At 40.1% G+C, this 552,265-nt stretch overlaps 5 protein-coding genes and 1 pseudogene across 52 annotated transcripts in view; 3 read left to right on the top strand and 3 right to left on the bottom strand.

Moving 5' to 3' along the window:
* The first annotated feature begins 12,979 nt into the window (after positions 1 to 12,979).
* Positions 12,980 to 17,287, top strand: LOC145530943 (cytochrome c oxidase subunit 7A2, mitochondrial pseudogene; annotated as a pseudogene).
* Positions 17,288 to 67,433: 50,146 nt separating this feature from the next.
* Positions 67,434 to 320,826, bottom strand: TASP1 (taspase 1). 27 transcript variants are annotated; one of them, XR_014073017.1, is made up of 18 exons: positions 316,298 to 320,242; positions 314,856 to 314,969; positions 310,742 to 310,792; positions 308,835 to 309,053; positions 305,752 to 305,819; positions 303,754 to 303,822; positions 277,670 to 277,790; positions 267,628 to 267,712; positions 256,108 to 256,187; positions 236,063 to 236,169; positions 211,170 to 211,289; positions 196,111 to 196,189; positions 155,044 to 155,154; positions 111,057 to 111,167; positions 94,995 to 95,068; positions 94,196 to 94,312; positions 88,221 to 88,291; positions 73,547 to 73,679 (listed from the first exon to the last, which is right to left on the bottom strand). XR_014073017.1 is itself a non-coding variant. In XM_081556534.1 (16 exons), exons 4-16 carry the CDS (start codon positions 308,977 to 308,979, stop codon positions 68,381 to 68,383), a joined length of 1,263 nt encoding a protein of 420 aa, XP_081412660.1. In that variant the 5' UTR covers positions 308,980 to 309,053; positions 310,742 to 310,792; positions 314,856 to 314,969; positions 316,298 to 320,242; the 3' UTR covers positions 67,434 to 68,380. The 27 variants fall into 27 exon arrangements, 16 of the variants coding, with proteins under 16 accessions (XP_081412660.1, XP_081412657.1, XP_081412659.1 ...); XM_081556534.1 differs by lacking the exons at positions 73,547 to 73,679; positions 88,221 to 88,291; positions 94,196 to 94,312 and adding an exon at positions 67,434 to 68,473; XR_014073018.1 differs by lacking the exons at positions 88,221 to 88,291; positions 314,856 to 314,969; positions 316,298 to 320,242 and adding an exon at positions 320,431 to 320,459.
* LOC145532131 (uncharacterized) lies at positions 123,712 to 146,325 on the top strand. Of its 3 annotated transcripts, XM_081556549.1 has the most exons (5): positions 123,720 to 123,807; positions 126,668 to 126,798; positions 127,793 to 127,962; positions 135,066 to 135,187; positions 135,492 to 135,752. In XM_081556549.1, exons 3-5 carry the CDS (start codon positions 127,935 to 127,937, stop codon positions 135,723 to 135,725), a joined length of 384 nt encoding a protein of 127 aa, XP_081412675.1. In that variant the 5' UTR covers positions 123,720 to 123,807; positions 126,668 to 126,798; positions 127,793 to 127,934; the 3' UTR covers positions 135,726 to 135,752. The 3 variants fall into 3 exon arrangements, 1 of the variants encoding a protein (XP_081412675.1); XR_014073026.1 differs by lacking the exons at positions 127,793 to 127,962; positions 135,066 to 135,187; positions 135,492 to 135,752 and adding exons at positions 137,005 to 137,585; positions 139,371 to 139,687 and having other exon boundaries at positions 123,712 to 123,807; XR_014073025.1 differs by lacking the exons at positions 126,668 to 126,798; positions 127,793 to 127,962; positions 135,492 to 135,752 and adding an exon at positions 146,155 to 146,325 and having other exon boundaries at positions 123,730 to 123,807.
* Positions 320,827 to 391,129: 70,303 nt separating the features above from the next.
* ESF1 (ESF1 nucleolar pre-rRNA processing protein) lies at positions 391,130 to 443,940 on the bottom strand. 4 transcript variants are annotated; one of them, XM_081556521.1, is made up of 14 exons: positions 443,683 to 443,940; positions 442,207 to 442,891; positions 437,851 to 438,248; positions 437,129 to 437,242; positions 435,077 to 435,177; positions 433,945 to 434,097; positions 431,544 to 431,658; positions 429,466 to 429,613; positions 426,071 to 426,232; positions 407,189 to 407,310; positions 404,285 to 404,372; positions 395,640 to 395,722; positions 393,903 to 394,049; positions 391,130 to 392,001 (listed from the first exon to the last, which is right to left on the bottom strand). In XM_081556521.1, the coding sequence occupies exons 2-14, from the start codon at positions 442,847 to 442,849 to the stop codon at positions 391,708 to 391,710; spliced, it is 2,568 nt and encodes an 855-aa protein (XP_081412647.1). In that variant the 5' UTR covers positions 442,850 to 442,891; positions 443,683 to 443,940; the 3' UTR covers positions 391,130 to 391,707. The 4 variants fall into 4 exon arrangements, with proteins under 4 accessions (XP_081412647.1, XP_081412648.1, XP_081412649.1 ...); XM_081556522.1 differs by having other exon boundaries at positions 443,912 to 443,940; XM_081556523.1 differs by lacking the exon at positions 443,683 to 443,940 and adding an exon at positions 443,305 to 443,433.
* Positions 443,941 to 444,068: 128 nt separating this feature from the next.
* Positions 444,069 to 471,093, top strand: NDUFAF5 (NADH:ubiquinone oxidoreductase complex assembly factor 5). Of its 7 annotated transcripts, none has more exons than XR_014073010.1 (12): positions 444,069 to 444,325; positions 446,822 to 446,862; positions 449,611 to 449,674; positions 452,933 to 452,980; positions 455,339 to 455,442; positions 456,102 to 456,141; positions 460,345 to 460,542; positions 463,948 to 464,008; positions 467,969 to 468,066; positions 470,315 to 470,398; positions 470,733 to 470,815; positions 470,982 to 471,093. XR_014073010.1 is itself a non-coding variant. In XM_081556525.1 (12 exons), exons 1-12 carry the CDS (start codon positions 444,104 to 444,106, stop codon positions 471,072 to 471,074), a joined length of 1,080 nt encoding a protein of 359 aa, XP_081412651.1. In that variant the 5' UTR covers positions 444,069 to 444,103; the 3' UTR covers positions 471,075 to 471,093. The 7 variants fall into 7 exon arrangements, 4 of the variants coding, with proteins under 4 accessions (XP_081412651.1, XP_081412652.1, XP_081412655.1 ...); XR_014073012.1 differs by having other exon boundaries at positions 470,304 to 470,398; XR_014073011.1 differs by having other exon boundaries at positions 469,876 to 470,398.
* A 13,398-nt stretch (positions 471,094 to 484,491) lies between these two features.
* SEL1L2 (SEL1L2 adaptor subunit of SYVN1 ubiquitin ligase) overlaps positions 484,492 to 552,265 on the bottom strand; it is a 123,546-nt gene continuing 55,772 nt past the window's right edge. For 3 of the 11 annotated variants that reach the window (XM_081556505.1, XM_081556506.1, XM_081556504.1), the window contains 18 exons: positions 536,898 to 537,043; positions 536,667 to 536,769; positions 532,139 to 532,301; positions 519,727 to 519,780; positions 519,243 to 519,302; positions 519,072 to 519,153; positions 517,708 to 517,862; positions 516,993 to 517,049; positions 508,555 to 508,623; positions 507,336 to 507,413; positions 502,533 to 502,595; positions 501,883 to 501,970; positions 499,391 to 499,539; positions 498,091 to 498,256; positions 497,899 to 497,973; positions 493,298 to 493,470; positions 484,832 to 484,960; positions 484,492 to 484,693 (listed from right to left, as the gene is read on the bottom strand). In XM_081556505.1, coding sequence (XP_081412631.1) covers positions 484,574 to 484,693; positions 484,832 to 484,960; positions 493,298 to 493,470; positions 497,899 to 497,973; positions 498,091 to 498,256; positions 499,391 to 499,539; positions 501,883 to 501,970; positions 502,533 to 502,595; positions 507,336 to 507,413; positions 508,555 to 508,623; positions 516,993 to 517,049; positions 517,708 to 517,862; positions 519,072 to 519,153; positions 519,243 to 519,302; positions 519,727 to 519,780; positions 532,139 to 532,301; positions 536,667 to 536,716 — 1,731 coding nt within the window. In that variant the 5' untranslated portion in view covers positions 536,717 to 536,769; positions 536,898 to 537,043 and the 3' untranslated portion in view covers positions 484,492 to 484,573. The remainder of the gene's footprint in view (positions 484,694 to 484,831; positions 484,961 to 493,297; positions 493,471 to 497,898; positions 497,974 to 498,090; positions 498,257 to 499,390; positions 499,540 to 501,882; positions 501,971 to 502,532; positions 502,596 to 507,335; positions 507,414 to 508,554; positions 508,624 to 516,992; positions 517,050 to 517,707; positions 517,863 to 519,071; positions 519,154 to 519,242; positions 519,303 to 519,726; positions 519,781 to 532,138; positions 532,302 to 536,666; positions 536,770 to 536,897; positions 537,044 to 552,265) is intronic. The other 8 variants (XM_081556501.1, XM_081556503.1, XM_081556499.1 and 5 more) reach the window with 4 other exon arrangements.

The following is a 552,265-nucleotide window of genomic DNA, read 5'->3' as shown; positions in this document are numbered from 1 at the left end:
GTCGTGTCTGACTCTTTGCAACCCCACGGACTGCAGCCACCCAGGCTGTTCTGTCCATGGGATTCTCCAGGCAAGAATATTGGAGTGGGTTGCCATGCCCTCCTCTAGGGGATCTTCTGAACCCAGGGATCGAAACTGTGTCTCCTGCAACTCCTCCATTTCAGAAGGATTCTTTACTGCTGATCTACCCAGGAAGCCTGTTTTACGAGGTATTTTCACCCTAAAAGAATTAGCATCATCCCGTGTTTGCCAACCCAAGAGTAGAACTTTTGAGACTCATGAGACCAGTCAGGGTTCAAGTCTGAAAACAAGAGAACTTAACTCTGCTTTATTTAAACAGAACAAAAGCATGTTGAGTAGATACTAGGTAGCTTTAGAAAGATTCAAATGAGTAAAATCACATCACATGTTAATTAAGAAGGATGCTCTATCATGTAGGATTAAATTTAGCTATATTAGGTTAGAGAAAAACAACTAACCATGGCTTAAATAAGGTAGAAATCTATGCTCCCCCGTCCCTGGGATTCTCCCAGCAAGAGTACTGGAGTGGGTTGCCATTTCCTTCTCCAAGGCATGAAAGTGAAAAGTGAAAGTGAAGTCGCTCAGTCGTGTCTGACTCCTAGCGACCCCATGGACTGCAGCCCACCAGGCTCCTCCGTCCATGGGATTTTCCAGGCATGAGGACTGGAGTGGGTTGCCATTGCCTTCTCCAGCGAAAAATATATCTAGAGGTAAATAGTCCTAGGTAGGTATGGACTCCAAGGTCCTTCAGTCTCGTTATCTTACATTTCTTTTCGAGCAGTTTCCATTTCATGGTCGAAGATGATTGCCCAAGCTCCAACCATCATGTTCATATTCCTGTCAGCACAAAAGAGGCAGGAGTAAAACAGGACTTCCCATAAGTTGCAGACACCACATCTCTTTGCTTCCTGTTGACCAGAACTTAGTCATCCAGCCACACCTAGCTACAAGAGATGATGAGGAATATCACGTTTATGTGGGGAAGCCATGTGCCCCAGCTAAAAAATAGGGATTCTGTGATGAATAAAGAAGATAGTGAAGAGGAAATTAGTGGTTTCTTTCATAGGGATATAGACCATATAGACTCTGCAGGTGACAGCTGTAGGTGAAGGGTCCTTCTGCAGCATACCTCCTGGAGCAGAGCTTCTCTCCGGGAAAATGATGCTGGCTGCTGGGATCCAAAGAGAGAAACGCTCTGTTCCAGGAAGTTCCAGAGCCTGGCCCCACAGCATTAAAATCCTCGGAAACGTTGCAATGTCAACGTGATGTTTGTCTCTTGGCCCAGACCTGGTGCCTTGAAGCCTAAGTCAAACACGGGGACCTACTACATTTCAATCCCCATTCAAACCCCAGCACCTAGCCCAGGGCTTGAGTGGCTCTCAAAGAAATGTTTGTGAAACTGATGAATAAATTGCTACATTCAACTGACTCCCACATAAAAATGTGACTATTTTTCATGTGTATGTAAATATTTTTAATATTCTTGAATTCATAAATTCATAACCTTTTTTATACATGTGTGTTTTCTTAGTGAATGTCTAAGTGTGTGTGTTGAGGTCGGCAGGCAGCAGAGTCAGATTCTTGGACCTGACCGCCTGTCCTTAATCTGCTGCCCACTGGCTGTGTGACTTTGAGTTAGATTCTTAACTGCTCTGTTCTCTGTGTCCTGTGATTAGCAAGTGTTACTGTTTGTTGCTCACAGGGTTGTCATGAAGGTTTAGTGAGTTAACATTTGTATTATGTAAACTGGAAGTGTGTCCCTTAGTATCATTATCAGTACAGAAAGTTAAGAAAAATAAAACATTGAAAATGCAAACCCCCTTTTGCAAAGTCTCCTTTTTTAATGTCATGAAGCTATTCTCCTCTGAACAAAGCTAGAAGCTGTCACCCAGCATAGATGACTTTCAACTTGGCAGCTTTCTTAAATTTGGCAAGAGCAAGTCACTTCATTATCATCAAAGATGGTTTACGGTGCATATCCTGGGTGACCAGCTCTAAGTTACTAAGTCACACCCCTCACACGGTGTTGTCTTGGTTGATAAACTCAGTGAGCAGGGACCAACAGTATTTCTCTCTCCAAACCCTCCACCTACCAAGTCACTGCACCCCAGCAGCTGACCATGTTGCAAACAGAGACCAGTTCCTTTGATGCCCAGGACCAGACGAGGTCCATATGAGGCTCTCAAACAAAGCTTTTGCTTTGTTTCTAAACAACTTAAGAAGAATTAAAGGAAAAGAAGTGCTCTATTTACTCAAGCTCCTCTTCCGGCTCAAACAGAAAGAAAAACCCAAGACCCAGGGAGGGACCCAATGAGACAGAGAGAGACATACTTTGAGTAAGAGACAGGGAGCCCAGGACAAGGAATTGGCTGCAGAGCTTAGATTACTGCCTAAAAGATGATGGGGGTGGGGGTGGATACGTGATCTTTATCTAATCAGACAGTCTACCCAGGAAGTCCCTGAGATCAAAGCCAGGGTGCTTTTTATTTAGCCCTGTGTCAACTTAAAAACAGTTCTGGCAAAGCCACAGATCTGGACAAGCTCACACCTCTCCCCGCCCCCACCGCCCTGACCTGTCTCTCCGCATCTGAACTCTCTTAACGTTCCATTTGGAATAAAACCCTGGGATGGAAAGAGTCCCCGGGATTACCATAGGAAGACACAACATTTGACAAAGTTTGGGTAGAAAATGCCACGGTCCTTCCTGGCTCCGCGAAACAACTAGGTGTGCACTCTAGGGGAAGGCAGCACCATCTCATTTCTCTGCCTAGATTTCCTGCCACCCAGTGTTCCCCAGCCATCAAAGGAGCCCCAAAAGGTACCCAGCCACTTTTCCCAAGCATATTCCCCAAGCTGCCAGGCATTGTGTCAGGACAACTCTGGGGAAAAGCAGGCACTAAGGGGGGAGCAACCGGACTGTTACACACAGCTAAGGTCCCCAAATCTTCCTTGGTCCAGAGGATGAGCGGATGGGCAGGGTCAGGGGGAGGTATATTCACATAAAGCCTGCTGTAAAGATAGATGCTAAGGAGACTGGTTCAAAGGGAGGGGGCACATCTCTCAGAAAGTAAGGGCTCCAGGGCAATGGGACAGGAAATTGGAACCACACTATAGAGGTAGAGAGAGAGATTCTCGGAGAAAGGATAGAACCCAGGTCCCCTCTCTACCATAGAGAAAGCACATCATCTTCTCTCCCAAGGCAGCTGATAATCATTGCATCCTTTTCTTCCAAAACAGAGGCAGCACCCTCTGTTTGTTACTAGTCATAAGAAGTGAAGACCTCTCGGTCATTTACTTCATTAGGCATTTAAGCCTGTGCCCTGCAGCAAGGGAGGCTGCTGCAATGAGAAGCCCACGCTAAGCCCACTACGACTAGAAAATTGCCTCCCCTCACCGCAACTAGAGTAAAACCTGAAAATAAATGAAATGTTAAAAAAAATATATTTTCCTATTTCATCTGTATATCTGATCATAACTTTCATGTGATGAACTGGCCTCATCATTTTGGATCTCATTGCTCTTATACACGTCATGGATGGCTCCTAAAGCTGATTATTAAAACAAAGTTTTTAAGACGAGGATGTAACACTCATCTTGAAAGAAAACCTTGTTCTTCAACCCCAATAGCCTAAAAAGGAGGCTTCCTCATGAAAGAATGGAAATTTTTTCTTCTGTCCCCTCCTCTAGACAACATTTATTTTTTAAATAGCCAAACTGATGAGAAACGCAATATTTCTTGAGAACATTTCTGGGTCTCTATGTGATCAGCTCGTCACTTTTCGGATACGTTTTTCTCTAAGAAGTGTTTCTGTTTCTTCTAATGAGGACAACAGCTTGCACTAAAGAAGAATGATCACTTTAAGCCAAGAAACATATGAAGTAATTGATTGATGTTCTGTAGGAAAGCAGTGCAACTTTCAATCACCATCTATGGGGTCTTGTTGTAAAATCACATTTAACAACACATATTAGTGCTCCCCTAACCATTTACAAAGCGCGTCCCTGTGGGTTGCCTGACTTTCCTGGCCCCAACTCACAGGTAAGGAGATGAAAGGTGAGAGGAATTAAGTTACTGGATTAAAAATACACAGGACACTGTAGGGACCAATCGCCTCACTCTCTGTAAGAGATAAGTAAATACGAGGTGTGTTTTTAAAATATGACTTCTAACTGCAGGACTTATGAAGCCTTAAAATGATGGGCTGAACTCAAAGGAGTGGAAAGAGAGTCTTGTCTATTTTCAGCAGAAGCGTTGAATTTAGACTTACATCCTTCAGTCTCTCTGAAGACTTGTGGGTTTTAATCATGACTGGATGAGAGCCTTTTGGGTGAAAGTAAACTAAGTTTCAATGGGCTTTATCCCTTAATCATGATCTTCTATTTCAAATCTTCAGAAGTGTGAGCTGCCACAAGTAAAAAGGGCTGAATGATGGGCATCAAAGAAATATCTACAAGAGGTCATTCCAAGGACAGGCTTGTGGACACAGTGGGGGAAGGAGAGGGTGGGACAAATTGAGAGAGTAGCATTGAAACATCTACATTGCCATATGCAAAATAGATAGCCAGCGGGAATTTGCTACAACCTGGTGCTCTGTGCCAACCTAGAGGGGTGGAATGGGGTGGGAGGTGGGAGGGAGGTTCAAGAGGGAGGGGACATATGTATACTTGTGGCTAATTCATGTCGATGTATGACGGAAACCAACACAATATTATAAAGCAATTATCCTTCAATTAAAAATAAATACATTTTTAAAAAGATGTCTTTCCATTTTCTTCAATTTTCCAGGCACCGATCTCTTCGCAGGTCAGGTGCCAAGTCAGGTGGCAAAAATGGCTTCCAACACTTCTGCAGAAAACATCTGCTAAACATATATTACACATATATTAGATAATAGATAAGTTTAAAGTCAGAAGCATCCTTAGAAATCATCTAGTTTAAATTTCCTATTTTCCAGCTGAGAAAACTAAAGCGGAAGAGGGGCAAAGAGTCCTGCTCATGGAGCTGAAGAAAACACAAGGGCTCCTAGCTTTGATGATCACATTTAAAAGCACTGATCAGAAGATACTTTGTTTCTTTTCTGCTGCTTTTTCTCTTGGTGGTTAGCTATTTCTTTCTTGCTATTCCAAAGAAACAAATCGGAATATTTCTCTTTGTTTTTATAGGAAGGTACCAGCCAAAGAGCGGCCAGAGGCAAGGAACAAAGAAACACTGCCTCTAAGTGACCACCAGGGGGTGCCCAGAGGACAGCCCGACCACTCCAGGGTGACCCTAGAGAGTCTCCCTTCTCATGGGAAACACATGTGATACCGCAACTGAGACTGTTATCTTTTGTTCTTAGTGAGGGGTTAGAGGTCTCAGGTCCCTTCTGAAAAGCAAGGTTGCACATCTGTCCTGAGAAAGCAAATCTGCAACATATGTAAACCTCGTGCTTGAGGTTTAGAGCTCTTGTTTGCTTGCTTGTTCTTCTGATATCTGCCTCCATAAATAAAATAGAGAGAAACCTGTCACTTTGATTACCGAACAAGGTAGAAGAGAGCTGAGATTAGATGCCAAGAGAGGATTCACAGATCTGCTGAGGGAAAAGGGATGGGGGCAGAGGGTTATAATGGAACTCAGCCCCCTCCTCAAGCTGTTTCTTGAAACAGTCATCTGGTTATTCCCAGGGACATGACCATGGACAAAACCTCTTCTGTCATCAGAGGACAAAACTCCCTCTAGGAGAAGCCAGATCCAAAATAATCAACTCTTCAATGAATCCCACCTGCATCAAAGCACTGACTTGTGGCTAATACGTATTTATTCATAATTCATATGATGAACTGGGTATTTGGGCATGACTATTCCTCTACATGCCATGGGCTGCTTGTAGAGCTGCTTATTAAAATAATTTTTTAAGAGTATTTAACACTCATCTTGAAAGAAAACCTTGTTCTTCAACCCCAGCATTTTGAAATAGAAACTTCTTTATGAATTAAAAAAAACAAAATAATTTCATCAACCCCACAAAAATTCTCTTCCCAATTGTTGCGGTCACTTCCTCCACCCCAACCCTACTGGTCTCTGGAAATCACTGATCACTATAGGTTTGTCTGTATGAAAAGTCTTGTAAATAAAAACATATAGCATGTTACCTTTTGCACCTGGCTTATTTCATTGGGCATAATGCCTTTGGGATTCATCCAAGTTGTTTTGTGTGTGTGTGTGTGCATGTGAGAGAGAGCTTGATTGTTTCATTCTTTTATATTGCTGAGTAGTATTCCGTTGTATGAATATACCACAATTTATCCATCATCCATTAAAAGATATATTCATTTGGGTCAATTATGAAATGAGATGTTATAAATAATTACGTACAGGTTTTTTCAGACAGAAAAGATTTGATTTCTCTAGGGTAAATATCTAAGAGTAGGTTGGCTGGGTCATATGGTAAGTCTATATCTGATTTTTTAAAGAAACTAATGAATGACTTTACAGATTGGTTGTACTGTTTTGCATAGTCACCAGTACGCAAATACTGAATATATGAGCATTCCACTTGCCATCTATCCTCATCAACCCTTGGTACTGTCAGATTTTTATTTTAGCCATTTTAAGAGGTAAATAGTACCTCATTATGTTCTTAGTTTGAAATTCCTTAATAGTCAGTGATGTTGAACAACTTTTCATGTGTTTATTTGCCTCCCAGATATCGTTTTTAATTGAACATCTTTTCAAGTCTTTTGCCCATTTTAAATCTGGCTATTCGTTTTGTTAGTGCTGAATTTTGAGAGTTCTTAATATACTCTAGCTACAAGTTATTTGTCAGATGTGCAATTTTCACAAATTTTCTCTCAGAATGCAGTTTTTCTTGCCATTTTCTTGAGTGTATTTTGCAAAACAAAAGTTATCGATTTTGATGAATTCTAATTGAAATTACTTTATCTATTGGGATTTTGCGGGTTTTGGGGAGTGTGGTCCTCAGCAGTAAAAGCATGGAGTCCTAACCACTGGACCACCAGGGAATTCCCTATTGGCATTTTGGTGTTAGGTCTAAGATATCTTTGTCAAATCCCAGATCAGGAAGATTTTCTCTTTTGTTTTCTTTAAAAATTTTAAGGGGAAAACATGTATACCCATGGTGGACTCATGTCAATGTATGGCAAAACAAATGCAATATTGTAAAGTTAAAAAATAGAAAATAAACTAATTAAAAAAAATTTTATATGGTTTTAAATTTTATATTTAGATCTATGTGATTCATTTTGAGTTGATTTTTTATATACAGTAAGGTTTAGGTCAAAGTTTACTTTTTTTGCTTAGTATGTCATTTATTCTAATATCATTTATTGGAAAAACTCTCTTTAATTATATTTTCACCTTTGTCCAAGATCAGTTGATTTTACTCATTTAGGTCTTTTCCCAGATGTTCCATTCTGCTTTGTTTCTCAGTAAGCCTATACTTTCCCCAATACTGTCTTGATTATTGTAGCTTTAAGGCAAGTCATTAAATCAGGTTGGGTTCACTAACTTTATTCTTTTTATAGAATTTTCTTTGGCTATTCTAATTCCTTTAGCTTTCTATATAAATTGTAGAATCAGCTTGTCCTTATCTATAAAAAATTCTGACAGTATTTTTATTAAAATTGCAATAAATCCATAGGTCAGTTTGGGTACAGGTGACATTTTACTATATTTAATCTTGCAATCCATGAATATGATGTCTCTCCATTGATTTAGGACATGTTTGATCTCTTTCATAATATTTTCAAGTCTTCAGTATAGATTTTGCACATTTTTTTTTAGATTTAGAAACTATTTCCTTTTCCTGAGCTATTGTTAGTCATTGTTATGGGCTTAATTTTGTTTCCCCAACATCCGTATGTTCAAGTCCTAACTCACGGTATCTCCAAATTTGACTATACTTAGAGACAGTCTTTCAGTTCAGTTCAGTCGCTCAGTCGTGTCCAACTCTTTGGAACCCCATCCACTGCAACAGGCTTCCCTGTCCATCACCAACTCCTGGAGCATGCTCAAACTCATGTCTATCAACTCAGTGATGCCATCCAACCATCTCATCCTCTGTCATCCCCTTCTCCTCCTGCCTTCAATCTTTCCCATCATCAGGGTCTTTTCTAAGGAGTCAGTTCTTTGCATCAGGTGGCTGAAGTATTGGAGCTTTAGCTTCAGCATCAGTCCTTCCAATGAATATTCAGGGTTGATTTCCCTTAGGATGGACTGGTTTGATCTCCTTGCAGTCCAAGGGCCTCTCAAGAGTCTTCTCCAACACCACAGTTTAAAAGCATCAGTTCTTTGGCACTCAGCCTTCTTTATAGTCCAACTCTCACATCAATACATGACTACTGGAAAAACCATAACTTTGACTAGACAGACCTTTGTCGGCAAAGTAATGTCTTTGCTTTTTAATATGCTGTCTAGGTTGATCATAGTTTTTCTTCCAAGGAGCAAGCATCTTTTAATTTCATGGCTACAGTCACCATCTGCAGTGATTTTAGAGCCCAAGAAAATAAAGTCTATCATTGTTTCCATCGTTTCCCCATCTATTTGCCATGAAGTGATGGGATCAGATGCCATGATCTTCATTTTTTGAATGTTGAGTTTTAAGTCAACTTTTTCACTCTCTTCTTTCACCATCATCAAGAGGCTTTTTAATTCCTCTTTGCTTTCTGTCACAGAGTCTTTAAAAAGGAAAATAAGTTAAAAGGAGGTCTTTAGGGTGGGCCCTAATCCAGTAGGACTGGAGATTGGGACACAAACACACACAGAGAACACCATGTGAAGACACAAGAAGACAACCGTCTACAAGCCAGAGTGAAAGACCTCAGAAAAAACAGCACCCTCAAAACGTTGATCTCAGCCTCTCCATAATCGTAAGAAAATAGATTTCTGTTGTTTAAGCCATGCAGTCTGTGGTATTTTGTTATAGCAACTGTGGCAAATTAATTCAACACTCTTTTCCTCAAAGTTCAGTTGTTCACTGCTAGTTTATAGAAAGATGATTGGTTGCACTTACCTTATATCCCATAACCTTGTTAAACTCTAATCTTAGTCCTACAAGCTTTTTCTTAGTGATACCTTGAGATATTCTTTCTACATAGACTATCATGTCATCTCAGATAGGGACAATTTTATCTTTTCTTTTCCAATCTGAATGGCCCTTATTTCTCACTCTTGGTATTGCAATGCCCGGGACTTCCAGGATGATGTAGAAGAGGAATAACATGATTAGATATCCTTGCCTTCCCAATCTTATAGGATAAAATGTCTTTATCCATTAAATATGATATTAGCTATAGGATTTTTGCAAATTATCATTCTCAAGTTGGAGATGTTGGTTTTATTCCTTGTTAAGAATGTTTATCATGAACGAATATTAAATTTTGTCAGGTGTTTTTTCTAAATCAATTGATATGATTATGTGGCTTTTCTTCCTTTAACTGTTAAAACATTGGATGACGTTGATTAATTTTTAAATACTGAATCGTTTTTGCACTTGCTAGATAAGCCCCAGTTGGCTTTATGCATGGTTAAATCTGATTTTTTTAATATTTTTGCAGATTTTTAAAAGATATTTTGGTAGGTTTTTGCATCCGTATTTATGAGGGATATTGGTCTGAAGTTTTCATTTCTTATAACGCCTTTGATTTTGGTATCAACACAATAATGGTTTCATAAAAGGAAGTTAGAAGTGTTGTCTTGGGTTTTCTTGGCTCAGCGGTAGAGAATCTGCCTGCCAGTTCAGGAGACACAGGTTCCATCCCTGGGTCCGGAAGATCCCATATGCCATGGAACAACTAATCCTGTGCTCCCCAACTGCTGAGCCTGTGCTCTAGAGCCTGGGGGCTGCAACTACTGAGCCCATGTGCTGCAACTACTGCAGTCTGTGCACCCTCGAGCCCATGGTCCACAGCAGGAGAAGCCACAGCAATGAGAAGCCCACACACTGCACTTATAGGAAAGCCTGAGCAACAACAAAGACATAGCACCGCCAAAAATAAATAAATACAACTCACCATGCCGTCTTTATCAAAAAGAAGAAGTGTTACCTCTTCCTTCTTTTTCTGAAGGAGATTTTATAGAATTAGTGAAAGTCACTCAGTCCTGTCTGATTCTTTGTGACCCCGAGAACTGTAGCCTGCCAGGCTCCTCTGTCCTTGAAATTCACCAGGCCAGAATACTGGAGTGGGTAAGCAGGTCCCTTTTTCATGGGACCTTCCCAACCCAGGGATCGAACCCAGGTCTCCTGCCTTGCAGGTGGATTCTTTACCCTCTGAGCCACCAGGGAAGAAATAGTTGACTATGTTAGCAAAAAAAAAAAAAAAATCCAAGCCTGGAATTTTCTTTAGTGGAAGCTTTTAAACTACAGATTCAATTGATTTACTAGTTATAGGACTATTCAGTTATCCCTTTTAAGTTGGGTGAGTTTGGTAGTTTATGGATTTTGAGAAATGTCTTCATTTCATCTACACTGTAGAATTTAAATGCATTGACTTGCTGATACTATTTCCCTTATCATATTTTTCATGTTTGTGGGGGTCTGTATTAACATCCTCTCTTGTAGTCCTGACACTGGTAATTTTTGTCTTCTTCCTTTTTTTTCTTTTATCAGTCTTGCTAGAGTTGATTTATTTTATCGAACTTCTTAAAGAGCCAGCTTTTGGTTTAATGAATTTTCTCTATTGCTTTTCTCATTCAATGTCATTGAGTTCTGCTCAGATCTATAGGATTTCCTTGCTTCTGTTGCTTTGAGTTTGTTTTTATTGCCCTCATTTCTAGTTTCTTGAAGTTGGCCTTCCCTGGTGGTTCGGTGTTAGTAAATATACCTGAGATGCAGGAGACTCAGGTTCAATCCCTAGATGGGGAAGATTCCCTGGAGGAGGAAATGGCAACCCATTCCAGTATTCTTGCCTGGAGAATCCCATGGACAGAGGAGCCTGGTGGGCTACAGTCCATAGGGTCACGAAAGAGTCAGCCACCACTTAGCAACAACACCAAACTTGAAGTTGGATTGACTTGAGACTATCCTTATTTCCTGGTATAAGCATTTAATGCTTTAAACTTCCATCTAAGATCTGCTTTATCTGCATTCCACAATTTTGACATGTTGTGCTTTCATTTTTGTTGTTTTACATATCTTTTAATTCTCTATGGTTGTCTCTTCTGTTTCCTTATTCCTTAATCCTTCTTTTCTACTTTCCTTCCTGCTTTTGATTGAATAGTTTTAGTGTTCCAAGACATTTTCCCACATCTCCGATAAACATTCCCACAAGTCAATGTCCCCCTGACTCAAGGCATAGCCCAAAATAACAAGATTATTAAGGAGCTTCATGCTTTACAGAAAGTCACCATGCTCACATTTTAAAGCACCTACTCCCATGGAACAGGAGTGATGATTTACATTATCAAAAGATTTAAAGAGTCTATAGTGGGCTATCCAGTCCTCCTGTTCTGATAAAACTGCCTCCATTTTCTGTTAAAGAATCACTTCTGCTCCACTCATAGTTCATGTGATTTGGGTTATATGAACTTACACTTTTAAATTTTTGCTTAAACCAGTTTGAAGTGAGGTTTTTTTTTTTTTTTTTTCATTTGCAAAGAGACAGTCCTCATGATGAATACAAATTCCTGTACATAGGAAGCTTCATTGTGCTTTTAAGTTTTCTTTTTTTTTTTAACTTTACTTTTTTACATTCTGTGATACTGGTCTGTAAATGCCACAAGGACCAGGACAATGACTCTCTTGTCCAACATACAATGGTTTATGACCAGCACATATTTGTGGAATAAATGAAGGGCCACTGGTCTTCAGCTGGAGTTGGTTGGTATCAAGGTGCAAATGGTACATGTTTCCTGACCACAAATAGGCTGGTCCATAGACACTTCCCCATGTTACTTCCTCTCTTGGACTGTGGCCATAACTGCACATTCATTCACCGTGTCCCTAGAGATCACAGAAATGTCATCCCATCCTGGACAACTTTGACAGTGTTCTTTGCAGCTTTTGAGATAGAACTTACTTATTTGAGAATTGAATTAGCCTGTGATTTTTGTCTGTCAAAATCCACACTTGCATACAGGGCTGACTATATAATTTGGGGGGGTCAGTACAAAATGAAAATGCAGGGCCCTTGTTCCAAAAGCAGGAAAAAAAAGTGCCAATAAAGGTACTAAGATATAAAGTTCTTCCTTCTCTTCCACAATAATTCTTGACTTGTCATAGTGCTTTTTATTCACTGTTTAATGATATTTGAAGTAAAGAAAAATTAAATCGAGATCTTAACTCAGTAGCGTGAATTTCACTATTTATCTTTGCACACCACCAGTTTTAAGTGTAAATGTAAGAGCATTTAACCTGTGTAAGAAATCACCAAATCACATATTTTGCATTTCATGACTGCTACACGTATATACATTTCATTCTTATCAGAACATTGGAGATGCTGCAAAAACTAACTCAAACATTTTAATTTCATTTCTTCATACACTCATGTTCTAACAGTCTCCACTTAGGACTCACTGATGAGTTAGGAAGGATGAGAGGAAAAGGAGCCATAATACATTGTCCAATCTTTTCCCTCCCTTTCATGTCATTTTCTGCACACGTAGTTGGCTAACATAGATTTCTTGATTATGCATGTTTCTTACAAAGCCATTTTCTCCTTCCTGCATTCTAAGCAGCTTCTGGTTTCAACTTCAAGCTTGGCTTCCCAGGATATCAGTGCTCTGACTTGCTTTGTATGCCCTACACATGCATACAGGCTTCCAGTGTTGCTGAACTCCCATGCAGCACAGGTGCACCAGAATTGTGTGCTCACAGGCCATTACGAATATTCTGTGAGAATGAACAGCAGACCCACATGTTGAACACACCTCTTCTGCTCAAGTGCGTGTTCCATTGCCCTCCCAGACTTCACTTACACAGGTTAAAAGATAAAATTATTAAGATTGCCCAAGATAGCGATGGCAGAGCACTCAACCAAGTGTGGGACCCTTGGGAGCACAGATCCGTGCAGCTGCCTGAGTCACACACTCACTAAGCTGGCCTGGCCTGTATGTTGTTGAAATCAGCAATAGAGTGAGTCTCCATTTTGTACTTGTTTTATTGCTCTTCCCACACTTGACCTCCTGGGAAATCTGCAGAATCCAGTGTGACATTTTGAGATCATTAACCATTTGACAGGGGAAAAGAAAGAAATTTAAAGCAAATGTGTCAGGAGTCACACCTAATCAAAGATCAATCCAAAGGCAGGATAAAAGCACTTTGGAAAATACAACATGAGTCCATAGCAAGATAGTGTTTGATCCTAAACGTTCTGGGATCAGGTCGGTTATGTCAAGGAACACATAGCTGCTCTCTAAAACATCCTGAAACAAAAATATTCACATTTTTTTCCACCTGTCACAACCCCTTTACCCTGTCTCCTTTCAAAAAGACAGAGCTGATGTTCCATATGTAAGCTATAATGTTCAAACTTAAACAGCTTAGTGACATAAGTGGATTGTAGTCCATGTGAAAAACAGTACCTCATTGTTCTATCAACAAGAAATAAACCTCATGATAAATTAAAGGTAATATACCTTTTATACATTATAAAAATATATTTTTGTTTCCTTTTTATTTTTAAATCTTTTAAGAATGCATCACACATTTACCTTCTTAAAAAGAGTGTTCAGATTCCTGTTTGACCTTTCCTAGAGGACTAAGGATTATTATGTCAAACATCAGTTATCATACTTTTGATTGGATTCAGCAAACATTTACTCAGGAGCATTTATAGGCAAGGCACTGTGCCAAGACATTTAACGGCTGTCTTAGTCAATCTGGGATGCTGTAACAAATGTACCACAGGCTGGGTGACTTATAAATGACAGAAATTAATTTCTCACAGTTCTGAAGTCTTGAAGTATGAGGGTACCAGCAAGTTTTGGTGAGATTTTTGGTGAGAGCCATCTTCTGGTTTGCAGTCAGCTAACTTCTCCTTGTATCTTCACATGGCAGAAAGAGGACTAGCTGGCTCTGGCTTTCTTATAAGGGCACTAACCTCATGGATGAGGGCTCCACCCTCATGACATAGCCACTTTCCAAAGGCCCCACTTCTGAATATCATCACATTGGGATTAGAGTTTCAACCTGTAGGATTTGTGGGGATACAGTCAGTTCATTGCAATGGCCCTGCTATTTGGTTTTTATGATTCAACTGGAGAGATACGGCAGATGTGTAAGTTCAAAATTCCTCTCAAAACACAGCAAGTGCCATTACATAAATCTAAACAAGTACCATGGGGACACAGAAGGAGAAGGAGAGAATGTTATAGGAACCCAAATGGGTCCTAAAGGATGACTTGTGATGGCAAGAAAAGGTGTGCCGTGTAAGAACTTCATGAGTCAGAAATGGAAATTCATGGGTGTGAAACATTGCAGAGTAGTTTATTGGAAGTAAAAAGTGAAAGTGTGAAAGTCTTAGTCCCTCAGTCGTGTCTGACTCTTTGTGACCTCATGGACTGTAGCCCACCAGGCTCCTCTGTCCATGGAATTCTTTAGGCAAGAATACTGGAGTGGGTTCCCATTTCCTTCTCCAGGGGATCTCCCCAACACAGGGATAGAACCTGGGTCTCTCACATTGCAGGCAGATTCTTTACCATCTGAGTCACCAGAGAAGCCCATTTTGTTGGAACCTCAGGTCATATGTTTGGCAATATATGAAACAATGAGGGAATATTTAATATTATGTCTATAGATAATGGGGAGCTGAAGATGCTTTTATAATAAGAAGATAGCATCATGTTTCACTTCAGTGCAGCTATGCTTTTTGAAACTTGTAATACTGTTTGTACTTATAGGAACTGCTGTACTATTATGTGTTATTTTAACTTGTTATTATAAGCTTTCTGTCACTTTTTGGTATGCCAGCTATTCTTGATACTTTCAGTATATATGACTACATTTGAATCTAACTTTCTACTAAAATTCTGTTTCTAGTCTACTAAAAGCTAGGAAACTAAATAGCCAAAATTATTAGGATTGTCTTTAAATAAACACACACAGGTCATGAGAAATTTACTGAAACTTAGTATCTCTCTAGATTTTTATTTCACTTAGTAAATAGCAAGGATTCACTTTTTAATGTGTAATTTTGATTCCAACAAAGATTAAGACTTCTAAAGGAAACTTTTGATTAAAAATAGTGGAACTGGCCATAGCTATCTTTTCTTTCTACCCAAATCTTATTGAAATGATAGCCAAGGAATTTTTAAAAATAAATTAATCAACAAGGTCAAAGAGAAGGAGAGACGATTTGTTACAAATGCTTTCAACAAATTTTTGGAAGGTGAGAAATGGATGGAGGAACAGTAAGTACCTTGGCAGAAGGAAGAAAGGAGAAAGCCAATTGCTTACAGACAAGTGGGAACAGAGCTGCTTCACCCTGAAGGAACTCTGAGTGGCTTGGGGTTTATAAAGCAATGAAAATTCCAAAAGGGAGGCGTGAGTAAAGCCCAATGTGGAAAGGGGCATCTGTTGGAAGTCTGCCTATAGCGTGTTTGAGCCCATAAGGTCTCCTCTCCCACCGTGTGCATCTATGAAACTACCCATTCTTTGCTTCAGGGCAGAGAGTTGAAGATTGTCTTCAGAGGACTTGGACTTGGCAAGCATGCCCTGGGAAATGCAGAGGTGAAGTAAGAGCAAAATAAAAGTCTATGTGTCATACTGTAGGTGCCCCAACCCCCTCCCCCCACCTGGCTTCCAGAACTCCTTTTACCGGTGCAGGCACACACACACACACAGACACACACACTGGCAGGAGATCCAGATTACCCTTTAAAGGGTCCAGAGAAAAGACCTATGGATGATGACACTTGAGAGCTCTTCAATGAACCCACGATTCACGTTCTGCTCACCCTGTGGTAAAGCTTCCCCATGCACAGTCTTAGCACCCCCATCATCATGCCTCACTTCTGAATACAGACTGAGTGGTTTTCTTCTTCCTGACACCAATACATGGTATCTTTTCCAACACCGTTTCTCTAACTCTCCGAAACCAACTGGTGTCCAATGATTCAATTCAGTTTTACCATCTACCTGGAGTTAAAGTCTGATCCCCACAAGTTAAAGAGTTCAGTTCTACAAGACTGCCCCACTTTAGAGGCCAGTCATAAGTCTCAGGCCTCCCATATTTCTGACCGACCAGCTATTATACAAATTGAGTGTTTTCATAAACCCCTCCTTGGGTTTGACAACTTGCTGGAATGACTCACAAAACTCAAGAAATCACTTTACTTACTATCACTGGTTTACTACAGAGGGTACAAGTCAACAAAGCCAGATGGCACAGATGCCCAGCGTAAGGCATGGGGAGAAGTTCACAAGACTCCCATGCCTTCTGTGGGCACACTACCCTCCCTTGGCACCTTAATGTGCTTACCTACCCAGAAGCTCTCTGAATCCTGTGGTTTAGGATTTTCATGGAATTTTCATTACATAGATGTGATTAATTAAATCATTGAAAACTGGTGATTGAACTTGATTCTCAGCTCTTCTCCCTTATTCAGAGGTCAGTTGTTGTTGTTGCTGTTCAGTCAGTAAGTCATGTCTAACTCTTTGCAACCCCATGAACTGCAGCACACCAGGCTACCCTGCCCATCACCATCTCCCGAAGTTGCTCAAACTCATGTCCATTGAGTTGGTGATGCCATCCAACCATCTCATTCTCTGTTGCCCCCCTCTCCCCCTGCCCTCAGTCTTTTCCAGCGTCAGAGTCTTTCCCAGTGAGTCAGTTCTTCACATCAGGTGGCCAAAGTATTGGGGTTTCAGAGGGTAAAGCTAAGAGTCCCAACCCTATAATCATGACTTGATCTTCTTGGGGATGGACCAGCTGCCATTTTGAAGCTATCTGGGCTATCCTATCTGAAATGGAACAGAATTCATGTAGGAATAAATTAAAAATTTTTTAATATTATTAACATTCTCATATAGAAATTGTCATGGTTGGTGGGTAAAAATTGAGCCAAGATTGCAAAAGCTGCTGACTCTTGGTCAGATTGCCCAGAGGACCATAAGTATTGATCCACACAGGCAGTTTGAAAATAAAGCTTCAGAGAAACAAAAGTTGTTTCAGGAGTATAATGGAATTCCAGTGCATGTAAAAGGTGGGAAAGCTGATGCCCTTGGTATACATCCACCTTGATTCTTACAGTTGGTAGAACAGCAGATGCCAGCAGTGGTTTATATACCAGCTGGCTGTGGTTTCATTTCCTAAGAAGCAGGGTTGACTTCAGTTTATTCTCCCATGAATCAGTCAGTTCAATACCATTTAGCTCTCTGTGGACCAATAATCTGATAAATGACTGAGTTCTTTGAGGATTTGTACTTATTTACTTGTACTAACTGCCACCAATAAAGCAGCCTTTACCATGAAAAAAAAATTACCAAATAGAAAAGAAATGAAAGCTTTCATCCCCAAAGAGCAGGTTGCTATAAAAAAAAAAAAAAAGCAGAGCTCTTAAAAATGAAAAATATGGTTGTGGACATTTTTTTTTAATTTCATAGAAAGTCGACAAAGGTGAGGAAAGTTCCCAGAGAAGAGGCAGAGAACAAGGAAATAGAAACTAAGAAAAGAAAGAAAATTAGTGGATTAGCACACTATCCACCACTAGGAGTTACAAAAAGAGCAACAACAACAAAAAAAGGCGGTGGGAGAGAGGAGAGAAAAATATCAAAGAAATAATACAAAGCAAGTTCCCAGGATAGAAAGACATTGGTTTTCATTGAAAGAGTTCTCTGAGGACTCTAGACCAGAAAGGATGAAAATTTTACAGCAAAGTGCACAAGTGAGAAATGTCTGAACTGCATGGTGAATAAGAAAGTACTAAAAGTTTCCAGGAATTAAAAATAGATCATATAGAAAGGAATGGGCATCAAACAGTCACTAAGGTAGGAAGACTCCAGATGGACGTTGAGTTATGCTATGGCTTTCGCAATCTTGAGAAAGAATGAGTTTCATGTATGTGCTGCCCTTGAACTCAGAAGAGTGCCTCACACTGGGGCTTAATGCGGTGGTCACCATTTTTTTAATATTAACTTTATCCTTGAATGTGTGTTTTCTGAGTGAAGTCTTACAGGACATGGTGCATGCACAGACTTGTCTCCTGCCTCTCCTCACCTCCCTGGCCTGGGCTCCTGGTTACCTGTTCCCTTACCCCCACCCGGAGAAGACTATACTCACTCACCCAACCGGTACCCCACGCCTCAGGGCATGTGACATTAAAACAGCAAAGAAAAAACACCCATGTGAGGATGAAAGAGAAAGGTCACAAAAGAAAGAAAAAAGCTTTTTTCCTGCTTTTTGAGGAAAAAAAAAAGCCTCACATTTTCATTTTCACTGGGCCCCATGAAATATGTGGCCAGTCCTGGTTTCAATTTAGAGACTGCTGGAGAAGCAAGAATTTTTACGTACCTCAAAAGCTCAACTGTGAATATCACCAGAGATAAAAAGAGCAGGTCCTTCTAACGCTGGTTGATTTTATAATGATGTCAGGATGATTCCAACGTGGACACCATCCTGTGTTTGGAAATTCCTGGTTCTAATGCGTCTTTTCTGAGCCACACCCTGGCTATGGAATTGGAGTGCTGAGGCTAGACCTTGGATTCACATTTGGACAATATCTGACCCCCAAGAAAAGATGGTTTCAGACAGAACTATATCCTCCCAAAGGAATCCATGAGTGAATGTGAGGGCTTAGTGGAGTTTTTGCCATTGGATCAGAGGCATTTGTATTGGGAGAGTTTCTTGGGGTCTTCAAAATTCCAGTTGGAAATTCAAGTTATGGCAAAAATCATCTCAAGGAGTATGAGACTCTGAAAATGACTACCAAGAGTGAAAATGAATTCCTTCTCTGGGGAGTTTGAAGAGGAAAAGCAATTCCTGCTCGTCTGGACCGGCATAGCTGGCGCTGGAGGAAAAGGGCAGAGAGAGTGAATAACTCAGACTGACCTTGTACCCCCTACCCCGACCCCTCCGCTCCCCACCTCCTGAGTCTCCAGTTTTCATTTTCTCAGACACCAAGGGCATCGCCAGCTGTGAGAATAGCCAAGTCTCCACCTTGCTTCTGAAGTCAGTCCTGCTACGTGCTTCACCACGATCCACATTCTGGCAGAGCTGAATTCTCCCCGTCTCCCCCTCAGCGGCCACACCCGGAGCCTCAGGCCTCACCTTATTTGGTGACCTGACAACTGCCTCAACAAAGGGATTTGTATCATAAATTGCCGCTAAGAGGCCTCTGATACACGTCTTCCTCACCAATTTCTGCTGTCGTGCTCCTCAGGCAGAAGCCGGTGTATCCACACGTGGCAGGCTGGTGGCACATCAGACAGGTTCTATTAACTTGGTCGCCAGGTGGTAACCATATTACTTCATGCTTCTCGGGAATTTTTGTGCAGCACAATTACCTTTGACAGTTCTTGAATGGGACAGCAATTTTCAGCAAATGTTTTCAGTAACCAGAGGCCAGAAGGAAAGGAAATGGGAACGCTTCGGTTAAACTCCGAGTGTGGCTCTGACAGCTCTTCAGCACCTCTGTAGTGTTAGAAACTGGAATTCTGTGGAAATTCGGGCACGTGGGCCTTGATGGAAGGTTGCTGAGCAGGGCCAATGGTTCCCACTGTATTTGAGAAAGAATGTGTCCTCACATGGGGTAAAAATTCCTATCTTGGGGAAGTTCTTCTGAGCTGCAGGATACAGTAGAGTTTTCTTTCATTGGAGTTTCATGCTAAAGATATCTTGTCCTTCTTGACGCTAATCTCACACTAAAGATGGTGACGTTCACTTCTTGGACCCACCTGAATTTATAGCACCCTCAGCATTCCTGAAGTTGTAGGTCAATTCACACTCCACGTATTTAGTTTTTAGTTTCAGGAAAAAGAGACTAAAAGTCATCACAGGTGGGTTGTTCAAGATCTGGTCTTACAGGGGCCCTGGTGACTGAATAGTAAAGAATCCACCTGCCAATTCAGGAGACAAAGGTTTGATCCCTGGTCCAGGAGGATCACACACGCCACAGAGCAACTGAGCCCATACACCACAATGACTGAGCCTGTGCTCTAGAGCCCAGGAACCGTGGCTACTGAGCCCATGCGCCCTAGAGCCCATGAGCACCTCCCTGCAACAAAGGGTAGCCCCGGCTCACCACAACTAGAGAAAAGCCCACATAGCAACAAAGATCCAGCACGGCCACAAATAAATAGAGGGAAAAGGTTATATTTTTTTAAAATCTGGTCTTACAGAGTAAGAATATGAAAGCCAGTTGCTTCTCCACATGCCCCCACCCCCACCAGTGTCACCAACACACACACACATGAGACACATGTCACTTCCCAAGGTAATACAAAACAAAATACCCACAGTCTCTAGTCACACGTCATGGGGAAAGAAAAGAACCGTTTTGTTCCTGAATAATTAGGTATTAAAAGGCTTGATTACACACAATTGGTAATTTGGGGGTTGAACATAAGGTCACGTGGCCTTGACCACATCCCCAGAATGGACTCTGATTCACATCCCGCTGGCCTGGTGCAGAGAAAAACTTCCCTTGGACACACCCAAGAGAAGAGCCTACATTTTGCTCCAGTTTGGTGAGAAGTGTTTTATAGACAAGATTTCTTTTGATCTCCAGTGACTAGACACATGATACCATCAGCTCTAAATGAAGCCACATTTTCCCCCTCTCCCAATGCTGGTCTCATGGGCAGGGAAAACGCCAGCTAATCTGTAACATGCTGCAGATTGCAACATCTCTTGGTGTTACCATTTGTCACCTTCTTATTTGGCTTACTGGCCACTTTGTCAATAACAGTTACTTGGGGAATCGATTTTGAGTATAAACTTTTCCTGCATACCTCATCCCGACCAGAGTTTGACTTTTGGCCATTACTGCTTTTGAACTTGTTTCCATGTGTCTCCAAACTTTCTTTTCTTATCCATGATCTTTGGGCAGAGAACAACAGTCCCAAAAGTGATCTGCAGAGAACATCATAAAGAATAACTCAATTAGACCTGGTCCTTGTTTCCCCAAAATCACAAGAGGTGGTATGCCACCATTTTATAATGAACATGAATCTTCTGCTTGGTTTGAAAGATAAGAAAAGGAAACACAACAGTCAGATAGCATGTGTGTAATCAAGCCACATTACGCACAAGGACAAAACAGTAGGTTGAAGTCTTTTCTATGACTACTTTAAAAACAATAGTCTAAATCAGTTTCTTTCATGTTATAAAATCAAGAAATGTGTCTGTTACCTAAATATCAGGTAGTACAAGGGAGCAAAAGTTTTTAAAGAAAAGTGGAAGTGTTGGTCGCTCAGTCATGTCTGACTCTTTGCGACTGTATTGACTGTAGCCTGCAGGCTCCTCTCTCCAGGGAATTCTCCAGGCAAGAATACTGGAGTGAGTTGCCATTCCCTTCTCCAGGGGATCTTCTGACTCCAGGATTGAACCCAGGTTTCGTGCGTTGCAGGCAGATTCTATACCATCTGAGACACAAGGGGAAGGAAGTACTCAAATTTCTTTGTGGGATCATTGTTGGTTTGTTATCGTTGTTCAGTCACTAAATTGGGTCCAACTCTTTGCAACTCCATGCAGCCCCACCAGGCTCCTCTGTCCTCCCCTATCTCCTGGAGTTTGCTCAAATTCCTGTCCATTGTGTCGGTGATGCTATCTAACCATCTCATCCTCTGCCACCCCCTTCTCCTTTTGCCTTCAATCTTTCCCAGCATCAGATTTTTGTCCACTGAGTCAGCTCTTCGAATCAAGTGGCCAAAGTATTGGAGCTTCAGTTTCAGCAACAGTGATTCCAGTGAATATTCAGGGTTGATTTCCAGGACTGACTGGTTTGATCTCTTTGCAATCTAAGGGACTCTCAAGTGTCTTCTCCAACACCACAGTTTGAAAGCATCAATTCTTTGGCACTCAGCTTTCTTTATGGTCCAACTCTCACATCCATACATGACTTCTGAAAAAAAACATAGCTTTGACTATATGGTTGCACTGCAAGGAGATCCAACCAGTCCATCCTAAAGCAGATCAGTCCTGGGTGTTCATTGGAAGGACTGATTCTGAAGCTGAAACTCCAATACTTTGGCCACCTGATGCGAAGAGCTGACTCATTTGAAAAGCCCCTGATGCTGGGAAAGATTGAAGGCAGGAGGAGAAGGGGATGACAGAGGATGAGATGGTTGGATGGCATCACTGACTCGATGGACATGGGTTTGGGTAGACTCCAGCAGTTGGTGATGGACAGGGAGGCCTGGTGTGCTATGGTTCATGGGGTTGCAAAGAGTCAGACACAACTGAGTGACTGAAGTGAACTGAACTGAACTGACTATATGGAACTTTGTCGACCAAGTGGTGTCTTTGCTTTTTAATATGCTGCCTAGGTTTGTCATAACTTTCCTTCCAAGGAGCAAGCATCTTAATTTCATGGCTGTAGTCACCATTTGCAGTGATTTGGGAGCCCAAGAAAATAAAATATGTCACTGCTTCCACTTTTTCCTCATCTATTTGCCATGAAGTGACGGGACCATTGGTTAGTTAGGCCAATACTTTCTTACTTGGTCATAGGTCACATTTCTAACCAATGAGACCCAAATAGAAAAAAGAAATCTCCTAAGGGAATTTCTGGGAAAACTCTGGTTTCTCCTATTTTCCTCCCTTCATTCAAGCTGTAGCATATATCTCAGGACCCTGAGACAGCACAACAATGAAATCCAATATGTTAAGGATGACAATATGGGCACCTGAGCATCATTGAGCAACTGAACCAATGGTAGCAACCTCCCACCTCTAAACTCCTTATCAAGTGGGAAAATAACTGCCAACTTATTTAAGCCGCTGCTAATCGCATTTTCTGCTACATGCAGTATTTCTAAGTGATACACCAAATCACCTAGAAAAAGCTTCATTTTATCAACATATACTGTTCTAAGGGTTTTTGTTTTGAAAGAGATAAACTACCTGTCTTTTTGTTTAACCCAAAACTTTTCAAATTTGACATTTAAATTAACTTCAGTAATAACTATATTTTTGTAATAACAATAATAATAATAACTGACATTCTATGGCACTTAGGTTTCATTATCTCATTAGTCTTATCTCCATTTTGCTTTGGTGTTGTTTTTTTTTTCCCCTGGCTGTGCCTCATGGCTTTTGAGACCTTAGTTCTCTGATTAGGGACTAATCCCAGGCCCACAGCAGTGAAAGCACTGAATCCTAACCATTGGACTGCTGGGGAATTCCTCTTTTATCCTCATTTTAAAGTACGAAAACTGTGACTATAGTTAACAATACTATATTGTAGAGTTGAAAGTTCCTAAGAGAGTAGCTCTTAAAATTTCTCATCACAAGAAAAAAACTTTTGAACAATGTGAGGTGATGGGTGTTAACTAAACTTATTGTGGTGATCACTTTGCAAATATATAAATCATGTTATTCACCTTAAACCTATACAGTGTTTTATGTCTATTATATCTCAACGAATCTGGAAAAAAGAATAGAAAGAAAATTGAAGTGCAAAAGAGACTGAAGCTGTCCAGGAAGTAGTTGGGACTTAAGTTCAAGTACCGTGGCTGTAAACACTTCCCTCTTTCAATCATATGATGTGCTAAGTCTTCTCCGGTGAATTCCAGCAAAGATTCAAACCTACTGTTTGGAGACTGAGTCAACAGGAACTTGCCCAAGGTCAATTCTAAAAGCCAGCTGTGATGTCAACCACATCAAGAGCAAGGTTTATTTCCTAGGCAGGTCACCCAGGCGGAGCCTTGTGGCCCCAAGGCCTGTTATTGTATGAGGTAGGACTTGGTTCCAGCAGTGGAGTGACTGTTGGTGTCACATTAAAATTCATACAGTGAAACTCTAGTCCCAATATGATATTTGAAAGTTGGGCCTTTGGGGTGTAGTTAGGGTGGAACCCTGATGGATGGGATTAATTATAAGAAGAAGCTAGGGAGCTAGTGAGCTTTCTTTTCTGCTGTGTGAGGATACAAGAAGATGGCCATTTGCAAACCAGAAAGAGAGCTGTCACCAAGCACTCAAGCACGCTGATACTCCAACCTCAGACTTTCAAACTCCTGAGCTGTGAGAAATAAATGCTTCCTGTTTAAGTCATCCAATTTAAGGGATACTGTTATAGCAGCCTGACAGAGAAGAAGTAGGCTAACTTTTCCTAGTCCTCTAGACAGTGGTCCCCAATCTTTTTGACACTAGGGATGGATTTCATGGAAGACAATTTTCCCACAGACTGGGGTCAGGAGGGATGGTTTGGGGATGATTCAAGTACATCACATTTACTGCGCACTTTATTTCTATTATTATTACATCAGCTTCACCTCAGATCATCAGGCACTAGATCCTGGAGGTTGGGGAACCCTGCTCTAGAAATAGGATACTTTCGTCTTTCCTTCTCTAATACTTTCATTTATTTAGGTAGGTATACCTCAAATTTGGTTTTTAAGTACATGAACCAATTTTTTATAACATAATAGTTAAGAAGATAGCCTCTGTATGTACACAGAGCCAAATTCCACTGTGGCCCCATACTTACTAGGTGAGACATTGAGCAAGTTATTAGTAACTTCCTGGGAATTCAGTCCTCTTGTCTACAACACAGGGATAATGTATTCACAATATTTCAAGGGAGTTTTGAGGATTAAATGAGATACTGTGAACCTGAGAATGTGAAGCTCATACATATAATGTTTTATGCATATTTCTGATGATGCCTGCTGTCTCTTCCGATTCCATAACTCAGTAACAGGAAAAAAGAAATGGAAGTGGGTACAAAAGTAAATGTGTATCTTTCAACTCTTTACTTTCTATCAATAACACCTCTCCCCTTATAATCAGATTCATTGATGGTTGATGTAGGCTTAGTGTGTGTCTGCTTTGTTGGCCATCAAGGTGGCACAACCCTCCACCAGCAAAAAGACTACAACTCACTGACGGTTCAGATGATGGTTAGCGTCTTTTAGCAATAAAGTGTTTTTTTGACGTATGTACATTTTTTTAGACATAATGCCATTACATACTTGAGAGACTACAGTAAAGCATAAACCTGTTACGTGCACTGGGAAACCAAAAACTTCTGATTTATTGAGTGAGTCAATTTATTGTGATTTCACTTGACTGTGGTGATCTGATACTAACCTGTAACATCACTGTGGTGTGCCTGTATATACTGGGAGGTTTGGGTTATACTGGCACATACCAACTCACTGGGGGGTCACCAGTGTAACAGTCTACCACAGTATAACAGTCTTCAAGTCGCAGGAGAAAGTGATGAGAAACTAAGGAAATATGTAACTATCAGAGATGCCAGCCTCTGACTACTGCTATTGGTATGTGCCAGAAATTTGAGTTCTGAGAAAGACAGAGGCAGCATCCTAAAGAAGGGAAATCATAACACTATTGCTTGTGCCAAGCATCATGAGAAATACAGACTTTATAAATATTATTCCTTATCACATCTCTATCAGGTCAGTTCCATTAGCCACTTTGCAAGTGAGGAAATAGGAGTTCTGAGAAATTAAACTGCACGCCTAAGATCATGGTTCTGGAGGAGAGGGGAGCCAGGCTTTGAACTGGGGTCTACCTGACTCTAACACCAGGAAGCTAAACCACTAAGCCAACTGTCCAACTATGGCTCCAGTACCAGAGAGGCCACTGCACAGGTTGGAAGACCTGAGTCTTCTGAGCTTTCAATCTTCACTTTCTATATGACTTGAAGCAACTTATCTGTTCTGTTTGAACTTTATAAAGTCAAGGTTAATGATAAATCAAAGGAGATGACATGTATATGAATGGGTTCAGCAACCAGGCACAATCAACTCTTCTTCTGAAGTCCCTTTCTCTCACCTCCTCTTCCCCCAGTGATGAACTTTAGTTGGTAGATCAGTTGCTCTTGCTACCTTTACAAACAACTCCAAAACTTAGTGGCTTAAAACAAACACTTATTATTTGTTATTTTATTATTTTTCAGACTTTTACGATTGGTTGGATGTTTCCTTACATAGACTTTCCCGTGTGTCTGGGATTCAATGGGAGGGTCAGCTGGGGGCCAATGATTCTAGAAGGGCCACAATTATATGTCGGGGATTGAATGGCATTGGGTCAGGTAATGAGGTGATGAGCCACATGTCTCAGTCTCTAGCAGGCTGGCTGGGGCTTGTTCAAATGGTGGTCACAAGAGAACTAGAGAAAGTGTGCAAAGTCCAGGTTCACAGCTGGCATGTGCTCACCTCCACATTCTATTAACTGAAGCAGGTCACAGGCCAGCCCGATGCAGTGGGGGAGGAAACAGATTCAACCCTTGGATGAGTGGAGCACAAACTCACGTTCACAGTTAGGAAGGGCATGTGTCATTTTAACCATCAGGGGCTGCTGTCAGTCAGTTTTGCAGAGCCACACATGTGCTCAGCCTTCTCGAGTTTTCCCTGCCCCAAGAACCAGACAGTTTGTTTTTCCAGTAGGGCACAGATTGCAGGTCTGGTTGGGTTGTTTGTTTTTGTGATTGTGTTGACTTTTAGCTATTTCCAGGATGTTTCTTTCAGAGAGGAAAATGGTTCAGTTCTGTCCCCATGAGCTGTGACAGCAAAGGAAATCATAAACAAGATGAAAAGACAATCCTCAGAATGGGAGAGAGTAACTGCAAATGAAGCAACTGACAAAGGATTAATCTCCAAAATATGGAAGCAGCTTATGTAGCTCAATATCAGAAAAACAAACAACCCAATCAAATAATCGGCCGAAGACTTAAACAAACATTTCTCAAAAGAAGATATACAGATGGCTGATAAACAGATGAAAAGATATTCAACATCACTTATTATTGCTGCTGCTGCTGCTAAGTCGCTTCAGTCGTGTCCGACTCTGTGCAACCCCACAGGTGGCAGTCCACCAGGCTCCGCCGTCCCTGGGATTCTCCAGGCAAGAATACTGGAGTGGGTTGCCATGTCCTTCTCCAATGCATGAAAGTGAAAAGTGAAAATGAAGTCGCTCAGTCGTGTCCGACTCTGTGCGACCCCACGGACTGCAGCCTACCAGGCTCCTCCATCCATGGGGTTTTCCAGGCAAGAGTACTGGAGTGGGGTACCATTGCCTTCTCCACACTTATTATTAGAGAAATGCAAATCAAAACTACAATGAAGTATCACCACACACTGATCCGAATGGCCATCATCAGAAAATCTGCAAATAATAAATTCTGGAAAGGATGTGGCAAAAAGGGAACCCTCTTCCACTGCTGGTGGGAATGTAAATTGATACGGCCACTATGGAGAACAGTATGGAGATTTCTTCAAAAAAAAAAAAAAAACTAGCACTACCATATGACCCATAAATCCCACTACTAGGCATATACCCTGAGAAAACCATGATTGAAAAAGACACAGGTACCTCAATATTCACTGCGGCACTATTTACGATAGCCAGGACATTGAAGCAACCTAGATGTCCATCAACAGATGAATGGATAAAGAAGTTGTGGTACATATATACAATCCAACATTACTAAGCCATAAAAAGGAACACATATGAGTTTAGTTCTAGTGAGGTAGACGAACCTAGAGCCTGTTGTACAGAGTAAAGTAAGTCAGAAAGAGAAAAACAAATATCGTATATGAATGCGTATGTATGGAATCTAGAAAAATGGTGAACTGATTTGCAGTGCAGGAATAGAGACTCAGACGTCAAGAACAGACATACACAAAGAGGGCAGGAGAAGGTGGGATGGATTGAGAGAGTAACACTGGACTATACACATTACCACATGTAAAGCTAGTGAGAAGTTGCTGTGTAATACAGGGAGCTCGACCTGGTGCTCTGTGACAATCTAGAGATGTGGGGTGGGGTGGGAGGTGGGAAGGACGTTCAAGAGGGAGAGGACATATGTATACCTATGGCTGGTTCATGTTAATGTATGGCAGAAACCAACACAACACTGTAAAATAATTATCCTCCAATTAAAAACAAATAATTTTTTTTTTTTTTTAAAGATGAGCTGTGACAGAGCGTTGCTTTGTGGTCAGAGGTCCCAGAACCTGGGGCAGAGCCAGCAGAGACCGAGACAGGATCTTGGGGCACCAGAGGCCGCCCTTTCCAAATAAGATGTGGTGTTTTCTTCTGAGGCACGTGGAGCTGCCCTACATCCAGGGTTTTCCACATCAAAATCTTGACCAGGGCTTCCCGGCCTTGCCGGGGACCAGGGAGAGCTCACCTCACGGTTGGAAGCACTCCCAGCCTGATGGATTCGTGGAACTCCGGCTGGCCCTCAGTGATAATATCTGGCTCACGCTTCCTCTGCTTTCAAGTTTGGAGATTGCACAAGACACACAAAAGGTGGCAGAGAGCCTTGGAATGTCCCTTTGATGAAATCCCCCTGGGGCCCTTTGAAGGAGGATGAGAGGGGTCACATTCTCCCTACAGGGTCCTCCTGATGGAGTGTGCATACCGGGCATGGGTGCTCACTCAGCTTGGGTCACTTCCCTCCATCTGGGGCCTGGACAAGGAGAAGCTCGAGGCTGTGGCTGCAGAGAGGCAGGAAGGAATGTCTCAAGAAGAGGGAAAGTTGAGCTCATGCACTTTGCTGGCAGAACCTCTGAGAACAGGGCCTTCTCGGGAGAAACTATTGCAACACGGCTGAGAGGCCTCGAGGTCAGGGAGGGTCCCAGGCCACGGGGGTGTGGGGGGTGGGGGGCAAATGTCCCTTGTTGGCCTCTTTTCCCTCAGGCAGAGTCCTTCGTGGTGGCACCCCTGCGTGAGTGGGCAGATGAGAAACTTCACCATCACTCTGCCCCACTCACACGTAGGTATTAAATGAGATCCGGCAGGAGGCCAGGATCACATCTGCCTGGAGGCTGCCTGGGGAAGCCAGAGGATCCCCCAACATCCCCCGTGGCCACCTCACCCAGCCCTCTCGAGAGGGCAGAGCTCAGCAGCACCTGCGGGAAGCCCAGCCTGGCTCTTGGGAAATGGCCCTGCTGGTCTGCATTCCCCAGGTTCTTGTTTCCTGGCTCTGGAGACAAGGCCAAGTTCAGTTCTCACCCACAGGAAAGTTTCCAAATCGGAAAACCGAGGAGGTGCCACAAATCATACTCAGATCAGGGTACAAACAAAAGAAGCCCGTCCGCTCTCTTTCCATGCGTTTCTCCTGGATGGCTCCAGGACCCTGGTCTGAGGGCAGCGCATCTGGGCCAAGCAAGTGTGGTTCCTGCCCTACTTCGTGAGAAAGTCCTCCTGGTCCAAGGATGGCCTAGCTCTTTCCTGAGATGTGCAACCCCCGGCACCACCATCTGGCTTTCTTGCTCCCCTCTAGGCCTCAGTGAATTGCAACCTCCCTCCTCCCACTAATACCCTGGCCCTTCACCTGGGACTCCATTTGCTGAGCACGTGCCCAGGTCTCCCAGCAGATGGCTGCAGCTGGCCAGGAGGAAGAAAGGCTCTACGGACCCCAACAAATAGGGTCCATTCCTGCAGAATCCAGAAACTGGGAGGATTCCTAAGTGGGCAGCCCCATCTCCAAGATCCACCACAAGAGCAGGGCTAACCTCGCCCATGAGCTTTGCACATTTCCACATCATCGGCCACTTAGGTATGGCCTTCCTCTTGAGGATGTCCTGCTCCACCAAGACGGAGTCCATCTTTCTTTGTTGTTGTTGTTTTTTTTTTTCTTAAAGACTATACTCTTTTTAGGAAAACAAATATTATATAATATTGCTTATATGTGGAATCAAGAAAAATGGACAAATGAACTTATTTGCAAAACAGAAATAGAGACACAGAAGACGAGAACAAGCTTATGAATACGAAGGGGGCAAGGGGGGTGGGCTGAACTGAGATACTGAGGTTGACATATATACACTAATATGTATAAAACAGATTAACTAATGAGAACTCATTGAGTAGGAAACCCTACTCAATGTTCTGTGGTGACCTAAAGGGAAGGAAATCTAAAACAGAGGGGATATATGTATATATATAACTGATTCACTTTGCTGTACAGCAGAAAATAACACAACATTGTATAGCAACTATACTCCAATAAAAATTAATTAAAAAAAAAAGAATATCTTATTTTCGAGTATCCAGTGGATGTTTTGGTTGGGTGACACTAGCAGGACTCTCACTCTGAGAGGGAGAAGCATGGCCTGTGAAGGCTAGGACGCACCCTTGATCTTGAACTCCAGGCCCTTGGCGGGCAGGTGGTAAGGGATGCTCTCCAGTCTACAATGTCCGGAATCCAGACACACATGCCCAGACTGAATCTCCAAAGTTTCCTTCAACACAACACTTAAACTTTTCAGATTCTGCTAAAATGGTGCAATTATTCCAAGTACATGGAGGCAAAGGGAAGGGAGAGTGTCTATGTAATAGGAAGGTAAATTGGGAGCAAAGAGATGGGGGAGATTCTCAGATAGATTAGAGATTCTGAAGATTCAGCAGAAAGATCTACCTGTATACATCTCTGTGTACAGGGGAGGCTTTCTGGAATGAATGCTTTATTCTTTCAACAGTCTTGTGGCTACAGTTGGTAACATCCAATTTGCCGGGAAGAAAATACCAACTGTGAGAGAGGATGTTCACTGAGGCCAAGTACTCCAGCATCTTTCATTCTTCTCCTGTCTCCCCAGGGCCTTGTCTTCTCCACACGACCCCGTGTCCTTCTGTATCTGTATTCACCCGCCTCTAGGCTCTCTCAGCAGCTGACATGATTAATGGGCCACAACAGGCCCAGGAAACAGCCCCAGTGCCTCCAAGATTTCTTTGGCTTTCTTTCACAGCAGAGGCCCTCAGTCTTCCAAGATTCTACTGCATTCAGTCCATGTAAGGAGATCAGGCCTCACACAGGTAAGCATATCCGGTCAAACCGCCCGAACCCTCTCCCAGTCCACAGGGCACCTTCACGCATTCCCTGGGCTGGGCGCCTGGAACCTGCCCTGATTCTACCTTTGAAAGCCTGGTGAAATTAACACAACATTTTAAATCAACTAGATTTCAACAAAATAATTTTTTTTAAAAAGGAAGAAAACCTGATGAAGATTTTTGAATCCTTTCCATCTTTTTTTTTTAATTATAAAGACAATATAACCACATTATAGAAAACAAAGACACTGCATTTAAAATTTTGCTTTTATTTCTGTTTAGTCCTTATTTGTTCACAGATAGGTTTATTTTTCTTTTTCATATTCTTTTCCATTCTGGTTTATTGCAGGATATCAAACATAGTTCCCTGTGCTATAGAGTAGGTCCTTGCTGTTCATCTATTTTATCTGGAGTAATTTGTAGCTGCTAATCCCAAACTCCTAATTTATCCCTTCCCCACTCCCTCTCCCTTTTGGTAACCATGAGTTTGTTTTCTACTTCCATGTGTCTGTTTTGTAAATAAGTTCATTTCTGAGTTTGTTGCTTTTTTTAAAACTAGCAGTAGTCAGAATGTAGGAAATTCTGTTGGCTCACTTTTTCTCCCCTCTATTGCCCTTTGTGATCTGGGAGGCCTCTGGGCCCAGGAGTCCACCCACGGTAGGGTGGGGTCAGGAGCCGCTCACAAGGCAGCGTCCTGGGGCTGACCACGTCCTCCTCCTCCTTCCCTGTGAGAACCTGAGGTGCCTTCGGCCTCCACAGGGCGCCAGGAGAAAGCCGAATGGCCTCCCGGAAGTGAACACCCTGCCTATCCGGGGTCAGGGCTCTGGCAGGCTCCCTGGAGGCTCAGCGGCTGTCGGGGGTTGGGGGAGGTCGAGCTTGCGCCTTCTCCCAGTGGGTGACGCAAGGCTGGCCCTGCCCAGAACAGAGCCGTCAGTGTCTCTGGAGGACGGACCTTGGCGCCAGCTTCAGAGTGGGTGGAACACTGAGCTTTTGTTAGTGTGCCAGCCTCATCTGTTCCACTGTTTCCATAAACCCAGCGGGTTTCCCTGACTCTGCCAGAGGTAGACTGGAAGGGGGGAGCCCTGGATGTGAGCAGGATCCTGGGCACGGACCCCCACCACTACCACAGCCTCCTCAGTGCCTAGACAGTCTCTTCCCATGAAAACAGCTCCCTCCCAAGCCCGAAAAAAACGAATGAAGAGCTGGACTGTTTGGCCAACACGCTGGCTAAGAGAAGCCTTGGAGGCAGCTCAAGGGCTACTGCTGTTCCACAGGGGCCACGCTTCCAAACACAAATATTACACTTGGCAGTCTGGTTGTCTCCTGCTTCACAACTTAAGATGGCGCTTTGAGGGGTCATGTAGAAGTTGGGGAAGAGAGAGAGGTGAAGAAAAAAGACACTAAGCCTCCTGAAACAAAGTGAGCTTTTGATTTCTTGACAGTGTTGAACTGGTACTAGTGTTTAAAAATCCACTGTGGTTAAAGGCTTCTTTTCTAGGAGTTTTTGGAGCAGAAGGAATTGTGTGGGTGCACCCCCTCCCCCAGCTCTTCCTGATGGAGCTCTCAGGACAGAAACATGAAAATAAAAATGGCAGTGCCTGGATTCTGGGAAGACTGACATCTAACCCCACAACTCAAGACTAGAAGCCATGGCAGTCAAATTCATGAAGATTTTTCCTGCACCACTGTGTGGTTCAGAGGACAAGATGGTTGCATGACATCACTGACTCAATGGACGTGAGTTTGAGCAAGCTCCAGGAGTTGGTGATGGACAGGGAAGCCTGGCATACTGCATCCATGGGGTTGCAAAGAGTTGGTCATGACTGAGTAACTGAACAATGACAGCATTGTGTCCTGTATTCTTTTATGAGATGGCCAGAGGTACAGCCCAAAGAGGAGATAGAGGGGAGGCTCAGTTCAGTCAGTTCAGTGGCTCAGTCATGTCTGACTCTTTGTGACCCCATGTACTGCAGCATGCCAGGCTTCCCTGTCCATCACCAACTCCTGGAGCTTACTCAAACTCATGTCCATTGAGTCAATGATGCCATCCAACTATCTAGTCCTCTGTCATACCCTTTTCCTCCTACCTTCAATCTTTTCCAGCATCAAGATCTTTCCCAATGAGTCAGTTCTTCACATCAGATGACCAAAGTATTGCAGTTTCAGCTTTGGCTCAGTCCTTCCAATGAATATTCAGGACTGATTTCCTTCAGGATTGACTGGTTTGATCTCCTTGCAGTCCAAGGGACTCTCAAGAGTCTTCTCCAACACCACAGTCCAAAAGGATTAATTCTTCTGCACTCAGCTTTCTTTATAGTCCAACTCTCATATCCATACATGACTACTGGAAAAACCATAGCTTTGACTAGACGGATCTTTGTTGACAAAGTAATATCTTTGCTTTTTAATATGCTTTCTAGGTTGGTCATAGCTTTTCTTCCAAGGAGCACGTGTCTTTTAATTTCATGACTGCAATTACCATCTGCAGTGATTTTGGAGCCCAAGAAAATAAAGTCTGTCACTGTTTTTCTTTTTTCCCCTGTCTATTTGCCATGAAGTGATGGGACCAGATGCCATGATCTTAGTTTTATGAATGTTGAATTTTAAGCCAACTTTTCACTTTCCTCTTTCACTTCCATCAAGAGGCTCTTTAGTTCTTCTTAACTTTCTGCCATAAGGGTGGTGTCATCTGCATATCTGAGGTTATTGCTATTTCTTCCAGCAATATTGATTCCAGCTTGTGCTTCATCCAGCCCAGCATTTAGCATGATGTACTCTGTGTATAAGTTAAATAAGCAGGGTGAAAATATACAGCCTTGACATACATTTCCCAATTTGGAACCAGTCTGTTGTTCCATGTCCAGTTCTAACTGTTTCTTCTTGACCTGCATACAGATTTCTCAGGAGGCAGGTCAGGTGGTCTGGTATTCCCATCTCTTGAAGAATTTTCCACAGTTTGTTGTGACCCACACAGTCAAAGGCTTTGGTAAATCAATAAAGCAGAAGTAGATGTTTTTCTGGAACTCTCTTGCTTTTTTGATGATCTAGTGGATATTGGCAATTTGATGTCTGGTTCCTCTGCCTTTTCTAAATCCAGCTTGAACATCTGGAAGTTCACGGTTCACGTACTATTGAAGTCTGTCGTGGAGAATTTTGAGCATTACTTTGCTAGTGTGTGAGATGAGTGCAATTGTGTGGCAATTTGAGCATTCTGTGGCATTGCCTTTCTTTGGGATTGGAATGAAAACTGACCTTTTCCAGTCCTGTGGCCACTGCTGAGGTTTCCAAATTTGCTGGCATATTGAGTGCAGCACTTTCACAGCATCATCTTTTAGGATTTGAAATAGCTCAAATGGAATTCCATCACTCCACTAGCTTTGTTGCTAGTGATGCTTCCTAAAGCCCACTTGACTTCATATTCCAGGAAGTCTGGCTCTAGGTGAGTGATCACATCATTGTGGTTGTCTGGGTCATGAAGATCTTTTTTGTACAGTTCTTCTGTGTATTCTTGCCACCTCTTCTTAATATCTTCTGCTTCTGTTAGGTCCATACCATTTCTGTCCTTTATCGAGCCCATCTTTGCATGAAATGTTCCCTTGATATCTCTAATTTTCTTGAAGAGATCTCTAGTCTTCCCCATTCCATTGTTTTCCTCTATTTCTTTGCATTGATCACTGAGGAAAACTTTCTTATCTCTTCTTGCTGTTCTTTGGAACTCTGCATTCAAATGGGTGTATCTTTGCTTTTCTCCTTTGCCTTTTGCTTCCCTCCCTGGTGGCTCAGAGGGTAAAAGCGTCTGCCTGCAATGCAGGAGACCTGGGTTTGATCCCTGGGTTGAGAAGATCCCCTGGAGAAGGAAATGGCAACCCACTCCAGTACTTTTGCCTGGAAAATCCCATGGACAGAGAAGCCTGATAGGCTTCCGTGGGGTTGCAAAGAATCGGACACGACTGAGTGACTTTCTTTCACTTTCTCTTCTTTTCTCAGCTATTTGTAAGGCCACCTTGGACACTCATTTTGCCATTTTGCATTTCTTTTCCTTGGGGATGGTCTTGATCACTGCCTCCTGTACAATGTCATGAACCTCCATCCATAGTTCTTTAGGCATTCTATCAGATCTAATCCCTTGAATCTATTTCTCACTTCCACTGTATAGTCATAAGGAATTTGATTTAGGTCATACCTGAATGGCCTGGTGGTTTTCCCTACTTTCTTCAACGTAAGTCTGAATTTTGCAATAAGGAGTTCATGATCTGAGCCACAGTCAGCTCCCAGTCTCGCTTTTGCTGATGGTATAGAGCTTCTCCATCTTTGGCTGCAAAGAATATAATCAATCTGATTTCAGTATTGATCATCTGGTGATGTCCATGTGTAGAATCTTCTCTTGTGTTGTTGGAAGAAGGTGTTTGCTATGACCAGTGTTTTCTCTTGGCAAAACTCTGTTAGCCTTTGCCCTGCTTAATTTTGTACTCCAAGGCCAAATTTGCCTGTTACTCCAGGTATCTCTTGACTTCCTACTTTTGCATTCTGCTGCTGCTGCTGCTAAGTCACTTCAGTCATGCCCGACTTCATGCGACCCTATGGACAGCAGCCCAGAGCAGGCTCCTCTGTCCACAGGATTCTCTAGGCAAGAATATTGGAGTGGGTTGCCATTTCTTTTGCATTCTAGTCCCCTATAATGAAAAGGACATCTTTTTTGGGTGTTAGTTCTAGAAGATCTTGTAGGTCTTCATAGAGCCATTCAACTTCAGCTTCTTCAGCATTACTGGTTGGGTAGACAGAGGGGAGGCTCAGGAAAAGCCAAAGTTTATTATACTCATGGGTCCTGGAAGGAGGAAGCAGGGTGTCTACACAGGGCCACATGGGAAAGGTACCAAGGTATTCAGGAGGCAGAAGGCCTTCAGAATGATGGGGATGTTCAGGTCATGGCCTTTATTGGGATTCCACTGGAAAGGCAAGGCAGGGCAGGATCAACTGGGACTGGCTCATCTAAATATTTTCAGTGGGCTTTGGACTTTAAAGGTGGTCCTTCATTGCCTGGCACCTGGCTCTGGCCCTGGAATGATTAAGGTACCTTTCTAGGCTGCATGGGCCAAGTATAGCTCTGGATTGGTTAGTTTACATATCAAGGACACATTCCTGGCTCATTCCTTTGCTACTTATAAGAATTGGCTAGCCCAGGTAGGGGCAGTCAAAAGATTTTTCTAAGATGGGAAAACATCATAGTATACAGAAAATTATGAATATTTATAGTACACAATGGGCTTCCCAGGTGGCTCACTGGTAAAGGATCCATCTGTCATTGATGCAGGAGACATGGGTTCAATCCCTGGGTCAGAAAGATCCCCTGGAGGAAGAAATAGCAACCCACTCCAGTATGGAGAAATGGCAACCAACCCCAACCCCTTGGACAGAGGAGCCTGGCGGGCTACAGTCTATGGGGTCACAAAGAGTTGACACAACTGAGCAATTTAGCGTGCACACATGCACATAATACACAATAGTCTTCTCCAGTTGAGATCACAGTCGATGAAAATACACCTATCCTCATCAGGGCTGCCAAATCCCAAAGACAACAGCGTTCTGTGCACAGCACCATGCTAGCAACAAGGCACATATGGTGTGCCAGGAGTTAAGTGCACCTGGGGATGGGCAAGGAGAGTCTTCCCAGGGGTGCCAGAGCTGATGGCTGATAGGGAGGCAGCAAAACCCACTTCTGAGGCTCAAGCCTTTGAAACTAGAGGTCCCAGACTTCAGCAGTCATATGAACTTCAGAGAAATTAGAAAAATATGCAATGCATCTGTTAAGCTGCCCTTTCTTCATTTATGCCCCAGCTATCTTAGCTCCTTAAGAGATACACAATTTGGGGTTCCCTTCCTGGAGGGCATTGCAATACATACCATATGAGCCAATGCTTGTGCTTCTAATCTAATAATTATCGTGCAGTCTTAACCTCTTAGATGCCCAAGTGTGTTCGTAAAGAGGAAGTTAAAAACAACAAAAGTCAACAGTGAAAAGTGAATTGACTAAAAACATTCTGTAGGTGTATCTGTATCTTCACAGAAAGAAAACTCTATGTATCAGAGCCCTTGTCTGCCTGCCCCCCACATTCCTGCCTTGATTCATAAAACAGGAGGTGCCTCCAGCTCTGTGGCTTTCTCAACAGCTCTGAAGAGGCCATGCCCAGCCTTGGCACCAACCCTCCATCCTAGAGAGACTGGCTTATGTCAGTTGGCCAAGTTGGCACACAAGTAGATGGGGTCATTCTGCCTCAAAACCCTAAAACAGAACCTCCCCCTTTCTTAGCCTCTCAGACCTGCTCCCACATGGTTCATAGCCTTGTTTCCTGCCTCAGAGAGATCAACTCAGGCTCCTTTTTTCAGTCCCAGCACCTCAGATTGATTTGGATGAGTGAAACTAGTGCAGGCTCATGTGGGGTCCGGATGCTTCAACTTGAGCAGTTAATAACGCTGATGACTTTGATTCCATTTTGGCTCAATTCCTTATGTTTATTGCTGTCAACTAGACTCCCAGAGGGGAAAGGGTAAAATGGTAGAATTCAGTCAATAATCCCCACCTTGAAACTTGAAAAGCCCTAAGGCAGTTAGAATCATTTTGTGTTCCATCAGGAGTGGGGAGTATTAAGGGGGTCACTCCTGGCACCCCAGAGGTGGGGTGAGGGCCAGAGATACTGCTAAACAGCACCCCAGATTCAGGGCATCCCTGCACAGCAAAGAATCATCCTCCCCACATGTCTGTAGTGCCAAAGGTGGGAAACTCTGGTCCTAAGGATACATATGGTGGGGGTGGGGGTGGGGCAGATAAATTAGGAGATTGACATTGACACATACATACCACTACATATAAAATAGGTAACTAACAAGAACCTACTGTATAGCACAGGGAACTCTACTCAATACTCAGTAATAACCTACATGAGAAAAGAATCTAAAAAGAGTGGATATATGTATATGTATAACTGATTCACTTTGCTGTACAGCAGAAACTAATACAACATTGTAAATCAATTATACTATAATAAAAATTGATAAAAAATACCCACTCCAAAAAAAAGGATACATATAAAATCTGACAACAAATTGTCTACTATTTTGTTTCCCCTCATTTTTCTGCAATATCTCTATGTTGCTTCAGTAGTAATAAAAAATAAATAGATAAAAGTTACATGTTAAGATAAAAAGTCTGTATCATAATTAGGATTTATGGAATGGGTGAATGATGGGAGGAACAATATGACTTCTGAAAAAGGGTAGCTAAGTCTATGAACTTCTTGGGGCAGGGACATCTATATTTAGTACCACTTTGTTTTCTGAACACCTAGGCTGGTAGAGATACTACATTATTGTGGATCGGTGTATGGATTGGACCTGTCTCAACATTCTTGTTGTTGTTGTTGTTCAGTTGCTCAGTTGTATCCGACTCTTTGTGACCCCATGTACTGCAGCACGCCATGTCTCACTGTCCTTCACCATCACCCGGAGCTTGCTCAAACTCATGTCCGTTGAGTCAGTGATGCCATCCAACCATCTCATCCTCTGCCATCCCCTTCTCCTCCCACCTTCAATCTTTCCCAGCATCAGGGTCTTTTCTAAGGAGTCAGCTCTTCACACCAGGTGGCCAAAGTGTTGGAGCTTCAGCTTCAGCATCAGTCCTTCCATGAATATTCAGGACTGATTTCCTTTAGGATGGACTGGTTGGATCTCCTTGCAGTCCAAGGGACTCTCAAGAGTCTTCTCCAACACCACAGTTCAAAAGCATCAATTCTTCAGCACTCAGCCTTCCTTATGGTCCAACACTCACATCCATACTTGACTACTTGAAAAACCGTAGCTTTGACTAGACGGACCTTTGTTGGCAAAATAATGTCTCTGCTTTTTAATATGCTGTCTAGGTTTGTCATAGCTTTCCTTCCAAGGAGCAAGTGTCTTTTAATTACATGGCTGCAGTCACCATCTGCAGTGATTTTGGAGCCCAAGAAAATGAAGTCTGTCACCATTCTATTGTTTCCCCATCTATTTGCCATGAAGTGATGGGACCAGGTGCCATGATCTTCGTTTTATGAATGTTGAGTTTTAAGCCAGCTTTTTCACTCTCTTCTTTCACCTTCATCAAGAGGCTCTTTAGTTCCTCTTTGCTTTCTGCCATAAGGGTTTGAGAATACCCAAATGTCTTACAGTAATCATCCTGTAATATATACATGTTTCAAATCATCATCTTGTACATCTTGAACAATATTACATGTCAATTATATCTCAATATAAAAAAATTTAAAAAGATAAAGTGACTGAGGAACATCAAATTTCAGGTGTGGCCACATGTTTGTGACTATTTATTGAAGAAAATAAAAACTTGGTTCCTGCAGATAGTTCTGGTCACTCCTTGGAAGGCCCCCTAGGATAAAAATATTGCCTGGGAGGCAGAGAGATTGGATCTGACAGAGTCCTCTCATAGCTGTGCAGGAGTAGTGAAAAAACTTGGCAAGTCACCCCATCCTTAGGGCCTAATGGATTTCATGTTGACTTTTTTTTCTTTCCACTCAAATAAAGTAAATTTTTAGCCTTGGGCACTGCTTTATGGGTCGTGCAGTGCAAGTCAGGGAGCATGTTGTTCTGTCTCCATAGGTTTGTTATGGCTGGTCAGTCCTAATTAAAAGACTTTCTTTGTCTTGTCTTTAGGACTTCCAGACATGGCACCTGGGCTTTATTTTTGGCTCTGAGCATTGCTGTCATTTCCTGTTTTGTTGCCAGATGAATAACATAACCTGTGTAAGCTAAGGCAGCCTACGAGGAATATTTTTCTCACCTTCTTTCTTATTCTCCAGGACAATTCTGGACCCAGAGCAGATCAAGTGCCATCTCCCATGTGTTGGTATTTTTGACAGTCCTCAATTAGAGCAGTATAGTTAACTTCAGCCTGTCATTTGTGTGGGCTAAGCTGTTTGAAACATTCTCAAGGGGTCAGCCACTGGTGGGAGGACGATTTTCCTATAAACAAATGATGGAACCTCTGTGTCTGGAAGACATCAGCTGTGGTTTGGTTCCAGGAGCCTTTTGAGATGTCAGAACTGGCGGTTCCTTTCCTCTTTGGCTCCACACCTGGTCTCTGTCCTGGGACAATGCTTCTCCATGCCTTTATCAGAAGATTCTGATGGGCCTCTGAGATGTTCAATTCCAGCTCTGTTTCATCATCACTCATGCTAAAGATGCAACATTTAACACCCAGTAAATCCATGGAATAACTTATTTGATGGTGCTGCTGGGTATGAAGTTTTAAGTCCTTAGGAACACCTGGGAAAGTTGATTTCACTTTTATAATAGTTAATGGTTCAAAGAGACCATGTCACTAAAACCACTTTGGCCATAAGATCATTTCACTGGGGCAATATTTATACAAAAGTCGTTATGATTGGGGAATGGAAGGGAAAACATGCAGATAACCCAGAAGAATTTAAATTAGGAAGATAGAAATGAAAAAGGTGAAGGAAAACCTAGCTTTGTTTTACATGACTTGAAATTTTTATCTTATCTCAGTAGATTATCACCAAAATCCTGATGCTAGAAAGAAGGCTTTACCCATTCACATATAAAATAATAGTCTAATGGGCTCCAGTTTCATCTATCTCAATAGAACCGATTCAAATGTATTTTTTTAATGGCTGAGTAATATTCCATCGTGTATATGTACCACAGCTTCCTTATGCAGAGTGAAGTAAGCCAGAAAGAAAAACACCAATACAGTATACTAATGCATATATATGGAATTTGAAAGATGGTAACGATAACCCTATATGCGAGACAGAATAAGAGACACAGATGCATAGAACAGTCTTATGGACTCTGAGGGAGAAGATGAGGGTAGGACGTTCTGGGAGAATAGCATTGAAACATGTATATTATCATATATGAAACAGAACACCATTCCATGTTCGATGCATGAGACAAATGCTCAGGGCCGGGGCAATGGGATGACCCAGAGGGATGGGATGGGGGGAAGGTGGGAGGGGGGTCCAGGAAGGGGAACACATGTAAACCCATGGCTGATTCATGTCAATGTATGGCAAAAACTACTACAATATTGTAAAGTAATTAGCCCCCAACTAAAATAAATAAATTTATTTAAAAAATAAAAATACATAAATAAATAAATAAATAAATTCTACTGTAAAATAATAGTCTATTTGCAAGTAATCTACCAAAAAAAAATAAAACCACTCCAAGAACTAATAGGTGAATTTATCAGGGTCACAGGATACAAGCTCATATTTTTAAAAAATCAATTGTATTTCTATATACTAGTAATAAAGAAATAGAAATAAAAAAATTTTTAAATACAATTTACAATAGCTCCAAAATGACATAACTATGTAGATACATATTGTGTCATAGTCATTAACTCATGTTTGACTCTTTTGTGATTCCCTGGACTGTAGCCTGCCAGGCCCCTCTGTCCATGGGATTATCCAGGCAGGAATACTGGAGTGGGTTGCCATTTCTTCCTCCAGGGGATCTTCCTGACCCAGGGATTGAGCTCGTGTCTACTGCATCTCCTGCACTGCAGATTCATTACTGCTGAGCCACCAAGGAAGTCATAATTATGTAGAAATCTAAGAAAAGTGCATAATCTGTATGATAAAAATCATAAAATGTTAATGAAAGAAATCAAGAAAGAGCTAAGTAAATAGAGAGATATACCACATTCATGGGTTGAAAGATTCAACACAGTTAAGATGTTAATTTCTTCCAAAAATGATCTAAGGATTTGACTAAATTCCAATCTCAATCCCATTAGGATTTTCTTTTTAGTTATAGTAACACTGGTTCTAAAATTTATATGGAAAAGCAATTAGAACAGTCAATGCAGTTTTGGAAAAGGGTAATAAAATTGGAGAAATCATACTATTTAATTTTAATATTTATTATAAAGCAACAGTAATTAGAACCATCAATATTTAAAACTTTTGTCTATAAAAGATGCTATTATGAGAAAGAAAAGCAAGCTACAGATTGGAAGAAATATTTGCACATCTTACAAAGAATTTATAACCAGAATACATAAATAATTCTTAAAACTTGACAAGAAAAGAAACAATCTAATTTCAAAATGGGCAATTTGAATCTCTCAAAAAAAGATATAAAGATGGTAAGTAAGCACATGAAAAGAAGGAATATATAATTGGCCATAAGGAATTGCAAATTAAAATCACAGTAAGATATTACTATGCTATAGAATGGCAAAAAAAAAAAGAGAGAGGGAGGCAATATTAAGGGTTGAAAAAAGATTCAGGGTCACTGGATATTGTGTTGTTGGAAATGCAAAATAGCCACTCTGAGAACTGTTTGGAAGTTTCTCATGAATTAAACATGTGCTTAACACATGACACAGTAGACCTACTCCTGTATATTTACCTTAGAGAAATAAAAACATATTCACACATAAACCTGATCACAAGTATTTTAACAGATTTATTCATAAACTCCAAAAACTGGAAATAACCAAGATTCTCTTCCGTGGACATCTGTGAACCATCCAACAAACTGTGGTACAACCATGTAATGAAATACAATTGGTTGGCTGATGTGTCAGAAAAACCCAGACGAACTTTTTGGCCAGCCCAATATTCAGCACTGAAGAAGATACATGTAACAGATTAGATGAACCTTAAAGGCACTAAGTTGTACAAAAGAAGACAGTCTCAAAAGTTGATACATTATATAATGCCAACTAGACTACATTCTGGGAAAGGTAGAACAGGAGGGACAAACAGACAATAGACTAGTGGTTGTTGGGGGTTGGTGAGAGGGTTTGCCTCCAAAAGAGTAGCGTGAGAGAATTTGCAGAGTATAGAATTGTTCTGTACTATGATTGTGGTAATGGTTACTTTTTTAAATTAATTTTTATTGGAGTATAGTTGATCTACAATGTTGAGCTAGTTTCAGGCATATGGCAAAGTGAATCAGTTATATGTATACATATATCCACTCTTTTTTAGATTCTCTTCCCATATCGGCCATTACAGAGTATTCAGCAGAGTTCCCAGTGCTATATAGTAGGTCCTTATTAGTTTTCTTTTAGTTATACTAGTTAGTACTATTAGTAGTGCGTATGTGTGGTACTGGTTACTTTTATCTGTACTTGTGTTAAAGCTCAGAACTATACTTCCCTGGTGGCTCAGATGGTAAAGCATTTGCCTACAACGTGGGAGACCTGGGTTCAATCCCTGTGTTGGGAAGATCTCCTGGAGAAGGAAATGGCAACCCACTCCAGTATTCTTGCCTGGAAAATCCCATGGATAGAGGAGCTTGTTAGGTTATAGTCCATGGGGTCACAGAGGTTCCGACATGACTGAGCGACTTCACTTCATTATACATATACACAAATATCAGTTTTATAGCATGTTTGGATTTGGATTTGTACAAATTATGTTGTATGCCTGAAACTAATATAATGTTATGTGTGCATTATATCGCAATAAAAAAGAATAGGCTTGAGTAGTCATAGAACAGTTCTACCTAAGAGAATGTTTGGTAATGAGAATGTTTTCTGTAATACTCGGTGCTGTAGCCATTAGTTACATGTGACTAGGATGCACTTGAAATGTGGCCAGTGTGAGACATTGAATTTTTTTTTAATTATTTTAACTTTAAATAGTCAAATATGGCTAAGCAGCTGCTGTGTTGAGCAGTACAGTTACAGAAAACTGGAGTTGCTGTGTTGTGTTCCAAATCTCATCTAACTTGCACAAACACAGAAATCAGGAATATCTAGAATGATGAAAAATAAAAAATTAATTGCACATATACTTGTGGAGAAATGTCCTATAAGGCACAACACATACATTTAAAATAAAATGGTCCAAAAGTTTTTTAATCAGTAGAAGATTTAGAAAATAAAGTAGATCAAACCTTACAAGAAGTAGAACAGATAGAGAAAGATTTTTCTTAAATAACGATTAGAGCCCTGGGGAATCAATCTAGGAGATCCAAGATCCAAAAATGGTTATTCCAAAGATTTGGAGAAAAGAGGGAAAGGAATTATCAAAGAAATATTAAAAGAAAAACTCCATCATTGAAGAACATGCCTTGAGGTTGAAAGAGGACACTGAGTGACCAGTACTCTGAGGTTCATGGAAATAAAGGGAAGAGCCTAAAATCTATCCCAGGGTAGGGAGGGAGAATATCAATTACAAAGGATTAGAAGTGAAATTTGCTTTGGACTAATCACAGCCATATGTGTGCTAGAAGCAGCGAAGGAGCTGAGTTTCAGCCAGGAATCTATATACAGCCAAATTATAAATAATTGTAAGAGGCAAATAAAGATATTTCAGACATAGCCCTGAACTAAAAAGAATTGCTCTCTGTGCCCTTTCTTAGGAATCCACTAGAGAAGATAATACTACGAAAGGAGGGAGTAAGCTAATCAGGTGGGAGATGTTGGAATCCAGAAACAGGACATCCAGAAAGGGAGGTCACAGGGTGATGGCAGAGAAAAAGTCCAGGATGACAACCGTGCAGCAGCCCCAAAGACTGTATCAAAACAGGTGAACAGAGGCCTTCCCTGGTGGTCCAGTGGTTAAGAATTCACCTGCCAATGCAAGGGACATGGGTTCGACCTCTGGTCCAGGAAGATCACACGTGCTGTGGAGCAACTAAGCCTGTGCACTCCGACTACTGATCTCACGATCTAGAGCCCGTACAGGACAAGCAATGAGAAGCCTGCGTATCGTAACTAGCGAGTAACCCCCTCATCACAACTGAAGAAAGCAAACCCACAGCAACACAGACCCAGTGCAGCCAAAAATAAATAAAATTTGTAAATAAAAAACAGAAGGACAGAGGGGTCTGGTAGGGAATCTTCAGAGGGGGAAAAAAAAAGGAGACTAGGTAAATTATCTAGTTTATTATCTAGCCATGTTTGAGCTTTGGGGAAAAAAACTATCAATGGATATTAACAAATCTGATGGAAAAACCTGAACCATATTGCTGGAGTAAACCATATTTACAATCATAACCATATAAACAGTGATAATTGATTTAGCTAAAAATGATGGTGTTTAATTATGAGAATAGAGAGAAAGGAAAAGGGGAGGGAGTGTGTAAAGGTATTGTGTCTTTATAACACAGCAAGAGTCAACACACAGGAACAAAAATGAATAAATCCAGAAAGAATATAAGCAAAGAGAGATAAAGAGCAGAAGAAACAGTTGAAAGCAATTGAAGTGGGCCTTGGGGCACAGGACTTGGGGGTATAAAGGAGTAAGGACCCTGCTACTTGAGAGTATTTTACTTAATTTTAAAATTATATCCATATATTTTATGGAAAAGAATAACTTTTAAAAGGGGAGAGGGGAATTACCGTTGCTGGGCTACAGATCAGAGAGCAAAGATTTAGTTGCTGAGGGGAACCATAAATTGTAGCACAAGCAACTTTCTAAAGTCTCCGTTCTGCACACACTACCCCCAAATGATGTGACGATATTACTCAAGGGAAGAGAAGGAAAGACATGCCCAAGCTCCACCCTCCCTTTTGGGATATTCTTGGCTCAGCTCACAACACTGAGTTTTTGTTTCATGATGTTTGCAAGACTTACCCTTTTGGAGGTGAGATGTTTACTTTCCACAGCCAGAAATTTTCCTACATTCTTACCTGCCATACATGTGGCTGAGGAGTTGCACAAGCCTCAGCTTGCTTCCTCCAACACTGGTGTGTCAAGCCTTGGCCACAACGTCTATGTAACATGATGCTGATGGTGCCTTTGGAATGCTTTATGGACTGGCTCTGTCTTCCATTTCCACCAAGTGAATGGTTCATGATGTAACTAGGGATCTGGTTGGTAGGGAAATGACAACTTAACTTCACCGTACTTAACTGCCTCTGTGTAACTCTTTCCCCTGTCCTTCCTCCTAACCTCCCAGTCCTGTTTATCTTGGCCAAGGAGGTCTCCCAATTCCCAAAGAGTCCTCTGGAGATCTCACAGTTCCTCACGTTGGCAGCAAAGTAGCCATGCTGATACCATGTGCAAACTTGCTCGTGCTATGCTGTGTTAAGTCACTTCAGTCATGTCCAACGCTTAGCAACACTCTAGACTGTAGCCCACCAGGCTCCTCTGTCCAAGGGATTCTTCAGGTAAGAAACTGGAGTAGGTTGCCATGCCCTCCTCCAGGGGATCTTCCCCACCCAGGGATTGAATCTGCATCTCTTACGTCTCCTGCCTTGGCAGGTGGGTTCTTTACCACTAGCACCTCCTCCCTAAATGATAAGACCTTCTTAGAATCATCCACTGTTATTAATACACTAACATGCTGTTGCTTCTTCCTCTCACTCTTCATTACCACTGGATTTTATTTTTGTTTCATTATTGTTTTGGCTATGCTGGGTCTTCATTGCTGTGCATGGGCCTTCTCTATTTGCAGTGGGTGGCTCTTCATCGCAGCAGCTTCTCTTTTCGTGGAGCATGGACTCTAGGCCCCCAGGTTGCAGTGGTTATGGCTTTTAGGCTTAGCTGGTCTACCACATGTGGGATCTTCCCAAACCAGGGGTACAACCCATGGCCCCTGCATTGGCAGGCAGATTTCTATCCACATACCACTAGGGAAGTCCCTCTCACTAGATTTTTTGACAGTTTCATCTTATAAAGCAACCACAAATCAAAGAAGTAAAGTCAGAGAATGAACAAAAAGAGAGAAGCCCACAAATCTAAATCTCAACATCAAGACTTGCTGTTGAGATGTTACTTTGTTTGTTGTGAGGCCGGTGGGATCTTAGTGCCCAACGAGGGACTGAATGAAGACTTCCGGTGAGTTCCTGAGATGTCGTAATTTTAAATAATAAGCTTTTTATCCTCCAATAAAAAAATAATAAGTTTTTATGAGGTAAATTCAAGAGATGGGAAAGCAGCAGTTAGTATTCCAAGATACCACAGATTTTGCCAGATTTAACAATCAACAGTGCGAGCAATTGTTGTAAAGAACCATCTCTTCACTCAGCACATAAAGGTCAGAGAAACCATCTGCCTTCTATGCTCAGACTGAGGACCATGGGTTTGGGGACTGAGGAGCTGCCAGCAGCCTCATAACTTAACCGTCAGAAATATGCCTCCATCAACAAGACTTTACTATTCATTCCAGAATATTTTTGCCCAGTACATATCCCAGTGTCTGCTCCAGGAGCTTCCTGAAAATCTATTTCTTTTTAAACAATGGACTACTCAACCAGCCCATTTCTCAGGTCAAACGATTGCTCCCTAGGACAGACAAGACATCTCTTGCACCAGAATCCTTACCTTTCAGTGTCCATCAGTCTCAGACTATTAAAGCATGAACTTTTTCCTCCTGGAATCCCCACATTTAAAAGCCTGGCTTACACAAAAATAGAAATAGAGATCAATGGAACAGTATTAAAAACCCAGAAATAAACCTATGCACCAGTGGTCAATTAACCTATAACAAAGAAGGCAAGACTACACAATGTTGAAAAGACAGTCTCTTCAACAAATGGTGCTGGGAAAACTGTACAGCCACATGTAAAAAAAATGAAATTAGACCATTCTTTAACACCATACACAAAAATCAGCTCAAAATGGATTAGAGACCGAAATATGAGACCAGACACTATAAAGCTCCTAGAGGAAAACATAGGCAGAAAACTCTCTGACATATATCCCAACAATATCTTTTTCAATCCATCTTCCAAAATAACGGAAATAAAAAAACAAAAATAAACAAATGTGACCTACTTAAACACAACAGCTTTTGCCCAGCAAAAGAAACAATAAACAAGTTGAAAAGACAACCACAGATTGGGAGATAATATTTGCAAGATAATATTTGGAGATAATATGTGACTGACAAGGGATTAGTCTCCAAAATTTACAAACAATTCATATAGCATCAAAGCAAACAACCCAATCAACAAATGGTCAGGAAACCTAAATAGACATGCCTCCAAAGAAGTAGATATGGCCAAGAGGCACATGAAAAAGTGTTCAACATCGACAATTATCAGAGAAATGAAAATCAGAAGTACAATGAAGCATCACCTGACACCAGTCAGAATGGCTATCATAAAAAAATCCACAAACAATAAATGCTAGAGAGGATGTGGAGGGAAGGGAACCCTTCTGCACTGTTGGTAGGAATGTAAATTGGTACAGCCACTATGGAGAAAGTATGGAGTTTCCTTAAAAAACTACTGTATGACCCTACAATCCCACTTCTGGGCATATATCCAGAGAAAAACATGATCTGAAAGAATACATGCACCCTAATGTTCATTGCAGCACTGTTTACAGTAACCAAGACATGGAAGCCACCTACAAGTCCATCAACAGAGTACTAGATAAAGAAGATGTGGTACACATATACAATGGAATATTACTCAGCCATTAAAAAGAATGAAATAATGCCATTTGGAAAAATATGGATGGACCTAGAGATTGTCAAACTGAGTGAAGTAAGTCAGACAGAGGTGTGTAACTAAAAGTACATATTAAAAGGTTTGGGGTGGTTATTATACACCAATTGATAACTGAAAAAACCTACTATGTGCATATGACACCTTATCTTTAAAATAGGAGAAGGATGGGGGAAAGGGATAGTTAGGGAGCTTGGGAAGGACATGTACACACTGCTATATTTTAAATGGATAACCAACAAGGACCTACTGTATAACCTAGGGAACTCTGCTCAATGTTATGTGGCAGCCTGGATGGGAGGGAATTTGGGAGAAAATGGATATGTGTATATATATGGCTGAATCCCTTCACTGTTCACCTGAAACTATCACAGCATTATTAATCAGCTATACCCCAATACAAAATAAATTTTTTTAAATAAATAAAAATAAAAGCCTGCCTTAAACCACTCAACATATATATCTAAGCCTCTATACATATCTGCCCTGACTGCTCTCTTTTCAGTTCGGTTCAGTTGCTCAGTCGTGTCCGACTCTTTGCGACCCCATGAATTGCAGCACTCCAGACCTCCCTGTCCATCACCAACTCCCGGAGTCTACCCAAACCCATGTCCATCGAGTCAGTGATGCCATCCAACCATCTCATCCTCTGTTGTCCTCTTCTCCTCCTGCCCCCAATCCTACCCAGCATTAGGGTCTTTTCCAATGAGTCAACTCTTTGCATGAGGTGGCCAAAGGATTGGAGTTACAGCTTCAACATCAGTCCTTCCAATGAACACCCAGGATTAATCTCCTTTAGGATGGACTGGTTAGATCTCCCTGCAGTCCAAGGGACTCTCAAGAGTCTTCTCCAACACCACAGCTCAAAAGCATCAATTCTTCGGCGCTCAGCTTTCTTCACAGTCCAACTCTCACATCCATACATGACCACTGGAAAAACCATAGCCTTGACTAGACGGACTTTTGTTGGCAAAGTAATGTCTCTGCTTTTAAATATGCTGTCTAGGTTGGCCATAACCTTCCTTCCAAGGAGTAAGCATCTTTTAATTTCATGGCTGCAGTCACCATCAGCAGTGATTCTGGAGCCCAAAAAAATAAAGTCTGACACTGTTTCCACTGTTTCCCCATCTATTTTCCATGAAGTGATGGGACAAGATGCCATGATCTTAGTTTTCTGAACGTTGAGCTTTAAGCCAGCTTTTTCACTCTCCTCTTTCACTTTCATCAAGAGGCTCTTTAGTTCTTCACTTTCTGCCATAAGGGTGGTGTCATCTGCATATCTGAGGTTATTGATATTTCTCCCGGCAATCTTGATTCCAGCTTGTGTTTCTTGGAGCTCCCTAGTGGCCCAGTGGCTAAGACTCCACAACCCCAATGCAGGGGGCCTGGGTTCAATCCCCAGCCAAGGAACTAGATCCTGCATGCCACTTAAAAGTGGCCTCATTCACGTAGCTATGAATCACGTAGTTGACACAGGTCGCTAGCTAGTCACTTCACTGAAGCTCTCTCACATGGCCTTCTTCCATGGGACTTTGCTGTGCTTCCTCCCAGTAGGACAGCGGGGCTCCAAAAGGAATGTTCTAAGAGAAAGAAAACAGAGGCTTCCCATCCTTTGAGGCCTGGACTGAGAACTCCTGTGACTTTGATTGTGCTGCTTTCCATTGCTCAAAGCATTGACTGAGTTAGTCAAGATTCAAAGGGAAGAGAAGCAAAACAAACATGCACAGTCAGAGAGGGAAGGACAGTCAGAGAGGGAAGGATCACAGCTCTGTTTGGAGACCGTCCCTCACAGAAGTGCTCACCAGGCATTTGAGGAATTAATAGATAAATGGCTTACCCAAGGCCCACAGCTGGTCAGAAGTCGGATGGAAGCAGAGTAGGCAGGTGGGTCTCTTGGTCTTTATCTCTGTGGTGCTGAGGATCAGCAGAGGGCTGAGAACACAGGGGCTCAAGCAGGATTCAAATTCTGGCTCTGCCACTATTTCACCTTGAGAAAGTCATAGTGCCTCTCTGCACCTCAGTTTCTCCATAGAAATAGATAGTTCCTACCTGAAAGGGTTGTTATGAGGCTTAAACTATTTAATATGTATAAAGTGCTTTTATTCTAAGAGTTAAACTATACTTTCATATACTAAGAGCTATGCTAAGTATTAGCTGTGACCATTCTGGGCTTCCCAGGTGGCACAGTGGCAGAGAATCTGCCTGCCGGTGCAGGAGACGTGTGTTCAATCCCTGGGTTTGGAAGATCCCCTGGAAAAGGAAATGGCAACCCACTCCAATATTCTGGGCTGGAAAATTTCATGGACCACAGAGCCTGGGGGGCTACAGCTCATGGGGTCTCCAAGAGTCAGACATGACCAAGCGACTGAACACTCACACTCACGTGACTATCCTACCAATTTGGTCGTGGTACTGAAGGAGGGAAGAGGGCAGGACACAGCCTTTACAAGAGTGACACGGCCATAGGAAATGACAAACTGGTCAGAGTGCCATGACAGTTTCCACGTGGACCATCAGAGAGTGAAAAGTGGGTGGAGATCCAATGCCTGGAAATCCCCACCCCTTTCCCAAAATAGTTGGAATAATCCTCCCACTCACTGGCCAATGAAATTACCCAGCCCATAAAAACTAACCACACCACGTATCAGAGCCACGCTTGCCTTCCAAGATGGCCCACACGTCACACTGTAGGGTGTGTTTTTCTTCAAATAAATCCACTTTTTACCTATCACTTTGTCTCTCACTGAGTTTTTTCTGCAATTAGACATCAAGAACCTGGGCTTCATTAAGTCCTGACACCAGGTGTGTGATCTCAGTTAAAGGACTGTGGATTCAAGTCCCAGTATGGTTTCATTACCTCTGATGGTGCTATGCCCCACTACTGCCTGTACTTCCTGCCCTCACAGTAGGCATCTGGCTCTTCCCCTGGGGTAGAAGTATAACATAGCAGGGGGCTAGTTCTTGGGGTGTGTACCACTTACTTGACTTCCAGCAAACATTCCTTGAACCTTCTCAAAACAGGATGTAACAGAGGTATCTCCCATGAAAAGGACATTCAGATTTTTGAGGCAGAGCATCTAGGGAATATATATAATTGGTGTTAAAATAATTTATTCTTGCTAAAAAGCAGTAAGGTCCCATTTATGGTAATTTAAAAAAATTTAGATAATTTGATTAAGAGCACACACAAAACTTTTATGACAATCTTGCTGCAGGAAAGGAACTATAGCAGCCAAATTCAAGGATTTATGCTTAATGGAGATATTTTATAAGAAAAGAAATGGTTAGATAATCATTGTGATGATTGATACAAAAAGAAAAGAAAAGGTCTGGCTAAAGATCTTTACTGACCCAACAGTTGAGAGTCAAACTGGAGGGAAAAGTTTCTTAATTCCATCAGAACCCATCAGAAATTTATCAGGAACTGGGCTTCCCTGGTGGTCCAGTGGTTAAGAATCCACCTGCAGGGCTTCTCTTGTGGCTCAGTGGTAAAGAATCCGCCTGCCAATGCAGGAGACACAGGTTCAATCCCTGGTCCAGCAAAATCCCACATGCTGCAGAGCAACTAAGCCCATGTGCCAAAACTACTGAGCCTGTGCTCTAGAGCTGGGGAACCACAACTACTGAGCCCAGGAACTGCAGGTACTGAAGCCTGCGTGCCCTAGAGCCCTGGCTCTGAAATAAGAGCAGCAACTGCAATGAGAAGTCCAAGCATTGCAACTAGAGAGTGGCCCCCTTCGCTGTGAATAGAGAAAAAACCCTGGCAGCAACGAAGACTCAGCACAGCCGAAATAAATTAATTAATTAAAAAAAAAAAAAGAATCCGCCTGCAAATGCAGAGGACACCGGTTGGATCCCTGGTCTGGGGAGATCCCACATGTCCAGGGGGCAACTAAGCCTGAGCAATGCAAATATTGAAGCCTGTGCTCGACAAGAGAAACTACCCCAATGAGAATCCACGCACCCCATCGAAGAGTAGCCCTTGCTCATCACAACTAGAGGAAGCCCTCTCATAGTAACAAAGACCCAGTGCAGCCAAAAGTGAATAATAGAATTAAAAAAAATTTTAAATAATTTATCACAAATGCCAATTTCTTCCTACAAGAAGTTGTACATATAATAACCCACAAAAAAATTTCCATTCCAGATAAGATTTGGGACAATTTTTTATTCTAAATACAAATACATTAAAAATGATGGAGGGAAAAAAAAGTGTCATGAGTATTTCTCAGTGATGGAACTGTAAGGAAATTTAATTTTCTCTGTATTTTAAAAATTTTCCAGTATATCAATGCATTACTTTTGGAGTTCCTTTAATAAGAAAGAGATGCTTTCCCACCATCATTTAAACAAGGAATTCCATTTCTTTATTGTAAAATGTTTGATTATGAAGTAAGAAATATGAAAGTTAGTGGTCTGGGGGTGCATGGAGGACAAGCCATGTCTTCTCAACAGCAGTGAGCTGAAGAGTGAAGTGAGGTTAATAAAGGGAGACAATTCTTTGGGAGGGAAAGATGCCAGAGAATAAGGTGAATAGTGCCATGGCCCCTGGGGAAGGGGTGTGTTGCTGATTTGGTCTTTTTAATTCTCCTTACATCTTTTGTGCCTACAATAACCAAAGATGGACAGATAGCAAAAGTCCGCTTGAACATACAACAACCTGCCCTGTGCTCCTGCCTGTGAGCTTATGTGACCTGGACTGACACTCCTAGTCTTGAAAACAAAGACCCAGGATTTGAAGTCTACACATCTGAGCCCCAAGATGGGCCAATTTGCTGAAATACCTCTGCTCATCAAAAGAAAAAAGAACGTAGTCTGTGGTTCATCAGGTGCCCTAACTACTTTATCTCCCAAGATCAGATTAGAATGCATCTTTCTAGGTCAGCCTACTCCTTATGCTGCGGTTCAGAATATATTTTGTGGAGGTAAGAAAAAAACAGACAACTTCTAGATTTTTAACATAGTAACTGAGAGTAAATGAGAACAGCATCAACTAAAATGGTGAATTCTGAGTGAGGAGCAGGCTGAGGTCAGGGGATGGAGACATAGAAACTAAGGTTTGGACATGTTATGAAAATGCTTTATTAGATGTCACCATGGAGATACAAGTCAATAGTCTGGAGTTCAGGTGCAGTTCAAGCCATCAGACTCAGTAAGATTGTCCATGGAGACAAGAGGGCTGAGAACCAAGCCCCGAGACCACCAGTGTTCAGAAGGTGGGAAGCAGAGACAAACCACGAAAAGATACGGGGAGAGAAACCAGGGAGGTCTGATGAAAACCTTAAGGGTGAGGTGTGTCAGATTTCAAGTGAAGAAAGCTTTTAATTCTAAGTCTTCTGTTACTCCAGCTTATCTTTAAACAATTACTTAAGGAATGGCTACACTATTTGAGCCCTACAATCTACCTCTCCCAGAACTACTGAAAAGATATTCACTATGATTAAGTATTTGGATCATGGCCCAACATCCTCCCAGCCACCTATATGGTTGATTGTTTTCCTCCTGCTGCCCAGGGAAAGGTCAGCCAAAACAAAGTCCCCCTGCAGGAGAGATTTATTCTCTGGCCTTTATGATATGAAATGAGTCTTCCTTCATTTAACCCACCATTGACTGCCCTGTGCTAAAAAACAATGCGTCTTTAATAGACATATTCTCCCCTCGAGAGATGGCTCCAAAGAGCATTCTTCTCCTGGGTGTGTACCAAAAAGCATTTTCCCTTTCCTTGCAGGCTCAGAACTGCTCTTAGAAGCAAGAAGGTAGTGTCTTACTTGGCTCCACACACACAAAATGATCTAACTCAGATCAGGGATCAAAAACAGTGAGCAGCTCAGGAATTAGTTTTAGGAGCCAAAGTACCAAGATTACCACCACCTCAGTCTAACTGAGCCCTGGGTGTTGTAGCTAATCAGTTGGTAACATTGAAAGACTCCTTTTATGGATGCTTCTCCACCATCAATGAACTCATTTTATATAAATATTTAGCCAGGCAATAAACTGGACAGCCTATATTACTCAACATCAGCCTCAAAAGACCCTCCCGATTTATATACACAAGCATCTTGGTGGAGCAATACATTTTATGCTCATGACATGGTCAGCGATAAATATACCAGGGTAGGTCAAACCCTATTTAGTTCTCTGCTTTTAACTGTCCTGAGTTTTGTGTGTTTCTTTAATCAGTTGGATGATTTAGATAAACAACGTGTATTAGTCTTTGTAAGTATAACATGCCTTGAACTTTCTCCAGATATTCATTCCCATTCATCATCATAATAGTTGTTCCCCCCTGGCCATCATTAAGATTAGAAATGTCCTTGAACCATTTAATGATATTCCACAAGACTGGACAGACTTTTCATGCCTTGATGAATTGCGATCACTCAGCTTAGACCAATGAAATCGGATATCCTTTAATGTGCCTGATGACTCTAAGGAGTTTAGGGAAGGCAGTGCCTGGGAATCAAAATGGTTTCAACAGAATAACCATTCATTTGAGGGAACATGCATGAATTGAGTAAAATTTGATTAATGAGTTAGTATCTAATTCATAGCTAACTACAACGGAGATTTTTTTCTTTGTTTCTACTCCTGAATATGATTTTACCTGCCAATGTCCCTTCATTACAGAACTCATTAGAATGCACAAAGTAGGCACAAAATGATTTTTTAAGCCCAAATTAGAGTGTTAAAGAATGAGGTTCCTCCAAACAAATTGACAACCTAAGGGACGGGGTGGGGAGGGAAATGGGAGGGAGCTTCAAAAGGGAGGGGATATATGTACACCTATGGCTGATTCATGTTGAGGTTTGACAGAAAACAGAAAAATTCTGTAAAGTAATTATCGTTCAATAAAAAATAAATTAATTAAAAAAAAAAGAATGAGTTTCCTCCAAGCAAAGTGACTTTAAGATGTTCACATTGCTGATGAGGAAAGCATAAAAACAAGGCTGGGGGCTAGGAGTGCTTTAACTAACTTGGAGCCGAAAAAAACTACTTGCCTCTATTTTATGGGGCCAGGCTGCTCCAGATGGTCACTACGGGAATGTGATCCCAAATGTCTGTGTGATATGAACAAGCAGACTTGGCAATTCAAGTCATAAATGTCTTTAATACTTTTACTAACAGAGCAATTCCACCAGTCCTGAAATCACTGACATCACTGTGGTTTAGAACTGGCCAATAATACTGGCATGTTTAAATTAACTATAAGTTCTTCCACAAACCATGATCTGAGACAAGAGGGTTGGGAACAGGACCCTGAGTGGAGAGTGGAGAGAGTACTGTGTTTGGAGTCCTGGTTCTCTCACTGGCAATTTGACCAAATTACTTAAAGGAGCATCAGTTTCTTCCTTTATTCATCAATTATTTATTAAGCATCTATAGTATGCCAGGTGCTATGCTTGGGATACATAAAAAAAAAAAAAAAAAAACAGAATATGGGGCCCACATTCCTTAACAGTTCTTGATTAATATAACTTTCTACCTTCCAGAATTGTTGTATGGGTCAAATGAGGTGTCATAAGTAAAAGTACTCTGAAATACTTTTCTTCCAGAAGTAAACCCTGAGATGAGAATTTGAGTGCAAGGATTTTCTTTGGGAGGTACAGGAAATGCTGAGAGTGGAAACATGTGGCAAGAAAGAGAACACGATCAATAAAGGCTGCATTAGTGAGGAAGTCACCTCCATGGGAAACTGGAAATACCACATGGACCTCCTGGGCAATGGTGCAAACACAGGCCTCACTGATATCCCATCCCAAAGTAAGGATAAAACCCTCAGCTCCTGAGGATCGTGAGTTGAGGGCTGCTCCAGAGAGATCATTCCTTAACACTCCTGGCCTGTCACAGGTCGCTCTGGAGAGAACCCTTGGGCAGAGAGATACAGATACTGGTAGTTGGAAGTCAGCTGGATCACACTGGAAATGGTGGTGTCCAGGGATATGATGCGCAAAGAATAAACTTCTCATCATTCCTCCACTGGCCAGATAGTGCCTGCCAGTCCCCTTCCCCCATTCATGTGCCCCAGTGTTTAACAGACCTGCAGGCTAGCTTATACTACATTAAAAACTCTCATTAACCAACTAGATTTGGAAAGAGTAAGCCCTGAGTTTCTCAAACTGGAGTATGTGGGCTCCTGTGAGTTTATAGATATTGCCTCCAGAATCCATGAATTCAAAGAATTTTGTAATTAGAAATGTTTTCATTTTGATGATAAAAATAAATTAAAACAAACATATTCAGGGTCACTTTGTAACTAATACATGAAAGGCAATTTTATTTGCATTTGCATTTGAAGTTGTAGTAATGGTGATGCCAGACAAAGATTTCAGGTAGCTGGAGAAGAGAGGCATGACCAGTTAAGTTACATGGAAACAATAGCCTGAGTAGTAGTATTTTCATTGTTCAGGGTTGACCAGAGATAGTACATATAGCAGTCTTTGTACCAATCTTTGTCAGCAGTAAGTGCAGAGATCAACTCTCAATTAGGAATTTTTCATGAAACAGCTGCATCACAATTTCCCTGGGTGTCTTTAAGGTGGATTGGCTAGAAAAATAATGGGTGGGTAGGTATTTAAAGACAAGTTTATTATCCAAAAGGAAGTGTAACGCCAATCACATCAGATGATGGCTATCAAGTGCAAAAGCAGGAGTCAAGTCAATGAGTTCAGTTTCCACATAACTGCTTCTACAACAATCAGCACTTCTGCCTCTGCAAAAATGGAGTAGTACTTTCCCCTATTCCTTCCACTAAGCACAGATGAAAAAACACGGGATGTTATCTATAAAAAATAAGAAGAAAAGTTGGAAAGGTGGAGAAAAGAAGTCAGAGCAGTTGGGCCCTGAACAACAAGGCACAAGCAGGCTGAGTGTTCACTTTGCCTCATGTGTCCAGACTGGGTGCTGGAGAAGCTAGTGACCCAGAGACACCAATGGGTACGGACAAAACAAGCCCCAAGAAAAGACTACTCTCCATTCCGATGGACCAGAAAAGGGGCAACCTAGCAAAACAAGAGACTTTTAGATAATAAGTGCTCTGTGCCAGCCAAACATCACAGGTTAAAAGTGCATCTCCATCCCACTCCTTCTAGGGAAGGTCAAGGGGACAGCCTAGACTTCTCCCCACATCAGGTTGTGACAGGTGTCCCACACCCCCTCTGCCAAGTGATGTCAGAGAAGGCCAAGTGGGTACTAGAAACTTCCAACTTTTCTAGGGAGTACAGACAACATGTCCTCCCCACGCCCCCCACCTGCTGGCATGGTGTCTGCAAAAACAGTGGTATCCTACATTCACACCCCCACCAAGCAGTAATAAGAAGCCATTCTCCCATGAGTGTCAGTGCAGCTGAGTGGGGCATGTTTTCTACTTACATCTGGCAAGTAATAAGGGAGCATTCCCCTTCTCCCACCACAGTGGTGTCAGAGGAGTTCTGCTGAAAGACAAGGTTTAAATAAGATCCACAGACTTCAAACATAATATCCTAAATGTCCAGGTTTCAAACACCACTCATACCAAGAATCAGGAAGATCTCAACTTGAATGAGAAATCAACAAGTGCCAACACCAAGATGTTAGGGTTGTCCGACAAAGCTTTTAAAGAAGCCGTTATAAACATGTTTCAACAAACAATTAGGAGCATGCTTGAAACGAATGAATAAAAACCAGAAAGTCTCAGCAAAGAAATATAAGATACAAAGAAAAACACATAGAAATTTTAGAACTATTAATAAAAACCATAATGACCAAAATTAAATGATGATTTGAGATAAAACAATAACAAAAACAATGTAATTATAATCCATGATCTTATATCATTGTTAAAATGAAATTTATTAATTTTGGATTTTGTTGTATTCACTTGCAAATCTACTGGGATTACGACTATAAAAGAGCTATACACGTAAGAAGTTTCTACCTAGTTTTATGTTTATACAAGTGGCATTATTTTTAAATAATTTATGTTAACACTCGGGAACTATGAATTTTTGTTTCTTTTACAAGGGGTCCTCATTCAAACAAGCAAATATTTATTTATAAAATCTTATGTGTTGAATTAGGGACTTCTGTTGTGGCTCAGATGGTAAAGAATCCACCTGCAATGCAGGAGACTGGGTTTGATCCCTGGGTCAAGAAAGTTCACTGGAGAAGGGAATGGCCACCCACTCCAATATTCTTGCCTGGAGAATCCCAAGGACAGAGAAGCCTGGTGGGCTACAGTCTGTGGGGTTGCAAGGAGTTGGACATGACTGAGTGACTAACACCTTCACATTTTTTTTTACTTCACGTAGGTTGACTTGTTCCCCACAACATTCATTCATATGTTGAAGCCCTTACCACCAGTACCTCAGAAAGTGACCATATTTGGAGATATGGCCTCTAAAGAGTTGATTAAGGTAAAATGAAATCATGTGGGAGGAGCTTAGGACACCACATTCACAGAGGAAGAAAGAAGACAGCTGTCTACATATGGCCAATCATAAAGTCTGACCTAAAGAATGTTTCATGGGCATTTAAGAGAGTGTGTATTCTGCTATTGCTGGGTGAAGTATTCTAAACATGTCTTTAGGTGCACCTCATATAAGTGCTATTCGAGTCTTTTATTTCCATGTTGATCTTCTGTCTAGTTGTTCTATCCATGCATGAAACACAGCAGCCAAAGGATAGAAGGTCCTCAGTTCCTGAATCACTGTTGGAGGACAGCTGTGCGAGACTTCATCTGTGTGAGAAAGCTTTATCGTATCAAGACTTTGAGACTTGGGGGGGTTATCTATCTTGCAGCCAGCATTGCCTTAAATAACAGAGTTTCGTGTCTTGGGAATCAATCATCTGCTGCTAGCCCCTTAGTTGTAAATATGAATCAAATGAAATCAAGGTAAAACATGGAAAATATGACCAGACACTGAAGCAATGGAAGAGATTTTGCTAATTGACACTGAATCCACTCTTTGTCTCTGGTAAGGAGTCTGGTTTGACCAGAGCATCTGATTTGGGCAGCTGCTCAAGAACTGGGCAGAGGAGCTAGATGAGACCAGATCACAGATGGTAATCCTTACTTCAGTGCCTCACAGTGGCCAGCTCTAACGGATGGACGAGCACATTTAAGAGCAAGAGGCCTTCCGAGAGTAGAAAGTGATCAGTTACATTAACATGTTTTCTCTCATCCAGTCCCTTATTTACTCCATTCATTATCCTTAGAGTTGTTACCCCTATAGATATTATTAATCTTTTTTCCTTATGTATCCTTCCAGAATTTATGTATGCATACAAGAAGATATTTGTACATAGTCTTTGTCCTAATTCTTACTCCAAAGACAGAATGTCATACACACCAATCTTTACTTTGCCCTTTTCGTCTAATATATCCTGAAGATCTTTCCACATCATCAAAAAGATAAACACATCTTCCTTTTCAGCAGCTTAATACTATTCCATTCTGCTGCTGCTGCTAAGTCGCATCAGTCGTGTCCAACTCTGTGTGACCCCATAGACGGCAGCCCACGATTAAACTATAGTTCATCTCACACCTTTGTCATAAGTGTGGGTTATCACTAATAATGTGTGCTCAGTTGTGTCCAACTCTTTAGCAACTCCATGGACTGTAGCCCACCAGGCTCCTCTGTCCATGGAGTTTTCCGGGCAAGAATACTGGAGCAGTTTGCCATTTCCTGCTTCAAGGGATTTTTCCCAACCCAGGGATTGAACCCTTGTCTCGTATCTCCTGCATTGGCAGATGGATTCTTTCTCACGAACACCACCTGGAAAGCCCTTCAGATCCCCAATAACCTGTTATTATAAACATGCTACAACAAATATCCTTGCACATTTGTCATTTTGGTATGTGTGCAGTTGTATCAATAAGATAGATTCCCAGAAGTATGTTGCTCTCTTAGAGGGTAAATGCACATGCAATTTCAATAGATATTGCCAAATTGTCCTCAGAAGTGCTATATTATGTACTTCTACCATCGATATTTGAGACTATTTCTATATGGTTTGCCAAAGTTTTAGACATTTGCTTAACAAACAAACACACAAAAACACAGTATTCAGAGTAGGTCATATAAAGGTGTGAAGGAAGCTGGAGGAACTGTGGCATCATAGGCCCACAATTTTTTAAAATATTTATTTACTTGACTGTGCCAGGTCTTAGTTGCAGCATGTGAGATCTTTAGTTGTGACATGTGAACTCTTGCAGCATGTGGGATCTAGTTCCCCGACCAGGGATCAAACCAAGGCCCCCTGCTTTGGGAGTGCAGAGTCTGAGCCACTACTTTTTTAAAATTTATTTATTTTCAATTGAAGGATAATTGCTTTACAGTATTGTGTTGGTTTCTGTCAAACCTCAACATGAATCATCCATAGGTACACCTACGTCCCCTCCCTCTTGAACCTGCCTCCTACCTCCTACCCCATGCCACCCCTCCAGCTTAGCACAGAGCCTGTTTGAGTTCCCTGAGTCATACAGCAAATTCCCATTGGCTATCTATTTTACAAATGGTAATGTATGTTTCCATGTTACTCTCTCCATACATCCCACCCTCTCCTTCCTTCGCCCCAAATGGTCCATAAGTCTTTTATCTATGTCTGTGTCTCCATTGCTGCCCTGCAAATAATTTCATCAGTACCATCACTCTGGATTCCACATGTATGTGTTAGTATACAACATTTATTTTCTGACCTACCTCACTCTGTATAACAATTAGTCACTATTTTTTAAGGAAGCTAAACTCTTGGGGATCTTTAATTTAATTCAACAACCTTAGTTTAGCACAGGAGGAAACTGTGACCTCCAAGAACCTAAGCCATTTGTTCAAGATCACATAGGAGGTTAGCATGACTGGGTCAGCCTGTGTTAACCTGCCTCAGTTCACTGCACTACTAATGCTTCTGAAAGACAGAATAATGGCCCTCAAAGATGCCCAGGTCCCCATAACCTGTAAATATGTTGCTTGCATGGCAAAAGGGACTTTGCAGATGTGATTACAGTATGGACCTTGAGATAGGGAGATTATCCTGGATGGTTCAGCTGGGCCCAATCAAATCTGAAGTGCTCTTAAAAGCGGAGAACATTTCCTTGCGGTAGCTAGAAGAGATCTGTTGGAAAGGAGATTAGTCAGGGATTCAAAGCATGAGAGGGACTCAACCCAGCTGTCACTGGCTTTGAAGACAGACAAAAGGGGCCAGGAACCAAGAAGTGTCTGTGAAAGCTGAAAACAACCCCCAGCCAGCAGCCAGCTAGGACATGGGGATCTCATTCTTAGAGCCTCATGGAATAGAATCCTGCCCACAGCCTGAAAGAGCTAGAAAAACATTCTCCCGTGTTACCTCTCACAAGGAATACAGCCCTGCTGCTGTCTTGATTTTGATCCACAGGAGATGGATAAAGGAACAAGCCAGGAACTTGTGACTCACAGGACTGTGGGGTGATAATCTTGTGTTGTTTCAAGCTGGTAAGTCTGTGCTAATTTCGTAGGGGAGTACTACACCACTGCACACTGGCTCTTCCATGTAACCATTTCACAATATTTATTGAAGACCTATTATGTGCCAGGCAGTGTCTCAGGTGCTGGAGGGATAGCATGAGTGACACAGAGATGCCCTATTTCCAGGGAGCTTACTTTCACATGGAGGGAGGCCTCTAAACCAAACAAAGATGTCAGTTAGATGGTAGATTAGAAAGTGGTGAGTGCCAGAGGCAAATAAATAATGCAGAAAGATGCTGGAGCAGGCTGGGGGTTGGGGGGGGAGAGTGTGTTGAGGAAGGTGCTTACTGAGAAGGTAATAGTTGAACAAAGAGTTGAAGGAGCTGAGGAAGAAATAAGCCATGTGGATCTAACTGGAAAGTGTTTTCCAAGGAGAGGTAAAAGCAGGTGCAGTGGTTCTGAGATGGGAGCATGTCTAAGCTGCTCCAAGAACAGCAAGGAGGCCGGGATGGTCAGAGCAGAGTGAGCAAGGGCAGGCAGCATGCCAGAGAATGACAGGGAGCAGAGCCTCGGGTCTCCTAAGAACTCTGGGACAAGAGGTACTGAAAGGATTTGAGAAGAAGAGCACCCTGATTGCATTTCATCTGGCTGCCAGGTAGACAAGTACCTGAGGGGCAAGTGCAGATACAGGGGGGCCAGTGGGGGGCCCTGCTGTGATGAGTCAGGTCAGAGATGATCTGGATGGCTGCAGTGGGGCTGGTAGAAGTGGTTGGCTTCCAGATATACTTTAAAGGAGCAGCAATAGGAGGGACTTTCTTAGTGTCCAGTGGCTAAGACTCTGCACTTCCAAGGCAAGGGGCCTGAGTTCAATTCCTGGTCAGGAAACTAGATCCCAAATGCTGCAATTAAGCATTTGCATGCCACAGCTTAAAAAAGATCCCAAACGCAGCAATGAAGTTTGAAGATCTTGCATGCAGCAACTGAGTGCCGCCAAATAAATACATATTAAAAAAAAAAAAAGGAGGAGGGCCAATAGAATTTCTTAGTGGATTAATTTTAAAATAGGAGAGAAAGTAGATTCAAGGATGTTGGGTGAGTGGCCCCTGTACATCTTGACTCTGGATTCATGCCCTTATGCAGCCCCTTCCTCTTGAATCTGGGCTGAGCCAGGGGACTTGATGGAGGCAATAAATGTAGCAAATGTTGGGCCAGCCCTGGACTTAATCTTAAAAAGTCAGGGCAAGGGAATTCCCTGGCAGTCCTGAGGTTAAGAATCCACATTCCATTGCAGGGGACGAGGGCTCATTTCTTGGTTGGGGAAGTAAGATTCCCACATTTTATAGGGCAGCAGCTTCTGTTTTTGTGTTGCTTAGAACCTGAAGGCACCACATCTTGTAGGAGAAACAGCGTGAAAGGACAATGTCGAGAAGCCTTGAACAGAGGGAGAGGCCCTGCGCCTAGATGGAGAAAGGATGCTCAGTCAGCCCAGCCTCTAACTCAGCTGAGCTGAGCACGCCAGTGACTTGCCAGTGAAAGCACTGGAAAACCCCTGAGAGAGGTGAGTCTCACTGACGGAGCTATGAGCAAATAAAAAAGTCATTATCAAAGCTACCAGTTTGGGGCAGTTCATTGTGCTGTGACACATGAAAAAACAAACAAACAAACCAAGGACTTGGGTCTGACCATCCAGAAGAATGCTGGGAGCATTAACCAGATGGAGTGGCAGCTAGTTAACGGGCTTGGGGGGAAATCTTGGGTGGAAAGATTCAAATCTTACTGCTTCTAAATGCTAAAGAGCATTCATTTCCCTTAATATAGTGGAAGAACGAGATCTTCTATCTCTTAAGCATTGCTGGATTTCCCAAGCCCAGGAATGGCCGTTTTAGGAGCAACCCTTTGTATCTTCAGCATAATAGCGAAGCAGACGGTAAATGAACGGTTTAGATTTTTTTTCTTGGCAGCTTCTGAAGCTCTGTTGACAATCAGCGAAACTCCCACGGCAGTTTCAGGCAGAGAAACCCTCGCCCGGTATTTCTGGCTTTGCCACTGTGGTTTCAGGGCTCTGGGGACGCCATCACCTAAAGGAGAACCCACCATGCTCGCTCTCCCTCTGGCTTCCGCAGCTGGTCGGGAAGAATCGCCCGCGCTTGGCGGATGGGCTTCTGGAAGCTGAGTGTGCAGCCTCGGAGCAAGGGCCCTGCCAGTTCTCCCGTTGACCCTTCCTGCAGCCGCCCACCTCAGAGCCAGGTGGGCTTGGTCAACTCGGTCAGCCTGTGGGACTCTGATGGCAGATATCTGGGCTGGTACCTTGTGCAGTTCCCCAAATTAAGTGTCGGGGAAAGGCAGTGTATTGCTTAAGAATTCTAACACCCCAGAATAAATATTAATACGAAAGGACTACTTTCTGTCGCCCACCGCTCACTCACTCCCACCTGCAGCCCCGGAGGTGTGCCCACCCACACCTCCTTCCCCGGCTCAACTGGCTGTGGGGGAGAGTTTAGAATACAGCTAAAGGCAAACGAAGTCATCGTCCACACAAAGGCTCATCTTCTGGGTTCAACCTTTTCTCGGACCAGTTCCTGGGGGGTGGGGTGGGGAGGTGACTTCCATCTACGGTCCCTCTGGAGAACCACACCCCACCCCTCCGCAACCGCCCCACCATGACCTAAGTAGGGCAGAAAGACTGCGTTTCAGGGCACAGAGGATTTCACAGTTGAGCAATTACAGGGTTCATGTCAGAGGAAAGTTGATGGATTTGACTCAAGAAATATTTTTTTAAAAATGTTAGGAGGCATTGTTTAAGAATTTAACCATATACTAAAGGGAAAAGGAAGAGGAGGGATACATTAGGAGCTTGGGATTAACTGATACACTATGTAAAAAATAGATAACCAACAAGCAGCTTCTATACAGCATAGGAACTACACTCAATATTTTGTAATAATCTATAAGGGAAAATAATGCCTTTTTAGCTAATACTTTATAATACTTTTTCAGATTATATCTTTATATATAATGGTCTACAAGAATAGGTGAAAATAGAGGTCAGTACTCTGAAGGGTTTGTAACAGTTTTCATATAAAATATATGTATTCATATACCTATGTGAATTAGCCAAATCAGACTTGTATGGGGAAAGTGGGTAATGAGGTCTATGACACAACTGAAGCGACTTAGCAGCAGCAGCAGCAGCAGCAACCCTACAGGTTTGGACAGCTTTCCATAATATTATTAAGTGAAAACTGAAGGCTATGTAACCCCATTTAGGGGTTCAATATAATCTGACTTGTGCACAGAAAATTTATGCATAAGAAGAGTCTTTAAGAATAGAAACTAAAGGATATAAGCTAAAGTGTTATAAACTGTTGCCTCTAGGGAAATGGGGTTATGAATTTTTTTCTTGCTTTTATTTTCTACTATTTTTATTATAAGTAGAGATTGCTTTTATAACAATGATCAGATTTTTTTAAATTCCACAATAATTAATAATTCTAGCACTTTTCTAAATCTTCCTTTCTTCACTCCCTGCTCCCCTCTCTCATACCCTCCATCTGTTACAGCAGAGTAACCTTGCTCATCTCAGGTACCTGGCATGAACACCACCACTCTCGAACATGGGGCAAGATGACAAAAGGGTTCTGAGCAACCAAAAGAGATGTCCCCATATCGATAAACTAAAACACATCCATTTTGCTCACAGACATGCATCTCAGACTAGTACTGATGACTTGTTTACATATACTTCATACACAGTTCTAGTAGTCATTGGTGTCTGAGTTCAAGTGCACATTTAGAAGAGGCAGTTAGATGATGAGAAAGTACCCACCGCAGGCAGACACACAGGGAGAAGAGAGAGCTGGCAGAGGTGACAAGTGAGGACAGAGTCCAGACAAGACTTCCACGCCGGTAGGTCCGCACAGGACTCCTCAGGATACAGGGCACACCCTCTGCCTCTTCGCCAAGGGCAGAAGAAATCCCCATTTCTAAACTCACACAGGATCACAGGGATGGCTATATCCAAGAGAACTATATCCAAGCAAACCAGACATCACATGCCCAGGTCTTAAAAAGAAATATAAAACAGGCCTGTAGTTAGGATCATCCACATTAAAAGTGGGCACCTTCAAACACAGCTTCAGAGTCTTGGGGACAGAGGCCAGACTTGGGAATGAGGTTATATTCTTGTTCATTTCTACCTTTCCTGCTTTTGAGTGAGATGATGTTGATCTTATATCTGTCAGAGTCTTCTCGTTCCACTATCTTTTCTTCAATATCTGATCTTATAATTAAGGCACTTATACTACCTCCCGGAGAAGGCAATGGCACCCCACTCCAGTACTCTTGCCTGGAAAATCCCATGGACGGAGGAGCCTGGTAGGCTGCAGTCCATGGGGTCGTGAAGAGTCCGACGACTGAGCGACTTCACTTTCACTTTTCCCTTTCATGTACTGGAGAAGGAAACGGCAACCCATTCCAGTATTTTTGCCTGGAGAATCCCAGGGACAGCAGAGCCTGGTGGGCTGCTGTCTATGGGGTCGCACAGAGTCGGACACGACTGAAGCGACTCAGCAGCAGCAGCAGCAGCATACTACCCCCATTACTTTTTTGCCTCCATGATCCTTAGTATCATTTTTCCCCCTCTTGGTTTCACAATATTCCTTATATTAAAAAACCAACAACTAGAAAAACAGTCTTAATGAACTGTTTTTGGAGGGGCTGTGCCCTTTTATACTGACCAGTTTTTAAATTCTTCATAAAAATGGTGTTTAACAAGCCCAAACTTTCAAATGTGAATGGGATAAAGTCAAAAGGAGATGAAAGAAATGGCATTCCTGGTGAAATAGGTCAGATGATTTTCAGATTCCAAAGTGTCCTGATAGTTTTATGTGATCCAATCCAGTTCCTGAAAAAAATCCCTGCCAACAGGTAACAGGTCTTTGAAAGCTTTTGAAGCCAAAGGCTCCCTACCAGCCAGTTGATCTCTTACGAAGTTCTTGGCCTCATTAAGAATGAGAAACAGATACCAAGGCACCAACCTGTCTACAAGAACACAATGAGACAAATGTAATTGCTTGTATGAGGGATATAAGTCGCAACTCCCAAATCATTCATATTTACACCCACTCCATTTTGGTTGTCTTTCCTTTATAATTTGGCCATACATCGATGTCAAGTGTATAATTTCATCTGGGGCTTTATCAGTTACCGCCCAGAGCCATGATTATATGGTGGGAACTTCCTCCCCAGGAGCAAGTCTATCTTTAGCATCTTCTTGATAGTTACCTCTTACATGTAAAATCAAAAGGAAGGTCTTGGTTTTCTTATGTGGCTCCAGAATCACTAAATATAACATTTAGAAGCAATTTATCAACTGAAACCATTGACTTTTCAGCTGCCATTACCATTTCTCAAAGCAAAGTGTTCCTATTCCTTTCCTTTGTTATTTTTTCTTTAATCAAATTACAATGAAAATTTTAGGGACTTCTACACTGACCACACAATCATGCACTAAGTTCATCTTTCATCTTGCTGGTGTCCAGTCTAATAACATAGAGATAAAACTGGATTTTGAACAACTAGAAGCACAGCTAGAGGCATACAGGTATGACTTCTGGAAAAAGCTACTTTTTACAAACAAAATAAAAAACAATTCTCCACTCTAGGATTCAAAAGATAATTTATTAGTCAGAGGAGAATCACACACTATATCCAGTAATATGCTTCTTTTATTTTTGTGCCTTTTATCTTAAAAATATATTTAAACAAGAAACAAAGATAATATTGAATTTTCCCATAAATTTTGCTTTCTTATTTACAGTGTTACATTGTAAATAACATTCCATTATACACAGATTAAGGACTGCATTACTGTATGTTCTCTTTACATATTCTTTCATAATACAGTACACACAGCTTGAAGCTATGCAGGATTTAAGCTTAGAAAAGCTTGAGGAAGGAAGTACAAACTTTATCAGTAAGACTATTATTTAAAAAGGTTCTGACCTTAATTCTCTGCTAGATTGTTTCACTGAAACCATTCTTTGTTAAAGAAAAATGCCCCATATGAGGGATGAGAACAACAGTTTAAGTCACCACAGGATCCACTTAAACTGGCTAACAAATAAAAACACTTTGTTACTAGCACTGTTATCAGGAGCACTACCACTGTCAATCATTGCAACAAGTAAATTTACTCTGCAGTTTCAGACACATTACATGTTACATCAACACAGTCGGTACGGCTTTGTGAAATCAACCATTTCCTGCAACTTTAGGTTTTACCTGTAAACAGTTAAAGCACACATTTTGGGAAGATGATTTAATCATTCCTGGTCTGAGGTTACATAATGAGGAGTTTCTAATTCATTGAAGAAGCGAGCACACGCACGCACACACACTCACACACACAGCATCCCGCTCACCCGCCCAAGACCCGCGTGTCGCCAAGCGCTAACTACAGCAGCACTAGTGTCGCGAGTGATGCACGAGGCTGCGACAGAAGTTATGAAAGGAGGAAGGTAAAACATCCAACTTCCGTTAGAACCTCATGGAGCTCGGGTTCTGTGATCCGCTCAGACGCTCCGGGTTCCGGGTTCCGCTGGAAGGTTCAGCTCACCGGGCTCTCCAGGCGGCAGACTCCTCCTTCAATCGCCACGGACTGTCCGGCCACCGCGCCGGGAGGGAGTCTGGAAATATGAGTCTGCAGAGAAGAGGAAGACCGTTAGAGGCGCCAGCTGTGTTCCCTCCCCTCCACGTGTAACGAAGGTGTAAAAAACAGCAGAGAATCTTGGCTTCTCTTTGCTTCTGAGAATCTCCAGGCTGTGCTGGTGGGTAACTCAGGGGCAGACAGATCCTGTTTGTTCAAATCTTAGGGGATATTAACTGAGCACCTACTACATGCCAAGCACAGCACTGGCAGAGGGAGATTCTGAGATCGGGACAGCATGGAGCTTAGGTCAGGCCAACTATATTGTGCATATTCCAGTTACCCGAAACTGGCAGTTGATACACATTTTCTCCTCTAAACATTCAAAACAACTGAGAACACCCGATTCATGTTTATTCCCTCAGTTTACTCCTTAAAGGAGTTAAGCAGCTTACAAAAATCAGATCACTCAACAACCTCACCTAAGTGAGGGAATGAAACACAGAAAAAGAAGAACTTACAAAATAAGTTAAAGACAGGCATGAGTTCACACAAAATCTAGCCTGATTTCTGCCCCCATGCTGGAGGCAGAGGGCTGCCTGTTCTCGGAGCTTCCCGGGGGCAACGAGCAGACAGGGGTCCACGTGGTAGAATGGGATCACACTGGACCAACCGCTCAAAGAAGAAAACTTCCTGGTATGGAGTTCAGGGAGCCACTCCTCTTGCAGGGCTTTACCCGCAGCAGGTACCGCATACAGTAAACGGGTGAAGACAGCAGTTGGAGAACAAGGGGCTTTGTAAGGCTGTGTATTACAGCATCGCGCAAAGGAGACCAGCAGGCAAATTTCTTCCATGAGGGGTCAGCCAGGAATTCCTTTTTTTTTTTTTTTTGATCTCCCTTAATCCAGGGATAGATAAATGTCGGAGTTTCTAAGAAGAACAGAGGGACTGTATATCCCTCAGATAATCCTGTCTGATTCTGCTTCTCTACACAAGCTTTTCCTAACGACTGAACCAAGGGGCGCTCAAGTCCCAGAGTGCAGTTGCTGGATGCAGCTGGGGAGGTGGCCAAGCCTGGGGAGGGGGTGACATCCTCTTGTGCAACCAAAGATGATGCGAGGGTGTGCATTAGCTGGAACAACACGGAGGCTAACTGATTCTAATTCTTAGGTCTCACTGCACAAGTCCTATGAGAGCAACTGACATAGTCATCAATTTGGAAAGTTCTGGAAAACATAAAATATTCTCTGGGTACCTAGTGTTTCTGTGTACAAGGCAGGAAGCCACCTGTAACCAGCGGGAAGGAGGTCTGTTAGCTCTGGGGTGGAGATCTGGGCAAGGCAGGCCCTGTGGCATCTCCTGGGAAGGGGGTATCACTGAGCTCACCCGCCAGACCCATGCCTCTGGGCACCATGTCCCAGAGTCTGGCCTCATTATTGCTTGCATCTGAGGGTCATACCTGGGGGTATCTTGTAAGTACAGATGTATTATACCCGGGAAGTCCACAGTAAGACACACTCGTGGATCGCTGTTTCTTGTTGATGTCTCATTAACCGAGAGGGAGGAGTTTGAGACAACTTGTCCTTTGAGTCTGCTACCCAGCAGCCGTAGTCACATCCAGCCGCCTAAGGCTCAAATCCACAATTCCCAGGGTTCAGTGTTGTGGGGCCTTTTATTCTTTCAGGAATTCATTAACATGAAGCCAAAGAATTTTTTCCTCAGGCATCATTCATCAATTAAAAAGAACATTCTAACTAAAGACAGTCCCTGAGAGAGCAGAAGCCCCTTAGGCCCCTTCATCCCTCATCTTACCCTCTTCAGCCACGAAATGGTCACGTGATTACAACAGGGATCAAGAAGGTGGAAAACTATATAGTGGTTCCTCAATAAATTAAACATAGAATTATCATACGATCTAACGATTTCACATCACAGTATATACCCAAAACAAGTAAAAGCAGGGACTCAGATATTTGTACACAAGGCTCATAGCAGCTTTATTCACAATAGCCAAAACGTAGAAGCAAGCAACCCAATGTCCATCAAGATATCAATAAGCAAAACATGGTCTGGACATAAAATGGAATATTCAGCTTTAAAAAGAATTGACATTCTGACACGTGGCACATCATGGGTCAGCTCTGAAGACACTAAGCTCAGTGAAATAAGCCAAACACAAAAGGACAAATATTGCATGATTCCCCTTGTACGAGGCACCCAGAAGTCAAAATTCAGAGATGGGAAGCAGGATAGTGGTTGCCAGGGGCTGGCTGCTGCTGCTGCTGCTAAGTTGCTTCAGTCGTGTCTGACTCTGTGCGACCCCATAGACAGCAGCCCACCAGGCCCCGCCGTCCCTGGGATTCTCCAGGCAAGAATACTGGAGTGGGTTGCCATTTCCTTCTCCAGTGCATGAAAGGGAAAAGTGAAAGTGAAGTTGCTCAGTCGTGTCTGACTCTTCACGACCCCATGGACTGTAGCCCATCAGGCTCCTCCGTCCCTGGGATTCTCCAGGCAAGAGTACTGGAGTGGGTTGCCATTGCCTTCTCCGCCAGGGGCTGGAGGGAGGCAGAATTAGGAAGTCATTACTTAACCGGCACAGTTTCAGTTTGAGAAGGTGAAAAGCTCTGGAGATGGAGGGGGGTGATGACTGCACAATGAGGTAAACATACTAAGTGCCACTGCATAGTACACCTGAAATGGTTACAATGGTAAATTTTATGTTGTGTATGCATGTGTGCATGCGTGCTAGGTCCCTTCAGTCATGTCCAACTCTTTGCAACCCTACGGATGTTGTATATATTTTAGCATAATTTTAACAAAAGAAGAAAACAGAAATGACAATTTTCTTCCTGGTCTAGAACTGTATTCTGTAAGATGGCATTAAGAGAAGGGGTTAGCTGGAATGGATCCACGGTGCAGATCCTGAAACATTAACACCAGGTTCTGTTCACAAATAGGTTGAAAATTTCCAATCACATTACTTAAGATATCTGTCCCTAAAAGAGAAGTTCAGAGGAAAATTTATCCTCGTGTTTCCTGGAGATACAGAGAGAACCCAGTGAGACTTCCCGGCAGTCCAGGCACCAGAGGCTACAGAGAATAAATTAATTTTTAAAAGATCAAAGAGTGACTGTATGTCCAAGCAGGACAGCCTGTAACTTGACCAGGGCGACATCTGTCTTAAAGCAATTGATTTTCTTTTGAGCATGAAAAAGACCCAGAATTAGAAGGAAGAAACCAGGAGGCCAGTGGACTTGATAACAATCCCTTGACAGCTACAAAAATACAAATGGCCAGTCCAAACTCACAGCTAAGGCTCCCAACCCCACCCAGCTTACAGCACAAAAACACCTAAATAAACCAAGCTAAACCACAAAATATCAAGGAGAGTTAGGAAGGAAGAGAAAGAAGAATCTGAAAAGATGACAACGGTCTTGAGATATTTATTAATGGTACATGGGCAAAATACTTCAAAAATACATTGAGATTTGTATAAATTGAGCTGTTTACCTAACACAGAAATGCTCACTCAGACAAACGAGTTGTTAAGATTAACTTCTCAGGATTATCTCTTCCCTAAATTATCACTGAGTCAATTGCAAAACACACTGGGCATGATTTTGGTGTTGAGAGGGATAAAATGATTAATCGTCCAAATGCATGTCAACACTTCACCAGTTTCATCCATCAACAAGATCTTCAAACTCATCAGAAAATATGACCTTGGCCTGGAAAAGTTTGAGCCAAGATGTATTCGATGCTTTCTGTGGAGATTTCAACAGAGCATCAAATCATATTATAAACAGTGGGGGCTGTTTAAGAGAATATTTTATATGAGTGTTTATCTCTAAAAGTTCTTCTGGAGAAGTGGACTTGAATTCCTTGAGCCTAAAAATAGACCACTGTCTACAATGAACTCGCATGTCAGCATTTTAAAGTACAATGAAGTATTTTACACCGAGTGTATAAGGACTGTGCAGACTCAAACATGCCCTACAAGTAAGAACTTAACACGGTATCTTTAAAACCAAAGTAGCAAAGTACTTTTACTGGAATTCAGAACTAACGAGAAATAACACGTGAACACAGCAGATGCCAAAGCAGTGGCGTTTTGGGTCTCCGCCCTCCATTCCCCAGGAAGGCCCACTCACACACCGCTCTAACAGGATTCTCCTCCCTCCATTCCCCGGGAAGGCCCCATTCACACACCGCTCTAACAGGGATTCTGTGTCTCACTGCCTCTTCAGTTCTTTCTCCAGGAAAGAGGACCTTTACTGGACCCTCCCCAGGATCTAGCAGCTCTTCTTCTAGCTCCTACAACTCCCAGCTGAGCATTTCACGGTTTTTGATGCAACTGTTCAGGGTTTGGTTTGTTTTGAATTTTTGAGTCTCTGTAGTTGAAAGCCCAGTGAAGGCAAGAGTCTGTCTTGCACACACTCCTCTGCGTTCCCTGCACTTGTCAGAGTGTCTGACAAAAGCATGTTCTAGAAATGTTCACTGAGTGGAGAGGTGACTAGAACATACCCTTTGGGGCTATGTTTATGTACAAAGAATCTCAAGTGTTTTCACTCATGTTACCAGTCAGTTTGGTTAAAAAGTCAATCACACTGATTTGTTACAGTGAAGATTGTTTTTAAATAGATTTTTAAGAAGCATGGACTTGTTCCATTTCCCCACTTTGCAAGTGTTTATGATGTTAAATGGAGATAGAACCTTAGATTCTGAAGAAGCTAATGGCTCCACACCAGTGGAACCCAACAGCCTTGGAATTAGAATTCTCTGCTTTCTTAATAATTCCCTGAATGGCCAGACAGGTCCTTGAGGTTAACACTCCTAGAAGAATTATCACTTTATAAATTAAACTGTCTATTCAAAGCTGATAATCTTAGGGTTGTATTTTTTTTTCTATTAAAACCAAAAGCATTGTATAATAATATATTTAGCCTGAAGACTTCAAAATTAGAAAAAGAAAAATATAATACAGAAATTATATAATTGTTTGATGTCCTAATCACAATCTAAGTAGTAGCCGAGACTTCCTATCATTCATACTCATGTCTTTAAATCTTTTAAGACCACCTTAGTGACTACTTTTTTGTGGTTTCCAGGAAAACTACAAGCACACAATTTAATTTTGAAAGTCTCAAAGCCTTTATTTAGTGGTTATATTTTAATCCATCTTTCCATTCGCCAGCGATTTGCTTGAGATCTGCCACGACAGTCAAGGGAGGAAGATTCTCTTAGACAAGTTATTGTCCTCCTTTAGTGGGGTCAGGAAAATAAAATATAGACAGACATATTAATAGCTCAAAAAAAATAAAGGTATTGGAAATGTTTTATTCATTGGTTTCATAACTCTAAGAATTTTGTTTCTGTTTTTTTGAGAAAACAAAAACAAGTTTTTTTCATCAGTCACTGACTAAGAACACAGAACACCTTGGATTCTGGGCCACTCTTCTTCCTGGACACAACGCTGGACTACATTTTCCAGCCTTCTTTTGCAGTTACTTCATGTGTGGCTTCATGATTGCAATCAGGCTTATAAACCAATCAGGCTTCATTAACCTTATAAACCATTCTCCTTGTGCTTTCTCTGATGACCTGAGGCCTATGTGATGTAAGGAACCTGGGACCCTGAATTATAGTTTGGAAGAGAGCCCTCTGCTAATCAGAAACTCCAAACTGTATTTTATGTGAATGAGAAACACGCTTCTCATTGTGTTTAAACAATTATACATATATATTCTGGGGTTTCTTGTTATAGCAGCTGGAGCTATCTTAACCAATGATTCCACCCAGGCTTCGGCACTTATGTGCTGTGTAACTTCTGCTGGTTACTTAACTACTTGGGCCCCCATCTCTAAAATGGGGATAGTAACATTTGTCATCAGGTTGACAAGGACTGTACGAGATACTGATGCAATGAGAGCACATGCCAATAACTGTTAGATTCTTATTATTCAAACACACACACAGCATTATCAAACACAGAACATTATACAGGACAATCTGACAGATTATTTGATATTCAAGAATTAGGAAATTCTATTTGAAATGTTTGATATTCTTTAAAAATAGGATGAGATATTTTAATGAAAAATTAGCTGCATGCTAAAAGGTAACATTGAAGAAAATGGACACTGTTTGGCCAATATTCTGATGCTGCTGCTTTGCTGTCACTGATACAACAATTAACAATTGCTGAGTATTTACTAACTACTAAGGGTTTTGTTATATACCAGTCTGCTGTATCACTTATCTTCTAAGGCTCAAAAACAATCAGCTCAACATGCTTGGGTGCTACAGAGGAAACCAAAGTGATAGAATACTGGAAAATTTCCTTTTAAGAACATGTTATGTTGTTGGGAAGACAAGTAAGGCTATATGAAATGATCAGAAAACCATTAACAAAGGCACATGATCATACACCAAGAGTTTACAAGACTCCAATGTGCGATTTCCAACATCAGCAAGCAATTAACTCAAGTCTGTGGATATTGGGGCCTTCCCAGGTAACGAAGGGTTTCCCTGATGGCTCAGTTGGTAAAGAATAAGCCTGCAATGCAGGAGACCCCAGTTCAATTCCTGGGTCAAGAAGATCTGCTGGAGAAGGGATAGGTTATCCATTCCAGTATTCTTGGGCTTCCCTTGTAGCTAAGCTGGTAAAGAATCTGCCTGCATTGCAGGATACCTGGGTTCAATCCCTGGGTTGGGAAGATCCCCTGGAGAAGGGAAAGGCTACCCACTCCAGTGTTAAGGCCTGGAGAATTCCATGGACTGTATAGTCCATGGGGTCGCAAAGAGTCAGACACGACTGAGCGACTTTCACTTTCAGGTGGCAAGAGTGGTAAAGAATCTGTCTGCCAATGCAGGAGATGTAAAAGACACAGATTCAATTCCTGGGTCAGGAAGATCCCCTGGAGGAGGGCATGGCCACCCACTCCAGTATTCTTGCCGAAGCCTGGTGGGCAACAGTCCATAGGGCCGCAGAGTTGGATACACCTGAAGTGACTTAGCACACATGCAAACTATGGATATTGTTCTACATTTTAACTCAATCTTGACACTATCTACCAGGAGATAGTCAGTCCCCATGGATTAAGAACTCAGTCACACAAGACTGCCTCCCCACAAGTCCAGATGCCAATCACAGGTCCAGGTTGTCCCTTGCACTTCTGGCCCCCAGCTATAAATCGGCTATAAGCAGGAGATTCCCACACCCTATCCTCAGGTTTGATTAATTTGCTAGAGCAGCTGACAAAATTCAGGAAAATAGTTTACATTATTGCAAGATGATATAATTCAGAAACAGCCAGATAAGAGATGCATAGGTAAGGAAGGTAGGAAGAGGCTTGGAGCTCCCATGCCTTCTCTGAAGCCACCAGTCTCCCCAAATCTCCACATTCGTATTCTCAGAAGCCCTCAGAACCTTGAAATTCTGGGATTTTTGGAGGCATCATTACATAGGTATGATTAATTGAATTATTGGTCACTGGTGACTGAAGTCAACCTCCAGCCCCTCTCCCCTCCCCATAGGTTAGGGGGTGGGGCTGAAATTTCCAACCCTCTACCCATATGGTTGGTTCCCCTGGTAACTAGACCCCAGCCTTAGGTTATCTTGGGGTTTTCCAAAAGTCACCTCATTAAAATAAACTCAGGTGTGGTTGAAAGGGTATTGTTGTGAATAACAAGATACTCATTTTCACCTTTATGTCTCTGAAGCGAGACTGAAGGCTAGAGATCAAATATTACATATAATAAAAGATACTATCGCTTTTTACACCTAGAAGTTCCAAGGGTTGGAGGAGCTGTGAGTCAGAAACCATGGAGGAAGAACAAATATGTATTTTTTACAATAAATCACAATATCACAGATATCCTGCCACAAACACCACAGGAGGTCAAGAGAGAGAGGACAGATGTGGATCAAAGAGGTGGGGCAGACTTTCCAGAGGCCACAGCACTGGAAGGCAAACAGAACAGGACAGCAGTGGGACACAAAAATGATGTCTTGAGCCCACAGAAAGGAGAGCTGACAAGTTTGTCTGGTTTGAGCCACGTGGTATTTCCAACTTTTCAAAACTTAATAGAAAATATTTTAAAATAAAGAAGTTACACACAAGCATCTTGATTTCTAGCTACTCTTGAAAACCTGGGCAACCCTTGCATTTCCTCACCAGTGTAAAGTCACAGCTACCTTCTTTAGAAGGGCATTTCTGGTCATAGTTTTCCACTAGTGGGCCTGTGTTCTGCCTATGGTGTGTGCTCAGATGGCCCGAATGTCTGTGACTGTCTCTCAGTGGGGTTACTACTATTGGTCCATTGGGGTCAGACAGTGGCAGCCTGATCCTTCCATCATACAACTCTCCCTTCAACCTTTGCTTAATGGTTTTGCAACCACAGAACCAGCCCCAAACTGGCCCTGTCCTGTTCCTAACAAGATACTGAATTATTATCCAGGGACAACAGAATGAAACCTCAAGTCATGCAGCAGAAGCATGCAGGAGATTTTTGATCTCAGACAACTTGGAACCAAAGTTGTCCCCCACTCCCAACTCTGTCCAAAGGACCCAACCTGGTGAACTCTAGAGCCCTCTGAGAAGCAGAGGGTCTGCTGTCCAGAAGATCCGATGCTGAAGCCCCTCTCCCACACCCTACCACGAATGGCCAAGCCCCAGAGCCCTCTGATCACAGCCCACCCCACCAGGGCTTCTGCACACCAACCTCCTCCCCACCCTAATAAGTCTGACCAAATCTCAGATGGGAAGACACATTTAAACCATGTTTTCTTGTCGGTCTTGTAACAAGCTTTTCTTTTCTCAAAAGCTGGTGCCATAGTATTGACTTCTATGTGCTTCAGCAGTGAGTCCATTGCTTAGCCTGTTTGAGTAGCCATTAATAATCCTTGCCTAGGCCCCATTATTTTGAGAGTTACTAACAGGTGGCTTCCTATTAATACAGAAATAGCTGGAATTCTTCTATAAAGAACTTTCTCAACTTTTGGTATTCTAAAACAAAGTGCCTATAAGAAAGGAAGGATAAACACTAGATTTTTTTACTTCATTTTCAGGGTTCAGAATAATAAACCTCCAAAAGCAGCCAAATATCTTCTCCTCATCATTTCTGTGAATTTAAGAAGGCAGTTTTCTTAAAGAAATATAGAAAGAGATTATAGAGGGAGGATGGCTTTGAGTAGGGGAAAAGAGAGGAAAATAGAAGGAACAGCATTTTCTTCATTCATACCAGCCAAAGGTCAACTCTTCTATGTTAAAAAAGACAAAAATCAAAGAATTGTAAGAGCTGCTTTTAAACTGTCAACAAGAATAAGACTGGCTGGACTGACTTGATAGTTGACTTTCGGATGACTAACTTTTAGGTTCACCTGTTTTGGGTCAAATTTGGCACCTGCAGAATGAGTTAGCTCCTTTGGGGCTGACACAAAATGAATACTGTTGTCACTTAACCTAGTAAAGTTTGCTCAAGATCAATTTTACTGTTTAGCAGTATGTTCTCTTCATATAGATAACTGAGGGTGAGGATAGCATATTAGTCTGCTAGGGCTTCTGTAACAAAATTATTTCCCTACAGTTCTGGAGGCTGGAAGCCCAAGATCAAGGCGTCAGTAGGGCAGGTTTCCTCTGAGGCCTCTCTGCGTGGCTCACAAGTAGCTGTCTTCTCTCAGCGTCACCTGGCCTGTTCTCTGTGTGTGCAAATCTCTCGTATTTGTTCTTCTTATGAAGACATCCTGTTGGATTAGGGCCCCATCCTTAAAACTCTGTTTGAGCTTAATCACTTCTTTAAAGGCCCTGTCTCCATATATAATCGCAGTGGGGGTTAGAGCTTTCAGATAAGAATTTGGTGGGGACAGAATTCAGTCCATAACAGATACAGACTAAACGCAACAATCCCCTATACGTTGAGGGCTGCATTTGTTCTCTGAGCTGAAATCTTCCTGCCCTTCCCTTGGCTCATCCTCTCTCTCTCCACTTGCCTCTGCGCTGTTCCTCAACCACACAGCACGTTTCTGCCTCGAGGTCATTGCGTGAGCGGTTCTCACCAACCAGAAAGCTCTTCCCCCCAGTACCCAAGTGGCTCCCTTGCTCACTTCTACCAGATCTGTACTCAAAGCTGCCTTTTCAAGAAGGGTTACATTGGCCACTAACTGGCATTTCACGACCAACACCATCTCTGCCTCATGTTTCCTGTATCCTTACCATATCTATACTTCCCTGATAGTTCAGTTGGTAAAGAATCCGCCTGCAATGCAGGAGATCCCGGTTTGATTCCTGGGTCGGGAAGATCCGCTGGAGAAGGGATAGGCTACCTACTCCCCAGTATTCTTGGGCTTCCCTTGTGGCTCAGCTGGTAAAGAATCCGCCTGCAATGTGGGAAACCTGGGTTGGGAAGATCCCCTGGAGAAGGGAAAGGCTACCCACTCCAGTATTCTGGCCTGGAGAATTCCATGGACTGTATAGTCCATGGAGTCACAAAGAATCGGACACGACTGAGCGACTTTCACTTTACCATATCGACCTAGCCATCCACTTTGCTCCTCTATCTCCTTCATCGCCTGTCTCCTCCTTTGGGACAAAAACTCAGAAGGGCAAGGAGTTTTATCTGTTCACTCACTGCTCTTCCCTCAGGACCTAGAAGACAGCTAGGCCCACGGAGGGGGCTCTGTATATTTGCTAAGCAAATAGAGGATTTTTTTTTTTTTAATGAGGATTTGGGAAATGAAAGAGAGCAAAGTGCAAATTAGACATTTTAAAGTTCTTAATTTTATGTTTTGTAGTTTTTGATTATAGCTTGTAAGTCTGTTATACATTTTTTTTGCAGAGATGTGCTAAGGGCTTTTGATTATAGCTTGTAAGTTTGTTATAAACATTTTGAAGAGATACGTGTAAATAAAATGATCAAAATGACATTGAAGTTGTGAACTTTAAAACTCTGAAAATAAAAAAGTCTATGTATTTCCCAAGATGGACACAAAATGGAGAAGTCATATGACCTGACACCATCTGTTCACTCATCTTACACAACAACCGCATGCACATCATCCTCTCTGGGAGAGATGGGTGGAGGTGGCGGCATCACAGCAGTCGGGTGTGGGCTGCGGGCCTGGTGGGCCTGCCATGCCCTGCTGCCTGAATGACACTGAGCAATTCAGCGGATGGTAGGAGGGCTACCTTGTTTGCAGGGCATTTTCCTTCCTCAAGGGCAGGACAAGGGTGTCTCACGTTCAATTTTATAACTTATCATGAAAATTTGAAGAGCCAGATATAATTTTCCCGCCCATTTTCCCTTATTAATTCTGCCTTATTTTTCAAATTGTTGAGTCCTAGGTAAAATATATTTTCCAATCTATTAACAGCATCACATGAACTTCCTTAACACAACCCATGTGTATACTGTGTAGAATACACGATGGCTTAACTGCAGGCCCGGCCTGTCTTCCACATCATCACTATGCTACCCAGGACGTGGGGAGTTGCAGCAGAAGCCAGCATACTGGCTGAGCACACCTTGTGCCCTTACATAGAGAATTCTTACCTGAGGTGATAATAGTCGCTTTTTGCTTCTTTTACTGGCACAAACATGGCAGACCTTAAATGACCGATGCCCGGGAGGAGTGCTGAGGAAGTGTGTTTGGTTGATTTTTATTTTTTTATTGCTTTGTTTCTATTATGGGCTTTTTTTATTCCTCCCCTTAACGAGTAGAGTCAGGAGACACTACTCCCACCCCTGTCCTTTTCCCAGAAGTTCCCTTCCCATCGCTTTCAAGAGCTGTCTTTCAAGGAGCCACAATTTGTGAATAAGAATATTCTGTCTGAGCATTCTTTGTGTGAGGCATCAAAGCTTAGAATGTAGTTTAAGGCTCTAAAAATAGAGTTTGATCTTCAGACTTCATCCTGAAAGCAGATGTACTCAACTAGTTGACAGTTTCATGAAACTGCTTAATATAATCCAGAATAACGTATATATTTTATAGAATAAAACCCCATGTAACTACAGGTCAAAAGATCTGAGTGCTCACTTCCCTAACCTGTCTGATATCAGGAAAATTAGTGAAAATCTCAGGGCTGTAAAATAAGGACTCTGGGTTGGACAGTCTCTAGAGAAACCTTGCAAAGTTTTCACATTCTCTGACACTGACTTCCTTTAGGTCTTGCATACACTGTGAATGAATCTAAAAACAAGCATTTTACTTCTATCTCATCACTCACTGTCTTAAACTAAAAGAAATAAATATACCAGAGCAATCTGAAGATGTAATTCTTAAGTTCAACCTAACAAATCAGAAATATTGACAGATTGAGGAATTAATCATTTTATGTTGCCTCCTACCTCATTTTCTACATTTAAAACAAGGACGCCATAAAAGACCACTGACAAATGTGGACAAAGCACAAAGACAACATTATAGTAAATTTCATCATTAGTCCTGAGACAAGGCTACATAATGGGAAATGGTCTATTGTTCTCACATAGAAATATCATGTTCAAGGAACCTCAAAATAAGATGAAAATGCAGTCTTATGAGAGCAGCATGTTGTTTTAGTCTCCTGGCAAAGTTTGTTACTTCTTTTATCACCATCCTTCAGTGGCAACATCACACAACACTGCCCCTTATGTTTAGCTTAAAAGCCCTGTGAAGGCATCCACATAAACAGGGTATTGTATCACCACTCAACGTGGAGACTTATCATGGATATTTCATTCTGCTAAAGGTGATAAAAGCTCTACGCTATATCACAAATATTTATTCTGTACTTATTAGGAGGGGACAGAAGAATGAAACGCACATGGATCTCACTCTGAAGGCAATTAGGTCTTTGTAGGATGTGGAAGCTATTTCCTTATGAAACTAGTTGCTTGTAAAATCTTAATAAAAATATGAAGTCCTTAGATTTGCATAATGCTTTAGTTTCCATAGTGCCTTTGCATTGATGAGACCACCTCAAAATAGCTCTCAGGTAGAAAGATGTATACTATATCTATTTTTCAGGTGGAAAGAAAGCCAGGCTCAGAATGGTTATGTGGTTTGCTTACGGTCCTAGAGGAAGTGGAAAAACTGAGCCTTGAATGAAAGCCTTTGGACTCCAAATTTAGGGCTCTCTTTACTCCCACAAAGCCTTACCATGAAGGATTCTAAATTAGGCTCTGTGAAGAGACACAACTCTCACTACAGGAGGTTTATGACTAAGTAGTTTTTCAGGGTGAAATAGGGCTTGCTCAGAAAAGCTGCCGCCACACATTTTACCAACAAATTTCAGTTTGATTCTGGGATTCAGAGAACAGGATTTGAGACTTAACTCTGCCGAGGATGGACTGGGGCAGGGGGTAGGGTCACTAGATCTCTAGGTTTCAGTATCTTTGTAGCTCAAAATGAAAATTTTTACTCAGTTATATCGGGGGTTCTTTCTGATTTGAACATTTTAGACAGTTTTGCATTAGAACAGCTCTCTAAAGGCTGTTTAAATTTTTTAAAAAAAAAACCCACATGTTTAAATTTTCCTAGAATTCAGTTATAGATTAAAAAAAAAAAAAACAAAAAACAGTGCTTCTAAGAAGTAATTGAAATCCCAATTGGTCCCAGGAGTTGTACTGCCTTTCCTTTAGACCCAGCCTAACTTAAGAGTCGGAGAAGGCAATGGCACCCCACTCCAGTACTCTTGCCTGGAAAATCCCATGGACGGAGGAGCCTGGTAGGCTACAATCCATGGGGTCGCTAAGAGTCGGACACGACTGAGCAACTTCACTTTCACTTTTCACTTTCATGCACTGGAGAAGGAAATGGCAACCCACTCCAGTATTCTTGCCTGGAGAATCCCAGGGATGGAGAAGCCTGGTGGGCTACCGTCTGTGGGGTCGCACAGAGTCGGACACGACTGAAGTGACTTAGCAGCAGCAGCAGCAACTTAAGAGTGGACCTCTTAGACAGTGGTGTCAGGGCCACCTACATCAGAATATCTGAGGGTGGGGGCCAGGAGGCTGGATTTCCACACCTAGTATTTGAACCCCCAAGTCTGCAGGAAGAAAGCCTACCTTAGGTTACCTCTTGGATAAAGAGGGAGGCAGTCAGGGAAAAGGGACAGTAGACACATCATACAGACGACATGGAAACTGCTGACACCATCATGTTAACTGTGCATTCTGAGACTCTAGAGACCTTTACTCTGATTTTTAAAATAGTCTTCATTCTTTTTCAAATGTTCAAATAGGAACATGACTACTTCTCTGTTAAAAATTCTTAAAAAAAAGAAGAAATCAGAACATGTCATTCCACATAGTCCAAACAATCACAACTGTGTAAAAAAACAAAACCACAGCCACGGAAGCTGAAGGAAATATATTAACATGTTGACAGTGGTTAATGTGGGGTGTTCACTATACTCCAGAAGGATTCATTCAGGGCCAGAATCACCTTTCTTTTTCTTCTGTCATTTTTCTGTATTTTCTTAATTATGTAGCAGAGTGATTTGCTGCTGCTAAGTCACTTCAGTCGTGTCTGACTCTGTGTGATCCCATAGATGGCAGCCCACCAGGCTCCCCCATCCCTGAGATTCTCCAGGCAAGAGTACTGGAGTGGGTTGCCATTTCCTTCTCCAATGCATGAAAGTGGAAAGTGAAAAGTGAAAATGAAGTCGCTCAGTCGTGTCCAACTCCTAGCGACCCCATGGACTGCAGCCTACCAGGCTCCTCCGTCCATGGGATTTTCCAGGCAAGAGTACTGGAGTAGGTTGCCATTGCCTTCTCCGAGCAGAGTGATTTAGCTGGTGTTTAATGTGGCAACATAACCTATTGAGGAATTAATATGTGTCCTTTCTTACTGCTGGAGACCCACTGCGGGAGGCATGACTGTGTCCCCAGTCTACTCCTGAGCATTGCCGAGAAAGAATGAACAAAATAACTATACTGTCCACACAGGACCCATCGACAGCATCTTCTCCTTGATATACCCCTCTCCTTGGTTTCCAGGACCCCAAACTCACCTGTTTCTCCTCAACCTCTGTGGCCACAACTTCTCAGTCCCCTTTGCAGGCCCCCAAATGTCCCCGAGCTAATGGCACAGGAGCTCCCCAGGACTCAGGCCCGTTTTCTCTCATCTGTGGTCACTCCCTTAGTAATCTCATCCAGTCCTTTGTTTTATGAAAGCACTTATATGCTGAGATTCCCAAATATACATCTCCAGCTTGGGCCTCTCCTGACAACTACCTGGTGAGAAGCTTTAGTTCTGGGGTTCAGACTCTCTGGCCTGAATCTTGGCTCGACCTCACATGAGTGGGGCCTCACATGAGTGACTTCGTATTGCAGATATTTCTTCCAATGGGAGCAGGAGGTGCTGAGCTGAGCAGAGGAGATGCAGCCACGCCTGGCAGGCCCCCGGGCAGCATGGAGGCTGGGGGGTTATCTCTGCTTCTGTCAGAGGAATCTCTGGGCCACCATTTCCTCGGTAAAGACAACCAGGTGGCCTCTTCTTGGAAAACCTGCTAGGGAAGTCTCAGCATCTGGATGACTTGTAGTGAGTGAAAACCCAGAATGTCAGTTACAGTCTTCTGCTTGGTAAGCTGACAGATAACATGGATTTTTTTTTTTTTTTTTTACTATAGCTTGAAAAGACTATCTTGTATTTGAAAAGAAATGAAAGGCTAATGTTGAAACTATCATAAAACTACTATCATAGTGAATGGAACTGTCTAATGGAACTATTTCCTGAGAATTTCAGTTGATCTGTCAGTGAGGAATTAGGGAGTGGCAAAAATAAAAACCACCAACAAACTCTTTGAAGAAAATTCTCCTCATCAAAACCATCTGCTTCCTGACTTATTGATCTGACCCATGTGACACCAAAGAACTATGAAAATGTTGGAATGAGAGATGGCAGGGCTTCCCAGGCTGGCTTCTGCTGGTCCCAGGAGTGGCTCTCTGGAAAAAAAGGAGCCTGGTCGAATGTCAGCCCAGTCTGTTTCTTAGAGCCGGGTGGGCACGTGAGCATGTGAAGGTCAGACATCCTCCAATAAAGTAAACTGTGGATGCCATAAGCCAGCTCATCCTAGATGTCAACAGAAGCCACCCTTCAATACCATCTGTGCCCAAACTCCTATAAAAAGTGTACGGGAACCTCCCTTCTCTTCTGCCCTAACACTGAGACCTCAGTTCCCTTTGCTGGTTTTCCCTCACCTCCCCAACCACTCAGTGTTGGGGTACCCCAGGACTCAAGAGTCGGGCCACTCCTCCTCAACTCATTTTGTAGAAGAACATCTGTGAAGTGTTCCAGACATGAAGTGAAGCCCCTGGTTACACTGGAGAAAGAGGACAGAGAATAATTCTCCAGACCCAACTCACCGTCCAGCTGCCACTTCATGTCTTTTCATTCACAGCAAAGTTCTTTAGAAGACTTGCCTATTCCTATTTCCTCAGATTCTGTCCTTCCATTCTCTCTAAACCCTCTCCACTCAGGTTTTTTGCCTTGACCACTGCACTGAAATGGCTCTTTCCCAAGGTGAGCAATGCCTTCCAAATGCTAAATCCAACGGTCTGTTCTCAGACCTAACTTCATGGGCCCAGACTGCAGGATCTGATAAAGCTGAATCATCCTCTTCACCTTGAAATATTGAGACTTTCCCTCCTTGGTTTCTATGACACTCCCCTAGTTCTCCACCAACCTGTATGGCCATTTCTCAGTCTCCTGTGCTAGGGCCCTCACTTCTCTGACTTACGAACACAGGAACTCCTCAGAACTCTTCTCTCCTGGCTTTGGTCTCTCTTAGTGATCTCATCTATCCCTGCAGTTTTGTTTTGTTTGTTTGTTTTTAGCATTTATATGCTGAGATTCTCAGATAGGCATCTCCAGTTTGGTCCTCTCTCCTGACACCTTCAGGCCTGCTTCCTCGCTCCTCACCTCGGTAAATGGCAGCTCCATTCTCAGCGCTGCCTTCTCCGGTTCCCTCATACCTCCATCCAGCCCAGTGGCAGACCCTGCTGGCTTCATCTTAAAATGGATGCAGAAGCCAGCTGGCGCTCACCGCCTGCGCACAGCTTATGTTCTAGTCTAGCTCATCACGCTTGCTCAAACGAGTGGCAACAGGCTTCCCCATTGGCTCACTCTCAGAAAGCAGCTGGAGTCACCTCTTCAAACGTGAGTCATACATTCTCAGTTCTTTGCTCACTAGCCTCCAATGGCTCCCATCTCAGGGGAAGAGCCCAAATCCTAACTATGACTGATAACAACCCACAAGGTCTAGTCCCCCATTTTTCACTCTGACCCACTAAGACCGAGCTTGTCACTGTCCCTCCATCACATCCGGAATGCTCACTCCTGCCCGAAGGCCTCTGCTCTTGCTGTTCTTCATACCTGGTGTGTTCTTGCCTTGCTTCCATAAACCTCCCAAGACTTTATTCAACTGTCACTTTCTCAGTGAGACCCACCTCGCATTGGAAACCTCATACTTCTTAAAATCCTCCCAGCTTGACATGTCTTTCTAGCACTTACCACAAACATAATCTGTGTCTTATTTATCTTGTTTAGTATTTTCCCCACTAGTGTGTAGGTCCAGGAGTACAAGGATTCTTGGCTTTTTTGTTCACTACTATGTTCCCAGGAAAGTACCTGAATATAATGGGCACTCAACAGTATTTGTTTAATAAATATTTCATTTTAAAAAATGAGCTGCTATGTTTCATCAAAATTCTACTCCTAAGTAAACTGAGTTTTTTTAATAGCTAAAATCTCAAAACCAAAGAATCAAGGCTTCCTTCCTAGTTAATCATTATTAAATACGGTAATAAATCCCAGATTAGCTCTACTACTGGTTAACTGAGATTAAAAAGAAATGGATTTCTGTCATCTTTGATGGTGAAAACTTTATAGATTGTATTTATTTCTTTTCTGCCCCAAATTATGTATGGCCTACTGAACAGAAACATAAATTGCAAGACTCAGGAACTTGTACCTAAGAGGTTATCACATTAAAGACCAGGTCCTTCCTGTCTGAACTGGCTTTAGAAGTTTATAGGAATTTGGGTTGGAAGCATGTTTTATTCAGGGGCTACTGGGGCTTATTACTAACTGCCTAGTTAGAGCTTGTTTTGCCAAGATCTTCCATTTTTAACGGAGCAGGTTCTAACTGTTCAGAATTTTACCATAATATACACAAGACCTATCAATGGAAGAAGTCAGGGGATTATTGGGCTTTTTATCCCTTATAGGAAGCACATTTAAAATACAATTAATTTTCAAGTGAAGAAAAAGCTGTTTCCAAGTACTTTGAGCATTTCCTAATAACAAAGTGTTAATACAACCCTCATTCTACATTTCTTTTCATCTCTTCAACACTGCAGCAGACAGGACAGTCCAAACATGTACAGTACAGTGATGACAGCTCAAGAGCATAAAAGTAAATCGCCATATGTACCACAGAAGTATTTGAAAGGAATGTAAATAGAAAGAGTAGCTCAACCATATCCACATGTCTCAATTAGTTATTACTAAAATGTTAAAATTTCACCAATTTACAGCACTGCTTTACTTACAAGACATAAAAAATTATACATAATAATCAGCAGAGAAGAATTTTAATCCTTAGGGTTAGACAGAATGGACACTCCAAGATGAAGTCTTTTAAAAAGACAGAAACTATATTATTTGAATGAATGGTACTAAAATAAAAATGTATTCTAGCAGTTAGACTTCACTTATGGTTCAAAATCTACAACATTGGTCAGTTTCCGATGTCTGTGAGTGAACTAGGCCAGGCATAGGACTGGCAGAGTGGAATGTCCAGGCCCCACCAAACAGGGTGGCCACCACTTGGGACCAGCTAATCATGGCTATGTAGGGAGTGGGTCCCTGTGTGGCTAAACGTACTCTTATGAGAAAACAAGTCAGGAGGAAGAAAACTGTACTTTCACACAAAACTTAAAACATTTAAATCTTTTATAAAATTTTTATACAAAATTTCTATTTTTTATAAGTTCAAAATTTTTTAGGTCATATTTTCAACTTTTTAAAAGAAGTGATGTGTTGCTGAAGCCAGCTTTTGAGTTTAAATCTGCAGATTACAGGGAAGGAGGGACAGTGAGGATAAAAAGTATATCCAAACAACCACCTGGCCTCGAAGTTCCATGGTCAACTTCAACATGGAGCCACTCGTAGAAGACATCTCTATGGAATGAATGCCCATGTACACAGGGTCCTGCATGGCTATTAGAACCTCCGAGTACACTGCGTGCCTGTATATTCAGTTCCCATCACTACTCACCTTCTTAATAAAATAATGTAATAAGAGTTCTTACAACATAAAACCAATGGGTACCACTGAATATTTACAACCAAAGAAACCAATGCCATGCTTTAAGTTAGGAAGGTAACATGAAATAAGAATGGCATGACCAAGATTATGGCCTTTTTTGTTTTAGGATTGAAAAAAAACAGGAAAAGATTTCTTTCATCATTTGTCCACTGCTTTTGAACCAAGAGAAAGAAAAGACCATCTTGTAATCATTTCTTACTCACTGTAAGTAATAAGGCCAATAATTCTCGTGAATGCCTGTTTCAGTTCCCTCTCACAGTTATGTGTTGTCCTGTGGGTAAACAGCAGGCATGTGTCTGCTTTGGGAAGGTACACATTTACCTAAAATGTTGGGTACTAGAGGGTAACAAGGTGACATTCCAATGTTGCATTCACACCTGATGTGAACTATGTAAATTGATGACTATGCACGTACATAGAGGCAGGGAAATTAATGTTTTCATTATTTTCCATGCTGCTATAATAAAAAACAAAAAAGGTTTACTCACCACCTTGCAACTAACGTGGAGTGTCTACAAGTCCAAGCGATAGACATATTTATCTTTGCAGAGATCCAATCCTACACCATGATTAAAATGAGATTTATTTGGATAAATACGGTTAATAACTCTGAGAAGATTTACGCTCTTGCCAACATGGTGAATTCCCTCTTTGTGTTTATTCTATTTATTGCTTTGGAGCTTTGTCAAATGAATCATTTGGAAGAAACTGATGGCATAAGGCTAATTAGGCAAAAAAAATAAAGCTAACAACAACTCTAAGAAGCAAACTTGAGGCTGAGGCAACTTCTGTCTTAAAGTTTGTTTTTAACATATTCAACCTTCTACAGTCTTCTCCTGTTTGTCTAAAAGACTTTCTAAATAGACCCAATGGGATCCTCCTGGCAGTCCTAAGAGCATGGAAAAGAAATACAACTTTCTATATTTGAAATTCTGGGCAAGCTTAGAAGGTACAAGTAAAATCACTGATTAGCCACTTTCCCTTCTGCTCCATAAGTGCACTTGCGAAATGTAGCTGTCTGGGATGTTTTCCTAGTACAGAGCTTGCTGGCGGCGCCTAACACCATCCCAGGGCAGATGGCTTCCTGCCAGGGATCAGACTCCTTCAGTTGTTGAGTAATATGGGGACTAGACTATCAAAAGCAGTTAATATTTGGCTTAGACCAAGGCCAACTTGTATCTAAGTGGTTCTTCATAAATCTAAAATATGGTCCAATAAATCCACCCAGTGGCTGAATGTCACTGGCCACTACCATGGAACTGAAGTCCCTTTTAAGAATTCATGGTCAACCCACCTAAAGATGTTCCACTGTCTAGAGCTCGGGGGAATCTGAGAAGGTTGCCTGCATTCACCCAAGATACACTCAACAGTAGCCAGTAAAGAATATTCTTCTTTCTTACTTTTAAAAGTAAAATTATTCAGTTAGGTGAGCTTAACTGGAATGCTGCAGGCAACCTAGGTTTCATTTCAAAACCTAAGTTTGTAAGGCTGTCAGGTTGGTAGACGTCCAGTTAGAAAGCTTTATAAAAGGGCTCCATTACCACCATACTGGCCTGAATTGCAGGGTTGGGTGTGTGTGTATATGTGTGTGTCTATTCTTGTAGCTTCAAACAATTTTCTTTTTCCTCTTCTGAAATCTCTGAATTCACTTGTCGGTTGGTTTATGATAGAATTACGTTTTGTCAAAAAAGAATAAGCCTCACCATCTCCACCAGGGGATCAGCGTGAAAACCTAGGAAGCATCAATCTTGTGGTAGGAGATGTGGATGGTACCTTTGGAAGTACAGTTAGTGTAAATGAGGCTGCGGAGCTGCAAGGCACCAGCCCTGAGAGACTCTTACCACTTCTGCCGTCACTTGGTCCTCCCAGCACCACCATTACCCATCATAACATATGTATAAACAGCTCTATTATATGCCTTGTGGTTATATTTTCAATTAATATTCAGAATACTATGAAAGCATCAGTAGTAGTCCCATTTTAAAGATAAGGAAACCAAGGGTTAGCGTTGTAACCTGTCCCAGGTTATAAAGCAGGAGCCTCAGGAGTGAAATTCACCTCTGGCTAACTCCGAAGCCTGTTCTCTTATTGTATCACACTGCCTCTTTATACACGGCCTTGCTGACATCTCTTAAAAACCCTCCTCCTATTGCTCTGCCAGGAATGAAGCAGTCAGAGCTTTTTTCTCTCCCAGGAAAAGTCTTTTCTCTTTCTGAAGTTTAGTTCATTTAAATTTTTCTACTATACTCAGCTCTTTGGATAATTTTTAAAATCCATGACTTTATAGTGTATCCAGCTCATTCTCATTATTGGGAGTAGGAGCAACAGTCTCCTCTGACTTTCTTCATCCTAACTGGAAGAGGAAGTCTTTTTCTCACTTCTCTTGGTAACTCCCTCTTGTGTTGTTGTTGTTTGGTCGTTAAGTCATGTCTGACTCTTTTGCAACCCTACGGACTGTAGTCCACCAGGCCCCTCTGTTCACGGGATTTCCCAGGCGAGAGTACTGGAGTGGGTTGACATTTCCTTCTCCAGGGGGGGTCTTCCCGACTCAGGGATCGAACCCGTGTCTCCTGCATTGGCAGGTGGATTTTTTACCACTGAGCCACCTAGAAGTCCCCCTCTTGAGTACCTCATATTTATGTTTAAGTCTTCCTCCATACCTTTCCTTGAGAGGCAAGTTAAGCCTAGTAAAAAACTCTCAGAAATTTATCTGTGCTATCCCTTCTACACAGACATTTACTGAGATTTTTAAAAGACCCAGAAACCATCATCATAAAAACAAATCATAGTAGATACTAAATTTGGGGTTGCAAAAATCCTACCAAAAACTGAATAGCAACATATATGCTTATTAATCTGGAATGTAGAATTTAGAATTTTGCATGTGGCAAACAAGTATCTGGAATGAAGGGCCATAATGTATACAATATCCATAATAAATGAAGGACTTAACTCATCTGTATTCAGACATAAGATTTTGTTTCCTTGTTCTTATCAAGTTTGACCCAGGAAGGACTTAGGGCAGAGTCAGGTTTTCTTCTTCTGATTTTACTTGTGAGGCCTCTGAAATCCAGAGAGAGAGAGGGACCACACAGAATCATACAGCCTGCAAGAAGTGGAGGTGGACCCAGGCTCTGGCAGCCTAGTGCTGTACCCATTCCGATACTTGTTTAACTGCAATACTAATCAAATGTGCCATAATATCCAAGGGTGATATTTTTTAAAACTTTTTATTTGAAAATAATTTCAAAATATACAGAATAGTTCAAGGAACACCCCACACCTCCTTCACGCAGGTTCACCTATTGCTAACATTTTACTCCATTTGCTTTGTGACCTGCTATCTGTCTATCCAGGGCTTCCCACATGGCACAGTGGTAAAGAACCCACCTGCTAATACAAGAGACGTGGGTATGACCCCTGGGTGGGGAAGATCCCCTGGAGAAAGAAATGGCAATCCACTCCTGTATTCTTGCCCGGAAAAACATCCCATGGACAGAGGAGCCTAGTGAGCTGCAGTCAAAATGGGATCACACAAGAGTCAGAAACAACTGAGCAACGGAGCAACACATACACACCTGTCTGTCCATCCGTCCACATAACAATATTTTCTGAACCACTGAGAAGACATTGTATAATTATGGCCCTTTACTCCTAAATACTTGAGTTTATATTCCCTAAGGGTAAGAATATTTCCCTACATACTACAGTACAAACATATTTTAAAATGATAACATCTTCTACTACCTATATCCCCTTTTGTTCACTGACCTAAGAATCCATTTTTAGGGTTTTTTCCCTACCATTCAGGGTCCAGCATAGGATCAGTTACCACATATGCTAGTTGTCACTGCCCTTTAATATTATTTAATCTGGGACATTTCCTCAGCCTTTGTCTTTTATGACATTGACATTTTTGATGAATATAATCCCCTTTTCTTTATTCCAAGAATGATCTTCATTTTGATTTCTCTAATGTTTCCTTGTGATTAGGTTCAGGTGGTACACTTCCAGATGGGATACTGCAAAAGAGATGCTATGTCTTTCTCAGGTTCTCACATCCAGAGGCACATGATGTCCATCTGTCCCTCGCTGGTGACATTAATTTTGATCACGTGGTCAAGTTGTTGCCTGGTTTTTCCATTATATACTGATTATTTTTCCCTGAAACTAATAAGAACCTTGGGGCAACACCTTAAGACCATAAAATAGCTTGCTCCTCCTCAAGGATGAATTTTTATAACAGTATTTTCATTATGTTATAAAAAAAAAATGACCTCTACATCATAAAAAAACCCTAGGTTTCACTTATTATTCCCGAATAAGTTCCATGCCAATTTTAACATCTGTTTTTATTACAATAGTCCACGTACACTGGGTGTTTATTAAAAACCATTCATTAACTGTCTGCTATCTTGGCTAGGATACTGGCAATTTGATTTTTAAATTCAACTGGTATTAGTGCCCTAATTTTGGTTCAGTTAAAAAGAAATCTCTTTAACTTATGCAACAGTAGGGATTTAGAAATTAAATTAAGGTATATAACTGCAAAAACATTCTATTAAAAAAGAAACTTATAAAAGAACTTACTCCTATTTGTTCAAATTACATATGGATTCTTGTTTTAACGGTATTAGTTATTATCCAGCCTTTTCTAAATAGTACCATTTTGGGTGAACTTTAATTCAAGGTCTTAACTTGGATTAAATGTAGTTAGCTTATATAAAATGTTTGAATGGCCAAGTGACTTTAGTTTCTGAATTTGGTAACAAGCAGAAAGGAGGTAATTTTTGGAAGGCAGAGTAAATTAAAAAAAAAAATTTTTTTTTTCACAAGTTGCTTTTAAATTAAAAAAAATACTATGGCTATTCTTTTAGTTTTTAAAGATGTGTCCTTTGTCATTTTGCCACCACAGTTTGCAACATACATGAGAGCATGTTTCACAGTCATCATGCTGAATGGGTATGCCACTAATTCAATAATTCTCTCATAGAAATAAGGAAACCAGGGCGGGTAGGCCAAAGGCTTTCTCTTTTGAAAAGAATATAAACTTTGCTATAGCCCCTCTTTTCTCTTTTGAGCTCAATCTCTCATCTATAATTTTGTCATACTTGCAATACAATAAAATTCCAGGCTTTATGACAGAAGAGATATTTTTTGGTTTTGTTGGTTTCTCTGTTTGTTTTTTTGCTTTTTTTTTTTTTTTGATCAATAGAATTCAACAACCAAAGCTTTAGTGTTTCAGGTTTTTTTCTTTGTTTTTTGCTCGGGGGTCCCCGGGAGGAAGAAAGGGAAAGGCGTGAACTCTCAGCAAGGAAGCTCAAACACACTGACAAGTGAGGCGAAAGCCGCAGCCCTATCTGTTGGCCCATCAATACCACCAGCGGCAGAATTTACCAACATTATGAAAACCACGTCCACCAGATGTCACGCAATACAACTGGAAGCCAAACATCTCTGGGCTCGAGGCATGACTCTCCATGCTCTTTCCTCCCATGTTTCATGTTAAATAGCAAGGTGTCTTCAGGGGCCACCGCAGGGACAACAGGGACATTATAACAGGATAACAGGGATAACAGTCCACATACAGGGCTTAATAACATGACCGTCCCCACCAGACAGGCTTCAGTACTGAAGTCCACCTCTTCCAGTTCTTTTTGTTGATGTTGTTAAGAAGCAATCTTAGCTCAGATTCTACGTGTCAGGGGCGGGAGAACCTTAACGGGCCGCAAGCCAGTTAAGAATTTTTGTGGCTTACCAGGCTTATTATAAAATAATAATAATAACAACTGTTTTTGCCATTGGGAAGAAAAGAATGTTTTCTTTTTGAATGTTTGAAAATATTTAAAGTCACTTTTCCACTCATTTTTTCCTTTATTTTTAATTGGAAGAGAATTGCTTTACAATGTTGTGCTAGTTTCCACTCATTCTTTATACCCATTCTGTTCAATATGGTAGCCACTAGTCACACATGGCTATTTACATAAAATTTTAAATTCTGTTCCTCAAGCATACCAGCCACATTCAAGTGCTCAAGGCCATCTGTATCTAGTGACTATCTTATTGGACAGCACAATATAAATACAAAACATTTCCATCAACACAAAAAATTATTTTAGTGTTGCTCTAAACTCATCATCTTTTTAAAATGAGCCATTATAATTCAATTCTCTTTGTACTATGGAACAAAACAATCTTCCTGTATATGAAATAAATATATGGATACAATCCAAATACTGTATTAGGCAGGGGAGAGACAAAGGTGGGGTGATCTCTGTAATACTGTCACAAACACACGCTGTCCTCACAAAGCCCTGTGATGCTACCAGCTTGCTGGATAATATTCAGAGGCCCGCCTGGATGGGTGTTCCATGACAAAGAAGCAAGAAACTATTCTTTCTTATGTGTCACCTTAATTTGTTAATGATGCCACCTATATAAAATACATCAGAAGTTTCCTTACTTGCTTTTCCAAATGTGTAAAATAAATCATGTCCTTTGGAACAGAGGCTGCCCAGCTTCACAGCTTTGTAATTGAGGTACTTTAATGCCAAGTAAACATCGTAGGCCACAGCTGTTTCTAAAAAATTTTATGAACAAGAACAGGAGGCCGGTATAAAATAAATCCACAAATGATGCTTCTGACTCCCAGGCTCACCTGCTGTGAGGGCGGGGAGGCCAGGCAACTCAAGAGGAGCCACGTGGGCATTCTCTGCGATGCTGTAACCCCTGGGGGACAGTGGGGCGCGGGGCCGGGCACACAGCACACAGGGCGCAGATCTTTGACTCTGCCCTGAGGATGCTGTGTCAGACCACCCGGCCCACGAGACAGGCAGCCCTCTGCCCTCACACATGCAGGGCGTGTACAGGTCCCAGCTAACTTGGCTTTAGCTTCCTTTAGGTCTTCCCATCCTCCCTGCAAAATCACCCAGCCCCGTCAACTGATTACCCACTTTCTTTTCCCCAGTCCCAGTTTCTTCTTATTCACAACAGACAAAGAAGAACAAGGTGAAAAAACAGGTTTTTCCTAATTTCCTCTGCCCCATCATCAAAAGCAAAAAAGATCTGCTGTTTTTCTTTGGGATCGGTAACTGTTCTTTATCAGATTCTCATAAAGATCACAGAGCTACCACCCAAGAGAAGCTGAAAAAAATTCTCTGTGTCCACCTGGCCAGTTAGAGGTTCCCGCGCTGCCTGTACGACTTTCTGGTCATTCCCCTCCCGCCCCCTCCTACCCTTCCCACCCAGTTCTCCCCGCTTACCTTGGCCTTCCCATCCTGGGCGGACATGTATCCAACACACATGCTCTCGGTCGTGTGGCTCCACAGAAACTCCACTGCCAGGGAAGGGAATACAAATAGGCACATTCAGATCGCAGATGGAAAATAAATCTCTGCTTTTGAATAGAACAGTTAAAGATAGGTTTATATTTAACACACTCGGCTCCCGACTTTCCATTCGCTCCTTCATAAATGTCAAGATGATTTAGTACTCAAAACTGTGTGATGCCATTTACTGCGAAATGAAAAATGTATTTCTTTCTTGTCAAAACTTATGATTATTACATGTAAAATAAATGCTCCTCTGTTTGAAACTTGTAACATTAAACACACACACATGCACACATGCACATACACTCATGCACACAGTATACAATGATTTAGCAAACGTAATATTCCATAACGTAGTTTCCTTTAAAACACATATACACACACACTCCCTAGGTCAAGGTTTTTTAAATATCATTCTCTATGAAAAGGAACCAGGGTTCCTTAGAGAAATGTTTCCAGGGCCTGGGCAGAGAAAATATTAAACGAATCTGGAACATCTTTTTGTGCTAGAAGATAAGGAAGTCCTCAAAGAATGATGAAGGCTTATGGAAAGGACCCACAGATCAGCCTGAAGAGACCCCCACTGGTCATATCTGTGTCAATCTAAGTATCAGGATAAATAGTAACAGTAAAGAATTATCATCACTGAACAAAATTAAAATCAACGAGCCCATACAAGACCTAGGTCCCAGGTCCCAGCCTGTCTAACTAATACAAACCAATAGGAATAAGTAAAATGAAGAGAAGAGAAAGTACTTCCTTGCAGCTGAATGCCACCTAATAAATACAGAAGAAATAACAGAGTTAGAAAAGCATCACACTTTCAAAAACTTGGAAAATTTGAAAAGGAGTATGCTTTTTACACAGTCTCAATGGAATCTCTCCAGAAAATTCTTACGAAATACAAAGGGGCAAAGGGTAAGTTCACTGTGGAGAAACCTAGGGGACCTCACTTTAATCAAGTGATGGAAGCTAATATCACTGATTAAGAGGCAAATCAACACAACGTGTCTCCGGATCAGACAACCTGAGACTCACCATCACTTCTGCAGTGTTCCCGCCAAAAACACAGAATCAGAATTGCAGGAGGAAACACCACACAAATCTGATATAGGAACACTAATAAATAAACTGACTTGAACTCTTCAAAAGATGTCAAGTAAAAAAATACAAAGTTGAGAAACTGTCCCCATTTAAAGGCGATGAATGCATCCCAGGGAATTCCCTAGTGGTCCAGGGTTAAGACTCTGTGCTTTCACTGCTAAGGGCCCAGGTTCAATCCTGGTCAGGGAACAAAGATCCCATGAGCTGCGCAGCATGTCCAAAAGTAAAGAAAGACAGAAAGAAGACAAAGACAATATGACAACTAAAGGCAATGTGTCCTTCTGGGATGGAGCCTGGATAGGGGTAGGAGGTGTTTGAAGGGACATTCCTGAGATAAGTGATGGACTTTGAAAATGGACTGTGGATTAGATAATAGTGTGGTATCAATATTAAACTCTGTGATTTTGATAACTATACTATGATTACTTAGAAGAACCTTGTTCTTAAGAAATATGCACTGAAGTATTAAGAGTAAAGACTCAATCTCTTCACCTTGCTCTCAAGTCATTAAGAAAAAAAAGGTACACGTTTAAATGTATGTGTGTATAAAGGGAAGAGGGATGGAAGGGAAAAGTAAAGATGGAAAAACAAATGGGAGAAATGAAAACAAAGAGCAAATGTGGGTTAAAAAATCACAGGTGTCCCCGTTCTATTCTCAAAACGTCTGCATAAACTTGAAATTATATCTTAAAAGTTATAGAAAGAAAAATACTGAGATACACACAAAACTCTGTCACCTTCAGGTACTTACTTTCAAAATTCTATGCTGTTTTAAAGGCATTTTTAAAACTTTGATGCACTTCACAAAAATTTCACAAGTCCCGGGTAATAAAACTGCCTCGCTCAACACCAAGCCTCCGGGTCCTGAGCCATCCATTTCCCTCTCTGAGCTAATTAAGCCTGAAGACAGTGTGTGGCCTGAGATACAACTGTGGGCTCCGCGGTCCTGACTCTGAAGGCTTTGCCGAAGGCAGAGGCATGAGAGGCAGCTCTGAGCTCCTCAGATAGCGGCTCACTCCCTCATCATTAACTAGTTCTCAAACCTGCCAACTGTTCTGTAGACGCTCCGCCTACAAGTGCAAGAAAACAGCGTCAGGCAATGAAGCAAGCTCTCTTCACCAGATGTTTTTCTTCCTCACACATCTGCTTTGAACTTCAAACAGCCTGACGTCCAGAGCAAGGTCTGGGATATTCTAAATTGCCTAATAGAGCAAAGGCATTCAAGTCTTACCAAACTTCCCTAGTGTAGTGCCAATGCAATTATATTTAAATACAAAATTCAGGTATTTCCAACACTGTGACCTCTCTTTATTCCCCAAAAGCTAAGGTGGTAACTGCTCATGAATTAGCCAAGAAAAAAAATATGGAAATATAGTCAATTTAATCATGAAAGTAAAGGATAAAAACACTGCACATTATTTTTTAAGGCACAACTTTGATGATTTCAAACTACATTATTCTCTCTGAAAATACAGCCTGCTTTAAGGAAATGTAACACAAAAAAATTGAGACTTACAAAGCAGGATAAACTGGGTATAATGATTGGCTACATTAAATATTTTTCTATTGAAAGGTTATCAATAAAGTGTCCAGATATAGAGTTTAGGAGTTCTTAAAGTAACTCAATGTCTAGAAATTCAGTCTTCCTTCACTCTTTTCACAAGTAAACAAAAAAAGGAGGTGCATTTATTAACATTTTTTTTTTTTTTTGCCCGACCTCGTGGCATATGGGATCTTAGTTACCCAACCAGGGATGGAATCTGTGCCCCATGCAGTAGGAGCATGGAGTCTTAACCATTGGACTGCCAGAGAAGTCCCTGACACACTCTTTTTAATAACAACAATTCAAATCAGTTACTAGTTCAGGATAGCTTGAGACAGTCAGCAGGAATTGTCTACTATTTAAATTATAAAATGCTTTTGAAAAGAAATCTTATTTATTTTAGTGTATTTTAGTGTATATCTTAACTCAATAATTTAATACACTATTAATAATAATTTAACAAATTATTTCTTGCTGGACGACTTCAGGAAGGCAGGAGAGGAACTCACAGTGACAATCTTTCATCTGCATTACTTTTCATGGCAGAACTCAGCAAAGCCTGGATGGGGAACTGGGGCTCAGAGAAGGGAGGTAACCCTCTCATAAAATAATGGTGGGAGTATGACCATTTGGAAATACATTCTTGTAATTTGTGGTAGTTATGGTCTGCAAGTTTGCCATGAACACTGAATTAGCAAACACTGAGCCATTGCTCCCAAAGGAAATACAAGGTTAAGATCCTGCAAGCCTCTGGTCACATTTTCAAGAAGTAACCTTATTTGATGTGTATTTTCTGTTTAGAGACATCTTACATAACATACAGTCGTTTAATCACTAAGTCATGTCTGACTCTTAGGACCCCATGGACTGTAGCCCACCAGGTTCCTCTGTCCATGGGATTCTCCAGGCAAGAATACTGGAGTGGGTTGCCATTTCCTTCTCCAGGGGATCCTCTGGACCCAGGAATCAAACCCAGCTCTCCTGCATTGCAGGCTGATTCCTGCACTGCAGGTGTGTTCTTTACTGACTGAGCTATGAGCAAAGCCCCTGTAACATATACTTCTTATAGATAATTAATTTTATGCAATATTTCTTTATAATAATACACTAGCCAAGAAGAGCTCAACACTTTCTTGACCCTGGATGATCTGCCCACAAATTTCTTTGGCTTTCAGCCTCACAGCAATGCTGTCCCTTATTCTCTTTTTATCAGTTGTCATCTCCTGACTCCATAAGTTCTGCTCCTTTTCCAGCTCAAATTTACCCCCACTCTGCTCATGCATACAAATGACTAGGAAAGTGCTGGGAGCACTGGTCTTTCAATTACAAGTAAATTTCATCAAGCAAGAAGATTCACAAATACAAATCTGCAAATAATAAGGATAGACTCCTTTTATCAAAATGACATACACTTCGACCTAGCAATTCTACTTTTAGGTATTGAGAGTACAGATATGCCTTTGTATGTACAAAATAACATCTTTACACAGATATTCACTGAAGTAATTTTAATTAGGAAGAAACAGGAAATATTAATAGCATGGTTGCCTTTTGGTGGGAGCTTATATGAACAACTGCTGCTGCTGCTGCTAAGTCGCGTCTGTCATGTCCGACTCTGTGCGATCCCATAGACAGCAGCCCACCAGGCTCCTCTGTCCCTGGGATTCTGCAGGCAAGAACACTGGAGTGGGTTGCCATTTCCTTCTCCACTGCATGAAAGTGAAAAGTGAAAGTGAAGTCGCTCAGTCGTGACCGACTCTTAGCGACCCCATGGACTGTAGCCTACCAGGCTCCTCTGTCCATGAGATTCTCCAGGCAAGAGTACTGGAGTGGGGTGCCATTGCCTTCTCTGATATGAACAACTACAGTACCCTATTCAATGGAATACTATGCAGTAATTAAAAAAGAGAAAGCTCTATGGGGACGATATGGAACCATCTACACTAAGTGTTTTTTCAAACGTTTTGCCAGTAACCACAGTAAAACCAAAGCAAAACAAAAAAGCCCCCTACACTGTCACTGAGTACGTGGGTTCTTTCTATTCTGTGGGCTCTTTATATTCTATGTGCTACAGTGAAAAGATTCTGCTCCTCTTAACTCACTAAATTAGACCTCATTAATGTGACATGCTACAGTTTGGAAAAAAATACTCATCTACAAAATATACAGTTTATCTAAAAGAAAAGACAAGGTGAATAAAGATAGAAAAAGATGACACTTCTCATTTCTGTGAAAGATAATTAAAGGGCACCATGGATGACTCATGTTTGTAAACACATGGGATCTCTCTGGAAGAACATCAGAGGAACCAGCAACAGTGTTTATCATGAGAGAGGCAACTGGTGATTCAGGAAGCTGAGGGGGGGGCAACCTACTTTTCACCACACATCCAGCAGCTACGACTCCGCCTTCCAGTGAAGTGGGTGCATGTTTGATCCCTGGTCAGGGAAATAAGATCCTACCTGCCTGGCAGCCAGAAGACCAAAACATAAGACAGAAGCAGTAATGTAACAAACTCAATTACATAGAAGGAAAGACAAAGATTTAAGTCCTACACAGTAAAGGAGCTGTATTTCTTACCACTGGTGATACTGAGAAGTCTATAACTTATTTCTGGATTTTAGGGACTAAATTGTCTTCTACACTAAAAAATTGCACTTTATGGTAATAGCATTAAAAATGATTCTAATAACAATACAACTAATTGGGCAGATGCTATATCCAACTACCAGGAGTTTTCCATGTGTTCTTATTACATGTAGGGGACCATGAACGCCAGCAATGTGCAGGGTTAATGAGTGGCCTGGAGTGGCACGTTTGAGCACACTGAGAATGTGCTGTCTGAAACAGCATTTTTGGTGTGGTCAAGCTCAACCTGATTTCCATTTAAAGAAGACTCTGGCCTCTTGGTAAGGATCATGCTCCTGTGGTTTCACACCTCAACTACTGATATGAATAAAGCTTTTGTATTTTAGAAGGCCAAAGCCCAAGGGATGGTGTTATTGTTCAGCCACTCAGCCGCATCTGACTCTTTGCAACCCCATGAACTGCAGCATGCCAGGCTTCCCTGTCCTTTACTATCTCCCAGAGTTTGTTCAAACTCATGTCCATTGAGTCAGTGATGCCATCCAACCATCTCGTCCTCTGTCGCCTTCTCCTCCTGCCCCCAATCTTTCCCAGCATCACGGTCCTATCCAGTGAGTCAGCTCTTCGCATCTGAAGACTCCTGGAAATGCCTAGGTGATGAAAAGACCTTCATTAGAAACCGCTAAGAACACCTAAAGCCAAGCTACCTTCCTGAACGGGTTTAAGCTATGAAAGATGGACACAGGGATTCGGTAGGATTCTTCTCCACCAAATGACTTCAAACACATCCCAGCAAAATAGCACGATGTGAAGAAAGGTCAACACTACTGATCCTGTTCCATTGCTGGAGAATGGATGAGGTGGGGACGTCCTGTTCATATGCTCCTCAAGGAAGACAAGCTAATGGCCTTCTGGGGACAGTTGGAATGAATTTGTACATAATCTCAGAGGCCAGACTGTCTGAAAAGTTGCTCTGAATGCATTGGAACAGACAAATTCACCTGTGGTATAACATCCAAGAGCAGCCCGCCTACAGCTTAGGGCCCTCCACTGCATGAGACAGCCTTCAGCCCCAGTGCAGGACTTGCCTTTTAGTGATGGTTAAGTCAGCACTTTCCCTGGTTAACACAAGGAATATAAACCACCCCTTCAGTGATGCTCCCCTTAGAATACCTCCTTAACTTTCAAAATGATTCACATGTCATCATGTTTAAGTGAAACAGTTTCCTTGCCAGGGTTGAGAGCAAGTTTTTTCTATTGAAACAGATTCTCTTTTCTGACCAGAAAGAAGCCCTCAGCTACCTTTTTTTTTTTAAATTGTTCTCCAGTTGTTGTTAACAACCCTCAGTTGCACTGGCTCCCACACCCATTTAAAACCCTTCTGCCTGGCTTCATATCCCAGACTTTCTTGCAAAGGAAACAGAACTCTAAAATCAGAACCATCTTGGGCTGGGCAGTTGCCAAGTCAGCTGCCGCTCCTTAGCCTTAGGTCAAATGGCTTACCCTAGGACATTTTGCACAGTGTTTAAGTTACTCCTTATTGAATAAAGATAAAGTCATTTTTTAAAATGGGAAGGAAGAGGAACTGTAAATAGAATAATCTCATCTTATCTCTATAGATGTCCCCCCTGGTAGTGAGGTTCTTTATAACCCAGTAGGCAGTTCATTCAAGGATGCTTTCCTGTCCTGACATGGAATCCTTAAGATTCATAAAATGCATGTCCCATGATGACCATGAAGTAGCCTTGAGTTGGCTTGCTTCCTTGAAAGCGTTTCACCACTGAACTGTCTTGGGAACTATGGGGCTGGAGTTCTATAGAACTCCATCTATGCCAAGCCAAGAAAATAATTCCTCTCTCTTTTCAAGGCTCACTTCATTTGTTCAAGACTAAAGAAAGATGTTGACTGAAAAAGGAAGAGAGGGATGTGGATCAAAGAGTAAAACAAGCCCCGAAGGATATTATTCAATTCTCTTCCTGTTTTATCATTTTATTGTATTAGAAACTACCGGAAATAAGGGGCCAATGGCTGGAACTTGGAAATTCTCTGCTGAAAAGGAAAGCATTTGGTGAAACAAGTTATACTGAAACATGATTTCATTCATTTAACAAATATCTTTTTAGGCTTTATTTCATGCTAAGGTGATCTCTATTACCCTCTGAGAGGATAAAAACTGACTATAAAAATCTTTCAAAATGTTTTTCTGAGAGTTTTAGGAGAACCAAAGTAATAAAAATTATATATTCACTAAAATTTTAAGTCTTTGTATTCTTTATTTCAGGTGGAAAATTTTGAAAAGACACTGTATGTTTAGATTATTGCTAGAAGTACACTACTCATGACGGAGGGAAAAATAAATCTATTTCCAATGCTTTAAAGTAAATTAGCAATATTTAATAGTAGAAAAGTTCTGTGATAAAGCAAAGGATAGCTACTGGTGGTCAACATATTTGTCCTTTAAAAATGAAAACCACTTCTGAAAAATACAAACTGTGGAGCATCACCTCCATAGGTTAATGCAACTCAGTTGCTGAAAAGTTTTTAAATATCATGTCTGCCTTATTCACTTTGCATCTAGGAATAAGTTATTTAATTTGCTCCTTTCCATCTGATCCTTAAATAAGAACCAAAATGCCAGCCTATCTCTTAAGACTACAGTAAAGATGAAACAATCCCAAAACATTGCGGAGGTGCGAAAGAAATGTTTCCAACCATGATACTGGCCTTGCTTACAGAACAAAATTTTTGTTACATTTTTAAGACAGGTATTAACATCAGAAAACCAACCATAAGTACTTCTTTCCCCACTACCGGTCTAATAACTAATTTGCCTTCTTTTTGAGGGTTATTTTTATGGTCATGTGAGCCCGGCAGACTGCCTGGTCACAAGTGCCCGTGGTGGCATGTGCCATGAAATGGAAATAAGTGATACTGCCAGGCCCGGAGAACGAAGGTCCTTTGAAGTACATGTGTTTATATGTGCTCACCAAAATTTTAATGCCAGTAAAACCAAAAGGCAGTTGGAATTTTAATTTACAGTAAAATGACCTTTTATCTTTTTAATATTCCAGGAAGCATCAATCTAATATTTTTTAAGTCATGGTAAGTTTTCATAACAGTGACAAGAAGGGCACTCGATAAAGAACATGGCTTGTTTTGGAAAGAAATGGGAGAGAATACCACATTTCAGTTCTAATTGGTAGCTGAAGAACAGTTGATTTGAGAGAGCAAAGTCTAAAATGATAAAGCAACTCATTACCCTTTCAAGTAATCATGTAAGAAACTTTAGAAATTCTCAGAGGACAAAACACCTGCTACACCATTTATATAAAGTTCAGACAGGCCCATGTGTGGGCTTCAAAGATAAGGGTAATGGGCAGTTTCTTAAGCTGGGTGGTGGGTCCACAGGTGTTCATTTTATTATAATCTTTATAACTTACAAAGTTATTACATTCTTCTTTTAAAAATACATAAAACATTTCACAATAAAGATGAAAAACCAGGGGAAAAAGTAGCTGGTCAAGCAGAAATAATATGTACAAAATTTAATTATCCGCACCATGAACATACTCCTGGACAGCAGAGAACCTGAAGTTATTACTCTCTGGGTGAGGCGAAGGTGACTTGATGGGACAGGAACAATTATCACATGTGCTCCTCAGATGACCAGCCTTACACTGAACTGTGAGCCTTCCATCTATTTAGGAAGGAGAACTCCAACAGACAGGCTTGGTGGAAAGATTATTGGCTGAACAGGCAGCCTTTTCACCCCTACTAGCCCCTATGCCTACTATCCTGAATTGCTTAAGGTTTTCCTCAAATATAAGGAGTTTGTTTCACGTTGCTCCTCATACTACGGCTTCCTATTAACCACTCTAAGGTAAGACCCCTGCACTTCACAGGATCTGTCAGGTTCCCACCAGCATGGAGAGGTAGGCTACAAGGGAAAAAATGCACCCATACAGTGTGATTGGTTGTTCATGCTATATATTTGCATATATTCTAATTACTTGTATTGACTCATAAGCTTAAAATGGAAAAGAACTAGTATTTTCCACTGGAAGGCTTGATGTGCCTTTGTTTACACAATTATTAATCATATTATACTATACACAGCAGCCTCAAAAAAGTACTTGTGTAGAGGCCTGGAAAACACATGGAATTGTACATTAGCAGGTAAAAATATATTGGTTTTATTCCCCTAAAAGCAGAGAGAAAATTAATTATTTTCAGCTATTTCATTCCAGGGACAAGCATTTGCTTTGCGTTAAAGCGGTGATTTGTAGGCTGGGCTTTGCCAGCATCTCCTGATCTAGAGGGTGGGAGGTGGTGGGATGGGTGTTGCAAACACATTCACGTCCAAATTGTCCTTTTACAAGGCTGTTTGCAAAGGCTGTCTTCTGGGATACGTTTAAACTGTCTCCAAATCTCCTTGTTCCTGGACACTCATCATTATCCAACATTTCCTACCCATCTTGTTTGTTTTTTAAGAGCCTGTGAGGATATTTTATGTGACATTTCATTTTTTTGGAAGAGTGGTCAATTTCTTTAAAAATTTCTGCTATAGAATCAGTAAAGAAATTCCATGTGGCACTTAATTTATTCCTCCAATAGTTACTCGGAGCCTACAATGTAGGGTGGGTACAAAGCTGGATGTGACACAGTCCTTGCTCTCAAACGATTCACAGTCTGGTAGTGTGATGCTCATGTTAGGAGAAACACGGACCTAAACTTCCCATCCTGGCCAGGCAAGATAATAGCCACAAGCAGGAGTTATCTTACTGGTAAAGAACATGAAACTAACAAGCGACCACCAACCAGAAGAATTCGGGAAAGGTAAGAAGGAGAGAGGAGACGCCAGTCCATTTGTCCTGCCAATCTCCCAGAACCCTCCTCGCTGGAATCCATCTTGGCTGAGCGATGCAGCTGCCACCAGGAAGGGCCCTGAGTCAGAGTGATTGGCCAAAGACATCTGGAAACTAACTCAATTATCATAAAACCCGAGACTGCAAGCCACGTGGCAGAGCAGTTCTCCTGGGTTCCCTTACTCTGCTGCTCTCCACCCAGGCGCCCTTTCCCAGTAAAGTCTCTTGCTTTGTCAGCGCATGTCTCCTTAGACGATTCATTTCGGGGGTTAGACAACAGCCCACCCTCCGGCCCTGGAAGACGTCTCCGATGCAGTGGAATCTTCTTTAAGCTATTTCCAAGCCCTGTATCCTCCACATGAACCACTGGGGCTCAGAGACCTGTGATCGATTCCACTCAAGTAACTGAATTTAGAAAAAAAGATTAAGATATGCTGCCCTAGCGGGAGCGGCAGGCATTCCAGTATGTGTCTAGGATGTCACGGTGACTGCTACAAAGGTTGGAGATTACACACTGCAAAAAGCACAGAGAAGGGACAAATCACCTGGGGAGAGGGCTTCCAGAGGATTCCAGGAGGTTCCTCTCTGGGCTGGGTCTTAAAGAAGGAATTTACGAGCACAGGTAATAACAGCATGTGAAAATTAATGGGGGAAAGATATGACCCTGGAAGAAGACAAAGCGATCTGGAGTTGCCAGAACTCAGGTCACTGGAGATGAGCAGAGGAGCAGGAGGACTCATAGGAGATGACACTGAAAGCCGCCCTAGCACCAGATCAGGGTGGGCTTTCCCTGTCAAGTTACTTTCTATTTCCCATCTATCTTCCAGGGAAAGAGGAAGGAGTAGGTGTGAGTGTGTGTGTGTGTGTCCTCATTGAAGAATTAAAAGTAGGAGCATGGGAGTAATAGTAAGAGACACAGGTTTTGCTTTATTTTAGGATACATAGAAAATTACTATATAACACAGAAAGTTATTTCAACGTTAAGCTTAAACAAGCAGTACACCAGTCACATATACTTCTGTGGTTCTTTTTTGACCTCCATCTCTCTAACGCCAGTGTCAGTGTGGCTCTCGAAGCCACAATTCAGTCAAGTTCTCATTTTCACCCTTTCTGCTTCAGGACAATCAGCTTCTCTATTTCTGAGCCATGGTTAGGTTCCCTGTGTCATAGAGGGAGAGAGGTCTGGAGGCAGGATGGAGGTAGGAGATGGACAGAGGTGGGGAGCCTAGAGCTTGAGGAGGCTTAAGAAACGGTCTGGGAAAGAGTGATTCGGGCCTGCAAAGAAAGGGGGCACTGATCACCTTTATCTGAAAGGATTCCCAAAGCAGAGAAGTGGAATCCACTGACGCAATTGAAGTCCTGTGGCCTGAGCTGCCTAAAGAGGCAACAGAACACCTGACTCATCCCTGTACTTCTTTAGACAAGCCAGATGGCCATTTGGCAGGGAGAGCATGTCAAAGGTTGATTTGTTATCTATCACTGAATAAATTACCCCAAAATGTAGCGGTTTAAAACGACAAACATTTTATTATCTAAGTTTCTGCAGACTAGGAGTTCGGGAGTATCTGTGCTGGGTGGTTCTTTTTCAGCATCTCTCATGAAAAGACCCTGATGCTGGGAAAGATTGAGGGCAAGAGGAGAAGGGCATGACAGAAGATGAGATGGTTGGATGGCATCACTGACTCAATGGACATGAATTTGAGCAAGCTCCAGGAGATGGTGAAGGACAGGGAAGACTGGCTTGCTGCAGACTCACAACTGAGTGACTGGACACCAACATGAGATTTCAGTCCAGAAACCTGCCCAGATCCTATCATCTGCAGGCTCCCCTGGGGCCAAGGCTGTGGATGGGAAGCCCCAACGCTTTGCTGGCAGTTGGAAAGTGGTCAGTTTTTTGCCACATGGACCTTTCCATGGTGCTGCTTGAGTGTCCTCAAGACATGGCAGCTGGTCTTTCCTGGAGTGAGTGAACAACTCCTTTTCTGACCTTGCCTTGGAAGTCACAGACTGTCACCCTGACACATTCTTATGCACTGGAGGGAGTCACTGGGAAGGGAATTAAACTCCATCTCTCTCAAACAATTGACAAAGCACACATAACAAAGCCATGCAAGAGGACTTTGAAAGTTACTCTATACCTGGGATGCTCCAGCTGTATTCTTGAATCAGTAACAAAGGCCAAACCTTGAAAGGGCCTGTTCTTGAGCCATCCCACCCTTGAAGCGGCCGCTGGGGCTCTTGTAATTGATGTATTTGTCAAGAGGGGAAGCTGGGTAATGGCTTCTTGGAAGCTCCATCAAGTGGCAATGGGGTTTGATTGAAACTGCATTTGTGGTGTAATGGAAATGCTATTGATGATTTTCAGAAAAGAGAGTCAATATGGAAAAAGCTGAAGTTTGAGATTATTTTGATTATACTATATTCAAAAAAGTATATATATTAGTATACAAATGTTTTGTCTTTGCTCAGGTCAACAAGCTACAACCGAGAAGCATACACTCGCCTGACACAAATATACTAAAAAGTATATATAATACAAAACTATATTGTATATATATTATACAAAAAAGTATATGTATATTGTATGTAATTATACAAAAAAGTGATACGTACAGAAGTGGTTTTTTTGTTTTGTTTTGTTTCTTTTAAATTTGGAGAATTGTTTTGTTTTGTTTGGATGTATAGGAAAGAAAGACTTCTGAGCCTTCCTGGCTACTTGATATTACCAAACATTAAGGAGCCATGAGTTGATGAAGTTATATTTTCATGAGAGTTTTATAAAGTGATAAATGAGAAGTCATGAAGCAAATTACATTGCAGCCTGATCTGGAGCAATGAACGTGGTAAAGCACAGAAGAACCCACTTGAGCTTGACGTTTGAAACATTCTCCTTTTACAGGCAGGGGCTTATGGCAGATAATTCCTTTCTGATGGGTCTAATCTTCTACTCCTGGGATCTGCAGTGAATAATATTTACATAATCATGACACTACCAATGCTGGTTACTAATTGTTACTGTTTGGAATCAAACTCTAATCAGAGTGCAGAAAGCAAGTTGGCTGTTGAACAGAATGCAATGTTACTATGACAACAATGGTGTGGTTGCTAGAGGTTGAGATGAGGGTTGGGAATTGTGGAGGAAGAGGAAAGAAGCCTACATAGTCCAAGAGGTGAGGGATGGTTGGAAGAGATGATAAAAGCTGATGAGTCAGTAAGTAGCGCATTAAAGTTGCAATAAAATTAAATATACAACATCAGGTTAGAGTTCTCACAAAAGTCATGAGGAAAGGTGATGGGGAGTGGTACAAGCTCTGCTCTTAATCTTTTCCCCCAAGGGAGTCACAAGTTACTGATTAATGGAGAAACAGAACAGGAGCACATTCTACAAAATGAAGGTGAATCCCACAGGAATAACCAGAATCAGGGGCTGGCAGCTCTGGGAACTGGGTAGCGAAGGTGACCTTCACATCTTCTTCCTATCCTTTTGTACACATTTACTTTCTTACCACATACTGAACATGCGTAAGTTTCTTAAAGCAAAATATGTAAAAACCCACATCACTGGTAGAACCTGATAGGAGCCTACGTTCACCAGGTTTTAATAAACTTCACAAACAAATGGCAAGACTTCACTTATTTCATAAAGCAACATTTTACATTTTATTCTTCTCCTTGACATGGAGAGTAGGAACCAGTGTACGAATGACTACTTCGGTGATAAAAACTAACATGAGCTAAAATTCTATGACTTATCTTTAAATATACCTTTAATTCCAATAATGAAAGGAAAAGCAAAAAAAAAAAAAAAAACCTCTTACAATTTCCAGAATTAACTTGAATGGGTGAAAGCCTAGGACTAAAGACTTTTTCTGAGTTTTTATGGAAGGCCCAGGAACATCCTCTGCATATTTTATTTGATTTTTTTACAGGTCGTTTTTTAATATTTATTTTTGTTTATGTATTTATTTGGCTGCGCCAGGCCTAGCCATGGCATACCGGATCTTTGATTCTTGTTTCAGCGTGTGAGATCTTTAGATGCAGCATGTGAACTCTTTAGTTAGGGCATGCCAACTCTTAGTTGCAGCATGTGGGATCTAGTTCCCCAACCAGGGATGGAACGCAGACCCCCTGCATTGTGAGCTCCGAGTCTTAGCCACTGAACCACCAGGAAGGCCCCTCTCTGCATATTTTAAAGACAAACTCCTTGCTATCTAACTGTGGAAGATATTCAAAGGTTTTAACAATGATTAGGATACCAAAGAAGCAAGTAACATTTGCCTCAGTTTAAAATTTTTTATTTTTATTTTTGTCCAGGAACAACCTGGGTACTAAGTATAGTGGGTGGAAACAGGAAGAAAATATAGCAAGAAAAATTATGAAGTTGGTGATCAGGTGGAGAAAGAATCATTTTCTATAAGAGGGCAGTGTTTCCCACCCCCCGCCTTTGGCAAATGAGAGGAAAGATTTTTATGGAAGTTCTTCAGGCTTCTAAAGAAAAACTAATTTTTATTCTCAATAAGAAATGCTCATTTTTCTATTTTATAGACTCATAAAACTTCAAAATAGGAAGGGATTTGTACTACAGCAATTCACAACAATCATACAATCCAGATCAGGTGTCAACCATACTTGATAAAAGGAATTTTATACAAAGAGCTGAGAGAATGACTTGTAGTGCTTGTTAAAAAAAAAAAAAAAACTTACAGAAGAACAGATAACCACTGAGTAGTACAACTATACATAATGGACTACTATATAGCAATGAAAGTGAACTAACTAGTATCACAAGTAACACAGATGAATTTAACAGGTTTAACATTCATTGAAGACATCAGACACCAAGGAAACATATTCTATGATTCTATTTATACAAAATGCAAAACCAAATAGAACTAATCAAGGTGTTAGAAGTTTGAATGGTTATTAACTTTGAAGGGTTAGAGACTGGGAAGGGTTATATGGGAGCTTCTGGGTTATAGTAAAGTTCTACTTTTTATCTACATGCTGGTCACATGGGTGGGCTCAATTTGTAATATTTTCCAAGTAGTTGCAATTATAATGATTTGTGCACTTTTCTGAATGAATATACAATTTGCTTAAAAAGTCAACTAAAGAAAAATCACATATAGAGCCTCCTGCTAGCTTATGTGGCACATTCATGCAGATTTTTTAAATGCCCTTTGCTCTGGATAAATGACTTAGGAAAAGGCACCTCTATAGGTAGAGGCTCCCCCACAAGTCTGTGCCTTGGCAAATGAAGGGTGGGCTGGGCTCCATCCCCACTGGTGCACTTTTAGACACAAAGCCACACATCTGGGTGGACATCTGCAAATCTGCAAAATACTCATGGGACCCTTCCTCACCACAGCATTATGAGCAGGGCAGGGCAGACATCGTTCTAATATGGAGGAGGAAGTGGCAGAGAACAGTGAGACTGATGCATGAAGGCATCACAGCTAATAAGCCATGAAGCCAGGGTGAACTTCTAGGCCAGCAGGTCTTCAGATGATTCTGATTCCTTTTGGGGAGGAGAAGCGGGAGAAGCTTCTCTCTGTGTTACTGTGTTTATCGCTATGGGTCATCTCAAATGCTCTGTCAAATAAGGCAGGGGATAAATACATGGTCCGATAATCTTAATATTGGGCTTTAGTAAAGGTGCTAGGTTCTCAGTCCATTTGGAAAACATGCTATAATCATATACTCTGAAATGAATATTCACCTTGTAGACGTTAACCTAGGCAGAGAGGTCAGTGGAATAGAGATATGTACACCTATCAATAGAACATCCTGGCCCACCCACGGGTTAAAATGATCAATGTAAGGATATAAATCTGTCCGTGTCTCGGAAAAAAATGAAAGAGAGAGATACCCACATGATGTGTAAGTTTAACTTACCCAGAAGTGTCTGCTTATTTTGGGAAGAGTTAGGCTCTGCAGAACACCGGCAGGACCGGAGGACAATCACCCCTCCAAGCACACCGTCTTCGCTGGCCAGGAAAGGTGAGCCTAGACACAAACAAGCGGTGGTCATCTTCAGTTCATTTTACTCTTCTCACTTCCAGTTTTCATTTCATTATGGGAACAAATGTGTGGCATGAGTACGATTTTGAAAGATGCCTATTTTCTGACACTCGCTGTTGTTCATACCTTGTCCAGGCTGGATGGTGAAGGCAGGCTTGTGCCTTAACAGGCAGAGACAGTGCCAGATGCTGCCAAGGAGACATAAGCAGGGGTGGAGCGTGCATGACCGTATTGAGAATGGAATTGGAAACACTGCCAGGTTAAAGGCCCAAAACACAAATACAGCAAAAAATGTTTAGCAGTTCCCTTTGATCAGCTCTTCGGGATCACTTACCAGGCTCTCCCTGCTGTCAGGGGCATGCCACCAAAAGCTTTCATTTACTACCTGAAATTCAATTTTCAACAAAAAGCTACAAAGTTTATGACAAACGTTTAAAAATGCTCCTGATGGTTTACACAAATAAGGGTGAAACTGTATTTCTATTATGAGAGTCTGGTGGTTAGAAACGGTCGTGCTTTGGAGAGATCTCACACACTGAACCATTGTGAGCATTTCAGCAACACTGAGTTTTAAAGCCCCTCCTTCTTCCTCCCCAAGGACATCTTCTTCGAACATCTGGCACAGCAAGTGAGCACGTGGAGAACAAATGCAAAATTAACCCAAGTGCTATTAAAGAAAGTCATAAAAATAAAACCCAGCCAAATTGGATTTGGGGGGAGCTTCTGGTTAAACTTAGTAGATTAAATACATGCATTTATCTCCACTCCTTTCTCAAATCCCAGTAAACTGGGGGAAAGGGAAGGGGGAAAAAAAAAGAGCCATGGCCCAATAAGGACAGAGAAAGAGACAAGGGAAAAACAGAAAAACAGACCTTTTAGAAAAGAGAAAGAAGACAGACAAGTATTTGCTCACCTAGCTGACCTGGGAAAGCTACCATGGGGCGGAGGGAGGGGAGGAGGCAGGAAAAAAGGCTTCTTGGAGTTGGGGGACCCCTATAAGAAGCCACCCCAGTTTTGCCGTAAAATCAAAAAAGGACCAGAAATTGGAGGCTTCAAGTTCTGGAGGCAGGAATGCAGGGTATGCCTGAAATAAAGGTGGTTGGTTGAGAGTGTCCAAAAGGATCTTCTAGACCAGGGTGGGTAAACTATGACCTGTCTAGTTTACAGCCTATTTTTGTACTGTCTGCAAGCAAAGAATGTTTATTTTATATTTTCAAGGGTTTTTTGGTTTGTTTGCTTTGCTTTTTTAAGAGAGAGAAGAAGGAAGAGGAAGAGAAGAATCTGTGATAGAGACCAAAGTGTTGCCCACAAAGTCTAAAATCTACTCTCTGGCCCTTTACAGAAAGTTTGCTGACACTTGATCTCAATTCCCAGATTCCTATCTAGAGAGGAAATTACTCCTCCCCAGCCCTAGAGGAAGCAGGATATTTACTCTCTAGAGAGGCTGAAACAGAGGGACCCGAGGCTCCGGTCATTGGGCTCAGCCCAGGGCAGGAGGGAGGCTCCACACTGAAATTAGGGGCTGAAGGGGAGCCTTTATGTACAACAACCAGCTCCCTTCACCCACAGGCTCCACAGATGCGAGAGGGCTGACACCCTCCAAGCAAGAGACTGGATCATTCCTTTTCAGTGTCAAGAGTATTTCCAGGCTCAATTCCAACCAATTCAAGACTAAGAACCTACTTGAGAGAACCTAAAAACATCACTCGTCCTTGCTTTATGGTGATGGCTTCAAGATGACAAGTGTGGCTCACATACAAAGGATTTTCAGCTCAGCTTCTTGGTACTTAAAGAGTTCAGTTCAGTCACTCAGTCATGTCTGACTCTTTGCGACCCCATGGACTGCAGCATGCCAGGCCTCCCTGTCCATCACCAACTCCCGGAGTTTACTCAAACTCATGTCCATTGAGTCAGTGATGCCGTCCAACCATCTCATCCTCTGTCATCCCCTTCTCCTCCCGCCCTCAATCTGGGCAAGCATCAGGATCTTTTCAAATGAGTCAGCTCTTTGCATCAGGTGGCCAAAGTATTGGAGTTTCAGCTTCAACATCAGTCCTTTCAATGAATATTCAGGACTCATTTCCTTTAGGATGGACTGGTTGGATCTCCTTGCAATCTAAGGGACTCTCAAGATCTTCTCCAACACCACAGTTCAGAAGCATCAATTCTTCAGCACTCAGCTTTCTTTATAGTCCAAATCTCACATCCACACATGACTATTGGAAAAACCATAGCCTTGACTAGATGGACTTTTGTTGGCAAAGTAATGTCTCTGCTTTTTAATATGCTATCTAGGTTGGTCATAACTTTTCTTCCAAGGAGTAAGCGTCTTTTTATTTCATGGCTGCAGTCACCACGTCCAGTGATTTTGGAGCCCCAAAAAATAAAGTCTGCCATTGTTTCCACTGTTTCCCCATCTATTGCCATGAAGTGATGGGACTGGATGCCATGATCTTAGTTTTCTGAATGTTGAGATTTAAGCCAGCTTTTTCACTCTCCTCTTTCACTTTCATCAAGAGGCTCTTTAGTTCTTCTTCACTTTCTGCCATAAGGGTGGTGTCATCTGCATATCTGAGGTTATTGATATTTCTCCTGGCAATCTTGATTCCAGCTTGCACTTCATCCAGCCCAGCATTTCACATGATGTACTCGGCATGTAAGTTAAATAAGCAGGGTGACAATATACAGCCTTGACGTACTCCTTTTCCTATTTGGAACCAGTCTGTTTTTCCGTGTCCTGTTCTAACTGTTGCTTCCTGACCTGCATACAGGTTTCTCAAGAGGCAGGTCAGGTGGTCAGGTATTCCCATCTCTTTCAGAATTTTACAGTTTGTTATGATCCACACAGTCAAAAGCTTTGGCATAGTCAATAAAGCAGAAATAGATGTTTTTCTGGAACTCTCTTGCTGTTTTGATGATCCAGTGGATGTTGGCAATTTGATCTCTGGTTCCTCTGCCTTTTCCTAAACCAGCTTGAACATCTGAAATTTCATGGTTCACATACTGTTGAAGCCTGGCTTGGAGAATTTTGAGTGTTACTTTACTAGTGTGTGAGATGAGTGCAATTGTGCGGTAGTTTGAGCAATCTTTGGCATTGCCTTTCTTTGGGATTAGAGTGAAAATGGACATTTTCCAGTCCTGTGGCCACTCCTGAGTTTTCGAAATTTGCTGGCATATTGAGGGCAGCACTTTCACAGCATCATCTTTTAGGATTTTGAATAGCTCAACTGGAATTCCATCATCTGCACTAGCTTTGTTCGTAGTGATGCTTCCTAACGCCCTCTTGACTTCACACTCCAGGATGCCTGGCTCTAGGTGAGTGATCATACCATTGTGCTTGTCTGGGTCATGAAGATCTTTTCTGAATAGTTCTTCTGTGTATTCTTGCCACCTCTTCTTAAATCTTCTGCTTCTGTTAGGTCTATACCATTTCTGTCCTTTATTGTACCCATCTTTGCATGAAATGTTCCCTTGGTATCTCTAATTTTCTTGAAGAGATCTCTAGTCTTTCCCATTCTATTGTTTTCCTCTGTTTCTTTGCACTGATCTCCGAGGAAGGCTTTCTTATCTCTTCTTGCTGTTCTTTGGAACTCTGCATTCAAATGGGTATATCTTTCCTTTTCTCCTCACAGGCAACCTAGAATCACTAGTTGTTTCCACTAGGCCTCCGGGAAACACAGAGAGCAAAACAGCAGAAAGCTAACAGAGGGAAAACTTAGGCAAATAGTTTGAGCAGAAGAAAAAAAAAAAATTAAAGGCGGGGGAAGGGGAGAGATCCCTGGCAGTCCAGTGGTTAGGACTTGGCACTTTCACTGGGAGGGCCCAGGTTCGACCCCTGGTTGAGGAACTAAGATCCAGTAAGCTGCAAGTTGCAACCCCCAAAAACAAAAGTAAAGAAAGACAGAGGTAAGACATGAGAGAGAAAAAAACATTTTTAATCAGAACAGGCCAGAAGATCCAATATTTGATTAAAAAAGGAGTTTCAAAGAGAACCAATTTTAAAAAATGAAAGAGAATAAATTTCAAAGAAATAAAAAACAGTTCCAAGAACTGAAGGATGAGTGTTCAGACTGAAAAGGCTCATAAACCTCCCAGCATTATTCATGGGGGAAAAAAGTGCCATGAAGATGTATCACTATGAAATATCAAAATACTGAGAAAAGAAAGGTCTAAAAAATTTCCAAATGGGAAAAAATGATCACCAGGAAGCAAGGGGATTATAATGGCATTGGATTTCTCAACAGCAACACTGGGATCTAGAATATTAGGACGTAACATTTTCAAAATGCAGAGAGAAAATTATTTCCAACCTAGAATTCTATCCTTGGCCAAAATGTCAATCAAGCATGAAAGGAGAATAAAGCTGGACAAAGTCTCAAAGAATTCACCTCCCGTGCACTCTTTCTCAGAAAGTTGTAGGACAAATGTACCTTGGCAAAATTAAGGAATAAGGGAAATAATGAGAAAGAATTGAAGATCTGGGAACAGGGGCTTCAAGACAAGAGACGACAAAAGTATTCCTAGGTGACACACAGCTACAAACAGGCTTGGAGAGCCAATGAACCAAAATGATAGAGAGCCAGAAGAAGCTGGAAAGGTATTTCCAAATCGGAAGAAATTTAAACTTATAAGATACATGTTGAGTTTTAAATTATTTAGAGGAAATTTCTCACATTTTGAGGGAAGACAGAGGATAAAAAAGTGGTTAAAAAAAAAGTGAGGCAGATATTAACTGCAGACGAAATACAAATTTCTACAGGAAATGAAATTAGAATCACAGCACACTATGGAGGTCAGATGTCAATGGCTAGAGTAAAAAATATAAACTTGTCCATATGGATGAACTACTAAACAAGAATATAATACATTAAGCAGAGAAAAAGCCTATGTGGGCAAGTGTAGGTTGGAAGTTGGAAGTATAAAGGAACTAAATCCTTGCCTTCCCTGATGTGAAGATGATAACATCTAAATTTGATATCCAAATAGTATTTAAGATTGAAAAATCAAGAAATAGTAGTATAGGCATGTTATGTTGAATTATAGATGTAATTTTTAGAAAAAAATGATTAAGAGAGTTAAAAATAGGAGCTTTCAACTCAAGGGGGTATGGAGGGTCGGGACAAGGAACTACCTATTTTCAGGATAAGCCTAGGGGCATTGCTTATGTTTTAATTCATGTGTGTGTGTATGTGTGTGCGCGCGCACACATACACACACACACAGCTTTGCAACGAAAAGCAACACATATTTAAACTGCGGAGCCAGAGTACAATTTTTCCTCCTCAGCCCCTCAGAGATGAGGGAAAGGAGACAGGGAATTCACGGCCACCAAGAAGCCCTCCTAAGCCCTAGATCCATACTGTCATGTTCTGTGGTTGTAGTGTCAGAACCACCATGAGGAGGCTTCATATGATCATTTTACCAATGAAGAACCTGAGGTTCAGAGTGGTTCCATGACGTGTTACAGCCATGGTAGAGCTGGGGACGAAAGCTTCCTCCCATGTTTCTCTGAGTCCACGACTGGGCCTGCTTTGCAGCAGAGCCTCTCAGGGAATAGGAAACCCAGGATAAGATTACATTCCACCACGCCTGCATGAAGGCTCTTGGCACCTCTACAGCTGTTCCTTTCCCACCATATCCAGGAACTTCTCCTAGGGTCCCCATAACTCGTCTGTGTGCTTAGTCACTCAGTCATGTCCGACTGTTTGTGACCCCATGGACCGTAGCCCACCAGCCTCCTCTGTCCACAGGATTTCCCAAGCAAGAATACTACAGTGGGTTTCCATGTCTTCCTCCAGGGGATCTACCCAACCCAGGGATCGAACCCGCGTCTTCTGCATCTCCTCATTGCAGGCAGCTTCTTTACCACTTAGCCACCAGGGAAGGTCCATTGCTTACCCAAGCACAAAACCTTCTACCTCTTCCCTCTCCAAGGACTCAACTCTTCAAACCACATCAACTCCTGTGAGTTCCTTGTGGTTGCACCTGCTCCTTCCATGTCCTTCCCACCAACAGGACCCCTGTTCACCCTCCTTGTCCTTCCTGCTCCAATCACGCAACCCTTAATTAATAAATTAATGTGTACGATGTGCCAGGACTCATCAGGCACTGGAGATACCGCAGTGAACAAACAAGGCTCCTGCCCATATCCAGTTGAGCAGGTTGGGAGACAAGCAATAAACTCACACATCAACAAGGAACCCACCCAGCTGGTAGGAAATGCTGTGAAGAAATTGTATCCAGGCAAATGTTGACAGGTGTGACTGGGGCTAACACTTTAAATCAAGTGTCAGAGAAGGCATCTTTGATAAAGCACCAACCATGTGAAGATCTGTTGAAAGAACATTCCAGGAGGATGAACCAGCAAACGCAGATACCCTGAGGTGGGGAGGAGCATGGATGTTCAGGAAATAAAAGGAGGCTGGAGTGGCCAAACTAGATGATGGAGGGGGAGGAAGGGCAGAATCTGAGTTCAGAGAAAGGCAAGGCCACCTCACATAAGGTTACATGGGGCTTGTGAGCCCAGTAAGAAGTTTGGATTTTACTCAAAGTGTGGTCAAAGATGACAAAGGGCTTTAACCAGGTCAGTGGTAGTTTTCATTTACATTTGTATAAGGTTACTCGGCTGTGCAGAATAGATCAGCAGGGCAAGTGTGGAAGCAGGAAACCACTGAAAGAGCTTAGTTATGAGTTTCTAGTGGCTTGGGTGAGCCTGGTGGCAGTGGAGACAGTCAGCAGAGGGTGGGTCCAGGGTATATTCTGCAGGCGGAACCAATAGGGTTGTTCATAGAATAGATGTTGGCGTGGAAAACAGACATCAAAGTTCACTCTAATAAGAAATATGCACCCCAGCTGTGATTACACCAGTAAACCATTCAGAAATGTTCAATGGCTCCCAAGTGTTCCTGGAACAATGTCTAAACTCCTTAGCCCGGACCTGCCTCCCTCACTCTTCCCAACCTTATGTCCCTATTTATTTTCACACACCACTCCAGCCAAATTGGACTTTCTATATTCCATTTCCTGAAGATTTCCCCCTGGGCCCACTGTTGTGAATTGTGCTTCCAAGCTTTACCCCCATGAACTGAAATCTATTTTTTTTTATTTCTTTCTTTTTAAATTTTGTTTACTTCTTGGCCAGGTCATGTGGCATGTGGGAATCTTAGTTCCCCCACCAGGGATCAAACGTATGCCCCTGCAGTGGAAGTATGGAGTCCCTACCATGAGACCACCATGGAAGTCCCTGGAATTTATTCTTTAGCTCCAATGCCATTTATACAGAAGGTGAGTATACTCTCACTGCTTTAGGGTGAGAGTATCTGACTCACCTTTGAGGCCCTCTTAGTGACTAACAAAGTACATGAACTTATTCACAGCCTTCCCCTATCCCTAGCTCCCTGCCACACATACACACACTCCTGCCCACAGCACTGCTGTGTACCACGGATGCTCTGAAAGGGTGTTGGGGCTCCTGGGCACCATGGAAGCTCAAATCAGGGCTCCTCACCCTCAATGTGCATTCATTCAATGATTTAATGAAATAATGATTAAAATGCTATATTTGAAGATTCTAAAATTTTCATGGAAGTACTCAGATTTCATATAATCACTGTGGTGTTTTAAAAAACAAAGCAAACCAATACTGACTCAAACAGAAGACCCTGTTTTGACTCTCAAGGTAGTAACTGTGTGGTCTTAAGCAAGACATTTTTTTTAAAATTTCTATGCTTCAGTTTCTACAACTATAAATCATGGATATTATAAAACACCTTTCTGAGTTGTTGTGAAGGATGAATTTACATATATGAACTTTGTAACCTCAGAGGTGCTACTTAAACATTTGGTGGTAGAAATCTTAATAGTAAAAACAGTCTTCAACATTTTGTTCATCCTCAAAGATTATCATGTTGGACAAGATTTATTTCTATACCTTCCTGATTAAACTTCTACAACAGCTGCAACTAATGATCAACTGACATTCAGTGACTGGATGGTGGTGGTGACAGAGCATCAGTTTTCCAAGTTAAAATATTAAACACTGTTGTATAAATGGTAACAACATTCTTATTTTTCCCAGTAAGAAAAATTCAGTTAGAGTGAATGTTGGGCTCTGTGATATGCTCCCTATAATCAAATAGGGAGTTGGGAGGCAAAAATTAACTAAGACAATTCAAAGTTCCATATGCAAGTAGTTGCATAAAGTAAAGAAGATTAAAAGAAACAAAGAAATAATAAAAATTAAGATTCATTTACACTACTACAATATCTCAAATTGATTCTTGAACACCCAAATCTGTAACTATTATGTAACAAAATTATAATTACAGATGCTAAGAAACATATTCACTCTAATCAAATGTGTATAATCTGTATATTCATTAAGACTGTAAATCCAGACTGTACACAAATGAGACACTTGCTGACTGTATTTGTGCCATATCTTTAAGGATGAAAAATTTGAAGAAACTTAAGAAGAAAATACTTCCCCGGTAGCTCAGACGGTAAAGTGTCTGCCTACAATGCGGGAGACCTGGGTTCAATCCCTGGGTTGGGAAGATCTCCTGGAGAAGGAAATGGCAACCCACTCCAGTATTCTTTCCTGGAAAATCCCATGGATGGAGGAACCTGGTAGGCTATAGTTCATGGGGTCGCAAAGAGTTGGACACGACTGAGCGAATCCTTGTAAATATGAAGGCAGAGAAGTTAACGGGAATATTAATCCATAGTCTTTTCACTGCTAGTGCCAGAATCCCAATTAGAATGATTTTAAGTAAAAAGGTGGATTCACTGGCTCATAAAATCCAAGAGGAAGAACAAACAAACTCCTGGAAGTATAGGGATGTGAGGGGTGTTAGGGACAGCTGGAAATGGCTTCTCTCGAGTAGATGTAGTGGCCATCTGTGGATAGCTCCAGAGTGGTGCACCTGACACGGCCTTCGCCACCAGAGAGACTCCCTCTTTCAGGTTTCACATCCTCAGACACCACCAATCAGACTTCAGAAGACAGGAAATCTGACAGGCCTGGCTTTGGTTAGGGGGTAAGCCTGGGGCAATGAACTCTGTCCCAGAGTCCAGAGGAGTGGAGGCATGGATGGGCAGACAAATCCACAGATGTCCACAAGACACAAGTGGATAGAAGACCGCTACACAACCAGGAGCCTGGTGCTGTCTACTTGAACTTGGACAAGCCACTTTATCGCTCTGAACCTTGCTTTCTTCCCTCATCGGAAAAACTGAGAGACTAGACTAGTAAGTCTAATGCCTTTATCAGTTCTAACAGGCAGGAGTATTTTCTCCCCACCAGCAGCAACCAGAAATTATCTGAGGCCAGTAAGCCAAAGCATTAGACCTCCTTTTGCAGAACTTGATACAACACTTCATCTTCAACATGTGAGAACTGATCAAGAGAGTCTATTCTATAGCCAGAAGGCAGCTCCTAGTGTTCTACCTTCCGGTCACATTTAACAAAGAAACCTTGTGTTTTCAATACAGTTCTGTGCATTGCTTTCTTCTTTTTAAAGTCTAGATAACAAATCACTTGAATGGCATTTTCTCTTCCAGGAATTACACATATATTGAGAAAAAGAGATATATTGATAAAGGTGCAGGGTGGTGGGGATGAGCAAGAGGGTGAGAGGGAAGAATGATGATGATGATTTGTTTGGAGGTCCAGTGAACAAGAAAATGGACTTGGAAATAAGGAATGTTCCCTACTGAAAACACACACCTCTAACTTAAAAGAACAAGAGAGATTATAAATACTGTTTAGACACAAAAACAGGCTAAGAGTCCATACTTCCTGAAAGACCAAGGACTTCTCCTCTAAAGATGCATTTAAGTTAGTCAACATAACTTTCACAGATGTGAGGTATAGCAGAATGACATGAAGACCATATAACATAATGAGAGGATCTAGTCATTAAGTTCAGAGATGACAGCTCCGTTAATGAAGAGCCACCCTATTCTTCAACCTTTGAGATGTCTTCAAGATTGCCGCCATCATCCTATGAGATAGATATTAACTGCATTCTCTCCTTGCCTGCTCCCACAAAAATCCCAATGGAAGGATTATTACTAAGTTTGTTAGGCAGGCGAGAAACTGAAGGAAACAAAGGCAGAAGCTGAGGCACAGGAAGAAAAATGATCCACGAAAGCATTGAGGGGAAGAGGCGAGCAAGGCACCACATGACTGATCCAGATCCTCTCACTGCAAACCCTGAAGACACACCTGCTCCTCAAAACCTCACCTCCATCCAAGAGTGGCATCATTATGTGTGGTTTTCTGGTGATATGCATACTTTTAAAGACTGCAACTGAACTCCTTAGAGAGGAGAGTCGCAATGAGTCAGGTTGAGTTGAGTTGAGCTGAGTTAGGGAGAGCTGATCTGAGTGGGGCAAATGACTCTTTTGAAATCCTTTATCTAACAAAATTTGAAATACAGGAGAAGTCAATTTATTTTACAACAGAAAACTCTAAATTATAATCAGAACCAAAATGTATCAGAGAGACATTCGATCTTTGGATAAATTTACTGATTCTGTCACAAAGTTTAAGACCAAGAAACAAAATTAAGCTTTCCATTAAAGCCTCTTTCTTGCCTTAACCAAACATTGAATGTATGTACCTGATACTATTCTGGAAATGACAGGAGACTTTTTTTAAAAATTGGCTTTTTGAAAAAAATTGACAGACTTTTAAAAAAAAATTTTTTTTTAATTGACAGCTTCTGACTGTACCAGCCCAACATGCTACCTGCATGTGGAGGGATCCAGGATTCCACAAACTCACCCTTAAGCAACGACAACAGGATGAGAATGTGGATCCCTAACAGAGAACATTTCATGTAAGGATGGGCACAATAAAGGACAGAAATGGTATGGACCTAACAGAAGAAGAAGATATTAAGAAGAGGTGGCAAGAATACACAGAGAAACTATACAAAAAAGATCTTAATGACCTGGATAACCACAATGGTGTGATCACTCATCTAGAGCCAGACATCCTGGAGTATGAAGTCAAGTGGGCCTTAGGAAGCATCACTATGAACAAAGCTAGTGGTGGTGATGAAGTTCCAGCTAAGCTATTTCAAATCTTCAAAGATGATGCTGTGAAAGTGCTGCACTCAATATGCCAGCAAATTTGGAAACCTCAGCAGTGGCCACAGGACTGGAAAAGGTCAGCTGTTGTCACTCCAATTCCAAAGAAGGGCAACGCCAAAGAATGTTCAAACTACCACACAACTGTATTCATTTCACATGCTAACAAGTTCATGCTCAAAATCCTCGCAGTTATCCTTCAATAATACGTGAACCAAGAACTTCCAGATGTTCAAATTGGATTTAGAAAAGGCAGAGGAATGAGAGATCAAATTGCCAACATCCACTGGATCATAGAAAAAGCAAGAGAATTCCTGAAAAACCTACTTCTGCTTCATTGACTATGCTAAAACATTTGACTGTGTAGATCACAAGAAACTGTGGAAAATTCTTAAAGAGATGTGAATACCAGACCACCTTACCTGCCTCCTGAGAAAGCTGTATGCAGGTCAAGAAGCAACAGTTAGAACTGAACATGGAACAATAGACTGGTTCAAAACTGGGAAAGGAGTGTGTCAAGGCTGTATATTGTCAACATGTTTATTTAAACTTATACGCAAAGTACATTGTGCCAAATGCTGGACTGAATGTATCACAAGCTGGAATCAAGATTGCCAGGAGAAATGTCAATAACCTCAGATATGCAGATGATACCACCTTTATGGCATAAAGTGAAGAGGAACTAAAGAGCCTCTTGATGAAGGTGAAAGAGGAGAGTGAAAAAGCTGGCTTAAAACTCAGCATTTAAAATACTAAGATCATGGCATCTGATCCCATCACTTCATGGCATATAGATGGGGAATCAATGGAAACACTTAAAGACTTTATTTTCTTAGGTCCCCAAATCACTGCGAACAGTGACTACAGACATGAAATTAAAGATGCTTGCTCATTGGAAGAAAAGCTATGGCAAACCTAGGCAGTGTATTAAAAAGCAAAGACATCACTTTGCTGACAAAGGTCTGTATAGTCAAAGCTATGGTTTTTCCAGCAGTCATGTATGGATGTGAAAGTTGGACCATAAAGAAGGCTGAGCACTGAAGAATTGATGCGTTCAAACTGTGGTGTTGGAGAAGACTTTTGAGAGTCCCCTGGACTGCAAGGAGATCAAACCAGTCAAAACAAAAGGAAATCAACCCTGAATATTCATTGGAAGGACTGATGCTGAAGTTGAAGCTCCAATACTGTGGCCACCTGATGCAAAGAGCTCACTCATTGGAAAAGATCCTGATGCTGGGAAAGATTGAAATCGGGAGGAGAAGGTGGCAACCGAGGATGAGATGGTTGGATGACGTCACTGACTAAATGGACATGAGTTTGAACAAGCTCCAGGAGATGATGGACAGGGAAGCCTGTCATGCTGTAGTCCATGGGGTCACAAAGAGTCAGACATGACTGAGTGACTGAACAACAACAACAGAGAAGAAGGTGAGAGTTGCCTGTAGAGAACTGAAGACTCACTGGAGGGAAAGCCAAGGGGCCAGTTTTCCAGCCCTGGTCCTGGAACTTTCCAAGTTAACTTTAACAGGTAAGACAAAGGTTTTCTGCCCTCAGACTCTGCAGGATCCCTCTGAACTACTGGGGCTTGGGGAGAACACCGCATCCCCCATGACAACTGCCAGAACTTCTATCTCCAGGAGTGTCACAAGTCTGAAATGATGACATAGGCAGAAGACAGGGTCCAGACTAGGGAAAATGTCCTCCGTGGGGGTAGGATGGGTGTCACAGATTCATACTTCCCTACTAATGCTAGACTAGAACCCACGAATTTGAAAAGTACAACATCCATTCAACAGTTGTTTCATATATTATAAATATTCACTTTAAGATATTTAAGAATCAACCTTGTATCAAGCACTGTTTGGGGCCGTTGGTGGTGGTTGTTGTTCAGTTGCTAAGTCCTGTCTGACTCTTTGCAACCCCATGGACTGCAGCATGCCAAGCTTCCCTGTCCTTCACTATCTCCCAGAGTTTGCTCAAACTCATGTCCATTGAGTCAGTGATGCCATCAAACCATCTCACCCTCTGTTGCCCACTTCTCCTCTTGCCCTCAATCTTTCCCTGCATCAGGGTCTTTTCCAATGAGTCAGCTCTTCATCAGAAGGCCAAAGTATTGGAGCTTCAGCATCAGTCCTTCCAGTGAATATTCAGGACTAATTTCCTTTAGGATGGACTGGTCGGATCTCCTTGCAGTCCTAGGGACTCTCAAGAGCCTTTCCCAGCACCACAGTTCAAAAGCATCAATTCTTCAGTGCTCAGCCTTCTTTATGATCCAACTCTCACATCTACTGGGAAAACCACAGCTTTGACTATATGGACCTTTGCTGGCAAAGTGATGTCTCTGCTTTTTAATACACCGTCTAGGTTTGTCATAGCTATTCTTCCAAGGAGCAAGCGTCTTTTAATTTTTCGGCTGCAGTCACCATCCACAGTGATTTTGGAGCCCAAGAAGATAATATCTGTCATTTCCACTTTTTCCCCATCTATTAGCCATGAAGGCAAAACTGACATCCAACATGATCTGAATGATGAAAATTCAATGCCTAATGTAACAGCATTAGAAAGTGAGGCCTTTGGGAGGTGAGTAGGACATAGAGCAGAGTTCTCATGAAGGTGATTAGTGTCCTTATAAAATAGGCCCAAGAAAGTCCTCTGTTCCTTCTGGCCATGTGAGGACACAATGAGACATCTGCAACCTGGAAAAGGAGCTTCACATGACAATGCAGGCCACCCAGTCTTCAACTCCCAGCCTCCAGAACTGCGAGAAATAAACCACTTTGTTTATAAATCACTCAGATATTTTGTTAGAGCAGCACACCTGGACTAAAACATGAAGTCATCTATAACATAACAAACGATAAAAGTGGTAGAAAGGAAAATCAGGCAGCATAGGGGAGACACAGTAACACGGTGGATACACAGTTTTAATCATGATGGTCAAGGACAGCTTTTCTGTCCTGTGATAATGATACATAAATGACAAATGAGACATTTGAGGAGAAAAAAACCCCAAGTAAGTGAGAGAATAGCAATGCAGCTACAGGGGCCTAGGGGCAAAGATGTTTCCAACGTAGTAAATAAACCCATCCCCACACATAATCCTGCCCAACCACTAGGGTATTCCTCATTCCAAGTCAAGAGAAGGAAGGGCTAGTATTCAGCTGATTGTTAATGGCTGGTATCCCTACTGGTTTTTAACTCTCTTGACTCTCCCTCAACAAAAGGCACATTTTCATTACTGTACTTTTAAAAAATGTACTATAAAAACCATACATACAGATTCTAAATACTCAAAAACAACAACCCAAATAATAAAGTCAGCTCTCTGTAGCTACAAGTCCCATATCCACAGATTCAACCATCAATCAAAAGTATTTGAAAAAAAAATTCCAATAATTCAAAAAGCAAAACTTGAATTTGCTGTACTCCAACACCTATTTACATAGCATTTACACTATATCATGTATTATAAGTGATCTAGAGATGATTTAAAGTATATAGGAAGATGTGCATGAGTTTACATGCAAATACTAAGGGAAATCAGTCCTGAATATTCATTGAAAGGACTGATGCTGAAGCTCCAATACTTTGGCCTCCTGATGAAGAGCCAACTCATTGGAAAAGACCCTGATGCAGGGAAAGATTGAGGGCAAGAGGAGAAGGGGACGACAGAGGATGAGATGGTTGGATGGCATCACCGACTCAATGGACATGAGTTTGAGTAGGCTCTGGGAGTTGGGGATGGACAGGGAGGCCTGGCGTGCTGTAGTCCAGGGGGTCGCAAAGAGTCGGACACCACTGAGCGACAGAACTGAACTGAAATGGATAAGCAATAATTGATGTGTGTATTAGTTTTCTGTTGCTGTTGTAACAAATCACCACAACATAGCCCCAGAAAAGAATACAAATTTATTATCTCAGTTTCTGTAGGTCAGAAGTCCAAGCACAATGGGGCTCAGCTGCTTCTTTGCTTCGAGTCACCAAGGCCAAAATCTAGTAACTATGCTATCACTTCTTTAACTAGTTCCCTAGTGGTATGCATTTAGGTCATTTCTAGTTTTATTTGTTGCCATTACAAATAATGCTGTAGTGGACATCTGGACATTTACCTTTGCATTTATTTAATTATAAATAACGTTAAATGTCTATGGGCCATTTTTATTTCTTTCTCTGTGAGTTGCCTCCATATCTGTGACACACACAACTTGTTTGCCTCCCCAATAGGCATTCTCCCTTTCAGGCAAACCTCTAATTCTGTTTCAACAGAAATCTGCCCAGCTTCCCAAACTCCTTTACAACTGGCAGGCCAAATGGCAGAGTTTCTAGTAGAGCTTGTTAAGGGCAGACCTGATCAGCATGTATCTTACTGACTGCTGCCATTTGCCTAGAATGTGGTGCCTAGAGGTGGAGCAGTTGTTTTGTGACCTCAAAGAATGAAGCCACCCATAAAGACAGCCAAACAGAAAGAGCTGAGCCACCAGCACACCGTGACATCACTTTGGGCTATCAGACTTCTTAGGTGAGAAAAGGAAAGTCCTCCTTTTGTTAAGCCCCTGTAGCTGGGTTTCTGGCATATGAAACAAACAGAATCCCAAACTGAAAATTAGCTTTATCCATTTCTCTGCTGGGTTCTTGGATTTTTTTTCTTACTAATTTGCTAAACTCCTTGGTCACATGTAGTATAAATATTTTTCCCCGGTTTGTCATGTATCTTTTGATTTTGTCTATATCTTTCTTTTTTGTATAGACAAGTTTTTAATGCTTATGTGGTCAAATCTATCAATCATTTTCCTTTATGGCTTCTGTGTTGGGTTTTGCAGAATGGCCTTATGAACCCAAAATTATGAAAATAAGTAACCTGTGTTTTCTGTCAGTGCTTTTATAATTTCAGTTTTTACATTTAAAACTTCAGTCTACCCGGAATTACTTTCAATGTAAGGACTGCAGTAGAGATACTGCTTTACTAATACAAATTTTTTATAAAATTCATCTCTCACCCAGTGATTTGAAATGTACTTGATCACATGTTACATTCTCATATATATGTGCATCTATACCTAGATTATTCTGATACATTGATGAAATTATTACCATACAGATACCAATGGCTTTGTTATAACTTTACAGTATATTCTACATGACTGGGCCTCTGCTTATTCAGGCTTCCCTGTGGCTCAGTTGGTAAAGAATCTGCCTGTAATGTGGGAGATCTGGGTTTGATACCTGGGTTGGGAAGATCCCCTGGAGAAGGGAAAGGCTACCTACTCCAGTATTCTGGCCTAGAGAATTCCATGAACCGTACAGTCCATGGGGTTGCAAAGAGTTGGACACAACTGAGAGACTTTCACTTCACATTATTTTCACATTAGTCATTATTTGCACAACATTCTCATTACTGCCATGTGTTTTTCATATGACCTTAAAAATAGACTTGCTTAGTATTCGTGTCTCCTACTCTCACTGAAATTTTCACATGAACATAATTTAATAAAATTATTTGTGATTTTGCTTAGAGTCAGGTTGTCCTGATAAATTTTTCTGAAGAAAGGCTAAAGATGGAGTGTGTTACATTCTTGATACCTCCAAATGCTGAGGCCCTGTGGATTTTTAGACAAGGAAATATGACATGGTACCTCTACAATAAAATCTGCAAGCATGCCTCTCTATAGTTTTAAAGGATCAAGTAAGTATATTTATAGAATGTCTTCTGAGATGTAAATTTGATATGAAAAATCAACAAATTATTTTTTATCCATGGTCAGTTCTTATTCTTCAGATCCATCTTATCATATCTATGACAGGCTATAGTCATAGTACCATATAGTACTCTATAGTAGCCATCTATAGTACTCCCAAATCAAGAAAATCATTCTCAGCAATCCTCAACCTACTCAAACAAAATAAGACAAAATCAAAACAAAACAATTAACCCTCAGTTCTATGAGGCTGGATAGCAAGTTGTTTTTGAGTGAAGTGAAAATACTCTTGATTGACAAAGCTTTAGGTTCACTAATCAATCATAAGTGCAATGCATGTTAAGTCGCTTTAGTCATGCCTGACTCTCTGTGATCCCATGGACTATAGCCCACCAGGCTCCTCTGTCCACAGGATTCTGCAAGCAACAATATTGGAGTGGGTTCCCATACCTTCCCTTCCAGTGGATCTTCCCAACCTAGGGATTGAACCTGAGTCTCCTGCATTGCTGGCAGATTCTTTATGCTAGGCCATCAGGGAAGCCTCATACACACACAAAAGTATTTAAAACATGAAAAAAAAAATTCTGGGTAGATAAAAGTATTACTTATGGAATTCTACATTCTGTTTGTGCTAGACACCATGTAATATTTATAATATAATCTAAGGCACTAGTGTTTATGAGCAATGCCTTTTACTTCAGGAGGACTACGCTGGTATTTTTTTAATTTTTTTTCTTTTTGAGCTATAGCTGATTTACAACAATATATAATTTCACGTGAACTTAATCAGTCCTGAATATTCACTGGGTGGACTGATGCTGAAGCTGAAACTCCAATACTTTGGCCACCTGATGTGAAGAACTGACTCATTGGAAAAGATCCTGTTGCTGGGAAAGATTGAAGGTGGGAGGAGAAGGGGATGACAGAGTATGAGACGGTTGGATGACATCACTGACTCAATGGACATGAGTTTGAGTAAACTCCAGGAGTTGGGGATGGACAGGAAGGTCTGGTGTGCTACAGTCCATGGGGTTGCAAAGAGTCGGACACAACTGAGCAACTGAACTGAACTGAACTGAATATAATGATTCACGATTTTTAAAGGTTATACCCCATTCCTAGTTATTTTAAAATATTGGCTATATTCCCTGTGCTGTACAATATATCCTTGTAGCTTATTTATTTTTTACATATTAATGTACCTATTAATCTCCTACTCCTATATTGTCCCTCCTCCCTTCCCACTCAGTAACCACTAGTTTATTCTCTATATCTGCGAGTCTGGAATTTTGTTGTTGTTGTTGTTATACTCACTAGTTTACTTTTTAGATTCCACATATAAGTGATATCAAGATATTGTCTTTCTCTGTCTTACTTATTTCACTAGGCATAATGCCTTCCAAGTCTATCCATGTTATTACAAATAGCAAAATTTTATTCTTATTTATGACTGATTCGTACTTGAGTGTGTGTTTATCATATCCTCTTCATCCATTTATCTACTGATGGACACTTAGGGTGCTTCTATATCTTGGCTGGTGTAAGTAATGCTGCTATGAACATTGGGGTGCATATATTTTTTTAATTAGTGTTCTCATTTTCTTTAGATATATATCCAGGAGAGAAATTGTTGGATCATATGGCAACCCTATTTTTAGTTTTTTGAGGAACCTCCATACTGTCTTCCACAGTGGCTGTACCAATTTACACTCCCACCAACAGTGTACAAGGGTTCCCTTTTCTCCACATACACACCAACATGTGTTATTTGTGATCTATTTTGATAGTCATTCTGGCAGGTGTGAAGTGACATCTTGTGGTTTTGATTTGCATTTCTCTTATGATTAACAACATTGAGCATCTTTCCATGTGTCTGTTGGATATCTGCATGTCTTTTTTGAAAAAATGTCTGTTCGGGTCTTTGCCCATTTTTTAATAGGGTTGTGTGCTTTTTTGAAGTTGAACTGTATGAACTATTCATATATTTTGGATATTAGCCCCTTACTGGTCATATCATCTGCAAATACTATTTTTTTCTCCCATTCAGTAGGCTGTCTTTTTGTTTGGTTAATGGTTTCCTTTGCCACACAAAAGCTTTTAAGTTTAATTAGATCCCATTTGCTTATTTTTGCTTTTGTTTCCTTTGCTTTAGGGATAAGATCCCCTCCAAAAAAATTCTATAATTTATGTCAGAGAGTGTTCTGTTCTCTTCTATGAGTTTTATGGTTTCTGGTCTTATATTTAGGTCTTTAATTCATTTTGAATTTATTTTTGTATATGGTGTTAGAAAATATTCTAACTTTATTCTTTACATGCAGCAGTTCAGTTTTCCCAGCACCAGTTACAGAAGAGAGTGTCTTTTCTTCCTTGTATATTCTTGCTTCCTCTGTCCTAGACCATAAGTGTATGGGTTTATTTCTGGGCTTTCTATTCTGTATCATTGATTTCTGTGCCTTTTCTTGTGCCAGGAACATACTGTTTTGATAACTGTAACTTTGTAGTATAGTCAGAAGTCAGGGAATGTGATACTTCTAGCTCTGTTCCTCTTCCTCAGGATTGTTTTGGCTATTCGGGGTATTTTGTGTTTCCATACAAATTTTTTAATTATCTGTTGTTGTTCTACGAAAAATACTACTGGTATTTTAATAGGGTTGCACTGAATCTATAGATTGCCTTGGATAGAATTGTTCATTTTAAGAATAGTAATTTTTCCAATCCATGAATATGGTATATCTTTCCATCTATTTGTGTCATCTTCAATTTCGTTCATCAGTGTCTTACAGTTTTCCAAATATACCCACTTGATTAGGTAAACAAACACATGATCAAATAATGCAGATATTCATAATGCAGATATGCACCTAGGAGTGCAGGGGACTGTCTCCACCAATAACCACACAAAGTTTACCAAAGGACAACAGACCTTTACAACTTTGTTTACTTTTACTATGAAAGGTCAGATCTTACTCACTGACTGTGCTGAAGCATATGACACTGAGGCTTCTGATCATGCTTCTGACTCAATTTTAGAGTCAGTTTAATGTAGCAACTACTTGCTGTGCTCTAGTAAACTTTACTTTTAAGGAAAGAAATCTGTCTTACTGTGGTAGAATGGCTTCATACAGTCTTTGTCTGGAAAGCTTGATAAAACGCTGATATTGTGATATAATAAGAAATATATATTTTGGTCTTTATTCAGGATTCCTTGCACACAATTCCTAAAATGCTTGTGACTTCCTGTATAAGACCAATAGGTGCATCTTAATATTTAGTTTTGTTCCCTGTTCCTGAAAGAGCTCCAGAGCAATAAAAGTGAAATGAATGTCTCTGGTTAATCACAATAAACCCCTTTCAACCACACCAGAGTTTATGTTAATGTGGTGACTCTTGGAAAACCCCTAGGTAACCTAAGAATGAGGGCTGGTTGCCAGGGGGACCATGTGATTAGAGCGGTGAAACTTTCAGCCCCACACCTTTCACCTCAGGGCAGGGAGAAGGGTTAGAGGTTGAATAAATCACCAATTGGCAATGATTTCATCTATCTTGCTTATGTAACAAGGTCTCCATAAAAAAACAAAAGGATGGTGTTTGGAGAAATTCCAGGCTGGCAAACATGTGGGGTAACTAGGAGAGCAGTGAAGCCAGAGAAGACACAGAATTTCTACACCCTTTGCTCTCTATATCTCTTCCACCTGCTGTTTATGAGTTATATCTTTTTATATATCAGAAGATATATCTAGTAACTTAGTAAGTAAACTAGTTCCATGAGCCACTCTATTAAATTAATAGATCCCAAGGAGGCAGTGGTAAGAACCTCAGAATTTTCACTGTGGGTCAGAAACACAGGTGACAGCCTGGACTTGGGATTAGCATGTGAAGGGCAGGGGGTTTGATCTTGTGGGACTGAATCCTTAACCTGTGGGATGAGATGTATCTCCTGGTAGAAAGTGTCAAAAATAGAGTTTAACTATAGGACACCAGCTGGTGTCCTGAGAATCAGAGAATTGCTTGGTGTGAGAGCCAATCCCCTGATACATTTGGAGATGAGAAGTGTTAAAAGTGAAGTCCTGAGAGCAGAGTAGACACACAGGAGGGTTTTTCCCTTATCGTGACGACTGACACTGAAGTGCCTATCAAGTTTATGGATGCCCCAGTATTTTTTGCATTTGTTACTGTATTATGAGTGTGTACAGTTAGATAATTATGAATGCATATTATCAGTATCATCTATTAGTGCTTGGGTTTACAACTGTAGGTCTAGAAACACTGCAGTATTTATGTGAACTCTAAATGAAGTTGTCATGTATCCATACACACTGAGTTACTATAGTTTGAACCCATAACAGGGAGACACTGGATAATGCAGGAGGGCATTTATAGAGAGGGCTAGACCATAATTAGAAACTGTACCAGTGTAATCATGTGTGAGGCTTTATATCTTGAATATATTTGTCTATGTATTACATTTTTAGTGAAGTCAGTGAACATACTAAATACTAATTCTGTACTGGGCATTCACCCAAACAATGTGGTACACAAAACAGTAAAAATTAAAAGCTGTTTCTGAAAAACTTACAATCCTGTTGGCAAGATACAATTTATTTAGATAAGAGCTAGAGAACAACATGTATATATTAAATTTTATACAGACTCATATATACAAATACACATACTATACTATATGTATACTATATACATACTTTAAATATATGTGTATATATACTATATAAAGTATATATATATAATATATATATACTATATATAGTGTGTATATATGTAAAATATACTATATACATACTATAAATATGTACATCTGTCTACTAGAATGCAATGGTAACTAGAACATCTTGATCACCACCCATGGCTTAGAATAGTGCCTGACATACAGGTCAATAAATACTTTTTAGATGGATGAATGAATAGCCCAATAGAGGGCCTTTTGTTAAATAGTTTAGAACTTGATAAGGGCACACTCACTGTATTAGGGGAGGGCCTCGGGGTGGAGGAAAAAGGGGAAAATCTGGATTGAACTTGGACAATGGATTGAACTTGATCAATATCATGTCACTAAGCAGGCACTAGAATGAGCGCTCACAGCTCTTCACTAATTGGACTAGATGAATCTTGAGAAAGGTCACAAGAACAAAGAATATTCAAAAAATGGCAGATCCTTGATATCTACTCGATTTTCGAGGCCTAGAGGAAGGCTGAACGGCTGCCTGGCCATGAGTACGTGGAGGGACGCTGCCCTGCACAGGCCATATCAGGGAAGGGCAACCGAGTCTGGACACAGAGAGTGGTTCTGTCAATTTAAGTAGTTGAGGGTTTTTGAGAGGAGCAAAGAGAAAGGACAGGAGCAGGGCCTGGTGATCCAAGGGATAATGTGCAGAGAAGGTCGAGGTGGGAGAAACGACAGAGAAGAAACAAACCCAACTGGCTAAACTGAAACGGTGGGCAGAGTAGTGGGGGAAATGCCAAGGAATCAGCATCCAAAACTGGTCAACTTGCTGAGATCGGAACAGCAAAGGAAGAGAACGATCTGGGGGTGGGGCAGCAAAAGAGAAGGCTGAAAGAGGCTTACCACGGCTGTAAGAGGCAGCAGTGGGTTCCCAAGAATGGCAAGAATCTGTGTCATCTCCAAGAGCTTCAAGCTGATGACAGTGGTCACCAGGGACAGAACTTTCAAAGCATAGAGCCCTAATTATATTTTGGTTGTTGTTGTTCAGTAACTAAGTTGTATCCGACTCTTCGCAACTCCATGGACCACAGCCTGCCAGGCTCCTGTGTCCATGGGATTTCCCAGGCAAGAATACTGGAGTGGGTTGTCATTTCCTTCTCCAGAGGATCTTCCCAATCCAAGAATTGAACTCAGGTCTACTGCATTGGCATGCAGATTCTTGACCATTGAGCCACCAGGGAAGCAAAAATATTATTTTATTAGTTGTTTCAAAAAGTCAAGCAAGCACTGCTCCATCGAGAGTTCCCACATCGAGAGCTGAGTAAATGTTCCTTTTCTGCTGGGAGTGTTGCACATGGGAATGGACTTAAGGAAAACTAAAAAGTACTATACTGAAAAGTCAGGCTTCCCAGGTGATGCTAGTGGTAAAGAACCCACCTGCCAATGAAGGAGACTTAGGAGATGTGGGTTCCATCCCTGGGTCGGGAAGATGCCCTGGAGTAGGAAATGGCAACCCACTCCAGCATTCTTGCCTGGAGAATCCCCTGGACAGAGGAGCCTGATGGGCTACAGTCTATGGGGTCACAAAGAGCTGGACACAAATGAAGCAACTTAGCATGCACACAAACTGAAAAACAGTGGGGGGACAATCAAAAGGTGACCCATTGTCTGTAAGGGTGTGTGGACACCACAGTTACTTTCCCTTCATTTGTCGACAAGGATTCACCATGTACCCATGAGTTATGTACTTGACCCTGTTCTGTGTGCTGGGTGTACACTGGGAAACAAGACTGACTTGGTCCTGGCTCACAGGAAGGCTACGTGCTGTAGCAGGAGGCGGTCAAACAAGGAAATATACACTTGATATTACACTTGCCACAGAGAAAACAGAGGAGGAGGTGAGGCGGAGACTGATGAGGACTAATAGACTGATGTTCAGGCCTTTCTCAGCAGGTGGCATTTTAATTCAGACTAAAAGATGATGAGAAAGGAACCAGCTAAAGTCTGCCAATGCAGGAGACATGAGAGATGCATGTAAGAGACATGGGTTCCATCCCTGGGTCGGGAAGATCCCTTGGAGAAGGGTATGGCAACCCACTCCAGTATTCTTGCCCGGAGAAACCCATGGACAGAGAAGCCTGGTGGGCTACAGTCCACAGGGTCGCAAAGAGAAGGACACGACTGAAGCAGCTTAGCACACAAAGACAGCAAAGAAGAATAATCAAGACAAGGAAACATTGTATGCAAAGGTCCTAGGGTATGAAAGAATCTGGAAAATCAGAAAAACAGAAAGAAAACAAAGGAGGGCAGTGTAATGAGCAAGGAAGGAGAGTGGGCAGGCATGAAGTGAGAGAACAGGCAGGAGGTCACACAAGGCCATGAGGTCATGTCTGAATTTTACCCTCTTTACAGCGGAGGACCGTCAAAGGGCTAGAGAAGAAACCAGAACAGGCTGCTCTGTGGAGCACACACAGGCTTCGGGCAGAGTCAGGAGGAGAGGCAGGAAGAGTGGGGAGGACACTCGTGTGGTCCAGGTGAGAGCTCCTCCCTGTGCGGGCAGAGGTTCCCTGGCCCCTGGACAGCCTCCCTGCCCCTGGGCCCAGAGAGGCAGCTGAACGGACCACTGCCTCCCCACCATGTCAAGCACACGCTGCTCAGAGAAGCAGGACAGGAGGAAACGGCGCTGAGGATGGAAGGCAGGTGTCTGCCAAGGAAAGCATCCGAGTCACTTCTCCCAGGAGGGGGCCCAGGCACTGCACCAGCACACGTGCCAGGGGCTCCTGTCCCTGACCTGTCGTTCCAGTCAGGTCATTCACCTGTCCCTTCATCATCACGCAGGATCGCCAGTGGTGCTCTGAGGACAGCTGTCGGGGAATCCTGGGCGCAGTGCAGTCAGCACTTCCTGTGAAATTCCTTCCCTGGTCCAAGGCTCTGAGTCGTGCCCTAGGTTCGTCCATCATGGCCTTGCTCATCTCGGAGCGCCCTCCCTGGCCCCACTCAGCACAGCTCCCGTGTGTTAACCTTAGTGGCTGGCAGGATCTATTTCTCAGCTTGTCTTTCTTTACTAAATGAAGCCCTGAACTTTTTTTTTCACCTTCAGTGTGGAGTTTTAGCTGCCCTATTTGATTTAATTGTGAATTTTTACAGTCTACACATGCCTAGAAGCCTTGGGCTGAGGGTAACCTTTTACTAGAGGTCTAACAAATAAAACGAAAAAAGGAACTGCAGAAGTAAATCATAAATGACTCAAAGACTGAATGATAGGCAAAAATGAGAGCTGTAAAATTTTTAATCTTCTAAAGCAATTTTTGGAGAGTGAGATCTTATCATAATAGAACAGCTAGAAAGAAAGCAAAGGTAATGAAAAACTTAACTCCTTTCCTTAATTTTTATTTGTGAAAGTATCTCCACTGGAATTCATATGACATCAATGGCATTGAAAGACCAAATTAATCTGTCAGTCACCTTTGTTTTAATTTATAGAAGGATGGCAGGGGACCATCAAACCCAAGTAACTCTTCAGAAAAAAAAAAAATTTTAATAAAATAACAAAATAAGATTTAAAAAATTTTAAAGCTTTATAATGAGAAAAGGGCTAAAAACAAAAGTTAGGTACTTAGTAGGAAGAAATGAGCAACACAACCCACAAGGAAAACTTATACTTTTGTCCTTAACATATGAGAAGAGGGTTAAAAATTTAAAATGGAGTTCTGTAAGTTTCTATCAAGAAACTGCATGATCTAGATAAATAAAATTTGAAAAAGAGAATGGTGTATATATAATAGGATGGGTTTAGGAAATTATCAATCAATAAAAAACTCTTTGTGTTCAAAAATGAGTTTTTAGTAGAACTTTAGTAAGAAAAAAAAAACCACATTGCGAATCTACTTGAAGGATTTAAACTAAAATTAAGAAAATGGTTTTTATATAATTTTTCTGTATAAATATACATAGATGAATATATAAAAGTATCAAAACTTCATAAACAGCCAATAATAATCTGGGATAAAGAAGAGATATTCTTCTTAAGGCTACTGGGAGCTCCATCTACAGATCAGCAAGTTTGTCCAGAGGCGCAGATATATGCTCATCTTTTCATAAAGATGTTATGTTAATAAGCTGAGATAAACATGGAAATGTCACTCTATGAATTGGGGGAATTCCATAGAAGCAAGGTCTATTCCAGGCCTCTCTCTCAGAAGGAGAGCATTACTAAATAGGAAAAAGATCCTCTGCTCAAAAATTGTCCAACAACATGGAAATGGAGTGAAGCACCACCATCAGACTCACACAAAATGCTAAATTTGCAGAGAGGCTCAAGGGATGTTTTCATTTGTACATTTTCATCTAGGCGTCTCCACCAAGGCAGACAACTGCAGACAGCCTGGCCAGTGGTGGCACAAAACCTTCATCTAGCTGTGCAGCCAAGAGGCTAATGTGGGAAACAGCGTTTCAAAGTGGCACATCTATCTTAGAGCTGCTTTCAACAGAGCAAGATCTATGCCCACAGCTGAGTGAACAATGTTGTTTTGATGGTGAATACCCTGAAGGAAAGGAGGCAAAGCCAGTCATTCAGACTGTTCATTTCATACCTAAGTTTCCGCATCAAGTCCTGGGCCAAAGAGGAGAAGAACTTAGCACTGTACCCATCCGGCGGGCACTCCTGAGCCCTGTGGCTGTTTCACGGCCCTGTCAGTTGATGCCACAGCTCAGCAAAGAAAAAGTAGATTTGAGGATGTGCAGATGGACCTGCCAACACACAATGTTCATGCTTGTGGATTCAGAGAACAGTGCATTTTTCTTCCTCTTTTCATTGTGACAAACAGCTGGCGTTTCTACACTTCTTAGGGGAATACAAGGTCTGAGATGGATGCAAATGTAAATGAGTTTCATGGAAATAATCAACTATCACGCCGTGCCCAGGAAGGCGAGGTAGGGTTGGGGGTCATCTTCCTTCTTCCTTGGGGCTGTCCACAGACCCTGATTTGGATGAGTTTCCTGTCATCAGATTCGTCCACGCAGCAGTTCATCTACTGGCCCCTAGAGGTCACTCCCCATCACTGCTCTAAGACTGATGTCCTTGGATCAATGTTTCTCTGACATTCGTCCTGCCATGATTCCTAGTGACTTCATGGCCTGGAGGGTATGCCTCCAACTCCTCGGCCTCTCAATTCCTTGACCTGTTCTTACCCAAGAATCTTGTCCTGCACTTGATGGCAGTCACTCACTCTCCCTGTCATACCCTAGTCCTTGTGATTGCCAAGCAAGCACGTCCCTAACCACTACCCCCTACCTTTCCAGAGCACACCCTCTAGTTCCCAGACTCTAGTGATCTCTCAACCTGGTCCTGGCCCCTCATCTTCACTTTGGTTCCTAAGTGGGCTAACATCTGTGGTTTGTCATGATCATGAATTCCCTGCAGAATCTGCCAGCTACTGTGGCTTACTCATGTCCAATACCAAATGCCAATCATAATTAAACCCTACCCTGTGCCTGTACTGTAAGCTGAATCTGGCTAAAGAATCACATAATCATGTCAAGCACTCTCTGTAAATTCATGAGCACTAACCTCAATTTGGGCCTTCCACGCTGCCCTGCAATCATCATACATTTCCCAAGCATGGACTTGTACTTTCTCATTTCTCCTCCAATTTCTAATATATCCTTCTCCATCCTAACTCTGCAGCTGATCTGGCTTCCTAATTTCCTAAGAAACATGGTAACAAGCAGAAAGAACCTTGGCCATCTCCCACAGCCCCTTGATTTGGCCACATGTACTTCTTCCTGGTCGCCACAGATAAACTGCTCATTGTTCCTTCAAGGTCATCAGCTCTGCCCATTCACAAGGTCCCTTCCTTCTCACTCACCCCTAGAGGCCACAATAGAGATTCACCACCCCCTCCACTATCACCCCTCTCCAAACACACATAGCATTCTTTTGTCTATTAGATCATTTGCCTAGATCACTTGCTTTTAATTTCTCCTATATAGAAAAACAAAACACAGACAAAACTAAACAAAACCCACTTTCCTCTATAGCTGTTACTCCATTTTCTTCTTCCTTTTAAGAAAGGAAAGATTTCTTGAAAGATTTGCCTGTGCTCACTGTCTTCTACCTCTCTCCTCTCATTCTCTTTCCTTACCCACTCAAATTAGGATTTTTCCAATCTGAGTTCAAATTGCCCCATCAGAGCACCCAAACCCTCCTTGCAAGGCTACCCACAACCTTCACAGAGGGCTACAGTCAAAGATCAATCCCTCAGGCTTCATGTTACTGATTACTTGTCAGCAGCATTTAACCTGCTGATCACTCTTTGCTGCTTGAAAGATTTTACTTCTTGGATTTCACAAACTACTAGACTTTCTCCAGGAAGAGCATCAGCTGTGCCTTCTCAATTTCCCTGCTGGTTCCTCTTCATCTTCTTGACTTTAATTTTGGAATATTCCAGAGCCATTCCGTAACTTTTTTATTTATATTCATTCCTCTGATGATCTGGTATAGTCCATCACTTTGAAATATCATCAGCACACCCTTGATTCTCACATTTATTTGAGCCCACGCCTCCTCCACCCTTGAAATTGAGATTCAAATATGCAACTGCCTAATCTATGCTTCCCCTTGCACGTTCAATAAGTGTTAGAGGAAACACACTGACTGAAATCGCCCACCCTGGCCATGCGCCATAGTAACTATTTGTGTGAATTATTTTACAACAGGAGGTCCTAGTAAGGAACAGGGAACTAACAAACCACCACCAACCAGAAGAGTTTAGGAAAGGTCAAAAGGAGATGCCACGTGTCCTACTGACCTCCCAGAATCCTCCTCACTGGAATCCATCTTGGCTGAGCAATGCATGTGCCACCACGAAGGACTCTGAGTCAGAGTGATTGCCAGAGAAAACCCAGAAACTAATCCCATCATCATAAAACCCGAGACTGTGAGCCACATGGCACAGCAGTCCTCCTGGGCTTCCTTACGCTCCCACTCTCTGCCCAGGCACCTTTTCCCAATAAAGTATCTTGTTTTGTTAGCACGTGTGTCTCCTCAGACAATTCATTTCTAAGTGTTAGACAAGAACTCCTTTTTGGGTCCTGGAAGGGGTTCTCCTTCCTGCAACATAAGCACCACCTGAAACTCTTGGTCTTTCCCCCAAGACTTCATCCTCCTGGAGGCTTCCCCCACATCAACAAACCACAACTCCATTCCTTCAGTTGCCCAGGCCAAAACCCAAGTCATCTTTGACTCTCTTTATCCATCACCCTATATCAACTGATTAGCAAATCATGTTAGCTCTGCCTATAAAAGCTACCAAAAGCTATTCACCCTCTGCTTTCTCTTTGACCAGCATCATTCTAGTCTAAGCCGCTACTGTCTCTTATTATTCAATCTAGCCTCATAGCACCCAACTGGTCTCCCATGTTCCACTCCTGCCCCCACAGTCTGCTGTTAGCACTGTAGCCAGAATGATGTGTTAAAACATAACTCAAGTCATGCTGTTCCTCTTCTCAATACTCCCCAAGGCTCCCCTCTTACAATGGCTTATAAGTCCCAACAAGATGGCCCAAGCCACCTCTTTGAGCTCATCCCCAACCCTTCTTCCCCTCGCTCACTCTGCTCAGGGCACCCTGCTATTCTCAACCTCTCCAGACATACTGTGGCCACCTTTTCACCTGCTGTTCTGGAATGTTCTTCCCTTCATTTGCCACACAGCTCTGCTCCTCACCTTTGGATTTTTGTTCAAAAGTCTCTTTAGAAACGATAAGTTCCTTTCCTGCACTTACTATCCACCTTTCCTACTTCATTTTCTCTGTAGCTCATATTACTATAACATAGACTATACTTTAAACTATTTATTTGTCTGCCTGACTTGATAAAATGGAAGTTCCAAGACAGTATGGATTTTGTTTTATTCATTGCTATATGCCACACACCCAGGGCCTGGTCTAATGTCTAAAATGTCATGTATGCTCAAATATTCATTGAATGAATAAATAAATTAATGTTTTTGTAACTATCAAGATGGAAGGTATCTTCTGGATCATCTACGCCAGGGATTGGCAAACTTTCTCTATAAAAGGCCAGACAGTAAATAGTCTCAGCTTTGCTGCTATAAGGTAAAAGCAGTCATAGACAGTGTGAAAACCAATCAATGGGGTGTGTTTCAATAAAATTTTCTTTACAAAATCATGTGGCTACATTATACAGAGTGAAGTAAGCCAGAAAGAAAAACAACAATACAGTATACTAATGCATATATATGGAATTTGAAAGATGGTAACGATAACCCTATATGCGAGACAGCATAAGAGACACAGATGCATAGAACAGTCTTATGGACTCTGAGGGAGAAGGTGAGGGTGGGACATTCTGGGAGAATAGCATTGAAACATGTATATTATCATATGTGAAACAGAACACCATTCCATGTTCGATGCATGAGACAAGGGCTCAGGGCCGGGGCAATGGGATGACCCAGAGGGATGGGATGGGGAGGGAGGTGGGTGGGGGGTCCAGGAAGGGGAACACATGTAAACCCATGGCTGATTCATGTCAATGTATGGCAAAAACTATTACAATATTGTAAAGTAATTAGCCCCCAACTAAAATAAATAAATTTATTAAAAAAAAAAAAAGTGAGCTCAGACATTTTGCTACTGAATATTCATATTACTGTCAAAGTAATTTCAAATATTTCTCATTAAAATCCGAGTTATAGGGCTATGTATATTAAAGACAAAATGTTCTAATAAAAAAAAAAAAATCATGTGGCTAGCAAGATTTGACTTGTGGACCACAGTCTGCCAAACCCCAATATAGGTTATTAGATCTGTTGCTGAGCATTAAAGTTTTAATCACCAATTCTTCCAGAATTTATTAAACAGACTTTATAACTACAAGAGCTAGAAAGGACCACCTAGACCAAGAATCATCTAATCCAACCCCTGTGGGATACAGTAGATGTATACCTAGTATCCATTCTTTCTTTCCAACTAAAACAAGTCCAATTTTATTGAAGGGACAGCTCAGAAATTTCTCAGTCTCTCTGCAGCTAGAAGTGACCATAGGACACAGTTCTGACCAAGAAGACCCAAAGAGAAGTTGAGCTGGAGGCCCTTTTAGGAAAAGTCCTTTAAAAAGGTTTCATAGTTACCATATGATCCTGCAGTCCCACTCCTGGACATATATATGGAGAAAATTCTAATCTGAAAAGATATATGCACTCCAAAGTTCACACTGGCCCTATTCAAAATAGCCAAGATGTGGAAATAACCTAAATGTCCATAGACAGGTGAATGGATAAAGATGTGGTACATGCATACAATGGAGTATTACTCAGTCATAAAAAAGAACAAAATAATGCCATTTGTAGCAACACAGACAGACCTAGAGTTTTTTATACTGAGTGTAGTAAGTCAGACAGCAAAAGACAAATATCATATGATATCACTTATATGTGAAATCTTAAAAAAATGATACAAATGAACTTATTCACAAAACAGAAATAAAATCACAGACATAGGAAACAAGTTTGTGGTTACCAAAGAGGGTATGAGGGAGTGGGGAAGAAGATGAGATAAATTAGGAGTTTGGGGCTAACATATATACACTATTAGAGATAAAATAGGTAGACAACAAGGACCTACTGTATAGAATAGGGAACTATACTCAATATCTTATAATAACCTATAAGCAAAAGAATCTGAAAAAGAATGTATAACTGAATCACTTTGCTGTACACTTGAAACTAACACAACATTGTAAAGTAACCATACTTCAACTTGAAAAGAAAAATGTTCTAAAAAGAAAAAATGATTCACAGGTGGCACACTACTTTTGCTGTGACCTCGGGGAATGGTAAGAGCCACTCTCTATGGGCAGCAGAGCCAGAAGAGAGGGGGCAGGAACGTGGAAGAACTGTGGGGCTGGCACACAGGTTTTCTGGATGTCTTATTAGGAGAGGAAAAATTAATCTCCTAATAAGCCATGATAAGTGGCTTTTAAAGAGGAAAGATAAGTCGTTGGTTAAGCCACTATAAGTAGCTTTTAGAGAGAAAATGAATCATCAAAGATCCTAAAAGAGACTAGAGACTTGAACTGACCCTGACTTTCACTTCAGTAGCCTTCCTCTCATGCTGCTCCCCTCAGAGTAAATTCCTCCCACCACAAAAGACACAAAATGCAACAACTGATGGAAATCCAGACCTGCTGTGACTTCAACAACTTGGGGTTTACTTTTCCCACCAAACAAGCAGTCTAGAGCAAAGTAGCTTTTACATTTGCAGCAGCAGGTTTACAGTGTCAAGGCCATGATTTCTATGATTCTCCCATTTCCTCATGGCTACAATAGGGTTGCTCTTGCTCCATGTATCACATTCACATTCAGGACAGGAAGAAAGGAAAAGAGGTGATGTCAGTCCTTTTTATCAAGAAGACAAAAAGCTCACCCAGAAACCCTCAAGCAGACACTTGCTTGTATCTTGTCGGTTTGATGCATATTGTATGGCTGGCTATTCCTAGCTGCAAGGGAGTCTTAAAATGTAAATAGTTTTCATAGTCTATGTAGTAGAGGCATGGAAGGGCAAAGGAAGTTGAGAACAACTACAGGACAATCCAGCTCACAGTGAGTGCCACTCTGTGTGTGCACTCTGATAGGGTGCAAAAGTTAGTATGTAGAAGTGATGAATAAAATGTGACCCCTGACAGTTTATATTTTTTACTGCCTGCCTTAAGAATATTTTTAAATGTGACAATATAATGGATTTTAGATTTGAAGCATAAGCTGAAAAGTAGAAATACTGAGGGCTTTTCACAATTCCAAAAATGAAGCATTAACCGAGTAGTTATATATTTATGTTTATATGCTTCCTATTAAAATTTAATCCTGTCAAATTAAATGCACATCCAAAACTTTAAAATATTTATATCCTGTATATTTCTCCTTAAATATAAGTTTTCAATTGTTTAGTGAACTACGTTACCATTTTAATCAACTTCTCAGGATCTACAAACCAGTTCTGTTCCCTCAGTTTTGCTAAATAGTAAACAGCTCAATTATAACTTAAGTCTCAAAGATTTGTTACTTTTTTATCATAAGCTTTCTTACAAAGAAAGTCAATTACCCTATAGAGTCACCATTAGCCTTCAGTGCAAAAGCATTACATTCACAAACACTTTTATCTGAGCCATTGGAATATGTGTCAAACATTATAACTCTTCATCTTAAATACTTAGAAGATACCTCCTAAGAACAAGGATATCTTCTTCCCTAACCACAATATTATTATCATGTCTTTTTTAACAGAACTAGAGCAAATAATCCTAAAATTTAAAATTTATATGGAACCAAAAAAGACCCAGGATTGCCAAAGTGATTCTGAGGGAAAAAAAGTAAAGCTGGAGGCATAAACTTTCCAGCCTTCAGACAATATTACAAAGCTATAGTAACCAAAACAGTGTGGTATTGGCACAAAAACAGACATATGGATCAATGGAACAGAGCAAAGAGCCCAGAAACAAACCCCTACACCTATGGTCAATTAATCTAGGACAAAGGAGGCAAGAATGCATCAATACAATGGAGAAAAGACAATATCTCCAGGAAGTGACGTTAGGAAAGCTGGATAGACACATGTAAATCAATGAAGTCAGAACACACCTTCACATCATACACAAAAATGAACTCAAAATGGGATAAAAACATAAGCAAAGAGATGAAACTCCTACAAGAGAAAATAGGCAAAACATTTTCTGACATAAATGGTACCAATGTTGTCTTAAGTCAGTCTCCCAAGGCAGCAGAAATAAAACCAAAAGTAAACAAATGGGACCTAATCAAATTTATCAGCTTTTTCGCAGAAAAGAAAACCATAAACAAAACAAAAAGACAACTTACAGGCTGGGAGAAAATGTTTGCAAATGATGAGACCAACAAGGGCTTTGTTGTTGTTTTTCAGCCACTAAGTTGTATCTCTTTAGGGACTCCATGAACTGTAGCCCGCCAGGCTCCTCTGTCCATGAGATTTCCCAGGCAAGAATACTGGAGTGGGTTGCAATTTCCTTCTCCAGGGGATCTTTCTGATTCAGGGATCATAATCTCCTGCATTGGCAGGTGGATTCTTTACCACTGAGCCACCAGGGAAGCCCATAATCTGAGCTTAACCTCACCTGAAACTGAAAAATCAACCCAGAGGTGAGATAAATACCAGAAAATCATCAGTGTCATTGAGCCTCAGATGGACCATTTGAGAAGCTGTCAGTGTGAGCCGCCCACAATTAATGCTAATGAATGGACTGGGCTTTTTACCACACTCACAGGAGGTTCAGAATAATGTTGTTTACGTGTACTTCAGTCTTCTCAAATATGTGGTTTCCACAGGCTCAAAAATCATGGTTACTCTCAAATATCTAATGGCTTTTAAAGAAAAATTAGGTTACGATGAGGGGAAGCAACTTGACAACCATAAAAACAATTCTAAAATCTATTATAAATATTATAATAATTATGGATTTCCTTATTTTACCCACATCCACCAAATGTAACTTAAGCCCTATTCAAACTAATCAGTCAGTATATGTACAAGTCAGCCTTCAGCTTCGTATGACTGAATTTTCCTTTCCTTCTTGCAACATTATAATTATGTGCTCCAAGTTTACTGTAACTATTAATATTAGTGGCTTTTCTCCACATGCTCACAATGAGAGGAACAGACAAAACCCTTTTTTGATCACCTAATCAGTACCCTTTGGAGGAAAAGAAAACTCTAATATGGAAACAGAGATCTTTATTTTTCTTTCTTTTTTTTTTTCAGCATGGTATGAAACAAATTCTTTGAGTGGTTTTAATTAAATCCTAATACTTCATAAACATCTTTTAGCAAAAATTCAAAATAAAGTACCTATTGTGAATGCTCAGCAGCTCCCAGTTTTGTGATGGCACCAACCTCTATAATCAAGTCCACAGTGCCTAAATCTGGCCAACTTTGAAATCAAATATACCAGCAACAAAATTGGTAGGTTTTTTTTTTTTTTTTAGAGTAACATGACACTGTTTACAGAGCTGTTTTGCTCTTTTCCTTTTTTAGTACTGTGCTTATTACTTGCTTTCTAACCAAATACTATTACCAAATTATTTCCAGTTATCAAAATTTGGTAGGTAATTTAAATGGTCTTTTCTTTGTTTCCCAAAAGGCTTTAGTAAGAACACATTTACTGTTGTTGACATCATCATCCTCTGTTATTTAAAAAGCACCAAGTGTCCAAAACACATGGGATTTCCAGGCTCTAAGAGAAGGCTAGAGCTCTTGCGTAAACAGGAAACCTAGGCCACTGGGAAAAAAACAACTTGGGTTGTGAATGCACAAAGCCCAACAAAGTCACACCTCTGTTGCCAGATACCCACTTCCACTCATTCCAATAAATTCATTTTGGTAACCTGCTGCTGATCAACTGTTAGTAATTTAATACAGTCACAAGTTTTTCTGTTTTTCTTATTTGTAACAGGAGAGAAAGAAGAGGAAAATGATTGAGCTCCCCAGGACAGGACGACCCAGCTTTCTCCAAGACTCTCCTTTAGGAGTAGCACGTCAGCCACATCACAGAAAGCAACCTCTAGGCTTCTTGGAAATTGTGATGATATTGTTTCTGACACTCAACATGCACTAAAAAAACAAATCTGGGTGCTAATTTCAATTTAGTAAGCAGATGAACTATTTATTTTCAAATGACGATTACCTGGGTCAATAAATGGGAATTTTAACCACCTGCTCTAGCCAAAGAAAGAAAATAATGTGTCAAATTCTTACGACTTTCAACAATTTCACTGAGTATAATCTAACCAATCCCTCTTCCTCTTCTCCCTCCTCTCAGCCTTACAGCACAAGCTTTCTGCATCATGTTTTAAGTGAGATATATGATTATTTCTTAAGCCTCTTTCAATTCTGCCATCAGTTTCCTGAAGAACATTCCTGAAAGCCCTGAGAAAACCACATTCATTTCCAAAGTGACTGTCAACCTTGGAGTCACTTGCTATCTTTCTTCTGTTTTCCTTTTGTCCCTATCCACCCACTCACTTAAATTTATCCTGATTTGTAAAAGTTCTATCACTTAAAAATATTCTGGGATTCTATATATGTGTCTTAGCTGACATGGGAAGAATAATCTGACTGATTTTGCAACTTGCTGATCCTCCATGAGATACACTCTAGTTAAAGGAGAAAAAAGACGAAAGGCAAAGTATCACTCCTCAGTAAGTTTGTGTGCCACTGGTGCTCAGCTGAAATGCAAAGCTGCATATGTCAGTCATCGACAGAACTCTCAACCACTCATCTTATCACCAAAGACCTTGGCTAGAAGACCATCATTTCTGGTCCTCTTTCTCTCCCAGCTGTTGAGAGACGTTCTTTGTTTCTTACGCTGCCACTGCACACGCTTGAAAGTTGACTCAGACCCTCCTACTGCCTAGGCCTAACAGCTTTTTCTTGATATTCCTTTATATCTCTAAACACATGAAAACTCCTTGGTTATCTCAAAAAATTCATTGTCTCTGGCTTCAAGATGAGTGTCTTCTTTGTCATATCTTTGCTCCCTCTCTCTCCTGTCTCCTCACAGGTCACTCTTTCCACCCATTCTGAAGGCAGACACCCTCAAAGGTTTTCACCTTCTCCTTCATTCATTCCACAGATGTTCTCTTTGCTAGGCACTCTTCTAGCTGCTGGGGAGACCACAATGCAGGGGGTGGGGGGTAGAATAATGGTCAAAATCTCTGCTCTCAGAATTTGTGCCATGCTTAAGAGAGACAATAATAATAAAGTACAGGATAAAGTAAGTGTCAAGAAGAAACACAAACCACAGTAAGAGAAGTTAAAATTGAAGGCAGGGTGTTGTTAGGAAAGACCTCTTTGAGGAAAGAACATACAAGCAGATCTGGCCTCCTCAGCTGGATCATCCGTTCTGTGAAAGATGCCATAAATTCCATAAATTCCATAAATTCCAAGGACAAGTCCAGAGTCTTAACTTCCCTCTCAAGCTCCAGGGCCACATATCCAACTGACTGTCTTGTCTACAAACACCTCTATGCCAATACAATGGTCAAAATCAACCCCAGTCTCTCTACGTGTTCAATGTTCTATGCATGACATTCTTATACTCTCTTGTTGCCCTTGTAAGTCTAAGTCCAAGAGAATGAAAACTCTAGTTACTTTGATGTTTCTTTCACTGCATTTGTCCCATTCAGTCATCCATCAAGAATCTCAAGGATTCTCTCGCTGAGAGTCTCTGGCTCTTGACTCTCAATCCACTCAAGTTCTGCTTCTCTACTTGCCATGGCCTTCACATTAGTAGTTTCACCTACAGGGCCTCCTTCCTCTAATTCATCACATGTCCTACCATTGCACTCCATTGCCAAAGCCTTATGTGGCTCTCTCCAATACCGTTAAGTCCAATTTGGGGGTGTTCTTTTCATTTATAATTATGCCACTCTCCCTAATATACTCTGTCTAACTTAACAAGTTAGATTACTTGCTGTTCACAAACCTAGTCCAAGAATCTCCCTCCTGAAGGAACCTCATTCATGACTCTCCCCTAGATCTACTAGATATGACATCTCTTCCTCTGCTTCTTTTGAACTCTGCTTTTCCTACTTAACATATTAAGGGTTTAATTATGAAGTTTTTCATAAAACATAAAGATACATGTAGCATATTAACAGAATACATTAAATAGAACAAATATTCATTGATATACCAAACAACTAGAAAAATCTAACATTATCAATACTGTTTAGACTCCCCAGGTCTTCTCTCCCAAAGGAAACCACCATTCTGAATTATTTTTCCATAACTTCTTGCTCTCGTACATAGTTTTACCATGCATGCATGCCCTAATAGTGTCTGGTTTTGCAAAGTTATATTAATGGCGGCAACACTGACTACAGTCCTTGGCAAACTGCATTTTTAGCTTAGTATTATGATTTTAAGGTTCTTTCATAAGGATGTGTGTCTCTGAGATCCATTCATTTTCACTGCCGCACAGCATTCTTCTGTTGATGGACAGTGGAGTGGTTTCCATTTTCTGCTGTTAAGAAAAAAACAATCCTGTACATATTGCTGGGCATGTCACTCAGGGCATGTGAACATAGGACTAGAATTTCTGGGTTGTGGTATACACACATGTTCCACTTTTTATAAGACTGATAAATATGTTTCCAAAATGACTGTATCTACTGAAAAATAGCAATGTCTAAAACTTTTACTTATTTCATATTTTCTACCTAGTGGCTCTAATATCTAAAGTCTTTGGTGGTCTGGTTAAAGTTTTTGTTGACATACTTTCTCTCATAGTAACTCTCCATCATGTGTGTTTCATTTCAATTTTAGCTCTTATTTTGAATTCACAGTTGAGCACTTCTTTGAGACCTGAGTGGAAAGAGCACTGCTTCAGGAAGGATTTTCATTTACGTCTGTCAAGCCCCTGGAAGCTTCACATAACTAGGAATATCTTAAATGAAGATTCTAACCCATTCATTTGAAAGTGTGATTTTGCATTAATATTTTGTCCAGCATTATTAGATTATCTGCAGTCAAAATTTCTAGGATCTCCCATTTGACAAAATTGCCAGGAATGAAGTCCCTATATTTCCTCTACTTTAGTATGAAACTTATATTTCACATTTAAACTGCATCTTACATTTTATTTACTGTACATTGGACTTTTTTCTCCTCCTAGAATGCAAGTTCCTTGACAGTAAGGCTGATCTGTTGTATTTATCTGTGAATATTTCACAGCAGCCAGGAAAGTATATTCATGGCTTTCAATGAATATTTAATAGACAAAAATATGTCCAAAATTCTGACAGTATAAAAACCTAGGGCCCAACAATTAGTGGTAAATAATGCTTTGGGGATGCCTAATTTATTGTTTTCTTTCTTTTACAATTTGGACATGACAGTACAACAGGCTATATATCACAATATTTATGACAATGAAGGAGAAACATCTTTTTTAATAGATTTCAAAAAATAAGTTATCTGAAAAAGAAGATTGTAGGGCTTGAAAAGAAGAAACATATATGAAGAATATGGAGAAAAGTCTTGTAAGAATCCAAAGACGCACTGGTAAAGAGACCAGTATATACTTTATGTTTTCTAAATTATAAAGAAACTCATGAAATATCATGTATGACCTCAGATAAGAAGTTAAAATGTATAATGACAATATACTTTTGCTCCTCCTATGAAAGTTAATGCTTATAAATTATCAGGGTTTTACCTAAGAAGCTGGTCATTAAAAGAAAATATATATCAAATATTATAATTTCTCGAGTTGGCAGAAAATCACAAAAGTGGACTCCTTTCAAACCCAATTATTGATGGCATTCTGGCATCATCATAGGGTGACAGCACACCTATGATGTCAAAAAGTGTAAGCACATTCCCCATAAAATAAAGGAACACAGAGCAAAACCCCTTCTTAAAAAAAAAAAAATCATTACACTACATACAATTTTTCAGTAATAGTCACCTAGTCTGTATGTTGATGATATCAACAATTTAGCTTAGAAATTCAGAGAGAAATTTGATTCTTACAGATAACATTTTATCAATGATCATATTTAGTAGAGAGAGAGCCAAACCAACTAAAAAATGTACTATGACATTACTTAGGGCTTCCCTGATGGCTCAGTCAGTAAAGAATCTGCCTGCAATGCAGGAGACCCTGGTTTGATTCCTGGGTCAGGAAGATCCCCTGGAGAAGGGATAGGATACCCTCTTCAGTATTCTTGGGCTTCCCTTGTGGCTCAGCTGGTAAAGAATCCACCTGCAATGCAGGAGACCTGGGTTTGATCCCTGGGTTGGGAAGATCGCCTGGAGAAAGGAAAGGCTACCCACTCCAATATTCTGGCCTGGAGAATTCCATGGACTTGTATAATCCATGGTGTTGCAAAGAGCTGGACACAAGTGAGCGACTTTCACTTCCCTTCATGACATTACTTGAGGAAAACTGAGCAGGAAGTTATAATGCCACCCTGAAGTTCACATACCAAATGTGCAGCCGGAGTTTGCATGAAAAAAGAACAATTCGTAAAACCAAGTTTGTTCAAAAACAACCATGAATAGGAAAAGTCACATCCAAACATTGTAAGAGCTTGTGTGTGTGTGTGTATGTGTGTGTGTGTATAATTTAAAAAGCACAACTAAAAAGGAAATCTATTTATTTCTTTTCCCTACTTAACTAAGCATTCAGTCTATAATCAACTGGTTAGTATGAAGTATTATTAAGGCACTATTTTTATAGTACCCTTTTTTATGGGTTTTGTATGTTATACAAACAGTGGTTTTTTGAAAAAGGGCACAAATTGGTTATTCTCTTTTATGCTTCCTATATTAAGTCAAACCAAAGCTCTGGATCTTTGCATTAAAGGTAATATAAGTGGAAACAAAAACATTTTAATCTTCAATATGTCTTTCAATTTTACTCTATTCATTCTATCACAGTAAAGTTTTATTTATTAAAAATCAATTTTCAAAGAACCCTACATTTAAAATAATTTCAGAGGTTTCACATTGTAAAAAAAAAGGAGGGAAATCTTTTAATAAGTTACTGACTACTTTAGAAAAAATACATAAAAACAAATTATTTAATCATAGTGTAAAATTACTTTTTAAAAAGTCCCTTATTATTGTGGAAGGTCACAGATATCAAACATACCACTACTCAAAAAGACAGGATTATTTTAAAATTCTGCACAGATGATTATTACTGTGTCATTTTAGAATATTTTATTTAAGGCAATTTTACCATTAATAAAAGTTAAATGTCAACTGAAAGAAAATCATCCAAACAGTACAACAGAAAAGTGGTCTAAAGTTGTGAGCAGATAATTCATAGACTAATATAAAAGGCCAAGTTATATTTGAAAATTTACTCATCAGAAAAAAGATAAATTAAAATTGGAAACCATTTTTTTAATCCATGATTTTAGAAAAAAAATTTTTAATGTGATAATAACCATTGGGAAAAGAGTATGGAAGAGATGTCCAGTTTCTGGTCCAATATGTACAGAGCTTAGAGGTCATACTCTACACTAACAAGTAAAAAGCTGAACAAACTGAAAAATCAACAACTCTTCTTAGATCCATCAGAACAGTGAGGTCACAAGATAAACAATTTTTCTCTACAATTGGATAAACAGTCATATAGAAAGAACCACAGCCTGGGGCAGCCCCATGAGCAGAAATGGCCATGGGCACCAGTGCCTGGGTAGGAAAATGAGAACTGTAACTGAAGAACTACCGGGGTCCTAAAGTAAATGTGTCCTGAGCATTATACAAAATATTTCTATGTATACACCATAATGAGAATCTCTAGATACATTATTTATGAAAATCTTTTCTTCTTTTAAAAAAAAACAAAGGAAGCAAGAAAGGAAGAGTATCATGATGCCTTTCCACAAAACCATGTGGTGTCAAGCTTGCTACAAACATCACTAGAAAGGATTTTGACCAAATCACCTTGAATAGAAACTTGCGATCCACCTATAATAGTTTCAATTTATAGTTTCAACTAAAGACTAAATTGATTTTCACACACACAGTTTAGATCGGTTGGTGAACAAATCAGGAACCAAACAGAATTTTGGACCTAGGAAGGACTTTGGGGACCATTGAGCTAGACCCCCCTTTTATACATGAGGAAACTAAGAACAAAGAGACTTATTTTAAAACTAACAACTAATTTCATAAAACACGAAAGAACCTGACCTTCTTGCTTCTCATCCAGGCTTTGATTTTACCAAATCAATTTACTTTGTTATAACATTTCATAAATATCATCTATGCTTCTTGAAAATTCTCAAGTGGTCCCAGAAATATTTATTTTCCAATCCCATTACCAACTCCAAGTAAACTGATTAAAAATCATATTAAAATATGATTACACCTCATATTTACAAGAGTAACCCAGTAGAGAATTCATAAAGTTTAGCATGGTGGAGGAATTTAGAGATTGTCTCTTGTCTAACTTTTTTTTTCCCTAAAGAAAACAAAACAGAACTTAAGTAACTTGCTAGATCCAGTGAGTCAGACACACAGTTAAGAGCGGAACCCAGCTGTCCTAACTCTAGGAATGGTCTTCTGTAGTCCACATTATATTTTACTTATAAAAGGAAAGGGTAGCATGATCTTGCAAAATGAACACCCACTGACTAACCAGCTAAGTTTGGACAAGTCACTGAACTCTTGTAAAATAGGTTGCTTCAACGATTTAGTGAGCACGATTGATAAACTGATCTCTAAAGTTTCTTACTCCTTTCCAAGAGTCTGGAGTTTTTAAGATAGGGTTCAATATGCACTAGGTCATGGGATCCAGTGGGAAAACAGAGTACTGCAACCTAACTCTCTGAGTAGTTTCAAAAGTTATACAAAAGGTGAGGTTAACAAAGTATCAGAAGAGAAAGGAGGGGAACTCAAACCTGGAGATGTACAACTAGCTAGTGAATCTGTGGTTTCAGATGCAGTAAAGGGCTTCAGGTCACTCTCAACAGGGAGAAAATTGACATGTGCCATAACCACAGGGTTTCCAGGATGTGAACTTCTCCTAAGTGTTGAGTTTTCACCTCTTAGTGCGCCTTCCCATTGTTCTGAGAACGCATCTGATATAGCTGGACAACTAATAGCAAATTACACAAATTATATACGTTGTTAAGGCCAAGAATTTGGTTTTCTTTAAACCCAGCATTCCACGATGGTAATTGTTAAAGCAAAAGAACAATAAGATGAGTCTGATGCTGATACACTTGAGGATGGAGTAACGTGAATGTCATCAACCTTTTTCTGAAAATAAGGCAGACCTCAAAGGCCGATCCTAACGCATTCCTCAGCTCACGATTTGCTATCAGGTGATTCTTACCAGCATGCATGTAGTTCATACCATTATTTACATTTTCATAACCTCAGGTCAAATGACTGGAAGGAAGCACCTGTTACAAAATCTCTTCATATTGAAACTTTTTTCTATACTTACTCACTCTCTTCTTCCTTCAAGTAAATCCAGTTCTTTTTTGCCTATAGTCTGTTTTTCTTCCTCTCTCTACCCTAAAATCTTCCCTAAAGGGCATGATACTTACTAAGAGCTGAGCAACAATGCTTATAAATCTGAGGAAGTAATTCAGTTTTATCCCCATCCCTGGGACCCCCTATCTAGCCCATCAGTTGCATGCTTATATTATAAAACTTATATTTGGTCCTTTGAATGGACTTTCATAAATTCTAAGCAGAGATCGCTTTGAGATGAAAAGTGTTTTGAGTAGGTAAAGCCTAAATTTTGACAAGACAGATTGGGGCAACCCTTGCTAGCCAGACCCACACCAGCACCCTCAAGGTAGGGCTAGGGTAGGGGTGTGACTAGACGCCTGGACATTGTGGGAAAACTGGAAATAAAGCACTGATCCCTGGCTGATCCAGCCCTGCTGCCCGTCGGGAACACTTTGCTCTATGTAAGAGTTATGTAGGTGTCGAGCCCGCGCCGTGCTAACCCCACTGTCATATCTCTGTCTCTGTGCCCACATTCCTTTCTTCCCCTCTTTTTCTAGCTTCCTGGGGCCAGTTCTAGGAGTCTGCCATCAACGAGTCTTTTCAGGGTGATTTTTTTCCTAGACACCTGTCTGTGTTGTCCTGACCATATAATTCGCACCTTATATTATCCTCTTAATTCTCTACTTGGAGATACCCTCCAGACTAAACCCTGTGATATTCTTTCCCTAGTTTATGTGTTCAGGGCTTCTTACTCTAACTTATTTTTAATATTTTATATAAAGCGTAAAAGAAATATGGTTTATATTTCTTATACAATTTCATAAGCCTTTCATAGAGGTAAGTTCAATGTTAAAAAGATGGGAAAATCCATAGTCAAATAGTTTTAACCAAAAGTAACAGTTATCTATAGGGAAACCGGTAGGCTATACAAAATCTTAGATAAAGGCATCCCTTCTTCCAACCAGATGTAGCTTCACAACAGCAAATGGAGCCAGGCTGGATTTCAACTCAACCCTAGACAACTATAAAAAGAGTCCAGTTGCATCACAGAAAAGATTTTAAAGGAGGTTGTCCTTTGAATTTTGTTTTAGTAGAATTTTAGTCTAATGTGTATCATTCTTAACCTTGGACAACATTTCACAGCTTGGGCATTTTATTGGTTAGATGGTAAATTTTATGCAGTAGTAGCTATTTTGATGGAATTTCTTTTTACACCAATGTGAATTGAGTGTCTAAGTCCATGCTAGGCCCTGGACTTTGGTCTAGCAATACAAACATGATACCTGACTCATGAAGCTTACAGCTCAGCAAAACAATCTCTATTTAGAAGTAAATTATATTTTTTTGATATTATACTTACTGATAAACTTGTTTTGCATAGTCTCCAGCAGAGCTTGGTGGGCATCTTCAGCTTGTAGAGCATGTGAACATTCTCTAGCCAGTATGGTGCGCACGAGATGCTCCCCACACCCTAGAAATCCAAGGAAACCAAGAACGGTTGAGCAAAGGCAATACTAAATATCCTTGTCTTAGTAGCACTAAGACACCCATATGCGTCACTGAAGAAGTAGTTATGTTGGAAAATAATTCACTGATGAATGAAATGATTTCTATGCATAATCTATTTAGCAACTTTAGTAATGAGATTTGGCAGAAACTAAAGAAACATAGGACTGTCTAATCTTGAAAGGAAATGAAGAAAATAAAAATAGTTCCCCCTTTTCACAGAAATTATTCACATAAGACAGGAATTTAGATTCTCTACCTAGGAACTGTTGAGGGTTCTGTTTCTTTTCCTTTGCTGAATAATCGCAAAAAACTGTTGTATAATTTCCATACAGTAGGTTCCTATTGGTTAACTATTTCATATGTAGTAGTGTGTATATTTTAATCAAAAGTTCTTAAGTTCAAGAAATTTAAACCAGTACAAACTGATGTAACACACAGTTCTGTTTGGCTAGTATGTACTCTGACAGACATTAGGCAATAAATCTACTGTAAAAATATAATCTGCAATTTTTAAAATAGTTCCATTCATTTCAGAAGTTTTCTTTCCATATGTAGACCTCTCCTCCTCTCCCTCCCCCCTGTGCCCCCATATACATATGCACATACGCATATACACATATGTGTATATTATGTATACATGTGCATTACACACTCATTGTCAAAAATACAACTGTTCAAAACCTGTCAATGCTTTTTTTTTCCAAATCACCTATGTTTTGCCAGAAATCTTTGTTGTTGTTCAGTCATTGTGTCCAACTCTTTGCAACCCCATGGACTGCAGCACGCCAGGCGCCTCTGTCCTTCACTATCTCCCAGAGTTTACTCAAATTCACGTCCATTGAGCTAGTGATGCTTTCTAACCATCTCACCCTCTGCTGCTCCCTTCTCCTTTGCCTTCCATCTTTCCCAGCATCAGGGTCTTTTCCAATAAGTCAGCTCTTCACATCAGGAGGCCAAAGTATTGGAGTTTTAGTCTGACTGATAGAAATACCTTCCCTGTATATTTTGGTAAAGTAAATGTAAATCTCTTTCAAGATCTCAATATCTCTTTATGAGTATCTGTACTTAAGATCTTCATCTAGGTATGCAATTTAATATATAACTTGTGGGTAGGATTATGGTGATCCTTATTTTGTTAAAGCTTTGTACTATTATTTTTATAATTGGAGAAAAATTAAAATAAAGCTAATAGAAAAGAAACCATTTTTGACACTTATTAAAACTCCATAAAATTTAATTCCCTTTGTATACATATTTGATGTTGAACAGTGAAATGTTATACTTTAGAACAATAATAATTTTTAGGAAATTGGCATATTATAAGCTAAATGGGTGTTCAGAAGGTTATGTACACATGATTCAAGTCAAACAGCTAAACCACATGAAGTTAACATTACATCAAAAATATACAGTATGTGGCAGAGAGACTTTTTCCTCTGTTGTTATACAGGAATATATAGGGTTTTCCAATGGTTGGTTGTTTTCCAAGAAACTTAAAATTATGACTTCTTTTCTGACATATATCACCTTTAACATAAGAACCTTGACATCAAAAGTTTGTTTCTCCTGCAGGTTCCAATCAAAGAAAGTCTGACTTCTGTGGTTTTATCCACCAATTTCTAAGGTTTCTTATAACATGCTGCCATACAGCTGAGGGCTTCCCTGGTGGCTCAGCTGGTAAAGAATCCGCCTGCAATGTGGGAGACCTGGGTTCAATCCCTGGGTTGGGAAGATCCCCTGGAGAAGGGAATGGCTATCCACTCCAGTATTCTGGCCTGCAGGATTCAGTCCATGGGGTCACAAAGAGTCAGACATGACTGAGCGACTTTCATTTTCACTTTCATACAGCTGAAGTATGATTCAGAGGCTAATACGTCCATTCTTTATTCATCAATATTAGAAATAAATCTTTCAATACATCTTCCTTTTGTTCTTAATCATGCAAGCAAGAGTGTATTTATTTCTTCAGATTTTAGCAGAAAACATGGGTTATACAAAGAATGAAGACCTAACAACAAACCTAGAGGAAAAGTGATAAACAACCAATTCTAAATTCGCTTTAAAAGGTACACACTTATTTAGCCTCAATAAGAAAGACAACTAAATGAACTGAAACAAACAGTGAATTCACAGCTTATGTTTTAAAAAAATACCTTTGAAGATGCTGTGGAACCAATTAACTATTCTGAAAACGAATAAATGAAAGAAAACAATCAAGCATTTCTCTGGCGTTCCTATAGGAACTGCATAGCAGGGTAGCCAGAATGTTTATAAAGGAAAATTCTCTCCATAGAAGTATCCTGGTTAATAAATGAAGAAGAAGTTAACAAAATTAGACTAAAACCATTTGTAATCCATAATGTAATAATTGATATAAGCAACAATCATCAATGGCTGCTAATATCACAAAAAGATATAATCAGATATATGAACCTTGATAAAATTACACCTTTCTAGTCTTGCCCCACACCAAAAAAAATTACACCTCAATCTGATCAAGCCTCTAAATTCAATTATTAATTTCAAGAAATAAAAAACATCTGCAAAACCTACAGCTAACTTTATACTTAGTTGTGAAACACTCAATTGCTTCTCCCTAATATCAGGAAAAAGGCAATGATGTCTGCTTTTATCACTTTCATTCAACAATACACTGGAGGTTTGAGCTACTGCACTAAGTCAAAATGAAATAGAAAGCATAAAGATCACAAAGGAAAGGTAAAACTGCTTCTATTTGTAGATGATGTAATTGTTTACACAAAAAATCCCAAAGGAATCTACAAAACCACCACTAGCGTTATCTCTCCAGATTCTTCCTATCTGGCTAGGAGTCTAGGGCAAAGGTTGGCAGCAGACTCCTGTCTGGTACTTATCAGTCCCCAAAATATGAACTTGATTTCCACTTCTTCCCCCATCCATGCACACAATAGATTGTTACTGAGCACCTACTTGGTGCTACTGCCAAAGGACACAGCAGTGGGCAGAGGTGCTGATACTGTTTTCAGATCTGCCCAGAGGTGCTGGACCGTTGACTGGCTACTGAATACTCAGTTAATGGCCACCCTAGCCAGTCCAGATGCCTGTGCCTTGACCATGTGCTTTATAGACCAACCCTGGGGATTTAGATGGAAACCCTGGACCCAGGAGGCCCCTGGGTATTCCCACAGCCCGCTGAGCACCAGTCTTGATGGCCAGGTCTCTCCCAGGAATCCTGACCTTTAGACCAGTCCCAGTTCACTCTTTCCTGGTGGGTTTTCCATTACTGAGACTCCCACAGCCAAAGACATCAGAATTATAACACATTTCCTCTCTTGTGGGGATCCTCAACCTTTCACAACCCACATTAAAGATGAATTCACGATAAAAAAAATCACAAATCACACACACAGACTTAGAAGGCAGAATGAGCATATGAAAAACAGAGGGACTGCCAAACAAAGAAGTGGTGATAACAGAATAGTGGTTGACAAACATTTTATATTTTTAAAAAATTATAATAAAGTAAACGTTTTAGGCTTTGAAGGCTACGTACGATTTCTGTTAAATACTGTTTTATTTTCATAACAACCTTTAAAGAAATTAAATATCCTTTGCTCATTGGGCATGCAAATACAGACCATGGCCAGATTTGGCCCACCGATCTTAGTTTGACAAGCCTCGTAATGGAAAAATCTGTAATACAAAGATGGAAAGGGAGGTCATTATCAAAAACACAAAGCAGGGCAATCTGGGAGCCAGGGGTTTGGAGAGGTGAGCAGAGTTTTCAATGAATCAAATAAAACTTTATAGATCAGAAAAAAAAAACTGTTTAAAACTCAATGCAAGAGAGAGAATTAGAGTATACACCCATGGGAAAAAACTTAAAAGCAGCCTAGACTGATAAAGAGAAGGAAAACAGGAAGCGTAAAACAAGAAAATCCAACATATTAATAGGCATTTTGAAAGAGAAGAGGAAAAAATGAGGAAGGAGCATTAATAGTTGAAGAAATAATAAATAAGAAATTCAAGAATTTAAGTTATAAGGAAATCCTTAAATTGAAGATACATACAGAGTCCCAAAGAAGATGAGTAAAAACAAATCCATCATTCGTATACTATAGTGAAACTCTGGACCAAAGACAAAGAGAAAATATTAAAAACTAATCAAAGAAAAGTAGCTCAGTTGGTAAAGAATCTGCCTGCAATGCAGGAGACCCCAGTTCAATTCCTGGGTCAGGAAGATCCCCTGGAGAAGAGAAAGGCTACCCACTCCAGTATTCTTGGGCTTCCTTTGTGGCTCAGCTGGTCAACAATCCACCTGCAATGCGGGAGACCTGGGTTCAATCCCTGGGTTGGCAAGATCCCCTGGAGAAAGGAAAGGCTACCCACTCCAGTATTCGTGGGCTTCCCTTGTGGCTCAGCTGGTAAAGAATCTGCCTGCAATGCAGGAGACCTGGGTTTGATCCGTGGGTTGGCAAGATCCCCTGGAGAAGGGAAAGGCTACCCACTCCAGTATTCCAGCCTGGAGAATATAGTCCATAGGGTCGCAAAGAGTCAGACACGACTGAGCAACTTTCACTTTCACTTTCAATCAAAGAAAAAGAAGATTGATAAAAAAAATTTTAATTTAAAAATTTAACGGGTAAATTACATATTCCCAAGCAACAGAAGAGGCCAGGAGAATAATATCTTAAAGATGCTAAGGCAATAAACAAACAAAACAACTTGTCAACCTAGAATTAGTTACACTACCATTCAAGACTGAGGATCAACACAGTTTCAAATTTACAAACTCATTCCTTTGAGATTTAAGCTCCCAGCTTACTTCTACTCTGTCCGACACCACACCGTCTCATAATTCTTGCTGATTTTAATACCTACCTAGATAAATCTCTCAATATCTTAGCTTCTGGATTTTCTGACATGCTTTCTTCAGATTAACCACACTATGTCATAAGGTCATTCCTATGACAATGTCATAATCAGTAATATTAACTCCTCCATAGTCTCAGTTGCAATCACCCCACCCCTCCTATTTTTTCAACTCATCTCTTGACCACTCTAATTGCAACATTCCCTCCACTTCACCAAAAAGTGCCATTCCACTAATTCCGCTGCTTTATAACTATCCCTCACTGCTCTCAGATCCTCACTCCCATCTTAGCCAACTAAAATTCCATGCTTCATTAACGTGTATCTATTTTCTTACTCCTAAAAGTCTTCAAGTCTTGCTCACACATCAAACTTAACTGGCAAAAGCCCACACTGGAGTATCAGCCAGAATAACTACACAAGGCTGCAAAAACAAACCACCCCCAAATCTCAGTAGCTTAACAACAAAAACGTTTGTCATTAATGTCACTAATTTATACCTGGGTCACCAGAGAGTGTGCTTCAGACAATCACCCGGGAACAAACCCAGGCTGATGGAGGCTCCATCAGCTCTAACTGCACCTCCTGGATCATATTCCCACCAGGAGAATGAGAGGGCTACTAAAGTTCACCTTACAGCTTTAGCCTGGAGGTCACACATATCATTTCCACTCTAGTCCACTGGTGAGAAATAGCCACAACGTCTCAGCAACTGCAACAGGGCTGTGAAATACAGAGGAGCGTATGGATATTCGGGAAGTGTTATGTTAAATGTCTTTGGGACATCTAAGTAAACCCAACTTCCCATGCTTGCACCTGCACAGCTAAATGAGGCACAGCTATCATCCTGTGACCATAGGGTGACATTCATGAATCTATAACATGAAATTTACCATTTAATCATTTTTAAGTGTAGAATTCAGTGGCATTCTTATTCAGATTGTACAACTATCACGACCATCCATCTCTAGCACTTCTCCATCTTCCCAAACTGAAACTCTGCACCCATTCAACAACCCCACATCCCCCACTTCTCCCCAGTCCTGGCAACCGCCATTCTACTTTCCATTTCTATGAATTTGACTACTCTAGGTATCTCACGTAAGTGGAATCATATTCTTTTGAACTTTTCTGACTGATTTAATTTGCTTAATATAATATCCCCAAGGCTCATTTCTTATTGAAACAGGTTTCAGAATTTCCTTCCTTTTCAAGGGTGAATAACATTCCACCATATGCACACACCACATTTGGCTTATCTGTTCATCTGCCAATGGACATTCGGGACCAAATGCACTCTTAATCTACACAGAGAGCCATTTACTGGTGAAAGAAAATGGCTTGGCAAACTTTGCACCAAAAGAAGACCACTTCTTTCACCCAATTATACAACTTTGCATTGAGTCAAATACAATTTCTGATAAGTTTATGCAGAGGTATTTATCAGACATCATTAGCAGGAACACATGAAAAAGACTACTTATTAACTAAGTTATTCTGGAAAATTCATGATACATTTAATTTCTACCATCAACCAATTTTTTAATTTGCTTGAATAAACATGAGTAATTTGATTAAAATAAATCCTTAGGTGCCTGAAAATGGGGTCTTAGATAATTAAGAGCCCCTTTTATTTGTATAAAGGATGACCGCTTCTCTGAGCCACGTGAAACCACTTCCAGGAACCCATTGTTAGAGTGCTTATTTGTGGGTTTGTTTAGAATCTAGCAAGAGTTGCCAACTCCAAGGAAACTAGAAGAATTAGTGAAGTATTTTTATTTTTTCCTCATCTTGACATTTCCATCAGTGTCATCATTTCTCTAGTTAACACTGGCCAAGTTACAAAATAACTTCTCTGTATCTTTACTAAAGGAAAGACCTGAGAACTGTGGTCTTGTTCAGAGACCTTCTGTATTCCGTGTATTCAATTTTCTCACTCTCTCATTCATTCTCTCCCTCTCCCTTTCCCTCTGTCTCTCTCACCCCCCACACACACCCCTATCTTAAGGTCACAAGTTCCTGCAAAGTAGGAGGTTAGTATTTTTCTATTCTACAGTCAGACTGATGTCTGAATCCAGATGAATGAGTCTAGGACTCTTCATTTAAACCTCAGTTTCCTCAACTGTGAAAATGGGGGATAGGAGTCATAACTACCCCACAAGGACAAAATGAGACAACACACATAAAACATTCAGTGTGAGGCTGGGCACTGAATAAGCACTTCCTACTGCAGTGAGGATGCTGACTGCCTTAAGAAAAACCATTAGCTATCATTTTCTGTCTCTCCTCATCCTATTCTCTGTATTTTGTTTCTGTTAGAACAAGGTGATTCCCAGCTGGCCTGACAATCATCACTGAGAGCCTAGAATACAGTTAAAAAGGAGTTTTGCCTTTAACTTGCAATTCTGAAGTCTGCTATTTCCAAGAAAGCTGAGCCCTCACCAAAGGTCAAAAAGATCATGTGCGTAAACCTTGCATTATCAGAACAAAACAAATAATATGATGAAGATTTCACTTAGGGATTATGCGTGATTTTTCATTCAATATGTATTCCTTCTCTTATTTTTCCCAATTTCTGTAATAAACGCCTATCGTTTTTTTCCAAGAAGTTCAACGCCCAACATCAATGTTACACCCCTGCATTCACCATACTTTCTCTTCAGGTAAGATAGTAAAGGGCAAGGCTGCTGCTGCTGCTGCTGCTAAGTTGCTTCAGTCGTGTCTGACTCTGTGCGACCCCATGGACGGCAGCCACCAGGCTCCCCCATCCCTGGGATTCTCCAGGCAAGAACACTGGAGTGGGTTGCCATTTCCTTCTCCAATGCATGAAAGTGAAAAGTGAAAGTGAAGCCGCTCAGTCATGTCCGACTCTTCACGACCCCATGAACTGCAGCCTACCAGGCTCCTCCATCCATGGGATTTTCCAGGCAAGAGTACTGGTGTGGGGTGCCATTGCCTTCTCCGAAAGGGCAAGGCAGGGTCTCCTGTAATGAGATTGGTCTCTTCATTGTCCTGTATATGAGTTCATGAATGAATGCTACAGGTGCTCTATTTTATCCAACCTCCATCCAGGTGTTTTATTTTATCCATTTTGTATTTTCACCTGAGCATTAGTGATAGATGTATCCTTCAAATAATTAATAAGATACTTAAAAACATGTAACGTAACAGCCCAATAGTCATATTGTCAAATCATGTTTTACTTCCAAAAGGTTAAGTAGCAAACTGAAAAAAAGTATTTGCATTAAGGACAGAGACACGTAAAAACTTACCAGCCCTTGGTTGACACTCAAGACACATCTTCATTGCATCTCAAGATAATTTTTAATTGTTTTATCTTTGTGTCATTTAGTGGTGGCAGCAGCGGTAGGTATGAGCCAGATTATTACAAAATGAAAACTGAAAGGCCCTTATGTGTCAAGTGTGTAAAGTAGTGTTCAGATGCAGGGTTTTAAAGCAGTGTTTACATGGTAGAGGATTAGGATATAATTCCTCCAGAGGACCTCAACAGATTAGGATTTTTAAGTATAACTCCTAATCTCACAGACCTTCTCTCCTTCTGGAGACTCTCTATTTCTTCCAAACTACTCTAACCTTAGTACTGATCAAGAGTCCCCAAAAGGGGAGAGTGAAGCTGCATTCACAGGACAGAATAACCCACATTCCCAGGCTGCCTGCACCCCAGAGCAGGATCAGGGGCCACAAAAGCTCACAGTCACTACTCCTGGCACACCACGCATCTCCGAGGCTTGCTGATGACTTTCAAGTATTTAAGTCATCTTATAAATGCTGCCATTCACTCTCCTTGTGGCAAGTGGGCATCTGAAAATCTTTCAACACATCCCCTGTTAGAAGTCCACAGGGACAGATAAGTAATGAGGAAAGGCCTTTCCAAATTTAAAAGGAAACATTTGGGACTTCAGTTTCCACTATTGCAACATCTCTTTTTCAACAAAGGAATTTATTACACAGTACGTCACCTTTTCCCTGTCGGAGATTTACGGCCAATTTTGGCGTTGGGTTACTTCTGGTTTTCAAGCCTGTCTTGTGAAATTAAAGAGAGGGCTGCCTTAAAAATGATAGAACACACGTGATTTCACTCTTCACAGTGTCCCCATAGTTATCAAACCTGGAACCTATTATATACAAGAAGAAAACATAAGGAGCTTTATAAAGAGATGGAATAAGTAGTGAAGATGTCTAATCCAGTCTAGCCCAAAAGGCTTGGGCACCAACACACACTTAATATCTTCCCAGTATTCAGTTCTCTCTAACCTCTAACCCATCAGCACCCTGTGGATATTTACAGTAATCTACCAAAACAACTCAGGTTTTTCTTATAAACAATAAATAACCAACAGAAAAAGCAATTTTACAATTATCTCTTAAAGACCTCATCTCCTACAAACTAGGGTGCAGTTGATATATGCTTTAACATTTCCTAATTATTTAAAATACAGAAAAAATATACTAGAACAGTGACAAACAGGAAAATCTCTCATCTAGGGCACAGTGCTAAACATACTTAGTGTGTATGCTAAATATACTTAATCCTTGATATTCATTAGTTACTATATTCATGTCTATTTTATTGAGAAATAAACCAAACCACAGAAGATCTATCTACAAAAGTAGCAGCATAAATGGAAAGATTTCTAGTTTTGTGAATGCAAATATCTGCACACAAAAAAAGAGCTTTCAAAAAAAATGAGTGTGAAAAGCCTTTACAAAGTCTGCCACATCAGAGAGCCAGGGGTCTGTGGCTAACAACACAGAGGCGCCCACCCCAAGGTTTGAGGGGCTCTGTCTCTCCCTGGGCCCTACTCGTCATCAGTGTCCCAGCTCAATGAGAGGACACATCTGACACTCACTGTCAGCCTCAATACAGATGGGGAAACAGAATCTTGCTTCCTGCTCTAAGTTTTCCCAATTTAGTTATCTAAACACAACACACTCATCAGGGCACCGGGGTCAAATGGTGCCAGGCAGCAGAGAGATTCAGAGAAAACCACCTCACAGAAGTGGTATTCCTTGGCTTATGTTGGAACCCATAAAATTCCATTGCTACTATTGCATGTGTCTGGAAAACATCCTACGTGTGTGAAGGGCGGACTGCTCTCCATGAGAGAACTTCATTAGAGCAGTGGCTACCACAGGAGCAGCAAGCACTAATTCCACGTCTGGCTGATGCATCTGTACATCTCCCCACTGGACTTCTGTACCACTTGGGAGATGCGGGGAACCACCTCTGCCCATGGAACCTGAAATGAGTCATTTAAGACCTCTGTATCTCAGGTTCCTCACTGGAAAACATAAATGGCTTAGTCTTAAGTGGTTTCAAATTCCTTGGGACAAAATTTTATAGCTGGAAATACTTCTGGAATGTCAATAACTTTCTAGTTAAAATTAAGTTAAGAGGCTTACAATGAACAGACCACTTTAAAGAACCCTTTTTAAAAAGCTGTTAATTCATGAAATAGTGTATTTAGATTGTTTTTTTAAACCTATTTGTTTCTAAGGGGGGAGAGAAAAAGTGACTGATTCACTGTTAACTGATCAAGTACTGTGCACCTAGCATTGTCAGAATATCATCACTTTAAAGCCTTACAATTCACTTGCAAGGAAGGTACTGTCACCCCAATTTGACAAATAAGAAACGTGAAGTGGAAGAACTAAGATTCTAAAATCCAAGTCTTGTAACTCCAAGTAAAATGCTTGTTCCAAGAGAGTACACCACTGCAGAAATAAGGCTAAAATCATCCCACAAATAAAGAAGATATAAGTACAGAAAGCTCAAAAGCCTCAAAAGCCTGAATCCATGATTAAGATCAAAATAGTAATTACCTGCAGATAAGTAGCACAAAAAATTCTGCAACCAATACTTAGGATGGAGGTAGCCCCCAATTTTAACCATGACATTATAAAAACAATCACTAAATTAATCGCAAGAGAATTAATGTTAAAATTGGAGATTTCATTTTGCATCAAAACCAGAGAGTGCATTTTATGAGTTAAAAAAAAAAGCCAAGACAAAGCTGTAAACAATCTACAATAATGTAGATGGGATGTAATGGAAAATAAATTTCAGCACACATATAGAGAAGGAGAAACTCTATACAGTCAGCAAAAACAAACTGGGAGCTGACTGTGGCTCAGATCATGAAATCTTTATTGCCAAATTCAGACTAAAATCGAAGAAAGCAGGGAAAACCACTAGATCATTCAGCTATGACCTAAATCAAATCCCTTACGATTATACAGTGGAAGTGACAAACAGATTCAAGGGACTAGATTTGATAGACAGAATCCGTGAAGAACTATGGATGCAGGTTCGTGACAATGTACAGGAAGCAGTCATCAAGACCATCCCGAAGAAAAAGAAATGCAAAACAGCAAAATGGTTGTCTGAAGAGGACTTACAAACAGCTGGGAAAAGAAGAGAAGCAAAAGGCAAAGGAGAAAAGGAAAGATACCCATTTGAATGCAGAGTTCCAAAGAGTAGCAAGGAGAGATAAGAAAGCCTTCCTCAGTGATCAGTGCAAAGAAAGAGAGGAAAACAATAGAATGGGAAAGACTAGAGATCTCTTCAAGAAAATGATAGATATCACAGGAATATTTCATTCAAAGATGGGCGCAAGAAAGGACAGAAATGGTATTGGACCTCACAGAAGCAGAAGATATTAAGAAGACGTGGCAAGAATACACAGAAGAACTATACAAAAAAGATCTTCATGACCCAGATAATCACAATGGTGTGATCACTCACCTAGAGCCAGACATCTTGAAATGTGAAGTCAAGTGGGCCTTAGAAAGCATCACTACGAACAAAGCTAGTGGAGGTGATGGAATTCCAGTTGAGCTATTTCAAATCCTCAAAGGTGATGCTGTGAAAGTGCTGCACTCAGTTCAGTTCAGTCGCTCAGTCGTGTCCGACTCTTTGCGACCCCATGAATTGCAGCACGCCAGGCCTCTCTGTCCATCACCAACTCCCGGAGTCTACCCAAACCCATGTCCATCGAGTCGGTGATGCCATCCCACCATCTCATCCTCTGTCGTCCCCTTCTCCTCCCACCCCCAATCCTACCCAGCATTAGGGTCTTTTCCAATGAGTCAACCCTTCGCATGAGGTGGCCAAAGTACTGGAGTTTCAGCTTCAACATCAGACCTTCCAATGAACACCCAGGATTGATCTCTTTTAGGATGGATTGATTGGATCTCCTTGCAGTCCAAGGGACTCTCAAGAGTCTTCTCCAACACCACAGTTCAAAAGCATCAATTCTTCGGCGCTCAGCTTTCTTTACCATCCAATTCTCACAACCATACATGACCACTGGAAAAACCATAGCCTTGACTAGACGGACTTTTGTTGGCAAAGTAATGTCTCTGCTTTTAAATATGCTATCTAGGTTGGCCATAGCCTTCCTTCCAAGGAGTAAGTGTCTTTTAATTTCATGGCTGCAGTCACCATCAGCAGTGATTCTGGAGCCCAAAAAAATAAAGTCTGACACTGTTTCCACTGTTTCCCCATCTATTTCCCATGGAGTGATGGGACCAGATGATCTTAGTTTTCTGAACATTGAGCTTAAGCCAACTTTTTCAGTCTCCTCTTTCACTTTCATCAAGAGGCTCTTTAGTTCTTCTTCACTTTCTGCCATAAGGGTGGTGTCATCCGCATATCTGAGGTTATTGATATTTCTCCCGGCAATCTTGATTCCAGCTTGTATTTCTTCCAGCCCAGCGTTTCTCATGATGTACTCTGCATGTAAGTTAAATAAGCAGGGTGACAATATACAGCCTTGACGTACTCCTTTTCCTGTTTGGAACCAGTCTGTTGTTCCATGTCCAGTTCTAACTGTTGCTTCCTGACCTGCATACAGGTTTCTCAAGAGACAGGTCAGATGCTCTGGTATTCCCATCTCTTTCAGAATTTTCCACAGTTTATTGTGATCCACACAGTCAAAGGCTTTGGCATAGTCAATAAAGCAGAAATAGATGTTTTTCTGGAACTCTCTTGCTTTTTTGATGATCCAGTGGATGCTGGCAATTTGATCTCTGGTTCCTCTGCCTTTTCTAAAACCAGCTTGAATATCTGGAAGTTCACGGTTCACGTATTGCTGAATCCTGGCTTGGAGAATTTTGAGCATGACTTTACTAGCATGTGAGATGAGTGCAATTGTGTGGTAGTTTGAGCATTCTTTGGCATTGCCTTTCTTTGGGATTGGAATGAAAACTGACCTTTTCCAGTCCTGTGGCCACTGCTGAGTTTTCCAAATTTGCTGGCATATCGAGTGCAGCACTTTCACAGCATCATCTTTCAGGATTTGAAATAGCTCAACTGGAATTCCATCACCTCCACTAGCTTTGTTCGTAGTGATGTTTTCTAACGCCCACTTGACTTCACATTCCAGGATGTCTGGCTCTAGGTGAGTGATCACACCATCGTGATTATCTGGGTCGTGAAGATCTTTTTTGTACAGTTCTTCTGTGTATTCTTGCCACCTCTTTTTAATATCTTCTGCTTCTGTTAGGTCCATACCATTTCTGTCCTTTATCGAGCCTATCTTTGCATGAAATGTTCCTTTGGTATCTCTAATTTTCTTGAAGAGATCTCTAGTCTTTCCCAATCTGTTGTTTTCCTCTATTTCTTTGCACTGATCACTGAGGAAGGCTTTCTTATCTCTCCTTGCTATTCTTTGGAACTCTGCATTCAGATGGGAATATCTTTCCTTTTCCCCTTTGCTTTTCGCTTCTCTTCTCTTCCCAGCTATCTGTAGAATATGCCCGCAAATCTGGAAAACTCAGCAGTGGCCACAGGACTGGAAAAGGTCAGTTTTCATTCCAATCCCAAAGAAAGGCAATGCCTAACAATCTTCAAACCACTGCAAAATTGCACTCATCTCACACGCTAGTAAAGTAACGCTCAAAATTCTCCAAGTCAGGCTTCAACTGTACATGAACCGTGAACTTCCATATGTTCAGGCTGGATTTAGAAAAGGCAGAGGAACCAGAGATCAAATTGCCAACATCCACTGGATCATCAAAAAAGCAAGAGAGTTCCAGAAAAACATCTACTTCTGCTTTATTGATTATGCCAAACCCTTTGACTGTGTGGATCACAACAAACTGTGGAAAACAGATGACCTGCCTCTTGAGAAATCTGTATGCAGGTCAAGAAGCAACAGTTAGAACTGGAAATGGAACAACAGACTGGTTCCAAATCGAGAAAGGAGTACATCAAGGCTATATATTTTCACCCTGATTATTTAACTTCTATGCAGAGTACATCATGAGAAATGCTAGACTGGATGAGGCACAAGCTGGAATCAAGATTGCCAGGAGAAATGTCAATAACTTCAGACATGCAGATGACACCACACCTATGGCAGAAAGCAAAGAAGAAGTAAAGAGCCTCTTGATGAAAGTGAAAGAGGAGAGTGAAAAAGGTAGCTTAAAATTCAACATTTAGAAAACTAAGATCATGGCAACCGGGTCCCATCACTTCATGGCAAATAGATGGGGAAACGATGGAAACTGTGACAGACTCAGTTTTCGTGGGCTCCAAAATCACTGTAGGTGGTAACTGCAGCCATGAAATTAAAAGGCGTTTGCTCCTTGGAAGAAAAGCTATGACCAACCTAGACAGCATATTAAAAAGCAGAGACATTACTTTATCAACAAAGGTCCACCTAGTCAAAGCTATGGTTTTTCCAGTAGTCATGTGTGGGTGTGATAATGAGAGCTGGACCATATAGAAAGCTGAGTGCCAAAGAATCGATGTTTTTGAACTGTGGTGTTGAAGTAGACTCTTGAGAGTCCCTTGGACTGCAAGGAGATCCAACCAGTCCATCCTAAAGGAAATCAGTCCTGAATATTCATTGGAAGGACTGATGCTGAAGCTGAAACTCCAATACTTTGGCCATCTGATGTGACAAACCGACTCATTAGATAAGATCCTGATGCTGGGAAAGATTGAAAGCAGAAGGAGAAGGGGTCGACAGAGGATGAGATGGTTGGATGGCATCACCGACTCGATGGACATGAGTTTGAGCAAGCTCCAGGAGTTGGTGATGGACAGAGAGGCCTGTTGTGCTGCAGTCCATGGGGTCGTGAAGAGTCAGACCTGACTGGGCAACTGAACTGAACATTATAATATATGCCAGATCTCAAAGCCTGGGAAACAAACAATGGATTTATACTGTTAAAAGAATCTTACATTTGTGAAGTAATATATTATTATTCTACATCAGTTCAGTTCAGTCACTCAGTCGTGTTCGACTCTTTGTGACCCCATGAATTGCAGCACGCCAGGCCTCCCTGTCCATCACCAACTCCCGGAGTCTACCCAAACCCATGTCCATCGAGTCGGTGATGCCATCCAACCATCTCATCCTCTGTCGTCCCCCTCTCCTCCCGCCCCCAATCCTACCCAGCATTAGGGTCTTTTCCAATGAGTCAACTCTTCCCCATGAGGTGGCCAAAGTATTGGAGTTTCAGCTTCAACATCAGACCTTCCAATGAACACCCAGGATTGATCTCTTTTAGGATGGATTGATTGGCTCTCCTTGCAGTCCAAGGGACTCTCAAGAGTCTTCTCCAACACCACAGTTCAAAAGCATCAATTCTTTGGCACTCAGCTTTCTTCACAGTCCAACTCTCACATCCATACATGACCACTGGAAAAACCATAGCCTTGACTAGACGGACTTTTGTTGGCAAAGTAATGTCTCTGCTTTTAAATATGCTATCTAGGTTGGCCACAACCTTCCTTCCAAGGAGTAAGCGTCTTTTAATTTCATGGCTGCAATCACCATCAGCAGTGATTCTGGAGCCCCAAAAAATAAAGTCTGACACTGTTTCCACTGTTTCCCCATCTATTTCCCATGAAGTGATGGGACCAGATGCCATGATGTAAGTTTTCTGAACGTTGAGCTTTAAGCCAACTTTTTCACTCTCCTCTTTCACCTTCATCAAGAGGCTCTTTAGTTCTTCACTTTCTGCCATAAGGGTGGTGTCATCCACATATCTGAGGTTATTGATATTTCTCCCAGCAATCTTGATTCCAGCTTGTGTTTCTTCCAGCCCAGCCTCTACATAGACTACGGTAAATTAATGATGCATATGTAATATCTAGAGCAACCACAAAGAACATAATACACAAAAGTATAATAAAATGTTAATAGAGGAAAAGAAAATGCAATATTAAAAAATAATCAAACCAAAGGATATAAGAAAAGAAGAACAGAGAAAACAAAGAGCGAATAGAAAACAAAAAGCAGGATGGTAGACTTAGTCCAAGCATATTTATAACTACACTAAGTGTAAATGGACTAAATACTCTATGTAAAAGGCTCAGATTATCAATGTGGATTAACTTTAAAAGGGGATTGACCCAGTTTGTTTACATGAAACATACATTAGTATAAAGACAAGATAGGCTAAAAGTAAAACGGGTGGAAAATAATATACCAGACAAGCAGTAAGTATAAGAATGCTGATGTGACTATGTTAATGTTAAGCAAAGTAAACACCAAAACAAAGATTATCTAGAGATAAAGATTATTTTGTAATAATAAAAATATCAATTCGTCAATATACAAAGTATTAAAAGTTAAAATGTATTTTTACAGAACAAGCATATGGAAAAATACTATGGAAACATAGTATTTAGTGAAAGAAGCAAGTCATGGAGGACTGTACACCACAGAATACCATCTTCCAATGGCTCAATAAGACAGCAGGCTTACTCCTCTGGCAGAAGACCTGGAACCGGACTTGAGCCAGATCAACCTGTCAGCCCCCCATTTACGGTGATCAGTGTTATGTTTCCCTGAGACGCTCATCCTTGACATCAGAATACCTCCTTCCCTTTGTCAGGTGGTGCTGGCCATTGTGAGGAAATGCAGTGTCTTTCAGTCGCTTCTGCCTCCCTCACCTTCCAAGGTGGGCTCTGGGCATCACTCCTCTCTTTGAGGGGAACAAATGGGGGATCTGGGCTTACAGTTGATCTGTCAAATATTATAGCTTTCCCCTTAACCTGATCTATGGTCTCTTCCCCCTAGACACTCGAATGGAATTTTCCAGCAGAACCAACCGCCACCCCCTTCCTTCAGTCTAGGGCACAACGCGCTGGAATGGCTGTGCAGGGCCTTCTAGCAGTACCCTACCACTCCCACTTCTGGTGGAAAATTCGATCCTGCCAATGGCTAGTCTGGCCTGTCTTGCAGCCTCAGCCCTCTGGTTACCTGTCCTCAAGGTCCCAGGCCTTTCCTGACATGTCCTTTCCTGCCTTCCCACTCTCTTCTTCAGTGGCATCGCTCAGGGGACTGCCCGCCATGGATTAGATGACTGCATCCCCGTGTTCCATCAGATCTGTAGATCTGTGTGCTCTTGCCCTCCTCTCATGGAGCGACTTCACTTTCACTTTTCCCTTTCATGCACTGGAGAAGGAAATGGCAACCCACTCCAGTATTCTTGCCTGGAGAATCCCAGGGACAGCAGAGCCTGGTGGGCTGCCATCTATGGGGTCGCACAGAGTTGGACACGACTGAAGCAACTTAGCAGTATGGCTCAATAAAAATCCTAAGACTAAATAATACATTTATTAGAGATATACATATATGTGATTAAACTTTTTTTAAGCTAAAAAGTGATACACAGAATTCAGGATAATAGTTTTACTTCTGGAGGACAGGCAGGGGTTTGGGAAAGAGTGGAAGTGGATACTATTACTAATGTTTATTTGTAAGCTAATGATAAGTTCAATGAATTTAATTTCACTTTATTTCACAACTTATTTCTGTAATATAGTATTTTATATGTAGCCAATAATGCCATTTTACAAAACTTAGTTCTTAATAAGATAAGATACAATTAGTCGATACCCACCAATATCCTTAAAAATGATCATTCCTTTTGAGTCTTAAGGAGTATTTCTAGGAATTTATGGTAAGTAAATATACAAGTATACAACAGTTAAATACAAGAAAATCACTGTTTTTAGAACAGCAAAAAGCAAACAAAAAAAATACAGGAAATAACAACTTATTGGTCATTCTAAGAGACTAAAACAACCATAGAATAGAATTTTACTATATGAAGCTATTTTAATATAATTAAGTTATTATTTAAATCACTAGCTTAGAAGTTAGTGAATTCCTAAACTTTATAAGTTAAACTAGGGGTACCTACATAGACATTATGGATTCTCCAACTAGGAATTCCATGCAATTTTTCTAGAATTGTATGTACACTTATGCAGGTAACTGTAGTCACAAGCATGTTTCTAGGGAGAAAGTCTAATACTTTTTATGTTCTCAAAACAAGAATGGTTACTCAAAAAAAAAAAAGTTACTAAGGTAGCTAATCTTCAAAGATGGCTACCGATGAACAAAGCTGCCCAGGATTCATATCCATATGTAATCCCCTTGCACAATGAATCTGGATTGTGACCCTGTAATGAACTTTACGTAATGCAATGAAAGTCCCAGGCCTAAACCATAAACAGGCTTGATAGCTTTTGCACTTTGAGTGTCCTGAGCAACCATGTAAGAATCCAGCTGCCTTGTGGAAGAGGCCGTGTTAGACCAGAATTAGTCCTGATACGACACGGGCAGACAGCAAAGCCAAAGCACCTGAGCATACCAGCTGAGCCTATCATTCTGGCTATGCCCGCTAAGGCACCAGCCACGTGAGGAAGCCACCATGCACACCGAGGTAAACCACCCTTTAACCCCACCCACACGAGAACCCCCAAGCAAACCAGCAAAAGGATGATCCACTTGAGATCTAGTTAACACATATAATCATAAGAAGGGATTATTTTTTCTAAGTCACAAAATTTGGGGGTGATTTGTTAAGCAGCAAATGGGTAACTAAACAACTACAGACTGCTAGTGCAGACTGAGTAACCGCACCTAATTAAGGACTGAATATTTTATGATATGATGGCTGAAACGAAAATCAGAAGCTATCCATGAGAACAAACTGTGGAAAATTCTTAAAGAGATGGGGATACCAGACCACCATACCTGCCTCCAGAGAAACCTGTATGCAGGTTGAGAACCAACAGTTAGAACAAGACAGGGAATAATGGACTGGTTCAGAATCAGAAAAGGAGTATATCAAGGCTTATTGTCATCCTGCTTATTTAACTTATGCAGAGTACATCATGCGATATGCCGGGCTGGATGAATTACAAGATGGAATCAAGATTTCCAGGAGAAATATCAACGACCTCAGATACACAGATGATACTAACCTAATGGCAGAAAATGAAAAGGAACTAAAGAACCTCTTGATGAAGGTCAAAGAGCAAAGTGGAAAAACTGGCTTAATCACTTCATGGCAAATAGATGCCGGAAAAGTGGAAACAGGGACAGATTTTATTTTCTTGGACTCCAAAATCACTGTCAACAATGACTGCAGACATGAAATTAAAAGACAGCTGCTCCTTGGAAGAAAAGCTATGACAAACCTAGACAGCGTATTAAAAAGCAGAGACAGCACTTTACTGACAAAGGTCTGTCTAACCAAAGCTATGGTTTTTCCAGTAGTCATGTACGGATGTGAGAGTTGGACCATAATGAAGGCTGAGCACCAAAGAACTGATGCTTTCGAACTGTGGTGTTGGAGAAGACTCTTGAGAGTCCCTTGGACTGCAAGGAGATGAGATCAAACTAGTCAATCCTAAAGGAAATCAGTCCTGAATATTCATTAGAAGGACTGATGCTGAAGTTGAAGCTCCAATACTTTGGCCACCTGATGTGAAGAGCCGACTCACTGGAAAAGACCCTGATGCTGGGAAAGACTGAGGGCAACAGTAGAATGGGATGACTGAGGATGAGATGGTTGGACAGCATCATCGACTCCAAGAGACAGTGAAGGACAGGGAAGCCTGGCATGCTGTTGTCCATGGGTTGCAAAGAGTTGGACATGACTTACTGACTGAACAACAGTCCATCAGAGGACATAACATCACTCCCCAGTCCTCTGTGCAATAATCCTTGTTGATGCATATGCACGCACGCACACAGACACAGTCACACGCCCCCCACACACACATCTATGCCATTTATATAATAGTTTCACTGAGTAAAACCAACTTTACCTTGATTTCATGTACTTTATTCACATAGGCTCTTTTATTACAAATAAATGAAACATAGATCAAGCATATACTTTGCCCTTATATTAAACGAAATGAAAAGAAGTGAGACCCTCACATGACCCTTCATTCAAAATATTACAGTGGTTACTTATGTAAATCACTTTCCTTCCCTCTGTACTAAAAAAGAACAAAGTAGACTGAAGTTCAGAGAACACACATTGAAAGGTATTTTATAATGCTAATAAAATAACATTGTATTATGTCACAGTAGGACAATTACAATGCTTACTGCAGAGAAATACTTTCTCGTTATTAATTTCCACAATCATATTGTAAATGTTATTTGAGAAGGAAACAAATTCAAGCAGAACCAGGAATCCTGCCCCAGAACCAAGAAGCAAAGCAGAACATAAACAATATGAAACAGCCAGATCCTATTTCATCTATCCAATTTGAGTGAAATGAAGATATAAACAAACTCTGTGGTGGTGTGGGGTTTTTTTTTTGTTTTAATCTACTGCATTTGATTTTTCAAAACAAAAACATCTATTTCCACAGCCAAATTTCTGTTAGCCAAAAATAATGGCAAGAGGCATGGCTTTGGTAAGGACAGATTTAAGTGATAAGTGTATGTTTTTAACTCTCTAAATACCTACCTCACTATTTCTAGTAGGACAGTAGATGATTACATTTCAATTTCATTTCAGTTCAGTTCAATCGCTCAGTTGTGTCCGACTCTTTGCAACCGCATGAATCGCAGCACGCCAGGCCTCCCTGTCCATCACCAACTCCCAGAGTTTACCCAAACCCATGTCCATCAAGTCAGTGATGCCATCCAACCATCTCATCCTCTGTCATCCCCTTCTCCTCCTGCCCCCAATCCTTCCCAGCATTAGGGTCTTTTCCAATGAGTCAACTCTTCACATGAGGTGGCCAAAGTATTGGAGTTTCAGCTTCAGCATCAGTCCTTCCAATGAACACCCAGGACTGATCTCCTTTAGGATGGACTGGTTGGCTCTCCTTGCAGTCCAAGGGACTCTCAAGAGTCTTCTCCAACACCACAGTTCAAAAGCATCAATTCTTCGGTGCTCAGCTTTCTTCACTGTCCAACTCTCACATCCATACATGACCACTGGAAAAACCATAGCCTTGACTAGACGGACCTTTCTTGGCAAAGTAATGTCTCTGCTTTTAAATATGCTATCTAGGTTGGTCATAACCTTCCTACCAAGGAGTAAACATCTTTTAATTTCATGGCTGCAATCACCATCAGCAGTGATTCTGGTTTGGCCCCTATATTTTTCCACATTTCTCTACTGTCACTGAGTAAAGATTGTTTAGATTCTTTCAGCACTCAGGCACTGTTTGACTTTTCTGAACCTCAGTTTTCTCATTTGAAAATTGTAATCATTATGTACAAAGTACTTAGCACAGTGCCTGATCATAGCAAATGCTCAACAGATGATAGCTGCTATTATCATCCTTATTGATAATCACCAAATTATAGCAAGTGTCAGTTTAGCAGGATCCTGGCATTAAGCCACACAACTGTTATTTCCTTCTGTCCTAACAAAATCCCGATTTTATTCATGCTGCTCCAGCCATCTGTTGTTTTTCAGTCACTCAGTCATGCTGAAATCTTTGTAACCCCATGGACTAAAGCACTCCAGGCTTCCCTGTCCTTCACTATCACCTGGAGTTTGCTCAACTCATGTCCATCGAGTCAGTGCTGCTGTCCAACCATCTCATCCTCAGTCATCCCATTCTACTGTTGCCCTCAGTCTTTCCCAGCATCAGGGTCTTTTCCAGTGAGTCGGCTCTTCACGTCAGGCGGCCAAAGTATTGGAGCTTCAACTTCATCATTAGTCCTTCCAATGAATATTCAGGACTGATTTCCTTTAGGATTGACTGGTTTGATCTCTTTCCAGTCCAAGGGACTCTCAAGAGTCTTCTCCAGCACCACAGTTTGAAGACATCATTTCTTTGGTGCTCAGCATTCTTTATGGTCCAACTCCCACATCCGTACATGACTACTGGAAAAACCATAGCTTTGACTAAATAGACTTTTGTCGCAAAGTGATGTCTCTGCTTTTCAAGAAGCTGTCTAGGTTTTGTCATAGCTTTCCTTCCTAGGAGCAAGTGTCTTAATTTCATGGCTGTAGTCATCATCTGCAGTGATTTTGGAGCCCAAGATATAAAATCTGTCACTGTTTCCACGTTTTCCCCATCTATTTGGCATGAAGTGATGGAAACAGACGCCATAATCTTAGTTTTTTTTAATTTTGAGCTGTAAGCCAACTTTTTCACTCTCCTCTTTCACCCTCATCAAGAGGCTTTTTGTTCCTCTTCACTTTCTGCCACTAAAGTGGTATGATCTGCATATCTGAGGTCATTGATATTTCTCCTGGCAATCTTGATTCCAGCTTGTGAGTCATCCAGCCCAGCATTTCACATGATGTACTCTGCATATAAGTTAAATAAGCAGGGTGACAACATACAATCTTGATGCATTCCTTTCCCAATTTGGAACCAGTCAATAAAAAAGAAGTAGATGTTTTTCTAGTATTCTCTTGCTTTTTTTGATAATTCAATGGATGTTGGCAATTTGATGTCTGGTTCCTCTGCCTTTTCTAAAACCAGCTTGAACATCTGGAAGTTCACAGTTCACGTATTGCTGAAGCCTGGCTTGGAGAATTTTCAGCATTACTTTCCCAGTGTGTGAGATGAGTGCAATTGTGCAGTAGATTGAACATTCTTTGGCATTGTCTTTCTCTGGGGTTGGAATGAAAACTGATTTTCCCAGTCCTGTAGCCACTGCTGAGTCTTCCAAATTTACTGGCATATTGAGTGTAGCACTTTCACAGCATCATCTTTTAGGATTTGAAATAGCTCAACTGGAATTCCATCACCTTCACCAGCTTTGTTCATAGTAATGCTTCCTAAGGCCCACTTGACTTCCCATTCGAGGATGTCTGGCTCTAGGTGAGGGACCACACCAACATGGTTATTTGGGTCATTAAGACCTTTTTTGTATAGTTCTTCTATACAAACAAGTTATTTTTGCCACCTCTTCTTAATTTCTTCTGCTATTGTTAGGTCCTTACTGTTTCTGTCCTTTATTGTGCCCATCCTTGCATGAAATGTTCCCTTGATATCTCCAATTTTCTTGAAGAGATCTCTAGTCTTTTCCATTCTATTGTTTTGCTCTATTTCTTTGCACTGTTTATTTAAGAAGGCCTTCTTATCACTTCTTGCTATTCTCTGGAACTTTGTGTTCAGTTAGGTGTATCTTTCCCTTTCTCCCTTGCCTTTTGCTTCTCTACTTTTCTCAGTTATATGTAAAGCTTCCTCAGACAACTACTTTGCCTTCTTGCATTTCTTTATCTTTGGGATGGTTTTGGTTACTTACTCCTGTAAAGTGTTACAAACCTCCATCCACAGTTCTTCAGGTACTCTGTCAGCCCCATCTAATCCCTTGAATCTCCACTGTATAATCATAAGGGATATGATTTAGGTCACTTATGAATGGCCTAGTGGTTTTCCCTTCTTTCTTCAATTTCAGCCTGAATTTTCCAATAAGGAGCTCATGATTTGAGCCACAGTAGCTCCAGGTCTTATTTTTGCTGACTGTATAGAGCTTCTCCACCTTCAGCTGCAAAGAATCGATCTGATTTTGCTATTGATCATTTGGTAAAGTCCATGTGTAGAGTTATCTCTTGTGTTGTTGGAAAGGGGTGTTTGCTATAACCAGTGCGTCTCTTGACAAAATTACTAGCCTTTGCCCTACTTCATTTTGTACTCCAAGGCCAAAATTGCCTGTTACTCTGTCTCCTGACTTTACTTTAACATTCCAATCCCCTATGATGAAAAGGACATCTTTTTTTTTTTTTTTTGGTGTTTGTTCTAGAAGGAGAAGGCAATGGCACCCCACTCCAGTACTCTTTTGCCTTGAAAATCCCATGGATGGAGGAGCCTGGTAGGCTTCAGTCCATGGGGTCGCTGAGTTGGACACGACTGAGCGACTTCACTTTCACTTTTCACTTTCATGCTTTGGAGAAGGAAATGGCAACCCACTCCAGTGTTCTTGCCTGGAAAATCCCAGGGACGGGGGAGCCTGGTGGACTGCCGTCTATGGGGTCGCACAGAGTCGGACATGACTGAAGCGACTTAGCAGCAGCAGTAGCTAGAAGGTCTTGTAGGTCTTCATAGAACCGTTCAACTTCAGCTTCTTTGGCATTAGTGGCTGGGGCACAGGCTCATGAACATAACCTAAGGGCATGTTGTGTGCTTATAACAGGTTCATGGGTAGTCCCCTTTGTTGGCAATTAGCTCAGGAATGGGCAAGTGACTCAACATTATTCAACCAACAAAATGTGAAAAGTCAAGTGGGAAGCATCTAAAACATGTTCCTCACACCTAGAAGATAGCTACACAAAGAAATAGATTTTTCTTCTACTAGCAATTTTTATGTCATGAGTTTTTCTAGCAACGCAGTAGCTATTCTGCCATCAGCCTGATGAAGAGGTCAGTGATGATGACTGCAGAGCAAGTAAGGGACAGAGAGAACTGGATACTTGATGTCAGCAATGGGGCCTTGAAGCAACCAAACCTGCAGTCCACCTACCTCAGAACCTCCTCCTCTGTGAAATCACTGCACTCCTTGTTGTTGAAGCCAGTTTGAGAAGTGACTATCTTACCTATAGCTCAGAGTACTCTAAATTACCACAACCATGGAAGGGTGTGAAAACTGCAATGAATTTTATCAAAACTAAATTACACAAAAATTAAACCACCCTTCTTTTCAGAGCACTCTCTCAGCATGAATGTCTAAAGCTCTTAAACAAGCAGGAGCACTAAGCCCTGGTTTTTCAATGAGGAACAACTAAGTTACTTTGCCAAACAGAATCTATTTGACAGTGCTTTAAAATATGCAGTGGGTTACAGAGTTCAATTCAATAGATGTTTATTTATTGAGCACCAACCACATCGTTAGGGCACCAGTTTCTTCCTCAAGGAGCTCCAGGTACCATAAGTGGTACATGCACTACATCATGGCACCACTGACCACGAAGGGTGCAAACCTTTGGACTGGGAAAGGGAAGGAGGGAGGGTGGGATGGAGGCTACAGGAAAGACATTTGAGCTCAACCCTGAAGGATGAGCCAGCCTTCACCAGGTGTGAGAAGGAGGGAAGACATTCTAAATAGGGGCAGAAATAAAAATGTGCACTCTTTTCTCAAGATATTGTGCTAAATTGTTTATATTACAATGACAGATATAAAGAAATGAAGTAAATGATGATATCTAGGACTTACTAAGGAGAGTTGCCCCAGACATGAAGATCAAAATAAAACTTACCTCTGCAAAGGACATAGTGAGTTCTGAAACATATCCATGAATTTGATGACAGGGGAAGAGTTTAATCTATCAAAGCTGTTCTGAGGAAAGCCCAGGGCCGTAGAGAAACTCAAGTCTGCTGTGTGTATGCTTCTTCCAGGTATAAACAGGCTATAATACTAATGTGAAAGGCGCCAAAGAAGGAACTCGCACTAAGATGTGAAATGAAATCAAAACTACTAAGACAGATGAATGAAGACATGTAAGACAAATAAATGGAAAAATACTTCCATTAATATTGCATCTCTCAAGAGGGAGCGGATATACGTATACTTATTGCTGATTCACATTGTTGTACAGCAGAAACCAACACAACACTGTAAAGCAATTATCCTCCAATTAAAAAAAGAACATTATATCTCTATATCCTACTAAAGTTACGCTAACATGAGAAAGAAAGCCTAACAAGTAAAGCAGAGGCAAATCTAAACTTTAAGGATAAGGAAGAACTCAGATAAAAGAAATTTCAGTAAATCTTAAATCCTTACTGTCCTCTGACGTAAATTTTACTATCCATCTGAGCCACATGGGGCAAATAGTCCATATTTCCAAGAACACACCATCACATCATCCTAGCAGAATTCAATAAGGAACTTACTGTTCTATGATCGATGTTAGTAAACAGTGACTATTATGATAGATTACAACACATATAATTTACCAGGAAATTATGAAGAACCAGGAAAGCCCTGTCACTTAAGGCTAGAATATAGAGAAATAGATGCAGAAAACAGAACTCCTCAGTGTTACAAAACATGCAACACTGAATCCCAAGTAACAGGAAGTGCAATGATACAAAGTGATAACATTGATGGTAATTAACATATCTGTAAGTCTCTCCTCCATAAAGAAAGATGCTCCAGTCCTGGTGGGAATAGGTAGACACATCTTTCCAACCTGCTCCCTCCTCCATTATGATTCCAACCCAAGTCTAATTTCCAAGCCCATGACATGCCAACCACCTTCAGAGCACACCTTCTCTTCCAGTCAATGTGGGTCCATGTAGACCTGAAATGCCAGTGAGGAATTTCAAAGAAATCTCTAATTCTTTCCTGTCTAACTCAGATTTTTTAAAATGATTATCCATGTTTTCTACTAGCCAATGCTTGTAAAAAATTTTTTTCGTCAAAGACAAATACAGTAAACAAATGTACTCTTTCTTGATATGAATCAAATATTCTGAAAATTAAAATGTAAGGTATCCTTCAGTCATGATGTGTTATACTGTAGGCTCAATCATGCTGTTATTCACTAACGAGGACCAAGACATGTATACAAAAGCAAGTGAATAAAAATGCAAACAACGGTTCCTGCGTTTTACACTGCAGCATCTCCACTTTTTCTCCATGATTCACCAATAAACCTTTTGGCCCAAACTAACTGGCCACCAAGGACAGAGCTGGTTAAACTAAAATACATCTGATTCAGCATTGTATCTTTCTAACCCCTCTAGCTACACCTTTTAGAGCTGGCAGTTTGTTTTATCTACCTCTGTTTGCAACAAGAACCTTAGTTAATTTGTATCGAGGTTAGGAGTATCCCAGATGAGTCAGAAAACATAAATATCATTTCTTCCAGCACCATAATCCCTCCTCAGTGGTGCCTTCCATGCAGGCCCATATGGTCACGTGTTGACTATCAGTTAAAGCTCTCAGGGATACCAAAGGTCAAGGATATACACCACATTGCCTTAGCTTTAGATCCACCAAAACAGGATGGGACATAAATTGTATGGGATGAGTGTTACAGGCAAGGCACGGTTGGGAACAGCACCACTTTGCCCATCAAAATGGACCAGCAGCACTGGTATCACCTGGGAGCATATGAAAAATGCAGACTCCTGGGCCTCTCCCAGACCCACTGGATCATAATCTGCATTTTTCCTTTTTTGGTCATGCTGCATGGCCTGTGGGATCCTAGTTTCCCTAGTTCTTAACCACTGGACCACCAAGGAAGCCCCATAATCTGGATTTTAACAGGTGACTCATACATGCTAAACTGTGGAAAGAATGGGTATTTTTTAAAAAAAGAACCTGAGAAACTGTTTCTGAAGATACAACATTAAAATTATTATCCCAAATAACTCTCAGAAGGAGAAAGCCTAAACTAAGTTTGGGTCCAAAGATCCATGTGCCTCACACTGAAAATGTCCAGGGAAACCTTACAGAGGAAGCAAAGTTCCAACTTCAAGCATCTGAGAGCTCAAGGCCTGAATTCCTGAGCATCGTTTTTTCATAACAGCTTGCAACATCAGACATACTATGTACCTTCAGAAAGTGATGAGTTATACCATGTACAACCTTCATAGCAACAAATTATCAATTTACAAACTCAAAGTCAACATATTGTGCCTCACAGTCATTTAAGCTGGCAAGACTTTAAAGTACACACAAATCTGAAGTAATGCTTTGGAAATATTTGATTTATGTTAAACAGCGCTCTGGAATTTAAACATTTGTATGCTCCACCAAGCCCTTTTCCTAGCCAATTGGTTCACTGGTCGGCTTACATAGATGCTTTCAACATAGACGCTGCTCAGCTAAATTTAATATTTAAAAATGTTTAAGACCTTTCTGTGTATTTTTTAAAATCAATCTTAGTTCAAGTAAATTTCCTGAGCAGGAAAAGAACACCGCCACCACCACAACAAAATCATACCCCAAACAGCCCTGTGCTATAAAAGGTGCTGCTGTTATCAAGTGAACTCTGCCTCTAACGAGAACCTTCTACAGAGGGAACCAAGATGGCAAAGCCACGAAGGCCTTCGCTCCAGTAGGGGACACGAAGCAGCGTGTCAGAAAGAAATTGTTTTTCTGCTCCTTTTGATGGGTTGTGCTTTCAAGTCAGGAAATGAGAAACAGGTGTGCCAGAGGGCACACACATCCTCGCTCCACACTGCAAAACACGCGTTTTCAATTTGCAAACATGAAAGGGACTCCTGTTGAATGAAAGAAGAAATGAAAACCCAGTTCTGTCTCTGCGAACCATATGAAGGCGGCTCAGAAAGGCTCTGACAAGCTGCTCGACTTCCTCCCTCTCCAACTGACAGCAGGTAGTGCTTGACAATGGGAAGGAAAAGGCATTCTTTCAAGTGAAAACAATCAAAGGGAGAATTACACGAAGGATCAGAGCACCAGCACTTTAACCCATCACTTGATCTCATGCTTCTGTTTCTACCATTGCTTTACCTTGCGTCTTCAGATTAGAAGTCTGTTCTTTCAGCAAACAGCAAAGCGATGCAAAATAACTCTCTACCCCCCCCCAAAAAATCTGAGAAAGTGCAAACATTAAAAGAACATCTTGGAGTTCACTTGATCTACCATTACCTAAGTCCACAGTCTCTTTCAGAAAGACCTACTTTTCTTCATGAAGTCCTGAGCTCCCCTGGGCTACTGGAGACATTTTAGGGGCTTATATGAATGTCATGGTGGTGATGAGTTTAAAAGCAACTGGTTTTGGTGGGCCTTTGGGGAGAGGGTGTGTGGCAAGAAGGAACAGGTACTAATGGCAGCAAAAGGAGTTAGGTGGCCAGTGTGCCAAGGTCCATTTGGGAGGCTCTGCAGGGAGCATCCCTCAGCTGTGTGGACCCAGCAGAACCTGGTTCAGGGCAGCAAGCCTTTATTTTAATTATTTCTAGACTAACAAGAAACTTCCCTGTATTAACAAGTAAGGCCATAGACTTCATGCCCTTTGAGGATGGGGACTGTCTTCTCTTGCGTCACAGCCAGACACTACACAGCACAGGATAAGAGCCACTAAAACAGCTGTTGTGTTATAGCTTGAGGGCAGCTACAAGTCTTCTTACATAAGAGCAAAATGCCTGAATTCATGTATGTGGGAAAGACACCCTTCACATCTAAAATTAGGTTTTGAAGAACATCTAAATCATCATAAAAATATTCATTATAGAATATTAAATGGACAAAAACTAACAAGCTAAACAACACTGTCGTTTGTTTTATCTATCAAAAATCTACCAAAAATATTAACACACTATCACAGCATAGCAAGGTTAAAATTTCATTTTCCAAATTCTTTTCAATGACCAAGTGTTATTTCACAATGAGGGGAAAATCCACTCCTTTATTAATAAAACATCCAAAATACATGATAACCAAAGCTGTCACACTGAGCTGGTTTCCTAAGAAATAACCTAGCAAAATTCAGAACCAAAAGCAGGAAATAATATATTAATAGTTCATCAGATATGAAGTGACCTCATTAAACAATGGTCCCAGAATAGAATTCCAGCCCCACATAACTACTTTAGCTTTGGGAAATGTGCTGGGAATTTATCTACTCTGTCATCTGTAAATGAACAATATTTCTTCCCCACACCAACTAACCAATCAGACCAAAGAGTCAAGTGGTTTTAAGATGATGATGCTTATAAATATATTAGGGTTTTATCTATGCTCACATCTAGAAGTCATAAATCACACAAAAAGATTTCTCAAGACATTTACATATTAAATCCCAAATTACTTCAGCTTAAGTGTCTGCCCTCTAAGAATCTTGAGTGCAAAAGATTCAGTTCAGTTCAGTCACTCAGTCGTGTCTGACTCTTTGTGACCCCATGGACTGCAGCAAGCCAGGCTTCCCTGTCACCACCAACTCCCAAAGCTTGCTCAAACTCATGTCCATTGAGTCAGTGATGCCATCCAACCATCTTGTCCTCTTTCGTCTCCTTCTCCTCCTGCCTGCAATCTTTCCCAGAATCGGGGTCTTTTCCAAGGAGTCAGTTCTTCACATCAGGTGGCCAAAGTAATGGAGCTTCAGCTTCAACATCAGTCCTTCCAAAGAATAGTCAGAGTTGATTTTCTTTAGGATTGACTGGTTTGAACTCCTTGTAGTCCAAGGGACTCTGAAGAGTCTTCTCCAGCACCACAGTTCAAAAGCATCAATTCTCCAGCACTCAGCTTTCTTAATCGTCCAACTTTTACATCCATACATGACTACTGGAAAAACCATAGCTTTGACTAGACAGACCTCTGTCAGCAAAGTGATGTCTCTGCTTTTTAAGTTTTTATTATGCTTTCATAATAAAAGACTATGAAAGTTTATTGTTTCATACAGACAAGAAGCTTCTGAGAAGCCACACCGTCAGCCACAAAAGTGAGAAAGAGCACTGCCTAGCAATGCAGATAAAGGAGCTAGAGTGGGCTGAAGAGCCTGGACTCCACCCAGAAGAACCAGCCCCTTCGCCACTCTTGCCTGTCTGAAACATCGCTCATCATTCCAGAGCAACCTCAAAGATAAAAGTTCTGTTTTCACCTCTTTTCCAAAAGAATGAGATCTCCCTCTTCAAAGGGTCCCCCTCTTCATATGAAAAAAAACTTCAATACTTAGTCAAGACCATCCAGAGACCCAACAGGAAGGACCCCAGGTTAAGACCCACACACCTTGCACTCACCCCTCTTCTTCAGGGATCTTCTGTTCTCATCAGCACACACCACTCTAAACTCTGTACTTACCTCCTCTCAGCCCTGACTCAGCTGGGCATGACCTAACCCACACCACCTGTTGTGCCCCCAGAAAGGTGATGTTGAAGCCCTAACCCCAAGGCGATGGTGGTGTCTTTGGGGAGGTAACTAGAGTTTTATGAGGTCATGAGGGTGGCCCCCCCATGATGGGATTAGTGTTCCAGTAAGAAGAGGAAGAGAGATGGTATCTCACTCGTGTCCATTCTTCCTCTCTCTTTCCTTCCCTCCCTCTTTTCCTCTGTCCTTGTTTCCATCTCTCTCTCCATCTCCTCCATGTGACGACACAGCAAAAAGCTGGCCGGCAGCAACCCAGAAGGAATCGAATCTGCTGGCACCATTATCTTGGACTTCCTAGCCTCCAGAACTTGGAGAAATAAATGTTAAAACCATGCAGCCTATGGTATTTTGTTATAGCAGTCTGAGCTAAGACACATCCGCAGTATATCTGTTTGTTCATATCAATTCACATCAATTCATTCAAAAAACATCAGAGACTCTGTTGGATGAGCACCATTCAGACATCAGGGAACAAAGCTGAGGAAAATCCCTACCCTCATGGAGTTTCATATAGCAGAGAGGAGTAGACTACAAAGATAACATAAAGACACAAAAGATATAAGATGTTAGACATGATACATTCTATGGGAAAAAATAAAATATGGGAGGGGGCTGGGGGATGTGACTGAGGGAAGATTTACATGTTTAAAACGGGGTGGTTGAGGAAGACCTCCGTGAGAAGGTAGTAGTCTGAATCAAGAGCTGATGAGGTGGAGGCAGGGGTGTCGATACTCAGGTGCGTGTGTGTGAGCTAAGTTGCTTCAACTGTGTCTGACTCTTGGTGATCCTATGGACCATCAGCCTGCCAAGTTCTGTCAAAACCCACGTCTCTTTTTGTGTGTGTGTGTGTGTGTGTGTGTGTTGCACTTTTTTAAAAATTAATTTATTTATTTTAATTGAAGGCTACTTACTTTACAATATTGTGGTGGGTTTTGCCATACATTGACATGAATCAGCCATGGGTGTACATGTATTCCCCATCCTGACCCCCCTTCCCACATCCCTCCCCATCCCATCCCTCTGGGTCATCCCAGTGCACTGGCTTTGAGTGCCTTGTTTCATGCATCAAACTTGGACTGGTGATCTATTTCACATATGGCAATATACATGTTTCAATGCTATTCTCTCAAATCATCCCACCCTTGCCTTCTCCCACAGAGTCCAAAAGTCTGTTCTTTATATCTCTGTCTCTTTTGCTGTCTCGCATATAGGGTTATCATTACCATCTTTCTAAATTCCATATATATGAATTAGTATACTGTATTGGTGTTTTTCTTTCTGACTTACTTCACTCTGTATAATAGGCTCCAGTTTCATCCACCTCATTAGAACTGATTCAGATGCATTCTTTCTAATAGCTGAGTAATATTCCATTATGTATATGTACCACAGCTTCCTTATCCATTCATCTGCTGATGGACATAGGTTGCCTCCATGTCCTGGCTATTATAAACAGTGCTGCGATGAACATTGGGGTACACGTGTCTCTTTCAATTCTGGTTTCCTCAATGTGTATGCCCAGCAGTGGGATTGCTGGGTCATATGGCAGTTCTATTTCCAGTTTTTTAAGGAATCTCCACATTGTTCTCCATAGTGACTGTACTAGTCTGCATTCCCACCAACAGTGTAAGAGAAAACCCACATCTCTTACATCTCCTGCATTGGCAGGTGGGTTCTTTCTCAGTAGTGCCACCTGGGAAGCCCAAGACACTCAGGGTAGAGAGTTAAGGGGAAGGAAGGATGCAGGCAGAGAGGCCCTGAGTGGCAGTGTCCCTGGCAAGTCCGAGCACAGGGAAGTGGCTGAGTGAATAGAGAGGAAAAGCAACAGCTGCAGCCTGAGGGGAAGGCGGGCAGCACCTCATTGGCCCTGAATAAAGGCTGTGGCCTTTCTCTAAGATGGGACATGCTGGACAGTTCAAGAGGAGGTATGACATGTGATTTGAGTTAGGTTTAAACATCACCTGCTTGAGGAGTTGCTGAGAACTGAATAAAGGGGAAAAGGAGCAGAAAACAAGGGACCAGCTGGGGGCTCCTGCAACAACCCAGATCAGAGATGACAGCACCCTGAAGCTGCTGATGGCAGCCAGGGTGTAATGAAGTGGTTGGATTTTAAATATACTTACAGAGGAGAATAGACAGGGTTTGTTGCTGGACTGGACGTGGGTGAGATAAAAGACGAGAGGGTCAGTCATGACTCTAAGATTTTGGCCTGAGATAAGGGCCAAAGGGCAGCAAGTGCCCTTTGCTGTGTGGAGAAGCAGGTGGGTGAGGGAAGGGCAACATCAAAAGCTCATAGTTGGATGGGCTATTCTTTGGGAGGACCGATGCTGAAGCTGAAGCTCCAATACTTTGGACATGAAGAACTGACTCATTGGAAAAGACCCTGATGCTGGGGAAGACTGAAGGCAGGAGGAGAATGGGACAACAGAGGATGAGATGGTTGGATGGCATCACCGACTCGATGGGCATGGGTTTGAGTAAGCTCCGGGAGTTGGTGACAGACAGGGAAGACTGGCGTGCTGCAGTCCATGGGGTCGCAAAGAGTTGGACACAACTGAGCGACTGAACTGAACTGAACTGAGTTGCCTATTACACACACAGGTGGGGGCTTTGGAGAAGCAGTTAAAAAATCGAGTTCTGGGAAGAGGCCCAAGGTAGAGATAAAAAGGTGGGAGTCAGCATACATATGGTACTTAGCCATTGGACTGGACGAGAACACCGAGGCAGTGAGTATTCAAAGACACAGGAAAGGTAGAGGGCTAGGCCTCAGGGCACTGAGAGGTCAGGGAGATGAGAAACAGTAACAAAGGAGGCGGAGAATAGCAGCCAGTGAGGTGGGAAGAAAACTGCTGTGTTGGATGCTCTGGAAGTCTATCAAAAATAGGATTTTCTGGGGAGCGAGTCATTCAAGCAGCTGTGTCACACACTGCTTACAGGACTAACGGATGACCACTGGGCTTTGGAGGTGACTGAAAATCTTGACAAGAGCAGACTGTTAGAAGGGAGGAAGAGGCCTGACTAAAGTAGATACAAGAGTCAATGAGTGGACTTCCCTGACGGCTCAGTGGTGGAGAATCCACCTGCCAATGCAGGAGACACGGGTTCCATCCCTGATCCGAGAGGATCCCATATGCCATGCAGCAACTAAGCCCGTGAGACACAACTATTGAGCCCGTGCTCTGCAGCCTGGGAGCCACAACTACTGAGTCCAGGTGCTGCAACTCCTGAAGCCCGTGCACCCAGAGCCTGAGCTCCGCAGCAAGAAAAACCACTGCAATGAGAAGCCTGTGTGCCACAACCAGAGAGTGGCCCTCATTCACTGCAGCTAAAGAAAAGCCTGCTCAGCAGTGAAGACTCAGCACAGCCAAAAAGAAATAATTAAGTATTTAAAAAAAAAAAAGTTCAACGAATGGAAAAGACTAAGTAAAATAATAGACATGAAATACAGGCAACTCCTTGAAGATTCACCTTGAAAGGATGCTACAAAATAGGGAAAAGAGTTGGAAAGGAGGCTGGACCCCTAGGTGATCTGCACCCAGGGTCCAGAGTAGAACAGGGCTTTTATTGATGATAATCAAGAGACAGCCACTGAAAGTGCACTAAAGAGAAATAACAGATTCTCTTGAGAAGGAAACAAAAGCACGGACTCCTGCCTGCCTCCCCATCCCACCTGGGCCCCAGAAACCACAAACTCCAGGACACATGTAGATGTCTCAGCAGTGAGGTCTCACTGGCTCTTGGGACTCCACCCTCATAGGGAAGCCAGCCCTGTGCCCTCCTGACAAAGGCATCTGGGAAGCACAGATGCACAGGAAACCTCCCACAGAGGGGCAAAGGAAGATCTGTGGTGCTGGTCAGGAGAAAGACTCGAGAAGGGGTGATATACTGACATTCTTCCCGCCCTTGCAGAGGAGACTCCACTCACTGGCTCAGAAATATTAATAGCAAAGCAGCAGCCTGGTCTCATTCTTCGCATTTTTTTTTATCCCATCCATCTTTGAACCTACTCTTAACAAGCCAGGGCCACACCCTCACCACCCTCTGATTTCTGAAACAGCTAAGACCTGTAAAATCGAAGAACCCAGAAAGTCAGAAATCACCAGGGTTCCTATTGGGTAGCAGATTGTTCTTCGTGACAGAACACCAGAAAAGGAGACTGCAGCCGCTGCCTCCTGATCACTAGTCAGCGGCCATAAAACCCCCAGACTCACTATTTCTCTTTAAGAAAAAAAAACCAGTCGGCACAGACAAGTAACAGAAGACCAATGTTAAGGTCAGCTAGAGCATAAACTTAATCTCTTGCTTTTTCCCTCCTTCTGATCTTCTAATCCTCAATGTGCTCTTCCTTTCCATAGCCAGAGAAAGACCACAGATGTATCTTATATTACACATCTGATGTGTTACTGAAAAATTATGTGTGAATCCGATTCTGGCAAATTAAATCAAATTTTAAAATGCTACTTAAGGAAATTTCATGGTGAATAATCTCAGAATCCTTCTACAAGAGGGAAGAATCACATACACATTTCTCTCTTCTTCAATGAAATGTACTTGACATATAACACTGTATAAATTTAAGGTGTACGATATGTTAATTTCATACATTTATTCCTGTAATATGATTGGCATCATGCAATAATTAGCACCTCTGCCACATTACATAACTATTCTTTCTTTTTAATGGTTGGAATAATTATGTTCCAGTCTCTTAACAAGATTGATGATTATAATATTGTTGCCCATACACACACATTTTTTAATTTTAATTTGTCTATGAAGCATTTACTAAGTGCAAAGCCCTGTGCCAGGCACTCAGGAAACCCAAATATACTCACAGAGTCCCTTTTCTTAAGAGCTTATGCCACTACTTAAAGAAAGCTTGAAACTATTCATTTTCACAAAAAAACGCTGAGAATAAAAGAAGGGCACACACTTTTTTCACATTTTAAATTTTCAGAAATCAGGAGGTACACTGCAGTTGACAGCATCTTCCCACAGCTCTGCTGCAGGCAGCAGCTGAGACACAGCCAGCTCTGCCTCTGGAGGTCAGCAGCTCCCATCTGCTAACCCTTGCTGACCCTTCTTCTGAGTTGCGTTCCATGTTGGAACTCCATGTGTTGAGTTTAACTGCCATTTTCAATGTCTTCAAAAGGATTACAGTTTGATACAGAATTCAAACAAAAAGTGATTACATACATAGGAATGCATGGAAATGGCAAAGAGGCATGACCTTGTTATCAGGGAAGCAAATATTTCTTGTTGAGAGAATACCCCCAGTTCAATACTTGCAAAGTAATAGCCATGTGTTAAGTGATGACAAAGCCGTGTGTCATAAAATAACTGGCAGTCTTTTCCCCTCTAGTGTAAGTGTCTTACATGGGTATATTTTGTTGTAGGAATATTACGGTAAACGTACAGGCAACAAAAGCAAAAACAGACAAAGAGGTCTATGTCAACCTAAAAAGCTTCAACACAGCTAAGGCAATAAGCAACAATATGAAGAGGACACTTATGGAATGGGAGGAAATACTTACAAACCACAGAACTAGTATGGTATTAATATCCAAAATTGACAAAGAACTCCTACAACTACTTGCTAGGATGTCTCAGACAGTGAATCAAGAATCTGAACAAGAACCTACATATTTCCTTTGTTCCCTCTCGAGCTCAGCAAATTTCCAAGATTCCAGAACATTAGTCAGAGTTTGCAAGGTGAGCTCCTGCCCTCTAACTTCTTCCCCACAAGATGCTGGAGTTTATCTCTCAGGCTAATAACCACATCACCTTTCTGGCCTTAGGAGAGTCCTACCTTGACCATAACTAGCTATCTTCCCTCTGTCTTTCAATAATCATCTACCAAGAACTATAAAACTAAAATGTAGGCCATGTCTCTGGATTTTCTGCAACAGCATATGTCCTTTTTTTTTTTTTTAACCAAAAAATTGCAAAATTCTGTGTTCTACCTTTCTTCTGACTTACTCACCCAACTCTGCCATGTGTTTCCATTGTCAACCTCATAGCAAGAGCCCCAGGAGAAACAAGAGTAAAGCAATCACAGATGGAAAGAACTGGAGACTTGCTCTGTTATCCTCATGCTCTGTTGGCTGATGACTTGTTGTTGTTCAGTCCCACAGTCGTGTCTGACTCTTTGTGACCCCACTGACTGCAGCACTCCAGGCTTCCCTGTCCTTCACCATCCCCTGGAGCTTGCTCAAACTGAAGTCCATTGAGTCAGTGATGCCATTCAACCATCTCATCCTCACTCGTCCCCTTCTCCTCTTAACTTCAATCTTTCCCAGAATCAGGGTCTTTTCTAATGAGTCAGCTCTTCACATCAAGTGGCCAAAGTATTGGAGCTTCAACTTCAGCATCAGTCCTTCTGATGAATATTCAGGACTGATTTACTTTAGGACTGACTGATTTGATCTCCTTGCAGCCCAAGGGACTCTCAAGAGTCTTCTCCAAAACCACAGTTCAAAAGCATCAATTCTTCGGTGCTCAGCTTTCTTCATGGTCCAACTCTCGCATTCATACATGACTACTGGAAAAACCATAGCTTTGACTAGACGGACCTTTGTCAGCAAAGTAATGTCTCTGCTTTTTAATAGGCTATCTACGTTTGTCATAGCTTTTCTTCCAAGGAGCAGGTGTCATTCAATTTCATGGCTGCAGGCACCATCTGCAGTGATTTTGGAGCCCCCAAAAATAAGGTCTGTCACTGTTTCCATTGTTTCCCTACCTATCTGTCAAGAAGTGATGGGACTGAATGCCATGATCTTTATCTTTTGAATGTTGACTTTTAAGCCAGCTTTTTCATTCTCCTCTTTCACTTTCATCAAGATGCTCTTTAGTTCTTCTTCATTTTCTGCCATAAGGGTGGTGTCATCTGCATATCTGAGGTTATTGATATTTCTTCTGGCAATCTTGATTCCAACATGTGCTTCATCACCTGGCATTTCACACGATGTACTCTGCATAGAAGTTAAATAAGTAGAGTGACAATATACAGCCTGACTTACTTCTTTTCCAATTTGGAACCAGTCCACTGTTCCATGTCTGGTTCTACCTGCTGCTTCTTGACCTGCATACAGATTTCTCAGGAAGCAGGTAAGGTGGTCTGGCATTCCCATCTCTTGAAGAATTTTCCACAGTTTGTTGTGATCCACACAGTCAAAGGCTTTAGTGTAGTCAATGAAGCAGAAGAAGATGCTTTCCTGGAACTCTCTTGCTTTTTCAATGATCCAAGAGATGTTGGCAATTTGATCTCTGGTTCCTCTGCCTTTTCTAAATTCACCTTGAACATCTGGAAATACTTAGTTCACATACTGTTGAAGCCTGGCTTGGAGAATTTTGAGCATTACTTTGCTAGCATGTGAAATGAGTACAATTGTGTGGTAGTTTGAACATTCTTTAGCATTGCCCTTCTTTGGGATTGAAATTGAAAGCTGACCTTTTCCAGTCCTCTGGCCACTGCTGAGTTTTCCAAATTTGTTAGCATGTTGAGTGTGGCACTTTAACAGCATCATCTTTTAGGATTTGAAATAGCTCAGTGGGAATTTCATCACGTCCACTAGCTTTGTTCATAGTGCTCCTTCCTAAGGCCCACTTGACTTTGCATTCCAGGATGTCTGGCTCTAGATGAATAACTACAACATCATGGTTATCTGGGTCATTAAGATCTTAGTCCTTAAACTTAAGAAGGCTATAACATGATGGGCTGGGCATCAAAGCTAAACAGCTACTCTAGATATCTTAGACTAGAAACCTAAAGTTATCTTTAATCATATAAAACATCTTCAGTGGATATGAGATGGACAAAGAAGGAAATATGCAAGGGGAAGGGTGAAAGACCTTAATTTTACAATTTAAGTTTACCACCACCCCCCCACTGCATTCTACTTCATAGAATCAAATCCATAAAGTGCACTCCTATTTCAACTTTCACATCACCAATTTAAAAAAGAAGGGAGATGGACAACCCCAAGGAGACTGAATTTCTTTTCCAAAGTGACACAGTCAAGTAGGCTCTCAGAATTCCAGCTTAAAGTAGAATTCAGGTCTCCTAACATGCAGACATAAGAGTAATATTTAAAAAGCAGCAAACCAACTTGCTGAACCACATATTGACCAAAAATAAAGTCAACACAACACATGATACCAACTGATACTTCTTTAGGAAAATGAAAATGAAACAATGAATCATCTGTTTTAGACTTTGATTTATTCAAATACCACAATTTTCCATAGACGTGGGCTATACTTAATTATGCATACGTAATTATGCATTAATTACGCCATACTAATTCCTAACTATTATGTGTAAAGATTTTCATGTGCCAGCAATATTAAATTAAAAATTAACTCATATTATTACCTTGTGCTCATCTCTTCAAATTAGAACACAATTTTTGGCCTATTATATTAGTATGATTTAGATTCAACATTGATTTGTGTTTGGATTTCACCTGAGTGGCTCAAAATCAAATATTTCCACCAATGCAAGAAAAGGATCAAGGTCAGGAAGCTGCTACAACAGGTGGGCAGTTTAGGGGTCTGAAATAACAGGGTCAGGTCAGAAGAAATGGAAAGAAGCTACAAATTTGAGAATGGTACCAAGAATTCAAGTCTCACTAAATAGGTTACAGAAAGTGAAAGTGAAAGTCACTCAGTCACGTCTGACTCTTTGTGACCCTGTAAACTATACAGTCCATGGAATTCTCCAGGCCAGAACACTGGAGTGGGTAGCCATTCTCTTCTCTAGGGGATGTTCCCAACCCAGGGACTGAACCCAGGTCTCCCATACTGCAGGTGGATTCTTTACCAGCTGAGCCAAAGGGAAACCCAAAAGAGTAATGGCAATAAAAGAGGCAAAGAATATAGGAGAAAGGTGGCCACAGTGTGGGAATAAGGAAAAAGGTGTTTATTTGTGCTGCTGAATCTCATGTGCATACATGACACCCACAGGGATGTGTCCAACAGGAAGGCAGAAAGGACTAGGGTGGACCTCAAGCGTGAAGAACAGAGTAAGGATAGACATGGAAGCCAGCACTCTAAGAGATAACCACTGAAACAGCACCAAATCACCAAAAGGAAGCACACAGTGAGATGAAGAGAAGCTGGCAGAGGCCCACACCCGGGGTGACCAGCAGCAGGAAGAAGATGGAGCAGGACAAACCAGGAGAGGTCCAGGATCTACACTAGCGGTACAGACCACAGAGAGGCAGGAGTAAGCAAGAGAGGAGGTGACTGGACTGGGTGGCTGGTCAGTATGGTAGTGCAGAAAACAATGCAGAAGAAACCAGAGAGAGAAAGGAAAGGTGGCCATATCTACCCACCCTCCTGAGAAAGCCTGAGGACATCTGGCACAAAGTCCTAGGACTCTGACTTGAGAGATGATATGGCAAAGGGGGTGAACCAATATTATTATGTCAACCACACATATCAACCACATCATGAGCTTCAAGTACATCTGGCACAAGTATATGAAAACCTGGATCTGAACAACCATTCTGCCCACTCAAATTCACTCTCCCGAGACACACACACACACACATCTCTAAATGATAAAGACTCTTCTAATACAAATACAAAAAGAGGACCTACATTTTATCAAAAGTATATGCCATGATATATATTTTGAAATACACCTTGTAAGACTTATGTCAACATTTTACTCAAGAAATGACCTCTTAGTTTTTTCAATGCCTTGCTATTTTTATATCATTTTGACCCAAATTTGGCATTATCATGAGTCATTAGGGGGAAAAAATCCATTAAAAATATAATTAAATTTTAGTTAACCCCAAGTTGTACTCAAAATGTTAGCAAACCATTTACACTGTGATACTCATGTTGTGAAACAATTCTCAAAAATTCCCAAGTATCAAAGATCTTTCAAGCATCAGTGTTCTGGTCCATGAGGTGTGTTAGCACATACTTTGTGTTTACATAAAAACACTGTTTTCAATCAATAAATGACCTACGAGGTTGAAGTAATGAAAAATGGTCATGAAAGCAGCAAATACCTGAGGTACTCACAGCTGTGGAGTAGGGATTATGAGCTCCAGTATTTTCAGCCCAGCAGCCACATCCATAAAGAGCAGCCTGGGGAAAAAAAGGTAGATAAATATAAATACAGCACTTTAAGAACATTATACATAATTACTAGCTTTCAACAGAAGACAGAAATCATACCCATCTAATAAAGCCTCATCTAATAATGATGTATAGCACATGCGTGATAACCGGAGGTTGAGTAAGACCTACCCAAACAATGGTTCTAATGCTATCAAAACTATTTTCAGCTAAGGATTAATCTAAAAATTTTCAGAAAAGAGAAAAAAAAAATCTTAATCTTATCAACAGTAATTTCTTCCTTCCCAGAAAAAATCTTCCCTCTGCTGTAGGCTTGTTGGGGGTGGCTCTTCTGGACCCTTGAAATCACTTCTCAAACTAGGTGTGTGTCAGTCAGATTACTTGGGGACCATAATAATAGGAACCGTGGGTACCCAGCTATATTCCTGATGGTCTGGAGGCTGGCTCAGGAGTCAGCACTGTTAACCAGGACCCCAGGGGCCTGGAATTCAGGAGGTCCCCTGCCACCCTCTAGCAAACCCTGCTTCAGGTTTTAGTGCCTTTCCCCTCCTCCTTCAGGACAGAACAAGAGGAAATCCAACTGTTATGAACCAAAGGGCCCAGTACATGTTCACCACTGCTCTAGATTCTGCCAGATAGAAGGGCAACAAAAAGGCCTGTTCAAGCTAATCACTCTGTGAGGTGGCAGAATAAATGTATGTGTCTGAAACCACCAGGAACACAATAAGCTACTGTGGTTTTATAAAAGTGTGTGATAATCATTCCTATTTTGTTTCCAAGTGTGCCACCCAGAATGTCTGGATTCACCTCTCCAATATCTACTATGATTTCTCTGCCTTTGCAAGGGGAATCACAATTAATAAGTTTTGTGTTCCTTAGTTAGAAGCTGAATTCAAAAAACCCTTAGATGGTTATTGCAGAGAAATATAAGGAGGCGTGGTCAAGAATGTTTATGATCACCTGTTTGATAAGAACAAAATACTAGCAGTAAAGAAATGGTTAAATAAACATTGGCACAGCAACATGTGGAATTTACTGCAAAGGTTAGAAAAAAGAATTTAAAAAAAAGATATTTAAGAACTATTACAGAAAAAAACTCCAAAACACTGAGTTTTAAGAACTATTACAGAAAAACTCTGAAATATAAAGTGTTAAAAAAAAATCCTACAACAATATATTCAGTATTCTCTGTGACTGATGAAGGAAAAAGGTACTCCCACAAAAATAGCACTGTTATATTCTAGGAACTTATTTGTGAGGAGTGGAAGAAGAAGACAGAGAATGGTAACCAGACAGATTTTAACTTTCTATGATGGTTTATTCCTTTTACAAGGACTTCAGAATTAATTTGCTCCAATATTCTGCATAGAATAGGGGTTTTCAGGAAACAGTCCAGGCACTTCTGATACTGAAAACCTCACCACTTCATGTGGGAACATATACCCCTTTTGGACACTTTTCATTGGTGGACAGTTCTTCCTTCGATTGTTTTAAGGAATATCCACTTTCTCATAACTTCCGCCCACCAATCCTGGGCCTACTTTCTGGAAATACTTTAACCTTCCCCCTAAAGTTCTCCAAATTTGGCTTTTCTAATGCCCTGATTCCTCTTTTCTCTCTCAAAGAATCTGTGAAAGTGAAAGTCACTCAGTCGTGTCCAACTCTTTGTAACCCCATGGACTATACATCCATGGAATTCTCCAGGCCAGAATACTGGAGTGGGTACCTTTCCCTTCTCCAGGGGATCTTCCCAACCCAGGGATCGAACCCAGGTCTCCTGCACTGCAGGCGCATTCTTTACCAGCTGAGTCACCAGGGAATCTGTGAACTGTTCCCCAAGATGTTGAGATGCACATATCCACTCCACTTCCCTAATGACCCTCCTTGAAAAATGACCCTGAGTCCAGAATGATGGAGATGAAATCTGACCATGTTCATGTGATCCAGTTGTCAACCATCACTGTCACTGACAAGACCCCTCTTAAAAGCAGAGACAAGAACTGAACACAACACCCCTAATATGGCAGACAGTAGAAAACCTGTCACTGCCTTTGAAAACATCATGCTTCTAAAATAAACAAGACAGCTGGGTGAGGGTGGCAACTAAAAGTCCTTCAGAAGTGATTCAGGTCACAGATTTCAGGAAAAAATGGCAACCCTGTGGGCTAAGCCATTCAACTGGTTCTACCTAGGTTGTGTGCTGGGTCAGCCAGAGCCTCAGAGAACATGCTACCTCAGTGAAAGAGCCCAACCTTCCTTCACGGAAAACCCTGGATATTGGTCCACTGCCCTTTCCATTTCCCACAATCATCTTGATCTGGAGTTCTGCACCTAAAAAGTAGTAAATAAGACCACAAGGACACTCCTTAGAAGCCCAGTAGAGGTGATGAAAAGAAAGTTTATTCTTACTCTTGGTTCTCCTTTCTAAGCAAATTTCTTTTATGCTAACTCTCCTCAATTTCATGACCTAAATTTGTCTTCCTTCTTCATTTTCTGAAACAGGCTGGGCTGAGACAGTGACAGGTAAGAGAAAAGAATCAGAGACTGTCCCTCTCCTATCCACTCTGTTAGATAAAACACAACAAACTTAAGCAGACCTTTAAAAACAAAAAGCCGAGGCAGTCCTAAGATGGCAGAGTAATAGGATTGGGAGACGATTTTCTCCCCCACAAATTCACCGAAAGAACATTTAGATGCCGAGTAAATTCTACAAAACAACTTCTGAATGCTGGTAGAGGACATCAGGCACACAGAAAGGCAGCCCATAGTCTTCAAAAGGAGGTAGGACAAAATATAAAAGATAAAAAAAGAGGCAAAAAAGGTAGGGACGGAGATCCGTCCCAGGAAGGGAGTCTTAAAAAGAGAGAAGTTTCCAAACACCAGGAAACACTCTCTCCGGTGGGTCTGTGGCGAGCCGTGGAATCTCAGAGGACAAAATAACCAGGAGGAAAAATAAATAAATAATTAAACCCCGCAGTTTACGTACCTAACAGTAACTCCCAGTGGAGCCACAGCCCAGACCCGCGCATCCCGACTAGCAAGCGGGGGCTGGGCACGGAGGGGCGGGCTGCATTGCTTTGGGTAAGGACTGGGCCTGAATGCCCCGAGGGCAATCTGAGGGAACTAGATTGAGACAGCAACCTAGACCATGGGATAGCTTTTCCGTGAAAAGCTTTAACCTAAGACACCGCCAGGCCCACTCACAGAACAAAGGACTGAGCAGAGCTAGCCAGCTGCAGACCAGCCCTGCCCCCACCAGAGCCAGAAGGGCGCAATCGCAGCCCCAGAGAGGCCTCCTATACCAAACTGCAAGCAGACCTCGTTGCTAACAAGGACTTCTTGGGACTCTGGAGGGTTGACACCTGCCAAGAGGGTCACAGCCAGAGATCAGCTCCCCAGGGGAGACACACGGCACGCCTGGGAAGCTGCACCCATTGTACCCCCAGAAAACTGAGCAGCTGGGGCGGGGGAGGGGAAAAGTCACAGCCCCTGACCGCGCTAAGCCAAAAACCTGGTCACCTGAGCTGCTCGGACCTGGGAAGGGCACAAAACCCAGGCTCAACCAAGTCTGCACCTTTGTGAAGTACCAAGGAACCTGAACGTGAGTGGCTTAAACTTGGGAAGTATAGGCAACCCCAGGGGCCCGGTTCAGACAGTTTCCGGCCATGCAACCTAGAGCCTGAGCAGTGTAGACTGGGAAAGCACACACGCCGTGAGTGGGACAAATCAGTGTGGCTGAATCACTGTGAGCATACGCCAGTGAGATTTGTTTGAAGTGTTCCTCCCTTCCCACAGCACGACTGAACAAGTGAGACTAAAAAAAAAAAAAAAAAGTGACCACACTGCCTCCCTTGTGTCAGGGCAGAAATTAGACACTGAAGAGACCAGCAAACAGAAGAAGCTAAAAGAAACAGAAAGAACCGCTTTGGAAGTGACAGGTGCAATAGATTAAAACCCTGTAGTTAGCACCAACTACATAGGAAGGGGCCTATAGACCTTGAGAAGTACAAGCTGGACCAAGGAACTATCTTGAAAATGAACTGACCCCACACTGTCCATAACAGCTTCAGAGAAAGTCCTAGATATATTTTTACTATTATCATTTTTTAAATTTTTAAAACTTTGTTCATTATTCTTTTCTATTTTTTATTTTATTATTTTTTTTTTATTTTTTTTTTTATAAATTTATTTATTTTAGTTGGGGGCCAATCACTTCACAACATTGCAATAGTTTTTGCCATACATTGACATGAATCAGCCATGGGTTTACATGTGTTCCCCCTCCTGGACCCCCCACCCACCGCCCTCCCCTTCCCATCCTTCTGGATCATCCCATTGCCCCGGCCCTGAGCCCTTGTCTCATGCATCGAACTATTTTCTTATTTTATTTTTATTTTTTATTTTTAAGTCCTCTATTACTCCTTCAATTTTCATTTATATAACCTACTATTACCTTGCCAAAAAAAAAGACCCTATTTTTAAAGCAAACTTCATATATATATATTTTATACTTGTTGTGACTCGGTGTTTTTTTTCTCTTTTACTTTATTTTTAATATTGTATTTTTGAGAATCTAACCTCTACTCTAGGTTTTTAATCTTTGCTTTTTAGTATTTGTTATCTACTTTGTGTCTTCAAGAACCCAATCTTCAGTACTCATTCTTACTTGGGAGCGAGATCACTGGCTTGATTGCTTTTTCCCCCTTTTAACTCTCCTTTTTCTCCACCAGGTCACCTCCATCTCCCCACTCCCCCTTTTCTTCTCAACTCAACTCTGTGAATCTCTTTGTGTGTTCCGGGCTGTGGAGAACACTTAGAGAACTGATTACAGGCTGGATCTGTCTCTCCCCTTTTGATTTCTCCTTTTCTCCTCCTGGCCACCTCTGTCTCTTTCCTCCCTCTTCTCTTCCCTGTGTAACTGCGTGAACATCTCTGAGAGATCTAGACTGTGGAGAGTACATAGGGAAGTGATTACTGGCTAGCTTGCTCTCTCCCCTTTTGATTCCCCTCTTTTCCTCTTGGTCACCTCTATCTCTCTCCTCCATCTTCTCTTCTCCATGTAACCCTGTGAACCTTTCCAGGTGTCCCTCACTGTGGAGAAACTTTTCATCATTAACCTAGATGTTTTATCATTGGTGCTGTATAGATGGAGAAGTCTTGAGGCTACTGTAAGAATAAGACTGAAAACCAGAGACAGGAGACTCAAGTCCAAATCCTGAGAACACCAGAGAACTCCTGAATCCAGGAAGCATTAACCAATAGGAGCTCATCAAATGCCTCCATACCTACACTGAAACCAAGCACCACCCAAGGGTCAACAAGTTCCAGAGTAAGATATACCACGCAAATTCTCCAGCAACACAGGAACATAACCCTGAGCTTCAATATACAGGCTGCCCAAAGTCACACCAAACCCACTGACATCTCAAAACTCATTACTGGACACTTCATTGTACTCCAGAGAGAAGAAATCAAGCTCCACCCACCAGAACACCGACACAAGCTTCCCCAACCAGGAAACCTTGACAAGCCACCCGTCTAACCCCACCCACAGCGAGGAACCTCCACAATAAAGAGGAACCTCAAACTACCAGAATGCAGAAAGGCCACCCCAAACACAGCAATATAAACAAGACGAAAAGGCAGAGAAATACCCAGCAAGTAAAGGAACAGGATAAATGCCCTCCAAATCAAACAAAAGAGGGAGAGATAGGGAATCTACCTGATAAAGAATTCTGAATAATGATAGTGAAAATGATCCATAATCTGGAAAACAAATTGGAGTTACAGACAAGTAATCTGGAGACAAGGATCGAGAAGATGCAAGAAAGGTTTAACAAGGACTTAGAAGAAATAAAAAAGAGTGAATATATAATGAATAATGCAATAAATGAGACCAAAAACACTCTGGAGGGAACCAACAGTAGAATAACAGAGGCGGAAGATAGGATAAGTGAGGTAGAAGATAGAATGATAGAAATAAATGAAACAGAGAAGAAAAAAGAAAAAATAAATCAAAGAAATGAGGACAACCTCAGAGACCTCTGGGACAATGTTAAATGCACCAACATTCGAATCATAGGAGTCCCAGAAGAAGAAGACAAAAAGAAAGACCATGAGAAAATACTCAAGGAGATAATAGTTGAAAACTTCCCTAAAGTGGGGAAGGAAATAATCACCCAAGTCCAAGAAACCCAGAGAGTCCCAAACAGGATAAACCCAAGGCGAAACACCCCAAGACACATAGTAATCAAGTTAACAAAGATCAAACACAAAGAACAAATATTAAAAGCAGCAAGGGAAAAACAACAAATAATACACAAGAGGATTCCCATAAGGATAACAGCTGACGTTTCAATAGAAACTCTTCAGGCCAGAAGGTGCTGGCAGGACATACTTAAAGTGATGAAAGAAAATAATCTACAGCCCAGATCACTGTATCCAGCAAGGATCTCATTCAAATACGAAGAAGAAATCAAAAGCTTTACAGACAAGCAAAAGCTCAGAGAATTCAGCACCACCAAACCAGCTCTCCAACAAATGCTAAAGGATCTTCTCTAGACAGGAAACACAGAAAGGGTGTATAATCTTGAACCCAAAACAATAAAGTAAATGGCAAAGGAATCATACTTATCAATAATTACCTTAAATAATTACCTTAAATGCTCCAACCAAAAGACAAAGACTGGCTAAATGGATACAAAAACAAGACCCCTGTATATGTTGTCTACAAGAGACCCACCTCAAAACAAGGGACACATACAGACTGAAAGTGAAGAGCTGGAAAAAGATATTTCATGCAAATAGAGACCAAAAGAAAGCAGGAGTAGCAATACTCATACCAGATAAAATAGACTTTAAAACAAAGGCTGTGAAAAGAGACAAAGATGGACACTACATAATGATCAAAGGATCAATCCAAGAAGAAGATATAACAATTATAAATATATATGCACCCAACATAGGAGCACTGCAATATGTAAGGCAAATGCTAACAAGTATGAAAGAGGAAATTAACAATAACACAATAAGAGTGGGAAACTTTAATAACCCACTCACACCTATAGACAGATCAACTAAACAGAAAATTAACAAGGAAACACAAACTTTAAATGATACAATAGACAAGTAACACCTAATTGATATCTATAGGACATTTCAACCCAAAACAATGAATTTCACCTTTTTCTCAAGCACACATGGAACCTTCTCCAGAACAGATCACATCCTGGGCCATAAATCTAGTCTCGGTAAATTCAAAAAAATTGAAATCACTCCAAGCATGTTTTCTGACCACAATGCTGTAAGATTGGATGTCAATTACAGGAGAAAAACTATTAAAAATTCCAACATATGGAGGCTGAACAACACACTGCTGAATAACCAACAAATCACAGAAGAAATCAAAAAAGAAATCAAAATATGCATAGAAATGAATGAAAATGAAAACACAACAACCCAAAACCTATGGAACACTGTAAAAGCAGTACTAAGGGGAAGATTCATAGCAATACAGGCTCACCTCAAGAAACAAGAAAAAAGCCAAATAAATAACTTAACTCTACACCTAAAGCAACTAGAAAAGGAAGAAATGAAGAACCCCAGGGTTAGTAGAAGGAAAGAAATCTTAAAAATTAGGGCAGAAATAAATGCAAAAGAAACAAAAGAGACCATAGCAAAAATCAACAAAACTAAAAGCTGGTTTTTCATGAAGACAAACAAAATTGACAAGCCATTAGCTAGACTCATCAAGAAACAAAGGGAGAAGAATCAAATCAACAAAATTAGAAATGAAAATGAGGAGATCACAACAGACAACACAGAAATACAAAGGATCATAAGAGACTATTATCAGCAACTATATGCAAATAAAATGGACAACTTGGAAGAAATGGATAAATTCTTAGAAAAGTACGACTTTTCAAAACTGAACCAGGAAGAAATAGAAAATCTCAACAGACCCATCACAAGCATGGAAATTGAAACTGTAATCAGCAATCTTCCAACAAACAAAAGCCCAGGAACAGATGGCTTCACAGCTGAATTCTATCAAAATTTTAGAGAAGAGCTAACACCTATCCTACTCAAACTCTTCCAGAAAATTGCAGAAGATGGCAAACTTCCAAACTCATTCTATGAGGCCACCATCACCCTAATACCAAAACCTGACAAAGATGCACAAAAAAAGAAAACTACAGGCCAATATCACTGATGAACATAGATGCAAAAATCCTTAACGAAATTCTAGCAAACAGAATCCAACAACATATTAAAAAGATCATACATCATGACCAAGTGGGCTTTATCCCAGGGATGCAAGGATTCTTCAATATCCACAAATCAATCAATGTAATACACCACATTAACAAATTGAAAAATAAAAACAATATGATTATTTCAATAGATGCAGAGAAAGCCTTTGACAGAATTCAACATCCATTTATGATAAAAACCCTCCAAAACGCAGGAATAGGAGAAACATACCTCAACATAATAAAAGCTATATATGACAAACCCACAGCAAACATTATCCTCAATGGTGAAAAACTGAAAGCATTTCCCCTAAAGTCAGGAAAAAGACCAGGGTGCCCACTCTCACCACTACTATTCAACATAGTTTTGGAAGTTTTGGCCACAGCAATCAGAGCAGAAAAAGAAATAAAAGGAATCCAGATTGGAAAAGAAGTAAAACTCTCACTGTTTGCAGATGACATGATCCTCTACATAGAAAACCCTAAAGACTCCACCAGAAAATTACTAGAGCTAATCAACGAATATAGTAAAGTTGCAGGATATAAAATTAACACATAGAAATCCCTTGCATTCCTATACACTAACCATGAGAAAACAGAAATTAAGGAAACAATTCCATTCACCATTGCAATGAAAAGAATAAAATACTTAGGAATATATCTACCTAAAGAAACAAAAGACCTATATATAGAAAACTATAAAACACTGGTGAAAGAAATCAAAGAGGACACAAATAGATGGAGAAATATACCATGTTTATGGATCGGAAGAATCAATATAGTGAAAATGAGTATATTACCCAAAGCAATCTATAGAATCAATGCAATCCCTATCAAGCTACCAACAGTATTTTTCAGAGAACTAGAACAAGTAATTTCACAATTTGTATGGAAATACAAAAAAACCTCGAATAGTCAAAGCAATCTTGAGAAAGAAGAATGGAACTGGAGGAATCAACCTGCCTGACTTCAGGCTCTACTACAAAGCCACAGTCATCAACACAGTATGGTACTGGCACAAGGATAGAAATAAAGATCAATGGAACAAAATAGAAAGCCCAGAGATAAATCCACACACCTATGGACACCTTATCTTCGACAAAGGAGGCAAGAATATACAATGGAGAAAAGACAATCTCTTTAACAAGTGGTGCTGGGAAAACTGGTCAACCACTTGTAAAAAAATGAAACTAGAACACTTTCTAACACCATACACAGAAATAAACTCAAAATGGATTAAAGATCTAAACGTAAGACCAGAAACTATAAAACTCCTAGAGGAAAACATAGGCAAAACACTCTCTGACATAAATCACAGCAGGATCCTCTATGACCCACCTCCCAGAATATTGGAAATAAAAGCAAAAATAAACAAATGGGACCGAATTAAAATTAAAAGCTTTTGCACAACAAAGGAAACTATAAGCTAGGTGAAAAGACAGCCTTTGGAATGGGAGAAAATAATAGCAAATGAAGCAATGGACAAAGAATTAATCTCAAAAATATACAAGCAACTCCTGCAGCTCAATTCCAGAAAAATAAACAACCCAATCAAACAGTGGGCCAAAGAACTAAACAGACATTTCTTCAAAGAAGACATACAGATGGCTAACAAACACTTGAAAAGATGGTCAACATCACTCATTATCAGAGAAATGCAAATCAAAACCACAAGGAGGTACCATTTCACACCCATCAGAATGGCTGCTATCCAAAAGTCTATGAGCAATAAATGCTGGAGAAGGTGTGGAGGAAAGGGAACCCTCTTACACTACTGTTGGGAATGTAAACTAGTACAGCCACTATGGAGAATAGTGTGGAGATTTCTTAAAAAACTGGGACTAGAAGTACCATATGACCCAGCAATCCCACTGCTGGGCATACACACCAAGGAAACCAGAATTGAAAGAGACACATGTACCCTAGCGTTCATCGCAGCACTGTTTATAATAGCCAGGACATGGAAGCAACCTAGATGCCCATCAGCAGATGAATGGATAAGGAAGCTGTGGTACATATACACAATGGAATATTACTCAGCCATTAAAAAGAATACATTCGAATCAGTTCTAATGAGGTGGATGAAACTGGAGCCCATTATACAGAGTGAAGTAAGCCAGAAAGAAAAACACCAATACAGTATACTAACGCATATATATGGAATTTAGTAAATCGGTAAAGATAATCCTGTATGCGAGACAGCAAAAGAGACACAGATATATAGAACAGTATTATGGACTCTGTGGGAGAGGGTGAGGGTGGGATGATATGGGAGAATGCCATTGAAGTGTGTAAATTATCATATGTGAAACGAATCACCAGTCCTGGTTCGATGCATGATACAGGGTGCTCGGGGCTGGTGCACTGGGATGACCCGGAGGGATGGGATGGGGAGGGAGGTGGGAGAGGGGTTCTGGAAGGGGAACACATGTACACTCATGGTGGATTCATGTTAATGTATGGCAAAACCAATACAATATTGTAAAGTTAAAAAATAGATAAATAAACCAATTTAAAAAAATAATAAAAATAAAAGCTTCCTTCTTTTTAGTAGTAAAATGTTATCAAAGCTATTACCATGCAGTAAAAGTAGGTCATGCAAGTGATGATAGTACAATTATCATTTAATCTTCTCTGGGTCTTTGTTTCCTTTTTTATAAATAAGGATAACAGTAACACGCACTTCACAGTGTTGTAGGATCACGGGAATTAACACACTTGCTCCACACTGTCAGCAATTAATAAATAGCAACTGCCACGTTATTAGGAGGGACTGTGATAAGCGACTGAAGTGCACAGTATCATTTAATCTTCTAGAACTTTGTTAGGTAGCTATTTATTCCCATTTTACAATTGTGGAAAATAGAACTTAAGGCATCGAGTAACTTGTCCACGTGAGGGGACTGGTAAGTGGGGAGGTGAGGTTAGAATAAAGGCTTACCTAAATCCCAAATCCACACTCAACCCCTAAACTCAACCACCTGTTTTCACGTGGGTCAGGTAGGGTTTGGAGGACAGTAGAACATAATAATTCCTTTTTCGTGTCGCATTTGTAAATTCTAATTATTATAAGCTAAGGAAGTTTTCTTTCTAATTGCCGCTTTATTTATTTATTTATTTTGAATGGTAAACGCCTTTATTATATGAGCTAAGATAGGAGGGAAAAGGGTTTATTTGCCTTTCCGGGCCTTGATCTTCCTCAGATAGAACTCAAGCTCTTTTCCCTCTAGCACATAGCCATCTGCTCGGCTACACTGGCCTGGTCTTGAAGCGATGCATGCAAGAAGCTTGCCCTACATGTGTTCCCTATCCTGAACCTCCCTCCCACCTCCCTCCCCATCCTATCCCTCTGGGTCATCCCATTGCACCAGCCCTGAGCACTTGTCTCATGCACTGAACCTGGACTGGCGATCTGTTTCACATATGATAATATACATGTTTCAATGGTATTCTCTCAGATCATCCCACCCTCGCCTTCTCCCCCAGAGTCCAAAAGACTGTTCTATGCATCTGTGTCTCTTTTTCTGTCTTGCATATAGGGTTATCATTACCATCTTTCTAAATTCCATATATATGCGTTAGTATACTGTATTGGTGTTTTTCTTTCTGGCTTACTTCACTCTGTATAATGGGCTCCAGTTTCATCCACCTCATTAGAACTGATTCGAATGTATTCTTTTTAATGGCTGAGTAATACTCCATTGTGTATATGTACCACAGCTTCCTTATCCATTCATCTGCTGATGGACATCTAGGTTGCTTCCATGTCCTGGCTATTATAAACAGTGCTGCGATGAATACTGGGGTACACGTGTCTCTTTCAATTCTGGTTTCCTTGGTGTGTATGCCCAGCAGTGGGATTGCTGGGTCATATGGCAGTTCTATTTCCAGTTTTTTAAGGAATTTCCACATTGTTCTCCATAGTGGCTGTACTAGTTTGCATTCCCACCAACAGTGTAAGAGGGTTCCCTTTTCTCCACACCCTCTCCAGCATTTATTGCTTGTAGACTTTTGGATAGCAGCCATTCTGACGGGCGTGAAATGGTACCTCCTTGTGGTTTTGATTTGCATTTCTCTGATAATGAGTGATGTTGACCATCTTTTCATGTGTTTGTTAGCCATCTGTATGTCTTCTTTGAAGAAATGTCTGTTTAGTTCTTTGGCCCATTTTTTGATTGGGTCGTTTATTTTTCTGGAATTGAGCTGCAGGAGTTGCTTGTATATTTTTGAGATTAATTCTTTGTCCATTGCTTCGTTTGCTATTATTTTCTCCCATTCCGAAGGCTGTCTTTTCACCTTGCTTATAGTTTCCTTTGTTGTGCAAAAGCTTTTAATTTTAATTCGGTCCCATTTGTTTATTTTTGCTTTTATTTCCAATATTCTGGGAGGTGGGTCATAGAGGATCCTGCTGTGATTTATGTTGGTGAGTGTTTGCCTATGTTTTCCTGAACTGTTATATCTAAATCAGGGTAAAATGTGTAATATGCTAAAATTTAATAGTTTTTTGTGCATTTAAAATGTATATAAGAATACCTTGTTTTAGCACATTTTTAAAAAAATGAGTCTTTGCTTTTCAAAGACAGTTTGCTTATATATTTTGTTTCGTTCTATTCTGCTTGTCAAGAAGGACAGCCCTTTACCTCTCATATGATGCTTCTTTGTTTCCAGGCTTGTTGCCTCTCTTCCATCTGTGCAATATAACCCAATTAAGCAACTGCTTTCCTGGTAAGCAACTTTACCCTCTCGTTCCCACCATTTCCTGATTTTTCAGCCCTCACAAATTGTACATTCATAAACCAGTCAAGTGGGGCAAATTAATACATAATTTTTTTTTTAACTGAGGTATAACTGATACATATTTTATTAGTTTCAGGTATACAGACTAATAATTCAATATTTGCATAGAATGCAAAATGATCAGTTAACATCCATTAACATCTGTTACCATACACAGTCACAGAATTGTTTTTCTTGTGATGAGAACTTTTAACATTTACTCTCTTAGCAGTTTTCAAATGTGTACATGTAAGCTTTACAGTATTTCTTTTTCCAAGACAATCTCATGTGCAGTGTGGCAGAATAGCTTCAAGATTGCTGCGTGTAATGTCCTGCTAACGTAGTCCAGAACTATCCTTGGTTCTCTTGTTGCTATTTTGCTAACCAAAACAAACAAAAACCAGTGAAAAAGTCATGGGAATGGCAATGTGATGAAGGCAGCTCTGCTGGCTTTTCTCTCTTTCTCCACCAAGGCATCCAGATCTGATATGCCAAGCTTGGTTTTCCTATTCCAAACTTGACAAATACACAAGACTTTATTATGTAGAAAAATACCATGACCAGACAAAGACTTTTTATACTGAGTTCAAAGCATTTACACATGTTGAGTAATCATGTCCCATAAATCCCCTTGCATGGCAGGCAAAGAGTAGCACAAAATTAATTATTCCTCCCTTCCGCTTCCCACCATACCACTGTGAGTGGTTTGTCCACAATAAAGGGCAGGTCACAGAACATCACTAGGGGCTTTGCAAAGATGTCCTCCATGAATCAGATCACTCTGCTCCAAGCACTCGCTACCCACCGTGTCCAACACAACTGTGACATGGACTCTTCTTCAAACACAAGATACAAAGCACAAAGAGTATGCCAAACAGTGCTCCAGAGACAACGTGAGATCCAAGTACTGAGCTTACACACACCCCATGCAACTATTAATACCTGAACAGACTCTGTGCTGTGCTGCTGTGCTGTTAGTGTATACTCAGTCGTGTTTGACTCTTTGTAACTCCATGGTCTGTAGCCCGCCAGGCTCCTCTGTCCATGGTATTCTCCAAGCAAGAATACTGGAGTGGGCTGCCATTTCCTCCTCCAGGACACCTTCCTGACCCAGGTATCGAACCCGCATCTCTTGCATCTCCTGCATTGGCAGGCAGGTTCTTTACCGCTAGCGCCACTTGGGAAGCCAACAGACTCTGTGAGGGCATCCAATTCGTTTGTTCACTCAACAAATGTTGGTTAAGCCAGTAAGTAATGTGCCAAATTGGTATATACTCAGAAAGATTATTAGATCAAATGGATTGTTAAATTTCTTTCTCAATTTAGTACTAAAGGCTGGAGATGGGCAGTTGGGGGTGAAGAAGATGTACAAGTGAACTTGCAAAAAGCCAGTTGCACATAAATTAGGCCTCCCTCATATCTCGATTTCTTGAGTAGTATTATGTGTTAGTAACTTGAAATACCAGTTAAGTCTATAAAACAGCTGAAATGCTTAATCAGAGAAAGGATTAGGGTCAAAATGCTACTGTTCTTTGAATAGAGGAAATACAAAATGCAACTCTAAAACCATTTTCCCACCTGAAAAGCAAGCAGTCATATAGTTAGGTGCTCGCTTCTACAGAGAATGACATTTACAAACCATGAAAATGGAAATCAGCCACATTTATTAAATGTCTGATAAGTACCCAGGCCAGTATCCAGCCTACTGAAAATAGTCAAACGTAGGATTATGTTCGTTTGGTTATAAAGATCAGTAAGAACCCTAGTATTCTGAGGTAGGTTTTCATTTTAGAAAAGATCCTAAACAGGTAGTTGATGATTTATACTACCTAAGTATTAAGAACAATACCATTTGTTTTTTCTAAAGAAAAAAAAATGCCTCTACAGGTTCAAAAACTTGTGAGCTAGAAAATTCTACATTCAACTTGTAAGGCTAGTTTAAAAACCTCAGCGTTACTTACCTGCCCAACTCTCCCTGGATGTTTCAAAGCCAAGCCTCCACTAGAGACGGCAGCAGCCACATTCCCTTCGTGGTCCACAACCACAGCTCCCACTGTGTCCAAAGGGCCTGAGTCATTCTCCTGTGGAGCAAAAGTGGCCAGGGCATTCACTAAGCACAGGGTACAACAACGATATGACCACACAGCACTTTCAGGACAATCATGACAGCAAAATCTGAGCTTATCCTTATCTGGAACATTCAACCATCTCCTGAAATTATCTATTATCAAGTTGACACTTAAATCTGGTTTAAGTCAAAACTTATTTTCCAGTGGAAGATCCTGAGCCAAGGGTGTCTGGTTGCTTTTCTCTAATAAGAAGCCTAACATGCCTTTCAAAGGGAGGAAGAAAACAACAATATAAATTGTAGCATATCACTGTGTCGTCTTAATCTCAAAAATGCAGTTCACAACTGAGAATCTGTAGAGGAAAAGATCTATGGTATAAGTGAACTAATAAATGTCCTTATTTGTATTTTTTTAATATTATGTAAAAATTTCTAAAAGCAATATATTCACCACAATAAATGAAGAGAGTGACATTTAGTCTTGAACTAGACCATGCTACAGTTTTCTTTAAAATTTCTTTCTTGTGAGACACTTGATGGCAAACTCTCTTCTCTGCTATGTTAATAATATGCTAAGTTGTTAATATGTTGCTACTCATATGGAAGAAAACTACACATTCCTGGGAGCCATCTTTGTGTTTCTGGGTCTTGTTCCAGGCCTCACATGCTTAAAGCATTTCACATATATTGACCACAAGCAGCTATCTCTTGCCTTGAAGATTTCTGGGTCACCTGTGCAAGGCAGACAAACTTTACACTGCTGGATAAAAATCAGAAGTAAAGGAAGTGGAAACAAAATTTCATGAAAAATTACCTTTTCAGTATATTAAAGGAGGGCCATTACAGGTCTTTAGGTTCATTATGGTCATGGTGGTATATATTTTTAAACTTGGGCACTGGTGCCCCAGAACCTGGGAACCTCATCCTCACCCATACCCCTAAGTCTATATGAAAGAGTCAGGGACAACCCCCTGTTCAAAGAGACTTCTGGGCCATGGACTCTACTTTGAGAAACAAGGTCTAATACCATCCCATAGGTCATGATCAGCCAAATATCTGCTCTACTCATTCTAAGGCAGATAATTTTATAGGCACAAATCTGCTCAAGGAGAAACTTAAACCACCTAAGACTAACATTATGTCAGCATAAAAGATTTAAGCTCCGTCTTGTTCAACTACCAACTGGCAGCATATCACCATGACCAAACCACCATGAACATACCACAAAGTATTTTAAAACATGATCTTATCAATCTTACTGGTTCTTTTAGAAACAGACTACTCGCATACAAATAAAAAGGCACTGTAGAATAACCTTTCTCAAAAACAGTAACAACAAAGTCAGTCAAGGGTATTCTTTATTAGTTCTTTTTTATTAACTGTGACTACTGATCCTATTCAAACATTCTATAAAACAGAATTTTACTGAGGGGACACATAACATTTACACAATGATATGCATTATCTGTAAAAACAATTCTCAGCATTTCGATCAGGATATCGTGACCTTAACTTTTATCCCTTTTAACCTTACTGTACAAAGACATGGAAGGATTATACATAGATGGATTTACTATAACCTATATTTCAAAAATGAAAAATCAAGCAAAAAATAGAGAATTCTGTTCCAAATTAAGCTAAATATTCCTAATGGCTTGCAACACCTGCAAAAATCAGAATTACTCCATAAAATATTCAAGAATTAGTTTATAGATTTCACATACTGAAATGCAAACTGAAAGATGATGAAGTAATATTTAAGCATTTTTATGAAGTGCAGGTAAACTGAATGAAAGACAAACAGTAGTACTTTGGCTATAATAATTTCACAGAGCTTGTTTGTATAAAAAAGAAACCTTAGAAAGTTTAAAAAACATACAATGACTGTTATTATATAGAGCTACTATTATACTCTTACACTCCATAAATACTTAGAAGTATATGCACCACATAGATACACACGGACCTAATGTCCTTGACTGAAATACGCTGGTTACATTAATTTTTTTGATAAAATTGTTACTAAAAAGCAATGGCATAAATTATAGTTCTTGTCAGAATAAACACATGTATATAAAGTTGACATAGAGATTCCATGTGTCACGGAAAAGACAAATAAAACTTTCTACAAGTAACCAATGATCTAGTAATCTCTGTTGAACTTAATGTCAAAAGTTTTCATTTTTCTCACTCCAAATTGGAGATGGCTAATACGTAGTTACTGTAAGAATTAAATAAAGTAAAACATATAAACTAATAAATCCCTTAGAACAAAGTGTAGGTACTTTCCACATGAAAATTAAGTCTCTAACCTGCACTTTAACTCTGAAACCTGCCAAGAGACACCATCTATAAGTTACTTATCTCATTAACATGGTCTTTCTTCTGTATATGCGTGTGTGCATGCATGCTAAGCTGCTTCAGTCATGTCCGACTCTGTGTGACCCTATGGACCATAGCCTACCAAGCTCCTCCGTCCACAGGATTCTTGGACAGAATCTCATGAATACTGGAGTGGGTTGCCATTTCCTCCTCCAGGGTTTCTTTTGTACAGAATCACTCAAGTATCAAATAGATAAAATACAAGAATAATATCTCGAGTGTTAAAGTGCATCCTGAATCTGATGTATGGTGAGATTATCCTAATATAATAATAAAGACAGAAATACATTTTTTTTTTAAGATACCAAGTCTTCCCAATGCACCCTTGTTAGGCTGGTGAGTAGCATTATAATTGGCCTGAACTTCCACTTGAGAAACACAGCTGACTTAACACCTTCTGTGACAGCACAGTAACTGCAACATAAAGCTTTCCCACCTTCAAGCATCCTAAAGACGGAATGGTAGATCTGGGTACAGGAAACCTAGAACAGGCTCCACATCTGGCTCCTAAAACCAGTCCTCTACAATAGTGGGGCCTCTGTGGGCTCAGAGTATATCAGCTGTGTATATAAACGAAGGAGAACTTAGCCAGAATTATCTGCTTTCATGTGTCTGGCTTGGCTGAAACCAAGGAAAATCTGGATATAAGAATACCCAATGACTTTTCTCTTCTCTCCTCAGAAAATCCCCCTTCTGATGTCCAATACTACAAATGATGTTTCTGTAAAGCTATAGTCAAGACATCTATTTTTAAATAATCCTTTATTCTTTGCTTAATAAATATACATTAAAATCTTTGCAGCACTACACAGATTAGTGCCAAACACATCTACAACAGAGAAAAAAGTTTATTTTGTAAAAATCTTTGCTATTAATTCCCTAAATCATTCACCAAAAGTAAACAGAAACATTTTCAGCTCAAAACAAAAATAAAGTATGTTAACCATGCTTTTAAGGGGCTTTAATATATCTGAATTACAGCTTTAATTATAAATTCATATCATAACAGAGTTCCAGAGGATTACCTAAAAATTCCAGTCTGTCAAAAGTAGCAAAGGACAATGTTTTCCAACTGGCAGAACTCCTATACAGTATTCTGGGGCTGCAACATTAAAGGTGGAAAATGCAGTGGTTTTAATCTCAGTGTATTGTTTTGTTTTTTAATAATCTTACAAATAATGTACTATGGGTTTGTTTTCTTTAAAGTGGAACCATTTGGGAGACTCAGTGTACATATTGAATGAGCATGTGTAAGTGATGGTAGAGATCAGATGGACATACTTATGACTTAGATTATTACATGACTGAACTACAATGGAAGGTTTGTTGTTGCTACTGTTGTTTGGTCGCTAAGTTGGGTCCAACTCTTTGTGAACCCCATGGACTGTAGCCCACCAGGCTCTTCTGTCCATGGGCTCTCCCAGGCAAGAATACTGGAGTAGGTTGCCATTTCCTTCTCCAGGGGATCTTCCTGACCCAGGGATCAAACCCACATCTCCAGCATTGGCAGCAAGTGGGTTCTTTACTACTGAGCCATCTGGGAAGCCATAACGGAAGCTTTACAAAGCTTTAAAACAGTTTTATTATTATTCATATGTTGTTTAATTAACAGTATTTAATTTGAACTCATAATGAATGACTGGTTAAGAATAGCAACCTAAGATATACTGGAGTTGAAATCAAAATTGAGGAATTTAAGAATGATGATAATTCTGACAAGTTCCTTAAAATAATATTAACTAGATTATTAAATTGCATTCATTTGATCAAAACACTTATAGAATACATCTTAATGACTTAAAATCAGTTTAAAAATATAATCATGAATATATCTAATTTGGCTTCCTGTGTTTCTGGAATAAATATTAATCACAATTTTAAAATTCTAACTCAAAAAAAATTTAACTCTAAATTAAATATACACACCTAGCTATGACTCAGCAACTATACCCCTAAGTATTTACCCCAAAATGAAAAACTGAAACGGTTAGTCGCTCAGTTGTGTCTGACTCTTTGTGACCTCATGAGCTGTAGCCTGCCAGGCTCCCCTGTCCATGGGATTTCCCAGGCATACAGGATTGGGTTGCTCTTTCCTTCTCCAGGGGATCTTCCCAACTCAGGGACCAAACCCAGGTCTCCTGCATTGAAGGCAGATTCTTTACCAACTGAGCTACGAGGGAAGCCTATTTACCCCAAGAGAAAGCAAAATACACATGACAAAAGACTTGTCAAAAATGTTTATAACACCTTAATCAAACTGCAATAGTTGAAACCTGGAAATAATCCAAATGTCTATCAAGAGGGGAATGGGTACACAAGATGTGATACAGGCAACAGTGGAAGACTGTACAGGAATAAAAAGAACTAGTGATATGTGCAACAATATGGATAATTTTTAGATGTATGTTGAGTAAAAGATGCTGGCCACAACACAGTACATAACATATGATCCCATTTATCTGAAGTTTTATGTAAAACAGGTAAAACTATGGTGGAAAAGAATCAGAAAAATAGTTGTTTTAGGAGGGAGGTGTGGACTCTGAAGGGATATAAGAAACTTTCTAGCATAGTAGCAATGTCAGATCTTGTTACACGGATGTATACACATATCAAAATTCATCAAATTATACACTTAAGATTATGTGTGTTTCACGGTTTTACCTTAATCAAATCAATAGCTGAGGTATCTATTTTCAAGTACACAACACAGGATTTGAAATGTCAGATCATGATCAAATTTTTCAACTTTTTCCTAATAGCATAACACATCTATATTTATATAACATTTAATACACATCTGATTGCAATTGTAAAGGGGGGGGTGATGGAAAATACAGAAGATATGGTAAAATGAATGAAAATCTAATGTACTCCCAACTGGAAAGAATAGAGAAGTGAAAATATTTAAAAAGAAAATGGCTCAAATTTCCCCACAATGGATGAAAAATAAGAATCTAGATCTCCAGGAATACAAAGAAAAAGGAAAGAAGCCAGACAGAAAGGAAAGCTGTCAGCAGTGGACTGACAGCAGAATTTCCAACAGTCCAATGGGAGCCAGAAGGCAGTGGTATATTTTCAGAGAAAAATAACTATAAACCTAGAAGTGGGTACCTAACAAAATTACCTTTTAGGAACAAAAATAAATACATTTATAAATAAATAAAATGTGTTTACCACCAAGAGCCCTGCACTTAATGAAGTCCTAAAGGATCATTATAATTAATACTGCAAACTGACTTCCTTCTAATACTCCCTACCACCTACTCATGAGCATACCTAATATTCTTTTCTTAGCTCTACTTTATCTTTTTTCTATAACATGTATCTTCTAAAATACACAATTTATTTTCATAATATTTAAACTGTCAAACTCCTCCAAAAGACTAGAAGCTCCACAAAGGCAGTAATCTTTGTATGTTTTACTCACTAGCATAAGCGAAGCACCCAGAAAAGGACTCGACACCTCTTAAGTACTCAATAAATATTTGTTGAATGGATGAACAAATAAAAAAATGAACAATATACTTTAAGAAAAAGGAAAATAACTGCTGTGATCTAAATGTGCCCTTCCAAAATTTCACCTATTGAAATCCTAACCCCCACAGTGATGGTATTTGGAGGTAGGGCATCAAAAAATGATTAGGTCATGAAGGTAGAGCCCGCATGAATGGGATATGCCATTGCAGAAGAAGCCCAAGAAGCTTCCATGCCCCTTTTGCCATGTAAGGTTATAGCAAAAAGATGGCCATCTAGGAAGCAGGTACTCATGAGATACCAAATCTGCCTATGCCTTGATGTTGGACTTCCCAGCCTCCAGAACTGTAATAAATACATTCCTATTGTTCGTAGACCATCTAGTCTCTTGTATTTTGTTATAGCCATCTGAAAGGACTAAGACAATAATCCAAGAAGGAAAAGGACACTCAGGAATGAAACGAGGAATGGGTAAGCAAATACAATGGCAAACATGCACGTAAATCAAAATTAATATTGTCTTCGAAAATAATAATAGTGTATTACTGGGCTTCCTTGGTGGCTCAGTGGTAAAGAATCTGCCCGTCAATGCAGGAGATATGGGTTCAATTCCTGGTCCGTGAAGATCTTACATTCCAAGGAGCAATTAAGTCCATGTGCCACAACTATTGAGCCTGCATTCTAGAGTCTGGGAGCTGCAACTACCAAAGCCCACAACAAGGGAGCTAACTGCAATGAGAGACCTGCTCGCCATGACTAAAGAGTAGCCCCCGCTCTCCACAACTAGAGAAAAGCTCGAGTAGCAGTGAAGACCCAGCACAACCAAAAAAGTAAGTAAAATTATCAAAAAAAAAAAAAATAGTGTATTATTAGAAGATCAAAATGGGGTTTCAAAATCTGGCTATATGTTATCACAGATACACCTGAAAAATAAGGACATGAAAAAGCTGAAAGCAAAAGGACAAGGGAAAAGAAGAGAGACACCAAGTAGGGACCAACCCAAACAATGTGACTATAAGACAAAAAGTTAATAGGACTAAAGGATGTCTACATGGTAAATACTGAAAGTTTAGATAAGCCAGGGAGATATAGTACTTCTAAATCTGTATGTACCTAAATTAAAAATACCCTCAAGTGTACATAAAGCAAAAACAGAGCAACATGGAGAAACCCATGATATTTCACAATGAGATATTTTAACACATTTTTCTTAACCATGAATAAGGAAAATGACTAAAAACAAACAACAAAAAAAAAATTCAGTAAGAAATAAAAGATCTGGGGGCTTCCCTGGTGGCACAGTGGATAGGAATCCACTGGCCAATGCATGGGTTCAATACCTGGTCCAGGAAGATTCCACACACCATGGAACTAAGTCAATCTGACACTACTACCGAGACCCTACTCCAGCGACTGCAAACCGCAACTCCTAAGCTCACGCTCTAGAGCCCAGGCCCTGCAAAAAGAGGAATCATGGCAATGAGGAGCCCATGCACCACGAGGAAGAATAGCCCCTGCTCGCTGCAACTAGAGAAAGCCCACATGCAACAGCGAAGACACAGCACAGCCATAAATAAATAAATAAAATTTTTTAAAAAAGAACAGGTCTGAATAGCACATTAAAAGGCTTAACTTTAGGCACTCACAGAACCTTGTTCCAACTGGAGTGAAAGCATTGTTTTCAAACACAAATAAGTATTTTTAAAAATTGACCACACATTAATCCATAAACTAAATCACAACAAATTTCAAGAAACAATATCAAACAGAAAACACTCTCTGACTACAATACAGTTAAGTTAGGAATCAATAAAGGTAAATAATATGTTTTAAGAAAGAAAAAAACACTGCTAAATAACTTATGGATCAAATAAGAAATCTAAATAGAAACAAAAATACTAAACAACCAGTGATAATAAAAAATATTACATTTTGGGGAATTCCCTGAAAGTCCAGGGGTTAGGACTCTGCACTTTCACTGCCAAGAGTCCAGGTTCAATCCCTGGTCAGGGAACTAAGATCTCTCAGAAGCTACATGGCCAAAAAGAAATAGACATATAAAACACTGCATTTTATTTTATTTTTTTTTAACAAGCTTGAAAACCTTTTTTTTTTTTTTTTTTTACTTTACAATATTGTAATAGTTTTTGCCATACATTGACATGAACACTGCATTTTAAAACTTGTGAGAGATGAAATAAAAGTGGCACTGAGAGGGAAATTAATACCCAAAGTATTGGTATTAAAAAAGGAACAAAATAGTAAGCTAAGTGTGCAACTAAACAAGTTAGAAAGGGAACAAGATAAACACAAGGAGAAAAAACAGAAGATGAAAAAGCAATGAAAGAGGAATGAATACTAAATGAAAAGCTCCAAAAAGGCAATAAAATAAACAAACAGGAGAAAGAAGGGCAAAATCAGTTCATGACTGAACAACTTGTTGAGTGGACAAACTGAATGAATGAAATTGAACAGGCGATGATTTTCTTTCTCCAGGCACTAAAACTCAGCAGGGCCCAACCCTCCTGCCTTCTCCTCCAGGCGGGAGGCTTAGCTCTTGGCAGTAACAGAAGACACTATTAGATGCCATGGTAGAGGTGGCATTCCTGACTCACTCTGCAACCCCTATCCCTGCCCCACAGAGAAATGCCGCCCTTCTCCAAGTCCCAAGGTCTCAGAAACTCCAGAAGACGTCTCCTGAATCACCTCCCAAACACACAGGGGCCCTGGCCCTAAGAGCACAACCTAAACCCAGCAGCTCTCCCCTCTCTGGAAGCCTCTTTATACACTGGCTTGTTCTAGGCTCCTCTGTGGCTTGTCTTGTCCCTCATCTACCTGTCAGTTCAGTTCAGTTCAGTTCAGTCGCTCAGTCGTGTCTGACTCCTTGCGAACCCATGAATCGCAGCACGCCAGGCCTCCCTGTCCATCACCAACTCCCAGAGTTTACCCAAACCCATGTCCGTCAAGTCGGTGATGCCATCCAACCATCTCATCCTCTGTCGTCCCCTTCTCCTCCTGCCCCCAATCCTTCCCAGCATTAGGGTCTTTTCCAATGAGTCAACTCTTCGCATCAGGTGGCCAAAGTATTGGAGTTTCAGCTTCAACATCAGTCCTTCCAATGAACACCCAGGATTGATCTCCTTTAGGATAGACTGGTTGGATCTCCTTGCAGTCCAAGGGACTCTCAAGAGTCTTCTCCAACACCACAGTTCAAAAGCATCAATTCTTCAGCGCTCAGCTTTCTTTACCGTCCAACTCTCACATCCATACACGACTACTGGAAAAACCATAGCCTTGACTAGACAGACCTTTCTCGGCAAAGTAATGTCTCTGCTTTTAAATATGCTATCTAGGTTGGCCATAACCTTCCTTCCAAGGAGTAAGCGTCTTTTAATTTCATGGCTGCAATCACCATCAGCAGTGATTTTGGAGCCCAAAAAATAAAGTCTGACACTGTTTCCACTGTTTCCCCATCTATTTCCCATGAAGTGATGGGACCAGATGCCATGATGTAAGTTTTCTGAACGTTGAGCTTTAAGCCAACTTTTTCACTCTCCTCTTTCACTTTCATCGAAAGGCTCTTTAGTTCTTCTTCGCTTTCTGCCATAAGGGTGGTGTCATCTGCATATCTGAGGTTATTGATATTTCTCGCGGCAATCTTGATTCCAGCTTGTGTTTCTTTCAGCCCAGCGTTTCTCATGATGTACTCTGCATATACGTTAAATAAGCAGGGTGACAATATACAGCCTTGATGTACTCCTTTTCCTATTTGGAACCAGTCTGTAGGCAGCAACAAACCAAGCGTCATGAGATAATTGCACCTCATCAATAACTCAAACGTTCTGTCCTCTGAAACTGCCTTTTGCTCAGTTTTTATGCATGATCCAGGCTCAGCCTCTCCAAAGCAGTTTTCCTCTAACTTCTTGTATTTCTCTGATTATTTCATATTTCAATCTTCCCTAAATATAATGCTTTTGCACATCACTCCTAAATGAGTTCTTTCCCAAGAGCACATCCTTAAACAACTGCTGAGAAATCTTTCTCTGGTCCCATAACAACCACACTGAAGCCCAGACTCGTTTCTCACAGTGTGGCAGTGATCTTTATTTCAGGAGGCTGTGCATACCCTTTGGTCCACTGCTCAGAACAAACTTCTAAGGCTTTTCCCATGAAACACGAAGCCTCTCACTTTATCCACAAAGAGATGACATGTCTTTATATTGGTCATAAACCCCACCATTCGATGTTTTCTTCCGATAACACTTCTTTACCGCCTCCCCATCCCCTAGATCAACCATCTGGCACCAGATCACACTCCTCGCGTTTGACTAACCAGTTCGGTTTCTTTAACTCCAGATTGCTTTCCTAAAAGCTCTAAATAATTAGTATTCATACAATATTTTAGCTTTAACTATTTAAGCTTTTACTTTTTCTACTGGAGAGCTGGTCATCCTTCACTGTCTTAAACTCAATCACTGCTGCCTGGGAAACAAGTTCAAGGGAGAAGGAGGAAATTGATATTATTTGGCAGTTTCACCTCCGAGAGGCACATATATGAAAGGACTTCAACCACAGAGATGGTGCAACATGCTACCAGCACACACACTAATAGGCTATGAATGTCATTACCTGGGCAGATTAAAAAACACATAAATAAATGAGCTAAGACTTTGCTAATTAAATAGACAGCAACAAAGTCTCTTTAATAAGAGCAGGCAACCTTTTTCAATTTAGTTGTCCAATTTGGCTCTTTCCAGGAACACCTGGCCGTGGTCTGGACCTCTGGTCTTTCTTTCATTTCAGAGCTTACATGTACCTTCTCTGGATAAAATTACACTTTTTCTTTTAAATACCAGAGCTCCACTGGCCTTTGAACTGAGTCTTAAAGCAGTGGGGAATAACAGATAAAGGACTCAAAGGTAACTTGGACAATCTGGAGTCTATTCCTGCCAATGAAACCATGACAATTGGGATGGGTCATTTAACCTGGATCTAAATTCCAACCTCTTCAGACTTTAGAACAATATTTGACACTGACTTTAGTAACAAAGCAATAAGTTACTTCATGTGATATGAAATTTTTTTAAGTACAGCAGTATTCATTTGACCATATAATTATGAGTATACTCACAAAAATAGAAATTGTTATTTAAAATCATAAATACATAACAACTAAAGATCAGCATATTAAAAAGCAAAAGGGAGGCAAAAATGCCCATATACTTATTTTCTTTTTGTTCCTCAATAGATTAAAATTTTATTAGAAATTAGAGATAAATTGAAGAATTACGAAGAATAAGGAGTTAAGTATAGTTTAGGATGTAAAATACAATCTAAACTAATTATGATAGTACTAAATCTCAGAAATTCTGAAGCCATTCAAATTAACTCCAATGATGTTTTCAGAGACTCCCAACACTTCAAAGCCTGTGTTTAATGCAAATAGCCGCAGGACAGGCCCCACTCACACATATTTCAAAATACTCTCCTCATTTGCTTCCAAGTACAGTCAGTGCAAATAGATGTTCAGGGGGGACTCTGGCTTTGGACTTATTTCCTCTATGACCTATTTCACTTTGCCAAATTCTGTGAACATTTGAATCCTTTCAACTGCCGTGCCCCCATGGGGAATTACAGACTGCCAAAACCAGAGTTGGGTTTGACCAGAAAAGTTGGTCAGAAGTCGGCGCTTTGTAGTTTGGTATTCGCATACCAAAAACTGGATCATGTACTGCTATTCACGCTGCCTCTAGATGGTCTCACACATTCACACTACCTGCCCAGCTCCCGTGAGCATTTGGGTTTGAAATCACTGTCCTGCAGAAACTCTGTAGTGCAACCAGCTTATCCACTCACAGGTTTCTTCTAAACTTAGGACTTTCTCTTTCTCTCTACAGTTATGTAAGCCCTACTCTTTAGCCAAGACCTTAGACCCAAAGACGAAAGTATTAGTCACTCAGGCATATCCAGCTCTTTGCGACCCCATGGACTGTAGCCTGCCAGGCTTCTCTGTCCATGGGATTTCCCAGGCAAGAATACTGGAATGGGTAGCCATTCCTTTCTCCAGAGGATCTTCCCGCCCCAGGGACTGAACCCAGATCTCCCACATTGCAGGCAAATTCTTTACCATCTGAGCCACAGGGAAGGCCCAGCTTAAATTCTAGCTCTTCATAAAGCCTACCATGTGCTTAGAGAGACTTTCTCCACCCTGCTAATCCCTGCAGCTCTCACGGATGGTTTCATTCTTCTGGCACATACCAAATGAGTTTGATATGAGTTTCCTTTATTGTTTAATTCCTCTGGATCACATAAAATGGTCAGGGCCTCTCAATGTATCCCCTAAAACCTACTTGAAAACCTGTGTATAAATAGTACTCAATAAATGTTTGCTGGTGATAATGATGAAGTCAAGGTAAAATAGGAACTGCAAAGAAAAACTAAAGATCCCAAGAGGCCATGCCCTCCGGTGGAAACACCACTCAAAGCCTGTGCACTCCTCACGGTCACTGACTGGTGAGTTCCTCAAAGTTTTAGACGATACAAATCGGTGAAGCAGTGAAAACGGAGCACTGCCTATCCCTTGAGCAAAAAACATAAAATGACCACAGAAGAGATGACAATGCTTGCAAAATGAAGATGCACTCAATATGGGGGTGGTGGGGCGAAGCACAACCGCAAGCTTCATAGGCTGTCTTAGCTTGGAGGGCAATCCCCATTTCCTTTCCAGCCCCTGTTGCTCCTTGGAAAATTACACAACCAAATAAACAAGAGTTAGAAAATGGGTAGGAATTTTTGTGGTGGTGAAGGTTCATTCTTTTTCCTAGGGGGGAAAAAAAAAACATGTTCTAAGAGTACATTTGTAAAACAGGCATTTTTTACCTGCATAACAGAAGTGGGAATTGGTCACATTTCTCTAGATGGCTAGTTGGGCACGCCCCCTTGTGGACACTTCCTGACTCAACTCTGCAGTGGTTGGTTGCTTCTGAGATACTAGTTTCCTACAATCATTTCCTTCACTTACTGAATAATATTAGTACTATTTCCAGACAACCTAACTTTTCTTTCATTACATCCTCAAATACAAGCTTACAGTTAAAAGTGAGGTATAGTTTTGGACTAACAGTATGCTTGAAGCATTAGAAAGAAGATTCAAACTTATAAGACTTAACAATTAAAGAAAATAACAGACTCATTGCTCTCTCAAAATTTATAGTAGAATCACTGATTGTAGATTTTAAATTAGTAATGTTAATTGAGTAAAGGTATTTTTCAAGACACTGTGATAGGAATTAAGAACAAATGCTCATGCCTCTGTATGCCTTCACGAATAAGTTAAAATAACCACACACATCAATCTCAAAATGGCAAAGGCAGTAGATAATTCAACAAGCACTTACTGAGTACCCATTACATGTACTAAGTAGAAGAAAGGAATTTGTTTTAATCTGGGTAGCATATGAGCTAGTCCTTAAAGAAGGGCTTGGATTACAATTTCAGTAGGCGAAGTGGCAGGTATTCCATTATTAATTGTCATTTATTCCACAAAGAGAAAGAGACATGAGCAAAACTTAGAAATGAGAACTTTCAGCAAATTCGTAAAAAATCAAATGCAGAGATGTAACTGGTAGTAGGAAAAAAAAAAGATTATTCCAGGAGAGAAATAATGGAAAAGTAGGTTGGGTACAAGTTTGAAAAGGGTTTATAAAGTCAAGCTAAAGACACTGGGTTTTAATCTACAGATAGCAAAGATTCTAGTAAAGTTTCTCCCAAGAGAAGGACAAGACCAAAGCAGGTATTTCTAAGGAAATGTATATTGGGATAATACACAGAATTAAAGAGGAATGGGGAAAGTCTAGAAGCAGGGAGGCCAGTTAGAAAAATACTGTCATCAAGCAAAAAAGGTATAGATTTGAGAGTGGTAGGCATGTCAAAAAGAAGCAACCAAAATAAAACAAAACAAAACAAAAAATAATACCTGTATTCATTATCAATTGTTCAATGAGCACTTATTATATATATTATATAATATGAGGTTAAAAGATGCTTGCTCCTTGGAAGGAAAGCTATGAGAAATCTAGAGAGCATATTAAAAAGCAAAGACATCATTTTGCCCACAAAGGTTCATATAGTCAAAGCTCTGGTTTTTCCAGTAGACATGCATATGGATGTGAGAGTTGAACCATCCTTTAAGAAGGCTGAGTGCTGAAAAATTGATGCTTTTGAATTGCAGTGCTGGAGAAGATTCTTGAGAGTTCCTTGGACAGCAAGGAGATCAAACCAATCAATCCTAAAGGAAACCAACCCTGAATATGTATTGGAAGGACTGGTGCTGAGTCTGAAGCTCCAATACTTTGGCCACCTGATGTGAAGAGCCAACTCACTGCAAAAGACCCTGATGCTGGGAAATATTAAGGGCAGGAGGAGAAGAGGGTGACAGAGAACGAGATGGTTGGATAGCATCACCAACTCAGTGGAGATGAGTTTGAGCAAACTGCAAGAAACAGTGAAGGACAGGGAAGCCTGGTGCGCTGCAGCCCTTGGAGTGGCAAAGAGTCGGACACAACTCAGCGACTGAACAACAAACATTATATGCCAAACTGAGAAACCATGGTAACCAAAATAGATAAAGTCCCTGTCCTCCTGGAACCTGCACTGAGATGGAAGAGAAAGACATCACACAAGCACCCCCAGAGAGAGGCAGCTGGAGCTGCATGACCGCTTGAATGACAGGTGGGAGGAGGAAAGGCAAAATTTCTGGGATCTGGAATCACAGGACAAAGGCCCTGAGTCCTGCAGCATCTTGACAGTGTTGACCTCCTGAGAGTAAAAAAGACAAAAGACTGGAAGAAAGACAGGTACCTGCTCCTATCAAGTCCTGTGAGATCTGTTAAGAGGCTGCACTATTTCTAAGTGCAGCTGGAAGTGACTGAAGAGTTTAAACAGGGTCATGACAAACTCAAATTGCACTTTTACGTTATTCCGTGAATGCTGTTTTTAGAACTGACTGGAAGGGGCAGGGGCAGATGGACTGGGATGCTACCGCAGCCATGCAGGAGACGGTGATGAACCTTGACTCTAGGCTTGCTGAGCTAAGCTAGACATGAGATGTGTAATAAGAAACTGGAAAAGTCAGAGCAGGAAAGTGGGATGGAAATAAACATTTGGGTTCATTCACTCAAACAGTTTCATGGGCACTGTGTCTGGTGCCTGTTGAAAAACTGACGATGACCTGGAGACAAATTCTGGAATAAGGTGAAAGGAGAAAAGAACTCTAGACTTCCTGAAGGAGAGCTAAATGAGTAGGAGTGGACATGAACTTAACTGAATGCAGTCATGTAACTACCAACTCCTCTAAAACATTCATGTTCACTGAAGAAATGATTACTGAGCAGGTGCTTTTCTAGGCCCACTGTGACATAGTAGGCAGAAAAATCAATGAGTCTCAAATTCTGCCCCAATACCTTGCACATCCCTGCAGATTTTCATTTAGGGAATTGAGAGTAGAGTCTAAGAACCTACTACCAGTAGATTTAAAACTACCCAGATGGGGACTTCCCTGGTGGTCCAGTGGTTAAGACTGCACACTTCTAATGCAGGTGGCAAGGGTTCAATCCCTGGTCAGAGAACTAAGTGCTCACATGCTACACAGTATAGCCGAAAGAAAGCAAAAACAAACAAACTACACGGATGAAGATAACAGTTAGCCAGGTAGAGCACACACTAGAATAAAGAATCTCTCAATGAGAGGATCAAGAGGTTTGGACAAGCTCTGTTTTGCCAGTGAGAATATATTAGAGAAGTGTCACACTAGAAAGACGGTGTCACCTGGTACCACATGCTGACTGTATAGCTGAGGACACTGATGTCCAGAGCAACTCCACGACTGCCCCGGGCACCTGGACTAGTCCACGTCAGACCTTGATTACATCTCCCGGTCTTCTGTACCCCATCTCAGCCTGCACAACTCCCTCCACTCCTCGAGTAATCCCAGCCTTGGGTCTTGAATAGTTTCTGGCATGCGACTTTTTATTCAGAATGTTCTAGGCTGATTACAGAAGATGTGGGCCAGTCAGGACTTTGAAAACTCCAGTTTTCCTTCATCTTAATTAAGCAGTGGATCTTATCTTCTGATCTTAAAGCATCCCTGTTATTGATCTATGTGTGTGTGTGTGTGCCAGTATATACACATTTGTCTTTTCATGTACTGGTTTATTCTGCTGGCCTTAACACATGTGGATATTAGCTACGCATGTGTTACCACCACTACATCTGTGACAGGTCAACTCAGGTCATTAGCACATGGGGACACAGTATGAGGACATATTTTAAAATTCTGACTTAGAATTTGATGCTCTTAACATCATGGTCTGAACCAATTCCCAGATAGAAAGACGTCTATGAAATTCCATTCACTGGAGGAATTTCCATTTAGGAAAGCTATGACATGACAATTTGTACATTACACACAAGGTCAGCTAAGATTATCCCAATGATAATGAAGGAATACTCTTTTTTCCCCCTCCTATGATTCTGATTAAACATCAAAACCTACAGGAGGCTCTACAGAGCTGATGAATACTAAAAATTGGGAGGATTTACAAGTCTAACAACATCTGATGTCAACCTATAATAAGCCTGGAAAACCACATTCCCTTACAAAATAAGAACAGCAGTTAAGGTCAGTTAACACTGATTTCTTGCCTCACTAATCTAACTTATAATTTTAAAACTCAGTGTAAATTTAAGGCATAGTTTCATGAGGATTTAAGGAAGATTTGGGAAGAAATCCAACCTACTAGGTATTGAATCTTTATACGAGAACTTAGAAACTTTTTCTGAAATATTGCCCAGCTATCAAGGGTTGAAAGTTCTGGATGTGGATAATTGATGAATTGGCATAAACTGCTACAAACCATAAATATTTAAAGAAACTCCATCAATTTACATTGCAAAGGAATACTGCTCATCAGATTGTATAGCCTACGTCAATGAATGAGGTGGTAGTAATCTAGTAATACAAACAATTGAGTTACTGACCTACTTTCTGATTTACATTTAAGTCCTACAGGCCTAATCAGTAATCAAGATAATCTTAGGACAGGAAAATATAAATTTTAATATGTTATTTACAATGCAAAGAAATAATTTCAAATGGAAGATAATCACTCCACAGGATGAATTTATAGGTTTATAGAAAAAGATTAAATATATGAAATATACTTCTTTATATAAAAGAGAAGGCAAAGGAGTTTCTTCCTTCTGTTTACTCATATATCTATGCATTAACTGTCTTCCTGAGAGACACCGTGGGACTCCAGATCAAGCAAATTTCTATAAAAGACTAATTACTCCTTCCCTGCACACATAATACACAGACGTGTACACAAGTACAAATAGAACAATCTGAGGGAAATATGTTGTTTTTCATGCATTTATGTTCTTTGATCTTAACCTACCTCTCACCCAAAAAATACAGTGATTTAGTATGATACAGTTAAGCGTTTACATAATAATTTCAAGATGGTGGATAAAAGGGAAAAATGTTACCCACAATATACTTCAAAAGAATAGAATATATTTATATGAAGCGCACAAAGCAAGGCCCAACATTTCCTTTCTGAAACATGTGGCCAATTTGATGTCCCTATGTGGTGGCTAAAGAACACAAAATTAAAAGTTGTAGCATCTCTTTAGAGTGGTTTTGAACACACAACATTGTACAAAAGCGTTCAAGCCTTTCTAAACTCATTCATTAGAAACTGAAGAATGAAAGATACTCACATAACGGGAAAGGTCTGATTATCTTTCATTTCCCCACCCTATACAAGTACTGCTTTACCTAAAATTCTATGAAATTAATTGAAAAATTATTTGTAAAAATGATGGGAGGAGGCAAAGAATTCCATGTACATTCAACTGTAAAATCTGTTATTAAAGGAAAAGACACGGAAACTATTTTGACAATATGCTTGTGAAAAATGAAGGAAAAAAAAGGCTTGAAACATCAAAAATGTTGAGATCAAACAATACCCCCCAACCTCTTTTAATACTCTAAGAATGAAAGAGCCCCTTCTAGTAACATCCAGGGCTAGCTGTTTGAAACTGATATTTATGAAATCTAGACTATCCTGTGCATTGAGTCAATTTGTTTTCCCAACCTATGGGTCTCTCCTCTTGGTAACACCTCCTTCCCTTATATAACAAGGCTATGTAACAATTCAGTCAGTCCCCTAGCTCCAGCTAAGAGCTGCTATTGGCCAATGAGTTAAGCACTTCATTCCAAAAGAAAGTTTTCTTTTTCAAAAACGCTAAGATTGATGCTAACACAACTACCTTTTACTTTTTGTATCAAAACAAAAGATAAATTTAAAACATGTCATCACTTCATCACATATACCACAAGAATTATGGATACACATTCTAACAACAATGAGTCCAAGGCAACATTGCCAGGTGGGAATGCAGATGCCAGGGTGTGGGAATCACAGAGGACAGAGGAGTACACTAAACTGCACCATGAGTATTTGACCAGCAGAACGCAGACTGAAGGAAACCCCACAGGACAAACAGTTCCAGTTTCGACACAGACAAAAGTGTTACCACAGCTCAGTTGAATAATATCAGTCACTCAACAACATGGTTCAAATTTCAACTACATGGCGTAGTAACTGTGAGTAACTGCATAAAGTATAAACTTCACTACTAGCTCTTCAGTTCAAAGATCACTATGTTAACTACACAGACGTCCATCATTATTAGTAACCAATCATGCCATTTTATTCAAAGTATGTCATTGATAGACAGCAAAGTGTGTAGCCGTGTTGCCTCCTTGTCTCCCAGTGATAAATCCACATGCCATTTTTTTAAAAATGGACAATCTAAAAAGGACACTATGCAACTAAGATGAAAGTGAAGCAAAGGAGCAGTGATAATGCTAGAAGTGAAATTCCAATAAAAAATAAATGAAGTTACAGAAGAAATAGTTGACCATGGGAATTTTTGACACTGTCACCATTCAAGAGACTTTAGATCTACAGTCAGAGGAATTCAGTGAAGACAAATTGGTCAATATAAATAAGGAAAGTAGTTGTGACAAAAAGGATGAAGATGTCACAGAGGAAGTAACACTTGCGAAATATTTGACATTAAAGGAACTGAGAGATCACTTATAACATGGAAACAGCAAAAGATAAAATGGTGAAAGCAGATCCAAAATTCAAAGGGAGTTTGACAATTCACCATGACATAATCAGATATTCACTCCACATTGTAAGTTATATGACAGGAAGGCAACCACTGTTCAAACTACTCTTGATAAGGGATTTTTTATACAGAAAAAAAAAACAAACCCACTAATTCTGATGTTTTAAATTAGTGTACTAAATAAATATTCATTTTAATTTTTTGCTTGTTTCTCTACACATTTATAAGCAACAATAAAAGAATTTTTAATGTTTTGACAAAAATGTTTAAAGGTCATAGAACAAGTGTAACTTTTGCCATTAAGATCCCTTTGCACAATTTTGGTTTGCATGGTCATTTTCATGGTCCAGTATGACCATGCAAAGTGTGGGCTGCCTATATACACTACAAGGGAAAGAAGGAGATAAAAGAAAAGCCAGAACAGCTGGATCTACCCAGAGAGGCGAATGGAACAGAGAGCAAACCACTGCTACCTTTACATTACACAGCTCTACGGGTAAATAATAACCTTTTCCTTCTCCAGCATGTTTTCCCTGCTAAGTCACACACGAAAAAGCATGGATGAACCAGAGCTGCCAATTATTAAGAATGGACAATTACTCAGAATTTATTCCTCATTTTTTAATATTATATCTTAAACCCATGTATTCTGAAAGTGAAAACAAAATGGGTTTTATTTGATTTATAGGTAGATTAGCTGCTTACGCCAGTACTGGTTTGCAGCAACAAGGGACATATTAATTGTGTGGAGTAAGATGACAAAAATAAGTTCTCCATTCACACTATACACTATAAATTACCTACCTAATAACTACTCTCCTCCCCTTCCTTTGACAAGGAAAGAACTATTTTGTTGGGAAGACAAGTCATGAGCTGAGAGATAGTAATTAGGAAAATCCACTCAATTTCCTAGGCTCTTTTGCAGCCGGGAATAGCCATGTGACCAAAATAAATAACTAAAGAGGACTCCATTGAGAGAGAGCCTGGAAAACCTTTGTATCCCAGGTAAAAAGGTGACAGACACATCTGGCACTAGTCTCCCCTTCCCCACCCTCCATGGTCTCACTTTCTCACCTTCAATGCAGATGTGACACCTCAAATTAAAGAAACCATATTCCACCCATAAGGCAAAAGGCGTGAGAGAAAAGGCCCAAGAGAAATCCCAGATATGTTGACTCCAGCATCACTAGAAGCCTGAGCTCACGAAAGCTTGCAACCCGCTCACTTCCAAATTTTTTATATGCTAGGGAGCAGGGGGACAAATATGCATTTCCTAAGTCACTGTCAGGTTTTCTGTTGTTTGCAGTCAAAAGTATCCCATTGATTAACCATTCTTATTTTAAACTAAGTCAAATGTTAAGTGTAGATGGTCAGAGACTAAGGAAAACAAAAATACTCTGATTGAGGTAGCAAGCTGATGAGATATTCTTCTTGCTTTAACTCTGATTTCTATTAGTACTGTCCATGGGGTCACAAAGAATCGGACACGACTGACTGAACAACAACAACAAAATCAGTACTGTAACAAAGTCTGGACAATCGATTACCTTTTTAAGAAAAAAGAGAAATATCAATGCAACAAAAATCTCCAAATTTATTTCCTTTATTATCAGGCTTAAAAATATTTATTCTACTGTATACTCCTTTCAAGACAATATTTATGTCCTCCAACACTGAATAACCAAAAAAGTGAACATTAGGAAAGTTACCAAAAACCCTATTCTTTTCATTATGTTTATATACCCGACTCACAGCTTCTTTTCCGTAGCCACAACACACAGTAGTACTGGGCCTTAGTCAATGCTGGCTAACCAAAACTATGTGGAAACTATATACACAGGACAAAGAGTAATAAACTAAACACAGGTTGATTTAGAAAACAGCTATTTGCCCTTTCCCGTCACATCTCTAAAAAGTTGCTATATTTCCTCTCAAAAATTGTAATTTTCTGCTCCATTGGCTCCTTATCTGGTAGCCTTTTCTTTCTAGGAGCATTTTTATCACCTCTGCCAACGTTATGCAGCAAACATCTGTAAGACAAAACCTGTGGCCAGCACCCTTCCTTAAAGACAGAAGCTCAGTCCGAGTCATTTTTGTAGGTCAATGTCAAAACCCGGTGCTTTTTACATATTAAAGTTCAAATATTCTGAATACTAAAAACATTTTCCTGTCATTTCAGGTGTCTAAACTACGCCATTTGAATCATGCCTGAACTCCAGCTCTATACCCACCACGGCCAGCATCCCTTACCATCCTCCCCTTCTCCACTGCAAGACTCCACTTGGCGGAGCAGTTTTCTTTCTTTTCAGGCTGAGCGACATTAAAGATGAAGGCAAACAATGGCAAAGGCAAAGATGCTGGGGCCTCCGTCAGTGAAAGTCACCAAGCACTTGATCATCTGTTAACACTGTTTCTCCTAACAGCCACAGAAGCAGAATATCACTATTTTCTATTTTAAAATATCGCTATTTTAAAAATAAGGAAACTGAGACTTCATAGGTGGTGAAATTACTCACTGAATTCACAGAAGGTAACTGAAAACAGCAAGGTGTCTCAACCCCGCTTCCAACTCCACAGCAAAACTTGAAAGAATTATCTCCACCGTGTTATCCCCGATGGAGCCTCTCCACCACGTCTACAATCTGTGTCAGGGAGACCGTCCTCACCCGGGTCCGCAGTCACCATGTCCTGAGTCCAGTGGCCTGGCCTCCGCCCGCCTCCTGTTTCCTCAGCAGCATCTGACCTGGTGATGACTGGCTCTGAGCTGCTCTCTGCTTCCTGGCCGTTCTCCTGGGGGCCCCTCTACCCCACTGGCTGCTCCATCTTTTTCTTGCATTGGTTTCTCCTCCTCCCAATGTAGACATGTCAGCCTGGCCCGGGGTTTAGTTTTCAGACCTCTAATTTCACTGGCTCCTCAGTGAGCTCATCTGGCCACATGGATTTCTATTCCTTTTGATGCCAATAATTTCCAAATGAGAAACTCCCTCCTGACCTACCCCTAAGCTTCAGATGCATATAACCAACTCCACAATCAATGTCTCCTGTTGCCACATCAAGCTTTTCATTGGAAATCCTCTTAACCAGGTTGATGAGTGGTTGTATAAATTTTTCAAAAATTGATTATCCTCTGGGTGAAGTAGAGAATCATAAAAAAGGACACATATTGTAAATGTGTCCTTTCTTAATTAAAACATAAAACCAACCCATTCATTCACTAGCCAGTCTTTTTATATAAGGCTAAAGCCTTTTCTCTGAATGTGAGCCCACATATAAATGTTCCATATCATCTTTCTATAATACCCTGGATTGTCCTATGATTTCAAATTTTATCTAAAATAGAACAAGAATATAAAGACATTAACAACACACTCTGAATACAGAAAGCTTCTAGATTTTTATGATTTTTCTCAATCTTTTATAACTGACTTGCCCCAACTTAATTCTATGGCAAAAATAATTCTATTTTTACAGACCCACTCTGCTTTTTCAAGTTAGTTTTCAAACAAACAACCCTTTCAATTCTCAAGCAGACAACTCTCTTTTTAAGCTCAATATTCATCAGTTTTCAGGAGACTTGAAGAACTATGTAATCACAGCAAAAGGAAACAAGAGCATAATGAGACTCCTGGTGGCACAAAATTCAGCTGAAACGGGTAGAGGAACAGCACACACTTAAATTGGTCTATTAGCCTCGGGGGCTTAGGGTACTTCGGCATCCGATAATATGCTTTATGGTGAAAATAAAAAGTATTGGTTAATCTGAGTCTGTTAAGGGGATATGGACTAAGAAAGTTCTTTTTCTCCACTTCCCACCTCTATCACCATGAAGTCATACTTTCTCTAACTCCCCTCACCTTAAGAAATGTCAATACCCAATAACTAAAACTAAAACCTTTAACTCCCCTCTCTATCTCACCAATCTTTCAGACACCAGTAATTGATGCCCTTTGTAGGAACCCTTAGAATATACCCTGGAAGTAGTCACTTCTCTCCACCTCCATCTCTATCATCCATGGTCCAAGTTGCCATCATCTCCCAACTGTAAAAACTGCGCAACTAGTCTCCTCACTTCTGTTCTGGCCTCCCCCTGTTCTCCACAGAGCAGCCCGAAAGAACCTGGTAAAACGTATCTCTCACTATGAGAGATGATCTAGTATACATTCATATATGAGTAAACCACACACAGCTATGACAGAAAGTATAAGTCAGTATATAAGCGATTATAGAAGGGCTAATCAAAAAAGAATACTGAGATTCCAACTTATATCAAATGATGATGTGACATGAGAACTCCATCATGAACTGGGTGCTAACTGACCTTGAAGCCACAGGTGGGGAAGACGGTTACGGCTTTTAACTTGTTTCTATTCCCTAAAACACCTAATAAATGCCACACACAGACTCATGATGGCACACAAATGCGTGAAATGCAAACAAAGAATATTTAAGAACAAGAAACAGACATGCAATTAGAATATGCAAAGAAACCTATATGAATACAATACATACATTTCCCTATAACATGCCATCCCCTGAACAGCCATGTTCACCTACAGCTGCAATGACCAAAACAGCGGCCATGAGCCACACAGAGCTACTGAGTGCTTAAAAATATGGTGAGGACAAATTAAGAAGTTAGATTTTCAGTTTTATTACATTTTAATTAACTTTAATTTTAGAACAGATATTCAACTCAATTATTGGAAAGTTTTAAGTATGCTTGTAATGTAATCTGTTATGTAAACCTACCTTATCAACTATTAATTTTATGATATTAAATACAGATCAAATATTTCCAATAAAAACTTCTAGATGTCCATCAGCAGACGAATGGATAAGGAAGCTGTGGTACATATACACAATGGAATATTACTCAGCCATTAAAAAAAATACATTTGAATCGGTTCTACTGAGATGGATGAAACTGGAGCCCATTATACAGAGTGAAGTAAGCCAGAAAGAAAAACAACAATACAGTATACTAATGCATATATATGGAATTTGAAAGATGGTAACGATAACCCTATAAGCGAGACAGAATAAGAGACACAGATGCATGGAACAATTTTATGGACTCTGAGGGAGAAGGTGAGGGTGGGACGTTCTGGGAGAATGGCATTGAGACATGTGTATTGTCATATGTGAAACAGAGCACCATTCCATGTTCGATGCATGTGACAAGGGCTCAGGGCCGGGGCAATGGGATGATCCAGAAGGATGGGATGGGGAGGGAGGTGGGTGGGGGGTCCGGGAAGGGGAACACATGTAAACCCATGGCTGATTCATGTCAATGTATGGCAAAAACTATTACAATATTGTAAAGTAATTAGCCCCCAACTAAAATAAATAAATTTATAAAAAAAAAAAAAAAAAAAAAAAAAAACTTAGTGTCATAATTGAGACGTGCTGTTAAGTGTGAGATATACCCACTGCTTTTGAAGACAATACTGAAAAAAGAAAATAGAATAGCTCGCTAATCATTTTTTCATTGGTTACATTTTTAAAGTGATTTTTGGGTTCATTGGTTTAAATAAAATAAATATTAAAATTAATTTTACCTGTTTCTTTTTACTTTTTTAAATGTAGCTATGAAAAACTTGAAAAGTACATATGTGGCATGCATTATATTTCTACCAGGTCATACTATTCTGAAACTTATATATCTAAATGCAAACTAAATATATCATTATGATACATTAATTATTAATATTTCAAACACCTCCTGACCTTTTCACTTGATTGTCTTCTTTTCTTTAGTTGAATGAAATCTGTTTCCACCCTTTCTGCCAGCTCTAGTTTCCTCTTGTTTCTTTTAAAAGCAGCTAAACTGAATCCTATAAAAGAAACATTAAAAATAACATTTGAAAAATATTTGGGCAGTGGGGTAGACAAGGTATCCTGAAGAGCCTTCTCAGGACAAAATCCTTAAGAATGTTGGATAAAGGGTTTTATAAGTCTTTTCAAGGTACTCTGAGGTGAGAGGAGAATAAAAAAAATAACCTAAGATTAAAAATTAAGAAAAAGGTCAAACCCAGAGAGAGAAGTGAGCTCTGAAGGTAGATGCTCTCCAGCAGTGTCTGCTAACGCATGCCACGGCCAACTCTGATTTTGAAGGGCTCTGTGCATAAGAGACAAAAGACACTGGGACAATGCAGCAGGAGAAAACATATCACAGATCATCCACATAAGAAGGGGGAACCCAAAGGGTGATACACATAATGAAAGGAAAAACTGGAAAACACAACAATATACAAAGAATTAGGAAACTTGTAAGTTGACTTGGCTATAACCACAAGCAGACTTGGCTATAAGGGAAGAAAAGTCATGTTACACTGGCCGGTTCAGAATGGGGAGATCTATTGTGTGTGTGTGTGTGTGCGCGCACGTAAGCACACACGCACATAGGGTGGGCATGGGCTTCTTCTTAGAAAAGAACAATTGGAATTATAAGGAAAAAATCCAGATATATATAACATTAAAATATAAAAATTATTTTAAAATTCAGACAGAATCAGGACAATTCATATTACTTATGTGTCCTGGAAAAAAACAAATGAAAAAACAAAACAAAACAATGATCTTGGTGAGGTAATGCTTCAAAGACTCATTAGGCACAAATGCAAACACTCCCTGGAAAAACCTGCATTTTTCCTCAAAGAATTTCCATGTTCCAATTAACATAAGTCCATAGTTTAAAAACAAAATTCATAAAACAAATGAGAAATAAATCACCCCAAATGAAAAACAAAAATCAGCCAAACATTAGAAAGTGTAATCCAACCTGCAAAGACTTCACATACTAGAATAATCAATCATGCACAGAGTATAAAATATGTTTATGCTCATAGACATAAGAAGATATTGACTGTATAACTAAGGAACAATAGGTGATAAAATGTCCAGAAAGACTTGAAGAAGAACCAAATAGAACTTCTTAAAAAAAAAAATACAATAATTGGAATTTTAAAATTTAACATACAGATTTAAACAATTAGATTTGGCTGATGAGAGAATTACAAACTGGAATATAACACTGGAAAGAATATAAAGTTTTCTGATAATAGCAGACTAAATTATTAAGATAATTTCTCCCATCAAATATTATCAAAAATACTGGATAAAACATGAAAATTACTACCGTAAAAGCATTAAAAAAAAAAACTTATTAAAAATATCAAGCTTTTCTGGGGATAAACTAAGGGCTAAAGCTATTATTATTGCACTGTGAGCATTGGATAACACTAGCACAGTTGAATTTGATTCCACAACATGAAGGACAGCCATAAGTTCAATCTAGAGGAAGGATCCCCCACAGGAAGGCTAGGCTAGAACCAAGCAAACTCACCCCTACTCTCTAATCCAAAACCACGTGCATTTAGGCAAAATGGTTCTCCTCAATGTGCTGAAATACCTCCTCACCCAGAGCACCATATCCAATAAAATTCACTTTCAAAAGTTAAAGTGAAATAAAAATAGTTTCAGGTGAACAAGAATGAACAAATTCATCACTGGCCAGACCCTATACTAATGAAAATACTAAAGGGTGGGCTTCAGTTTCAGAGAAAATACTACAAAGTGAAAGCTCAAAGACAAAAAAGGGTAAGGAGAGGGGTGGGGAATTACATGCAAATGAAAGGGTATATGTAAAGGCAAATATAAATGAAAATTGACTAATAAAACAATGATTAAAGTTTCATCATACTTTTAAGTACATATTAATTGCCCCCAAATTGATGTAAATTAGTCAAAATAACAGTGGAAAGATAACAAAGATCCTCTAACATATCACTTTTAAGATTAAACAAGGAAATGCTAAATAAGGAAAAACAAATGTTAGGAAAATTAGGTGGAAAAAGAACCAGAGCTGCCCTCAAAACAAAGTCTAAGAACAATACTGTAGTAATGGATCTCCCCCCTCCAAAAAAAAGGGTAACGGAACTGACCAATAAGTTTACAAACACACTCATGTATATTCTAAGAGAACTGGAGAATAACACTGATATTTCACACCAGTTGGAAATCTACATGTTATTCAGTAAACTTTCTTGGCACAATATGTTACCTATTTGGGGAAAAATGTACAAGTAAATTTCTACCTCACACTACACACAAAACTGAAATTATATAATAACAATTTAAACATATAAAATCTAAACAGAGAAGTCCAAAAAGATTAAACCATCACACATGAGACATAAATATCAGTCTTTTTGAGAAAGACTTTAATTTTATTGTTTTTAACTTTGGAGTATTTTACATTGAATGTGATCAAAGCCAGAATCCATGAAAAAGATGGTTCACTGATGGGCTTCCGGTTCAAGATGGCGCAGTAGAAGGACAAACACATACCTCCTCCTGCAAGAGCACCAAAATTGCAACTAGCTGTTGAACAACAGGAGGACGCTGGAACCCACCAAAAAAGATATCCCAAATCAAAAGACAAAAAAGAAGCCGTAGCGAGATGGTAGGAGGGGCGCAATCACGATAAAATCAAATCCCATACCGGCCGGGTGGGTGATCCACAGACTGGAGAACAATAATACCAAAGAAGTTGTTGCACTAAAGTGAAGGTTCTGAACCTGTCAGGCTTCCCAGGCTGGGGATCCAACAAAGGGACTGAGAATCCCCATGGAATCTGACCTTGAGGGCCAGCAGGGTTTTGATTACAGGCCTTCCAGAGGACTGAGGGAAACAGAGACTTCAGTCTTGGAGGGCACAAACAAAATTTTGCATGCACCAATACCCAGAGAAGAGGAGCAGTATCCTCAAAGGAGACTGAACCAAAACTACTTGCTAGGGTTGGAGGGCTTCCTGTGGAAGTGTGGGTTGGCAAGGGCTCACCACAGGGACAGAGGCACTGGAAGGTCTCCCTTGGTGTAACCCTCTTGGACTTTACCGTTAATCCTACCATAGAGCCCGTAGATCCCAGGGCTGGGTCGTCTCAAGCCAAACAACTACCAGGGAGGGAGAGTAACCCCACTCGTCAGCAGATAACTGGACTAAAGCTTTACTGAGCAAGGCCTGCCCACCAGATCAAGACCTAGTTTTTCCCATCACCAATCCCTCCCATCAAGGTTACACAAGCCTCTTAGTCTCAGCCATCAGAGGGCAGACAGAAGAAGCAAGAAGCACAGTCTCACAGTGGCTAAAACAAAAATCATATTACAGAAAGTTAACCATAATGAAAAAGCAGAAAGTTATATCCCAGATGAAGGGACAAGATAAAATCCCAGAGAAACAACTAAATGAAGTGGAGACAGGCAACTTTCCAGAAAAAGAATTCAGAATAATGATATTGAAGATGATCCAGGATCTTGAAAATAGAATGGAGGCAAAGATTGAGAAGATGCAAGAAATGTTTACCAAAGACCTAGAAGAACTAAAAAACAAACAAAGAGAGATGATAACACACTAGAAGGAATCAATAGCAGAATAATTGAGGCAGATGAACGGATAAATGACCTGGAGGACAAAATGGTGGAAATCACTGCCACAGAACAAAATACAGAAAAAAGAATGAAAAGAAATGAAGACAGAATAAGAGACCTCTGGGACAACATTAAACACACCAACATTCATATTATAGGGGTCCCAGAAGGAGAAGAGAAAAAGGACCTGAAAAAATACTTGAAGAGATACAGCTGAAAACTTCTCAAACATGGGAAAGAACTAGTCAACCAAGTCCAAGAAGCTGAGAGTCCCAGGAAGGATGAACCCGAGAAGGAACACACCAAGACACACAGTAATCAAACTGAGAAAAATTAAAGACAGAGATAAAATATTGAAAGCAACAAGGGAAAAACAACAAATAACATACAAGGGAATTCCCATCAGATTATCAGCTGATTTCTTAACAGAAACTCTGCAAGCCAGAAGGGAATGGCATGATATATTTAAAGTGATGAAAGGGAAGGACCTACAACCAAGAACACTCTACCCAGCAAGATTCTGCTTCAGATTTGATGGAGAAATCAAAAGCTTTCCAGATAAGCAAAAGTTAAGAGAACCAGCTTTACAACAAATGCTAAAGGAACCAGAGAAGTTCCTGCCTAGAGAAGGCAGGAAACACACAAGAAGGAAAAGACAGTAAGTAAACTTTATAGAAAGTAAACCCAAATCAATTAAGAAAACAGTAATAGGATCATACATATCAATCATTACCTTAAATGTAAATGGATTAAATGCACAAACCAAAAGACACAGACTGACTGAGTGGATGAAAACATGTGCATGTATGCACTTTCACTTACCACATCACTCTGCTTGACCACCCCTCCAAATTGGATGTAATTATTTTATATTGTTAAGTTAATCATGTTCCCATTATGGCTTGCAATTGCAATTATCTTTTATTTTTTGTCTGGATATTGATTGTGAAAACTGATAAACATCTTCTACTATTGTAATTATGTAACTATTACTCACTGAATACCATTGTATTAATCATGATTGGTCAACAGAAAAATGATAGAATTCTATATCACCAGAACTAGGATTAATAGAAAAACCTGTAATCACTTTTTAAAATCCAGATGCATATCAGAACTATCGTGAAATTTTTGAAAAACACAAATACTCAGGTATTGCTTTTTTTCTCCAGAGGCCCCGATGTTTCTAATGAGTAGTCATGCTTAAAAACAACTGGAGTATATGATGATCTTTTATCTAGTTTGTTTCATGTTTTTCTATTTTATATTCATTGTTACCATTTTATTTAGTTTGTGTTCTCCAATTTCTCCATCTTTTTTTTTTGATGTTCTTTTTCAAGCCTTAATCTAGTAGAAAAACTTTTGGATACATATATATAAATATGTATAATATATATATTTTTGAAAGCTTATGAATTTTTGCCTAAATAAAAAATTATGACATTTTGATTCTACTTGTCTGACTTAGTATGAATAGAATGCTAGATTTCTAATTAAAAAATAGATATGAAACTTTGTGACCTCAATTCTTCCAGGCCAAAATACTGGAGTGGGTAGCCTTTCCCTTCTCCAGGAGATCTTCCCAACTCAGGGATCAAACCCAGGTCTCCTGCATTCTTTACCAGCTGAGCCCCAAGGGAAGCCCAAGAATACAGGAGTGGGTAGCCTATTCCTTTTCCAGAGGATCTTCCTGACCCAGGAATTGAACCAGGATCTCCTGCATTGCGGGCGGATTCTTTACCAACTGAGCTATCAGGGAAGCCAAATTAAAAAATAGATATGAAACAAACAACAAAGGCTTACTGTATAGCATAGGGAACTATAGTCAATACCTTGTAATAGCTTATGGTGGAAAATAATTTCAAAAATAATATATGTGTATTTGTATAACTGAATCACCTTGCTGTATACCTGAAACATTGTAAGTCAACTAAACTTCAATAAATATATATATTTAAAAAAAAATGTTTAAAGATGGTTCATTGATAAAACCACATAAAATTTTAAATGTCTTAAGGCAAAAGATATCATATGCAAAAGTAAATGATAAATGACATTTTTAAAAATTTTAAGGTATATGCAAATAGTTATGAGATAGGATTAATATCCCTAAATCAGAATGGTCTAATATAAAATTAATAAGTTGGAGATAGAATTAAGATGGCAGAGTAGGAAGCACCAGGAATCTGTCCTCGCACCGAGACAACTGGCCTGCTATAATCTGTCTAATGTAAGTATTACGGAACCCTGGAGTCTATTAAAGAGGAAGGTTTCCAGGGGAAGGCGTGATATAAACTGTGGTTAATTTGGGTGAATTTCAGCTCATAGTGTAGTAAGTAGTCTCTACCAACTCCCCACTCCAAACCCTGTGGCAGAAAGCCAGACACACATTCCTACAGCAGCTTGCACATAGCTTGTGAGAGCCAGGTGAGCAATAGAGACCCTGTCCTCCAAATGCCAGAATCTTTGCTCTGATTGCTGGTTCTGGGCTGAGGTACAGACTCAGAGACATACAGCCATTGTTGCAATGCCTCTCCCTCCAGCTGAACTGACCTCCAGGGAATTTAAAAGGCAACTGTGGCACCCCACTCCAGTACTCTTGCCTGGAAAATCCCATGGACGGAGGAGCCAGGTAGGCTACAGCCCACAGGGTCGCTAAGAGTCGGACACGACTGAGCGACTTCACTTTCACTTTTCCCTTTCATGCACTGGAGAAGGAAATGGCAACCCACTCCAGTATTCTTGCCTGGAGAATCCCAGGGACGGAGGAGCCTGGTGGGCTGCCGTCTATGGGGTCGCACAGAGTTGGACACGACTGAAGAGACTTAGCAGCAGCAGCAGCTTTTTCCTCTTTTCAGAGACAGACATTTAAGGAGATATACAAATGGCCAATAAGCACAGGAAAAGATGTTCAACAGCATAATCATTAGGCAAATGCAAATAAAAATCATGAGATACCACCTCATACCCGTTAGGATGACTGTTACAAAACAAACAAACACAGAAAATAACAAGGGTTGATGAGGCTGTTGAGGGCTTTCCAGGTGGTGCTAGTGATAAAGAACCCGCTTGCCAATTCAGGAGACTTAAGAGAGTCACGAGTTCAACCCCTGAGTTGGGAAGATCCCTTGGAGAAGGGCAAGGCAACCCACTTCAGTATTCTGGCCTGGAGAATCCCATGGACAGAGGAGCCTGGCGGGCTGCAGGGTGTCACAAAGAGTTGAACACAACTAAAGTGACTTAGCACTGACGAGGCTGTGGAGAAATTGGAACCCTTGTACACTATTACTGAGAATTTTAAATGGTGAAGCTGCAGTGAAAAAGAGTACGATGGTTCTTTGAAAAAAAACAGAATTACCATATAATCTGGCAATTTCACTTCTGGGTACCCAAAAGAATCAAAAGCAGATATTTATACACTTATGTTCACAGCAGCAATTATGCATAATAGCCAAACACTGGAAGCAACCCAAGTTGCTTCAACCCATTCAATGTATAAATGGATATACAAAATGTAGTGTATACATAAAATGGAATATTATTCAGCCTTAAAAAGAAATTCTGACATGTGCTACAACATGGCTGAACCTTGAGGACATGATGTAAGTGAAATAGGCCTGTCATACAATGAAAAATGTATAATTACACTTATAAAAGGTACCTAGAGTAGTCAAATTCATAGGGACAGAACTCAGAAAGTTGGTTGCCAAGGGCCAGGGGGAAGGACACGCGGGAGGAGTTAGCATTTAATGGAAACAGAGTTTCAGTTTTTCAGATGAAAAGCATTTTGTAGACAGATGGTAGTCACAGATGTACAGTGTAAATATAATTAAAGCCACTGAAATGTACCATTAAAAATGTTTAAGATGGTAAATTTTACATTGTGTATTTTACCAAAATTTAAAAAAAAGATTTATGAAAAAATGTACATGAATTTTTATTTATAACAGCATTATTTATAATAGCCCCAAACTGGAAATACCCAGATGCCTTTCAGTGGATAAAAGATTAAACAAACAGTGGTACATCCTCTGTTTAGCAATTAAGATGGTACAAGCTATTGATAAGCACAATCACCTGGATGAATCGCAAGAAAATTATACTAAGTGATAAAAAAGCCAGTTCCCAAAAACTCATATCCTGTAGGACACCATTTACATAACATTCTTGAAATGACAAAATTATACAAATGGAGAAAAATTAGTAACTACTAGGTGTCAAGAAAAGGGTGAAGGTGGGAGGTGAGTGGGTGAGACTGTAAAAGAGCAACATGCACAATCCCTGTGGTGATGAAAGTGCTGTGTATCTTGACTGTCAATATCTTGAATGTGATATTACACTATTAGTTTGGCAAGATGTTCCCATGGGAGAAAACTGGGCAAAAGGTACATGGAATCTCTCTGTGTTATTTCTTAGGATTGCATGTGAATCTATAAGTACTCAAAATAAAAAATTTGAAACTGGCCATATTAACTAGCCATATGAAATTAAGTGTTGATATATCTATGCTAAAACTCTGCAATTACAGAGTATGTTAATATCATGCTATCTTTCAAACTACCCTAAACAGAGGCAGAAAAACTACTGAATATAAGAACACAACCTAGCCATAGAAAAGAAGAAAACAGGATTCTTTGTGGCAGAACCATGCGCATAAACTGATAGAATAGGATGTCCTTAATCTACTCTTCACTTAATTTAAAGATGTACCACAGGACCTATCAAAGCATAAAATAGCTGAAAATTAAGGAATAGATGGTAGCAACTTTGTAGCACAAACTAAAGTTGTCCTTTACCAGAGGAAAACAAAATTACATCCCTTTCAACTTCAACCTTAATGAACTTTCTAGAAGAGTTCAAAACAATGTACATATTCTATCCCAGACATTCTGAAAATTGAATGCACTGAAATTACCTACAAAACTTTAAAAACGGCAGATGCCTGGGTCCCATCTAAAAGTTGCTGTTTTAATTGATTTTGAGTGCAGCCAGGGCTTCAGGATATTTCAGAGCTCCCCAGTGACTGATATCCAGTCAGAGTTGAAAACCACTGCTCTAATGGTTAAACCTAACTCCAGATACGGTCAATCACTAAAATCATCATATCAGTCAATGCTACAGAGCTAAGCCAATTCAATTCTGGTGAAATCACATCACCAAGATCATTTTCATATTCAACATATGGTGAAGATGATATTAAGAGTCAACATTTGAGTATTTCTATGGACCAGAAATTGGAGTAGAAATTCTTTACAATATATATTATTTCAAGGAATCACAACATCTCCATGAGAAAAGTTTCTAGGAGGTAACTCACCCCTGATCATAAAGGCCTCCAAAGTATGTGTTCATAGCATGAGTTACTATGTGGTCATCAAAGGCACCAACTGTAAACAGCCAAATTCCTCAAAAGTACACAGTAAACTACTTAAGAATCTGGCAATAGCCAGCAAAACAGTAAATGCACATCCTATATGAGTCAGTAAGTCTACTTCCAACTATTTAGCACAGTAAAACATATATATATTAAGTGATGTGTACAAGAATATTCATGAAATCATCAATGTTAATGGCAAAAACTAGAAACAACCTGAATGCCTATCAATAAAGAAACTAAATATATTGGTAAAATGCTATTCAGCAGTTTAAAGTTAATTCATCTCTATATATATCAATATGGCAGATTTCAAAATATTTCTTGCTGAATGACAAAAAGATATTTTAAAAAATCATATTATAATACTACTTACCTAAAAACTAAGGATACTACAATATGATACCATTTATCTACTTATAAAAAGAATACTACTATACATTTCAACATTTCTGTTGGAACAGAGAGAAGCAAATCAAAGAGGTAACTGTGCTTATCATACTGGGCTGCTGCTGCTGCTAAGTCGCTTCAGTCGTGTCCGACTCTGTGCAGGAGACTGTAAATGGGAATGGAAGTATAAAAGAAGACCAGGTTTACGGAGAATCCTCCAATATTTAAGAAAACAACATATTCGTATGCCATGCAATTATAAAGTAATAATACAATGTTTAGATACAATTAGTTATATTATTTTATTATTACAGGGCTTCCCTGATAGCCCAGTTGGTAAAGAATCCACCTGCAATGCAGGAGACCCTGGTTCAATTCCTGGGTCAGGAGGATCCCCTAGAGAAGGGAAAGGCTACCCACTCCAGTATTCTGGCCTAGAGAATTCCATGAACTATACAGTCCATGGGATCGCAAAGAGTCAGACATGACTGAGTGACTTTCACACATTTACAAAACATATAGCTTACATCAGATTAACCCACAGGTCAATTGTTATAAACTCTGGACAGAATTTTTAAATTAAAAAAAAAAACACCTATTTGAAGGCAAGTAATCAAAAACTGACAAAAATAGGAGAGGATTCAACCACTGAAAGAAGAAACACACTGGGTGAGATCCAAATTCAAAGAGCTTTCCCCACAAGGCACTCCCTACTCTGTGAGATGCACATGAAATAGAGCTCAGGTAGAAAACTACAGTCTTACAGGTCGGAAATGAAGGAGTGTGAGGCTACTGAAGTCACTGGAAATTGAGGGAGGAATCCTACAAAGGAGAAATCCACAAAACAAAGCCCCAAATCTATCTATGTGCTAGTCCCTCAGTTGTGTCTGACTCTTTGTGACCCCACAGACTGTAGCCTGGCAGGCTCCTCTGTCCATGGAGTTCTCCAGGCAAGAATACTGGAGTGGGTAGCCACTCCCTTCTCTAAAGGATCTTCTCGACCCAGGGATTGAACCCTGGTCTCCTGCACTGCAACAAAGCCACCATGGAAGCCCCAAATCTACATAAAAATCCCCTCAAATCTTGAATGAGAGCTTAACTGTTCATACAGGATGCAAGATTCCATAAAGTTCACAGAGGAGGGACTTCCCTGATGGTCCAGCTGGTAAGACTCTGCACTCCCAATGCAGGGGGCCCAGGTTTGCCGCCTGGTCAGGGGACTAGATACTGCATGCCACAACAAAGATCCTGCAAGAGGCAACGGGAGAGCTCACAGGCCACAACTAAGACCTGCTGCAGTCAAATTTAAAAAAAAAGAAGACCATGCTTATTAAAGAAAAATAGTTCACTGAGGAAAACAATGGCTGGAAAGTGGACAGATGTTTCAGTAAATACCCACTGTAGGAGAGACAAAGTTTGAGACCTTCCAATGTACACCCCAGAAAGGTCATATCTTAGGAATAAAGATCACAAACTGGTACTAAGGGACAACTCTAGGATTAAGAACAAAACTGAACCCGACTCACTTTAACAAAGCCTGAAACCAGGCTGCGACAATATCAAGGTGATCTGCAAATAATTTAATTACATACTAGAACAAAGCATCACTATCAACAAAGCTAGAGAAGGTGATGGAATTCCAGTTGAGCTATTTCAAATCCTGAAAGATGATGCTGTGAAAGTGCTGCACTCAATATGCCAGCAAATTTGGAAAACTCAGCAGTGGCCACAGGACTGGAAAAGGTAAGGTTTTGTTCCAATCCCAAACAAAGGCAATGCCAAAGAATGCTCAAACTACTGCACAATTGCACTCATCTCACATGCTAGTAAAGTCATGCTCAAAATTCTCCAAGCCAGGCTTCAGCAATATGTGAACCATGAACTTCCAGATGTTCAAGCTGGTTTTAGAAAAGGCAGAGGAACCAGAGACCAAATTGCCAATATCCGCTGGATCATCGAAAAAGCAAGAGAGTTCCAGAAAAACATTAATTTCTGCTTTATTGACTATGCCAAAGCCTTTGACTGTGTGGATTGCAATAAACTGTGGAAAATTCTGAAAGAGATGAGAATACCAGACCACCTGACCTGTCTCTTGAGAAACCTGTATGCAGGTCAGGAAGCAACAGTTAGAACTGGACATGGAACAGCAAACTGGTTCCAAATAGGAGTATGTCAAGGCTGTATATTGTCACCCTGCTTATTTAACTTATATGCAGAGTACATCATGAGAAACGCTGGGCTGGAAGAAACACAAGCTGGAATCAAGATTGCTGGGAGAAATATCAATAACCTCAGATATGCGGATGACACCACCCTTAAGGCAGAAAGTGAAGAAGAACTAAAGAGCCTCTTGATGAAGGTGAAAGAGGAGAGTGAAAAAGTTGGCTTAAGCTCAACGTTCAGAAAACTAAGATCATGGCATCTGGTCCCATCACTTCATGGCAAATAGATGGGGAAACAGTGGAAACGATGTCAGACTTTATTTTTTTGGGCTCCAGAATCACTGCTGATGGTGACTGCAGCCATGAAATTAAAAGACACTTATGCCTTGGAAGGAAGGTTATGGCCAACCTAGATAGCATATTTAAAAGCAGAGACATTACTTTGCCAACAAAAGTCCGTCTAGTCAAGGCTATGGTTTTTCCAGTGGTCATGTGTAGATGTAAGAGTTGGATGGTGAAGAAAGCTGAGCACCGCAGAATTGATGCTTTTGAACTGTGGTGTTGGAGAAGACTCTTGAGAGTCCCTTGGACTGCAAGGAGATCCAATCAATCCATCCTAAAGGAGATCAATCCTGGGTGTTCATTGGAAGGACTTATGTTGAAGCTGAAACTCCCATACTTTGGCCACCTCATGCGAAGAGTTGACTCATTGGAAAAGACCCTAATGCTGGGAAGGATTGGGGGCAGGAGGAGAAGGGGACGACAGAGGATGAGATGGCTGGATGGCATTACTGACTCGATGGACATGGGTTTGGGTAGACTCCGGGAGTTGGTGGTGGACAGAGAGGCCTGGCGTGCTGCAATTCATGGGGTCGCAAAGAGTCGGACACGACTGAGCGACTGAAGTGAACTGAGAACAAGTTCAACATCATTCAAAGGAAGATAAATCATAGTTTCTAAAATGTATCATCTACATGCTCAAGTTGTAATTAAAAAATAAAAGTTTGAGACATGCAACTAAATGGAAAATTTGTGACCAAGATCACGAAAAAAAATCTATCAGTTGAAACTGACCCATAGATTACCCAGATTTCAGAATTACCAAAGATTTCAAACAATTAAAACATTGTTCCTAATAACAATGATAAATATGTCAACAATGGATATAGTGGGTGAAGATATGGGAAATTTAAAGACAGAGATGAAAGCTGTTTTGTTTTTTCTTTTTTAAGGAAAACTTTAAAACTAAAAAACACAACATCTTGTGCTTGCTTTTTTAAATCATAACAAAAGATTAATATCAAATTAGATACTGCAGGAGGAAAGACAAATAAGCTCGAAGGCAATTCAACAGAAACCAAATAGAAGAAATGTGATGGTTAGTTTTATTTGTCAGAGTGACTGAGCCTGAGTGCCCAGATATTGGTCAAACACTATTCCAGGCGTGTCTGTGAGGGTATGCTTGCTGAGGACGAGATTTACATTGAAGTTGATAGACAAAGTAAAGCAGACTGCCCTCCCTTAACTGGTGGACCTCATCTATTCAGCTCAGAGTCTTAACAGAACAAAACGGCAGAGACTCTCCCCTGATTAAGACAGAAATCTTGCCTGACTGCCTTTGAACTAGAATATCAACTTTTTCCTACCTTCAGACTTGAACTGAAACATTAGCTCTTCCTGGTCTTGAGCATGCCAGCCTTCACACTGAAACTACACAGTCCAGTTGACCGCCTGGTTTTCAGGCCTTTGAACTTAGACTGAAATTACTCCATTGACTCTCCTGGTCTCTAGCATGGTGTCTGATCCTGCAGATCTTGGGACTTGTCGACTTTCACAACTGCATGAGCCAATTCTTTATAATATCTCATATATAGATAGATACTGGTTCTGTTTCTATGGGAATCCTGATTATTACAGAAAGCAGAGAACAAACACTGGGGAAAAAAAATTAGAGCTTGAATAACACATGAAAATGTCAAATGTTTACTATAGGTGAAATGGAAGTCCTAGAAACAAATGAGGGACAGCAAGAATATGAGGGAGAGCAATTGTTTAAAAACTGGATCCACAACAAAACCAGCACAAAGAAAACCACACTTTGGCAAAAACAAATATAAAGAACAATTCTTAAAAGCAGTCAAAGAAAAAGAAGACACATTATACACAGGAAAGCAATAACAATCATGTCTGACTTCCTAACAGAAACAATGGAATCCAGAAGATAATGGAATAACATCGTTAAAAGTGTTCAAAGGATACAATGGAATATCATTCAGCTATAAGAAGGAAATCCTGATATATGCTACAATATAGATGAACCTTGGAAACATACTAAGGAAATAATCCAGACAGTTCAGTTCAGTTCAGTCTCTCAGCTGTGTCCGACTCTTTGCGACCCCATGAACCGCAGCACACCAGGCTTCCCTGTCCATCACCAACTCCCTGAGTCCACCCAAAGCCATGTCCATTGAGTCGGTGATGCCATCCAACCATCTCATCCTCTGTTGTCCCCTTCTTCTACTACCCTCAATCTTTCCCATCATCAGGGTCTTTTCCAATGAGTGAGCTCTTCGCATCAGGTGGCCAAAGTATTGGAGTTTCAGCTTCAACATCAGTCCTTCCAATGAACACTCAGGACTGATCTTCTTTAGGATGGACTGGTTGGATCTCCTTGCAGTCCAAGGGACTCTCAAGAGTCTTCTCCAACACCACAGTTCAAAAGCATCAATTCTTCGGCTCAGCTTTCTTTATAGTCCAACTCTCACATCCATACAGGACCACTGGAAAAACCATAGTCTTGACTAGACGGACTTTTGTTGGCAAAGTAATGTTTCTGCTTTTTAATATGCTATCTAGGTTGGTCATAACCTTCCTTCCAAGGAGTAAGCGTCTTTTAATTTCATGGCTGCAATCACCATCTGCAGTGATTCGGGAGCCCAAAATTATAAAGTCAGCCACTGTTTCCCCATCTATTTCCCATGAAGTGATGGGACTGGATGCCATGATCTTAGTTTTCTGAATGTTGAGCTTTAAACCAACTTTTTCACTCTCCTCTTTCACTTTCATCAGGAGGCTCTTTAGTTCTTCTTCACTTTCTGCCATAAGGGTGGTGTCATCTGGATATCTGAGGTTACTGATATTTCTCCCGGCAATCTTGATTCCAGCTTGTGCTTCCTCCAGCCCAGCATTTCTCATGATGTACTCTGCATATAAGTTAAATAAGCAAGGTGACAATATACAGCCTTGACGTACTCCTTTTCCTATTTGGAACCAGTCTGCTGTTCCATGTCCAGTTCTAACTGTTGCTTCCTGACCTGCATACAGGTTTCTCAAAAGGCAGGTCAGGTGGTCTGGTATTCCCATCTCTTTCAGAATTTTCCACAGTTTATTGTGATCCACACAGTCAAAGGCTTTGGCATAGTCAATAAAGCAGATGTTTTTCTGGAACTCTCTTGCTTTTTTGATGATCCATCGATGTTGGCAATTTGATCTCTGGTTCCTCTGCCTTTTCTAAAACCAGCTTGAACATCTGGAAGTTCACGGTTCACGTATTGCTGAAGCCTAGCTTGGAGAATTTTGAGCATTACTTTACTAGCGTGTTAGATGAGTGCAATTGTGCGGTAGTTTGAGCATTCTTTGGCATTGCCTTTCTTTGGGATTGGAATGAAAACTGACCTTTTCCAGTCCTGTGGCCACTGCTGAGTTTTCCAAATTTGCTGGCATATTGAGTGCAGCACTTTCACAGCATCATCTTTCAGGATTTGAAATAGCTCAACTGGAATTCCATCACCTCCACTAGCTTTGTTCATAGTGATGCTTCCTAAGGCCCACTTGACCTCACATTCCAGGATGTCTGGCTCTAGGTGAGTGATCACACCATCGTGATTATCTGGGTCGTGGAGATCTTTTTTGTACAGTTCTTCTGTGTATTCTTGCCACCTCTTCTTAATATCTTCTGCTTCTGTTAGGTCCCTACCATTTCTGTCCTTTATTGAGCCCATCTTTGCATAAAATGTTCCCTTGGTATCTCTAATTTTCTTGAAGAGATCTCTAGTCTTTCCCATTCTATTCTTTTCCTCTATTTCTTTGCATTGATCACTGAGGAAGGCTTACTTATCTTTCCTTGCTGTTCTTTGGAACTCTGCATTCAGATGGGTATATCTTTCCTTTCCTCCTTTGCTTTTCACTTCCCTTCTTTTCACAGCTATTTGTAAGGCCTCCTCAAACAGCCATTTTGCTTCTTTGCATTTCTTTTTCTTGGCACAAAAGGACAAATATTATGTGATTCCACTAGGCAAACTCATAGACAAAGTAAGTAGAAGAGAGATTACCAGAGGTAGTGAAGAGGGGGAATGGGTAATCACTGTTTACTAGATACAGAGTTTCTGTCTGAATACGGAGACAGTAGAAATGGACAGTGGTGACAATCAACACTGCAAATGTACTTAATACCACTGAATCATACACTTAAAAACTGTTAAAATGGTAAATTTTACATTATGAATATTTTACCACAATTTTTTGAAAGTGCTAAAAAAAAAACCTGCCAACCTAGAAGTCTATATCCAACAAAGCAAAAGCAAACTAAGAATTTTTTTTTTCCAGATAATGAAAGCTAAGAAAATTTTTCACTACCACATCTACCACATTACCAGAAAAGCTTTAGCATTCCAGGCTGAAGGAAATGATGCCAGAAAGAAATTCAAATCTACATTCAGGAATGAAATAAGTAATTATATGTGAAAATGTGTAAGAAATTCAGGATAAACTTTAGAAAGATATTCTGAAAGTTGAAGGAGAATAAAAACCTACAAATTATGCTCCCTAAGGGTAATCAAGTATAAAGCATATCATTAACCAGCACCAAAACACCATTTTATTTCTACTGAGGATTAAACAAATGGCTGAATATCAGATGGTATTTAAAATTTCTTTAAATAGTAGTTATAGCTTCTCCTTTTAAATTCGTAAGTCAAAACCATTCTTTTTTGCCAAAACAAAAAATGAATATATCACTTAACTTTCAAACACCTTATTTATTCAGAGATTTCTTATTGATTGCATATATGTCATAAAAAAAAAAAACTATGGCACCTTATATTTTTCTTATTCCAAGAATAAAATACTAATATATAGTCAAATATAATTTTGCTATCTTGCAAAAATCTAGTACTATTTTATAACATATTTTTATATAAATGTTCTGAAGTAAAATTGGCAGACTGAATGCATGAATTCATCCCCATGCCCTACTAAAAATTTACCAGAAAGAAATGTATGTGGGGAGAAAGACTGACATACACAAGGGGTGAGTATAAGAGAAGAGTGATATCAGCAGTTTTAGAAAATAGAAAGCAAGCAACTAATTGAGCAGAGGAAGATGAACCCCAGTGCTCACTAGCCAGGACATCACAAAGCAAACTAATCTCGGCCAAACTAAACTAATTTCTGCCAAAGAAACATCAAGAGAACCTTAAATAGAAGGCACCTGGTGTGTCTGAAAGCCAGGTCGGGACTAAAAACAGGAGAACAGGCAGATGGAGATGCCCAAATCCTTTCCTTGTGCTTGCAGAAAACATGAAGTTAACTCCTGGAGAGACTGAACCAGATGGGCCCCAATTTAGCTGACATGGAGCACAGCTGGGAGCAGGCAGGGACTCTTCCTAAAACAGACTTTGATGTAAAAGTCTGAGGAAGACAAACACCTCCAGCCCTTCCCATGTTCTACACCCGAATACCGGCTACCGCCCTGCCAGAGGGGGGAAGATGTCTCTCCCTAACCCAAGAGGAAAACTGCATAGAGAAATGACCACACCTCTTCTCTTGAGGTCAAACAGACCTGCCCTCTCACACAAAGCTGCCAACAGGCCTTCAGGTGCCTCACTCAGGAATATGAAACTGCAGAGGGTCACTAGATAGTTGAGGACATTAGCAAACATGTATTAGTGTCTGAAACACATAAACACAAAGACAGAGGAAGCAGAAATAGCAGATAAGAGCAAGTTTTATACTATAATATCCCAAGAGAGAGAGCAAAAATGCTGAGTTCATGAAACAAGAACAAGGATATCATGTTTTAAAAGTATTAATCACAGATCCATGAATCAGAGCCCACCAGGTTTCTCTGTAAAGCCATGGGATTTCCCAGGCAAGAGTACTGGAGTGGGCTTCTACGCTCTCCTCCAAGGGATCTTCCCAACCCAAGGATCAAACCTGCATCTCCTGCATGTTGGGAGTCTTTACCTGCTGAGCACAAAAATATTAACATCAAAATTACAAATTCATTAGAAGTAGAAGATTTGGAAGATAAATTGAAGAAACTTCCCAGACAATAGGGCAAAAGATGGAGATTTTTAAAAGGAGGGAAAAAAAGTAAGTTTTGAAAAGGATACATAGGATTAGAGTACAAGATCTAACCTCTAATTCATAGATATTAGAAAAATATAATAGAGAAGAGGTAGGCGGAAACGTTATCACAAGATTTTCTAAAAAAAAATCTCTCCAAAACAGAAGCAGATGGATTTCCAGATGGAAAGTCCAAAAGAGGACTCAGTAATCATAAATAGAAAAACAGACTCATCCCAAAGTATCATTGTGGTAATAAGAACATGGAAATAAGAACTTCCTTTGAAAGAGGAAAAAAGAACACAAAGAAATGGGAACCAAAATGCCAATGGGCTGCATAATAGCAAGACTGGAAGTTAGAAGATAGAGCAATTTCAGAAACCTAAGTGAAAGTGATTTCCCATCTTACATACACCAAATGTGGGAGTAAAACAAGAGAAAAAAAAAACAAACCACACATGACATTCAGAAAGCAGCCACTTTGATACTGGAGAGAGGAAAAGGCAACTCCAGAGCGATGGGGCGGTGAAGAGCAGAGGAGAGCTGCACAGCAGGCCTAGCTGCCCTCAGGGTGCCAAGGGGCCTGTGTCCAAGGAAAAACAAAACGGAACTGGCAGGGCAGCTCTACCCAAGTTCCACTGGGGAGAGTTTAAGGCAGAATTAGTGATTGGGAGTGTGAGAACACAGAAGTCTCATCCTCCCTGCCTCCCTGCACACACACTTCTCCCGCCAGCCTCTTGCTAGTCCAACTTTCAGTAACATTAAACTCATTTTGTGAATATGAGCTGGTCCTTGCTAGACACTTGCTGTGATAGATAATTATCTCTTTTTTCTACAACTTGGTTTCCTTGGAGTCCTCATTTTTTCATTTGATTATTTAAATTATACTCATAGATTACTTAATAAAATTTTTTAAAAAAATTTTAAGTTGCCTATGTTTTTAAACAATTTCTTTGTTTTATGCATAAATATGTAGCCATGACTTCTTTCTTAAGATAGACATATGAAACACACAAATATAGATATTTATATCCATTTTTTACTTCTTAAAGTCATTATTAGATTTAATCATTATGTCTTTATAACAATTTCTAGTTACTTTATAACATTTCATTATAAGAATATGTGATGGTTTATTTACTTACATTCTTCTGGGTTGGATATAAGAGTTTTTCAAAATTTTTTATAATTTTTTAATGTTCTCTTTTTCTTAATTGAAGTATAGTTGATGTACAATATTATATAAGTAGCACATGTACAGTATAGTGATTCACAATTTTTAAAGCTTATACTCCATTTATAGTTATTAGCTATATTCCCTGTGTTGTACAATATATCCTTGTAGTTTATTTTATACATAATAGAATTTCTTCTACATTTTTAATAATGCTCACTGAGCACCCTTCTACATAAATTTGTCTGTATCTCTAATGACAAGTTCAGAGAAGCAGAATGGGTTTAAGGCTCTTGATTTATATTACTCAGGACCATTCTCCAAAATTCCTGCCAATCTACATTTGTACCTACAATGTATTATGTTCATTTGACCACACACTTATCAGCAGCAATATATTTTTTAACTCCTTCACCAAGTAAGAGGGATTTAACAAGTAAGATTTAACATGTACTCATCTTAATTTAAATGTCCCTATTAGTTATGTTGTATTATCTATTTATGACTTTTGACCTTTTTTCTTTTTTGGTTTTTCCTTCTCCTACACTTGGTACCTAGATAGGCCTTCTTCAGCTCAAGGATTGGTAAATGTTCACCTATGTTTTCTTCTCTCTCTTTAAGTGGGTGGTATCATGGTTTTACTGTCAGTAATTATTTTAAGTAGCCTACAAGGGATCCTTTAACAATACTTCTATAAAAGCATGAGAAAGCAGGAGTGGAGGGACCTCAGGAATATAAAGTTGACTGAACATCAACTAACTTTCCACGTATCTTTTAACTAAAATATTTCAACATACAAGCTTTCTTCCTTAAATACAGGTGCTACATGGATCAAAAGCAATGTAACACTTTCAGGTATATATGCTGATACAGCTTAATTTTGAAAAGTTTTTACTCACTTGTGGTCATGATGCTAGGAGGGCAAGAGGGTATTCCATGATCTACTGCCCATCTGTAGGCTCCTTCTCCAACTAAAAAGCTAACAACAGAAAGATTATTCTTTTAAAAATTCAGTGTCATTTTCTCCTACATGTATATAGGTAATAAATATATATATACATATATTATTTATATACATATATAATAAAGTAATATAAGCAATTTAATAAGGCAACTAAAAATTTTGTAATACCTCAAAATGTCTATATACCAAAAGAATTCATTTAATTTTTCCCCAAGTTAGAAACTTTACAGTTGGAAACAGTAAACGGTATGATATCATTTGCAATAACTAATAAGTAAAAATTGGCAAAATGCAACATAAGAAGTAAAAATAGTTGATTTCCCAGTGGAAAATATAAAGATTTATCTTGGATCAAAGTGATTCTCAGTTTATCTACAAGAACTATTTTAATCATGTTAAGAGTTAAAGCTTAAGCAAGTGTCTTCAGATTTGGTATTCTTGCCTAGCATAACAGCTGGATCTATCCAAAATGAGTGGGGTACATCCAGAGATGCCCAAACACAATGATATGCACTTAACATTTCTAAGCCTCGATGCAATACACACACACACACACACACACACACATATGACTCAGAATCATTTTCACTGTGGTAAGGTAGTGTGGTGTGTCCCAGAAGTAATTTTTTTAAGCCCCAACTGCAGGTTTTAATATAACAGTAAGTGAATAAAAGGATACTGTTAGCTAACTGTAAAAGACTTCCTTTCAAAGATTTCAAATAGCATGCAGGATAATTAACCACTCCATTCCCTAACACAGTAATAGCAAGTAGTTACCATAATGATCAATCACTTCATCTCCTTCCACAGCCAACTTCTTAAAGATCTCAGCCAGCCATTAATGGATTCCTTGAACTAGAGCCTACTCATTAGTTTCCTGCTCCCTATTTTTTGTTTCTGTTTCTCTAATCATCCAACAATAAAAACTCAAAGTAATACATATTGAAGTCTTTAGATTTGATAGTTAATAAGATCAATGACAGATTAGAAGAAAGTCAGAGTAGATACTTATAAATGCATTCAAACAGTTTCAAAGAGAAACTAGATGGTTAGGCTCAATAACTTTTCCAATATATACAGAGCTGGGAACTGAGGGAGCTTTAAAAAAAAAAATGAGGAGGGAGAGAGTCCACAAGAATAAACAACTTCACCTCTTCAAGCTTCCATTTTTAAAAAAAATTCTAAAGGACTCCAAAAATAGAAAACAATTCTCCTATTCTTGTATCAAGTGAAGACCACTGCGAAGAAACAGCCAAGAAGAGCTGTCGCGTAAAGGAAAATGGAAAAATAATTCAAGTAGGAACTTGGATGCAAGTTGAACTATCCTGATGGCATTTGTAGCACTTTCTCCTGCTCAAAAAAGACTTTGATATAAGAAATAACTTCTATTCATGTGAAAATGTAAAGAAGATGCTGAAGTAGTGCATAAAATGATCAAGACAGAAGTTTGGAGCTGAATCTAATATTCTCAGCACACCCACTGGTCATTTGGGGTTCAATCCCAGTATCTGGGATCAAAAGCATTTTGTAAAATATGCTTAGTGTTATTTTTCATTTCTCAATCATTATAGATTTGATTCTAAATAAAATCAGTTTGCCACTGTCTGCTATGCAAGTTTTCAAATATGTTAGGCATTTTATAACATTCACCAAGAAAGTGAGCATTTTGGATGCTTGTCTTATGGATGAGAATTCTGAATACCTGACTTTCCTTACTACCAAAAATTACGTGTCCAGTAGTTCAACGTCACAAAAAATGGCATATAACTGCTTTTGAAATCATTTTAAAATGCTATAAAGTTATGTGAGCTTGGTTAAAAACTATACAATCAAAAGGGCTTCCCAGGTGGCGCTAGTGGTAAAGAATCTGCCAGCAATGCAGGAGATATAAGAGCTGCAGGTTTGATCTCTGAGTCGGGAAGATTCCCTGGAGGAGGAAATGGCAACCCACGGTAGTATTCTTGCCTGGAAAATCCCATGGACAGAGGAGACTGGTGGGCTACAGTCCATAGGGTTTCAGAGTCGGATAAGACTGAAGCAACTGAGCACATCCTATCAAAAGCAAAAAATCACTTCCCAGAACTCTAAGTACAGCACCAACTGAAATTTTTCTGAAATATTCATGATTCTCCAAGGAGAAAGCTTTCATAGAAGTGTCATCTCAATTCATGAGGAAACCCACTGACTCCACCCTGTTAGCACATCCAGAGTCTGGAATTTCTCACCAGCCCCCTGCCACCACCTCGGTCTGAGCCGCCTCCATCGGTCTCCTGGATTGCTGCAACAGCCTCATCACTTCCACACTTGCCTTGCTCTGTTCCCTGCCTTGGTCCAATCTCAACACACCAGCCACGGACATCCTTGGGAAACGCAAGTCAGGTAATGACACTCTTCTTCTCAAAATCCTGAGAAGCCCCTTGTGACGATGCTAGCATGCAAACTGGAGCCTTCAGCAGAATCTCCAGGTGCTCATGTGATCTGGTCTTCTCTCCTCCCTCCTCACCTCATCTCCCCCTCCTCTTGGTAACGCTACTCCAGCATCTTGTAAAAACACAAACATGTCAAGGGAGCTCTGGCCTCAGGGCCTCCGCCCTGACTGTGCCAAGTCAGGATCTTCCTTATGTTCCAAATGGCAAATTTCTCCATCTGTTTAAATATATCTCCTTGATAAGGCCTGAAACTCAATAGTTTAAAACTACTCAACACACTACACTCCTCCACCCAGTACTCCTAATCTCTCTCATTCTGCCCTTTTTACATTTTTTTCCACCTTATGACATACTATATACTGTATGTGTGTGTGCTCAGTAGCTCAGTTGTGTCTGACTCTTTGCGACTCCATGGACCAACCCAGGGATCGAACCGAGGTCTCCCTCATTGCAGGTGAATTCTTTACCATCTGAGCCACCAGGGAAGCCCATATACTGTATAGCTTACATATTATCTCTATTGTTTACATGTCTCCCTCAAATAAACTATAAGCTTCATTAAGAGCGGGGACCTTTGTTTTTTCTTTGATATCCACATAGCCACTCAGAACAATGCCTAAAACACACTAATTATTAAACAAACAACTGCAAGATATTCAACAAAATAATAAGCAAGGTTGTCAAAATTCTCTAAAGGATAGCATTTTCCTTGTGTTATGCTCTCCTTAATTTACACTAAAGCAAGTCTAAAGTGTTATGAAACAAAAGCAACAGTGCACTGAGACCAGCACTGACTGGGGTAATTAAGGCCTTCAACAAGCTGAGATACTGAGGGGCCAGTACAGCCAAACACTCAGAAATACACCGAGGTCAATCAGAATTTTATGGATGGGAACTATTTTCAAAAATCATGATACTACTGTCTGCCTAAAAATGTGTAATTTAGTGATTTTATAAAGCTCTCAAAACTGCTTAAAATGCATCACGCTAGACAAGAGAGATAGAGGAGAAAATGATAGCTGCTTCTTTGGATTTCAAAACATTTCTGCCTATTTTACCTGTGACTTCTTTGTTTATCATAAATACACAGAATTGAAGAAAGACCATCAATTTGGTGGCTACTACTTATTTAAAGCTTACAAACACAGAAAGTGCAAATAATGGAGAACCTGCTATAAGCAGAAAAAGAAATAATGACCAAATTAAATAACAAGGATTTAACTCTTCTCAAAATTTTATTGTAAAAATTTTCAAACACATACATTACAGTGAATAGTATAGTGAATCCAACAGGATCATTACCCTATTTCATCAATGATTAATACATTGCTAATCTTCATTTTCATTCCTATCCAGACTATTTGAAGCAAATCTCAGATATCACATAACTTCAAATATAAATATTTTAACATCTCTAAAAAAGCAACTTTAAAAAAAAAATACATAACCACAACATAACAAATTAACACCTTAAAAAATTTAACAATAAATCCTTACAATCAAAAGTTTATTCAACTGATGTTCACATTTCCCTGATTTTTTCCTAAAAGTTTTGCTATTATTGTTATTTTGCCTTTTAAACTATTTTATTTGAGGGGGAACCCAACTAATTCATCCATACTTTCTGATTAGTTGATAGGCCTTCTTATGTTTCTTTTAATCTATAAGTTTTTAAATATTCTTTTCACATTCATACAATAAAAGTACTAAAATCTGAATGAATTTATGAAATACAGTAAGTTTAATTGCATTTCCAAATAAACAATGTACCAAAAACTAAATTCGCATCTCAAAAAATTCGAGGGTCTAATGAGCACTTTAGGTTAACTCATATTAAACGTAAAGCAATGATGTTTTCCAAGTTTTCCCCTTTTCACCAAAAGAAACAAAATTTCCAAAAATTATAACTTGGACTTCCCCAGTGGTACAATGGATAAGAATCTGCCCGCCAATGCAGGGGACACAGGTTCAACCCTTGATCCAGGGTTGAAACTGCGCACCATGACTCCTGAGCCCACACGCTGCAGCTGCTGAAGCCCGGATCCCAGAGCCCGTGCTCCGCAGTGAGAGGCCACCTCAACGAGGAGCCCATGCATGGCAACTGGAGAGCAGATCCCGCCTGCCACGACTAGAGAAAACCCACGCACAGCGATGAAGACCCAGCACAGCCAAAATAATAAAGAAATAAACTATACAATGAAAATAGAAAATGCTAAGCCAAACAAAACTATTAAAGTTTATACTTATAAAAAATTATAACTTATTCTATAATAGGTTAGGAGTTAGCAATTTTTTTCGGCTAGAGGGCTAGACAGCAAATAATTTAGGCTTTGCACCTAGATATCTCTGATGCAACAGCCCCTTTGCAGAGCACAAGCAGCCACAGACAATATGTACACAAATCGGTGTGGATGGGTTCCCAAAAAATGTTATTAACAAAAACAGGCAGCAGACTAGATTTGGCCCATAGGCCATCATTTGACAACCTTTGTTCTAGATGATAAGGCCTACCAAAGTTACACCATATCATCATGGAGGAGAAAAGAGTGAAAATATACTTTTATAAATAAAATAAACTTGGGAAAATATGGCACAGTTTATGATAATAGTTCCACCAAATTTACGAAGATATCAAATATTCAGCTAGTCTGACCAAACACCAATACTTAAATAATGCATCATGTCATGCTGACAATAACCAGAAAATTAAAATATAAAAGATTATCAGCTAACAGAAATACCATTCCTCCTAAAATTCTGCTGAAGGATTTTTTTTTAAGAAAGCAATAAGAGTTTACAAAATTCTAACAACTTTAGATGCAGCTGAAACAGATACACTCCCTGTCTTCCTCAATGAGGTATACAGACAGATGAACTTTTTAGTTGAAGACTTCTTAGAAAACATCCAATGTTTTGCTGCCCCCATAGTTACCTGCCTCTTCAATAGATGAAACCAGAAGACCATGGTTTCTAAGTCTTCCATCTGCTTTTGATAGTTTTTATATCCCTATATCTGCTGCTGCTGCTAAGTCGCTTCAGTCGTGTCCGACTCTGTGCGACCCCATAGACAGCAGCCCACCAGGCTCCCCCGTCCCCGGGATTCTCCAGGCAAGATACTATATCTAGCACACAGGAATTAAACAATAAATATTTGCTGAATGAAGGAATGGTAAGTGAATGAATAACTAAATGGATGTAAACAGCTATTTCTTACTATTATAAAAGAATTTTACTGCCTTGTTATGAATTCTAGTCTGCTACTTCTAATGTGATAAGGACGGACCCTATAAAATTTTAATAGTATAACAAGTCAAGTAAGGTACTCAGTTTCTTCATCTACAAAATGTATGTTATCCTCATAAATCATTTTATGATATTATGAGATAATGCATACGAATCACATAAAACAGTGTCTCTCACAGTGTATGAATGCAATAAGTGTCAATTATTATCATTACAGAAATTAGATAACTAGACTTATTAGGGTTGTGTGTAAACAAACTTAAAGTAAAAACATGATAAATTTAATTTCATTTATTTAGGATATGCAGGAGGCTTCCCTGGTGGCTCAGACAGTAAAGAATCTACCTGTGATGCAGGAGACCCAGGTTCAATCCCTGGATAGGGGATATGCCCTGGAGGAGGAAATGGCACCCACTCCAGTATTCTTGCCTGGAGAATCCTGTGGACAGAGGAGCCTAGTGGGCTAAAGCCCATGGGGACGCAAAGAATCAGACACAACTGAGCAACTAACACACACACAGAATATTCAGGGAATCTGGGTTTTTTCCAACTACTGAAGGTACACAGTGCAGGTATTTGAGAGATTTCTGCTTTTGGACAAGATGGAGTAACAAGGAATACATTTACACTCTTGCTTGAACCAATGGGGGAAAAAAATCAGACAAATACAGAAAACAACAGTTTTCACACATTAGACAGTAGGCAGCACAGGACAGTGATCCTTGAGAGAAAGGAAACAAACAGGGTAAACCTTATGATTGTCCCGCTTACTGCCTGGAGAATTTCCTGCCATAGCACAGGAACAGGAATTCAGAACAGGAACCCTGCAGTCTCTTTGAGTTGAAGACAGAGAGCTGGGCATCCAGAGAAACCCAGGTGGCCAGAGTTCACAGGGCAGAAACCCAGGGAAGAGAGAGTGGCACAGAGAAAAGACTCTGGAAATCTGCAGAGTCCTTCTAGTCTTCAGCTGAGTACAGATCAGTGTATGTGTAAAAGGAAATTATCAAAGTCTGGGAAAGAATAACATGAAAGTTTTAGAGGAAACAATCCCCAAGTTCACATACGGCCCAGGAACAGCTTCTGTTCCCACTAGTCACACTAAAGAAATAAAACCTCATTCTGGTTGCATCTGTTATAGTACTCAGAAGGATTTTGCCTAGCAGCAAAGCAAAATTAGCTCAAGGCTAAATGCTTCTCTAGTTCGCGTAACAAAGTATAAAGCAAGGCCTGAAAGGATGACGCTGTCTCTAAATAAATTAACCACATCCTAGAATTGAAGTACAAAAATATCCAACACCAAATAAGGCAAAATTCACAGTGCATGGAATCTAATAAAAAAATTACCAAACTTGAAGAAGCAGGAAAATGTAACCTATAATGAGAAAAATCATTCCATTGAAAACCCAGAAATGACAAAGATGATAGAATTAGTAAACAAAGATATTAAAAGTTACTATAATTGTATTCGTATGCTCAAGAAGTTACAGGAAATATTAAACATGTTAAGCAGATACACAGAAGACATTTTTTTAAAGATACAAATTGAACTACAATGTCAGAAATGAAAAATAAACCAGATGGGATTAACAGGTGACTAGGTATTGCCAAAAATAATTAGTCAACTTGAAAACAGCAGTAGAAATTATTCAAAATGAAATAAAGAGAAAAATGAATGGGAAAAGTAAACAAATTATCAGTACCACTATGAGAGGTCAAATACACATGTAACTGGAATCCTAGAAGATAGAAAGGAGGGATCAGGAAAGACACATCTGAAGAAATAACAGCAAAAAACTTTTCCAAATTGGATGAAATATATCGCTACATATCCAGGAAGCAAAATGAACACAAACCAAAGACATTACAAGAAAACTACAGACCAAAGTCTCTCATAAACACAGATGCAAAAAGTATTTACAAAAGTTAGTAAATTGGATCCAGTAACATATAAAAGGATAATACATTGTAACCAACTGGAATTTATTCCAGGAATGCAACTTTTACTTTAAGAGTCAAAAATCACCCAATCACTGTATCAACTGACTAAATAAGAAAGATCATCACAAATAGATACAGAGAAGTATTTGAAAAAGTACAATACCCATCCATTCCTATTAAAAGTTCTCAGCACATTAGGAAAAGAAGGGAACTTTCTCAACATGATAGAGAGCATCTATGATAAACCTATAGCAGCCATAATGTGCATGAAAGTGTTAGTTGTTCAGTCATGTCTGACTCTTTGCAACCCCATGGACTGTAGCCCTCCAGGCTCCTCTGTCTATGGAATTTTCCAGGCAAGAATACTGGAGTTGGTTGCCCCTTACTCCAGAGGATTTTCCTGACCTAGGGATCAAACCCGTGTCTGGCATATTGCGGCAGACGCTTGACCATCTGAGCCATGAGGGAAGCCCGTCATATCTAAGGGTAAAGAACAAACGCATCCTCCCTAAGATTACAAATAAAGCAAGGGTGTTCACTCTCACACATTGCATAGGAGGTGCTAGCCAGTGCAATAAGGAAAAAGAAATTAATTAAAGGAATGCACATTAAAAAGGAAGAAATAAAACTATTTTTATTCCCAGAAGACAGAACTATCTATGTAGAAAACTTTATGAAATCTATAAAAACAAAATGAGAACAAATGAATTTAGCAAATTTCCAAGCCAGAATATCAAGATAAAGAAATCAATTATATTTCCATATTGGTAAGGAACAACTGGTATTTAACTTTTTAAAATACGCAATTTATCACAGCATCAAAAAGAAACACTTAAGTATAAATTTTTTAAAAGCTGTACAAAATCTGTACATTGAAAATTATAAAACACTGTTCAGAGAGGTTAAAGAAGACCTTAAAAAATGGATTAAGTTAAAAACCTTATCAAAATTTTAGCAGGTTATTCAAAGAAACTGACAGGATAATTCTAAAATTCACAGGAAAATGCAAAATGCCTAAAATGGTCAAAGCAATTTTAAAAACAAAAAGTAAAGCTGAAGAACAATGTGAGAAAATTAGATCACTAATTTCAAACAACCATAGGATCACCTTATGACATTATTTTAATACAGAGATGGCCATTGCTTTTTCACATATATTTCATCTTTGTAAAATATAAAAATATTACACATAACCCCTTTGACAACTGCCTCATCTTGTTCCTTCCTTCCTCCTTCCTAGAGGTAATTATGGTGAGCCTCATGACCTTCTTTCCAGAACTTTTTTGCACATCTATGTACATGTCTATGTAGATTTAGAAAATCAGAGTGCTAGCATACCTCAGAGATATTGCAGGTTCAGTTCCAGACCACCACAATTAAGTGAATATCACAATAAAGCAAGTCACACAAATTTTCTGATTTCCCAGTTCATATGTTTACACTATACTGTATTCTATTAAGACTGCAATAGCACTATGCTAAAAATAATACTGTACATACCTTAATTTAAAAACAGCACATTGCTAAAAAATGCTAAGCATCATCTGAGCCTTCAGCAAGTCACAGTAGTAAACAACACTAAACATCACTGATCACAGAGCACCATAACAACTATAATAATGAAAAAATTTGAAATATTGTGAGAATTACCAAAATGTAACACAGAGACATCAAGTGGCCAAATGTAGTTGGAAAAATGGCTCAAAGCACAACTACCACAAACCTTCAATTTGTAAAAAAAGAAAAAAATACAGTATCTGTAAAGCACAATAAAATGAGGTATGCTTGTGTTGTATGTGTTTAATACCATAAAGGAATAGATGAGAATGAGAAAGCTTAACTTCTGGACAGTGGTTACCTAGGGCAGGGCCAGAGATGGGGTTGGGGTATGAGTATGGGTCAGCAGAAGGATAAGGATGCCGTTAGAAAGGATCACATCTACGCAGCTTCGAGGCTCTTGGTAATGTTTTGTTTTCTTAACCTGGCTGGTAGGAAACAGGGATACCTTCAATATATTTGGGTAAAAAGATTTCAAGATTTTTCAAAACTATATTATTTTCTATTACTTGAAAGTCAAATACAGTGATTCCTATAGTACCACTGTCACAACTTTCAATACAGGATATTAATGTAACCTTAACAGCCAGGCATACTGAACATGTATGGTACTGAAGACAGTTGAGTATAATACAGTACTGAGGCATAATTGTTAATATTATTATCCATGTTACTGTGAAGAACAGTATTGAGGTTCCCTAAAAAACTAAAAACAAAGCTACCATATGACCATGTAATCCCACTCCCAGGCACATGTTCAGAAAAATAGATGAGCCAAAAGGGTACATGTGCTCCAGTGTTCACTGCAGCACTGTTTACAACAGCCAGGACATGGAGCCACCTAAATGTCCATGCATATTTCACTTCAATAAGTGAACTATAAAACATTACATACATTTTATATGTAAGACATCCTATTTAAAGAAAAAAAGAAAGTTTCAAAATAATATGTATATTTATTTTTTAAAATATGCATAACTGTTTACAATGGCTAAGGCATGGAAACAACCTAAATGTCCATTGACAGAGGAATGGATAAAGAAGATGTGTGTGTGGGGTGTGTGTGTGTGTGTGTGTGTTTGTGTGTGTGTGTGTGTGTGTGTGTACTGGAATATTATTCAGCCATTAAAAACAATGAAATAATGTCATTTGCAGCAACATGGATGGACCTAGAGAGTGTCATTCTGAGTGAAGTAAGTCAGATAGAGAAGGAGAAATATTGTATGACATCCCTTATATGTGGAATCTAAAAAGAAACGATACAAATGAATTTACTTACAAAGCAAGAAGAGACTCACAGACTTAGAAACTGAACTTATGGTTGCCAGGGGAAAGGAATAGTTAGGGAGTTTGGGATAGTCATGTGCACACTGCGATATTTAAGATGGATAACCAACAAGGACCTATTGTATAGTACCTGGAACTCAGCTCAATTTTATCAGGCAGCCTGGATGGGAGGGGACTTTGGGGAAGAACGGATACATGTCTATATGTATGGCTGAGTCCCTTCACTTTTCATCCGAAACTACCACAACGTTGTTAGCTGGCTATACTCCAATACAAAATTAAAAGTTCAAAATAAAAATTTTTTAAAGTGGATAAAATATATCATTAGGCATGTTAACAGGGTGTGATTACATTTTGCAAACAGAGAAATTTACAAAACTATATAAGGGTGAAATACAATGGTGAGGATTTGCTTTTAAATATTATAGGAAAGGGATAGGTGCATGAGACAGATGAAGGGAAAAATATTAATTATTAGAGCTAGATGATAGGTTTGTGCAGGCTCTTTACAACGTTCAAGTTCAAAGTTTTTTAACAAAAATTATATTTTAATGCTGCAGAAAAGATGTAATCTTACTAACGTTACTGTCACAATGTGTTTCTCCAGAAGAGTCAAATTAAGTACTTTTGTTCTGAGGACTTCTCAATAAAATGAGTTTAGACTCTGAACTCAAACATGTAAGATATTTTTAAAGTCCTATAATATAAAGACCCCAGTTGAGCACGTATTAACAGCAAAAGCATCTCTACAATCAACTACAAAACCTAAATTAACTCTGATCTCTTTTGTGCATTAATCCATAATATTCTCTTCCATCCGGAGCTCTCTCTCGAAACAAAATGTTTCAAGATCACAGAACAAAGAGTGTCGTCCTCTCAAAGGCAAGCTACTGCTGATGTGTAACCAATAGCATCAGCCTTCTGTGGATAAAAATAGCCTTCAAACACTGCATGCACCAAAGACCAAAGTCCCGGGGAAAGATGAAGAACAAAGCAGTTACCAAGGAGGAATTCGGCCGGCTGAGAGTTTGCCCTTCTGCCCTTCACACAAGAGTCTGTTTGCAACTGAGACTGGGTTCTTGATTCCTAAAAGATAAAATCAGCAGAAAGTGAAATCAGAAAGTTTTCAAGTTTCCCACTCAATTTTGTGGCTGTTTCAATAAAACAACTTTTAAGTATCAATATCTTGGAAAACTTTCTATAAATATACTAATGAAAACCATTATTTGTCATGAACAATAAGGACCAAATCAAATATATGAATACCTATATATATAAGAACAGAACAAATATAAAACATACATTCTCATTTTATCATGTGCTATAGCAGCAACGACTGAATTTAAAATAACACAGATTTAAATTAGGTTCCTTTTTAATAGATTTCAGGATAGAATTAAAAATTTAACTGGAAATTTGTCATCTATTATCAAAACCATGAATTTCCTCTAAGAAATATACCTAAGTACAAACAGCTTCAAATTTCTCCTTAGGGAGAAAAATTAATGGATAAAAATTTTCAATCTCACCTGCAAGAAAGAATAAAGTCCTACAAACGGGAAGAGAGTGGGGAGAAGAGGCCAAAGACGTACAAGATTGAGATTGATATGGCTAGGATTGCTTCCAGGAGGGAAAAACAAAATGAAGAGTGAGAAAAGGGTGCTTCTCTAGAGGAAAAATAGGGTAGGAGGTATTAGCGTGAAAAAGAATTGCCAGGGAGACAATAACAATGACAAATATGACAATGATTATGACAGAAGACAGTGGCAGTAACTTAGGATACAGTATGTGCCAGGCCCAGTGCCAAACCTTTACATGTATCACATTATTTAATTGACACTTCACTTCTATCACAGAAGTACAGTTATAAAACCTATATGATTACTGAGGAAACATTTGTAAAGGTTAAGTTACCTGTCCAGGATCACATGCTGAGATTTTAACAGAGGCAGCTAATGACCACACCCTTAACCACTAAGTTATAGTCTCAGGACACTATTAACACAAAAAAATAAAATAAAAACACAGCAGGATATAAAGAGACTGAAAAACCTCAGATTAAACAACAGATTGACTTAAAACTAGATATTTAGCTTAACACCAAAAACTACTGTCCCCCCACTAAAAAAGGATAAACTAGCAAAAGAAGAAAAAACTCAGATCTCTGTATGAACTTCTTAAAATAAATTTATTTCTGTGTATGATGATTCAATGGAATAAAGACATTAATTAACTGATAAGTTAACATAAATTCAAAGCTATAAATTCACCATCAAAGCTTCAAAAGGACATCTATGACGTATGAAAAACTGACTCTGAAATTCATCAGGTAAACTTTGTAAAAAAAAAAAAGAAGAGGCAGCCATCTTACAAAATACCATTTCTTATTAAAAGCTATTCTAATTGAGCATGGTTTGTGTACAAAATAGACAAATATATCAATGGAACAGAATAAAGCTAAAGTTGAGACACAGACATGTGTGAATGAGGATATTTAATACATAATACAGAAGGTATTTCAAATGTAGGAAAAGGATGGACTGTCTATCAGAGGTGGACAGAACACAGAGAGATGGGGGTCAGACTGTTTTATAACTGTACCAACTATCAGTTGATTGCTTTGCAGCTATAAATGCACCCTTGGTTGCCTGATGGGTACAAGTGGACATGGGCCCTCTAACCATGCTGCCGTGGCCAGCTGGCACACTGGTCAGCTTTGTCAGTAGAGGGCACTGGAGATACGATGCACCCGGCCAGGCTCCTGGAGGGCACAGTCACTCACAGTATGCGACCCACACAGCTCTCTCCTGTGCCAAGTGCCCGCGGGATGCAGCTTTCTCAGGCATTTGCCCACCACATGCTTTCCCCATCCGGACTCGGGCCCCAGGAGCACAGCGGACAGCACCAGAAAGAAAAGGACCATAGTCACGGATGCCCACACCTTCTCCTCAATCCCACACATAGCAAAGTACCCTGTGGGGCTGGCTGTCCAGGGAGCCAAAGCCCCAGTCCTCATCCTAGGAACACAGGTTTACCTCCCACAGCTTCCTGAGCTCTGTGTGCCCACCTGCCAGTCTCAGCAACACAGGATGGTTTCTGCTCCCACAGGACTACGGCCTGGGTAACCCAACAACTTCTCAGCCAGAAAACGGGCTACAGCCACACCTTGTCCAGGGAAGTCTGAACTTCCTTCCACGTTTTCCTTACTTGGGTATTTCCCCTCTGCCCTTTACATTAAGTTTCTCCTGTATAAACTGCTGCGTGGTTTCTGTCTCCTAGCTGGACCCAGCCTGATACAATAAGCATGGACAAATTACTAAATCTCTCCTGTGTCTCAGATTCCTCAATTATAAAATGGGGATAAAAGTACTGATCTCAGAAAGATATCCTGAGAACTAAATGATTTAACACACATGAACTACTAGAGAACAATGCATGGTATGTAACAGTCACCCAATAAATGGTTGTTGTTATTATCCTTACTATTGTTACTCAATAAACCATACCGAGACAATTTGTTGATCATTTCAGAAACTGATCAACAAACAATGCATTCAAGAAGCCAACGAAAAATAAATTACACATATATTTGAAGAATATGTAAATGACTGCACTTACAATTATGACTGGGAGCTGACTGTGGCTAAGATCGTGAACTCCTTATTGCCAAATTCAGACTGAAGTTGAAGAAAGTAGGGAAAACCACTAGACCATTCAGGTATGATCTAAATCAAATCCCTTACGATTATACAGTGGAAGTGACAAATAGATTCAAGGGATTTAGATCTGATAGACAGAGTGCCTAAAGAACTATGGATGGAGGTTCATGACATTGCACAGGAGACAGTGATCAAGACCATCCCCAAGAAAAAGAAAGGCAAAAAGGCAAAATGGTTGCCTGAGGAGGCCTTATAAATAGCTATGAAAAGAAGAGAAGCAAAAGGCAAAGGAAACAGGAAAGCTATATCCATATGAATGCAGAGTTCCAAAGAATAGCAAGGAGAGATAAAAATGCCTTCCTCAGTGATCAGTGCAAAGTAACAGAGGAAAAAAATAGAATGGGAAAGACTAGAGATCTCTTCAAGAAAATTAGAGATACCAAGGGAACATTTTATGCAAAGATGGGCTCAATAAAGGACAGAAATGGTAGGGACCTAACAGAAGCAGAAGATATTAAGAAGAGGTGGCAAGAATACACAGAAGAACTGTACAAAAAAGATCTTCACGACCCAGATAATCACGATGGTGTGATCACTCACCTAGAGCCAGACATCCTGGAATGTGAGGTCAAGTGGGCCTTAGGAAGCATCACTATGAACAAAGCTAGTGGAGGTGATGGAATTCCAGTTGAGCTATTTCAAATCCTGAAAGATGATGCTGTGAAAGTGCTGCACTCAATATGCCAGCAAATTTGGAAAACTCAGCAGTGGCCACAGGACTGGAAAAGGTCAGTTTTCATTCCAATCCCAAAGGCACTGCCAAAGAATGCTCAAACTACTGCACAGTTACACTCATCTCACACACTAGTAAAGTAATGCTCAAAATTCTCTAAGTCAGGCTTCAACAGTACTTGAACAGTGAACTTCCAGATGTTCAAGCTGGTTTTAGAAAAGGCAGAGGAACCAGAGATCAAATTGCCAACATACACTGGATCACTGAAAAAGCAAGAGAGTTCCAGAAAAACATCTATTTCTGCTTTATTGACTTTGCCAAAGCCTTTGACTGTGTGGATCACAACAAATTGTGGAAAATTCTGAAAGAGATGTGATAACCAGACTACCTGACCTGTCTCTTGAGAAATCTGTATGCAAGTGAAGAAGCAACAGTTAGAACTGGACATGGAACAACAGACTGGTTCCAAATCGGGAAAGGAGTATGTCAAGGCTGTATATTGTCACCCTGATTATTTAACTTATATGCAGAGTACATCATGAGAAATGCTGGGCTGGATGAAGCACAAGCTGGAATCAAGATTGCTGGGAGAAATATCAATAACCTCAGATATGCAGATGATACCACACTTATGGCAGAAAGCAAAGAAGAACTAAAGACCCTCTTGATGAAAGTGAAAGAGAAGAGTGAAAAAGCTGACTTGAAGCTCAACATTCAGAAAACTAAGATCATGGCATCTGGTCCCATCACTTCTTGGCAAATAGATGGGGAAACAGTGGCAGACTTTATTTTTCTGGGCTCCAAAATCACTGTAGATGGTGACTGCAGCCATGAAATTAAAAGACACTTGCTCCTTGCAAGGAAAGTTACGACCAACCTAGAGAGCTATTAAAAAGCAGAGACATTACTTTACCAACAAAGGTCCATCTAGTCAAAGCTATGGTTTTTTCAGTAGTCATGTATGGATGTGAGAGTTAGAGTATAAAGAAAGCTGAGCACCGAAGAATTGATACTTTTGAACTGTGGTGTTGGAGAAGACTCTTGAGAGTCCCTTGGACTGCAAGGATATCCAACCAGTCCATCCTACAGGAAATCAGTCTTGAATATTCATTGGAAGGACTGATGCTGAAGCTGAAACTCCAATACTTTGGCCACCTGATGCAAAGAGCTGACTCATTGGAAAAGCCCCTGATGCTGGGAAAGATTGAAGGCAGGAGGAGAAGGGGACGACAGAGGATGAGATGGTTGCATGGCATCACCGACTTAATGGACATGAGTTTGGGTAAACTCCGGGAGTTGGTGATGGACAGGGAGGCCTGGCGTGCTGCAGTCCATGGGGTCGCAAAGAGGCGGACATGACTGAGCAACTGAACTGAACTGAAAACCTTAAGAAATTCAAAAGCCACAAAAAGGAGAAAAATAAGTTTGACAAATAAAATTTTAAGTTCCAATATGATAAAGCACATTATAAACAAGGTTAAATGGCAAGCCACACAAGAAGTATAAACAGAGAAATTTTGCTAATGGCCTTGAAAAATATGAAATTTCATTAAATGCTAATAATATCTCATAATAAAACAAATTAAAACTAATTGAAATGCTCTTCATACCTATCACAAAAATCAGAAAAGATATAGAAGATTACAACAAATGTATAAGTAAACTGACCTAATTGATATATATAGAAAACACACCCAACAACTACTAATACTCTTTGGAAGTTCACATGGAACATTCATTAAGAAACACCATAAGCAGAGTCACAAATTAAGTCTTAAAACGTTTCAAGGGATTGGAATCTTTCAGACTATGTTCTCTGACAACAGTGACATTAAACTGGAAGTCAATAAAATGTTTGGGCAAATAAATCTGACAACTCATTTAAAAAAGACAAATTCCTTGGAAAATACACATAAGAAAAACATAGATAGTCATATAACTGGTAAGAAAATTGAAACCCATGTATTTAAAACTTTCCACAAAGAAAACTCCAGTAATTCAAAATAACCAATGAATTCTTCCAAATAATTTTTAGAAATCATTCCCATTGTATGCATACCCTTTCAGAGAATAGAGGAGAAAAAAAAAACCCAACTCATTTTATAAAGCCAGCCCAACATGATTCCAAAATCCAAAAAGAATATTTTAAGTAAGTAAAATTAAAGCTGATCATTACATGAACATAGATGTCAAAATCTTAAACATCAGGAAATCAAATCCAGTGGATGTAAAAAACAAAATAAAAATTTCAATCAAGAAGACTTTATGCCAGGAATGAAAAGTTGGTTTAGTATTCAAAAAAAAAAAATCAAAAATTTTCTATATACAAAATAAAGAATAAGAGTCAAAGATGCAGAAAAACACTTAATATTCAATACCCATTTAAAATAAAAACTATCAGTAAACTAAGACTAGAAGGAAATGTCCTCAACCTGATGAAGAGCATTTATGAAAATCCTATAACTGGCAGCACACAGTATGGTGAAATGTCTCGGAGTTCCCCTCTAAGATCAGGAACAAAACCAGGATGTACACTATCATCACTTGTATTCAATACTGCACTGAGTCAGGGCCAGAACAATAATGCAAGGTAAAAAACAAAAATTTTAAATATTGGATCAGAAAAAGCAAAACTGTCATGATTCAAAGATGATGTGACTGTGTATATAGAAATTATAAAAGAAATTTATTTTTCTAAATGCTTGAATTAATAAATGAAGTTATCAAGACCACTGAATACAAGTCCAATACACAAACCTCAACTGTATTTAAATACAAAAATAATTGGATACTAATATTTTAAAATATATACTTATAGTAGCCATAAAAAATATCTAGAATAAATCTAATAGAAGATGTATAAGATATCTATATTAAAAACCATAAGATATTACTGAGAGAAGTAAACATTACTTATATAGATGTACACATTCCATGTTCATAACAGAAAGATGCAATATTATTAAGATGTCAGTTGTCCACATATGGTTCTATATATACATTCAACACAATATCAATCAAAATCTCACCAGGGTTTTATTATGGACACTGACAAGTTGACCTAACAATTTTATGAAAATGCCATAAACTGAAAATAGCCAATACAACTGTAAAGGGAAAAAAAGAAAGCTGGAAATCTTATATGACCAGACTATCAAGACACAATGTCAAGCTATAGTAATCAAGACATATGGCACTGGCAATAGCACAATAGACAGAACAATGGAACAGAAGGTATAGAAACAAACTACTACAAACTGATCTGCCAACACTCTTCGGAAGAAAGGACTATCATTTCTATTGACAATGTCAATAAGCCATCTGGATACTCATAAGAGGGAAAAAAATTAATGTTGGTTCTGACTTCACCTACTCTAAAATGAATCTGAACTTCATACGAAAGCTAACTATGAAGGGTTAAAAACAATAGAACTGCTATCTTCAACAGGAAGCTACCCTCAAAATTTTGGGTAGGCAAAGATTTCTTAAAATACAAAAAAAAATAATAATTAGCCATAACATAAACAGTTGATAACTTAAACCTCATTAGAAGACTGAAAAGGTGAACCAGAGACTGGGAGTAGGTATCCTCAATACATGTATCTGACAAAGGATTTATAACAAATATATAAAAAGTACTCCAAAAAATCAATTTAAAAAATCCAATAAAAAGTACACAAAAAACAAAAACATAGTACACAAGGATATCTCAATGGCCATGACATATGAAAATGTTCTCAATATCATTAGTCACCAGGGAAACTCATATTAAAACAGTAATACCACTAACACACATATCAAATAGCTAAATTTTAAAAAGAGTAACAATACCAAACATTGCTCAAGATGTCAAGTAATTGAAATGCTCATAAATCGTAGGAGTATAAATTATAACAACTACTTTTGAAAACTGGCCAGTTTCAACTGTAGGCAAACACATATGTATCTAAACTTACCATTCTAAATCCTAGGTTTATACTCAAAGGAATTAAGTGTGTATGTCTACCAAAAAACTTGTACAAAAATATTTACTGGAGTTTTTTTATTATTATTATTCATAAGAGTCAAAAACTAGAAATTATTCAAATATCCACTGAGGAGAGCAAATAAGTTATTATATACTCATGCAACAAAATGCTGCTAGCACAAAATTAAAAAACTATTGTGATACAAATCATACATCAATCTCACATGCATAACAGTAACCAAAAGAAACCAGACACAGAGGTGTATGATTCCATTTGTATGAATTTGAGCAATAGGCAAATTAATCTACAGTGTCTAAAGTCAGAATTAGGGGAGAAGGAGGAGCAGGTGGAACAGGAATAGAAGAAGCATAAAGAACCTGTCTGGGAGTTTGGAAATGTTTTCTATTTTGACATGGAAATCTTTTATGTCTTGATTTTGGGTGGTGGTTTACAAGGCTATATACATGTAGGAATTCATGAAGCTTTATATTTAAAATCTGTGCCCTTCATGTATATTTCACTTCAATAAGTGAACTACCATACATTATATATTTTTTATATGTAGTGATGTTTAAAAAATCTCTAAGACATCCTATTTAAAGAAAACAAGAAAGTTTCATAATAACTGATATCATTATTTTTACTTACCACTAAAGTTTCACCTAGAGCCAGACATCCTGGAATGTGAAGTCAAGGGGGCCTTAGAAAGCATCACTACAAACAAAGCTAGTGGAGGGGATGGAATTCCAGTTGAGCTACTTCAAATCCTAAAAGATGATGCTGTGAAAGTGCTGCACTCGGTATGCCAGCAAATTTGGAAAACTCAGCAGTGGCCACAGGACTGGAAAAGGTCAGTTTTCATTCCAATCCCAAAGAAAGGCAATGCCAAAGAATGCTCAAACTACTGCACAACTGTACTCATCTCACAAGCTAGTAGAGTAATGCTCAAAATTCTCCAAGCCAGGCTTCAGTAATACGTGAACCGTGAACTTCCAGATGTTCAAGCTGGTTTTAGAAAAGGCAGAGGAACCAGAGATCAAATTGCCAACATTGATGGATCATCAAAAAAGCAAGAGAGTTCCAGAAACACATCTATTTCTGCTTTATTGACTATGCCAAAGCCTTTGACTGTGTGGATCACAATAAACTGCAGAAAAATCTGAAAGAGATGAGAATACCAGACCACCTGACCTGCCTCTTGAGAAACCTATATGCAGGTCAGGAAACAACAGTTAGAATTGGACAAGGAACAACAGACTGGTTCCAAATAGGAAAAGGAGTACATCAAGGCTGTATATTGTCACCCTGCTTATTTAACTTATATGCAGAGTACATCATGAGAAACGCTGGGCTGGATGAAGCACAAGCTGGAATCAAGATTGCTGGGAGAAATATCAATAACCTCAGACATGCAGATGACACCACCCTTATGGCAGAAAGTGAAGAGGAACTAAAAAGCCTCTTGATGACAACGAAAGAGGAGAGTGAAAAAGTTGTCTTAAAGCTCAACATTTAGAAAACTCAGATCATGGCATCTGGTCCCATCACTTCATGGGAAATAGATGGGGAAACAGTGGAAACAGTGTCCGATTTTATTTTTGGGGCTCCCAAATCACTGCAGATGGTGATTGCAGCCATGAAATTAAAAGATGCTTACTCCTTGGAAGGAAAGTTATGACCAACCTAGATAGCATATTTAAAAGCAGAGACATTACTTTGCCAACAAAGGTCCGTCTAGTCAAGGCTATGGTTTTTCCAGTAGTCATGTATGGATATGAGAGGACGGTGAAGAAAGCTGAACGCCGAAGAATTGATGCTTTCAAACTGTGGTGTTGGAGAAGACTCTTGAGAGTCCCTTGGACTGCAAGGAGATCCAATCAATCCATCCTAAAGGAGATGGGTGTTCACTGGAAGGACTGATGTTGAAGCTGAAACTCCAATACTTTGGCCACCTCATGCAAAGAGTTGACTCATTGGAAAAGACCCTAATGCTGGGAAGGATTGAGGGCAGGAGAAGAAGGGGATGACAGAGGATGAGATGGCTGGATGGCATCACTGACTCAATGGACATAAGTTTGGGTAGACTCCGGGAGTTGGTGATGGACAGGGAGGCCTGGCGTGCTGCAATTCATGGGGTCGCAAAGAGTCAGACATGACTGAGCAACTGAACTGAACTGAAAGTTTCAAAATACATTTATTGTTTAAAAATATGTGCATAACTGTATTTCTATTACATATAAATACAGATAAATGAATTTTATTTTACTGGTTAAACCCTCCAGGGAGAGTTTTGGAAGGAAAGATTTGGAAGATCAAAGGTGAATTTTATTTATATCATTTGAATTTTTTAACAATAAAAATATATCATTAGTGTATTCAAATAATTGCAAAAGTAATAGAATATGCCAATTCCACTTTTAAATGCCTATAATCTCTTGAGGGGATGAAAGAGAATGACCACACTCTAACCAAAGACTTGGACAGATGCTGTTTCACTGTTTTCTTTAAAGCTATCTATAGGTAAGATTTTATGTTTTAAATTCAATAAGAGAAAAATATGTTTGTGTTCAGCATTATTACAAGCAAGAATGATGAAAACAACTGGGGTGTCTTTAGGAGGAATGAAATGGTAATATTCAGATTTTTTTAAGAGCAGATATAATGTGTTTTAATGTCTACATACCACTCAGTGCCCCAACAGCTCCAAAATTCAAGGATTTTCCATCCATTATACTGGCATCACATTCAATTTCACCCAAGAGATTTAGATTAGATCCCATTCCTGCATTTGTAAAAGGAGAATCCTAAAAGATAAAAACAAAAATTAAAATACCATTAGTCTTTTTTTTTTTAATTTACCATTAGTCTTAAAGAAAAATTGCCAATGCTTAAAAAACTCTTCTAAACACTAGGAAGGTAAAGAACACTTCCCAACTCATTGTATGCTATCAGTACAACACTGATTCCAAAACAAGACAAAGATAAGGAACAAAAACTACAGATCAATATACTCATGAATATTGACACCAAAATCCTCAAGGAAACAAAATGCAGCAAAATATGAAAGTATTATATACCATGAACAAGAGGGATTCCAGGAAAACAAGTTTGGTTTAATAACTTAAACTCACTGTAATACACCATGTTAATACAGAACAAAACCAAAACCAAAAAAAAAAAGATCATATTAATAGACCAAGAAAAAGTATTTGACAAAATTCAATACACTTTCATGAGAAAAACACTCAACAAACTAGAAATAGAAGGGAATATACTTAACATGATATAGGGCATCTACAAAAGTAAGTCGAGAGCTAACATCATAATTAATGATGAAAGATCTTTTCTCCTAGCATCAGGAACAACACAGCAACGCTTGTCTCACCACTTCTATTCAAAATTATAGCGTATATTCTGGACAGGATAATTAGGCAAGAAAAAGAAACAAAAAGCATCCAGATTAGAAAGGAAGAAGTAAAATTAGCTCTTTTGGAAGATGACATGAATTGTATACAAAAAAATTCCTAAAATCTCCATTAAAAAACTAGTAGAACTGATAAAAAAGTTCAACGAGGTTGTAAGATATAAGCTCAATATGCAAAAACCAATTGTATTTCAGTACATTAGCAATGAAAAATCTGAAAATGAAATTAAGAAAACAATTCAACTTATAATCACATCAAAAAGAATAAAATACTTAGGGATAAATTTAACAAAAGAAGTGTAAGATTTGTACATGTACATAAAACATGTTTTTAAAAAATTAAAGGCCTGAATCAAAAGAAGGACCCATGTACACAGAACAGAAGACTTAGTATCTTTAAGATGGCAATACTCCCCAACTTGGTCAGATTCAATACAGTTCAGTTCAGTCGCTCAGTCGTGTCCAACTCTTTGTGACCCCATGAATCGCAGCATGCCAGGCCTCCCTGTCCATCACCAACTCCCGGAGTCTACCCAAACTCATGTCCATTGAGTCAGTGATGCCATCCAACAATCTCATCCTCTGTCGTCCCCTTCTCCTCCTGCCCCCAATCCTTCCCAGCATCAGGGTCTTTTCCAATGAGTCAACTCTTTGCATGAAGTGGCCAAAGTATTAGAGTTTCAGCTTCAACATCAGTCCTTCCAATGAACACCCAGGACTGATCTCCTTTAGGATGGACTGGCTGGATCTCTTTGCAGTCCAAGGGACTCTCAAGAGTCTTTTCCAACACCACAGTTCAAAAGCATCAATTCTTTGGCGCTCAGCTTTCTTCACCGTCCAGCTCTCATATCCATACATGACTATTGGAAAAACCATAGCCTTGACTAGACAGACATTTGTTGGCAAAGTAATGTCTCTGCTTTTTAATATGCTATCTAGGTTGGTCATAACGTTCCTTCCAAGGAGTAAGCGTCTTTTAATTTCATGGCTGCAATCACCATCTGCAGTGATTTTGGAGCCCCCAAAAATAAAGTCTGACACTGTTTCCACTGTTTCCCCATCTATTTGCCATGAAGTGATGGGACCAGATGCCATGATCTTAGTTTTCTGAACGTTAAGCTTTAAGCCAACTTTTTCACTCTCCTCTTTCACTTTCATCAAGAGGCTCTTTAGTTCTTCTTCACTTTCAATATAATCCTGTTATCAAATCCTCACTGCTATTTTTTGCAGAATTTGATAAACTAATTTTACAACTCATATAGAACTACAAGGAATTAAGAACAGTCAAGACATTAGTGTTTTGTAAAGTTCTAGGAAGCTTTTCTCACGTGCCAGAAAGGGGCTGGGTTGATGGCAGTTTTAAACTTTCAGCTTCCTTAGTGTCCTCTCACACGAGGACCCTGACTGAGACAGATACTAGGAGTTGGACTGGGGTGGGGGGAAAGGGGGAAAGGGGGGTGCCATCTCATTGTCTCTGGGGATCCCCATGCCCCTAGCCCCTGTTTCTCTTTTCTCAATATTGATTAAAGGTGAGCTTTCGAAGGCTGCCCAACCACAAGTCATGCTTTAGCCCAGGCCATTGTGCCTTTTGACGTTTATGGATTCATGGAAGTAGAAGCTAAGAGGAGTATGGACGGGCTAGTGGATAGCAGAGAACATCAGGGAAGATAAATGTTTGCTTGGTTAGGGTCCCTGAAATGGCCCAGGCCTGGTGGGTACCAACTAAACTTGGCAAGCCCTAGAAGTCCTAGGCTATCTATCCAGTGCTCCATGCTGTATCACACAAGCCCCTTTGCCAGGGTGGGCCCAGACGCCTTTGAGCTGGACCACATGTGGATAGTCTGGTCCTTGCTGACTGGCAGGACAACTCCTAGGAAATGTCTTAGTGCAAAGTCAGAAGTCACCAGATGATGTTGAGTTTCTGTCCCTGAAAAACTAAGAATGGGGTTTTAGGAAAAACTGGGGCTTCTTTTTAAAATTAAAACAAAACAAACAATAACAACAAAAGAATAGTTAAAACAATCTTTCAAATAAAATAACAAAATTGGAGGGCTCACACTTCTAAGTTTTATAACTTACCACAAATTATAGTAATCAAGACAGTGTGACATGGACATACAGCTAAGGACAGATACATAGCTCAATGCACTAGAACTGTCCAGAAATAAGCCTTATACTTATGGTCAACCCATCAGGGTTCTCATGGAAAGAATACTGGAGTAGTTTGTCACGACAAAGGTCTGTATAGTCAATGCTAGGGTTTTTCCAGCAGTCATGTACGGATTTGAGATTGGACCATAAAGAACCCTGAGCAGCAAAGAACTGATGCTTTCAAACTATGGTGCTAGAGAAGATTCTTGAGAGTCCTCTGGACAGAAAGGAGATCAAACCTGGAAATCAACCCCGAATATTCACTGGAAGTACTGACGCTGAAGCTGAAGCACCAATATTTTGGCCACCTGATGCAAAGAGGGCGACTCATTGGAAAAGATCCCGATGCTGGGGAAGATTGAAGGCAGCAGGAGAAGGGGGAAGCAGAGGATGAGATGGACATGATTGATTCAATGGACATGAATTTGAGCAAACTCCAGAAGATAGTGAAGGACAGGGGAACCTGGCGTGCTACAGTCTATGCAGTAACAAAGAGTTGAACATGACTTAGTGACTAAACAACAAGTCTTTTCCAAAAACGGTGATGGATCAACTGGACATCCAGTGCAAGGGAATATATGAGTCAGAAATCTCAGTCAATCCAGAAAATAAACTCTGTTCTAAGCTAACACACATACTATCCAGGAAACCAGGGAAATTCTTTATCTACCTAAAGATCACCAAATGTACAAAATCATCTACAAATGTCCCCAGTTTCTTGAATTTCTGCCAGACCCAAGGAAAACTGACCATAACACCAAGATCTCCATCATATGTGTTAATACCTATAACTTGAGCAAAGGGGTCAGGAATTTGAGACCAGGGCTTTTATCCTAATGCAAATAGAAAACCTAATTGTCCATAGGAGTTTATAAATAAGATCACAAGGAAAAAAACCACAAAGGGATTGTAAAATTAAACAGAAAATGAGTGATACAGACAATAAGTATTTTGAGAAATGGGCCAGTATGAGATGAAGAAGTTAATAGCAGTCTTCCTGAAGAATGTATAACAAAAGCAAAGACTGGTCAGAAAATTCCACTTGGTGGATATGCTGGGAGCAACATGTAGGCAGCCATAAAGTGTCAGAGTCACAGAAAACACATTTAGGAAATACGGTTGGCTGGAGCCAAACAGACAGACTGCTCCATGTCACACATCAGAATCTGGACTTGACTGGGAAAATGATGAGAAGCTCTTCAGGCTTTCCATAGAAACAAAAGTCAAGTATATTGATCAAGGAAACATAAACTGATATTCACATATTATTTGAAAAGGAAGAAGAGGAAACTGAAATCAGAGAGACCAAACTGAAGGCCTTTTGACAACGTAGGTTTGAATGATAGCAACAGGGAAAAGGAAGAAGAAAGAGAAGGAAAGGACCATAACTTCCAAACTTGGGAGACAAATAAAACTGTTATTAAGAAAAAGCATTTTCTAAGATGAAGGGAAGAAAGGGGATAATTAGGTGTAATGAGTTTGAATAAGGCCTTCCAAGTAAATATTGTACCTAAATCATTTCACAATTTAATCTTGGGAAAGAGGTCCAACTAAGGACAGACTATGGTTTAGAACAGATAAAGACTGAATTTTTACCCTAGATTATTTCCTTTTTCTCTTTTCTAATTTTTGAGCAGAGAAAAGTTTTACTGCAGGGCCAAGCAAGGAGAATGGGTGGCTTGTGCTCAAAAACCTGAACCCATATATTAAAAAATATAAAAACCTAAGTCAGAAACCTCTATGACACTGAACAGAGAAACTGTACAAGTAACACAAATAAATTACCACTGTGTGTGTGTGTGTATGTTAGTTGCTCAGTCATGTCTGACTCTCTGTGACCACATGGTCGCATTCCTTCTCCAGAATTACCACCATATTTCAAGGTTTTTTTTTTTTACTCTACATAACCTCCCTTGCCAATCACATATATCTTTCAAAATATGTGAGAAAGGAATTGAAATGTGAGAAAACTTTAAATTTAAATTTATGGATGCTTCAATAATTCCCAAAATATACATACAACATATAACAGTATACACACAATCTCAACAATCTTTAAAATGAATAAGCTCTATAAAATTAGGGTTTTCCAGGTGGCTCACTGGTAAAGAATCCACCTACCAATGCAGGAGACAAGGCTTTGATCCCTGAGTTGGGAAGATCCCCAGGAGTAGAAAATGGCAACCCACTCCAGTACTCTTGCCTGGAGAATTCCATGGACAAAGGAGCCTGGGGAGTTACAGCCTGGGAGTCAAAAAGAGTAAGACATAACAGAGCACAGATGCACATGCACACTATAAAATTAATTTGAATATAATATTGAATACAGTATAAAAATATAAATACAAATATAACGCAGGAGACACAGGAGGAAAGGATTCAATCCCTGGGTCGGGAAGATCCCCTGGAGGAGGAAATGGGAACCCACTCCAGAATTCTTGCCTGGAAAATTTCATGGACAGAGGACCCTGGTGAGCTACAGTCCATGGGGTTATAAAGAGTTGGACATGACTGAGAGACTGAGCAAGGATACAAAGTTAGAAATCAGAAAGTGAACAAAACTAAATTATTCTAAAAAAGACTCTTGCCTGATTGTTTAAATTTGATATCTTAAAAATACATAAGGAAAAAGGGTATAAGAAACTTTTTCAAAAATATTTCTCCTACCTTAAAATACATTTATAATGTCAAAAGTGTGTCTACTAAACCTCTGCTTCTGACCCTGAAGCCATAATAGGGATCATATGTGTCCTTCTAACTAGAAAATCAGACAAAACATATGAAATAGACAGACTTCATTCAATAGCCAGCATAAGACTGTAATCCTGAGAAAAAGACACAAATTAGGTGCCTCCAATGAATCCCTAGAGATACTCTTCAGGCCACAGCACAGAGAAGAGGAACCCAAAGAGAATCAAAATTCTTACAAAGTTGAGGAGACAAAGTTAGAGGTTCATGGAGGCGAGGAAAGCTTGAATATGCAGTACCGGATGCAAAAAGGAGAGAGACACAGAGAGAATGCCAGAGGCCCATAGGGCCCTGACCCTACAAGAGCATTAGCCTACAGATGCCTGAGAGGGCTACCAAGGCCAACGAAAGAACCTCGGAAAAGAGGAAGCCACACAGTTCCTGGCACTCACAGAGGGGAGAGTAAGTCAGCTCCCACCAGCCACAGTGAGGCCATCAGGAAAAGTCTCAGAAGGTAACGTCAAGAGTTGGGCCAAATCAGCCCTAAAAAGAAGGCGACTCTAGACTTGCACTAGCAAGGTTTTAACGATGCTGCAGAAGGATTAAAACAATCTAAACTAACAACAGTGTCCCAGAACAAAGTCCTACAATATTTGAACTACAATATCCAACTTCCAAAGATGTAAAACTCACAGTGTTTAAAAAAAACAAATATGATCAGCATGGAAATAAGCATAAAACTATGGCTCATAACCAGAAGAAATTACCAAACAATAAAAACAGACCTAGAGATGACAGTTGATAGAATTAGCAAACAGTTCTAACATTAAGTAACAATGTTAAACTGTATGTTCAAGCAGATATAGGAAAACATGAAGAAGGAAGAAAAAGGAAGCCATAAAAAAATTAACTTCTAGAGATAAAAAATATAATAATCAAAAGTAAAAACTTTGACGTAAAGAAAGATTTTCACATTAGGTAAAAAGGAAATCTGAATAAAGTATGGACTTTAGTTAAACCTAACGTGTCAATATAGGTTCATTAATGGTTAAAAATGTATTATACTAATGTAGACACTAACCAGGTAATGCTGCTGCTGCTGCTGCTGCTGTTAAGTCACTTCAGTCGTGTCCGACTCTGCGTGACCCCATAGACAGCAGCCCACCAGGCTCCGCTGTCCCCGGAATTCTCCAAGCAAGAATACTGGAGTGGGTTGCCATTTCCTCCTCCAGTGCATGAAAGTGAAAAGTGAAAGTGAAGTCGCTCAGTCGTGTCCGACTCTTCGCGACCCCATGGGCTGCAGCCTACCAGGCTCCTCCATCCATGGGGTTTCCCAGGCAAGAGTATTGGAGTGGGGTGCCATTGCCTTCTCCAACCAGGTATTGGGTATACTGAAATTCTCCGAACTATTTTCTCAGTTTTCTGTAAATCTAAAACTGTTCTAAAATTAAAGATTTATTTTAAAAATATCAAGCCACAGTCTGGGAGAAAAATCTTATAAAACATAAAGGTAAAGGACTTGTATCCAGTACATAAAAAAAAAAAATCATACAACACAGTAAAACAATCCAAAGTTTTTAATGGGCAAACAGCTTAATGTAAAGATTGCAAATAATACATGAAAAGATGCATAATAGCATTAGTCATTAGGGAATGCAAACTAAAACCACAAAATACCACTAAAATGGTTAAATTTAAAAGGCCAACAATAGTGAGTTTTGGCAAGAATGTAGAGCAACTGTAACCCTCATACATTGCTAGTGAGAATAAAAATAGCAAAGAGTTTGGCAGTTTCTTTAAAGTTAAGCATACATTTACCATAGATCCAGCAATTCTACTCTTAACTATTTATCCAAGAAAAATGAAAGCATATGTCCACATAAAGACTTAAATGAAAATGTTCATATCAGCTTTAATCAGAACAGCCAAACACAGGAAACAACACAAATGCTCATCAACTGGTAAAGGGATACACAAACTGTGATATATCAATACAATGAAATTCTGTTCAGCAATAAAAGGAACAAATTCCTAATACAGCCAACAATATGGAGGGATCTCAAAAGCATTATACTAAGTGAAAGAAGCCACTCACAAAAGGCCACCTAATGTATGATTCTATTTATACCAAATCCTAGAAAAGGCCAAATTGGGATTAAAAGCAGAGATAGTAATTGCCAGGGGCCACTGAGAGGAGGGGAATCCACTACAGATAGATGTTATGAGAGAACTTCGCGGGCAATGGAGATGTTTTACGTCAAGACTGTATTGATAGTTTCATTGGTAGCTATTTTTGTCAAAACTCATCAAACTGTACACTTAAAAAATTGGTGAGTTTTGTTGTATGCATATTACAATGAAACTGACAAAAATGTGTACCTATCATTCAGTATAAACTGATCACCCCATATACTAACTTTCCCCTTATAATGTACAAAGGCTTTCTACATGGTCATTTGTTGTTGATTTTCTGCGCTGAATCACTTTATACAACTAGCAATCATTATATCCAATCAGTAGCTAGAGATCCTTTTAAAATACTGTTATTCCCCTATTCAAAAACCTACAATGTCCTGTCACACTTTAGAATAAAATCTGGTCTTACTTTCCAAGATTTACAAGGACCTGCATGACCCAGGCTTTCTCCCTCTCCTCTTACTGTGTACCACACAACCACAGAACCTCCTTGTAACTCCCAGAGCACAGAAGGAACACTCCCACCTGAAGGCTTTTACATTTTGAAATGCTGAGCTTAGGGAGCGATTATAGCAAGGGAAGAATCAACAAATAAAGACTGCATATATGTGTGTATAGAAACATATACATGTACCATTTGTACACAGTAAAAATAGCTGATACCCCATGTGATAAGTATTAGAAAGAAGAATAAAATGGGTTGGGGTACTTCCCCTTCAAATCCAAGACTCCCTTCCCCAACCTCTCTGCATGGCTTTCTCCCCTATTTCGTTTATGAGACATCTTCTGGGCAGGTGAAGTTGCTCAGTCATGTCCGACTCTTTGCAACCCCGTGGACTGTAGCCTACCATGTCCCTCCGTCCATGGAATTTTCCAGGCTAGAGTACTGGAGTGGGTTGCCATTTCCTTCTCCAGGGGATCTTCCTGACCCAGGGACTGAACCCAGGTCTCTAACATTGCAGGCAGACGCTTTACCGTCTAAGCCACCAGGGAAGCCCATGCAAATCTGGGCAGGTAAGTCCCCACAAACCTGACTTGGCATTTCCCTAACCTGACCCAACAATTTTTTCTCTATCTGATTTTTCTTTATGGTACTTTTTACTTCTTGACATTATACACAATTGTCTAATTCTCCCCATAGAATGGAAGCCCCATAAATACAACAGTTTGTCTTTTTAGGTGTGTTATCCCAATGTCGAAAGTAATACTTGGCAAACAGTAGATACTCAATAAATATTTGCAGAATGAATAGGAGTTAATTATAAACATAAATAAATAGAATAACTGATCACTGTGAACTATAATCCCTTAAGGAAGCTGATACTTACTCATTTTTGCAGGTTACTCTATAGAGAAATGCCAAAAAAAATGTCATAGAGTGTTAAGAATCCAACCTTTTCACAGTTGAAACAAGAGAAGTGAAATAACTTCAGGAAATAGAATTTCAGCTCCTAAAAGATAACATTTAAAAGCAAAATATTTTTCAAACTTACTTCCAACTTTCAAAGGAGACAAAGCTATAAAAAGCAAGATCCCTTTGACTGCTTAACCCAGCAGAGAGAGGACGAGAAGGCCAAGAGGCAAGTCAGGAGCTACACCCCACCATGACATGGAAACCCTTCTGAGTAATGAAATCTGGAAACACCAAGCCAAGGCAAAGATCTGCAAAGCATTACTCTTTCACTATAAACCACAACCTGTATTACCCATTTAATGTCCTTTGCTGAAAGCATAAAATAAGAACTGTTTGCAAGACTATGGGGTACACTCTACCTCTGGGGATCTATTATAAGACCTCTATTAACAGTTCTCACAGATGCAAACAATTTAGTTTTCAAATGCTGTACAAAAGCTAGACTGGAACATTATAAAATAATTTTTATATAAAATGATTTATGTTTGTCCAATTTCCAATCTTCCTTTAAGGAGACGTTAGACATTTACAGGAAATTACTAATATGTTAGTATTCATACCCTGTAATCCAAGGGCAAATTCAACAGTAGAATGAAACTGTGTGATAATACACTTTCTTATTCAAAATTAAGTTATGCTAAGACATCAAAATTATTTTTATTACATCCTTCATTAGTAAGCAGGTAGTTTTACTAGTCTAATGCCGATGAGAAATAAAAAAGATGAAACAGCTTTTTAAACAAACTATTTCTTGAATCTTTTTTAAATAGAATAGTAAAAATGGGATGTATACTATGTTGTTATAGTGTTTTTCAACCTAACACTAGTAAAATTTGTACAGTAAGCCTACCCTACCTGACACTATCCTAAAAATTATAAATTCCTTGGTATTTCATCAATTATCATTATTTACAGAATGACTGGAAGCCAATGAAAAATGTATTACAAAAAAATCATTTGAGGATATTTTTATTAAGCAGCCAATTAAGCTCAAATTTTCAAGACTGATTGTTGAAGGATTTCCAATTTGGATTCCTCTGTGGTGGTATGGGCTAAGATTCATTCATTCATCCAACAAATATTTATTGTTCTTTTATGTGCCAGGCAAATCTTGCTGTAAAGAGTCAGCTCTGTTATATAGTTCAGGCTTTGCAGGCCACACAGACAATTCTACGACTACTCAACTCTGCCTCTAGAGCATGAAAAGCAGCCAGAGAAAATATACAAACGAATGAGCTTGGCTGTGTTCCAGTAAAACTTCATTATAAACACTGAAATTTGAATTTCATATAATTTTCTGGTGTCAGGAAATATTATTCTTCTTCTGACTTCATTTCAACCATTAAAAAAAAAAAAAAAAAACATTCTCAGTTTTCAGACCATTCAAAACCAGGCAACAGTCCAGATTTGGCTTTCAGGTCATGGTTTATTAATCCTTGACCTAACCCATGGTGATACGGCAGTGAGCATAACAGAAAAATATCCTTGCCCAGATGGAGCCTCATTCTAGCTGAGACAGACAATAAGAAACTAAATAAACTAGATGGCATATGAGCAGTAAACATGATGAACAAAAACAAAACAGGACAAGAGATAGGAAATACTTGGTGGAGCAATTACAATTTATTTTTCAAGTGTTCATTTTGATGTAATTTCAGACTGACAAATAGGTAACAGCAATACAGTATCAAGAATACATGAAAAACTCCTATAATTTTCAATAACATTAACCAAAAAACAACCAAATTATAAAATGTGCAAAGGACTTAAATAGACTTCAATAGACATTTATATGAAGATACACAAATGGTTGGCAAGCACATAAAAAGATATTCAACATCATTATTCAGAGAAAAAATCATAATCACAATGAGGTACCACTTTGTACCCATGAGGATGGTTATAATCACAAAAACAAAAAATACAGTACATTGCTGTGGGCAGTGTAAAATGGTTCCGCTGTCATGGAAACAGTTTGGTGATTTCACAAAAAGCTAAATACAGAATTAGTGTACGACTCGATAACTTGACAAATACACACTTGTATGGGAATGTTCACAGTAACACTGTTCACTATTCATAGCCAACACTTTTTACAGCAAAAGAGTGGAAACCACTCAAATGTCCATCAATGGATGAATGGATAAACAAATCGTGGTGTATACATGAATAATGCTGAATAATATTGCACAAAGATGAATGACATACTGATATGATACATGCCACAATGTGGAAGAACATTGACAACGTTATGCTATGTGAAAGAAGATCCAAAAAGCCCCATATTGTATGATTCCATTTACATGAAATATCCAGAAAAGGTAAATCCAGAGAGTCAATGGAGACTGGTGGTTGCCACAGGATGGGAAGGAGGGAATACAGAGTAATTGCTTAATGGGTACAAGGTTCCCTTTGGGGAGAGAAAAATATTTCGAAACAAGACAGACGTGGTGGTAGCACAATATTATAAATGTTTAAATGCCACTGAATTATTTAGTTTAAAATGACTAATTTTATGTTCTATGAATTTCACCTCAATTAAACAAAAAAAGCAGACACAAAGCATACATACTGCATGATTCCATTTCAAAAAGGTTTTACCCTATAGTTCTCCATGAGAGAGCAGACAGACTGAAAACCACAATCACAGAAAACTAACCAATCTAATCACATGAACCACAACCTTCTTTAACTCAATGAAACTTTGAGCCATGCTGTGTAGGGCCACCCAAGACGGACGGGTCATGGTGGAGAGTTCTGACAAAATGTGGTCTACTGGAGAAGGGAATGGCAAACCACTTCAGTATTCTTGCCTTGAGAACCCCATGAACAGTATGAAAAGGCAAAAAGATAGGACACTGAAAGATGAACTCCCCAGGTCAGTAGGTGCCCAGTATGCTACTGGAGATCAGTGGAGAAATAACTCCAGAAAAAATGAAGAGATGGAGCCGAAGCAAAAACACCACCCCATCGTGGATGTGACTGGTGATGGAAGCAAGGTCCAATGCTGTAAAGAGCAATATTGCATAGGAACCTGGAATGTTAGGTCCATGAATCAAGGCAAATTGGAAGTGGTCAAACAGGAGATGGCAAGAGTGAACGTCGACATTTTAGGAATCCGCGAACTAAAATGGACTGGAATGGGTGAACTTAACACAGATGACCATTATATCTACTACTGTGGGCAGGAATCCTTTAGAAGAAATGGAGTAGCCATCATGGTCAACAAAAGAATCCGAAATGCAGTACTTGGATGCAATCTCAAAAATGACAGAATGATCTCTGTTCATTTCCAAGGCAAACCATTCAATATCATGGTAATCCAAGTCTATGCCCCAACCAGTAATGCTGAAGAAGCTGAAGCTGAACAGTTCTATGAAGACCTACAAGACCTTCTAGAATTAACACCCAAACAAGATATCCTTTTCATTATAGGGGACTGGAATGCAAAAGTAGGAAGTCAAGAAATACCTGGAGTAACAGGCAAATTTGGCCTTGGAGTACAGAATGAAGCAGGACAAAGGCTAATAGAGGTTTGCCAAGGGAATGCACTGGTCATAGCAAACACCCTCTTCCAACAACACAAGAGAAGACTCTACACATGGACATCACCAGATAGTCAACACCAAAATCAGATTGATTATATTCTTTGCAGCCAAAGATGGAGAAGCTCTATACAGTCAGCAAAAACAAGACCGGGAGCAGACTGTGGCTCAGATCATGAACTCCTTATTGCCAAATTCAGATTTAAACTGAAGAAAGAAGGGAAAACCACCAGACCATTCAGATATGACATAAATCAAATCCCTTACAACTATACAGTGGAAGTGAGAAATAGATTTAAGGGATTAGATCTGAAAGACAGAGTGCCTGATGAACTATGGGCGCAGGTTCGTGACATTGTACAGGAGACAGGGATCAAGACCATCCCCAAAGAAAAGAAATGCAAAAAAGCAAAATGGCTGTCTGAGGAGGCCTTAGAAATAGCTGGGAAAAGAAGAGAAGCGAAAAGCATAGGAGAAAAGGAAAGATACACCCATTTGAATGCAGAGTTCCAAAGAATAGCAAGGAGAGATAAGAAAGTCTGCCTCAGTGATCAATACAAAGAAATAGAGGAAAACAACTGAAAGGCAAAGCCTAGAGATCTCTTCAAGAAAATCAGAGATACCGAGGGAACATTTCATGCAAAGATGGGCTCAATAAAGGACAGAAATGGTATGGACCAAACAGAAGCAGAAGATATTAAGAAGAGGTGGCAAGAATACACAGAAGAACTGTACAAAAAAGATCTTCACGACCCAGATAATCACGATGGTGTGATCACTCACCTAGAGCCAGACATCCTGGAATGTGAAGTCAAGTGGGCCTTAGGAAGCATCACTACGAACAAAGCTAGTGGAGGTGATGGAATTCCAGTTGAGCTATTTCAAATCCTGAATGATGATGCTGTGGAAGTGCTGCACTCAATATGCCAGCAAATCTGGAAAACGCAGCAGTGGCCACAAGACTGAAAAAGGTCAGTTTTCATTCCAGTCTCAAAGAAAGGCAATGCCAAATAATGCTCAAACTACCGCACGATTGCACTCATCTCACATGCTAGTAAAGTAATGCCCCAAATTCTGCAAGCCAGGCTTCAACAGTACATGAATCATGAATTTCTAGATGTTCAAGCTGGTTTCAGAAAAGGCAGAGGACCCAGAGATCAAATTGCCAACATCTGCGGGATCATCGAAAAAGCAAGAGAGTACCAGAAAAACATCTATTTCTGCTTTATTGACTATGCCAAAGCCTTTGACTGTGTGGATCACAATAAACTGTGGAAAATTTTGAAAGAGATGGGAATACCAGACCACCTGACTTGCCTTTTGAGAAATCTGTATGCAGGTCGGGAAGCAACAGTTAGAACTGGACATGGAACAACAGACTGGTTCCAAATAGGAAAAGGAGTACATCAAGGCTGTATATTGTCACCCTGCTTATTTAACTTATATGCAGAGTACATCATGAGAAACGCTGGGCTGGAAGAAACATAAGCTGGAATCAAGATTGCTGGGAGAAATATCAATAACCTCAGAAATGCAGATGACACCACACTTATGGCAGAAAGAGAAGAAGAACTAAAGAGCCTCCTGATGACAGTGAAAGACGAGAGTGAAAAAGGTGGTTTAAAGCTCAACATTCAGAAAACTAACATCATGGCATCCGGTCCCATCACTTCATGGAAAATGGACGGGGAAACAGTAGAAACAATGGCAGACTTTATTTTGGGGGGGGGCTCCCAAATCACTGCAGATGGTGACTGCATCCATGAAATTAAAAGACGCTTACTCCTTGGAGGAAAAGTTATGATCAACCTAGAAAGCATATTAAAGCAGAGACATTACTTTGCCAACAAAGGTCTGTCTAGTCAAGGCTATGGTTTATCTAGTAGGCATGTATGGATGTGAGAGTTGGACTATAAAGAAAGCTGAGTGCAGAAGAACTGATGCTCTTGAACTGCGGTGTTGGAGAAGACTCTTGAGAGTACCCTCGACAGCAAGGAGATGCAACCAGTCCATCCTAAAGGAGATGAGTCCTGCGTGTTCATTGGAAGGACTGATCCTGAAGCTCCAATACTTTGGCCACCTGATGTGAAGAGCTGACTCATTTGAAAAGACCCTGATGCTGGGAAAAACTGAAGGCGGGAGGCGAAGGGGATGACAGAGGATGAGATGGTTGGATGGCATCACCGACTCAGTGGACACGAGTTTGAGTAAACTCCGGGAGTTGGTGATGGACAGGGAGGCCTGGCGTGAAGCAGTCCATCGGGTCACAAAGAGTCAGACATGACTGAACGTCTGAACTGATTGACTGGAAGGGGGCAGAAGGGGCTTTCTGAAGGGCCACAAATGTGTTTCTTGATCTGGGTGCTGGTTCACTCTGAAAATTCAAGGAGATGCTCCTGTACCATAAATGTGTATGCTTTTCTATATGTATACTATACTCTAATAAAAAGTTTTGAAACTATTAATATAACATAATTTTTTAAAATAAAAGATTAACCGCAAGTTTTTTAGAAACAGTTATCACTTGGGTGGAGGATCCAAGGGATCTCTCCATATTGTTTCTTACAACTGCATGTGAATCTACAATTATTTCAAAATTAACTTTTTTGTCTAAATCAGAAAAATGAACATTTCCAGAGTCCTAGCCCCAAAGATTCTGACTTAGGTCATGTGAGGTGAAGAGAGAAACTCTTCTTTTTTTTTTAACAAGCTACCTCAAGTGAATCCGATCCAGCCGGACCATGGCCCTCACCTTGAGAAACTCTAACCTGGATGAACTGCACGGGCAGCTTAACTTCACTTTATCCTCGAACCCCACGTTGAAGAGGTTTGTAAAGGTATCTATGAGCAACAGTACAGAGAACATGGAGAGAAAGAAAGTAAAACTGAATCATGAGAGCCTACAAAAGCTAACCACTCTGGAAAGTGGGATTCAACCTCTACTAGAGAGAAATGAAATGAATCAGAAAAAGATTAATAAAAAAAAAAAAAAGATTAATAAAATGTGACAGAGTCACAGATAAAAGGATGTACAAAGGCTTCTGGGTAATCATCACAGATGCAACCACAAATATTATGCACAAACTAGTGATTTATCTTAGTGTGCTTTCCATCCAGAAGTAGTGGACTCAAGATTGGAAGCTAACTATCCTTTAAGTTCAGAAATGGGTGCAATATGCTTGTACTTATGGTCACTTCTGGTACATTCTTCACTGCAAACACTGAAAATAATATTTTACTTCAGGCACTAGAAGTAAATGAAGGATTTAGCCAGGTCACAGAGTATTTTGACCTGCTTCAGCTCCAGCTCAAACTCTTTGGAGTGATGCATTAATACTTTGGTTCTGGTTCAAACTGCTTCTATGGGAAATTTTTTGAAAAGTCTTTAGCTTGAAGTTCATTTTCAAAGTAATAAGTTAATACCTTAGTCCAATTTCAATTTTAAAAAATCAAATCAAAGCTCATTCCAGTCTTATTGTTGGTAAAAATCCCTGTTGTGAAAATTTGCAACCTGGAGCAAAAAACTTAGGCCAATTAAATCATCAGTTCATTTTCTCGGGCCTTCCAATGAGACAAAAGTTGGCATATCTGTCCAGGCCTTATTTTCAGCTGTACCTTGAGCTGAAATATAGTCTTAGTTACACAGCTTCCTATACTCAAAAAGGGGAAGTTGTCACTCTGCTTTGGCAGACTGCACCCCTGAAAGAATACATGTCCCATGTGACCAGATCTCATTTTTTGTTTCAAAAGAAATTAGAAATCCAGATTTTTATGAGTCTCCTGATTTTAAATGTTTGCAACAAATTCCAGTTTTTAAGAACTAGTCTATGGGCCAATCAACATACATCTGTAAACCATCTCTTCTGGAACCTCACTTTGTAAAGGTTAATAAGGTCTCATGCTTCTCCAGATGCAAAGTCTTCAGTTTTCCCCACAATAGAGATTTCAGGCAAAGCAGCTCTTGGACACAAATGCCAGTCCCAACAACAAATCATGATTTCATTCCCATGCCTCACTGGATATTGAAAATACTGAATATTTGTACTTCTTGCTACTTACAAATGATAAACACAGAAGTTGTTGTTCAGTCGCTCAGTCGCATCCAACTCTTTGTGACCCCATGGACTGCAGCACGCCAGGCTTCTCTATCCTTCACCATCTCCTGGAGTTTGTGCTCAAACTCATGTCCATTGAATCCGTGAAATACACAAGTAGACTATTTAATCTGTGCTGCAGACTAACTACCCTGCATCAAAGCACTTTACTAAGAGCTAGGTTAGAAGTCAGAAATGCCACATATCTTCTGATTGTGATAATTAGAATCTATAATGCTTTTTTGCATCTCAAAAATGAGACATAAGCTTTCTACCCAGAATCCACAGGAATGATGAGATATCATAATATTTTTCTCAAGACTATCTTGATCACTATCAGTATAAACAACTTCATCTACAATTTTACACAATGGTGAACTGTCATTGTCAAAATGATGAAAGAAAAACATGGTATTCTCTTTGGAATTAGTAATCTGGAGCAAAACAAACCAAAAAAACTCCAAGTGAAAGTATTAGTCATTCAGTCATGTTCAACTCTATGCGACTCCATGAACTGCAGCCCATCAGGCTCCTCAGTTCATGGAATCCTCCAAGTAAGAGTACTGGAGTGAGTTACCATTCCCTTTTCCATGGGATCTTCCCAACACAGGGATCGAACCCAGGTCTCCCGCGTTGGAGGCAGATTCTTTACCATCTGAGCCACCAGGGAAGCCCCACAGAAATCAGCAGACATATTTGAAAGTTCATTTTCAGGTCACTGAAAATAAAACCCAGAAAAACCTATTTTGCTTCATATGTTGAAAACAAAGAGATTACTCCTGTAGTGGTGTACCTGTTCTGAGAGTTACTCTCTAAAACAGGGTCATATAAGAATATTTTCACTCAAATACTAGCCATAAACAATTAAGACATGATTTACTGAGATACATGCTATTGTTTATATTTAGGTTTTTGGTCAATTAATACTAAATATATTAATAAAGACTGGAAAGTTTAAGAATTAATGAACTCTAACCATTACATTTCAGCAGAGTTAGTCAGAAAACATTTTTACTAGGCCCAAATGAACTATCTTTCATTCATTAATACAGAACCACAGGGCATACTTAGACATCAGAGGCTCAATTATCTAAAAAAGAGTTCCTAGGGAAACAAAAAAACTTTCCATTTTCATTCTGTAACTGTTCCTTTACAACAGAAAGTATTCTTTCCTTTTTGGCATTCTCTTTTCTCTCTACCTCAGGACATATTTACAGATGCACTGGCTGCTTTACAGACATGCTAAAAGTTCGTGCTGTGGTTGATCAAAGTTGGAATGTCTGAGGAAATTACTCAACTGAGACAGCCCGGAATTGTATCTAGCCAAAGAGTTACAGTGCTCCACTTTTAACATGTGTTAAAGTAATATTTTAGCCCTCCTGGATGTAAGTTAAGAGAACATTTGTTTGCATCACAGTCTGTGAACAGTTGAGTCAAATATACTATGCTGAAGACCCAGTTTGAGCATCTGTGACAGTTCAGTTTCTTAACTGCTCAATTACACACAAAAAAACACATACTTTATATTTTTTAAAGAAAACTAACTCACAACAGCCTATGTATTAGGAACTGAGACTTTTGAACGATCTTCTTGAAGCATCTAAGCTCTTCTAGGAAAGTCAGAATAAATGCATCAAATGTTTCTTTTGTTCATTTGAGCATTGGTTGATCTGGTACACAATATTCTGTCAAAAATAGAACCAGGTTTTTCCTATAATTTATTATTAGAAGTATCTTAATAAAAAAGCACTGCCCATCTGTATTCAACTCCTTTCCATTATTAATCTGCCTAATTTGCAAATAAACAGATAACATAATTAAGCGGAAAAATGACATCACAGCAGTTTATTTTCATGGGTTTTTTAATTGCAAGCCACTGAATTCTGGTACAAACAGTTACTTGTCAAACATAACACAAATCTCTACAATAAAATATTGGCTTCAACAGACTTGCACATCTGAAATAGTTTAAAACTTTGTTTTAGTTGGAGTCTTTACAATATCCAGGAAGAGGTTAGCACACCCGGTACCTGAAATTGTCCTTTCCACATGAGCTACAATAGAAAAGACAAATGGAACTGTTTCTCTGGTAAAGCCAACTTTGGCATCTCCTTAGATTTCCCCACAACCTAAACAATAATACCTTTTAACCATGTTGATGATGATGTGAAAATATCACTCAAAAAGAACCTAACAGACCACAAAATTGTAATAATGTAAACCATCCTTCTGTCAAATGTGAAGTGAGGACACGGCAGATTGGAGGGCGAGGAAGTGTCACTAACTTGTAAGTAGGAACTTATAACTATGCTTTTAATTTAAAAGATGTCCAGCCCACTAGAAAATGTTAACATCTGCACACACTTCCAAAAGAGGAAAACAAAAATAAGTTCCCCACTCGGAATTTTCTGAGAAGCCTAGTAAGTGCTGTAGTGTTGATACCCTGTGCTATATGCATGGCATACACTGTCGGGAAGTGTGATTACCATGCAGGATGCTGGACCCTGAGTGGGAATGACTGCCAGTAAAAACTCGCTGCCAGTGGGGATGGCCAAAGCACCGCTCTCAACTGGGAGGCCTAGTATTCAATTTTAAGCTATTCGCTCCGCTACAGTGAGATGTAATCCTTCATTATTCTAACAGTCAAAGTCTGCTATACATATAAAAATTAGATGGCAGGTATACTGAGAGAATGAATGGGAGGAAAAAACAGAAGTAATGCTTTGTTCCTCTCTGTAGCAGGGTTTAGGCCATGATCTTGATAAGATTCCTAAAAATTATACAACAAATTTCTTTCTCATTCCTTTCCAGATTCTGAATAAAGTCCATCTTTGAGAGATAGATTAAAAACTTAAAATCCAAGGCAGTCTTTCAGACTGACCTTCATGATTATCAGCCTGTGATTTTGCTGAACACAGAAAAACCTTCTTAAGCCTAGCCCTTCATTACCAAAAGAAAAAAACAATAGATGTTAAATAATAAAATTGATGCCCCCAAATGATACAGATCCAAACACACACACATACCACATGTGCACATCACAGACACATACAAAATGATTCAATAATCACAGTACTATAAATGCAAGGGCCAATGAATCTAATATCTCTATTAATTTAAAGGAAGACATTTTATCCTCAACTCAAAAGTCTAAATTGCTGCCACATAACCAAAACACAAATTATCACCAATTCCATCATATTACCAAGTGTAGCTTTTAGTAGTTCAAAACCGAATTCTAAAATGTAGTATATTCTTAGAGAGTAATAACTCCCAGAGTAAAACAAGGACTCATATATAAAGCTACAAGCTCCTTAGAAACTGCTAAGTCTGGTCTTGGACCGTATTTTCTACCACATTCAGCCAAGATGAATTCATGTGATAAGGTGCACATAGCTCATCAAGAAATGGCTAGAAAAAAGGTGAAACTGTTTTCATGTTCCCATCAGTACAAAGCTCTGTAACACAACAAGCGCTGTACTTAAAAGTTTTGACTCAGTCGAAAACTAATACACAGTTTTGAGGCTGTGTAAAAATTAACCTGAAATGTAATCATTGATTCAGTTTTCTTTTTATTCTGAAAAAATTAAAAGAAGAAAAAAATCACTGCTTTTCCTTAATTAAGCAGATACTTTGTGCTAAAGAGCACATTTAATGTCTAGGGTCTTAGAGAAAGAACAGATGCACCTAATGTGTAAACACAAACAGTAAGTTACAAGTTGCCCCTTATTACTAAAGGCAAGAATCAGCATCAATACTCAAAAAAAGTGTTTTAGAAAGAGTGTAACTTACTTTTACTGTCCCAGGCTAACTGGGCTGTGTCTGGTGCTTCTTTGTCTGCACTTGGCCACCCACAGCCTGTCTTCTAATTAAAGCAATGCTCTAGCAGCAGAACAAGCAAACAAGTTGCCTCCCATCTGTGTACAGCTCTTCAGGACACATTTGCCTTGGTCAGAAGGTGGAAATTCTTGGGAGAGGTGATTTTCTCTGCCTCTTCACAAGAAGAACATGGACACTTGGCTGGATGCAACTCCATGAAGTGTAACTGTGTGTGTACACCTCAAAAAATAAAACAAAAAATGCAGAGAAACATAAAGACTCTATAAGCAGATGGAATACACAGAAATACTGAAGCACCCCTGGAAATACTCTAAACAGACAGCAAAGTAGGGTCTTTGACTGAAATCATCAATGATAACCAAGTTGAAAAAAAATAAAGGTACAAAGAGCATCTGAAGTCAAAATCCAAATTTCATGCAATGAAAACATTTTAAGTACTACAAAGCAGAAAAGGCAAAACTCCTTGCTTCACATACATAAAAACAGGACCTCCCCCACTCCCCATTACAGAGAATAAAATATATGGCCAATGGAAGAGAAAAATGAGACTTTCAGGAGGTGTGGGTCTAAAGTTGGACTCCTCAGTCACACAATTAAGGGCATTTGTTGTATCTGTGAGCTAGATGCATGGAGCTATCTGTCCAGCGTGTTCAGCCACATAGGGGAGTGAGGGGGAGAAGGAAGCAAGGAGCTACTGAAATCCTCAGCTCCCTTCTGCTTATGAAAAGATCATTTCTTCAAAACAAAAAATGTGCAGAAGAACAGAGATGCTCACTTATTTTAAATTACTGGTGACCTCGCAAATAAACATTAATGACAGTAAAGCAGCTGCCCCTACATTTTTGCAACAAAGACTAAACACTGAAGTGGGGTAGGGAGCAGGTGTGGTTAAGCTTCTAATCACAAAGAAACCCTAAAAGTGAATTTGCTACAGGCTTGGTGAGAGAAAGGGGGATATATCAGACCTTCCCGGTATTCCCTCCCATCTGCCCATGTGCCAGCAGCAAGCCACACCGTCTTCATGACCACGAAGCAGCCCAAGGACTTAGAGGCCTTCGGGGCTCTCTGTCCCTTTGAAGCACACACACAATTCCAGCTAGAAGAATAAGGCCAAAGGAAGGACGTATGGCCTAATCCTGCAGCTGCACAGAGCCCTGGGCTGTGGTCCACCAACCACAGGGAGGACATTCCGGAGATCCTTGCTTTTTAGACATGCATGCAGAGCTGGCTCTACGGCTCAGGATGTAGAGGTCAGATAAATGCATAAAAGCATTATATATACTCATATAAATGTACAATAATGCACATATCTCTTTTTTTTCCCCTCACACCCCAAACTATCAGCTGTCTGGATAAGAAGTTACTTCTATAAAGGATTTACCAAGGTTTACAAGCAAGCACTACATTGGATTATATCGAGATCCAAAGACAATGGTCCATTTTAAGCAGACAGCTGTGAGCAATATAATCTGCTCTTTAAATGCTAAAGCATCTGGACAATCAACAAGCTTCAACCATGAAGTACCACCTCCTCTGACCATAGGAAGACATAAAGAATGAATCAACTCAACAAAAGATGTCCACTTAGAATAATCTAAGTTCAGCAAAACATTTTTAACAAGGAGGCCTGTACAATTTACCTTTCTTCATATGAAATTCAAAGGCTATACTTATCACTATGGTTAATGCACAGTATTCTGCTTACCAAAATAATCAGTTTTCAAAACAAATTAACCAAAATCTCTCAAAACATACACCCAGCCAACCAGATTTGTTAGTTTCCTCACAAGACTACAAGTAACCTCTCATCAGTCTGTCAGTCATATTTCACCTATTATTCCTTATCAGAACTTTTTAAACCTCATCTTTATACTTTCAAAAGAAATCTTTTGATGTGCAAAGAGTGCTTCAGTAAGCATTTTATGAGCTCATTTTCTATCAGAATCAATGAAACACTCTTTACTTAAGCAGAGGCATCATGATTCACCCAGATCTAAATCCAATTTTCTCACAGCAAATATTTGTATCAGAAGCTATACATGTGAAATGTACAAATTATGTACAAACTATGGTCTAAAATTTAAAATCCACTGTCGCTATCCAAACCAAAACTATTTCAAAAGCAGGCATGAAAGCAACTGTCTTCCAAATGCACAGCCCAGACATGAACATCAAGTTGCTGCAGAAATTTATCTTCTCTGCTAGGAGGGAAACCAGCGTTGTACTACCCAATGGATAGGAGTCACTCTCCCATCAGTTGCAAAAAGAATCTCTAAAAAACAATGAATAATGAAACAATGGGGTCAAATCACTTTAACAATAAATTATTAAATATGATCTATAAAACTGACCTCTTCATTTCCTTCACCACATTGTGAAGACAAGCAAAATGCACTCTGGCATCCACATCTCATTTTCACCTTCACACTACAGAACACCGCTCATACGAGTGGCCACCTTCCCTCCCAAAACCCAGAAGGGAGAAGCTAGTCAGTTTCATAGGTAGGAACTTACACACTCACCCTCCCAGCCCTCTGGAGCTTGGCAGTTGTCTGTCCTAGTGAGTGAGAAAAATGAAACCACACAAGGGAACAGGATTCCAAGAAAAGCTCAAAAATGATTTGTTGAGGTGGCCTGTATAAATTACAGAGACCACCAAAACCCAACTTTTTTTATTATAAATTTTATTTCACATTGTCTCTTTCTCCTCTGTGGCATCAAGTTGAGGTCAATGTACTTTTCACTATTTGGGTAAGTGCAAATTTTCATATTTTTCAAAATACGAGGCCAGATATCCCTTCTGGCCAATAAGGACCATTAAACTATTTCAATCCACAGTTAGCCAAGTCCTCAGGGAACTCAAACCAAGTGTAGCCACCTGCCTAAGTAATACTGTAACAAGCAAGTTTAAAAAGTATGGTTTTTTTTAAGTCAAAAAATATATCCCAAAGTCAAAAGACAAAGGTATGATGGTTGCCCATATTTGTTTGATAATTAGGACAAAACTCAGCTCTGCTAAATAGATTGAATAAAACTAAGGATAAGTGGTTACTCTCAAATTAAACATAACAGTATAAGTGAGATTCTGGAACTTTTCAGTTGACTGAAAGGACTCAATATTGTTACTCTTATTTTTCTAAGTACAGAAAATATAAGAATCCAATTTTTATATATCCTTCCATTGATTCAAACTATTAGAATATGTCTTCAATTAAACTCTTTATTTGAAGACCACCCTGTTCAAAGATGACGAATCACAATTATGCAAGGTGACAGCAACAGCAGGAGGCCATATATGCATGACTTCCAACATAATTCTTAAGATTCAGGAAAATTCTTCCAGTTAGTGGAGGCTTAACCTTTAAACTACTAACATATATTTCAATCAAAGATTCCACGTAAAAATGAATTTTTAAAGATAATTCATTGAAATTCTTCCCCAAACTTAATAATTAAAGGGAGGAAAATACACTCAACTCACTCAGGCCACAGTCCAATCAAAATAATAGAACACATTTGTTTTTTAAAAAACCTTCATATTCACACTCTTAAAAACCACAGGTCATCATTCAAAACTATAAAGCTCACTCACACGTAACTCATCCCAAAATGTATTTTAAATCATTTTTAAGTATACATAAGTAAACTCTTTTAAAGTAGGATTGATTCATCATGGGGGAAAAAAATGTAACGAAATATTCAGCATGATATAAGTAGGACTTGAGAAAATTAAAGTTATTCTAAGATGAAAATAAAAAGGAAAACTTGATTTTACTCAATTTTGTATTCATAGTTGCCCTTAAGGTATACACCCAGCTATTCATTAATCTTTCCCCAGGCCCACACTGGCTCCACGCACCTGTAACCTCAGGACAGGACATTGTCTTCTACACAAAGAAGCATTTGCAATTAATAACTGAATTAAGTTAGATGAAGCTTTCTTTGTGTATGTGTTTTGAGTAAAGATAAGATTTGGTGGTAACCACATCAACCTTCTTCCTGGCATCACTTTTCCCCTTTTATCCACAACATATAATTAACCTTCCTTTGACAATGTAAAGAGTTACCACAAATATTCACTTCACATATATCATTTCCAAAGCACCTCACAATAGTCATAATTTATAATAGTTATGAGTAGCTTACCACGTGCCTCATACTGTTCTAAGTGATTATCATACGTTAAGTCTGTTAACCTTAACAATTCTGTAAAGTAGAAATTATCATCCCCATATCATAAATGTGTAAACTGAGCCAAGGAGAGGCTGAGAGGTGCCCAGGGCTTTGTGGCTACCGAGTGATACAGAGCTAGTGTAAGATCAATCAGTCTCAATAGAAAGGGACCACATGCCCCCAGTCAGATGCCTCAGGCAACAAACTACAGTGCCCACCGTCTATATTCACCTTCCTTGACTACATACCCTAGGACCAAGCTCAAAGTGTTAACAAGAGAGCGTACAATCTACAGAGCATGATCCAAAGCTCAACTCTGCAATGAATCAGGGAAACAAGGCTAGCACTTCTGGTAAACTCTGGGCAATCTTCACAAGTAAAAAGCAAGGCCTGGCATGACAGAGTAGGTGCTCCTACTAGTAGGAGCCTAATCCAGTCAACAGGGGACAGTCTTCTCTACCACCTCCTCCCTCATACTCATCTTTGTTGTATCTTTAAGTCTTATTTGATTCCCCTAGTAATCTTCTCAAGTGAAAAACTATTCACTCACTGTCCTCTAAACTTACTTACTCTAATCTATCTTCTAAAAATTTGAGAAAAGAAGTCAGCCTTCTGAAGCCCTCAATATCTCCTGGATAAACTTATCCTTGGGGTCTAGATTAAGAGAATTGAGAGACCCTCATTCTGAAGTAGCAAGGATTACAGTGAACTTGAGAACCTCCTCACTGAATTTCTCAATACCCACAGCTAAGTGAAGACCAACCTAACAATCACACTGGACAAGACAGACCTAACAGAGCACAGCTTCAGTATAGATATCCAACTGATACGTTTGTGAGGAAACTTCTCCTTAAACTTGGGATACTTCTAGACAGTTGGAATTTTTTGTTTTCTAAACAACAGAATATATATTACTTTGAGAAGGTGTTAACTTCAGGAATTTTTCTTCTGAAAATATTAACGAAATTCAAGCATCAAACCACCAGTAACTTGTATTCATGAATCTCACAAAACCAGGGGAAAAAATAAAATTTAACCAACTTATTTATATTACTCAGAGAAGTCTCCAATAAGAACAACCTAACAAGATCCCAAGCTGCTTTTCATTCTTCATTGTTAATACTGTTGGGAAACTCTGGTCATGTCATTGATGGCTGACTAAACAACAGTTTCACGTCATTTTAGAATAACGAACACAAACTCACAACTACTTTGAATGAAAAAAATAGAGAAAAGAAATACCTCAAGCTCCACCAGGGCTGCAGTCACTGCATCTGTCGCAAGAGCACCAGCCTGTAACTTTTCAATTGCCTATGAAACCAAGGGGCAAGAATATTCATTGTAAAACCACAACTTCTCAAACACATCCAGAAACTTTTCAAAGGCTTAAAGAAGTGTAGGAGACACTCAGAGTTAACAAAAATTGATCATTAGAGTTCCATTCTATACTTAAAGAAAAAAACTACTTAGATTTTAAAGTAAGCAATTATTCAGGATAACTTATGATATATCTCATTTATTATTATTCAATTTGAGACAATGAACAAAATTTAGCCACTAAACACAAAGTGCAAGGAATTTAGTAAGTGAAAGGGCTTCATTCATCAAAGGGCAATTCATATAGCCTGCGAAATTATATATATTCCATTTTGAAATTTGAATTCATATTTTATATAGACTAAGCTAATAATTTCTTATTCCACCGTTACTACTCTCCTTGTGTGTGTTAGGTGCTCAGCCGTGTCCAACCGTTTGCAAACCCATCAACTGTAGCCCACCAGGCTCCTCTATCCATGGAATTCTCCAGGCAAGAATACTGGAGTGGGTAGCCATTCCCTTCTCCAGGGGGACTTCCTGACCCAAGGATCAAACCCAGGACTCCCACATTGCAGACAGATTCTTTACTGTCTGAGCCACTAGGGAAGTCCCTGCTACTCTCTCTACTCCAACTATAAAAAATAGTGACTCAGTCACAGAGGCATTTCAGAATTCTTAGATGGAAGCATACTTTTGACAACAGCATTTGTGATTCTATAAGGTATTTTACATTGAGATTAAACATATAATATTATTTTGTAATATAATCTATAGAGAGTAAAGGTCACAAAATCACCTTGCTTCTTCGGTATAAATAAGACAGGAAAGGAAAAGAAGGAAGACGGACTTTTAAATGAATTATTGAAGCTTCAACTTAGTCAACAAAGACCAAAAACTAAGAACTGTATTCCTCATGAAACTTTTGAGAAGTTCATTTATTGTATACATTGAGGAGTCTGGTTACACACTCTTAATGTATTATATACAGAACTATATTTCTATAAAGGTAATCCATTTCTTTTCAGATAACAAAAAGATTTCACACTTTGAAAAATAAGATTAAAAATATAAAATAGCTTAAAGAATATTTACCTTTATTATAATTTTTGAAAAGACAATGAAATCACTGTAACAAAATATTCTCATTCATTTATGATATTTCATTCATAAGAAAAACCTTGGATATCTAATTAAGTATAATCTTCTTTAAACGGTAATAAATATAAATGAAAAGAGCAAGAAAGACCCCTATTTACTTGATACACAATGTCCACTTAACATTCTATTTGCATAAAAGGTAATGGAAGGTTTGCCTACAAGAGTATATAGTCAGGATCAAAATAAAACCAAACAATATTTCTTCTGAGTCCATTCCTGCCTCCACATTAAGTATTCAACAATTTAGCAAAACCTCAAAAACCAAAGATGAAAAAAAAGCACAAATGAGTACAAAGGCAAAGTTAAACTCCAGAATGACAGTGAATTTGCTATGATACAAACTGCGTGATGAGAAACAGAAGAAAAAGCAGAGGCTAATCTCCCTAAGAAAAACTTTCATTTTAATTTTATTATTTTTTTCTTCCCTTCATAAAAAGTCACACTGGCTGCCTTTGAGATGTTTTCCCTACTCCTCCTATAGAGCTCAACACCACTGCAAAGATTAAAAGGTATATGATTATGTGCCCACAGTTCCAAAAATACAGACTTTGATCTGGGAAAGGAAAGAAACGATCTAAACCTGATTTGGAGAATAAAAAATACAAAACAAAACAAAAGACTCCACAAATATGAGCAAAATTATTCTGTGGTCCAAGCCAAAGACTGTCTTATAAATCAAACCTTAAAATTTTGAATTTCAAGGTAAAGCTGCCTTATGGTCAAAACTAAAATGTTTCAGTCAGACAGAATACATTCTCTCCATACCTTTTGACAAGCTCTTTTGCATACATGCTTATATTCCTTGGCTTTGGATTCAGAATGATAACCTGCACCTGTAGTGAAAAAAGAAATCAATAGTTAACTATCATTAAGATATCAGAAACCTTGCTAACATTATATAAATAGTTCATACAAACTGATGCTTTCCAAGTGACAAAAAAAACTACTGTCCTAAGTGTGTGGACTCTTAAAAATCTAATAACTTCTTTCTGCACCGTAAGTGTTTTCAATACCATGCCTTATCTCCTTTTTCAAAAGCTATTTTCCACCAGAGGCACCAGAAATAGCTTATGTTCCCAAAGACGCTTCGCCAAGGTGACCTCTCCTCCTTTTGAAAACTTCCCCAAAGTTAGGAGTGTTTTTTAGAGAAAGTTGATAACCTAGGCAGTGTCAAGGGCAGAGTGCCTTTAATTCCCTCCCTGTTGAACTTTGGAAAGTCCTTGCCAGAATTCTTAAGAGTAACTTCAGAAAACTAGGTAGTTTTATTTAAAACTTGAAATGGACAGGTGTTACATCCTATCCACAACCACCACCAACATCACCTCTGCTATCCTAACTTCTCCTTCCTTTCACCCCGGAATGTAGCTCAGGGTGTCTGAAACATCAGGGATGGTATATTCACCACTGCCTGTCCTAATCAAACACTCAGCAACTTCAAGAGAAAGGCTCTGAAATTTATTTCCCTAAAAGGATTAATACTTGCTTAGTTAGAGATCTGAGAATAAACTAGAAAGAAACCAAGAAGAGGCTTTCATCAAAGTTCCTTAACTTGCCCTGAACCTCCTCCTCAGACCCCACTTCCAGTCCCCTGCTGGGCCCCAGAGGGGTCCAAGGCAGGGAAGGTTAAAGAACTACATCTCTAATCCTCAGGGCTCCTCCGGTGAGGCTGCAGACTACAACACAAACTTAACCCATCTTTCCACAAGGCAGACAAAGAATGGGCCCAAGAAGCTATGGTTAATGGACTCGAGAGAGTAGAAAAGAAGTCCAAACAACAGAAATCCATAATACATGCAAATTCTAGTCCCATTTCTCAAAAGAACTCAAACTTCACAGAATCTGTGCCAATGTTTACGAGGACTCTTTTCATGGTTCTCTAATAAACGCTGTCTTAGATCTAAGACCCCAACCTTGCAGCAGTATTTCCCACATGGGATACTGCAGCCAAAGAGATAACTTTAGTGTGTGGATAACAGCACTAATGAACTTCCCTGATGGCTCAGTGGTAAAGAATCTGCCTGCCAACGCAGGAGACACAAGAGACATGGGTTCAATCCCTGGGTTGGGAAGATCCGCTGGAGGAGGAAATGGCAACCCACTACAGTATTCTTGCCTGGGAAATCCCATGGACAGGGGAGCCTGGTGGGCTACAGTCCATAGGATTGCAAAGAGAAACAACTGAGCGATGAGCACAAATGTGAAAAGTATAGGTAGTATACAGATCTAGGGAAAAAGCAAGAATCTACTATTCAAATGACTAAAATTTGGGCAAGTCTCCTTTAACACGAAAAAAAAAAACCCAAAAGTTTTAAAATCTCTACACTCGAATTGAAATTTTTGTCCCTTAAATATGCAAGTTATATAATGCTGCATAATCAGTCATTCTATCTGACCTTCTAACAATTTAGAAGGGGAAAGTCATCCTTAATCCACACAATTTCCTGCTATAACCCAGACTTCCTCCTATTACAGCTGGTCCCAGCACCAGCTACAAGAGTCACTGCCATCAGGTTGTGTCTGAGACAGGAGGGAGTCTGCAATGACTGTCACAGAAGGCAACCCTGTCCAACTCATCAAATGTTCCATGTTGTTACTGCTTACATATCTCAGGGCTTTCTTGCACATTTTTTCAAACACTCATTACGAATAAAATTACTCACTGGGTCCTATGAAAGATGCGCCACCAGCATGGTGTAGTAGAAGGAACACTGGCTTGGGAATTTCAGTTGTTTCTGTAAATTTACCTCATTTCTTTGAAAAGTCATTTGAAAGAAAAGAAAACTGAACCTTTTGTTTGTTCACTGTTTGATTTTTCTAGATTTGATTCCATAAGACTTCCCAACTTGTCTGTTCAGTTTAGCTATAGCCAAAGGTTAATGATCAGGCAGAATGCCAGTTTGACAAAAAGAAACAATGCCACTCACCCCACATCAAAGAAAGAGGGAGAGAAAAAAAAAAAAAAAGACCAGAGCAGAGCGGCACTGCTTGGAAACCTCAGATGCATCAATGATGGGGACTCGGGGGTTGAACTTCACTGTGTCTGTCTTCAAGGTCCTCTGCAGCAGAAATCAGAGGCTGACGGAGTGCCAAAAGCACTTGGGACTTGTGGGACGTGTGGGCCCACTTATGGTTTCTCAGCCTGGCGCTAGTGATTAGCTGTGTGTCTGAAGCCACTTAATCGCTCTGGTTTTAAGGTTCCTCATTTATAATATTAACAAGGAAAAAACTACCTTTAAGATTGTTTAAATTACACTCTAAGATGGACAAAGTCAAATACAGGGTGAGAAAATTTTTTTTCAACAACTTTATTTTTAAAAACACAAACCAGATTTTAAACAATTACTTTGTCTGGTTTTAACAATACCTAAATATATCTACTATATGGAGTAAAGGGTTTCCCAGGTGGTAAAAGAATCTATTTGCCAATGCAGCTAAACGAAAAGATGCAGGTTCGATCCGTGGGTCACGAAGATACCCTGGCTGATGGCATGGCAACCCACTCCAGTATGCTTGCCTGGAGAATCCCCAAGGACAGAGGAGCCTGGCAGGCTACAAGTCCATAGAATCGCGAAGAATCAGAGATGACTTGAAGCGACTTAACAGGCACATGCGCATGGAGTAAAAGTCCTAGAGGAGGTGAGTGATGGGGGCAAAGGAAGCGACATCATTGTAAGGTACTCCACGTGGGGAGCTCAGGGGAGGCCTTCACTCTGTGCAAGTCAACCTGTGGTTCCAACTCCTCCTGCAGTGTCCCTCCCCCAGATAGGAAACTCAGTTCCTGCTGTACTTCAAGGCAAAGGAAAGGAAACCATTATTTTCATCTTCCAACTCACCTACTTAGAGCTTACCTGCATGCACCAACACAAAGCCCCCTCGCTTCTCTTTATGGGACTGCTTTGTTTCCAACTCTTTCACTGTTGTTTTAACAGCCGAAACTTGAGATGATCTGGAAGGCAGCCCTTCTCCAGAACTCATCCCCTTCTCCATGGTCATTCTCCAAGATTACCATCTTCTATTGGGAAAAGTGCATACTTCCATCCAAAAGTAATTGCAGAAGAGGAATTACCCTAAAGGAAAACAGGCAAAGATGGTATGCATTTCTTTCCACTAAAACACACGTATACAAATTTGTGCTCAGATAACTTTCAAGAAAAACCCCTAATTTTAAAGTTATTTAACTGGGTAATACAAAGAATATAAAAAGGTTAGAATTTAAATCCCTTTATACACTGACAGGCATTGAAGTCGTATAAACAAAGAACTGTTGTAAAAAGACTTCATGTTGAGTCCAAAGATATTTTATCTTTCATTTTATCTACATTGAAGAAAACCTCATCTTATATATCACTTTCTACTCCCTCCAAACCAAATGCTAATAACCTCTGGGACATTCTAGAACCACATGCAGTGCTGGCAACATCACTGAGCATCACTGAGCCTTGATATAAAGCCTAGATTGCTGCTTATTTTTTCCTCCAGCTTTATTGAGATATAATTGACATACACCAGTGGATAAGTTCAAGCAGTACAACCTGAGGATTTGATACACATATATGCTGCAAAATGATTGCCACAACAAGGTCAGTTAACATATCCACCACCTCACATAAGTACAATCTTTTGTGTGTGGTGAGAACATATAAGATTGCTGCTCGATTAAAAAAATGAACCAACATACAGATTTACCTCTGCCTATGGAGAACTTTTTATGAAAAACAGTTCAGTGCTTCAGAGCTCAATGTAAAACAAATGCTAACAAATTTATAAGACTAAAGCAAGAAATTAAAATAATACTTGTGCAAATATTTGTTCGTTTTCATAAAAGCACTTTTTCTGAGGTTCTCAAAAGGTAAACAATAAAACAAATTACAAGCAACATATACCACAAAGCTTCTAATTTTTCTCACAAGCTCACAAGCATCTAGCAATCTTGGCTTGATAACAATAATGATGGTAAAACACACTTCAGACTGGGGTAAAATGGATCACTTAAAAAATCAACAGAGATTTGAAGAAAAAAAAAAAAATCCCAAAGTCACATGATTGAAACTACTTAAACATCTAGATTCACACTATAAGGTAAAAATCTGTACCTTATTCTAAATTGAGAAGTGGGGAAGGACACAAGGCTTTAAAGAGTGACAACTAACTAGTTCAAAAGAACAGTGTCACGCAAAGTATGATCTACAGACTAGTGCTGGTTATCAGTCTGCAAGAGATTATTTTTTATTCATATACTAACTGTCTTACATCCACGTTTTTGATAAACAATGACAGTTTTTGTAATTCTTTTCTATTTCCCCAAGTTTTGTTTATAATTATATCTTTTTATAATCTACTTAATAAAACAGAATTAAAGCCATCTATAAAAACTGGAGATTCACAAGGAAAAGACTCAAAGTACAAAAGGCACATTAATTCACACTAAACCTTACATCTTCCAGTGGTATAATCATATTTTTGAAATAATTTTATCTGCTACATCAGATAAAAATATGAGCTTTTATCTTTCTTTCATAGTTTTAAATTTTAACTTGGTTCTTCACACAAGAGATGGTCTGGAGGCACGGCAATATGGTACTCTGTGTGTGCATGCATGCACGCTAAGTCGCTTCAGTCATGTGTGACTCTTTGCAACCCCATAGACTATAGCCCATCAGGCTCCTGTGTCCATGGGATTCTCCAGGCAAGCATACTGGAATGGGTTGCCATGCCCTCCTCCAGGGGATCTTCCCTACCCAGAGATTGAACTCACGTCTCTTATGTCTCCTGTATTGGCAGACAGGTTCCATACCACTAACGCCACCTGAAAAGCCCAATAGTGTATTTTAACTTATTTTAATTCCTGGTTAAAAAGAATCCATTTAATTATTATTATGTATCACTTAATTTAAAGGACAAATAATTTAATATCATATATATATACCTTTGCTGTTCTATTAAAATGTTTACATATAATTATAAACTTTGATTATAAAAGAGTGCTGAGGTTTATTAAATAACAGTAAGTTAAAATGCCTGTTTTTGTTTTGTAGTGATAAGTATCTCTCTGAGGATGGATTTTCTTCCAACTGCTTCACAAGGATCTGCCTCAATTACCTTTATTTGACTTTGGTTATTTCTCTGAGATAGGTTACTATTTATTTCTGTGTCAGTTGACAAAGTCAGTTTAAATGATTAGCAGTTTATCTCCCAGTCTATACAGGCCATGATGTCTGACCAAGTCATGAAATCAGCTTGGGCCCACTAGACCCACAAACAGCTGTGTGAAAATTCAGGCTTTGGAAAATTCAAAGCTTCAGTTCAAATGGAAACACATTCAAGCAGTATGAGTTATAAAACTTTCTCTGACTCACTGTCATCAGATGCATTTTTTTCATGAATAACAAATTAGAACATCTACATATTATAATGTGGCTCAGATCATGAACTCCTTATTGCCAAATTCAGACTTAAATTGAAGAAAGTAGGGAAAACCACTAGACCATTCAGGTATGACCTAAATCAAATCCCTTATGATTATACAGTGGAAGTGAGAAATAGATTTAAGGGATTAGATCTGATAGACAAGAGTGCCGGATGAACTATGGACAGAGGTTCGAGACATTATACAGGAGACAGGGATCAAGACCATCCCCATGGAAAAGAAATGCAAAAAAAGCAAAATGGCTGTCTCAGGAGGCCTTACAAATAGCTGTGAAAAGAAGAGAAGCGAAAAGCAAAGGAGAAAAGGAAAGACATTCCCATCTGAATGCAGAGTTCCAAAGGATAGCAAGGGGAGATAAGAAAGCCTTCCTCAGCGATCAATGCAAAGAAATAGAGGAAAACAACAGAAAGGCAAAGACTAGAGATCTCTTCAAGAAAATCAGAGATACCAGGGAACATTTCATGCAAAAATGGGCACAATAAAGGACAGAAATGGTATGGACCTAACAGAAGCAGAAGACACTAAGAAGAGGTGGCAAGAATACACAGAAGAACTGTACAAAAAAGATCTTCACTACCCAGATAATCACAATGGTGTGATCACTCACACAGAGCCAGACATCCTGGAATGTGAAGTCAAGTGGGCCTTAGGAAGTATCACTACAAACAAAGCTAGTGGAGGTGATGGAATTTCAGTTGAGCTATTTCAAATCCTGAAAGATGATGCTGTGAAAGTGCTGCAATCAATATGCCAGCAATCTGTAAAATGCAGCAGTGGCCACAGGACTGGAAAAGGTCAGTTTTCATTCCAATCCCAAAGAAAGGCAATGCCAAAGAATGCTCGAACTACTGCACAATTGCACTCATCTCACATGCTAGTAAAGTAATGCTCAAAATTCTCCAAGTCAGGCTTCAGAAATACGTGAACCGTGAACTTACAGATGTTTAAGCTGGTTTTAGAAAAGGCAGAGGAACCAGAGATCAAATTGCCAATATCCGCTGGATCATCGAAAAAGCAAGAGAGTTCCAGAAAAACATCTATTTCTGCTTTATTGACTATGCCAAAGCCATTGACTGTGTGGATCACAATAAACTGTGGAAAATTTTGAAAAAGATGGGAATACCAGACCACCTGACCTGTCTCTTGAGAAACCTGTATGCAAGTCAGGAAGCAACAGTTAGAACTGGACATGGAACAACAGACTGGTTCCAAACAGGAAAAGGAGTTCGTCAAGGCTGTATATTGTCACCCTGCTTATTTAACTTATATGCAGAGTACATCATGAGAAACACTGGGCTGGAAGAAACATAAGCTGGAATCAAGATTGCCGGGAGAAATATCAATAACCTCAGATATGCAGATGACACCACCCTTATGGCAGAAAGCGAAGAACTAAAGAGCCTCTTGATGAAAGTGAAAGAGGAGAGTGAAAAAGTTGGCCTAAAGCTCAACATTCAGAAAACTAAGATCATGGCATCTGGTCCCATCACTTCATGGGAAATAGATGGGGAAACAGTGGAAACAGTGTCAGACTTTATTTTTTTGGGCTCCAAAATCACTGCAGATGGTGACTGCAGCCATGAAATTAAAAGACGCTTACTCCTTGGAAGGAACGTTATGACCAACCTAGATAGCATATTTAAAAGCAGAGACATTACTTTCCCAACAAAGGTCCGTCTAGTCAAGGCTATGGTTTTTCCAGTAGTCATGTATGGATGTGAGAGTTGGACGGTGAAGAAAGCTGAGCGCCGAAGAATTGATGCTTTTGAACTCTGGTGTTGGAGAAGACTCTTGAGAGTCCCTTGGACTGCAAGAAGATCCAACCAGTCCATCCTAAAGGAGATCATTCTGGGTGTTCATTCGAAGGACTGATGTTGAAGCTGAATCTCCAATACTTTGGCCACCTCATACGAAGAGCTGACTCATTGGAAAAGACCCTAATGCTAGGAAGGATTGGGGGCAGGAGGAGAAGGGGACGACGGAGAATGAGATGGCTGGATGGCATCACCGACTCGATGGATACAGGTTTGGGTAGTCTCTGGGAGTTGATGATGGACAGGGAGGCCTGGCGAGCTGCGATTCACGGGGTCACAAAGAGTCGGACACGACTGAGCAACTGAACTGAACTGAGCTGAACATATTATAATGAATAAGGTTTGATGTAATAGGCATTTTTAACGTATGTGAGAGATTTGCTTGCTTCTCAAGCTTGTCTGAAAAAAATTAAATGTGGAAGATGAATAAATATGCTGTTTCTTGAGCAATCTACCATCTCTCAGGGACTAGCTGAAATTTATTTATTTATCAAACTATGTCATCTCACTAAACTCCTCCAAAAATGTTGGCCCCGAAGTTCTGCAGCACTGGGAAAGGAACTCAGGTAGACAGGCTATCCAATGTACAACTCTGGCCTCCAACTTCCAATGGTTACTGGAATATTTTTAATTCAATTAGAAATGAAGCAATTTCTACTTCAACATTAGTTTTTGTTTAACTCGGAACCCATTAAAGGTCTGACATTCATAATATAACTCCAACAAATGTCCCAAAAAAGACACAAAAGGCGGAAGGGGGCAAGTGAGCAAATCCCAGTGTACAGAAGAACTATATAACAACTTAAACAGATCAAAAGATGCTAAACCTCACTCAAAAGAAAGAGGCAAAATAAACCTACAGTCACATATCAGCTGGACTGGTCAAGTTAAAGGGTCATTCTCACATGTTGCAAGGAGCAGCACAGATTAATACAATGCTGCTGCTGCTGCTGCTGCTGCTGCTAAGTCGCTTCAGTCATGTCCGACTCTGTGCGACCCCATAGATGGCAGCCCACCAGGCTCCGCCATCCCTGGGATTTTCCAGGCAAGAACAATGCAACAAGGTCAATTTGGTAAAATCAACCAAAATCACAAATATACAGTGAAGGGTAGTCTGTAATGGTAAAGATATAGACCAACAGTATGTCTTGATAAAAAAGTAGTTAAAAATAAAAGCAGCTCTTGGAAAAAATGAGAACTTTATTGATACACAAATATGAAACAACCAACGTTGAAGATATTTTAGTAAGTAAAAAAGGCATGGTACAGAAACATATGCAGTACCATGTTTTGAGAGAGACAAGAAAAAATAATACAACTAAATATATATGCAAAGTGCAATCTGGAAGAATATATCAAAAATTAGCACAGTAGTAGTTACCAAAAGATTTGGGTGACTGGCGGACAAAGGTGAAATGGAAATTTCACTATTCACCATTGTGCACCTTTTGATTTGAACAATCTGAATGTATTACTTAAAAGCAAAAAACTTTTTTATTCATTTATTTCTTTATGAGAACACAAGATAACTAGCCAAGTCCAGGTCTCAAAATAGGGTAAGCTGATGAGATCCCACTTCAGTAAGAGGAGAAATGCCATATTCTGAAGGTTCTCAACACTCAACCCACCTAGAGAAGGAACAGAAAAAAACATGGCCAGTCAACAATACTGGCTGAGAGGTCTCTTTTGGTTTTGTTTTTCTGGATCTTGAACTTTTAGGACCACACAAACCACAGATAATCCTAAATTTACAAAAAATAAAATTATTATTTGATCTCTACAGTTGAAACTAAGCAGTAAAAAATAAATCATGCAGATTGACATCAGATATCCTTATGATATTTTTATCACATTTGTAGTCATTATTACAAATAATTATTGAAGTGGATGAATCATATTCACATCAATACATTGATCCATAAGGAAAATGTTTTAACACTTCAGCTAAGTCTTTGAGATAACAGTCAACACAAAAGGTTTCCAATCAAAGATGCATAAGCATGTTATAGCTTCACACAACAGAAAACAATTTTATATATCATTTTTATAATACCTGTGTTCCTGAATGATAAGTTTGAATATGGACATTTTGCAACTTCCCATTGGTGATGGTACTAAAATTCATTTTATTATATCTAAAAAACACTGGCAATTTGTCCATCCCTGAAACAGTAGCTTGAAAAGGTAAACATAAAGTTACTGTGTGTGTGTTGTGTGTGTGTGTTAAGTCGCTTCAGTAGTGTCTGACTCCTTGTGACCCTATGGACTGTAGCCCACCAGGCTCCTCTGTCCAGGGGATTCTCCAGGCCAGAATACTGGGATGCCATGACCTTCTCCAGGGGATCTTCCCAACCTAGGGATTGAATCTGTATCTCTTATGTCTCCTGCATTGGCAGGCAAGTTCTTTACCACTAGCACCACCTGGGAAGCCCAAAGTTACCATATGACCCAGCAATTCCACTCCTAGTTATATATTCATTAGAACTGAAAATACATCCACATAAAAACTTGTACATGGATGTTTATAGCAAAACTATTCATAACAGTCAAAAAGTGGGAACAACTCAAATGTCCATGAGCAGACCTTTGTTAAACAAAATGTAGTATATTTAGACAGTGGAACATTATAGAGCCATAAAAAGGAATGAAGGGCTGATACACACTATGGCATGAATGAACCATGAAAACAGTGAAAGAAGTCAGACACAATCGGCCACATACATTTCACAATGAAAGAAGTTAAGACACAAAAGGCCACATGTTTCCATTCATATGAAATGTCCAGAGTAGGCATATCTAAAAAGATAGAAAGTAGATTAGTGGTTTCCTTGGGCTGGAAGGACAGAGGGGAATTGGAGTGACTGCTAATTTGGGCAGGACTTCTTTGGGGGAGGGGCAATAAAGATGTTCTAAAATTGGCTGTGGTCATTGTTGCATGGTATTTAGTCTGAATAACTACCAATGAATCGTACACTTTACATGGGTAACAATAAGATAAATGAATTTTATCTTAATAAAACTGTTGCAGGGGGAAGGTGTATTTTTTCTTCCCAATAAATTGTATCTTTACCTGTAAGATGTATCTTCTCCAAGTTACCAAACCTAATGGCATCTTTGAACACAGTCTTCAGCTTGCAACCTTTGATTCTCTAGATGTCCTGTTCTCCTTGGCAAGCATGCCAATCTACTATCCTAGCTCTTCGAGGCTCCTCTGACCCCTCCCAGCTTTGGTCTCTTGCCTGACTTTCAAACAGAATGTCCAAAGGCTTAAGTTTCAAATGCCTCCTTCAGCAACTTCATTCAGTATCAAGTTTTCAAAACAATCCCCTCAGTAAACCAGATGATTCCTAACTCTGCCTCTTAAGCTCTAGCCATAAGTCTCCTGGAGAGCTCAACCTGGATCCTCCAAACTCTTAGACTACCCAAAACAAATTCACCTTTCCCCAGAAATCTAATTCCTTCTACATTACTCCTTACTTTTAATAGCCCAATCCTTTTCTAACTCACCTTATAGTCATCTTGGACTGTGCCCAGTTTCCAAATCCTATAGATTTCTTCTCAAGCATTTAACTTCCTTTTTCCTACTGCCTTGACCTTTGCTCAGCTCACATACCTCTTAGCGTAAGTGTTACAGAAAGCATATTAACTTTTCTCCCCAAATCCATGCTGTCATAAAATAATCATCTACAAAAGGCTGCCAAAGTAAATCTCATAAAGGACAATGCCAATCAAGACAAATAGCATGCCAGAAGACATGAGCAGGCAATACATAAAAGAGGAAATATAAACTGGATATCCAATATTAAAGAAAGAATATTCAAAGAAATAAAAAAAAAGAAAAGAAAAAAAACTAGCACTGTACTGCCATCATAAACTGATGTAACCGTTTTGAAAAGGAATGTGTCAGAAAGTATCAAGAGCCTTAAAATGTATAATGCTGTATATACCCTCTCCGGAGATACTTCATATATGAACTAGCCTACACAGACACAAATAATAGTCCCGCAAATTCCTCTAAAGAGTACTGGGAGACTAGAGAAGACGGAGGGGCAAGGATGAAAGGGAAACTTGATTTTTCTCTATCTAATAACCTTTTGTATTTGATTTTTTTTTAAACTGGGTATTATTTACTAAAAAGAGAAGATTTAAGTTCACTGTCTCTGTGACCAAGATGAATGTAAATTAACTTGATTATCAAGGCCAGAAGAGAAACTCAGAATAAAACACTGTTTTTGCTTCAGGGACTTTCATGGCACTGATTTAAGGTCTAAATTTTGACTCTATTTCTCTCAAATATTGTTTCATATTCCTACAGCATGTGATGACACTATTTCTTTTTTAAGACATTTAGAAGACCACATGTCCTATTTGCCTCTGGTGTTGAAGTTTTTCACTCTAGGTTTACTTAGCCTTTTAGAAGCAGTTGAAGGAGGAAGAAGTCATGGAATCCATTCATCTTACGGCAAAAGCTTTTAGAGCAATCCAGCCCTTAAGCTACAGCAGCTGATGAAGCGTTTTGTTGCTCTTATCATGAGACTGAAGCTTTAATGCCTCATTAAATAAGCTCCAAAACATACTTATTTCATCTTTGACCCAGTAATTCCACTTCTGAGAACACTTTCTACCAAAATAATTTTAAATATAGAAAAAGCTTTATGCCTTTTATGCTGTGTTTAACATAGGATAATTTAGAAAAACAAAAATCTGGGAGTGACTTAAATACCTAACATAGAGAATCTATGTATTTATGGTCAACTGGTTTTTTTTAAAAAAGGTGCCAAAGGTCATTCAATGGGGAAAAGACAGTCTTTTCAACAAATGATGCTGGGAAAACTGGATAGCCACATGCACAAGAATAAAGGGGCTCCTACCTCACACCATATACAAAAATTAACTCTACACAGACCAAGACCTCAATGTAAGAGCTAAAACTACATAAAACTCGGACAGAAAAAAGTAAATAAGAGTAAACCTTCATGAACTTGGATTTGGCAATGATCTTACACATAACACCAAAAGCACAAACAATAACAAAACCCACAGATAAATGGGACTTCACCAAAATTTTTAACTTTTGCACTTCAAGAAACACCATTCAAGAAAGTGAAAAGATACTCCACAAAATGGGGGGGTGGAGGGGGGGCGGAGGATGGAAGAAATATTGCGAATCTGAAAGGGGACTTGTGTCCAGACTATACAAAGAACTCATACAACTTAAAATTTTCTTTAAGAAAAAAATTTAAAGATGGGCAAAGGAATTGAACGGACATTTCTCCAAAGACATACAAAGGGCCAATAAGCACAAAGAAAAGATACTCAACATTACCAGACATCAAGGAAATGCAAATCAAAACTACAAGATGCCATTTCACAACCAATGGAAGGCTATAATCAAAAAGACAATAAATGCCAGCAAGGATAACAGAAATCAGAACCCTTTTATCCCGCTTGTGCAGGCCACTCTCGAAGACACCTGGCAGTTCTCAAAAAGGTAAACAGTTCCCACATGACCCAGCAATTTCATTCCTAGGTATATATCTAAGAAAACTGAAGACACACGTTCACACAAAAACTTCTACGTGGGTGTTTATAGCAGAATTATTCATAACAGTCAAGAACTGGAAACAATCCAAATGTTCATCAACTGATGATGGATAAACAAAATGTGGCATATTTATATAATGGAATATTATTCGGCCATCAAAAGGAGGTTAAGTCCTGATACATAATACAAGTGGATGCACCTTGTAAACACTATGCTGAGTGAAAGAAGGCAAGACAACAAAAAGCCCCATATTGTATGATTCCATTTACATGAAATGTCCAGAATAGGAAAATCCATAGACACAAAGTAGACTGGTGGTTGGCCAAAGCTGGGGGAACAAGGGGAAAGGAGACCTAATGAGGAGCAACTGCAATGGGTACAGTTTTTTTGGAGGTGAGGAAAACGTCATGGAATTAGATACTGACGACGGGTGCACAACTTTGTGACTATACTAAAAGCCACTGAAATTTAAATTTAAAAGGGTGGAATTTTATGAATATCTCAAAAAATTCATGCAATAGATGCAAGGTACAAAACATATGCTTCTTAGTTAAAATCATATTTTATACACACTATAATCCTAAGTGGGCTTCCCTTGTGGCTCAGCTGGTAAAGAATCCACCTGCAATGCGGAAGGCCTGGGTTCGATCCCTGGGTTGGGAAGACCCCCTGGAGAAAGGAAAGGCTACCCACTCCAGTAATCTGGCCTGGAGAATTCCATGGACCATGTAGAGTCCATGGGGTTGCAAAGAGTCGGACGGGACTGAGCGACTTTCACTTTCATAATCCTATGTAGGTTAAGAATCTGCAATTTTTTAAAACGTAGCAAGATCAAAATGCTGGGCTGGTGGAATCACAGATGATCTCTTCTTAAATATTGCTGCATTTTCCAAATATTCGTTAATAAGCATGCACTGCTTTTTTATAAGGGGGGGGCTTTATTCAAACACAAAAGCAAATTATTAAACTCCCAAGTGTATAAAAATTCCTTAGTTTCGTGTACAGTGATCCCAGTCACACGGTCCCCAAAAACACTTTGCATTCCCCTCCCCTCCCTTCCAGAGGCGAATGAAGCTGAACTCCCTCCTCTCGGAACCAAGATGTCCTCTATTTGCAAGGCACCTCCAATTCCTGTTCCCCACCCTCCTCTCAGGTTACTCCTGCTCCATCATCTCGGTCCTTTCCTCTCCCTTCTCCAGCTGAGCAGTAAACGCTAACTTCCCGCAGGGCTCTAACCATGGCTCTAAGACACTACGGGGCGACTCTGCCCCGACCGGCCACGCAGGACCGGGGCGCACACTCCCGGGTCTCCGGGAACCTGGAACTCGGAGAAACCGCAGCCCGAGACCGCATCGAGCGTGAAGGACTGCCAGGATCCCCTCCTCAAACACAGACGGCCCCTTCCCCGCAGAAGGGAGGAGGCCGCCGGGCCGCAGCCGTTGGGAGCAGGCGTTTGGACGGGCCCCACGCGCGACCAGGGCTCGGGGACTAGGGACGCCTCGGGTCCCGTCCTCCGGCACCGCCCCCGGCGAGGAGCATCCTGCGCGCCGCCCGCCCTCGGCTCAGAGAGCACGTCCTGGAGAGCGCGCGGCGCCGGGGCAGAGCGAGCGCGCGGCGGCCGCAGCCGCACGGACAGAGTGAGAAGGAGGGACACTCACCCGCATCAGCCCAGAGCTCTCAGAGCACCGGAAGTAGCCGCCCGCCCGTTGCCAGGGTGAGGAAGCGGGGGTGACGTCAAGCTCCCCCATTGGGCCCGAGCGCAGCCACGTGTCCGGAAGCAGCCGCCCACAGGCGGCTCCGTCCCCGCCCCCTACCCTGGCGCGGCTCACCTGGCCGCAGAGGTGCCGGGAAGACCCAACCTGGAGCCGCCTTTTGAGCTGCGCAAGCGCCCTCGCCTCTCTCTCCCAGCTCCTTAATGAGATGGAAGGCTGTGATCTTCTGATCTGAGTGGTCGGTATCCTAGCAACGTGATGTGAAATTAAGCTAGTCATCACTTACTGAGGTGTCATTGACAAGCTTAATTTCATCCAATCCTTGCAGCCCTCCTCTCCCCACTACACCGTAGGGATAACTAGAGTTCTGCCTGAATTGCTCTGGGGAGGATGAAAGTGGGAGTGGCCTTTCTTTTACCATCTAACATCTAAGACCAAGACCTATGGATAGTAACATGTAATCTCTTTCATGTTTCCTTGTAACTGTTAACATGAATCGTCTACCACGTAACCACCATTAAACCTATTCTGTACTTAATAGTTTTCAAAGTGTGGTCCTCACATGAGCAGCTTCAGCATCACATGGAATCTTAGCAGAAATATGAATTCTTGGGCCACACCTGACTTCCTCATTCAGAAACTTTGGGTTTTCTACAGGCCTAACAGGGCCCTGTCGGAGAAGGCAATGGCACCCCACTCCAGTACTCTTGCCTGGAAAATCCCATGGACGGAGGAGCCTGGTAGGCTGCAGTCCATGGGATCTCTAAGAGTCAGACACGACTGAGCGACTTCACTTTCACTTTTCACTTTCATGCATTGGAGAAGGAAATGGCAACCCACTCCAGTGTTCTTGCCTGGAGAATCCCAGGGACGGCACAGCCTGGTGGGCTGCCGTCTATGGGGTCGCACAGAGTCGGACTCGACTGAAGTGACTTAGCAGCAGCAACAGGGCCCTGTGGGGCTCCTGGGCATGGAGGTCTTTTTGTCCCCCACTCTGTAGCTAAGACTCTGGCCTCCACGACCTTCTCTGAGTTCCAAAGGGCAGGATAGTTGCTGATCAAACGAGAAACAGCAAGGAAACCACCTGAGGCAAGGTTAAAGGGACCAGAGTGGTCATCAAGATTAGGAAAGGACCACCTAGGACCCTGCACACACCCTAATCTCATCAGCAATCCCACCCTTTTGAAACTGCAGAAGAAGAAAAGACTGCTAATATCTTGATCCTTATCACATACTCCTTCTTGACTTTATGACCTCTCCCTGTTCACCAGGGAGGTGGACACAGTTCTTGAGACCTACTGTGTTTCCCCTTTGCCTGGTGACATAATAAAACCACTCTTTCCTTTCCCTCTATAACTCTTTTTATATTTCTGTTTGGCATTGATGCACAGAGAGCTAAGATTTTGGCAGTAGTTTGGGACTCAAAGATCTGTTTTAACAAGCCGTCCAAGTGATTCAGATCCACCTAAAATTTGAGAACCACAGAACCAGAAGGACTTTCTCTTTAGCCTAACTGCAGAGGTGGAATGGGGAGGGTGATGGAAGGAGTGTCTCAGGAGAGGGGACCCATTAAGACGTGTGCTGCCAGCAATCAAGAATGCAAGTCAGGAAGGCAGTTTGGGGCTAGTATGGGAGTGAGACAGCAGAACTGATTCCCCCGGGATTCCTAGATAAAAGTATGTGTTACATGTACAGGAAAGACTTCTCAACTTCCAGTAATTCCAAATCCATTTTATTAACTTTTGTATTCTCCAACATATTTTTCTGCTAATATTCTTCTCTACAAACAAAAATAAAATGGTATTAAAAAGGCCTATTGTGAAGGTTATCTATAAAAACAGAATTTTAGACTTAAAAGGAAATGTAGGGCCCTATATTAAATGGTTTAAATAAGAAGAAAAAGAAGCAGTGTTTAATGCAGAATAGACAGTGGTAGTACAGTGCTTAAGAACAAGGATTCTAGAACCAGGAGAATCTGGGTTGGTATCTCAACCCTACCACCTACCAATTGAGTCACCTTGAACAGTTTACTTTATCTTTGACTCAGTTTTCACAGCTGTAAAATTAGGATAATAATAAAATCTGTCATAGAGTTGTTCTGTGGAATAAATTAAGGTATGTAAAGTACTTAGGAAAGTAATAAGTAAGTAATAGTAAGATCCATAAATGTTGCTTGGAAAAAAAACATTAAATTCAGCTTGTTACCTGAAAATATGCAAAGACTCAAACTTCTTTCTCAAATAAATGACACATGGTATGAAACAAACCAAAAATGTCCAGTTTGCTCTTGGAGTAACTCTTGTTAAAATTTAGAAAATTCGTGCTTTGTAACTAGAAGGTAAATTCTGTATAATATAGGCATTAATGTATTAAACAAAATTAGATCACATGCATTATACATGAGAGGTACTGAGGGTGTGAAGGCTTGAAAGGAGGGTTGGAGGACCAGAGAGGTCAGTAACATGAGCTAAGCACACCCAACCCTGAAGGTGGCACACTGAGAAACAGCTGTACCAGCTATAGGTGTGCATATAGAAAGACAAAAGAACCCAACTTATCCTCAAATAATGTTCAATTTAGATCTTATGTATACATATGTGTTTGGTCCACACACCATGTCAGGGGATCATTAGCATCAAATTGTTGTTTTATAATAATACTAAAATGCTTATTTATCTTTCTATTCTCATTCTCTTATGAGCATAAAATGTACAAAAAGTTTATAGATAGGATTTCAAATTTCATACTGTCATTGACATTTAAATACCCACCAGTTGTCCAGTTTTGGTGTACTCTCACAGAATATGCACAATTATCTGACAAGGCTATTAAAATATCCTTTCCTTTTCTAGCTACAGTCTGTGGGAGGTTGAAATTTCTTTATATACTTCAGCCAATACAACATATAGCATCAAATTGAATGCAGAGGCAGTAAGAACAGAGCTGGCTTTTTTTAGCCAGACAAAAGAATTTGCAGTAATGCAAAAATAACACTTTTCTATTTTTAATTTCAGAAAATACAGTTATTTACTAAAAATATGTCATTTATATAACATGCAATGGATTTATTTTGTTTTTAAATAAAAATATTATTTTACATTTTGAGTATATCTTTAATATAGTAAATATTAATAAATATAAGTCACATTAACAAATATCTGGAGTATTCTCAATTATTTTTAGGACCACAAAAGTGTTCTGAGACCAAAAAGCTGAATAACCACTGATACAATTATTATAAGTTTAGTCTGCATAGGATAGTAGTATTTAGAGGCACTTTGAAATCAAATAAACCTGGGTCTATCTCCTAGGTGTGCCATTTACTAGATGCCTAATATTGAACAAGTTACATAGTCCTTCCTAACTTTGTTTTACTTATCCAGAAAATGGGAATAACAATACCTAATTCATAGGATTGTTCAAGAATAATTAATGTAATGCATGTAAAATATTTAGCGTATTGGTGTTGCAGTAACTGCAATGAGCAAGCACTTAGTACTTGACTATAAAAAATGTAACACATAAGAGTATTTGAGAAAGCACAAGAATAGAGAAGGAAGAGGCTGGAAAGAAGAGACAAACATTTCAAGCTGAGAGAACAGCATATGTAAAACCACAGAAACCTGCAAAAGACTGAATTCTGGGAACTCTAAACAGCTCATTCCTGGGATCATAAAGCAGAAGGAAGTGCTGGCTATTATGTGAGGAATAAATTATGGAAGCTTTACACCATTCTGCAGAGTTTGGATTTTAGCCTGTAGTCTGTGGGCAGCTATGGTATCATTTTTTAATTCAGTAGTGATGATGATCATATTTGCATATTGATATCCCTCCCCTCTAAAGGTATGTCCATGTTCCTCATTTTGAAGCCAGGCTGGCTTCTGACTTGTAGGAAAAGTGACTCTAGGAGAGGTCACAAAAGCAGTGCAGCTTCTTTGTGGTTCTCTCTTGGAATGCTTTACTCTTGAATCCCAGCCGCCATGCTCTGAGGTAGCCCAAACAGCCACATGAGGAGACCACATATAAGATGTGACCAACAGCCCCAGGTAAGGGCCCAGCCAGCAGCAGCACCAACTGCCGGTCCAGCAAGGGCATGGGCCTTTGGAAGATTCCAGAGCTTAATCCTGGATTACATTCCAGCCTTCTGTTCTTACTGAAGGTGGTTTGTGTGTTTCCCAGTGTAGATTGCAGACATCAAAGACAAGCCATCTTCACGTGTCCTTTCCAAATCCTGACCCATGGAACCCATGAGTATAATCAAATGGATTTTGTTTTACACATCTGGGTTTTTATACTTCCACCAGTACTTGATCACAGGCTCCAACAACAGTGCCACAGTTTACAGTTCCTGAATAGCTTTTTTTCTTAGTTACTTTTCTACCACTGACTTCTGGGAATAGGAGGGAAAATTTATTACATAGTAATAGTAACAGTTTATTACATTGCAGTAGTTACTGTAACAGATTTTATTACTTGGAAATGGAATCTGTCCTAATAAAATAACATAATAACAGAACAAATGGAATCTGTCCTAATAAAATAACATAATAACATAACAAAAGTAAAGCACATGGCCTAGGCTTTGAGACTCCATGAAGACCAAAGGTGGGAGAGGATCCTACAGGAGAATGTTAGCAGATGCCTGTAAGGCCTTGATCCCCTGCAGAAGGGAATCTTGCACTCTTCAAAAGGCCTTGAGGATGTTGCAGTAGGGCTCAAAAAAGGCTAAAGAGAATATTAGACAGAGGAAAGGCTCTCTCATTCATAGTGCCAGAAAATTGGCCCAGGTTTCACAGACGGGAAGAGCAAACACCACATAACAACAGAGCCAAAGATTGGAGTGATGATGGAGCTGCAAGCCAAGGCCAGAAATCAAAAACGACCACCAGAAGCTTGCAAGGATGGGTTCTACCTGTTGTAGCAGTCCAAGTGCAGGTTGGAAAACAATTTCCAGGCACAGAGTATTTTATAAGAAAGAGAATTTGTTGAGAACAAAGGACTGAAGTGGTGAGGGGTACTGCAAAGACAGCAGGCCAACATCCTGATAGACCAGGGAGAGCCAACCCCTTTCGTGGGCTTGCAGCCAATTTTTATAGTCTCAGGACAAAGAAAATTCCTATGGGGAGGGGTGGGATTAAGTCATTGATTGGAGGTCTTTTGGTGACCACTTTGCCTAATATGGAGACAAGAATTGGCTGGTTGGGGGGGCCGATGGCTCATGATAAACAGGATGGATCATGACAATGGTTGCCATGGAGCTTGGATAATTCTGGATTTATTGCCCTATGACCTCCGCCTAGGGCTCCACACTACCCAGGGTCTTAAAATGAATATGGCTCTGCTGACACCATAATTTTGAATTTCTATCCTCTAGAACTATGAGAAAATAGATTTCTCTTGTTTTAAACCACCCAATTCATGGAACTTTGTTATAGCAGTCCTAGGGAACTAACGCAAACAGTGTTGCTAAGATCATTCTAGCGTGTGCCTGTTTTTAAAATATTGATTTATTTACTTGACTTGTCAGGTCTTAGTTGCATTGTGTGGGATTCCCCTTGTGGCACATGGACGGACTCTCGAGTTGAGTCACGCAGGCTTAGTTGCTCCGCAACATGTGGGATATTAGTTCCCCAGCCAGGGACTGAACCTGATTCCTCTGCATTGCAAGGTGGATTCTTAAACACTGGATCACCAGGGAACTCTCTAGTATGTATCTTTTGTTGAGTTATGTTGGGGCCAGTGTGAAGAAAGCAGGAGAGACTCCATCTTGAAGCCTGTCATCCATCTTGAAGACAGGATGTGAACTGGGCCTGAACCCTGCCCAAGAGTGAGGAAACTGTTGCTAGTGAAAACCAGGTCTCCTGGAGACTTCCCTCCCTACAGGTGACAAACAGAGATTGTAGTTGAGGTCAGGCTGCCCCTGTTAGATTAACCATGGAGACATCCCCCCTTGATGTATAATCATTGTCTCCCACCCCTACTTTAACCTTAATTGTTGGTTCTCCTAACACCTACTTGTAAACCTCAATCATATACAACAAAGAGGTTGCTAACATGTAACCAGTCATGTAGTGGGGGATATAGAACTGGGCCTTTCAGAAACATCAAGGGCCTTGTTGGGAACTGATTCCCCTTGGACCCACTAGCATAATAAACTGTACTCCACTGTCTTGAGTGTCCTCCGAGGTGTGATTTGTGACTCCAGATTCCACAACATTTCTACCCACATATTTTTATGCTCACGGTACTAGAGGTTGACTGGGATCAGTGAGCAGTTTTCACTTGGGGGTCTCTCACACTGTTGTAGTTACAGGGCATCTAAAGCCAGAGTCATCTGAAGGCTTCTTCACTCACCTCTGATGCCTGGGCTGGTATAACCCAAACAGCTGGGCACTAGTTGGGCATCTCTCCATCTGCAACCTCTCCATGGGACTCAGGCTCTCTTGCAACATGGAGGTCACAGTGCAATTGGACCTCATACATTGCAGCTGACTGAGCCCTTGCATAAGCATTCTAAGAATAAGTGAACACCGCCAGTCCTCTTAAACTAGACCCAGAACTAGTAGAGTGCCATTTAACACCACACAGAAGGCCAGTCAAAGGCCAGATCCAATTTGGAGGAGTGTGTCCAGAGAAAGAGACATGGCATATGACATCCCTTGTATGTGGAATCTAAAAAGATACAAATGAACTTACTTATAAAACAAACTCACAGACTTAGAGAATGAACTTATGGTTGCCCAGGGGACAGATGCGGGAAAGCGATAGTTAGGGAGTTTGGGATAGACATGTACACTCTGCTATATTTAAAATGGATAGCCAGCAAGGACCTACTGTATAGCCTAGGGAACTCTGCTCAATGTTATGTGGCAGCCTGGATGGGAAGGGAGTTTAGGGGAGAATGGGTACACATATATATATATGGCTGAGTCTCTTTGCTGTTCATCTGAAACTATCACAATATTGTTAATCAGCTATACACCAATGCAAAATAAATAGTTAAAAAAAAATAAAGGAGTGTGTCATTCCATCCATGTGTTGATGGGAACAATGGCCCATGCCAGTAGAGAGGGCTGGGGGACTGAGGGCAGCATTCTTGGAGACAAGCTGCCATGCTCAGTAATGGTTCAGTGGCTGCATATGACCAAGAGCTCCTTTGCTGCTGCTGCTAAGTCGCTCAGTCATGTCCGACTCTGTGCGACCCCATAGACGGCAGCCCACCAGGCTCCTCCGTCAGTGGGATTTTCCAGGCAAGAGTACTGGAGTGGCATGCCATTGCCTTCTCCGTCTCCTTTGCTAAGTAAAGCCAAAATATGAATGTATTGAATGAATGGGGTATCTCACAGAAACAAAGGGAAAACTCTCAGCAAAGAGAACCAGTGAAGTTCTAACTACCTTGCAAGTACTGATGGACAAGATTTTTCAGATGCAATCATGGGATGAATTGATTTCATCTGTTTCTGCTACTGTATCGCTTTGTTCAATATTTAAACTCCAGGATTAAATATAATAATAGTAATAATATATATATATATGGCATAAACTGGATCATGTATTCACACCTTGTCCATGAGAAGGCAAGAGCCTCAAACTCATAATCCCACAAAAACTGAATGAAATGGGGAAAGGAAATTGAGGAACTTTTCCGAGAGGAGGAGAGATGAACACTAGGCTACGAAAACAACAGATGTTCATAGGATGTCCAGGAAGCTTTGAGTGTAACTTTGCCTAAAATAGGGGTTTCCCTGGTGGCTCATATGGTTAAGAATATGCTTACAATGCAGGAGACCTGGGTTTGATCCTTGGGTCAGGAAGATCCCTGCCTAAAATAAGGGGATCGATCAGGATCTTCCCCTCCCTTTAATTTTCCCTTCTTACTATCTATCTATGCAATATTGCCTGTTTCTGTGAATTCAATGCTATTTCAGCAAACTTAAAGCATATCATTTGTTTGGAACTGTTAACCCTTATAATTTTATATAGTCTAGAACCAAGAACATTTCTCCTTCCTTATAATCTTTACAAAGAAGAATGCACCTGATGGTATGCGGGGAAGGGTGGGGTGTGGAATGAATTTATTTAGCGTCTATTTCAATGTTTCTTTTAAGAGTGAGGATGACATTGAAGGAAATTTGTATATTAAGCTATAACTTTTTAAACTTATTATAGAAATTTTTCAAAGATTTTTTTTTTTTAAGTAGAGAGGATAATATAATGGCATCCCAACTTCCAATCAGTAATTAATCTGTAGTTTTTCTGGGTTTGTTCTGCCTGCCCACACTTTATTAGCTCGTACCTGTCTCTGGTGTCTGTACTTCATCTCCTTGGCTGCTTCGGATTCCATCTCTAGTAGGCAGCTCCCACTTGTACTGTCAGCGTTCTGGCCCAGCGTCACTTCTGACGCTACAGTTGCTTGCTCTGCCTTAATGCCCAAGCCTTGCCCAGAAGTGCTTGGGCAGTAACACCCCCTTGGATGCTCCAGCCTCAGTCCTTCAGGCCAGTCTGAAAGGCAATCTGTAAGCTTCTCAGAGTTCTCAGGGTCGCCCACCACCGCAGTTGATGAAGCATCCTTTCATTGGCCTTTTCTTCTTCCCTGCCTTACTTTTCGTAGTCCCTTACTTCCACTTCCTTAAACCACCTGCCAAACCACCTGCCAGGATCCTGCACCTGATCCTTTCTCTGGGTCTGTTTACAGGGGGATGCAAATGAAGATTGGCCGCCTTCATTCAGTTGTATCTTTTGGTTACCATCAAAGTCTAATGTACATTCCTATGAAGCTCATTTTGCAGACACGACTCAAGATATTTTTCAGGACACTGGCCAAGGTGGCTAATTGCTGGAGAAAAATTAGCAGCCACATAATTCTGCTTTTCTACAAAAAAATTAAGGATAGTCTCTTTCAATATTCCTGCTTAGCTAAAAAGTGGAAGGAAGGAAGAAGAGAAGGGACAGCAATGGAAGAGAAAGAAATAGATAACCTGTTCTTTCTGACAGCTCCTACTACAGAATTAAAATGTGCTTTATAGCTGAATATAAATAATTTGACCCAATCCAATGTGAATTCTGAGCTTTCCTTCCAAATCCCAGACTAGAACCTTCTAACCCATGAGTGCCCTTTGGATGTGTTAGCAAGTGAATTGGCTGTCAACACCTTGAGACCTGGGAACACACCCAGGCCTCCAGGGAAGCAAGGCCCAGGAGTCAGGGGAGAGAACTATCCTAGCCTAGGGTCTCTTATCGGAAACACATGCTTCCAGCTGTCGCCTGCCATCAGCCTGCTCACTGACTGTTGTCAGCCCTGGCTCCTTCTGGATAGATCCAGCTGTACAAACACCCTTTTATCCACAAGCTGACTGTGGGGGCAGTCAATGAATCTGTCTTCTTTTCTATTACAGGAGTCTGACTGTGTTGAATCCAAGGCTTAACTCATCAGAATAGCAATTAAAAAATGGTGGATTTTTTTTTCTTTTCTTTGTAATATTTATCCCCTATTTTCCTTGCTTTCAGGATGCCTGGGTGGTATTTGTTGATGCTTAATCTATTAAGTGTTGAAGGCAAAAGGAAGCTGTTTGAAATAAGAATTCTTTAAAGAGAGATGGAGAGGCAGGGTGGGGGCTCAGAATGCTTGAGTATTAGCTATAACCATATGTGCCTGGGAATAGCACTTAACCTTTAAATGATATTAAAGTGTCTCATTTCCCTTTATCCATGAAATGAATGGGTTAAGCTGGCTGAGATTTCCCATTACTAACATTTTAAATAATTTGTCATTTTCCTGTTTTTTATCCTTCTGATTTTATTTATTTCATAATTGAAGGATAATTGCTTTACAAAATTTTGTTGTTTTCTGCCAAATATCACCATGAATCAGCCATAAATTCCTTCACTTAACAAATGTTTTCTGAGCAGTCCAGTCAGCACTTAGAAAATAATAGCATTAGAAGATTCCTTAGAGAACCCAGGCTATAGTAGGTGTGTCTTTTCTTTTCTTTCTCTAGCGTCCCTTCCTTTTTTCTCTCAGTAACAACATCCCTTGGACTATGGAAAGTGACACTCCAGCCCCACTTTAGGTAACTTTGCTGGTTGTCCCGATCCATGACCTGGCAGCCTGGCCCAGGGATGAGTATGTGGCCCAGGTCTAGCTAATTGCCCACCATCCCTGGGGCGGTAAGTCTGGGCTCATGACTCATTTCAGGCCAATCCAAATTCTTCCCTAGAATTGTATAGTATTGAAGAGAGATTTTTGAAGAGAGAATCCTTTTTTACACGTTGGGTTACTCAATTGAGAGAGGTAAAATCTGTGGTCATTCCCTTTTACTGTTGCATGGAGAAAATCCACCTGAAGTTGGAAAAGCTGAGAGCAGCACATGGAGAGAAGAAGAGTGAAGAGATGGGGAGAAATTTCAAAAAGTCTGGTGTGAAGCACCTCCCTCCGAGTTACACGTGCCAGTCTCCCTCCCCCCCAACCCCTCAGTTTGAGATAGCTTACTGTCACTTCCAACCAAAAGAGTCCTGACAAATATATAGTCAAATTATTTTTTTAAATATAATTCTCATAGTGTTTGGAATGTGTCCAAGGCCCTGGGGCCCGATCAACTTCTGACTTCTGATTTCCAAACCAGTTCTTTTATTCTTTGTGTTTCTTCCAACTTTGTATGATGAAAATTTCCAAACACACAAAAAAATTGAAAACTAAAAAAAGCAAGCACCTGTATATCTACCACCTAGATTCTGCCATTTACACCTCACAGTACTTGCTTTATCACATATCTAGCCATTTCTCTATCTGGGCATAAACCTATTTTTTCAAAATAAAATACAATTCGGGGACTTGCCCAGTGCTCCAGTGGTTCAGACTCCATGCTCCCCAAAATTAATAAGTATATGGATTTCCAAGTGCATTGCAACCAGTTCTCTTTTTGTTGTGCCCTACCTCAGCCTTTACAGGCATGGTGGTGTCTCGGGTGGGAATCAGATAGGCAAGCTGGTTTGTCCACTTGCTTGCACAAGGATTCCTCATGGTGCAGGATGGAGCCAAGGATGGGAAAGGATGTAGCTGTTGTGTGAGCCAGAAGCCTCCCTAAATGAGAGTGGTAAGCCTGGAGGAGACCCATAATAAGTAAAAACACAAGTGGACAATATAACATCATTAGCAAAAAGCGCTGTGAAGGAAATAAAGCAGAGATTGTCATAGTGTATGCCTGTGTGTCAGGGAACACAATACGAGATCAATCCTAGGAAAGCCTTATGGAGGAAGTGACTTAGTTTATACCTCAAGGAAGAAAGGAACTGACCATGACATAAGATTGGAGGAACAAGATTTAGGCAGAAACCAGAACCAGTACAAAGGCCATGGGGTACTCCAGCATCAGAAAGAAGCTTGGCAAAAGTACTCCCCATCTCCTCCTCTTCATTATCCTTGTCATCAGCAGCATCTTCAATAGGACTGGCAGTACTGATGATCTGTGTAGTTGCTAAGTCATGACTCTTTGCAACCCTATGGACTGCAGACCGCCAGGCTCCCTTGTCCATGGGATTTTCCAGGCAAGAATACTGGAGTGGGTTACCATTTCCTCCTCCAGGGGATCGTCCTGACCCAGGATCAGACTCACATCTCCTGCATTGGCAGGCAGGTTCTTTATCAGTGAGCCACCAGTGAAGCCCCTAAACCTGAATTTGTTTCTGTTTTTCTTGGGTATTCATTTGTATTGTTTTTAAATTGCACATTAGAGATATCATACAGTATCATACAAGTCTCTTCTCCACTCTTGGCTGCCCTAAACCCAGTGCAATGCTGTGGCATGGAGGTGGTGGGAACAGAGCATCACTAGATAGTTAATGGGATCATTCACAGGAAAGCCATGAATGTTGCTTCCCAGTGGATAGTCATGACCACTGAGCATGGAGTGCAGTGTATGAGCAGGACTCTTCAGGAGGGGGAAAGGGACAGAGGGTGGACTAGGTATTCTTTGAGTCCCCAAAGCTGGGTTGGAAGGGAAAGAGGATTACAGTGACCAGACTCCCCCTACCCTTATCATCATCAGCATCTTCAATAGGACTGGCAGTACTGATGATATATTTATTTAATAATCGATCATTGCCGTTTCTAGGTGAATTGAATTATTACATGTCATTGTAACTCTGTTAGCCAAATGGTATCTCTGTAACCCCGTCTGTCACTTTCAAGACAAAGATAAACAGCTCCAAGAGTAGTTTTGACACACAGAAGCCCCATAAGCCTACAGAAACAAGCTGGTCCTAAAACCAAACATGCTGGTCTTTCACAATTTCACTGGTCCAGAGAACTGTCTCAATTTACATCCCAAACAGCTCAAGGTTTCTTGTGCTTGCTCTTTTAACATCATAATGGGCAGGCCCTTGGCCAAAAAAATTGTTAGTTTATCTAGTGTAAATGGCTTAAATATGTGTTTTAGCATTAAAATGGTCCAAAACCAACACTTTGCATGGCTTTCAACTGCCTTTTTGACCTGCCCTCAGTGGAAACCAGATTAACTTAAAGCTTTGTAAGTGAAATGTCAATCTGCTGGGGGACTGGTCTGCCCTCAGTGGTTCCCGGTCGGGAGGAGATAGGCCTCTTTCGTTTCTTTTATTTTCAGTAATTGTTTTTCTTTAATTGTGGAGATATTTGGTCAGAACATAAGCTTCAAGTTTTATTTTTATGGCTTTTTAACTGTGCCATGAATAATGTCCAAAACATCAATATTAAGCCAAATTAATACCATAACCGATCAGGAGGACATTTGGATCGAGCATGTAGTCAGCTGCATTTTTCTAGTCCAATTCTACAAGTATAGCATAGCAGAATCAGACTAGAAAGGTCCAAATATCCCTAGAAACAACTGTGTGGAATTTCTTAAATGCAGAAATTATATATACCATGGTCATTGAAAGCCAGATTTACCACTGGAAAAATTTATTTCCTGGGAGCAAAGCCATATTTACTAAAGACAAATGTATGAAAAGGGTGCCCCTCAGGATTCTCAAAATGTGAATTTTTGCACATGCAAACGTGGACACATGGTCACATTTCTACAGCAGTGGAGCCGGAAGATGCGGATGCTGTTGGTGCCCCAAGATGTCTGCAACTGTTTCTGGGCCTCTCCCCTGGTTTCTGAGTTCTTGTTTTTACCAGTCAGCGTGCCCCACTCTCTTCAGGGCCTGGCAGCAGGAGCCATTGCTGAGAGTGCCAAGTGCCTGGGGCCACATCCCCTAGGGTGGCCTTTGGCCAATGAGGGCTGGTACAGAAATGGGAAAGCCCAGCTTCTTCCCCTGAGAAAGTACAAACTCCGAGGTGTGGTTTCAACTCTAGAGCTTCCTCCATCAAGCAGAAGCTGGGGCTCTGCCGAAAATCACTCCTTCACTTAGTTCTCCCCCTTCCCCAGCCTGTCTCCTCCACTCCTCCACCTGTTTCTTCGGGAAATCCTTCCATCACATATTGCAGGCCTGAGAGCTAAGTCACTCAGTCATGTCTGACTCTTTGTGACCCTCTGGACTGTAGCCATCCAAGCTCCTTTGTCCATGGGATTCTCCAGGCAAGAATACTAGAGTGGGTTGTCATGCCGTCCTCTTGGGAATCTTCCCAGCCCAGGGATCGAACCCAAGTCTCCTGCATCTCCTGCATTGTGGGTGAATTCTTTACCACTCTGCCACCAGGGAGGCCCCCCTCACATATTACTTGCACACAAATCCTCAACTCAGGGTCTACTTCCTTAGAGCCACACATACCTGATAGGAACTTCATCAGCTCCAGTCCACTCAGTTCACAGATGGTTAACCCCATCCATCAGCCCACAAATATTTGTGGAAGGCCCGTCATGTGCCAGGCCCATGGTAGGCACGGAGAAGGGGCCCTCTGGCTAAGTGTAAATCACCAAGTCGTCTGACCAGGGCCCACATTATCTTCTGTCAGGTCTGGTGGGAGAGTCCAGCGGAGGGTGTCATCAATGACACATGCATGAATCCTCTTCTGCATTTCAGTGCTTATTAAGTTATTAAAAAATATACACGGAAGTTGGGAAAGAGACGCCTAATGATGATGGATTGGAAAGTTATGCAAATCAGTTATACCCATGGAAAGTAGCCCAGTAGAAAACTAAACTATAAATTTTCCCGAGTCCAACAACATTCACGGAGAAGCTGAAACACTGTTATCTGATTATTGAATCATTTTCTTCTAGTCTCTATTACTTGTCTTTAAGGTTTGCAAATATGAAACATAATGACAGACAGGAAATTGTAGGAAGTGTTCTTATTTCGCCCAAAAGATCCTAAACACTCCTGTGAGAAACTGCCTGTAAAAGTCCTTCTAATCTCACTCTACTTCCTAGTCATTCATCCAATAAATATTACTGAGAAACTGGGATAAACAGCATCTGTCCAGGCTGGCCTCTGTTCTTTTCCTAGTCGAAACAAAGGCCTAGAAATTGATTAGTCATTTCTAATCAAACAAACAAACAAAAAACTGTTGTGATTCAGATACCATCTGTGGTAGGCAGAATGCCTAAAGTACTATTCCCAGGAAGCTGTGAAGATGTTCTTTTATAAGATAAAGTGGTCTACACCCCCAGTTCCAACATGTAAGTGTATGGAGGTGTGGTGTTTCCCTCACACCAACAACCAGAGCTCCAGACACCAGCTGGATCCTATCATTGAACTCAATTCTGGAGACACAATCTACCTGGAGACGGCATCAAATCCCACAGGTTAAGGGCTCAGTCCAAGACTGCCCCCCACATTAGATGCCCAACCCAAGCCCAGCTTGTCACCTGTGCTTCTGACCAAACTGCTATTGATGGGAGGTTCCTACGAACACTCCTCAAGTTCCACTAACTTGCTAGAGTAGCTCACAGAACCCAGGAAACACTTTACTTACTAGAGGACTGGTTTATTATGAAAGGATATAACTCAGGAACAGCCAGATGGAAGAGATGCCCAGGGAGAAGTATGGGGAAAGAGCCCAGAGCATCCATGCCCTCCCCAGACACACAGCGGGCCCCAAATCTCCATGTGCTCACCAACCCGGGAGCTCACTTCCCTTTTGAATTTTTATGGAGGCTTCACTCCATAGTCATAATTGACTAAATCATTAGCCACTGGCCTTCCAGAGGCCTAGGGGGCAGGAGAGGGGTGGGACTGACAGTTCCAACTGTCTAGCACACAGTTGGCTCTTCTGGCTAGCAGTCCCATCCTCAGTAGCTTTCCAAAAGTTGCCTCATTAACATAACAAAAGACACCTTTGGAGCTCTCATCATTTAGGAAATTCCAAGGGTTTGGGGGTTCTGTGCCAGGAATAGCATCCAAGATCAAATGAATGTTTCTTATTAAAAATCATAATATCACACAAGGCAAAGGGGAAATAAGATTAGTGATAAGAACTAAGATTGCCAGTCAACCAATTTTAAAATATTTAATGGCAGAACATGAAGAGGAACTAAAGAGCCTCTTGATGAGGGTGAAAGAGAAGGGTGAAAAAAAGCAGGCTTAAAATTCAACATTCAAAAAACTAAGATCATGGAGTCTTGTCCCAATACTTCATGGCAAATAGGTGGGGAAAAAGTGGAAATGGTGATAGATTTTATTTTCTTGGGCTCCAAAATCACCATGGAGAGTGCCTGCAGGCATGAAATTAAAAAACACTCCTTGGAAGAAGAGCTATGATAGCATGTTAAACCTAGACAGCATGGACTGACAGTTCCAACTGTCCAGTACACAGTTGGCAGAGACAGCATTCTGCTGACAAAGGTCCACATCATCAAAGCTATGGTTTTTCCAGTAGTCATATACAGATGTGAGAGTTGGACCGTAAAGAAGGCTGAGTGCCAAAAAACTGATGCTTTTGAACTATGGTGCTGGAGAAGACTCTTGAGAGTCCCTTAGACTGCAAGGAGATCAAAGCAGTCAATCAATCCTAAAGGAAATCAACCCTGAATATTCACTGGATGGACTGATGTTGAAGCCGAAGCTCCAATACTTTGGCCACCTGATGTGAAGAGCCAACTCATTGGCAAAGAACCTGAGGTGGGAAAGATTGAGGACAGTAGGAGAAGGGGGAGACAGGGGATGAGATGGCTGGATGGCATCATCAACTGAATGGACATGACTTTAAGAAAACTCCAGGAGATAGTGAAGGACAGGGAAGCCTGGCTTGCTGTAGTCCATGGGGTTGCAGAGTCAGACACGACTTAGTGACTAAACAATGAACAACAATCATAGGTTGCTCTGATGGGATCAATGTCATCAGTGTATGGGTGCTAAGTCACTTCAGGCATGTCCAACTCTTTTTGACGCTCTGGACCATAGCCTTCCAGGCTCCTCTGTCCATGGGATTCTCCGGGCAAGAATACTGGAAAGGGTTGCCAGGCTCTCCTTCAGGGGATCTTCCCCAAATGTCATCAGAAGGGTCCTTAAATATGGAAAAGGGAATCAAAAGCATTAGAATAATGCTATGTGAGAAAGACTTGAATGATCATTACTGGCTTTGAAGATGGAAAAGGGAATGAGGCTGGGGCATGAACCAAAGAATGTGAGTCACCTCCAGAAGCAGGAAAAGGCAGGAAAACTGATTCTCCCTTACAGCCCCCAAAACTGAACACTTCCCTGCTGACAACTTGATTTTAGCCCAATGAGACCCATTTCATACAACAGAATTGTAAGATTATCCATGTGTGTTGTTTAAAGCTACTAAGTTTGTGGAAACTTGTCACAGAAACAATAGGAAACTGATAGACCATCTGCCTTCCAGGTTAAAGATGGCTTCTGAAGAAACTGCAGAACCTACTCAAGGTTCTGGTCACAGCCATAATTCTTTTCTTCTTCACTCAGTTTTGACTCCCCTGCCCTGTCTTTGAAATGTCCTGCCATTCTTTCTCGGAGAAGGCAATGGCACCCCACTCCAGTACTCTTGGCCTGGAAAATCCCATGGACGGAGAAGCCTGGTAGGCTGCAGTCCATGGGGTTGCTAAGAGTCGGACACGACTGAGCAACTTCACTTTCACTTTTCCCTTTCATGCACTGGAGAAGGAAATGGCAACCCACTCCAGTATTCTTGCCTGGAGAATCCCAGGGACGGCAGAGCCTGGTGGGCTGCTGTCTATGGGGTCGCACAGAGTCGGACATGACTGAAGCAACTTAGCAGCCATTCTTTCTGGCTATCACTGGAGTCCTCTGTGTTTTCCCTGACCCTTTTTACTCAGATCAACTGCAGTCAGATCTCAAGCACCATCACTTTCTTCTGGACTCAATACAAAACTCACACCAACTGCAGAGAATATTTTCAAGCTTAGAAGTGTTCATTTCCCTTGCAGTTTACAGTTTGCTATGTCCAGCTTCCTTTTTGGCTTCCCCTTCCATTTTTATATTCTGTTTAATTTGAGATTTTGCAGACATGATGTTCCGTGATGATAGCAATAAAAAATGAAATCCAGATGGCTTTATGACAATTGGAAGAAAATTCCCAATTTCTCTGGACAAAATACATTAAGATCAAAGGCACAGAGTGATGACATCAGTATCACCAAGGTCCCAAATAACTCCACATGCGTTTACTCACATACTCATTTATTCATTTAATTGTACATTAACAAATATTGAGTGCTGACCATGTGCCAAGAACCGCTCTAGGAGCTGGGGCTTCATCTGTGATGAAAATATCGGCCATTGTGAAACTTATATTCTAGTGCAGGGAGGCAAGCAGTAAACTAGATAAGTAAATAATATGATGTGATGAAGATGGAATAATCAATGAGAAAAAAAGAGCAGGATATTTGGGATAGAGTAGGGATATATGTGTGTGTGCTCAGTCGTGTCTGACTCTTTTGTGACCCTGTGGACTGTGGCCCACTAAGCTCCTCCATCCATGGGATTTTCCAGGCAAGAATACTGGAGTGGGTTGTCATTGCCTTCTCCAAGGGATCTTCCCAACCCAGGGATTGAACTGTGTCTCTTGTGTCTCCTGCACTGGCAGGCGATTCTTTACTACGAGAACCACTGGGGAAGCAGGGAGGCAGGCACTAAACTAGATAAGTAAATAATATAATATGTTGAAGATGGAATAATCAGTGAGAAAAAAGAGCAGGATATTTGTGATGGAGTACGGATGCTGTGCTGTGCTTAGTCGCTCAGTCATGTCCAGCTCTTTGTGACTGCATGGACTGTAGTCCACCAGGCTCCTCTATCCACGGGATTCTCCAGGCAAGAATACTGGAGTGGGTTGCCACGCCCTCCTCCAGGGGATCTTCCCAACCCAGGGACTGTGCCCAGGTCTCCCACATTGCAGGCAGATTCTTGACCATCTGAGCCACGAGAGAAGCCCTGGAGTAGGGATGATACCATTTAAATTGCTGGACAAAGTCAGCTGCACTTTAAAAAGTGACATTTGATAAAAGACTTGAATGGGAATTCCCTGGTGGTCTGGTGGTTAGAAGTCAACACTGTCACTGTCATGGTCCCATATTCAGTCCCTAGTCAGGGAACTAAGATCCCCCAAGCCCCACAGCATGGCCAAAAAAAGAAAGAAAAAAAAAGATTTGAAGAAGCTGAGGCTCCGAAATGACTGAGAAGCAACCAGTGAAGTGGCCAAGAGGTGAGAAGAAGCCTGAGAGCTCAAACAGTTGCAAGATGAGTGTAGCTGGAACAGAAGTGAGAATGGGGAGAACAGAGAGGCACGGAGGCACCGGAGGGGAGGATTTTGATCCTGAATGAAACGGGGACCTAGAATTCTGCACTCAGTTACAAAATGTGTGTGTTTTTCCCCCCTTCACACCCAACAATTCTCTGTAACAGCTGGTGGTCCTACCTTTCAACCCAGTTCTGACCGGCGAGAGTGTCAGACCCCCACGTTGAAGGCTCCATCCCACAACACTGCCCTCCCCTCACTTCAAACCCCAGCTGCAAATCCTGATTGCCACCTGTGCTTCTGACCTGCTGCTTACAGATCAGAGGCTCCAATGATCCCCTCCTCAGGTTTGAGTAATTTTCTACAGCAGCTCAAAAAACTCAGAGAAATATCTTACTTACTGTTGCCAGTTTGGTATAAGAAGATAGACCCAAAGAACAGTCAGACGTAAGAGATGTGCAGGGGATGGTACATGGGAAAGGACGCAAAGCTTCCAGGGCCTCTGCAGGCATGCCTCTCTCTGCAGGGAGTTTTCACCAACCCAGAAGCTCTCAGATCCCTGTCCTTTCGGATTTTTATGGAGGCTGCTTTACATGATCACCTTTGATTAACTCTTCTCCCTGGTGATTGCACTCCATCTCCAGGCCCTCACCCCTCCACAGAGGCTGAGGAGTAGGACTACAATTTCTAACCCTCTAATCACCTAGTTGGCTCCCCTGAAAATCTGCTGCCATCTTCAGATGCTTCCAAAAGTCTCCTCACTGACGTCACAAAAATTACCTTCAGGGACTCCTTTCTGTGGTAGTTGTTATTGTTTAGTCCCTAAGTCCTGTTGGACTCGTCTGTGACCCATGGACCATAGCCAGCCAGACTCCTCTGTCTGTGGGATTCTCCAGGCAAGAATACTGGAGTGAGTTGCCATTTTCTTATCCAGAGGACCTTCCTGACCCAAGAATTAAACCCACCTGTCCTGCATTCGGAGAAGGCAATGGCACCCCACTCCAGTACTCTTGCCTGGAAAATCCCATGGGTGGAGGAGCCTGGTAGGCTGCAGACCCATGGGGTCGCTAGGAGTTGGACATGACTGAGCGACTTCACTTTCACTTTTCCCTTTCATGCACTGGAGAAGGAAATGGCAACCCACTCCAGTATTCCTGCCTGGAGAATCCCAGGGACGGCGGAGCCTGGTGGGCTGCCGTCTATGGGGTCGCACAGAGTTGGACACGACTGAAGCGACTTAGCAGCAGCAGTCCTGCATTAGCACATGGATTCTTTACCACAGAAGCACCAGGGAAGTCAAAGGGTTGTTTTCATCACTTAGGTAATTCCAAGTGTTTTAGGAGCCCTGTTCAGGCAGAGGACAAAAACCAAGTATATATTTCTTATTAAAACTCACCATATCACAGGAGCCGTTACATGGCTTTAAGACCAAGAGTGACATGACCTTACAATGTTTTAAATGGACTGTTCTAGTTGCTGAGCATCAACTACAGAGCAGCGGTGGAGGAGCAGGGACACTATACATGAGGCAATTTTAAAAATCGAGATGAGCGCCGATGACCACCAGTGCCAGGGTGGTGGGAGTAGGCATGGTGAAAGGTGGCCAGATTCCAGTTATATTTGGAAGATGGGGCCAACACGACTTCATATTAGAACACATGTGTGTCCTGTGAGGAAAAAAAGGGTAAAAGATGATGCCAAACTTCCTTGGAAGGATGGCATTTTCAGTCATTGACTGTGGAAGGAAGACTCTATAGGGGAGGGGAAGATCAGAAGGTCAAGTTGGAAGGGATTAGCTTTGCTCTGTCCAGTAGATATCCTGGCTTACCAGGTGGCACCCACCTGCCAATGCAGGAGGCATGAGAGACACAGGTTCGATCTGTGGGTTGGGAAGATCCCCTGGAGGAGGAAATGGCAACCCACTCCTGCCATTCTTGCCTGAAGAATCCCATGGACAGAGAGCCTGGCAGGGTACAGTCCATGGGGTCAAAAATAGTAGGGTATGACTGAAGCGACTTAGCACAGCACAGTAGATATCCAAGAGACGTTACCAGCTTGGCAGTAGGATTTATGAGTCTAGAATTCAGGAGAGTTGGAAATACATCGTGGAGAGTTAAAAACATGGTTCCTACTTAATGTCATGAGAATAAAAATGAGACCACCTATGAGAGATGGTGAAGATAAAGGAAGCTGTCAAAACCTGAGCTTGATGGCATTCAGCATTAAAGAAGGCAAGGAGATGAGGAAGAACCCATAAAGAAGACTGAGTAGGAGTTGACGGGCTAGGAGGAAAATCAGTAGAGTGTGGAGACCTAAAAGCCAAGTGAGGAAATGTTCCCAGGATAGATTTAGCAGCCCTGGAGGTCCTTGATTCACCTTGACTGGAGCACAGTGTCTTGGAACGCTCAAGGTAAAGCCTAACGTCAGTTGGTTTAAAGGATGCTGGGAGGAAAAATGGCCAGTTCTTTAGAAAGAGCTTTGTTTAGCCAAACTCAAGTGAAGCAAAGAATGAAGCTATAGCAAGAGAAGTGAGGTCAAGAAGATGTTTGTTTTACAGTAGCAAAAATACCAGCATGAGGAAGTGTGCTGATGGGAGAGATCCACTGGACAGGGAGAAATTGCTGGTGTCGGAGCAGAGGGCAGAATTGATGGAGCTCTGTTCTTGAACAGGAGATGCTATAGACCAGTATTTCCCAAGTTTTGGTGTGCCTCAGGATCCCCTAGAGGGCTTGTGACAACACACATTGCTGATTCTCTCCCCACCCTCACAGTTTCTGATTCTGAGATGCGACTGGAGAGTTTGCATTTCTAAGTTCCCAGGTCATGCTGATGCCGCAGTTTTACAGGCCACGCTTTCGGAACTAGGGTTATCAAGAAGGGGGTTGTTGACTCTAAACAGGAGTCCCTCCGTTAGTCTGCAGTAACAGATTCATTCATTAAAGTACTTCTACAGGAGGGTTTATATTGGAAAGATGCAGTCAAGAAGACAAAAACAGCTAACACAGCCAACCTCTGTCTTAGGCTGTGTGATCTACCAAGAGCCTGCCAGTGCTTCCTAGGAGAAGTCACTCAGCCTAAGTCTACCTTTGCAGGCACACTACCTTCACCACCGTTTTTTCTGATGTTCCGCCAAGTAGAAATGGGTGATTCACATAATCACCACCTTGACACGATTGGAACGCCTAGGCAACCTGTTCTGGCTGAGCTTCTGCAACATTCTTGGGAGTCCCGTATGCCTCACACCCCCAACCAGCTCTTTCCGATGCATGTTCCATAAGATCGCAAAGGAGCTTAACTCAGTTTGATTGTGTTGTTTTGCTGGCCAGCATTTGGAATTGCGATTAGCTGGGGGCCAAGCCAAAAAGTCACAAGATGCCCGAGTCTTGAATTTTTTTTTCTTTTTGTTCTGCAGTGTTCATCAATTGCCAGAAATAGCCACTAGCAATCAGTATTTCCATAGTGTTTTTTCTTTTTCTTTTTTTTCTCATTGAGGAGATGAGTATAGCAAGATATGTTTAGAATATAACAATGGCAACTTCCTTCTGTGTAGCTGTCTGGGGTTTAAAGACCTTCCGTATCCAATTTATTATGTCCATTATAAACACAAGGAAATTGAGGCTCACAGAGAGTAAGCCAGGGCTCCAGATCTTTGAATTTTAATTTTTTAAAAAATATACAGCCCTTTGTAAGTTTAAGATGCACAACATAATGATTTGACTTACTTACATTGCAAAATTATTATCACAATAAACTTAGTTAACACCCATCATCTCATAAATATAAAGGGAAAAAAGAGAGAAAGGAGAGGAAAAAAAAGTTGTTTTCCTTGTGATGAGAACTTTTAGGATTTACTCTGTTAGCCATACAACAGTGTTAACTGTAGTTGTCATCTTGTACATTATGTTCCCAGCACTTTTTTCTCTCATAATTAGATATCTGTACCAATTCCCCCACCCATCACCTTATATCTCTGGTAACCAAAAATCTGATCTCTTTTCCTATGACTTAGTTTTTGGGAGTTTGTGTGTGTGTGTGTTTTATAGATTCCACAAGTATTTATCTTTGATTTATTTCACTTAGCATAATACCCTCAAGATGCATCCATGATTTTGCAAGTGGCAGGATTTCCTTCTTTTTTGATGGCTGAATAAGAACATTTTCTTTATCCATTCACCCCTAGATGAACACTTAGGTTGTTCTTATGTCTTGGCTATTGTAAATAATGCTGCAATGAACATAGGGGTGCAGATAGCTCTTTGACAGTGATTTCATTCCTTCAGATAAATATACAAAAGTGGAAGTCTGGATGTTATGATAGTTCTATTTAAAAATACAAAAACCTTATCATTTGAATCATTCCCCTGAGTACCAGTGCTGATTTTCATACAGTCCTACTCCTTGCTTAAGCCAAAGAGCCCCTTATGAAAGCACACTAAGCTTGTGTTGAAAAATTTGGTCCCTTCTAGAGAGATAGTGCTAATATAGGTCTACAAGAAAAAGAATTTTTCCCCAAAATTATGAATCTGATTAACACTCTTTGTTAATATAGCTTCATATAGTTTAATGGAATTATATCATTTTCAGACACAAAAAATCTCCCACACCTTACAGGTTATAAAGCCTTAGAAATAAATTTAAGGTAAACTCTGCAAGGTAATGGGCCTGGCAGGTAAAGGGCAAATGAAAGAGTGCCCAGTGGAGCCTAGCACTCTATAAGGTGGCGCTAGTGGTTAAGAACCCACGTGCCAATACAGGTGACAAAAGAGATGGGAGTTCGATCCCTGGATCGGGAAGATCACCAGGAGGAGGAAATGGCAACCCACTCCAGTCTTCTTGCCTGGGGAATCCCATGGACAGAGGAGCCTGGACCCTCAAAGACCTGCCAGACTGGACCAAGGTCTGGAGCACTTCCCAAGAAGCTTCTTGCTTGGAAGATTAGCAGTTTCTTCCCAAACATCGCTCTCAACTTGCTAAACACCTTGAAACAGTTCCAGCAGGACGTGTCTCCCTCAGATCCCAGGGCAGAACTGAGAGACAGTAATGAAGAAATGAGAAGAAAGGGGAAGGATCCTTGTATACTGGGCCAGTTCCTAGGCTCCCCTTTGCTAGAGAATCCAGGCGAAGAGAAGAAAAAAAAAAAAAAATGTCAGTGACACTGTTGATATACAAAACAAAGAGCTAAGAGCTGAGAAGAAAGCAGGAAGAGCCTGATTGACTTAGAACCTTGTAGAGACCATGTGGTGAGTGCCCCGGGAGGTGGCTCACGGGAGAGTGGCCAGAGTGCTCTGCATCTTGTGGTGAAGAAATCTGCAGTCAGCAAGTGACATGTAAGCACACAAGAGCCAACGGAACGGTACAGCTGATGCCTCTGAGAGTGTGTGCCCCCAGAGCGTGCGCCCTCAGAGACAGGCCTCTGGGAAGAAGACCCTGTTCCAGTCACCCATGTGTTCAGCAGCTCCTTGAACCAGGGAACCAGGGAACACTGACAAATCTAGTATTTTTGATAATCAGTCAGTCCCTGTAGTCAAACCCACACATCAAAAAAGTTAAGATAAAAAAGGGACTTCCCTGGTGGTCTAGTAGTTAAGACTTCGCCTTCCGGTGTAGGGGGTTGCAGGTTCAATCTCTGGTTGGGGAGCAGAGATTCCACATGCTTCCAGGCCAAAAAACCAGAATATAAAAGAGAAGCAATATTGTAACAAGTTTAATAGACTTTAAAAATGATCCACATCAAAAACTTTTTAAAAACCTCACTCATCAGGGCCCTTCCCCGTGGGAGAAGGAGAGAACCCAACTCCTGCAGGACATTCAAAAAACTCATCTGCATGGGGACCTGACCACACCGCACACCGGCTGGTTCACAGGACTTATTAGCCTATCCCAGACATCCTGGTCCTCTTAACACGGGCTGCAGGGATCAAAAGTTCCCTTTGCCTCTTCTGAAAATATTAGGTAATGTCAGTACAGGGGGATAATACACTCTTTCTGCCTGTCTGCCCTGTAGTGCAGCAACTGTTGCTCTTGGGAACGATTGTGCTCCTTCTAAAGTCATTAATGCCAAGTACGACATGACTACACACTTCTCTAACCAGAGAGAATGTAAAACAGAGTGTGGTACGTCTTTCTGCAGCATAAAGTTGGTTAAGACTATGAATAGCCAAGGAGTTGGCAATAACTATTGTCTCCCCCACCAACATGGAAGGCAGAAGTGTCAAGGATGGGGGAGATGCCCCAGGGGACCGTCCAGTCTGTGAAGTTTCACCCAGCAGGGGAGGAGGGGCAGCCAGGCCAGGGTGGTGCCTCTTCTGGTCGCCCAGACCACTCCAGAGCATCCTCTGAGCTGGCCAGGGTTTTGGATAGGAGGCTTTCCTGAAGGTGGTGGAGGTGCTGGATTTGAATCCCATCATCCAGGTGGGAACATGACCAGGTCCCAGGGAGCTCAGCAGGTCATCCATGGGGTGTTTCTGGAGTCACCGTATTATTAGCCCTCTTGCTGGGCAGCCCACAGCAAAGATATTTAATATATCTCCAGATTCTCCCAGCCATCCCCTTCTTTTACTTGATGACGCCAGAGGGAGTGACTGGGGACATATTGTCGGGCCGCCCAACAAGGGCGGAGCTTCCGCCTCAGGCGCATGCGGGGGGCAGTGGGTTCCGTCTGGGGCTTGGTTGCTTGTGTCACGGGTGCCCGTGGTGTCCCAGGTGCCCGTGGTGTCCCGGGTGTCCCAGGTGGCATGGTTGCCGTGCCCGTGTGTGCCGTGGGGTCTGTGAGTGTTGTGGGCGACGCGGGTGCTGCAGGGGAGGCAGGTGTCTCTGCTGACGCCAGTGTCCCAGGGATTGCGGGTGCCGCGGCTGTCATGTATGTTGCCGGCCCCAGTGGTGTCCCGGTGCTCAGGGCATCATAGGTGATGTCACAGGTGTGGCTGCTGTCACGGGTGGCACAGGCGTCACGGGTGAGGCTGGCGCTGCTGGTATCGTAGCTATCATGGCTTCACTGGTGTCACGGGCATCATTGGTGTCATGGATGATGCTGGCACCACAGGCGAGCCTGGTCCCGCACATGACGTGGTGGTCGCCGGCGTGATCAGTGGCTCGGGCGCCGCTGTCATCGCGGGTGCTGCGGGTGGAGGGGGCTGGGCTGGGGGTGATGGTCCTCGCCTCCGGGCAGGGTGGGGGACTGGCAGGCTCTCTGGGCTTCTGCCCTGACTCCTGGTTCTCCTGCTGCTCAGTGGTCTCCCAAAGCCAGTCGGGAATGATCATGGACCCCTCAGGGCTGGCGGGAGGCGTATGTTCTTGACTGCTGAGGTCGGAGGAAACGGCCGGCCTGACAATGGTGGTGCGGGCCTCCACCTTGGGATCATCCACGTGCATACGGTCACTACCACTTTGTCCGTCTAACCCCTGGATCTGGTCCTTCCACCAGCCCAGTATCATCCCCACTGTCACCCCAGGGTGCTCTACACAGGCTGGCGGGAGTGGCTGCTCCTGGCCCATTTTCACCCATTGATGCTGCAAAACATCATCTAAAGTAGGTAGGGTTGGTAGGGTTAAGAGTTAGCATGCTTTCTATTAACTCTGTTAGTTCGATGGACAGACATTTAGGTACAAGTTATCGCCCTCTCAGCACACGCTGCCATAGCTCCCAGAAATCTTGTCCCCTGAAGGGGAGGGATTCAGTTACCACGGTGTACAGGACGACGCCGAGGCGCCACACATCCACCTCTGGGCCTGTGTAAGGCAGCCCCAGGAAGAGTTCTGGGGCCGCATACGCGGGGCTGCCGCAGAAAGTGTCTGGCTTCTTTCCTGGGTGCCACTGGCTGCTAAGGCCAAAGTTGGAAATCTTGACGTTATTATTGGCATCAAGAAGGAGGTTGGTCAGCTTCAAGTCCCGGTGCACCACGCCCTGCTGGTGGCAGTCCTGCAGAGCCGAGACCAGCCGGTGGAACGGGCCTCGGGCCTCCACTTCAGTCATGAGGCTGTCGGCCTCCAAGGGGGTAGACAAGTCTCCCCCGCTGATGTATTCCAGTACTAGAAAGAGTGTCTCTAGGAGTTTCCCGGTATTGGCTGGTTCGAGATTTTCATGCTGTTAATCTCTCGAAATAGTTCCTGGAGGCTGGAGACGCTCTGTTTTGTCTTGTTAACGGCCTCGATGGCTACTGCTCCCCTGGTCAGAACATGCCGGGCCAACTTCACTTTGGCAAAGTGGCCTTCACCAGTTGTGTGAAGGATCTCATGATTCTCAATGTGAGCCATCCTTTTAGCAGAGATGGACATGAGGTCCTGCATCCCATAGTTCCTGCAGGCTGGAGACGCTCTGTTTTGTCTTGTTAACGGCCTCGATGGCTACTGCTCCCCTGGTCAGAACATGCCGGGCCAACTTCACTTTGGCAAAGTGGCCTTCACCAGTTGTGTGAAGGATCTCATGATTCTCAATGTGAGCCATCCTTTTAGCAGAGATGGACATGAGGTCCTGCATCCCATAGTTCCTGCAGGCTGGAGACGCTCTGTTTTGTCTTGTTAACGGCCTTGATGGCTACTGCTCCCCTGGTCAGAACATGCCGGGCCCACTTCACTTTGGCAAAGTGGCCTTCACCAACTGTGTGAAGGATCTCATGATTCTCAATATGAGCCATCCTTTTAGCAGAGATGGCCATGAGGTCCTGCATCCCATAGTTCCTGGAGGCTGGAGACGCTCTGTTTTGTCTTGTTAACGGCCTTGATGGCTACTGCTCCCCTGGTCAGAACATGCCGGGCCCACTTCACTTTGGCAAAGTGGCCTTCACCAACTGTGTGAAGGATCTCATGATTCTCAATATGAGCCATCCTTTTAGCAGAGATGGCCATGAGGTCCTGCATCCCATAGTTCCTGGAGGCTGGAGATGCTCTGTTTTGTCTTGTTAACGGCCTTGATGGCTACTGCTCCCCTGGTCAGAACATGCCGGGCCCACTTCACTTTGGCATAGTGGCCTTCACCATCTGTGTGAAGGATCTCATGATTCTCAATATGAGCCATCCTTTTAGCAGAGATGGCCATGAGGTCCTGCATCCCTAACTATACTACCAGTCCTTACTAAGAATGCTAACAGTACTAACAATGATGAGTATGCTAACAATACTGTAGAACTGTCCGGTTGGTTTCTTTCTTTTCCTCGGTTCTTGTTTTGTCGCAACAAAAATTTGGAGTGATGGACCAAAAAGTGTGGAACAGCAGACAAGTTACAGCTGAGTTCAACTCAAGCAGACAGATCTTTTCTTAGTCCAACACTCCCAGGGGAGTCCTCCTCACCAATGAGGGGGGCCGGTAAGGGCTGCTGATGTCTATCCAATGGGGAGTGGCTTGAGGAAGTCATCAGAGGGGTCAAAGGTTGATATCCATGTTGTATCAGAAGTTGAGCCTGTATCTTGTTGACCTGCTGCTGCTGCTGCTGCTAAGTCGCGTCAGTCGTATCTGACTCTGTGCGACCCCGAAGACAGCAGCCCACCAGGCTCCCCTGTCCCTGGGATTCTCCAGGCAAGAATACTGGAGTGGGTTGCCATTTCCTTCTCCCCTGTTGACCTGAGAAGAAGTAAACTAAGTAAGTTGAGGAAAGAGGGAGCAAACAGTTTTAGGCTAGACGCATGGTAGGACTGTATCCTTGATTGACTGAAACCAGGTTAGCTGTGGTGACCTTGTCCAGGATTTGCTTAGTTTTGAATAAGTTTTTAGTGCTCAGTCCTGACCTATGGATATAAGTCAGCTTTTTAAGAATTGGGTTAGAATATACCACAGCTAGTCTTACTGAGCATGTTCATGATTTCTGTGGTGGCTAGACTTAAGGAGTATATATAAGAGTAACAGCACCAGAGATACATGAACCACATCGGGGTGTCCTGAGTATGGTCTTATGGGAACTGATAACAGACATGAAAAGGATCTCCCTGATTAACACAAACCAAGAGAGAGACAACGAGGTAGCTCAGACTGAATGCAAGCACCATCCCAAGAAAGCTTATCCCCAGGAGCTTTAACTTTTTGGATATTCATCAGAATGACACTTATCTGTCAGGAGGTCTTCCAGAGGCTTGCAGGTATATCTGGTATCTCCTCCTATTTTATTCCACGACTTTACTTGAGAGTGGTTAATCCATGAGTCACGCCGTGGTAACTTGGCTGCTGTGGAGGCTGAGAGTATTATGGGGTAAGGGCCCTTCCATGTGGGCTGGAGTTGAACTTTTGGGGACGCCTCTTTCCAAACCTTAATTGGAAGGTAGGGGTATATAGTGAAGGTCCCTCAGATTCCTTTGGGTCCTGGTTGACACCCCACAATCACATTTCTTATTGGAATTACCCAATGACCATAATGTAATTTCTAAGGGTTTGAGTCTCTGGATCTAAAAAGAGGTCACTGACATAAACAAATGGTCTCTGATATAACATCTCATAAGGGCTAAAACCAACCTGTTTTTTTGGAGCAATGTGAGTATGGGGGAGGTCTATTGGTAAAGCCTCCTTCCATATGACGGAGGTCCCCTGGATTATCTTTTTTATTGCCAATTTTAAGAGTTGGTTGGCTGCTTTTTAGCTGTGCAATTTCAAGAAATGTACTGGACCTGTCTGTACTTTTTTTTTTTCACTAGTAAAATCAAAATACTAATTGTGTTTACTTCCCCAGCTTGTTGTGAGGATTAAAGCATTTTGAACAGAAAAAAAAAAAAAAAAAAGAAAGAAATTTAAAAGTTTGCTGTGTTTCAGAGTTGTTTGTACCAGTCAGATATTTTGGTTGCAAACAACAGAAAGATTGTGGCTAACTGAAAGCAGAAAAGAAATTCATTAGAAATTAGTTGATTCCCCATAGAACTGACAAGGAATTTGGAAAATGAACAATATAGTCAATGGAGGCTAGGCTTGCAAAATTGCAACCAAAATCTTACTGCAGGAAGAGTCTGTGGTTATGGTGTCACTCTCACTGGTCACTCGTTGCTACCACCAAAGACATTAAATTTAAACTGTCCCTTCTTCTCTGTATCACTGACTCCAGATTCAAGAGTATGATAGAAGAACAACATCTGATTGGCTGAGTCAGATCACGTGACTCTGTTATTGCTGTTGGGAAGGGGAGTGGTCAGAAAGGAATTGCCTCCCACCAAAATCCACACAATGGCAAATTTTAGAGGTAAAGCTTAAGAATGTATTCATTACTAGGAAGAAAAGAGGCCCCTGCATCAATCAGCTATTATTGAAATAATGCTGTGTAACAATAACAAACCAGTCAGTCCTAAAGGAATCAACTCTGAATATTCATTGGAAGGACTGATGCTAAAGCTGAAGCTCCAATACTTTGGCCACCTGATGTAAAGAGCTCATTAGAAAAGACCCTAATGCTGGGAAAGACTAAGGGCAGGAGGAGAAGGGGATGACAGAGGAGGAGATGGTTGGATGGTGTCACTGACTCAATGGATATGGATTTGAGCAAACTCTGGGAGACAATGAAGGACAGGGAAGCCTGGCATGCTGCAATTCATGGGGTTACAAAGAGTCAAACATGACTCAGCCACTGAACAACATAGCAACAATGAAAATTCAACAACCAAAAAATATATAATGAATACTTATTTTTCACAATCTTGGTCTGCTAATTGGGCTGGGGAAATTCTGATCCAGATTGCAAATTTGCTTCCTGTGGCCCCAGATTGCAGGCCAGGTTCAGGACTTCTCCACATGTTTCTCATTCTAGAAACAATAGCTACCTAGGATGTACCCATGGAGATGGCAAAAGCACAAGAGACCAAGTCAAATCATGCAAGCACATTTAAAGCCTCTGCTTGTACAAAAACAAACATATAGATCAATGAACAGAATAAAGAGCCCAGAAATAAACCCACACACTTATGACTAATTAATTTATGACAAAGGAGGCAAAAATATACAATGGAGAAAAAGCAGTGTCTTCAAAAAATAGTGTTGGGAGAGTTGGACAGCTACCAGTAAATCAATGAAATTAGAACATTCTCTCACACTATATACAAAAATAAACTCAAAATGGATTAAAGACCTAAATATAAAACATGACACCATAAAACTCCTGGAAGAGAACAAAGGCAAAACATTCTCAGACATGAATTGTAGCAATATTTTCTTAGATGAGTTTCCCAAGACAAAAGAAATAAAAGCAAAAATAAGCAAATGGGACCTAATCAAAGTTAAAAGCTTTTGTATAGCAAAGGAAACCATTGGCAAAACAAAAAGGCAATCTATTGAATGGGAGAAAATATTTGCATATGATGCTACCGGCTAGGGGTCAAAATCTAAAATACACAAACAGCTCATACAACTCAACACTGAAAAAGCAAACAACCCAATCAAAAAATGGTCAGAAAACCTAAATAGACATTTCTTTAAGGAAAACATACAGATGGTCAACTGGCACATGAAAAGATGGTCAATGAACAGAAACTAAAACAACTTTGTAACCAATTATATTCCAATTAAAAATAAGGAAAGATGATCAACATTACTGATTATAAGAGAATTTGTATCAAAATCACAATGAGGTAGCATGTCACCCTGGTCAGAATGGCTATTATCAACAAACCTACAAATAATAAACGTTGGAGAGGATGTGAAAAAACAGGAAACTTTTTACACTGTTGATGTGAATATAAATTGGTCAACTTGGAAATCAGTATAGAGGTTCCTTGAAAAACTAAAAATGGGGCTACCATATGATTCAGCAATCCCACTCCTGGGTATATATCAAAAAAAAGGAAAATTTTAATTGGAAAACATACGTGTGTGCATACTAAGTCACTTCAGTAGTGTCCGACTCTTTGTGACTCTATGGACTATAGCCCACCAGTCTTCTCTGTCCAAGGGATTCTCCAGGCAAGAATACTGGAGTGGATTGCCAGTACCATCCTTCAGGGGATCTTCCGCACCCAGGGATTAAACCCACGTTTCCTGTGGCTCCAGCACTGCAAGCAGATTCTTTACCACTGAGCCACCAGGGAAGCTCCAATTTGAAAACATACATGCACCACAATGTAAATAGCAGCACTACTGACAACTGCCAAGACATGGAAACAACCCATGTCCATCAACAGATGATTGGCTTAAGAAGATGTGGTATTTACATATACAATGGAATATTGCTCAGCCATAAAAAAGGATGAACTGTTGCCATGTGCAGTGACATTGATGGACCCAGAGAATATTATAATTAGTGAAGTAAGTCAGATGTGCTAAATCACTTCAGTGACATCCGACTGTTTTGTGACCCTATGGACTGTAGTCCTCCAGGCTCCTCTGTCCATGGGATTCTCCAGGCAAAGATACTAGAGTGGGTTGCCATGCCCTCCTCCAGGTGATTTTCCCGACCCAGCAATCAAACTCATATCTCTTATATCTTCTTCATTAGCAGGCAAGTTCTTTACCACTAGCACCACCTGGGTAGCCCAGTAAGTCAGACAGAGAAAGACAAATATCATATTATGTCACTTTTTGTTGTTCAGTTGCTCAGTCGTGTCCAACTCTTTATAACCCCGTGGATTGCAGCACGCCAGGCTTCCCTGTCCTTCACCATCTCCCAGACCTTGCTCAAACTCAGTCCATTGAGTAGGTGATGCCATCCAACCATCTCATCCTTTGTGGTCCCCTTCTCCTCCTGCCTTCAATCTTTCCCAGCATCAGAGTCTTTTCTGACGAGTCAGCTCTTCACATCAGGTGGCCAAAGTATTGGAGCTTCAGCTTCAGCATCATATATATCACTTATATGTGGAATCTTAAAAATAATACAAGTGAATCTATACACAAAACAGAAACTCAAAGACACAGAAAACAAATTTATAGTTGCCAGAGGGGGAGTGGGGAAGAAGGACAAACTAGGAGTACAGAATTAATCAATACGAACTGCTATTCATAAAATAAATAAGCAATAAGAACTTATTGCATAGCACAGGGAATTATATTCAGTATTTCATAATAACCTATAATGAAATATAACCATAAAAAAACTGAATCACTGTGCTGTACATCTGAAACTAACACAATATTTTAAGTCAACTATAGTTCAATAAAACAAAAATTTTTTTAAATATCTCTGTGGCAACCTACTCCAGTATACTTCTTTCCTGGAAAATTCCATGAACAGAGGAACCTGGTGGGCTACAGTCCATGGGGTATCTAAGAGTCAGACACAACTGAGCAACTGAGAACACACACACACACTGCAGGTATGATAACTGTTAACACTTCATTGGCCAAAGTAAGCTTCATGGCCAAGTTCAAAGTTGATGGATGGGTGGTATACTTCGTCTGTTCGGATGGGAGGCATTCAAAAGTTGCCTGGAAAATGCATCAGTACAAAAAAAACCCACTTATTATAAACAGTAAAGAATGAAGAATAATGATATAATCAACCCCAGGCCCTCCAGGATATAAAAGAAGGATCAAGACTGCTGAGGCTTTGACTTAAGCAAAGGGTGGGGCCATGTTGGAAACCATCATTGCCTTTCAAGGGAATGTTACAAATGATAATGTTTTTAGATTACAGGTTACACCAAACCCTGGATGGGACCTGCAGTTGGAGTATCCAGAAAACCTCAGTGGGAAGAAGACTTTTAAGGCTAGTTGGTTGTCTTTTCTTTTCTTTTTTCTATCCCCAACATCTTTCTTATTGCCTATAATCATGCAAAATGAAAGTTTATAGGTGATGGCAAAGAAGACTGAGGTCACCGATCTGAGTCAAGAGGTCATGGACCGAGAAGAGAAGAAGAGAAAGGAAGAAAGGAGGAGAATACAAGGACTAGAAGAGGAAATTTAAGGGAATTTACTATCAGAAGGTAGAAAAAAGGTAAAAGCAGAGATGATCCATAGCATAGCCCACTGCTGAGGTGGAAATTCAAGCAGAGGCCTCACACACAAAGCTTGTATCTCTCTCCTGTAAATGTCCAGAGGGTATCTTACCCTCTATTCCTGTCAATGCCCCATTCTAGGACAGGAAGTCCTCCAAACAAGTTTCTGAATTCAGGTTTTTGATTGAGCTCATTTCCCAGAATTTGCTCCTGGCCGCCTTTTCCAGTTGTGCAGTATGAATCAGCATCACAGTTAATGGTTCTGAAAAACAAAACTTCTGATATTTCTTTTACTTGGAGAAAGAAAGAAAGAAACTGTGCAGTGATTTTGCTGATGCATTTCAGAGTAATCTTCATGTTAACTCAGTGAGAAAGTAATCTGATTTTCTCTGAAATAGAGGAGAACATTATCTTCTGTATTAAAGGGGGAAAAAAACACAACAAGATCAATAGATTCCAGGGTCAGGATCTACTACAAATGTTTCCATTTTTAAAAAGACTTTGTTCTGACCTCACCTCTAAGGGACTCAGCACATGTGTCTTGGACTGATTTTCCATTTGCTAATTAAATGTTCCTTGTCAGCAGTATTTATCATTATTATTATTGGTTAGTGAATCACCATCTTTTTCCACCAAATCTATTTTCCATGCTCACCCAGTCTAAATGCTGGCTTACAGCTCCCTCGTGGGTGCCAAAACAACCCACTCAGATGTGCCATCTCTGCATTTCTTTGTTAAATCTTTTTGCTTTCCAAGCTGACTTAAAGTCTTATTTGAACAACTGCCTGCTTTTAAAATTTTCTGGATTGACATCTGTCTTACTCTCAAACCGAAACATTTTTTGTGTTCTTCCAAGACCAGCTCAGAGACCCTTAATGAGGCATCATAAAAGAAATAGATCTGCCTTCAGTTTGGCATCCTCTAGGGTAGAATTGTGAATTTCAAGTTTGCAAATACATGAATTTCCAAGGTTGTGCTGTAGATCTATATCCTCTCTGTATTCATGAAATATCATGACAGTGTAAATTCTAATCAATGCATTAATAAAGTGCCACTCCAAACCTCTTATTTATGTTTTAACTAGAGAAATTTTAACCCTTTTCATTTTGAAATAATTTGTAACTTTCAGAAGCATTGTAGAAATATTTCAAAAATGCTCGTATAGCTTTCATCCAGCTTCCTCAAATGCTGACAATTTACATGACCACAGAGCAATGATCACAATCAGAAAATTAGCATTGATTCAATACTATAATGTATCTTATTCAGTTTTTTTCTTTTTGATTTATTTTTTTATTGAAGGATAATTGCTTTACAGAATTTTGTTGTTTTCTGTCAAACCTCAACATGAATCAGCCATAGATATACATATATCCCCTCCCTTTTGAACCTCCCTCCCCATCCTACCCCTCTAGATTGATACAGAGCCCCTGTTTGAGTTTCTTGAGATATACAATAAATTCCCATTGGCTATCTATTTTTCATATGGTAATGCAAGTTTCCATGTTATTCTCTCCATATATCTCACCCTCTCCTCCTCTCTCCCCATGTCCATAAATCTATTCTCTAGTCTGTTTCTCCATTGCTGCCCTGTAAATAAATTCTTCAGTGCCATTTTTCTAGATTCCATATATATGCGTTGCTGCTGCTGCTGCCAAGTCACTTTAGTCGTGTCCGACTCTGTGCGACCCCATAGACAGCAGCCCACCAGGCTCTGCCGTCCCTGGGATTTTCCAGGCAAGAACACTGAGTGGGTTGCCATTCCCTTCTCCAACGCATAAAAGTGAAAGTGAAGTCACTCAGTCATGTCCGACTCTTTGCAACCCCATGGACTGCAGCCTACCAGGCTCCTCCGTCTGTGGGATTTTCCAGGCAAGAGTACTGGAGTGGGTTGCCATTGCCTTCTCCGATATATGCATTAGAATATGATATTTATCTTTCTAACTCACTTCACTCTGCGTAATAGGTCCTAGGTTAATCCGCCTCACCAGACCTGACTCAAAAGTGTTCCTTTTTATGGCTGAGTAATATTCCATTTAAAAGCAGAGACATTACTTTGCCAACAAAAGTCCGTCTAGTCAAGGCTATGGTTTTTCCAGTGGTCATGTATGGTTGTGAGAGTTGGACGGTGAAGAAAGCCGAGCGCCAAAGAATTGATGCTTTTGAACTGTGGTGTTGGAGAAGACTCTTGAGAGTCCCTTGGACTGCAAGGAGATCCAATCAATCCATCCTAAAAGAGATCAATCCTGGGTGTTCATTGGAAGGTCTGATGTTGAAGCTGAAACTCCAATAGTTTGGCCACCTCATGCGAAGGGTTGACTCATTGGAAAAGACCCTAATGCTGGGTAGGATTGGGGGCGGGAGGAGAAGGGGACGACAGAGGATGAGATGGTTGGATGGCATCACCGACTCAATGGACATGGGTTTGGGTAGACTCCGGGAGTTGGTGATGGACAGGGAGGCCTGGCGTGCTGCGATTCATGGGGTCGCAAACAGTCGGACACGACTGAGCGACTGAACTGAACTGAATATTCCATTGTGTATATGTACCACAGCTTCTTTATCCATTCATCTGTTGATGGACATCTAGGTTGATTCCATGTTCTAGCTATTGTAAATAGTGCTGCAATGAACAATGGGATACATGTGTCTTTTCAATTTTGGTTTCCTCAGGGTGTATGCCTAGGAGTGGGATTGCTGGGCCTTATGGTGGTTTTATTCCTAGTTTTTTTAAGGAATCTTCATATGGTCTTCCATAGAGGCTATATCAATTTACATTCCCACCAACCAACAGTGCAAAAGCAGTCCCTTTTCTCCACACCCTCTCCAGCATTTATTGTTTGTAGACTTTTTGATGATGGCCATTCTGACCAGTGTGAGGTGGTATTTCATTGTAGTTTTGATTTGGATTTCTCTAGTAATGTGTGATGTTGAGCATCTTTTCATGTGTTTGTTAGCCATATGTATATTTTCTTTGGAGAAATGTCTGTTTAGGTCTTTTTCCCACTTTTTGATTGGGTGGTTTGTTTTTCCTGCATTGGGCTGTATGAGCTGCTTGTATATTTTGGAAATCAATCCTTTGTCAGCTGTTTCATTTGTTATTATTTTCTCCCATTCTGAGGGTTGTCTTTTCACATTGCTTATAGTTTTCTTTGCTGTACAAAAGCTTTTAAGTTTAATCAGGTCCCACTTGTTTACTTTTGTTTTTTATCTCCATATAACATATCTTATTCAGTTTTGCTAATTGTCCCCCTCATCTCCTTTTTCTGGTTCAAGTTCCAGTCCAGGGTCATATTTGCATTCAGCTGTCATGTCTCCTTAGTATGCTTCAATTTGGAACAGTTACTGAATCTTTCTTTATCTCTCAGATAGTTACTGAATCTTTCTTTATTTTTCAGGACTTTGGCAATTTTGAAGAGTCAGTTATTTGGGGACCAGTTATTTTGTAGAATACCCCTTAAATTAGGAAATCTATTTTTTAATTAATTAATCTGACAAACATTTATTGAGTGTTAGCTGGGGAACCAGCAGACAGTATCCTGACCTTCAGGAAATTGGTGGAGTTTTTATTATTATTATTATTATTTTATTTATGTATTTTTGGTTGTACAGGGTCTTTGTTGCTGCTCGGGCTTTTCTCTAGTTGCCGTGAGCGGGGGCTATTTCTCTAGCTGTGATGCATGAGCTTCTCATTTCAGTCGCTTCTCTTGTTGCAGAGCACAGGCTTCAGAGCTTAGTTGCTCTGAGGCATGTGGGATCTTTCCGGATCAGGGATTGAACCATGTCTCCTGTATTGGTAGGTGGATTCTTTACCACTGAGCCACCAGGGAAGCCTGGGAAATCTATCTTTTATTGTTCTGTTTTTTGCTTTTTTGGCTGTGTTGGGTCTTTGCTGCTGCACACAGGCTTTCTCTAGCTGTGGTGTGAGGGCTTCTCGCTGTGGCGGCTTCTGTTGCTGTGGAGGGCAGGCTTCAGGGTGCTTGGGCTTCAGTAGTTGCAGCATGTGGGCTCAGTAGTTGTGGTGCATGGCTTAGTTGCCCTGGGGTATGTGGAATCTTCCCGGACCAGGGATCAAACTCATGTCCCCTGCATTGGCAAGTGGATTCTTAATCAATGGACCATCAGGCAAGTCTGGGAAATCTAATCTTAAAGTACTGCCTCTCCCTTTCATACTTCTCCAACCCAAATTTTGGAAGGATATTAGGGTTCTGCTCTTGTGAGCAAACATGTGCTAAGGGAAACATGGTGAAACTATGCCAAATAAATATTTATTTCTTCTACACATTAGGGACATCCTGAAATACAGGGCGTCATGCTACTGATTTCATAAAGCTTATATGATTGAGTCTGAAATTTGGTCATCATTTTCAAAGACGCCATCAAGTAGAATTTAATTAATTGCGAACAACAGAAGAGGCAAACTCAAGTTTTTAAGGCCATAGAGAAGATGTATTGGCCCACATAACTGAGAAATCTGGAGCTAGGCTGAACTTCAGGCAAGGGCTTCCTGACCCAGGACTTCTAGGGTCTTTTTACCTAAGCTCTACCTCCTTCTGTTCGGTTTCATCCCAAGGCTGATTCTCCCTTTGGTCAAAGAGTGGTTACCAATAGCAACTGGTGTGACATGCTCTTTTATCTACATCCAGAAAATCACTGAAAATTGTCTCTAGCTCAGTCACTCAGGCTAGACTATGGAATGCGCTGATTGCCTTAAACCAATCATAGTTCACCTCTGGAACTGAGAGTTAAACTGCTGTCACCATCTCACATGTGGGGTGCTGTTAAGGGAGATGGAGAAATGGGCACTGCATATGCAGGTAACTATGTCCACCCCAAGCTGGACTCCTTAGAAGCAGAAGTGCAGTTTAGTGTGTTTATGGGGAAGGGAGACTCTGCACAGGTGTGTTCCAATAGATACTCAATCAATGCTAAGATAGTCTCAGTGAGAACGTCAGAAAGAACATTCTGGAAGAAATCAGGCATGGTAACTGAGTGATAGTGGTTTTTATTGCTGCTTGTTGGCTCATATAGTCCTGTTGGCTCATTCAGTGAAAGAGCCCCTGAAGGAGGGCATGGCAACCCACTCCAGTATGCTTAATTGGAGAATCCCCTTGGGCAGAAAAGACTGTCAGGCTGCAGTTCATGGGGTCACAAAGAGTCAGACACGGCTGTGCAGCTAAGCACACACGCACACACACATATAACACTCTTTAGTGGCTATTTCAATGCATGCAAACTCAAGTGTGTTCTGCACATGGCATATGGGGTAATGGTGGTCACCAAGTGAAAAATGGGATCCTTGGGCAGATAGGTTTGAGAGATGTTATCTGTATCAAACATATCTATGCCTCCTCTCACATCTTATTGGCCCACTGTTTTATTCCAGCCATTGCCATGGCAACTCCACTGTGGGCAGGTAACTCACTTCAGTCACATCATGTGTTTTCTGCTTCATAGTTATTTCCACCACCTGACACAACACATGTTATTTATTTGTTTGTTTAAGCCCTCTCTTTCCAGTAGAAGGTAAGTCCTATGATTATTTTCATGTATGTAAGAATGTGAATTCTGTGAATATTTATTTGAATGTAGCTGTGTGTTAGTCACGGTTGTAATTAAATGTTTCATTCACTGCACCCCCTGTACCTACAAAAGTGATTAACACATAACAGTGCTCAATAAATATTTATTAATTTAATTAACAGTATGCAAAGAAGAGAGTGATCAGATTATGGACAAGAGATAAATGAATCACTTGTGGTATCCCTGGACTTTGCAGTTGCATGATTTCATTATAAATAACTTTCATGTTTGATTGGGCTAGGAATTGGGTTTTTAGGAGGAACATGCAACTGAAAGAATCCCAATACACTATGTAACAAAATAGCTCTAAATTTTATTCCCTTGTAGCAAAATGGGAAAACTATTACTATCTGCCCAGCCTACCTTACAGACCTGTTAACATTTGTGAAGCTCAATTGAATTACTACATATGGAAGCACCTAGCTGACTTCAACATAATTCTGCCATGTGTTACTGTGATCCACTACTAGGTAAATAATAGAATCCTAACATTAAAAGAAAAGTTAGACTGGGAAACTATATTACTTACAAGTTATCAGAAAAGCCATTCTGGTGGTCCAAAGTTCTCAGCTAGGGACAGGATTCTACCCAGCTCTACTGACTAAACTTACAGGGATAAAAGAGAACCAAGAATAAAACTGTTTGTCAAGTTAAAAAAGAAAAGAAAAAGAGCAAGTGGTGAGGGTAGGGGGACTTGCAGATAACCATGCCCAGACCCCTTCTTCTTATAGACGAGGCCAAGAAAACATCAATGTTTTGTTCAAGGTTACATAGCTACTTCAGTGGCAGGATCAAGACCAGAAACCTAAGTCTCTTGGCTTCCAATCCCATACTCTTTCCAATACCACAAATTCACAATTTTCTTCTTCTGAAGTTTTTCTCTGTGTTTTTCCTTCTTCTAAATTTTTGGAGATAAAGCATAGTTTTGGGGATCAAACTTGAAGTCTTCTCCATTTCAATATTTGACCAGTGGAAGAATTTTCAGACAGAAGAAGGAGAGAGAGAGGAGGGAATTCTTCTTCCAGTATTCCAGAGCATTCCTGCCCAAGAAAATCTCAATAGCTGAAGCTGTTGGCTGCCACCTCTGTTCAAAGGACTGAGACTCTTTCTTCCAAAGTCTCTTGGCTCTGAGAGCTTTAAATTACACTGGTCTTGTATTAATTCCTGAAGGTCTTTTCACAAACATTGAACTAGGTAATAAAAGAAGATCGACTTTCAAAGAGAAAGGAGAAAACATCCACACAACTATATGAAATGTGAGGAGTACTCGAACTGGGAGTGAAATGTTTGAAAATGAATGTTTGAAGATGGGGTCCACTCTTTATGGAGCCACTTCTAATGTCATGATCAGCCCTTGATATAATGGTGAAAGGGCTGACACAAGCGTTGGTACCTGGCCTGTCTCCTGTGACCTTTCTGCAGCCACCATCACGGTCTTGCTCTCTTTATTCCTACTCCTGGCTCTCAATCTCATCACACATCTTGAGATGGGAAAGGAATGTCAAGTTGGGACTTCCCTTGTGGTCCAGCAGTTAGGAATTTGCCTGCCAATACATGGGGCACAGGTTCGACCCCTGCTCTGGGAAGATCCCACGTGCCTCAGGTCAACTAAGCCTGTGGGCCACAACTACTGACCCCACTCGCTGTAACTACTGACGCTCTCATGCCCTAGAGCCTGGTGCTCTGTCACAAGTAAAGCCATTGCAAAAAAAAAAAAAGAGAGAGAGCAACCACCTCAATGAGAACCTGCACGCTGCAATGAAGAGTAGCCCCTGCTCACTGCAACCAGAGAAAGCCCTAGCATAGGAACAAAGACCCAGCGCAGCCAAAAATAAATTTCTAAAATAATAAAATTTAAAAACGTCATGTTGGCAGGGGCATGCGGAGATCTGAAGCTCAGAGATGTATTTTGGGGTCACTCATGCCTAACAGATTTTCTCAGTAGAGGGAGCTAACTCACAAAGAGCACAAAGGCTCATCTCAGCTTGACTCAGGACAACTCTGAAGACCCGCTCTGACTTCTGCTCTACCTCTGGACTGGCTGAGTCTGTCATTAGCCCCACACTGCTCAACTTCTCCCTCTGTCCACGTATGCTTCTTTACCTCCCTTTCCTCAGGTGTTGATAGCCAGGACACTCCCCAGTCAACATCCTGCCCATCAAACTCCATCTCAGAGTCTGTTCTCCAGGGAACCCAACTTGAGGAACACTCCCTTGCCTCATTCTTGTTTCATCTGTGCTTCTGGGTTCCCTATTTCTTGACTTGCTGCCTGCACCTCTTCCCAATTTTTCAAGAATTAACTTGACCACGTGTTCTTCTGTTCCGGGTTTCCCAGAACCGCCAGTTCAGCTGTTTTCTGTTAGTCTCATCACTAGGAAACACCTTCCAGTTACTCACTAAATTCTACTCACTGAGGCTCTATTTGTGGGGACCCTGATGTTCATGCCTTGGGACAAGGTGAAGACCACATCCCCTGTTTGGGATGGATGAGCAGAGAATGTACAGTGCTATCATCCTAAAAGAGCCATTGGGTCCACTGAAGAGGGATAACCACAATCCAAGATAGAAGAAGTGACACCCATCCAAGTACACAGGCACAGCTTGAAATCCTGTGATGAGACTGAACTGCAAAGCCACTGCTGAAATACCAGAGGAGGCCCTAAAATTGTGAGGTCTTGGATGAAATTCGATAGAAAATAAGATACTTGCCCCTCCTCCAATTGTCTGCTTTTTGCCTAAATTCATTTGAATTTCTGAGCTTATCACCATTGCTCAACTTGTAGATAGATATAGATATAGATATAGATATATACATACTCATAGTGTTGTACTATTATTTATTTATTGTTAATATTTAATTATTTTAAATTAACTTAAAATTTGTCCACAGCTAATTTACTTTCTCAGCTGAAATAAAGTGTCCTGTCTACCACTTCTGTGGATTTGTTTCTGAAAATAAATATTTAATGTACTTAATGAATAAATATATACACAAAAGAGAATGGCCAGATCATCATGCCAATAGCGTGATTTGAGTTTCTGGATCCGGCTGAACCTGAAGACCTCCCCCCAAGCTTTTTAGTTATGGGCATCAATATGTTGCCTGTTTTGCTTGTGCCAGTTGGAGGTGGGTTTTCAATAAAAGAACTTGTAGTTAGAACTCTGGTATACCACGTGACTATGGGGAAAGTCGTTAAATGTCCTTGAACTTGTTTCCCAAATAGCAAAAAGGTAAAACCCTGCCTACCTCAAAGGGAGTAGATGCTGTCATATTCCCTCAAGCATTACAGGTTCCCTCAAGCTACAGGTTCACCTGAATTCCAACTGCTAGCATTTCATTATCTTTGCCAGAAGTCTTCTTAACTAGACCAGTTTCTGCCCCAACTACTTGCCCCGAGCAGCAAGTATACAATTTCCCCAGCTCCCTCGGTCCTGGACATCTTCCCTCGTGGCTCAGATGGTAAAGTGTCTGCCTACAATGCAGGAGACCTGGCTGGGTTCAATCCCTGGGTCTGGAAGATCTCCTGGAGAAGGAAATGGCAACCCACTCCAGTATTCTTGCCTGGAGAATCCCATGGACAGAGGAGCCTGGCTGGCTACAGTCCATGAATGGGGTCTCAAAGAGTCAGACACGACTGAGCGACTTCACTTTCACTTTCTCAGTACTGGCTTCGGAGGGGGGCGGGGGCAGTAGGGAGAAGCAGGGGGAATCACTGTAAGGTAGTCTCCTGTGCTGTCCTCACAAGTTCCCCAGAGAGGTTAAGCTTTAGTTGTCCGCAGTGGTAACCTGCCTAGCCACAGACTCACCCTTTTCTGACTTCTTTTCTTCCTGTCTCCCTTCCCTGCATGCCCATCAGCATTTCCTGTGATCTCATCCCGAATAGACTGCTGACACTCAGATTCCTGTCTCAATGTTACTCGCTCAGTCATGTCCAACTCTCTGTGACCCCATGGACTGTAGCCTTCCAGGCTCTTCTGTCCGTAGGATTCTCCAGGCAAGAATATTGGAGTGGGTAACCATTCCCTTCTCCAGGGGATCTTCCCGACCCAGGGTCTGAATCAGGGTCTCCTGAATTGCAGGCAGATTCTTTACCGTCTGAACCACTAGGGAAGCTCCTCCTGTCCCAGAGAGCGTCTAAATGAAAACAATTAGCTTTCCAACACTGGCAAACTCGTACCTCTCGGCGTGATTTGTCTGTGACTAGGACTCTACTGAATTTTGATTGGCTGAAGTGGTTTGAAAGTATTAGTCACTCAGCCATGTCCAACTCTTTGAGATCCCATGCACATTAGCCCGCCAGGCTCCTCTGTCCGTGGGATTCTCCAGGCAAGAATACTGGAGTGGGTTGCCATTCCCTTCTCCAGGGAATCTTCCTGACCCAGGGATTGAACCTGGCTCTCCTGAATTGCAGGCAGATTCTTTACCATCTGAACCACCAGGGAAGTGGTTTAAACTCAAGCAAACAATGAGGCACATTTGCAAACACAAAAGCTGTGATAAGCACTCTCACCTTGAAGCCATGCTGTTAAGCTCTTCATTTTATTCTATACACAATTATGTGTATTTTAAAGATAACACTCCCAGGGAACTTCCCTCGCAGTCCAGGAGTTAAGAATTCATGCTTCCAATGAAGGGGACGTGGGTTCAATCCCTGGTGGGGGAACTAAGATCCCACATGCTGTGTGGTGTGGCCAAAAAAAATATGTCTGTATCCTAAAGATAATTCTCCAAAAGTGTCCTCTTCAATGGATTCTTCAGATAAAAGGATAAGGGAACTCTACACACACTGTCTTACTTTAAAAACAGCTGAAAGTATGTGTACATTTATAGAATCAATTACATGCACCACATTGATGTGACTGAAGCTGGAATATATTCCCACATGACAACCAAGAATCCCACAGAACTGTGCTGGGTGAAAAAGTATTTACTGTGGCTTAGAGAGGCCTTGCACAAGGTTCTCATCTTGGGAGGATGAGAAATGAGATGTCTCTTAATAAGCCAGTCTGCAAGTTTCAAAACTAACTGCACCTAACATGAGGCTGTGAGTAGCAACCATAGCCCTCGAAGAGGACTTGCCATGTGTTCCCAGTGTGGGAAGACTGCTGGGCCCTGCTGGTCTTATCAGTGACACCTGCTGCCCCAGCTGGGGAGCATTACTGGTGGTGTCATCTTCAAAAGCAGAGGACAGTGAACACAGTCCAAAGAAGAACCAGACATGTGGGCAGATGGGGCTGGTGGCTTGATTAGCAGGTTCCTCCACTTAGGGAGCTGGACCAGAGCCATTGTGTCCTGTTTCCTGTGCTGGCGGTCCCCAGCACTCATCTTGGCAGTGACCCATCACTTGCAAAGTTGTTTCAAATGGCTGGGAATTTTCCTCTCTTCCCACAACCTTCTCACCCTTCCCCATTCCATTACTCTTACCCCAAACCACATTATCAAGGGTCCACCTTACCTCTGCCTTACAATTTATGAATTATTTCAGACCTACTTTCGCTTCTACCCCAGTTTCCACTATTATTCAGAGAATCATAGAATATCATAGTTGTAGGCCTCCTTAAAAATAAAATAATGCTGTGAATGCATATGTGTGTACATATATAAATACACATACAGGACTTCCCTGGTGGTCCAGTGATTAAGAATTCGCCTGTCAATTTACAGCATACAGGTTCGATCCCTGGTGTGGGACGATCCCACGCGCCTTGGAGCAACTAAGCCCATGTGCCACAACTATTAAGACCCTGCTCTAGAGCTCATACTCTGCAACAAGGGAAGCCACTGCAATGAGAAGCCCATGCACCACAGCAAGGAGTAGTTCCCGCTGGCCTCAACTACAGAAAGCCCGTATGCAGCAACAAAGACACAGCACAGCCAGAAACAAATAAGTAAACACACACACATTTACCAAGTAGGTACACAGAGAACAGATACAAATAGATGATGGTCGATAGGCAGAAAATAAGCAAATGTGGTAAAAACTTTAAAGTTTTTTATTTTACTTTTGTCCAGTGTTATTGAGATGTGATTGACATATAACTTGCAAAAGTTCGGGTGTTACAATGAGTTGCTTTGATACACTTATATGCTGCAAGATGATTACCACCAAAGCTTTAGCCAACATATCCATCACATCACATAATTACCTTCTTTTGTGTAAAGTGGTGGTGAGGACATTTAAGATCTATAGTAATTTTCCATTACACAATACAGAATTACTAACTTTAGTCACCAAGTTGCAGTTTAGATCCCTAGGATTTATTCACCTTAAACTGAAAGTCTGTACCCTTTGACCAACATTTCCCCATTTTCCCAGCCCGTGGTAGTTACCACTCTACTCTCTGAGTTCACAAATGCAGTAACATTTGAACCATTGGGGAATGTTGGCATGTGAAAGTTCTTTATACTGTTCTTGCAACCTTACTCTAACATTATTTCAAAGCTAAAAAAATTTTCTAAAACAAGGCAAATCAACAATAAGCACACTACTATAATTATGATTCCAGTAAGCAGTAATTTATAATTATTAAAAACCTAATTTTTAAGGCACAACACCCAAAAGCTATTTTAAAAGGCTTTCTTTTTTTTAAAAAAAATTATTTCCTTATTTATGTTTGGCTGTGCTGGATCTTTGTTGCTTTGAAGGGCTTTCTCTAGATGCAACGAGCAGGGGCTCTTTGTTGCAGAGTACGGGCTTCTCATCGTGGCGGTTTTTCTTGTTGCGGAGCATGGGCTTTAGGCACAAGTGTTGGCACACGGACTTAGCTGCTCCTAGGCATGTGAGATCTTCCTGGACCGGAATCCAAACTGTGTCCCCTGCATTGGGAGACAGATTCTGATCCACTGCACCACCAGGGAAGTCCCTTAAAAGGCTTTCTTCTCCACTCCCCCCACTTTTTTTTTTCATCTTTACTGAGGTGAAATTCACATAACACGAAAATAACCATTGTGAAGTGAATAATTCAGCGGCATTTTGTACTTCGACACTGTTGTACCAGCACCACCTCTGTCTAGTTCAGAATGCTTCATCATCCCAAAAGGAAACCCAGTGACTATTAAGTAGTAACTTTCCATCTCATCCTTTTTTCAGCCTCCAGCTGCCTCTATAAATTTGCCTATTCTGGATATTTCATATAAATGAGATCATTCAATGTGTGTCATCTTATGTCTGGCTTACTTCATTTAGCATAATGGTTTTGAGGTTCATCCATGTTGTGGCGTGTATCAATAGGTCATTTTTTTGTGGCTAAATAATATTCCATTGTATAGTTATACCACAATTTGTTTATCCGTTCATCTGTTGAGAAATCTTTGGGCTCTTTCCACCTTTTGGCAATTAAATAGTGCTGTTATGAACATGGGTATATATGTATTGATATTAGAACACCTAAATTCTTCATGTTTTTAATGTTTATTGATAGACATTGTAAGTTCATGCCTGAAGTACATCTAAGCTTAGACTTCTTGGATATACAAGTAAATTCTCTTTTGTGTGTGAGTTGGATTGGGTTTAGTTTCTGTCAACTTGGAAGAATCCTGACTGCTACAAACTTTAAAATATTTCTCAGAATGCTGTCTTTTGGGTCTATGAGGTTAGGAGTAAATCTGTTCATTAAGAATACCTTTTGAAACATAACCAAGTAAAATTTTCTGAAGTTCAACACTCTTCTGTACTCAAGAAACTTGAAATGAATAAGAATCTGAAATATTTCTGAACTAGAAGAATGATCTCAGTTTAGCACAAAACATTCCTGAACTGTATCTGCCACCACAACAGTATAATCATAACAGAGGCTTGAATCAGAAGCTTTTTGCATGTGCCAGATTTAAAGAAATTCATAGCACTGTGTTTGTGAAAGAATTAGAACTTTAAAAACCATATCTCTCCTAAATCACCGGATAGTCATTTTTAGCAACTCATCTGAACAGAAGTCCCCAAACACAAATGCTGTTCTTTATTTCTTCTCTCAACATTTGCTTCCTGCCATCCATCTTTCAGCTGTTGCAGTCATAGGAACTTCAGATTTTCTTTTCAAAAGTCTTCTAGGAATTGCCTTTGGCTTACTTAATGAAATCCTCACCACATACACTTCTTCAGAAGAACATGGTTTCATCTGATTTCTGTTGAAGAAAAATCAAGCAACTGGAGAATTTGTCTTCTGACAACCTTAAAAGGAACTGATCACCTTCAGTTCATTTTGATCTTGGGGTTCTTGACTCACCAGGTTTATGAGGATACAAATATGGTGTGAGTTCTGTCCAGGTACCCTCCATCAGCAGTGGAGTTTGTATCTCCTTCTGCCCCTTGAATCTCTTTCCTCTCTTGTTCTTCCCTCAAGGCTACTATGGATTGAGCCAATCAAATACCCAATTCCCAGAAATGCGATCATGGTAGAAGATGTTCTAATTCAGTCTGACTTGTTCACTTGAACTGAGGTGAATCGAGGAATCCTCAGTCATTTGAGGGAAACATGTTTGGATATGGTCAGTGAACATGAGTAAAAGGAGGAGAGAGGACAGAAAGGGAGGGGAGGAAGGGAAAGAGATGTTCTTGGTTTATATGACTGAAAAGACAGAGGAATCTATCTTCAAGTAAGGCTTGATCAAGTGGATCAATGACATCCCCAAGGACCAGGCTTTTCTGCATCTCTTCTCTATCTATGACAAGATCAAGATGATCACCACAAGCCCTCAGAGCTATATGCTTTTTTTCTTTCACCTGAAAGGGAACAGATCCAGAATGTCCACTTCAAAGTCCCCCGAGTCTTGCTGATTGGATGGACATAGGTCACATGCTCATCTCTGCATCAGTTACCGTGGCAAGCAGGGAGATGAGTAGGATAGACTATGTTCATTGGATGAGTCTAGGTCATGTGTCCCACCATAGAAACAGAGCAGAGATCAGCAGCCCCAGACCTACGTAGGTCCCTGGTAGAAACTTGGGACTATAGGCAAATGGGCAAGAGGGAAGTGGGAACGGAATCAAATAATGTACACCATCTTCATTTTCCTGTTCGGCCAGACATCTTCACATCTTGATAATTCCTCCTTTTTAATCTCTATTGGCTTCTGCTACTTATAGCCAAAGAATGTTAACTAAAGACATCCTCTTGGAATAGTGAAGAGAGAAAAACAGTGGCCTAACCTTCAGGGAGAGGTTGGACACTTAGCTTATACGAGGAGAGTGAAAGAGCTTGGGGTGGCTCGGCCCACCAGTCCATTCCCTACTGGAGGTCCCAAAGTGAGCAGCTCTTTCCCTAGCCCATCTTTGTTCTGTCTCTCCTCCCAAGGTATGACTGTATCACGAAGCATTACATGATTCTAGTGTACATTTCATTAAGATGGCCCTACACCAGCCACTGCTACAACCTGTACTCAACAAAAGGAACAGAATGGCTGGAGAAAGAACTGGCAGAGCAGCACTTATTGTGTAGGTCAGGCTCCAGTGTGGCTTGTTTCTGGAGAGTTTTCAAAGGTAACTTTCCTAAAGGACTTTCAAGAAATATTTTTGTAAAAACACTTTGTCAGGAGACGTTTTGCTGGTTTATTAAATTGGACTCCATCATACCCAGATAACTATCACCCATGAGAAGCTAATGAAGCTGACCAGTGGGAGGGATAGAATATCACTGTGTCTACAAACATGACCGTTTGATAGTTTGGCTCATATTGAGCAGTTATTAAAATGGGTCTCAGTACTTTGCACACGGTTAGACCTTAATGAATATTGTGACATGGTATGGCCGATTTAGACAAAACAGTCGTGCCTGATTATGTATCTTGGTGAGATAGTCTAGACCCTGCATGCTTGAATACTGTTTGGGGGCATTTCATGGTGGTTTAGTGCACAGAGAGAGGTGTCCTAACTTCTAATACCACTTCTGCCATGAACTATTTGTGTGATCTGGGGAAAATTACACAAGTTCTCTGAGTCTCAGGTTTCCCCCATGGTGAAATGGGAAGAAAAACGCTTACTCTACTTGTTTTTCAGAGTTATTAAAAATCAGTGGCCTGTGCTCTCTTGGGCAGCAGCTCGATGTCTTTTAGGGCAAAATGGATGCTATACAGAAGGAAAACTATTCAGATGGAAAAAAAATGTTGGTGCCTCCAGAGATTTTTCAGTGAACAGTTTATCCTGCCTAATGCACCCTTGGATGTTGAAATAGAACGCAGTACAAAAATACAACCCACCGGTAAGCACAAAGTCTCCAGAACTCCACAGAAATCCTAATGAAGATGGTATTTCTAGTTCTGTATTGCCAACCCCCAACTTATGATCTTTGACCCAAAAAGCTCAGGAAAGGTATAAATTAAGAAAAATAGTCTCTGCTCTCCAGAGCAAAGCCTAATGCTAAATCAAACAATGAAAGAGACTTTGAGAGCCAAACACCCAGCTCCAGATTTTCCAAGCAGAAAAAGTAAATATAATGGGACCTACTTATGATAAATCTGGACATTGTAATATATAGTGACGTGGAATGAGGCTTAGGTTGCTCCAAGCAGAGCGCAGGTCTGCGGTTATTGAGTCCCTTCTCCTGGTGAAGTTGTTTCACAATTTAAACATTAAGAAGTATCTTTTCTGCACCATCCTAAATCCTGTCCTCAGGTTGCTTCTCTCAAGGGTCTGGCAAGGCTTGTGAAGCTACAGACGTCTTCTGTTCATTACTGCAGTTGCTTTATCACTTTCCATTCCTCTGAAGGATGTAGCTAAAAAAAAAAAAAGTATCTCTAGGAACCTAAAATATCCCCTCTTGGTACCTACCTAGCAGAAAGACATTCAGGGACTTCCCTGACAATCCAGTGGTTGAGACTCTGAGCTTTGAATGCAGGAGAGCAGGTTCAATCCCTGGTGGGGGAACTAGGATCCCACATGCCATGAGGCATGGTCAAGAAAATACAAAAAAGAAAGATACTGTCATGCATGTCCACCATAGACAAACCAAAAGTGTTTATAGCTGGACTGTTTGTAATAGCCCTAAAGTGGAAACAGGTAGGTATTTAAACTAACTTTCCAACTTTCTTCACTATTATTTTAGCATCTGAAAACTACAGGAAATTAGATTGGTTGTACAGCATCCAAGGAGACTGAGAATTCTGTCAAAGAGAAAGTTTTATCCATTCCTAGAATGACTAACAATTTGCGTGTGTGTGTGTGAAAATGGGGTATTTTCAGTAAACCCACGTGACAGGTGAATTACCAGCAAAGTTGTTAAGAAGTGACACAAGGACTTCCCAGATTGTCCAATGGTTAAGACTCTGCACTTCCACTGCAGGGGGTATGGGTTTGATCCCTGGTCCAGGAACTAAGATCCCACATGCCTTGAGGTGCACCTCCAAAACAATTATGGCAGGACAAAAATAAAATTATATTTTTTAAAGAGAAGTGACACCATTCAGCTGCCTCACAACACAGTGAATAGGAAGGAACAGAAATCTCCCCAAGCTAACTCAAGGAAAGATGGAGTTATATGTAAGGATCCCAGGGAAACTTGAGGGACTTACCTAGAGGAAAGACAATTGGCAGCCACGTTCTCCTTGTCTCCTTGTCTCCAGAGTGTCACGGTTGTCACTCATCATTGTCACTTCCTGCCTGTTCTGTTCCATCTCATTTCTCTCCAGTGCTTAATTCTCTCCAATTGCTTGTTAGGTAGCCTGGTGCCAATCAACCCAAACGATGGTTTTGGGCTGAGTCTATGTGACCCTCCAGTCTGGCTAATTGACTTTATTATTTTTTTTCTTTCTTTTTTTTTTTTAATAAATTTATTTATTTTAGTTGGGGGCTAATTACTTTACAATATTGTAATAGTTTTTGCCATACATTGACATGAATCAGCCATGGGTTCACATGTGTTCCCCTTCCTGGACCCCCCACCCACCTCCCTCCCCAACCCATCCCTCTGGGTCATCCCATTGCCCCGGCCCTGAGCCCTTGTCTCATGCATCGAACATGGAATGGTGTTCTGTTTCACATATGACAATATACATGTTTCAATGCTATTCTCCCAGAACGTCCCACCCTCACCTTCTCCCTCAGAGTCCATAAAATTGTTCTATGCATCTGTGTCTGTTATTCTGTCTCGCATATAGGGTTATCGTTACCATCTTTCAAATTCCATATATATGCATTAGTATACTGTATTGTTGTTTTTCTTTCTGGCTTACTTCACTCTGTATAATGTCATTATACAGAGCTAATTGACTTTATTTCTCTCTCCCTGGAGATGCTTTTTAAGACACTCAATAAATATTAACTGACGTGGTAGACACTCAATAAAAGTAAATACCCATGAATCACTTGGTAGACACTTAATAAATATAAATTTTTTCCCCTTCAGAGAATGAACACCATTGGAGTAGAAAAGAATGTTTGTTTGATAGTGGGTTCATGAAGCAATATTCTTTTCCCTGCCCTCCACATATGTAAGGTAGAGAAAATACTTCCAGTTGGGTAAAGCACCCTTCTGGAAAGACCTCAGAAATTCTGACCGATTTGGCAAATCTACAAAATTGAACCAGTTCACTATTGTTTCTTAAACCAACATACTCTGTGGCCATGAGAAGGTGTTTATTTTCATATCCCCAAAGTTGCGATTTATGATTTTATTATATAGTAAAAGAAAGAATAATAAAAATCATTCAGCCTCCACCTGGGTGAGGGCTGTGGATGACTTTTGTGTTAACTCTGGTATAAATAAGTCTAAATCTTGGTTGGGAGTTGAAGTGACACATAACCTAAATGTTCAACTCTCTTGTGATGAAGCATGAAATAGGACCAGATCAGTGACCTTTAGCATACACTCCAGAGGTGAAATATATGACAATTTTCACTGGCCTACAGACTAGCTCTTCTGGGTAAATGCCTGTAGAATAGTCTGTGTTTGTCCGCACCACACTCACTCCCACCCCATCCGTTCTCCACCCTTCCCTCCCCTGTTCTATGCCTGGCAATCTGGCCCCTGCTGACCTGAGCTCATTGTAAGCAATTCTTCTGGTTGGGTTTTGACAAAGGGAGCCCCTGGTAGTGCTGTCCTTAGACCCAGGCAATAGGGGCCAGCCTGGGCCTGATGTTTTATATAGCAACATAGGCCATAGACACATGCAATAAATAAATAAGTAAATATATATATAAAGCAAATTTATATAGTAAATTTATATATATATATAAAGTAAATATATATATATAAAGATTAAAGACACATGGGGGACTTAACTGGTGGTCTAGTGGCTAAGACCCTGTCCTCCCACTGCAGGGGCCCTGGGTTTGATCCTTGGTCAGGGAACTAAGATCCCACATGTCTCGCTCGGGGCAACTAGGTCTGCAGTCCACAAGACACAACAAAAGATCCTGTATGCTACAACTAAGACCAGATGCAGCCAAATAAATACATATATAATTATTATTCTTAAAAAAAGACACACGGGCACTTTTGTTTCTTGGGAGAGAGCACTACCATCAGGGCAGACAACGCTCAGTGGGCAGGAGAACTTAATGGCTGAGACCTTAGATAAGAAAAAAGACACTAGCTTGCTAAATTCTTCCCCTTTCAGAAGTGCAACAGGTTTTAGAATAATGAAGTATTGTTTTCTGGTGGTGCTAGGTATCCATTCTCTTGCTTCTCTTTGGTTGTTTTATTCAAGCTTCGTGTATTTAGTATTTACAACACTGTCACCTGTTGGCCAAGGAAGGCTGTGTGTATGCAGTCCAGATGTCACCTGAGTGGGGCATGAAACGATTCTCTACGTTTGGCAACTGGATGAACATCAAATGCTAAGATGGTAAATAGATTTGTGTTATAAAACTATTTTTAAAGGTTCTATTAAACTTAAAAATGCTTAGATTTTGAAATGTAATAATTTTTGAAGGTTCTAGAACAAAAAGTTTTTGAAGGAAAATATGAAAAATAACTTAAAAGTTTTTACATTTACTTTGCAAGTTTTATGAAACTTTGCTGAAATATTAAGTGCAACATAATTGTATTTTAGCTTTAATCTTTTCACCTTTATTATCAACAAAATATAAATTATATGAAATCTAGATAATAGAACATAGTGATTTTGCTGAAATTAAGATAGAAATTAGTTTTATGGACTATATATAGGGAATACTTTATAAATTGATTATGTCTTTATTACTCATGCAAACTTTGCTGGCCATAAAAAGCCAATCATATGTCATCATAATTAAACGTAGTTTCCTTTAATATTTTGTTGACTTTCAATTACATAAAAAACACAGGTTTGCATATGTTTTCAATTTTGTGGTTATAAAGGTATATTTGTTGTTTTGGAGCAAGTTGTAAACTTTGGTGTTGTGGGCCAGACAGTTTCTGTTGCAACTCTTACTGAGTGAAGTGTTAAGTAGCCATAGGTAACACGTGAAAGAGTGGGCAGAAGTGTGTTCCAAAAACACCAAGGCAGGCAGTGGGCTGGGTTGGGCCTGCCGGTTGTAATTTGCTGATCCCTGTGTTTTCCCAGTAGTCATATATGGATGTGAGAGTTGGAACATAAAGAAAACTGAGTGCCAAAGAATTGATGCTTTTGAACTGTGATGTTGGAGAAGACTCTTGAGAGTCCCTTGAACAGCAAGGAGATCAAACCAGTCAATCCTAAAGAAAACAAGTCCTGAATATTCATTGGAAGGATTGATGCTGAAGCTGAAGCTCCAATACTTTGGCCACCTGATGTGAAGAAATGACTCATTGGAAAAGACCCTGATGCTGGGAAAGATTGAACGCAGGAGGAGAAGGGGACGACAGAGGATGGGATGGTTGGATGACATCACCGACTCGATGGACATGAGTTTGAGCATGCTCTGGGAGTTGGTGATGGACAGGGAACTGAACTGAACTGTGTTAGAGGAAGCAGACTGTGTGAGACTCTGAAATGGAAGTTTGTGTGCAGAAAGTTTACTGCAGGGGGGTAGGACTCAGCAGGAAGAGAATATGAACTGGGTGTAGTCACAGCAGACACCTTGGCTGACCCATCAGGGAGCTGGCCCTCAGGGTTGGCCCTTTAGTCTTGCCCCAGCTCAGGGCAAAGTGGCCTGGCCTTTCTACCTCCACATGCCCTGGATGGGGACTGCGAGGTGTGACCCTGGACAGGGCAGCTCCGTTTAACAGAGGGCAGTGCCCAGAAGGGGACTCAGCTGTGAACTGTCAGTACCTCAACCTCCCAGAATCAGTGCCTCCAGTGATAGTTAATTTTCTGTGTTATTTTCTGGGTCACAGTGCTAAGATACTTTCTCATGGAATGTTTTGTTTTGTTTTGTTGGCCCCAATACATGGCATGTGAGATCTCAGTTCCCGAACCAGGGATCAAACCCACACCCCCTACACTGGAAGGTCGAGTCTTAACCACTGGACAGTTGGTGTCCAGATACTAGGTCAACCATTGTTCTAGATGTTTCTGTGAAAATACTTGTGGATGAGGCTAACACTAAAATTGCTGGACTTTGAGTAAAGTGCATGACACCCCCCCCCCCCCATAATGTAGGTGGGCCTCATGCAATCAGGTGAAGCCTTGAACAGAAGAAAAGGCTGACTCACCTGAACAAGGGGGAAACCTGCCAGCAGACGGCCTTCAGACTTGAGTCACAGCTAGCCTGTTTCTCAGGTCTCCTGCCTGATGGCCCGCCCTGCAGACTGTGGGCTTGTCAACCTCCACAGTCAAATGACTAATTCCCTAATGTACATTTCTCTATTATATACATACATCCTATTGCTTCTGGAGAACCCTGGCTAAAAGAAGAGATCTCGGTGATGCACCAGGATGTTTACTATGACTGTCAAAACAGGACAGAACACGCACGTAGTGTGTAATCTTGCTTTGTAACTTTTAAATATTCAAATGTATGGCATGTGGGCTCTGAGAGATGGAATACTTCCTGCCATATCAATAAACAAGGGATGTCACAGTCATCAGCGACTGCAGCCGCCACAGAGGGTGAGTGAAGTGGTGAGCCTCGAGGGGACTCAGGAAGGAAAGAATACCTGCCATCCAGCGGCCCTCAGACGGCAGCTATTTCCCACGGTGAGCCCCGAGGGGACTCAGGATGTGAAAACCCAAGATACTGGTCCCAGATAGATTAGGTACATATCAAAGATGCCCAGACTCTTGCATCTTCCCATACATAAAACAGTGCTAAATTCCTTAACTTGGCGTATCGGGTTTTCCTTTAATTAACGATAATCTTTTGACATTCAGATTACCTGCCCTTTGTTGCAAAACTTCTGTATAACCTGGCTACCCCCTGGGCTTCTCAGAGCACTTACCTCGGGATTACTTGAGATGCTGTCTCCCAAACTTAAAGTCCTAAAAATTCCTGCCAAATAAAACATAACTCTCAATTTTTAGTTCATGAATATTTTTGAAGCCTACAGCCCCATGGCACACTCCCCTGTCCAATGGCGCTCTTGAGCAGTTCACTAGGATCTGTAACCAATTGTAGGTATCTCTTTTAAATTCCATGTTCTCTGGTATCAGTTTGGTAGCTTGAAATCATCATGGTGAGACTATTTCCAGTAGAGAAGTCAGCAAACACTACCCATTCAGGCTGGTTGTGTAAACGGTTGTTAAACATGAACCTGTCTGTAAGGGGCTGGGTTCCACAGGTGTTAGGAGCGGGCTTGCCTCTACACTAGCAGTTCACCAAAGACAGAAAGTCCCTGCTGCACGGCTTCCTCTGTCCTGAGTTCCTGTAACTCTGTTTCCTCCCCACAACCCTCCAGAAAATGGCAGGTCACAGCTCCCCACGGTTGTTCTGCTCTCAGTGCGCTCCTGCTCCTGCACTGTCCCTTGGTGAGGAGACCCTGCCCTGCAGCCTCCTCTCTGAACTGTCTGAGATGAATCATTTCCTTCTGGGACCTTGGTGGAACAAAAGGGGGCCGGTAATTCTGTCTCTAGCTCTGTGCTCACCCTGAGGTTCATGCCATCTCTCCCAGCGTTTCCAGCTTCCATCGTTTGCACCAACAGCTGATAAGCTGTTCATTGCTTATCTTCTCTCCTTTAAACCTGTCTGTTCTCTACTCCTTCCAAAAGACACAGGAAATAGGGTGAAATCCCAGAATCAGTCTCCAAGTCACATGTCAAGGGACATTCCACAGCCAGGCGTTTTGTCCCAAAGTCACCTTGGTTATTAAAAATGTGTGTCAGTGTTGCTCAGTGAAGTTAATTTTGAAATCCCCAACTGTATAAAAGGAAGACAAAAGCCAACTGTCAAAATTAATTGGAAACAATGTGTTTAATTTCAGAAGGCGAGAGTGATAGAAATCACATGGAGCTGTTCATCTCTGGCTCATCTGTTTGAATTATTTTAAGAATCAAAACCTCTTGTGGTTTTCACTCATAATCTCATATTTCTGCATGTCTGACATACACATTCAGTAATAGGTCTGGGCTTAGGGCAAGAGCCAGGGCCTGTGGGTGGGGAGTAGGCCTATAGACCCTGCACCCCACCTGGATCATGGAGCTGGTGGAGAGGCCTCTGCCTGGAACACACCAGATCAACGTGTTCTTGACCTTTTTAAAATATATATATAATTTTTATTATATTTTGACCAGACCACGTGACATGCGATATCTTTGTTCCCTAACCAGAGATTAAACTCATACGCCCTGCTTTGGAAATGCAGAGTCTTAACCATTAGATGACCAGGGAAGTCCCTGTTCTTGAACTTTTTTCCTGTTATGGCCTCCTGAAGCTTATGGACCTTTCCCAGAAGAATGGTTTTAAATATAATAAAATCACATTGAACTACATTTTAGTAAAAAAAAAAAAAAGGTGGGGGCTTCCTTGGTAACTCAGATGGTAAACAATATGCCTGCAATGCAGGAAACCCAGGTTTGATCCTTAGGTTGGGAAGATCCCTTAGAGAAGGGAATGGCAACCCACTTCAGTATTCCTCCTTGGAGAATTCTAGGCACAGAGGAGCTAGGTGGGCTACAGTCCATGGGGTTGCAAAGAGTCAGACACAACTGAGCAACTAACACACAGACACACACAAGTACAAAAAATATCACTACATGATAGCTCTGGAGTTTGGGAAGATTTTCAGGTTGCCTATGCTCTTCTAGCCCCTCTGGTCACACTGCTTCCCTAAGTTTGCATCAGTGACTCTAGACACAACACAGTGTTGGTGAGCTTTAATCAAAAACAACAGAGAATAACACTGCTGTCTTCTTTTTCATTTTTTTAAAAATGACCTATAGTTTTTCACTTAAAAGGAAGGAAAGGGGGGAAACAGAAAGAAAGAAAGATGGAAAGAAAGGAAACCATGGGTTATTCGTTGGTTTACTCATCCTTATTCCTTTTCCTGTTGGAAATGGCCCCAAACTTCACCCACCTGCCCTCAGCCCCAGTGAGTGAGGGGTAGAGTCCAAGAGAGTGGAATAGATGGATCCACCTGACCCAAGCTGAACCAATCATATATTCTATTCCAGAAAATTGCCCATTGAGTAGAGTTGTCAAGATGTAAAACAGTTGCTTCTGAGACAACTAGAAGCAGCATTCTTGGGGTAAATTTCCAAGCCACTGCTGATGGAGATTCCTGGAAGCACCTGGGTCCATCATTTGGAAAGTTTAGCTCTTCCTTTGAATCCACGACCTAAGCATTATTCTGTCAATAAATCTCTTCACTTGCTTGTAACCCAGGAACCCTAACTGACCCAGAAATGACTTCTGGCTTTGCTGAATGCTAATGTGGAGGAAATCAGCATAATCTGAAGAAGGAGAAGACCAGGGGAGCTTCTCTCCAGGATACCAAAGTGGAAAGACAGGATCTCAGGATGGTCAATCACAGCGAATCTTTGAGGAGGCCTTCCACCCCCAGCCATCTGTCTTCCAAGCCCCCAAGTCCCAGAAGCCAAATTGAGAATACCAAGGAGCCTGGAAATGCTACTTTTGACACACTTTCAAAGTATTAAGTTTTACAGTAGTAGAGGCCTTGGCCATTATTTAGTCCATTTTACTAGGTTTTAGATTTTAAATGTAAAGCTTTTTCTTTTTTATTGTTTTAAAGATTGACATCACACAGCTTGCAGGATCTTAGTTCCCCTCCCAGGAATGGAACGCAGGCCCGAGGAGTGAAAAGTGCCAAGTCCTAAGCACTGAACCAAGAAAATCCCCATAAAGCTTCCTCTTCTTCTTCTTTTTTTTTCTTATCTTGTACCATCTAACAATACAAAGATCTTACATGAGTCTAACCAGCAGTTTCACATTTGGATTCATATAAAATTACCTCCAGAGGCATTGATATGTTTTTGTTTTGTTTCTTGATGTGGACCATTTTTTAAGTCTTTATTGAATGTTTACAATACTGCTTCTGTTTGTGTTTTGGTTTTTTTTGGCTGTGAGGCACGTGAGATCTTAGCTCCCAGACCAGGGATCAAACTGGCATCCCCTGAATTGAAAGGCAAAGTCGTAATCACTGGCTGACCAGGGAAATCCAGAGACATTGGTTTAAATCAATGGCAAAACCATGCTCCCAATTCAGGGAAACTCCAAAAAGGATTTACCAACCTTATGTCAAAATGAATTGATTTAGAGAGGTGAGGGGGGTTGGGGGGTGGAGAGGAGGGATTATTTTCTGGAATGTGATAATAATAATAAAATGAATAAGAGCTAAGACTTCCTGAACAATCAGTGTGTGTCAGGCAATGTTCAAGAGGCTTTTTCAAGCATCATTTTATCCGTATTGTGGGTAACACTGTATTGAAGGTGAAAAATCAAGCGTGAAGAGGTTAAATTGCTAGCTCTAAATCATTTGTTAGTAGTAAGTGGCAGAGCTGGGATTCAAAACCGGATTTCCTGACTCTATATGTACACTATTAATGTTGTGTATAAAATAGATGGGCTTCCCAGGTGGTGCTAGTGGTAAAGAACCTGCCTGCCAATGCAGGAGACATAAGAGGTTTGATCCCTGGGTGGGGAAGATCCTCTGGAGGAGGGCATAGCAACCCACTCCAGTATTTTTGCCTGAAGAGCCCCACGGACAGAGAAGTCTGGTGGACTATAGTCCACATGAATGAAGCAACTTAGCATGCACGCATGCACACATAAAAATAGATAACTAACAAGAACCGACTGTATAGCTCAGGGAAATCTACCTGATGCTCTGTGATGACCCAAATGGGAAGGAAATCCGAAAAGAAGGGGATATGTGTATATGTATAGCTGATTCACTTTGCTATAAAGCAGAAATTAACACAACATTGTAAAATGACTGTATGCCGATAAAAAATTAATTAAAGAAAGAAATCCTATACTCTTAACCAGGACGTTAGTTCCTACATATTCATTGCTGTGGACACCCTCATTATTTGTCTTGGGTCCTAAAGCTAACTGCTGGCCAGTCAGAGTCCCATTTTTCCCAGCCTTTGTATACTGCACTGCAATGATGTAGTGGTGGGAGCCCACCATAGTGTAACACAGCCCCTCATTCAAGATTGTCCCAATAGGAAGGATACAGTCTGATGTGACAGCAGTAGACATCTTACAAGTAGGCTGTCAAAAGAAAAATGAATTAATATAAACAATAATAATAAATTATGCATAACTTTTAACATTAATCAAGTTCGGGAGGAGCGATAAATTGGGAGATGGAGGTTGACATATACACACTACTATAAACAAAATATATAACTAATAAAGACCTACTGTATAGCACAGGGAGCTCTGTTCAATGCTCTGTAATGACCTATATGGGAACAGAATCTTAAAAAGACTGGATTTATGTTTATATATAACTGATTCATTTTGCTGTACAGAAGAAACTAACACAGCATCGTAAATCAACTATACTCTAATAAAATTTTTTAAAAATTAAATAGGCAATGCCAAAAAAATTAATTAAGTTCTCAGGGGAGGGAGAGAGCTTCCTTGCAGATACATACCAAAAGACTGGGATGAGGAAGGGTACTGAGTCCTAAAGGGCGGAGGTGGGGCGATGAAGCATCTCGGTCCAACTGGATGGGCTAGGTCATGCTGCAAAACAATTAACTCCCAGCTGAGTGGCTTAAAATAAGGCTTCTTTTTTACATGAACCCTGAACATCTAAGTGCTATGAATCAATGAAGAAACATTGGTGACTTTCTCATTTTGTATTCAGTTCAGTTCAGTTGCTCAGTCATGTACGACTCTTTGTGACCCCATGAACCGCAGCACATCAGGCCTCTCTGTCCATCACCAACTCCTGGAGTTTACCCAAACTCATGTCCATTGAGTTGGTGATGCCATCCAACCATTTCATCCTCTGTCATCCCCTTCTCCTCCTGCCCTCAATATTTCCCAGCTTCAGGGTCATTTTGTATTAGGTTGATGCAAAAGTAATTTCGGTTTTGCAAATGTTGAACTTCGCCATTTGATATTGGAACACATTCTTAAATAAATGTGGTACATTTACACTTCATTTTAATGCACATTTCTTTTTTTATGCACATTTCTTGCTTTATGTTTTTGCCAATGAATTATTACTTGCTGTTTATTTTTTACGTATTTTAGACTATGGAAATGATGTTAGACAAAAAGTAAATTTGAGTGATTTTCTTATTGGAATATAAGATGGGTCATAAAGCAGCAGAAACAACTTGCAACATCAACAATGCATTTGGCCCAGGAACTGCTAATGAACATACAGTGCAGTGGTGGTTCAAGAAGTTTTGCAAAGGAGACTAGAGCCTTGAAGATGAGGAGCACGGTGACTGGCCATTGGAAGTTGACAATGACCAACTGAGAGGATCATCAAAGCTGATCCTCTTACAGCTACTTGAGAAGTTGCCCAAGAATTCAATGTTGATCTTTCTATGTTCATTTGGCATTTGAAGCAAATTGGAAAAGTGAAAAACCCCGATAAGGGGGTGCCTCATGAGCTGACCACTAATCAAAACAATCATTGTTTTGAAGTGTAGTCTTCTCTTATCCTATGAAACAACAAAGAACCATTTGTCAATTGGATTGTGATGAGTGACAAAAAGTGGATTTTATGTGACAACCAGTGACAACAAGTACAGGGGTTGGACCAAGAAGAAGCTCCAAAGCACTTACCAAAGCCAAACGTTTCCTGATCACTGGTGATCTCCTATAGCTTTCTGAATCCCAGTGAAACCACTATCTGAGAAGTATGCTCAGCAAATCAATGAGGTGCACTGAAACCTGCAATGCCTGCAGCCAGAACTGGTCAACAGAAAGGGCAGTTCTTCTCTGCAACAGTTCTTCTCTGCAACAATGCCTGGCCACAGGTCACACAACCAACACTTCAAAAGTTGAACGAATTGTGCTACAAAGTTTTGCCTCATCCACCATATTCACCTGAATGCTTGCCAACCACTCCTTCTAGCATCTCAATAATTTGTTGCAGGGAAAATGCTTCCACAACCAGGAGGATGCAGAAAATGCTTTCCGAGAGTTCATCAAATTCTGAAGCATGGATTTTTATGCTGTGGAAATCAACACATTTATTTCTCATTGGCAAAAATGTATTGATTGTACTGGTTCCTGTTTTGATTAATAAAGATGTATTTGAGCCTAGTTATAATGATTTAAAATTCAAGGTCCTAAACCTTGAATGATTACTTTTGCACCAATTTAACAGTACTGATAAACAACCCCAAAAAATTAAAAATAAATTTGAAAATATATATTGTATAGGAAAAATAAAATTAAACAATCTGACAAGGTTAGTTCTTTTTTGTCCAGGACAGGGAATCTGATAAAACATCATGGTGTCCAATGTTCACAGCTGTACTACTTACAGTAGCCAAGACATGGATGCAACCTAACTGTCCACTGATAGATGAATGGATAAAGATGTGTACATATATACAATGGGATATTAGCCATAAAAAATCATGAAATAATGCCATTTGCAGCGACATGAATGCAGCTAGAGATTATCATGAAGTAACTCAGAAAGAGAAAGACAAATGTTCTATGCTATCACTTACATGTGGAATCTAAAATATTGTACAAATGAACTTATCTACAAAACAGAAACAGACTCATAAACATAGAGAACAAACATATGGTTACCAAAGGGGAAGGGGGAGGAATAAATTAGGAGTATGGGATTAACATATACACACTACTACATAAACAGAGAATAGATAACCAACATGAACCTACTGCATTGTACAGGCAACCGTATCCAATATCTTGTAATAACCTATAATGGAAGAGAATGTAAAAAAAGAGAGTAAATATAAATATATATGTATGTATAACTGAATCACTTTGATGTATACCTGAAAGCAACACTACATTGCAAATAAAGTATATTTCAATAAAAATTAACAACAAAAAACTTCGTGGGGAAATACTGTCTACAATCATTGGAATGGGATTTTTCAGGAGTGCAGCAATCATTACCCTGTCTACAGCCTAGGGGTCCATGTTGGATACCTCTTTGAAGCTAGTCTTGGATTCTTGTTGTATTTCACATATAGAGTCCCTGGCCCTCCCCACTTCCCCAAAGAGCAAAAGAGATGAAGAACTAAAAGGGTTAATTAAGAAATACTGATGGGTTACTAAAAAAATCCAACAGATCAAAATCAGTGACCCATGATGTCGTTGGTACTGTGGACATCCACTGGAGCAATTCCTCAATTCCTTTTTGGAAACTGGCTCTCATTGACCGTAGCTGATGGGTGAGCAGGGAACACAAGCTGGGCCAATCACATTGTCTCTCTGGAAATTTAGAACTTAGACTATTTAAAAAATAACTTTGAAAAAATTATTTATTTGAAACAACCTCAAACTTACAGAAAATTTGCAAGACAGTACAAAGATATTTGTTGATCCCTAAATTGTGTGAGAGCAAGCTCTTGACATGATGCCTCATCACCCAAAGACATGCTCTTCACTGAATTTTAGTCATCAAAAGCAGGAAATTAACGCTGTTAACTGCTACCAGTTCATCCTCAGGCCATTCAAGTTCTTCCAGCAATCCATGTCCTTTATAGTTAAAGGGTCCAGTTAAGAATTATGACATTTCCCTTTATTAGAGCTTGGAATTTTAAAAATGATATATGGCCTTCCCAGGTGGCTCAGTGGCAAAGAATCCATCTGCCATCCAGGAGACACAGGTTCAATCCTTGGGTCGGGAAGATTCCCCGGAGAAGGAAATGGCTACCCACTCTAGTATTCTTGCCTGGGAAATCCCATGGACAGAGGAGCTTGGTGGGCTACAGTCCATGGGGACGCAAAAGAGTTGGACAGACTGAACGACTAAACAACAACAAAAGTGACATATAGTAAAACAAATCCATATACAAAGGTTTCCAGAGGAAAGTCTTCCCCAGAGGTAATCCCTGTTATCAGTGTTCTGTGCCTACTTCTTTTAGTCTGCTAAGTTCCTCTTAGTTCCTGAAAAGCTAAGATCAGGTGTTGAAGTTCCTCCATTAAGAATGTTATTTGTTTGTTTTGGGCCTTGCCTCATGGCTTGTGGGATCTTACTATCCTAACCAGGGACTGAACCTGGGTTCCCTGAAGAGGAAGTGCAGAGCCCTAACCACCAGACTGCCAGGGAATTCCAGCCCTTTAAGAATGTTGAATAACTGTCAGAACTTTCCATCAAGACAAAGGTTAAAGAAAAAATTTCAGTTTTCCTTCCCTCTTTATAGACATTAAGGATCATTTGTTGTTTAGTGCTTTCAAATGCTTAGAACATTTTTAGATTATTATATAAGTCATAATTGTGTAAAATTGCTTCTGTCTTCAGTTCAGTTCAGTCACTCAGTCGTGTCTGACTCTCTGCAACCCCATGGACTGCAGCACGCCAGGCCTCCCTGTCCATCACCAACTCCCGAAGCTTGCTCAAACTCGTGTCCGTCGAGTAGGTGATGCCATCCAACTGTCTCATCCTCTGTTGTCCCCTTCTCCTACTGACTTCAGACTTTCCCAACATTAGAGTCTTTTCCAGTGAGTCAGTCCTTTGCATCAGGTGGCCAGAGTGTTGGAGTTTCAGGTTCAGCATAAGTCCTTCCAATGAATATTCAGGACTGATTTCCTCTAGGATGGACTGGTTGGATCTCCTTGCTGTCCAAGGGACTCTCAAGAGTCTTCTCCAACACCACAGTCCAAAAGCATCGGTTCTTTGGCACTCAGTTTTCCTTATAGTCCAACTCTCACATCCATACATGACTAATGGAAAGACCATAGCCTTGACTAGATAGACCTTTGTTGGCAAAGTACTGTCTCTGCTTTTTAGTATGCTGTCTAGGCTGGTCATAGCTTTTCTTCCAAGGAGCAAGTGTCTTTTAATTTCAAGGCTACAGCCACCATCTGAGGTGATTTTGGAGCTCAAGAAAACAAAATCTGTCACTGTTTCCCCATCTATTTACCATGAAGTGATGGGACCAGATGACATGATCTTTTTTTTTTATGATCTTCGTGTTTTGAATGTTGATTTTTAAGCCAGCTTTTTCACTCTCCTCTTTCACTTTCATCAAGAGGCTCTTTAGTTCCTCTTCACTTTCTGCCAAAAGGGTGGTGTCATCTGCATATCTGAGGTTATTGATATTTCTCCTGGGAATCTTGATTCCAGCTTGTGCTTCATCCAGCCCAGCATTTCACATGATACACTCTGCATATAAGTTAAATATGCCTCATAGTTTCATTGAGTTAGACAAGGCTGTAGTCCATGTGATCAGTATGATTATTAGTTTTCTGTGATTGTGATTAGTTTTGATTGTTTAGTTTTCTTTAATTGCCTTGGTTGATATATAATATTCACAAGGAAATTTACTAAGCTGTTCTTAATTTTTTACCTTACATAACTGTGTATAAATATATTTTTAAATTATATTTATAACTGTATAAATTGTATATAATCAGGGCTTCCCTGGTGGCTCAGAATCTGCCTGCAATCCCGGTTTGATCTCTGGATTGGGAAGATCCCCTGGAGGAAGGCATGGCAACCAGCTCCAGTCTTCCTACCTGGAAAATCCCATGGACAGAGGAGCATGGTAGGGTACAACACATAGGGTCACAAAGAGTTGGACACAACTGAGTGACTAACACTTTCACTTTTCATATAATTGAACAGACAAGTTATCTTCATTTTAATAGTATCATGACAAAAAGTTCCAAATTCATTCCTGAATCTTAAACATAAGGCAAAAATCTCTTCTTTCACATAAAAAGTGGACCTATAACTTAAAACGTGGAAACATTGATGGTGTCATCTTACTCTCGCTCAGTGGGCTAAGGAGATTGGCCTATTGGTGTCAATGTGAGTAAAACAAGGCTAATAGAGGAAAACAGAGGAGTAAAGCAGAGTTTCTGAGGACATTGCGTAGTTCTTGCTCACAGTCTCTTCCTGAGAACTGACTGCCTTTTGCTTTGGATTCAGTGCTGTGAGATCCCACAAGGCCTTTATCATAAAAATCCACCCTCACATCTTTTAAAGGTTTTGCTTGAGGTAGTTTGAATTGTTTTATGTTTCTTGCAACATGCCTAAGGCAATGGTCAGGGGATTGAGGTTCATTTGAAACCAAAGAAATCTGAAGGATCACAATACCTAGGTGGTTTCTGATACTGCTGGAGCCCTCCGGAAGAACAGTAAAATTGTCCTAGAACAAAGCTTTATAACAGATCCAAATAGAACAACATACACAAATCCAGTCGTTTTCAGAGTTTTTCTTTCATCAAATAATGAGCTGCTGTCAGATTAAACTTTTTATTTTAGAGTCATTCCACTCTAACTTAAATGTCTTTCCTAATTCTTGGTTTAATGATTTTTCCAAAAGGATTTTAAAAATTTAATGTACTTTATTGGCCATTTCTTGCCTTATTCATCAGATGAGCTTCTTGAAACATGATAGAGTACTTTATTTCTTACTAGTTTGAGAGAAAAGATACTTCTGATTAATTTCAGATTTTAGTAAAAAGGGTTAAAAAACTCATGACCGGCTACTCAAGACAAGATCACGTGTAGTATGAAGGATAATGACTCAATTTTAATTTAAAAAACATCCATGAAAACAGCTCATAACCCCAAAGCTGGCATTTCTTACAACTTTCCTCAACACAATATAATCTTACTCTATTTGCTTTGGCATTGTCATATAGCATGAAGTTCTCATCTCTACATTTTTGAAAATTTTGGGTAATGCATAATCCATACTTTAGGCTGAGCATAGACTCTCATTCACACTCTTTCATTTTCCCGTGTGCCTGATTCTGGTTACTCTTGGCAACTCCTTTTACATAAACTTTTCAAGGAAGTGATAATGTGAACCCAGAGATGCTGAATATAGAGTTTGTAACTCTAATGTCAGTGGGGTTTGTGGAACAAAGGGTCTCAGTTGCCGTCCAAGAGGTTTGTCTAACTTCTCTTGACTCATGTCCATAGCCAGAAATCTTGGAAACTTACATGATTGAGCATCCTGTTTTGGCCCTCTCAAGCTGCAAGTACTCTGACTATAATTTAATATCAAGTTTCCTTAAGAATATGGAGAAATGATTTGCAAAGCAGGGCAAAATAGTCCATAAAGACTATGGCCCAGGACTGCTTGTTGTTCTGTTAAGATATAGGTAGAACAGAAAGTAATAGACTTGAGAAAATAGTGGCTTAAAATAGACAGTTTTTCTTTTTCTGTCACATTATTGTTTAGTCGATCAGCCATGTCTGACTCTTTGTGAGCCCATGGACTGCAACATACTGCCTTCCCCGTCCTTAACTATCTCCCAGAGTTTGCTCAAACTCATGTCCATCGAGGCAATGATGCCATCTCATCTTCTGCTGTCCCCTTCTCCTGCCTTCAATCTTTCCCAGCATCAGGGTCTTCTTCAATGAGTCGGCTCTTCACATCAGGTGGCCAAAATATTGGAGCTTCAGCTTCAGCATCAGTCCTTTCAACGAATATTCAGGGTTGATTTCCTTTAGGATTGACTGGTTTGATCTCCTTGCTGTCCAAGCTCTCAAGAGGCTTCTCCAGCACCACAGTTCTAAAAGTGTCAATTCTTCAGCTCTCAGCCTTCTTTATGGTCCAACTCTCATATCCATTCTGTCACATAGTTGTCTCAAAAAAGACAGTCCATGGATGAAATGGTCGCTGTGCTCCACAAAGTCCTCAGGGATCCTGGCTCCTTCCAGCTATCTCTCCATTAGTTATCAGTCTACATAATGAAATTATTAATAGTACATAATTTAAATTTATTATTATGATTATATTATTTCTACATAATGAATTTAATAATATTTCTACAAAATGGACTTTTGTCCTCAGGATCCATTATGGCTGCTGGAACTTAAGGCATTATATCTGCATTCCAGGCAATCAGGCAGAAGGAGAGAAGAAGGGAAGAGGCAAAATTTACTAGTCTGCTAACATCAAAGGAAGGTCTCCAGAAGCTGTCATCTGCTCCCACAAAAGTCTGTGAAGAAGGTTGGGTAAAATTTTTTTATTCTGGAAAGTCCTATGTTTAACATGGAAGATGGAAAGAACACACATTGAGAAACAACCATTGGTTTCACCCACAGTCACTGAAAGTCCCTTGAGGAGCATGTATAACCTTTTTTTTTGGTCTGATCTTCTTAATGATCCTATCGACTATGGTCTAACTGCTGGTATAGAGTTTTCTTCACTGATTTCGGCTGTTGCTTATACTCTTATGATTGCAAAGACTGCAGACTCAGGTGATCTCAAGTAACGGAGCACTTCCTATAATTGTAATATATATATCACAATTAATAAAATTATATATTACAATTATATTAATGTGCAGGGGAAGATTTTCATGAAGTGGCCAGTGAGGCAAGCCTCCTTTTCCAAAAATGGCTGCAACCATATTTTTGGACATGCATACTCTTTGAGGACTTTGCCACTCTCTTCTTTAAGAGGTGGAGTTTATATCCCCTCATGTGGGAAGACCTTTTCAACTATCTCAGTGAGTTAAGTATGGATGGCAGGAGTGACACTGTGACATCAGAGACTAGATCAAAAAAAGTGAGAGCCTCCATCTTGATCACCTTTGGAACCCAGCTCCCATGCTCCTAATCAACAGCAGGCACTAACTTGCAAGTCACTGGAGGCATTTTGGAAGCAAATCCTCTAGTTCTCAGCTAAGGCCATGTGGAGAATACATGAGCCTTCTCCACTGAGCCCTCTGGAAACTGAGTATTTTTAAGAAAATAAATGATTATGGTGTTTTAAACTGTGAAGTTTGAGGGCAGTTTGTTATAAAGCAATACATCGCCAGAATGGTCAGTAATCAAGGAAACCTGCATGATCTTGGAGAGTGAGACAGTTGGGCCTCACGAGCATGGGAGTGTAGATTTAGGAATGGGAGGGCTGGAAATTCCCTGGCAGTCCAGTGCTTACGACTCCATGCTTTTGCTTTCACTGCCAAGGGTGAGGCTTCGACCAATGGTCATGGAACTGAGATCCCACAAGTTGTGGTTCATTAAAAAAAAAAGGAATAGAAGGATCATTCACGACCCAATATCTTTCAGGTGAGATTATCTTTGTATCCTTGAGTGTCAGCACCCAACCAGGAGACAGAAACAATCTGAACAAGGCAAGTTTAAATAATCATTGTAACAGAGTATTAGAGGAACCAGTTGTTGTTGTTTAGTTGTTAAGTCATGTTTGACTCTTTTGCAACCCCATAGACTGTGGCCTCCAGGCTCCTCTGTCCACAGGATTTCCCAGGCAAGAATATTGGAGTGGGTTGCCATTTCCCTCTCCAGGGGATCTTCCCATCCTGGGGACTGAACACTTGGCTCCTGCTTGGCAGTGATTTCAGTTCAGTTCAGTTGCTCAGTTGTGTCTGACTCTTTGTGACCCCATGAACTTCAGCACACCAGGCTACCCCGTCCATCACTAACTCCTGGAGCTTGCTCAAACTCATGTCCATTGAGTCAGTGATGCTACCCAACCATCTCATCCTGTCATCCCCTTCTCCTCCTGCCTTCAATCCTTCCCAGCATCAGGGTCTTTTCCAATGAGTCAGTTCTTCACATCAGGTGGCCAAAGTATTGGAGTTTCAGCTTCAGCATCAGTCCTTCAAATGAATATTTAGCGTTGATTTCCTTTAGGATGGACTGGTCTGAGCACCTTGAGGCCCAAGGGACTCTTAAAAGTCTCTTTCCCTCTATTCCAAACTTTTTTTTAAATGAATGAGGATTAAATTTTGTCAAATACTTGCTCTTCTTAAACCTGTTAATACAGTGGATTACACAGGTTGATTGTGAAAGAACCAGTTTTGCATACCTGGAATTAAACCTCCTAGGCCACATAATTAAACCCTCTTGGTGTATAATTCTTTTTATACATTGCTAGATTCAATATGCTAATACTTTGTTGAGGATTTTTATGCTTAAATTTTAGAGACAGATGGATTCTCCAGAAGCAATCTCATTTCTACATATTAACAATAAACACCAGTGTGCAGGTATTATTTGTACTGTCTTTGGTCTTTGTATTAAGGATACCACTACCAACAAACAATCAAAATAAACGTGACCTTAAGAGTCATCCCAAACTACCCTCACATTGTGTGCTAAATTGTGACAGTGGCCATTTTTTTATCCTGAGTTTTATTACTAGGAATTATTTATTGCAAACCTAATATTCTCGGTGTAGAATGTTTAACAATTTACTTAAAAAATATCAACTTTCTGAGAAAAGGAGCCAGGGCTGTGCATATGTTCCATTTATTTGTTATAATCAAGCGTGTGCCTGACTATATTTACAATTAAATATAGTGATTTAACAACAAAGGGCTCAAAAACAAAAATCCAAACCAATTAAAAAACCAAAGGGCTAAAAAAAAAACCCCAAAAAACCAAAGGGCTAAATTTCACAGTAATTTAAAATTCAAACTGAGTAATCCCCACACTATGATTAAAGTTTAAATGAAAAGAGTCTTTTTCCTTGCATAAAGGAAATATATACAACTGTTTATAGACAATATTCAAAAATACATTAAGATTCATGATCTTTTAGTGATGAGTATGTAAATACTGCTTTATTTGGCTGAACTACCTAACAATGTCAGCACTTTATGGTAAGAACACCATGCTCTGCACATACTCTGCATTTTTCTGTTATTATGAGCAATTTTAGATATCTTTTTTCCTTCCCCTTTCAGAGACTGTTTATATGCCCTTATTATCTTGACATCATTCTGTCTTGTATCGTTTTATTCTCGAAAACATATATAGTACATTGGCAGGCTTGAGTTTTTGTACTGATAATGTCAAGTTTACTGTTAATCAAAAACTTGGCCAAACTCCTACTGCCTTTTTTTTTTCCAAGTGACCATTTTGGATTTTTAAATTTTCATATATCTATACAGCACACCTACTTCTTCTAAGTGGTCAGTTAACAGTTTATAAAATCTAGACCAGATGAGATCCAGGAGTATTAAGGCCTCAAAGGTGTGTTTTGGTTTAATTAAAAAATTAAGATTCCTTAAACTCTACAGCAGCATATCTACCATTCCAGGCATTCCAAAAATCTGAAGGGCAGACAGAAGGATTTCCTGTTACTACAATTAGAAAAATCATCACAGAGTTCACAAACATTTCAAACACAATTATGAGTAATGCAAACCTGCAACTGCCTTTTCATGCAGATGTACTCTTACAGAGTTAGTCAGGTTTTTAGATAGTTTTCCAGAGAGTAGTTTATTTGAGGTGAATAAGATGAAATAAATCAGTGTACATAAAATAATAAAAACTTTTATTTACAAATTAATAAACAAGCTATAATAAACATGAGCAAACAACAAAGAAAGTTATTAGCTTCTATTCATTATGGCTAGAAAAATAAATTATTTAAATGAGTATCTAAATCTGCCTCCTGCTTCCAGAGAAATTAATGTATTGCATGTACATATTTTCAAATTGTTCCCAACTCTTATTCCAACTCAAGACTTGGGTAGTACTCTATACTTTTTATATAGGAATTGTAAACAGTCTTTAAAAAAGCTAACAGAATAAAAAACACAAAAATTCTATAAACCTTATAGCCTGGATTGATTATGATTAATTTGTGGAAATACACAGTACAAATCTGTCAACCATCCACAATTATGTCTGTTATACATGGAAAATAACTTTTATGACTGTCAGATTTTACTTATATTCTTGAAAGGTAGACTGTTCCCAATAAGTAATCCTTCTACTGCTTCTGTATACTTTCTACATTTTCAATTCAAAAAGAAACAACATACAATTTATTTGACTTTTTGCTTTTTTCTTGCTTGAAATTGCTCTGTTTTGTTTTTTACAGATTTAATCAACATTGACAAGGCAGGATCAATGGATCTCTTGTGTGATTCCTTTTGAATTTCACTCTCATTTTTCTTTATTGCCTGAGTAAGTTCTTGTTCTTTTTGTTCTCTCTGACGGGCTTTTTCCTCAAGGATTTTTTCCATAGCTTTTGTTTTCTTGAAATTAGGATCTGAAGGATCCAAATTGAACAAGTGGGAAGTATACATTGCCTGAAACCGTGCATCCTTAACATTGACCTGCAAACCCAAAAGGAAAGTATAAATACATAAAATTAGTAAACCAAAAGGCCTAGAAATGAGACCAGAGTTCAAAAAGTCAGTGAGTTGATGATAAAAAATACAAATGTATTTTGCGTTGACTCATTAGAAAGGCATTCCTCCACAGATCTTCAATGGAGTTTTTAGGTCTACTCTTGAACCACATGTGCAGGGCACACTGTTCTTATCACACAATGACAATATCCTTGGAAGGGAATTATTGCAGTCTATATGTTACACAGTGGCCTGTTACTACCCCAGCCTCTTAGACTGTCTGCGGGAGTGACCACAGGAGACACAGGCTCACCTATGCTTACAGTGTGAATCTCTTTCTGGCTGAGATAATTAAGCCAGTGATGGTATCTCCTGTTGGAATTTTCGGCGAAGTCACTGCCTTCTTAGTACAATAAATTTTTTTTTCAACCTTGGTGCCAAAATGAGCAGCTACTGAGGGTGATTCATACAGCAGATTTAAAGACCACAATGGGAAAGATGGTACCCCCAAGACTAAGATCTGATCAGATACAAGCTCCAAATTTATCCTTTATCTTTCTACAAAAACACTGCCTTCCCACATTTTAAGAGCATAATCTTAACTTCAGCCAGGCCTTCAAGTATTGCAGGGCACAGGAGGGACCAGACAGAAAGTGAGCGTGACTCCCTCACTGCCACTCATCATTGCCCGGTGAAAAAGAGCCCACCCAGAGATAGACTGTAGAGTTATTTGTAGTAAGGACCACAGGCGTGATACTACTACCGCACTCATGAAAAATGTTTTTATACGTGATGGTCATCATGCGTAAGACATCATTTTCTGCATGATGATTAGTTATCATAATAGAAGATTTGACAATAAATCATTCTTTGCTTTTAACTTTTTGTAAGAAAACTAATTTACCAAAAATTGATTCAGTTGAACAGTACCATACTTGGAGCTGACTTACAGAAACCAGAGTTACATAGTGGTCTCAAAGTCCCTCTCAATGCTGCTTAGAAGTTATTTGTATGCTTTTCTCAATTCTCTGAACAAATTCAAAATCTCTCCCATCTTCTTCTGAGACTATTCTTCTATGCTAACGGATGGAAGTCATCAAATAGTTCCTGATAGCTGTCCGTAGGTTTTCTGTACAGGGCTCAAACTCATGCGTGGGGACTGTGTGGCAGCTAGAAATATGTACTTAGCAAAAAAAGAGGGAAAAGAGGGAGCAGTGGAGACAAGAAACAGAGCAATTAAAAAAGTGTGGTCTGGGACTTTCCCGGTGGTCCTGTGGTTAAGAAACTGACTGACAATGCAGGGGATGTGGGTTTGATCCCTGGTCCAGGAAGACTTCACAAACTGGACAACTGAGCCTACATGTCTCAACTGCTGAGCCCATGCACCCTAGAGTTCATATTCCTCAAAAGAACCCATCACAACAAGAGGCCTGAACACCACAGCTACAGGGCAGCCCTGCTCACCAGAGCTAGAGAAAGCCTGTGCAGAGCAACAAAGAGCCGTGCAGAGAAATGCAGACCCAGCGCAGCCCCCCACCAAAAAAAGAAGCGTGCCCACTGCACTGGCCCTTGCACACAGAGTGTGATGCGAATCTGCTATTTCACAGCCAGGCTTAACGATGCAGAACTTTCCCAGTGTGAGCATCACACTGCATGTGATTCTAACACTAAAAGCTACATATTTTGGTGCAACATAGCTACCAAATTAGAAGCCTACTACTTCACCTGACGCTCCAAGAACCACCCTGGGGATGAACTGGTTATACTGGACTAAAAGATGGCAGCTTTGGCTCCACAATGGGTCCTTCCTGAGATCAAGCTCAATTTTTATCTACAGAGCTGACTTTAGATTCAACACTAGCTTTTAATAGAATAATGACTTTTACCTCAAAGTCATCCTCCAATAATTCCTTCTTCTTCATGAGCTGTTTTTTCTTCTTTTTGCTCAGATTCTGGTGCTCCACAATCTTGTTATAGTTGAAATGTTTCTTGCTCTCTTCTTCCTCATCCATCACAAGTAAAGCCATTTCAGCCTGTGGAGAGAAAAAAAGTTCAAATATATGACAGTGTTTTTCTTTCCTCAAACAGGAGTATGGAGCACAGAAATCCCCTCAGAAAAGGAGAAGCCGGTCATCAGTGCTCTGGGATGACACCTTTCATCCATCACTGACTGTAGGTCACTGGAACTCATAAAGAAATCCACAGACCTCTGTACAGCAACAGGTATAATTTTTTGGCGCAACATCACTGACAACAGGAGAGGAGTGAACGCTTTACCTAAAAACCAGACCATATTTCACATTATGTAACTGATCAGTAGGTGGTAGAAACAAAAGTCCTCAAGTTGCCCAAACAACAATTCCTCATTTTCACTTTGGTCTTTTTAAGTAGACACTAAATCTCATAAACATGTAGTAGTTTATGATACAGACTAGACTTTCCAAACATGTGCTTCAGGAACAATGAATTCCTTTTTTCTTTTGCTGTTTTTGCCTCTACTTTTTCAATATTGATATATTTCTATGAAGGTAAGATTTAATATTTGCTTCTGAAATCTAACATAATGCCTGTTTCCACTCAACAGGTTATTTTCTACTGACCATGGGATTAAATGTAAATTTTCAAGAATCAAGTAAACAACCATGCATGCTACAGAAAATACAATCTTCCTCAACTACCCACTTAGACTGCTTTAATTTCCTTTCCTTTCCATGACTGATACCTACAGCTGGCTTTCTTTTTAGAATGATTTCCTACAAACGAAAGATTTTTTTTGTGTTCCTTAACTCTATGAACACTACTGCATATGCAGTAAAAGATGCATTAAGAGGCAGAGTTTAGGTGACCAGTCTGGCTCCCTCCTAGACAGTGCTGTGAACATCAGACTCAGGAACGCTGCTGACTCCAATTTCTGTCTCAGCAAAAACACATACTACTTTGTGCTGTGGGTATGTGGAGGCGCTTAAGGATAATATTCACTATACTTCCAAGAAAGGCTTTAGTTCTGCACATTAATTTTCAATAATAAAAAGTGAGAAAGGAGCATTTAACAAGCCATAAAGCAAACTCTGTGTTACAGGATAGATTCAGACTGAATTAAAACCATGTCAATATTATTTTGAGGTTTTAATATTAGTATTTTTGTCTCTTATTGTCAGTTTTGTCCTTTATTGTCAGTTATAATAAGGGTTTTTTTTTTTTTTTTAATTTTTTTTTTTTTTTTTTTTTGGCTGCAATGGGTCTTAGTTGCAGCATGAGAACTCTTAGTTGTGGCATGTGGGATCTAGTTCCCTGCCCAGGAATTGAACCAGGGCCCCCTGCATTAGAAGCAAGAAGCCTTAGCCACTGGACCACCAGGGAAGTCCCTAATAAGGGTTTTAAAAGAAGATATTTTCCTCTTAATCACAAAGGGACATGCCTTGGGTGTGAGCTAAATTTTAACTCTGTACTTGGAGAAATGTTTGGTGAAAAGGAGATATTTTAAAATTATGCTGTTAAAATATTTATAAATTCATTGTTAAAATCAGTTATTTCTTTATTAGACATACTGGAAACTCATATGGACACCTTCACTTGAAGTGTACATATCACCTGTCCACTAAACATGTAACCATGACCATTACCTTTTGTCTTTCTATTTCAGCTTCTTCCTCTGGAGATATGTCATCTTTTGCAGATTTTGTTGATTTTTTCTTTTCTTTTATACCTGGCACAACAAACCAACATAGAAGGGTTAAAAATTATGACTATCACAACAACAATTTGCTTACACTATTTATTTAAAAAATTTTGTTTATAACAAAATGCAAGGTATCTAGAAATAATCTTACCAATAAATATACAGAAACAAAAGAAACTAAAAAAGTATTACTGAGATGACTATGGGTATGAATAGAATAATAGTCTGGACATGATGAGTGAATATTATAAAAAAAGGAATTTCTTCTGAAAGTAATGAATAATTCTACATCAATTAGAAAGAAAACTTGTAAGATCATTTTAGCAAAAATGGATAAACACTAGATAGAATTCAGTATCCACTCATAATATATATACATTTAATAAAATTCTAAATAAAATTTTGTTCAAGGAAATCTTTGCAAAAGAATGAGATAGATCTGATTTACTAGTGATACAGTATGCTAAACTATACTACAAAGCGAAAAAACCCAAAAATGCTGTAACTGTACAATGAGAAAAATAGAACAGTATGGCTTAGTATATAATAAAATGTAGCATCATACATCACTAGAAAAAGAAGGGATTATTCAATAACTGGTGCTAGGCAATTTGTTCTACTCTGCAAAATAATCCTTGAGCTATAGCTGTGTGCATGTGCTCAGTCACTCATTCATGTCTGAGTCTTTGCGACCACACTGACTATAGTCCACCAGGTTCCTCTGTCCATGGGATTTCCCAGGCAAGAATACTGGAATGGGTTGCCATTTCCTACTCCAGGGGATCTTCCCGACCTAGGAGCCATACTGCATAATGTACAGAAAAACAAAATGCAGATGTATTAAAGAGTTAAACACTAGAAACAAACAAACAAACAAAAACCTATGAGAAATACAGGGAACAACTAACTACCTGATCTTAAGTAGAAGAAACATTTTCTTAGCATAAGAACAATAGAAGAGATCAAAGGGAAAAAAAAGTAATTTAAATATATAAACTCTTAGAACTCATCAGCAAAATGAAAAATTCATCTGTTTAGTGACAATTTGACAGTAAGTACCTGGAAATAAAAGTTTAACAAAACCCTTTCTCCTTCTCCAAAGACAAAGTTGATCTTTGTTTCACTTCCTGTGTCTACTATTATTAGACAAAATTACTTATGGTAAAAGTGGCTCCTGATTAGAAAAACTTCCAAGGACACAGGGACTTCTGGAGACAAGATGTCAGATGAGATGTTCCTGAAGGAGAGGCAGTAACCAATGGCATTTAAGAGCGCTTGACTCTGGAGTGATTGGCTTGGCTTTAAACTCTGGCTCAACTCCACTCAAGCTAGAGCATTTGTGTTTGTGTCCTTCTTTGTAAAGTGGGGATTATAACAACTAATTGCACCTACCATCTAGGGTTACTGTGAGGACTAAATAAGCTAATAAACGGGAAGAGCTTAGTTAACGTCAGGCACATGGTGCTATAAACTACGTGCTATTATTATTGTAACATTCTGACTACATATTTATGATGTTCTGGGTTCCTTGTGATCACACAGATGCTCTGTTTTTTTCTTCTTTTTGTGTGTCTGTTGGGAAGAGTTCAAAGAGAATTGGTGTCAAAGTATGAAGAATCAATCTGAAGAGTAAGAAGGTTCAGAATCCACAAAGCCACCTTCCAGAATGTTATTACACCATGTCAGCCTTCTCTCAGCTGCTGGACACTGTTTTATTTGTATTTGGATGAGCTCAGTTCTGTCCTTCCAATGCAGAGAAACCAATGGTTACTACTTTAGAAAATAGTAACAATTTACTACTGCTACAGCACTTACTATGCATCAGGAAATAGTGCTATTTACTTCCTTTTACATATGAACTACTTTAATCCTCACAATAACACTGTGAGGTAGGTTCTATTATTTATTACAGTTTTCATTCTGTTGTTGACCAAACGGAAACAGAGGGAGACTGAGTGATTTGTCTCACGCTGAGGAAGTACAGGAGCCATGATTCAAACCCGAGCACTCCAGTTCAGGCTCCGGTGACCCCCACACTCTACCCTTCACTATCAAATGTCATTCTCCCTGGAGTAGTTCTTTCCATTTAAAAAGCACTTTGTTGCGAAATAATAAATTTCAGAGAACAAATAATGATGGCCGAATAACCACATCTAGTGGGGGATAACAGGAAGTCAAGAGAAGCTTTCTTTTTTAAAAATTTATTTATTTTTAATTGGAGGACAATCGCTTTATATTATTATTATATTGTTTGGTTTCTGCCATACATCAACATAAATCAGCCACAGGAATACATATGTCCCCTCCCTCTTGAACCACTTTAGAAGCTGCTTTGTGGGCACCAGCCCTCTGCATGGGGGCAGCTCTGCCCAGCTGAGAGAAGATGACGGTGTATAAAATGTGTCCAGGTTCACCCCTCACTGCCGCCAAGGCATCTGTCTGCACTTTCAAGAAGAAACATTACTGTATGTAGTCCTTTCTCTAAGTGAGATTGTGTTCCTATCTCAAATGTTTTTCAGGGAATGATATATCTGTTTTAAGATTATAGCCTTTTCTCTGCTGTAAAGTACATGCACATACGTGTGTATACACACACACACACACATATATAAAAGTATCATCAAGGTTCCACTTTCTTAGAGTCTAACTCCCACACCCTAAGTTTACCTCTGCTCCTATACTCTTAAGGCAAGAGCTTCTTTTGAAGTGAATAGACAAGTGACATATGCAGAAGATCACTCTGTGGCACAGGAAAAAAATCAGGCTGTCTATGATTAATACATGAAGGAGATAAAGATCTTCACATACAGCTGTGGGAAATCATTTCAAAGAGCCCACAATGAACTGTTTCAGATTTTATAACAACCTGGTGAAAAGCTATAAAAATAAACTTGAAAGGAAGTCTTCAGTAAGGGAGGAAAAAAATCTCCAAGATGGTTGGGACTAAAAATGATATCTAATTTTAGTGTGATGAAAATTTCTTTGCTCAAAAAGAATTTACTGTGTGCTAAACTGAACTGTTTAGTCCGAAGATAAATAATGTGTAGAGACCCTTTCTGCACTGTTAACAAGATTGTAGTAAGTGGGCACATCTTTATTTATTTATTTAAAAAAGCATTTTCCCTTTGGAAAGTTTTCAGACGTGATTTAGATGAAGACTACCGGGGAAATGAAAGTCCCTGTTCTGAAATGTTATCTTTATAATTTCATTTTCTGTTACTTGTAATGTCAGAGAACTGTTCCTGTAAAAAAGTTCTTTCAGAGTGTTCAGTTGATCACTTCTTGTGAGACAGCAGTTAAGAGAACTCACTGGAGGGTAGACTGGTCTCTATACTGACCAAATGGGAGTGGTAAGTCCCCTAATGATTCACACTTAACAGCAAGTTCCTGCACTCAAGAGCACTTATTCATAATCAGATACAATATACAGTCTGTGTATCTTCCTCTGAACTAAGGCATTCGGCCTTGCCTAGAAAGCCAGCAAGTCCTTGTGTCCAGCTCTGACACATATGGATCCTGGCTCTGGTCTTTACAATGCACTTGAAGAGTTACAAAATGCTTATAAAAGCATTTGTAAACTGTAAAACAACATATGAGTAGTATACTGTAAGTACTCAGCATACTGGCTGAATGAACCCAATACATATACTTTACTAGATTTTTTTTTTCCCGTCATGCTGTGTGGCCTGTGGGATCTTAGTTCCCCCTTAGTTCCTATCCAGGGATTGAACCTGTGCCCCCTGCATTGAAAGTATGAAGTCTTAACCAACGGACTGCCAGGAAGTCCCACCTTAATAGATTTTCTTGGTATTTTATCAAATATCTAAAGTTGTCAAGACAAAGGATACACTCTAATAGGGTATATTTACATGTGATATTTAATTCACTCCTACTTCTTGAAAAACAAAATCTTATTAGAGTTTATGCAGTTAGATAGCAGTAAGCACACTACCCCACCATCTCATTTCTATTAAAAAAAAAAGTTTTAACTCATTCTAGAGGTACATTTTCAAAATTCTCATCTAATATTGAGTTTGCAGCTTAGAATAAAATAGAAAGAACACAGCAAATTTACAGCGTATGGGGAAGAAACAGAAGGAAGAATTAAAAAAGAGTTCTGGTACCCATACTGGCTCCTAACCCGAGCCAAATACCAGGTCTGGCATTCGTCAGTGAACTTGATTTCTCCATATTTTTTGAATGGTGTGTAAGTTAGCTCTGGGACTGCCTAGGGTAAAGGTGTTATAAACATACCCAAGTCCATCTGGCTTAGAATGTCTCTGTCCTGCTCAACTGTGGGAACTGAACTATATACTCTTCCAAACACAAACGCTTTTCCTATTTCACAGCTGTTCCTTCTCAGTTTTTTAAACTTTCCTACCTTCCAGGTATACCTTCTCCAGGATCGGGTACTTTATGCAGGCTCTTGACTTCAGAGCCCAAACCTGCATCTTCTCTCATCAACGCTTCCTACCTCTCGTACTATGGTTTGAAATACTATTTATAAGCTAACAATTTCTAAGTATATATTTGCAATCTGACTTTTCAGCTGATCTCCAAGGCTCATATATAAATGTTAACCTAATACCTCCATGTAGATATCTGATTGACATCTTAGGCCAATTATATACTACCGATCCTTTCCTAAGATTCTCCTTAACTCAGTAAACAGAAGAAGATTATCGCAGCCACAGGACTGGAAAAGGTCAGTTTTCGTTCTAATCCCAAAGAATGGCAATGCCAAAGAAAGTTCAAACTACTGCACAATTGCACTCATTTCACATGCTAGAAAGATCATGCTCAAAATCCTCCAAGCTAGGCTTAAACAGTACATGAATCAAGAACTTCCAGATGTTCAAGGTGAATTTAGAAAAGGCAGAGGAACCAGAGATCAAATTGCCAACATCCGCTGGATCACAGGAAAAAGCAACAGAATTCCAGAAAAACACCTACTTCTGCTTCACTGACTATGCTAAAGCCTTTGACTGTGTGGATCACAACAAACTCTGGAAAATTCTTAAAGAGATGGGAATACCAGAGCACCTGACCTGCCTCCTGGGAAACCTATATGCAAGTCAAGAACCAACAGTTAAAACCAGACATGGGACAACAGACATGGGACAACAAACTGGTTCCAAACTGGGAAAGGAGTGCATCAAGGCTGTATATTGTCACCCTGCTTATTTACCTTATATACAAAGTACATCACGAGAAATACTGGGCTGGATGAAGCACAAGTTAAAATCAAGATTGCTAGGAGAAATATCAATAACCTCAGATATGCACATGACACCACCTTTATGGCAGAAAGTGAAGAGGGACTAAAGAGCCTCTTGATAAAGGTGAAAGAGGAGAGTGAAAAAGCTGGCTTAATACTCAACATTCAAAAAACTAAGATCATGGCATCGATCCCATCACTTCATGGCAAATAGATGGGGAAACAGTGGAAACAGTGGCTGACTTTATTTTTCTGGGTTCCAAAATCACTGTGGATGGTGACTGAAGCCATGAAATTAAAAGATGTTTGCTCCTTGAAAGAAAACCTAGACAGCATATTAAAAAGCAGAGATATCACTTTACTGAGAAAGGTGGGTTTAGTCAAAGCTATGGTTTTTCCAGTAGTCATGTATGGATGTGAGATTGGACTATAAAGAAGGCTGAGAGCCAAAGAATTGATGCTTTTGAACTGTGGTGTTGGAGAAGACTCTTGAGTCTCTTGGACAGCAAGATCAAACCAGTCAATCCTAAAGGAAATCAACCCTGAAAATTCACTGGAAGGACTGATGCTAAAGCTGAAGCTCCAACACTTTGGCCACCTGATGTGAAGAGCTGATTCACTGGAAAAGACTCTGATGCTAGGAAAGATTGAAGGCTAGAGGAGAAGGGGACAACAGAGGACGAGATAGTTGGATGGCATCATCAACTCAATGGACATGACCTTGAGCAAGCTCTGGGAGATGGTGAAGGACAGGGAAGCCTGGCATGCTGTAGTCCATGGGGGTCACAAAAAGTTGGACATGACTAAGCGACTATACACAACGACAACAATTGCAGAGATTCAAAACAAGAATCTAGGAGTTATGATAAATTTCTTCCTTATCCAAACAAAGAATTGGTAAGTCTACCTCCAAAATATATCTAGAATCCCATTCACTTTCCTTCTTCCAATATTATTACTAGAATAAGCTGTCTAGACTAAGCATCATCTCTTGTCTAGACCTCTGCAAAAGCCTGGTCTCTCAGCCCTCACTCTGTTCTCTTTGCAGGACTCAGAGGAGTATGCTACATACATACCATACCACGTCACATCCTTGCTTTAAGATCCTTTAGTGGCCTCCCATCGTCAGTGAGTAAAATCCGAATTTGTCACTGTGACACAAGGCCCTGCGTTATACTAAACTGCCCTTCTGCCCACATTCCAGTCACAATGGTGTCCTTCAATTCCACCACACATTCTTTCTCACCTCACAGCTGTTCTACCCATTTTCCCCTCATTTGCAATGCTCTTTCCTGCAGCTCTCTGTGCCTGACTCCTCCTCATTCTGCAGGTCTTAGCTCAAATGTTACCATCTCCAAGAAGCTTGCTTCACCCACCCTATATAAGAAAGCCACTCTCCTTCTTCCTCCTAGGTACTTGCTCTATATTATCCTATTTATTAGTTCCTTTAGAACACTGATCATATTCTCCTAACGTTCTTATTTGTTTAGCTGTAAAGAATCTGCCCGCAGTGCAAGAGAACCAGGTTCAATCCCTGGGTTGGGAAGATCCCCTGGAGAAGGAAATGGCAACCCAGGAGCCTTGCCTGGAAAATGCTATGGATAGAGGAGCCTGGTGGGTTACAGTCCATGGGGTCGCAAGAGTCGGATATGACTTAGTGACTAAACTACCACTTCATGTCTTCCCTTCCCTAAAACCATCAACTCTGAGGGATGTAACTTTGCTTGTATTATTAGTACTGTATCTCTAGCATACCAGGGTGCTTAGCACCTGGCAGGCACTCAAAAATATTTATTAACAGAATGAATAAACAAACATATGGTGATACCATTTCTTGGTCTAATTTTCATGTAAATAAAATCACTTTTTCCTTAAAAGAAAACAAGATATAAATTATTATTCCTAGGAAGTATTCTGAAATCAAAAGTATACTAAAAGCAAGCAAACTTTATCTGTATTTTCCTTTGGAACTTCTGATACTAACTTTAAAGAAAACTATTCACAATTTAAATGTGCTGATTCCAAGAAACAAGTTACCCCAAGCCACCAAGCTACATAACTTACTCTTTGAATTCTACTCTGAGTTCTGCAGTTTGACCAGATTTCAAACCAAATGAAGCACTTTGGAATGAGAACAAGCAAACGATAATGCTTCACATTTCTCCGTTATAAACTTGGTTTCCTAAAATGTGAGGATAAGGCTAAAATCCATCATCTTCTAGAAATGACTGCTCAGGTATGATAAGAAGAAGAATATGCTAAGTTTCCATTTCCCTTTCCAATTCCTAAGAATCTCACATCCTATAATAGACTTTATTCATCTTGATCCCCTTTTTCATCAATAAAACATCAGTACTAAAAGGCTATAACAACCAGGAAATAATTTTGAGCAATTTTGACTTTCCTGTAGAGAACTATTCTGGCCCACTAGTCACAAGGGAGGAGAAGCAGGGAAACTTCATAAAATCCTTCTCTTTACAATGCCAGCTTGGAGTTGCTCCAGGAGCAAGCCTTTGGGGTTCGTGTGTGTGGTATGCAGAGCAGGGAAGGGCAAAATGCATGAGAACAAATGGAAAAAGCTTACAGTGGTCCCGTACTGACTTGTCCAAGTATGGTCTGAACGTTACCACACGTATTTATACACACACACATTTACACATACTAAAAAGTGAAGAATGAAAGCATTCAGTAGAGAATTGACTGGTGCATGTGCAATGGAAACAAGGCTCCTTGGAAATTGGAAATCAGATACCTGAGAGTTTATTTAGGGATTCAAGGAAAAAGGGGAGGAAGCTGGCTTTTCAGCTACATGAAAGCTAATCATGAAGCAGAATAAATGAAATGGGATAAAATGAAACATAGATGCTGGGTCCACTGGAGCCAAAAAGTTTTCACACTATGTACACATGTTTCACACATGCAAGCCATGTAAAAATTTTAACATATCCACATAAACACAAACGGATTTATTCTATACTTTCAATTCTTCACAGACTTTGCAAAGCGAGACCTGGAGTGGATGTGTTATAAAAAAGCAGCAAATGCACACAAAGACATGACTTCCTTTTTTTCCTCATCCTTTTATAATCAATCTACCTAGAATCCAGAAAGGAATCCCTAGTAAACTGGGAAATTAATCATGTTCACCCAAAGCTTCCTATAGTGAAATTACTTCTTGTATGTACAGGGGACATGCTGACCCTCCTATCTGATCAGTGGTTACACCTAACAGGACAAACTTGCTTATAAACCACTAGGGAGCTACACAAATTCTAGGGATTTTGAAAGAATGCATAGTTTACACTGTTTCTACCCATGTCACTTTTTTGCTTTAGATTTCAACTGAAAATCACAAATATGGGTTGGCTTACCTATTTTTTTAGCTTCTTCAGCAAAGTATGGGTCATTCATATCAACATCAGAGGGAACATCATCTTCACTGGCCTCTTCAGCAAGAGCCTTAAAGATGAACATAAAAAATAAATACAGTTTATTGTAAGGACCAAAACAAATAAATGTGAAGAAAAAACTAATTTCTTTTAAATCAAGCAGTTCAATCTAAAATTAGTTTTCAAAAATGGCTAAGTTTATAAAATAACTTCTGATTAACTCTTTTGTTTGTTCAACAAATACTTATGGAATACTTTATAAATGCAGGAACTATATAGGGCCTTTGAGAGAAATGACAGTTATCAGATACATGGTTTCTGTCTTCAAAAATTTTACGATCTATTAAAAGAAATTAGCCACATAAACAAAGGTATGGTGGTGGTTTAGTTGCTAAGTTGTGTCTGACTCTTTTTGATCCCATGGACGGTAGCCTGTCAGGCTCCTCTGTCCATGGGATTCTCCAGGCAAGAAAACTGGAGTGGGCTGCCATTCCCTTCTCCAGAGGATCTTCCCGACCCAGGGATTGAACCTGGGTCTCCTGCACTGCAGGCAGATTCTTTACTGACTAAGCTATGAGGGAAGCCCTAAACACCAAAGGTATATAGTAACAATAATTCAATATAAGAAGTTCCAGAAGAGACAAAAATAAAACACATTCAAGGAAAAGAATACTTTTAGATGGGTGATCAGTGAAGAGAGGTAGCCTTATCTCTCACTAAATTGAGAAATGGCAGTGGTTAACAACAGCATGAAGTAGTGCACTGTGGAAGCCTGGCAGGCTGCAGTCCATGGGGTCACAAAGAATCAGACATGACTTAGCGACTGAACAAGTGCATTGTGGGTTATCTTTCAAATCATTATTTAATGCAATTTATCTGCTGGTTAACTAAAGAAAATGATTCTTTGTTATGAAATTTCAAAAATACAAAAGCAGTAAGGAAGATATAATGAACTTCCTGTTCTCATCACCCAATTTCAACAATTACTTTGTTTTATCTATAATCCATGCTGGAAAACTTCTGTACTAATTTTAAGCACATCAACTGGTTACATTTTCCCTAATCAAATTTGAACAGTTTACTAAATTAGTATATTTAAGTTAAAAAAAAATCAAGTCTATAAAGTAAACAGAATATATGCAAACTAAGATCAGACTAACCAGATGGAGTTTATCCCCAAGAATCTGCAAAAAGAGTTGTTTTAAGAAAAACATTTAGAATGCACATTGCTAAACATTATTCTACATGCTGAAGAATACCCGCCAAACCCTAAAGAATGTTCATTTTGGTATTACTATCCTTTTAAGAACAAGGACTTCTAAGAATTTTTCACCAAATTATTATAATCGGTTTAGCAGTAATATGATGTTTATAGCAAAGATTCTAAAATACTTATATATCTAACTACATATTTATTTACATACTTTTAAAACTGTTCTTTTAGATCTAATTCACAGCTGTATCAACTACGGCAAATAAACATGTATTCATTTCTTCAGTAATAATCTCTCAGTATCAAACTGAAGTGACAAAGAGTTGGGGGAAAAATATTTTTAACCTGAATTCTTCAGATTCTCCTGTGTGTGGAGAATCTCGTGAGATGGAAGAGATCTGCTGAATCACCAACTCCAGCACTCAGTCTAGAACAAACTGAGCACTCAACAAACCTATTTTAATATCATTGATAAAACTAGTCCCGTCTAAGCTCAATAAAGGGAAAGGGTAAAAGCACAAGATAATATCAAAGTACCAATCAAATGAAAATCAAAGACAACAGCTGCTAAATGTCTCACAGAAGAGTGACTACTTTATTGATCCCATGAAGACCCACTTGTAAGTCTTCCATTAAACTGATGGCTTAATAACTTGTGGAATTATTCCATTTTAAAGATATTGTACTGCCTGGGAGAGGCAGAATATCAATGCAGGCAGGGCTCTGACCTCATGTCCTCATTTTTCTATCCATTTCCAGAAACACTGAATATAACAGGAGTACAAAAATCACTCCACTGCATCATTCAATTCTGTAGCCCTCTTTCAATTCTGTAGTTGTTGTACAGTACAGAGAGAAACAATACAGTGCAGTAGAAAGAGCACTGGAGCAAGAGATCTGGATTCTGGCATCAGCCTGGCAATTAACGAGGTGCATATTCTCAGATGAATCACTTCATTTTCCACAACTATCAATATAAAACATCAGGGTTGGACTAAAAGTAATCATCTAAGATTCCTCAGGCTGTAAAATTCTCTGACTACTGATATAACCTTAAGATAAAGAATGAACTGCTAGGATGCTGTATTTCATTGACAAGACAGAATATTTTTATTGGCAGGAACCCTAAGTATCTCTGTTATTACCAAGGACTCTAACTCTGCAAAGGTGTTATTTCTGCATCATGGGAGTCAAATCAGATTTTTCACAGACAACATATTATCACAGACAAAATATCTTCAAAAAAGGGATCTAATGACAATATGATGTTAAAAGATCTATACACAAATATTCAAAAGTGAAAAATGCATCTTGCGAAATACACAGAAAAAATTTCATTCATTCTGAAAATGTCTCTCTATATATCCTCAAGTAAAAATGTCTGACTGTACCTCTCTTTCTCACAAACACAGAACAGAATCAAACTGTCTTACATCTAGAAATCAACTAAATTATGCCTTTTATTGAGGTAGCACATAAATGTAAAATATTAGAGCACAGCAGTTACAATGGCTCTGGGCTTTTACAGGTTTTATGCATCATTGTGTAGCCTTGTAGAAAACACTTAACCTACCCCAGTGAGTGGTTACATTATGAGATAATGGGTGCAAAGCACTGGTACCTTCTCATACTTAGTGGCTGTTCAATAATTATTCAATCATATTTATTGATACCTTTTGTTTCTTTTTCAGTCTTTTTTTCTCTTTCTTCTTCTCTAAAAACTGTTCCCAAGGGGTCAGTTTATCCTTTCCTTCCAATTTGTTTTTGACCATCTCTTCTGCACTTTCTTTAAGGCCTAAGGGAAAATATAAATAGTTTAGTTTAAAATGTTTTATCTTCACTCACTTAAAAATGTAATTAATCAAAAAAGATTATTTTAATATATTTACTAGAGAAACAAGAAAAAATGCAATACTCCAGTGTCACAGAGTAACATAGTATCAACCTACATCAAAGCTATTTACTAAAAACAAACAACTATAAACCTAACCAAACCAAAATAGATAAAACAAACTAACCCAGCAGCTAAATATATGGTCAAACTACTAAAGAAAACTCCTTTATCTAGGCTCAAACTTTATTTCTTGGTATTGAATTTAACCACTTGATACTTTAAAGGTAACTGGTCTTTAACAGTTATTTCTACTTGCTTCTGTTGCCCAAGTAAAAGCTTATATTCCCTGGAAACTATAGGTGACTAACAAAAACTGATTAGTATAAGGCAATCTCTGTGGAAATACCCCAGGAGGAAAGAATTCATTTAATTTCTTATCAAGGACTCATTCTGTGAGTACACATCTTTAAGATCAAAAGGGCCATCAAGTTCAGATTCCGCTTTGTATGGTTTAAGTTCTTTCAGTGATGTTATTCGCTCTTATAGGGTTCTTGTTCCTTATATTCTGCGGTTCCTGAAATGTCTCTCGGTGGCTAATGCAATAATTAGAGAGGGATGAGAAGAAAGAAAAAGCCCCAAGGCTGATCTCTCAGTTCATGAAGACCTTACTACTGCCACAGTAAAGGAAATTTGATGATTGTGTTATCACCTTTGATAAAACAAATGTTTATTTTGGAGTATTTTTGGAAGGTCATGTTCAGTTTGGAAAGAGGGGTCTTTAATATTTGGAGAACACAAAATCCATTACAGAATTAATGGAATGTTTCGAGAGACAAGGTCAATCCAGATCATCTTCCCAGATACATTCTAAATTCTAAGAAAGTGAAAACCATTCTAAGGATATAATTCCCTTCCCTGATGAGTGTACTGAGACTGAGGATATTCAGCAACTTGCCTAAGAACACAGAATAAGTAAGCTATACACAGTTAGACTTTTAACTCCTAATTATCCTCTATACTATTACCAGATACATCTAAAATGCTGGTTTGATCGAGAATAAAGAAATGCATAGTCCACAAGTAAAATCTAAAGCTTTGGGTCTCAGGTTCCTTATCTGCAAAGTGAGGCTGGGCTGGATCAGAAGCATACAACTTCCTCCTCCCACATATACTGTTTTTCCTCTTAAAGAAAATATCTGGTAAAAGTCCGAATGCACAAAAGAACTGAAAGTCATACTCTGGATCCTAAGCCCCAAAGAATAGCATGAAACAGCCGGAACAGATGATTTCAAAGGTCCCCTCTTTGGCTTATAAACTGAGACAATCTCTAAATTTCTATAACTTAGCAAAGCATTAAGGTATATGCATACTCAAGGTTACTTAGATTAGTTTTTATGATATATTACTGGTATGTCTGATTTATGAGAATACTCTCCGATTTATGGGATGCCAAATCAGAAACTCAAGTCTCAATTCAAAAATGTTTCTTGTAAGAAAAACACAGTTCACTTTACTAAGCAATTTTCAGGAGAAACATGAACTGTAGAAAACATGTCCAGACCTCTGACTGAATCAACAGATACATAGCACCTGAGGAAATGTAAACTTGGGTACTCACTTAGGAGAAAGCAGCAAATCCTGACAAAACAAGCTGATTTCAAATAGCAAAATAAAATAACTTACATATTATGCCTGTGGGTCAGCACACAGTCCAGTCTCAAATTCTAAATGTACAGTACTGTTATTAAATATGTTTAAATAATAATCCTTAAGGTATTCTACTACAGTTTCCTCAAACATGAAGAAAGATTTTACTACTCCAAAATACTAAATTAAGCAATATATTTAGAGTCCCCCACTCCCACCTCACCAAAATGTATTCTCTGGTTAATTTTAATCCTTGAAACATTTAACTCCACTCCTATCTCACCATGATGTTAAGAAAGATGTTTCTTTTACACGACTAGACCACTGGTTTAATGGGTCTCAATCTATATGAACTACTCCAATGTGACAACTGGGTCCTGACATGGACCCATGTCAGGTTATCTTCACTGGGGGACATGGATATCCTTATAATTTGATAAGCACTATGGAATCTCTCTCTGAAACACTGTACTAGAAAAACTTGTCTACAATGTTAAAAAGTTTATAGATCATCAACATTCATTTCTGTGGAAGGACCCAAAGGGCTTCAGGCAAACAGCATTAAGGGGCAACAAAGGTCTTGAGGAAGGCGGGATTCTGTCTCCCACAACTTCAAGACTTACTGGCCCTGACATTTGTAGGCACTACATGAAGGTTTCTTATTTCAGCATGACTGTCATTTTGGACCAGATAATTCTCTGTTGTGAAGGACTATCTTGTGCACTGTAGGATGTTAAGCAATGCATCTGGTCTATCTACACTAGCTACCAGTAGCCCCAGTCATGAAAATCAAAAATTTCTCCAAAATTTCCAGTGTCCTCTTGGGGAGAAAAATCTCAACTCAGTGGTTCTGAGTTGAGAACCACTGTTCTTGACAATGATTAGAAGTCACTTCTGAAAAGAAGGGCTGTATTTCAATATTTGTGTCACATAAATTATGTATTATCTTATTTGGTAGTTGATTATAATTGTCTTTCCTACTTTAGCAATTTCAACTGAGTTATGCCTTTTCTTTCAACCAGAACAAAGGCTGCTAAAGTCACCTACTTTTGTAACCCGTAATATTTAGCATAGTGCCAGACACATAGTAAGTACTTAATAAGCACTTAATTGATCTGTCTTGAAGAAAGAATTCTTATTTCAAGCCAAGTGTTTGATCTTTCATGTTTGGAACATAGTCTCTCCAACAGAAAATGAATCAAAACTTTAGGCTCTAAATAAATGGCCTTTATCCCAAAGTGGTTCATGCAATTTTTTTTTTTTTTTTTTTAAGGAACTACAGCTCTAGAATAATTCTTGGGAAATATTTTTCTGGTATTTAGTTTGTTTATAACAATAAAGAAATAACATCTTCAGTTAAATCCAGTCTGAAATTTTTTGCCTGGCTCTCACTTAATACACTAAAATAGTAGAACGACAAACACATTGCAATGAATTAATACACCACCACGATAACTTAAAAATGCTTTGTTCTTGCTGTCATCATGAGGTCATTTAAATCTCTTGCCACAGATCACAGCTGTTTATATTCTAAATTCTTAAAAATATGCCCATCCCAGAAGCTTCTTGGCATAAGCACAAGAACATTCTTCAGACAGTTTTAGCCTCATTTGAGAGCAGCCACTATGTGACTGAAAAACAACTTTATTATAAATGTCTAATTTTGTGCAAGTTTGTTTTTTAAAAATTTTAAGCATATAGTCAAGGGCTGTTGAATTAGTTAAAAATAACATTAATAATCCTACAAATAAGGGGTGAGATACTCTTTAAAACCAACCATGAACACAGATGACTCAATTTTAACAATAATAATTTAAGTGCAATTTATTCAGAATTATTTTGGCAGTTTGCATATACACAAAAATACTTTCCAATATTCTTTCAAAAGCCACTAAAATAAGAGTATACATTTCTTCTGACCTAGCTCACTTCAAATTCTGAAAAGTCTTCAAAGGGCAGGACATGAATAGTAACTTATAATAACTCAACTAGGTACTATAGTTGGTTTTGTTTATAAAAATAAAATAAATATTTTAAGATTTCTGATATAGGCTGAAACTGGCACTTTTTAAAAATGTATGTGAGAACTCAGGGTCCACTGAAAATATTTATGAACACTTATGGTTCAATCTTTATTTATGTATGTTGTATGTTTAAATCAGGCCATGGTAACACTCAATTCCAAAAGTAGCTCCTAAAATGTAACTACCATCACCAACTGAGCTCCCAACAAGGAATTCACTCTGGGTGTAAGGGTTTTTAGAGGAAAATAACCAGCCATGCCCTGAGGAACAATGACATCAAAAATATCCCTTCAAACTGGTCAGTTTTCTCCAATGGTGGGGGGAGAGAGAGATTTACTTATCCTTCAAGTATATCAGATATGCAAAACTACAAATCTTTGTAATGAGAAAGATGAAGATGTGAAGTGTTTTGAACTTGGTTTAAGATTTGTTTGTAACAAGAACTTGTTTAGAACATTGTTCACAATTTGGTTCATAATCTGAACTTCTGTAACTCTTTTTCTCCTAAACTCTTACAGTATATATTCTTTTATTCTGCTCTATTTAACACAGTTGCAACTTTACATTTATTTGTGTGATTTTTTTTTTTTAAACTATTATTAATGGCTATCTCCCTTACTAGGTTGCAAGCTCCATGACGGTAGAGGCTACAGCTTGCTTTTTTTTTTTTTTTACCCCAAAAAGGCAACCCTATGCTAGTGGAGGGCCTATTACATAGCACATGCTCTGTTGAATGAATGCAAGCGCAACTGAAAGGATACACAAGTCAAATTTGTTCCCAACCTTACAGACAGGGAGCAATAATTAATGAAATTAAAAAGCAAAATAACAACTAGCCCTGGGAACAATAGTAAATAATAGAATTTACCAATCAGCCAGACAGAGCCAACAAAAGCTATTTGTATGCACTTAACACTGTCAGAATACTGTTACATCTACTACATGGAAACAACCCAGACAGAAAGATAAGATAGTAGTATAGGTAAGCTACTTCAACTGGAAGGCTTCTCATATAACACTTAATTCTGTTTGTCCTAAAAAAGTCAATGAGGTGTTCAAAGAAGACATTCCAAAATATGCACTAAATGAATAAATATTAATGTTTTTTTATTGTTGTTCACTGTCTAAAAGCCATTTCAGTGGGTAGCAACTGGTTTACATTTGCCTTGAATTTGAGCTTATCATCCTCTACCCTCTTCTGAAACCCCTTTTACTCTCCCATAGAAGGATGTCTTCCATTTGCAAGTACATTCATTTCACTGTGAACCGAGCTGTCCCTGCTTCTTAGAATCAAATGTTCTTACAAAGCTGACTTCAAATACAAGACATTTGGGCTTCATTAGGAAACTATTGTTTCCAGTATTTGTCTGTACTTTATTTGTATGTTGTTTTTGCCTTTCAAGTAGCTTGTGATCACAATGTACATAACAGCAAGCTGTCCTTAATATTCACAGAGTAAAATTCTGGCCAAGTCTGATGAAGCCATTCTGTTCTTTAATTTGTGGCAAAGAAGACTGAAGAACTACTTGTTCTATTGTCACTTTTTATACATAATATTTACAGACAAGGTAGAAAATAAATGAAAACTTAAATGAATGGCTAAGACATACGGAAGCTGAGGCAATTTTTTGGAATCTGGTCAAAATAAGAAAGCTCAAAGAGAAATCTTAAACTAGCTTAGAAGTAGGGATTTTCCTTGGGGACATACACTAATCTGCTCGGTTCAGCATGGATCTTGGTTTTAACGGGCTGCTAGCCAAGGAGGAAGGGGACTGAGTTTGGAGCTCGATCTGATTGCAGTCCTCAGCAGAGACCACCACCATGAAGCCAGGGTCCTTTAGGAGATGATGCTTCTCCTCCAATGGTTTAGAAGGAATACATGCCTTTCTTGGCTTTGGCCATGGGCAGAACAAAAGAAGTAAAAACATACTTTCTCCCTCAGAGAATTTATAACCACAGGCCCTCACATCCATGGGTTTGTGGCTAGGAGTCACACTATTTGTGCGGCTCCAAAGCCCTAATCCAAAAATTTGATTTCAATTGGTCCAGGATTGGGAGTGCCCTTAGGTACCTGGCAAATACTCTCTAAAAGAAGCATGTTTTTTTGACTCAGGCCTCTAAGAATTCCCATAGGTAAAGAAAGATCCAAGAACAATGAGATCATAATCAAAATTCAATATGAACCAGAGTAAACTGAAACAAAATAAGTCAGACCTACAAAGACTAAAGATTTTGGAATTATACAGAATATAAAGTCACCACATTTTAGAGAAACAAAAGAAATTAAAAGATAAGATTATTAAAGGTATAAGACAGATTAGAGGAAGGAAAAAACTTCCAGAAATGAAAAACAACTGAAATTATAAAGTCAACCAAGATAAACAGCATACAGAGCTAAAGAAAAAATTAATGAACTGAAAGAAAGAACTGAAGAAATTACCCAGCACGCTGCACAACAGACTCAAAGGTATGGAAACTATGAGTTAGATTCAGAATGAGAATGTACCACACATATCAAATGGGATTCTCAGAAGGAGAAAATAAAGATGACAGATAGGTAATATTTTAAGAGAAAAGGGCTGAGAAGTTTTCGGAATGTTTAAATGAATGGGGAGTTACTGATCTTCAGAATTCTGAGTATCCAATTAATTCTAAGCAAGATTAAAGCTACAAAGCAAAAAATGACCTAGATATATACCATAGTGAAACTCTAGAGTACTGAAGTATTTTAAAAGCCAGGGACAGAGACAGCACTGTGGAATAAGGTCAACTCAACCATTCACAGGGTTCAGAAGTGGGCCCCTGGGCCCTGGGATTGAAACAGCCTATTCTTTAGTTACACTGGCCCCACCTGTAAACTCACATCAAGAGGAGTCAAGGGGAAGCCTTGAATGTAAAGTAAACATGCCCCTTCCCAGAAAAGGATTAAGAGGTGACTAGGTTGGCATATAATCAAAGCTATGGTTTTTCCAGTAGTCATGTCTGGCTATGAGAGCTGGACAATAAAAAAGGCTAAGCGCTGAAGAATTGATGCTGACTCAATGGACATGAGTTTGAGCAAACTCCAGGAGATGGTGAAGGACAGGGAAGCCTGGCGTGCTGCAGTCCAAGGGGTCGCAAAGAGTCAGGCATGACTGGGCGATTGAACAACAAGGTTGGTGCATCCATGGCAACAACAGATACTCTTCCCTCCCTAATCCTCAACACTCACAGCCTCACCACAGTCTAATTCTCGCAAGTTACCCACACACCCACTCCTCTGTCACATCTCCCTCTCCCTTCAATTCTCTATCACTAAGTTCTCCAGAATTTATGGTACATCATCAGCAAAACCCCGTTGTATCTCTCAACGTCTGCTTCATCTTCTTGCTGTAACTGAAACCTGGCTCTCCCCTGAAGGGTCTGCACAAGGCAGCACTTTCAAGCACTTGTTGCTCATGGTGGTGGGGGTATTTGGTTTCTTCAGAGAGCAGTCACCAACTGGCCTAGGGCAAGGGTGGATGTATGAATCAGCAAAGCTCTATCCAGTTTTAGAAAGTGTTAGTGGACCAGGGTTAGGCAGAGCAACTTACTGACCAATAAATCAGGGACCCAATCAATAGATGCTTACAGGTTTGAAACTCTGGTACCTGACAGGTGGTATGACTGAGTTCTGGGAGTAAGGAGAGATTTATTCTATAAAAAGAATTTAAAAGATCTGCCATGCAGAACAAGTTGAAATTGAATTCCTACCTTGTATCATAAAAAAAAAAAAATCAACTCTTGATGAATCAAGGACTTAAAAGTTAAAAATCAGCCCCAAATCATACAAATCCACCCTCCACATCAATGTTAATAAAGTTAAGAGCTTTACCATAGAATTCACCCATTTAAAGAATATAACTTGATGGTCTTTAGTGCATTCACAGATGTGTGCAACCATCACCACAGTCAATTTTAGAACATTTAATTCTTCTCAAAAAGGAATCTCTCTCTCTTCATGTTCCTTCAGGTTGAAGTGTTCAAGTCCCTCTCTTCAGGTTGAAGTGTTCAAGATACTTCAACACTGACCACCCCTCAACCACTAATCTATTTCTTGTCTCTATGGTTTGTGCTGGATATTTAAGATAAAATATGTGCCATTTTGTGCCTGGCTTCTTTCACTTAGCATAATACTTTCAAAGTTCATTCACTTCATAGCATGCATCAGTACTTCATTCTTTATATGCACCCATACTTTTTAGAAATACTTAACAAATGAGATGAAAACATATACAATGGAAAGCAAAGGAGTGAATGCTGAAATCTGGACGATGGTTATTCTTAGGTAATGAGAAGCAGGAGAGAGCAAATGGATGGATTTATAAGTTGTTGCACAATTCTAGTTTTTGTAGTGTTTTCACTTATTATTTACTAAAATAAATAAAAGAGAGCCATGCTGGATCAATGATAAGAGTGTCCTAATCCAAAGACTGTAATTAATGAACTGACATGAACTAGAGGTTCATAAGAATAAAAGGACATATTTAGAATATTTGACTCTACCACTTTTGTTCTTCAAAGAACATTATAAAGGGAATAAAAAGGAAAATCACCAACTAGAAAAAGTTATGTGCAAAATATACAGCTGATAAAAGATGAGCCCAAAATATAGGAAGAATGCCAAATACAGGAAGAATTCTTAAGAATCACTAAAGCACAAAGAACACTACATTAAAAATGATACCAAAAGACATGAATAGATATTTCACAGATAAGAAAGCAGGAAAAAAATGTTTCTTTCATTAGTAATTAGGCAAATGTCTGAGCAATCCTTTAAAAACATGTCAGGCCCTATCATCTCCATTTCCCATTGCCTTTCCAGTACAAGCTAAAGACCATCAGAGGCCCTTTGTGATCTGGCCACCTCTCTGCCCTCACCTACTACTATCCACTCCCTGGCTCATTTTGCCTATTACTGAACAAATCAGAAATGCTTTCCCCTCAGGGTTTTTGCATTTATTGCTTCCTCTGCCTGAAATGTGCTTTCCCAGGATAACACATAAGGTACAACATACTTCCCATTAAGTCTTTGTACAAATGTCATTTTCTCAATGAAGCCTTCCCTGGCTGTCCTGTTTAAATTGCTACCCACTCCCACCCCTGAACTTCCTATGCCCTATCCAGGTCTTATCCTTTTGCTCCCAGAGCCCTTAACCATCATCTGATTATTTTACCCATTTATTAGTTTACTAATTCCCTTCCTCCCCCTTCTCCCTCAACGCACACACTAAAATGGAGGACTCCACAAAGGCCTCGTCTGTTTTGTTCAGTGCTATTAGAGAAGAGTTTGGCACACATAGCAGGAGCTCAACTAATTTTTGAGCCTAACACACAAATTAAAACCATAATGAAACACCATTACTTATATACTCAATTGGCAAAAAAATCACCCAACAATTATCGATTAACAGTGAAGATAAAGAGTAAAACTTACAGTTAGAGTAAAACTCTACAAGCACCCAGGAAAACAATCTGGCATGACCTTGTTAAGGTAACTGTGAGTATGCTATACAACCAAGAAATCTGACACATATCCAAGAAGTTCTATATATACCTTGGTGACAAGTCCAAGAATATTGACAAAGACACTGCTTATAAAAGCAAAATACCACAATAGCCAGCAACAGAACAGATATATCTATAAAGGAATTCTATGTAGCAGTGAAAATTAATGGACCATGTCCTCACATATGGATTATGGATAACTCTGAAAATAAAATGTTAAGAGCAAAAAGAAACTGAGAGAATACATAGAGGATGCTTCTATAAACTTCAAAATTAATACAACTAAATAAAGACTTTAGGATACATGCATGAGTGGTAAAAACTATTATATAGAAAACAGAAATGATTAACATGGAATGCAGTTTCACATTTTCTTCTAGGAGAAGGAAGAGGGGGTAACAGAGGGACTGCAGACATTGGTGATGTTCTTTCTTAAGCTGGATACACAGGTATTCATTTAATTTTTTTCCTTTAAACTGTATACATACACTGTGTTTACCTTTTGTGTCTATGTTTTTCCCCACAATAAAGTGTAAAAAAAAGGGAGTGTGTGTATGTTCACTCTTTGACAACTATGTGCTGATAAACTGGCTTTCACTAACCTTTGTCATTTAATTACCATCAAAATAATAGGTACTTAAACTCAGATTTTCTGATGTAAGCCCTCTGTGCTCTTTCCACGATCACAGTAAACTACTAATGCTATCCCAAACTTCATTATAAGAAGGTCACAATCTATACACTTGTTTTTTAAATCCACCTGTAAACTAGTGGTCTGAAACTAAGGTGTCTGTTTTCCTCCCTGGGAGAGACTATAGAAGCTACTAACATAAGGGCATTTTGAGGCTGCAGTACAACCAAAATAGCATTTCTAAATCAATTAAACGAAAAAACCCTGTCTTTAAGAAAAATGAAAAGAAATGAAAAGCACTTTGGCCTCACTAGCATTTAACAAGCTAGATTTTTCTTGCTGCTGCACTCTTAAGAATTTTCTTCTACCTTTACTGGGATGAGTTTATATAAGTAAACTGTAATTCTGACTAGACTACTGTTAAAAAGACTTCCCAAATAACTATTAGGAAAGCAGTGTATTCTCAACCTTTTTCCTATTATGATAGATATAAAAAATAATGCTGTACAGCACAATGGAGTAAACGGAAGAGACAACCAGAGAAGCAAACAAAGCTGGGGTCTCTGGTTGGCCTCAAGGAAAAAGGGATCAATACTTGGGCAAATCAGTAACTCACAGGTGGTATGTTGGGTGGGAAGCTCTGAAGCAGAGTATTATTTAAGGTTTACTCTTTCAACGTTTCTAATATTTGCCATTACCCCAGATCTTATTTCACTGGCAATGTCCTCTACTGCAACATTGAAAAAATTATAGAACGAGAGTTAACAGAGAATGAAAGTAACATTAAAATTTAGAAAATTTAGGACTTCGATTTATATCCATGGCTGCTTTTTATAAGCGAGCATTGTTGCAATTCTTAGGGATTCTCTATTGACAGAAATCTACTAACTTATGACAGGTCAACCATTCTTTGGGTCCAAAAAGATATCAGAATTTTGGAACACTAATTAACAACATGTATGCCTAGAAACCTGCAGTGTTCAACAGCAAATATGCAAAAGCTTTCCCTTGCCCCTTTTTTCTTTGAAACCTTCAGAACAGGTTACTAAACAGAAGAAGGCTTCTCAGAAGACAGGCTTCCTAGACATCGTCACACCCGTGATCCTGGCCGTGGACCAAAATGCTCCCTCACCCTGAGAAGCCTGTGCTTCTGGCTCAAAATTATGCATCCAAATAAATTACTTTCAAAATATTTTTAAATCTCTCTATGCCTCCACAGAAAGAAGGAATAACAGTAACCTACAGCAAAATATACTTTATGACAATCTAAGCTGACAATGCTTGGTGAATTGTGGTGAAGACTGTTCAGAGTCCCTTGGACTGCAAGGAGATCAAATCAGTCAAACTTAAAGGAAATCAACCCTAAATATTCATTGGAAGGACTGATGCTGAAGTTCCAATATTCTGGCCGCCTGACGTGAAGAGTCGATTCATTGGAAAAGACTCTGATGCTGGGAAAGATTGAGGGCAGGACGAAAAAGGGGTGACAGAGGATGAGATGGTTGGACAGCATCCAGTCCATCAATGGATGAATTGGATAAGCAAACTGTATGCACATACATACATGCCATGGGATATTATTCAGCCTTAAGAAGGAAGGAAGGAAATTCAGACTTGTACCACAGCACGGATGAACCTTGAGGACATTCTGCTAACTGAAATAAGCCAGTGACAAAAAGATAAATACTTTATGATTCTATTTATATGAGATATTTACAGGAGCCAAATCAGATCGATAGAAAGTAGAATGGTGGTTTCCAGGGGTTGGGGGAGGGCCAATGAAGAGTTGTTTAATGGATACAGAGATGTAGTTTCATAAATGCTTCTGGAAGTGGATGGTCATGATGGCTGCACAATAGTATGAATGTTCTTAATACCACTGAACTATACACTTAAACACACCTAAGATGGTAAAGTTTATGTTATGTGTATTTTAGCACAAAAACATTGGGGAAAAAACCGAATGTGTTAAAATAGTATAAGGATATATGGCTTTTCAATTTTAGGGGAAAAAAAAAAGAAGAGCAATAATGAAACTGCTGAAAGTAGTCTGAGTGAATTCTGTCAAAATAACATATGGAACATGTGTGAGAAAAATGACAGTTTGCTAGCCAGGCAGTTGGGATATAGAATGATGACGTGGGACAACCTCAAGCAGAAAAAGCCAAAAGCTCTGCTTTAAAGACCAAAGAATTCACAACTTCAAACAAATCAGCATAGCTGTGGGCTGTGGGCAAACAATACATGAAACACACTCTCTGCTCTTGAACCAGCTTCAGGCAGATTGTAAATCTAAGGCAAAGTCCAAAAAGTACTACTGTCTGGAAGTTGTGGCTGCAGATGCAAACAGTGCAACTGACGTGATACACATGCAGAGAGGGAAGGACCACATGAAGAGCAATGGCCTAGCTGCTGCAACCGGAGGCCCTTATTGATTTACATACTTAACTGGGATCCTAAAATAGCAGACCAGTTGACCTAAAACTTCTAAACGTATGAGAATCTTGAGCACTTTCTGAAAATAGTGTTATTATAAAAATATCTTCAGTTTTGCTTGAGATTTTTTTTTTAAAGCTTCCTGGAAAACTTTTTAAAAAATTAAATCTTAATATTAACAGAGAAAATTATCTTTAAAATAATCCAGGAAATTCTAAGAAATTTACTGGTAACTCTATGGAGAAAATGTGCTAGCACTGTTTTTTTAGATAACCCTAGCTGCTTCTCATTTTTACGACACATTCCACAAATGATTCAAATGTTTATTGGTTTTTTTTTTTTCCTTTTTGCACAGTAAAAAGTTTCAGTTTATTACCTTACAAGGCCCTTACAGTCAATCTGGTAACTGGATGATTTACAGAAGGAGTGTACACCTAAGTTTTAAAATCTGAGCCATCTACTAGCTGTGGCCAAGTAATAATAGTGCACTGCAAACTGGTTTCCTCCCCATGACCAAAATACGAAGCAAAATGCAAACTCTTTTCAGCTTATTTGAAGTTCAGTTTTCCATTTAACGCTCTCCTCTACAATGAACTCAAAATTTTAAACATTTGGTTATTTTTAAAGTTCTGACAAAAAAACATTTTTTTGTGACTATATCTCAAATAATGGATATACTGGCAATAAATAGAAATAGATACATAGCCAAAAGTAAATAGTGAACTGGTTTTGAGAAGTCTGAAAATTAAACTGTTTGAAGCCGGGCTGCCTTAGTAAAATGAATGCCCAACTAATTCAAAAACATTTTATTTCTAAATAAACAATGAATAATACCACAGCCACAGTCTGTTTACGCTTCCCATTGGGTCACTAAATACAGAAAGGGAGACAGGATAAAGATGGGGAAAAGGAAGTACGAAGGATAAAGAACAGATATCAGAAACAAACATGCTATACACCTTAAACTCACAAAGTAACATATGTCTATTATAGCTCAACAAAGTCGGAGAAAAAACCCAAGTCAGATCTTACTGCTCCTTAGCTCAAACACTCCAGTTGCTTCTCATCTCACTTGGTGAAGACATCCAAGGCCTTAAACTGGCCTGCAAGACCTTCTGACTTGGCCCTGTTACCTCTCTGACCTCATCCATTGTTCTCTCCTTCACTCACTCACTGGGGTCACACTGCTCTCCATGGTGCTCCTCAAACATAATACATAAGCCACAGCTTCAAAGCCAGTCACTTGTCACCCCTCTGCTTGCACACTCTCCTCTCATGGTTCACCCTCTGACCTCTACTTCCTTTTGCTGCTGTTTAGTTGCTCAGTCATTTTTTGACTCTTTGTGACCCCATGGTATGTAGCCCACCAGGCTCCTCTGTCTATGGAATTTTCCAGACAAGAAATACTGGAGTGGGTTATCATTTCCTTCTCCAAAGGATCTTCCCAACCCAAGGATCAAACCTGTGTCTCCTGCATTGGCAAGTGAATTCTTTACCGCAGAGCCACCTGGGAAGCCCTCTACTTTCTAAATATTTTCCTACTAACGATTTATCTGTCTCCCCCAGAATATAAGCTTTATGAAGTCAAGGATTTGTATGTGTTGCTCACATGGTATCTAGAATGGTTCTTGGCATATGCTTAGTAAGTATCTGAAGGAAAGCTTAGGCACTGAAAGCTGCTGAATAGAAAAAAGACTAGATGTCCTTTCACCAGTGTCCATTAATCAGCAGGTAACTAAGAAACAGAGGACATTTAATCATATCTGATCTCCTTTAGGGATTCCCAGGTGGCTCAGTGGTAAAGACTTCACCTGTCAATGCAAGAGACGCAGAAACACAGGTTTGATCCTTTGCTTGGGAAGACTGTCTGAAGGAGGAAATGTCAACACATTTCAGTATTTCTTGCCTGGAAAAAAGTCCATGGGGCTGCAAAGAGCCGGACATGACTGAGTGACTGAGCATACACACATGCCTAGCCTTGCAAACATCTATTTCCCTGTCAATCTAGGCCAAATAAAAGTGAATGCTTAGCAACAGGTGAGCATTAATATACGGGTTTCCCAGGTGGCTTGGTGGTAAAGAAGCTGCTTGCCAATGCAACATACAAAAGTTCAGTCCCTGGGTTGCGAAGATACCTTGGAGAAGGAAATGGCACCTGGAATTTGCCAGTATTCTTGCCTGGGAAATCCCATGGACAGAGGTGCCTGGCAGGCTACAGGCACTGGGGTTGCAAAAAAAGTTGTACATGACTCAGCTATTAAACAACAGTAACAATCTGCTTTAAGATGATAGACAAAAAAACATGTCATTATGAACACATCTGTTCATATTCTGGATGAATGTCAAAGGTTAAAATATACAGCTTGCATTATCTACAACAAAAATTATCACACAGATTAACTGAACTATTAATACAGGAGAGGTTATTATATATTTATATGAGATAAAACTCGTTATGCTTCACTTATATGTATATCACAAATTCCCCAATGAGGCAAGCTCATTAATGAAGGCTCAATATGCTAATTACATGTGTTACCTTCTCTGCTCATCAAAATGACTCAGATAGGATACTTTTCTATTAATGGCAACACACTGAGATGGGAAACAATACCCCACATCAAAACAATGTATTACAGCTTTCCTTAAAAATCTTATAATTTAACATTTTAAATTATCTGTAACATTAATAACATTGGATTCTCACATTTCCATGAGGAACTAAAATATCATCAGAAAGCACAGTTCATTCTAGCTATTACACCCATGTACCTGTTATCTGCAGAGGCTTAATACTTACTCTTAAGGAATTAAAACTCTTAATGTTACTATACTGCATGCAAAGTCAATTCAGTTGTGCCCAACTCTTTGCAACCCTATGGACCGTAGCCCACCATGGTCCTGTGTCCATGGGATTCTCCAGGCAAGAATACTGGGGTGGGTTGCCATGCCCTCCTCCAGGGGATCTTCCTGACCCAGGGATTGAACCTGCATGTCTCCTGCATTCGCATGTAGGTTCTTTACCACTAGCGCCACCTAGGAATCCCACTATATTGTGTAATCCAATGTAAAAAGACAGAAGTTTAAACAGGCTAAATTTTTTTTTAAATCAAGCTAAGCCATAGTCCAACAAGTGTTAGTGATTATTAAGAGTACTTATTATTTTTCTAAAGAGTTTAATATTTGGGAAATGCAAGTCACAGAAAAACTGATGCATGATAAAGTATAATCTTATACTGACCCTCTGTGGTTTACTGAAGTATAACACCAAAAAAGTTCTGTGGCTCAGGGTAACTGTTACTGCGGAAATATATTCCTTAAGACACAAATTCAACAAAATACACCTATTACAGGAATAGTACTCTGTACTATGAAAGTACATTTATAATACCACAAGTTAAGTGAGAAAGGTATTATTAGTCCCACTTTCCAAATAAGTAAACTGAGATCCTGAAAGAGAGTGTTAACAGACCCCTTATACTCACACACACAGAAAATGCAAACACTTACTTGTGTGCACAACCACACCAAGGATCTACAGGTTAATAACACCCCATCTGGAGCCCTCAAAAATACCGTGGTTAGAGACTTTAAAAAATGCATCATACAGCAGAATATCAATTTTCCTTCGTTCAACTAAGAGCAAAAATTATATTGTGAATGTTGATGATAATTCCATGAAACTGGCACTTTCATCGTTGTTGAAGGCACTAAAAACTGGTACAACCCCTTTGGAAAGCATTTGGCAATAATCTCAAGACACAAAAAGTGTCTGTGTCCTTTCCTAGTAATTCCATTTCTGGGAAGCTATCCTATGAAAATAATTCAAAATATGGAAAAAGCTATAGATTATTTATAACATTCTAGATGCTTGGCATCTGAGATTTAAATTTTGAGGCTTGGATACTGGTAGTTTCAACAGCTTGTGAGAGAACCACAGGTTGATCCACAGCATATGTAAAGTTGCCATGTGAGTGAGGAAGTCATGTTATTGACTGGTGAGTGAGTCTGACTGCCAGCATTAGCTTCTTCTTGTGGTCTCTGCAGGTTCTCACACGCACTGACATTTCTAAAACAGGGGGCTGGGGAGGGAGGAGGAGCATCTTTGTTAAAAAACTGTTTTTATAGGTAAAAGACTCTAAAAGAGTAAGCCTATTACTTGGCTGGTGATGAAAGTGAAGAGGCTGGTGATGAAAGTGAAGAGATCTAAGAAAGTACTGATATTTTTGGCTTTGGGATTTGTAACAGCCTTAGATCACATTTCTTTTCAATGCCATGGGCCTACTGAAGTGAAAGATTAGAAATATGATTAAAATATGATTAATATTAGAAATATTATTTAATATTCATCAATAGAGAAATGATAAATTAAACCACAATCTACCTAATCACTCAGTGGCTGAATAAGGGAAATGGAATTACAGATGATAATTTTTCATTTTATATTTCAAAATATTTTATATGACATTAATATCACATCCACAAAGAGCAAAGTCAAGATAAAAATGTACTGCTAAATATCAGAGGGAACAGTTGCTAATTCATTACATGAGGTCAGCATTACCCTGATACCAAAAGCTAAGGACACTGCAAGAAATGGAAACTATAGGCAAATATTCCTCATTAACACAGGTACAAAAAATCTTTAACAAAACATTGTTAAACTGAGGCTAGGAATAAAAAGAAGGATAATGCACCATGACTAAGTGAGTTTTATCCTAGGAAAACTGTATTGCTTAAATCTTCCTATGCATCACTTTTTGGTATTTTTCACTATATAAACTGTATTAATAAACACAAAAGTTAGAGCTGGTCCACTCAGTATCTCTCTAAAATATTTAATAGAAAACTTTTCAATCAAATTTATTTTAAATCTTCTTTCTTATATTGTCACCTGAATATCTCAATTTAAAATATGTTCATTTAAAATATCTTCATTCAATACGCTCATCCTAAGATTAGAATTAAGCTACAATTCCAACATATTTGATTTAAAAGATGGACTCCAACATTTCTTAGAATCATTAACCCAAGGACCTCAAGTAAAAAATTTCCTCACACATCTCTGAGTGGTAGGTTCATAATGCCTTATGGTGAAACTTACTGACAAAGGACACTCAACCCCTTAATGCAGCCTCTGTGCTATTTTCCTGAACAATTCTAACAATACAGAGAATTCCTCTTTATACTACATTGAAACCTTTCATTCAACTTTTATCTACTGGTGAAACACTGACTTGTGAGGTAGTAACTGAGATTAAGTCTTCATTTACATACTTATCATGCAAGTACTCGAAAATATTAAGTTCCTTTAGATTTTTCCTCTCCAGGCTAAATTAATTGTGTTCCCTTAGCCACTGTTCATATGCTAATACTACTAAACTTCATTTTTTCTTTCCACCACTTCTTGCAAAAGCCAAACATTTAAGACAAATGGGTTAAAACGCAGCACCGAATTCTTACAGAACATGTAGAAGACATATGGCCATCCTGATAAATTTACTATAAGAATCTATCCTCAAATATCAAAATATGCTAGTCTTCCCCGTCCTTAAAAACAATCTATGAAAACAGATATTTTACTATCAGTGCAAAAACACGTAAGTTGCAAGAAACAGAATTTAATGAATACAGAACACTTAACTTTTAAGCAATGGTGTTATTAATAGTATTCTTTCATCTAGAGAAAAACTGAGGCTAAAATAATTGAATCATTTCCAAAAATCATATTTATCTTTAAGATATACATAAAAAGCAGTAATTTGCAAAAACAGTATTATTCACAAAGATACATGCTGATTTGCCCAGGACTGTTAAGAAAAAATATCTATGTTAGAAAACAGCCCTCATTTATCCTCTTACCTTGGTTTAGCTTTGACAAGGTTTTAATTATTATCGTAGTAGTATTTTACTACTCTAAAAACTTCCTGAATCCTTCAAGGCAGTTGTAAAAATCATAATGCTATACTTCTTGGACTATCCAAGAATATTTAAAAATTGCGTTAATTGAGATGGAAAACTACGTATTACATATTTTGTGTTAGTGAATTCTCACTAAGTAAAGTCTACTAGTGGTTACTAGAGAAAAATCCACTTATGAATTACATATTTTGAAAAGAAGTTTAATGACCGTAGAATACATGGTGCCTGGAATCAAGTTTCCATATTCTGGGAACACTGGAATCAAGCCTAGGAACGGCCTACTTTCATAAATGGGTAATTTATAGTGAGTAAATTAAAGAAACCAAGAATAAGCCGGTAAGAGTCTAAAACAGTAGTCCCAAAGTGAATTAAATGATGTATGCAAATGTCACATTAACTTCCTCACGAAAACATTCCTGAAAATGTGATTTTTTTTAAGTTAATGTTTCCAAAGAGTTGACCTTCTTTTCTTTTATATCTGATGTCCCCAAATGAAGGAAAACAAGTGAACATTTGGTTAGAATCTAATTCTTACCTGGAACCCACTTAATTTCCATTTCCATATCATTTTCTTTGCCTTTCTTTTCTTTGTCTTGAATAACTTGTAAGAGTTGCCTATATTTAGCAATTTGTTCTTCATCATCCTTCTGACTTTTTTTTGTTTTCCCATCTTCTTCTACACTGACTCCATCATCACCTAACAAAAAAAGCAATTTCACTTAATATACAGAAATAATTTCACTTCTAACTTCACTGTTCAATCTCAGTCACTGCAGCACTCTTCTCAAAGCTGTCAGATACACTACAACAACAGAATATCAAAATCAGACTTAAACTTAACACCAAATGAATTAAATGACTTAAATCTTATTTACAATAAAAATCAGCTGTAATATAATTTAGTATGGTGATAACAGTATACTTGGGAATCTCTTGTTTTTATTAAAATTCACATCTCAAATAATCCTGTAGTCATGTAACATCCTTGAACTTCTCCACCCTATAAGTAAGATAGCAGGGATGGCATTTTTTCCCCCTTTATGTCTCCTACCATCTAACACATGTATGGTCAATAAAAGGAGCCTGAGTAGTGTTGGGATGCATCTGATATATGGACTTAGCTGTTCATACTGATGACACAGATAAAGGAAGCTGCCTGTTATATAAAACAAAGAATAATGAGTCCTTTCCATGTGATAATGAGCAAGTATGCTTACTCTCAGGGTCTCATTAGCACATAAAAAATAAAAATGAACAAATTAGAAGTTTGTGCAATTAATTTTCCCATGTGGAAAAGCTTCACATTTCCATTTCCTAATTTTATAAAAATAATCATAATACAAAGGAACAGTGTAAAATTCATGGGCAACAAATACCAAAGAAAACTAATACGTGAAAAGTTTGTTTGCTCTGTATTTCCACTGTAATTCTCCACGTCAAAAACATATATTAAGAACCTAGTTTTTAATGCAAAACATACAGACTAACTGAATTGAGTAAATGTCCTCAGTAAAGGGAAATTTACAGAAGACCCTCTCTTCTATGAGCTATAGATAACTAGTCACTATATACGTCCGATATTATTAAGCATTTAGCTGTGAAACATCAATGTTAATAGATTGCCCTTATATCTTCAAAAGGTGATGAGGAAAAAATTGGTTAAATAAATGTTTTTATAGGTGTTTTTCCTCTGAATGAATAAAAAATAGTCCACAACATTCTTTCCATCCTATCACACTTTTACATTTTCACTTGAACAGCTGAAATTCATTTTTTTCCTGTTTGTGCTTTATGCCACAATAATAATGTTGGATGGAATTCTGTCATGTATCCCGTAATTCAATGGATAAAACATCAGGAACGCATTAACAAAATGGCAATGTATTTCTTTCTATTAAAAGCTTACTTCTGAAAACATAATTAGAAGCAAGCTGCTTCCAGGTTGAAATTTTAGTGGTAAGTCTCTGATGGCTTACTTTAAATTGATTTTTTCCAGTACTAAATTTTTACTTTCTGAAGCTCTAAAATGTGGGTTAACTCATGTAAGTCTGTTTTCTCCCAATTCAAGGACAACACTTTGTGAAAGACTTAATTCTATATACGGAGTGAAAAAAAATTGTAACAGTAAGAAGCCCTGGTATGATCTCTTATAAACTACAACAGGAACATCCAGTAACTTCAAAGTATTCAAATATACTAATGCATCTATCAGAGGTACTAAATTATAGATTAAAGCAAGCTTGCAATCAATTAAAATACTGAAGAAAAATGCATGTTTTTAAAAACTTAATTAGTACATTTCAAACAAAAAGCCATGAATCCTTAAAGTTTTAGGAGTAAAAATACATGATATGAGGTAGTATGCTAAGACTTTATATATGTTATCTCAATCTTTTCAACCACAAGCAGGTACTATTATGATCCCCATTTCATAGCTATGAAAAGAAAGGCACTGGGGCAAAGAAAATCTAACCCAAGCTTCAAAGTTATTTTAAAAAGATAAAAGAAAACTTCAAAGAACTGACAAATTAGTGAAAAATTACCAAATCAAAATTAAGGAGAAGATGATCATTATCAAGAGAACCCCATTGCCCTGAATGCATGTACTGGTCTACCAAACAAATAGCCCTGAGACCAACCGACACTTTTGGCAGTCTGGCAGGCCAGTAAGACAAAAGTTAAAGAACCAACTAGTACCTCATATTTAGTGGGGACTTCGAAAGATATACTTCAGGGCAAGGATCAACCAAAAGTAGACTAGCAGAGAAAGACAATAGATAAAAAAATATAGGAGAGAAACAACATGGAAGTTACAGTGAAAAGATATAATATATATGTAATTGGAGTCCCAGAGAAGGGAGAAGAAATACCTGAATAGATAATGGCTGAGAATATTTCAAAACTGATTAAAAGATACCATGCCACAAATTTAAGAAACCCAACAAACTCCAAGCATAATAAATTTAAAAAATCTATTCTTAGTTCACATTAAAACTGCAGAAAGACAAAAGGAAAGAGAAAACTTTTCAAAGCAAAGAATAAAATCCAGACAACCTTCAAAAGACTGAAGAAAGTAGACTGACAGCTGACGTCTCAAAAACAACAAAACCAGAAGCCAGCAGGATATTATCATCAATGTGGGAACAATCCACCTAGAATTTTTTTTTTAATCATGAAAACATATTCACAAATAAAGGCAAAATAAGGACATTTTTATACTAAACTAAAACTCAATTTTGGAAATTACCACGAATATACTTAAGGTAGAAAGAAAATGATCCCAAACAGAAGTATGAGATTTAGAAAAGAACAAGGAGCAAAAGAAGTAGGGGAAATGTGAATAAATGTAAACAAAATAGTAATGTTAATGTCCTATGAGACTTAAGAAGTAGAGTACACAGAATAGCATGAAAGTTGTTTTAAGATTCCTTGAATTCTCTAGGAGGGTAAAAATATTAATTAGTATTCAACTTTAATAAGGATGCAAGTCACGATTTCTAGGATAATCACTAAATAAACAGAAAGAGTCTACTTTGTAAACTAACTGAGCAGAAAAATGGTATGTAAAAAATAAACCAAAGGCTCTTAGTTTAAAAAAGGGATGGTAATAAAGCATTTTACTAGTTTAGGTGATCGCATAACTATAAGAATCATGTGTCGTCTAAAAGACCAGACCCTTTTTTTGTGAGGTTAGGGTTTTAAAAAAAGTGTCTTTGGTTGAAGAAATTCAGGCTAAGAAAATATCTCTAAATAAAAAACTTCAATTACTATCTACCAGTAAATATAATACTGTACATGTGAGCATACTTCACAGACAATTTAAAGATTAGATATTCTCTTTCAAGCTACTGCCAAAGACATATTGTCATTAGTAAGCCTAGATTAAGTATTCAAATGCTTACAAAAGTAGACCAAAAGACAAACAAATACCTTGTGGTTCTTCTTCTATTTCCTCTTCATCTTCACTAGAGGAAGCTAAATAGGCTTGAAAATCCATGTCCAAAAGTTCTTCCTTTTTAAATTTCCTGTTGAGTGTTGTAATTCTTTCATGATCAGTCTCATCCCAAGTGATCTCCACCTTCCACCAACGAATAAGAAAAAATAACAAATAAAAATGGAAATGTCAGCGACCCAAACTTGTAAAGAATATTTATTGTTAACGCAGATGTTTAACAGTAAACTAATAAAGACATACTAAAATCAATAATATATAACATGCTTAAGGCAAAGGTTTTTACCTGTGGAAAGGGAACCATTTCAGTTAACCTGTGCCTTCATCCTAACTCTCTACTATATGCAAGGCACTTCATTACTGGGAGTAAAAATTCATCAGTGTATGGACTGACTGTGGTGAAAATAAGAAACTGCACTAGCGAAAAAGTTAACATTATTATGAATGAGTCCAAGCATGTTTTTCACCAGGAGTTCTAGGCATTTCAAGAGGTCTACAAACTGAAATTTCCTGATAAAGCTTTTAGAACAATCTCAGTGTGGTCCTTTTTCCAAAAGAGATTAAAAGCCACTGATTAGAAAGGCATTTACTAGCTGAAAGTACAGGAAACCCTCATGACACAGGAATTTATCTATAACATGATCGGTCTGGTGACATGCTCCTGTCCTCTACGAAGCCCCCATTCTGAGAGTCTTGTTAGAGATTTAATCTCCATCACAGGGCAGGTCCCACATCCTTACTTTTTTTTTTCCCTCAGACTAATCTCCCCAGATCAGAACAAAAGCAGTACTGATTAACTATGAGATCCAATCCTTAAAATAACTGCCATTGTTGGAAAAATTATTGCTAGTTCCACAATTCAGAATTATTCCTATTCTGATAATTAAGACTGAGCTGATGACCACAAAATTACTTCTGAACTGAGACAGACGTGGATGATACAGCCAGGCCATAGGAATTCCAGACTGGCTGACTGGATAGGCCTGCCTATTTTTTAGGCTTGAAAATAACATGATCCTAGGTTTTATGTGACCGAATCTTTCAGACTTCATTTACTGCACACTGGTGGGGTTTCCCTATACTCAGTAACTAATCAAGGCCACACAGTATCCACAGGCTGTGGGTGACAGATACAGCAGCTCTCTGCCACCGGGCTGGCCTCAGAAGAGCACGGTGGTTTGTCACAAGAAAGGCAATGAGAAGCCTGTGTGGCTGCTGCAGAGTTCAGCTGTGGATAAAAGGTACATGGGGCAGGAGAGCAGACAAGCTAGGCAGCTAAGTAACAAACTAATTCAATAAAAATCTTTTGTCTGTTTGTTATTAAGCATTAATGTGACATCGAGTAGTCCAGAATTATTCTACTTCAATTGTTTTTACAATTTGGGGTCATATCTGCAGAAAAAAATGTGTTCCTATTTTAAATTTCCACTGCTTCTGTGATTTGAAGTAATGTTAGCTCCTTCCCCCCTACCCCCTGCTGCTGATGCTAAGTCGCTTCAGTCGTGTCCGACTCTGTGTGACCCCATAGACGGCAGCCCACCAGGCTCCGCCGTCCCTTGGATTCTCCAGGCAAGAACACTGCAGTGGGTTGCCATTTCCTTCTCCAGTGCGTGAAAGTGAAGTTGCTCAGTCGTGTCCGACTCTAAGCGACCCCATGGACTGCAGCCTACCAGGCTCCTCTGTCCATGGGATTCTCCAGGCAAGAGTACTGGAGTGGGGTGCCAGTGCCTTCTCCCCCTACCCCCTAGGATAGTAATAACTGACATATTATTTATTAAAGAATCTAGTTAAGTAAGACTGGATGGGAAAGATAGAAGAGAAAAAAGAAACATTTGCAGGTAATTGACTCAGGCTTAAAGGCATAACGAAAATCTGGAAACAGGTTCAAATAGATGGGGTAGATAAAAATGCAAATACACTTGTGTTTCATTTCTATTTGTACTTATGCATTAAAACTTTGAACACTTTTCATTTCTAAAGATGTTATAAGTAAATAACAAAGTCTTTTCTTAAAGCAACGGAGTCCAGCTATATACTTTCTAAAGTGAAGAAATACCGTTGATGTTCCCATTGCAGCAGATGTGAAATATTTTGGTTTATACACTGTTAAATCCACTTCTGAGGCTACATCCTTGGGCTCTTCATCAAAAGTAATATCATCTGGTATAAACCTAAGAAACAAAAGAAAAAAATGAATTCATTTAAACATATGCTGCAGTGATAAACAACCAGAGTTTAGATTGTCTTTTAATTAAGTATAGTTTATACATACATACCACATAGAGGTTCCACAGAACACATATGCAGATGAAGTAAACAATGTCTGAAATAATCTTGGCACAAAACTTTTGAAATTCATAGGCTATAAATCTAATTCCACTAAATCTAAGTGAACTCTGTAGGTAGAAACCCTGCATTAGGTGTCAGTTAATGTGAGTCTGGTGTAAACACACACGAGTCCCTCACGCTTCAAAAAGACCTAGATTCCTGACAACATAGTCACTGACTTGCTACATGATATTCTGAAGATCAGACAGAATTATTAATGGGGAAGTACTCTAAAAATAAAGCAGCATAAGAACAAGATATCACTGAAATAATGAAAAGCTTAAGGCTGATTCTTCAACACTAAAAATCTTAATATTACCTTATAATTTCTGTCACAAATAATGGCAGTTAAATGTAAATTAGCTACTGTAACTGTTTGACAATTCTTAGCCATCAGGCTAATGAATGGGAGGAAAAAAGCAAAGAGAAATTATCCATGGTTATTATTTCATCATTTTTATAGATTTTATTTCCACACACACAAAAAAGCATGAGCTATATATTGCACCAAAAATTATATTTGAGGGAAGGAATGAAAAATTAAGGTTCATTAGGTTTACAGAATATCCTCCACCACATATACTTTTGCACAGATTTAGTAGAAGAAACATAAACATCTGAGATCAATATTTTAAATGTTGTCAATAGGCACGATTTTGAGGCAGATGAATGAGTTCCCTAAGTAATAGGATAGCAGCAGAAAACTCAATTTTCTTTTATGAAGTTATATATGACAAAATAAGACAGGGGATGTAAGTTTTTTCCATGGTCATTGATCTTATTTTCTAGGTACTGCCAGAGGTTATTCTAACACCGCATGGAAATATCCCAAAAAGGAAAAGAAAGAACAAAATGATCCTGAGAAGAACATGTAAATATGAACTCGTGACAGGCAGTTCGACATTCTAATGCAGTGACTATCAACTGATGCCTTTTTTTCCCCCCTAAAATATTTCATCTTGACAAGAAAGCCTCTAACAGACTTGGATACAAAGCAGTGATTTCTAGCAGGAGGGAGGTTCAAGAGGTAGAGGACAAAACAAAAAAGAAAAAAAAAAAAGATCAATGACCGTGAAGTACGCTCTTAATATATTGATGTGTGTATATATTAGTTGCTTAGTTGTGTCCAACTCTTTGTGATCCCATGGGCTGTAAGCTGCCAGGATCTTCTGTCCATGCCATTCTCCAGGCAAAAATACTAGAGTGGGTTGCCATTTCCTGCTCCAGAGGATCTTCCCGACGCAGGGATTGAACCCAGGTCTCCTGCACTGCAAGCAGACTCTTTACTGTCTCAGCCACCAGAGAAGCCTTAATATACTGATACTTAATTTAAAATTAAAAATCTTAAAAAAAAAAAAAGCGATTTCTATTGACAGTGTCACAGTAGAATGGTTTACTGGGTTCAAGGAACTAGGCTAATGATAAAATGGTACCACAGTTTAGCTTCCTGGTTTCCACAGAACAGACATTCCCAACCACCTAAGGTTTTTCAGCTTGGGTCAGTGAAGCCTGAACACATGGTGGAAACAATGCCCAAGTCTGAATACAAGGCAAGCAAGATCATCTACTCGTCAGCACTGTCCCACAGAACTTTCTATGATGATGCCATCAAAGTTCTGTTTCTGTTCTGCCCAACACGTGGCCATTAAGTACTTGAAATGTGTCCAGTGTGACTAAGCAAATGAATTTCAAATTTTTTAAGCTTTTAATTAAGTGTAAATAAGCCAGAGTATGACTACTGGCTACTGTACAAGACAGCACAGATGAAGAGACACTATTCTATTAGCAAATTCCTTTGCCTCCACCTCAATGCTTTTGATAAAGTTACTTCACTCTGGTTCCTAGTTCTAAAAGACAGTTGCCAAGAAATATCATTACATAAAACCTGCCATCCTAAAAACACATCTGACATATCTGAAAGGACATATATGTGAGGTGACTTCTATCTAATATGTTAGCATTTTCTCATTTCAGTTTTCTTTCTTAAGAGTGATATTCTACAACAGGTTCTACTAAAAGCGAGAAATACTCTTAGATATGAAACAACAGAGAACACTACCAGTTCTAATATCTCAGTTCTTACAGTCACTGCACTACAAGATTAAACTGCTACCTCACACAGTAATTACCTTAGATCTACGAACGAACAACTACTTTCGAATTCCAGGCCATCACAATCCTCATAAATTTTAGCGGCTGTTTCAGGAGAATCACAGTCTACTACTGCATAATAGTATTTCAGTCGTTTGAATTGATAATCTCTCAGTTTTTCTCTAGAGGCCCTAAAAAGGGGGAAAAACTCATTAGGCTTACTTAAACAGGAACACAAATAACTCTCTCCTTGTAAAAACGAAATGTAACTGTTCCAAGAAAAACATATTACAAACTGGCTTTTATTATACTCCATCTTCCTTTATGAATAGCCTTCTTGCCTAACATTAAATACTTAAGCGCAATTTATTATTTTGACAAGGTACAGACTAGGGATTTTGACTGGAATTTTGTATTTAGAAACAGAAAGCAAGAATTAGATGTGGCTACCTATGATTTTTTTAGAATGGATTTTTTTGTTTGTTTGTGTTATTACCATATGCAGCTTTTTCAAGTAAACCCACTGAAGAGGACCACCATAGTATAACATATGCTAGGAAAGCACTAGCTTTTATTATAAACAAATACCTGATCTTATAAAATTTTATTCATGTGTTGTCAAGACTAAACAGTATTGAAGTTCAACTTACTTAATATAGCATATTCTTTGAGAGTCTTCATCCGTCAAATAAAAATTTGCCACCAATTTTTATTAAGTGCACATATAGCTCCACCTAGTGGATTCCAACTACTTAAAATTTATTTCTCTACATTATGATGATTAAGAACTTTCTCTACTATTCCTGTATTCTTGTATTTTTCTATTTAACTAGGAATAATTATATAATTTTAAGGTAAATAGTTTCAATGTCCTTTACATAGAAATTAACATCTAAGAAAAAAGGCAAAACTTACTGATTCAGGTTTAACCATGAAATGTTTTTCAAAACTGCAATAATTACTTTCATGAATACAGAAATATAAATATATACAAAAAATGTGTTTGGAATAGTGTGCCATTTCTGGCAGACTTTAACTTGCTTTGCAATCTGTTTTAACCATGCATGGCACAAATATAAACTTTAGTTCCAACTATGAAAGTGACCAGAATTCTCAATTAGTGACACAAACTCATAGGAGGTTTAGTTTTATCTTCTAGTGTTTTAATACCAGTCCTTTTCAGGAGCATCTTCAGGAATGCTTAATAATTCCACTGGTCCTTGAACGTGCTCTTCCTTCATCCTCTCCTTTCCAAACTCCGAAGGATATATCTAAACACAAAAAAATAAGATCAGTGTAATTTATACTTCCCTTTTCTCAAAATATACAGACCTTTGAAGGTCAGGAACTCTAAACAACTGGACAGAATGAAAACAGCAAGAATGGCACCTACACATATGCTCCCATGTGTGAAAAATGACTGGATAAAATAATTTGAATTAAATCTTTGGTACTTTTTTTATCCCAGCTATTTCTGAGAGTCAGGAAATATAATCGTATTAACTTGTAGTGTTTTGTTACTACCAGGCTTAATATTCATTTATTAACTAATGTATGCTTTTTTTAGTTGTCTGAAATATGTAATTTATCGACTAGGGAATCCAAGTTTTTCTTACTAATCTAAGTTGCATAAAACAGGTTTTGTTTTGTTTTTTTCCTATGAAGCCGAGTCAGGTTTACTCTAATACATCTATAAATAATAATACTATATTTAAAAATAATTAATCCACAATGCATATGAGACAGGATGATGCAGGGCAACAGATTTAAACCATAACAGGTTTCAATGTAGAAGTTTTTAGCATATATGCAGTCACATATGTTTATTCTTTGTGGTTTTTCCGCTTTTTAAGTCCAGTGATTCCTACTTCCCATCTCCTAAAATATAAGATTTAACAAAAACACCATTCTATTTCAATTCTGCCTACAGTTTGATTTTTAATTTTTTTCCTTACTTTTTCTGGCTATCATCTGGGAAAAGTGAAAGTGAAAGTCGCTCAGTCGTGTCCGACTCTTTGCAACCCCATGGACTATACAGTCCATGGAATTCTCCAGGCCAGAATACTGGAGTGGGTAGCCTTTCCCTTCTCCAGGGGATCTTCCCAATCCAGGGATAGAACCCAGGTGTCCCACATTGCAGGCGGATTCTTTACCAGCTGAGCCACAAGGGAAGCCCAAGAATACTGGAGTGGGTAGCCTATCCCTTCTCCAGGGGATCTTCCCGACCCAGGAATTGAACCGGGGTCTCCTGCATTGCAGGAGGATTCTTTACCAACCGAGCTATGAGGGAAGCCTTAGCTGTCCCCATGCTTCTACCCAAACCTGTAAACTTCTGTAACATTATAAAATATTGTGATGTTATAACTGGTAGGGTAAATCCTTTTATACTGGTATGATTTCTCAAAGACTTATGAGTCATTCTCACTTGTTTATTCTTTTAGATGACTAATGGCAACCTTTTTCTTAACTTTCATTTGCACTGAGATTTTGGCTGACACTATACTAACACTATAGAACTGATATCTTAAATATTTAAAATGAACAACAGTAATTTAGAGTTCCTTCAGGCACTGTAATAAATACTTCATATGATCCCCTTTTCACTGAATCCTTACCACTACTTTAAGAAATACTACTGTTATATCTACTTAGAGGAGAAAACACATTTGAGAAATAATCAATAATATGCACAAGATCATATAGTATGTGTCAGAATCAAGATTTGAATACAGGTCTGTCATACTGCAAAGTCTAGAGTCTTAATCACTATGTGGGCTTTCTAGAAATACGGTATCTCAAAATTTTTCAAATATCATTTATCAAGTGTTATAGCTTATTTCATATAGGTCGTGTTTATAAGGTAATTTGTAAGATTTTTATATATTTCTGCTGTTAGTAAAAATAGAATTTTACTTGTTAATGTTAGTAATGAAGCATTTTTAAAAAATATTTATCTTATACCCTGTCCCTTTACTGAGCATTATAATAGCTTTTCAACTGATTACTTTGGTTTTCATAATTAAACACAATCATATAACCGATCAATAATTTTACCTGTTCCTTTCTTACCTTCACATTTGTTTCATCAGTTTTGTGTCTAACTGTATTGGAACAACTTTCAGATTAATTATTTTCCTTAAAAGGAAAACTATGAGTATAAAAAAAAGGGATTTAACCTAGAATGCTTAGAAATACTTACTTCAAAATGAAACAAATTCTCACCTTTACAGAAAATATAACACCTCCTTTAGGTTTAAATGAATTGAACAAAGCCAGCAAATCTTTTGCCTTCAATCTATCCCAGTCCATGTTGCAAACTGCTAATCGACACGTAATCTAAAAAACGACAAAAATTACTTATTGCATAATCTATATCATTCCCAATGCTTGCAAAATTAAGATAGTAAATATAATGCTTTCTCCCCCCAATCCTGAAATCATTACTATAGTATTTATCTAAGTGATTTCAGTATGTAAAAGGAAACTTCAGATGGGCCACACAACAGTAAAACTGTAAACAGAAAAGCACTTTCTCTTATTTGGTTCTTAGTTCTTGAATCAGAACATGAGATGAGCTGATTCTTTAACTACCAAGTTTGTTAAGCTATTTTGCCACCCATGAGTGAGTAGGAAAGTTTAAGATATTAATCTATAGCATTTCTAATAGGTACAGTAGGAACTGATACACATCTCTAGTTAAAACAACAATTTTCTAAAAATTTCACATGACTTCTAATTATTTATATAGAAATTCACCCCTAACTGCTGGACAGACATTAACTTTATATACATATATTCTGTATCAAGAAGTTTTAATCAGAATCACCATCAAGAGTATTATTTACCAATAAACTTTTCCTTATTAATTTAATGACATTAATCCTACCATCCATAACAGCTACTTGCATTCTTGACAAAATCATCTTATTTATTCAAAAGGTTACCTCATCAGCCCGAGGAGCATCTTTATCTAATTCTCTCCAAGCATGCTCAAAACCAGATTCCTCTGGAAGTAAATCTGCCATATCATCTTCATCTTCAGAACTGGTTTCTACATTTCCTTTGCCCCTCGCAAGATCAGGACCACTGTCACTTTCATCCTCCTCCTCACTATCCTTATCTTCCTCATCATTTTCAGTTCCTCCATCGTCATCATCTTCTTCATCATAAAGATCAGCAGCAGCAGCCCTACAAATGCCTGTAATTTCATCTTCAGATGCTTCATCACTTCCTGTTTCACTAGCACTTTCTGAATCTTCCTCCAGAGCATCTTTGTCAAACATTTTACCACCTGTTGAGTCTTCATGACCATCACTGTCTCTTGCCATTATGAATGGAACCACTGCAAAAAGGTTACAGGAGAAATTAAGAAAATGTAAATGTTGAATTAAATTAAATCCAAGTTATTTTGACCTCAAATCCAGTAAAAATATAATTTCCATGAAGCAGACTAAAGGAAAATATAAATTCAACAAAATTCATGCCTAGCCAAATGAAGTTTTGTTAGGAAGAGTAGGAACTAAGCTTTATTTTAGTATCACAAGAATGGGGAGTAAAAAAAGATAACTAACTAGCAGATGTGAAAAAGCCAAAAAAGGGCATTAATCTAAGTTCTATAAATGGGATCAGAAAACTACCACAATTATGAAAGTAAATTAGTATGAGATAAGCATCAGAGTTCATTTTTAAACAACTTGCTTAAAAGACACCTTGGGGACACATTTCTATCTAGTATTGCAGTATTTCTTAAGCATCAGTTATTATCATACAATTTTCATGATTTTTGCCTATCACTGATATTTTTTCATGAAGCTGAATTTTTTTTTAATTAAAAATATTAGCTTGTTCTAAACAATATCCCTGAAGTCACAGATTTCATATATCTGTGATGTGGTGGTTACTTTTTTCCCCTAAAATGTTGAACCATATAACTATTAATATAAAAAAAGTTTAAATATCACCTGATAAGACATCATCTCACATTTAACAGTGGTACACATATCACATTTGGGGTTGTACAACAAACTGAACAAATTAAACGATCTAGTATTTTAATATTTTTGACAATATCAAGTATACTCATAACATTTATTCATTCACCAAATATTTGTTCAAAGCCCACTGTATACAAAACCTTATTTCAAATAATGAGGGAATACAAAGAAACAAACAAAAATAAGCTAATAAATAAATAAACAATGAGGGAATACAAAAATAAGTTAACTGCCTCTGTTTCTAGATGGCAATGCTCTGGTAGTGACTGCAAATACTACTACTTACTTACCTATTTTAAAAAAATGCTTTATTATTTTTCCTCTGATTACAAAAGTAATGACTGCTCATTGCAAAAGAAAAATAAGAAAATATGGTTTGAAAGTGAAAGTGAAGTCGCTCAGTCGTGTCCGACTCTTTGTGACCCCATGGACTGTAGCCCACCAGGCTCCTCCATCCATGGGATTCTCCAGGCAAGAGTACTGGAGTGGGATGCCATTTCCTTCTCCAGGGGATCTTCCCGATCCAGGGATCGAACCCGGGTCTCCCACATCATAGGCAGACGCTTTACTGTCTGAGCCACCAGGGAAATATGGTTTAATGAAGAAAATAAAGATGACCAGTAATTTTTCATTTAGAAGTAACTGGGTGGTTATTTTGTTATGTAACTCTGTAGAGTTGTTTTCTATGATATGCCCACTAATTTCTTTTTAAGTAGCTGGTCATACCATCTACTCAATTTTGTAATCTATTTTTAAAACTTCATGTCACAGACATATTTGGATGTATCATAACTCATTTAAGGGATTCCTCAGTTGGTAAAGAATCTGCCTGCAATGCAGGAGACCCCGATTCAATTCCTGGTTTGGGAAGATTCATTGGAGAAGGGATAGGCTACCCACTCCAGTATTCTTGGGCTTCCCTGTGGCTCAGCTGGTAAAGAATCTGCCTACAGTGTGGGAGACCTGGGTTCTATCCCTGGGTTGGGAAGATCCCGTGGAAAGGGAAAGGCTACCTGCTCCAGTATTCTGGCCTGGAGAATTATACAGTCCATGGGGTCACAAAGAGTCAGACATGACTGACAGACTCTCACTTTCACTTTCTTTCACTAATGACTTATGTTACCATTTTTAAAATTTCAAAACAGGGTTACAGTCCACGTTCTTTGCACACATGTCTAATTATTTAAATTCTTAAGCACACAAGTGCTGGGCAACATTTTAAAATGGCATGTACTATCAAACTGCAGCTCCTCACATCACCTTTACCTCACAGCACTGAAAAAGCCCCTTGTACACAGTAGTTGCTGGAATGGTAAGTGATGAATAATAATAAGTAAAAGATGGTGATATGTGAAGTCACTTAATCTCTACTTATAGATAATGCTTTTTCTGGACTGAGGAACCAATGAAAATTACAGCAAGCAACAAGGTGGGGCAGAAAGACTCAAAAGACTGGAGTTACAGGTCTGTGTATCCTCCCATAAATCACTTTAACCTTGTTTCCTAAGTAATGTAACCTAATGTCTCATGGTTATTGAGCAACTTAAGATAATGTAAAATAAATCCAAAGGATTACTGGATATATTATATTAACCCAGTACCCTAAATCTACTGGAATTTAAAGGATGCTGGACTAACTTAGCTCACAAATGTAGCATCAAGCCAACCTTGCTACTGTCTCCAATCTGATTTTATTTTCCATTTTCAGTAACCAAACTTGCATCCCTTCTCCCTGTACCTCAGTTTGCTGCCTGGTTGCTCTACAAATGGAACGAGATCTCACTCCTGACCCCTTAGTCCCTTTATTTAGAATTCTGTCCACTGCCTGATACTTCCTACTTTCCCAATGTGATCATGGCCTGTCAAGACGTCTCTCTGCCTTTTCTTGATGCCTACCCTGCTAGGGTACTGTAACTATAACCACCCTTTGTCTGGCTTATCTGAACATCACCAGGTTTCAATTACAACACCAATACTCAAAATTTCCTGCTGCCAGACAGGACAATTCTAATTAGCTTAGAAAACTTGTAAACATGAACTAGAATCAGACATTTCTTACTTAGTATCAAATAATCATTTCTAGCTTTATTATTCACTCACCCCTTCAGACATCTTATTATCTAATCAAACAGGAATACTGATCTCTTCTGAAAAGCCCAAACGTCTGCTCAAAAAGTTCTTTCCATGTAGGATACTCTGGATTCCAAATTTAATTCTTCTAAACTCCAACCAAAATAGCATTTCACCTATGAATTTTACTGATTACTGTATCTTGAGTGATCTCTTCCTCCAAATTCTCAGAGGCCTTTTCTTCTATGGTACTTAAAATTATTATGTATTATGGTTGTGATTTCTTCCACTTTATATCTGCACTATCCAATATGGTAGCCAGCAACCACATATGGCAACTGAGCACATGAAAAACAAATCGTCCCACTAGATATAGTAAGAAAACAGAATGTAAAATATCCTATTACATTTTTATATTGATTACATATTGAAACAGTTTTTGATATATTAGGTTAAATAGAATATATTCATAGATCTATTAATCACTGGTTTCTTACTTTTTGATGTGTCCAATAGAAAATTCAAAATTACAGACTTCTATTGACAGTACTGCTTCAGATCAGGGCTATTTCATAGTGTAGCAGGCAGTTATTTGTAAAAGCTGATTTGCAAAGGGTCAAGAAAGGCTGCAATCAAAGCCAAACTCCTATCACCAAGCCATACACCCTGCAGGAACAGCGTGTCTTTTCAGGGAAAAGAACCTGTGCCTCCCTCAAAGGTACTGTCCTCACCACGCTGTGAGCTCTGGAAGCTCTGTGGGTCCAGGAGGGCGTTATGTTTTTCTAAACTAGCAGTAGCCCTAAGATGTAAGGAATCATGTCTTGATGTTCTATCTGCCACATATTTGTTACTAAAAGTGTTAATAAATGAAGCAATGCATGAGTACCCAACTCTACTTTCTTTCTTCAGATACATCTCTTCTTATTGCGTGTCATGAGATCATGCGACACTTTATCTAGTTAGAGAACACAGCTGTCACTAGTGCCCACCACAAATCAAAATCACTGGTTTAGCCTCAAGACTCATATTTTTATTTGTCTCTCTTCTAGCCATTATGGCATCAAATCAAAAATTATCTTATGGTGTATTATCTTTCATAGCTTTATACTTCCAAATAAGCACCTGACCACTCCTATGATACTATGAAAATACTTATTATACATATTTCCTTTTTAAAAGACCAGTATAAGAATAAATAATGTAATACCAAAGATTCCTTAGTTCTTGCCAACCAACCTGATTGCATTTTTCTTCTTCTTGTCTCAGAATACTTGACCTTGGGAGACTGAACAACCTCAGAGGTGTCCAAGTCTACCATTGTTAGTTTTCCTTTGGGAAACAAGTCTGTGCTATCTTGAACTGTGTTTTTTTCCTCTTTTGTACTTTTTTGTGTAAATTCTTTGCTATCTTTCTCAGGACTTACTGAGTCAATCTTCTTAGATTTGCATGAAGTTTTCAATTTCTGAATTTTCTCCGAGTTATCTAAATCATTCTTACTTCCAGAATCCTTTTGATGAATTTTCTTGTTTTTTTTCTTTTTATCTTCAACAAGATTTTTTGATTCTACTTCTTTTATAGTCTGGGTTTTTTTCTTCTTCATTTTCTTTTGACTCAGTGTTTTATTATCCTCATCAGAGAGATCAGAATCAGAATCTGAAAGGTCATAAAAACGTTTCAAGTCCTCTGTAGTGCTGTGGTTGATGGGACGTCCTCTTTTATCCACAGAATAATTCAACTTGAACTTTTTGTCATGAAACATTGCTCGAAATCTCTTGTCAATTTTGACTTTTCGATCCTTTTCTGGCATTTCCCAAAATCTTGGGTCCTTTGCAACCCGCCTAAACCGTTGGTCACTCATGATTTCTTGTTTGGATGCCATTTTTAAATGTGTAACTGGACAAATGCCTGAAGAAATCAAACACTAAAAAATAAAATCATAATGAAAGATTAGTAATAGAATTAAGTGAGATGCTTTGGGAAAATATTAATTCACAATACTATATTCTAAGCTACATTAAGTAAAACAAAAGAGGTCTAATTTCATTTCCCAAACGAATCTTGAGTCACATGAAGAAAAGAAAAACTATCAGAATATCTTCTTTTGAGTACAGCATTTGAAGAAATAAACTTAAGGCAAAACCAAGCAGAATTCCAGGTCTTTATGGAGGGAGGCAAATGACTACTAGCCAACTGCCTTCACTTAGATATCCCATATTTCTACTTTATATTTGTATGTGTTACAAGTAAAAGCTAATATGATTAAAATATCCTTAAGTCTCAGTTGGTCTTATTTGTTTCTTCACATTCTGGTCCCATTCTCTCCGTTAATCGTGCCTTTGTTTTATTCGGAACAGCCTTTACTTTGACCAGGCTGTAACAGAACTAAATGAATTCAGGTTTAGCTCAAAAATTTCCCCTCTTTGTATAGGACCACTCTTCGTGAACCAGGTAAAGCCTCTCTCTAGTTAACAAATACAAAGTAGTAGTGTTTTGTTTCAAAAGCAAGGCTTGACTATGACGCAACATTAAACATTCGACCCTCAGAACAGCCTTGTCGGGTAAACATTTCATTCAACCATCAGAGGTAAAGCGTATAGATGTTCAGAACGAAAGCACTTGATTTACGCCACATATTCGGAAACAGGAAGGCGACCTGACCTCACCTCGGTCGCCTGCCCTCATCTCCGGTGCCCACCTGCCCCTCCTACCCACCTGGTAAACGCTCTGAACCCCAGGGAACTAGGACCTCCTTCCCAGCTCCCAAACCTCAGAGAGCCGCTTTGGGGCTGAAGTCCCTCAACACGACCTGGAGAAGGAGCAAAGAAGCTTGAAGAGAGGGGTCGGAAAAGCAAGGAAGAAGAGCGCAGCGCTCGTAAATCCGAAGGAGAATCTGTCGGACACTGGCTCTGTCCCTCTTCTCCTGGAGCCCGACTCCACTCACCAACTCTGAATCCTCTTACGGCGTCACGTGGGGCCCCACACCCACAATCCTCCGCGAGACACACCGTTGTAATGGCACGCGAACTGGGCCAAACTTCCTCCGGGTTCCCTCCGCGAAGCGTTTCGACGTCCTTGCCGTAGCCTCGGCGCATGCGCTCGATAACCGAGCGGGCTAGGGGTGTCGCCGCTGGAGATGCCTCTGCTCACTCGGCTTCGGTTCTCGTGGCGGCGGCTGCCGGCGGTCGGGATCCCCGTGAAAAACCTCGGCCTCAGGACGGTGGCCTCTGGCGCCTCTTCCCCGAGTGGTGCCTCGCCCAGAGCCGTCAACATCTTCGATCGGGATTTGAAGAGGAAGCAGAAGAACTGGGCGGCCCGGCAGCCGGAGCCGATGAAGTTCGACTACTTAAAGGAGGAGGTGAGTCTGCGAGATGGCGCGGAGGGTGGCCCAGCGCCTTGACTTCGGGTCCCGGAGCCCCGGCCAGGACCCAAACGCCCCCACCTCGCCGTGTGACCTTGAGCGGCCGCCCTGCCTGTCTGGGCCTCTGCTGTAATCGCGCAGGGGCCGGGCGCCGGTGTTTGCAAGGTGCGATTCATTCATCATTCATTCATGCCCTCGGCAGATAGTATTAATACTTGTTACAGGTATACCTGGGGCAAAGCAAGATCGCTGCCCTCAAGAGATTTCATTCTTGTGAAAGATGAGACAGTGAACAGAAAAGGTGATTTCAGTTAATGAACTAACGCCAGGTAGTGAAGTGAAGTAGTAAAGTGACTGCGCTGGTCGGGGGCAGACGACGAGGCAAGACATTAATCAAGGTGGGATCTGGGGGATGTCGTGGGGGAAGCCTTGCAGGTAAATGGAAAGACGAACCCAGAGGCCCTGAAGCCAAAAGGGCCTTGTCAAGGCCTCCAGGAAAGCTCCAGTGGGAGGTAAGGGAGTGTCCAGGTCAGGAGGGCCTTAATGGGTAAGAATTTTGGATTTTCTTCTCTATCTCAGTTGTACATTCTGTGTGGTAATTTCTGGCCACATGCAGCTTTTGAGCACTTGAAATGTCTGTTTGAGATGTGCAATAACTGTAAAATACAGTGGGTTTCAGTGACTTAATATGAAAAAAGGATGTAAAATATTTCCTTAATATATTTTTATATTAATTACACGTTGAAACTCTATTTTGATATTTTGGGTTTAAATCGACTTCTTTACTCTTTTTAAAATGGCTACTAGAAAATCTTTGGAGAAGGGCATGGCAATCCACTTGCCTGGAGAATTCCACGGACAGAGGAGCCTGGTGAGCTACAGTTCATAGGGTCACAAAGAGTCGGACACGACTGAGTGACTAACACTTTCAACACTTTTCGCTGGAAGATCTTAAGTTGCTCATGTGGCTCTGATTGTTTTTCTATTGGCCAACATGGCTCTAGAGGAATGGGAGGCTGTTGAATGGTTTTCAGCAGTAAAGTGATGGGATCTGGTTCATCTTTTAGGAAGATTCATTAAGATGAATTCAGATCTCTGATTTGTCTGTGCTGGCTTGAGAGACCTCTTCCTCTTTACCCAGGTGGACTAGGGACTTGAGCTGGTTTCTGCTCTCTGGACAGGCAGCACAGAGCTCAGCCTATTTAAGTGCTTCTTCAGGGATAGGCCAATATTGAAATCAAATGTGATGAGCTCTTTGAACCCATTGCAGCCAACACTTACTGAGCTCCTACTTTGGGCAGAACTTTGTGCAGGTCCTGGCAAGATCAGATGACTGACTCTGTTGTCAGGGTGACACATATAAATATTTAGAAGATGTGAGTTTCCAGACACTCTTTTCCAGGAAAGGCACCTGGATTACAACTTGACTGAGGCCTCACCATTGTTTAGGACTAGAATAAATGAGATAAATTATATGAGTGTCTTGTAAAATGATAAACAAAAGGTATTCATATCAGTAATGATGCACAAAGTGGACTCCTCTGGGAAAAGACTTCTGCTGTCCCTTCTCCCTTACCCTTCCTCCCCGCCTCACCTCCCAAAGAAAATACACGTATATTCTGTTCTGAACTTTCAAGTCCTAGTAGAAACTCTCTGATGTTTACAAGGGAATGAGTGGAGCGTGGGGAATATTAGTCTCCCACATTTTATTCCTGCTGCATGAAGCTAGCCGAGCAAAAAGAGGTACCTGCCTTATGACCTCTTTTAAATTGGATTGGGTTTGAGGAGGTTTCTTTAAATGTGGCTGACTTCTAATTTGCAGATGTTGCTCAGAAAAGTTATTTATTCATTTAGGAGTTCCACAAAATTTGTTAACAGTTATCAAATAATTAGTTTTTATTTAATGATCACTTATCCATTGATCTATAATAATCGCCAGCTAACTAATTTTTCACTTTCACGTACCTCACACTAATATCTGTGGATGATATGCTTGTTATGTTTCTGTTGCTTTTTTTTTTTGAATTAGGGTATCTTGTTGTTTTTTGTCTTTGCACTCTTGCAGCACATGAAATATAAAGGCATGCTGCTGCTACTGCTAAGTCGCTTTAGTCGTGTCCAACTCTGTGCAACCCCATAGACGGCAGCCCACCAGGCTCCTCTGTCCCTGGGATTCTCCAGGCAAGACTACTGGAGTGGGTTGCCATTTCCTTCTCCAATATAAAGTGATAGATATACAGAATTTAGTCTTCTTTCCTTAAGTTGACTTCTGAGGTAATTAACTCAATGTGTTTCCTTGGTTATTTTTATTTATGATGTTCCTATTCAGAATTTTAAAAGTTGCTGAGGTCAAATTGAAAAAGGGATAAAGGGAACTCAACATGTTGAAATATGAGTAACATATGGATTGTTGATTACTGGGAAAAGTGTTACTTCTCTGTTAAACATACTCATCTTTACTTTTGTGCATCATTGCCTCTTGTAATCTGTCAGGTTGGAAGTCGGATCGCAGATCGAGTGTATGACATAGCCAGGTAAGTGATGACTGTCATAATAAAATACAATCAATTTCCCTGGTGACTCAAATGGTAAAGAATCTGCCTATAGTGTGGGAGACTGGAGTTGGATCCCTGGGTTGGGAAGATTCCCTGGAGAAGGGCATGGAAACCCACTCCAGTATTCTTGCCAGGAGAGTCCCATAGATAGGAGAGCCTGGTGGGTTGCAGTCCATGGGGTTACAAAGAGTCCGACATGACTGAGCAACTAACACTTTCACTTTCAACATAACTTTTGGAGACTTAAAAAGTTAAATGCTTTCACTTTCACAGGTAGCAGGAACCTCAGTTAAATAATGGCTGTGATAGAATTGTTCTGTGTTATTAGCAAATCACTTTTTGTGCTCTTCTGTGTAAAAGACATCCATTAAATTAGACCAATATGAGATGAATTTATTACATTTGTCTATTTTAAAAAAGGGAAATTCTGTAAAATCGTAAACTCTTGCTATCATATTTTAGATATATTCTGGCTACCTGAAAGAGTCATGGGGTGAATGAGTTTCATAAAATTAAAGAAAATTCTTCATTGTTACAAAAACCACCTTCATTTCATCTGCTTCATTAGTTTCATTATTTTAAAAATCTGAAAAGTAGCTAATTCTTTATGGTATAGTCATTCATTTGCCTGGATTTTAGGTCATTTGCTATTTAATAAATGAAACATTAAATTTTCCAAATCAGATTGAATTTTGTAATCTTTCCATGTCATAATACTCAGCAAAACACAAATCTATGGAGAGAACTGTGACTGCAGCTAAAAAAGCATGTCTTAAAATAACAGTTAACTCTTTGGAATTAAATTATTAAAAATACCAATCTAAAATATCTTATACTGATCTTTTATTATTAGCAAGACTAGCTTATTGTCAACACTGATCTTATGTTTATATTTTAAAACTAACACAACAGATTATTAAATGTCTTATTTGTACTATCTGAGGCTCACTTAATACTGTTAGAATCCATGATAATAATATTAATAACTCCTAACTAACTGTTGTTGAACATTTGTACTGTGCTAAATACATGCTGAACAAAATTCTCATGCCAACCCCATTTTATAGATAGGGAAACTGAGATCTAGCAAGATTAAATCTCTTGTCTGTGGTCACAGAGCCAGTAAATTGCAAGCCTAGAATTCTAACTCATGTGTTTGTGATTGCAAAGGCTATATGCTTTCCCAGGCCACACTGCCTGTGTTCACAGTCAAGACACGGGGCATTAGGTATATTAGACATTCTCTCACCAGTGGTTCTCCAGCTGTGTACTGGTGTTCTATATTTGTGACATAGGTTTTTAACAGAAATTGCAAACGGACTCTCAGTTCCAATAGGAAAAATTTTACTAGTGCATGAAGTTTCTTTAAAAATTGTCACAAACTTTTCCTAAACCTATGATCCACAATTGGATGTGTAAAGTGATTTAGTATGAGATGATATGTTTGGAGGACACAGCATAGCATAGTGGATAAGAGTTATGGTCAGGATTCTTTCTTACTGAATTCAAGTCTGACTGCTGCTTATTAGCTGAATGACCTTGGATTGACATACTTAACTGTACACTTAGCCCACTGCTTTGAACCTGATAAAATTTCAGTAAAAGTTAGCTGTTATTTAGGTTATGGTTTGTTTGGGTTTTAGTTTATCATGTTATATTTCATAGTATTTCACATAGTAATTTCTAAGTTATCTGCTGCCGCAACAAATTTGAAAAATGGGGATAAGTAGTAAGTTCCTGATAGGTATGCCACATATTTTCATGTTAATTACATTAACTTCTCTTCATTCTTTGTCTGAGTATATTATCAGATTAAAATTGTTGTTCAGTCGCTCAGTCATGTCCGACTCTTTGCGACCCCATGGACTGCAGCACGCCAGGCTTCCCTCTCTTCATCATCTCCTGGAGCTTACTCAAACTCATGTCCACTGAGTCAGTGATGCCATCCAACCATCTCATCCTCTGTCATCCCCTTCTCCTCCTGCCTTCAGTCTTTCTCAGCATCAGGGTCTTTTCCAGTGAATCAGCTCTTTGCATCAGGTGGCCAAAGTATTGGAGCTTCAGCTTCAGCATCAGTCCTTCTAATGAATATTCAGGATTGATTTCCTTTAGGATTGACTGGTTTTATCTTTTTGCGGTCCAAGGGACTCTCAAGAGTCTTCTCCAACACCACAGCTCAAAAGCATCGGTTCTTCAGCATTCAGCCTTCTTTATGGTCCAACTCTCATATCCATACATGACTACTGGAAAACCCATAGCTTTGACTAGACGGACCTTTGTTGGCAAAGTAGTGTCTCTGCTTTTTAATATGCTGTCTAGGTTTGTCATAGCTTTTCTTCCAAGGAGGAAGCACCTTTTAATTTCATGGCTGCAGTCACCACCTTCAGTGATTTTGGAGCCCAAGAAAATAAAGTCTGTCACTGTTTCCATTGTTTCCCCATCTATTTAAATACCTGCACTAAATCAGTTCTTCAAATCCATGTCATGGAGCAACCTTGTGGAAAGCCATTCATTGTGAGCCCCTGGGAATGGCTTGGCTAGACAGGCTTGCCATGTCCAGTGTGTTCTCTGATGGATACAGCTGGTGAGATGAAGGAGCAGGCAGATGATACGACTTTTTTGAAAGTTGTGTTCATGAGAATCTTTTTTCTTAAGAAAAATTTGTTTTTAATAATTTCTTTATGGGCTGTATTATTATAGACAAAGCATAACTTCTGTGTTTTTCAGAGATTTCCATCTTGCTTTGGATGTTGGTTGTGGAAGAGGTTACATAGCAGAACACTTGAATAAGGTATATTTATTCAATGACTTAACTTACTTAGAGAAATAAAATTGGCCAATTTTAAGGAAAAACTTTCTTAATCAATTCAGTTTGTATCATATTTAGATTTTGATTGCATCAGAATTGCTCATTTGTTGTTTCTTAAGTGATAGAACCAAAGGTTGTTTTATGTCTACTCCTGTGTTTTTTCTTAAATGATTTTTTCTTTGAATTCATGTTATACAGCGTTCCCACTGGTAGTTTCTCTGAATCTATATATGATTCATTGTCTGTTATTCCCACTTTGTTCAAATATTTTTTATAAATCACAATAAAAATCACATTGACATTCATTTGGGACATGTGATTAAGCTTATCTTTTTATCTGTGGAAAGTATTCACTTTATCATTTGGTTAGAAATTTTTGTGTGTGATTAAGTATAAATAGTCTTTATTAATGTGTATACTATTTTATTTTTCATTTTGTAATTCAGACCAAAAAACATTCATTAATTGTTTTAGCCTCTCTATATAGGACACTATGCTGGACACAGATCAAAGTGGGATTTCTATATCAAATCTACTTACGAAAAAGTGTACGCTTGAGCCAAGACAGGGGAGGGGTATGTGATAAGTCTCTGAAAATACTGTAATTGATAATAATAAATGCCATGGAATTGGTACAATCATTAAACTGCAACAGGAGTCAAGGGAAAGGAAAAATCAGTGGAGTTTATATGATCAGAGACTTCTGAAAGGCACAGAATCTGACCCGAGATTTGATAGCATCTGGATTGGTGTTCATAGCGATTGGAATTCAAGGCATGGCTGGAGGGAAGGCAGAAGTGGAAAGCTGTCAGGTGTGATCAGTGATGCTTAAGGAAGGTTAGTTTGGGGATGGTGTGCAGGAGGGATTGAAGAAGACAGAATGTAGAGAAACAGACCTATTAGAAGGCTGTGTCAAAGGCAAGTGTAGGCGTGAGAGAGAAAGGCCAGCCACCAATGTGGAGACAGCAGGATATTAAGGAAGAGATGTATGAGAAGACCTGGTAGAATCTACAGACCTTGATGGAATAGGTAAGTTCTCTGGGGCCAGTGTACAAAAAGGAATCTTCCACACTTGTGTTTAGGGGTGGAGGAATGAGAAGGAGCCAGCAAAGATGCCTGGAAAAGTAAGTAAGATATGCGTGCATGCTAAGTTGCCTCAGTGTTTCTATTTATGACCTTACGGACTGGAGTCCGCCAGACTTCTCTGTCCATGGGACTCTCCAGGCAGGAATACTGGAGTGGGTTGCCACGTCCACCTCCAGGGGATCTTCCCGACCCAGGGATCAAACCCACATCTCTTGTGTCTCCTGCATTGGCAGTCGGGTTCTTTACCACTAGCGCCACCTGGGAAGCCCAGTAAGTAAGATGGCAAATGACTTAATAAGACAGTGGATTGTGAGACAAATCAGAAATCCACTGAAGCCAGTTCAAATACTAGGACATTCATTGCTTAGAGGCTGTAACACTACTCAAGGATCTGGAAGCATAGCTGTACCTCACAAGGGTGGGGACTTTGAAACATCAGAATGGAGGTCCTGTTCACGTACTACACGGCTGGCTTCTCCGTCTGATAAATTATTATCAATTTCTACCCCAAGGGCTGTCCCTGGTGTTCTTCAGTCAGAGCGTGAGATCCAAATATGAGAACTGGACTCCAAGTATGCTGAAGCTGCCTCCTCCTGACTCATCAGCACTGGCTGTTAGCATCTTTTCTCAACTCTATTAGTGATGTTGTTTCAACAGCTTAACGTCAGCCATGGTGGGAGTTATACATTATGGAAGTTGGCAAATGCTACAAAGCAGGGCTCACCAAAAGCCAGTTGTTAACACATTCGCCAGCCTTCCCCTGAAGTCTACACGCTCCTCCAAGCCTGGGAGCTGCCGCCCCGTCTCCCAGTCTCTTAGTTGAAATTTTCAAGTCAGAGACAAGGATAGATGATCTGACCCACCTAATGTCCACCCCTCGCACTGATGTGCTGGAGCTGGCTTTCGAGAGAGACTGCTGTGCACCTCTCTTCCCAGTGCTCCGCTGGACGGCATTGTGTTGGTAGCGTGAAACCCACCATTGTTGGGGTGGTTACACTTTGGAAATCATCAGACCCTGCAGTTCAGGGCACTTTTTTTTTGAGGGCCATAGTTAAACATGTACCACACACCAGTTGCCCTCAGGTCATCAGCAGCCTTCAGAGGGTGGTAGGGTGTTGAGGTAAGGTAACCTTTCCCAGTTGTGGGCAGGCACCTTCTTCACCAAGTGGTTAGGGTGAAGTGGAGAGGACTGGCGTTTCTCACAGAGAAGGGAAACCAGGGCAGAACAGTACTGAGGAGGTTTCTAGGAGACCGTCCGTAGTGCTGAGCTTCTAAGAGGCCAAGTGGAGTAGGACTGAGAGCAGTGAGAACAGACGGCTGTAGCTTCTGAGTCGATTATGAGTGATTTTTATCAATCATGTGAGTAGAGGAGTGAGAGTGGAAATAGATTACCAAGAATCGAGGGGAACTCAGTGAGAAGTAGTGCTGTGGATTACAAACAAGACAACCGTAAGGTGGGTAGAGGTGAGGAGAGTTTCCAAGATTGGGAAGCTTATTCCTATTGTAAGGTGAGGGAAGGAGAAGCAGGAGATCGAGACTGCAGACTGGAGAGGTAGTGGAGGAAAGAGCGGGCTCCTGGAGAAGAGCGCGCAGTGGAAAGTGGCCATCTGGGCAAGAAGCATCAGGGTGCCCTTTGTTTTGGGAAGGAAGAAAGGATGCATGAAAGAGAGGGGAGAGTGAAACCGCTGAGGCCCTCCCAAGCATCTGTGTTTGTTAAGTCTTTCTTTACTCTTTGTAATCTCTTTGAATAACAACTAAAGGCAGGAAAATGATTCCAATCTTCTGTGTCACGAGATGGAGGACCAGCTCTTAGCGTATTATGGAGAAGTTAACACGTAAAACCATAACCCAGTGGAGTAAACTGAAGATGCTGATTATTCATACCCATATTCTCTATTTTATTAAATACTGTTAAATATATTACATATAGGATTGGCTGCATACATTTAATTCTATGAAACATAATATGTGTTATTAAAGGTGTTTGTGTACCATACTAATTATATGCAGAAAAATACCCTTACAGAGCTGAAAATTAATCAAATTATCACTTTATCCTTCAGCAATTTCAACAGTTGTTTTATTTTATTTGTTACTGGATTCTTTTGTTTGCTTGTCTTTTTGTATTATCTAACCAACTTTATTGCATTGCAGGAAACCATTGGAAAGTTTTTCCAAACAGACATTGCAGAAAATGCTTTGGTAGGTAGCTTTTCAATACTATTGATTTCTGATCCTGGTTTGGTTTTTAGTTCTTTACTTTTTATTTTTATTTCCTTCAGAATGAAATGAGCTCTTTTTTTTCTAATTCAGTTCAGTTCAGTTCAGTTCAGTCGCTCAGTCGTGTCCGACTCTTTGCGACCCCATGAATCGCAGAACGCCAGGCCTCCCTGTCCATCACCAACTCCCGGAGTCTACCCAAACCCATGTCCGTTGAGTCAATGATGCCATCCAACCATCTCATCCTCTGTCATCCCCTTCTCCTCCTGCCCCCAATCCTACCCAGCATCAGGGTCTTTTCCAATGAGTCAGCTCTTCGCATGAGGTGGCCAAAGTATTGGAGCTTCAGCTTCAACATCAGCCCTTCCAATGAACACCCAGGACTGATCTCCTTTAGGATGGATTGATTGGATCTCTTTGCAGTCCAAGGGACTCTCGAGTCTTCTCCAACACCACAGTTCAAAAGCATCAATTCTGCGGCGCTCAGCTTTCTTCACCGTCCAACTCTCACATCCATACATGACCACTGGGAAAACCATAGCCTTGACTAGACGGACTTTTGTTGGCAAAGTAATGTCTCTGCTTTTAAATATGCTATCTAGGTTGGCCATAACCTTCCTTCCGAGGAGTAAGCGTCTTTTAATTTCATGGCTGCAATCATCATCAGCAGTGATTTTGGAGCCCAAAAAAATAAAGTCTGACACTGTTTCCACTGTTTCCCCATCTATTTCCCATGATGTGATGGGACCAGATGCCATGATCTTAGTTTTCTAAATGTTGAGCTTTAAGCCAACTTTTTCACTCTGCTCTTTCACTTTCATCAAGAGGCTCTTAAGTTCTTCTTCACTTTCTGCCATAAGGGTGATGTCATCTGCATATCTGAGGTTATTGATATTTCTCCTGGCAATCTTGATTCCAGTTTGTGTTTCTTCCAGCCCAGCGTTTCTCATGAGGTACTCTGCATAGAAGTTAAATAAGCAAGGTGACAATATACAGCCTTGACGTACTCCTTTTCCTATTTGGAACCAGTCTGTTGTTCCATGTCCAGTTCTAACTGTTGCTTCCTGACCTGCATACAGGTTTCTCAAGAGACAAGTCAGATGGTCTGGTATTCCCATCTCTTTCAGAATTTTCCACAGTATACTACAAATGAAGAATTAAACAGTATAGGAAATCTAAAGGGAAAGGAAAAATAGCCATTAATCCCACCACTCAGAGGCAACTGCTGGTGACATTTTCATCTGTGTCTTTGTAGACATATAGCTATCTCCCCAACACAGCTTTATACAAACAGTATTATGCTCATATGCCATTCTTTTGTATCAGTGAGTGATATATGCACACACACATAGTATTCCAGTGTAGGAATATTTCATGCTTTATTTACTAAATTTCTAGCTTCTCAATAACCAACACTGCAGTGAGTACCTTTATATAAAGCAACTTTCTGTGTTTGATTTATTTTTCTCCCTGGGAATAAATTCCCAAGAGTGGAATATATGGATTCATTGATGTCCACCTTTAGATTTTTAATATATGATCTCTAGACTGCCCTTTGAAAACTGAACAACAGTATTAAATGAAAGCCCTCTCTCCTCCTCCTCGTTGGCAACAATAGGCCAGTTATTTTGTCTTTGTCAGTCTAATAGGTGGAAAGTAGAGTTTCATCCTTTTTATTTGCGTTTCTCCGATTGCTAGAGCAACCAAATAGCTGTTGATATCTTTTGGCTGTATTTTTTTTAATTTGTGAATTTTGTCAGTAATTTTGTGATGTGCCTGTCCCTTGGTCCTTTCTCCACTTGGCTGTTCTTATTCTAGGTGGTTTGTAAGAACTTGTCTTCTAGGCATATTAATTTTTCTTCATGTATTTTGTAAATTTTTTCCCCAAACATGTTGTTGACATTGTTTATTGCTTTTTAGAAGTTTTTGATCAGTTTATCATTAAGCATATCGATCTTTCCTCTTATAGTTTCTGGTTTTTGAGTCATTCGTGTTTACTTTGGCATTTTCATCTAAGAGTCTAAAGTATATACCCATATTTTCCTAGTACTTTTTTGGCTTTGATTATTCCACTGAGACTTTCAGCTTTCTGAGGTTTGGTTTGGCGTGATGTCGTTATCCCGTTTGTTTTTCCAACCAGCTAGCCATATTTTCTGGCCGGTCTTAAGTGTCATTTAAGATATATTTTTTTAGTGCTTTCTCTTTGGCTGCTTTTTTAATTTTTAAGAACTAGAAACTGTCAAGTAAATATAACATGACTTATGTTTAACAAACAATGATTGTGTTAATAATTAAGATGTTATATAAATGTGTTTTTGAACTTTTATTTTTAACCTTTAGAAAAATGCCTTAGAAACAGAAATTCCTACTGTCAGTGTTTTAGCTGATGAAGAATTTCTTCCCTTCAGAGAAAATACATTTGACCTGGTGGTTAGCAGTTTAAGGTTAGTAATCCATTTGTACTTTAAAAATATATATATGTTAAAAATAGATATGCATGTGTGTGTGCCAAGTCACTTCAGTCATGTCTGACTCTGTGGGACACCATGGATCGTAGCCTGCCAGGCTCCTCTGTCCATGGGATTCTCTAGGCAAGAATACTGGAGTGGGTTGCCATGCCCTCCTCCAGGGTTTCTTCTGACTTAGGGATAAAACCTGCATCTCTTAAGTTTTCTGCATTGGCAGGTGGGTTCTTTACCACTAGTGCCACCTGGGAAGCCCCCAAAATAGGTATATTATGCTCTAAAGTTATAAGGTAATACTAAAGGTTTCTCCTGTGACAAAGGAAGGTTATCCCCTAATATTTTTATTTTAAAACTTATGTGAAAACAGTCAGTGAATTTTTTTTCTTAAGGAATTTATTTTTCAGCCACTGCATTCAGGATCTTAGTTCCCTGACCAGAGATTGAACCCAGGCCCCCTGCATTGGGAGCATAGAGCCTTAACTACTGACTACCAGCGAAGTCCTAACAATCAGTGAATTTTGATGTGCACTTTCAAACATCCAGATTTACACCTTTTCTGTGGCTTGCTATATTAGTGATTCTTATACTGATTAATTATACAGATTAAGCTAAAACAGATATGTGTTCTCATATTTTAGTTTGCACTGGGTGAATGACCTTCCTAGAGCACTTGAACAGGTGAGAAACTTACTGTTGTTTCTTATAGCCTGTGTTAGTTTGTTTACTATTAGCGAATTATAGATGTGTCTATTTTTACATAGAAACTTATACATGGTTTCTGTTTCACATTTTTGACAATTGGAAATGGAAGCAAATCAAAAATTTATTATCTTCTGTGGGCTAGATACACTTGGTACCCTTTGCCGTATTAGGAAGTATATGGGTGACTCCCCGCTCCCAGAGAATTCTATAAATATAATCATGGAGATGTTACTAAAGTTTTCATAAATATTTTAAACTTATTCAAAATAGTATTGCTCTCATAAGAAATTTTATGTGTGGCTTTCTTTTCTTCCTTAATTGTCTATAAATTTTTTGTGGGTAGGAACCTATTTGTACTTTGCCCATGCTTTATACTAAGACATTGCTGATAAATGTTTGTTGGTTGATATTTATCAGCCATCAGGTAAGGAAGGGGTGGGTAAAAAGCATTATGTTCAGAGGAGAGAAGGAGATCACTGTGGCTTGGAGTGGCCTAGGAAAGCTTCAAGAGAAAGAAATTTCTTGAACAGGGCCTCGAAGGACAGGTCACATTTGGAGTGGGCATGCATTCCAGGAAGTCAGGATCCTGGGATAGATGGGATGTGTGAGAGACTGAGAAACCCAAAAGGACAGAGAGGAAGTCTGGAGGAGGAGCGTATAGTGCCAGGTGTAGATGAGGGATATCAGGACCAAATTTAGGAGGACTCAGTGACAGGGTAAGCAATTAAGAGTTTATTCTTTATGCAATTCAGAGCCACCAGAGAATTTTGAAGAGAAAAGTGACATGATTAAAAAGCTAGTAGGCAGGATAATAACTACCATATCTTAAGCATGTACTGTTTGCCAGTCACTCTGCTCTGTTTTGTGTATGTGTGTTTTGTGTATAACTCTGCAAGACAGCTTCATTTTGCTAATTAGAAAACTGATGCGGAAAGTAGGTTAAATTGAAGAGAGACTGTTTCCATAGTCCAAGCATGAAATAAACTCAACCTAGGTGGCAGTTGTTGTTCAGTCGCTCAATCGTGCCTGACTCTTTGCGACCCCATGGACTGTGAGTAGTAGGTGTTAAAAGAAAGAAGTCTTTCAGTTCAGTTCAGTCGCTCAGTCGTGTCCGCCTCTTTGTGACCCCATGGATTGCAGCATGCCAGGCCTGCCTCTTCATCACCTACTCCCGGAGTTTACTCAAACTCATGTCCATTGAGTCGGTGATGCCATCTAGCCATCTCATCCTCTGTCGTCCCCTTCTCCTCCTGCCTTCAATCTTTCCCGGTGTCAGGGTCTTTTCAGATGAGTCAGTTCTTCACATCAGGTGGCTAAAGTATTGGAGTTTCAGCTTCAGCATCAGTCCTTCCAATGAACACCCAGGACTGATCTCCTTTAGGATGGACTGGTTGGATCTCCTTGCAGTCCAAGGGACTCTCAAGAGTCTTCTCCAACACCATGATTCAAAAGCATCAATTCTTTGGTGCTCAGCTTTCTTTATAGGCCAACTCTCACATCCATACATGACTAGTGGAAAAACCATAGCCTTGATTAGACGGACCTTTGTTGGCAAAGTAATGTCTCTGCTTTTTAACATGCTGTCTAAGTTGGTCATAACTTTTCTTCCAAGGAGTATGTATCTTTTAATTTCATGGCTGCAGTCACCATCTGCAGTGATTTTGGAGCCCCAAAAAATAAAGTCTGACACTGTTTCCACTGGTTTTCCATCTGTTTGCCATGAAGTGATGGGACTGGATGCCATGATCTTTTCTGAATGTTGAGCTTTAAGCCAACTTTTTCACTCTCCTCTTTGACTTTCATCAAGAGTCTCTTTAGTTCTTCTTCACTTTCTGCCATAAGGGTGGTGTCATCTGCATATCTGAGGTTATTGATATTTCTCCCAGCAATCTTGACTCCAGCTTGTGTTTCTTCCAGCCCAGTGTTTCTCGTGATGTACTCTGCATACAAGTTAAATAAGCACAGTGCAATATACAGCCTTGACATACTCCTTTTCCTATTTGGAACCAGTCTGTTGTTCCATGTCCAGTTCTAACTGTTGCTTCCTGACCTGCATATAGATTTCTCAAGAGGCAGGTCAGGTGTTCTGGTATTCCCATCTCTTGAAGAATTTTCCACAGTTTATTGTGATCCACACAGTCAAAGGCTTTGGCATAGTCAATAAAGCAGAAATACATGTTTTTCTGGAATTCTCTTGCTTTTTCAATGATACAGCAAATGTTGGCAATTTGATCTCTGGTTCCTCTGCCTTTTCTAAAAGCAGCTTGAACATCTGGAAGTTCACAGTTCACGTATTGTTGAAGCCTGACTTGGAGAATTTTGAGCATTACTTTACTAGTGTGTGAGATGAGTGCAATTGTGCAGTAGTTTGAGCATTCTTTGGCATTACCGTTCTTAGGGATTGGAATGAAAACTGACCTTTTCCAGTCCTGTGGCCACTGCTGAGTTTTCCAAATTTGCTGGCACATTGAGTGCAGCACTTTCACAGCATCATCTTTTAGGAGAGGTCTTTAGGACTCTGCAAAGTAAGATCAACAGTTTGGTGGCTGGTTAAGAGCTGAAGATGAAGGAGAGTCAGGAGTGAAAGCTTGCCTTCAAGTTTTCAGTCTGGATGACTGGAGATAATTAGTAAGAGTAGGGGAAAGAAGGGTAATGATCAGATAAAGGGACTAGAAGATGGTAATTAACAGAAATATAGCAGCTGGAAAGGGGAGTTGGTTTGAGAATATGTGTTCTGTGTCTGTTGGATGCCGTGGGGAAGGGCAGGGGGTACGTTTGCCGAGAGACAAATGTCTATGACACCGGCAGCCAAAAGATAAATATAGGATCCTGGGAAGCTGTCCAGGCTCAAGGTAGAGATTGGGAAGTCATTCTTGTGAAAATCACGGGAACTGATAAGCCCTCTGAGGTGGAAACAAACTGACGAGAGCTGAGAACTCAATTTTAGGTACTTTAGTTCTATGAGAGTTTGGTGGCAAGAGAAGGAAGTAACACTGAAGGGACTGAAGGAAAAAGATTTTTACAGTCAGTTTGCTTATACAGTTTTATATAAAATTGCTTCATAATATTTTAAATATACATTCAAGATGTATACTTGAATTAGAGTAGCCTCCCGTGATGTGGGTTCGGATTTACTTCAGAGTTCACCTTGCCCTATATGAAAGTAGAGTCAAAACTAGTTACAGACTGTAGTTCCAAGAGTCATTGAATAAACATTTATGATTATGGAATTGAGTGTCACTACTGTTTTGTTTAAGTTACCAATTAAAATTTGTTTTTGTTTTACAGCTGAAAAATAAGTTGGTTACTTCTCCTTAATTCTGTGTTACTAAATTAATTAATATGTTAATATTTAACTAAAATGTTTCCAGACATTTTAGTTGTGAATCATAATGACTTCCCTGTAAATTAGCTTTTTCTGCTTAATAAGCCACCTCAACTTCGTGTTTTAAAAAAGTAAGTCACGATTTTGTGAGTTAGGGATTTGGGCTGGACTTAGGAGATACTTCTGGGTCTGGCTTGGTTCACCCACATGTCTGACCTGGGGGTGGCTTGTCCTGGAGCTGTCAGATGGCTTCAGCTGAGCTCCTGGCTGATCCCCGCGTCTCTTCCTGTCACCCTTCAGCAGGCCGGCTCAGGCTTGTTCACAGCGCGGCTCGTACACGGGGCTCCTGGAGAGCAGGTGGAAGCAGCGAGGCCATGGGGCCCTTGGCTTGGCACTGCCATACTGTCACTTGCTCCACATTCTTTGGGTCAGAGCCAGTCGTGGGGCTGGTCCAGATTCTCCTAATGGGGTTTGTTACAAAGTGACATGTCTAAGGGCACAGATACAAGGAGGACAGTGATGTCTGTAATCTACCACACTTAAAAATCTTGTTCTTTCAGTATTTTACTGATTGAAAAAGTAAGTTTTGTCTATTATTAGAAAATTTGAAAGCATATAATGTATTTTATAGATATTAACACTATCAGTAAATGTTTATCTGCCTTTACAATAATATCATGCAGAGCCTTTCTGATAGTTTGTTGTGTAAGTATTATTTATTAAATTATCTGGCTTTTAACTTGACAAAATAAGAATGGTAGTCATGAAATATTGATCTAGATTCCATGTATTTATTCTTTTAACATTTTTGTGTCTGAAATTTTGAATCGTTTTGTTGTTTGTATTTGTTACAGATTCATTATGTTTTAAAACCAGATGGAGTGTTCATTGGGGCAATGTTTGGAGGTGACACGCTCTTTGAACTCCGGTGTTCCTTACAGTTAGCGGAAACAGAAAGGGAAGGGGGGTTTTCTCCCCACATCTCACCTTTCACTGCTGTCAATGACTTAGGACATCTGCTTGGGAGAGCTGGCTTTAATACTCTGACTGTGGTAACTATCAAGAGAATCGAGTAACCCATTAATCACACGGTTCAGAAATAATCTCTCTCTCTTTTTATATTGATTGACACAAGGTAGGAATGTAAAATTTTTAGTATTTGTTACCTAAATAAGTAACCCAAAAAGAAAAGTACCTCAGTTAGCAGGGAGGCTATTTTCTAAGACATGCTTGTTCATCAGACCCTTCAAATCTAGAGTTGGGTGTACCATGAGAGACAGAGCATCCCCCATGAGGAGGAAGGAGGTGTCAGTAGTGTTCACAGCATGGCCTCTCCCACCAGCTCTCAAGTAAAGTGGTGTCGTGTGAAGTGGAAGTGAGAGAATGTGCCTTCATGAGGCCCAGGGTTAGATCAGGTTAGATAGGCTTAAAATTAAAATAACTTTTTAAGGAGGTGTAGTGTGAGTATACGTCATAAAATCAGCCCACCAAAATGGCTTGTCATGTCCATCCACACTCTGACAGAAAGCAAGGGGCGCAGACTCGCAGGGCCTCTGATGTTGGGAAGGGGTTGTAAGGGAAGGGGAGAGACACTAGACTAGGAGGTGACACAGCCCTCGTGGGGTGATGTGAGGAACTCGTGCCTGGTCAGAGATCAATAGGAATAGTAGGGGACTCAAAGGTTGCCGCCCGTGAGGAAAAAGATGAAACTTCTATCCTGAGTCATCAAAAGAAAGCTAAATTATGTTAACAACATGCAGTTTTCCAAGTTGTAAAAGTGGGTTATGTGTTCTAGAAAGATTCCCATTGGTGTATGATCTTCTCTATAGTTTATAAAATTAGAGGGTAATTTAATAATAAATATATGCAAATTTGTTCCTGGAGACATATACATTGTCTCCAAAGTGCTATTTTAACATTGTATCTGACTAATTTTCAAAAACTCCTATGCAAAAAGCTTTTATATAATCAATTATGCAGGTATATGTTGCATATAACATTAGATATATTACTTTTATATCACAATGGATTTTTATTTTTAAAGTGAAGTCAAGTTAAATTAGTATCATATAATTATATTTACACATATGACCCTCTTAATGAATTATTTTTTTTAATTAGTTGGCATTCTAAGTGAAACTCATTTCCTTTCAGAATCATTTCCAGACTAGTATATTGGGAGAAAAGTGTGGATATTATCCTTCATCTTGATTTGAATCAGACCTTTGACAAGGCTATTGTGGTACTCTTTTGATTGAGAAGGAGATGATGCTTTTAGTTGGTTTCATTGAAATGTTTTCACAGGGTATTGTTTAATGGTAGGCATCAGCCTAGAAGGAATTTTTTTTTTTTCATCTTAAAGTCTCTTTTTAAAAATAGTTTCCCAATGTGGAAAAATATATAGAAGAAATGGACTATCCAGAGATGGTCTTATTAAAAAGAGCACATACAACTTAATCCACACATGTGTTTAAAAAAAAAAGAAAAACACACAAAGAAAGAGTAACACAGCGGGTCTAAAATGAGTGGAGGTCTCCTCCCTTCTGACACCACCCCCCTGTTCCTCTCCACATGGATGCCTTTTGTCAGCTGTCCTGTTTGTCCTTTCAGACATACTTCCTCACAGATTGGAGTGCAGTTATATTGCTTAAACATACACATACAACAATGTATGTACTCTTTTTCTTTTTTCCATATGCAGTCTTTTTTTCCCCCCAGTCAATAACTTGTCTTGGAGATGTTCTGCTACAAACATATACCTACCATGTTCTTTTTTTTGACAACTATATAGTATTTCGGGCTTCCCTTCTGGCTCAGCTGGTAAAGAATCCGCCTGCAATGTGGGAGGCCTGGGTTCGATCCCTGGGTTGGGAAGATCCCCTGGAGCAGGGAAAGGCTACCTGCTCCAGTATTCTGGCTTGGAGAATTCCATGGACTGTGTAGTCCATGGGATCGCAAAGAGTCAGACAGGACTGAGTGACTTGCACTTTTACTTTTCATAAAGTATTTCATTGAATAGGTACACTTTGTTTAACCTTTTCTCTGTTAATGGACATTTAGATTGTTTCCAGTTTGTTTGTTTTTTATATTCTTTCAAACAGTGTTGCCATGAATTTTCTTTTACACATAATCTTGGCACGTCTGTCAAATTGCTGAGTCAAAGAGTCTATGCATTTCAAAAAAAAAAAAGAATCTATGCATTTCAGATTTTGACATGTAAAATTACTCTCTATAAGGTAGCATTAATTGACATGCTCATCAGCAGTATATGTTAATTTCCTGCTTCTAAGTAATTTGTGTCTAATGTTTAAAAAAGGTAATTGGTCATTTTGTTTTACGTTTCTTTAGGAATTAAAATGGATATTTTTGATAACTGTTATTTAGGGTTTTGTACTTGATTCTGTGCAACATTAAGTCCAAAATTGGACAAATATTTAATAAAACTACAGAACACAAAAAGATCTGGATACTTCAAAAATAGTGCCAGTAAAATGAAGTTTGAGATATGTGCAGCATTTTGATAGCACAGTTAGGGGAAAAAAGGAAGTGTCCTATATTCAAGGTTAGTTTCCATTGTAGACAAACTCCTACATCAGAGTGGCTAACACACAATTTTTATCAATCCCAGCCATTCTGGTTGGGCAGCTCATCTCCATCCTGTAGTTGTGCCATCTGAGCCTGGTGTCCCCTAAGGTCACTGCCCAAGACATGTCCTGGAAAAGGCTCCCTAGCTATTTATTACCTGCCTCCACCTCACTTTTCTTTTGCCAGGAGAAATGTGTGAGGCTGTGAAATGTCCAGGAGTACCTGGATATTTGGGGAGCGTCAGTGGTCTCTGCCACTGCAGCAACAGTGAGCTCCTGTATCGAACTTCAAAAAGAGTGGGACACCATTGCGCAACAGGCCACTCAAGAAATAAACTGTGTCTGTCCAGCTGTGTGTCCATTGCTAGACTAGTCCATGTGGTGTTGCTGCAGCACTGGGAGTAGGAGGGAAGCATCTTGGGAGCTGACCCTATTTGACTCTGGGTGTCACATTTAGAGAGAGATTAATATTGACGATGTAGAGAAAAATGAAGTTGGCATGTGTAAGGATTTTGTCTAGAAGCCTAACCCTTCCCCTAAAAAGTTTTAGTGTCCTGGAAGACTTTTCAAAGACTAGAAGAAAAGAGTAGTTTACAGAGTACAGAACAGACTTTATTTGTGTGAATCCCAAGGGGAGAATTAGAACTAGTTGATGGCGTTATAGGAAGGTTAGTGTTACAATGGCAAGCATTTACCCTGCAATTTGAAATCTTTGTAAATCAAGTGTAAGTGAGATAATACCTGCGAAGAGGATTGCAGAGAAGATTCCTGCTTACTGTGAGAGATTGGTCTGGGGAATTTCTGCAACTTCTTCTCTAATCTAGATCCTTGGTAATGAATGCCAAATGAAGATTCTGCTTTCTTTTTAAATAGGACACTGATGAAATTCAAGTTAACTATCCTGGGATGTTTGAATTGATGGAAGATTTACAAGGTAAGACACTTGAAGGAATTTTTAGGCCCCTTTTGAGAGTCATATTTTGAGAGCTGACTGTGCAGGCACTGGGGCCAAGCCCTGGAGATACACTGGGTAAGGAGAAAGTGGACTATCTTGATGGAGTTTTTAGTACAAGCTGGGTGCAGTCGACATGAGGCAGTGGCCACAAAGATAAATGTTAAACTATAATTGTGATAGGTGCTGTACCGTAGGGGAACTTGGTGACTGCCCACGAAAGGCTGGCAGGACTTGCTTGAAGGAGCGTGTGAGGATGGCGGGACACCTCTGACTTTCTCAAGCAGCGCTTGGCAGCTCGGATCCTGGCACAAGAAAGCAAGTAGTTAGCTTACTGTAGGACTGGGGGTTGCCAGAGAGTTAGGTGAGCTAGGTCCTGGTCTGGGAGAGTCAGTGAAGTCCTGTCTGAGGAACCGATGGCTGTGCCCTCAAAAATGAAGTGAGGCCACTGGGTGAAGCAAGAAGAGCAACATGTGCAAAGGCCCTGTTGCAAGAAAGAACATGGCAAGAACTGAAAGAGAGTCCTTTTGACCAGAACATAGGGAGTAAAAAGAAGAGAGGACTCATTAAATTGGCAGGTAAATGGGGGCCTTGCAGCCTTTGTTAAGATTGTTTGTCTTTCTCTTAAAATGCCCCTTGAGATATTTTAATGGGGGAGGGATCATGACATCAGATTTGTATTTTTTTAAATGGATTGGCAGATAAATTAATAGAGAGACATTGCTGTAAAGCTTACTGAGACATGACAGTGGTTTGGACTAAGGTGGTGACAGTAGAGATGGTGAGAAGTGAATGGATTGGGTTCAGGAGACATTTAGGAGATAAACGTGACAGTTCCTGCTGATGGATTACATGTGGGCTAATGAGGAGAGAGGCATTTCAAACATGGCACTGAGTTTCTAGCTCTCGCAGCCAGATAGATGGTACCCTTCATTGATGGAGAAACAGCAGACAACAACCAAGTATGAGCAGGGACAGCTCTTGAATTCATACCTGGGCATGTTGGTTTGGAAATGCTTCTGAGATACCTGAGATGAAACAACAGGTAGGTGGTTGAGTGTGTGGCTGTGTAGCTCAGAGGAGGCAAGTGGCCCAGGTAAACACTGTGAGTCACTGTGAACCAAGAAGAGAAAGTGGCCTGGTCTGGAGCCTTTAGGAACCTAACGTGCAGTGACAGCATAAGAAGAGGAGGAGCCTGCAGAGACTGAGTATGTGTAGCTCTCAGGGTGCTAAGGAGAAACAGCAGAAAGGGATCATATTACCTAGACTAAAGAGTTCAAAGCAAAGGGAGCGTCAAATGCTGCTTGGAAACATGATGTGGACTGAAAGGAAAGCCCACTGCCAGAGGATGAGGAAGCTTTGGTGACCGCGGGGAGCGCTCTGTTATTGGCATGGGCATGGTGGGAGAGGCGGAGGGAAGGGGCTAGGTTGACACCTATGGGTGGGGGGGTGGCTAGGGCAGCAGGCATCCGTCTTCTCAAGAAACTTGATTATGAAGAAGAGGGGAGAGAGGGCACAGTTACATGTGTGAGTGGAGGAGAGAAATGGGAGATGGGGTGAAGTTTTTTATTTTGTTTCATCTCAAGACTTGAATTTATTGAACAGTTGATTAGAAGAACCTAAGTGCTTCCATAGAATTGACTCTAGAAGAGAGAGAGAGGACAATTAATCAGGTCAGGTACCCAAAAAGGTGGAAGGGGATGAGATAAGAGGAGGAGAGTTGCCCTTGGACAAGAGGGGACAGGCCTACATGGAAGGGCAGAGGGAGAGGGCAGTGGTCACAGGCATTGGTTTGATAGCAGGAGATTCTCGTCTAATGGATCGATGTTCTCCATCAAGCCGAGTGTAAAGTCGTATACTGAGACTCAAAGGGTCAGAGGTTTGCAAATGAGTAGATATTTGATATAGTCACTGTAGAGAATAGGAAGGTGAATGAATCAGGGAGAGTTATCAAATTTGAAGGGCACATTTGAAGTTGGTCAAATGTATCTGTGACTTTCTCTGACAATAGCTGGCAGCTGGGGACCTGGCACAAAAGAGAAAGTCGTATCAGTCTGGCTTGGGGCTCTGCTAATTGAGAGTAATAAGAAGACAAAGGCAAAAGAGAATTCCCAGAGTGTAACTGAGATAATAGGGCAAAAATCTAAGCTGGAAGGAAAAGGAAGTAATAAAAAAAAGAAGGGGGAGGAGAACTGATGGACTGGGAGAAAGTAGGGGAGGTCAGAGGATGATCGTAGTTGAAATACATGAACACGCTTGAAGGAAGGAGGATGTGGTCAGAAAATGGGACGTTTGGACTGGTGATCTTAGAAGTGAAGCAGTTACAAGTGCTGACTCGTCCAGGACACATTACAGGTGTGATGGCAGAGGAGGAGTGATGGAAATCCCACTGGTGATAAGAAGACTCAGAAGTCTTAGAGGCCCTGGTACTTGCCAGTTATTAACCTTGAAGTCCTCCAGGGTGGTGGCACCACCTGGGGTACAGAGGAAAGCTGAGCCAGGTGCCAAACCCTTCACTGAATCAGAGGAGGGCCTGGGAGCCTGGTGTCTGACAGCAGGAGGGGGGAGAGGGTGCCAGCCAAATGGTCTGGGTCTTCACGGAGCATAGGCGTTAGCCTAGGTGTTCAATCAAATGCACTAATTGTAACTGTACAGCTGCTTGTATTTTCAAGTATTATATAAACCACAGACTAGTACCTTTCAGCCCCTCGAAGATGCTTCATGCCTCTTTCCAGTTGATAACTCCCCCCTTCCCTCCTCCTGATGGTTTCAATCAGTCATATATTTTGAGGAACTGTTGTGTAACATTCACCTTTTAAGTGGCTTTGCCAGTGTTTCTCTTTACTGTAAAGGCTTTTACACAAATCATATCTTTTAGTCTTTAATGTTTCTTATTCTTAAGAGGATTAAGAGGAATTATCTAAAGATAACTTGTAAAAATAATATTTATCAAAGTTGATAGAAACATTAACTGGTTGATTTTATATTCGTTCACTTAACTGTTTATTGAGCATCTACCATGTGCAGCCAACTGAGCCAGTGTTGAAATAACAGTTTCTGATCATAGGGAACATATGCTCTAGTAAAGAGACACACAGAGATAGACAAATGCTTTTAACTGTAAAGTGGGATAATTCTTTTTAAAAAAGTGCAGGGAGAAACACAGAAGAAAAATCCCTAAGTCTGCTTAGGGATGCGTCTGCAGAAGAGGCAGTACCTAAGCTAAAATGAGTTCATGCTAGAAGAAGAAAGGGGTGGGTGCCCCTCTGGGGGTCGGGCCTTGCATTCCAGGCAATGGAGAGGTCTGTGTAAAATCACGGAGACTCCAGAGGGGACACTCAGCCTCCACTTTCCTAACTGGGAAACTGCATCGTAATTCAACATTGCTCAAATATGTAGAACGGGAGGATGATGGGAAGTGATGTAGGCGAGTCCATCAGAGGCTTTTTAGACTTTATCAGGGGAGCCCTACAGTCTGTTGGGAGAATTTCGTGCCGAGGAGGGACAGTCAGATTGATATGTGAGCAAGCTCACCCTCCAGCGTGGTTTATGAGGCCTGTTGGTGAGGAAGCGGAGACCGGCTAGCACGGTTCCCCTCTCCTGTTTTGGGTGAGGAAACTGGGCACAGAGAAGTGACTAGCCCGAGGCGAAGTGCTTGGTTAAGTGCTAGAGCCAGGGGTTAAGCCCAGTGTCGCAGCCTTACTGACATCCTGAGATGTCGGCCACTCTCCCCTGAAGAGCCCCGAGGCAGCTGGCATGGGAAGAAGGGTGGTTGAGGGGCAAGTGCTGGAGGGGGGCGCTTGGCAGACTCCCAGGGGTGCTGCTCTGCGGACCAGAAGATGGTGCTACCGTCCCGTTAGTTTTTGGCATTTTACATCATGTTACACTTTTTTCTTGATGGTTGTGATGTTTCTTATTTAAGCTGCTATTATTCATTCACAGAAGAAAGTCCAGAACATTGACCTAATTTTGCAAAACAAGTTGCGTTATCAGCTGAGGAATACATGAAAAGTTTTGGAGGCTTTCACAGTAGTTTTAAGGTAAGTTCAGTTGTTATTTTTTTAGACAATACTCAGTATTGTTCCTAGTAAACCATAATAATTAGACCTTTTTTTTAAATAAGCAATTGAACTTAACCTTAAAAACACTGTGAGAGTCTTAAACAGTTACGTGTTTCCCAGATCTTTCTGTTATCCCAAAGCCCAGAGCTGGTCAGAAGTCCCCAGATGTGTTTCCCAGGTTGTCTCCAGGAAAGGTCTATCAGAATGTGTTATAAAGTTAATAAAACTTGAGTTTAATAGAGGTAAAATGACTTTGTCTCAGGTTATTTAAGGGCCAGAGCCGGAATTATGATCCCAAAGTCTAGACTTCATGTGCCACATTACATTGCTTCTCTAAGGAGAAGATTCTCATGTGAGGGAAGGGTAGGTGTCCCTAGCAACAGTTAGTGTCTTCGAATTTCTGTATCAGAAAGCACTGTGCCTAATAATCTTAATTAGTATATCCTTATACCAGTTCTTTGTGCTTCCCAGGTGGCACTAGTGGTCAAGAACCCACCTGCCAATGCAGGAGATACAAAAGACATGGGTTCGATCCCTGGGTCAGGAAGATCCCCTGGAGGAGGACATGGCCACCCACTCCAGTATTCTTGCCTGGGGAATTCAACAGACAGAGGACCTTGGCAGGCTGTAGTCCATAGGGTCACAAAGAGGTCGGGCACGACTGAAGCGACTTAGCACTGCACAATACCAGTTATTTAGAAGGCATTTAGAATTTCTGGTGCGTTAAGTATTTCCCTTAAAAAAATTAAACCTTTTTTCACTGGTGTTGCCTCTACTGTGTAAGTCATAGCAAATGGGAAGTTAGGGAGAAATGAAAGCACTGCAGCACCATTTATTGTCATCAGCAATAAATCCTTCCAATATGAGTCCCAGTTTGCCTCTGATCTCTTGTTACAGTTGATAGTTGATTATGTGGGAGAATTTTTTTATATTGGATTGTGTAGTGGGTTAAAATGTTAGTGTTGGAAGCCTTTAGCGATCATCTAGCCTGGCCACCTTGAGGACCCAGAGCAGTGGATCTAAGGTCATCTAGCTACTTCATGACCGTAAGAATAAGATCCACCCTCTTCTTCATAGTGATTCCTCTATTAATATTAGTTTGTATACTATGTCCTTGTTCTTAATGAATTGGGACTGTTTTACTCACAGGATATGGGACATTGCTTTTAGTATCAGAATTTCATTATTTTAGGGAATAATAAGGACCTTTGGGATTGGAGAAGGGAAACAGATTTACTCATTCCATCTAATTTGTTGATTGTTTTTCGTAAGGCCATTGAAAACCTGGGAAATTATTACTTTTAAACAACTAAAGAACATTGACATTGGGAACTTTATTGGTATCTCTTCTGAAAGTAGAAAAACAAAACTAAGAAACTGATATTTGATCATATATAGAGAATAAATGTAAAGGGTTTTTAATTTTGATTCTTTTAATTTTGCAAGCTAGTTTAAAATGTGGCCTTTCAAAGTAATTTTGTTTGACTGTATGGATTAAAAATATTAAATATATAATATTAAATTTTAGTGAACAAGAAGATAACATAATCCTAGCTTTTAGCTATCAATTTGAAGGAAAGAAATCTAAAAACAAATGTTAAAACATTAAGAAAAGTGCCCCTGAAGAGAATGCACATAATTGTTTCCTAATCTGGGATCAGTAAAATGTTGTAAAATCTGAAAACACGTTGTAGTTTTGGTACAACCTAATGAGTCTTCAGGCTTCCTTAGTAGCTCACCCACAATGCCGGAGACCCCAGTTCAATGAGTTTTCAAACCCTCTTCCAGGTTTCACGTTCATACTTACGTTGATGGCTTAGAAGGAGTGAGGTGTTGCACCGATGTCCTGTCCTTCTTCAAAGAGCTGCTGAAAAGGGCATGAAACATGGCATCACTAAAAAGACACTTGCCAGCTCCTGATGACTCACCTGGAGGGCCTGTGGCCTTGCTTTGGCCCAGCTGGCTTACCGTATAGTCCATTGCTGCCAAATTAAGTGTGCTTACGGGGCTTGCCTCCTGAAATTTGACTTGTCTTGCTACCCAGAAGCCTCAAGTGGCTTTGCCTGAGGGTCATTAACTATGATCTGAGAGCAAAATGAGGCTATTTGTCTTAGTGACTGTCAGAGATGGGGGACGGGTATTCCGTTGGATGAGAAAAGGTTAAATCTGTGCTATTGAGCTGCTCAGGTATTTGCTGAACCATCTCAAACCTCTAGTGTGTTTGTAGGGATGGGTGAGAGTAACTGCGCTTGGAATAGAAAAGCCCTCTTACACCGGAACACCATGCTGGCCGCTGCAGCGGTGTACCAAGGTAAGGAGCCTGCCGTCCCCCAGCCAGCTCGCTGACCAGCTTGTGCCCTGTCGTCTTTATCCCCTAAAATCACGCTGTTCTTTTTAAGGCACCTTCAGCTTTCTCGTCCTGCTCTCAAAACACAGATCCTGTGGCTGTGTATCCTTTTCCCCAAAAGCCCTATTTCTTTACGGTCAGTTTCTCAGGGTTGAGGACTTTTCACAAGAGCCTTTCTCAGAATCCCACGAGTATTCTAATATTCATTTCTCTTGTGGGGGACGTACTTTTTTTGAACAGTTTTTTTTTTTTTTCTGCTTGCATTTTTTCCGACTTTAACCATGATTTGTTTTTATAGAAATGTACAGAAATGAGGATGGTTCTGTGCCTGCCACGTATCAGATCTATTACATGATAGGATGGAAATATCATGATTCACAGGTATTATTATTAATATTGATCACTTTTCTTCCTGGGTTGATGTTTCCATTTTCTTTTTATTTACTTAGGGTGGGGTTTTTTTTTTTTAAATATAAGACAGCATTAAAGGGTTTAATTAGAGCTATATATATTTATTCCTAATGTCCTTCATCTTTATTATTTTCAGGCAAGACCAGCTGAAAGAGGTTCAGCAACTGTATCGTTTGGAGAGCTCGGAAAAATAAATGATCTTGTGTCACAGGGGAAAAAGTCACAATAAATACTTTATTCAATGTTAATGTAGTCCCGACTTTTCATCAGTGATTGGTGACTTTCACATCTAAAATTACTGCATTCTGAAGCAAGAAGCAATATATAAGCTATTTACCATCAGACTTTTCTAATAATTAGAATCGCCTAATAACTCCATCTATATTTAGCAGTGATTTCAGTTTCACGTGTTTTCCATTTTAATATGGATATTGTTATCTAGTAATTTGAGAGACTTGTTTGCAGAATCAGCCTGAAAGCAAGAAGGTATTTCTGTGAAAAATCCAGAGATGTTCACGTATATAAATGCTTGACCTGATAGAAAAACACCACTCATGCTAACATTTTGTACCTTTTCATCCGTTTGAGCTTTCGTTATTTCTTTGAGAGGACATTAACAGTGGAGATGAGGGGATGAGGGGAAGGACAAGTTCATAGATTCTTTAGTTTTCTGGTTCTTTGGCATAAAATTGTAGACTTTTATAACAACTACTCCAAGATACTTAAGCCAGAATTATTTGTGATACTGTCTTCCTTGCTCTTTAAAGAGGAACAGAGGATGATGAACCTCTTTAGAGCTATTAAGTAGTTTTGTACTTTGGAATGGCATCTTCTTGTATCCTTCCTTGCCTTTTTATAACCCTCAGAATTCTAATCTTGTTTCTTTTTCACCTCCACCATTTGGGTGAGAGCCCCTTCATTTCACGCTCTACCTTAGTTAAGAGGAAAACTTAACTAAGTCCTTTTTTTAGAGGATTTTAAAGGATTACAGAGGCAAAATCATGTGTCAAGTACCTGCACAGTGATGAATAGTGCTTTGTCATTTCAGGCCTCTGGCACTGCTATTCTAATCCACCATCCTGTGGTCATGATCAAAATGATCTGGAAGCAGTGCAGAACTGGTGGAAGAAGGTGATTGCAAGGCCGCGGGGCAGGTGGGGGGCAATGCTGGGAGGCACCCAGGAGTGACTTCAGGTGTTGTCACCAGTCAGTGCCAAGTCATTCGCTGTGCTTTTCATTCAGGGGCACGGCCCCACCGCTTCCTCGGCCTTGGGGGTTATTACAGGGTGTGCTTGTGTCTGCATCTCCCCTCCTGCCTGCCCTCACTCTTAACCATTTAAGCACCAAGCTCTCCCTCAGCCAGAGTTGGGTCTCACACGGTACGTATTCAGCTCCATTTCGAGTCAAATTGAACTATGTGAAGTCAGAAAGAAAAACACCAGTACAGTATATTAAGGCATTTATATGGGATTTAGAAAGATGGTAACAATGACCCTATAGGCGAGACAGCAAAAGAGACACAGAGATTAAGAACAGACTTTTTTAAAATTTATTTATTTATTTTAGTTGGAGGCTAATTACTTTACAATATTGTAGTGGTTTTTGCCATACATCGACATGAATCAGCCACGGGCACACATGTGTCCCCCATCCTGAACCCCCCTCCCACCTCGCTCCCCAAGGAACAGACTTTTGGACTCTGTGGGAGAAGGCGAGGGTGGGATGATTTGAGAGAATAGCGTTGAAGCATGTATATTACCATATGTGAAACAGATCGCCAGTCCAGGTTCAATGCATGAGATAGGGTGCTCAGGGCTGGTGCCCTGGATGACCCTGAGGGATGGGATGGGGAGGGAGGTGGGAGGGGGTTCGGGATGGGGAGGGAGGTGGGAGGGGGTTCGGGATGGGGGCACATGTACACTCATGGCTGATTCATGTCAGTGTATGGCAAAAACCACCACAATATTGTAAAGTAATTAGCCTCCAATTAATTAAAAAAAAAAGTGTGTGGATAATGTGCCCTTTCATAGATTGAGTTACAGTTAAAAGCAGAATTTTGTAGGAGAAAAAGAAATTACTGTTCTTGTTCTCTTTAGTTGGGACATTCATTGATATTAGAGATTGGGATACTCTTGGTAGCCTTTTTTTTTTTTTTTAATAAGAGGAAAAGAATGCCTAGAAAGCAGAACTTGGGGAAGTTTTTTGTTTGTTTGTTTGTTTGTTTTTTTAAGTTCAGTTTTCAGATTTGAAGGGAGAAGAGAACAGTGAAAACCCCCTGCATGTTAAAGTGTAAATAGATGCCTGAGGAAAGGATACAGTCCACAGCGTCTGTTCCTAAATGATGCACGTTTGTACGTTTATTGGTTTTGAAGAATGCATGCAGACTCGTCCGTGCTGAGGACAGGGGACTGAGGAACCAGGTGTGTCTGCCCCTGTCCCGGTGTTTGAACACCTGTCAGAGGTGCATGAAGTGTGCAGAAGCAAGGAGGGAGGCTTGTACTTTCACTTTTTAACCTTTCTGTAAATTTTGAGGTTTCTTGCCAAGGGTATTAACTTTCATTTATTTCATGCCAACAGAGAATATGTGGATGGTGGGGTGGGGCTGGGGAGGAATCTACCTTGAGCTATCTTAGAAATAAGCTACAAAAATAAAGAGGAATTAACACAATGAATTGAGGACACGTACTGTTTAATGTGAGCAACAGTTGTAAAATTATTTTTTTAGTTAATGTCTGCTTGAAGTATCTATTAAGGTTTAATTGTTTGGAACTCTCAGAAAATACATTTTTCTGAATGCTGTGTTTTCCAGATGGTTCAGGATATCCTTTTCGGTCACAAAACTTTAAAAAACGTCTTATCAGAAATATTTCCAAAATATGTTTCATTCTTAAACAGTGTATAGAACATAACCATTTCTTTACAACTTTTTTCTTAATAACTCTGTGACTTTTTGTCTTTATACCTTGACAGTTACTATCACAACTTGTGCTGCATTGCTTGTTCCTACACTGACCCTAAGAAAAATGTGGTTTGTCCCTTTCTCTGCACTTTTCTTGTTTGCTGTCAATCTCAGTAGCCTGACAGAAATGAACTTGCTTGATCAGTTTTTCTTGCCTTTTCTGATGTGTAAGATTAGAATTTAGATTGGAAATTTTGAAGACAGTGCTAAAGGTAGGAAAGAGGAAGGAGGTTCCACAAGCAGGACTCCCCTTTGGAATAAAATGCATGGGCTTTATTGGTTCCCTCAACAAATCCCCACTGAGGCCCATGAGCCAGGCTCCCGACTCTCCTTTGCTCTCTTGGTTGGCAGTCTAACAGGGCTCTCAAGGTGTGGACATGGGACACTTGTTGGCTCCTGGGAGACTTTTAGGATTATTTCTTGGTTCTTAGCAGTATACCAGGTTGTTAGCCTAGAGAATTCCAGAAGTGGCTAGCATATATGAAAAAAAATATTTTTAAAACAAAGGATTTCTGCAGGATTTGTTGAGATGGAAGCTACCCATAGACCCTCAAGTCTGTTATATGAATGTAAAAAGTTATAACTACAGAAAGATGCATCTCATGAAGTAGCTATGAAGCCAGTTTTGTTTTTCATGCCCTTTTAGTACTATGTTTATCCACTAGGTGGAAACAGTTACAGCATGGCCTTTATGGAAGACTTAAGCATCTGTCCAAAATCACTGCTGATGGTGATTACAGCCATGAAATTAAAAGACACTTATGCCTTGGAAGGAAGGTTATGGCCAACCTAGATAGCATTAAAAGCAGAGCCGTTACTTTGCCAACAAAAGTCCATCTAGTCAAGGCTATGGTTTTTCCAGTGGTCATGTATGGATGTGAGAGTTGGACGGTGAAGAAGGCTGGGCACCGCAGAATTGATGCTTTTGAACTGTGGTGTTGGAGAGGACTCTGGAGAGTCCCTTGGACTGCAAGGAGGTCCAATCAATCCATCCTAAAGGAGATCAGTCCCAGGTGTTCATTGGAAGGACTGATGTTGAAGCTGAAACTCTAATACTTTGGCCACCTCATGCGAAGAGCTGACTCATTGGAAAAGACCCTAATGCTGGGTAGGATTGGGGGCAGGAGGAGAAGGGGATGACAGAGGATGAGATGATTGGATGGCATCACTATCACTGACTCGATGGACATGGGTTTGGGTAAACTCTGGGAGTTGGTGATGGACAGAGAGGCCTGGTGTGCTGCGATTCATGGGGTTGCAAAGAGTCAGACACGACTGAGTGACTGAACTGAACTGAACTGAAGCATCTGCCCTGGTAGCTTAGATGGTAAAGAATCTGCTTGCAATACGGGAGACCTGGGTTCAATCCCTGGGTGGGAAGGCCTCCTGGAGAAGGGAATGGCTACCCACTCCAGTATTCTTGCCTGGAGAATTCCATGGACAGAGGACCCTGGCGGGCTACAGTCCATGGGATTGCAAAGAGTCAGACATGAGTGAGTGACTCACATTATACTGAAGACATAGTTTTTTATAACTCAGTATATATCCCTTAAATAAGGATGAAATGAAGTATTTAACCATCAATTGGCTTCTGCATAAGAAAGAAATGAACATTAAAAAAAGATATTTGGGGAAAAGTATAGTTGGCATAGTGATTATATTTTATTCCTTCATAAATTATTATTTTAGCCTCTTGCCTAAGAAATGTTTTGAGGGTTGTTTTAATAGAGGGGGTCTCAAGGTGGGGCGGAGAAGGCAATGGCACCCCACTCCAGTACTTTTGCCTGGAAAATCCCATGGACAGAGGAGCCTAGTAGGCTGCAGTCCATGGGGTCGCTAAGAGTCGGACACAGCTGAGCGACCTCACTTTCACTTTACCCTTTCATGCACTGGAGAAGGAAATGGCAACCCACTCCAGTGTTCTTGCCTGGAGAATCCCAGGGACGGCGGAGCCTGGTGGGCTGCCGTCTGTGGGGTCGCACAGAGTCGGACACGACTGAAGCGACTTAGCAGCAGCAGCAGCAGCAAGGTGGGGTGGTTGTTATTGTGGTTGTTAATAATTTGAAGTTTATCTTCAGAAAAATAATAAGCAGATTATTTTTCACAGATGTTGTGTTGCTAAGTCATATCCAACTCTTTGCGACCCCATGGACTGTAGCCCTCCAGGCTCTTCTGTCCATGGGATTTTCCAGGCAAGGATACTGGAGTAAGTTGCCATTTCCTTCTCCATGGGATCTTCCTGATTCAGGGATCAAACCCACTTCTCCTGCATTGGCAGGTGCATTCTTTACCACTGAGCTACCACAAATTGGTGTACTTAAATTCTCTGCCTGGGTACTTGACAGGTGTTTATCTTGCTGCTTTAAAAAAAATAATGATTTAAAGATAACAGAAAGTACTGTTGTTAACAAATAGGGAAATAATGCTTTGTGACTGTGTGGTTTTAAAATCTGCCTGCAGACTCTCTGATACTCTTTCCTCTGAGAGGTGGAGCTTCATTCTCCTCCTTGTGAGTTTGGGTTGAATTCAGTGATTCTCTTACAACAAATAGAATATGGAAGTGCTGTGTGTCCCTCTGAGGAGGTAGTCAGAGGCCCTGTTTCCTCCTCGCTGTGTCTGGGATCACTTCCCTGGGAGACCAGTGCCATTCATGGGGACATCGGGCAGCTCTTGGAGAGATCTCTGAGATCTGCCAGCAAGTGAGGCAACTCGGAAGACATCCTCCAACCCCATTCAGACTCTCAGGTGACACCTTAATGGCAGCCTCATGACAGACCCAGAACCAGCCAGCCAAGCCACTCCCAAATTCCTGATCCTCACAAACAGATAGCTGTCGTTGAAGCCACTGTGTTTGGAGTTACACCGTTAAGGCAGCGGTAGGTAACTAATATGCTGTCTTTGGAGGTGCCCAGGGTGTGCCACGATGTTCCTTAAAGCATAGAACATAGCCTGCTTATTTGAAATTGTGTAAAGTCAGCATAAACTACGTTACCTTTGTCCTCAGGGAAACCTGGGCCTGAGATGCGCTTACCTTGAGGTTTGAGTCCATGGTATCTGGAAGTAGAACTAACCTCCCAAGGTTAATGGGCTTCAAATTTAGGTTGGAAATTTAGTAAGCTTCAAATTTTATTTCCTAGGAATAGTGTACTAGGATCAGTTTTCTAGCAACCTGATGAGGTGAGTCCGTAGTGAACAAGAGAGCGTAAGGCGGCTCTGGCCTTGGGAGTTCAGTGAGGCAACAGCGGCCGTGGTTTTCTCAGTCCCTCCTGCCTCAGCTGTTGAGTTGCTGACGGCTTATCAGGATGGACTGTTCATGCTGTGGGCTTGTTATAGGCTCTCAGGTGAGCACAATGCTGTGGAAATGGTTCAGTTCAGTTCAGTCGCTCAGTCGTGTCTGACTCTTCACGACCCCTTGGACTGCAGCACGCCAGGCCTCACTGTCCATCACCAACTCCCAGAGTTTACTCAAACTCATGTCCATAGAGTCAGTGATGCCATCCAACCATCTCATCCTCTGTCATCCCCTTCTCCTCCCGCCTTCAGTTTTTCCCGGCATCAGGGTCTTTTCCAGTGAGTCAGTTCTTCGTTATCAGGGGGCCAAAGTATTGGAGTTTCAGCTCCAGCATCAGTCCTTCCAATGAACAGTCAGGACTGATTTCCTTTAGGATGGACTGGTTGGATCTCCTTGCAGTCCAAGGGACTCTCAAGAGTCTTCTCCAACACCACAGCTCAAAAGCATCAATTCTTCGGTGCTCAGCTTTCTTTATAGTCCAACTCTCACATCCATACATGAGTAGTGGAAAAACCATAGCCTTGACTAGATGGACCTTTGTTGGCAAAGTAATGTCTCTGCTTTTTAACATGCTGTCTAGGTTTGTCATAACTTTCCTTCCAGTGAGTAAGCGTCTTTTAATTTCATGGCTGTAGTCACCCTCTGCAGTGATTTTGGAGCCCAAGAAAATAAAGTCTGCCACTGTTTCCACTGTTTCCCCATCTATTTGCCATGAAGTGATGGGACCAGATGCCATGGTCTTAGTTTTCTAAATGTTGAGCTTTAAGCCAACTCTTTCACTCTCCTCTTTCATTTTCATCAAGAGGCTCTTTAGTTCTTCTAAATAACTAAATGGTTAAGGGTAATCTAAAAGCCAGAGTTGATCCTGTCTTGGTCTTGGCTGGCCTTTGCCAAAACCAGGCAAAGATAAACTGCGTGTAGTCCAAATGCAGTCTGGCCCGTCTCTCGACTTCTTGTCCAGGAGTCCCGTGCATGTGCTCAGGACCCTCAGTGCTGGCTGTGTCTGAGCCAGACTTGCAGAATAAGAATCAGGAATGGCTCCAGGCCCCCATGTCAGGAGACTGTGCTGAGACTGGGAGTGGGAGGAGGGGAGGAGAATTCCAGAGAAGGACTTGACAGCCTTGCCAAGAAACTGGAAGTGGAGGGAAGGGTAGGGAGTGGGACCCCGGGGGTCTGGCTTTGGTCCTGGCATACTGGTTCCTGACACGTGGGCCAGCACCATCTCTGAGCTCAGGATTTTCACCTGTAGAATAAAGGTCTGGCCCTCAATCTCAAGGGAGGCCACAGGCCTGCCTCCAAAGCCCCTGAGGGGATTCTTCAAACAATATTTTTTTCCACCTTCTTCCTATCAGTTGAGAGTCAGGCCATAAGGACTCGAGTCACTGAGGGGAGCAGGAGACATTCTCCACCACATTATGGTGGGAAGATGGCTGTGAGCCCTGGAGCAGGCCGAGTTCAGAAACATTCAGCTTGGTCCGAGGACCTGGGTCCCAAGACAGAAGGAATCAGGATCACCCTCTCGCCCTTGCAGTTTCTCAGTCTTCATGTTGACAGCTGGGGATTTGTCTTTTCAATATTAACTTGATTTCAACTGAAGCCAGTTTAACTTCTCAATAAAAACAGCTTCATTTAACCCATACCAAGGTGCCATGGGTTGGCAGAGCCCTGCTTTTAAACCGGAGTGTATTGCACCTCTGCCAGGCAATGTGCTGAGGCTCTGATAAGCATGCTCAGTTCTCCTTTCATCTCCTCAGCTCTCCAGCAGGTAGATGCTAGCACTATTGCCCTGTATTTCAGGTGAGGAAACAGGTTCAGAGAGGCTGTGATGACTTCCCCAAGGTCACATACATGGCAGAGCCAATGTGACTTTGGTTTTGTATGGGATGAAGCATTTAATTTTATCATGTTGCCTTCTTTTGGAGGTCGGAGCCTTCTGTGTGATGTCCCAGTCTTTTTTCTCTACATCTCTTCTCCCCTTTTAAGTGTAGTGTGTGCCAGCCAGCGTACTGGAACCTCCTCAGTCTCCAACACACGCTCAGCCCTGCACTAGAATCTGCCCCTGTGGAACCCCCTGCCCTCCAAACTCTTCTGGGTCCCTTCCACTCTAAACTCACCTTCATCCAGTTCAACTTCATCCTGCCTTCTTCTCCTGGGCCATCTTGAACTTCTCTGAGTTCCAACTCCATTAGCCTTTATTTGATGTTTTTTGCCCACAGCTTGTGCCTGTCAGCTAAGTGTTCAACCCTTCAAGCTGTGGCATTGCTATAATCAAGGTTCATCAGCCACAGAGATGGCCCAGATGGAGTCGCTGCCAGGCAGATAACAGGGATTCCCATGAGTGCAAGAGGCAATGGGACCCTGGAAATACAGGTAGTGGGGGCACCAGGCAAGTTCAGCTTCAAATTTCAGGGATCAGCTCCTTGGTTGGGATTACAGTGGAGTCTGAGTATCTCACTGAGTAGGGGGATACAGATTGCAGGAGGCAGGTGAACTGGGAACAGGGAAGGGCTTGGTGCTGGAAAATAAGACCCATGATGTGAGGTCACAGGAAGGCCTGCATCAGGATGACTGGGCCTTAGATTGTGGGATGATAGTCTCTGGTTCAGGCAAGATGTCCGGCTGTCATTAAATACCAGGGCAGCCTAGGAGAGTGATCAGCATGAATTCTGAAATCGGACCTGCCTGTTGAATCCATCACTAACCAGCTTATCTTGTGTTGGTTACTCACCTGCTGACATGTACCATTCTTAGATTGTATGAGAATAAGTGCCAAGCTTGGAAAGCCACGCTCATAAGATGACTTACATGTGCAGTGCAATAGCCCTCAAATTACAGCATTACTAGGTCCTACAAAAGAAGATAAGGGTTGGAACAGTGGGGAGAGGAAGAATTTCCAGAGGTAAATATGGTTGGGAAAGCTGAGTCACATAAGATTCAGTGGGTATTTTTCCTGTAAGATGCTTCAGAGTCCTTACTATGTCCACATTGTTGTGAATCTCCCACAAGAGGCTATGTATGCATGTGTGGTCAGTCGCTTCAGTCATGTCCAACTCTTTGCAACCCATGGACAGTAGCCCACCAGGCTCCTCTGTTCATAGGATTCTCCAGGCAAGAATACTGGAGTGGGTTGCCATTTCCTCCTCTAGGGGATCTTCCCAACCCAGGGATCAAACCCAGGTCTCTTATGTCTCCTGCACTGGCAGGCAGGTTCTCTACCACTAGTGCCACCTGGGAAGCCCCACAGGAGGCTATACTTTATGGCATCTTCCAGACTTAATGACCCAATAACCCTTTATCAAGGGGCACCCAGCAAGACTGAACATGTTTTGGGAAATACAGCCTAGCACAACTCCTGGCATTGTGAAGGCTTTTTGAATAATTTGAATAGTTGTAGGAGAAGGCGATGGCACCCCACTCCAGTTCTCTTGCCTGGAGAATCCCAGGGATGGGGGAGCCTGGTGGGCTGCCGTCTATGGGGTCGCACAGAGTTGGACACGACTGAAGCGACTTAGCAGCAGCAGCAGCAAGAAAACTTAATGTTCACCTATGAGAATGTAGTTACTTGCAAGAGTTGTTTATGAACTTTCTCAAGGCAGTCCAATGCAGGGATTAAAAGCATAGACTCTGGACCTGGTTGTTCTGGCTGTGTGGCCTTGGACAAGTTACTCGACCCCAGTTTCCTCTTCTGGAAAAAAGGGATGATGATACATTATCCTCCAGAATAGGTAGTTGTAAAGATCTAATGAGTTAATAATACATTTGGTTAGAACAGTGCCTGGCACATTATAAGCATGATATGTTGGCTATTATTATCCCAGACAATGAATTTTAGAGAAGCTTTCAAGAACAAGTTATTGACTGCTATTACAATGCTAGCTTACCATTTGTCTTACATAAAATTTCCTCTTGCTCATACAAAAAGACTGATTAATAAACAGATACTGCTTAAAGTCATTATTCCTCTTTTAAAAAAGAATGTCATAGGACCTCAGACAGCTGTTTGAAATATAAGAGATTTGCTCTAATATTCTATTAGGTGAAGATTGAATATTCCTTTTTTCAGAGGCACTTTATCTTCACCTAGAAATTATTTTCTGATTAAAAAAACACAAATTAGGATAAATCATTTCACACAAGCACACACCACAAAATAATGTTTCCATATCAATACACAGGCACAGATGCTGAATGAAATTAATTAGGTGGCAGGAAATAAAAAGAAAGCTAAGAATTAAAATAATCTCACAGCCTAAAAAATCATTCTTGCCACACATGGAAAGATTTTAAGATGTTTTCTGGTATAGATCTTAATGTGATACTGAGAGTCTGGATTGGAATTATAGAACTTTGGAGCTGTAAGACATTAAAGAAATCTTTCTTAGTTTGCAGTTGAGGAAACTGAGTTCCACAGAGAGACTCATTTGCCTGAGGTCACTAGCCGGCCCTGGAGAGACAGGCCTGGAACGAAGATGTTCCTGAGTCTTGTCCAGCAACCTGAAGCAGGCCTGGTCATTCACGCAACCCCAGCAGAGCCAAGGCCCAGCCATCGTACCCACCTGGCCGGTGGTGCATTTGTGAGTGTCCCCAGCACAGCTCTCCATCCAAGCACCGAGTCTTTAGCAAAACCCAGAGTCACCGCCTTACACTGAATTTGTTTACAGCACACTTCCGTGTTGCGGGTTACAGTAGACCTTGACCTAGGCTCTGCTGCCTGGCTCCCACCCGCAGAGATGTTCGTTTAATTCAGCCTTGGGAGTTTTACAAGTTATAGAGCATCAGCTTTCCTAAGGTGAGAAAACTGTATGAATGACAGATAAACTCCATCGTAACCTCCCTTGTGTTGTAGCTGGGAACTCTGAAGGACCAGCTGCTGTGCTGGGTGTAAGAACGTTGAGTCACTGTGCACTTCGTGACAGGCTTGTGCTGAAAGAAGGGGGTGAGCTAGCCCAGGTTAGGGGTGAGGAAGGGGGGTGTGGACAAGTTGGTCATCCCGTGCTGATTGAGGGCCTTCTGTATGTGGAGCCTGGGTACTTAGAGATGAGAAGGCCCATCCCGCGCCCTCATAGGGCTCACATGCAGCTAGCTGAACTGGCCGCAGACCACAGGGAAGCTGACACAGCGTCTTTTCTTGCTACCAAAAGTCCTCTGACTGAGACATGTGCAGGAAGGCACTGTGTGAAAGGGTGTGTGGTGATCTGTGGTCAGTCACCACGTGGCCGCCCTGGTGTGGGTGGGGTCGCCGTCCAGGGGCCAGGGTGGTGGCAGCTGCTCCAGCCCCGGCTCTGGAGGAGAAGCCCAGAAACAGACGTCCAATTGAGTCAAACACCCTAAACCACGCTTGCTCTCAAAGCCTTTGGCTCATGTTCACTTGGAACAATGAGCTGAAACAGGGAAGTGATGAGCTCACCCTGCCCCGCCTCCTAGGTTTCAGGCAGTGTTCCACTGACACAGCATACCACCAAGTCTCCCTTCCTGTGCTGTCTGCAGCTATTCTCACAAGCTTTATCTCGAAGGAGCTCATTTTTCAGCCGGTCTTGGAGCTGGGGCTCACCGACTCTATGCTCCCCTCTTTGCATTTATCCCGTCTCTGATGTGCTCACATTCCAGACACCTGTGAAATAGAACTGCACAGCCAGCCTATGAATTAGGCCCTGACCTGAGGCTTGGATATTGCCTGCTCCTTCCTTTCACATTTGCAAATTAGGCTTTCATTGTTCCTTTGGAAATGGAACTCTCTAGTAAATCAAGGATTGTGTGCAGGAAATTCTAAATACTTGGACCTCAGACAGGCCTGGATAGTTAATGGCCAAGTAAAGACTGTGGCCGGCATGTGTATATACAATGTTTACAAAGCATCTGTGAAGTTAGACTTATTGAAATCTCACAAATCTACAGTCAGGTAGGAATTAATCTCATTTGATGGAGGAAAGATTGAGGTTTGGAGAAACTATGCCCAAAGCCGCAGAGCTACTAAGGGACAAAGCTGGACCTCAAACACAGGGTGTTTGGTTCCAGATCCATTTCACTCTCCCTTCTGATTATGATCAACATTATCAATTAACTCTCTTCCTGTCCCTAGTTTGGGTTTTCAAGTAGGCAAGTACAATCTTTTCCTGCCTAAACACCCAGCATTTTGGCTGGAGAACTAACCTCTGGGTACTGAAACCACACTGATTGTTATCACCTCAGCTGTCCCCATGTTCCAACCAATCTGCCATGAGCTTTTAGAGAATATTAAAAGTTGCCATTTATGGAAATCCATTCTAGATACCAGACCCTGTGATAATTCCTTTACGTGCATTATCCCATTAATCTTCATACCAGCTGTCTAAGATCCTGAAGAAGTGAAAAAGTCTTTCAGTCGTATCTGACTCTTTGCGACCCCATGGACAGTCCATGGGATTCTCCAGGCCAGAATACTGGAGTGGGTAGATTTATCCCAAGGGAAAAAGATGAAAAGATCAATCTTTTCATTTTGCAGGTCAGGTAACTGAGGCTCAGTGAGAGTGAGATTTAAGCCTGGCCCTTGACTTCGGTCGTGGGTCTCCTGCACTTGTCTCCTCCCCACTGCCCCAGCCCTGGGCCCCAACCCTGCCTCATCCATCAGGGGAGACAAAGAGCGGGGCCCTTTACCTTCTGTTCTTGGAGGCTTGTACCATTACCCACTGTGAGTATTCCGAAGGGGAGTCCCCAGGATTCCAGTGAGGAATGGAAGAGAGGGATGCAATGCTGGACAGATCCCAGATGGTGCTGTTCACTACACGGCTGCTCAGGGTGCTCAGACAGAAAGACCCCGGTAAGGAGGCTGAGTCAGTCCCCAGGCACAGCAAAGCCATGAGGAACTTTGGCTCATCAAGGATAGACTGTGGCTCACCAGGTCATTCCCTCAAGATAAGAGTCTGTAATTCTTGGCCTTTCTCAAATTCTGAGGGGTCTGTGTTCTTGCCCTCCCCAAACTCTCCCTTCTCCCAAGTTCAGTATGTCTGTAGGAGCCGAGAAACCCATTTGTCCTCTCAAAAGGGGACAGGTTGTCACAACCACATGAAAATGGGTGGTCTTCATCCCTAACTCAGGACTAGAGCCTGGAGAAGGAAATGGCAAGCCACTCCAGTGATCTTGCCTGGAAAATCTCATGGACTGAGGAGCCCGATGGGCTGCAGTCCATGGGGTCACAAAGAGTCAGGCATGACTGAGCAACTAACACACAGGACTAGAGCACCCCAAGATGAGAAGTTTGTAAGGGAATCTTAGCTGATGAGTCTCCAACAAACCTCTCCCCACAAGGAGTCATCTCAGCTAAGTAGGAGGTCTGAAATGGTTTCTTAGAGGACAGGTCCCAGTCTTTGTCCATTTTCCCTCAAAGCCTGTATAAGAAGTCAGCAGCAGGCTCCTGAGTCTGATGGGGAAATTTTTTATTTAGTGAAGATAACTTGAAGTGAACTGGTTCCCATGAGCAGGTTTTTCTATGGTGCAGATCCTACCCATAGCGATTTCTAAGCAAGAAGATCAGCACAGCAACAATTAGGCCAATCACAAATAAATCCCAGTATGGTCCAACGGCGTTGTCCAATTTCATCCATTTCCATCTCATTGTAAACTGCAGGCAAGAGACATTATGTCAAAAATAAAACCAAGCCTCCCACTTTATTCAGAACATCATCTCCCCCCATCCCTCTGCCCAAGAGTTGCTCGTTGGAGTTTCCAGAGATTTGGGACCTATATGAGACAAACTTACATTAAAAAACAGGATATCTTGGAGCACATGCACAGTTTCCAATTTCATGAGGGCCAAGAACACTGGTATGTGAGCGTCCGGACTTGTTTGAGCAGCCATGTCGTATAATCTCCTGGCCAAGTGAATGTCCTGGAAATAGAAGAACAGCCCATACTTATTAGGTGCAGATTTGTGAAAGCCACTGTTTGAAATTTATCTTTGGCAGGTCTGGATGCTTTCCCCACCCCCCTACCCCAGGATGGTCAAGCCTTAATCCTTGGAACCTATTAATATGTTATGGGACTTCCCTGGTGGTCCAGTAGCTAAGACTCAACTCAGAGCTCCCAACACAGGGGCCTCAGTTCAACCCCTGGCTAGGGAATGAGATCCCACACGCTGCAACTAAGAGTTTGTGGGTCGCAACTAGGACCCAAATAATTAATTTTAAAAAGATAAAATGTAAAAACAAGATTGCTAAAGTCTATTAAAAATTTTTAAAAATGAATGTTAAAAAATGTTATGTTACAAGGGCAGAGCAAATTTTGCAAATGTAAATAAGGTTTCAAACGTTAAGATAGGGAGATTGTCCTGAAGGACCTGGTAGACTCAATGTAATCACATGAGCCCTTAAACACTGAGTTTTCTCACAGAGAGAAGAGAAAGGCAGAGAGATGTGGCAGAGGAGAAGTCAGAGGTTCTAGACATGGGAAGGACTCAATTTCCTGTTGCTGGAAGGGCCCCCTTGGACAGGAGAATGAATGTGGACAGCCAGCAAGGAAATGGGGCCCCCAGTCCTATAAACACAAGAAACTGAACTTGGACATTGATCTGAACAAGTTTGGAAGCAGATTCTTCCCCAGAGCCCTCCGTTAGGAACACAGCCTTGATTTCAGGCTTGCAGACCCTATGCAGAGGGCCCAATCGAGCTCACCTAGACTTCTCACCTACAGAAACAGTGAGATAAATGTGTGTGGTTTTAAGGCATTGAGTTTGTGGTAATTTGTTACAGCATCCATAGAAAATCAACACAGTCTTCGAAGAGCTTTCTTGGTATCACTGAACCAGATCTATGATTCCAATTACAGGGGCAGGAGAGCAGACGCTAACAATACAGCTCCCAAAACAAATGGCAATACGGATAGTGATAAGCATTTAAAGTTCCTACTTTTCTTCATGTACTCATTATACTTGAAGGTTTGGGATTTGTTAATTCATTGTCTTCAGAGCCTTGAAGATAAGGGTTTGAACTGCCTGTTTGCCCCTGAATTCTCAGTGCCTAATGAAGTGTCAAGTACATGGTAAGTCTTTGATAACACATCAAATGAATGAATAAATGAGAAATGAGTCAATAAACTACTTTGGCTCTCAGGCTGGAATTTGATTCCATAAATGACATACTATATTTTTAGGAACAATTTTTTCCCATTAAGTTATGCCATGGCAGATCAAAATGTGTTTCTCTTTCATTTTCACCTACTTATGGCTTGTTTTTTTGCTTGCTTTATAGTTGTCTTGTTTCCCCAAACAGAATAATGAAAAGGCTAAGTAGAATTGCTTTTAAAGGTCTACTCTGCTTGGGTGCCTGTGGATTATTTTCAAAAGAAGGGGAAGGAGAAGAATTTTTCACAGACTGTAGTCATCCTGTATGCCTGTCTCTCCCCTCCACCTGCCAGACTCCCATCACACAGGCCTTAATAGTTGTGAATCCTGAAGCCTCGGCTAAACACATTTCTTGGGTGGTGTCCTCACAGCTGTGTTCTGCTTGTCATTTCTTAAATTTTCCCAAAGTTTTGTGGACTGGTAAATTTATGTTTGAGAAAGAGGAATAAGGCCTGCTTAAAATACTTAAAATTCAGAAGACTGTTCAGAACAAATCTTTCTGGCAACACAGAAAATGGATGTTGTAAAAACTCTAATTTGTGTCTCTAATTCCAACAAATTCAATGGCTGTTCATTTGAAAACACCCTACAGATGATAACAGTGGTGTCACCCCCACACATGACAGGCATACTAACTTGAATGGGACGCTCAGAAAAAGGCAGCCTGTGTCAATATCTCAGGCATTCCTTCTTATTTGAAGCCAGCAAGAGTTATTATTTCATTTCTTGGGGCACAAATATCACAATTCAGTCGCTTGGCTTATAATAAAAAATAGCAGAGAAGTACCATTCAAGCGGGATGAGCTGGCTCCTGGCCAAGGCGGCCTCACCATTAGCAGAGGGGGTGGGATGGGATAGGAAAGTCTTTCTTTAAAATTACCAGAGAAGGAAAATCCTGAACATTTCTGGCTAATTAGGGCAACTCATAGAAAGAAAATTTTATTACTAGACTCTGGAAAAGACTCCTTGTTCTTTGATCTTATTTAGTAAAAAAGAAAATCAAAATCATTTCCACACAAAAATTCCCCTTGATAAACAGTGCTTTGGTGATTCCCAAGCTTCATTAAATATGTCCATTGCACATCTAGTCCACTTACGTTTAACTTTTCTGTGGTACATTTGAGTTTATTTTGCTTTAAATTCAGTGATTAGGAGATTATGTAAACCAATCTATAGACTTCTTACATGTTTCTGACTATAATGTCAGGTGTGCTGAAGTCCTATTCAATGCTCACATGTTCAAAAGTTGCTCACAACTCAAAGACATAGAATTCTCCAGCAATAAAGTATCTGGTTTATGAAAATTGTTCAATCACATGATGCAGGGGGTTTCCAGCCCAGAATCTTTGGGTGTCATCAAAAATTTCTTATACTGGTACAGAGATAGTTTCTTTAATAATCCATTCTTATTTTCTTATTATAAATACGTTAATTAGTGGAAACTTTGAAAATATAGAGGTGAACAAATGAGGGGAATACACCCGCAATCTCACTGTACAGAGGTAACTACTGATATTCCACACACATCCTACTAGCATTTCAGTGTTTTTATATTCATATATACATATTTTTAATTTAGAAATTTTTCACTCTGTATGATACTTGGTCTTGTTTTCTTAAGCTAATGATATATTTCAAGCAATATACCACATTCTAAGATATTTCATTAGTCTATAATATTTTTATTTTTAATGGTTGCACAGTATTGCATAATAATGACTAATACTTATTAAATATTTACTGTGTAACAGCCATCACTGTTGTGATGTCATTTAACCCCTGTGACAAAGCTATAGGGCAGATGATATTAACCCCATTTTAAAGACGAAAAAACTGAGACACAGAGAGCTTAAGCTACTTATCCAAATTCATGACTTGTAAGTGGCAGAGCTGAGATTTTACGGGTTTGTAAAATAAAAAACTATTCATTCAGGCTGAGGAATCGTACTATCAGATTCTGTTCTAAAATGTTTTTTTGACATAGTAAGAAACACATGATACTCTTTATTTTTATTTTTGGAGTTTTTTTCGCTATTTTTGTTGTTGTTGTTGTTTGTTTTGATACTCTTTAAAATGGAAGAGAGCATATATGTTTTAAGATATTGACTAGAAAATCTATACAAATTAAGACAAAAGGTGAGAGGAAATTAGCCTTTGGAAATGAGTTTCAATATATTATAGTTAGACATACAAGATAACACATTTTTTTGGTTCCTGCAGGTAAAACAAAACCACATCTACTGAGTAAATTACAAATAGATCTGTCAAAAATAAAAGTAATTATGGCATTAAGCATTTTTTTTATTTCTCATTTGTCTGGTCTGACCACCTATGGAGTGTTAAAGCTGAAGTTTTAAACACCAGAACAGAATTATTTTCTGGAAAAGCCAAGTTAAAGTTAAATATTAAAATGGCCCTCTCAGAAATACGACAGGACAAAATATACATCTTTTAGAAAGAGTCATAACCTTTCTTAAAGCATTCGGATGGTAAGTTGAAGTAGAGGATTTATTTTGCAAAAAGAGAACTATGTTCAGCAACATGAAAATGAACATTATTTTTCATACAAAGTTAAAAGCACATTATATTTCCTTCCTGACCACTTGCCCAGTCCCCATCTCTTTGAGAGACATAAGCTTCATCTAAATTATTTCATCTGATTGATGATTGTCATTTAAAACTTTATTGCTACTTCTGTCTCAGGTATTCCTTTCGAAAAAGTGTATGGATCCATTATATATTCCAGTGTATTGTCTGTAGATTATAAGATAAAGTCAAGCATGTATCTGCTGATGCTTTTTAAGCTGACCTGTCTTTATCCTTAGAAATGTCTCTTCATAGTAGGCTTCCCTGGTTGCTCAGGCTGTTAAGAGTCTGCCTGCAACACGGGAGATCCAGGTTTGATCCCTGGGTCGGAACGATCCCCTGGAGAAGGAAATGGCTACTCATTCCAGTATTCTTGCCTGGAGAATCCCATGGACAGAGGAGCCTGGCGGGCTACAGTCCATGGGGTCGCCGAGAGTGGGACGCTTCTGAGCGACTATCACTCCCTCACTCTCATGTGCGCACACACACCATTTTGCGCTTTCACCATCATTATGGATGTGTCTCTTCATAGCACACTGTGAACTCTTTGAAAGATGCCTTGTTCTTGTATCCCCAGAATCACACACAGTGTTTCGGGATACAAAACAAGAACTTGATAAATATCTAAGTAAATGAATGAAGAAAAGCAAGGCATGATACCACAGAAATTTAGAATCAGATGTCTTTTAAATCTAGGGATTCATCGAAGGATTCATAGAGGAGATGATATTGGAGCTACTTTTTGAAAAATGGATTGGTCTTCAATGGGCAAAAACGTGAGAGGAGATCATTTCAGCAAATGGGGCAATATGACCTAAAGTCAGGAGGGTGCAGTTGAAGGGTGGGGGAAAGGAAAAGCAGCCTAGAAGATATATAGGGAAATAGTGGCATATCCAGCCATTATTACCAAGGCAGGTTAGGTCAAGGAGGGTTTTGAATGCCAGGGTAAGAAGGTAAGAAGTCTGGACTTCATTAGGCAATAGAAAGTCCGTAAGATTCTCTTATTTTCGTGTTTGTTTGCTTGTATTCATATGTGTGTGTCGTTAGGCAATAGAAAGTCAGTGAGATTCTTTTTTATTTTTGCATTTGCTCGTATTTATATCTGTGTGTGTGTCTGTGTGTGTGTGTGTGTGCGCGCGCGCACGCACGCTTTGGGGGAAGTTAAGCGGCAGAGTAACAGTACCGGAGTTATACCGTTAAAGTATAAAGAATAAAGTGGTGGGGCTTCGCTAGCTGCATGTACGTTAACTGAAGCAATGCTAACATCTGTAACAAACAAACCCCCACATTTCAGTGGTTTAACACATTCAACAGTCCGTTGTGGATGTTATTGGTTGGTGGTAAATTTTCCTGGGATGGTTCTGTGCTACAGCCTCTGGGAGAAGCTGCATCTACTTCTTAGCAGCTTTGGCCCAGAAGTGACACTCTTCCCTTTCACATCCATTCCTTCACTGAAAAGTAGTCACATGGATGTGACGGGAGCTGGGAAGTGTAGTCTCAGACTAGGAGCCATATCCCAGCAGCAAATATTTCCTCCACTGGGGATTACAAATCTTTGGTGGACCGAGCTTTCTCTGCCATACAGTTCAAGGAAGAACACTAGAATGAGAGACCTCTGAGGAGCCTTTACAACAAATAGAAACTTTGGCCTGAACCAGGATAAGGACAAAAGAACAGGTAGTTTAAGTCGAGTGAGCTTAACTTGAAGTCAGATATTGGAGAATGAGATGTTGAGATGTTTCTCAATGAAGCCATTAGGGTAATTAATCTATATCACCCTAGTCCCCAAATCTGCTCCTAAAGAAGGATGAGAAAAATAACCCATGTTTTTGCATTGATTTACCAAGAGTTGATTTGTACCTTTCTTCTTCCAGAAGGCTTAACTACAGAGTTTACCAAAACCCTATTTGATTCTCCGATAAATCCTGTTAAAAATGTTAAGACTCACCTTTTCCACCGGTTTGCATGAGGTTTAAGTAACACAAAGGATGGTGAAGAGCCTTGTTAAAGACATGTGTAATTACTTGATGACTTGGGTACTATCAAATCCTGTTCTCCTAATTGCTTTGCTTTCATTAAACATCCCTGGAACAAGCTTTGGGCTTTCAATTATCCGCATATTTGTTTTAAGAATTAGAAGAAGTGATATCTCATCATTAATTTGACTGCAAGATAGCAAGATTAATTAAACTTGGCCTCTGGGTACTTGGTTATTATTTTACTAATTACTAAACAAAATAAATTAATAAAGACAAAGAGCAATGTCTCCTCATTAACTGAATCTAAAAATTCTAAAATTTCTGTGTCCAGGTCTGAGGTTAAGTGCAGTTTTTCCTTTTTTTTTTTTTTTTTGGTTAAATGTAGAGACTTTCTGTAGGAAAAAATATATGTGTGACTGAGAGACTGATCAAAATGAACTACCCTTGATTTAACAAGAACCCTGACTGAAAAGAATAGAAATGTGACCAGAGAGGAACTTCAAAGTGTTCTCTAGATGTATGAAATGTCTGTCTCGACAACTGCTATTTGACATTGTGAAGAAAGTGCCTAGGAGAGAGCCCAGCAGTGGCTCCGCAGAGGAAAACCAAAGCCCCTGAGGTGGCGGGCAGGCTGTGTAGTTGGCCAACCCTGTGTCCCGACAGAGCCGCTCTCCCCGCTGCGGGGAATCAAGGCTAGATGACCTCACGGTGGTGAGGACAGGGCTGTCAAGTCCTCCTTGACGCACAGGGGGTCAGGAGAGCTCATGTGAATTTAACCCAGGGGGTGGGGTCACTTTTATCTTTCATACAGACAATGATCCTCTCACCAGTGTGGTTCTGTTTTACATGGGGAATGAGGAACAAAAGCTTTAATCCTATTGAAGCCTGATTTAGCAATCCTTCAAATTCTCTTCTGATCTACATAACAGCGATTCCACACACTGTTTCTCTACAAAGCCCTTTCACAAAGGCTTCTCCGTTTCATCCTTAAAGCCTGGGGCAGGGCTGTATCACTGTTTGGTTGACAGATGTGGATGACAGCTGAGAGGGAGGGAGTGTGGTTTGATAACATCCAAAGAATCAACCAGTTTAGCTATTTGGTCCCATCCCCTCTGCCCCCATTTTATAAGCACAGGAAACTTGCACCTCCTAAGAACAGGGATAACAGGCTGCATTTGGATTTGACGTTCTTTCCACAGCTTCGGGTGTCGGGGAAGATGAAGAGTCATCAGGCAAAAGGCAGGCGCAGGGGAGCACAGAAAGGCAAGCATCTCTCCCACTGGACTGTGGGCACCTGAACAAGAAGCCCTTGCTGCAGCATGCAGGGGAGCGGTTGTCAGCTGGGAAATTCCCTGCAATAATTCCCAGTTACTAGCACAACCGGAAGGAAGAAGAAAGCATAGACAATGCATTAATGCAGGGCCCACTTTTCCCACCAGAAACGTGGGGTCAGATAGATCTGGGCTCAAATTCTGGTTCCACCTCCAATGAGCCCTGCAAACTCGGTCCTGTGATTTAACCTGCTCTGTGGCAAAAACGGAGGCCAATGATAGGATGCATCTCATTGAGTGGTTATGTGACTTAAATGAGGTGGTACACACAATACAGCGACACCTGGCTATTTTATCATTACTAATATTTAATGCACCTTTCTCACCCTGTCAGACCCCAGTGCCATCTTCTGTCTTAATTACACTTACTACAGGATTTACTCAATATTCCCTTGTAGTTTTAGCCCTCGTCTTAGTGAACATGCCTCGTCTCCTCAAGGCAAGTGTAGTTTTTAAAGGTTGGAGACCCATCTTCTTGGGCCTCCTAGAGCTCTCAGTGCTGTGTCATGTACACAGCAGGCGTTTCAAAAGACAATTCTGGATCAAAGCACCTCCCAGTATCCAGCTGGGACCTCATTTTCACTGCTTCCTTACTTCTGAGAACTTGAGAATCAGTGGGAAAATTTTTTTTAATTTGTATTTTTTTTGGAGTACAGTTGATTAACAATGTTGTGTTAGTTTCAGGTGTACAGCAAGGTGATTCATATCACAGATTCATACATGTATCTAATCTTTTTAAAATTCTTTTCCCATTTAGGTGATTACAGAGTCAATGGAAACTAATGGAAAGAGAACTGGAGGTGGAAGGGAGTGGGAGCAGAGCCCACTAGTGTTGCTGGAAAAAGTGTGAATTTACTATGAATCAGATCGGTCTAGATTCTTGCCTGGAAAATTCCATGAACAGAGGAGACTGGCGGGCTACAGTCCATGGGATCACAAAGAATCGGACATGACTTATCACACACACACACCACACGCAGTCCAGAATTCTTCTACTTGTTAGTTATGTCCTAAGGCTTCATGGAGAAAATAAATCCGACCTTATGGGGTCTATGTTAGGGTCCATAGTACGAATTGGCCTGTGGGAGGACTCAGCAAATGTTAAGGCTTCTTCTCTCCAGTGATGACATCAATGAAATGGAAAACATTTACACATTTTCCCTCCTGTACCTCCATTGTTACTAGATTTGGATGATTACCAGCACAATTACCTTTGTGATACCTAAACCATGTTCGTACATATAGCCCAGGTTGAACATGGCTTGTGCGCTCTGGTACTTGTCGGCCGCGATGCTGTAATGTGTGGCTGCTGTTTGATAGTCTTTCGTGGTCCCGTAGCCATAGAAATGGTAATCTCCAATTTTCACTCTAGCAAATGCATTGCCTGATAGAAATACCAGAAAGAGAAGAAGAATAACTCAAATGATTCTGGCGTAGTTCCTAGTAACTCAACCTAATGATAATCTATATAGAAAAGGAAAAAAACACTTAGAATCCTACAATCAGGATTAGATATGATTTATGGATATAACACACAATAAAAGCTGTCTTCATTGTAGGATAATTCCCACAGTATAGTACAAATGTTCTTAAAGAGTAAAACATTCTAAATATTTTTTACATGTACACTCTGCTATATTTTTGTTTCTTTTGGCCAGGCTGCGTCTTCATTGCTGCATGTGGGCATTCTTGGGGTGTGGATAGTGGGGGATGCTCTGGCTGCGGTGCCCCGGCTTCTCACTGCCATGGCTTCTTGGGGGCTTCAGTGGTCGTGGCGCACAGGCTCAGCAGTTGTGGTGCTCGGACTTAGTTGCCCTGTAGCATGGGAAATCTTTCCAGACTAGAGAGCGAACTAGTGTCCCCCGCATTGGCAGGTGGATTCTTATCCACCACGCCACCAGGGAAGTCCCAGAATGTAACATTATTAATTTTACCTTTTAGATTCATTTTCTGAAGGTAGGTCAACTGGATCCCATCCCTCTTTGCTCAGGTTTCACTCCTGCAGAAGCTCTGCTCTCCTGCATCGCCAGCTCCTCCCCTTTTCCAGTCCCATCAGTCACCAAACACACTTTGGTATCTTCCGTGAATGACATCAAACCCTTCATCCTATTTCTTCATCCTACAGCATCTCCTTGTCACAACGCCCCATTTCTCGGTTTACCTCACACTCAGCCTTTCCAAAAGTGTGTTCTATACTCGCTGTCTTGAAAGCTTCTCCTCCCACATACTCTTCAACCCCCCCCAGCCAAGCTTATGCTCCCTCTTCCAAGAAACTGCGACTTTCAAGGTGGTCGATAACTTCCATGAAGCCAAAACCCCTGGTCACATCCCTGTCTTCACTGCACTGGGCCACTAAGCCACACTGGAATGCCTGGACCTAACTGCCCAAGTCCTTTCTTCTCTCGACTTCCCTCATGCCCCATAGGCCTCTCCTTTACAAACTCTTGCCTGACATCCTCCACTAACTTCTAAATGTCGGACTGGTAAGGGCTTATCACTGATTTTTTTCCTCCAGCTTCTTTCCCTTCTTTCCTCTTCTCTCCTGCCTTTCCCCTCCTCTCTCCACCACTCTGCTCTGATGGTGTACGTGATCTCATCTAGTTCCACAGCTCTCTTGGTTCACTATTCCTGAATTTGTGTTTATAGTCCTGTCTCTCATAAGCTCCAGATTCTTACAGGTGCCTTCTTGACTTCCCTACCCGGATCGCAAACTTAAGACATCCAGAAGAGATTCTTAACACTCCATTACCCCTTCCTCCAGACAAAATCATTAGTTTCTTTCCTCTGTCAGTGCCAGCACCCCACTTCTCAGGCCATAAATCTAGGAGAATTATTCCCAGTTCTTTCCTCTCACTTTTATTATCAAATCCATCAGCAAGTCCTCTTTCTCTAAAACACACCCATTTTTTGCCCTCTCCTCTACCATCTAGTCTCATCCTGGAATATTACAATAGCCTCCAAAGTGTGCTTTTAGCTCCATTTTTCAATCTATTCTCTGCACAACAGCCAAGATGATATTTTTCACATGCAAAATTGAATCATGGTATTCCCTGTGTGAAAACCCTCAAGTGCCTTCACTTTGCACTTGGAATAACATCCAGATTCCTGACCTGACTTGCAAGTGATGCCTTGTCTGTCTTCTGCCTCCCTGACTATCCTTATTGCTTCTCAATTTCTTGGTATGCTCTGGCCTTCTTCATATTCCTTCAACACACCAAGCTCATCCTTGCCTCGGGATCCCTGCAGTAACATTCTTCAAGCCCCTCTACCTGGCATATTTGGAGTTCCTCATCCTTCTGATCTCACTGCAAACGTTGCTTCCTGCCTAGCACCTTCCCTGACCACTTTGTCAGACTACACTTCAGTAATTATCTGTCCCATCTCCATGGTTTATTTCTTCACAGCATGTATCATTATTTTGTTTACTAGTTTATTTTCTCTCTCTCTTTGATGAGAGAAAACTTTGAAGCTCTTGATTACTAATACAGTCCCAGAACAGGAACGGAACCTGATGAATATTTATGGAATGAGTGGGTACACATGGTAGGGAACTTTTCAGAAAATGCTTTTCCCAGATGTTAAGTATTTTACAATCTTAATTTCCAACAAACAGGAACATATTCATGTTTGAGTAGAAAAAATTCACATGACTTTTTAAGCTATGAGACTTTAGTCTTTTGAAGGCTAATTAGGGATGACCTCTAATGGGGTCTCTGGGGCCTGTGTTTTCAGTCACTAGGACTATGTTGATTGGAAAGATGAGGGAATGCTCATGCAGGACATCCAGTTCAACTGCGGCCAACCCTGATGCACTGTCTAGGCTTACTTGGAAAACCGGAAAGTAACCCTGTGTGATATGGTCCATATCATTAAGGGCTATAGGACTCCTTCTAAGTTTTTCTCCCCATTTGGCCTAAAACAAAGCCTAAAAATTTTTGAAATTGATTCCTTTGGGCTCTGAAGTTCTTTTAACCTTCTGGAATCCTGTACTAAATGTAAACCACCTTTAGCTTTCTGTAAGTAGAAGTAACATTATAAAATTCTTAAGCTGCCAAAGATATTAGTTGTTAGGGTTTGCTTCCCAGGTACTTCAAAATGTACAGGTAGCTGGGGGCAAGACCTTATAGAAATGATGTCCAGAAGAGGGGCCTGGAGGGGCCTGGAGAGGCAAGAGACCCTTTGAGCTCTAAAGAGAAACCTGCTCCATCTTTAATTTTGCCCAAAGCTGCCTTAACTTTTGACCCCAAGATTCCTTCTGCACCATAACCACAAAAGAACAGGACTCTGCATTTTTGAGCTTTACAAGCAGTAAGCAGGATCCCAGAGGTCTCTAAGAATGAAAAGTTGTGAACAAGCAGATTCTCCAGAGGATTCAGCTCCACCCTACTCAGGTGACTGCCTGGGGGCAGGTGGCAATCCTGACAGGCTCCCAGAGGGTCACTAGACAGGGGGAAGGATTTCCCCTCCATTTCACCATCTTGACGGTTCAGCAGCCTCGTCACACACAGCAGCTCCTGAAGGTAAGCACCACCAGTGACTGACTGGAAGCCTAACTTCCACGACTAGATTTCCTCACCTTGAGACAGCCACTCAGCGACTACATCTTCAGGGACACTCATGCCTGACCTCTCTTTTGACACATAATTATTTTTAGTGGTCCGACATTTTTATATTGGTGAATTCTGTTTAATATTAATGTCCTCTCGTTTTCAAGGTCTCTTTCCCTTGGTGCAGCTTCTGTAGCATTTTATAGCTTGGGATAAACTTGTATTTGCTACAATTGAGCTGATTTGCCATAGCTGAGAAATTGCTGGTGTTGTTTCTCCACTCCAAACAAGGTCTCCATTGGATTTTAGAAAACATGGGCTTTTCTTTTTTCGGTAATTTCTCACTGAAATCACACGGATGGCTTGCCGCTGCGGTAGCAGCTCAGCTGGATCTAAGAAGGCACCAATGGTGGCTTTTTCTTCTGCCTCATCAACTGCGAATTGTTTTTTATCCCATTCACTTCTTGGAAAAAAGGGATGATTTGACCTTAGCATGAGATGACTTAAAGAAATTAATTGGAAGTAAAATTGCTCTTACTATAAGACAGTTCCTCACATATCCAAATGCCAATAGTGACAGCTTTGCAGAAGCTCTCTGCTTTTAGTAATATGATTTTAGGGAAAGAATGGAATGAGACACAATGATGCAAATGCCACCTGCCACTGCTTCCCCACCACCCTGTCTACCTTCCTCATCACATGTGATCCCTGTAGCGGGTCCTAGGAACTCCAGGAAGGGGGGAGGGATCGGTTGGATCTTGCTAATTAAATTTTTTTTCTGATGCTACCTACTAATCATTATAATAAGGATCTGAAGTTTGTGGTAATATTCAAAGTGATATTTTAAAAGAAGAATCAAGCAAGTCTTAGAGCCATAAGTAATTTTATCTATAAACTCATTGAAAGATAGGTCATATCTCTGATAAGTTAAAAAAAAAACTCAGCAAATGAGTGACTGAAGTCAGATCAAGAAAACTGATTTCTTGAGTAAAACTGTCATGTTTCAGACAACTGTTTAGGTGCCATGGAGACAGCGCCATAGAAAAATTCCTGCCATATGCTAAACTGGGGATCTTGAGAATAACAAAAGAAATTTCTGGAAATGGCCTCCAAACAAAGAGTGACCCTATCATCACTTTGAAATACCACGTACTAGATATTCTGCACCTTTCTGCCTATGTGCCCAAGAGCTAAGCTGTAGCAAATCAGAGGAATAATAGTGGACGGGGGCCAGGCAGTGCTCATTTTTATCTAAGTTCGGATACCTTGAATGGCAGCTCGATTCCATAGTAGAAATGCCATTGGATACATCTTCTCTTTTTTAAGAATTTTAGCCTTTTCTTAAAAAAAAAAAGAGAGCGAGACATTCCATTAGGAAGGCTTAAGATGCCCCTGTAGTAAAGTCATATATGCATATGTATGATTAGGGAATTGCAGAGAATTTTAACTTATCTTACTAGATTCCAAAATGAATGCTGAATTGCTTTGAGCTACTTCATACCCCATTTCTGCAAGCAGTGCGTACTGAACAAGAGAAGAATCTATATCACCATTCTTATAAGCAAAGTATGCTGTCAGGAATTTCTCAGCCCAGTGGCCTAGTTCACAGACACCTTTATAAAGCTGTGTTTGGAAAGAGAAATGAAGCAGATTAGTTAGCCAATACATGTCATTCCATGCAAATGATAACTGACATCAGTCTTTAGTTCCTCCTGGCTGGTCAGGCCAGGATTTTTGGTCTGAAGCATGGCTTTTGAAAATTATTTAGGGTGAGGGGTTCATACCTTTCATAGGCACAAAGATTATAAGTGTATATTTTATTTGTCTTGAGCTTCAAGTTCCTGAGGCTTATTTTAAATTTGTGTAATAAACTTTTCTGACTTGGAGGCTGTTTGGCAGGACAAGAATGTACCAACTTCTGTTTTTGTTTCCTTTTTAAGGGCCTTACTAGGCACTGCTGCCCTGTGAGGGCAGCTGATGTGGAAAAGAGAGAACGAGCGGAAGACAGTGCCTGAGGGTGCAGGTGACATAACGGTGAGGGAGGTGTGCAGAGCGGTGTGGGGACAACTGTCAACTGCGCTGAACAGCGCTTACGTAACCAAAAGAGGTTAGCCATACATAATTCATTAGGAAGTTGGCAAAGGAGCAAATCTAAAGATAGATTATTAGCTGGCAGCTTTTGAAATGAATTTCAGAGGGGTCAGATTACAACATGGAGGTATTTATATTGGTGCAGGGGAAGTGTTTAATAAATCAATGAAGGACATTAAGATCCTAAAAGCATTCTTTTGAAAAGTGCACCACTATCCCAGGTTAAAAGAATTCACTTTCTCAGGTGTCATCCAAATCATCAGAAAAACCTCAGGACCTTGCTTTCCGGGAAGAAGCAGGCTACATTTTCTAGGCTAAATCAAGCCTTTCACTTCCCAGGTTACAACTCCCAATCCCACAAGAATGGCCAAGTTGCCCTGGCGATTTGATTGAAGAGTGAAACAGAGCTCCCTAACTGAATTCTGAGGAGAGCTCTGAACTTGATGAAAAGCCAGATGCAAGAAAGAGGAAGGATCGTTTCTCTGCCTCCCTTTCCTAGGCTGAGTTACATCACTGCTCTTCCTCTCTGGCAAATGTCAGTATTCACATTGTCAGCTGGAAGAAACAAGATAATATGTATAAAATCAAAGGCACCACAATTTAAGGACAGTTTCACCTCCTCTGTGTGACAAATGAAAAGTACTTCAGAAACAGCTCTTGATTTACCTCCACAGCGGTTCTGCATGATCGCAACACTCCTGTTCCTGTGGCGTACATCTTGGCCAGGTAATAAATGGCTAGGGGCTGCCCACTCTGAGATGCCAAGTAAAAATACTTGAAGGCAAGTTTATAATCCTTCCATACTCCAGAGCCAGCTGAAAATTTAAAATTATTTTGAGCCACCCCTTATTTACATTATTTTTTTACATTATAATCTATGCATGTAATGGTCATAGTGATTCCTGCTATTTTAAAAAGGTTGAGAAGAGTCAGGCAAAAGTCAAGCTGCTCTCGATCCACTATTTGGGGAGGGGAAAGTTGAGTTAGATTAGAAGTAAGAGTATGGAAATGAATGTTCTCTGCCCATTCAGCGAACTGAAGGAGAAGGACTGTCTAGTCTCATGAAAATATCTCCTCAGTATGGTACATATTGTTAATGAAGTTAATGGAAAGGAGACCAAGCGGTAGTCTCTGAGGACCAGAAGCCCCTCTATGATGTGTGCTACCATAACTGTCGTCCTTCCATACCAGAGGGCCAGTATAGCTCCTCACAGATGTAACCAGGGAGTTTGGGGCAGGCAACTCCCAGCTCCAAGGGGCCCAGCTCAGACTCAGCTCATGCTTGGAGCAAGGAGAGGTATTTGGAGCTGGTGTGGAGAATCAGCTACTCCCAGAAGCTGGGGTTCTTGTCGTGGTTCTCCCATTACTCCTTTGGTGACTTGGGCACCTTGGGGCACAGCCTTTGCAAGAGGAAGGGCTTTCTTTAGGTGGTTCTGAAATTGCCTCCCAACTCTAACATTTCTTAGTCTTCAGAAGCAGTGCCATGTTGCTGCTGAGAGCAGCGGCTCTGGAGGTAGATCCTTTGGGTTAGAATCCCAGATCCACTGAGTGTGTGATCATGTGAACTCGTGTAAGACATGTGACCTCAATATGGCTCAGTTTGCTCTTCTATAAACTGTGGGATACCCCGCAAGATGTGTTGAGAGGACTAAATGAGTAAAAACGTATCAAGACTTAAACATCAGCCATAACTATTACCCTAATTTTAGAAGCTTGAGGAATCTGATGGACCCTGGGGCTGAGATTTGGAATAAACTAGAAGGACAAGCTATCTCAGGCAACCTTCCAAGATGTACAGAACAGACTCTCCAGCTGGGCTATTGTGGAAAATGCTGGCTGACCTCTAGGCCAGATCTGGCTTCCTGATGATGCATCTGCTCCTGCCCTTGCTCCACCTCTGATGGGACAGACCAAAACAGAATACTCAGATATATTTGGATCACTTGGTTTGTGTCTTGGCCAATCTCTTTCTCAGTCCTTACAAAAATGATTACAAATCTTCCAGGCTTTCTGAGATCACCTACCTCAATCACTCCACCTTTGTTCTCAGATAATGACTGTACCTCTGAGCTCACTAAAGGAACCCTCTCGTTATCTTTCCTCACTTGCCTCTCTCCCCAGATTTGCAACTGCACCATTTGTTTCATCTCTCCAGTTTTTGAGGATGAGAAATCCCTCCTCTTTATCAAAGCTTGTGAGGCTCCCTGGACCTGATCAGATACTTGCAGATTCGCCACTTGTCAGGTAAGATCAGAAATGCCACATAAATTTTTCCAGAACCTCTTCATCAATTATCTCATTTCCCCAGTGACACATTAACCACCTCCATTGGCTGACTCTCTTTCATTTTTCTGCAAAAAATTATACTCAGATCTCTCACCATCTTAAAAACAACTCTCTCTTGATTCTTGGTCTCCCTCATGATATTATCTCATCTCTCTCCTCCATTTAAAGGCACACTACTTCCAAGAATATTTGGACTCATCTACCTCTCCACCTCGCATGTACCCCTCAGCCCACTGTATATGGCTTCCCTCTCAACCAGTTCGATGATGTGACAAACGTCCTCCTTACTGATAAGTTCCACAGATAGGTTGCCCTTTTTTTCAAAAAGTGAGAACCAGGTTTTTCACTGAATTTCAGAGGAGTATCATTCATTTACTCTTTCTTGAAATTTCTACTTACCCCTTGTCCTCCTCCCCACGCCATCCCTCCGACTGTGCCTTTTCAGTCTTCCTGTGATGACTCTTTCTTTGCCCATATTTTCAATATGGCACCAAGGATCACCAGATTTCTTATAGTGGCCTACCGCTCCTTTCTCTTACACTCTCTCTCCGTTCGCTTTGGAACCTCGGCTACTCTTAACTAACATCTATATGTTGATGCCACCCAAATCTTTCTCTCCAAGTTTGACCTTTCTTGTGAGTTTCATGCTTGCTCAAACTTGGCTTTTTAAGGTGAACTTTCTGGTTGTACCTCATTGCCCCCTCCCCTAAATAGTGTACTTTTCCTTGTCTTCTTCAAATTCCTCCTCAAACTGCTGCCTGATTGTTCTGTCTAAACCATCCACACCAACCCTTTGATTCGTGTTAAAAAAGGAGCAGACTTAATGATGCATTTGTCATCCTAAGTAAAGCAGCCACATGTATAGTACTTACAGTAGTACATGAAGCCTAACTGAAACTGTGCATTGGGCCATCCCTTCTCTGCAGCTTTCTGAAAGTATTTAAGTGCTTCTGCATAATTCTGCAAGATAATTACACTTTGTTACTCAAAGGTACATGCATAACTCCATGGTAACAATTGCCTTCCACTTTTTTAGAGAGTGTAGTTAGTGCCCTATGTGATTTAAGCTAATTAAAATTGTATCAGAAGTATTACACATTTTATTTCATTATTATATTAGATTCTACTAAGAAATGATTATCTCATTATCATTGTAAATTATGCCTTTTCCTACACTGACAATAGGTTTTGTTAGATATTGGGGAAAGGTCACTCAAAAGACAGAAGTTAAACTAAGAAGACAAACTTGTCTATCCAAAAAAAAGTCCTCTTGGGTTAGATGATTTCTAAGGTTACTTAGAATCTATGATTCTAAGATATTAATTAGGGTTGTTATTCTTGTCACAAGCTTACTCTATGTCTCTGGCAAATATTTCACTGGATTATTTTATTTTGTATTATCAGATATGATACCTCAGTAAACCTGGTAATAGAGACTAATTCCTTTAAATTATTCAATGGTCATGAATTTCACCCTAGTCAATTTCTAGAAACATGAAAGATGATAAACTATTTAACTTACCACAGGAACTCCTTTCCCATAAAAGTAAAGAAGACCAAGCCCATGAAGACCAATTGCATTGCCCTAGAACGGGTTTAAAAATCGAAGTAAAGTCTTAGCAGAATTCATGATAAGGAAAAGTATTGCAAAATCATTCATAATGTTTGAAACACGCACAATGGGAGGTGAATTAAGGCAGGTTAATGAGGCAGTTGACATTATTCTGATCCTCTCTAGTTTCTCCTTTCACACTTTCATAGCCCCCTTCTGACTAGAAAAGAGGGAAATGAAAGACACATCTTTCCTCCAATCTTCTTTTTCTTACTTTTTTAAAATTAGAGAATGATTGCCTTACAACCCTGTATCAGTTTCTGCCATACAACAGTGTGAATCAGTTATAAGTATACAAATACCCCTCCCTCTTGAACCTCTGTCCCAATCTTTTGTTCAGCATTTATTTAGGGATTGCTTTGTGTGACTCCACAACAGGCATCAGGCAGAGGTAGGAGGTGAAAGTCAAAAGATACTGAGGCAAACCAGACAGCACCTGCCATGTCTAAAGGCAGCCTGATAGGTCCGTGGGCTCTGACCCACTAGGAAGGACCTCTTAATCACAGCAAATGCAGTGAGTCCTATAGTGGAAACAGATGGACAGTGTTGTGGGCACCCCTGAAGAGGGACACTCAACTGCCTGATTGAGGCTAGGGACTGAGCAGATTGAGTTGTTAGAGGTGGTGACATTTGAACTGGGTCTTAAAGGATGTGTAGGAATTTTTCAGAAGGGAGAAGTCTACCTAAACACTTGCTACCTGCTTTGGGCAAAGGAGGTTGATGTAAAAGGCCAAATAACATTTTAGAGACTCTGTGGATTTCAGTCTAGCCATTGTGGATGGTAAAGCACTGTTGGCTTATGTTTTTTTATTCAAAGTTTACTGCTTATTAGGTTTATAGTATTTCCTCAGGAACTTAAGTTCTGATAGAAAACTCTCCAAATTTCTTTTTACTGCCTGAACATATTCACTTTTAGTTATTTTTAATAATTTAATAATTGAAATGTAATTATTACAGATACAGATAGAGTACTCCTTGGTGAGACAGAAATAGCACATAGCTAGAGACAGCATAGTTCAACAACTATTTCAAGGTGCTAAACTTTGGACCTATCTATATTCAAAGGGCCAGCTAGTGTAAGAATTCTTGAGGACAGTCTATGTGCATTTCAAACAGCTGGTATATGTCTATTGTCCTCTTCCCTCTTCTCCCCTGACTACATCTACCTGTAGTCCCAGGAGTTTGAGGATAGTCTGCTCTGAGGGTAAAGCCTAGTGTAAGGCATGTGGTAAAATACTGAATCTATCTCCTTTTAGCTACCCTCATTTATTCATTTTTTATTTTTTTATACCTTTTTATGTAGACCTTTTTCAAAGTCTTTACTGAATTTGTTGCATTGCTTCTCTTGTTTTATGTTTTGTATTTCGGCCTTGGGGCTTGTGAGATCTTAGCTCTCCGACCAAGGGTTAAACTCGCACCCCCTGCATTGCGAGAAGTCTTAACCACTGGACCACCAGAGAAGTCCCTATCTTCATTTAGATATTGAGAAAAATGAGAGGGAAGGGAAATGAGAGGAAGGAAAAGGGAAGGAGGCAGAAAGAGAAAGGTTAGAATACTGGGGACAAATTCCTTTCTTTCTTTAAGAGCATCCCTGGGGAACCAGGGCTCACTGGATGACTCACCAACCGTTTAAGGCCCAGAGTAATGGAAATGAGTTTGAGCAAATGCCGGGAGGTGGTGAAGGACAGGGAAGCCTGGCGTGCTGCAGTCCACGCGGTCACGGGTCACAAAGAGTCAGACACGACTTAGCGACTAATCAACAACAGAACCTATTTAGAACGTTCAGATCAAGAGCAGCCAAGTCAGATACCCCCCGAGCCATGCAGGTGATATAAGATGTACGTAAGCCAGGTTATGGGGGAGAGTTGGAGACTGAGGCGAACCAAGAGTGCCTGCCATGTCTAAAGGCAGCTGCACCTCCTCTGCTCAAGCCCACTGTCCTCATGCGGAATGGCCACCTCATGTGCTCAGCTCTTCTCATTTTCCAAGAAAAGCTGGACATCCAGATTTTGATATGAAATTCCCTAATTTTTAAAACTCCTTCCAAGCCGAAAAAAACATATGCGTAGGCAATCCCTCTCCCTATACATAACTTCCACTTTAGGACTCAGTGCTCTGCTGAGATGAACTGACATGAACCTAGGGAGCAGATGCTCATATTAGGGAAATATTTAAGGAACTCTTATGAGGAACTGGGCTTCCCTGGTGGCTCAGATGATAAAGCGTCTGCCTGTAGTGCAGGAGACCCGGGTTCCATCCCTGGGTCGGGAAGATCCCCTGGAGAAGGAAATGGCAACCCACTCCAGTATTCTTGCCTGGAAAATTCCATGGACTGAGGAACTTGGTAGGCTAAAGTCCATGGAGTTGCAAAGAGTTGGACATGACTGAGCGACTTCACTTTCACTTATGAGGTACTAAGACCACCGCCCTACTCTCAGTGGAGAGACATGGCCTTCAGACAGTAGGAGAGAGGGCACAGGGTAGAAGCAGTCAAGTTCTAGCAGTGTGCAGAGGGAACACAGGGCTCGTTCAGAAGAGGGAGAAGACGAAGTGTGCCGAGGAGGCAGGGAAGGCTTTGTGGAGGGAGAGAGGACTGAGCTGTGTGCTGGGGGATGCGTGTTCAGAATGATTCTGGGAAAGGAGAGGGGAGGACAAAAGTGTGAAAGTGGAGCTGGGCCTGATGTGTCCACAGTTGTGAGTGAGAAAACCAGAAGAATATGGTCCGACTTGGGCCCAGCATCACATTGGATAACTGGTCATGTTTCTGAGTAAGATACAAGAAGTCAGAAAGTCCATAGCTTTGGAAACAAATTTAAAAAGCATCAGTTCAAAAACGAAAAACAACAGTAAAAGAAGATTATGGGGCTTCCTTGGTGGCTCAGTGGTGAAGAATCTGCCTGCCAGTGCGGGAGACATGGGTTCGATCCTTGGTCTGGGAAGATCCCGTATGCCACAGGGCAACTAAGCCCGTGTGCCCCAGACCCCGTGCTCCACCGTAAGAGGAGCCACCGCAATGAGAGGCTCCTGCACCGCAATGACAGAGTAGCCCCTGCTCACTGCAACTAGAGAAAAGCCCATGCAGCAACGAAGACCCAGCATAGCCAAAAGATGATAATACTAAATTTTAAAAAAGAGAAGCGTACAAGTGTGCACGAGTGGGATACAGAAACTCTATACTTTGGTAGTGAGCCCAAGGGAGAAATCTAATAAGTTGTCCTGGAGATGATAAAGGATTACATGGTCATGTTTACCTGATGCCACTCAGAAGAATGACTTTAAATACAATGTTAGATTTCCTCCATAAGGGAAGGTAGCTCAGGCTTAGAACACAGTAGCTCAGATCACAACTGGTTACACAGCCCTGAATGGCTCGGGGGCTGGGTTAGTTTATACACTCAGCTCCCTGGCGTTGTTCTTTTACGCTGACAGATCAGCACTATTTGCTGTTACGTTACCCCACCTCTTTTTCAGTCTGCTTCCTTGTCATCCTAATCTAATGGTATTCTGGATGACTGTCTTGCTGAGCAACAATTTCATATAAATTACAAGGGAGAGGAGCCGACTACCAGCCTTCTCAGTAATTTACACCATAATAGCAGCAGTTCCGAGGTGCTAGTCATTTATAAATAGGCTCCTAAAGCAGCGTGTGGGCTTTTAAAAAGCAAGAACAGTTGAAAATATTCCCCATTTGAGCACATCTCTACTGCCAGTGTTGCAGTAAGATGGTGTAAGACAACAAAAGGCTTTCTACCCTGCAGGGATAGAAACTTTATCAAGGCTGCTCTCCAACGTTAGGGTGGGGGGTGTTGCTATGAGGATGTCTTTTATGCACCAAAGGGGTTTAGGGGAGTATGCTAAATTTCACCTGACAGATCCAGCCTCACTGAGCATAAGAACCAAGGCAGGAACTTCAATGGCAGGAGCCATAGTACACGATTCCTCTGTTTCCTCACATATACAATCCATTCTGCCTTGGATATGCTTTGAAATTCACTCTACCTAACAGGCCCCAGACTTAGAAAGATAATAGCTGACACACAGCACGTACTATGTACCAGGCACTGCTTCAAATATTTTTAATACAAGACACATAACTATTGACTCATTAAATCCTGAAAACAACAGTATGAGGCAAGTTTTCTTATATTCTCATTTTATAGACAGGGAAACTGAGACATGGAGAGGTTAAGTAACTCGTCTATGGTCACACAGCTAGTCAGCTGAAGGACTGGCCTTCAAACTAGGGATTCTGTCCCCAGAGCTGTGCTCTCAGTCATCTCGTCCTAGCTCTTGGACAACGTTCTGCCTGAGCCAGAGCCTTTGGGTAAGATCAGAGGAGAGAAAATGACATTTCTTGGTTATCTTTGTATTCAACTTACCGCAGTTACTGATGGAGTTTTCCCTTCCTCTGCCCTCATCTTTTTTGTTTCCTGAGCTAGATGGCCTCATGTACTACATGGTGGAGGGGAAGCTGAGCTTCTGTCTGGCCTCCAGCTAGGATGCCATCTGTCATTTACCAAGAAGGTGAGAGGGGTCTCTGCCTACTCCAACTTCCTATTTTACTGTCAATGACACTGCTCTTTACCAGGACCCTACACTCCTCCTAGGCCCATTAATCTGGCATGGGGCTTTAGAGTTAATGCTTCAGCACCAGTCTGCATGTTAATACAGGCAAATGTTTTCACGTGTCTACAGGATGGGCTGAGTACATACCTTACTAGCTGCCATAGAAAAGTATTTGAAAGCCGTAGCATTATTTTGTGGTGCTGCAGCATTCCCTTCTAAATACATCTATAAAAAAGAAAACATACACACACACACACACAAATAAAAATATGTAAAAACTAAAGATTTTGAGGGCAATGAAAATGTTTTAGAACGACATCGAGGTGATGGTGGCACAACACATTGAATGTAGCAAATGCTGCTGAAGCACACACTTTAAAATGGTTAATTTTATGTTATTTGAATTTCTCCTCATTTTTAATAAAAGGAAAAATTAAGGATACAATCTAGTACACACACTCTAGACTACCCTCACCTAAGGGTGAAAAAAGAATCCTATTGGTGTTTTTTTCATGTTTCCTTGCATCTAAATTTACTGTATGTAGTACTTCTGGAAGCTGGGCACTTGTCCGCGTGGTTACTGATACAGACCGGCTGTGGGGGCCAAGGGCAGTGCGCAGGGGAGTGAGTAGTCTTTGAAGGAGAGAAGGTGCCTCTCCAGAGGAACCTTCCACAAACGCTCCTCCTGTCAGTCAGGGAGGAGCTGGTTCTTTGGTCAGTCTGGAGCTGGTTCTCATTCCAGGGACAGAGGGAGGAGGCACCACGCTGGGTGGAGGTCTGTCCCAGGGTTTGATGTACAACTAGATCAGATCTCCTGTTATACACCAGGGGTTCATGGGAAGGGCTCCAAGTGACGCTCAACCAGGAGCCCTGGGCCACCGGAACTTTCAAAGATTGCTTTGGGGGAAGGGATAGTTAGGGAGTTTGGGACTGATGTGTACACACTGCTATATTTTAAATGGATAACCGACAAGTACAGAATGTATAGCACTTAGAACTCTGTTCAATGTTATGTGGCAGCCTGGATGGGAGGGAGATTTGGAGGAGAATGGATACATGTATATGTATGGCTGAGTCTCTTTGCTGTCCACCTGAAACTATCACAATATTGTTAACAGTTTTACTCCAATATAAAATTAAAAGTTAAAAAAAGACTGCTTTTGGTACCCCAGATAAAGACCACTATTGTATGGGACTTCTTCCCAAACTGTCACCTCAAGAATACCACTGCCAGTTTGTAGCTGAAGGCCCTGATTAGCTGCTTTCATGAAAAAGGTAGGCAGACCTATTACCCTACCCTGGTTCAGTTAGCTGGTTCTACTAGGTTTTAAGAAACGAAAACTATTGATCAAGATGAAGCTTGTACCTTTCCTATAAATGCCATAGCGTTTGCGCTCCCAGCTTTTGCTGCCTTTAAGAAGTAGTATAATGCTTTCTGGAGAGAAAAGGAACAGTATTATTGACAGTCATAAACATATCCTGTAAAGTAGCTTTTGAATTAAATTTTATTTCATTTGACATGCATTAAAAAATATCTGTGAAATGCCTACTTCGTTCAAGGCACTCACTACTCCAAGCATTATTTCAGTCATGAACCTGAAGAGTGGGAGATAAATATATATATATTTCATACATACAGTTTTAGAAGGTGAGGGCTTGTTTTTCACATTTGGAAAGGCATCATGGGCATGTTGCTTTGTGAAGGAGAGATAAATCCCAGCTGTTGAACTAAATACTCCATTATTTTTTAAAAAAACTACACTTGTATGTTGACAGTGTGTACTTAATGTGTAAGACAGTTTGTGTAACTGAAAGAACTGGATATACAGCATCCTAATGTTTATGGTGCAGAGGGAATAAAACCAGACACACTTGGTTGCCTACTAGGACCATGTCTCTCTGCAGAGGTGAACCTCAGACCAATTCTTTCCAAAGAAAATCAAAGGGGGCCAGCAAAATCTTCTGACTCTCTCTGGGTCATAACATTAAATGAAATGCTCAGTCTAAATGCATGAGAGGTCACCAGTCTCTTGCTGCCTCATTCCTCAGGCCTCCTCCTGACTTTCCCTAAGTCCTCTTCAGAGACTTCGTGGAGAATTAAAGAAATAAGTCCCAGGAATGTGAAATGAAGACATTCTCCAAAGTGTCTTAGTAGGACACAACTTTCCCCTCTTTAAAAAGCCTTGACTGATTGTAAGGATCTGCAATTGTTGTGCAAGGATCTGCCCCTTCCCAAAGAGAAGAGAACGCTTAAGGAAGACATGTATGTTGTTGTTTTATATGTAAATTTTCTCTAGACATACGGGCAACTTATTTGAGAACTATACACATTATGTCCACAAGTCGGTCTGCGTGGACATAAAGTAAATACAAAAGCCACCATCCTGGACCTTATCACATCATGGATCCATTCATCCACCCATCCTTCTCTTCTTCACTTATCCTTTCAAGATCTTGATTAATACCTGCCATACACATGGTAATATGTTAGGTATTACAGGTGATTGATAGATGAACAAAAACCACTGTGCTTACTTTGGTTCTTAGCAATACTGCTGTGAAAAAGTAGATGTAAAGAGCAATGACAATAAGTGAAAGGTAGAATAAAAGGAACACTAGAAAGAATTAGAGGGGTTTAGAATAACAGAAATTGTACCTCGTTCTTTTAAGTATTATAAAAGCCTTTTCTTCCTTAATCTTCAAAACTGCGCTGTAAGGAAGGTATTACTAATATCTGAGCTATTTAGTGACAGTTGGAGTCAAGAAGCCAATACTAACATCCTGCCAGCAGTCTGAATCCAATTCCCATGCACTTGGCACTCTGCCTTCATGGTTTAAAGAATGAGGGCTCAAATGATAAAGGTCACACAAAAGATGGAGAGGATTCACCACACACAGGGCATCAGAGGCTGAGAGAACAACATGAGCAAAGAATGGAGATGGGAGAGTCCAAAGTGTGTCCAAGAAATAGTAGTTACTTCAGCATGGCTGAAGCAGAACATTCAAAAGCTAAGATGTGCTAAAATGTGATGGGGCAATATTATTAACAGGCTAAGGACTTTTATTTTATTTGGTTTTAAAATGGAAACCAGTGGAGATTCATGAGCATGAGGGAGTGTTGAAACAAATGCTGCTGAAAATGTCTGGAATAATGTAGGTGTCAGTTGGATAGGAGAAAATTATAGCAATGTATGATTTACTATACCAATTACATATTGGTAAATAAATCAAATGTATGATAAAATGTATGATCTACTAATCACATTTATCAAAGAACATCAATATAAAAAATATTTCTTATGAATATCCCTGCTGAACCAAGACCCAAATATATCCCTTGAGAACTGTAATGTGTGCAAGTCACAGTATCGCCAACCTTGTTTCCTCATTCATGTTCTCCTCCTCTGTGCTCTTGGGAACTCTGTCTTTCCCCATCATAGCATGCATCCATTGATTTAATTGCCTGCTTAATTTTCTGTTTCCCCCAATGTTGAATCCTCTGTACAGGGTCTACTGTATATTACGCAGCCAGAAAATGTTTCTGGGATGAATGAATAAGTGAGTGAATGAAAGAATAAATTTGTTAATGTCTAAAACAAAGGGACTGAATTTTAATCTTTATGGGCCCTTCCAGCTCTAAAATTATGATTTTATAAACTCATTTTCAAAGTCCAGTTTTAGAATTTGGGCTCAAATATTTGGCATTAGAGTTATGCTCTGGGAAACTAGAATTGAACTGTTAAAAGAGAATAACCTATTCCCCAGAAGCAAATAAGAATCCTGGAGTTTCTCCCCATCCTTCAATATAATGAGCCCATAAAGACCAAAAATTGAGGATCTAATTTTTCCTTCTACTTTCCTTGCTTACTTGGCATCTCGTTTCTCTTTAATTTCTCTTTACATTAACCTGCCTTTAATGTTGGGCTTCCCAGGTAGCTCAGTGGTAAAGAATCTGCCTGCCAATGCAGGAGATGCATGTTTTATCCCTGGGTAGGAAAGATATCCTGGAGAAGGAAATGGCAATCCACTTCAATATTCTTGCCTGGAAAATGTCATGGACAGAGGAGCCTGGCAGGCTACAGTCCATAGGGCTGCAAAGAGTCAGACATGACTGAGCACACATGCTTTAAAGCTATTGTTTCAACTGCATAAACATTTACTAAACACTCTGTGAAAGTATTATGCAAGCTACTTCAATGGCCATGCATGGCCCAACCTGCATTCTTGCTCCCAGAGTCAAGTATTAGTTCATCCATTCATCTATCCATCTGCTGTGGTCTGCATATTTTTGTTCCCCCCAAATCCATATGTTGAAAACCTACTACCCAACATGATGGTATTAGGAAGTGAAGTTTCTAAGAGGTGATTGGCAGAGTCCTCATGAATGGGATTAGTGCCCTTGAAAAAGGCCCCAGAGAGCTAGCTTGACCCTTCTGCCAGGTAGGGATACAAGGAAAAGCCTACAAATTGTAAGAGGGCCCTCACCCAAACATGGTGGCACCCTGATCTCAGACTTTCAGCCTCCAAAACTGTGAGAAAATAAAGTTCCATTGTGTATAAGCCACCGAGTACACAGTATTTTTGTTACAATGGTTCAAACAAAAACACAATCCATCCATCAGTCCATCCTTCAAATATTTACTGAGCACCTACCATCATATTTTACTGATTATAAGATGTATAGCCCCCACCTCTCATTTTAATCAGGACATTTTTTACTATCAATGGCACCATATAATTTATATTGGCAGTGTTTTCTCTTGCTCAGTAAAACATAATGTATCTTATAACTGATGGTGTCTTAGGATGAAATATAGTGTGTCTTAGGCATTATGCTAAGTGAAGTTTTATTATTTGAATGCACATCTCTCTCTCTTTTTTTTAAACTGAACGTGATTTTTCATTGGTTCTAAGAAAATCCCTAGTTTAATCAGTTTTAAATGTTTCCTCTAGAATGAAATGCCAAGAAAATGTATTGTTCTAAAAACATTTGGGAATACTTCTTTTATCCCAGGCTCTGTAAATCACTCTTAAAAGGAATAGCATTAGCTCTTCTTTTTTTAATGGATGGCAGAGTGGACAAAGCAGTTGCCTTTACATACTTGATATTATTCCTCTGCTAGGTGTAACTTAATTATGCCTTATTCACTTTAATAACATGCACCAAAACACCCAGCTTTTCCTAATCCAATTCATCCTGGGCCCGTATATATTTAGAAATGCAAATAACATTAAAATGTATGTATACAAATTCAAGACAATGTAATCAAGAATTGCATATACAATACTTTCCAATAATTAAGAATCTTGTGGGGAGGAGAAGGTGCAAATGTTGCCTATAGTGACAACTCATGAGAGAAATTAATTCAGTCAAACAATGAGGAGGGTGAAAACGTCAAGCTAGTCATTTCTAGGTATTTTGATTTTTAATTTGCTGGACAGTGCCGGGACAGGACTGGGAAAGGTCAGTTTTCATTCCAATGCCAGAGAAAAGCAGTGCCAAAGAATGTTCAAACTACTGCACAATTGCATTCATCTCACATGCTAGCAAAGTAATGCTCAAAATTTTTCAAGCTAGGCTTCAACAGTACATAAACAGAGATCTTCCAGATGTTCAACCTGGATTTAGAAAAGGCAGAGGAACCAGAGATCAATTGCCAACATCTGTTGGATCATAGAAAAAGTAAAAGAATTCCAGAGAAACATCTACTTCTGCTTTATTGACTATGCTAAAGCCTTTGACTGTGTAGATCACAACAAACTGTGGGCAATTCTTAAAGAGATGGGAATACCAGACCATCTCACTTGCCTCCTGATGTATGCAGGTTAAGAAGAAACAGTTAGAACTGGACATGGAACAACAAACTGGTTCCAAATTGGAAAAAGGAGTAAGTCTCAAGGCTGTATATTGTCACCGTGCTTATTTAATTTATATGCAGAGTACATCATGTGAAATGCTGGGCTGGATGAAGCACAAGCTGGAATCAAGACTGCCGGGAGAAATATCAATAACCTCAGATATGCAGATGACACCACCCTTATGGCAGAAAGTGAAGAAGAACTAAAGAGCCTCTTGATGAAAGTGAAAGTGGAGAGTGAAAAAGTTGGCTTAAAGCTCAATGTTCAGAAAACTAAGATCATGGCATCTGGTCCCATCACTTCATGGCAAACAGATGGGGAAACAATGGAAACAGTGACAGACTTTATTTTTTCGGTCTCCAAAATCACTGCAGATGGTGACTGCAGCCACGAAATTAAAAGACACTTGCTCCTTGGAAGAAAAGCTATGACCAACCTAGAGAGCATATTAAAAAGCAGAGACACTACTTTTCCAACAAAGGTCCGTCTAATCAAAGCTATGGGTTTTCCAGTAGTCGTGTATGGATGTGAGAGTTGGACTATAAAGAAGGGTGAGTGCCATAGAATTGATGCTTTTGAACTGTGGTGTTGGAGAAGACTCTTGGGAGTCCCTTGGACTGCAAGGAGATACAACCAGTCCATCCTAAAGAAAATCAGTCCTGAATATTCACTGGAAGGACTAATGCTGAAGATGAAACTCCGATACTTTGGCCACCTGATGCAAAGAGCTGACTCATTAGAAAAGATCCTGATGCTGGCAAAGGATGAAGACAGGAGGAGAAGGGGCTGACAGAGGATGAGATGGTTCGATGGCATCACCAACTTGATGGACATGAGTTTGAGCAAGCTCCAGGAGATGGTGAAGGACAAGGAAGCCTGGAGAGCTGCAGTCCATGGGGTTGCAAAGAGTCAGGCATGATTGAGTGACTAAACAACCACAACCAGGCATCACTTATATTTATAAAGAACCTTACAACAATTTCTTTGGTGGACTAAAACATTAGCATACTGGCCCAAGTGGTGATTCTTAGGCTGAGAAATAACATCTAATTCTTAGGATGCTGTCATTCATTTATTCAGTAGACAGTAAGTACCTAATACGTGTACCAGGTACTAATCTAAGTACAGGACACACATTAGTGAATAAGATGGATAAGAATTTACATTCTATGTAAAGACAGTGGGAAGACAGTTAACAAGCCAAGATCAGTAAAGTACAAGGAATGAGAGGGGCTAGAGAAAAATAAACATAGCATGATAGGATAAGTGATGTTAAAAAAAAGTAGAATTGATCAAGAAAATCCTCTCTGAGGAAGTAAGATTTTAAGGATAAGAAGCTAGCCATGGGGAGATCTTCCCACTCCTCTCTGCACATTTCACACTATTCCAAATTGATTTTGGTGCAGCTAAGCTGTGGCAAGCTGCAAAAATAGCCATAATACTTTGCAGGTCTGCCTACTAAGAGAAGTTCTTTTTCCTATTCTTTCAATGCTGGCTGGTCTTGTGACTTACTTTGGCCAAAAGAATATGGCAGAATTGATTCTGTCAGTTCTGACCCTAGGCCTCAGGAGACTTTCACTATTGCATTTGTAAAACATTTGACTGCCATGTTAAAAGTGTGCGCCAGCTGGCTAGAAGATGAAAGCATGTGGAGAGAGCAAGTCATCCTAGCTGCCATGGACCAGGACATCATAAATCAGCCAGCCCTGGTCAAAACTCTAGCAAACTATAGATATGTAAACAAGCCCAGCCAAGATCAGAAGAATTACTCAGCTGAACCCAGCCATAACTACTGACCTGCCAAAATCGTGAATTAAATAAATGGTGGTTGTGTTAGGCTACCTAAGTTTGGGGGTGGTTTATGATGGCAGCCTAAGCTAACTGATAAGCCACTGAGTCTTGAGGTCTGATGCCTTGAGGGGAATCCTTCATCCAAGTTCATGTTTCTTTAGGCTAAGGAAAGCAGGAAGGACCAGCTTGTGCTTGCCCAACTACTGGGATGGTTCTGGAATTAAACCAGTCTTTTTGAGATGTCTGGATGGGAAGAATGGGGCCCAACCTACCAACAAAAAGTTAGAAGCAATCTGAGTGATTACATCATTCCTTTTTCTTGCTTTATGAATAAGGAAACTAGATATCAATGACTGGTGTTTTTTTGAATTTGTTTTTTTGTTTTTCCCCAGGTCAAGAGTAAGTAAGTAAGTTTTAACTTGAGTTTAAGGAAGTTTTAATGAAAAGAGCACAGGCTTTGAATATAGAAATACTGAGTTGGACTTTTATTTCTTAACACTCTTAGTACCTAGCTGTGAGGTTTGAAACAATTTACTTCATCTATCCAGCCTCAGCTTCTCATCTGTAAAACAGAGCTAATGAATGTGAATGAGCCCATAGCAGAGCTTGTCTGGGCCATTCAGCTGATGCCCGACTGCCTAGCTGTTGCTGCTACAGCACCAGACTCTTCTACTGCCAGCCTTGGGATTGCACCTCATTCTCACCTGGAGGCAGCTATAGCTCCCATCTGGTGTTCATGCAGCTGGAGCTGACTGGAAGTGCTTAGCTTTGTGGGGTTTTATATACTCAATAAAGGTTAGTGGGCATTCTGTATAAGTGTGGTTTTGGTGCCTTCACAATCAAATTTTGTCTTTATGGAAAATAGGAACTTCTTCCCAGTTTTGCATCTTGTAGTTGGCAAAAAAAACTCAATACAGGCTGAAATCTGATGTTGGCATAATATTGTGAATCCAGAAGTTCTCATCCAAGAAGCTAAAACCTTAGTTGAAGACCTTCAGTTGAGCTGTCCTGGTATGGATGCATATGTTTATTTCAATTGCTACCTATTTTATCACATTTTATAAAATTAACTTTGACATTTACCTAATGTGTATAGTACCTCATATAAAACGCAAACTATAGTGCCAAAGATATATTCATAAAATAACAATATAAAGTGAAATAGAAAGTAATAACAGTTCAGTTTTTTATGTAGCTGCTATTGCTTAGCCATTGGGATTGAAGTAGAGCAAATATTCCTTTGAGACGGTGAACACATGGCTTCTATAAAATGACAAGGGCTACAAAATCATCTTTTAAAATGAATCTCAGTTACTTCCCCAGATCTGTGGGGATCTAGGACACGACTGAGCGACTTCACTTTCACTTTTCACTTTCATGCATTGGAGAAGGAAATGGCACCCCACTCCAGTGTTCTTGCCTGGAGAATCCCAGGGATGGGGGAGCCTAGTGGGCTGCCGTCTATGGGGTCGCACAGAGTCGGACACGACTGAAGCGACTTACCAGCAGCAGCAGCAGCAGGGCCTTAAAACTACAATCAGGGTTGAGATAAGATCTCGTCCAGGGGCTTTGGCATTTTACTGAGGAGGATCCTGTGTAGGTTAAGTTTATTTGCTTTTTTCTCCACCATATATTTGAATTGTTAATTAATCGTCTAACTTCATTGGGATAAAGTAAGGTTAAGCAAAGTGACTGAAAGGAGCTTTACAAATTTATAAAGAAGCTTAATAATATATCCAATTATGTTGGAAGCAGCCTGTCCTCTGATTTAGCTAAATGGGGTTGAGGGGGGTCCTCAGGCTCCTTGGCAGGAAACTCTCAGGTGGACTTGCCACAGCTGGCCTTTGGGGAGAGAGCGTGTCCTCCTCACCCAGCCCCAGTGCAACTGTGAGTTTGGGTGGGAAGAGGGCGGGTTCAGTGGGACCCCGGAGACTCCCTGCTCCAGCTACTCTTTCACAGGCCTCTACCCCTCTGTGCTTAGAGGCAGGTAGGAAAAGTGCTTCCTCCAATGAACTCTGTTCTCCTTCAAAAGCTGGGAAGCAGGTCTGACAAAGGAAGCAGCGGTGGGCTTTCCCCGGCAGCTCTCCCACCCACCCTCAGCCTCCCTTGCCACTGTCCTCCCACCCACATGACTCAAGCTTGAGATTGACTTACATAGTAATCCTGATCCAGACCCTTCCTCCCAATCAGATGCAACTGTCCGAGAGATACCTAGAAACAAGGAGTTTTGGAAAATAATTTTAGCAGTAGTATTCATTTTAACAAAGAAAAGGAAAAAAAATTACCTGATGATTTTACTACAGTACATTGATCCAGTTTGCTGCAGTTAGCGTGTCTTAAAAAAAGAGGCAGGAAACCATTCCTGACTCTATTTTATTGGGTAAATGGTTGATGTTGGGTATTGGGTATGCAGCTTCCTCAGGGGTAAGAAGCTGGCCTGATGATGTACAGCAATACCCAGGCACACTAGTGACCTTAACTTTTGGCTCTAAAAGGTCACATAAATTATGTCCCATTTCTAGTCTCATTTCCAAAGACAGGCTGCTTCTGGCTCCTGATAAGAGTTCATTCATATTGAAACCAACATTTATGGTACATTTTTTCTATAATTACAACCTAGTTTTTTTTTTAACAAGTGTTTTAGGAGTAAGCGCCAAAAAAATGCCATTACTGTGGCAACTGGCTCCTTCATAAGCTACAAGAAACTACAAGTTAGGGAACAAAAAAGGAGCAGAACAAAGAGGAGGGGGTTCTCTTTCCTTTCTTATCCAGGATGGGACATTGTTGTTAACCCTTCTAGAACTCAGAGAGAACCAAGCCCTTTGTGATTAAAATGTTCTAAAATTTAAAGCTCATCTGTATACATTACTTGTATCTGAACATCTCCTCTTTCTGCCAAAAATTTATAGTATTGGTATACGTCCCAATCCAAAATCTCACTGTTAGAACTCAGATTTTCAGGTCTTTCAGTTAGTCTCACTTTTTCCACTGGAATACCTTCACTTTTTTCCAATTTATCAGCAACTGTGAACAGAAACAAGCCAGAGCAATATTAACAGTCATCTTAGAGCAAGCACTATTAGGCTTATTCTCTTTAAATTATGCAGAGATCGGGTCTACTAACAGAAAAGAAATATCCTTAGGAGATAGAAATTTGCTAATTTTGTTTATTTGGTTCTGAGAAAAGTATGACACTACCTATTCTTTGTAACCAATATAATCATTGTATCAATATATATCAGACCCTACTGAAGACCTTAGCCAGGCAGACTCAGGAAAGAAGATAGATGTCAGAAGAAGGCAACCAACCTTTCAATCACTGACTTTTTCTGGGCATCCTGAAACTACAATATAAGAGTAAGAACTGCTTCTTATTTACTTCCTATGGCTAGTCCGAAAATAAACTGTAAATATGCTTGAGTAAACCTAACAAAACAGCAGTTTGAAATATATATATATATATCAAATAATTTCAGTTTCATTAAGCACATAAAAACATCTTGATATATAAAGCATCTTAAATTTGAAAGCAGTTTTTTCTCAGATCCTAATCATGACAAAGATGTAAATTTAGATATTATTATGATTATAGAAACTAACTAAATGGACTTCAGCTTACTCACTTCTTAGACTTTTATTTAATACTCTATTATGTAGTCCCGTTTAATGATGCTGCATGTGGACATATTACATGCAACTTTGAAAATTCTAGGAATATATAATTAACCTCATGCACTATTTTTTTTTTTTTGTAGACAAAGGATAGGGTAATAGAGTAATGGTTACTTGAATTGTTCTCAAGTGCAATGATAGAGATTGCCAATGTATGTATCTTGCACATACATTGTACAATGTATGTACATCCATAGCTTTAGGAATTTTTTAACAAGGCATCCTATATTTGAAATGTTTGAATTATAGAAACTCCTTAATATTTATTGATGTTATATTTAAATTCTCAGTTTAAGGAAAGAAGATCACAGGATCAAGTAAAACAGAATTATTTGGAGACATGAGCTAACAAAAATAAAAGATGAGTACAATCATTTAGAACTTTTTGAAAAGTAACTTAAGAAATCAGAAACTCCACACTGTATGGAAAGAACTGTATTATAACTGATGTTAAAGCACAGTCTTTAAATACTTTCATAAATATTTCAACTAGTATTGATTTATTTTTTTAATTTCTTGGCAAGTCTCTTTATCTTAAAATAAACTATGTGGATTACTCACTATAATCTGCCACTTTCTTGTAATGAGTTAGGGCAACTTCACAATTCTGTAGAACATTGATTCCTGACAAATATCTGTACCCCTAAAACACAGGCATATAAATTCTTAATATTCTGACAATGCTATATTTATAACACACCTATTTGGGCTCAAAAATATTTAATTACAAACCAAAATCATCTGTGACACCATGCTTCCTCCAGCACTTCCAAAGGTATAATATATCAGTGCCTAAAGTTAAAAAAAAATGATTTGACATCTAAATTTGAAAGTCAAACCCAATCACTGCTTTTTTATTCCTAGCCCAGCAATGAACCTCAAACTACTCCCATATAAATCCCAAATTTCATTCTCTTCCTTTTTAAAGATGGCTGCCATTCACTGAGGGCTTATTGAGTTCTGAAGTTTATGAAAAGGGGATTGTACATGGTATTTCATTAAAACATCACGAAATCCCTATGGAGTAGATATTATCTGAAATCTTATAATATGGAACATGAAGAAGCTAATGGCATCCAGGACCCTAACCTTCTCTAACTATTGAGCTATGCTCTTACCCACCACTCTAGAGTGAGCCCTTCACTCAAAGAGTAGACTCTATATTTAGTGTCCCTTTAAAAAAATCTTTTGTTCCAAAAAAATAGAATGACTTTACCTTAGCTTGATTGTATTCCATTCCTATTCCATAAGAAGACAAAAATCCTAAGGCCTGAAGCCCAAAAGAAAAAGAAAAATTCAATAAATCCATTTATTTTATAGTTATTACCAACATTAGTAAGGGCTATTTTAAATGTCTGCTCTATAATTACTTGTATTGTTAACTTAATTCTTATAGTATAGCAAGTTGCATTATTATACTTTTGCTAAGGTGGCACAAATTTAGAAAAGGTCACAATAATGGAAACTTTGTATAATACATGTGGAAATAAGCTAATACTTACTGAACTTTAGAATAATTATAGTGATAAAATAATATAAACCAACCATCTATATGTATTTGCCTTTTTAGAAATGTAAAGACATTTTTATCCAATATGTCAAAATTTGAATTTGAATTTTTTTTTTCATATTTTAAAAATAAAATGTGATGGATATAAAAAGTTTGAACAGGAAAAATTATATTGAATAAAAAGTCAAAGTCTGAGCACAGATCAAGATGGTGGAATATGAAGCCTCGGGCCTTGTTCCTCCAGTGGAGCCAAAATATACAGTCCAAAAAACCTTTATGAGAATTCAAGAAACCAGTTAAGAAATCACTGTTACCCAGTCAAGCTCACAGCAAAGAACAGCCCACTGAAATAGGTCAGAAAAGCCATTTTATTTAATCTGCAATCACTCCTCCCCAAGCCAGCACAGCTTGGTGTGATCAGGAAGGAAAGAGAAAAATGGGATAGGAATTCTGACTTTCAAGAAGTAGCTGATCAAAGATCTGACTTTCATCTTATCTGATTTACAGCACTGACAGAACTGCTTTAGATGCTAGGGACCTCTAAGCAATAAAGAGAGCTTAGAGACTTGTTGCAACACTAGAGAACCTGTACTACCATAGAATGCTGTGCTTAAGGGACATCAGCAAACCGAACATTATATTACATATAAGAACATTGTAATACATATTGTGGGAGTCACAGAGGAGTGAGAGAAAAAGGGGCAGAGAGATCATTTTAAGAAAATTTGGCTGAAAACTTCCCAAACCTGAGAAAGGAAATAGGCATCCGCATTCAAATTCGAAGAACTCCAAGTAGGATGAACTCAAAGAGCCCAATGCCAAGACATATGATGATCAAACTATCAAAAGTCAAAGACACAGAACACTGGATGCAGCAAGAGAAAAGAGACTTGCCACATACAAAGAAATTTCCATATAATTATGAGCAGATATATCAGCAGAAACATTATAGGGTAGAAGGGAGTGGGATGAAACATTCAAAATGCTGAAAGAAAAAAGCTGTCAACCAAGAACACTGTATCTGGCCTAACTAACTTTAAAAAATGAAGAAGGAATATAGAAATTCCCAGATAAACAAAAACTGAGGGAATTCATCAACACTAGAGTTGCCTTACAAGAATTGCTAAAGGGTGTCCAAGTTGAAAGAACATTAGCTATAACACAAAAGCATACAAAAATATAAAGCTCTCTGGTAATAATAAATACATAGACAAACACAGAATCATATAATAATGGTGGTGGATAAGTCACTTTTAATTCTGGTAGAGAATTTAAAAAGTAAAAGCATAAGAGATAACTATAACTAAAAAACTATGATAATGGATACAAAATATAAAAAGATATGATTTGTGTCACTGATAACATAAAATGGGAGGAGAGCAGAGTATACGTGATTGAAGTTAAGTCAATATCAATTTAAAATAGATTGGTGCAGTGGTAAAGAATCTGCCTGCCAATCCAGGAGATGCAGAAGACATGGGTTCAATCCCTGGGTCGGGAAGATCCCCTGGAAGAGGCAATGACAACCCACTCCAGTATTCTTGCCTGGAGAATCCCGTGGACGGAGGAGCCTGGTGGGCTACAGTCCATAGGAGCACAGAGAGTCAGACACAACTGAACAACTGAGCATGCATGTCGTCACTATAAGACGGTTTATGTAATCCCAAGAGTAACTACACCCTGGAGAAGGGGATGGCAACCCACTCCAGCATTCTTGCCTGGAGAATCCCATGGACAGAGGAGCCTGGCAGGCTATAGTCCATGGGGTCACAAAGAGTTGGACATGACTGAGCAACTAACACACACACACACACAGAGTAACTACGAGGAAAATACCTATAGAAGATGCACCAAAAAAATGAGGAGGGAATCAAAGTATGCCATTACAAAAAATAAATAAAAGACAAAAGAAGGCATCAAGAGAGGAAAAGAAGGACAAAATAACTACAAGACAAGCAGAAAATGATGAACAAAATGGCAGTAGTGAGTCTTTCCCTTTAAGAAGTTACTCTAAATGTATATGGATTAAACTCACTCAATTATAGACATAAAAGGCTGAATGGATAAGAAAACAAGACCCAACTTAATGCTGTCTACAGAAGATTTATTTTAGATATAAAAACACACATAGTTTGAAAGTGAAAGAATGGAGAAAAGATACTCTATGTAAATTGTAACCAAAAGAGAGGGATGATCACACTTAGACAAAATAGACTTCAAGTCAAAAACTGTCACAAGAGATAAAGGATATTGTGTAATGATAAAAGGATCAATTCACCAGGAAGATATAACCATTATAAATATATATGCATCTAAGAGCAGAGCACCCAAATACATGAAGCAAACATTGACAGAGTTGAAAGAAGAAATAGACAGTAATACATAACAGTAGGAGATTTTAATTCCCCACTTTCAAAAATGGATAGAACAACCAGACAGAGATTAATAAAATTTTCTTTGTTCACAGATGACATAATCTTATATGTAGAAAACCCTAATGATTTACAAAAAACTGCTAAAACTAATAAATTTAGAAAATGTAGAGGATGCAAAATCAACACACAAAAATAAATAGATTTTCTATACATTAACAATGAACATTCAGAAAAGGAAATTAACAGTCTCATTTACAATAGCATCAAAAACAATAAATACTTCAGAATAATCTAACCAAGGAGGTGAAAGGCTTGTACACTGAAAACTATAAAACATTGCTGAAAAAAATCTGAAAATACATAAATAAGTGGAAAATGTCCTATGTTTATGTATTAGAAGAAATAATATTGCTACTTTATATTCAGAGAGATTAGATTTAGTGCAACCCCTGTTGAAATCTCAATGCCATTTTGCAGAAATAGAAACAACCATCTTAAAATTTATATAGAATCTCATATGTAAACTCACAAAATAGCTCTTCTATCTTGAGGGAAAAAACTAAGCTAGAGGCCTCACACTTCCTGATTTCAAAATATATTACAAATTAGAGTGATTCAAAATCTGATGGTACTGGCATAAAGACAGACATATAGGCCAATGGAACAGTGTAAAGAGACCAGAAATAAATCCTCATATATATGGCCAAATGAGTTTCAACAAGGATGCCAAGGTATCGGATGCTTCTGAGAAAACTGCAATCTGTCCTTTTAATTCTGAACATTAATGTCTTTGTTACAGTTACTGTGGCTGGTGTAACGAATCACTCAGAAACTTGGTCGCATAATGACCATTTATTATGCTAAGGATTCAGTGGGTCAGGAATTCGGCCAAGGTAGAGTGGGGATGGCTTTTCTCTGATTCATGATATGAGGGCCTTAGTTGGAAGACTCAAAGGCTGGAGTTGCCATAGTCTGAGTTCTGGTTCATTCACACATTTGGCAGATGATTCTAGCTGTTGGTTGAGATCTTAGCAGAGGCTAACAGCCAGAACAACAACATGGTACGTCTTCTATCATATGAGCTTCTCCAAGTATGGTAACTGTGTTCCAGGAATGAGCACCCAGAGAGAGAGTGAGAGCCAGGCAGAGCTGTATCCTTTTTATGACTCAGCCTTCAAAGTGATGTAGCATTACTTCCAGCAAACTCTCTTGTTGAAGTAGTTACAGGCCCACCTGAAAGCACTGAGTCTTAACCACTGGACTGCCAGGGAACTCTCAACCCTAGTATTTTCTGACAAGTTCTTTGCTATCAGATAAGATAAGATGTTTCAATATCATCTTGTACATTTTTTGCCCCACACCTGGAATTTGACAGTTTCCAAAGGAGCTGGGTTCTTTTCAGTGGGAGAGGATGTCTGTTGTTAAAGAATAATTCCTTTGTGGGGGAAGAATGAATATCTAAATTTAACTTTTTATTTCTTTGTTATCAAATTAAGAGATGTATATGTATTAAAAATTAACATTCTAATACTTCTGAGGGATTAAATATAAACAGCAATGCCCTACTCCTTTCTCAGAAACTCCCTATTCTCCTCATAAAAAACCACTTTTAATTATTTTGGCTGTTTTCTTCTGATAATAACCACCATTAGGACTCCTGATAAACTGTTACTACTTGCTGCCAATTTATATATTTCACACATTTAGCTATAGATTTGCTACATGATAGATGACAATTTTGGTCATCTACATGACTTTCTTTTTTATTTTTGCTCCTCCTCTTCTCAATACAATCATAATACTATTTTTTGTCAGAACATAATCTTAATAGTCTGTTTTGGTGTTCCTAATATTTTTAAGCTTCTGCTCATTTGTAGTTTATCATTTCTATCACCATTTTAGAGGTTCAAGAGTGTGGACTCTTATGCATATCATTGGTAATATGCCTTTCTTTCCATCAGTTCAGTTCACTTCAGTAACTCAGTCATGTCAGACTCCTTGTGACCCCATGAACCACAGCACGTCAGGCCTCCTTGTTCATCACCAACTCCCAGAGCTTACTCAAACTCACGTCCATTGAGTTGGTGATGCCATCCAACCATCTCATCCTCTGTCACTCCTTCTCTTCCCGCCTTCAGTCTTTCCCAGCATCAGGGTCTTTTCAAATGAGTCAGTTCTTTGCATCAGCTGGCCAAAGTATTGGAGCTTCAGCTTCAACATCAGTCCTTCCAATGAACACTCAGGAATGATCTCCTTTAGGATGGACTGGTTGGATCTCCTTGCAGTCCAAGGGACTCTCCAGAGTCTTCTCTGACACCACGGTTCAAAAGCATCAATTCTTCAGTGCTCAGCTTTCTTTATAGTCCACTCTCACATCCATACAAGACTACTGGGAAACCCATAGCTTTGACTAGACAGACGTTTGTTGGCAAAGTAATGTCTCTGTTTTTTAATATGCTATCTAGGTTGGTCATAACTTTCCTTCCAAGGAGTAAGCGTCTTTTAATTTCATGGCTGCAGTCACCATCTACAGTGATTTTGGAGCCCAAGAAAATAAAGTCTGTCACTGTTTCCACATCTATTCCCCATGAAGTTATGGGACCAGATGCCATGATCTTAGTTTTCTGAATGTTGAGTTTTAAGCCAACTTTTTCACTCTCTTCTTTCACTTTCATCAAGAGGCTTTTTAGTTCTTCTTCACTTTCTGCCATAAGGGTGGTGTCATTTGCATATCTAAGGTTATTGATATTTCTCCCGGCAAACTTGATCCCAGTTTTTGCTTCATCCAGTCCTGCATTTCGCGTGACGTACTCTGCATATAACTTAAATAAGCAGGGTGACAATATACAGCCTTGACGTACTCCTCTCCTGATTTGGAACCAGTCTGTTGTTCCATGTCCAGCTCTAACTGTTGCTTCTTGACCTGCATACAGATTTCTCAGGAGACAGGTCAGGTGGTCTGGTATTCCCATCTCTTTCAGAATTTTCCACAGTTTATTGTGATCCACACAGTCAAAGGCTTTGGCATAGTCAATGAAGCAGAAATAGATGTTTTTCTGAACTCTCTTGCTTTTTCGATGATCCAATGGATGTTGGCAATTTGATCTCTGGTTCCTCTGCCTTTTCTAAAACCAGCTTGAACATCTGGAAGTTCACGGTTCACGTATTGCTGAAGCCTGGCTTGGAGAATTTTGAGCATTACTTTACTAGCGTGTGAGACGAGTGCAATTGTGCGGTAGTTTGAGCATTCTTTGGCATTGCCTTTCTTTGGGATTGGAATGAGAACTGACCTTTTCCAGTCCTGTGTCCACTGCTGAGTTTTCCAAATTTGCTGGCATATTGAATGTACCACTTTCACAGCATCCTCCTTTAGGATTTCTTTTAGGATTATTTTACTTTCCATGCTTCATATTAAAAACAATTTGGTATTAGACACAGGAGGGCATGGCAGCCCACTCCAGTGTTCCTGCTTGGAGAATCCCATGGACAGAAGAGCCTGGCAGGCTACAGTTCATAGCATCTGAAAGAGTAGGACAATACTGAAGTGACTTAGCATGCACGCACGTACTCAGCTTAATAGCTGATGGAATATTTGAAGAGCACAAGGTTATAGGCAGTGTCCTGTGGTGGATTGCCAGAAACGCTTTCACCTTGGCATCAATCCATTAGTCTATACTCTTTATTTACTATTATCAAAGCCCACAGTTCTATTTTTTCATCTAGTTTGCTGCTGCTAAGTCGCGTCAGTCGTGTCCGACTCTGTGCGACCCCATATATGGCAGCCCACCAGGCTCCTCCGTCCCTGGGATTCTCCAGGCAAGAATACTGGAGTGGGTTGCCATTTCCTTCTCCAGTGCATGAAAGTGAAAAGTGAAAGTGAAGTCGCTCATTCGTGTCCGATTCTTCGCGACCCCATGGGCTGCAGCCTACCAGGCTCCTCCGTCCATGGGGTTTCCCAGGCAAGAGTACTGGAGTGGTGTGCCGTTCATCTAGTTTATGATAACGTAATCCAAGACTTTGTTAGATGTCTCCCTAAAATCAAGTTACAACAAGGTCTGATAATTTCATCAAAACAGAAAATGAATAATTTCTTAAACATTTTATTATAATTTCAAGGACAAAGAATTGTGTTACTTTTTAAAGTAGGAAACAGACTGCAGAGAGTTCAATTCCTAAAAGCATAATAGCTCTAACATGTGGTTTACAATATATAATCTACTTAATTCATAAACTAAAAAAACAATTATGATAACATCAGTTTCTCTTTAGTCTCAAAGGTTCCATTTGTAGGAAAGTTGATCATAAAGGCTGTTATTACAAATGGAAAGTGTCTGGAATCCTGGTACTCCTCTAACCTCTATAGTTATATTTAAAATGGTTATTGGCTCCTTGCAAAAATATCTTTAGCCTATGTTATTGGCTAAATAATTTATTTTTTCTAGCAACTCTTAGCAATTTTTGATTCTGCTCAGTTTAGAATCTTGTGTATGTAGAAACTTTGATGGAATACAAATATACTGACCTTTGTATAAGAAAGTGAAGATACTGTTCTACTTGGTTGATCGTGTATTTTAAGATACTTTCACCAACACTGAGTCATTTTGTGCAGAGCCTACCACACTTTTTGGCCTGATCCTCTTGGAGAAAATTGTGAAGTCGGGAGGTTGTGGATTGTGTGGGAGTTGATTTCCATCCTATGATTGCGGGGGAGTGCTTTCTCTGTATAATGCTCAGACTATAAAATAAGGAACTAAAACCATGACTTTTGCAGCCTCAAATATTCAAGTCAAAGAGTATGTTTCTCTCTTTAGCAGAAAAATAACAATGAGTGATTTTGAATTATTTCTCAGGAGGGCTCCACTTTTTTTCACTCTTTAAAACATGGCAGGCACTAGTGGAAGACAAAAGATGTCATGGGCTATCATGTAGTAAATATGCCAATTATAGTCAGGCTTGTCCTATTTCTTTACAGTTGGACATTGTCACCTAACAACTTTACAGTAATAAGTTTTTGGTCTTTGGTCTTTTCTGAGAAAATGCTGAGGTGAAATGAGATGGATTATAGAATGATTAAATCTTAACCCAGAAAAAAATGATGCTGTAAGTTGAAGAGAAGCTACGCTATAGTGATGACATCAATGGTGGTTTTAAAAGGTCAAACTCTGCAAATTAGATTTGTTTATAAGACTCTGAACTCAACCACTGTGCTGTGTTATAGTAGCTGGGATTTAAATTAAAAGAGCTAAGTGTAAAGGCTATTTTAATCAATTTCAAAGTAAATTACTCAGGTTCCATAATAACAGTTTAAAAACTAAATATTCCTCCTTTTACTTTTTATATAAGAAATTAAAAGAGAAAAAAGATCAAGCATTTAATTATTGTAATTATTTTATGAGTCTTGAAAGCATCTGTGGTCATTCTTTTTAGCTTAAATTGCAAGCCGAACAAAAATGTGAATCAACCCTGATGAAAAACTCAGTTCCTTTTTGTACCCTTAATACAAAAAGATGATTTACATCAAAAAGAAATGCTCTACACAGGTAATCCTAGAATTATCAAAATGATTATTTGATACCAAAATGATTTTTTTTCAGTTGTAGCACAGTGCTAATAATCATTACCATGATTCAATTAATTTTAAAGTGATACAATGTGAATGATCCATTTCTTGATTCTTAAAGCAAATAACGTTTAGACCCTACCTTCTTGTTGGCAAATTAACAAACAAATTTTCCTATTAAAACAGTTCATTAATATTAAGAGAAGAGTGAGCCTTTCTAATTCTGAATTTCTGCTTCCTAAATTAGAATCAGAGAAATAAAAAATGCATAACTAATCTACCTCTAGCTGGTATAGTATAATATCTTATAAGATATCCTATATTTTTATTTTTGCTTGCTCTTTCTTCAGTTTTCACCATTTTCTTTTTCTTTTTTTTTTTTAGTTTTCACCATTTCCATGAAGACTAATTCATGAATAGCTTTATTTAGAAGGTACGGTTTTCTTGAAAATCAATTCAATGAACTCTGTTCACAATCTTAGTTGCTTCTATTGCCCTTATTGGGATTTCTTTCAGTTTATTTGGATTTTTGTCAGATGAACCATTCAAGGTGCATGAAAAGAAATAATTATGCCTCTTTTCCTCCATCAGCTTCCCTTTTATACATAGCCTGAAACTGCATTTCTCCCCCTACCCCCTCAATGCCACTTTATAATCTGAATTCACATCTTTTTTGGTTGCTTTGTTAAATCAGGGCTCCACAAGCCCTCTGGTGCTCTGGCCTCTCCCATCTATCACACTTCAGTATTTCCAACTGCCCTTGACCTCTTCCCCAGAGATAGGTGTCTTCGTTTTCTCTATCTTTACATCTATCCCTCTCACTCTCTTTCATTGTCATTCTCAGTACACAATTCAGCTCCTTTAGCCACATTTCTGTTGCTACAGTGTCCTCACAGTTCCCAGCAACGTTTCCTATATCAACCCCGGCACAAACAGCTTAAGAGGAAAGGTGGTCACCTGGCCAGTCTTGTTAGAGAACTGTGATCAATATGGCATGTGGCCAGCCTGGTCCCAGAAGCCAGCCATCGAACAAAGCAATGTTGGTACCACAGAATATTTTTAACCGTTCTTTGTACAGGAAGATAAATCAACTCCACAAGGACTTGCTGTTGGAAATAGATTTTCCTGTAGTGATGACTGGGATAATAGTTAAAATTTCAGAATAGAATCCAGCGTCCATTAGAACAGAATCCAGTTGTAGCACTGGACCAGGGTCCTCTAGGCTCCCTGCCCATCCAGATAACACTTTGGCTCAATATTATGGGGAGCTAAAGTGAGGAAGGGGAGTCTGAGAGAAGAATAAGGGTGTTCAGGTTGTCGGGGAGAGCACAAGAGGAGCTTGGGGCAGAGACTTTTTCCAATCAGTATTGCAGCACTTCAACAAACAGTGTGGCTGAATTTTGCATATCAGGTTAATGTTGGCCTTTCAGGTGAAACATTTGTCCTCATCCACATTTTGTTTTCTTGTCCTCCTTGTCTGTGGTCCATGCCACAGAACCATACTACCTAGAGTATGTAGAGTAAAACTCTGATGTCAGCTCTCAGTCCATATGTTTAATGTACCAATTATGTTAATTTGGGATTTCTTTTCTGGGAGTAGTATTTTGACCTTGAATCAAATACGTCATTCAAGTACAGACAAATCCTTCATGTTGCCTATATCCAGTATTCTAGACTGAGTGTAAACGTCCCTTCATCCTTGAAGCCTTTTCTACTTGCCCCAGGCAAATCCAATCAGACACTTTTCTGTGCCTAAAGCACTTTATACCTGAACTCTAGTCCACCTAAACTATGCTGCAATTATTTGTTTATATTTAAGATTGGCCCATAAGGACTTTGGCCTATTAATTTTTTCTTCCCATCAACAAGACTGTGTGTGGCACATAGTAAGTGTCCAAGAAACAATTGTTGACTTACTATACTCGCTGACAAAGCACACGTTCACTAGTTCATTACCTGGGGATTAGGTAATATTATTTGCAGTGGTGGACATGATGATAACATTTGGTCTGTTTTGGAACTTTATATTTTTGATTAACCAAATATGGGATATATTCACAGGGAAAGAGATCTATTTGGGTTGGCCAAAAAGTCTGTTCATAAGCGCTTATGGAAAACCCCAAATGAACTTTTTGGCCAACTCAATATGATATATTATTAAGTGAATCAAGAGCTGATTAGGAAACAGTAATTAAAGTATGTCTCATTTTTGTAAAAAACATTCTACAAAGTTATAGAAAAAATCCTAGAAGGATAATAGTGAGAGTAATAATAATATTTATATATTTTTTTCTGGTGAATGATTATAAAGTTCCAGGTATGGAATTAAGTGCCTTCACACATTGTTTTAATCCTCACAACTTTGTTAATTCATTCATCATGAATTAATTCACTATTCAGCTATATATACATTTTTTTGTCCCAGGCACTGCACTGTATTTTTAGAGATACAGTAGTGAACCAAATAAACACAGTATCCAGTGTTTTATCATTATCCTAACTCTACAGATGAAAATTAGGGAGGTTGCCCCACCCATCAGAGTTCCTCTGGTCCAACTTCTGGTTCAAATGAATGCACAGACTCACAAGAGGCTACACTTGTCAGTCTGCTTAGGTGGACGTAGCATAGGAACCAGAGTTTGCCAGAGGGCAGCATCAGCCTCCTTTCTGTAGGAGTCCTTGTAGCTGGACACACAAGTCTTTCAGCAGCCCTCATCTTTAGTCCCTCAGATGATAGACCAGACTCAAGGAGATGAGATCTACACCGGGTGGTCTGGCAGCCACCCTGACATAAAAGCCTCATTCCCTGTAGAACAACTCCATAGGCATAGTTAGTCCATATTGCCCAGGGTCCCTGTGAGAATTACCGTACCATCTGGTACGTACAGTTCATGAGAGTTTCTCCCGAGGTAGTTTACCAAGCAGAGGTCATTTCAACGATAAATAATACTACCTGGAAACACAGTGAACATTTTATTTGTATCATATCACCAGTGAAACAGAAGTAGAGGGTGAACCAAAGGTCAAATTCTCACGCAGAAGGGGAAAAGATTTTGTTAAGTAGAAAGTGGTAGAGTAGATTTGAAGTTAAATCTGGCTGATTCCAAAGCTTAGCTTCTACATTTACTGGATGGAAAAAAAATGATCTCTCGGAAGAAAGATTTTAGGTAATTTTTACTCTCTTCCTCAAACTTTCTGAATTCACAGGGTTTTTTTTTTTAATTGTAATCAGCATAAATTTCTTTTGTAATCAGAAAGAAATGTTTTCATTAAGAAGACCAACAACATGAAAACATACTTTTGCCACCACACTAAGTAAAAGTAGCCAGAAACAAAACAATATATGCACTTGCTCTGTGATGATGGCGCTGTAAAAAGAGGAAGAAACCAAACAAAAATACAAAGCAGTCCTGACAAGTAGTGGAGTCAGGATGGTTGGCTTATGAGAGACTTGTTTTTTGTTTCCTTTGTTTTCCAGATTTGCTATGAAATGCTTATGTTATTCTTGGAATAAAAGGAAATGTTGGTTGGTTGGTTAGTCACTAAGTCTTGTCCAACTTTTGTGACCCCATGTACTGTAGCCCACCAAGCTCCTCTGTCCCTGGGATTTCCCAGGCCAAGAATATTGGAGTGGGTTGCCACTTCCTTCTCCACAGGCTCTTCCCGACCCAGGGAGCAAACCTGTGTCTCCCGCACTGCAGGCAGATTCTTTACTGCTGAGCTACCAAGAAAGCCCCATAAAATGAAATACACATATTAAAATAGAAAAGCAAATCTATATAGCTTGTAAAATATTTAAAGTGTAAAAACCAGGCAAACATCATCCTAAAGAAATAGATTTAGTTCCATATTTCTTTGCATAGATAAATACAGTGTATTTTTTATAAAATTTAACTACATTAGGGGCTTGGAGTTCTCACATTATTTTAAAACACATACATGAATGTGGAAGATGGGAAGGGGGATTAGAGAGCAGCTCTGTTCCATTCCTGAAAGTCACTCAGGAGCAAGAAGGATTTGCCCCAGGTTTGTGCCTTGTGTCCTGATGGAACGTTAAGGGCCTTACAGTAACTTTCCTAGGCCTGGGCTTGTGCAACAGAGGCTCAGCTCCTCTCACATGTTGTTTGTCTATAGTTATTTCAGGAGGTAGCTATTTAAGATTTAATTTTCTCTCAAAACTCACGTTTTGGGCTTTATATGATCCTTCCTTAGCCAAGGACTCATATAATTGGATAGCTGCTGTAATGTTTTGCATGCCAAAATTTCCAAATAGCAAAGCATCAGCCATTTTCTCCATAGCTTTCAAGTTTCCCATATCAGCTGCTTTGGCAAAGAATATGTAGGCTCTGTTTTAAGAATATGAAGTTAGAAGTGTGAGTATCAAAAATGAAAATTTATACTCTTCCTTCATTCTGCTTCCAACAAGAAGGACCCGGTTGACATTGCTACTAACACTACAGTTTAACTATAGCCCATTATATCTCTAGACCAGAAGATTTTTTTCAGCCCTAAGTCAGTCTAAGACTATAATTTCAAATATATCTGACAAATAATGAAGCTGCTGAAAAGGAGAAATATTTAAGCTATATCATACTTCAAACTTATAGACCAAGTGGAGCGAAAAACTGGGGCATCTGTCCTAAAATAGTAAACCTTCCCACAGTAAATCCCATTACTTATGAGTATTTGATTTATAAAATGAACTCTGAACAATATAATTAAAATCAGTTTTAAGAAATCAAAACTGCAATGTCACACCTAAGAAGTTACTATCATGAGAACAACTGTCCCTTTACATTCCAAAATAATTTTCTGAAGCAGAGCATATTCTTTAGCATAACAAAACCAGACTCTGTGGAAAAACAATAACCAAACAAAACCATAATGATTTTTAGGGCTCTAGAGTCTGACTGACTGGGTTAAAATCTACCATTAATTAGTTTGAGAGCTTCAGGCAAGTTACTTAACTTCTCTGTGCTTCTGTCATCTATAAAATTGGATAATAATAGCATCTACTTCATGGGGCTGCTGGGAAGATTCAATGAGATAACTCATGTGAAGTTCTTGGCATACTGCCCGATATACAGTAAGCCCTCAATAAATTCAGCTATAATTATTATTAAGACTATTGCATAGATTCTAAGGTTTTATGGCATGGTAATTGTTCTCCTATGATTTGTGGGTAAATCACATAAAGTTAGTGATTACAAATATAGACACCAGAGAATTGCCTCGCAGTACATTTTATGAGTCCTGGTCAGAAGTCACCCAGACCCGATCTGTGTAACAAGTAGTGATGGAGAGCCTTGCAAGGTCAAAACTTGTGTTGAAGACAGAGAGTGCTCTGAGGATTTATTTTTATTCTTATCACTTCCCCTTTGGTAGCAGTAAGATCACAAAGCATTAACCTCTGCCTGTGACCTTGACTCAAATACAGGAATAAACACACAAATCTACCATAGGTACCAATTCAGAAGGATCAGGAGACTCAGCTTTATATACCCCTACCCATGCTGATGCTAAAATAAGTTGCTCATGGTCAAAGGCTGGAGCTGAATAGAATAGGCCAAAAAGGCCAAGAGTGTGAGATATCCAGGTAAGCATTAGGGTCCTGGATGGTAAAGAGAGTAGATTTCAGTGGAACCAAAAGAAGCCAGGAGATCTAGCAAAAAATTAGCCATGGTCAAATCAAGTGGAAGTTCTGGGGGCCAGAAAGCAAATAATGAGAGAGAAGATTTCAAAGGTCAGTGAATGCACATGTCTGGCATCACCAGACAGGTATGGCACCAAGTACAGATTCCCAGGAGCTCTTCTGTCACATGGCTTGTTGCTGCAACAACACAGTCTGCTGGACTAGAAGGGCACCAACATGGTCCAGGGCAGAGAAACCTGAGATGAGCTGCAGGGGCCAGGAGTACATGTAGTTGCTGGTCCCAAGAGGCAGCAAAAATTTACAAAACCAATCCCTCTAGGTGGCTTTGAGTCTGAGGAAGGTGTGGGTACCTCTGTCCCCTATCAGGGCAGTCCAAGGTGATATATGGAATACCAGAAGCTGGACCCAGGGTAGGAGAAAAGTCATGGCAAATTAGGTGGGATTAAGATCTGGACTGCAATCTCCAAGAGGGAAAAAGTAGGAGAAACTGGGAAGGAGGGTTAGGTCCACAAAAGACAGTTCAGTTAGGTGTCTGGATTGTCTCTAGAGGATTTGGTGTTGGATGCTTGGGTGGGTACTGGGGAAAGGGAAGGCTAAATGCACCTCTAGGACACGTCAGAAGCTTACCTCCAAACCTTCTTCACCGATGAGTAAGTCTTAATGACAGTTAACCTTAGATGTCATAGAGGCTTCTCGACTCTTTCAGACAAGTTTGTGTTTCCCTGACATATGCTTGTTTAACATCTGTACTTCTAAAAGCACTAGCTTGTTCAACAATTTTCCTCGCATACATACAAAGAGCCTGAACAAATGAATTAGACCAAGATGCGGGTGTGGATGAGGCAAAAGGACTAGTAGCACCTGTGACTTATGCTACCCTCAGTGAGAAGTGGTGAGGCAAGGAGTGGGCAGGGCAGAGGATGAAGAGTAGCAAAATGACTCCCCTTTGGTCTGGGGGCGTAGCTTTTTCTCTTCCCTGACCAGAGTCTTAGAGATGGCTAAGTTTGCTGTAATTGGCTCATGCGGAAAGCAGACCATCCTGAACACTGAAGGAGTTTCACACATCTTGCCCACAAACTCCTGGGGTCTCTGGGTATGAGGAGATTTGATTTCGGTTCTCCACTGCTGCCAACCTAGGAGGGTCAGCAGACTCAGGTTTATGTACCCTCTTACGTATCTGTGCTGCTGCAAACACAAGCTGTTCTTCTGGGATTCTTGGGCAAAGACTGGAGCAGGATAGGTTGGGAAAGAATGACCTGAGATTGAGTGACACCATGAAGGCATGAAGGTTCCTGTGCTGCTGGACAGCCCTGCAATGAAGGGCTGGGTTTTCTCCCCATCCTTTAAGTCAAAAAAGGAAGGCACCTATCAAGGTTAAGCAGAACCTTCTAAGAGTGGGTTTGTCCCATCAGGCTGAATCTAGGAGTCCCCTGGACTTAATGGGGCCTCTCATCTTGGGTTCACCTGCTAGTTTGAATCTCAGGGACAAGCCCTTCCCAGAATACCACTGTTCTCTCATCCTGCTAAGCTGGGCTCAGGATTCCCTGTCCTTCTAACTCATCTGCTCAGTGGCACCCAAATGAGCTGACTTCCCTCTAAGGCTGGATTGTATTTTGGGGGCTTGGTTTAACTCCATCCTCATCATGGCAGTACCCAGGGACACTTAGCATGAGGCTTGAGTTTTTGCTGAGGATGGTTTCTTTTGTTCTTATTAAGTGCTTCTTAATTTAACTTTCCCTAGAGAGAGGACCAAATTCCTTACTTCCTTTTTCTTGTCACTTTGGAAAAATCAAAATCTTTTTGACCTTGTATTTCCTCCTCCATAATTTGGGGATAATAATTTATGTTTTGTAATATCATTGTGAACAATGAAGAATATTCCACAACAAGTCATACAAAGAAGGAGCTTGAAAAATGGAAGTTGTGATGTTGTGATAACCAGGTTCATACTTAATCCCCCCACCCTATCCTCTACACTCTTATGCTCTTCTCAAAGGCTTGGAGCTCTAGGAAAGAATTCATGGACTCTGCAGCTGCCCTGCCTCGGGCTAGCTACCACAGCTCTGGGAAGCAACCCACAGGGCTGGTATGTCTAATCTGCATGAAAACAAAAGAAACATCCTTGTTGGAGGTTCAGAGTTTATTCCTTCTATTAAGGTTCAAGACACACTTGACTTCTCTTCCACACCTTCCACTTACCAGTTAGAGGAGTAGAAATAAAAATAACAAACACTTATCTACTTATTACTGTGTGTCAGACATGGTTCTAAGAGCTAGACTGCATTATCCAGGGCACAAAGTGGTTAAGTAACTTTATGTGTCCCACGACCAGAAAAGGGTAGAGCCAGAGTTCAATTTTAAGGTTGTCACTAGAGACTTGATAGGACTTCAGGAGAGGGACCGGGGGGAAAAGATATTTCTGCCTCCCATTTAGACAAAGCAGACAAGTGAAAAGAGAAACAGTGGACGTGGTGTGAGACCACGTGGCCACTGCTTGGTCACCTCCCAGCAGTGTATTTGTCATCACCTCCCTTTACCATCCTTGAATCTCTGTTCCCAATGTTTTAAAGGGGGTAAAAATGAAACTCTTCTTAACTCATAATTCTGTTCTGGGGATAAAATGGCATCACATACATGATAGTGTGCTGAAAACCATACAGTGAAGCACAAAAGCTGTTAGGCAGCATAAAGCATTCTAAAACAACAACAACTCTAGTTCAAATAACACATATTTTTTTTCAAATAGTACATATTTTGTTTCACTTGAGTCAATTAAGGCCAAAACAATATTTTTGCTTGAATGCTTAGATCAGTGTCTTTATTCTGCGTTTCATTTAATGTGTAGGGACTGCGGTTTCGCACGTAAGGTCTTCCACGTGTTTAGGCTGATAATTTGTAGGATTCTTTAAACATCATTTGATCCTTTTAAAAACAAAAGTTTATAGGCAAATAAGCTTATTTGTTATACCAATAAGCTTTTAATGACAAATCAGATTTTGGATTGTTCTCTTTTCTCAACCTAGAAATTGAACTTGGCTTGAGTGCTGGGTGGACTTACTCTGCCTTTTGTTTTTGGCTTTTAGACTGCTGGAGGATCTTGATGCCCATCTTAAAAAGCTGGTCTCCTTCATCCGTGAAATTGTTCTTTGCTTGTTTTTTTACTGTATATGGATAAACAAGGAAAAATAACATTATTTTGTGTTTTATATTTTAAAAATAATGTGCTGGTGTATTATTTTGGGGTTTGCTCTCCTTATTTTTTAGCCTCTACATTTCAAGACCACCCTACCTTTGGCTAGATGGTAGAAGCTATCTACGAAAGTATTCTCTTCCTCTCTTTTGTGAAAGGGTCTTGGAGGATGGAGGAGAGAGATGGATGTTTCTGATGATAGGAGGGAGAGAGATGTTCCCAGTCTGAAAAAGGGGTGCAAAGTCCTGCAAGCAGAAGACAGGAAGCAAGGTCTCAGAGGGAAGGGGTGGCTTGGTGTACCCTACTATCTGGATCTTAGATACCTGGCTTTTTAGTGCTCAGATCTCTTGTCTGAACCAGAAGATATCATGGGCAGTGTGTACTCAGGATTGGAGGAGAGACTCTGCCTCGTCCTCCCCAGAGTCTTTCTAAGACCTTTCTAGCCTTACTGAGAACTTCTGGGGATGAGCGTCAGGAATAAGCAGGCAGAGTAGGTATGCCAGAACACACCTAAGACCTTGAAGAAGGCACATAGGAGGGTATCAGTAATCAGTAATAATTTGCCTTGTGGGATGATACCTCAGAGTAAAATTTTATAGTATTTAAGGCAAATAAAAACCATAATTTTACTTGCCACAATAATAATACTTCTAAAACATTTATATAACAATTAAGAATTTTCAAAGCATATCACCAGTTTACAGGTGGGGAAAGCTGTTTAGAAGGAAAGTCTGCCTTAGAGCCTCCACCCCAATACACACACACACACACACACACACACACACATACACATCCTTCCACAGCATTGCAGTGCCTCTTGAAGTCCATTATGACACTCACTGAAACCTCTGATTAGGTGAACCACATGTGAAGCCATTTTAAAGGAGGGGCATTCTGGGATTTTTGAGTGGTTTTTGTTTTTCTTCTTCTTGACAAGCTATCAGAACTGCCCACTTTCTTTTGTAACTTAAAAAAATTACAGTTTACAATCCAGTTTACAATTATTTTGAATGCTTAAAGTTATCCAATCAATTTAGTAACACCAGACACATTTAGTGTCTTATTTCTGCTTTGAGTTATAGGTTATCTATACTTACGATTAGAGAGGAAAAATAATGGGAAAAACCTATAAATCTGTGTTTGGAATGGCAGTCGGTCCTATTAAGATGCTTTCAAAGAGGGAGAACAAATTTTGAAACATTGTCTCTACATCCAAATACATATGAGAAATGATTTACCACTATAGATTTCTAGCCTTGGATTTTACCTTTACATGTAATTTTATTTTGGGCTTTTCAAATGTATTAAAAAACAAGTTTTATGTACTATATGAAGGCTTAATTACCAGTAAAGTTATCTTGACAACACTTCTTATTTGTATGGGTTAATGATTTCCAAATTTGGGTAAAGTACAGTGAGGAAATGATTTGAGGATTTGAGGAGACAACCCTGAAGTTGTTGTAAAGGACTTTCATGACTCTGGAATCCTCTGAACAGCCATCTAGTGGATGCCTTTTGCTTTGTCCTGATAGGAGCTCTTCAGTGGCTGAGAAGTAGTGGGGATGAGCCTCAGGGATAAAGGGTGAGTAGGTGTGCGAGAGCAGTACTTAAGGCAGCAGCAATTGTGGAACTTGCTCCAACTACTGTAACCCCCAAAATTTGTATGTTGAAGTCTCATCCCCCAGTACCTCAGAATCTAACCTTATTTGGAGGTAAGGTCTTTAAAGAAGTGATGAAAGAAGGCTATTTGAGTGGTTCAGTTCAGTTCAGTCGCTCAGTCGTGTCTGACTCTTTGCGACCCCATGAACCGCAGCACGCCAGGCCTCCCTGTCCATCACCAACTCCCTAAGTCCACCCAAACCCATGTCCATCGAGTCGGTGATGCCATCCAGCCATCTCATCCTCTGTCGTCCCCTTCTCCTCCTGCCCTCAATCTTTCCCAGCATCAGGGTCTTTTCCAATGAGTCAGCTCTTCGCATCAGGTGGTCAAAGTATTGGAGTTTCAGCTTCAACATCAGTCCTTCCAGTGAACACCCAGGACTGATCTCCTTTAGGATGGACTGGTTGGATCTCCTTGTAGTCCAAGGGACTGTCTAATCCAATACGGCTGGGTGTCTGCTTAAGCAGGAGAAACACCAGCAGCATGCTGGCATAGAAAAGAGACGATGTGAGGACACAGTGAGAAGGTGACCCGTGATAAGCCAAGGAAAGAAGCCTTAGAATGATCCTGTTAACACCTTGATTGTGGACTTCCAGGCTTCAGGACTGTGAGAAAATCCATTTCTGCTGTTTAAGCAACTTTGCCTATGGTATTTTGTTACAGTATCCCTGGCAAACTAATACTGATGCTAACTCTGTATCACATGGAAAACAAGCTGCCTCTTCTCCCCATAAGAAGGGAGGCACCCAGACTCAGCTTCTGATCAGATCAGTGGCTACCCTCTAAAAGGAAGAAGGACTGAGATTTCCCATGGGCCTCAAAGGTTTCCAGATGCTGGACCTCTGACTTTCCTAGGAAACTGGATGCCCAAGTAGCCCACCTCTGACAAGGCTGTGTTCTCATTACTGTTCTCAAAGTACAGTGTAGTTGGTGGACCTTCCAAGTAACCATCAATCTCTAGACCCAGATCACCTTTCTGAGATGATGGGAGAAACAGGAATCTATGCCTCCTCCTGCTGACACTTAAACTGTAAAATTCTCTAATCAAGTCTATTTCTTAACTCCTGTCACTTGTCACTGTGGAATTCATGCAGAATCCTCTCATTCATAATGACTAGAAGCAAATCTTTAGAAGAAAAATGGCCCACTTGCTTGTTTCAGATATAAGAAGAAAGAGTAAAGTTGGAGACAACTTGCTCTCTGCCATTCATACATTTACTTGTTCATTTAATTGGTATGAATTGATACTTACCATGTGTTAGACACAATGCTAAACATTGTATCTTAGCCTGGCAGAGACAAACATGTTTACCAAAAACTACAAGGCCATCTGGTAGGCTCTACATAAGAAGGCACTGTGGGAATACAGGAGCCTTCTTTGTTTGTAAGCCACAGAAACCCAATCCGATTGACTTAAGCTAAAGGAACTTATTAGGAGGTTCACAGATTCAATGAGGTTGATCAGGAATCAAAGCATCCTTGCAAACAGTGGCAAACACTGCCACTGTTTAAGACCTTCCTCTCTCTGTCCCAGCTCCCTGATGAATCTGATGGGTCTGGTAGGGAAGACAAGGCATCTCATTACATTCCTATAAGAATGTATCCATCGGGTGAAACCTAATTCCGCAAAAGGAAATTGGGATGGTAAGAAGGGTAAAATGAATGATGGGAAGCCCACAAATAGCAAATGCCCACCCACTTCAGGTCCCTTACTCTGGCTTAGTGAAAGAAAAATCTTCACAGATGAAATGGCACTTTAGACAGTTCTCCAAAGGTAGGTAGGAATTTGCCAGACCAAGAAGATGAAACTGGTACTCCATTTGGAGGAAACAGTTGGTGCAAAAGAACTGGGGTGGGCAGTGTATTTTAAATGAAGACTGAGAGCTTGCAAGTCATAGCTGGCCAGGCAGTCAAAGCTGGCAGCAAATGATACTGAGGAGAGTGGACAGAGATGTGAAGGACGAAAGGGAGGAGGCAACTCAGGGCATTGTGAAGGTGAAGGAAGGATTGCTAGGAGGGAAAAGAAGTGGCAGGAAGATGGCCTTGATCAGAGATCACTGTTTTTGAGTTTGAAATTATATTGGTGCACTGGCTCTACATGTGGCTGGTAAATGGCTGAGGAGAAATAGAAATGAATTTGATTGGAATCCAGGAGGTCTAGCAAGTAAGGCAAGGTCTTACAACAGGGATATTTAACCCTGAAGGGTGCTGGAGGCCTCTAGCCATTGACTGATTGATGTGGAAGTACAAGAGCCCAGCCCCCTTGTCTATGGGAGGGGGAAAATCCTCCAGTGCAATTTGCTCCTCAAAATCCTAAACTTCTCCTGAAACTCTATCTTTGCTCAGCTCCTTCCCTTGCCTTAATCTGCATTACTCACTTTCTTAAATGTTTCATCGGAAAATCTAAAACTTTAACATTTAAATTCAAGTATATAAATATTATCTAAATGATCTAGAAAAATAAAAGGGAAAAGAATAATAAATTGCTCAGTTTGAATCTCAAATTTTATTACTTCATGAATCACATAAAGGACCACTGAGAGTTAAAAGAATGTCTTGACATTGAGAGTTAAAGGAGATGAGTATCTTTTACTCTGACTAAAAATCAGGTGCTTTCACCATTAAAATGATACAAAAAGATAAAATGGGAAAATCTTTGCTCTACAGAAAAGCTTGCCTCCACAGACACTGCATCTATCTAATTTTAATTGTATTTAATATAAACCAACTTCAGTTTCTGATTTTCTGAATAATGCATCAGAAGAACTCTTTACATTTTTCCTTAATGTCTGCTAGAATGATGCAATCTCAGATAAAGTGGGAGAATAACGATCCATTTCTAAAAATAACATTCCACCCAAGAAAGAATGACTCAGCAGAGTTTAGTCAGATAAAGATGCCATCAACTCAAATACACTTGAATAGAGCACAGATATTTACAGCAGTCAAATTTATTCATTCTGTCCCCAGATCATTGTCCTCAGACATAAATACCTCCATTGGTATTTCTTGGAAACGGTAGACAAATTATAAATAAAAAAATTTTTTTTCCTCTTCAAATATCTACTAAGCAAAGCTTAAAATAAGAGAGATCCTGACTTAGAAAGATATAATTCATGATCTAAAATCCTTAATTTATCAGAAAGACATACATTATAAAGCAAGTGAAGAATCAAAATAATATATAGTTAAAGTTATAATAGGTGCTAATATTCATAAACCACTTGGGTCCTAGGCAATTTTCTCATTGGCTGTCATTTTACAGATGAGTTGGTATAGGCACAGAGCCTGTACTACTTCTCAGAGCTACACAATATGCAGAATCACATGTTAAACACAAAGTTATTCTCAAATGATGAAAAATTTGAAAAAATAGGTCCAAAATACATTTTAAAAATAAATTTACTGTAATTGTTAAAAGTATTTTAAAGTTGTTTACAGTAATACTTCATTTACCTGACTCTTGAGAAATATTTGATATAAATCATTTTCCCCATTAGGTGAATCATATCTCTTTTTATTTTGACTGTTTTCTGATGTAAATCTGTCTAAAAAGGGTACAATATATTCCTTCACCTTCTCCAAAAGAAAATAATAAGTGTGATTTAACCAGGTCTTGATGATTCAGAGCATCATTATACACACCTGATAATTCCCAGTCTGGTTGATTTGGACATGATTATGTAAGAAGACAATGCTTATGGGAGACCTTGGATAATGGAAAGACCTTCAATAGTGAGTAGGAGCAGAAGGGGCAAGAAAAGAGTGGCATGCTGTATTCATGTCCTCTGAGGTGGGCAAGAGTGCCTGCTGGAAGTGTCTGGGTTGACACTTAGCTGCACACGATAATTTGTAGCACCTTAGGTTACTGATTCCCAAAGGGTATGTAGGATAATTTTTTATTGGAGTATAGTTGCTTTACAATGTTGTGTTAATTTCTGCTGTACAACAAAGTGAATCACCTATCAGTTCAGTTCAGTTCAGTCACTCAGTCGTGTCCGACTCTTTGTGACCCCATGGACTGCAGCACGCCAGGCCTCCCTGTCCATCACCAACTCCCGGAGTTTACTCAAACTCACGTCCATTGAGTCAGTGATGCCATCCAACCATCTCATCCTCTATCATCCCCTTCTCCTCCCACCTTCAATCTTTCCCAGCATCAGGGTCTTTTCCAGTGAGTCAGCTCTTCGCGTCAGGTGGCCAAAGAATTGGAGTTTCAGCTTTAACATCAGTCCTTCCAATGAATATTCAGAACTGATTTCCTTTAGGATGGACTGGTTGGATCTCCTTGCAGTGCAAGGGACTCTCAAGAGTCTTCTCCCACAGTACAATTCAAAAGCATCATATGTATACATTTATCCTCTCCCTTTTGAATGTCCCTCCCACCCCCACCACCATCTCACCCCTCTAGGTCATTACAGAGCACTGAGCTGAATTCTCTGTGCTATACAGCAGCTTCCCACTAGCTATCTATTTTGCACATGGCAGTGTATATATGTCAATCCTACTCTCCCAATTTTATCTCACCTCATAAAATAATTTTAAGTGGTACACACACAAACTTCAAAGCTTTGATAGTTAAAATACTTAATATATATTCACCTGTAGATTCTTTTTATGTCAAGTGATGCTAATTTCTATTTTTTCTAAATAACTATGAAACATTTCAAACATACAAAAAAAAAGTACAGAAAATGAAGCATCCCTCACTATCACCCTCCCAGCCTCACACACACAGTGTAACAGGTGGTAACATTTTGCCTTATTTGTTTTATGTATCAATTGTAAGGAAACAATGTACAGACACAGGCAAGCCTCCTCCCACAAACCTGTCCCTTGTACCCTCTTCAGAGGTGGGTATTTTCCTGAAGTTGCTGTGCAGCTCTTCATTTATTTGGTTGTTCTGGGTCTTTCGTTGCTGTGCACAGTCTTTCTCTAGTTGTGGAGAGGGGAGGCTCTTCTTTAGTTGTGATGTGTGGGCTTTACATTGCTGTGGCTGCCCTTGTTGTGGAGCACAGGCTATTGGGCTTGCAGACCTCAACAGCTGCGGCACCCAGGCTCAGTAGTTGTGGCTAGAGTACACTAGAGCACGCAGGCTTCAGTAGTTGCAACAGGTGGGCTCAGTAGCTGTGGCTCACAGGCTCTAGAGCTTGGGTTCAGTAGTTGTGGCACACAGGCTTAGTTGCTCCGTGACATGCGGAATCTTCCTGGACCAGGGATTGAACCTGCGTCCCCTGGATTATCAGGCTGATTCTTATGTACTGTACCACTAGGAAAATCCACTGTGTAGCTCTTTTACTACATGTGTGTACCCAATGTTATTTCTATACTTAAATAGCATCATACTGTATATACTTTTGCAACTAACTTTTTCACTGTTTGAGATCTATTCATCTTGATTCAAGCAAGCTTCATTCATTCATTTTAACAGTGGCAATTGTCTGGTCAAAATTCTTCGCATGAATGAAAGTGAAAGTGAAAGTCGCTCAGTCATGTCCGACTCCTTGCAACCCCATATACTATACAGTCCATGGAATTTTCCAGGCCAGAATACTGGAGTGGGTAGCCTATCCCTTCTCCAGCGGATCTTCTCGACCAAGGAATCAACTGGGATCTCCTGCATTGCAGGCGGATTCTTTACCAACTGAGCTATCAGGGAAGCCCAGTTTATTTATTCATTCCATCATTATTTCTCCTAGGCCTTCCATGAACATTCGGTTTTTCCACTTCTATGCTACCAAAACCAGTTCTACAATGAAAATCCTTGTGCACATTTTCTTCTACAGATGTGTGAGAACTTATCTAAAAGTACATGCGCAGAGTGAAATATATGCATCTTAAGCTTTACTAAATATTACCACATTGCTGTTCAAAGAAGTTATACCAAACTTCACTCTCACTAGTGATATATGAGAGTTATTGTTTCTTCACATTCTGGATCACTCATGGGGCCATCTTTTAGTTTTGCTAATCAGTGTGAAATAATTAATCTTTGCTATTGAATTTGTTTCTGCAATTATAAATGAAGTTAAGTATATTTATTGACCTTTGGTTGTTTTCCCCTTTCAGGTAAATGGCAAGAAATAAGTGTTGGTGAGGGTGTGAAGAAAAAGGAACCCTTATATACTGTTGGGAATGTAAATTGGTGCAGACACTATGGGAAAAAGTATGGAAGTTCCTCAAAAAATTAAGACTAGCACTACCATGTGATCCAGCAATTCCACTTCTGGGTATTTATCCAAAGAATATGAAAACACTAACTTGAAAAGATATATGCCCCTGTGTATTCATCACTTCTGTATTCACAATAGCCAAGATATGTAGACAACCTGAGTGCCCATCAGTAGATGAATAGATAAAGAAGATGTAATTGCACCTCTGTCATTACATACCAAAGTCCTCTGTATATATAAGACTGATTCTAGACTCTCTTCTATTTTTCAATCTATGTACCAAAATATCATTTTATAGGAAGAATCTAGTGGGACAAGTTCCCCTTATCATTCTACTTCAGAAGCATCTTGGCTATTTTTAGACTTGCTTTCACACATACTTTAAAATTTATTTTTTTAATTGGAGGATAATTGCTTTACAGTGTTATGTTGGCTTCTGCCGTACAACAACACATCAATCATAACTATGTATATATATATATATATATATATATATATATATATATACCCTCCTTCATGAGCCTCCCTCCCAACCTCTCCCCCATCCCATCCCTCTAGGTCATCACGGAGCACCAGGCTAGGCTTCCTGTGCTATATAGCAGCTTCCCACTAGTTACCTATTTCCCACACAGTAGTGTATATATGTCAATGCTACTCTCTCAGTTCTTCCAACCCTCTCCTTTCCCTGCTATGTTCACAAGTCCATTTTCTACATCTGCATCTCCATTCCTTCCCTGCAAATAGGTTCATAAATACCATTTCTCTAGATTCCATATATATGAGTTGGTATATAATATTTGTTTTACTCCTTGTGACTTACCTCATTCTGTATAACAGGCTCCAGGTTCATCTACCTCACTACAACTGACTCAAATTCCTTCCTTTTTATGGTTGAGTAATATTCACTTCCTTAGTGGCTCAGTGGTGAAGAATCTACCTGCCAATTCAGGAGATGTGGGTTTAATCCCTGGGTCGGGAGATCTCCTGGAAAAGGAAATGGCAACCCACTCCAGTGTTCTTGCTTGGGAAATCCCATGGATAGAGAAGCCTGGAGGAGTCCATGTGGTCGCAAAAGAGTTGGATACAACTTAGCATATAAACAACAACAATATTCTATTGTATATATGTACCACAACTTCTTTATCCATTTATCTGTCGATGGACTTCTAGGATGCTTCTATGTCCTAGCTATTGTAAATAGTGCTGCAGTGAACACTGGGGTACATGTGTCATTTTGAATTGTGATTTTCTCAGGGGATGTGCCCAGTAGTGGGACTGCTGGGTCATATGGTAGTTTTATTCCTAGTTTTTAAAGGAATCTTCATACTGTTTTCCATAGTGGCTGTATCAATTTACATTCCTACCAACAGTGCAAGAGGGTTCCCTTTTCTCCACATACTCCCCAACATTCATTGTTTGTAGGTTTTTTGGTGATGGTCATTCTGATTGGTATGACCTGATACCTCATCGTACTTTTCATTCACATTTCTCTAATAATGAGCGAAGTCGAGTATCTTTTCATGTGTTTATTAGCCATCTGTATGTCTTCTTTGGAGAAACATCTGTGTAGGTCTTCTGCCCATTTTTCATATATACTTTTAAAATTAGTTTGTCACATACCATGAAAATCCTCTTGATCAATTTTTAAGCTAATTTGACAAGATATAATATCTTACAATTTTGAATTTTCCCATTCACAATCATAATAACTATTTATTCATTTCTTTTATCAGAGAAGCCAATGGCAACCCACTCCAGTACTCTTGCCTGGAAAATCCCATGGGCGGAGGAGCCTTGTAGGCTGCAGTCCATGGGGTCACTAGGAGTCGGACACGACTGAGTGACTTCACTTTCACTTTTCCCTTTCATGCATTGGAGAAGGAAATGGCAACCCACTTCAGCATTCTTGCCTGGAGAATCCCAGGGACGGGGGAGCCTGGTGGGCTGCCATCTATTGGGTCGCACAGAGTCGGACACGACTGAAGTGACTTAGCGGCAGCAGCAGCAGCATTTCTTTTATATATTATTCAAAAAGGTTTTATGCTTTTCCCTTTCTCAAACATCTTGTATATCTTTTATTAGATTTATTCTTAGGTAACTTTTACTTTCTATTGCTATTTTAAATAATACTTTAGTAATTTCATTATATTTTGCTTTTCATATATCACATACAGAAATGCTATTGAGTTTTATATATTAATTTTTAAATCTGGCAACTTTTCCAAACTCTATTAATTCTCATAGTTTAACAGATTTTCCTTAATTTTTCAATATCAACATTGTATCATTCTGGTGAATTGTTCTTATGAACACTATGTGATGATGCTTTCTCTCTGTTAAATGTCTTTACCTTGAAGTCTGTTCTGTGTAAAATTAATAGTAGCTTTCTTTTGCTTAGTATTGCTTGAGATATCATTTCAATCCTTTTACTTTAAGTCTTTTTGTGTCATGCTTAAAGTATATGTCTTGAAAATGGTATACAACCAAGTACAATATTTTTATTTTAATCTAAAGGTCTCTTATCTTCACTTTATATTTTCTTTATGAGCTGCATTCAGGGCAATTTCTTCTGATCTTTTCTTATTTCATTAATGTTCTCTTCAACAGTGTCTAATTTTTCTGTTTACCCATCTGCTCATTTAATTTAAATGAATATGCTTTTGTTTTTCCTTAGTTCTGTTTGGTTCTTTGGCACAGATGCTCACTCATTTTTCATGATGCCTTCTATTTTTTCTTATGGTTTCTTAATCATTTAAAAATACATTTATTTCATAGATTTATTTTCATCAACTTGGGGGGTCTATGCCTTATATTGTGTGTTCGTGGGAGGGGTGTGTGTGTGGGGGTGGATGCATGTACTTGCAAACTGATTTTCAATGAGTAGAATTTTTTTAACTTGGTGCATTAAAATTTTTTTTTCATGCAAGCTTATCTCCAATAAGGTTTTTAATGTAGAAATTGTGGAAATATTTCTCCAAAAAGTGATTTTGTGTTGCTTCTGTCAGGTTTCCAGATTTATCAACTTATTGGTAGAAGGAAATTCATATACATGAACATATTGGCTTGAAAAGTATTCACAAAAATACTGGGTGGCATAAATTCAAATTCAAATCTAAATAAGGTGCAGGGATGTGGTGTAAGTTTTCTCCAGGGAGATGCTTTTCCCTGTGAGAGCACAAGTGGAGGAACAGCTTCCTTGATACTTGCCTATAATGGTGTGGGTGATTTGTTTGTATTTCCTAATCTCTCCTTTCACTGTATGCACACCATTATGAGACTCTTAGCCTTACTCATAGCTCTTAATTCCAATTCTCTTGTCAAAAATCCTTATGTCTATTTTATTTACCCAGCCTAGGATTAAAATTCAAGGCTCATCCATTACCAGCTCTGATTACAGCTTGCCAAAACATCAATTTACAGGCTTATTTTCCATTATTTCTAGCACCTGGGGATTTCAGTTTCTTGTGAGTCCAGCTCTGCATTTAAAAAGAGTTTTGGTATACTTTAGGTGTAAATTTTAGCTATTTGTAGCAGTAGGATTTTTATATTGGATTAGATCACCATTTTGCAGAATAGGAGAGCTTCAGTGATTTAAAAAATAAAAATCAATTCATTTGCAAAACGTGTTGATTCAAAGAAAACTTTCAGTAAGTAATAGGAAAGCTATTAAAGGGTACACAGATTGGGTTCCCTGGTAACCAGACTTTTTTGAGGTTAGTTATTAAGAGGTAACCTTGGGTTTCTGGGGGAGAAGTTGGATTGGGCAGAGAGAGAAGCTATGATGCAGACCTGTAACAAAGAATAAGCCTGACTCCATAGTGCATCTATTCCTTTCACTCTAACCCTGTGCTCTGTTGCCTGTGCTTTTTCAAGCTGGCTCTGCATCTTTTGTAAAAGAATGTTGCCTGTAGCCTGAAATATACATGACTGCCTATTCTCAAGTTTCTAATCTTTAAAGGCATAACACTTTCCCATTCATATAGAGTTAAAAAGTTGTAGAACAGAAAATAACAATTGTCTTGCTGGAGGATAATAGGCTTATAGGAACATTGTGACAAGATCTGCTTGGACAGCTGCAAGAATAAAGGATTCCTACACCAAAAAGTTTTCAACAAGTCATACTTTTCCCATTTTAGTACAAAAGAAGCCTGAATTCTAATTCAGGTAAGATGGTTCTTTGGAACACTAATACATCATCTTTTCCATCTGCTGATTTTCTGAATAAAATCACTATTCCTCACCCCAGCAACCCCTCTCTTGATTTATTGGCTTGTCACATGGTGAACAAGCTTGCAAGTGGTAACACTTCAGTTCAGTTGCTCTGTCGTGTCCAACTCTTTGCAACCCCATGAATCACAGCACGCCAGGCCTCCCTGTCCATCACCAACTCCCTGAGTCCACCCAAACCCATGTCCATCGAGTCGATCATGACATCCAGCCATCTCATCCTCTGTTGTCCCCTTCTCCTCCTGCCCTCAGTCTTTCCCAGCATCAGGGTCTTTTCCAATGAGTCAGCTCTTCGCATGAGGTGGCCAAAGTATTGGAGTTTCAACTTCAACATCAGTCCTTCCAATGAATACCCAGGACTGATCTCCTTTAGGATGGACTGGTTGGATCTCCTTGCAGTCCAAGGGACTCTCAAAGCCCATTAAAACCCTTTCCTGACCACACAGGGCGCTCTGGAGTTAACATGTCTCTTCTAACTTCTAACTTGTCCCAATCAGGCTGACATGGTCAAGGCTTTATGCACCTAAATTGATTAGTCGTTGGAAGTGGGCTTTCCCTGGAAGGAGGCATAACCTTGGGTTATGCAGTTGTCTGCACCTAAGATAGTCCCTGAAGGAACTGCTGCTGAAGGCTGTCTGTGAACTGTACTCTCAGCATCTGGGCAACAAGTTCCCCCTTAAAGAGAGAATCTGCATGGCACTTCCCAGGGTCCTCACATACATTCCAAAGTCAATAAAGTTTATCAAACGATAAACTTAGCCTAGCTGATCACAGACTCCAGAAGTGAGGAAAAAAATATGTGGAGACTGGCTTAAAGTAAGATTCCAAGACACAGCCCCCTGCCAACCAAGCATGCAAGAGTGATATGGTCTGATCACAAAAATTAATGATGATTTAATTCCAAGAACTGCCAGGAAGTGTCTGGTCAGGAAGGACAAAGAAGCTAGTGTTCCAGTCTCCTGCAGGAATAGACTCCACTCTTCCCACTGTATGATTAATTATTGATTTGTCTTGCTAACAATTTAACAAAGATAATTACTCTATTAGACTCAATTCTGACTCAGAAGGAAGTATTAATTGTTGAAATTATAGTGATAAGATACCCTGAGAGAAAATGAGCAGGCCATTAAAAAATTGTAATGGGATGTTAAAGTATTGTGTTCAGCTCTAAAACACTATTCAAATGTACTCTAAAAATGTAAGGCTTTATTGTTATTATTCATTTATTTTTGGTCATGCCACACAGCTTGTGGGATCTTATTTCCATGACCAGAGAGCCAACCTAGGCCCATATCAGTGGAAGCACCAAGTCCTAACCACTGTACCACCAGGGAATTCCTAAGGTTTTATTATTTTTATGTAGCACCTATATTATAGAGAGTGCTGAACCTGAATTCAGAAGATCTGAGTTTACATCTTAGCTCTGTACAGGAAGAATTCAACTCAATTTAATTCAGCAAATATTTATTCATATTAAGTATGACAGACACAATGTTAGGTATAGATCTTGTCTTGAAGTAAAGGGAATACAAATGCTACTGGTTATAGTTTCAACCTCTAGGAAAAGGAAAATCTGGTAGAATTCTGAAAATTGGTAAATAGTTCCTCTAATTTCTTTTTTTTTGTTGCTGTTGTTTTTTAATTGATTTATTTTAATTGGAGGCTAATTACTTTACAATATTGTAGTGGTTTTGCCATACACTGACATGAGTCAGCCATGGGTGTACATGTGTTCCTCATCCTGAACCCCCCTCCCTCCTCCCTCCCCATCCCATCCCTCAGGGTCATCTCAGTGCACTGGCCCTGAACGCCCTGTCTCATGCATCAAACCTGGACTGGTGATCTGTTTCACATATGATAATATACATGTTTCGATACTATTCTCTCAAATCATCCCACCCTCGCCTTCTCCCACAGAGTCCAAAAGACTGTTCTATACATCTGTGTCTCTTTTGCTGTCTTGCATATAGGGTCATCATTACCATCTTTGTAAATTCCATATATATGCATTAGTATACTGTATTGGTGATTTTCTTTCTGGCTTACTTCACTCTGTATAATAGGCTCCAGTTTCATCCACCTCATTAGAACTGATTCGAATGTATTCTTTTTAATGGCTGAGTAATATATCCCATTGTGTATATGTACCACAGCTTTCTTATCCATTTGTATGCTGATGGACATCTAGGTTGCTTCCATGTCCTGGCTATTATAAACAGTGCTGCAATGGATTAAAGATCTAAACGTAAGATCAGAAACTATAAAACTCCTAGAGGAAAACATAGGCAAAACACTCTCCAACATAAATCACAGCAGGATCTTCTATACCAACCTCCCAGAGTAATGGAAATAACAGCAAAAATAAACAAATGAGACCTAATTAAACTTAAAAGCTTTTGCACAACAAAGGAAACTATAAGCGAGGTGAAAAGACAGCCTTCAGAATGGGAGAAAATAATAGCAAACGAAGCAACTGACAAAGAATTAATCTCAAAAATATACAAGCAACTCCTGCAGCTCAGTTCCAGAAAAATAAACGACTCAATCAAAAAATGAGCCAAAGAACTAAACATACATTTCTCCAAAGAAGATATACAGATGGCTAACAAACACATGAAAAGATGGTCAACATCACTCATTATCAGAGAAATGCAAATCAAAACCACAATGAGGTACCATCTCACGCTGGTCAGAATGGCTGCTATCCTCTACTTTCAAGATGTGGGAAAACACATTCATATTCTAGAAACAGCTTGATGTCAATCTCCCTAATTTCTAATTTTTTGAACAAATTTTTATACATAGTTTATGACCTTGAGTTAAGGAGATATGATCACTAAGAATTAGGAAGTTGTTTGGATAATGTTAGGTTAAACCTCATTTTTCTTTTCTGAAGGACTAACAAGTCTGAGGAGTAGCATTTATATAAAACACCTATATCCTATGTTTTATGATATTTTATGCACAAAATGTTGAAATGGAAACTGAATGAGAATGAAATTTAACAATGTTTTAAACCAGTTCTATAATCATATATGCCTTCCCAAGTGGTACAGTGGTAAAGAATCTGCTTGCCAATGCAGGAGATGCACGTTCAATCCTTGGTTTGGGAAGATTCCTTAGAGGAGGAAATGGCAACCCACTTCAGGATTATTGGTGGGGAAATCCCAAGGACAGGGGAGCCTAGTGGGCTACAGTCCATGGGTCGCAAAGAGTCAGATATAACCGAGTGACTGAGCACAATAACCATGTATATATAACCCATGTTCCTGGTTCATTTTACAACTTGTAAACCTTCTGTCTAAGGAAGGTTTACTTCTCCATGGCTTTCTCTACTTTTTTAACTGCTAATTCTACAGTTTCCTGATGCCAGACTTCTGCATGGGGTTGGAGATGGGGGAACAGGA

This window comes from Giraffa tippelskirchi, chromosome 13 (assembly GCF_054371585.1).
Source record: "Giraffa tippelskirchi isolate mGirTip1 chromosome 13, T2T-mGirTip1v1.2.pri, whole genome shotgun sequence".
Classification (NCBI taxonomy): Eukaryota; Metazoa; Chordata; class Mammalia; order Artiodactyla; family Giraffidae; genus Giraffa; species Giraffa tippelskirchi.
The sequence above is the reverse complement of the archived record's forward strand: the minus strand, read 5'-3'. Positions and strand labels throughout refer to the sequence as shown.

What these genes read in the sequence shown, in the direction of transcription:
- LOC145532131 (XM_081556549.1), top strand. Translation starts at nt 127,935, where the DNA reads ATGCCTCTCTATAGTTTTAAAGGATCAA. An exon ending in CTATAGTTTTAAAGGATCAA is followed by an intron (nt 127,963 to 135,065) that starts GTAAGTATATTT and finishes CCCTCTTTACAG; the next exon opens with CGGAGGACCGTCAAAGGGCT. An exon ending in AGGACACTCGTGTGGTCCAG is followed by an intron (nt 135,188 to 135,491) that starts GTGAGAGCTCCT and finishes ATCATCACGCAG; the next exon opens with GATCGCCAGTGGTGCTCTGA.
- TASP1 (XM_081556535.1), bottom strand. Translation starts at nt 308,979, where the DNA reads ATGACCATGGAGAAGGGGATGAGTTCTGGAGAAGGGCTGCCTTCCAGA. An exon ending in TCCTAGCATCATGACCACAA is followed by an intron (nt 236,170 to 256,107) that starts GTGAGTAAAAAC and finishes TTTCTTTTATAG; the next exon opens with GATTCAGTTTAGCTGCTTTT. An exon ending in ATCCAGGGAGAGTTGGGCAG is followed by an intron (nt 196,190 to 211,169) that starts GTAAGTAACGCT and finishes TTTTTTCCCCAG; the next exon opens with GCTGCTCTTTATGGATGTGG.
- ESF1 (XM_081556521.1), bottom strand. Translation starts at nt 442,849, where the DNA reads ATGGCATCCAAACAAGAAATCATGAGTGACCAACGGTTTAGGCGGGTT. An exon ending in GTGTTATATTTTCTGTAAAG is followed by an intron (nt 435,178 to 437,128) that starts GTGAGAATTTGT and finishes TTTTGTGTTTAG; the next exon opens with ATATATCCTTCGGAGTTTGG. An exon ending in GATGCTCCTGAAAAGGACTG is followed by an intron (nt 434,098 to 435,076) that starts GTATTAAAACAC and finishes CCCCCTTTTTAG; the next exon opens with GGCCTCTAGAGAAAAACTGA.
- NDUFAF5 (XM_081556525.1), top strand. Translation starts at nt 444,104, where the DNA reads ATGCCTCTGCTCACTCGGCTTCGGTTCTCGTGGCGGCGGCTGCCGGCG. An exon ending in TCGACTACTTAAAGGAGGAG is followed by an intron (nt 444,326 to 446,821) that starts GTGAGTCTGCGA and finishes GTAATCTGTCAG; the next exon opens with GTTGGAAGTCGGATCGCAGA. An exon ending in ACATTGCAGAAAATGCTTTG is followed by an intron (nt 452,981 to 455,338) that starts GTAGGTAGCTTT and finishes TTTAACCTTTAG; the next exon opens with AAAAATGCCTTAGAAACAGA.